Source organism: Aegilops tauschii, chromosome 3 (assembly GCF_002575655.3).
Source record: "Aegilops tauschii subsp. strangulata cultivar AL8/78 chromosome 3, Aet v6.0, whole genome shotgun sequence".
Classification (NCBI taxonomy): Eukaryota; Viridiplantae; Streptophyta; class Magnoliopsida; order Poales; family Poaceae; genus Aegilops; species Aegilops tauschii.
This window is the reverse complement of record NC_053037.3, coordinates 368,011,393-368,588,108: the sequence shown is the minus strand read 5'-3', so window position 1 is coordinate 368,588,108 and position 576,716 is coordinate 368,011,393. Positions and strand designations below refer to the sequence as shown.

Genomic DNA, 576,716 nt, shown 5'->3' with positions numbered 1-576,716 from the left:
TTATAGAAATTATTGATCTCTCATGCTTCACTTATATTATTTTGAGAGTCCTTTAGAACAGCATGGTAATTTGCTTTGGCTACAAAATTAGTCCTAATATGATAGGCATCCAAGATTGGTATAACAAAAACTTTCATAAAAAGTGCATTGAATACTATGAGAAGTTTGATACTTGATGACTGTTTTGAGATATGAAGATGGTAATATTAGAGTCGTGCTAGTTGAGTAGTTGTGAATTTGAGAAATACTTGTGTTGAAGTTTGCAAGTCCCGTAGCATGCACGTATGGTAACCGTTGTGTAACAAATTTGAAACATGAGGTGTTCTTTGAATGTCATCCTTATGAGTGGCGGTCGGGGACGAGCGATTGTCTTTTCCTACCAATCTATCCCCCTAGGAGCATGCGCGTAGTGCTTGGTTTTTAATGACTTGTAGATTTTTGCAATAAGTATGTGAGTTCTTTATGACTAATGTTGAGTCCATGGATTATACGCACTCTCACCTTTCCATCATTGCTAGCCTCTTCGGTACCGTGCATTGCCCTTTATCACCTTGAGAGTTGGTGCAAACTTTGCCACTGCATCCAAACCCCGTGATATGATACGCTCTATCACACATAAGCCTCCTTATATCTTCCTCAAAACAGCCACCATACCTACCTATTATGGCATTTCATAGCCATTCCGAGATATATTGCCATGCAACTTTCCACCGTTTTATTTATTATGACACGCTTCATCATTGTCATATTGCCTTGCATGATCATGTAGTTGACATCATATTTGTGGAAAAGCCACCATGCATAATTGATCATACATGTCACTCTTGATTCATTGCCCACCCCGATACACTGCCGGAGGCATTCATATAGAGTCATATTTTGTTCTAGTATCGAGTTGTAATCATTGAGTTGTAAATAAATAGAAGTGTGATGATCATCATTAATAGAGCATTGTCCCAAATAAAAAAAAAGAAGAAAGGACAAAAAAAGAGAGGCCCCCAAAAAAAGGGAAAAGAAATAAAAAGGGACAATGCTACTATCCTTTTTCCACACTTGTGCTTCAAAGTAGCACCATGATCTTTATGATAGAGAGTCTCTTGTTTTGTCACTTTCATATACTAGTGGGAATTTTTCATTATAGAACTTGGCTTGTATATTCCAACAATGGGTTTCCTCACATGCCCTAGGTCTTCGTGATCAAGAAAGTCGGATGCACACCCACTTAGTTTCTTTTGTTGAGCTTTCATACATTTATAGCTCTAGTGCATCCGTTGCATGACAATCCCTACTCCTTGCATTGACATCAATTGATGGGCATCTACCTAGCCCGTTGATTAGCCGCGTAAATGTGAGAATTTCTCCTTTTTGTCTTCTCCACATAACCCCCATCATTATACTCTATTCCACCCATAGTGCTATGTCCATGGCTCACGCTCATGTATTGCGTGAAAGTTGAAAAAAGTTTGAGATTACTAAAGTATGAAACAATTGCTTGGCTTGTCACCGGGGTTGTGCATAATGAGAGCATTTTGTGTGACAAAAATGAAGCATGGCCAAACTATATGATTTTGTAGGGATGAGCTTTCTTTGGCTATGTTATTTTGAGAAGACATAATTGCTTAGTTAGTATGCTTGAAGTATTATTTTTTATGTCAATATTAAACTTTTGTCTTGAATCTTATGGATCTGAACATTCATGCCACAATAAAGAAAATTACATTGAGAAATATGCTAGGTAGCATTCCACATCAAACGTACTCGAGGACGAGCAGGAATTAAGCTTGGGCATGCTTGATACGTCTCCAACGTATCTATAATTTTTGATTGTTCCATGCTATTATATTATCTGTTTTGGATGTTTAATGGGCTTTATTATACATTTTTATATTATTTTTGGGACTAACCTACTAACCAAAGGCCCGGTGCAAATTGCTGTTTTTTTGCCTATTTCAGTGTTTCGTAGAAAAGGAATATCAAACGGAATCCAGACGGAATGAAACCTTCGGGAGAGTGATTTTTGGAACAAACGCAATCCAGGAGACTTGGAGTGGACGTCAAGAAAGAAATGAGGAGGCCATGAGGCAGGGAGGCACGCCCAGGGGGTAGGCGCGCCCCCCACCCTCGTGGGCCCCTCGTGGCTCCCTTGACCGACTTCTTTCGCCCATATACTCATATACCCCGAAAACATCCGAGAGCACCACGAAACCCTATTTCCACCGCCGCAACCTTCTGTACCCGTGAGATCCCATCTTGGGGCCTTTTTCGGCGCTCCACCGGAGGGGGAGTCGATCACGGAGGGCTTCTACATCAACACCATAGCCTCTCCGATGATGTGTGAGTAGTTTACCTCAGACCTTCGGGTCCATAGTTATTAGCTAGATGGCTTCTTCTCTCTCTTTGGATCTCAATACAAAGTTCTCCTCGATCTTCTTGGAGATCTATTCGATAATTCTTTTTGCGGTGTGTTTGTCGAGATCCGATGAATTGTGGGTTTATGATCAAGATTATCTATGAACAATATTTGAATCTTCTCTGAATTCTTTTATGTATGATTTGTTATCTTTGCAAGTCTCTTCGAATTATCAGTTTGGTTTGGCCTACTAGATTGATCTTTCTTGCAATGGGAGAAGTGCTTAGCTTTGGGTTCAATCTTGCGGTGTCCTTTCCCAGTGACAGCAGGGGCAGCAAGGCATGCATTGTATTGTTGCCATCGAGGATAAAAAGATGGGGTTTATATCATATTGCTTGAGTTTATCCCTCTACATCATGTCATCTTGCCTAATGCGTTACTCTGTTCTTATGAACTTAATACTCTAGATGCATGCTGGATAGCGGTCGATGTGTGGAGTAATAGTAGTAGATGCAGAATCGTTTCGGTCTACTTGTCGCGGACGTGATGCCTATATACATGATCATGCCTAGATATTCTCATAACTATGCACTTTTCTATCAATTGCTCGACAGTAATTTGTTCACCCACCGTAATACTTATGCTATCTTGAGAGAAGCCACTAGTGAAACCTATGGCCCCCGGGTCTATTTTCCATCATATAAGTTTCCAATCTATTTTACTTGGCAATCTTTACTTTCAATCTATATCATAAAAAATACCAAAAATATTTATCTTCTTATCTCTATCAGATCTCACTTTTGCAAGTGGTCGTGAAGGGATTGACAACCCCTTTATGGCGTTGGTTGCAAGGTTCTTATTTGTTTGTGTAGGTACGAGGCGACTTGCGTGTAGTCTCCTACTGGATTGATACCTTGGTTCTCAAAAACTGAGGGAAATACTTACGGTACTTTGCCGCATCACCCTTTCCTCTTCAAGGGAAACCCAACACAGTGCTCAAGAGGTAGCAGCGTTGGTCCTAAACAAATGTTTTTTAACCCCTTTCCGCGATGGCATTTCAAACCGTCGCCAAGTGAGTGTGGGTGATAGGAGGGTCCTTCCCACATGACCCAGAAACCGTCGGGGATAGGGAGCCTTGATGTATACAGTTGTCCCTATTTAACCGTTTCCGATATCTCGAATATCCCAAACGCTTCATCCTTGCGACTTGTTTGTGCTCGCATTGCCATCGCAGTCGGAGTTTTGTGGTTTTACCTAAAACCAGGCAGATTCTAGGCACGAGAGCTTTCCAGGCAGATTCTAGGCAGATTCCAGGCACGGGAGATTTACGATGCCCGGCACATCACAAACAGTTCATGATTATAAACCGTGTACGATAGGTAGACAATCACACACATTTAGTTTTCCCGCACCATATGTGATAGTGTCTGACATCACACACGCTTTGCGAACAGCAACTGTGTGCATGCTCGCACAAGTTTTCTCTCTGTGAACCGTCCGTGATTATGGTGTACATCGCAAACGTTTGTGTTTTACCAACCGTGTGTGCGGTAATGACCTGCACAACGTAACTTCACCCTAATTTAATTGCCGCTCTTTAAAATTGTACCTAATTTAAACTTGAAAGTAGGCTATAGCTTTATTCATATCCATCAGGTTCAAACAACCAATGCATTATTTGATTCACAGGTACATATATTTAAGAATTACATAAGCACCAAATAAAGAATGATGTACCAGGGTTCTATACTTGTACTATTACATATGGTAAAGAAAGAGGCGACAGACATTCCAGTTGCTGAACAAGGTGAAGCGGAATGGCCCTATTGTGCTCTCCTGGATGCAGAAGGCATGCAGGACTCTAGTCCAACCCCTTGTGATGGCCGCCCGCCAACCATGTAGTTTGAGAGGTAATCTTGAGTAAACTGCTTCAGGATCCACTCCAAAAGAAAAAAGATTCAGATATTGTCATCTAGCACAACTCATTACGGGCAGTAAAAAGAAGGCTACAGGGTTCTTACTTACCATCCTGCAGTTCACTGTTGTCTTGCATAAAGTGTAAACAAATAGTCCGATTGCCATCTTTTGACCCATTTTAATAACAATCTTTATCAGTTTCCTCACTTGATGCTGGTTCATGAATATCTCATTGCCCCATACGCAGAAAGGGCCGAAGTGTGGATCTTTGGCAATGATATATGTACCTAACAGCACTAAGTTAATATTAGAAGCTAAACAACAATTGAAAAATGATGTAGTACAACACTCCATCTATCCCATTATATAAGATTCTATTACGTGTATATCTAGACATCATCAGAACATTAAGGTAACACTCTTCCTTGTTGCTATGTAGCCTGGGATTGCATATTTAGTCATTCAGTACAATGCATGTTGCTAAACAACAATTGCAAAACGAAAATGCATGTTAACTGCAATATCCTTAACATCAACCAAATATCATAATTCATAGTGGTATTGTTGGAACTGTTATTAATGAAATTGAACTGCACGGATAACAGTTGCACATATAGAGCATCACAATGTGAAGAACTGATATAAACGAGTCATCAGGACATCTCTAGGCGATCCTTAAAAAGTTAAAGGACTAAAACCCTTAGTGGGTATATATATACTCCAACAATTTTTGGCCTTTTCTAGTCGATCCCCTAAACTTAAGGTTGTAAACTTCAATTTGATCAAGTTCAAAGCAGGTTCAACCGAAAGTAGCATGCATTCAAACATAAACATAGATAGTTTTGCATGACCGAACATAAAACATAAATTTAAACTAAGCTAAACTACTTTCGGTCGAAGTAGAGGTCGAGCCAATCCTTCCTCGTCATGTACGGTGTGCCGCGAGCCAGGTCCATGCCAGTACCGTCGTTGGGGTCGTTGGGGAAGGCACTCCTCCACTCGTCAACGTCGATCTCCTCGTCCTCGGGGCCCACCTCGACGCGCTCCGCACCGCCGCTGCCGCCGCCTTCGACCTCGTCATCAGAGAAGAGCGCAGTAACCTCGCCGCCCTCCGCGCCACCGTCCTTGCTGCCTTCGACCTCGTCATCGGAGGAGAGCGCGATAACCTCGCCGCCCTCCGCGCCGGTAAAGATCGCCCGCTCCGCCTCCATGAGCTCCGAGTGCTGCTGGCGGAGCTCTTGCATGTAGGCCTCGTCTGCGGCCTTGGCCTCGAGGCGCGCCCACGCCTCGCGGTCCTCCCGCGCCATAGCCGAGCTCACCACCCCTGGCTCTGGCGGAACGAGGTGGACCGGACGTGTGCCGAAGGGGAAATTGAGCCTAGCCGCCGCGCCATGGTAGTGGACCTACCAGCGGTCGCACTCCATGGCTGCGAGCTCAGCCGTGTGGAAGCTACCGAGCCACCGGCGGGTGTGGGTCTCTCGATTTGTAATCTCGGTGACCCACGTCCCCCACCGTCGTTGCCGGACCCCGAGGTAGGACTTCGTCGGCTGCCGGGTCCGAGGGAGGACGGGGAAGTCCTCGAACTGGCGTAGGGGCGCGGCGGCGGGCGGATCGGGGGACCGGCGACGGCGGATCAGGCCCGCGGTGGACGACGGGGACACCTCGGCGGCCACCTCGCCGGCGTCGGGCGAAAAGGCCGCGATAAACCTCTTTTTGGCCATTGGCTCCTCGAGCTCCCCGGCACACAAGTAGAAGTTGAGGATGGAGGCGCCGGCGATGGCGGCGACCTACCAATGGTTTCGAGGGTTGTGTGTGTCTGTGTGAGCGGAGGTTTTGGGGTGTGTGTGGAGGTGGGGGGGGCAAGGTTGTGTTTAAGGAAATACTGCGGCAATTGAAAATTTTACTAGGCGGGAGTAAAAAGGCGGGGCTACTGAAAATTTGGATCAAGGGCGAGCAGATATTTTTGAGATTGCGAGGGATGCAGAGGCGGGAGTAAAATGCCGGGGCTACTAAAAATTTGAATCAAGGGACTGAAGCAGAGCGGGAGTAACAGACATCGCACACGGTCCGCACATACTAATCGTGTGCTATCAAACATTAAAACTTTCTAGGCGGTAGATATTTTTGAGATTGCGAGGGATGCAGAGGCGGGATTTTTTGGGGAGTGAGTTAGTGTGCTTGACACGCCGGCTGTGGACTGTAGCCGACGCACCTTCTCGCGTAAGCCATAGGCGTACTATACACCGACGGTGCTCCAAGATATTTTGTGCTGCATCTCACACGGTTGGTGATAATAAACTGTGTGGGATCTACTTGATTTGAATTACAAAATGGGGTCATAATGGCAATGGACGCTGTTTGAATTGCTAGACCTTTTATCTGCAGTGAACATGCAACTATATGTGTGTCGTAAAAGAATTGGAATTATTCAGGGTTCATTTGGACATTTTATACATTAAACCGGTTTTCTAGCCATTTCATGTGCACAATTCAAAATTAAACTACATGCACATGCTCCAATGCACCAAAGTTGGTTGAAAAATCACATGTGTGTCCTTGGGTGAATTTCTAGGTCCCATGCAAGAGATAGGAATGAATTTCAAACACCAAGGCACTGTTGATTGCCGGCAAAACATTGAGATACCTGGTTTTTAAATTCTAGTAAATCCAAAACTCGTCTGAAATTCATGAAACTTGGCATGCTATCATGAAGCGGCATCAACATGCCGTGGTGAAAAATTTGTCCCATTTGGGGCAGGTATGGGTATAAGCTTCTCACAAACCAGAGCTTCTCACAACAAGCATGATGGTTTTGATAGGGAACGTACCACCTTTGGGGACAGGACGATATCCGTTGCCTCTTATTGCTTTGAAAAAATTTCTAGCGTCAACATAGAACAACAGGAGTGTTGTGTTTAATCTTGGAATTTTTCGTGGTTCGTTTGGCCTTTTTTATACATTAACTGGGTTTTCTAGGCATTTTATGTGCAGAATTCAAATTTGAACTACAAGCACATGCTCCAATGCACCAAAGTTGGTTGAAAAATCACATGTGTGTCCTTGGGTGAATTTCTAGGTCCCATGCAAGAGATGGGAATGAAATTCAAACACCAGGGGCACTGTTGATTGCCGGCAAAACGTTGAGATGCCTGTTTTTAAATTCTAGTAAATCCAAAACTCGTCTGAAATTCATGAAACTTGGCATGCTATCATGGAGCGGCATCAACATGCCGTGGTAAAAAATTTGTCCCATTTGGGGCAGGTCCGGGTATAAGCTTCTCACAAACCAGAGCTTCTCACAACAGGCATGATGGTTTCGATAGGAAACGTCCCACCTTTGGGGACGAAATGATATCCATTGCCTCTTATTGCTTTCAAATTTTTTCTTGTGTCAACATAGAACAACAGTAGTGTTGTGTCAATTTTGGGGATTTTTCGGGGTTCGTTTGGACATTTTTATGCATTAACTGAGTTTTCAATGCATTTATGTGCACAATTAAAATTTGAACTACATGCACATGCTCTAGTGCATATAAATTGGTTGAAAAATCAAATCTGTATCCTTGGGTGCATGCTTAGGTCCCATGCAAGAAATGGGAATGAATTTCAAACACCAGGGCACCGTTGATTGCCGGAAAAACATTGAGATGCCTGGTTTTTAAATTCTAGTAAATCCAAAACTCATCTGAAATTCATGAAACTTGGCATGCTATCATGGAGCGGCATAAACATGTTGTGGTAAAAAAATTGTCCCATTTGGGGCAGGTTCGGGTATATGCTTCTCACAAACCAGAGCTTCTCACAACAAGCCTGATGGTATCGGTAGGGAACGTACGTCCCACCTTTGGGGACGAAATGATATCCATTGCCTCTTATTGCTTTCAAAAAATTTCTCGTGTCAACATAGAACAACAGGAGTGTTGTGTCAATTTTTGGGATTTTTCGGGGTTCGTTTGGACATTTTATGCATTAACTGAGTTTTCTAGGCATTTTATGTGCATAATTCAAATTTGAACTACATGCACATGCTCCAGTGCATATAAATTGGTTGAAAATCACATGTGTGTCCTTGGGTGCATGCTTAGGTCCCATGCAAGAGACGGGAATGAATTTCAAACACCAGGGCACTGTTGATTGCTAGCAAAACGTTGAGATACCTGGTTTTTAAATTCTGGTAAATCCAAAACTCGTCTGAAATTCATGAAACTTGGCATGCTATCATGGAGCGGCATCAACATGCCATGGTGAAAATTTTGTCCCATTTGGGACAGGTTTGGGTATAAGCTTCTCACAAACCAGAGCTTCTCACAACAAGCATGATGGTTTTGATAGGGAACTTACCACCTTTGGGGACGGGACAATATCTGTTGCCTCTTATTGCTTTAAATTTTTTTTAGTGTCAACATAGAACAACAGGAGTGTTGTGTTTAATCTTGGAATTTTTCGGGGTTCGTTTGGCCTTTTTTATACATTAACTGGGTTTTCTCGGCATTTTATGTGCATAATTCAAATTTGAACTAGAAGCACATGCTCCAATGCACCAAAGTTGGTTGAAAAATCACATGTGTGTCCTTGGGTGAATTTCTAGGTCCCATGCAAGAGATGGGAATGAAATTCAAACACCAGGGCACCGTTGATTGCCGGCAAAACGTTGAGATGCCTGGTCTTTAAATTCTAGTAAATCCAAAACTCGTCTGAAATTCATGAAACTTGGCATGCTATCATGGAGCGGCATCAACATGCCATGGTAAAAAATTTGTCCCATTTGGGGCAGGTTCGGGTATAAGCTTCTCACAACAAGCATGATTGTTTCGATAGCGAATGTCCCACGTTTTGGGACGAAACGATATCCATTGCCTCTTATTGCTTTCAAAATTTTTCTAGTGTCAACATAGAACAACAGGAGTGTTGTGTCCATTTTTGTGATTCTTCGGGGTTCGTTTCGACATTTTTATGCATTAACTGGGTTTTCTAGGCATTTTATGTGCATAATTCAAATTTGAACTACAAGCACATGCTCCAATGCACTAAAGTTGGTTGAAAAATCAAATATGTGTCCCTGGGTGAATTTCTAGGTCCCATGCAAGAGATGAGAATGAAATTCAAACACCAGGGCACTGTTGATTGCCGGCAAAACATTGAGATGCCTGGTATTTAAATTCTAGTAAATCCAAACCTCGTCTGAAATTCATGAAACTTGGCATGCTATCTTGGAGCGGCATAAACATGCCGTGGTAAAAAAATTGTCCCATTCGGGGCAGGTTCGGGTATATGCTTCTAACAAACCAGAGCTTCTCACAACAAGCATGATGGTTTCGGTAGGGAACGTCCCACCTTTGGGGACGAAACGATATCCATTGCCTATTGTTGCTTTAAAAAAATTCTCGGGTCAAGATAAAACAACAGGAGTGTTGTGTCAATTTTTGGGATTTTTCAGGGTTCGTTTGGACATTTTTATGCATTAACTGAGTTTTCAATGCATTTATGTGCATAATTCAAATTTGAACTACATGCACATGCTCTAGTGCATATAAATTGGTTGAAAAATCAAATTTGTGTCCTTGGGTGCATGCTTAGGTCCCATGCAAGAAATGGGAATGAATTTCAAACACCAAGGCACCGTTGATTGCCAGCAAAACATTGAGATGCCTGGTTTTTAAATTCTAGTAAATCCAAAACTCATCTGAAATTCATGAAACCTGGCATGCTATCATGGAATGGCACCCGACATGCTGTGGCATTTTTCGTGTCCATTTTGAGAGAAGGCGCACTCGAATAATTACAGCCAACAAAGGCATTTTGAAAAAATAGTTGCCACTTTAATATCTCAAACGTTTGTAGAATTCAAACCGTGTGCGTTCTGTTAACCATTCAAGTGTCGCCACGTGTCTTGGTTTTATTGGCCGTAGGAGGTGCCGTGCGGACAGCGGCTTGACCTTGACTGAATGGGAGGCGTGCGAGCGCAGTCCGGTGCGCAAGTTGACCGAGAGGTGTGCAAGCTGTCCTCCAGTGCGTAGGCTCACCGGGAAGCGTGCGAGTTGTACGCTGCGCAGGCTCACTGGGAAGCGAGGCCTTTGACTTCCATGGCCGCCCGCCTTCCTCTCCATTAATGGCGCCCGAGCCGCTGTTTAATACGGGCGACCTTACTGTTCGCCTCCCATTCCCCTCCCTCCCGTAGACCTCCACCAATGCCATGGTGCAGAACGATCATCTGCCACTAGTCTTCAAGTTTGGTGAATTCGACTCCGAGCCGGAGGAGATAGAAAATAAGGGGGAATGGGGCTCATGGACATGGCCCAGAACGAGCTGGCCGTGGCGGTTGCTGCCCCCGCTCCTGTCCCAGCTCCCATCCCCGCGCCCGCACTAGCGACCATCCCCGTAGCGTTGACGGGCTGGTCGCCGAGCACTGTCATAGAGCTGGAAGCCGCAGGCGTCAGCGAGCTCTCTGCGGACCCGCGCGAGCCCGTGTACATGCCAGCACCAGCGCCCGTGCCCGTGCATGCCCCTCCACCCACCGTGGCGCCGGCCCCCGTGCGTTTGGCTGCACCAGCCGCACCCGTGCCCCCCTCAGCGGCATGGGACGCTGCCGTCGACCGCTACCGCTCAGCGGCGCCAGTTGCCGTCCTCCCACGCCCCGCCCGTCGATCGCGCAACGACATGATGTTTGATTTACAAGTGAAGAACATTTTGTGCTGCCTTGAAGACTTCAACAACGGTGTCCCGGAGGACGACAACGACAACGACGGCACGGCACGCCGCCTCTGCCGCCGTCAGAAATATTTTTTTTGGGGTTTAATACTCTATCTCGAATTCTCGATCATATGAATATAAATTCGTAGTGTTACTGAATGAAAGATATGGTTTGAACAAACTTGCGGTTTTCTCTCTTATTGTACAGACTTATCAAACGATTTTCTGTTAAAAAAATGTCAATGGTTTTTAAATATAAAACACTCATCGCAAATGTTTTTGTTAGAACACCCGGATGCAAACCGACAGCTTTCCTAGGAAGCCAAGGGAAAATGTGTCGAGCAGGATTTCTGCATCCCTTCAACACAAACGGTTGTTTTGCATGACCCGTGTGCAACCACGTACAAACAATTGGGTAAGATTTGCATATCTGTCATTTTGGGTATGTTGCCATTTGTCAAATTGGAAATATTGACATTTGTTTATCTTGTAACATTGCCATTTGTCAACCTTGTAACACTGCGATTTGTCAAAATATGCAGCTAAAAATCACTAGCACTATCTAATTTTTGCAAGTAAAATCACTAGCACTGTTCATATGGACACCACTAGCAGGCGTGAGTTGATGGACGCATATGCAAATGTACCATTTATTACATACAACAAGTCATCAGCCCACAACGACAACGAGGATACACGTTGGATATTATAGATCATTTCCAACAAAACATTCTAGTAAAGTTTTTCTCACACAACAAATAACAAAGCGATGAAATGAACTTCAGCTCAACCACTAGTCGGCGTTGGAAATGCTTGCTTTGAACCAGAAGTGATTATCTGGGAAGGGCCAGCTACTGTCAATCTCGAGACCAACGCATGACTGATCATCCAGGCTGAAGCGGCCTATGTTAGGACCCATATTGGGATGGTAGGGAAGCATAGCAATGTCCGAGGTATAGATACAGTTTCTTCTCATAAATGGTAGTAACGTTGTGTCAACAGCAGCTGGATCGCCTTCCACCATCATTGGATAGTTTTGTCCAAGGAAGAGCGAGTTTCCTCCAAGACTTTCAATACCGAACCAGGGAGAAGGTGTTGGCGCTAGTACACTAGTATCCATCCCGAATACCCTACAACGGATGTTGGAATAGGTCCGGAGAGTGCGACCATGTAAGACAGCACCTGCTTCCTTAGTAACATCAGCAGTGCCTTGAATACAGACAAGAAGAGGTGATCCATCAGAATAAGTTGCCAGGCGCCACTGAGTATATGGGTCTTGCTCGTGATCGTCAGCATTGTCATCTCCCCCTTGGTTATAAAAATTTTCAAGTATAGGTGGTGGAATGTTCACATGACCTTGGAAACATAAGAAGGTTAATTAGTGAAGGGAAACTAGCTAACCTGCATGCATGTGGATGAAACAATTATAATTACGGTGGAAGACAAATGTACCGAAAGCATCAGGATTCCATGCAAAAATAGTGCCACGAGTGGTGGCAGCAAACACGAGACCCTCGTATTGAATTGCATTGCAGTACTCATCCGTGTACAGAAATTGATTTTTGAGCAACATCCATCGAGGCGTGGACGTAAGGATGGCAACAAGCTTGTCGAAGATAGCAACAACTTCATAGTTCGTGTAATCCCAAGAGTGGTTGGGAACTCGACAAATTGCTATCTTCCATAGACGACAGTCACCATGATCGTATTTGAACTCACGTAAAATACCGGTGTACTCAACCTCCGGGCAGTCGTCTGAGATTTTTGGAAGTGGAACCTGGTGACGAGCGTACACATTAACAAGTTCCCACTCGCAGTAGTACCCAAAATAAACAACCCAATCTCCATTTGCGCCTGCCCAAGCCTTGCCCTCAAGCGATGGCATCTTAACATCATACGTATCATTATCAAGTGGCATCAACTTGCACAAGGCGAGGCTTCCCTCGTCCCCACACCAGTTAGCAGGGTCACGGTGAAGAAGATAGGGGAGATAAAACCGCTCCTGGACCCTTGGGTTCCTTGTAATGATGTTATTAGTTGAGTCGAGAATGGTCTTGAACGAACCTGCCATGCTAGCTGAGCTGATGACATCGCACCGATCAATGAGTTCCTCCACCACGTCATCTTTCAGATTGGGGCAAGAATAACGGGGTCGTTTCCGGTCTGTTCCCTCCATGGAGAAGATGATCGAACAACGACAGAAGGAAGGGTGAAGGCAAATGGAGGGAGGACGAGCGTGCGACAGGAGTTCCAAATCGAGAGGGAAAGGCGAAGAGGCGGTGGACGGTTGCCACGGTACACGAAGAGGCGCCTGGGGAGCGAACGGTTGCCACAGAGGTCACACACTGACGACAAGGGCCGAGTGAACCGCATGCGTATATCGCACACACCTTGATCTGGCTGACCATTTCTTTTGTGTTGCCTAATCACAAACAGTTCATCTGAGTGAACCGTATGCTGTATATCGCACACACCTTCATCTGGCTGCCCGTTTCTTTTGTGTTGCCTAATCACACACAGTTCATCCTAGTGAACCGTATGCTGTGTATCGCACACGCCTTCATCTGGCTGCCCGTTTCTTTTGTTCCTCCTCATCCCAAACAGTTAATTGAGCTGAGCTGTATGCCCTGCATCGCACATGGAACTAAAATCTGAACCGTGTTTGATGCTTCCGTCATAGCAAACGGCTTGCACCTTTTTGACGTTTTTTACACCACCGTTTGCGATTATGGCATCGCACACAGTTTCGTCGAAGGGTCTCTATAGTGTCGCGTTAGCAGCATCCTGCAGTAGTGTGTACTTAATTCATCATGAACTTAGTCCTGATAGTATTTGCATATCTATGTTGTAGATCAATGGCCCGTGCTACCGTTCCCCTAAATTTTAATGCATTCTGCTACTTCTTGAGCTTGCATTGGTTTTTCCCTTGAAGAGGAAAGGGTGATGCAGCAAAGTAGAGATAAGTATTTCCCTCAGTTAGAGAACCAAGGTATCAATCCAGTAGGAGACAGCGCACAAATCACCAATACCTACACAAACAATCAAACACTTGCACCCAACACAATAAAGGGGTTGTCAATCCCTTCACGATCACTTGCAAAAGTGAGATCTGATAGAGATAGATAAAACTAAACAAAAGATAAAGTAAATATTTTTGGGTTTTTTGGTTTATAGATCGGAAAGTAAAAGATTGCAAAATAGTAGATCAGAAAATTATATGATGGAAAATAGGCTCGAGGGCCATAGGTTTCACTAGAGGCTTCTCTCAAGATAGCAAAATAATACGGTGGGTGAATAAATTACTGTCGAGCAATTGATAGAAAAGCGCAAAGTTATGACGATATCTAAGGCAATGATTATGTAATGTAGGCATCATGTCCATGTCAAGTAAACCGACTCCTGCCTACATCTACTACTATTACTCCACACATCGACCGACTCCTGCCTGCATCTACTACTATTACTCCACACATCGACCGACTCCTGCCTGCATCTAGAGTATTAAGTTCATGAAGAACAGAGTAACGCTTCAAGTAAGATGACATGATGTAGAGGAATAAACTCAAGCAATATGATGTAAACTCCATCTTTTTATCCTCGATGGCAACAATACAATACGTGCCTCGCTACCCCTACTATCACTGGGTGACGACACCGCAAGATCAAACCCAAAGCTAAGCACTTCTCCCATTGCAAGAAAAACCAATCTAGTTGGCCAAACTAAATTGATAGTTCAAAGAGAATTACAAAGATATCAAATCATGCATAAAAGAATTCAAAGAAGATTCAAATAATATTCATAGATAAGCTGATCATAAATCCACAATTCATCGGATCTCGACAAACACACCTCAAAAGAAGATTACATCGGGTAGATCTCCAAGAACATCGAGGAGAACATGGTATTGAGAATCAAAGAGAGAGAAGAAGCCATCTAGCTACTAGCTATGGACCCGAGGTCTGTGGTAAACTGATACGTCCTCATCGTATCTACTTTTGCAAACTCTTTTGCCCTTGTTTTGGACTCTAATTTGCATGATTTGAATGGAATTAACCCGGACTGACACTGTTTTTAGCAGAATTGCCATGGTGTTATTTTTGTGCAGAAATAGAAGTTCTCGGAATGACCTGAAAATCCGCGAAGAATATTTCTGGAAAATATAAAGAATATTGGTGAAAGAATTAACCGAAGGGGGCCCACACCCTGGCCACAAGGGTGGGGGCGCGCCCATCCCCTGGGTCGCGCCCTCCGACCTTGTGGGCCCCTGCACCTCCACCGACCTCAACTCCAACTCCATATATTCACGTTCGGGGAGAAAAAATCAGAGAGAAGGATTCATTGCGTTTTACGATACTGAGCCGCCGCCAAGCCCCGTTCTTCCTCGGGAGGGCAGATCTAGAGTCCGTTCAGGGCTCCGGAGAGGGGAATCCGTCGCCATCGTCATCATCAACCATCCTCCATCACCAATTTCATGATGCTCACCGCCGTGCGTGAGTAATCCCATCGTAGGCTTGCTGGACGGTGATGGGTTGGATGAGATTTACCATGTAATTGAGTTAGTTTTGTTAGGGTTTGATCCCTAATATCCATTATGTTCAAAGATTGATGTTGCTATGACTTTGCTATGCCTAATGCTTGTCACTAGGGCCCGAGTGCCATGATTTCAGATCTGAACCTATTATGTTTTCATGGATATATTTGTGTTCTTGATCCTATCTTGCAAGTTATAGTCACCTACTACGTGTTATTATCTGGCAACCCCGGAGTGACAATAATCGGGACACTTCCCGGTGATGACCGTAGTTTGAGGAGTTCATGTATTCACTAAGTGCTAATGCTTTGGTCTGATACTCTATTAAAAGGAGGCCTTAATATCTGTTAGTTTCCAATAGGACCCGCTGCCATGGGAGGGTAGGACAAAAGATGTCATGCAAGTTCTTTTCCATAAGCACATATGACTATATATTTGGAATACATGCCTACATTATATTGATGAATTGGAGCTAGTTCTGTGTCACCCTATGTTATAACTGTTGCATGATGAATGCTATCCGACATAATTATCCATCATTGATCCATTGCCTACGAGCTCGTCTCATATTGATCTTTGCTAAGTTACTTTTCTGTTGCCACTGTTACGATTGCTACAGAACTGCTACTGTTACTTTGGTTACCGTTACTTTCATACTACTTTGCTACTAAATACTTTGCTGCAGATATTAAGTATTTCAGGTGTGGTTGAATTGACAACTTAGCTGCTAATACTTGAGAATATTCTTTGGCTTCCCTTGCGTCGAATCAATAAATTTGGGTTGAATACTCTACCCTCGAAAACTGTTGCGATCCCCAATACTTGTGGGTTATCAAGCCCTTTTTCCGGCGCTGTTGCCGGGAGCATAGCTCTATTCTCTGAGTCACTTGGGATTTATATCTGTTGATCACTATGAGGAATTTGAAACATCAAAGAACTCAGATTTTCCCCTCAACTACGAGGGACGGAAAGGAACTGCCATCTAGCTCTGCACTTGATTCTCCTTCTGTTTTGAGTAAACTTGTGACAGCTACACCTGCTATTGATTCTGATATGCGGCATGTTATTGATGATGCCACTTCTGCTATGCATGCTGCTTATGATGAAACTACTTCTATGCTTCACGATACGGTGCCACTAGGTGAATTTCTTGATGAACAACTTGCTAGGGTTAGAGAGAATGGAATTACTGAAACTGATGATATTATTGAAACCAAAGATTATGATTCTCCCCTAGATATGAATTACCTATTGTACCTGAGGGTTATGTTATGGATGAAGAAACTACTAGAGACTTCTTTGCTTGAAATGATAGAGAGGATCTTAAGAAACTGTTAGCTAAGCTGAAAGAAAAATCCTTGAATGCTAGAATGAAATATGATCCTACTTTTGCTACGTCACCTATCTTTGTTACTGATAAGGATTATGAACTCTCTATCGATCCGGAGTTAATTACTTTGGTTGAATCTTATCCTTTCTATGGCTATGAATCTGAAACTGTTGTGGCACATTTTACTAAATTAAGTGATATAGCCACCCTATTTGCTCATGAGGAAAAAATTCGCTATTACTATATTCTCAAATTGTTTCCTTTCGCATTAAAGGGTGATGCTAAGTTATGGTTTAATTCTCTTGCTCCTGCTTGTGTGCGTAGTCCCCAGGATATGATTTACTACTTCTCTCAAAAATATTTCCCTGCTCATAAGAAACAAGCTGATTTAAAGGAAATATTTAACTTTGTGCAAATTGAAGAAGAGAGTCTCCCACAAGCTTGGGAGAGGCTTCTCCAATTACTTAATGCTTTGCCTGATCATCCTCTCAAGAAAAATGAAATACCTGATATCTTTTATAATGGACTAACCGATGCTTCCAGAGACCACCTGGATAGTTGTGCTGGTTGTGTTTTCAGGGAAAGAACTGTTGAGCAAGCTGAATTGCAATTGAATAATATATTGAGTAATGATAATGATTGGACACTTCCTAAACCAACTCCTAAGCCAACTCCGAAGAAAAGGGGTATTCTATTTCTCAGTCCTGAAGATATGCAAGAGGCAAAGAAATCTATGAAAGAAAAAGGTATTAAAGCTGAAGGTATTAAGAATTTACCGCCTATTGAAGAAATACATGGTCTTGATAACCCGACACATTTAGTAGAGGTAAACTCTCTCCATAGATTTGATGAAGGTGACATTCCTCATAATAAGTCTGCTAGTCAATGCTTGGATGAGTTTGATTATTTTATTTTTAAACAAGAAAATTTCAATGCTTATGTTAGTAGACAATTGAAATGTAATGCTTACATGCTTGACCACTTGGGTGATTATATGAATAGAACTGTCAATGATCTTAAGCTTATTAGTAAACATGCTTCCATGGTTAAAACTCAAGTAGAACAAGTACTTAAGGCACAAGATGATTTGCTCAATGAGTTGAATAGTAATAATAATGATAATGCTGTTAGGGTCATGACTAGAGGTGGTAAAATGACCCAGGAACCTTTGTATCCTGAGGGCCATCCTAAGAGAGTTGAGAAGGATTCTCAGAGAGTTAATACTGATGCACCTTGTCCTAGTAATAAAAAGAAAAAGAAAACTGATAGGACTTGGCATGCTTCTAGTGAACCTACTATAGACACACCTGAGAATTCTAATGATATTTCTATTTCTGATGCTGAGACAATCTGGTGATGAACATGAACCTAGCGATAATGTTAATAATGATGTTCATGTTGATGCTCAACCTAGTAATGATAATGATGTAGAGATTGAACCTGATGTTGATCTTGATAACCCACAATCAAAGAATCAACGCTATGATAAGAGAGACTTCGTCGCTAGGAAACATAGTAAAGAAAGAGAACCATGGGTTCAGAAGCCCATGCCCTTTCCTCCTGAGCCATCCAAGAAAAAGGATGATGAGGATTTTGAGCGCTTTGCTGAAATGATTAGACCTATATTTTTGCGCATGTGTTTGACTGATATGCTTAAAATGCCTCCTTATGCTAAGTATATGAAAGATATTGTTACTAATAAAAGAAAGATACCGACAGCTGAAATTTCCACCATGCTTGCTAATTATACTTTTAAGGGTGGAATACAAAAGAAACTTGGAGATCCAGGGGTACCAACTATACTATGCTCCATTAAAAGAAACTATGTTAAAACGGCTTTATTTGATCTTGGAGCCGGTGTTAGCGTTATGCCTTTCTCTTTGTATCGTAGACTTGAATTGAATAAGTTGACACTAAAATCTCTTTGCAAATGGCTAATAAATCAACTGCTATACCCATCGGTATTTGTGAGGATGTGCCTGTTGTGGTTGTAAACGTTACTATCTTAACGAACTTTGTTATTCTTGATATTCCCAAGGACGACAGTATGTCGATCATCCTTGGTAGACCCTTTTTAAATACTGCAGGGGCTGTTATTGATTGCAACAAAGTCAATGTCACTTTTCATGTTAATGGTAATGAGCATACGATGCACTTTCCGAAGAAACAACCTCAAGTTCATAGTATCAATTCCATTGAAAAAAATTCAACTATTACTATTGGAGGTTTTGAATTCCCTCGTGCTACTGTCAAAAAGAAATATGATATTCTTATTGTTGGGGACATGCATATCCCCGTTGAGCTAACCTAGTGTTATTCAAAAATTCTCCAGTTTCATGTTATTCGGAAGAAGTTTGTTAATAAGACTGATCAACCTTGTTAATGGTTTCCTTTTGATGAGCATGAGATGGATGAATTTAGAAAGCACAAATCTCCGTACCTATCTTTTACTTTCTGTTATTTAGAATAAATACAACAAAAATAGTATTATCTGTCTATTTTCTAAATTATCAGTGCAATAAAAAATGTCGCGAAAATAAAAGTTCTCCAAATGCCCTAGAAATTTAGTATGATTTCTTATAGAATATTTGAGAATTTCTGGCACTGAACACACCAGGGGGCCTCACCAGCTGGCCACAAGGGTGGAGGGCGCGCCCCCTGTCCTTGTGGGCGCCCTCCACTTATTCCAGCACCCATCCACTCCTTCTTCCTCCAGAAAAAATCACTCCATAGCTCAAACTCGTGTTCTTGCTCATTTTGTTGCCATTTTTGATCTCCTTGCTCAAAGCTCCATTCACAAAACTGCTTTGGGGATTGTTCTTTGGTACGTGACTCCTCCAATGTTCCAATTAGTTTTTGTTCTAGTGGTTTATTTATTGCAAATTTTTGCTGCTGTGGTGACCTTGTTCTTGAGCTTGCATGTCAAATTTATATGGTCCAAAGTAGTTTTGATGCATGATATAGCCTCTAGGAACTTGTGGGAGTAGTTGCTATCAATTTTGTTGAGCTTGCTTCACTTTTATATATTTTTGAGTCACTAAAAATTTCAAAAAAAATCAGAGGAAGAAAATGATGAGGAGATTCTTCAGAGGCTCCTCGAGCCGGGGTTCGAAGGTAAAGGAAAACGAGGAGAAGGAGAATCCCAAGTATAATCTTCCTCGTGCCATGGAGATTCGGCCGTGTGAATGTCCATGTGATGCATTCTTGCATGCGGCCGGAATTTATGATGATTTCTATTATTTGGCTGAGAATGCAGGCAGCACCAACATCCTGCTTGACCAGTGTGATCATTATCTCCTACTCACTAATACTTTCGTGCAAAATTTTCATTTTCATGCTAGGAGATCACCACCCATGGTAGACTTTTACTTATATGATGAGTACAAGGAAATGACACTTTATGACTTTTGTGAGGTTTGTAAATTACCTTATGAGGGTAGCGTCGAGGAACCACATCCTAGTGATGTGGAAGATTTTATTAATGAAGTCACCGTAGGGTATAGGAGATGGGTGTCGGAAGCGAGAGTGGCTAGTTTACATTTTTCCTGTTTTGTGCTACTACTCATTATTTGTTGGGAGATGTTTAATTGGTCGTGGGGAGAGTGGAGGCCTTAGTGCTCCTGACCTTGCCATTTTGCGCCATGCTTTACTTCGTGATAGAACTTTCAGTTTAGGCACTATGGTTGCTAAAATGGTTGAGTTTAAACCGTACAAAGGGGCCTATTTTCGGAGGTATCTTTGCTTCCCGCCTTGCTAGACGCTTTGAGATACCCATTAGGCATTATGAAAAAGAGGAGCAACTGGTACCCACTATATACTTAGATTATGATAGCATGGTAGCACATAAGTTCATTCGCTATGATGAGGAAAACAGACTCATTTATAACTTGATATTTAGCGAGGATACTTTTCAGATTATTACCTTTCCTGCACCTGTTTTGTTCGATATTCATTCAGGCAGGTACTTCGTTTTGCCTGCGGACATTCATGCATACTGGGAGGGGACATGATCCCCAGCTCCTGAACCAGAGCCATCACCTGATCCATATCAGGAGTCTATTTATCAGTGGGATCCACAGGAGCTCGCCAACCAGTGGAACCCCCAAGATCCTCCTCAGTTCACCAGAGAGGGCTACTTTGATCCATGGGCATAGACCAACTTAGGCCAAAAGCCTAAGCTTGGGGGAGTATGTATTTCTCACCGACATTACATTCATGTTCACACACTCATTTCAGTTGTTGGTGTTCATACTTTTTCATTGTATTATCCATGTTAGTTTATTTCTTTTTCCCGCTTTCTTCTTGTGTGTTTGAAAAACCTTAAGAAAAACCAAAAAATAGTTGTAGTTAGTTTACTTTCCATGCATGCTTAGTTGTATTATTAAAAGAAAACCCAAAGGGATTTCTCGTTCTTCTTTTGCTTGTTGGGAGCTTTCCCGTGTAAATAGTTTTTCAAGTTCTTGTTTTACTTTCTTCAGAAAAACAAAAACTCCAAAAACATTTCAATGTGTTTCTCTGAAATTCTTTTATTTTATTTGGGGGTTGAGAGGAGAAGACCATGATGAAAATGTCGAGTGGCTCTCATATGCATTATTTTTGATCTAACAAAGAGCCCATGTTACCATGTCTTCTCGTTTGAATAAATGTTGCAGATTCCAGCTTAGTCCAATGCACGTGCACTATTATTATTATCCACATCGTTCGGTTGTGCAAGTGAAAGGCAATAGTGACGATATATGATGAAATGATCGAGATGAGGAAAAGCTGTTATGAACTCGACCTATCTTGTTTTTGTAAATATGATTAGTTCATCGTTCCTGATTCAACCTATTATGAATGAAACATGTTTGCAATGACAATTAGGGATTATAGTTACTCATGCCATGCTTAATTAGCTAGGAGTTTATAATGGTTTACCTTGCGTGCCAACATGGAAATTAAAATGGTTGTGATGTAGTATGATAGGATGGTATCCTCCCTTGAATGATTCGAGTGGCTTGACTCGGCACATGTTCACACATGTAGTTGAAACAAAATCAACATAGCCTCCATGATATTTATGTTCATGGTGATTTATATCATACTCATGCTTGCACTCAATGTTGGTTACTCTCAATGCATGTTTATGACTGTTGTCGCTCTCTAGTTGGTCGCTTCCCAGTCTCTTTGTAGCGTTCACTTGTACTAAGTGGGAATACTGCTTGTGCATCCACTTCCATAAACCCCAAAGTTGTTCCATATGAGTCCACCATACCTTCCTATATGCGGTATTTGCCTGCCATTCCAAGTAAATTTGCAAGTGCCAAACTCTAAACTTTCAAATGATAATCTTTTTTGTATGCTCGAATCGCTCATGTACCAACTAGGGTTGTCAATATCTTCCATGTTAGGTGGGTTATTCTCACAATGAGTGGACTCCGCTCATCATTCACGAGAAAATGGCTGGTAACTGGGATGCCCAGTCCCATGCTCAAATCAAATCAAAATAATTGCAAACAGAACTCCCCCAGGACTGTTGTTAGTTGGACGGTACCCATTGTTTCGGACTAGCCGTGGAGTGTGCTTGTTGGTGGTGGGGGAGTATAAACTATACCATTCTTTTTGGGAACCGCCTATAATGTATGTAGCATGGAAGATACCGAGATCTCTTGGTTGTTATGTTGACAATGAAAGCATACCGCTCAAAATATTATTTACCTTTATTTCAAAACTCGAGCTCTTGCACCTCTGCAAATCCCTGCTTCCCTCTGCGAAGGGCCTATCTATTTACTTTTATTGCTGAGTCATCATCCTCTTATAAATGGCACCAGTTAGGGAGCACTGCTGTCATTTGTATGCATTGTTAATAATTTATATTGAGTATGACTGTGATTGGATCTCTTTTACCATGAATTACAATGTCTAGTCAGTCCTTGATCTTCAGGGGTGCCCTGCATTTATGTTTTGCGGTCTCAGAAAGGGCTAGCGAGATACCATCTTGTTATATCATATCATGATTGTTTTGAGAAAGTGTTGTCATCCGAGATTTATTATTATTGCTCGCTAGTTGATTATGCCATGGTTAGTTCATAATCTTTGCTGAAAACTTGAATGCTAGCTTTACATATTTGCCACAACAAGATCAAACAGAGTTTGTAAAAGTTTTTCTTTGTCACTTTCAGTTTGTCAACTGAATTTCTTGAGGACAAGCAATGGTTTAAGCTTGGGGGAGTTGATACGTCTTCATCATATCTACTTTTCCAATCTCTTTTGCCCTTGTTTTGGACTCAAATTTGCATGATTTGAATGGAACTAACCCGGACTGACGCCGTTTTCAGCAGAATTGCCATGGTGTTATTTTTGTGCAGAAATAGAAGTTCTCAGAATGTCCTGAAAATCCACGAAGAATATTTTTGGAAAATATAAAAAATATTGGCAAAAGAATTAACCGATGGGGCCCCACAACCTGGCCACAAGGGTGGGGGTGCGCCCTTCGACCTTGTGGGCCCCCTGGACCTCCACCGACCTCAACTCCAACTCCATATATTCACGTTCAGGGAGAAAAAAATCAGAGAGAAGGATTCAACGCGTTTTACGATACGGAGCTACCGCCAAGCCCTGTTCTTCCTCGGGAGGGCAGATTTGGAGCCCGTTCGGGGCTCCGGAGAGGGGAATCCATCGCCATCGTCATCATCAACCATCCTCCATCACCAATTTCATGATGCTCACCGCCATGCATGAGTAATCCCATCGTAGGCTTGCTGGATGGTGATGGGTTGGATGAGATTTACCATGTAATCGAGTTGGTTTTGTTAGGGTTTGATCCCTAGTATCGACTATGTTCTAAGATTGATGTTGCTGTGACTTTGTTATGCCTAATGCTTGTCACTAGGGCCCGCATCCCATGATTTCAGATCTGAACCTATTATGTTTTCATGAATATATTTGTGTTCTTGATCCTATCTTGCAAGTTATAGTCACCTACTACGTGTTATGATCCGGCAACCCCGGAGTGAGAATAGTCGGGACACTTCCCGGTGATGGCCGTAGTTTGAGAAGTTCATGTATTCACTAAGTGCTAATGCTTTGGTTCGGTACTCTATTAAAAGGAGGCCATAATATCCCTTTGTTTCCAATAGGACCCCGCTGCCACGGGAGGGTAGGACAAAAGATGTCATGCAAGTTCTGGTGGTTTGGGAATATATGTGAATATATAGGGCCAAGGGTTAGGTCAGAGGAGTCCCGAGGAGGCGGCAAGGCAGGGGGCGTGCCCTCCCCCTTGCCGCCGCCTCGCGGCTCTTCTGACTTGATCTCCAAGTCTCCGGGGTGTCTTCTGGTCCAAGAAAAATCATCGCGAAGGTTTTACTCCGGTTGGACTCCGTTTGGTATTCCTTTTCTGCGAAGCTCAAAAACAAGGAAAGAAATAGAAACTGGCACTGGGCTCTAGGTTAATAGGTTAGTCCCAAAAATAATATAAAATAGCATATTAATGCATACAAAACATCCAAAACAGATAATGTAATAGCATGGAACAATAAAAAAAATTAGATACGTTGGAGACGTATCAAGCATCCCCAAGCTTAATTACTGCTCATCCTCGAGTAGGTAAATGATAAAAATAGAATTTTTGATGTGGAATGCTAACTAACATATTTATCCATGTAGTTTTTCTTTATTGCGGCATGAATGTTCAGATCCATAAGATTCAAAACAAAAGTTTAATATTGACATAAAAACAATAATACTTCAAGCATACTAACAAGGCAATTACGTCTTCTCAAAATAACATGGCCAAAGAAAGTTTATCCCTACAAAATCATATAGTCTGGCTATGCTCCATCTTCATCACACAAAATATTCAAATCATGCGCAACCCCGATGACAAGCCAAGCCATTGTTTCATACTTTTGGTGTTCTCAAACCTTTTCAACTTTCACGCAATACATGAGCGTGAGCCATTGACATAGCACTATAGGTGGAATAGAATCTGGTGGTTGTGGAGAAGACAAAAAGAGGGAGATAGTCTCACATCAACTAGGCGTATTAACGGGCTATGGAGAAGCCCATCAATAGATATCAATGTGAGTGAGTAGGGATTGCCATGCAACGGATGCACTAGAGCTATAAGTTTATGAAAGCTCAAAAGAAAACTAAGTGGGTGTGCATCCAACTTGATTGCTCATGAAGACTTAGGGCAATTTGAGGAAGCCCATCGTTGGAATATACAAGCCAAGTTCTATAATGAAAAATTCCCACTAGCATAAGAAAATCACAACATAGGAGACTCTCTATCATGAAGATCATGGTGCTACTTTGAATCACAAGTGTGGACAAAAGGATAGTAACATTACCCCTTCTACTTTCTCATTTTATTTTTTTCTCACATGGGACAATGCTCTAATAATGAAGATCATCACACTCTTATTTACTTACAACTCAAATATTACAACTCGACACATAGAACAAAATATGACTCTATATGAATGCCTCCAGCGGTTTACCGGGATGTGCAATGACTCAAGAGTGACATGTATGAAAGAATTATGAAAGGTGGCTTTGCCACAAATACGATGTCAAGTACATGATCATGCAAAGCAATATGACAATGATGGAACATGTCATAATAAAACGGAACAGTGGAAAGTTGCAGGACAATATATCTCGGAATGGCTATGGAAATGCCATAATAGGTAGGTATGGTGGCTATTTTGAGGAAGGTATATGGTGGGTGTATGGTACCGGCGAAGGTTGGGCGGCACTAGAGAGGCTAGCAATGGTGGAAGGGTGAGAGTGCGTATAATCCATGGACTCAACATTAGTCATAAAGAACTCACATACTTATTGCCAAAATCTATTAGTCATCAAAACAAAGTACTACACGACAATGACATGTACCTAGGGTAGGGTCATAGGCCTGACCTAGACGCCCTACCCAAGGACACTGCCCTAGAGTCAAGGACATTCAAAGTTCGACAGAAGATACCGACTGAAATCACCTTCGAGTGCAATCCACTCGACCAGCTATCCCACTCGGATACCCCAATTCCACTCAACAAAGATAGAGTCACTCGACCACACGAAGAATCACTCGGAGTACAGAAGACCTAAAGCCAGCCCAGGATGGCAACGATCAGGCGTTCACTCCACACTCTATATAAGCCACCCCCTCCTCTGGCACAAGGGTTCGCACCCCCTGTAACCCTCACGCATAATCCGATCGACCAAGCCTCCGGGCACCGAGACGTAGGGCTATTACTTCCTCCGAGAAGGGATTGAACTCGTAAACCTTGCGTGCACAACCTTGCCATAGCTAGGGCCTTGCCTCCTCCTACGTACCCCCCTTCTTACTGTCAGACTTACTCCCATGACAGTTGGCGCCCACCATGGGGCCGGCGTCTTAGCGACTTCCGGTGAGGTTGCAGTTTTTCCGATCTCCATCAACATGGTTTCTGGCGGTGGTTTGGCTTTGGGCCGCGAGTTCCGTCTCGGCGCGCTCATCTTCATTGCTGACGACTCGGCCTGGCTCCAGGAGGCCCCCTCGGCGTCGAGGCCCTTCCCATTCGCGGGGCGGCGCACTTTCGTGCGAGTGCCTGCGGCAGCTGTCGACCCAGCATCGGTCGGCTCCCACGTCATCCGCTCTCCCTGCTGTACGCCGCCGCAAGCGATCCAGTCGGTCGCGGCTCCTACGGTGGGTGAAGCACATGGTGGCTCGTCAATCGGTCACCCCTCAAGTCGTGGCAATCGAGCCCGGCGAATCTCTCTACGGTCCATTCGACCCGTCGACTGGCTCCGCAGACACTCTTTCCGAGTGCGGAAGCACTGACCCCCGCGGCGGAAGTCCTCATGGTCGACACGCCTCGCAGCCCGCCTGGGTTCCGCCGCAATGGTCGCGGCGGCGGTTGTCGGTGTCAAAACCGGCGGATCTCGGGTAGGGGGTCCCGAACTGTGCGTCCAAGGTCGATGGTAATAGGAGACAGGGGACACGATGTTTACCCAGGTTCGGGCCCTCTTGATGGAGGTAATACCCTACTTCCTGCTTGATTGATCTTGATGAATATGAGGATTACAAGAGTTGATCTACCACGAGATCGTAATGGCTAAACCCTAGAAGTCTAGCCTGTATGATTGTGATTGCCTCTACGGACTAAACCCTCTGGTTTATATAGACATCAGAGGGGACTAGGGTTGTACAAAGTCGGTTACAGAGAAAGGAATCTACATATCGGAATGCCAAGCTTGCCATCCACGCAAAGGAGAGTCCTATCCGGACACGGGAGAGAGTCTTCTGTCTTGTATCTTCACGGCCCATCAGTCCGGCCCACGTCACATAGGCCGGACGCCCGACGACCCCTTAATCCAGGACTCCCTCAGTAGCCCCTGAACCAGGCTTCAATGACGATGTGTCCGGCGTGTAGATTGTCTTCGGCATTGCAAGGTGGGTTCCTCCTCCGAATACTCCAAAACAGCCTTCGAACACATAAAGCGTGTCCGGCTCTGCAAAACAAGTACCACACACACACACACACGCAGAGAGTATAATATTTCACGAGTCCAATCTACTGACAACCTTTGTAGCGTGACATCACGTCACTGCCCGGTCACTATTTCGAACCGTTTTTTAGCCTCCCGCTCCATGTTTCAAGATGCGGTTTTATTGGCACGTCTTGTCACAGCAGAGATCATGTCCCCTTATTGCGGGATTCTCATCAATACGGGTGTGGGTAATCCAACCGCGCCGTCTACATGACCCATGGGGAATAGGCGAGTTTTAAGGAGAGTGGGGCGACACTTGATATTTGTAGCCTTTATAAGGAGATAAGGATTCATCCCTTTCACCCACGCCTTCATCCTCTCTGCCCATCCATTCTCGAGCTCCAGCGCCCAAGCTTCCACCCTTTCCGCCTCAAAAAAGCACTCCGACCATGTCCGGATCTGGAGCGCAGGGCAAATGGATGGTTTCCTCCGTCAAGGAGAAGGACATCACAAGGCTCCAGGAGGCCGGGTACTTGGCCAAGGAAATCGTCCATCGGCTTCCGGCCAAGGGGCAAATTATCCCCACCCCGAAGCCCCATGAAAGGGCAGTGTTCATCCCCCACTTCGTCCGCGGGCTAGGATTTCATCTCCATCCATTCGTCCGTGGACTCATGTTCTACTATGGGCTGGATTTCCACAATCTGGCCCCCAACTCCTTCCTCAACATCTTGGCATTTATTGTCGTGTGCGAGGCCTTCCTCCGCATCTCACCCCACTTCGGATTGTGGCTGAAGATCTTCAATGCGAAGCCGAAGGTGGCGGGTGGTCAACACGCAGAGTGTGGAGGCGCCATGGTGAGCAAGATGCCCAACGTCACATGGCCCAATGGTACCTTCGTGGAGACCGTCAAAGGGTGGCAACAACAGTGATTCTACGTCACAGAGCCTCGCGACGCCACCTCGGCCGCGGCTCCCGAATTCCAGTACGGAGCCCCGATGCGGCTCACCTCCTCGCTAGAGAAGGGCCTGGACTGGCCTTCGTCGGACGAGCTGACATCACTTCAGACATGCATCAAGAGCATGGTAGAAAAGAACATCAAGCTTGTCAATGTGATCCAGGTGATGCTTTTACGCCGGATCCTTCCATGCCAGAGCCGGACTTTCCATTTGTGGGAGTTCGATCCGGCCGAGCACCAGACCCTGCAACAGTTCTTCGGCACTACACACAAAGACATCTGGAAGGTACTTTTCAAGGCCAATGAGACGTGGCCGAAGGAGACCGAAGACCGTGGGTACAACCTGACCCATCCCGCCAGTCCGGTAAGTTTTTTCGTGTTTTCAAGGTGTATCCTTTATCTGTACACTCAAGGAGAATGTCTGAGCTTCCCCATTTTACTTTTTCAGGGCTGGACAAAGAAAGCGGAGCAGATCAAGTGTCCGGCTCCACTGCACGAAGACCCAGCAGTTCCACTTCTGACGAAGATGCTAGTTCCGGTGCCCTACCAGGCGCCGGAGAAGAAGGCCAAGGGGACCAGAAGTGGCCCCCGCCATAAGGGTACTTCGGACATGACATCCGAAGACGCCGAAACCCGCTCCTCCCCCACCGAGGACGAGGAGGAGGAGGAGGAAAGCAACTCTCCCCCTGAAAAGAGAAGGAAGAAGAGGGCGGCCTCCACTCATGTGGAGGCTGAAGCGTCCAAGAAGGGGAGAGCCTCCCTCGTGGACGACACCGCGCTCGATACTGACAGCAGCCCGGAGTGGCGCCCAAGGGATAAGCCCCTGGCCGAATCGTAAGTACTTCAAAGGCACTGACACACTCATATATCCAACTAATTTACTTTATAGTTCTAACATGTTGAATCGTGCAATGCAGTCCAGCCCACGACAGCTCCCAGCGATCCTCATCGGGGGGTTCACTGGATTCAAAGGCGATGGACAACGAGTCACCACCAGCAGCTTCCTCTCCCAAGGCCAAGGGCGACGCCGAGGTGCTGTCCCGAAGGACCTTCCCAGGCTAGGGAGAGGTTCAGGAGGCCGTCAGGGTGGCGCCAGAGGGTGACCCCTCGGCCGCCGGACACATGGGGGAGCAAATCCCCCTGGAGACTGGTGATGGGGGCCATATCCAGTTCGGCCCCAAGCCGAATATCATTCCGGAGTTCAATACGGCTCCGGAAGCAGGCAAGCAGCTTCCTTTGAAAGAAGGAGGTGCACCTATTCTGCCGGTGTCCTCTGTCCATCCAGAGGCAACGGATAATCTGGTGGAAGCGCTGCAAGGCGCTTCCATTGTTGAGGAACACCGTATCCTTATGGGTAAGGTGGTTGAGAGGGTTCAGTCCACTAAAAGCGGACTGACCGAAGTCTGCACCAGCCTTCTGACAGGCTTTGAGGTATGTGACGCAATTATGTAAAAAGAATGTCATAGTATAGACAGTAGCCCCTGAGACTCTGTCCGGTGTTCGGAAAGAAAAGCCGGACAGAGGATCAAATAATTTTTGTAGGAGACTAAACATACATGTCTATGTGAATAAGCAGGCGTCGTTGCTGGCTGCGACCTCTCATGCTGCCGAAGTCTCTGGACTGAAGCAGAGTCTGGAGCGGGCTGAGGAAGAGCTCGGCCGAGTGAAAAAGCATGTAGCGACCCGACCCGAATGGATCAAGTCTCTGTGCTTAAGTGTCATCCCTGGATCGGTATGCTGACACACACAGTACTCGAGGATTTATAACAGAGGTAAATCACATGTATAAAGTAACGTAAATACTATTACCTCAATCCAAAATAGCGGAAGTAACAAGGTTGTGGATTCCCATCAACACCAACGGCAAAGTTGAGTGTAGAAATCGTAACCCTAACGTATCACTTACTCATCGTAAGAATCCTGCAACATGAAACGTCGCAGCCCGAAAACGGGTGAGCACACGGAATATGCTGGCAAATTCACACCATAGAGAAATGATGAACAAAGGCTATCACTACATGCATATATGGCTGGTGAAAAAGCTCTATGGTTATAATGTTTTTGCGAAAAGCCAATTTTTTCCCTACTGCAAAGGAATAAATTTTATTTAACTATCATGGTGGTTGTGAAACATTGAGAAGGTACCTCCAACTCAATCCCAATTAAGTGTCATCATTAACCCAACAAAATTAATTAAAAGTAACATGATGAGATCAACGGGATAATCCAAGAACTAGATACTCAAGTTGTCCATAACCGGAGACACGGCTAATCATGATTAGTTTGTACATTCTGCAGAGGTTTGCGCACTTTTCACCACAAGACTCGATCGCCTCCGCTTGATTCTCGCACTGCATGATGTTTGAGAAACGGATGACCGAGACACAGTCTTTCAGAAACAATCACTCTTTACTCTGGATGGACCGGTACACCTACTTTCCCCTACGTCTGCTAGTCCACCTCTTCAAGAGATCGTATAACCTACTCAGCTATGCTAGAGCCCATAATAGCTTGTGGCTGCACACGGAAGTTTCTAGCATGAATAATCTTATGATCCCTTTGAGCCTGGGTGGCGGACCTTATACATACAGACAACACTGGGTTCTCCAGGTGCCTCAATCCACCCAGATGTGAGTTTTAGTTGCCACCTTAAGTTGAACCATTAATAAACATCTCACATCTGTCATGGATATCACTCAAACCCAATCCACGTCTACGAGCATAGCATGGCAATATAATAGCAACGTAGAAGTAACTCCCAAGGGTTTGATAAAGTAAAACAGGTAATAGGTACTACCTCAACTACTTCCCAATACCCACAATTTAATTAGATCCTAACCATGCAATTGTTTGAGGAAAAGATCTAATGCAATAAAACTGGGTATGGAAAGTATGATAAAAGTGTTACTTGCCTGCAATGTTGATGAAGATGATTCGCACTCAAAACTCTTGATAGATCTACTCGTCACACTCCGGTCAATCTATCGCAAGCAAGCAATGGTAACCACACATAAGCAATCACTCAAAAGATCGAGAAGAACGAAGAAGACACTTCGGAAAACATCAAAACCAAGCAAATAACTCTTGCAACATAAAACAATTTCTAACAGTACCAAAATTATATGAATTTGGCCTTATCAGAAAGTTTAGGTCAAGAGCTTCGATTTGCAAAAAGAATCAACTCAAACGGAGTTACGGCACTTAAGTTATGAACAAAAGAAGTTTGAATACAAATCTGTTTGAATTCAAATTTTAAAACTTTCAAAAACATGTTTAAGTTGTTTTACTGGATAGAGGGGATCATAACGAAGAAGTGGGCGTTGGTTTCATCTAATTTGGATGAACGAGTAAAAAGTTATGGCTATTTGAAAAATCAGGGCCAAGCTGTTTTACAGAATAAAAAAAATAGCTACGGATAAAAGAATTGTAGATCTAATGTATAAATACAGAGAACGAATAAATATACCTTTATAAGGTATAGAAAAGACGACTTCGGAGTGTGGAGACAACTTCCAAAAGTCCCGCCGGAGAGGAGAAATATATTTTTAGCTAGTCAAACCAAAATATTGATTTAACCCGCAATGAATAATTTTTGAAGGCTCTATGGGTCTATATTTATAGGTGGAAAAGAGGTTTAGGGTTTAAAGGCTAGGCAATGTGGGACTAAACGTAGACGAACAAATAAAATAAACGGGGAACGCATGCCAACTGCGCGCGCACGCGTACACTGCAGTTTTTTTATTTTTAACAAAATCGGCCTAAGTAAAAAAAATAAAAAGGATGGCTGGGCCTGGCCCATTTAGGAGAGGGAAAAACAAATGAGGCGCCCGCTGCCACTATGCTACGCGTGTGGACGGTAAATAACTATGGGCCGCATGTACAGTTTTTTTTTTGAAACAGAAGGAAAACCGGATAAAGAAAATAAATTAAAATTTTATATAGGCATATTATATATCAAAATTTTCAGAAAAAGATTTTCTACAACATGAACATTTTTGTAAAGTCAAATAAAATCCTCACTAATTTAAATAAAGCAAAAAGTGCTACTGCCTTAATAAAATTCAATAAAAATCATTTTTAAAATACCAAAATGATTTCAAATTTATTTCTCTCCAATTTTCTGATGTAGGGAATCATGTTACCCTATTTTCTGTATATTTTTATTTTGGAGAAAAATAATTTGTATAAAACTCAAATAAGTCCAATATTGGAAAATAATTTCAATGGGACTTTGAATTTAATCCTTTGAAACTCCCAACTCCTATTTCATATGTTTTGAAGAAGTCATTTTATCTTCTCTCGTGAAAATCATTGAGTTGCATAAAGTTTCAGAATTGGAAAATATTTTCAAATGAAATTCAAATATTTTTCAACACCCCTTGTCATTTAAATAAATGGAAGAAGTCATGTCATCTTCTCTCGAGGGTTTTGTGATGAAAAGAATTTGAATTCATGGAGATCATAAAAGCAAAATGAAAGTTTGGGAAAGTCCTTTTATTCCCTCTCATTTAACTTTCAAAAGATTTCGAATTCCACTCACTTTCAGTCAATCAATCAAACAATCAATCCAATCTATCTGTTTATTATAACATTCCAAAATTTAGAATTTTGGGATGTTACAAACCTACCACCCTTAAAATGAATCTCGTCCTCGAGATTCGGAGAGGCTAGCAAGAAATAGGTTAGGTTTGGGGTCTTCTCAAAATCCATCGATCATCACAGGGGGGTCTGGGGTGCTACCACCCTTAGAAGCATTGTTACTGTTCCATCAAAACTCATATACTCCATCCTTGTTGTTGACAGTGCCGGTCTTCTCAGATCTTCAGTATAATTCCTTCTCTGGGCTCTTCCGGTGGTGGCAAAATCTTTTCCTCAATTCTTCTGTATCCTTTCCTCTTGGTATGGTTCTTCCATGACTGGGTCTTCTTAGCTGACAGGTCAGGCGCCAATACTAAACAACTATCGACATCTCCTGGTGGTCAACAATTTACGGTTTCTCCTACAGGAAATGGGTCTGGGTGATCCTCACCGTATAACCTACGATTGGCAAGAACTGCCGTGTACAAGGGAAAAAATACTTACACCATTCTAAGGTTCAAACAAGGTTTGGTCGTCGTCTCTCTACTATAGGTAAGTCACTCAGATTTACCATCCCGTATAGCAAAGCGAATAATAAGAGTAAGTCGGTATGGTGATCAATCCATCCCGCACCCAAATCATTACCTTGTATATGGTTTAGCGAATCTCGCATTCTAACACTAGGTCATCCTCGCAAGCATTGCAGAATTTCTCTTGTCGACGAACCAACTTCGGAAAAATCCAATGATTCTGCAAGCCAAACAAACATCTATCGTTCCTTCACAACTCTCAGGTTTTTGCGTTACTCCTATAAAATCGTTGTCGATAAAAATCTTAACTTCTTCCAGGGTCTTCCCTTCAACAAGAGTGTGCTTGCTTCTTGGCAGGTCCTGGAGCCTGTGGGTTATGTAGGAGATATGCCCTAGAGGCAATAATAAATGATATTATTTATCTCCGAGTTCATAATTATGTTTATGTTCCATGCTATAACTGCTATGGTTCTCGAGTCTGCAATAACCACGAGGCTCGGAGGAAGACTCATATGCACGTGTGGAATAATAAACGGTAAAATGTATTCCTAGTCTGGCCTCTAAGACTAGCTCAAGTGTTGCATGATGGTTCTATTTTCCTGATCATGGGCATGTCTATGTCAGCAACCTTGAGGGCATAATGTTAAGAGAACATCTGTGTTGAATCGACCCGGCATGATGTTATGATATGAGATTCATTCGTCACAAGTTTATTGGTACATAACACAGAGATGGTTAACATTTGCATGATTCCTTAGACCATGAGAGTATCGAGTTTCTTCATGCTTGCTTCATGAACTTTGGGGTTTGTTAAACGTCATCCGTAAATGGGTGGCTATTACGGCGGCTTACGGGTTCATGGAAAAGTGTGTCAAGTAACTTGATAGCTCAAGATTGGGATTTGCTCCTCCGACGATGGAGAGATATCTCTGGGCCCTCTCGGTGTTACGGTATCCATCATCGTCTGGCCAGACACTTTGTGATTTGATCACGGGGATGCCGGAACACGATAACGAGAAAAGAGAACAATACCGGTAACGAGGTAACTAGCATAGTGGACAAGTTGTTGATCCACGGGAATGCCAACATGTCTCACCTCGGGTATTTGTAACATATCGCGAAGCAACAGGAATAGCACACGGCAACTGGAGGTTCACTCGAATATTTATTCGTGTGGGTATAGGGGTCAATATGGGTGTCCACGGCTCCGATGTTGATCATTGATCGGAAGGGGTTCCGGGTCATGTCTATACTTCACCGAACCTATAGGGTCACACGCTTAAGGGTCATCTATCTGCTGAATACTAGACAGGGAGTCTGAGAGAAAATCACCGAAAAAGTTTCGGACACCGAAAAGTTTCGGACAACGGAATCGTACCGCAGAGAGAGGTCATCGGATAAGTTTCGATGATACCGAAAAGTTGTTTCGGGATACACCATTAAGTCAAATTGGTTTCGGCACATGCCTGATAATTCTTGGAGGATGCCAGAATCATTCTGGAAGCTTTTTGGAATTTTCTGAGATAAAAACCGGAAATGTTCCGGAGCTGCCGGAGCCACTTCAGATTCGTTTCGCAGATGAAAATCACTAAAACCGGAATTGTTTCGGAACGCGTTGAAAATCATTTTAGTGGGTACTGGAAATGTTCTTAGCCCACATAAATATTTTCAGTTCGATCAGACGCTGAAAAATGTCGTCGTGAATAGTGAAAATCAGCTTTATGGTTACTTTATGGAAAGCCACCTTTTGGGGCTTTGCTCCAAAAGATCTTGGGGACGACATGGATGGATAGGAGCCATTTTTTGGGCCCCTCATGGGGGTGTGGCCGGCCACATGGGGTATCCCCCCTTGGGGACCCTCTTGTTCCTTGGTTTCACTCCTAGGTCCTTGTGGAAGGACTTCATTCATGTGCATTTTGGGTTTTTTGTGAAACTACCCTACCCCCTTGGGATTTCCTATAAATAGAGGTGGAGGGGCAGCCCTCCACACTCATCCCTTGCTCTCATACACATGCCATGCATTATCTGGCTTCTTCTCTCCCTCCCACGAAAAGAGTTTCGTAGAGCCGTAAGGCTGTCTGGGTTCCGGCAGGAACTAGTTCTGGACGGCGAAGCCCTGCTGGATAGATGACATCGTATGTGTGCAACTCTGTAGAGAGATCGTAGTTTCGGTCTTAGTTCGTGAGTGCCTCCCGAAGGGCTGTCCGTGTGACCGTCCGAGTTTCGAAGGTCCTCCCGAAGGGCTGTCCGAGTGACCGTTCGAGTTTCGAAGGTCCTCCCGAAGGGCTGTCCGCGACACCGTCCGGGGGGGCTGTTCGACCGCCTCCCGGAGGGCTGTCTGAGGAGCAGATGAGGGTACACATCCTCGCGGTTGGGAGGTTGTAAATCCTAGCTGCGGGGATCTGCACCGCCGATCGTCATCGACTCTACTTCCCGCTGCGCTACGAGTCGGTAACGAAAAAAGATCAAACCATGTATGCAGTCTCCATAGTGGTCCTGGGCTGGTGCGTAGGTCGGAAATTTTTTGTTTTCTGCTGCGTTCCCCTACAGTGGCATCAAGAGCCGTGCTATGCGTAGATGCAAGTTTCGATCTAGAATACATGGAGATGTATGGGTATTGCATAATATAATTAGGTAGTAGATGAGATCTATTGCTGAAAATTATTTATGCGGGTGACAGATGAAATCTGTTACCCGAGGTTCTTGTTGCTTCCCTAGAATTTGCGTTTGCTCAATCTCGAGACAGCATGGTGGAATTTGACAAAGTTCTGGCAATCCGTGATCCTGATTGATCATGGAAGTGCTATCAGTTCTTTGGGTTCTGCCGTAGTCAAAAGAAAGATGAAATTCGCAGATGAAAGGGCATTGCAGATATGATCTGCACGGGGGTCATGCGTATGACGAAGTTTAGTATGGGGCTCGAGATTTAATTATCCCGTGTTTCATACACCCCGAGATGTTAATCTAGCAACCTGAATAATCATACTTGATGATAAAACGTTGGTAGCTGCGGTTTAAGTCAAAACCTTAGAAGCCACGTAAAATAAAATTTTGCATAAACCTATTAGAGGCGTCTAACTTGGTTTTGCAGGATGTGCATGTGATGTGGTATAGCAGTGCTCATACTGATTCGATTATGTATGAGATGACTATATGATGTAATTTGATTAACATGACCTGCGTGTCATGATTCGGCATGATGGCTGGAGCCATATGATTGCATTTTAATGACCTGCGTGTCAACCTTGTTGTAATGCATTATTTTGTTAGCTATAGAGATAGCAATATTATCTGGTGCATCAACAAGGTGGTGGCAATCTTCGTGAAGGTGACCACCGACGCGAATGCCGAAGACGAAGAAATGAAATACTTCTCCGTCAGAAAGGGCTATACCATATCATGCTATTATGAATTGCCTGAGATATTTATCCCTTATGATGCACCCTTCTTGATTGCGCGGTAGTCGCTTTTATTAGGGTGATCTCTCACTTAAAACATCAAGTAGTTAGTGTTCTCCCAAGTGTAGCACCGTCACGGCACCTATCTTTTCGGGGTGCGCCATGGATGCATGGGTACGAACGATTAGAGAAGTGTGAGGCGGGTGAGGTCAGACCTCGCAGCAAGATCACTTGGTTGTCTTGACGTTCATGGCAGGATCGTCCTGAGCTCGGAACTCACGCATCGAAAGATGAGCAAGAGTCACATAGAGATGTGATCGGCAAGTTGGCCTACCGATTAAAATTCCCGTTATGAGATGATGATTCTATGGCGATGAATTGAAGTCTGCATCTTGTATCACTCAAAATTAATTGTGAGAGATATTGATTTGAGTGGGAGCGCACTGTTGAATTAACATGTTTAATTCTCAGTGCAATTAATTATGAACACTGTCTAAGTGTTTCTTGCAAAATAGTTGTAGAATAATGGCTCGCGTTTCCACCTTCCCTATTAAAATTGAATAACTGTTAAATATCTGGTTAAAACTTTACGATTGGTAACGTAATATGAGGATTGTCCTCAAAAGTACCGAGAAGGACTTTGTCCTATCGCATGCTTTCCGTATCCTCCCGCTAAAGCTATGGATCATGTGACTCTCGTCCTTCAATCCAAAAGCTATAATTCCGTTTCAGTCAAGTGCAATATGTTTGCTTCCATGAAACCCAAACTTCGAAAGTTGGGATAGTTATATGATATTCATGGAACTGAAAATTATTTTCAGATACAAACAAAGCAATGTTTGTTTGCAAGTATTAGTAAAAGTGTTTACTATGCATTTGACTGTTGGGAAAGGGATCCAGAAGAACGCCTATCATATAATGAAAGGTGAATAAAACAACAACTTAAAGAGAAAGGAAGTGTCCAAAGGGTGTTAGTATGACTTACACGCCTAGGTAGTCCGGGGCTAACGCCACTCTTAAGTTGGGTGCTTCTTTTGCGAGTAGGAGAAATACTAAAAGTTAAACTGTTAGAAGTAAAAAGGCAGAAAGAAAGATGACTGGAATATCCAGCTCATGTATGAATGTCATACAAGTTTTTGTTGTATAGTAGGCTGGTCAAAGATATAGTTCTTGGGAATTCTGGTTAAACATGTTAATCACTAATTCTTGGGTATTGTGAGTTAATCACAAAGATACCCGCTCGATTGCATTCAATTGCGAATCACTGTAAGAGCTACTGTGGCCTAAAAAGACTAGCCAGAAATGAGGTTAAGGTATACACAGGGAACATAGTAAATGTTACTATACCTTCCATCGGTGTATTGCCATCTGTATTTATTTTCATAATTCATTTAGAGTTTTACAAACTCTATCCCATTGCATAAGATATCTTGCAAGAAGGTTGTTCATAAGAGAACTTTTTATGTTCGATGTTATGAATAACACAAGGGCCATACTTTCATTATGAATGAGATGTATGTTATGAATATTGATAATAATACAATACCTCTGGGTTTACTTTCATAATTCATTTTAGAGTTTCATACACTCTAGCCCATTGCACAATGTTTGTTGCAAAAGAGTTGTTCATAAAAACAACAATTGTTGTTAAGTATTATGAATAACATAAGGGCCATACTTCCATCATCGATGGGACGTATGTTATGAATATTGAGGGTAATATGATACATCCATAACACTGACGCTAAATGTCGCAAGACTAAAAGAATACCACACAAGTGTGGCACTACATTTGGTCACATTTGAGAAACCCGCATGGAAAATTCCATTATGATGGATTTTGAAGTCTTTTTGATTTTGAATCATCTGACACTTGCAACTTTCCTCCGAAAAGTGAAGTGACTAAAATACCGTTCACAGGCCATAAGGAACGAACAACAAACTTATTAGTGATCATACATTTGATGTGTGTAGTTCGATAAGTGTTGTTAGTGGTGGATTTATTTATCTGCAGAAATGACTCAAGTAGATATGTGGATATTTACTTGATGAGACGTAAGTCTGGATCTTTTGAAATCATTCAAAAGGTTCTCAAAAATAAAGTAGAAGTTATTGTAACAAGAAAATTATGCTTCTGCAATTTGATTGCACAAAGGAATATTTGAGTTACATGTTTAGCGAATGTCTGATGAGTTGTGAAAGGGGTTTCATAACTTGCACCTCCCGGAACACCACTGCAAGTGGAAAGTCCGTGGAGATGTAATCAAACCATTTATGACATGGTAAGGTCAAAGATGACATAAATAAATTTGCCATTATCCCTTTTAAAGTGATGCTTTAGAGACTGCGGCTTTTACACTGAAAAGAGCTACATCGGGTCTGTTGAAATGAAGCCATGGTATGGTACGCCCAACCATGTTGTATCTTTTCTTAACATTTGGAATATGGGGCTTGTGTAAAAGGTTACAAACCTATTCCAAATCAGACAAGTGCTACTTTGTAGGTTATCCCAAGTCATTGGGTATTCCTCCCTCACTATACCGAGGCAAATAGGTTTGCCACAAAGAACGGTATGCTTTAAAAGAGAATGGTTCTTTCTAAAAGGTGAGTGGGAGAATAGCGCAACTCGACGAGATAAACAGTATCTTCATCAGATCAAAGGAAAGAGACCTTGGAAGTAATTCCAGAGTTTCCTACTGCGACTGATACGGAAGTCTCTACAATAAAATGTATGAACTTCGGTCGAACTTGCAGCTGAACCACGTAGGCAAGGCTCGTGCAAACCTCTCAGGTGCGCAAACGAGATATTGTTGTTAGACAACATTATACCTACGATACACAAGGAAGCGTTGATGGGCCCTGACTCCGGAATTGGCTAAATGCCAATACAACCCGAGTTAGTTTCCATATAAGTGATTCAAGATTAAAACCTTGATACACCTTTCGGAAGACTTAGAGTCTAACGAATATTTATGGAACTTAAAACTGATACGGATAAAATGTTTTATCCATAAAGCTCGACTTGTTGAAATAAGAAGTTCAAGAGTTGACTACGATGAGGTTGTTTTCATCGTAGCGATGCTTAAAGTCGGTTCGGGTTGAACTAGCAATTAATACATATTTCAATCATGAGATATGAAACATGGATGATAAAAGGATTTCCATCTGATGGAAATGAAAGCTAGGACTTGTATATGATACAGTCCAAAGTAATTTGTCGATCCAGAGGATGCTAGTAGGTATGCAAACTTCAGAGTTCTAGCAATGGACAGAAGAGAGCAAAATGGAGTTGGAATCTTCGTGTTTTGATGAGATGGTCAAAGGGGTTTTGACTTCATCAATGGGTAACGAAGATGCTTGTAATTCAAGAAAGTAAGTGGGAGCGTAATAATATTTCTAAAAACCTTATGTGCTTGGCACATTGATAATTGGAAATAAATTTCTTGACACGAATTAGGACTTCATTTGAAAATAGTTTTTCGATGAAGTGCTTAGGCTAAATAGCCTCAATATAAGGCATGATGATCTATGGAGATAGATTTACCTAATGGGGCTAAGCAATGAATACATATTGACAAGATGCTAAAACCTTTTAGCATTTAAAACGCCAAGGAGTGATTCTTGCCAAAGTCACATGGAAGGAGTTTTTGCAAGACTCGGTGTCCCAAAACACTGATGAGTAAAATACATGATGCAGATTCCACACACTTTTGTGTTTGGATTAATCATGTATTCCATGGTATGTAAAACAACCAGATATGTCCGATACTCCCAAGGTGTTGCGAGTATGGATACTAAAGTGATCAAAGTACTGATCGTGGGACAACAGTGAAAGATGTCATTGAGTACTAGAGTAAGTACTGATGATATGTTTTCTTGCAAGCGGAGATCATGAAGAGTTCGTTGTAAAATGTTACATCGATAGTCTTCATCTTTTCACCGTGCGATTTTCGATTTAAGTTAAGGGTTTTGTGTAACACACAATGTGGTGGCACAGTTAGTTGGAATTTGTTCAAACTAGTTACTGTGGCGAATTCTATAACAAGGGCTAAGTATGTTGACGCTTTAGAAGCGACAAAGAAGATGTTGAATCATATAGTTCATTCATGAACTTAGTATAGTTCCAAGATGGCTTTTGACAATGGGACACTACTGCAGGTAGTTGCTCCATAACTCAATCTGAGGAATCCAGGTTCGACCTGTGATTCACATACATACAAAGCCAAGTCCACACAAAATATGAATTTTGTGAAAACGTGAAAACGCGAGGACATGCAAAGATACACACAGAACTGAAGTCGTCAGATCCGTTGGACATCAGGCTATACCACAAGCGAAGCATATTTACACCGGTGTGCCACAGGTGTAAAGTGCATTAGCATTAACTAGATTATTGACTCTAGTGCAAGTGGGAGTCTGTAGGAGATATGCCCTAGAGGCAATAATAAATGATATTATTTATCTCCGAGTTCATAATTATGTTTATGTTCCATGCTATAACTGCTATGGTTCTCGAGTCTGCAATAACCACGAGGCTCGGAGGAAGACTCATATGCACGTGTGGAATAATAAACGGTAAAATGTATTCCTAGTCTGGCCTCTAAGACTAGCTCAAGTGTTGCATGATGGTTCTATTTTCCTGATCATGGGCATGTCTATGTCAGCAACCTTGAGGGCATAATGTTAAGAGAACATCTGTGTTGAATCGACCCGGCATGATGTTATGCTATGAGATTCATTCGTCACAAGTTTATTGGTACATAACACAGAGATGGTTAACATTTGCATGATTCCTTAGACCATGAGAGTATCGAGTTTCTTCATGCTTGCTTCATGAACTTTGGGGTTTGTTAAACGTCATCCGTAAATGGGTGGCTATTACGGCGGCTTACGGGTTCATGGAAAAGTGTGTCAAGTAACTTGATAGCTCAAGATTGGGATTTGCTCCTCCGACGATGGAGAGATATCTCTGGGCCCTCTCGGTGTTACGGTATCCATCATCGTCTGGCCAGACACTTTGTGATTTGATCACGGGGATGCCGGAACACGATAACGAGAAAAGAGAACAATACCGGTAACGAGGTAACTAGCATAGTGGACAAGTTGTTGATCCACGGGAATGCCAACATGTCTCACCTCGGGTATTTGTAACATATCGCGAAGCAACAGGAATAGCACACGGCAACTGGAGGTTCACTCGAATATTTATTCGTGTGGGTATAGGGGTCAATATGGGTGTCCACGGCTCCGATGTTGATCATTGATCGGAAGGGGTTCCGGGTCATGTCTATACTTCACCGAACCTATAGGGTCACACGCTTAAGGGTCATCTATCTGCTGAATACTAGACAGGGAGTCTGAGAGAAAATCACCGAAAAAGTTTCGGACACCGAAAAGTTTCGGACAACGGAATCGTACCGCAGAGAGAGGTCATCGGATAAGTTTCGATGATACCGAAAAGTTGTTTCGGGATACACCATTAAGTCAAATTGGTTTCGGCACATGCCTGATAATTCTTGGAGGATGCCAGAATCATTCTGGAAGCTTTTTGGAATTTTCTGAGATAAAAACCGGAAATGTTCCGGAGCTGCCGGAGCCACTTCAGATTCGTTTCGCAGATGAAAATCACTAAAACCGGAATTGTTTCGGAACGCGTTGAAAATCATTTTAGTGGGTACTGGAAATGTTCTTAGCCCACATAAATATTTTCAGTTCGATCAGACGCTGAAAAATGTCGTCGTGAATAGTGAAAATCAGCTTTATGGTTACTTTATGGAAAGCCACCTTTTGGGGCTTTGCTCCAAAAGATCTTGGGGACGACATGGATGGATAGGAGCCATTTTTTGGGCCCCTCATGGGGGTGTGGCCGGCCACATGGGGTATCCCCCCTTGGGGACCCTCTTGTTCCTTGGTTTCACTCCTAGGTCCTTGTGGAAGGACTTCATTCATGTGCATTTTGGGTTTTTTGTGAAACTACCCTACCCCCTTGGGATTTCCTATAAATAGAGGTGGAGGGGCAGCCCTCCACACTCATCCCTTGCTCTCATACACATGCCATGCATTATCTGGCTTCTTCTCTCCCTCCCACGAAAAGAGTTTCGTAGAGCCGTAAGGCTGTCTGGGTTCCGGCAGGAACTAGTTCTGGACGGCGAAGCCCTGCTGGATAGATGACACCGTATGTGTGCAACTCTGTAGAGAGATCGTAGTTTCGGTCTTAGTTCGTGAGTGCCTCCCGAAGGGCTGTCCGTGTGACCGTCCGAGTTTCGAAGGTCCTCCCGAAGGGCTGTCCGAGTGACCGTTCGAGTTTCGAAGGTCCTCCCGAAGGGCTGTCCGCGACACCGTCCGGGGGGGCTGTTCGACCGCCTCCCGGAGGGCTGTCTGAGGAGCAGATGAGGGTACACATCCTCGCGGTTGGGAGGTTGTAAATCCTAGCTGCGGGGATCTGCACCGCCGATCGTCATCGACTCTACTTCCCGCTGCGCTACGAGTCGGTAACGAAAAAAGATCAAACCATGTATGCAGTCTCCATAGTGGTCCTGGGCTGGTGCGTAGGTCGGAAATTTTTTGTTTTCTGCTGCGTTCCCCTACAGGTTATGGCCCATCTCATCACTGGTAAACCTTGAACTTATCATCGAGCAACTGATCAATAATCCAACATCCAACTTCCTAGTATTCTTAATCCATCCAATTGTACTGTCTTCCTTCCTTCTATTGGCACCAAACTAGGACATGATTGCTCAGACTCATCATGGAATTTCCATTGATCCATATTTCCAACATCATACCTCCTTTATATCCAATAGTAATTCATCTCTTCATCCTCGGGGGATATCCCACATACCGAGATAAAAAAACTTATACTATGAAGTCCATACTCCACTTCGTGGAACATCATTATCTTTTCCAGGGTCAAGCGTCCTTATTGGCCATCTCTGCATGGCACTTCTTCAACTGGGAAACATGAAACACATCATGAATTCTTGACAGTCCTTCGGGTGACTCCAGCTTGTTGGCCACTTTTCCCATACGCTCCAAAACTCGGTATGGTCCTACAAATCTCGGGGTTAACTTTCCCTTAACTCCAAATAGTTTAACTCCTCGCAGAGGGAACACACGAAGACATGCTCCGTCTCCAATTTCATAGACTACCTTCTTTACATCCAATAATACTCCATACCCTCATATTCTTGGGGTATCCAACATATCGAGATAAAACTCATACTTATATTGTTCGAAATCCACTTCGTGGAATATCATTACCTTTTTCCAAGGGTCAAGTTTCCTCACAGGGTACTACCACCCTTAAAATGCACAATCTTCCATAGACCATATTTCTCATATCCTCGAAAATGGTCAAAATCTTTATTCATAGAGTAACAAATCATAAAATCCAAATCAATACCAATGATGCTAACTTTATTGATTCTCAAATATTACAATCTCCTTCATTCCATTACATGCCTCAACTCGACACCTCACTAATAAAAGAAATGTCCACACTACTACTACTATTTTTCTCGTTGCACTCAACTATTTATCACAAGTCTCCGTCTCCTTGGGGCATTCTCTGGCAAAGTGCCTTGCTTCATCACAACGGAAACATATTACTTCTGACATATCTCGGGGTTTCCTTGTGATTATATAGCCTCCTGGGGTCCTCATCTTCCCTTTTGGGCAATCATTTTGGTAGTGTCCTGAATTTTTGCACCTGAAACATGTGATATGACTCAGGTCTCTCTTTGTAGAAATTGGGTTGTTCCTGGGATCCAATATACTTCTCTTCCTGGACTTTTCCGTTCCAATCAGGGCTTCTATTTCTTGTGGGTCATACTCTATTTCCTCTGTCGGGAATTCTACTAAATCCCCATTCAGACAATTTTGGGAGATGTGTCCTTCTTCTCCACATGAATAGCATGACTTGGTGCAGGGTTTAATTGGTTCTTCTTTGGGTGTGTCCTCCACCTCTTCCTTCATCACAGATTCCTCTAAAATTTCCATGAGGGCTCTTTTCATTGCTTCTTTCTTCTGCTGGATGGTCCTTTGTACCATGGGGTAGATGTGACACTGAGCAGGGTAGTGGGTAGTCCCTTCACACAAGAAACAAGTGATCTGCCTAGTTGGGCATTCTTCAGCTGGGTGACTTCCTTCACAATTAGGGCATTCATCCTTGTGTTCCTTATGGTTGTGTCCTATTTCTCCACAAGGCTTGTATGCACAAGGTTTCTTCATATCCTTTTCATAAGGCTTCAATTTCTGGGACACAAGACGAGATCTTTGTAGAGTCCACTTAAAATCTTTCCAAGTGGTTACTTCTTGCCATCCATTGGTGGTTTGGTACATCCTCCACCAAGTAGCAGCACCTCTTTCAAAACATTGAAGAGCATGCCGGGTCATATCCTTTCCGACTATAGGGTTATTCTTCATGTGATCCTCCATGTTCTGAGTCCATCGGTCTGTTTCCAATTGATTCATCGGTCCAGAAAATACAAGCTCATCTCCATTCATCCTCTATTGGGTCCAAGGGTTTGGGGTGAGATAAGAGAGATAGAGAGGGATACACACAATGCAAACAAAAGTTTTGAAAAGACAGATTTTATTGTGGCTGTCGGAAAAACAACAAACAAATGACAGCTCTCAAACGTCGCATCTAACGTAGGCATATAACAGGGGTTGGGTCTTCTAGAAGTCAAAAATCTTCAAAGTCGACAAACTCTTGAAATCTTGGTCATGTCTCCGATGGCTTCTTCCAAACATGCTTGTCCTTCTCAAGTTCTTTTGCCAAATCATCTCTGTTGATGCGAAGTCTCTCATGACGTCCTTTATATTTCTGGAGTTGCGTTCCAAACTTCTGGGTTTCAACATCCTTGACATGAACCATGATCCTACTGTCCTTCAGTTCCTGACGAATCTTTGATGTCTCAAGGTTTTGCTCCTCTAGCTTGGCTACTTTCAGTTTCTGCGTCCTGAGTTCTTCACGAAACACTTCCTTATCAAATACTATTTCCTGCAGGTCCATCTTAACTTCTTGATGTAATACTCCAGATCCTGGTGATACACCGGTCTAAAGTTAAAACTTCATCTTGCTGATAGGCGCTCCATCATCCTTCTACCATCCAATCCTTCCATGCATATGCATGCTTAACTCGGCACGGTGACAATAGCATAAGCGGACGATAACATCATGGATAGCCGTGTTTATGCCCATGTTACTGCCATGAGCTTTCATTCCATAACTGATATCTCCTGGCTTTGGGTTTTCTTAACAAAAACTTTGAGTTCTAATGCTCCATGTTCTGGTCTTTCTCCGATACACCTTGATCTCGGGTATTGACGGCTTCCATAGTCTGCCAAGTTCCATAAGGGTAGCCTTCCAATACCAATTTAGAAATTCTTCAGAGCCTTCAATTTCTCCTAGTCTTCAGAGTCCTCAACCGTTGTAGTTTCCATTATCATAATGCATGGTAAAATCCTCTTCATTCCGAATGGTCTTTGTTGTCCGATATCCTGTACTTCTTGAAGTGGTCTCATCCGTCGAATCTTTGAGTGGTCAAAAGGGAAAAGGGGCATGGTCTCACTAAAAGGGAATATTTGAATTAACTCAGAAGAGAAGAGAGGTAAAAGATCTTTTTGAAAAGGAAAGTTTTTAGAGAAAATCCTTCCTATGGGCTTGCGAGTTTCTAGGGTCACGTCCTACAGTCAACATGTGCTCTGATACCATCTTGTAGCGACCCGACCCGAATGGATCAAGTCTCTGTGCTTAAGTGTCATCCCTGGATCGGTATGCTGACACACACAATACTCGAGGATTTATAACAGAGGTAAATCACATGTATAAAGTAACGTAAATACTATTACCTCAATCCAAAATAGCGGAAGTAACAAGGTTGTGGATTCCCATCAACACCAACGGCAAAGTTGAGTGTAGAAATCGTAACCCTAACGTATCACTTACTCGTCGTAAGAATCCTGCAACATGAAACGTTGCAGCCCGAAAACGGGTGAGCACACGGAATATGCTGGCAAATTCACACCATAGAGAAATGATGAACAAAGTCTATCACTACATGCATATATGGCTGGTGAAAAAGCTCTATGGTTATAATGTTTTTGCGAAAAGCCAATTTTTTCCCTACTGCAAAGGAATAAATTTTATTTAACTATCATGGTGGTTGTGAAACATTGAGAAGGTACCTCCAACTCAATCCCAATTAAGTGTCATCATTAACCCAACAAAATTAATTAAAAGTAACATGATGAGATCAACGGGATAATCCAAGAACTAGATACTCAAGTTGTCCATAACCGGGGACACGGCTAATCATGATTAGTTTGTACATTCTGCAGAGGTTTGCGCACTTTTCACCACAAGACTCGATCGCCTCCGCTTGATTCTCGCACTGCATGATGTTTGAGAAACGGATGACCGAGACACAGTCTTTCAGAAACAATCACTCTTTACTCTGGATGGACCGGTACACCTACTTTCCCCTACGTCTGCTAGTCCACCTCTTCAAGAGATCCTGTAACCTACTCAGCTATGCTAGAGCCCATAATAGCTTGTGGCTGCACACGGAAGTTTCTAGCATGAATAATCTTATGATCCCTTTGAGCCTGGGTGGCGGACCTTATACATACAGACAACACTGGGTTCTCCAGGTGCCTCAATCCACCCAGATGTGAGTTTTAGTTGCCACCTTAAGTTGAACCATTAATAAACATCTCACATCTGTCATGGATATCACTCAAACCCAATCCACGTCTACGAGCATAGCATGGCAATATAATAGCAACGTAGAAGTAACTCCCAAGGGTTTGATAAAGTAAAACAGGTAATAGGTACTACCTCAACTACTTCCCAATACCCACAATTTAATTAGATCCTAACCATGCAATTGTTTGAGGAAAAGATCTAATGCAATAAAACTGGGTATGGAAAGTATGATAAAAGTGTTACTTGCCTGCAATGTTGATGAAGATGATTCGCACTCAAAACTCTTGATAGATCTACTCAGCTATGCTAGAGCCCATAGTAGAACATGAGTCCACGGACGAATGGATGGAGATGAAATCCTAGCCCGCGGACGAAGTGGGGGATGAACACTGCCCTTTCATGGGGCTTCGGGGTGGGGATAATTTGCCCCTTGGCCGGAAGCCGATGGACGATTTCCTTGGCCAAGTACCCGGCCTCCTGGAGCCTTGTGATGTCCTTCTCCTTGACGGAGGAAACCATCCATTTGCCCTGCGCTCCGGATCCGGACATGGTCGGAGTGCTTTTTTGAGGCGGAAAGGGTGGAAGCTTGGGCGCTGGAGCTCGAGAATGGATGGGCAGAGAAGATGAAGGCGTGGGTGAAAGGGATGAATCCTTATCTCCTTATAAAGGCTACAAATATCAAGTGTCGCCCCACTCTCCTTAAAACTCGCCTATTCCCCATGGGTCATGTAGACGGCGCGGTTGGATTACCCACACCCGTATTGATGAGAATCCCGCAATAAGGGGACATGATCTCTGCTGTGACAAGACGTGCCAATAAAACCGCATCTTGAAACATGGAGCGGGAGGCTAAAAAACGGTTCGAAATAGTGACCGGGCAGTGACGTGATGTCACGCTACAAAGGTTGTCAGTAGATTGGACTCGTGAAATATTATACTCTCTGCGTGTGTGTGTGTGTGTGGTACTTGTTTTGCAGAGCCGGACACGCTTTATGTGTTCGAAGGCTGTTTTGGAGTATTCGGAGGAGGAACCCACCTTGCAATGCCGAAGACAATCTACACGCCGGACACATCGTCATTGAAGCCTGGTTCAGGGGCTACTGAGGGAGTCCTGGATTAAGGGGTCGTCGGGCGTCCGGCCTATGTGACGTGGGCCGGACTGATGGGCCGTGAAGATACAAGACAGAAGACTCTCTCCCGTGTCCGGATAGGACTCTCCTTTGCGTGGATGGCAAGCTTGGCGTTCCGATATGTAGATTCCTTTCTCTGTAACCGACTTTGTACAACCCTAGTCCCCTCTGATGTCTATATAAACCAGAGGGTTTAGTCCGTAGAGGCAATCACAATCATACAGGCTAGACTTCTAGGGTTTAGCCATTACGATCTCGTGGTAGATCAACTCTTGTAATCCTCATATTCATCAAGATCAATCAAGCAGGAAGTAGGGTATTACCTCCATCAAGAGGGCCCGAACCAGGGTAAACATCGTGTCCCCCGTCTCCTATTACCATCGACCTTGGACGCACAGTTCGGGACCCCCTACCCGAGATCCGCCGGTTTTGACACCGACAACCGCCGCCGCGACCATTGCGGCGGAACCCAGGCGGGCTGCGAGGCGTGTTGACCATGAGGACTTCCGCCGCGGGGGTCAGTGCTTCCGCACTCGGAAAGAGTGTCTACGGAGCTAGTCGACGGGTCGAATGGACCGTAGAGAGATTCGCCGGGCTCGATTGCCACGACTTGAGGGGTGACCGATTGACGAGCCACCGTGTGCTTCACCCACCGTAGGAGCCGCGACCGACCGGATCGCTTGCGGCGGCGTACAGCAGGGAGAGCGGATGACGTGGGAGCCGACCGATGCTGGGTCGACAGCTGCCGCAGGCACTCGCACGAAAGTGCGCCGCCCCGCGAATGGGAAGGGCCTCGACGCCGAGGGGGCCTCCTGGAGCCAGGCCGAGTCGTCAGCAATGAAGATGAGCGCGCCGAGACGGAACTCGCGGCCCAAAGCCAAACCACCGCCAGAAACCATGTTGATGGAGATCGGAAAAACTACAACCTCACCGGAAGTCGCTAAGACGCCGGCCCCATGGTGGGCGCCAACTGTCATGGGAGTAAGTCTGACAGTAAGAAGGGGGGTACGTAGGAGGAGGCAAGGCCCTAGCTATGGCAAGGTTGTGCACGCAAGGTTTACGAGTTCAATCCCTTCTCGGAGGAAGTAATAGCCCTACGTCTCGGTGCCCGGAGGCTTGGTCGATCGGATTATGCGTGAGGGTTACAGGGGGTGCGAACCCTTGTGCCAGAGGAGGGGGTGGCTTATATAGAGTGTGGAGTGAACGCCTGATCGTTGCCATCCTGGGCTGGCTTTAGGTCTTCTGTACTCCGAGTGATTCTTCGTGTGGTCGAGTGACTCTATCTTTGTTGAGTGGAATTGGGGTATCCGAGTGGGATAGCTGGTCGAGTGGATTGCACTCGAAGGTGATTTCAGTCGGTATCTTCTGTCGAACTTTGAATGTCCTTGACTCTAGGGCAGTGTCCTTGGGTAGGGCGTCTAGGTCAGGCCTATGACCCTACCCTAGGTACATGTCATCGTCGTGTAGTACTTTGTTTTGATGACTAATAGATTTTGGCAATAAGTATGTGAGTTCTTTATGACTAATGTTGAGTCCATGGATTATACGCACTCTCGCCCCTCCCATGCCATGGAGGCCATGGACCAGAGGGGAAACCCTTCTAGCATCTAGGGAGAAGGTCAAGGAAGAAGAAGAAGAAGGGGGTCTCTCTCCCCTCTCTCCCGGTGGCGCCGGAACGCCGTCGGGGCCATCATCGTCACCGCAATCTACACCAACACCTCCGCCATCTTCACCAACATCTTCATCACCTTCCCCCATCTATCTACAATGGTCCACTCTCCCGCAACCCGTTGTACCCTCTACTTGAACATGGTGCTTTATGCTTCATATTATTATCCAATGATGTGTTGCCATCCTATGATGTCTGAGTAGATTTTCGTTGTCCTATCGGTAATTGGTGAATTGCTATGATTGGTTTAATTTGCTTGTGGTTATGTTGCTGTCCTTTGGTGCCCATCATATGAGCACGCGCGCGGATCACACCATAGGGTTAGTTGTATGTTGATAGGACTATGTATTGGAGGGCAAGAGTGACAGAAGCTTCAACCTAACATAGAAATTGATGCATACGGGATTGAAGGGGGACCAATATATCTTAATGCTATGGTTGGGTTTTGCCTTAATGAACGTTAGTAGTTGTGGTTGCTTGCTAATAGTTCCAATCATAAGTGCATATAATTCCAAGTCAGGGATGACATGCTAGCAGTGGCCTCTCCCACATAAATGTTGCTATCGGTCTAGTAAAGTAGTCAATTGCTTAGGGACAATTTCGCAACTCCTACCACGACTTTTCCACACTCGCTATACTAACTTTATTGTTTCTTTACCTAAACAGCCCCTAGTTTTTATTTACGTGCTCTTTATATTCTCGCAAACTTATCCAACAACACCTACAAAGTACTTCTAGCTTCATACTTGTTTTAGGTAAAGCGGATGTTAAGCGTGCGTAGAGTTGTATCGGTGGTCGATAGAAATTGAGGGAATATTTGTTCTACCTTTAGCTCCTTGTTGGGTTCGACACTCTTACTTATCAAAAGAGGCTACAATTGATCCCCTATACTTGTGGGTTATCAAGACCTTTTTCTGGCGCCGTTGCCGGGGAGCAATAGCGTGGGGTGAATATTCTCGTGTGTGCTTGTTTGCTTTACCACTAAGTAATTTTTATTTGCTGTTCTAAGTTGTTCTCTATCTTTAGTTATGGATATGGAACACGAAATACCAAAAAAATTAGGTTTACTTGCTACTCATGGAGATGGAGAACCTCCTAAAACCCTCGATGCTCATTATGTGAAAGATATTATGTACTACTTTAATAATCCCGAGAAAACTCCATTCAATTATGTTATGGGAGACACGTTGGATCAACGTGAATACTTTAGGGATTATCTCTTGACTCAATAAGGGAAACTATTATGGGATCAAATTTATATGTTGTATTGGTATGCTAGGCAACTATGCTTGAGATATGATTATACTTGTTGCTCTAGGATGAAGGCTCCAAACCTTCCCTTTTCATGCAAATTTAATGATAATGAAACCTTAGCTTCTTATGCTAATGGTATATATGATTACTATGATGTGGAACGAATAGAAGAATTTGTTGCTTTTAAGGGTGCTTGTGAAATTGAATATTTGTTTAAAGAGTTTGAAGATTTTGATGATTCAGTTTATAGATCTGAAAATTTAGCTATCCTTAAATATTGCTATGAGAATTATAAATACAATTATGATATTGATGAATTTATTGAGAAAGTCTCCGCTGTCTGAGAAGAGACTAATATTTTGCAGGAGTCTATGGAAGAAGGAATTGATGAAACTGCGGGCTCATTGGATGAAAAATATGATGAGGAGAGCGAAGAACAAAACAAGGAAGAGCGGATTAGCTACCCGTGCCCACCTTCTAATGAGAGTAACTCTTCAACTTATACATTGTTTAATTTCCCTTCGTGCTTACCGAAGGATGACTGCTATGATGATTGTTATGATCCCGTTGATTCTTTTGAAATATCCCTTTTTGATGATGCTTGCTATGCTTGTGGCCAAGATGCCAATATGAATTATGCTTATGGAGATGAACTTGGTATAGTTCCTTATGTTAAACATGAAATTGTTGCTATTGCACCCACACATGATAGTCCTATTATCTTTTTGAATTCTCTTGACTACACTATATCGGAGAAGTTTGCCCTTATTAAGGATTATATTGATGGGTTGCATTTTACTACTACACATGATGATTTTGATAGATATAATATGCATTTGCTTGCTGCTCCTACTTGCAATTATTATGAGAGAGGAACTACATCTCCGCCTCTTCATGTTTCCAATATGATTGCAAGAAACTGTTTATACTATGCATTGGCCTTTACTATGTGTGTATTAATTGTTCTTTTATGACATGCTGATGCATAGGAAGATAGTTAGACTTCATTGTTGCATGATATATGTTAATTTTTTCTCACTACTAAATCATAAATCATTGTTAATTAAAATTGGCTTTGATATACCTTGGGATCCGGGTGGATCCATTACTTAAGCACTATATGCCTAGCGTAATGGCATTAAAGAAAGCGCTGCCAGGGAGACAACCCGGAAGTTTTAGAGAGTCATTTATTTCTGTTGTGTGTTTTTATAAAGTTTAAAAATAAAAATAATGTGTCAAGATCTGCCTTTAGGATGTTTACATTGCTTGTTGGTTTGTGCGGTGCAAGACAGAAACTTTGGCTGTAGTGCGCTATTTTACATTTTTTACTGGAACATCAGACGGTTCTGAAACTTTTTGCACTGTCTCTCTATACAAATTGTTTATTTTTTCTAATTTTTTCAGAACTTTTCGAGTACTAGAGATATGGTGAATGTTCAGATTACTATAGACTGTCCTGTTTAAGACAGATTCTGTTTTTGATGCATAGTTTGCTTGTTTTGATGAAACCATCAATTTCTATCAGTGGATTAAGCCATGGAAAAGTTATATTACAGTAGCTAAAATGCAAAAACAAAATATGAATTGGTTTGCAACAGTACTTAGAGTAGTGATTTGCTTTATTATACTAACGGATCTTACCGAACTTTCTGTTGAGTTTTGTGTGGATGAAGTGTTCGAAGATCGAGGATGTCTCGATATGAGGATAAGGAGGAGAGGCAAGAGCTCAATCTTGGGGATGCCCAAGGCACCCCAAGTAAATATTCAAGGAGACTCAAGCGTCTAAGCTTGGGGCGTCTAAGCTTGGGGATGCCCCGGAAGGCATCGCATCTTTCTTCAACAAGTATCGGTATGTTTTCAGATTCGTTTCGTTTATGTGATATGTGCAAATCTTGGAGCGTATTTTGCATTTAGTTTTCACTTTTATTTTATGCACCATGCTGGTATGAGATAGTCCATGGTTGATTTATAGAATGCTCTTTGCACTTCACTTATATCTTTTGAGTATGGCCTTATAGAATGCTTCATGTGCTTCACTTATATCATTTTAAGTTTGGATTGCGTGTTTCTCTTCACATAGAAAACCGCCATTTGTAGAATGCTCTTTTGCTTCACTTATACTTGTTAGAGAGTGGGCATATCTTTTGTAGAAATAATTAAACTCTCTTGCTTCACTTATATATATTTAGAGAGTTGACAGGAATTGGTCATTCACATGGTTAGTCATAAAATCCTACATAAAACTTGTAGATCACTGAATATGATATGTTTGATTCCTTGCAATAGTTTTGCGATATAAAGATGGTGATATTAAAGTCATGCTAGTGGGTAGTTGTGGATTGTAGAAATACTTGTGTTGAGGTTTGTGATTCCCGTAGCATGCACGTATGGTGAACCGTTATGTAACGAAGTTGGAGCATGAGGTATTTATTGATTGTCTTCCTTATGAGTGGCGGTCGGGGACGAGCGATGGTCTTTTCCTACCAATCTATCCCCCTAGGAGTATGCGCGTAGTACTTTGTTTTGATGACTAATAGATTTTTGCAATAAGTATGTGAGTTCTTTATGACTAATGTTGGGTCCATGGATTATACACACTCTCACCCTTCCATCATTGCTAGCCTCTTCGGTACCGTGCATTGCCCTTTCTCACCTCGAGAGTTGGTGCAAAATTCGCCGGTGCATCCAAACCCCGTGATACGATATGCTCTATCACACATAAGCCTCCTTATATCTTCCTCAAAACAGCCACCATACCTACCTATTATGGCATTTCCATAGCCATTCCGAGATATATTGCCATGCAACTTCCATCATCATCATATACATGACTTGAGCATTCATTGTTATATTTCTTTGCATGATCGTAAGATAGCTAGCATGATGTTTTCATGGCTTGTCCGTTTTTTGATGTCATTGCTACGCTAGATCATTGCACATCGCGGTACACCGTCAGAGGCATTCATATAGAGTCATATCATTGTTCTAGTATCGAGTTGTAATATTGAGTTGTAAGTAAATAAAAGTGTGATGATCATCATTATTAGAGCATTGCCCCAAAAAAAGAAAAGAAAAAAGAGAGAGGCCAAAGAAGCCTAAAAAAAGGGGGCCAAAGAAGCCCGCAAAAAAGGGGGGGGGGCAATGTTTCTATCGTTTTACCACACTTGTGCTTCAAAGTGGCACAATGTTCTTCATATAGAGAGTCTCTTGAGTTATCACTTTTATATACTAGTGGGAATTTTCATTATAGAACTTGGCTTGTATATTCCGATGATGGGCTTCCTCAAATGCCCGAGGTCTTCATGAGCAAGCAAGTTGGATGCACACCCACTTAGTTTCCAGTTTGAGCTTTCATACACTTATAGCTCTTAGTGCATCTGTTGCATGGCAATCCCTACTCCTCACATTGACATCAATTGATGGGCATCTCCATAGCACATTGATTAGCCGCGTCGATGTGAGACTTTCTCCACACAACCTCCACCATCATATTCTATTCCACCTATAGTGCTATGTCCATGGCTCACGCTCATGTATTGCATGAAAGTTGAAAAGGTTTGACAACGTCAAAAGTATGAAACAATTGCTTGGCTTGTCATCGGGGTTGTGCATGATTTGAATATTTTGTGTGGTGAAGATGGAGCATAGCCTGACCATATGATTTTGTAGGGATAACTTTCTTTGGCCATGTAATTTTGAAAAAGACATGATTGCTTTATTAGTATGCTTGAAGTATTATTATCTTAATGTCAAATGATAGACTATTTCTTTGAATCACTCGTGTCTTAATATTCATGCCATGATTAGATTACATGATCAAGATTATGCTAGGTAGCATTCCACATCAAAAATTATCTTTTTTTTATCATTTACCTACTCGAGGACGAGCAGGAATTAAGCTTGGGGATGCTGATACGTCTCTGTCGTATCTCTAATTTTTGATTGTTCCATGCCAATATTATACAACTTTCATATACTTTTGGCAACTTTTATACTATTTTTGGGACTAACATATTGATCCAGTGCCCAGTGCCAGTTCCTGTTTGTTGCATGTTTTTTGTTTCGCAGAAAATCCATACCAAACGGAGTCCAAACGGGATAAAAACTGACGGAGATTTTTTTAGAATATATGTGAATTTTGGGAAGTGGAATCAACGCGAGACGATGCCCGAGGGGGCCACGAGGCATGGGGCGCGCCCCTGACCCTCGTGGACACCCCGTAAGGCGGTTGTTTCCCTTCTTTCGCCGCAAGAAAGCTAATATCCGGATAAAAATCGTGTTCAAATTTCAATCCAATCGGAGTTACGGATCTCCGGGAATATAAGAAATGGTGAAAGGCCAGAATCAGGGGATGCGGAAACAGAGAGAGACAGAGAGACAGATCCAATCTCAGAGGGGCTTTCACCCCTCCCATGCCATGGAGGCCATGGACCAGAGGGGAAACCCTTCTCCCATCCAGGGAGAAGTTCAAGGAAGAAGAAGAAGAAGGGGGGCTCTCTCCCCCTCTCTGCCGGTGGCGCCGAAATGCCGCCGGGGCCATCGTCGTCACCGCAATCTACACCAACACCTCTGCCATCTTCACCAACATCTTCATCACCTTCCCCCATCTATCTACAGCGGTCCACTCTCCCGCAACCCGCTGTACCCTCTACTTGAACATGGTGCTTTATTCTTCATATTATTATCCAATGATGTGTTGCCATCCTATGATGTCTGAGTAGATTTTTGTTGTCCTATCGGTAATTGGTTAATTGCTATGAATGGTTTAATTTTCTTGTGGTTATGTTGCTCTCCTTTGGTGCCCATGATATGAGCGCGCACGTGGATCACACCATAGGGTTAGTTGTATGTTGATAGGACTATGTATTGGAGGGCAAGAGTGACAGAAGCTTCAACCTAGCATAGAAATTGATGCATACGGGATTGAAGGGGGACCAATATATCTTAATGCTATGGTTGGGTTTTGCCTTAATGAATGTTAGTAGTTGCAGATACTTGCTAATAGTTCCAATCATAAGTGCATAGAATTCCAAGTCAGGGATGACATGCTAGCAGTGGCCTCTCCCACATAAAACTTGCTATCAGTCTAGTAAAGTAGTCAATTGCTTAGGGACAGTTTCGCGACTCCTACCACCACTTTTCCACACTCGCTATACTAACTTTATTGCTTCTTTACCTAAACAGCCCCTAGTTTTTATTTACGTGCTCTTTATATTCTTGCAAACTTATCCAACAACACCTACAAAGTACTTCTAGCTTCATACCTGTTTTAGGTAAAGCGGACGTTAAGCGTGCGTAGAGTTGTATCGGTGGTCGATAGAACTTGAGGGAATATTTGTTCTACGTTTAGCTCCTTGTTGGGTTCGACACTCTTAATTATCGAAAGAGGCTACAATTGATCCTCTATACTTGTGGGTTATCAACAGGGGACACGATGTTTACCCAGGTTCGGGCCCTCTCTATGAAGGTAATACCCTACTTCCTGCTTGATTGATCTTGATGAATATGAGTATTACAAGAGTTGATCTACCACGAGATCGTAATGGCTAAAACCCTAGGAGTCTAGCCTATATGATTATGATTGCCTCTATGGACTAAACCCTCCGGTTTATATAGATACCGGAGGGGACTAGGGTTGTACAAAGTCGGTTATAGAGAAAAGGAATCTTCATATCCGAACGCCAAACTTGCCATCCACGCCAAGGAGAGTCCCATCCGGACACGGGTGAGAGTCTTCGGTCTTGTGTCTTCATAGCCCATCAATCCGGCCCATGTCCAACAGGCCGGACGTCCGAGGACCCCTTAATCCAGGACTCCCTCGGTAGCCCCCAAACCTGGCTTCAATGATGAGGTGTCCGGCACGCAGATTGTGTTCGTCATTGCAAGGCGGGTTCCTCCTCCGATGACTTCAAAGAGCTGTATTTGGCCTTGAATTTAATATCGTACCCATCGGCTTCTGTGCATCCATAGCTTCAGCTTCCACATGTCGAGCGAATACGAGAGGTCAGGGTATTTTTTGTCATGTGGTGGGCCTTGGAGAAACACAAACTCCCAGCAAAGTACATTACCCTCATCAAGGGCATGTACGATAATGTTGTGACAAGTGTTCGAACAAGTGATGTCGACACTAATGACTTCCCGATTAAGATAGGACTGCATCAGGGGTCAGCTTTGAGCCCTTATGTTTTTGCATTGGTGATGGATGAGGTCACAAGGGATATACATGGAGATATCCCATGGTGTATGCTCTTTGCGGATGATGTGGTGCTAGTTGACGATAGTCGGACGGGGGTAAATAGGAAGTTAGAGTTATGGAGACAAACCTTGGAATCGAAAGGGTTTAGGCTTAGTAGAACTAAAACCGAGTACATGATGTGCGGTTTCAGTACTACTAGGTGTGAGGAAGAGGAGGTTAGCCTTGATGGCCAGGTGGTACCCCAGAAGGACACCTTTCGGTATTTGCGGTCAATGCTGTAGGAGGATGGGGGTATTGATGAAGATGTGAACCATCGAATCAAAGCCGGATGGATGAAGTGGCGCCAAGATTTTGGCATTCTCTGTGACAAGAGAGTGCCACAAAAGCTAAAAGGCAAGTTCTACAGGATGGCGGTTCGACCCGCAATGTTGTATGGCGCTGAGTGTTGGCCGACTAAAAGGCGACATGTTCAACAGTTAGGTGTGGCAGACATGCGTATGTTGAGATGGATGTGTGGCCACACAAGGAAGGAGCGAGTCCGGAATGATGATATACGAGATAGAGTTGAGGTAGCACCGATTGAAGAGAAACTTGTCCAACATCGTCTGAGATGGTTTGGGCATATTCAGCGCAGACCTCCAGGAGCTCCAGTGCATAGCGGACGGCTAAAGCGTGCGGAGAATGTCAAGAGAGGGCAGGGTAGACCGAATTTGACATGGGAGGAGTCCGTTAAGAGAGACCTGAAGGATTGGAGTATCACCAAAGAGCTAGCTATGGACAGGGGTGCGTGGAAGCTTGCTATCCATGTGCCAGAGCCATGAGTTGGCTGCGAGATCTTATGGGTTTCACCTCTAGCTACCCCAACTTTTTTGGGACTAAAGGCTTTGTTGTTGTTGTTGTTGTTGTTGTTGTTGTTGTTTTTGTTGTTGTTGTTGTTGTTGTTGTTGTTGTTGTTGTTGTTGTTGTTGTTGTTGTTGTTGTTGTTGTTGTTGTTGTTGTTGTTGTTGTTGTTGTTTTTGTTAACACCCCGACCATTGTAAGAAAGGCGTCTATTTAAAGAGTTTGGATCTCAGATCCATTCCACACCAAGCGGAAAATCCTCAGAGCTTGCTAGGAGAAACCACTCCAACATGGCTAGCGCTCCCAGTTCCCCCCCCCCCCCGCCCCCACGGCTCCGAAAAAGGCGATTGGGAAAGATGCTGTGTATCCCACGATCAGCTGGTGAAGCTGCAAACGTAGGGATTTCTTCCCCCCGCGGATCTAGTCCCCGTTCGGGCAGGATTGACCTCCTTCAACGGCGGGGCTCGGGCGGGGAATTTCCTTAATCCATCCAGGGGGGAACGAGTGTGCTTCGTTCCCTACTTGTTAAGAGGCGTCGGGTTTCCAATCCATCCTTTCATCCGAGGACTTCTGGAGTATTACGGCCTCCAACTGCACAATCTTACTCCTGCTTCCATCCTGCACATTGCGGGCTACGTTGCTCTTTGTGAGCTATTCCTTGGTTGTGAGGCCCATTTTGAGCTATGGAGGAAACTATTCTGTCTCATCCCTCGCAACCAAGGGGGATCGATATTCGAAGTGGGCGGTGCCGAGGTATGGCGCATCCCGGGACCGGATTCCTGTCCGGCACGCCGAAGAAGGCGTCCGAAGAGTGGCCTTCCGAATGGTCCTATATTGAGGACGTCGCTCGCCCTGACCCAGTTCGAATGGGTCTTCTCGAATGTTCAAGCGCTCCATTGAAGAAATGCCACAGCTGGCGCCCTCGGAGCCTCGAGGAGGAAGATAGCGCGGAAGTCCGTCAATTGATGGGCAAGATAAAGACGCTCGCCCAGTCCGGATTATCAATAATCGAGGTAATGGCGACTTCCCTAGTGCGGGGGGTGCAGCCACTCCAATACAGAGGGCTTCCCATGTGGCACTACAATGGGGAAGATGACGCCTCACGCTGCGGTCGGAAGGGTCCAGACACCCCCGCCACTTTGGCCAAAATATTGGCCGAACTATACAAAGTGGAGAAAGAGGAGTTCACTCGTCTTAAACGTCGAGATGGGTTTTCCATGTACAGTCCTCCGAGCTGGGTGAGTTCTAATCCCACCACTTTACTCAATCCTCTCCCTGAGTCACTTTCAATGCACATTAATCCATCCATTTGTAACAGGAGTGGCCGAAGGTTTTCGAGTGGATCCATAGCCCCGCCCCACAGCCCGAGGATCACAACCGGGACCTTGACCCCGGATTTGAAGAGGATCCAGACATATTTGTGGAGCTTGAGGATGGAGTGTTCTACCAGGCGAGCTATGACGACACGGAAGTGGCCATCACCACCGACTATCCCGGCCTCCTCCCAGCCTCGCACGTAAGTGATCAAGAGACACCTTCTTCGAAAGAGCTTCCTCATTACGCCTCACCCACCACCCTATTTCATGCTCCAAAGGGGAGGCGCCCGATGCCTCAACGTGCGCTACAGGCATCTCCTAAGAGAGCGGCGCCCGCGCCGAGCAAATCTTCGAAGAGGAAGGCGAACGACAACACGGCAGAGCCTTCATCAAAGAGGTATGGTTTTTTGATCATGCCCCCTGGCAGTCACATCAAATGTGACATTATCCGTTGTGTCTTATCAGGAAAAGCGTTCGCCGTACTATGTCCGGGGATCATGCCGGCCGCACCTCCGCAAGTTAGGTTCCCGACCCTGCCTTAAAGGCGAGGGCTGATACAAGAGTGACGCCGGATTGTCCTTTGGCAGAGGATTCGGATGATGTATCTGTCACAAACTCTGAAGTGGAAAGCGCCATGAATCATCAGCATCGGCGGGCCTTTCTTCGCGACCCCGGCTTTACAAAAGAGGCATTCAACGCCTTCAGCTCGGCTGATGCATACATCCGAGCTGGTCGAGACGGGATTACCAGAGCTACAGACCAGCATTTGAAAGATATGCGGGTAAGTACACATTTGTACAAATATGATAATTATATACCAGTAGCCCCCGAGACTTGAAGCAATTGATACACCTGATTTAAGGATCATTGTATAACCAGGTGCTCACAGAGAAGAACAGCCTGTTGTCTCAAGAGCTGGAAAAGTGTCGGACCCAGCTAGCTGCTGCTACCGCCCAACTGGAGAAATCCAAGAAGGCATCACCTGGTAATGTTCCCCTCCATCGAGAAAATATAATCATATACCAGCAATATTAAAACTTTGTGTACTCCCCATGGCTGGATTGTCAGATCAATTGAAGGAGGCCCCGCAAGTCACGCAAGCGGGGGAACAAGAGGCCAAAAGGCAACTGGCCGCGGGCGAACGTGTGCTGACACGGGTCAGGGATGAGAAAAATAAACTGCAGGATTCCAACACCCTGCTGGGTGAAGAACTAAAAGATGTGCGAACCCAGCTGGCCGACTCCGTGAAGGAGAATAAGAGACTACGAGGTGGCATATTCAGTATGCTTTTCGAACTTGCCTCCATATAATTCGGCAAGGACAAGGACTGACAGATTTATGTCTGTAGGTATGCTGACTGGCCGTCCCGAAGAGGAAATGTCCGGATCTCAAGGCGACCTGCTACAAGAGCTGTCCCAAATGCACGAGCGAGTTCGGCAAACAATGCGGAGTGTTGCCAAGGCTTTATGGCCATCCGCCTCCCCTCCAGGAAGTATGGCGGAGCTCGTGGAACTATTCAAAGGAGCACGGTGGCGTATTCGATTATGGAAGATATCAGCCTGCCGAGAAGGTGCGCGGGAGGCCTGGGCCATGGTGAAGACATGGTACACCATGCTTGATCCAAATCATATTGCCCGGGTTGGACCTCTAGGGTCGGACGGAAAAGAAATTCCCGTTAGTTTGGTATATGACCAAGTAAAAGTAGCCGCAAAATACTCCCAACAGGATTGTAAGTTAGACAGCCTGTTAGACGGCGTAGAGGAGGAAATTTTTTAGTCCAAGTGACTATGTACTTTCCTTGATATATTTGTCCCTAGCCGAATTGTAAAACGATTGTCATGGCAGACCTTTTCGCTTCGACCTCTGACCCGAAGGTACGGAGTGTTTTCGAATACCTGAGCGGCAAGATAGACCGGGGTATGCAGTGAAACCAGGCGTAGGGGTCATAGTTGCTTAAACAGACAAGTTGTACCGGCTAGCTATGTTATATTACATTGTAATTGTAAGAAACATCTTCCAGAGAGAATAGTTTTGTTAAGGGTTCCTTTCCCTAGGTGACCATGCGTTAATGTGCATGCTGGACTGCGTTTGAGAAATCGCAGTATACGTAACATCAGGGGGTTCATAGTGTAATCAGTGTGAAAACATCTTTAGTCCGCCGACCGAATATTCCCTTAAGAACGCTAGCTTTCGGCTTCACCCAGTCTGAGGTACACATCCGGATGACCCGGCAGTAACAATCGTAGAGGTACTCCCTTTATGCCCTAGCCGAACAAACGGGAATGTAGGGCATAAGCACAGGAGCCAGGCAACCCAGCTTGGCCAAAACTTAAGTCATAACGATGCATATAATGGCGAAGAAAAGTACATATGAGGAAAAAACACATATGTGGTGAGCTTGATGCCCGAAAAATAATAATAAGCTTATGTACAAGAAGCCCCCAGGTATTATGGGCGTACATATTTAAGGATGTGTACGTCATAAGTGCGCGGGTTAGCCACGCGAGAGCTTAAAGCTAAAAAAAGAACGAAAGAGGGGGAAAAGTAACGGAAACAAAAGGGAGAAGAAGACGAACAAAGAGTTCGGCTCTAGGCATAGAATCTTTGGAGTCTGGCAGCGTTCCATGGGTTCGGCTCTAAGTGATTATCTGATGCATCACGCAAGCGGTACGCTCCTCCAGTGAGAACTTCGTCAATGATGAAGGGACCCTCCCACTTGGGCTTGAGTTTGTCCTTTTTCATCTGTGGCACGCGTAGAACGAGTTCGCCAACATTATACGTCTTCTCCCGCACTTCTCTGCCTTGATATCTGCGAGCCTGTTGTTGATACAGTGCGGAACGGGCTTTTGCAACATCGCGCTCCTCATCCAGGGCGTCTAAACTATCCTGCCGATCAAGCTTGGCCTCTCTCTCTTCATACATGCGCACTCGAGGTGAGTCATGAATGATGTCGCAGGGCAATACGGCCTCAGCGCCGTACACCATGAAGAACGGTGTGTATCCGGTAGTATGATTGGGCGTGCTCCGCAGCCCCCAGAGTACGGAGTCGAGCTCCTCAACCCAGTGCTTGTCTGATTCTTTCAATGACCGCACTAGTCTAGGCTTAATGCCGCTCATAATAAGACCATTAGCTCGTTCGACTTGACCGTTTGTTTGCGGGTGATAGACGGAGGCGTAATCGAGCTTAATGCCTAGATTAGCACACCAGGTTTTCACCTCGTCAGCTGTAAAATTGGAGCCGTTATCAGTGATGCTGCTGTGTGGGACACCGTAGTGGTGCACGACACCGGATATGAAGTCTATCACTGGTCCGGCTTCGGCCGTTTTAACTGGTTTGGCCTCTATCCACTTAGTGAATTTATCTACCATGACCAGCAGATATTTTCTCTTATGGCTTCCTCCTTTAAGGGGTCCGACCATATCAAGCCCCCAGATCGCGAAAGGCCAAGTAATGCGGATTGTTTGTAGAGCGGTGGGTGGCATATGGCTTTGGTTGGCGAAAAGCTGGCATCCGACACGATGTTGGACAAGGTCCTGTGCATTTGCTCGGGCCGTTGGCCAATAGAAACCTGTACGGAAGGCCTTACTTATAAGGGCCCGAGCCGTGGCGTGGTGACCACCGAGACCAGCATGAATTTCGGCCAAGAGCTGTCGTCCCTCTTCTTCGGAGATACATCTTTGAAGTACTCCGGTAGCGCTTTTCTTGTAGAGCTCTCCGTCATGGACCTTGTAGGCTTTCGAACGCAGGAGAATGCAGCGAGCCACATTCTGATCATCAGGGAGCTCTCACCTATTAAGGTAGGCCAAGAAGAGTTCGGTCCATGGGGCAATTACTGCAATGATAGGATGGGCCGATGGTGTTATTTCGGTGGCTGAGCCCCCGATGATATCGGTATTGTGTTCGCAATATGGGGGTATAATCGGATCCGAACTGGTGTTGCCGCTCTCCCCTTGCCACACCACGGATGGCTTGAAGAGCCTTTCCAGAAAGATGTTAGGCGGGATGGGGTCGCGCTTGGCGTCGATGCGAGCGAGGACGTCCGCCGCTTGATTACTTTCTCGAGCCACATGATGGAACTCGAGTCCCTCGAACCGAGCCGACATTTTGAGAACGGCGTTACGATAGGCCGCCATCTTCGGATCTTTGGCGTCGAAATCTCCATTTATTTGGGATATTGCAAGGTTTGAATCCCCACGCACCTCCATGCGTTGTATGCCCATGGAGACAGCCATCCGAAGACCATGCAATAAGGCCTCATATTCGGCTGCGTTGTTGGAGTCCGTGTATAATATTTGGAGTACGTACTGAACTGTATCTTCGGTGGGGACGTTAAGATAACGCCCGCTCCTAAGCCCGCCAGCATTTTGGAGCCGTCGAAGTGCATGACCCAGTTGGAATATGTGTCGTACTCTTTAGGGAGTTTGGCCTCTGTCCATTCGGCGACGATGTCAGCCAGTACTTGGGATTTAATGGCTCGGCGCGGTTTGTATGTTATGTCGAATGGAAGGAGCTCAATGGCCCACTTGGCAATCCGGCCCGTGGCATCACGATTGTTTATTATGTCATTCAGTGGTACTTCGGATGCCTCCGTGATTGAGCACTCTTGAAAGTAGTGTCGTAGCTTCCGAGATGCCATGAAGACCGCGTATGCTATTTTTTTGTAATGAGGGTACCGGGATTTGCATGGTGTGAGGACAGTGGATACATAGTATACCGGCTTCTGAAGCAGGAATTTGTGTCCGTCCTCCTCTCGTTCAACGACGAGCACCGCACTCACAACCTGGTGTGTTCCCGATGTGTATAATAGCATGGGTTCGCTGACGTTCGGTGCGGCTAGGATTGGGTTGCTTTCTTCCAGTCCGTCCGTTGCCACATCCGTCCACTCGAAGTGGTTGGTGCATCGGAGAAGGCGATAAAGTGGCAATGCCTTTTCTCCTAGTCTAGAGATAAAGCGGCTTAAAGCTGCCACACATTCGGCTAGTTTTTGGACCTGTTTAAGGTCTGTTGGTGTAGCCAATTGTGACAAAGCTCAGATTTTTGCTGGATTTGCCTCAATTCCTCTATTGGAAATGATGAAGCCCAGCAGTTTTCCGGCGGGAACGCTGAAAACACACTTTTTCGGAGATAGCTTGATGTCATATGTACGGAGGTTGTCGAATGTGAGACGCAAATCATCTAGCAACGACTCGACGTGCCTAGTTTTGATGACGACGTCGTCCACATATGCTTCAACTGTCTTGCCGATCTATTTCTCCAGGCATGTTTGAATCATGTGTTGGTAGGTGGCGCCGGTGTTTTTAAGTCCGAAGGGCATAGTGTTGAGCAGAACGGCCCATATGGGGTAATGAATGTCGTTGCGGCTTGGTCGGACTCCTTCATTTTGATTTGATGGTATCCGGAGTATGCGTCGAGGAAACACAGTGAGTCGTGTCCTGTAGTAGCATCAATAATCTGATCGATGCGAGGGAGAGGGAAGGGATCCTTAGGGCAGGCCTTGTTGAGGTCTTTGAAATCGACGCATAGGCGCCAGGATTTATCCTTTTTTGGCACCATCACCAGGTTTGCTAGCCAGTCCGGGTGTTTTATTTCTCTGATGAATCCGACCTTGATTAACTTGGCTAGCTCCTCCCCCATAGCTTGTCGTTTGGGTTCGGAAAAGCGCTGTAGTGTTTGCTTGACCGGTTTATATCCCTTCAAAATGTTGAGGCTGTGTTCGGCCAACCTGCATGGGATTCCTGGCATATCAAAAGGGTGCTAGGCGAATATGTCCCAGTTCTCGCGCAGGAACTCTCGTAGCGCGGCGTCGACCGTTGGGTCTAGCTGTGCCCCGATGGATGTTGTCTTCTTGGGGTCCGCCGGGTGGACTTGAAATTTGATTATTTCATCTGCTGGTTTAAAGGAGGTGGATTTGGGTCGGACTAGTAGAAAAAGGGTCATCTGTCCCGGTTGGTAAGGGCCTTTTGTCCTGGTTTTTGAACCGGGACTAAAGGGTCATTACTAATGCCCTAGCCCTTTAGTCCCGGTTCTTACACGAACCGGGACAGATGGGCCTCCACGTGGCCGGTGCGGCGAGCCCAGGCAGGAGGGCCGTTGGTCCCGGTTGGTGGCACTAACCGGGACCAATAGGCATCCACGCGTCAGCATTTCAGGGGCTGGGGTTTTTGTTTTTTTTTGAAAGGGGGGGGGGGGGTTGGGGGTTTTGGGGGGTTAATTTAGGTGTTTCATATATTGTGTTAGCTAGCTAATTAATAGAGAGAAGTGTCCTCTCTTATCTCCATGCTTGGTCGACGCTACGTACTATATACGTATAGAGAGGACTAGACACGCTAGCTACTAAGCAAATGAAGGAAACAGAAGATCGTCATGAACATATGCATACAGAGAGAAGTGATATCGACCACCTCTCCTTCTCCGAGAGATTGGTCGAACAACAAGTTCTTGTATATCTATCTGACACTACCGGCTACATATATACAATAATTATCTCTTACAATATAATCTCCTAATTATATATGAACACAGGGTCCACATAGTATTCTCCGTTTTTAGCGATCACGTGGTCAAGGAAGAATGTCGCCATTTCCTCTTGAATTGCTCGCATACGATCTGGTGCTAGGAGTTCATCCCGCTTCCGAAAGATCTAATTTGAAGAAGGGGTCAATACATATATATATGAATAAATGAATCTCAACACAAATTATGGTAATAAAATAAAATTGTGAATATTATTGCTTACGCACTTCATATTGTTCGTCAGAGTAGCCCCGCTCACAGGTCGTGTGGCGGATGGACTCTCAAACGTAGTATCCACAGAAATCATTCCCTTGTTCCTGCCACAACCACTTTACAAGAAATAGAGGTCAATCAAACTGATAAGCAAGCATGCTAAATGGTATTGATGAAACTAGCGCTTGAATCACTAGGAGATGCGCGGAACATGCTACTATAGTACATACTTTCGGGTGTCTAAATTGCAGCTTCTTCGGCAGTCCCGGAGCTTTTTTGGTGAATTTTCTCCAAACCCTGCCAGACAAAGAAAACAATTGCTTGATATCAGGAAATGAACAAAGTTGCTGATATGGTGGATAATGATCGATTTAACTTACTTCTCGAGCATTTGAGTCATGTCCGCATAGTCTTGGGGATCTTTTCGTCTCGAGTCTAAGACGGTTACTACTCCCTGCTCAAGCTTAATCTCTAGGAGATTATAGTGGAAGCTGCGCACGCATGCATAAGTCATCAATTACATTACTATAACCTGGACTAATAAAGGAAACCGAATATACACAAGACAGTAACACTCACTTGAAGTTGTAAGGAAAGAGTATTATATCTTTGTTTTCATTTATTACCAACGATCGTAGCAAGTTGGCCTCGGTATTTTCGGCATGATATTTAACCTCAGTTGCATCTATGAGATTTGTGTTAATGAACCCAATATCACCGATTTGTCTTTTCTTCAATTCGGCGATCTTCAATCTGCATAATATAGTGAGGATAATTATAAATACATGCAATGAAAGAGCTGACCTATATAGAGAGACTTAATGACAGAAGTAGTACTACTTACAGGCAGTAGCAAGTGACCGTTGATTTATCGAGGGCCTTTTGATTGAAAAACTGGAAGAACTCCTCAAATGGAACATTCAATAGTTCAATTCCGATGAGGTCATGCTCCTCTTTAACTCTCAGCATCAAAGTATTCCTCCCCCCAGACTCTCTGCAGGTTTTCATGTACCAATCATGTAATCTTCACATCATCGTTGTTAGAGATCTTTCATCTTTGACGAGAGGCTTCCCGTAATGGTATTTGTGTTCGTCCACCTCCAAGAAATCATAATGTACATCGTCGGGCAGGTAATCTCCAAGATTGCTATAACCGGGCACCATCCTCGGATCATTAGCGACGATGTCGCTAGACACCTTGAGCGGGGGGCACGATTGGTTCACTTGGTCATTCTTTTAACCTTTGATCACTGACAGTACTCCCCGACCGCTCCGCTTCGACAAATGTCTTTGCAATAATGCGCTCATAGTTGCCTCTCGGTGGAGACTTTGGTGGTTTTGTCAGGGCAGCCAGAGTGCGCTTCGCTTTCACCGGATCTACCTTCTCCTCCAGAGGTGGATGTTTCTTTGCTTTCACCCCTTCAAAGAAGTTCGTCACTTCGGCTCGCACGATCTTCGTAGTTTCCTCCTTTGTCCTCTCGTATGGTAACTTCTCTGGAGTCTTCAAAGAAGGACCGAATCTGTATTGCCTCCCGCCTCTGGCTGTATTGCTAGACGCCGGCAGAGCAGATGGAGCGGTTGCGGCTGTCTTCTTTCCTTGCTTTCGAGGCGGAGGAGAAGGACTACGACGCGCCGGAGCAGCCGGAGCGGCGGCGGGTCTCTTCCGCCCTTGCTGACGAGGCGGAGAAGGAGGAGGCTGGCTGCTCGGGCGCGCCGGCGCAGGCGGAGAAGGAGGCGGAGTGCCGCCACGCGCCGGAGAAGGAGGCTGAGTGCCCTGATCACTCGCCGGAGGAGGAGGCGGAGTGCCGCCACGCGTCGGGGAAGGAGGTTGAGTGCCCTGATCACTCGCCGGAGGAGGAGGCGGAGTGCCCTTACTCGCCAGAGGCGTCCAGTTCGGAAGGTTGATGACCTCCTTCCGCCATAAGCATGGAGTCTTCAGAGCAGAACCCAGCTGAGTCACCCCTTCACCGGTAGGGTGGTCAAGCTGGAGGTCCTCAAATCCCTCCGTTATTTCGTCCACCGTCACCCTAGCATATCCTTCTGGAATCGGACGACAGTGAAAAGTTGCGCCGGGTTCAGGAGGTCGAACAGAGCCGACAGCCGCCTTGACTTTGAAGTTCTGCCATTGTGTCATAAGGTGGCAATGTTGAGACTCCGTGATAGCATCCACGGGGTAGCTAGCAGGAGCCGTCAAGACATGCTCCGGCTGAAGCAGCTCGGTGGAAGCCACGCTGCTTCTCCGCTGAGATGGCGGGGTAGCTTCGGGGGTAGTTTCGGCAGGTCGATTGTCTCGTTCCTCTAGCGCTTGAACCCTTTCGTGCAGCTTCTGAATTTGGGTCTACTCCACTTTTTTCCTCCTCTCCTGGCTTTTGTAACCGCTTGCGTCTGGAAAACCAGCCTTCCACGGAACGGAGCCTGGCGTGCCTCGTGTCCGTCCAGGGTGCTCAGGATTCCCGAGGGCCATTGTGAGCTCGTCGTTCTCTCTGTCTGGAATGAATGTCCCTTGCTGCGCTGCATCGATATAGTGCTGAAGCCTCTTGACTGGTATTCTCAAAAGCTCGTCCGTCCAAACGCACTTCCCTGATACAGGGTCCAATTTTCCGCCAGCCCCGAAGAACCAAGTCCGGCAACGGTGTGGCCAGTTCATTGTCTCTGGTTCGATCCCTTTATCAAGCAGATCATTCTCAGCCTTGGCCCACTTAGGCCGGGCTTTGAGGTAGCCACCTGACCCCGTGTGATGGTGAAGCTTCTTCTTAGCAGCATTTTTCTTGTTTGTCGCTGACAACTTCTTACTCTTTTCCGATGTCTTGTGGGCCACAAATGCGGGCCAGTGATCTCTGATCTTCTCATATTTGCGGATGAATTCTGGTGACTCTTCTTTATCAACAAACGTGTTCAGCTCATTCTTCCACCTCCTGAATAGGTCTGCCATCTTTTTAAGAGCATGAGACTTGATTAATTGCTCTTTAACTGGCTTCTCCGGATCCTCCTCTGGCGGTAGGGTGAAATTTGCCTTCAGCTCAGTCCAAAGATCATCTTTCTGCATATCATTGACATTAGACACCTCAGGGTCTTCCTTCTTAGGCTTATACCATTGGTGGATGTTGATCGGGATCTTGTCCCTAACAAGAACCCCGCACTGAGCAGCAAATGCTTCCTTTGTCCGGATGGGTTCAATCGGTTGGCCGTCGCGCGCGATTGCTGTGATCTTAAACCTTTCATCCGAGCGCAACTTTCTCTTCGGGCCTCGTCTCTTTACCGAAGTTGTGCTTGATCCGGAGGGCTAGAAAAAAGAAGAAAGACGAGAGTTAATTAATATGTGTACATACCAAAACAATGAATGCATCAATTAGCTAGTCAGCACAGGCTTAACTAATATATTTACCTGGCCGGACTCTGTTCGGTCACCGGAGCCGTCACCACGGGCTCCTTCTTGCACCAGCATTGGGTCACCGGAGCCATCATAATCATGTCTTTCCTCCTCAATTCTTCGATCACCGTAGCCTGCTTCTTCACCCTGTTCTTCCAGACCATCATTATCGTTAAGATACGACAAGACATCATCTCCGGCTAGGATTATGTCCCCCAACACCTCTTCTGCTTCCTCGTCTCGTCCGTGCTCCATTGTTTCTGCAAATATTACAACATGGCAATTATTAGACAAACATGACAGCCGGTGGATATATTAGTGCAAACGTAGACCTAGCTTATTCCGGGTTTGGGGTGGCATCGGCAATGCTTCAAGGGTAGGGGCGCGGCGGGAGGGGGTAGGAGACCGACATCGTCTTTTTCTAGGGTTAGGGTGTCCTCGAGAGTTTTGGTCGAGCGAGAGGGCCGGGGGGTGCTCCCGTGGTATAAGTTATCATGGTCGAAGTTATCTGGGAGGGGGTTATATCAACGACGACGACATACATACATGGGAAAATAATGTTATCGGGGAGAGGGTAGGTCGAACCCCCCCTCGTGTTGAAGTTATCGGGACACGGGGTATATCGACAACGACATATCCGATAAAAAATAAGAAAACGAAAGAAGAAATAAAAAGAGGAGAAGAAGATATTAATAGAGGAGAAGATTGAAGAAAAAAAGGAAAAAAAAGAGGAGAAGAAGAAAGGAATAGAGGAGAAGAAGAGAAAAAAAAGAGGAGAAGAAGAAAGGAATAATTCTTCTTCTTATTTATTTCTCCTCTTCTTCCTCTCCTCTTATTCTCCTTTCTTCCTCTTCTTATTTTCCTTTTTCCTCTCATTGCTTTTCTTCTTCTTCCTTTCCTAGCTCGATATATAAAACTTTTCTAAAAATGTAACTTTTGCATATATACATGGAAAAAATGTTATCGGGGACGGGGTATATCGACCCCCCCCCCTCGACCCTCTTTTACTTCTTCTTCCTTCTTCCTTCTTCCTCTTTTCTTCTCCAACACAAAACACATCTCATCTCATCTCATTTCATCCAAAAATAATTCTTTGCATATGAACATACATACATTTACTTTTTTTCTTAAATGTTACATATGAACATTTTCTTAAATGAGCATATGAACATTTTCTTAAATATTAATGAGCATATGAACATACATATCACCAAAAATAGACCTTTTTCTTGGTAACAAAAAAAAGCAAAAACGAGCATTATACATCATATACAGAGCATTATACAGTGAACATACATACATCGTAACAAAAAAAATGAAAAATAGGCCGGTGGTCGGCGACGGCGACGATGGTTGGCGGTGGCGCGCGCTTACGGATGGCGTGCGGGGACGTCAATGAGAAGGAAAGGGGAGGAGACAGGGGCTCACAGCGCGGGGAGGGGTCGAGGTCGCCGACCGGAATCGGTGCGGCGGTGGACGAACGACCTCGGGGATGAACGGGTCGCGGGAGCCGGCGTGGTGCTTCCCCGCAGCGACGGCGACGATGGGCGCGGGCGACGACGATGGCGTCGGCGGGGGCGACGGGCGGCGTCGGGGCAGCCTGGCAGCGACGGGGCAGGGGCGACGACGGGGGTGCGCGGACGGCATCGGGGCGGCGCGCGGACGGCGTCGGGGCGGCGCGCGGACGGCGTCTCGGCAGCCTGGCGGTGTCGATGAGCTCGGCGTCGTCGGGGCAACTGGCGATGAGTTCGTCAAATTTTCCTAAGTGCTACGTATATACCCAGGCCTTTGGTCCCGGTTCATAGCAGCAAACGGGACCAAAGACACCCTTTAGTCCCGGTTGGTGCCATCAACCGGGACCAAAGGCCTCTTTTCAGCAGCCCAAAGGGCGGGAAGCGGCGGCCTTTGGTCCCGGTTGGTGGCACCAACCGGGACTAAAGGGGGGGCATTGGTACCGGTTAGTGCCACCAACCGGTACCAATGCACCCCTTTAGTCCCGGTTGGTGCCACCAACCGGGACCAAAGGCCTCGTGCTGTTGCGCCCGCGTCGAATGTTTAGTCCCACCTCGCTAGTTGAGAGGGGCGCGCAGTGGTTTATAAGGCCCACTGCCACTCCCCTCTCGAGCTCCTCTCCATTGCAGGCTTACGGGCCTAATTCTCACTGCTATGCCTGATGGGCCTACTAGGCCTTCTGCGGGCCTGAATCCTGGCCCATCGATGGGTTTCTAGTCGTATTCAGGCCGTGGTGGCCAAGTAGGTGGCATATTTTTATTTTTTGCCTATTTTTTTGTTTTCTTTTTTGCTTTATTTATTTTGTTTTGTTTCTACTTACAAAAAAACTTATTTATTTTATTTTATTTTGTTTCTAATTACTTATTTATTTTACTTTATGATAATTCTTTTTGCTATTAAAGTTTCTAACAAAAAAAGTTCTTTATGTAAATTCTTTTTGCTTTCAATGATTTTGAACAGAAAATACTTCGATAATTTTAGTTGCATCAATTTTATATAATTTTATTTTCAATAATACTAGAGGTTGCTTATAATGTTTTGAACAGAAAATACTTTGATAATTTGAGTTTCATAAATTTTATTTATGTTATTAAAGTTTATTTTATTTTGTTTGTACTTATATATTTTATTAAAGTTTATATTGTTTTGTTTCTAATTACTTATTTATTTTATTTGTTATTTTTCATGCACCATTTTTCATGCATTTACTGATTATTTTGAGCTATAAGACCCTAAAATTGAAAAGCATTTCAAATGAACTCTGAAAAGGTTGAAAGTTGGCATGGTATCATCATTTCATCCACATAGCATGTGCAAGAAAGTTGAGAGGGTTACGGCAAAAACTGGATGCACTTCGTGTACAAAACGAACAATCTCTTTTGAAGTATCAGGATTTCATACGGAAACTCGTCTGTTACAAACGGATTTCATTTTTTAAAACTTATTTGAACTCCTGACTTTTTGTGTGTTCAAAATGCACCATTCAAAGCCACGTCATCAATTTTCAACCCTTTCTGACTTCATTTCTTATTTTTCATGCATTTATTGATTATTTTGAGCTATAAGACCCTGAAATCGAAAAGCATTTCAAATGAACTCTGAAAAGGTTGAAAGTGGCATGGTATCATCATTTCATGCACATAGCATGTGCAAGAAAGTTTAGAGGGTTACGGCAAAAACTGGATGCACTTCGTGTACAAAACGGACAATGGTGTCATACTCGTCTGTTACAAAGTTGGCACGGTATCATCATAATAGTTGCGGGAGAAAGTCTTCACTTTTTCTTTGCTTGTGTCATTTGCTTATTGCGCCGTAACCATGGATAATCTTCATCGTTTATCAGGATGCTTGGGTCAGCCTTGACTTTGAAGGGAGGAATTTCATGAAACTTTTCATAATCTTCAGACATGTCTGTCTTGCCCTCCATTCCCACGATGTCCCTTTTTCCTGAAAGAACTATGTGGCGCTTTGGCTCATCGTATGATGTATTCGCTTCCTTATCTTTTATTTTTCTCGGTTTGGTAGACATGTCCTTCACATAGATAACCTGTGCCACATCATTGGCTAGGACGAACGGTTCGTCAGTGTACCCAAGATTTTTCAGATCCATTGTTGTCATTCCGTACTGTGGGTCTACCTGTACCCCGCCTCCTGACAGATTGACCCATTTGCACTTAAACAAAGGGACCTTAAAATCATGTCCGTAGTCAAGTTCCCATATGTCCACTATGTAACCATAATATGTGTCCTTTCCCCTCTCGGTTGCTGCATCAAAGCGGACACCGCTGTTTTGGTTGGTGCTCTTTTGATCTTGGGCGATAGTGTAAAATGTATTCCCATTTATCTCGTATCCTTTGTAAGTCAATAGAGTCAAAGATGGTCCCCTGGACAACGAGTACAGCTCATCACAAACAGTGTTGTCACCTCTGAGACGTGTTTCCAACCAACTGCTGAAAGTCCTGATGTGTTCACATGTAATCCAGTCGTCGCACTGCTCCGGGTGTTTGGAGCGCAGACTGTTCTTGTGTTCATCGACATACGGTGTCACCAAGGTAGATTTCTGTAGAACTGTGTAGTGTGCTTGAGACCAAGAATGCCCATCCCTGCATATTATTGAGTCCGCTCCTAGCGTGCCTTTTCCAGCCAGTCTCCCCTCATACAGCGATTTAGGGAGACCTATCTTCTTAAGGCCAGGAATGAAGTCAACACAAAACCCAATGACATCCTCTGTTTGATGGCCCATGGAGATGCTTCCTTCTTGCCTAGCGCGGTTACGGACATATTTCTTTAGGACTCCCATGAACCTCTCAAAGGGGAACATATTGTGTAGAAATACGGGCCCCAGAATGACAATCTCGTCGACTAGATGAACTAGGACGTGCGTCATGATATTGAAGAAGGATGGTGGGAACACCAGCTCGAAACTGACAAGACATTGCGCCACATCACTCCTTAGCCTTGGTATGATTTCTGGATCGATCACCTTCTGAGAGATTGCATTGAGGAATGCACATAGCTTCACAATGGCTAATCGGACGTTTTCCGGTAGAAGCCCCCTCAATGCAACTGGAAGCAGTTGCGTCATAATCACGTGGCAGTCATGAGACTTTAGGTTCTGGAACTTTTTCTCTGGCACATTTATTATTCCCTTTATATTCGACGAGAAGCCAGTCGGGACCTTCATACTGAGCAGGCATTCAAAGAAGATTTCTTTCTCTTCTTTCGTAAGAGCGTAGCTGGCAGGACCTTCATACTGCTTCGGAGGCATGCCGCCTTTTTCGTGCAAACGTTGCAGGTCCTCCCGTGCCTCAGGTGTATCTTTTGTCTTCCCATACACGCCCAAGAAGCCTAGCAGGTTCACGCGAAGGTTCTTCGTCACGTGCATCACATCGATTGAAGAGCGGACCTCTAGGTCTTTCCAGTAGGGTAGGTCCCAAAATATAGATTTCTTCTTCCACATGGGTGCGTGTCCCTCAGCGTCGTTCGGAACAGCTAGTCCGCCGGGACCCTTTCCAAAGATTACGTGTAAATCATTGACCATAGCAAGTACGTGATCACCGGTACGCATGGCGGGCGTCTTCCGGTGATCTGCCTCGCCTTTGAAATGCTTGCCTTTCTTTCGACATTGATGGTTGGTCAGAAGAAATCGACGATGGCCCAGGTACACATTCTTCCTGCATTTGTCCAGGTATATACTTTCAGTGTCATCTAAACAGTGCGTGCATGCGTGGTATCCCTTGTTTGTCTGTCCTGAAAGGTTACTGAGAGTGGGCCAATCGTTGATGGTTACAAACAGCAACGCGTGCAGGTTAAATTCCTCCTGTTTGTGCTCATCCCACGTACGTACACCGTTTCCATTCCACAGCTGTAAAAGTTCTTCAACTAATGCCCTTAGGTACACATCAATGTCGTTGCCGGGTTGCTTAGGGCCTTGGATGAGAACTGGCATCATAATGAACTTCCACTTCATGCACATCCAAGGAGGAAGGTTATACATACATAGAGTCACGGGCCAGGTGCTGTGATTGCTGCTCTGCTCCCCGAAAGGATTAATGCCATCCGCACTTAAACCAAACCATATGTTCCTTGGGTCAGCTGCAAACTCAGCCCAGTACTTTCTCTCAATTTTTCTCCACTGCGACCCGTCAGCGGGTGCTCTCAACTTCCCATCTTTCTTACGGTCCTCACTGTGCCATCGCATCAACTTGGCATGCTCTTCGTTTCTGAACAGACGTTTCAACCGTGGTATTATAGGAGCATACCACATCACCTTCGTAGGAACCCTCTTCCTAGGGGGCTCGCCGTCAACATCACCAGGGTCATCTCGTCTGATCTTATACCGCAATGCAGCGCATACCGGGCATGCGTTCAGATCCTTGTACGCACCGCGGTAGAGGATGCAGTCATTAGGGCATGCATGTATCTTCTGCACCTCCAATCCTAGAGGGCATACGGCCTTCTTTGCTGCGTATGTACTGTCGGGCAATTCGTTATACTTTGGAAGCTTCTTCATCAATATTTTCAATAGCTTCTCAAATCCTTTGTCAGGCACAGCATTCTCTGCCTTCCACTGCAGCAATTCCAGTACGGTACCGAGCTTTGTGTTGCCATCTTCGCAATTGGGGTACAACCCTTTTTTGTGATCCTCTAACATGCGATCGAACTTCAGCTTCTCCGTTTGACTTTCGCATTGCGTCCTTGCATTGACAATGACCCGGCGGAGATCATCATCATCGGGCACTGGTTCCTCTTGATCTTCAACAGCTTCCCCCGTTGCAGCATCATTGGGCACATTGTCTGGTTCCTCTTGATCTTCAGCAGCTTCCCCCGTTGCAGCATCACCGTATTCAGGGGGCACATAGTTGTCATCGTCCTCTTCTTCTTCGTCGTCTTCCATCATAACCCCTATTTCTCCGTGCCTCGTCCAAACATTATAGTGTGACATGAAACCCTTGTAAAGCAGGTGGGTGTGAAGGATTTTCCGGTCAGAGTAAGACTTCATTTTCCCACATTTAGGGCATGGACAATACATAAAACCATTCTGCTTGTTTGCCTCAGCCACTTCGAGAAAATCATGCACGCCCTTAATGTACTCGGAGGTGTGTCTGTCACCGTACATCCATTGCCGGTTCATCTGCGTGCATTATATATAATTAAGTGTGTCAAAAACCATTACAGAACATCATGAATAGATAATTAAGTGATCAAATTAATAGAAGTTCATCATCACATTAAAACTAAAGTACATACATAGTTCTCATCTAACAACATATAGCTCTCCAGAGGATCTAATTAATTAAACCATACATTGAAACTATGTAAAACATTTCAATGCGAAAACAAATGCGATCATAATGCAACCAAGGTAACAATTGATCCAACGACATAATGATACCAAGCCTCGGTATGAATGGCATATTTTCTAATCTTTCTAATCTTCAAGCGCATTGCATCCATCTTGATCTTGTGATCATCGACGACATCCGCAACATGCAACTCCAATATCATCTTCTCCTCCTCAATTTTTTTATTTTTTCCTTCAAGAAATTGTTTTCTTCTTCAACTAAATTTAACCTCTCGACAATAGGGTTGGTTGGAATTTCTGGTTCACATACCTCCTAGATAAATAAAATCTATGTCACGTTGGTTGGCATAATTTTCATAAACAATAAATGAACCAATAGTTATAAAGGTAATATATACCACATCCGAATCATAGACACGACAAGGGCCGACGGGGGCGGATACCAAAACCATCGCACTATATAATAACAAGCAATACAATAGTAAGAAAATTAGACAAGTATCTATCTAAAGTAAGAATTTTTTTCTTTCAGAAAGAAGATAAGAACAAGAGGCTCACCACGGTGGTGCCGGCGACGAGATCGCCGCGGGCGATCGACGGCGGTGAAGACGGGAATGGGACGTGACGGGCCGCTAAACCTAGACAAATCTTGAGGAAAATGGAGCTTTGAGGTCGAGCTTCGAGAGGAGAAAGCTTAACTAGTGTGGCTCGGGCATGTCATCGAACACCTCATGTGCATAGGAGGTGAGCTAGAGCACCACAAAGCCCTCCCCTCGCCGGCCAGAGAAAAACAGAGCACTGGAGTGCTCTGCTCGCAGGCGAGGGGTATATATAGGCACCTCATTGATCCCGGTTCGTGGCATGAACCGGGACTAAAGGGCAGCCTGTGGTCCCGGTTCAAGCCACCAACTGGGACCAATGGTGGTGGGCCAGGAGCGAGGCCTATTTGTCCCGGTTCCTCCCACCAACCGGGACAAGAGGGGCCAGACGAACCGGGACCAATGCCCCCACAAGGCCCGGCAGGCCCTTGGCCTCACGAACCGGGACCAGTGCCCCCGTCCCGGTTCTGGACTGAACCGGGAGTAATGGGCTGACCCGGCCTGAACCAAAGCCCTCTTTTCTACTAGTGTCGCTTGTCCAGGATTACATCGTCCCTGTCCACCGTGGAGTGCAGCGTGGTTAATTCTTCGGCCACGAGTGCTTCAGACAGTGCCTCGAGGGCCAGGGATGCGGTTTTTTTCCGGCGCGGAGTGCTATGTTCGGATCATTGGCAAGAGTGATAATACCATTGGGCCCGGGCATCTTGAGCTTCATGTACCCGTAATGAGGTATAGCTTGGAAGCGTGTAAATGCATCTCGCCCAGTAGGGCGTGATATCCACTGTTGAAAGGGGCCACTTGAAAGGTTATCTCTTCAGACCGATAGTTATCCGGCATGCCGAATACCATGTTGAGCGTGATTTTCCCGCGCATCGTGCCTCCCGTCTGGGAATGATTCCTCGGAAGGCCGTGCTACTTTGCTCGAGGCGGCTCCTGTCTATTTCCATTTTGTTGAGTGTATCCTCGTAGATGAGGTTTAGTCCGCTGTCGCCGTCCATGACCACTTTGGTGAGCCGAAAACCGTCCATAATTGGATTGAGGACCAAGGCGGCTGGTGCCCGGACTGTCCGGAATTTTGGTTCGTCACTGGCATTCAAAGTTATAGCCGTGTAGTTCCAGAGGTTTATTGCTGCGACTTGGCAGACTTCAGCAAGGTCGCGGAAGGCCCTTTGGCGCCGATTGTTTGAAGCGAAGGTCTCGAAGACTGTTAATACGCTGAGGTCGTCATCCTCTGGGAGGTGTTGCTCTGGGGTATTTTTGGTGAGGATATCCTCGCCGCTCTTGGCCACTTGCCGGAGTATCCAACATGCTCTAAGGCTGTGGGTTGGTATGGTATCCGGCGTTGTGTGTATTTTGCATGGCCTATCGAGCCATCTCTCCAGAACGGTCCTGCGCTCCGTAATGGGTTTATATTTCTTTATGGTTTGGTCGGGCGCCCCGTGAGGGTGCGTCCTTTTTGCCCGGACGAGGGGTTGAGCAGAAACCGGTGGTTCCCAGCGAGCTGCCTGAGTTTTCCAGGCGCTTTCCATTGCACAGTACTTCTGTACTATGGTCGCCAAGTCAGCGAAGTGTAATACGCGACGGTGGTTGATGGCGTTGAGGATTCCTTTGTCCGTGCAATTATTGCAGAATACTGAGATCGCGTCTTCGTCGCGACAATCTTTAATCTTGTCTTTGAAAAGGAGGAATCTGGCCCAAAAGTGATGGACTGTTTCCTGAGACTGCTGCCGTAGGTACATGAGATCACATATATCTGGGTGGGTGGGTGGATTTAAATCCGAACCTTGGCCCAATTTGGGATCCGGAGTTTGAGAAACTTCCGAGCTTAATAGTTCGGGCTCCAGGATATCAACCAATTTTTCAGGTCCACCGTCCGATTCCAGGTTCGGAGGACAGGGCATGTCGTTCCGCGGACGGGTGTCCGGTTCTTCGAGCTCGGAAATCCGAACATAGTTCGTCCTCAATATATAGGGGGAGTTGTTGTTTTGCTCCTCTACAACCGCTATCTGATGGGTGATCGGCGGAGATTTGATATCTCTCTGATCGGGTTTAAGCCCAATCCGATCGTAGTCTGTAGCGACCCCCAAGGCGGCGATGCGATCCAGGAGTTTTTTTAAAGACGACAACTCCGTCGGATCCATCTGTTCGGAGTATTCGGAGCCAACGTGGAGGCAATTTTCGATGACCAGAGAAGTCATCGTCGGCTTAATGGCCGGACGGGCGGTCATGGTAAAGCCGCCCAACCGGAGGATTTGGCCTGAGGCCAGGGCTCCTCCGGAGGTGATACTATCCTTGTTAACAAGGCGAGCCATCAATCCTGTCTTCGACGTCACATCAGAATTCTCAATGAAAGCACCAATGTCGGTGTCAAAACCGGCGGATCTCGGGTAGGGGGTCCCGAACTGTCTGTCTAAGGTCGATGGTAACAGGAGACAGGGGACATGATGTTTACCCATGTTTGGGCCCTCTCTATGGAGGTAATACCCTACTTCCTGCTTGATTGATCTTGATGAATATGAGTATTACAAAAGTTGATCTACCACGAGATCGTAATGGCTAAAACCCTAGGAGTCTGGCCTGTATGATTATGATTGCCTCTATGGACTAAACCCTCCGGTTTATATAGACACCGAAGGGGACTAGGGTTGTACACAGTCGGTTACAGAGAAAAGGACTCTTCATATCCGAATGCCAAACTTTCCATCCACGCCAAGGAGAGTCCCATCCGGACACAGGAGAGAGTCTTCGTTGTTGTGTTTTCATAGCCCATCAATCCGGCCCATGTCCAACAGGCTGGACGTCCGAGGACCCCTTAATCCAAGACTCCCTCAGGCTCCTCGTCGTCTTCCTCACTCTGCGACCCCTTCTCCTTGTTCTCAGCATTTAACTTGCCGGCCTATTTAAAGACCCAACAGCTTCTGTTGGTATGAATGGCTGGTTTGTCGGGGGTGCCGTGGATCTGACATGGACGATCGAGTATGCGGTCCAAGCTAGATGAGCCCAGATTGTTCCTTTTAAATGGCTTTTTCCGCTGGCCGGACTTGGAGCCACTGAATCCGGCGTTGACCGCCGTGTCATTGGTATTATCACCATTGCTTCGACGCTTGTGCCTGTTGCGTCGGGGCTTGCCGTTGCTATTTCTGGCTTCAGAGGTGCCAGGTTCGCTTGAATTATTGTTGCTACGGGCTAGCCAGCTATCTTCACCCGCGCAAAAGCGGGTCATGAGTGCCGTGAGGGCTGCCATGGACTTCGGTTTTTTCTGGCCGAGGTGTCGGGTGAGCCATTCATCGCGGATGTTGTGCTTAAAGGCCGCTAGGGCTTCGGCATCCGGACAGTCGATGATCTGGTTCTTTTCAGTTCAGAACCTAGTCCAGAATTTCCTGGATGACTCTCCGGGCTGTTGGACTATGTGACTTAGGTCATTGACATCCGGAGGTCGGACGTATGTACCTTGGAAGTTGTCACGGAAGGCATCTTCCAGGTCCTCCTAGCTGCCAATGGAGTTTTCAGGCAGGCTGCTCAACCAGTGCCGAGCTGGTCCATTGAGTTTTAGTAGGAGGTATTTGATGGCATGAAGATCATCACCGCGGGCCATATGAATATGGAGAAGAAAATCTCCGATCCATACCGCGGGATCTGTTGTCCCATCATATGATTCAATGTTCACGGGTTTAAACCCTTCTGGGAATTCGTGCTCCATTACTTCATCAGTGAACCAAAGGGGGTGTGCGGCGCCTCTATATCGGGCCAAGTCGCGACGTAGCTCGGATGGAGTCCGTCTGCGGTTTTTGGCCCGGGCGTGATTATGCTTGTCACGTCCTGCTAGATAGCCGTCATCGCGTGTCCGGGAATGCCCCCGCGATCCGTAGATCGATCTGGTCTGACCTACTCTACTGTCCAGGTCCTGCCGCAGGTCATATGTATATCCCCGAGCTGTTATATCTTTGCCTTTACGGCGAGGTAGTACGGGCTGGTGTTCGGCTTGAGTTGCCGCTTTGTCCCGGCCACGTGGTGGTCGGTCAGCCGCATTACGCGCTGATGGTATGGGCTCAAGTGCCTCATCGTCGAATTGGGGTATCAGTTTACGCTGCGGGTAACTTTTGGTTGGGCGCTCGAGGCCGTACTCCTTGGCTGACAGGACACTAGTCCACCTATCGTTGAGCAAATCTTGATCAGCTTGAAGCTGCTGCTGCTTCTTTTTCAGGCTCCTTGCAGTGGCTATTAGCCGGCGTTAAAGCACTCCTGCTCGAGAGGTTCCTTAGGCATGATAAGATCCTCGTTGCCGAGGCTCGCCTCATCCTCGGAGAGCGGAAGATAATTACTGTCCTCCGAGTCTTCGTTTACGGCCTGTTCATCAGGGTTGACTCGCCCATCTTCCCATTCGTCCTGTTCGGAGGTTGGCTCAATGGGGTCTTCATTGTCTTCGGCATCGTCTAGAGTATTGTTTTCTCCTGTGCCGGTATTGCTGTCTTTTCCACGGCGTGACTTAGAGCGGCGCCGCTGTCGTCGGTGCTTTGGCTGTATCTCGGGAGGTTTATCCTCGACTGGGTCTTCTTTGTCATCACCGTTAGCTTCTTTGGGTGTATCCACCATGTACAAGTCATACGAAGAGGTGGCCGTCCAGCGTACGGTAAACGGCGGGTTTTGGGCCTGCTCTTCTCCGGCATCGTCGTCCATACCGTCGATGTCTTCGGAGTCGTAATCGAGCATATCGGTTAAGTCCTCGACATCGGCTATAAAGTGGGTGGTGGGTGGGACGTAAAATTCCCTGCTTTCAGCCCCTAGTCCGGGCTGGGCATAGTTCGGACGTTGCTCCTCTGTAATGACATGGGATCGCATTAAGTCCAGAGCCTCGCTTAAAGGCGAGGTTTGGCCCGAGAGAAGAGAGCCCGAGTACGGCGAGAGGGAGACTCCTTGGCCGAACTCACACGATGCTGACTCCGAGGGTTCGGAGCCAGTGTTCGGAGAAGGGTCTGGCTTCATGATGGTTGCCAGCGACACTACTTCCTCCGGCTCTCCCGTAATGGGCTTAGTGGCCGCAGATAGTGTGGCGGGCTCAGGACGCCCGTCTTCGAACCTGGCCATATGCTTCGGATCTAAGGCCAGAGCGGAAGTTGGGGTCGCGAATCCTTGTAACATCAAGTCTCCTCGGATATTAGCGACATAGTCCAGATTTCCAAAACTAATCTGGTGGCCTGGGGCATAGCTGTCGATCTGCTCTAGATGGCCAAGCGAGTTGGCCCGCAGTGCGAAGCCGCCGAACACAATGATTTGACCGGGGTGGAAATCCTCCCCCAGGGCAGCATTGTTGTAGATGATTTACGGAGCCATCAAATCTTCAAGCGATGCCACAAATGAACTCTCAATGAAAGCACCAATGACGGTGTCAAAACCGGCGGATCTCGGGTAGGGGGTCCCGAAGCGTCCAAGGTCGATGGTAACAGGAGACGGGGGACACGATGTTTACCCAGGTTCGGGCCCTCTTGATGGAGGGAATACCCCACTTCCTTCTTGATTGATCTTGATGAATATGAGGATTACAAGAGTTGATCTACCACGAGATCATATGTGCTAAACCCTAGAAGTCTAGCCTGTATGATTATGATTTCCTCAACAGACTAAACCTCCAGTTTATATAGACACCAGAGGGGACTAGGGTTCACTACAAATAAAAGACACTTCTGTGATGATACGTGTTTGTCACAGTAGGTCACGTTTTCTGTCATGCATGTACATCCATGACAAATTTATGACAGAATCAAGATAGTTATACCTGTGCTGTCATAGAAGTGTTCCATGACATTACCAAAATTATCATCACGGAAGTGTCCACTTCCATGACGATAAATCGCGCGTCACAGAAGTGCTTTCGTCAAGGGTGACCGACACGTGGCATCCACCGTAACGGAACGCCGTTAAGCTATCAGGTCCGGTTTTGGATCCGATAACCCGTAAACAGCCCGGAGCAATGGGGATTTTCCACGTGTAAAATCATCATTGGCCAGAGGAAACATGTGTTGCCTCACCGTTGGGACAGATGTCATCCACTCATTGGACAGGAGGCGCCTATGATAGGTCGACACGTGGCATGACACAACAATGGCCCACTCCGGTGAAAAAGGCCGGCCCAGTAAAAAATAGCTGGCCGACCCATATAAGGCCTACTTGTGTCAGGTCCATTTAAGCCCACGGCCCATACGAGATGTGCCAATTCGGCCCATCAACGGCCCGTTAAAGATTTGACACCATTGCAGCCCATCGTCAGTTCGAGCCCGTTAACAGCCCGCTATATATTTGGGCTCAATATCGGCCCGATGAGATTTCAGCCTATTAACGGCCCATTCAGTGGATGGGCCAATTTTCACGATGTACATCTTTCGGCCTTTTAGCGACCCATTTAAATATTGGGCTAATTTCCGGCCCGGTGTGTCTTTCAGCCTGTTGACGGCCCATAAAGCAGTTGGACCATTTGTAGTTGGACCTGAGTTTCGGCCTTTTAGCGACCCATTTAAGTGTTGGGCCAATTTCCGGCCCGGTGTGTCTTTCAGCCTGTTGACGGCCCATATATCTGTTGGGCCATTTGTAGTCGGACTTGAGTTTTGGCCTTTTAGCGACCCATTTAAGTGTTGGGCCAATTCCCGGCCCCGTGTGCCTTTCAGCCTGTTAACGAACCATAAATGAGTTGGGCCATTTGTAGTCGGACCTGAGTTTTGGCCTTTTAACGGCCCATGCCCTTCATGGTCCAATACCAGCCCGGTTTCTCTTTCGGCCTGCTAAAGGCCCACAACACAGTTGGGCCATTTACAATACGACCTGACTTTGGGCCTCTTAGCGGCCCATGCTCTACATGGTCCAGTACAAGCCCGCTGTCTCTTTCGGCCTGCTAAAGGCCCACAATATAGTTGGGCCATATGTAGCCCGAACTTAGTAATGGCCTGTTAACGGCCCGTGAAATCAATTGGGCCCGCCTGTTGCCCGCTTCGATGTCAGCCTGTTAACGACCCGAGAGTTAAGAGGGCCGACCATTAACTTTCGGCCTGGTAACGGCCCATTAACTTGATGGGCCCACTAAAGTTCATACATGTCTTTAGGCCAAATTAGATAATTTGAGCCCATTACGACGAGCAATTATGCACAGGACCAAAATCGATCAAGCAAAGGTACGACATACAGGGAAAAATGTTGCACATCCAGCATATATTACAGGAAATTACATCCACTGAGCAATCAAAGATTGATGCCAGTGCAAATAAATGAACATAACCTAACGATCTACAATGTCACAATCTGCAACCTCAGCACGGATGACGCCCATAAGCATGTGGGCAAGTTCTTGCTGCTTTGCTACACTCTCTCTGAAAACATTGATCAGTTGTTGTGTCGCACGACTCTGCACCTCTGATTCCTGCACCATTTCCATCATTCCTTCAGCCATTAATTGGTTCACAAACATACATTTTTTCCGTTGCATTCGAGACAAAGGATACTGAACAGATTCAGATGGCGATTTTGGCAGGCTTGTATTATTGATAGTGGAGAGTGTCTCGACCACTGCATCATAACATAAATTAGGAGGGGAACCAAACAGATTAATCATGAGTTATTGGCATATTACCTGGCCTAGATTTATTGGAAAGAAACAATGGGGTTGCCTTGCTGTTTTCAGAGTTTGTCTTCTTATCTTCAACAGCCTGCACCAAATTAAGACACTAGCATTGCTATCATTGGCCAAGTCAGGTAATAGGAAATCAACATTGGCACAACGAACGTTTGGGCAACTAGCCAACACCAAATTAACACAATATGGCACAGCTATCATCAGCTAGGTAAGGTAATACGAAAGCAACTGACACAATGAATGAATGGGCAACCAGAGCAGCACTACAATTCAGTAATGTGCATGATATGAGATAGTACACTCATGCAGCTCAGTATGCAAAAGTACCAGGCAGTTTTCTTTACAAAAATCAACATTGGCGCCTTTAACATTTTGCTACAACAAATTTTAGATCACACAAAGGTTGGATTCACGCCGATTAACAAAATACATGCTGATGTAAAAATATAGTGATATACAACAGGTACTTACATCAGCATTGGAGCACAGAGAATTCCCGCAAGATATTTTCCTCGAATACAATGCCAATGAAGGAAATCTTCTATCATTTAACCTTATTTTCTAAAAGAGAGATGGGTAAGAAACATGTAGAAAATATGATCAGAATGCTATAAAATTTCATGATGCGAGGATACACACACGCTTCTTAGAATGGAGTTGACATTCTTTTGCTGGACTGGAGCGGACTAGTTCTTCGAGCACTGGAATCTGCTTATTATGAGTGGGAGTTTGGTATCTCTGTGCTAGAGCAGTATCTACGAAAAATGGAGTTGGTTTATTATCTCCTCGCGTTTGGATCTTTTGCAAAGACCTGGTTTGTAACCCTTCAAATTCTAACATAGCCGTCTTCCCCTTGCATGCCTTATATAGAAGAATGGTGCTTCAATTATAAAACATGCTACAACAGAGATGGAATAGGTACTGAGGAATAGAAAGGCATGACATATTGACATGTATTCCCTCCATCCGGAAATAAATGGATGGGTCTAGGCGTATTTCAGTTCTAGATACATCCAGTTTTATCCATTTCTGCGACATGTAATCCGGACGGAGGGAGTATGATGTAAGAGCTAGGGATATGACAGGACAACACAGTAAAAAAACACAAAAACCCACTGCAGAACCAAAGTAATCAAACCCACTGATATGAGATAGTGCACAAATGCAGCTCAGGATGCAAAACTACCAGGCAGTTCTCCTTACAAAAATCAACATTGTGGCCTTTAATCATACATTTTGCTACAACTAAATTTAGATCAGATAAAGGTTGGATTCACGCCGATTAACAAAATACATGCTGATGTAAAAATATAGTGATATACAATAGGTACTTACATCTGCATTGGAGTATAGAGAATTCCTGCAAGAATCTTTCCTCACAGACGATACCAGTGCAGAAATTCTTCTATCTGTTAAGCTTATTTTCTAAAAGAGAGATGGGTAAGAAACATGTAGAAAATATGATCAGCATGCTATAAAATTTCGTGATGCAAGGATACGCACACGCTTCTTAGAATGGAGTTGACATATTTTTGCTGGACTGGAGCAGACTAGTTCTTTGGCCACTGGAATCTGCTTATTATCAGTAGGAGTTGGGTTTCTCTGTACTGGAGCAATATCTATAAAAACTGGAGTTGGTTTATTATCTCCTGGCGTTTGGATCTTTTGCAAAGACCTGGTTTGTAACCCTTCAGATTCTAACATAGTCGTCTTCCCGTTGCATGCCTTGTATAGAAGAATGGTGCTTCAATTATAAAACATGCTACAGCAGAGAGATGGAATAGGTACTGAAGAATAGAAAGGCATGACATATTGACATGTATTCCCTCCATCCGGAAAAAAATGGATGGGTCTAGGCGTATTTCAGTTCTAGATACATCATTTTTTATCCATTTCGGCAACATGTAATCCGGACAGAGGGAGTATGGTGTAAGAGCTAGGGATACGACAGGAAAACACAGTTAAAAAAGCACTAGTTGAATGTAAAACTGTATGCTAGCGGAATACGTACAGAAAAAAACTAAGGCAACATACACGTGTATGATTGGGAAACTAAGATGGCATTGCAACAGAGCACTAGAACAACACTTCAATGTAAAAAAACATGGTATGGTAGATAGATGAACTACATACTGATGAATAACAATGCATAAGATATTCAGAAGCATGATGTCCAAATTAAGCAGATGGCATTGCGATAGAGCAAGGACCTTGTGGGGTGAAGAGGATTCAACATCTTTCTGCAAGTCTTCTGAAGAACTGCCTTTACATGTTCCATCATATTGGGTATCCTTGACATCAAGTTTATTGGCCTTTACATTGCTCCGTGAGGCTCTTGTGGATATATCAGTGTGTGCAATTATATCTGACATGCATGAAAGACAACTAGTAGTTAGATTTATGTAATGAGTGCCTGTAGGAGATGACATAAATAATAGGACTGGGGTTAACTAGCAGCAACAGGTCTCAAAAACTAAAGGGAGAACAGAGATGAAAGCTACAGAATATGTATCGTTTGTACTCGAGATTAACTAGATGGCACACAAAAGTATTAAAGAACAACATAGGTAATACTAGAAGTGGTATAATACTATAATCACCAGCCTGTGGGATAGCATTGGCTGATGGATGATAACTATGGAACAACGTTACCTAAAGAACAAGTATCTTAGCTGAACTATGGAACAACGTTAACTCCTGAACAAGACCCGTAAGAGATCAGCATGAATATACAGTGAAATGTGATAATCTATTTTCCATGCTTAGATGAATAACAAAGCCATAAATGTTGCACACAGGTAAGATGAGGGTACAACCTATCTGGCCGCCATCCATAGGAGTGAGCATCATGTGCTGACTTGTCGATGGCCCTGCAGTTGTTGTGGCTGTCCATGTCGGGCACGCGCATTCGATGCAGGGAACTATTGAGTGGGGACTATAGCTCCCTTCAGGTGTATGCTTCCCTGTTTGGAGCAGTGGCGGTGAGTCGGAAGACGGTGTGGCTGAAGATGCAGATAACGCATAATGTTAAGAACGACACATCTCTTTGATCTGAAGAAATACACTAAGAGATCAATAGCAAGGTACGAGAGTGGTCACACGTCTGTTGACTAAGACTAAATTGGGGTCACACGATTTTATTTTATTTTGGTACTGTCCGATCTACGCCAGATGGCTTGATGGCCGTCTTGTGCCTCCCGGCTGATACTGTTAGGAATCTTCCCCGAAGAGCCAGCGACCAACGACAAAGCAGATTGCCTTTGTCGTCAGTGGCCCCAGCCAAAACCCCGCCCCACCGCACTGCCGTGGTTGCGCCGCCCCTGGGCCAATCCATAAAGACTCCCCGTCATCCAGATCCGGCGGCGGCAGTACCTTGAACCCACGCAACTCTAAGATAGCCATCTAAGCGCTGCTTCCGCGGTGAACTTGCGGCCCCACACCCATACGTTAGACAACAGCCAACCGGCAGCCTAGGAGCTCCGCCGCCTCGAGGGGTGCTGCTTCCCATTGGGAATTTGGCCCAGAATAAAAATTCAGACAACTGACTCCTAAATAAAGTGATTTGAGATCAGGGTGCGACCTATCTGGCGGCATGGTGAAGTAGGCAGGTCCAGCTGCCGAGTCGGTGAGGCCGGCGCGGTTGCGGTGGCCACCGGCGGCAGGGAAACAGCGATGTCGCGACGGTCGACGGCTAAGCAGCGCCGCGACTCTGGACGGATCCGAAGTTGGAGCCGCTCCGGCGCCGTGAACAACGGCGGGGGTGAATCGGCTCCGGTACGGTTCACGCGGCCGTCGTCGAGGCAGCTCCAGCAACACGGAGTAAGAGGCACATGGCCTAGTGCACGACGCCAAATGGACAGCGTCTCCGGCATTTGGGAGGAGGGCGGCTATGAAATTTGTGCGATGGGGGCGCCATGGAGGAGGGGCTGAGGTTTCGCAGCTCAGGAGAAGGGAGCTTCCGGGGAGAAGGTGATTTGGCGCCCATGAGGTATGAATGGGAGGGGGGAATTGGGAGGGCAGTGGAACCATGTTTTACGGACGCATTTGTCCGAAATGTGAGGGGGAGTTACAGTTCTACCCCTGCCTTTAGGCTTCTTGGCTTGGCTCTGTGTACTGAGGGTCGGGGATAGTAGAGTAACTTTTCTTCTCCCCAAATAGTGGGCGGGAGCGATTTCGGGCGAGGAGGGCGTGTTTTGAAATATAGTGGGCATGAGCGATTTCGGGCGAGGAGAGCGTGTTTTGAAATAGTGGGCGCGAGCTATTTCGGGCGAGGAGAGCATGTTTTGCCGACCATGGTTTATGAATTATTCGGCACATGTCATTTTGGCCAAGGAGAAGGCGCTTGGATGAAGTTACGAACCTACCCTCGATGCACAACAGGCCAATTAATGTGTCTCCCACGTAGGACGGTAATTTCGCGTCTCCCATTTATTTGCTCGGGCGAATTCCACCGAGCAGAGGATGTTTAACGGTTCATTCAAAATTTGGGAGAACGAGCATCCACGTCTACCTTACCAAGTCGATTCGAATCAAGCTAAAAAAAAGTCGATTCGAATCAAATTTAGAAATATTAGCTTGCCACTTCTTTTTTAGATGGAGAGATGATGCTCAGGAGTAATGTGTTTTTACATGCTCGTTGCTAGCGATTTACTATATGACAAATAGTTGACCCACACAAAAAACGGGAATCAAACCGAAAATGAAATATCTCGATTCAATGAAATAGCTCGTTCACCAGGTCAAAATAGTGAACTAAATCCAAAATTGAACACCTCAATCGAATAGCATGTTGTACGGTATTATAGTACTCCATGAACATGTTGAAAGTCAAATTAATGAACTTGTTTGATATACGCATATATCCGTTCATGTGTGGATTGAAGACAACATGTTCTCCAATTTAAATATTTGAATCCAAGTTTATATCGAAACATGGTTTATATCAGTCTTTAATGCATAAAACGCGACCTCCCCCTCTCCCGGACTCCTGCTCTCTCTCTCTCTCGCCGACAATCTTCAATTCTGTCGCACACATCCAACACACAAACCTTGTTGGTCCTCTCTCTTTCTCTCCATCTCTCTGTCTTTGTGTGTGTGCGTGGGTGGGGGGGGGGTCCTTTCTAGTTCGCATGCATATATACTCCATCTATAGGTCTCTCTCGCACACTATGTATGATTCTCTAGTCCAAGCTAGATATCTTGGGTGCACTCATCGTACGCACACAAATTCCTTGGCTCGTTGCCCGTAACTCTCTCACGCACCACTCTGTCGTCTCGGAGCTCTTCCCCCTCTCTCTCAAACTCTCCATCTACCTGGATCACACATACACATGCATATCTCACTCGCACTCGATAGGCCCATCTAAAACTCTATCTCTCTCCCTCGTTCTCTCTCCATCTCACACGCACACACACACAATCTCATGCCTAGCTAGCCAAATATGATGGTCTCTCACTCAATTGTAGGCACACGCAGTCCCCCTATATGTATATGACTAGCTAATCTTAGTCTCCATCACAAACATGTACATGGTCTATCTCGATTTCTCTCGGGGCATCTTTCTATCGCGCACGCACCTCCCTCGATCTCCCACCCATATAGTCCACTCACGATCTTGAGGGGGTCTCTCTATCACAAACACACCCTCTCGCCCTCCCCATGCGTCCATGTTCTCCATGTGTCCCTCTCGACCTTTGTTCCTTGTTGGCCAGACCTCTATTGGACATGTGCTATAGGGGTTTCTCTCTCCGTTGCAAACAATCACACACTAGCTATCTTCGTGTATCTCCTCGCCTCGCTTTTCTATCTCGGAGATGCATGCGTGATATGTTCTCCTAAGAAACGAAAAAACACACTCTCTCTCTAATTTATCGTTTGTTGTCACTTACTCATTCTCCTTCACACACACTTGATCCCTCTCAACTTAGGCACTCTCCTCGGTCCATAGCATATTGATTTATTGAGAAGTCAAACATCACAAAGTTTGACCATGTACGTGGAAAAAACAATTACATCTGGAACAGCAAACATATACCATTAGATTCACCATGAGATGTAGTTTCCTATGATGTATCTTTGGTATTGAAGATATAAATAACATTTATGTAAACCTGATCAAAGTTTCCAAAGTTTGACTTCTAAAAAAGTTACATGCACTGCATTATCGAGCGGATGGAATATCTCTTTCCCCCTCTCAGCTATCTGACGCACCACTCAGCCTTATCGGGGCTCCTCAATCTCTCTCAACTTTATATCTCCCTGGTTCACACATACACATGTCTCGCTCGCGCTATACATATAGACCCATCCAACAGTCTCCGCCCTTGTTCTCTCTCTATGTGACACGCACCCCCCTAATAAGTACCATGATCCCTCACTCCATCGTAGGCGCAAGCACTCCCCCCTAAGTATGATTATCTCTCACTAGCCATCAGGAACACACGTATTGTCTCCTTCCATCCATACGTCTATCTCGATATCTCTCGGGGTATCTTCTATCGCGCACACACCTTGTCACTCGATCTCCCACCCATGTAGTCTCATCACAATCTCCAAGGGATCTCTCTATGACAAACATACACTCTCTCCTCCCCATGTCTGCATTTTCTCCGTACGTCTCTGTCGACCTCTCTCCCTTGTTTGTCAGACCCCTCTTGGCAGCGTGCTAGGGGCTTGCTCTCTCGGTTCCAAACAACCACACACTATCTCCTCACCTTGCTTCCGTTGTCGAAGATGCATCTGTGATATGTTTGCATAAGACACACACGTTTTTTCTCGACTTTTATCGAGTAGTTGTCCATGTCTCTTTCACACACGCACACACACTTTTTTCACTCACTCTTTCTATTTCTCTCTCTCTCTAGTTAGGGACTCTCTCACGTCCATAAGCATATGGATGTTTTGAAAAGTCAAACCTCAGAAAAGTTTGACCAGGTATATGTGGAGAAAAACATTTACATCTGGAAAGATCATTAGATTCATCACAACATGTACTTACTTCATACTATCATTTATCTTTGGTATTGTAGATATAAGTAATTTCTTTATAAACTTGGTAAAAGTTTCAAAAGTTTGACTTTTAAAAAAATGTTGGAACTACATTATCACACGGAGGGAGTAGCTCTTTCTCTCTCTCTCTCTCTCTCTGCTATCTCTCACGGGCCTCCCCTCTCACACGAACACTCTATACCGACGGATTATACACTCACTGTGTCAGTGTATAGCTCTGTATATTGTTTAGTTGACCGGTCAACCAGTCCACATGCTGCCTTGTCAGCTCGTGTTCTGTATCTTCGTGTGCTGGCCCATGTGGCAGTGGGTGAAAATAAGTAAACTAGAGGCCCATCTGACATGCGGTGAAGTAAACAAAGTTGAAACCACTCGGGGTAGCACCCCGCACGCTAGTAAATTGAGGGCGCATTGAGGACACACTTCTTTCACGTGGAGAACGCACTCGCGCACAATTCACCACTGCGCGGCGGCATGCACAGAAGGACGGACTCGCGCACACCCAACACACAACACACACCAGCACACGTGTACACCGGCGTCGCCGCCGGTTGAGATGGACGGCGAGGCAGCCAACAAGCGGAGGCAGCTCGAGCCAAAACCGCATCATCGGCCTCCTCCCCACCAAATCTGTCGTGTGGACCGCCCTGCTCTCCCAGCGGTGGCGCCCCCTCTGGCGCCACGTCCTCCTCAACCTCACCGTTGACAGCTGCCTCTGCGACGGGGATTGCAAACGCATGACCGCAGTCTCCAAGATCCTTTCATCGCACCCTGGGCCAGCAAGACGCCTTGACATCCGCATGTTCAGTACCAACAACAAGGTCCAACCCAAGTTCGACGAGTGGTTCTTATCCCCCGCCCTAGATCAGCTTGAGGAGCTCAGTTTTGAAGCTGGACAATGTCGCTCTCTGCCGCCGTCCGTGCTCTGCCTCACGCCAATGCTGCGCCAGGCCAGCTTCAGCTCCTGCCTTCCCCAGATTAATGCCGCGCCCGCCCTTCTTCTCCCTCAACTCAAGCTGCTCGACCTCTTCGACGTTGTCATCTCGAAGAAGGCTATGGAGCACCTGCTCCACAATTGTACTGCGCTCGAGTACCTTCGTCTTGAGCAGATCCACGGGTTCATTAGCCTCCACATCGCCTCGACGAATCTCTGATGGATTAATGTGTCTTGCTGGCCCCGCAACAAGACATCAATTGCGAAGAGATCACTCCAGCTGTTCCACGTTATGGTCATTGAGAATGCGCCTTTCCTTGAGAGATTGCTTGTATCGGATCTAGAAGGTCCAACAAAAATCAGGGTCATTGACGCGCAGAAATTGACAGCGTTGGTGCACTCGTCTGCCAAATTCTCCGAACTCTTTATTGGATCCGTAATCGTTCAGGTACAACACTCATCTTCTTCTCCGTCTTCTTGAAATTCACATTTTTAAATTTCTTCTTGATGTATTTATGACCGTCTTCCAGAAAATGATTCCCACAAGCTTGACCCAGTCTATGCGCACAGTGAAGATCTTGGCAATAAAATCTATCGGCCCAATCTGGATCAAGTTGTTGGATTCCTTACATGCTTTCCGTGCACGGAGAAGCTACTCATCTAGGTGAAACTTCTTTCCTATTTGTAAACGGTAATCACAACGTAGCTCAAATTTTTCGTAATTTTCCCAAATTACGATGACAAGTGTAGTGTTCAAAACTGCATCTACGCACTGCACCGAAAGAAATGTTTTTAGTATTTTTTCTCACGTGATCACCTGCATCGTTTTGTTGTTGTACTACTATAGTAGCCTAGGCTAGTCATAGTGGAAAGTAACTTAGACTACTCCAGTAACTCTATGGTTACCCTAAGAGCCAGTACTACCTCCGTCCTGGTTTACTCTTCCTATTTTGTAGTATGAAAATTTGACTATAGATTTAACTGACAAAATGTTAATGCATGTCACTAAGAACTATATCGTTGGATTCATATTTGAACATAATTACAAATGGTGTAATTTTTAGTGAGATGCATTGGCATTTTCTTACATAAATATATGGTCAAAATTTTATACTAAATAAGAGGTAGTACAAAAGCGGGCTATAACGGCCCTCCACTATGTAGGCCAAAACACGTGCCAAATTCACTTGTGATGCATTTGGCATCGATGCCCCTCCATTGCTCACCTGGTGCCCCAATCTGGATCACCTACTTTGCTCCGGTGCCAAATTAACTCACGCAATGAATAAACACTTGCGTGGGAGAGAGAGAGAGGACTGAGGCAATAAAAAAACACTTGTTTGGGAGAGTGAGAGGCTGGTGTTGTTGGTTTGATTGATTTGTTTATACATGTGGGTCTGTGTGCACAGCGGTGCCAACTCTCTCACATCGCGAGAGTGGTGCCAAAATATTTTGATTTGACATCGATGCGTATTATGTGGCATACTTTTGTGAAATATGGCATCGGCCACATAGTGGAAGGCAACAAATGCCCAAGCTCTTCACGTACTCCTAGGGAAATGAGAGGAAAGAGAAAGAAATAGAGAGGGAGTGAAAAAATATCACTAGCCAGCCAACCCTATTGTCTGAGCGAATGATATTGGTACCTCTTGATGACACGGCAATCTTATACAGCCAGCTGCTCTAATATGTTCTCTTCTTTGCAGATAAAAAAAGACCCGGAAGTGAAAAATGTGCTGCACTATAACAATCTCATCGAATGCCTTGATCTCCATCTTACAGAAATTGATTTGATCGACTACCGAGGCAGCACATCTGAGATTAAATTGGCCAGGTTCTTTGTTGGAGGCAAGTGTGCTCAAGGTAATGAGGTTTGGCGTTCTCTGGCGCAACAATGAATGGTGTGTTGATCACCGCAAGCGTCTAAGCCTAAATGACAAAGTCTCCGCAGAAGCTGAATTTGTTTTTGAAACATCAAGTGGCCAGAGACTCGAAAACTTATTTGCCCATTAGTGACTTGTTAGGGCGGTGGATTTTAGTTTGTACGATAATGCTGCATCCACCTAAAGTAACGAAAGTTCTTACGTAAACTTCCTAGTAATTCCCTCTTCGTAGGTGCAGCATTACTCCTAGCATTTGTAATATTAGTTTGAAACTTGTAATATTGCCGTGTCCTATTCCTACGTTTTCAAAGTCCTGCGAATCAAACAGGTCCTGAGTTGGTGATGATGTTGTGCCTTCCATCTTTCACCAATAGCCGTCGGATCTAGATCTGACGCATACAAACCAAACTTCTCCAGTTTTGCAAAAAGATGCCCGCACTTGTTCCCTATCTACAAACAACTCCTTGTCTCTCACAATCAGCCTTATCTCCTCCCCACCACATCTAGAAGGCCATGGAAAAATCTGGTGCGATGGCCGCTGCCGGCGCCGTCCACCCCCCAATCTTGGTGTTCCGTGCAATGCACGGGCATCTACACACGAGAAATTATGTCGAACACGGCTAGTTGTAAGCGGGCTAGGTCTACAGCCATGATGATAGTGTCTGCAGATGGTGAGGCTGACTATGGTATGCCGAACACGGCGCCTATACTCATGTGTCATCTCCGGCATAGGGTCTTGTCACTTCACTATGAGGAGCAGCACGTAATAATTTGACCAACGGGTAGTACAGTGCTACTACATTGGTAGTACTACTACTACTACTAGTACTAGCACCACCGTCTGGATTTAGTAGTACTACCACGTCCATCTAGATTTAGTATTAGACTAGCAATATCTAGTAATGCATGTAACAAAAAATGTACTACTCCCTCTGTAAATAAATACATGGTGTATTGTTTTATTCCTATCGGCGAGGTAACTTAATGTCTTTTTGCTACTTAATAGGATTACATGCAATGAACTAACCACCGCATGTGATGTTTGGTAGTCTCAAGTAATTGAAAGCATGCACGGGCACGGAGGGGGACGCAGCTTCATTGACTTACTGCACCTGCCTTTGGGTGTATGACACGTGGGTCCAACGGGTGGCTGGCCAACCTGTCATACATCAAAAGGCAGGTGCAGTAGAGGGGCGAGGAGTAGATGGCCAACACGCACGTGAATTCAACGCAGTCTGCACTTCTCATATAAAGGCTCCCGTCAGTCCAACCTACGAAATCCTACGCACCTACGCACCCAAGGGCAAGAGTGATCACTCCAATCGCAAGATCAGTTGACTAGAAGCTAGACCCATGGAGGAGATGAGCGCGAGCATCAGCCGGCTGTGCCAGATGGTCCACGACGCCGGCCTGCGGCCCGGCACCGAGGAACGTCTCCAGGTAGTGCTTGAGGCCGCCAGGGCGAGGGGCTGCTTGGACGACAGCTTCGTCTCCTTGTTCGACGAGGTCCTTGTCGGCTTCCTCGACAAGTTCACCGTCGTCAAGAAGCTCGCGGACGGCCTTGACGTACGCCTCCAGCCCACGCGCCCAGGCTCTGCGATGCCTGCCACCCTCAACGACCTCTATGGTGACAACCTCTTCGACGCACTGGTGGCCCTGCGACTGCCCGCCGTCGTGCCGGAGAATGTCCACCTCGAGGTCGCGCTCGCCGCGCAGCGCCTGGCGCAGCAAGACACCATCGACATAATCACCCACGTCTATGCGCAAATCGTCCACAAGGACTACTACATGCAAGAGGAGGACGATAGGACACTGGCCTTCTTCGACCGCAGGGCAACCCTTGACGGCATTGTTCAGAAGCACGTTGAGCTTGCCGCCAACGCCGCTGCTCCTCACACGTCGGTTGGTGACCTGGTGCACTAGGGCGTGAGGATGTCGTTGATGGATCTGTATGTATCTTTATCTTTCCGTCAAATCCATGTAGTAGTATATGGTACTACTAGTAATTATCTTACCTTTCGCATCAACTTCATAATTTTCCTACGTACTCCACGCATGAACCGTGCCAGAACCAAACTTCTCATTACTCTAGGGAAAATCGTTATTTCTATCTATCGGTCGCCCCATGGAGCAGAACCAAATTTTACTAGTCACAAGTTCAAAAGGAAAAGCCTGCCGTGTTCGCGTCGCACCCCCACACGGTTTGTCCGGCATGCCGCTCAAGGGGGAATGCGTGCTGTGTTGCATTTTCACTTACAAGTGGGACCGCAGTTGAGCAAACCTACTATCGGCAAACCCCCACCCCGCCCACCGCACGATGGCTGAGAAAACAGGAGGGAGAAGAGATGGCTGTAGCTAGCACGGACTCCAAGAAAATTGGTGTCGGATGGGACTCATGTGGGTGGCGTGTGCCGTACTGCTAGACATGAATGCTAGTTATGGCCCATGCCACCCCACTATATTGAGGTGCTGGTTACTCCACTATATCGAGTACGTAGAACAAATTTCCCGGAGTCCGTGCTCAGCCCTCCTCTATCTCTCTTCTCAGCCAGCCAGCAGACGCACGGAGCCCATCGTCTGTTTGCTCATATGCGGTCCCACATGTCAGTGAAAACACAAGAGGACCCACTGAACCTGCACATCTTTCACCTTCACGTGCTGGTGATGAAAAAAAAATCCAATGAAGATCTTCTGTAGCCGCTTTTGGAGTTACTCAAGAGTAGTAAGATTCTATTTACAGTTTAACCCAAGATGCACATCACGTGGCTTCACCTACCACTCTATTTTCTTGCATGAGACAACCTGGATGCTGGATGTCCCACGTGTCGGCAAAAGGAGGAAGAACTCGACCAAATCTTCGGTTGTGCTCTCGGATTAGACTAGTTGTGCTAACTTAAAATTTTATTGTGTAGAATGGATGCAAGTTTTGGTATTGGGAAGAAGAGTACAACGATATATTGATAGAGTGCAATTTAGTAGATGTTCTAGCACTTTTAGCTAGCATAGAGGCTAGAGATGAGACTAGTGCACTTGTTGATAGAATAGAGGCTAGACACGTCTACTTCTCTACACTCGAAGAAGAAAGAAGCACGCAAGATCGAGCCTCCGCAGATCAACAATGAATGCATCGAGAAGGCACTAATCCAACTTACAGGAGCAGTTATGGAAGTTGGATATATTCTAAAATGTATTCTTGTGGTTCTTGTTTTCTTTGGTCTTGCTTTTCTAGGCAAAATTTTGGTGATGTATTTCCATGTACCAAAAAATCAATGATGAAAAAAAGATATGTGTTTGCAAAGAAAAATGTACGCGGCCGGGATGCGGTCGCGCGTTCGGCGCACGACCACCGCATCCGAGAAATGGCCCGGACACGACCCCATTGCCCTACCCAAACGGACAGAATTCGGGCAAAACGGAGGTCCGTTTGGGGTCGTGCGTTGGAGTTGGCCTTACAAGTGGGACCGCAGTTGAGGAAACCGACTATCGGCAAACCCCCACCTCGCCGGCCGCGGGATGGCTGAGTTAGAGAAACGACTAGGTTGAAGAGATTGCTGTAGCACGGACTCCAAGAAATATGGTGTCAGATGGAAGTCGCGCTGGTGGTGTGTGCCGTACTCCTGGACGTGAATGCTTGTTCTGGCCCATGCCACCCTACTACTCCTAGTACTACTTATAGTAGTAGTATCGAGGACTCGAGGTGCTGGTTACATACAATGAACACATTAACATCTGGCCCACCTCACACTGTGGCCAAATTTCCTGGAGTCTGTGCTAGGTTAAAAAGTGTTCTTTGTGAGGATGGGTGGCTGGTCTCAAGTTTAAAACTTGTTGTATTACGTACGTAGACGTAGAGATACTGCAGCGTGTGAAGCTAGTACAAATAGTGTACTATTGTTGATTGGCCTCATCCGATAACTTGTTGCAATGCACGTACAATTATGTATTCGGAAAATATTTTTTGCCTCGTCACAGCACCCACTCAGTGAAGCGACTCGATAGCCATTCATAAATTTAGTAAGTTTATCACAGGCATACCATTTTATTACATACAACAGGTCATCAACCCACAACGACAACGAGGATACATTATAAATACTAAAGTTTTCATCACACAACAAATAACAAGCAATGAAATGAACTTCAAGTCAACCAATCCTTGGCGTTGGAAACACTTGCTTTGAATCACAAGTGATTCTCTGGGAAGGGCCAGCTATTGTAAATCTCGAGGCCAACGCAGGACTGATCATCCAGGCTGAAGCGGCCTACTATATCAGGACCAAGGTAGGTAACCACCGAGATGTCTGACGTATAGATACAGTTGCTTCTCATAAATTGTAGTAACGTTGTGTCAACAATAGCTGGATCGGCTTTCACCGTCATTGGATAGTTTTGTCTAAGGAAGAGCGAGTTTTCTCCAAGACTATCAATACTGTACCAGGGAGAAGGTGTTGGCGCTAGCACAGTAGTATCCATCCCGAATACCATGCAACGGGTGTTGGAATAGGTTCAGAGAGTGCAACCATGGGAGACAACACCTGCTTCCTTAGTAGTAACATCAGCAGTGGGCTGTATACAGACAAGAATGGGTGATCCATCGGAAGTTGCCAGGCGCCACTGAGTATATGGGCCCTCCTCGTCCTCATGCTCGTGATCATCACCATCGTCATCTCCCCCTTGGTTATAATTTTTTTCAAGTATAGGTGGTGGACCTTGGAAACACAAGAAGAAGGTTAATTAGTAGAGAAGGGAAACTTGCTAACTCGCATGCATGTGGATGAAACAATTATAATTACGGTGGAAGACAAACGTACCGAAACTACGAGGATCCCATGCAAAAACAGTTCCACGAGTGGTGACAGCAAACGCAAGATCCTCGTATTCAATTGCATCACAGTACACATCCGTGTATAGAAACTGATTTTTGAGCAATATCCATCTAGTCGAACCACGAAGGACGGCAACAAGCCTGTCGAAGATAGCAACAACTTGATAGTTCTTGTAATTCCAAGAGAGGTTGGGAACTCGACAAATTGCTATCTTCAGTAGACGACAGTCACCATGATCGTATTTGAACGTACGTAGATCATCTGTGTGCTCAACCTCAGGGCACTCGGAGATTTTTGGAAGTGGAATCCGCTGACGAGTGTACACATTCACAAGTTCCCACTCGCAATTGTACCCAATATAAACAACCCAATCTCCGTTTGCGCCAGCCCAGGACTTACCCTTAAGCGATGGCATCTTGACATCATACATATCATTATCAAGCGGCATCAACTTGCACAAGGCGAGGCCTCCATCGTCCGCGCCCATGCGAACAGGCTTATAGCAAAGATAAGGGACATCAAACCGCTCCTGGACCCTTGGGTTCCTTGTAATGATGTTATTAGTTGAGTCAAGAATGGGCTTCAACGAACCTGCCATGCTAGCCGAGGTGATGGCGTCGCACCGATCAATGAGTTTCCCCACCACATCATCTTTCAGATTGGGGCAAGAATAATGGGGTCGTTTCCGGCTTGTTCCCTCCATGGAGAAGACGATCAAACAATGGCAGAAGGAAGGGTGAAGGCAAATGGAGGAGGGAGGAAGAGCGTGCGACAGCAGTTCCAAATCGAGAGGGAAAGGCGAAGAGTCGGTGGACGGTTGCCAGTTTGCCATGGTACATGAAGAGGCGCCCCGGCCTACACGTCCTTTCGGAAATTGTACAAAAGGACTCGCCATCGTCTCACTGACATATTGGAACGGGACCACATGTCAACGAAACATGGTGTGTAATTTCTCGTGCAAAATGCGATCTAGCCGCGTTGGCCCGAGGTGCCGCATTATTTCTCGACTTTATTTTTTTAATGGCGTGCCGTTCAGTTTTGAAGCACGACTAACTGGTACTGTTTGCAGAGAAAATATAAACTACTCTACCACTACTCCACCTCTAGTACTAGTAGTATAAAAAAGATATATAGGCTGGAGCTTCAGAGTTTCCTTGCTAAGGGCTGCGCCCTTGCTTCTCACACTATCACCCTCTCTCCAGATCTAAGCCTCTCTCTCCCTCCTCACCGGTGGTCACAGATCCGCCGGGCAAAAGTTAAAACACCCAGTGGGTGAGCGGATGCAAGGTGCACACTCATGATAGATGCACATTAAAGGTTCCAAAACGCTCATCCACGGACATCTTACGAATAATAAAGCAGCAGTTTTCAAGTAGCATATCCTAACAGAGCAAAGATCAAGCTGAAAGCCGACTCGGAAATGAACTTACAATCCCACTTACTTGGACATTGGCTTGGGGGGCAGAGCTGGCATCATAGGCGGCCTTGCTGGTCTCGTACACCACTTTCATTCGGTCCATCATTAGGCTTGCTTGGATCATGGCTTCCTTGGCAGCGCCTACTTGGTCCTCTGGGACATGATGAGTGGTAAAAAGAGGAGTTGGTGGAACAGACGAGGTAGCTGGAGGAACTAAAGCTTGAAGTTGCACAGTCGGAACAGAGGGCTGAACAGTGACGCCGAAGGATGGACAGTCGACACAGGGTCAGCAAAAGAAACAGAAGTCCGAACTAGATCACCAAGTTGCTGAACGGCTGGGTCTAATGCTGATGTCGAGTGAGACACCTTGCTAGCAGGCACCTTCTTGCTCAGAGTCATGCCTCTTCTCCCTGTGTTCCTTTAGGGCACTTCTTCGTGGTCATCATCGTCTGGAAGTTCAATAACATTTGGCGGCGCTACAAACACTCGACCGTAAAACATTTAGTCAACCGACAGAACAATTGGCAAAGTGAAAGCATGACTGTGGAGACGTACCTGCTCGAGAAGTGGCCGCATCCGTAGTTTCCTCGTCATCTTGCTCCTTGTCAATATCCATGGACGTCCCAGAAGTAGCAGCAATGAAAAGCTCCAAAATCCACTCGGTCAAGCAAACGAATGAGTCGACAATAACATTGAAGTTCCCAAGCAAAAGAAAAACTGGAAGGAGAAAGACTTACGCAGAAGCAACGGGAACATCCACCTTGATCTTGGGCAGGGCCTTCCGGGGCTTCGATGGCGCAACCTTGGGCTGCTTCGCGGCCTTCTCCGACGGCTCAGGAGTAGACGTTCGAGTGCACTTCGGAACCTGCGGGGCTGCTTTGCCACGACCACCTGCTGGATCATGCGACGAACACCACTCAGAGCGAGGCGGCGAGTCGACCTCCTCACTACTACTGGAATCTTCGTTGTCTTCATCACTTTCGTCTTCAGATTGCCAGTCGGCGCTTCCGCCCTCGTTCTCCTCTCCCTCCTGAAGTTGTTCCCCATTTGGCATCGAGTACATATTGGTGTAAATCTACAAGACACGAGACGACAAAAATCAGTCGGATTCAAGAGAAATTGCAAATCAATGAGAGAAAACACTCGGTATTTTGAGCCTAACCTCTTCCGGCTCATGCTCAGCATCAAATGGCAGAACCCTCCTAGACCCCCTGGGGTTATCCTTGTTCCCGGTTATGCTTCGCAGCCACCGGGCCACCATCTCCTCGGCGACCTCCTCTGGGTGGACCCGAGCGGTGTCGTCAGTGCCCGAATACATCCACATCGGGTGGTCACGGGCTTGGAGAGGCTGGATGCGTCGACTGAGGAACACCTCCAGTAGGTTCATGCCAGTCACACCCTCCTGGACTAATTTGACAACCTGGTCGACTAAAAGTGAATCCTCGCCTTTCTCCTCTGGGGTCATAGTCAGTGAAGAAGGTTGGCGGAGTCGCTCCATAGTGAAAGGGGGGAGACTGGTCGACTGACTAGGAGTCAGGACGTCTTTGCAGTAGAACCAGGTCGACTGCCATCCTCGGACTAACTCGGGAAGGGTTATGGAAGGAAAAGTGCTCCTACCCCTAGTTTGGATTCCTAAACCCCCGCACATCTGGATCACATGCGTCTTTTCATCAGTCGGATTTGCCTTCTTCACCGACTGAGATCGACAAGTGAATATGTGCTTAAACAGGCCCCACTGTGGTTGACAACCCAAGAAGTTTCCGCACAAAGAGATATATGCAGCAAGGTATGTGATTGTGTTTGGGGGGAAATGGTGAATTTGGGCACCAAAAAAGTTCAGAAAACCCCTGAAGAATGGATGTGGGGGAAGAGAAAGACCTCGGTCAACGTGGGTGATGAGGAGGACACGCTCGCCCTCGAGTGGCTGAGGCTTGGACTCCCCCTCCGGCAACCTCCAAGATCCAACGGCAATTAGGCCGTCCTCCGCGAGCTTCTCCAAGTCTTCCCGCTCGACGGTGGAGCGGATCCAGTCCCCCTAGATCCAGCCAGGCGGCAGACCGGACCACGACGGCGTCCCCCGAGTCGTCTTGTTGCCTTTCGCCGCCGCCGTCGCCTTCTTCACGCGCTCCAAGGCCACTGTCTTGTCCTTCACCATGGCGGCGGAGTGCGCACGGGCCGAGCGGGGGCGATGAGAGCAGAGGAGGGCGTGGTGGATGAGCAGAGGAAGAAGAAGATTGAATGAGGCGTGCTGTACATCGCATCGGCCTCGACGCCTTTTATGGGCCTGCTTCCGAGCGGCTGACTCATGGGCTCAAGCAATCCTGTCATATCCCGCAACAGTCGCTCACCCGATACATGGAGAAAAAGGTGGCACGGAGATTGAGGCACCCCTGACTACTCACGTCGATTACTGCGGCACACTCCGTCCCGCGCGCTTCTCCAAAATTTCGAATCCCGTGAGATCCGGGAACCGTAGAGTAACCAATCGCGCCGAAGATTTTGTACCATAACACACTCGAAGACTATCGACATATTCCCACCCAACGACCTGAATTGATCAAGGGGACTGAAACAATGTTGAAGCTTCAGCATGATTTCCAGACTCTAGTGAAATGCCTCCGAAGCATGGAATCGAGTCAGAACCAACTTCAACCCTTCTTCACTCGGACCTCAATCAATTCGGGGGCTAATGACAATGACATGTACCTAGGGTAGGGTCATAGGCCTAGCCTAGACGCCCTACCCAAGGACACTGCCCTAGAGTCAAGGACATTCAAAGTTCGACAGAAGATACCGACTGAAATCACCTTGCAGTGCAATCCACTCGACCAGCTATCCCACTCGGATACTGTTGGGGATATAACTACTGGCGTAACCCGCCCAAGAGGGGCCGGGTTACGTTATGGTAATTCATCATATGAAGCCCAATATCAAAGCTTGAAGATGGCGGTTCAATAAAGGGCCTAAAGCCCGTAGGTGATTTAAGGCCCGTAGTGATAAACCGCCGTAATGGCGTGACTTGTGTTGTAAGGCAAGATTAACTAGTTACCGAGCCGGATACTGTTTATAAGCCGGCCGGGACTCTGTAGGCCGTGGGGCGTCAACCCGTGTATATAAGGGGATGACCCGCCGGCGGGTTAAGGGAGATAACATCAAATCGGTAGCCAGGCATAGCGGATTCGCTCCTTGGTCATCGAAACCCTAGTAATTCCACCTCAACTGGAGTAGGCTTTTACCTTCACCGTAAGGGGCCGAACCAGTATAACCGTCGTGTCCTTTGTCCCGCTTTAACCCCTTTAAGCTTCTTAGTTGCGATGGCTCCACAACTAAGTCCTTTCAGAAGGGCATCTGCCGTGATTATTCCACGACAGTTGGCGCCCACCGTGGGGCCAGCGCACGGTGGATTTGAGTTCTTGAAGGGCAGCTTCGAAGGGCTCAAGGGATACGTTGTGGGCCGGATGACCAAGAGTCGTCGCGGCAAGCTCTATGTCAACGACGCAGGCTGGGGCCCCGACGCCGGCTCAATCGACTACGGGTACCGGGTCCCCTTCGGCGGAATCCATGTTTTCATTGGCAAGATCGGTGAGCCGGGCCCTGAGCCGGACATCTGCACCGGCCTCATCGAGACGGCTCAGCGTGCGAGACCCGCCCGGACTCTGCCCGCCTTGAAGCGTGCTTTCGTGGGATGCATCCACGGAGGACTCTCAGAAGGATCTAGATCTAGTGATGAGACGACTATCTGCTCTGATGATGAATCATCCACAGGTGAGACAGACTCGTTGTATCAACTTTGGGACGGCAGGCTCGGGGATTGTTCCGATGGCGACAGTATTCCAGACCCTTTTGAGCCGCCGAGCCGGGTTGGAATCTTCATGGCCGGCACGCAACCTGTTCAAAACTCCACCGCTGGGGCAGGAGGCCCTGTGCACTCGCCAGCTCAGGTGCTGATGGATCTCACAGATAAGATGACTGCCCTGCTAACCGCCACGGTCGTCCCAGCGGATCAAGCTCAACATGATGCGGAGGTGGCACAATTAAAGCTGGATATAGCACGAGCCAAGGAAGATCTGGCAGCGGAGGGAATCAGGATGGCTGCAAAACGGGCGGCCCTGGACGCCCAGACTCAACTGATTCAGGCGTAGTCTTTCCGGCTCACGATGGATCAGAACGCATCCAATGGGGTCATGAGAAGGAGGCATCAGAAGGCTCAACCTCGGCTCCCTCTGGTTTATGATCCTCGAAACCTCTTCAACACGCCCGGTGCAGGGCCCAGTAACCCGCCATAAATCACGGCACCCGGGGCTGGAACGCCGGTTCAGCCGCAAGTGATGGGGCCTCCCCGTGTGAATACTGCCCACCTCAATACGTACCGATACCACCGGGTCATTATTCTAATCCGTTGGAAAACATGATCGCTCCAGCGGCGCGACTGGCGGCTCTCCCAGTCGAGGGTGACTCTCCAACGGCGGTCGAAACCCGCAGGGTCAGAGAACTCCTTCAGACGGCTCTGGCACAATAGGAGGCATATTCATATAGCCGGGACAGGACTCATTCAACCCCTCGTCCAAACCGGAGCCCAAGTTATAGCAGACACATGGTTTCAGCGACCGGCTCAAGCAACGTCCGGCGCCGTGACTTGCCTGCTGGCCACGGCCCGGCGCATAACGGAGCCTTTAACGCGGTAGACCAAGACAGAGCACGTCAAGAGGCGGAGCAGGCGGCTCAACTGACAGCTTACCAACCCCTCCCGGTTTATCCGATGGCTTCTATCGAGGCAGGCATAGCTAGGAGGACCGGAGGTGTCCCTTGTCTGGTGCCGGCTCCCCGTAACGAACGTCTGCCCAAAGATTTCAAAGGACCTAGGAAGGTACCTAATTACACGGCTGATTTACAGCCCGGAGCATGGATTGAAAGCTACGAGATGGCTATGGAATTGCTGGAGGTCAGCGAAGCGGCAATGGCCAAATACTTCACCATGATGTTGGATGGGACTGCCCGCACTTGGTTAAAGGGACTGCCACCTAATTCCATCGGGTCATGGGCAGAGCTGAAAGCCCGGTTCATCCAAAACTTCAAAGATACATGTAGGCAATCTATGTCAATTGTGGATTTGACTAACTGCAAGCAGCAAGAAGGCGAGTCTACGACCCATTGGGTACGCCGGGTCAAGGAAATAATACATTCGTCTGTTAAGATGGATGCCGGCTCTGCGGTTTAAATGTTGGAGCAAAATTGTTGTTTTGCGCCCCTGAAGATGAAGCTTGGGCGGCTCAAGCGCGATTGCAACGATATGGGTACGCTGATGGCGACTCTGGTCAAGTACGCCAACTCTGATAGTACCAAGGATCCCGTGTCTGATGAGGAAAAGATAGGGAAGGGAAAGAAGAATGGCAACGGCAAGGGCCCTCAGCATAACCCGGCGAATCAGGGAGGTAATAAACGTAAGGCTGATGATGGTATGGAGTTTGTGGCCAACACCAACGCGCAGGGTAACAATCTCCGACGTAAGGGGAGACAGCCTCCCCGGTCTGGCGGGTCAGGCCCGACGCTTGAGCAGTTGTTAAATGAGCCTTGCCCAAGGCATGGCTCTAGGGAGAAGCCGACCACTCATCTATGGAAAGACTGCGCGATCATGAAAGCTTTCAAGAATTCCAACATGTTCAATGGTAACAATGGGCAGGGCGGCGGCTCAAGTGGCGGCGGCTTTCATGGCCCGGGCGGCGGTTCAAATTCCAATTTTAAGAATTCTCAAGGTAATCAAGGTGGTTTTAACCAGCAATCTGGCCAGGGTAATCAGCAGCAGCAGGGGGGATACCAGACCCATCCAAAGCAGCTCAACAGTGGACAGTATCATGTGTTTACTACCAGTTTGTGCAAGCGAGACCAGAAGCTTCATAAGAGGCTGTGAACGTTGTCGAGCCGGCAGTTCCACGTTACTTGCGATGGTCTGAACAGCCGATTGTGTGGAGTAGGGAAGATCACCCTCCCCGGGTTGATAATCCAGGTCACCTGGCCTTGGTGGTGGCTCCTCAAGTTGGTGGGTATAAATTCACTAAGGTACTCATGGACGGAGGCAGTAGCATCAACATCCTCTATTATGAGACCTTCCGTCGTATGGGATTAACTGATAAAAACCTCAACCAGTCCAATACTGTTTTCCATGGTATGGTGCCCGGTAAGTCGGCGTATCCAATTGGTAAGATCGAGCTGGAAGTAGCCTTTGGAGATGAGTACAATTACAGGGCGGAAAAACTGACTTTTGAGGTGGTCAAAATAAGAAGCCCGTACCATGCTTTATTTGGGCGGCCGGCTAACGCCAAGTTCATGGCACAGCCGTGTTATGTATATTTGCAGCTCAAGATGCCGGGTCACAATGGAATCACTACGGTTCATGGCAGCCGAAAGATAGCCTTGGAGTGCGAGGAAGGTGACACTGCTTACGCTGAATCTGTTTGTGCGACAGAGGAATTAAAGTTTTACAAGGATAACGTTGACCCGGCAGATATGACGTCTTTGAAAAAGCCGACCACGGAGCATGAGCCGGTAATGAAATTTAAGTCGGCCGATGAGACTAAGCTTATTGACTTTTTGCCAGGTGACTCATCTAAGCAGTTCAGCATCAGTGCCAATCTGGATCCTAAATAGGAAAGCGCGCTCATCGAGTTCATCCGTGAGAACCGGGACATCTTTGCATGGGAACCTTCTGACATGCCGGGTGTACCGAGAGAACTCGCTGAGCACACTCTTAATATTGATCCGAAATTTAAGCCAATCAAGCAATTTCTCCGGTGGTTTAATGAGGAGAGGCGGAAAGCCATTGGTGAGGAGGTGGCCCGGCTCTTGGCGGCCGGGTTCATCATTGAAGTCTTTCATCCAGAATGGCTAGCTAACCCGGTGCTCGTGCTCAAGAAGAACGACACCTGGCGTATGTGTGTGGATTATACGGATTTAAACAAGGCTTGTCCGGCTGATCCTTTTGCTCTCCCCCGTATTGATCAAATTATTGATGCTACAACGGGTTGTGAGCGTTTAAGTTTTTTGGACGCTTACTCTGGATACCATCAGATCAAAATGGCAGTTAAGGACCAAGAGAAGACGGCGTTCATTACCCCTTTTGGAGCCTTCTGTTATGTGTCTATGTCGTTTGGGCTCAAGAGCGCCCAGGCGACTTACCAGCGGTGCGTACAGAATTGTCTTCATAATCAGATTGGGCGCAACGTTCATGCCTATGTGGATTATATTGTGGTAAAATCCAGAGAGAAGGAGACCTTGATAGACGATCTGAGGGAGACCTTTGGTAATCTCCGGGTCTACAATATGATGCTTAACCCGGCCAAGTGTTTCTTCGCTGTTCCTGCAGGCAAGCTCTTGGGTTTTCTGGTTTCTCATAGAGGCATTGAAGCTAACCCGAAGAAGATCAAGGCAATCACCTCTCTGGCTAAGCCGGCGTGTATAAATGACGTCCAGCGTCTGGCAGGTCGGATCGCTGCTTTAAGTCGATTTATAAGCCGGTTGGGAGAAAAGGCCATACCGATGTATCAGATGATGAAGAAAACAGATGACTTTGTCTGGAGTGATGCTGCCAACACCGCTTTTGAGGATTTGAAAAGACAGTTAGCTGAACCGCCAGTTCTTGCTGCTCCTGTTGATAAGGAGCCCTTATTATTGTACGTAGCTGCTAACACATGAGCCGTCAGTGTGGCCATTGTGGTGGAGCGCAAGGAGGCGGGTAAGGAACATCCGCTTCAGCGGCTGGTTTACTACGTCAGCGAAGTACTTATTGAGTCCCAGTAACGGTATCCACATTGGCAGAAGCTTATTTATGGGGTATTCATGGCAAGCCGGAAGCTTAAGCAATATTTCTAGGGCCACCCTATCACTGTGGTTAGTTCCGCTCCTTTAGGAGATATCATCCAAATCAGAGAAGCCACAGGAAGAGTCGCTAACTGGGCCATTGAACATACTGGACTATTCACTTCGACGGATCCAGGCAATTGGAGGGCTCGGGGGCTGGAGTCGTGTTAGCTTCCCCTCGAGGTGACAAATTTTGTTATGTACTACGGTTGATGTTTCCCTGTACTAACAATGCAGCTGAGTATGAGGCCTTGCTCCATGGTCTTTGGATGGCTAAGGAGATGAGCTTAAGCCGGGTGAGGTGCTTTGGCGACTCAGATTTGGTGGCCCAACAAGTATCCGGCAAGTGGGATTCCAAGGACCCCCTCATGGCGGCTTATCGCCGTGAAGTTGATGCCATTGCCGGACATTTTCAGGGTTACCAAGTAGAGCACATTGACCGCAGAAAGAACGAGGCGGCTGATGCCTTAAGCCGGCTGGGCTCTCAGCGAAAGCCGGTGCCACCTAATACTTTCTTGGATATTCTGCATAACCCTTCTATCAAGTTACCTACAGAGGAAGACTTGGCTGTTCCAGACCCTGAAGCACAGTTGGTGGCGGCTCTTCACGTTATCCCTGATTGGACAGTGCCATACTTGGCTTACATGACCCGGGGAGAATTGCCTGAGGATGAAATTTTGGCCAGACAAATAACCCGGCGGTCTAAGTCAATGATAATTGCCAATGGCGAGTTGCATCGTCGCAGTGTCACTGGGGCTTTTCAGCGTTGTGTTTCCCCTGAGGAAGGGCAAGAAATTTTACGAGAGATTCACGAGGGGGATTGTGGCCATCATGCCGGCTCAAAATCCCTTGTGGCCAAAGCTTTTCGTCACGGTTTTTATTGGCTGACGGCTCATGCTGATGCAGAGTACTTAGTCAATAAATGTGACGGTTGTCAGAAGTTCTCAAGCCGTGCTCACATGCCGGCTCAAGCGTTGAGGATGATTCCAATCACTTGGCCGTTTGCAGTCTAGGGGCTTGATATGGTTGGACCTTTCAAAAGGTCCAAGGATAAGAAGACCCACCTCTTGGTGGCGGTTGACAAGTTCACAAAGTGGGTTGAGGCAGAGCCAGTTAGTAAGTGTGATGCGGCTACGGCGGTTCAGTTCATGAAAAAGGTGATATTTCGCTTTGGCTTTCCACACAGCATTATAACTGACAATGGTACCAATCTATCTAAAGGCGCCATGGAAGAATTTTGTCAACAAGAGCATATTCGACTTGATGTTTCATCAGTGGCTCACCCCCAATCCAATGGTCAAGCTGAGAGAGCCAATCACGAAATCTTGAAGGGCATCAAGCCCCGGCTTTTGGTCCCTTTGCAGCGGACGCCGGGTTGTTGGGTGGAGGAGTTACCCTCTGTGATATGGAGTATCAATACTACTCCTAATAGGTCTACGGGTTATACGCCTTTCTTCATGGTTTACGGAGCCGAGGCGGTTCTCCCTAGCGACATCCGTCATGACTCGCCTCGTGTGGCGGCTTATGTTGAGACGAACAATGAACAAGCACGTCAGGATGCTCTTGACTTGTTGGATGAATAGCGTGATGTAGCAGCAGCTCGCTTGGCGATTTACCAACATGACCTGCGCCGCTATCACAGCCGTCGGGTTAAGTCCAGAACCTTTCAGGAAGGTGACTTGGTGCTCCGGCTCATCCAGGATCAAACAGATGCACACAAGTTATCCCCACCTTGGGAAGGGCCCTTTGTGGTCAGCAAGAACTTGCACAACGGGTCATACTACCTCATCGATGTTCGAGAGCACAAAGATTCACGTAAGTCGGAGGAGGAGACCCGCCAGCCGTGGAATATAGTTCAGCTTCAGCCTTATTACACTTGAGCCACTAGCTCTCATAATGTACATACTTCCGTGACAATGTATATATTATGACAAATAATAAAGCAGGACCTCTGTCCTTTTCCCCTCAAAGGTAACAGGTGTCATTGTTATTTCCGTTATGATCTCACATGGTCACTTGGGGGCTGATCCGGCTTACGATCGTATTCGAATCTAGCCGTTAAAATTTTTGATCACTAGGGGGCTTCCTATTCAAACATAGGTCGTATTCGAACCAAAGAGAACATAGCTGTCGATACCCTCTTGATCGGCACACTGCCGAGCTCATTGGGGAGTTTCCTTGGTCATATTTGAACCATAGCTCAACCCCCTTTTGAGAACCGACGTGGATCGTATTTGAATCAGCGTCGTTAAACAACTCTCAAGGTCATTTGGGGGCTTCCTGTTCAAACATAGGTCGTATTCGAACCAAAGAGAACATAGCTGTCGGTACCCTCTTGATCGGCAACGCCAAAGCCACTGGGGGCTATATGATCGTATTCGAATCTTAGCTTAACCCCTTTGGGACGGTTTTCTGGTCGTATTCGGACCAGAGGCCTTAAGGTTTTTTGAAGTTTCTTCCTGCAAACAATTTTTTGGATTTTACTTGAAGTTCTTTTTAATCATATCTGAAGTGTTCACGGGTGGTTTTTATTCCACCGGCTTAACCTTGATCAATAACATTGATAGCACATAATAAATATCATATGTGCTGGTAAACTGGAGTTGGGTTCTCAACCTCATTGTTCGGATCGCATAAACCGGCAGCATAATCGAAGGATCACAGGTATGCTGTTATGATTATGTTTCAAAGATATGATTGAGAACCGTTTTTTATGATTGTTACATACTCTGGGTTATATGTAAAATATATGACCCTCCAAGCGGTAAGCCGCCAAGGTACTTGTGATTTGTTCTATATGCAGGACAATTAAAGCAAGGAAAGTAGAGGATCAGTATCATACGGGTGAATATAAGATGGCGGCTTAAGAAGTGTTGAGCGCCACACAAATGCGCAATGGCACGACAAAATTAAGTATTTTCCTACTCTATTACATGACTCCCCGAGTCCAAAAAGTGAGGCATTGTTTTTTATCAAGACATAACCATGAGCCGCCTGAGGGATCAAAGGTGTTGTTGGGCTGAAGCTTCCGGTTCATCCCTTTCCGCTCCTCCGGCTGTTTCCCTGTCCTGGAACGTTGATGATTTCCAGTCAATGCCACTCAAGGCTTCAAATTCAGCTTCATCATCAATTAACCCGGTGGGGTCAACTTCAGGGGCGAAGGTATGCTTACGAGTTGGAGGGATCAAGCTGATTGCTTCATAACGCGGGGTTGGAATTCTCTGATTCTCGGCATCATAACCCGGTTGATACTTAGTGAGATCTGTATCGTTGCCAATCAGAGTGGCCACAGGGCGTATGTCCTTCACGCAAGCGACGAAGTCCTTTTGATCAAATGAAGTGTCGTCCTCCTTCAAGCTGGGATACCCAAGGGCGATGTCGGCGGGTCTAGCTCCGGTAGCCACGCCTTGGCCCGGCTTAATGTGGCTATGGCTCCGGCTCTTGCAGAAGCTCGTCTCAGTTCTTGGAATCGTTGAGGTAGCACGGGAAGCCGCCTTAGCACGTCCGCCAGATGAGTGGGAACTTCATTTGACAGAGCCACGACGGCTAAGGCACGTTGTGACCCGGTGTAGAGTTGTTCCACCAAGGTATAAACGGCCTTCAGCTTTGTCAGCATGCTCTGGTTGAGATTGGAACTCCTGGGGCATGCATTGCAAAGTCAGGTGAGCTAATGACAATTGAGATACTTGTTGAAAAAGATTTAAAATAGCTAACACTTTGCAGATTAACTTACCAAATATTGCTGAGAACATCTGAGATACATGGCGTTTTAAGCCGGATAATTCGGCGGTTGTTTCTGCAAGAGTAGCCTCCGCTTGTTCAGCCTGGCTGAGCAAAGCGGCCTTTTCATCAGCCCAGGCCTTTCTTTCTGCTTCAAACTTCTTTTTCAGTTTCTCTTAAGCAGATACACTGAATTCAAACTTGGAATTTGCCTTTTGGGTCTCATTCTCTTGAGTTTTCAATCGAGTCTTCAGTTCAGAGATCTCCGACTCAAATTGATTAATGGCGGCCTGTATAAATTCCGGGTCACAGTTAGGGTGATCATAATGCAATATTAAGTCCCAAGCATTTTGCAAGCAAAGACACTTGGCACTTGGGGGCTAATGTATGCTGAAGAGCTCTATTTACAGTGGCGGTTTATGAAAGTAAGTCCCAAGCACTTTGCAAGCAAAGACACTTGGCTTTTGGGGGCTAATGCATATTGCTGTTCAAATACTTGGTTAAAACATGGTGAGGGCTGGATCAAATCTGCCATCTAAGCCGGACCTTGGGCGCTACCGGATAAGCCGGTTTTCTTGCAGTAATTACTAAGCTGGTGTTAAGTCTACAACATATTTGATTATAAGCAGTAGACTTGGGGGCTGGTAGAGTTAAGATAACTAAGGAATAAGCAATGAGAATTATACCTCAGATTTTTGGTGAATCTGCTTCACCATGTCAATTTCCAAGTCACTGTTGTTGTGCACTTGATTCAGATAGCCAGTGACGATGTCTCCAATACTCAGATAAGCATAATTAGTAACGTTCAGTTTGGCTTTGCGGCATTCCAGAAGTTCTTCTTTGGCAGAACATTTGGCCAGCGCGGTAGGTCTCCCCAGTTCAACAAAGTCCGTCCGGGTGATTTCGACCTCTGGGTCATCCATCATGGCCGAGCTGGGGATCTCTGGGTTTTCAGAGCCTTCCATAGTTTGTTCGACAGATCGATCAGTGGTGGAAGTTGGAGTGTCATGAGCTGGTTCAGGCGACGGCTAAGGAACGGAAGTATCGGCAGCAGCCGTTCTGAGCTCCGATTCAGCCAAGATCGGCTCTTCGGCCGGTGTCGTGGAATTGTCACGGCAGATGTCCTCAAACTAGGACTTAGTCGTGGAGCCATCGCCGCTAGGAAGCTTGAAGGGGTTAACGGGACAAGGAACACGTGGGTTTATACTGGTTCGGCCCCTTACGGTGAAGGTAAAAGCCTACGTCCAGTTGAGGTGGTATTGATTAGGGTTTCGATGACCAGGGAGCTTAACTGCTATGCCTGGCTCTCGATGAGATCTTCTCGTCCTTAAACCGCTGCCGGGTCGCCCCTTTATATAGAGAGGTTGACGCCCAGCAGCTCTCAGAGTCCCGGCCGGCTCATAAGAGTGCCCGGCTCGGACTCTCAACTATTCCTGCCTTATACTACAAGTTCTACCATAATGATGATTGTAACTACGGGCCTTAAGCCATATCTGGGTCTCTAAGCCCATCTTTGGCCCACCGTCTTCAAGCTTGTCGCCGGGCTTCTGACGATGACCATTATGAGTAACCCGGCCCCTTCTGGCGGGTGACTCTAAGGTCTATATCCTCAACATTAGGCCCCAGATTGATTTGAGCCGGCTCATGTGAATCTTCAATTCTTTCGACAGAAAACCTCCGGCTTACAATTGTGTGAAGGCCATAACCCGGCGTGACGTCATCCTCTGGACTCCGGGTGATCCGCCGTGACGTCATCTTCCATTAAGTCCATTTTTTTACTCCGCCAGATCCGCAACGGATCTTATCTTTACTGCCATCCCGAAAATCGAGGCGCCTCTCGAGCGAGATAACCGCGCCGTAACCTCCTCGTTTCTCGCGCCCACTTATGAGACTGGCCTTATAAATAGCCCGACCCTCGGGTCTTTCTCATTCTCCCTCTCCAGTCGTCTCCTTCCTCTCACTGCCCTGTGCTGCTCGAACTCCGTCGCCGCCGCCGTTGCAATAGAGCTTCGCGTCGTCGTCGTCCTTGGCCGCTGCATCACCCTGAACCGTCCAGAGAACCGCGGCGAAATCCCTGCATCCGTAAGTTCCTTCCTCCCCGTAGGACAGATCTGCGCCAGCTCCTGTTGTTCTTCCGTGTTCTTCGCCGTCGCCCACGAGTTCTTCGGTAGTTTTCATTTTTACTGCCTCTTCTTGATCTTAATATAGCATAGAATCAACGCGGCGGCTGTTTGGCACTCATTTCAATTGCAAGTAGACCTCTTTTGACTGCATAAAGGCCCCGTTCGAGTTCAAGAACTTCCCTCGCGTCTGTTTTTAGGTCTAGAAATTTTCTTTTTCAGCCGACCACTTGATCCAAATTATTTACCGCAATGTGTGAAACTTGTTTCCACCACACTTAGTAAAAAACTGCACTCATTGAGCCATGGTGATTTACATTTCCGGTTTAAAGAAACCACGCGCCGTAGGATCTTCCGGCTCAAAAGAAACCACACGCCATAAAAATATCCGGCTTACTTAGAATAAGGCTGTAGACGAATTGCTTAGATAACCCGATGTACTTAGATATATATCATCAGGCCCCTCCATAAGCCGCCACCTTAAACCTTGACTTGTAAGTTTCCTCCAGCTCATTATTAAACCGGACATTTTTCCCTGTATGATAGGCTTCCAACGTTCACCATGCCTCCCAAAGCTCCCAAAGCACCCATCACTTGCAACTGGATGCGGTCCAACGTCACCGACGAGACCTTAACGGACTTTATGAAGTCGGGTTACCTGCTCAAGAAGGACGTCATGTCCTACCGTGCCCCTGACCCGTCAGAGGAGAGACCACAGCCAAAGGACGGGGAGGTAGTGATTTTTGCGGATCACATGAGCCGGGGCTTCGCACCGCCCGGCTCAAAGTTCTTCAGAGACGTGCTGAATTTCTTCGACCTGCGGCCTCAAGACATAGGACCCAACTCAGTGTCCAATATCTGCAACTTCCAAGTGTTCTGCGAGGTCTACCTTGGAGAGGAGCCCAGCCTGCTGCTCTTTAGAGAGCTCTTCTACCTGAACCGTCAGAATGAGTGCGCCAATGGGCCAAGTTTGGAACTTGATGGCATCTCCATTCAGCGGCGGAGGGACTGCCTTTTCCCTTACGCAGAGCCGCCAAGCCACCCCAAAGACTGGAACCAGACGTGGTTCTATTGCCAAGACACGTCGCCGGCTGATGAGAGTCCGCTGCCCGGCTTTCGCCCCTCGCGTGTGGAACCAACACACCCACTGTCCGACAAGCTGACTCAAGCGGAGCGCCAACCTCTCCTCCCCACTATTAACAAGATCAAGGCTCTCCTGGGCAATGGTCTCAATGGAATTGATTTGGTCCGGGTCTGGATCTCATGGCGGGTGATCCCCTTGAGCCGCCGCCCCGGCTTAATGTGTGAGTACACAGGCCGGAAAGATGACCCCCTGCGACACAACCGCAGCGACCTCCCTGAAGACGTTGCCGAGGACATGACCAAGGCTCTCTTGAACGAGAGCTTGGCAGACTGCGGGAGGACCGGGTTAGCCCCCTTATGCAAGACCAATCCAGCCCCAGCAGTAAGCCGCTGATCTGAACATCTTATCTTCTTCTGTAGATAACTTTCATCTGAATCTTTAAGACATCATCATTGTATTTTTCAGGCTGATGATAAATTCTGGAAGGTCAAATATGACCATGAGGCGGCCAAGAAGGCCAGGAAGGCGAAGAAAGCCGCCAAGAGAACCGCTCCCCATAAGAAGGGAAGTAGGCCTACTGCTTCAGAGCTGATGCAACTAAGCGACAGCTCCGAGTCAGAGGTAACCCCTGAGCCTGTAAGTTCTTGTTGTATTTGTTGTTTTATTTCTGTCCACCTTATCAATACTTGTTCATCAATAGGACAACACCGGAGCAAGTAACCCGGTGGTTGAAGAGGTAATGATACTTTCCTCCGACTCGGAGCCTTTGCCAAGGCTGAAAATCCGAAGGGTAACCCGAAAAGTAAGCTTTTCACATCCTTTAGCTTATCAAGATCCTCAATTTATTTTGAAGCGACAGGTTCATGAGAGCCGGCGTCACACCCGGACCACCAAAGACGCTGACCTCTCCTCCCGGTTACCTGACGCATCGAGGAAACGCCGAACTGAGGTTATCTCCAACTTGTACCCTCTTCATCCTTTGGCGGGTGTTATACGTCAACCGCTCACTTCTTCTGACTCAAATTATCAGGAAACTTCCCCCTCTTCTAGCGACTCTATGCAGTCAAGCCTGCCGGCTTTCAAGACCGTGCCCGGGTAATGATGATCATCTCATGTTGTACTTGTCTTTACTTACATTTTTGTGCTTAATCTTTCTGTCTTTTCAGTGCCCAGGCCAAGCTCACCAAGAGGGCGAAGAAGACCAAGCCGGTCGAAGAGCCGGATTTGCCTGAGCCGGAGGTAGCAGGTCAAGAACTGCCAGCTGCCTCCGCTCCCGAAGCCACCGCTCCAACCGACAAGGCAACTGCAGAAGCTTCTGCTAACCCGGAGGCCTCCAGCTCGGCTCAACCAGCAGATGATCCGGACGTGGTAATCACCTGGACGGAATTTGTTGAGCCGGGGAGACCTACTGCGCTGGCCAAGTGCTCCGCCAAGGGGGAGTTGCTACAGCCCCGCCGGGTTAATCTAGACCTCACCGACTACGCCAACCTGAACATCGGAGAGATTGTCTCCGGCTTCGTCAGCCAAGTGCACAAGAGCCGGGATGCAGAGATCGGCATGGTGAACCAGATTCAACAGAAGTCTGAGGTACCACTTTTCTTTCTAATTGCTTACTGTATAGTTATCTTGTTATTCTTACCATGCTCTAGCCCCCAAGTCTACGACTTATGATAGAATATGTTGTAGACTTAAGTTCCGGCTTACTCACTTGAACCGGCAATTTGTAGATAGAAACGTTCGATATGCATTAGCCCCCAAGTGCCAAGTGTCTTTGCTTGGAAAGTGCTTGGGACTTTGAAAATTGCATACTAACTATTCATCCTATAACCCGGAAATTGTGCAGGCTGCTTGCAAGAAGTTTGAAGCTGACATCTCCGATCTCAAGACCCGTCTGAAGACGCAAGAAACTGAGACCCGGAAAGCAAACGCCAAATTTGTGTCCAGTATTGCTGCGCAAGAAAAGCTGAAGACGGAGTTTGATGCTGAACGGAAGGCTTGGGCCGAAGAAAAGGCCACTCTGGTGAACCGGGCTGAACAGGCAGAGAAGGCTCTAACAGAGAAGACCGCTGAACTCTCCGGCTTAAAACGCCAAGTGTCCCAGATGGTTGCCGCAATCTTCGGTAAGTCATTTCACCGGCTTTCATCAAGTTTATAATCTTTATATCTCATAACTCATCCTTGTCAGCGGCTTATCTTATTCTGTTACACAGGCCCCAGAAGCGCCAACCTCAACCAAAGCGTGGTCACCAAGTTGAAGGCCGTGTACACCCTGGTGGAGAAACTCTACACTGGGTCTCAGCGCGCCTTGGCCGTGGTGGCCCTATCCAATGAGGTGTCGACTCACCTGGCGGAAGTTCTTCGCCGGCTTGCCGTCCTTCCTCAGCGGGTCCAAGAGTTGCGGCGAGCTTCTGCAAGAGCCGGAGCCATAGCCGCTCTGAGCCGGGCCAAGGCGTTCCTTCCAGAGCTAGACCCGGCGGATATTGCCCTCGGCTATCCCAGCTTGAAGGAAGACGGCACGCCCTTCGACCAAAAGGACTTTGCCGCCTGCGTGAAGATCGTGCGTCCAGTGGCCACCCTCATTGGAAATGACATGGATCTGACCAAGTATCAGCCGGGTTATGATGCAGAAAATCAGAGGATCCCCACTCCGCGCTACGAAGCCATCAACTTAATCCCACCGACTCGGAAGCACACATTTGCCCCAGAAGTTGACCCGGCCGGGTTAATTGACGAGGAAGCTCAATTTGAAGCTCTGAGCGGCATTGACTGGAAGTCGTCAACCTTCCAGGTCTTGGGAACAACCGGAGGAGAGGAGAGGGATGAGCCGGAGACTTCAACTCAGCAAGCATCATAACTCTGCAAGCGGCTTACCAAACAATGCTCCACCCTTTTGGACTCAATGAGTCTTGTAATAGAGTAGGACCAACACTTTAACTTTGCTGTGCCATCATGCACGCGTTGAATGCTGAAATCCATTGAAGTTGTCTCCTTTATATTTCCCCGAGTCATTCATTTTCCTTAGTCTCAAACAGTTGCCTTTAAATATCCTGCATAGAAAGACAAGCACAAGTCTCTAAGCGGCTTACCGCACCGAGAATCGTAGTTTTAAACATATAACCCGGAAGATAAATCAAAAAAGACTGGTCCTCAATCATGTCTTTGACATACTCGTAATAACACACTTACCGGCCTGCAAGCACACTACCGGTTTATGTAACCCGGGTAATAAGGTTGGTACCTCAACTCCGGGTTACCAGTGTTAAGAACGCCGATTGTATTCAACTAGTACTGTAGATCAAAGTTTAAGCCAGCAAGGTGAGACCCGCCGGGCATACTTGAAATAATCAGAAGAACTCGCTATAAATCAGAAAAACTTAGAGGCTTCCGGTTCGAATACGACCAGAGACCCGTCCCCAAGGGGTTATGCTAAGATTCGAATACGATCATATAGCCCCCAGTGGGTGTGGCGATGCCAATCAAGAGGGTACCGACAGCTATGTTCTCTTTGGTTCGAATACGACCCATGTTTGAACAGGAAGCCCCCAAATGACTTACGAATTGTTTAACGACGCTGATTCGGATACGATCCACGTCGGTTCCCAAAGGGGTTAAACATATGATTCAAATATGATCAAAGAAAACTCCCCAATGAGCTCGGCACTTTGCCAATCAAATGGGTATCGACAGCTATGTTCTCTTTGGTTCGAATACGACCTATGTTTGAATAGGAAGCCCCCAAGTGACTTTATTGTGTATCGCTAGATTCGAATACGATCATAAGCCGGACCCTCCTTCAAATTATCATATGATCTTATAATGAAAACAACACGTTTTATCTTTGGAGGAGAAAAAAGGACAGAGGTCCTGGTTTATTGCTTATCATAATATATACATGGCTGAGGGAAATATGTACATTATGAGAGCCGGTGGCTCAAGTGTAATAAGGCCGAAGCTGAGCTATGTTCCACGGCCGACGGGTATCTTCCTCCGACTTACGTGAATCTTTGTGCTCCCGAATGTCAATGAGGTAATATGACCCGTTGTGCAAATTCTTGCTGACCACAAAGGGCCCTTCCCAAGGCGGGGATAGCTTGTGTGCATCTGTTTGATCTTGGATGAGCCGGAGCACCAGATCGCCTTCCTGAAAGACCCGGGATTTAACCCGGCGACTATGATAACGGCGCAGGTCCTGTTGGTAAATCGCTGAGCGAGCTGCCGCCACGTCACGTTGTTCGTCCAACAAGTCAAGAGCATCTTGCGCGCATGTTCATTATCCACCTCAACATAAGCCGCCACTCGAGGCGAGTCATGACGGATGTCACTGGGGAGGACTGCTTCCGCTCCATAAACCATGAAGAAGGGCGTGAAACCTGTAGACCTGTTAGGAGTAGTGTTGATGCTCCACAGCACGGAGGGTAACTCCTCCACTCAACAGCCCGGCGTCCGTTGTAAAGGAACCAGAAGCCGGGGTTTGATGCCTTTCAGAATCTCCTGATTAGCCCTCTCAGCTTGACCATTGGATTGAGGGTGAGCCACTGATGAAACATCAAGTCTAATATGCTCTCGTTGACAAAACTCCTCCATGGCGCCTTTAGATAAATTGGTACCATTGTCAGTTATAATGCTGTGTGGAAAGCCAAAGCGAAAGATCACCCTTTTCATAAACTGAACTGCCGTGGCTGCATCACACTTGCTAACTGGCTCTGCTTCAACCCACTTGGTAAACTTGTCAACTGCCACCAAGAGGTGAGTCTTCTTATCCTTGGACCTTTTAAAAGGCCCAACCATATCAAGCCCCCAGACCGCAAAGGGCCAAGTAATTGGGATCATCCTCAGCTCTTGAGCCGGCACATGAGCCCGTCGCGAGAACCTTTGGCAACCATCACATTTACTGACCAAGTCCTCCGCATCAGCATGAGCCGTCAGCCAATAAAAACCATGACGAAAAGCCTTGGCCACAAGGGACTTTGAGCCGGCATGATGACCACAATCCCCTTCGTGGATCTCACGCAAGATCTCTTGACCTTCCCCAGGGAGACACAACACTGGAACGCTCCCGTAACACTGCGGCGATGCAGCTCACCATTGATAACCACCATTGACTTAGACCGCCGGGTTATTTGTCTGGCCAAATTTTCATCCTCAGGCAACTCTCCCCGGGTCATGTAAGCCAGATAAGGCACTGTCCAGTCCGGGATGATGTGGAGAGCCTCCACCAATTGTGCCTCCGGGTCAGGGACAGCCAAGTCTTCCTCTGTAGGCAACCTAACAGAAGGGTTATGCAAGACATCCAAGAAAGTATTAGGCGGCACCAGCTTTCGCTGAGAGCCCAGCCGGCTTAAAGCATCAGCCGCCTCGTTCTTCCTGCGATCGATGTGCTCTACTTGGTAACCCTGAAAGTGCCCAGCAATGGCATCAACTTCGCGGCGATAAGCCGCCATGAGAGGATCCTTGGAGTCCCACTTTCCTGATACTGTTGAGCCACCAAGTCTGAGTCGCCGAAGCACCTTACCCGGCTCAAGCTCATCTCCTTAGCCATCCGAAGACCGTGAAGCAAGGCCTCGTACTCCGCTGCATTGTTGGTACACGGAAACATCAATTGTAGCACATAATGGAATTTGTCACCCTTAGGGGAAGCCAATACGACTCCAGCTCCCGAGCCCTCCAACTGTCTGGACCCATCAAAGTGAATAGTCCAATATGTGTTATCCGGCTTTTGTTCGGGCACTTGTAGCTCTGTCAAATCATAGATGAAATCCACCAAAGCCTGAGACTTAACAGCAGTGCGTGGCACATACTTCAGGCCATGAGGTCCGAGCTCTATAGCCCACTTAGCCACTCTCCCTGTGGCCTCTCTGTTTTGAATGATATCTCCAAGGGGGGCAGAACTGACCACAGTGATGGGGTGACCCTGGAAATAATGCTTAAGCTTCCGGCTTGCCATGAACACACCATAAACAAGCTTCTGCCAATGCGGGTACCGCTGCTTGGACTCAATGAGTACTTCGCTGACATAATAAACCGGCCGCTGAACCGGATGCTCCTTACACTCTTCCTTGCGCTCCACCACCACGGCCACACTGATGGCTCGTGTGTTAGCAGCCACATACAGTAATAAGGGCTCCTTGTCAACCGGAGCAGCAAGGACTGGGGGCTCGGCCAGCTGCCTCTTCAAATCCTCAAAAGCAGTATTGGCTGCATCATTCCAGACAAAGACATCAGTTTTCTTCATCAACTGATATAATGGCATGGCCTTCTCCCCCAAACGGCTTATAAAACGGCTTAAAGCAGCGATACGACCCGCCAGGCGCTGGACATCGTTTATACACGCCGGCTTGGCCAGGGAGGTGATGGCCTTGATCTTCTCCGGGTTAGCTTCAATGCCCCTGTTAGAAACCAAGAAACCCAAGAGCTTACCTGCAGGAACACCAAAAACACACTTGGCCGGGTTAAGCATCATCTTGTAGACCCGGAGATTATCAAAGGTTTCCCTTAGATCTTCTATCAAGGTTTCCTCCTTCCTGGATTTAACCACAATATCGTCCACATAAGCATGAACATTGTGCCCAATCTGGTTATGAAGACAGTTCTGCACGCAGCGCTGATAAGTCGCCTGCGCAGCCTTGAGTCCAAAGGGCATAGACACATAGCAGAAGGCTCCAAAGGGAGTGATAACCGCCGTCTTCTCCTGGTCCTTAACTGCCATCTTAATCTGATGATATCCAGAATAAGCATCCAAGAAACTTAAACGCTCACAACCCGCCGTAGCATCAATGATTTGATCAATACGCGGAAGGGCAAAAGGATCAGCCGGACATGCTTTGTTCAAGTCCGTGTAGTCCACACACATCCGCCAGGTGCCGTTCTTCTTGAGCACGAGCACCGGGTTAGCTAACCACTCTGGGTGAAAGACTTCAACGATAAACCCGGCCGCCAAGAGCCGGGCCACCTCTTCTCCAATAGCTTTCCGCCTCTCTTCATTAAACCGCCGAAGGAATTGCCTGACCGGCTTAAATTTCGGATCAACATTGAGAGTGTGCTCAGCGAGTTCTCTAGGTACACCTGGCATGTCAGAAGGCTTCCATGCAAAAATGTCCCTATTCTCACGGATGAACTCGATGAGCGCGCTTTCCTATTTTGGATCCAGATTGGCACTGATGCTAAACTGCTGAGATGAATCACCTGGAACGAAATCAACAAGTTTAGTCTCATCAGCCGACTTAAATTTCATTGCCGGCTCATGCTCCATAGTCGGCTTTTTCAGTGAGGTCATATCTGTTGGGTCAACATTGTCCTTGTAAAACTTCAACTCTTCCGTTGCGCAAACAGATTCTGCATAAGCTGCATCGCCTTCCTCACACTCCAAGGCCACCTTTCGGCTGCCGTGAACCGTAATGGTCCCATTATGACCCGGCATCTTGAGCTGTAAGTACACGTAACACGGCCGTGCCATGAACTTGGCGTAAGCCGGCCGCCCAAATATGGCATGGTACGGACTTCTTATCTTGACCACCTCAAAGGTCAATTTTTCCACCCTGTAGTTGTGCTCATCTCCAAAGGCCACTTCCAACTCGATCTTGCCGACTGGATAAGCCGACTTACCAGGTACCACACCATGGAAAATAGTGTTTGATTGGCTGAGGTTCTTATCAATCAACCCCATACGACGGAAAGTCTCATAATAGAGGATGTTGATGCTGCTGCCTCCATCCATGAGCACCTTAGTGAACTTATATCCTCCCACCTGAGGAGCCACCACCAAGGCCAAGTGACCCGGATTATTCACCCGGGGAGGGTGATCCTCTCTACTCCACACTATAGGCTGCTCAGACCATCGCAGGTAGCGTGGGACCGCCGGCTCAACAGCATTCACAGCCCTCTTATGAAGCTTCTGATCTCGCTTACACAGACTGGTGGTAAACACATGATACTGCCCACCGCTAAGCTGCTTTGGATTGGTCTGATAACCCCCCTGCTGCTGTTGATGACTCTGGCCAGACTGTTGATTAAAGCCCCCTTGACCGTTCTGAGGATTAGAGTTTGAGCCGCCGCCCGGGCCATGAAAGCCGCCGGCGCCTGAGCCGCCGCCCGGGCCATTGTTGCCGTTAAAGGCGTTGGAATTCTTAAATGCCTTCATGATTGCACAATCCTTCCATAGATGAGTTGCTGGCTTCTCTCTAGAGCCATGCCTTGGACAAGGCTCATTCAACAGTTGCTCCAGCGTCGGGCCTGACCCGCCGCCTCGGGGAGGGGGCCTCCCCTTGCATCTCTGGCTATTACCCTGTGAACTGGCGTTGGCCACGAACTCTAGGCTGCCATCAGCCTTGCGCTTGCCACCTCCTTGGTTCCCCGGGTTATGCTGATGACCCTTGCCATTGCCGTTCTTCTTTCCCTTCTCTGTCCTTTCATCATCTGAAGCGGGGTCCTTGGTACCATCAGAATCGACGTACTTGAAGAGAGCCGCCATCAGTGTACCCATATCATTGCAGTCGCGCTTAAGCCGCCCGAGTTTCATCTTCAGGGGCACGAAGCGACAATTCTGTTCCAACATTAAGACTGCAGAGCCGGCATCCATCTTATCAGATGAATGTATTATTTCCTTAACCCGGCGAACCCAATGTGTCGTAGACTCACCCTCCTGCTGCTTACAGTTAGTAAAATCCACAATTGACATAGACTGCCTACAGGTATCCTTGAAGTTTTGGATGAACCGGGCTTTCAGCTCAACCCAAGACCCGATGGAATTCGGTGGTAGCCCTTTCAACCAAGTGCGGGCAGTCCCATCTAACATCATAGTGAAGTACTTGGCCATTGCCGCTTCACTGACCTCCAGCTGTTCCATGGCCATCTCGTAACTCTCAATCCAGGCTGCGGGTTGTAAGTCAGCCGTGTAATTAGGCACCTTCCTAGGGCCTTTGAAGTCCTTGGGTAGACGCTCATTGCGGAGAGCCGGCACCAAGCAAGGGACACCTCCAGTCCTGGTAGGGACACCCACGTCGACGGAAGCCGTCGGATAAGCCGGGGGAGTCTGGTAAGCCGTCAACTGAGGCACCTGCTTCGCCTCTTGCCGTGCTCTGTCTTGGTCTGCTGCGTAAAAGGCTCCATTATGAGCCAGGCCATGGCCAGGGGCGGGTCATGGCGTCGGACATTACTTGAGCCAGTCGCTGAGACCATGTGCCTGCTGTAACTCGGGCTTCGGCCTGGACGAGGGGTCGAGTGGATCCTGTCCCGGCTGTAAGAGTACGCCTCTTGCTGCTCCAGTGCTGTCTGAAGGAGCTCCCTGACCCGGCGGGTTTCAATAGCCGTCGGAGAGTCACCATCCATTGGGAGGGCTGCCAGCCGCGCTGCCGCCGCGACCATGTTCTCCAGCGGGTTAGCATAATGACCCGGTGGTATTGGCACATACTGAGGCGGGGCAGGGTTCACCCGGGGAGGCCCCATCACTTGTGGCTGAACAGGGGTCCCAGACCCGGGCACCATGACCCCTGGCGGGTTACTAGACCCTGCACCTGGCGTGTTGAAGAGGTTCTAAGGATCGTAAACCGGAGGGAGTCAAGATTGGGCTTTTTGATGCCTCCTTCTCATGACCTCATTGGACGCGTTTTGATCCATCGTGAGCCGGAAGGACTGCGCCTGAATCAACTGAGTCTGGGCGTCGAGAGCCGCCCTCTCTGCAGCCATCCTGATCCCTTCCACTGCCAGATCCTCCTTAGCTTTCACTAGATCCAACTTTAACTGCGCCACCTCCGCATCATGCTGAGCTTGATCCGCCGGGTCGACCGCGGCGGTCAACAGGGCCGTCATCTTGTCCGTGAGATCCATCAGCACCTGAGCCGGCGAGGGCACCGGGTTTCCCGCTCCAGCAGCAGGGTTCTGAACAGGCTGCGCGTCGGCCATGAAGATTCCAACCCGGCTTGGCGGCTAAAACGGGTCCGGAATACTGTCACCATCGGAACAACCCATGAGCCTGCCATCTTGAAGTTGATACAACGAGTTTGACTCATCGGTAGACGACTCGCCGTCAGAGCCGGCGGCCGTCTCATCACCAGATCCAGATCTATCAGAAAGCCCTCCATGGATACATCCCACAAAAGCATGCTTTAAGGCAGGCAGGGCCCGGGCGGGTCGTGCACGCTGAGCCGTCTCGATGAGATCGGCGTAGAGATCCGGCTCAGGGCCCGGCTCACCAATCCTGCCAGTGAAAACATGAATTCCGCCGAAGGGGACCCGGTACCCGTACTCAATTGAGCCGGCGTCGGGGCCCCATTTTGCATCGTCGATGTAGAGCTTGCCGCGACGACTTTTCGTCATCCGGCCCACAACGTATCCCTTGAGCCCTTCGAAGCTGCCCTTCAAGAACTCAAATCCACCGTGCGCTGGCCCCACGGTGGGCGCCAACTGTCGTGGAATTGTCACGGCAGATGTCCTCAAACTAGGACTTAGTCGTGGAGCCATCGCCGCTAGGAAGCTTGAAGGGGTTAACGGGACAAGGAACACATGGGTTTATACTGGTTCGGCCCCTTACGGTGAAGGTAAAAGCCTACGTCCAGTTGAGGTGGTATTGATTAGGGTTTCGATGACCAGGGAGCTTAACTGCTATGCCTGGCTCTCGATGAGATCTTCTCGTCCTTAAACCGCTGCCGGGTCGCCCCTTTATATAGAGAGGTTGACGCCCAGCAGCTCTCAGAGTCCCGGCCGGCTCATAAGAGTGCCCGGCTCGGACTCTCAACTATTCCTGCCTTATACTACAAGTTCTACCATAATGATGATTGTAACTCCGGGCCTTAAGCCATATCTGGGTCTCTAAGCCCATCTTTGGCCCACCGTCTTCAAGCTTGTCGCCAGGCTTCTGGCGATGACCATTATGAGTAACCCGGCCCCTTCTGGCGGGTGACTCTAACTTCTATATCCTCAACAGCCGGCTTACTTCTCCTTGCCTTCTTGCTGGGCTTCACTTGAACACTTGGAATTAAAGGGTTAGTACAAAAACATGAGTAAGATAAACACAAGATAAACAGATTACCATTACCCTGGGGCGGTTTTGAAAGCCGGCATGTTAGATTGTATTGAGTCACCGGAAGAAGGTGAAGTCCCCTAATAGTTTGAGTCAGAAAAAATTGAGTGATTGACGAGTGAAACCCGCTAAAGGATACAAAGAATGTAAATCGGAGGTAACCTCAGTCCGGCGTTTTCTTGTCGCAACAGGTAAACCGGAGGAGAGGTCTGCATCTTTGCTGGTCCGGGTCTGCCACCGACTTTCGTGAACCTGTCGCTTCAAAAGAAATTGAGGATCTTGATAAGCTAAAGGATGTGAAAATCTTACTTTCCGGGTTACTCTTCGGACTTTCTGTCTCGGCAAAGGCTCGGAGTCGGAGGAAATTATAGTTACCTCTTCAATCACTGCAGTACTCGCTCCTGTATCCTCCTGCTGATAATAAGTGTCAATAAGATAGTTAAAAAAGGAACCTAAAGAGTCAAGAGCAACCTCAGACTCGGAGGTATCGTCCAGATGAAACATATCCGAGGCGCTAGGCTTGCTTCCCTTCTTACGGGGAGCGGCTTTCCTGGCGGCTTTCTTAGCTTTTCTGGCTCTCTTTGCAGCCTCATGGTCATAGTTGACCTTCCAGAATTTGTCATCAGCCTGCAAATTGCAACAAAGGTTTTTGAGTAAAGACAACATTATCAAGGTGGGAAGTAAAATGCTCAAGTCAATGGCTTACCGCTGGAGCTGGGTTAGCTTTGCAGAAAGGGCTTAAGCCCACTTTCTCGCAATCGGCCAGGCTTTCGTTTAGAAGAGACTTGGTCATGTCATCAACAACGTCTTTGGGTAAGTCGTCGGGGCTGTGCCGTAGAGGATCATTGTTCAGGCCAGTGTAATCGCACATCAAGCCGGGGCGGCGGCTTAAGGGGATAACCCGTCAGGCAGTCCAAACCCGGACCAGATCAATGCCATTTAGGCCGTTCCCCAGAAGAGCTTTGATCTTGTTGACGGTGGGAGCAAGTGGTTGACGTTCAGCTGGAGATAATTTATCTGGCAAGGGGTGATTTGACTCCAGTCGCAGGGCGCGAAAGCCAGGCAGAGGGTTCTCATCAGCCGGAGAAGTGTCTTGACAGTAGAACCATGTCTGGTTCCAATCTTTAGGGTGACTTGGCGGCTCAGCATAAGGGAACAGACAATCTCTCCGTCGTTGGATTGAGATTCCGCCGAGTTCCAAGCTGGGCCCATTGGCACATTCGTTTTGGCGGTTTAGATAAAATAACTCTCTAAAGAGTAATAAGCTGGGTTCTTCTCCAAGGTACACCTCACAGAACACTTGGAAGTTGCAGATGTTTGACACGGAATTGGGTCCGATGTCTTGAGGTCGCAGGTCAAAAAAGTGCAGGACATCTCTGAAGAATTTTGAGCCGGGAGGAGCAAAGCCCCGGTTCATGTGATCAGTAAATATGACAACTTCCCCATCCTTGGGTTGAGGCCTCTCTTCTGACGGGTCGGGAGCACGATAGGACATGACCTCTTTCTTTGGCAGGTAACCCGTTTTCACGAAATCAGCTAAGATGCTATCAGTGACGTTGGATCTAACCCAGTTGCATGTGATGGGTGCTTTGGGAGCCTTGGGCGGTATTGTGAAGGATGGAAGCCTATGACAAAATAAAGTTTCTGGTTCAACTTTAAGCCGGCGAAAAAAATTTAATTCATATTCAAGGTGGCGTCTTACGAAGGGGCCTAATGATATATGGCTAATTGTGTCAGATTGTTTAAACCGCCATGGGCATCATAAACAATTAACTTATTCAAATCCACTATGAGTAACCCGGACTATTCATTGAGCATTGCCTTTATAAGCCGGCTATAAGAGCCGTCATGGCTAACAGATGCAGTTTTTTGCATAAGTGTTGCACAAACAAGTTTCACAGACTGGAGCTATTATTTTGGATCAAACGGTCGTGCAGAAAAGAAAATTTTCTAGAACTAAAAACTGGTACAGATGAGTTCATAAGCTCCAATGAGGTCTTTTTGCAAGTGAAAGGGATCTGCTAGTATTGAAAAAGGACGCGAAACAACTACCGCAGGAGTTCTGTACTGTTTTTTGGATCAAAAGAAACCGCGGTGGAAGAACTATGAAGAAACCGAGATGAACTACGAAGAACACGGAAGAAAACGCGGAACCCTAATGCGGATCTGACGTTCGAGAAGAGGAAGACTTACAGTTGCAGATTCACTTCGGAGAGTCACCGCCGTTCTCTGGACTAGCTCAGGTTGATGGAGCGGCCGAGGATGAGGAAGACGAGATGCGCGGCGGCGGCGGCGGAGCTCGGGTTCTGAGGCGTCGAGAGGAGGAAGACGATGGAAAGGGAAGAATGAGAAAGGACCCGGTCGTGCTTATTTATAAGGCAGGACTAATAAGTGGGCGCGAAAAACGAGGAGGCCGAAAACTTGATTACCCAGCGGCTCCGATGCCTCAATTTTCGGGATGGTTATTAAGATAAAGATCCGTTGGGATATGACAGAATAAAAAAATGAATTTAATGGAAGATGACATCATGGCGGGTTATCAGGAATCCAGAAGATGACGTCACGGCGGGTCATAACTTTTGCACAGACAGAAGCCAGAAGTTTTCGTCTTAAGGTATTGAAGATCGACATGAACCAGTTCAAATCAATCTGGGGCCTAATGTTGGGGATATAACTACTGGCGTAACCCGCCCAGGAGGGGCCGGGTTACGTTATGGTAATTCATCATATGAAGCCTAATATCAAAGCTTGAAGATGGCGGTTCAATAAAGGGCCTAAAGCCCGTAGCTGATTTAAGGCTCGTAGTGATAAACCGCCGTAATGGCGTAACTTGTGTTGTAAGGCAAGATTAACTAGTTACCGAGCCGGATACTGTTTATAAGCCGGCCGGGAATCTGTAGGCCGCGGGGCGTCAACCCGTGTATATAAGGGGATGACCCGCCGGCGGGTTAAGGGAGATAACATCAAATCGGTAGCCAGGCTTAGCGGATTCGCTCCCTGGTCATCGAAACCCTAGTAATTCCACCTCAACTGGAGTAGGCTTTTACCTTCACTGTAAGGGGCCGAACCAGTATAACCGTTGTGTCCTTTGTCCTGCTTTAACCCCTTTAAGCTTCTTAGTTGCGATGGCTCCACGACTAAGTCTTTCACAAGGGCATCTGCCGTGATTATTCCACGACAGATACCCCAATTCCACTCGACAAAAATAGAGTCACTCAACCACACGAAGAATCACTCGGAGTACAGAAGACGTAAAGCCGCCCCAGGAACGGTCAGGCGTTCACTCCGTAGTCTTAAAGGTCATTTATAGTCCTTTATAGCTAGCGTTACCAGTAAGGCCCTGTCTTAATGTACATTGAACCCTGTGTAACTGAGGGCTGGAGGGGTCCGGCCACTCTATATAAGCCACCCCCTCCTCTGGCACAAGGGTTCGCACCCCCTGTAACCCTCACGCATAATCCAATCGACCAGGCCTCCGGGCACCGAGACGTAGGGCTATTACTTCCTCCGAGAAGGGCCTGAACTCGTAAACCTTGCGTGCACAACCTCGCCGTAGCTAGGGCCTTGCCTCCTCCTACATACCCCCTTCTTACTATCAGACTTACTCCCACGACACTACGCGCATGTTCCTAGGGGGATAGATTGGTAGGAAAATACCATCGCTCGTCCCCGACCGCCACTCATAAGGAAGACAATCAAAAAATACCTCATGCTCCAACTTCGTTACATAACGGTTCACCATACGTGCATGCTACAGGGATCACAAACCTTAACGCAAGTATTTATCCAATTCACTATTACTCACTAGCATGACTCTAATATCACCATCTCTATATCTCAAAACAATCATAAGGAATCAAACTTCTCATAGTATTCAATGCACTTTATATGAATGTTCTTATTATACCCCTCTTGGATGCCTATCATATCAGGACTAAATTCATAACAAAAGCAAATTACCATGATGTTTAAAAAGACTATCAAAATAATATAAGTGAAGCATGAGAGTTCAATAATTTCTATAAAATAAAGCCACCGCCGTGCTCCAAAAGTTATAACTGAAGCACTAGAGCAAAACTGCCTAGCTCAAAAGATATAAGTGAAGCACATAAAGTATTCTAATAAATCACGATTCATGCGTGTCCCTCTCAAAAGATGTGTACAACAAGGATGATTGTGTCAAACTAAAAAGTAAAGACTCATATCATACAAGACGCTCCAAGAAAAACACATATCATGCGGTGAATAAAAATATAGCCTCAAGTAAAGTTACTGATAGACGAAGACAAAAGAGGGGATGCCTTCCGGGGCATCCCCAAGCATAGGCTCTTGGTTGTCCTTCAATATTACCTTGGGGTGCCTTGGTCATCCCCAAGCTTAGGCTCTTGCCACTCCTTATTCCATAGTCAATCAAATCCTTACCCAAAACTTGAAAACTTCACAACACAATACTCAACAGAAAATCTCATGAGATCTGTTAGTATAAGAAAATAAGTCACCACTTTTGGTACTGTTGTGAACTCACTCTATATTTATATTGGTGTAATATCTACTGTATTCCAACTTTTCCATGGTTCATACCCCCCGATACTACCAATAGATTCATCAAAATAAGCAAACAACACATAACAAACAGAACCTGTCAAAAATAGAATATTCTGTAGTAATCTATAACTCTCGAATACTTATGTAACTCCAAAAATTATGAAAAATTAGGACAGCAGAGGCAATTTGTATTTCAATCTTCTGCGAAAGGAATTAGTATTTTACCACGCTTCTGTGGGTTTTAACAATTCTGGAACTGAGCGCAAAAGTTTATATTTTTCAGTAAGATCAAATCAACTATCACCGTAAGCCATCCCAAAGGTCATACTTGGCAGAAGCACTAATTAAAACACAAAAACACATCTAACCAGAGGCTAGATGAATTATTTATTGAAAAACAGAACCGAAAAGCAAAGAACAAAAATAAAATCGGGTTGCCTCCCTATAAGCACTATTGTTTAATGCTCTTAGCTAGGCATAAAAACACATGGATAGATCTAGGTATTGTCATCTTTGGTATGCAATCCATAAGTAGCTCTCATAATAGATTAATAAGGCAATTTGATTTTATTTCTAGGAAAGTGTTCCATGCCCTTCCTTAACGGAAATTGAATTCTAATGTTTCCTTCTTTCATATCAATAATTGCACCAATCATTCTAAGGAAAGGTCTACCAAGAAAAATAGGACATGTAGGATTGCAATCTATATCAAGAACAATGAAATCTACGGGAACATAATACCAATTTGCAACAATAAGAACATCATTAATCCTTCCCATAGGTTTCTTAATAGTGGAATCCGCAAGATGCAAATTTAAAGAACAATCATCATATTCACAGAAACCTAACACATCACATAAAGTTTTTGGAATCGTGGAAACGGTAGCACCCAAATCACAAAAGGCGTGGCACTCATAATGTTTAATCTTAATCTTAATAGTAGGTTCCCACTCTGTCGGATCACGGGTTCCGGCAAAACCCTCAAGGTTCGAACACTGGGGTGCGCGCGGAGATTTCCTCCCTACCGATCTACGCCCTAGATCGCTAAGATCTCGCGGACGAACCCGACGAACTCACAACACAAAGACACAAGATTTATACTGGTCCGGGCCACCATTGTGGTGTAATACCCTACTCCAGTGTGGTGGTGGTGGATTGCCTCTTGGGCTGATGATGAACAGTACAAGGGGAAGAATAGCCTCCTGAGGTTGGGGTGTTCTTGTGTTCAGTGTGTCGCTAAGGATTGGCTCTCGATCAGATGAGATCCCGCTGCCTCCTTTGGTGGTGGCTAGTCCTATTTATAGAGGTCCTGGTCCTCTTCCCAAATATTGAGCGGGAAGGGAGCCAACAACGGCCAATTCGTAAGGGGACAACTAGTACAACTTATCCTGACAAAAGCGGTCTTCGCCTGCGGAAAGCTTTGGTGGTGACGCCGTCTCGCGCTCCACGGTGACCTCCGTCCTATCGTCCTGCTGGTCTTGGTCTTGTTGCACTAATATGGAAACCTTTGCCTGATGCCTCGGTACTCCGCGCCTGCGCTGGCCTCCCTTGCACCAAAGAGGAAACAAGGGCGGTGGCGCCCGCCTGGCGCCCGCCTGATCTTGATCGTCATGGCTCACGTCACGAGAGCCTCGCGAGGTTTGCCCTGCCTTGATATCTCCGCTTCTCGTGAGGCAGCCTGGAGAGGCCGCTCCCGAGGAGGTCTTGCGTTGTCCACCTCGCGAGGCTTGGCCCCTCGCGAGGGTCTTGAATGCCTTGTTGATGAAGATGGGCCACACGGGCCCGCTAGCATGGCCACGCCGTGGGCCGCAGGCAGGCAAGTCTGGGGACCCCCGTTCCCAGAACGCCGACAGTAGCCCCCGGGCCCAAGGTGCGCTCAGGCTTGGCTTCGAGGCGAAGCCAAAGGTCAAATGCGGAGCGTCGCGGGCCCCAAAAGCCTGCGGCCTTGGTTGACGCGTGGCGGTTGATTGGACGTGGGTGTCTCCGCTTCCCCATGCTGCCTTTGAATCCGTCTGGCTATGCGGCCCCCGCAGCCTACACGGTTATTCTTCCCTTGTCCACGCCTAGCTCCCCCAATCTCTCTGCTTTCTCGAGACTCTTCTCCTCCCCTCCAATCTGATATGCGCCCTACCCGCCTCATCGCTATGACACCGGGACGAGCAGACAAGGGGAAGAATCCCCTGCCTTCGCCAAGTGCGCCTCCGTCCTTCGAGCCTGCGCTCGGCCGACCCCTGGTGCTCAACGACGAGGCCATGGACAAGGTGCGCCCCATGCTTGCTTCCAGTTTCAACGAGTGGGGAGAGACGGTGGCTTGGCCCGCGTCTCGCGCTTGCATTGCTCGGGCAGCCACAGAGGTCCCAATCTTCATAGATGCCCTCTAGGCTGGCCTGATTCCTCCCTTCTCCGCCTTCTTCAACGCGGTGCTCGAGCATTATCAGATCCACATGCTGCATCTCGACACTCAATTTGTGACTCTTCTCACCGTCTTCGCCTTTGTGTGCGAAGCCATGGTGGGCATCGCTCCTTCGGTGGCCCTCTTCCGCCATTTCTTCTCATTGCATCTGACTGACCCTCGGCAGAGCTCGGGGTGCGTGAGCTTCCAGGCCGTGGCCGCGATAGCGGGCGCGGGGATCGACTTTGAGCTTCCTCCATCCATGAGCGAGTTTCGGACACGATGGGCGTTTGTCGACGCCAGTGTGCTCAGCCCTCTGCTCCATGCTCCGCCAGGGCCTGCTGTTCCCAACTCCAGTTGGGGCCACCAGAGGCTCGCGAGCCCCCGTCTCGTTCCCGTCTGGCTCAGGCTAAGGAGGTTGAAGGATCGCGGCGTGACTGTGCCTATGGTGGTGAAGGAGTTCGTCAAGCGCCGAGTCGCTCCGCTTAAGCGCCATTCCCACCCGATGTGGGCCTTGCTCAGCAGTCAGAACCATATGAGGTTTCAGGAGGAGGGGCTTCCTCTTAAGACGCGGCAAATGGTGCTTGCGGTCCTGACGGGTGCCCCTCTACTGGACGACATGCCTGGGAAGAGCTATCTGTTGTACCGCTTTGAGAACAACGCTGAATTTGCCAAGAGCATGCCCTCCTTTGATGAGTGGGGGCTGCGCCCGATCGGCCTGGTGGGGCCTCGCGAGAACCCCGTCGACGTGGTTCCCTTCCTCGCCGCCGCTGCCGAGCTCGCCCCAAGTGTGGGCGCAGGGGGGAAGCTCCAACGAAGGTCGGCGGCTCGAGTGCTGAGGAGCTTATGCCGCCTGGTGAAACTGGGGCGTCGTCCTCGGGAGCTCGCGATCCCTCCCTTGGGGCGTCGGTTACTGAGGCGACGCAGCATGCGGTTCCCGAGGTCAAAGCCTCGGAAGCCTCGGGAGGTCGTGGTGAGACGGCGCCCGACTGTTCGCCGCAGCCGGGCACCCCTGAAGTTGTCCCTCCAAACTCTTCCTCGGCCTCGCCCCGCGCTGGCCGCCACGTCCAGCGCTTCGGTCGGCTTTGCATGGACTTCGAGGAGCTCCGCAAGGGGAAAGGATCCCCGAGCGGCAACAGCATCTTCGGGCCGCTGAAGCGAAGGAAGTACATCGCCGTCGACGTGTAAGTACCGTACCGCTATGGTTTCTCGTGTGCTGTTTCCGTCTCCTGACGTCAGTCCTTCAGGGCTCCTTCCGTCGAGGCTGCTGCGCCTCCTGAGAAACAGCCTCCTCTTTCCTCGACTCCCCCATCGGCCTTGAGCGCTCCGAGTCCGCTTGCTGCCCCTGGAGCAGGGTTGGTTGAAGGAGCACGCTTGCCTTCGTGCCCGCTGATCCTGCGACCTTGTCGTTCCTCCCCCATGGCTTGGCATGGAGCTTGGCGGGCGTGCCCAGGACCCCTCCTCCAGTCATGGACAGTAGCTGGTTGGCTTCAGTCTTTGGTTCCTCTTCAAGCAGTGGGCCCCGACTGGCTAGGGCCCCGGGCGAGGACTGGCTGGTGCCTGGGGCAGCACCAGCCCCCAGCCCCCTGCCGAGAGGTGGTGCGTCGCTTGATGTCCCGCCTGCAGCCCTCGGGGTGGAGGACGAGGTGAGTTGTGCGTTCGAGTCCGAGCGCGGGCGAAGCGTCGTTTGCCATGAGCTCTTCCAGGAGGCGATGGGCGCGACGAGCTGACTTGCCGAAGAACTCGCGTCTTGAGGCTGAAGGTCTTCGGCTGGCGGAGGAGTGGCGTAAGCTGAGGGTGGCTGTCAACCTGGGCCGCTACCAGCCTGATCTTGACAATGCGAAGGCCGAGGCGTCCATCAAGGTTTCCCGCGAAGCTTGCTCCTGAGCCCTGGAGGTGGCTCGCGAGGCTGACTGCCGTTGCGAGGCTGCTGAGAAGCGTGCGTGGGAGCTCCAAGCCTGGAGTGCGTCCCTCGAGCGTCAGGTGGAGGCGCGCAGGGCCGCCCTTGCATCGCTGAGGTGGACGCCTGCCGAGGAAGAGGAGGTGCGGAAGCGCGAGGAGGCGCTGGGTCTGGAAGCCGTGGAACACAGCCTCGAGCTCGAGCAACTGGAGACGAGGGAGCGTCAAGTTGCTCAAGCAGAAGATGTCGTTGGGGCTCGCCAGGCCAAGGTCCAGGAGGAAGTCGACCGCCGGGTGGCCGAGGTTTGTGCAGATCTCGAAGTTCGGTATAACCTGAAGCTGAAGCTTTCGGGAACCGAGGCAGCAGGCAAGACTGCTGCCCTCAGGCCCAGGTTAGACGAGGCGGAGAGGCGTGGGGAGGCCACGGCTGCCGCCCTGGTCACGGCGCACGCGGACTTGGCCTCCGCCGACGCCGAGCTGTTTTCTCTTCGGAAACGGGTTGATGACGCCGAGGCCGTCGTTTGGCAAAACAGGGAGGAAGTGCTTCAACGGCGGACGCAGGAGGGCAAGCACGCCCCCATGCTTCAGGATCTCCGAAACAGGGCTAATACCGCCTTGGGCCACATCTGCGATGAGAATGCGCCGCACCCCCACTCAAATGACTATGCCAGTCACCTGATCTTCTTCACCGATGTGGTGACGCGCCTGGAAGCTCGGTCTGACAGGGCTCGCCAGCTTGTGGAAGAGAGGAGCCGGGGCCTGCTCGGGCGCGCATTCTCCCGCGTCTTCAGCCATCTCCGAAACACCTTCCGCGACTTCAACTTCGACGCTGCCATTGCCTCCATACCACAGGCCGTCCGGGGCGACCTGGCGCGGTGGGTGGAGGACAACGTGGATGCGATGGTCAGAGCCTTCGCTTCTGATGAAGACGCGGTGGTGGTCATCGCAGACGAGGGCGATGTGGTCGACGACGGCGATGGAGGTGTTGCCAAAGGCGGCGACGGTGGCGGCGAAGACGATGACGACACGAGTGACGCGTCCGAGGGCTGAAGAAGAGATCCGAAGCAAATGGCCGCGTCCGGCGCCTAGTCTAGTCTTCTGGTCTTCGAGTCTTCTCACCAGCACGGAGCTAAGTGCTGCCACTAGGCGTGGGAGGGAGCCCCAGGGCCTAAGGCTGGCACCCCTGAGACTCCGGGGCGTGTACAGCCCCACTCATTATTACGTGAGAGTGTCACAGGCGGCAAGCTTCACAGGCACTGGGCCTTCTTCACAGGAACCGGCCTTGCTTCATATCGCCAGACGAGGGCCCCGCCTTGCGCCACCCTCGACCAGCTTTGAGCCGACCGGCAACCTGGACGGCACAAAGGGGGGAAAGGGGACGCCAACGGTTCCCTCGGCAACCATGGGTCCTCTGCAGGGGGAAGGCTCGCCGGCACCTCCCCGGCAGAGGGCCTACCTTCGGGCGTTGCCTGGCTTCGCGCGACGTGGGGAGGGGCCTCGCTCCAGGCTCCCTCCATGCGGCCCCCAGCGTGCTTCCCCCGACGGAAGGGATGCTGCTATGCCGGGATCGTCGACCGATGCTGTGACCTGATTCACTTGCAGCCCATGGTTAGCGTAAGCCCGTTCCTGAGAGATTAGCGGTACCCTGTAGTTGTGGTTGGCGCGATTGTCGTGGTTCTCCATCGGTTCCTGGAAGGCTTCAACTTCTTGCGTCCCTTCATCCCAATATTCTCCGAGGAACGAGCCAGGGTCGTCCTCCGGCGCGTACTCCTGGTCCATCATGCGGGGCACGTAGGCTTCCGGGGCCGTTACCCCGAACACCTCACCGTAGTGCCCCACACTCCATGTTGCCCGGCCTAGCGCGGCGTCCTGAGGATGGTAGCGCGGCATCTCACTCGGACCATGGAAGGCGACGCTCGTGCCCGCGCTTGTCGCGGGTGGCACGGGGGCGGTGGAGCCCCCGGCGCCACCAGTCGTCCTGGTGTTGACGAAGACCCCAGGCACACCTGAGGACACGTGGTTGTGGCGAGGCCCGCCGTGAGATCCTGTAGCGGCCTGAGAGGGAAGCAGATAACAGAAGGGCGGCGCTCCTGACGCCGCCACATCCAGCAACTCGGCGACGCGTTCCAGCGGGGCATCCCGGCCGCTCTCCATCAGCCGGCACCGCAGCAACTCCCGCGCCTCCGTGAGCGCGGCCCGCATGTTCGCCTGCTCCCGCCGTGTGTGCGGCGCCGTTGACGCGGCGTGGCTTGCAGCCCTTGTAGCGGCTTGCGCTTGTCATGGAGTGAGGGTGGATGGCGCCCCGCCACGCCGCCCGTGCCCTGCGGCATTAGATGGCGCTCGGGCCGCCTGGAGCGCGGGGTTGAGGTCTTCATGGGCGGATGGCGCCGCCCGGGCTGGCCAGGCTGCCCAGCGGTCGGAATCGGCCCTCGGGTCGCCGGACATCGGAGCCGCAGAGCGTTGGTGGGTCGATTGGCGGGGAAGAGGCTCCAGCGCACCCCTACCTGGCGCGCCAAATGTCGGATCATGGGTTCCGACAAAACCCTCAAGGTTCGAACACTGGGGTGCGCGCGGAGATTTCCTCCCTACCGATCTACGCCCTAGCTCGCTAAGATCTCGCGGACGAATCCGACGAACTCACAACGCAAAGACACAAGATTTATACTGGTTCGGGCAACCGTTGTGGTCTAATACCCTACTCCAATGTGGTGGTGGTGGATTGCCTCTTGGGCTGACGATGAACAGTAAAAGGGGAAGAACATCCTCCTGAGGTTGGGGTGTTCTTGTGTTCGGTGTGTGGCTAAGGATTGGCTCTCGATCAGATGAGATCCCGCTGCCTCCTTTGGTGGTGGCTAGTCCTATTTATAGAGGCCCTGGTCCTCTTCCCAAATATTGAGTGGGAAGGGAGCCAACAACGGCCAATTCGAAAGGGGACAGTTGGTACAACTTATCCTGACAAAAGCGCTCTTCGCCTGTGGAAAGCTCTGGTGGTGACGCCGTCTCAGGCTCCACGGTGACCTCCGTCCTGCCGTCCTACTGGTCTTGGTCTTGTTGCACTGATATGGAAACCTTTTCCTGATGCCTCGGTACTCCGCGCCTGCGCTGGCCTCCCTTGCACCAACGAGGAAACAAGGGCGCTGGCGCCCTCGTGATCTTGATTGTCATGGCTCACATCATGAGAGCCTCGCGAGGTTTGCCTTGCCTTGATATCTCCGCTCCTCGCGAGGCATCCTGGAGAGGCCGCTCCTGAGGAGGTCTTGCGTCATCCGCCTCGTGAGGCTTGGCCCCTCGCGAGGGTCTTGAATGCCTTGTTGATGAAGATGGGCCGCACAGGCCCGCTAGCATGGCCACGCCGTGGGCCGCAGGTAGGCAAGTCTGGGGACCCCCGTTCCCAGAATGCCGACACACTCATCATAAAGTTTTCTAGGCATAGAAATTCCAATTCAAGCTTTTCTTCAAAAGATTTCATCATAGCATCAACGATATGTTTAGTAAAAGCATTATTTTGATTATAAGCATGAGGAGAATTCAACATGGATTGCAACAAGGAATTAATATCTATTAAAGAACAATTATCATAATTAAATTCCTTGAAATCCAAAAGAGTGGGTTCATCGCTACTTAAAGTTTTGACCTCTCCAATCCCACTTTTATCAATTTTTGCATCAAGATCTAAAAACTCCGAATCATTGGGACGCCTTTTAAATAAAGTTGACTCATCTCCAGTCCCATCTTTATCCAGATTTATATTAGAAAATAAAGATTCAATAGGAGTCACATCAATCACTTTAAGATCTTCATCATTATTTTCACAAAAACTAGAAGAACACGCTTTTACAAACCAATCTCGTTTAGCATGCATCTTAGCGGTTCTTTATTTGCACTCATCAATGGAGATTCTCATAGCCTTTAGAGATTCATTGATATCATGCTTGGGTGGAATAGATCTAATTTTCAAAGAATCAACATCAAGAGAAATTATATCCATGTTCCTAGCCAAATCATCAATTTTAAGCAATTTTTCTTCAACCATAGCATTGAAACTCTTTTGCAAAATCATAAATTCTTTAACACTATTCTCAAAATTAGAGGGAAACTTATTATAATTTCCATAAGAATTGTTGTAGGAATTACCATAATTATTAGAGAAATTACTAGGAAACGGACTAGGATTAAAATTACCTCTATACGCGTTATTACCAAAATTGTTCCTACCAACAAAATTCACATCCATAGATTCATTATTATTTTCAATCAAAGTACACAAAGGCATATCATTAGGATCAATAGAAGCACTCTTGCTAGCAAACAATTTCATAAGTTCATCCATCTTTCCACTCAAAACATTAATCTCTTCAACCGCATGCACTTTTTTACTAGTGGAAGATCTTCTCGTATGCCTTTCAGAATAATTAACCATACTATTATCTAGGAGTTTAGTAGCTTCTCCTAGAGTAATTTCCATAATAGTTCCTCCCGCGACCGAATCTAAAAGATTTCTAGAAGCAAAATTCAATTTGGCATAAAAATTTTGTATGATCATCCACAAATTCAAACCATGCACTACAAAAAAATACACTTCCGTGATGATATATGTTTCTCACAGTAGGTCATGTTTTCTGTCGTGCATGTACATCCATGACGATTTTATGACAGAATGAAGATAGCCATACCTGTGCTGTCGTAGAAGACCACTTCCAAGACAGTTGAAGAAAGGTTAGCCTTGCACAGGAACTGCCGCGCAAGCTGCTAAGCAAGGCTGTGAGACCGGCCTAGCATGTCGGTCATAGCTTCCAGGTGTAGCTGTTTAGCAATGAGGTTCTCATTGGTGTTCTCCGCAATCTTTCTTAGAGATAGGACTTCAAGTCGAAGTTGAGTTGCAGAATGCCTTTCTGCTAGAACTTGGGACTGAAGAAGTCGAACTGAGTCAGACAACGAATTCTATGAGCTTGTCTTACTGCTAGTCTCAAGTAACTTGAACATTGCATCAAGACAAGACTTTGGGGGTTGTCTTGCTATCTTCAAGATGTTTTGCCTTCTTTGCTGCAATATATGTTGGGTTTGTCTCACAGCCTTCAGCAGACTTGTGCATGCCATCAGGCATATCACCCTGAAACAAGCAGAGAGATGACATGTTTTGCACATGTACGAACAAAGATGATAACTGTGCTGTCAATTCCATCCAATTTCGAATTAGAAAATAAAGAGTAAGTTCAAAATATCAATAACATAATTTGGCATTGTTCACAATGCGGGGAGCTTCAGCACACTACTGGATTACCATGTCAACATAACAAGCATAGATGAAGGGCAAAGACAATCATTGCACCTATTTTGGTTAATGTGCATGGCATGTTGTTCATATCATTAGCCACATCAGTAAGATAAAACAGGAGATGATAAGGTGCAAACGTGGGCTGCTTCACCACACACTGGATTCTAGATCCACAAATACAAGCATACATATAGGGAGTATTGAGTAATGTGCATGGTATGAGTAAGGAATTTGGTTTTACAAGTAAAACTTGGAACTTACGGTTGTTGCGAACATGCATTTTGATAGAAAAAACAAACTAAACAGCAGTTAACGATACGAAATATGAGCAAATTAAACAACACTTGAGGATAAAGGCTTTAGAAGGACTGACTTACATTAACAGTTAACACCGGCTTTATAATGTCCTTCTCCATGTCAAGGGAAGGATAACTCAAAAATTTCAGCACAAAATCTTCTTCATAAGCATTGCCTGTACTCTACATTTTGTAGAGAGTAATTATAGATATGATAATACTGGAAGGGATAGAGGATAATGAAGATAATATGCAGATTGATGCTACATAATCAACTACCAATCCCAGGAAGTACAAGTGTTACAGGACAAAATGTACTGACAAGAGCAATGGGCTACACTTCTGCACTGGCATTGTTTGTGTTTTCAACTTTTTGGTAAGATTAAATATAGATCTGATATCTTTTAGTAAATGGTGGGCGAGGTTGATAAGATGCAGAATGCTACACAATGAACCAATCCCTCTTCCCATAATATACGAGTGTTTTGAACACTGGTGTACTGTACAAAACGTTCTTATATTATGGGACGGAGGGAGTAGCTGTTTATGTAAGTACAGTGATAGACGGTGTTCAGTCCTTACAAGAGGACTGCAGAGCTAAACCTCTTCAAAATCATTGGGTTGATTCTAAATTTATGTAAGAGTCCATAGGATCTTATAATGTCCACCAAATGGATGATAACGAGGCTAACATGTGCAGTGATGCTACATAATCAACCAGCTATGAAAGTAAGTATGGTCATACATGGCAAGAGGTACTCACAAGAACAATGCAGTGTGCAGCATAGTTGCGAGATTCCGTGGTCCCTTGAGAATGAATGTTCTTCTGCAAACAGTTTTCCTACAAGTGAGACGTTAAGGCACATGTAGAAATGTAGTTCAAATTGTGATGTGCTATCATAGACAGTACCTTATGCTGCAGAAGAGACCAATGTGTAACAAGATTATTCCAGTCACTGTCTGATAAATGTAGCACCAAAGACTTTACATACATTTTGTTCAGAGGCTTGCCATCGAAGTGTGCTTGCCTCAGGTAGGAACGATACTTCATCAAAGAGTGCTTGAAAAGCACAACCAACCCTTGCTCGTCTTGACAATCCAGTTTGGTCCTCACCTATTTAAAAGAATGAAATCTTGTGTCTTCTGTCAGCTGAAACATATGCAATAATTACCAGGAATAACATTACTACATTACTTACACGTAAGTTGCGGAGGAAGATTGGAAATTGTTCTTTGTCCGTGGTATAATCTTTCCATGAAGGAAAGATGCACACAAACTTCCTGACAACAATATAAGCTTCGTCTTGTAAACTGGGAAGAAATGGAACAGGAGTCCTATTTGCTACAATTGGGGCTCTCTCTCGTTCGAAAAGGGATTTGGCAACTGGATTTGGTGTACTCTTTGCTAGAATGGGGGTTTTGCATCGTAGAGCTGGTGCTATGTCAACTGGCATCATCATACTGTTTGCGGCGGTTGGGGTCTGCTGAGTTGGGGCATCAGAGATGGCCAGTGTAATAGGGCTAGAGTCTGCTAGAGTTGTGGCCATGTTTTCTGGGTCTAGTGATATTGCAACTACACCTAATGGGCTATTTGATTTATCAGGTGTCACTACCTTTTCCAAATACTTTGTTCGTGCTCCTCCGTGATCAGCAATCGCCCTCTTCCTTTTGAATGTCTGATACACAAGAACAACATTTGAATGGATAAATATGGTATGATGACAGATGGAATATGTACTAAAAATGGATAGGCAGGGCGTATTCACATACACAATGTGTAAACTAAGCTAATGGCAGTGCAACAAAGTAGAAGCAATGCAAAGCATCAGTTGCAAGATATGTGTGACCAATGTAACCTTGGAAAGTTAGAGCAAGCACCTTGATGGGTGAATAAGATAGGGCATCTGCCTCTGACTCCTCCACTAGGGAGCTACATTGACTTAGGTCTCCCTCTAGCTCAGAATCACTTTTAGGATCATATTCTGAGCATGAATCTGTAGGTGAAGAGCGTTTGCATTGCATTGCATCCAGACTTGATTTCAGTCCCTTAATGCCAAGTTTGACAGCCATGGCATTGTTCTACTTTATTCTTTTCATGCGCACAAGCTCATAATCATTATGATGTTGTTCAGTATCTAAGATTCATGAAAACAGAAAAAGTAGTCAGATTATCTATGGAATGCATTGTGGATTCAACTCAACGGGGGTCTCCCTATAAACCCCTGCATATGCAAAGTTCACCCCCCAACCGTGCTGACCAGACCACACACAGAAATACAAACCTATTATGTCTCTATAACAGGCAGACACACATTTCAAAACTGAAGTAGGAACATTAGAATCATATCAAATTCGTATTTGAACAAATAAACTAAGGAATTATGAGTGGCATAATGTTTAGCTTCAAGGCTGGAGTGCTGGTAGTGCGACACAAAGCAAGTAGGCAGATTGTATTCCGTGTAAAAGATTGTAGTCTATGTAAAAGGTGGAAATGACACTTTCTTTCTATACAATGCAGTGTTTGTTGCCCACACATGATGGAAGAGATCACACAGAGAAATACTATTCACTCATGTCTGCGGTTCCAGTATTTTGAAATAGGGTGGTCCACCCTAAAAGAATATTGACAACAAATCTGACAAGGCAAGCATAGATGTAGTGAATCAATCATTACTTGTGAGCTTACAAGGACAAGTATGCAAAATTGTAACTGCAGTAAGAGACCGTCCAAAAACTGAATCAAGAAGTTGGTGTAGCACTTATTGTTTGCAACTAATCGACGTGAATTATTGGATATCATATCGAATGAGTAAGAAATACAAGTAAAATTGTCAACAAAGCTGGCTTGCAGTAATAATCTAGATCAATGTCACTATGTCCAACAATCCAAAATGACTAGTGTATGTTCCTAGGGCCGGAATTTTGAGACCCTGTGAACTTTAAGGTACTAAAGATTACTGAAATACATCTGAACCATTAAATGTAGGTAGCACTCAGTACACAGCAAACCCTAATAACAGTCATGCCTAATGAGTAATGAATCAATTAGAAAATGGGTGATGAGGAGTGGTTGCTGAGTGTTGAGGACGTATCTCAGCATAAATCGGGTTGGCTTAGTGGCTGCTGCATGTGTGAGCCCTGAACGGACTAGGAAGGTAGGCACGGCGGCGCGCCTGGGCAGCGGTGACGCTGTTGGGAGAGTAGCTCCTGACCTCCTGTTAGTCCGTCGTCTCCTCCTAGAGTCATGCCATCTGGGGACGGCAAGTCGCCGGCGAGGCAGGCGGCTGGGGGCGAGTAGAGATCGGAAGCGCAGCAGAACAAAGGGAATCAGGGCCTTGGCCGACCCAAAATCCCAGGGTTGGCCGTGGCCCACCATGGGCACCCTGTAGATACACACCCGAGCCCCGAGCATGCATTTTTTAAACTAAATTAGGAACATTTAGCTGACCAATTAAACGACCATGTTTTAATAATATCAGATTCGTATTTGAACAACTAAGCTTGTTTAGCTTGATGGGTGGAGCAGTGCTATTATGACATGAAGCACGTATGTTGATCGTATAGTGATCATAAAAGGGGGAAACCGTAAGCATTTTTTTAGCAAAAGAGGGTATCCCCTCCGATTTCTATTAAACAAACCACGACGGAACCAACATGATCAATTAAACCCTAAGCATGATCAATTAAACCCAATTATGACTGTGCCATGGCAGATTTAAAGCTGCAAACCGCATAAATGCTATTTAGCATCCATTGTTTGCTTCGAACTAAGAACTAAATTCTAAGAGCTGAAAAGAAAGTACAGTAACCAAGTTACGATCTATTTTCTGGTTGAGATCAAAAAGTTGAGGACATATGAAGTACCACCTCTCTTGCGGCGCCGTGTAGGCATCAGGGGTGCGATGGCTGTCGGTGGTGTTGAAGCAGATCTACGACGATAGAGGGGTGCATCGGGGGATAAGTCCCGTTGCGGTGGACGAGAAGGTCGTGTGAGCACCCTCGGCAAAGAGGACGACGACGCCGATGAAGCGAGAGGACGCGATGCAAGGCTCCTGGCCGTCGTCGTGGTTGAGAAACATCCATCTCTAGCAGTGGATGATGCGGTCTTGGTAGGCGCTCCGACATGGTGGAGGACGATGGCGATGGATGGGGTGGAGGACGGCGGCGATGGATGGGGTGGTGGACGGAGGAGGCTGGTGTGGGGATGGTGTTCTAGCATGGATGGTGTATGAATGGGAAAATAGCGGGAGAGTTACGGGGAACCATGATTTTGGGACGTGCCTGTCTATAATATGGGAAAGTTACGAACTTAGCCCCCATTTAAAATTTGGACGTCTCGTCGGTTTTGGATAGGACGGTAATCTTGCATCTCCCCAATATTTTCCCAGAGCGATTTCGGGTGAGGAGAGGGTGTTTTGGTGCCCACGGTGTATGAACGGGGCTGATAGGTAGGGCGGTTGTGACACGTCTGAGTGAAGTTACAAACCCGTCCCCTATTGAAAATATTTGCCTACATCGATTTCAGCCGAGTCGAGTTTGTTTTGTCGCACACCGTGTATGAATGGGGAAATGGAGGGAGAGACAGAGGTCTTTCGGACGAGCTTGAATCAAATGTGTTTTGCCGCCCATGTTTGGCGCCCACCGTGTTGGAATGGGCTCAGAGGAGGTCGTGCCACGTCTAATTGAAGTTACTAACCTACCCCTATTGAGAGCAGTGGAAATCGGGCCGATGGATTGTCCGTGTAAGGGGTGGACAGTAATTTCCATCTCCCAAACACTGGCTTCGGGCAGCCGACGTGGGAGTGGACATTTTGCCGCTTCTTTCAATTTTGGGACAATAAGCATCCACGTTTACCCTGGCAACTAAATTCGAATCCATTTTGTATTCCTATACGAATCTTTATAAATCATTCTATGTGTTTTTATACATCTTCAAAAGCACGACAAAGATGTATTCCACTGTCATATATGAATCTGATTTACAAATTCCAATACTCGAATTCAGAAGCTAGAATTCAGTTTAAGGTGAATTCGAATATTTGAAACCACTTTATGTCCAACTCAAGTGTCACACGCAGCATAATGTGTACTCCCATTTAGATATGTACACAAGCGATGTATCAAGATTCAAATACCGAGTCAATCAACCAATAATGTACAAAACTAACACACATATAAACACTTATAGAGTATATGGATCAATAATATCAACTAACATACATAAGCCAGGCCGCTGTACTTTTTTTGCTAGAAGAGCATCCTTTTTTAGCGAAGGTAGTACAATATCTTGGCCCTATCAGATGCATGACACTTAAGGACCATCTATACTACTATTATTGCTGAATGCACATTCAACCCGATTGGCATATTTGTAGGTCTGGCATAGCAATCAAAAAGAAATGTCTCAGAGTCTTATCAATTAATACAGACTTGTGCTAAAAAAATTACAAACCAAAAAACAAAAAGACAATTATTACATGATCTCTAAAACAAATGGTTTGATCGATTACATGAACAAACAACACAAAGGTTATTCAACGATGGAAAGAACATTTCATCTATGATTTACCAAGAGGGAATTTAATTTCCTTTTTTCCTTCAGGACCTTAACAATGTGGTCAGTCTCAGCTTGCTTCGTTTTGAAATCCACCAAATATTTAATGGTTGTCTTGAGTACTGCTTGTGATTGTGCTATTTGCTTCCTCAACATGTCAACTTCATCTCTAAGTGCAGAAGTAGAATCTCTTTCTACCAATAGTTTAGCCTCTAGAGCATCAACAGTTGGCAATTCATGATGCACGATTGGGCCGGTGCCACTTCTGTGAGATGATACAACGTCCATGGGGACCTCGCTCTTTAATCTTGGGCTAACCTGTTTTGCATTGAAGTTCTGATTGGATTCTGAAAAGTTGAAGTTAGCAAAACATCTCAATTGGGAGTTATAACAGCAAACCAGTTAAACAAACAAGGAATTAAAGAGTTTCAATTGGATGCTGAAAAGTAGTTATTAACATCATTGTAACCGGTTGCAGCAGCAAAGCAGTTAAACAAACATGTTTTGCAAAAGGTACCTGTTGTGGCATTGGAGTTTCTCTTGGATCTTGAAAAGTGTAGTAACCAGTAACGTGCTTAGAGCAACCGGTTGCAGCAGCAAAGCAGTTAAACAAACAAGTTTTGCAAAAGGTACCCGTTGTGGCATTGGAGTTTCTCGTGGATCCTGAAAAGTTGAGTAGCTAGTAACGTGATTAGAGCAACTGGTTGCAGCAGCAAAGCAGTAAAACAAACAAGTTTTGCAAAAGGTACCTGTTGTGGCATTGGAGTTTCTCTTGGATCCTGAAAAGTTGAGTAGCCAGTAACGTGATTAGAGCAACCGGTTGCAGCAGCAAAGCAGTTAAACAAACAAGTTTTGCAAAAGGGACCTGTTGTGGCATTGGAGTTTCTCTTGGATCCCAAAAAGTTGAGTAGTCAGTAACTTGATTAGAGCAACAAGGTACAGAAGCAAACCTGTTACACAAATATATTTTAGAAAATGTACCTGTTGTGCAATTGGACTTCCAATTGGATCCTGGAAACTTGATGTTGGTTAGATGATTACAGCAACAAGTTACAGCAACAAACTAGGTAAACAAGGAAGTTTCTAAAAACATACCTGGTGTGCCAACGGAGTTTCAGTTGGATCCTGCAAACTTGAATGTTAGCAATCATAAATAAAGTGTTGCAAGAGCCATAAGAAACTAACATCAAACTAGTAAAATTAACCAGTTTTGGCAACGTATTTAATTACACATGAACTAGTAAAACTAACAAGTTCTTGGCAATGTATTAAAGTAACAAGTCGGTACCGTTTACAAGCTACACAGACATCTGTAATTTTGTTTTATGTAAGCAAAATGATTCCAACACACACACACACACTGACACACACACACACACACACATATATATACCTGACAGTTGTCTATCTATGAACATGCAAACATTACTAGTGCTACAAGTGATAACAGCAAACCATTTGAACATACAGGGTATTAGAACGTAAACTACATGTGAATTCTACTGCACCCCAGAAGTAGATATGACCAGCTATCTGCGTGCTTAAGTAGCTATTTAAGTTCAGGCAAACAGGTAATTCTTAACAGTAAGTATCAAACACATAGATAGGCGCAGTCTATAATAGGATTAACAGGCTATGGCATTGTGTAATCAGTAGCAAACTAAATTAAGCCAAGCATCATAATTGAATTTTTTTGCAATAAGTGGCTAACTAAAATTCCGAGATGCAGGTACTGAACTTATGCTAGCTCTTTATACAGGCACACTGCAACTTATTTTTCGCTTACAAGGTTCTATGAAGGAGTCCATGGCATCAATTGCTTGGATACGCAGTCCCAATACGTCTTTCTTCCCACACTGCATTGGTAAGTCGAATGGTTAATCTGATAAGATGGTGCGTCATTGATATGTTATATGAGGATGGGTTTTCAGACTAGTTGTAGCCACACACATCACACTGGCTTTTACTGTATATTTCATGTGATTACATTTGGCATATCGAGATCTAAGCAATCTACAATAGGATGAAAAGACTGGCATCCTTCGTATTATTGGCGAACTCAGTTCATATAAACAAGCAATTCAACCATTCTGTGGGTAAATCGAAAGCGCCACTGGAATATTTTTCATTGCCGCAATCATACACGCAAAAAGGGGTGACGCCACCGTAGGGGCTGGTATGGGTGGCCGCCTCGAGTGGCTGGAAAGTGTGCACGTAGTTTGAGTCATCCAGGTTGGCCGATGCTAGTTTTCTTCGTCCCAACACACGAGCAGGCAATGTAAAAAATGAAGAAAAATATTTCAATTTGGATGGGCCAATAACGTAAGTGCAGGGTAGGCCCTATAGTAGGCTCGCGGCCCAAACGAGCGCCTCCCATATCGATCGACAGCAGGAAAAATCCGAAGTAGTTCGCTCCATCCTCCAGTCTGGTTCGCTCCTAACCTAACTGTCGTTGGACTGACTGACACAGCACTTCCTCGTGCCCTCGTTGGACGCAGGTTGCCGGGCTTCAAGCGAATGGAAGGACATGAAGATGAAGATCCAACCCTGGGTGTAGCCTGCATGGGAGGCAGCGGCGGCAGCATGAGCATGGCATCGAGCTTGTGCAAACGGATAGTCGCAGCTTGCAAGAGCAGCATGCGCAACGAGCAGGTACATCACATCCCTGATTATATCTAATTCAACTGTTCAATTTCTGGCCAATAGTTATACCTGACGGTGTTGTAAAACTGCTTGTATGTAGGGAATCTATGAGAAAATGAAACCAATTTCTGCTTATTTTATAAATCCCCCAATCAATACTGAACTGACTAAACCTGATGTATCTAATCAAGTTTCTAGTGCAAACATAGAAGCTCATGTTGTTCTTGAGCCTGAAGTGTCTAATGAATAGACTGCTAATGAAGTATTTGATGCGAACATTTTACATGCTCCTGGTGATGAACATATAGTGTCTAATGAGGGATCTAATGCAAGCATTTTGCAAGCTCCCACTAAAGGATTTAGTGTCTAATGATGATCTGCTATGTTGAGAGAGACATAGAGATTTACAGGCATTGATGACAAGCAAATTATAGGACATTTCCATGGCTTGAGGAAACGTCGAGGTCATCTACCAGAAAGTCCCAGTAACATGACAACGTAGCATAAATACTTTTCTAATCTGTTGTTTGAAACTATTGGCATACTTGTGCAGGATAGATATATTGATATGCAGTTTGCCCACTGGTTATAGGTGCAATTACACTTCGATATTTTCAGCCAGAGAACGAATAATTCAAGCAGGTACAGACCATGTTAGTAGTCCTTTTACACCATGTTGCATTTTGTGTTTTTTGGTGCTTACATCATTTAGTGTTTTATAATCTTGAAGTACTTTGGATCATTAGCTGGTTTTTAAAGTGCATGTAGCTTCACATTTCTCAAGTTATGTTGATTTCCGGAGTGGAAGTGCCTTCGTATTTTTAAGTTAAATTTTCGCCCATGGTAACTTGAATTCGTGGATCCGCCACTACACACCAATCGTACACGCATGCTAGTATGAGTTAAATGAAATGCAGGGACTGATACTAGCTCGTTGTACAGGCTCACTTCAGCTCTGCTTGTGCTTGGGATGTTCCATGTACAAGTCCCTGTTGCCACTTGCTTGGATGTGCAAGCCTTGTGCTCCATGCATCCCCCTCTGCATTTTTGACACGACGAATGGTTGATCAAATAAGAGGAATCGACCTTGCTGTTGTACAGGAGGACAGGTACTTATAAGGTTATACTAGTGTGCATGATGTGTACCAGATCCCGTAGCACCGTCATGCTTCGCTAAAAAATGCTTTTCCTTCTTTCAGATGATATCTCCAGAAGAAATAAGAGTTAAAGTCAGAGTTGCATAGGCGTGTAAGCTAAGAGAGCAGTGAAAGGGTATCCAAACATCATCGGAACAGTGCACAAGGGAGTGATATGTGGATACCTAGTTCGGGTCGGGGTTTGTGCATGCTCGCCTAGCTAGAGTGTGGGTCACTTCAGAGCCGTTGAGGGTGATGCGCTGGCGTTGGCTGGCCGCGCACGGATGCAGATCTTGAGTGGCAGCAGAGCACTACGATGCGGTGGACGAGACTGTTGGTGAAGCCCCAACGGCCTCGGGGGGCGGAGGTGCGACGATGTGCTCGGTGAAGTAGCCCCGGTGAGGTGGGAGACGGCGTCGGTGAAGCGCACCTGATGCGGTGGAAGTCGGTGTCTGTGAGGCACATCGGTTGCGGCGGCCGACGTTGTCGGTGGACCACCCGGTGCGGTGGACGAGGGTGTAGATGAGGTAGCTCCGGTGCGGTGGCGAAGCGCGACCGTCTTCATGTTCGTCGTCGTCCGGCATAGAGGAGGGGAAAGAGACAAGACGAGGGGGGATTCAAACATTGCTTGGGTTCGCGACGAATTAGGGATTTGAGCGCTCTGGGCGCGGAAGGGGACGGTGGAGAAGGGAGATTTCGCAGGACTGGAATTGGGGCCGCCAGATATTTCAATCCGAAACATGGAAGCGCGAACTTATTTTGTCGTCGTTCTTTTGGGGGGGAGCGAGGAAGGGGTGGGTGGCTGGGTTCTAGCGCCCGTACGACACACGCGACCACCACGACACGACCCTAGTCTGCCTGGTGCGCCTACATTTGAGAATGCAAACGATTCTTCTTTCATTTGAAAATGAATCTGTATGTATTACCATGCCCGTGTTTTCCTTGCAAATAATTAGTCATTCGAAACGAGATACTATAAATTAATTAATGAGGAGTTATTTGAATTAGAGTGTGTGTCACATAGCGATCTCCAATTCTAACGTGGATTTCACATTTCACGGTATCCATGCTACTTTTTTAATACAAATTCATATGTATATCATGAAAACCATGGTAGTGAGAAAACTTTGGATGTATTCAAACATATGACCTACAAAATAGCACAACAATCGTATCAATGTCAACTTTTCCAAACCTAGTATGGCACGAATTCGAAATAATTACGGAAGCCATATGCATGGTCCTCAATTCAAATCTTACAATGTACACTAATTTGAAACGTCAATATCAAGTCTCGTACTATCTACATTCAAATGTTGTTTTTAGCCGCCCCCTCGATACACACGCTACATACTTCCTGTATCGATCAATCTTCCTCTTCTAACAACCTTAGGAAGCTATCGGTTTCCGACACACGTTCATTCTTTCTCTCCATGTTTTCGATCTCTAATTCTCCCAACTACATAACCCCCCTTTTCCACTATGTTACCAAATGTATGTACCTCACACACCCACCATTGCACTCCATGCCGAGCTCTCTCTCTCTCCCTCCCACCCTCTCTCGCTAGATACATGCATTGTCTATCTAGACCCCCCTCTCGTGCGCACGCACGCATGTTCTCTATCTAGGTCACTCTCTCGATATTGTCTCACTCTTTCTTCCGCACGGCGGGACACACTCTCTCAATCTCGCTCTCTTTATCAAAGTCCCGATTAACCTTGCTTTCTTTCACACACAAATGATATATCTCCCTGTTCGGGCCTCGATCGACACACTCTATACTCTCTCATGCAGATTGTCTATCTAGGTCAGTCCATCCAACCCGCCCCCACTCTTTCGACCTCATGGTGGGCCACGCTCCCTCAATCTCTCTCTCTTTATCTATCTTTGTATGTCTCGATTGACCTCGCTCTTTCTCGGACACAAATGATATATCTCCTTGTTTGAGCCCAATTCGACATATTCATATTGTATACTCTCTCAGGCACATTGTCTATCTAGGTCACTCTCTCCAACCCATCTCACTCTTTCGATCGCACGACGACCCACATTCGCTCAATCTCTCTCCTTTTATATATGTGATCGATTGACCTTGCATCCTCCCACACACAAAATATATCTACATGTCTGTGACTGGATCATCTCTCAAGCTCTATCTTCCAGCCCTCACCCTTCCCAAAAGCTCAATCGGACAATATCTCTCTAGAGCAACAGAAAATATATATATATATATATATATATATATATATATATATATATATATATATATATATATATATATATATAGGACGGCCATATGGGACACCTAGGTGCCCAGGCTCCTTGCCTTTCGACCATCCAATTCCATTACGGGTCAATCCATCACAAGTTACTGATTTGGAAATAATTACATAATTTGGAAACAATGCTATGGTTCAACACGCCATGCATGGTAACATTTATTTGGAAAGCAAAATAATGCCATGCATGCTATCGTTCCTTATTGAGAGACGTTAGTAGTACAAATAGGAGAGAGAAAACTAAAAATTAAGGCCTCATTATTGTACCTTCAAGTTCATGACGTTGGGTATATGTACATTTTTTCATATGTGTGCATACACGTTGGGTTGATACGTACAACATTTTTATTATTTCAAATTAAGATACTATATTTTTTCCTAGCCGTTTTACGACTTTGGGTATCATATACCTATGGATGCCATATTTCACGTAGCCAGGTATATATGTAGCCATATTGTACTTTATATACGTTGCCGAGATACCTATAACATTTTCGTACCCTTTTTCACATAGCCGGGTATATACGTGTGCATACATATCACATACCTATGGATGCCATATTTCACATAGCCAGGTATATACGTAGCCATATTTTACTTTACATACGTTGACGAGATACCTATAACATTTTCGTACCCTCTTTCACATAGCCGGGTATATACGTGTGCATACACATTGGGTATATTTGCACTTGAGGTATTTCATTTATAGGAATATCGTATGTCCTAATCTGGTAATAAGTACGTTGGGACTTGGGTATATCATTTTTTAAGTTTAGATGTTAGTGAGTTATTTTTAGGTATACTATTTTATTTTTAAGTTTGTTTGGTATATACTATGGGATTATGTGAGTATGTTGTATATTTCTAATAAAAGTAAAAATTTGTGTGTGGGTATCAGTATGCATCATACATTTTAATAAAAGTAAAAAATAATTAGGATCACATTTTATATTATTTGATCACCTTAATTTTTATAGAAAAATTAGTGGTCAAAAAGTGTGACCCTGCCTTTAAAAACACTAGATACGTGTAAAATGTAAAATATTAGAAAAAGACATAAACACGTCCTAACTATACATACAAACTTTTTGGGATGACGTTTCGTATTATTAGGTCATTCTGCTTTCTTAGAAATTTAGAGGGTATGTACTTATATTTTCTCTTTCATTAGGTATATACATACATAACAAGAAATATGTTGGGTGCATATGTGGGCACGCCATATGATTTGACTGTATAATACAGTGCATTATTATAGAAAAAACAATATGTAGGTTTCATTTGGAAAGTAACCATTGCTAAGAACCGGTAGTATATTATTTTTTGGAAAGCATTGATTGACCGATGATGGTTGTAGTGCATGCAAATAAAACTTGGAAAGCCATCATGTCATGAATTACACATCATGCACTAACGAATATGACTTACTATAACGGGCTTAGGTGCCCAGACACCTAGGTGCCCCATCTATTTTACCTCTCTCTCTCTCTCTCTCTATATATATATATATATATATATATATATATATATATATATATATATATATATATATATATATATATTCAACGAATGCCGAACCACACTCACTTTGTCTCTCTATCTGTCCGTGTCTCGATTGACCTCGCTTTCTCATGCCGTATCTTCCACACATTGAAGCTACCTCTCCATCCCTTGCAAAGCTGGAGCTATTTACATTGCGAGGGGGACACCAACCTTGGATTAATTTGAGAAGGCATTTATTCTGGTGGGTTTAGATTATATTTTCGTAGCATTTGGCCCACAACTACTCCAAACACCATTGCAACCCCCGCACCTTCCCCGATTGATTTCCCTCTGGCTCAGTCATCGCTCTCTCGCACGTCCTTTCTCACCTTCAACGTCGCACCATGGTATTTTTGCAAAAAACTCTGTTGTTCTCTTTAATTATTATAAATAAGCTACAAAAATACACACCAATAGTCCACCTGTAATGGAACAAATTTCGACCCACAAATTAAAGTGCTACAAACTACACACCGAGGGGCCCACCTATCATGAAACAAATTTGGACCCATATATAAATTAAAAATTAAAAAGGACAAGGATCAAACATGCGACCAGGGCCTTCAAGCCGCACGTCAATAGGCAACATAGTACAGCAACGTTTGTTGTACCCCCTTTGTTGATATAATGTTTTTATATTACCACAACCTATTTAATGGATAACATGTTTTAATATTATTTTTAGTACATCAGTGGGACCGGCTCGTCAGCACGTATTATTCGCCTTCAGTTACTGGTGGGTTCCATGTCTGCTCTCTCTCTCCTCCCCTTCTATGTTTAGACGCACGGGCAAACACGAAGAACGCGCAGGCAATGTTGCCGTTGACCATATCTGGACGCGTTCACAAGTTACGGCACCAGTTTCACGTACTAGTAGTACGAGTCAATGTGTACGTGCAATGCACGTTAATTTGGAAGTATATTAAGTGCATGCGGATATTAAGTAGGATATTATTTGCGTGTTATTATGTGATTAGAACTATTTTTGGCATGAAATGAACTACACGCTAAACGTGTTAAGCGCTCGACATTGATGCAGTCTAGGTCGTTGGATTGACATGATTTGATGGCCGAGATTAATTGGATCTGCCCCTTTGGTATAGATATAGATTATACATGTAAAAAGTTTAGGAACAAAAGTGACCGTGACAGACAAGTTATCTAGTACTATTTATCTACTACTCCGTAATAATTAAATGCGTTGATAAATAGATGTATCGCCTAGTGCTCGAACAAGGGGACTGGTCGCGCCCTACAAGTATTTGGAATTGACTTCCATAAGAAAATATTTGGAATTGACATGGTATTTAATATAAAATGTTTGTGATGAGAAGGAATACATGTGGCTTGACGACGTTTTATAATGAGTTTGATACGGCTCTAGCAGAACGTTCAATCGATCAAACCAAATATTTCATTCAGTCTGACTCCGACTTTACATTCATACGACGATCAATCTAAAATAAATGGAAATGATAAACGTTCGGATTTTAAGCATGGCAATCTTAATGTTTTTCATAACAAATTTATATTACACGGCGGCGGGGGCGTCTTGTAGTGGGAAGTGGCTCCTTTGCCATGCTCTATGTGTCGTCGGGCCACTGACCGACGGCGACGGCAACGGCGGCGTCTTGCGCCGTTGTTGGCGTACTCCTTGACATTGGCCCTAGCTTCAAGGATGGCCAGAATGTTCTGGACTTCGGTCTCCAAGAGCGAGTCAACTGGCGGGAGGAGGCGACTGGCGTTGGTGCAAGGAAGCGGTCGACGACGGCCATCCATGCCGCTTAGGGGGGCACTGGCACCCGCGCGGGGATAGGCATTGGCAACGGCACGGCGGAGACATTCGTGTGCACGGGCACCGGCACGGGCGCGTGTAAGTCGGCGGGACCTCGTGAAACCCCGTGGCATCAAGCTCGGCGACAATGTGTGGCTCCCAGCCCATCAATGCCACGGGGATGGGCGTTGGCATAGTCGGAGCGATGGAAGCCGGAACGGGAGCGGGGACAGGCGCGACGTCTTCCCGCAAGGCCAGTTCAAGCTCGTCCCAAAGCGCCTTGTGTTCTTGAGACTCCAGCTAGGTGTCTTCCTTAGAAAACTGAAAGACTAAGGGCAGACCATCGTGATGCGACATGGCGTACGGTTATGTCAGGCTGGTTGGAGGTAGACGACAGGAGAATTGGAGAAGAAGAGAGAAGAATTTTTTGTGGGATGGAGAGGAAGAGAGAAAATTGTAGCGATACCGGGTAGGTCGGAGGTGATTTTAAACTGCGACGCCAGCACCATTAAAAGTGGGTCAGTTGGGACGAATGTGGGCGGCGGAGCCTGGTCAAAGGGCTCGGCTCCCGGTGAGCCTGCGCAGCGGCTTGCTCGCACACCTCTCGGTCAGCCGGCGCAGCGGTCTGCTCGCACGCCTCCCGTCGACCTACATGCTTGCTCGGACGGCACCTGCCGATGAGAAGCGGGACTCGTGGCGGCACATAAACGCCCACGGTTTGAATAGTGAAAGCGTTCGCCTTAACGTGATAGGTCTTTGTTCCAAAATACCTTGACTCTTCATTTGTGCAACTTCTCATAAGCAGCTTGTCTCAAATTGAAGAAAAAAATTACGTAGGAATATTTGTGCCATATCACGAGACCATGCTCAGTTTCATGAATTTCCGGTCACTTCTGGATTTTCTGAAATTTAAAATCCTGGATTCAAAACAATATCATAACCTGCATCATGCAATAAATTTTCAAACAATACATCTTTACTATTGTAGATGTTAATATTTCTTAAGAAAGGATTTGGTCAAACATTTTGCTTAGTTAGACTTCAGACAAGTTATATGTGCATAGTTAAAGGATAATCCCTCTGTACCAGTGCATTGCCTGACATATTAACTCAAGTAATAGGCACAAACAAATGGGCCTCAATTCTGTGCTCATCCTAGTGTAGTACTCCTATTAGTACTAGGCAATGGAGTTGACGGGTGACCTTGGGTAGCGGCGACTGAGGGAATTGAACCGTGCTTGGCACGGTAGGTAACGTTGTCTAGTTACTAAAGCATCCCTCCATTGTTCATCGATAGTCATTATGGACCAGGGACATGAGGGGAATTCCCTAGGGCTGGAATTATGGCCGCCAGATATTTCAACTCGAAACGCGGAGGCTCGACTAGTTGGGGTTGGCTAATGTGCGTACCACGCACGCCAACAGAAGGACACGAGCCCGGTTTTTTTAAGGATCAACACGAGCCCGGGTCTGGCTGGTACGCCGTTGGGTGCAACCATTTTAGAATACGAAAGGAATCTTTTAAATTGCCGAACGAATCTATATGTATTACAATGCTCGTATTTTCTTGCAAATAGTAATCTCAACATGGTAATTGATTTATGACGAGTTTTTGAATTAGAGTGAGTTTGTGATATAGTGATCTCAACGTGGATTTCACATTTCATGGTATCCCTAGTAAATTTTTCATTGCAAATTCAAACTTAAAAGATGAACGGTATGGTGGTGAGAAAACTTTGTATGTATCAAGCATATGACCCCACACACACACGAATACAACAACAATCCAGTAAGTATAGTGCATCTATTTTTCCAAACCATGCATGTATGACACGAATTCAAAAATACTCCCTTTGTTCCTAAATATTTGTCTTTTAGAGATTTCAACAAGTGAGTACATACGGGGCAAAGTGGGTGAATCTATACTATAAAATATGTCTATATACATCTGTATGTGGCAGTCTATTTGAAATCTCTAAAAAGACTAATATTTAGGAACGAAGGGAGTAAAATGTAACACATGCATGATCCTCAATTCAATATTTAAAATGAACAGAAACTGAAACATGAATATTAAGTCTAGTACTACATACATGCAAATGTTGTGTTTAGGCGGAGCTATGTAGATTGTCGGGGGTTAACCCCTCGACCTTAGATAAAATTGTGAAGCTCTATTTAGGATTGTTTAGATTATATTATTTGAACATTATATTTGTCCCCACCCTCCCAAACACCGATTGGTTGTGCACACCCCTCCCCGGGAGAATATCATGTGCCCCCACACCTTAGATGCTATATGTTGATGCGAGTTGCCTGGAGCTTGTAGATATGAGATATAGCAGCTCACACGATGTCTTAATATTTTTGCAAGAAACCTTAATGAGTTTGAGAATTGCACACAATTTGTACAAAAACTACTTAGATGCCTTTGGATCCCATATCCAACGACCTCGAAGCTCGTATCACTTTAGCATCTAAGTTGAAGGAGGACCTGATATTCTCCTGTATGTAAGAATATCATGTGCTACCACAACTTAGATGCTGTGGTGACACAAGCTCTTCGGAGCCTGTGATCCAACAACTCCTCGGTGGTTTGAATGTTTTTTTTGCAGAAAAGCCCCCAAAGAGTTCGGCCACTTCTTACAAGCACAAAGAACGTTCAGATGCCATTGGATCTTAGATCGAACGACCTCGAAGCTCGTATCACCGTAGCATCCATGCGGCGAGAGCACCTGATGTTTTCTCGCACTTGAGAATATGAGGTGCTCCCGCACCATAGATTCTATGGTGATACGAGTTCCCGGAGATCTAACGGCTCATAGTAGGAGGTTTGAATATTTTTGCAATATACGCCTGAGAGAGTTTGGGAACTGCGCAGAAAGTACAAGTAATACGCATGTGGCATCTGATCACAGATCATACGGCCTAGATGCTCGTATCACTATAGCGGCTAATTAAGCTACGGGGAGCACCTAATATGAGCAACTGGGAGCCGTTGGATCCACGATGCAGCGGCACACACGAGGCCTAAATGTTTTATTTGCAAAAAAAACACTTGGATAGTTTGGAAATTGAGCATAATTACAAAGACTACTCCCAAGCCATTGGATCTCAGTTCCAACGACGTAAAAACTCATATCACCATATCATCTAAGCTGCGGGGTGGATGTGATATTCTATGCCGCTGTCATTTTTGTTCCTAAACTTGTAAATTACGTGTAACTCGTGCCATTACTTGTCTAACCGCGCAAAGTGTTTTTTTTTCAAAAAACCATCCTACACTGAAATATCGGAACAACACACGGGGGTTCCACTTATCATTGATCAAATTTGGACCTAAAACTAACAAATTTGAAAGACGAGATTCAAACTGGCAACCTGGACTACAAAGCATAAGTCGATAGCCTGAAAGAATAATTGTTGTTGGTTTTGTCCCACAACTTGATTTTATACAGTATTACGTTGAGTAGAGTAGAGGGAATGGCTCGTCAACACGTGCATGACCGTTGACTCTCTTACTGGTGGGTCCCATGTTTGCGATCTCTCTCTCCTCTCCATCTTCTAACCTTTAGACGCACGGGCACACACAAAGAGCGGCGCTAGCTTGCCGTGGTGTTATTATAACTAAAAAGCTTGGAAACTAGAAGAATCTCCTAGAACAAGAGACGTTGTGGCTGGTCGAGACGGAGCTAACCACACCTATCCTCCATGCCACGTTAGCATGATGAAGCTGTGTGGCTAGTGGGGTGCTTTCGACCGACTGGCTGGGTCCCGAGTTTGAACCATAGGTAGTACTTCTGATACAGAATATTTTTACGCGCACATTTTTCCTCCGTGCCGAGACGTGGCACACCCTACCGCGCGGTTTCGGGGTCCTCTCGGGCGGTGCACGCATATTTTCTTCCTTGCCAATACGTGGGATGCCCTATCGCGCATTTTCTGGGTCCTCCTCGGTCGTAGCGCCGAAGCAAGTAAATGAGTCGTCAAATCACAAAAGACCACCTTTCTCGCCGAGTACATCAGTGAAGCACGGTGGCTAGCTAGTTGGGCTAGTGCGACCGATTAGCTAGGCCGCCGCCACATTTGTTTTTTCACCCCTTTTTTTATCTCCTTGCCGACAGGTAAATTTAAATATCCACCGCGACATTGCTCTGGTCTTTGGGTGCGGCAGGCGCGATATCTATCCCAATCCCAAATAATAAAGCACGGATTGACTTTGTCGGGTTCACAGTCACAATACGCTTTCTTTCTGTGAATTTACGCTTTCACTTTGAAATTAAAACATATACACGAGGTGGTACTAAAGTAAAGTTCCTAGATATTGGCTCTTTTTGATCGAGCACCCACGATCGGTTTCCCAAGCACGATCAATCCTTCCTGACCGATGCCTGGTCAAATTGTTCTGGCCCATGCGGCCCAATGAAGCCTGACGGCCTAGCTGAACAAGGATGGCCCAGTGCAGTCTGGAGGAGGCAAAAAATAACGGCTGGTTTTGTGATTTGAACACGCGACCTGATGGCAAAGAAATACTGTCAATACCAGCTAATGTACCACGAACTATGCGTTGTAAAGGAAGCCTGACCTATATATTAGTCCCACCTCGGTCCCTTACACGCAATCCTCTCAAGTTAAATGCGTCTTTGAATTTTCTGGATATCAAGGAGCCTTCTCAGGAATCAAAAAGGAAGGAAATAATTTGTCATGTTCAGATAAATAAGGAAGGAAAGGAGAATAAACCGGTCCGTTCCTCCACATGATTGGAAAGAGAATAAGAAGATGAATCCTGCTCGTGAAATTAAGGAAGGAAGCAAAATTGAGTCCTATTCCTATCCGTAATGGTCCTTAAAGGAAGTAAGCAAAATTGATATTAATGAAAGGAAGGAAAGAGTCAAAGTGTAACCAAGAAACAGTACCATGTGACGACGCACGCATACAAAGCAAGTAGGGTCGACTCTTTCCTAGGTAAAAATACACGTACGCAGGAGCAGTAGCAAAATACAGGGCTTGATTGATCTGTGTTAGCATAATGATGAATACACACGCACGCTACATTCCATAGCTAAATTGATTACACTCGAAGTTACTATTCTACAAGGAGGAGGAAAGATGTTTTTTTTCGATGTATGAAAGAGGAATTTCGTATTCCTACTATTCTGAATTTTTCAGTTGTTGATTTATTTCTATCCGACTTCATATGTGTTTTTGCATAACTCGAAGAGTGATAGAGAGATATTTTGCAAGAATTGGGATCCTCAACGCAATGCATACCCTAATAGCATTCATGTTACCTTTTCTGTTCATCTCCAAGGTTAAAATCTTTTATTTTCATATACTACTTTCGGTGCAGAAGAAAACCGACACTCACTTAGACTAATTTGCATATCAAGCTAGGTATGCGAAGGAGGAACTCAAAAACTACACATGCAAGCTCACATTGATCAATCAGTGTGAGCTCTTCTATAATATTAATTGTTGAATAGTTATGCAGAGGTGTAGCATTTTTGCAAAGATGGTTATGCTGAAATTACATAATTCTTATTCATGGCGGGAATAATTGAAGTGTATCATAAATGAAAGAGTAAATTCCATTTTTACCCCTAAAGTTGATGCTTGTGACAGAAAACATCACAAAAGCATACATTTAGGTTTTTGCTTATGTTTTAGGCCAAGTTTAGGCTTAAATGATTACATGCTTACTGGGATAGGAGAGTGAAGTGTTTTTTGTTTCTTACATAGAAATTGATGGACATATTTCGGTGGTACCTTTGGAATGTTGTTATGAGACATTGGCGGTCAATAAACACAACAAAGTCTACCCTGTTGGGAAATATGCCCGTGTGTTGCAACGGGAGAAAAAAAATACCACATCTCTAAGGATGATTCAAGACCCTTCACTCAGGTCCATGTTCTCTATTTTAACATAGCATCAACAATGTCGTCAATTATCCTCCCTCCCATCCTCCCCTCCCTTATGTGTGGTCTATAAGTGCAATGCTTTAAGACTAAACTAATATTGAAAATCCTATTATCCACAATATTCTCACAATATGCAAAAGTAATATTTGATTGTAATATTCATTATTTATTATCCATAATATTCTCACAATATCCAGGAGTTTAAAACATAAGAGCCAGTAGGTACCAAATATGAATATTTCTTAAAAACACGGGGAAAACTCCACTCAAACAACTTTACAAGTAACAAAAAAACAAAGTAGGGCAACATTATTCAAACTACTTTGGTTTTTAATATAGTAAACATGCATGTGCGTTGCAACGGGAAAAGAAAAATATCACATGTCTTTAATCCAATAGCGACGCCACATCTGTATTGATCTACACGGTGCTGGCATGGTTGAGCACAAAGCTTGGACGGATTTGAAACAGCCTCTGGCTGGCATCACGTGAGCAGCCGCACCGTGCGCAGGCCGACCCTGCCGACGTATTTCCCTTGCGAGATCTACATCAATTTCTTTGGCTCGCTTTTCGTGCGGCTCCTCCATGCTTACAACCATTGATCGTTAAAGGCGAACTCCGGGGGTTGTTTGTCTGGTGATGTTGGTGATGATCACGACTACTGGCGGAAGTGGAGGAATTTTGCCATAACTTTTGACCTTGGAGGAACCAGACCAATTTATAACAGAAGCCTGATAAATCACTTTACAAACCAATAAATCTGCCCAATGACTAACACAGCCGATATGGCATAATTTTAGTTACCTAATGGCTGCACCTGCCAATAGGAATTGAGCCCCCCATTAAAATAAAGGAAGGACATGCACTGCTCGCAGATTTACTCTAATTAATCCAACAAAAGCGGAAGGACATGCACTGTGCTTACTCACTCTAATTAAACGGGTGCTTGGTTGGCTTGTGTGTAAACCCGTGAAAGAGAATCAAGCCGTTGTGTGACCCCACTAGCGCATTTTACTGAGTATCTTTTCGTGCTGCTTTTTTCATATTGTCAATGTTTTTATTTCTCAATGATTTTGCTATGACAAATGGGAATTTGCTGCATATTACCAAAAAAATATCTGGTTGATCTACATGCAGTTTTGATCGAGCGTCGACACACAACACTGCATGCCCAGTTAATGCTGCTACAAGAAGTACGCAATGCTCCAAAGCTGGACCACCGTTGTTGCTATAAGGCGGACCGCATGCTGCAAAGCTCGACCACCATTGTTGTGAAGTCGGATGCCACTATTGCAACAACCTTCTTCTTCAGAGTCAATCACAGCTTACGCCTAGCGACAGCTATGTCGTGGGTACAACTGCATATAATTTAGTTTCAACAGTAGAAGTTTTGGTGGATATGTTAATTTTTCTTCCGTTGCAACACACGGGCATATGTGCTAGCGATTTTTAATTTTTTGATTGACGGGAGCCGGCGCGGCAGCAATTAGTTATGATGACTCCGCTTGTAAAACCCACTGCTCCCTGATGTGAAAAGTCGTTGACTTCTATTTTCCCGTGGTGAAAACCAAAAGATTCACCCCGCTCCTCGGCTCGCTCCCTCCGCCTGCCCGTAGATCACATTGCCTTTCAGCCGTTTTTCCCCCTTTGCTTCCTCTCCCCATTGCTTTTACCTGGTTCCATGGCGGCGCACCAGATCACGGAGTCTGAGGTGAGGCGCCTCACACGGGAGCTCCAGGCCAAGGATGCGGAGCTCAGGGCCAAGGACGTGGAGCTCCGTGAGCTCAAGGAGGAGAGGAGTGCCATTGCCTCCTTTATGTGTGTGAGTTCACGGAGTTTCAAAAGCGGCAGGCATCCACCACAAAGATGCTCGAGGCGTTGGCGGCGTTGCTGCAGAAAGCGGGACATATGATAGGCGGTCAGGCGAGCCGGCTGGAGCGCGAGCGGGCCGATCGTGGTGAGGTCCAGGATCGCCTCAGCCACTAGGTGGACCATGTTGCCACGCACGTGTTGCGGCTACGCGATGCCGACCGTCGTGCCAGCGCGACCATGCCGGGCGTCGGGCTAAACCCGTTTGACCACCCAGTCGAATTCAATGAGTCGCGGCGTCTTGACCTGGTCTCCTTCTTCACCTATTTCTCCGAGGAGCTGAACCATCTCCGCACGATGGTGGGGGCGGAGCTGGACAAGGAGGGGTTGCGGGCTGCCGTCGCCGTTGCCAGGCGAATCCTCTCAGGGCTCCGTCACCGGAATCCATTCGTGCCATTAGACGCCGTCTTTGACGAGCTGGCTCCCGTCGACCGGGAGCGGGCTCTGCGGGCGGTGGCACCCTGCATCACCAACGTCGTGCGCCTCGAGAAGAAGAGGGACTTCGGTGGTGTTTAGGTGTCCTCTGCATAGGCATGTCCATGTTTCGGCGCAACATGACCGTTGGATCAAACTTACACGGTGCAGATCATTCACTGTAGCACAAAGCGTGTGGGTGTGTTTGGTTGCATTCTCATCTCAATATAGTTGTTCCCATGCTCATCTCACCACCCCTCTTCATGCATGCTCCTAGTGTATTTGTGTTAACCTACTAGTGTGGACTCATGCACCCTTCATGCACTTTGCAAAACACCCAAAAGTGGGTCGAGAAGGGAACTTTTGCTCCCATCCCATGCACCCTTCATACACTCTGCCTAACACTGATTTGTGCTTCATATGGTTCATGTTCCGTGGAGTACTGTAGCACTATACTCTCCGTGCACTGTTGACCTAGTTCTGTTAACATTGATCTCACCGTTCATTCTCGACCGGACAATCAAAAAAGTGGTACTATGTTACATTACTGTTCATATAGTTGACATGCGCACAATATCATTTGTTATCGTCATATCTTACTAAAGTAGCAACAAGATTATGTAGTACTGACGTATGAACCACTGCACATGCCTAGCTACTAGTAGGAGCACTGTGTAAGTTCAAGTGAATGTCGTGTTTCGCACTACTCCGTCGTAAGAGAGGAAACGCTTGTTGTAATCATTTTTTTCTTCAGAAACAGTGGACACGCTCTACCGTGCGGATCCTCCTCGACGATCGTCGGGAACCTTGCCACTCACTTTCGCCGACGTGTGGGACAACCAGCATCGGGGTCCACTAGCCATGCACTAAATTACTCCGGACTAAAGTGCCCAACTGAACGGTAGGCTACCCTGATCGAAGTGCCGTAGTAATGCCCAATGAGCCGTCAAATCACAAAACCCCCACCTTTCCAGCAGTAAGTTGGACGGACGAGGCAACCATCATTTCACTCTTCTCCCTAAGCTTCCTCTCTTGAAGAAAACCCCAACTCGCTTCTCCCTCATCTTGTTCCTCATTTCTTCAAGAAAACCCCGACCTGCTTCTGCCATTGTTCTTCTCTCCCAAAGAAGGAAAGGTGAGTGCATCAATGGTGTTGATTCTGGCCAAGGCTCGGTCTTGCTACCCCGAGACTGATCCTATAACTCCCTCTTTGTTCTTCTTTTTGGTTTGTGATTATGGTTTCTTTTCTTTTATTTCTATTTGCCAGTTTCTTGATGGACCCTGGAGCACCGGCCGAAGTGAAGTCCATGGCTCTGCCCAAAACCGTCGAGGCTCAGGGTATGAAGAAGCGCAAGCACCCCGCCGAGACTACCGCAGACAAGCTCAAGGCCATCGCCCTGTCCAAGGCCCCCTCTCCGGGATCCGTCATTAAGCTAGTCCAGGTAATATCTCTTCTTGACGGTCTTTTTCTCGATCTTGATCGTGTTTTTTCATCTAACACGGAGTACTAGTACTAGTAGTACAACTTTCTGGGTGGTCTTGCATGTGATTTTTGCGTGCCAAATGATGGTTCTAAATTCCTCTTTTGACCAAAACATGTGAGAGGTTGACATTGATTTCTTATAGATTACTTTCAACTACTTTATGAACATCAATGCTACCATTGAAGAGAGTATATTAGCCTCAGTAACTTGTGTTATGGATATAGCAAGTAATCCCTCTGCCCTAATGCCTTTGAAGACATGTTCTAGTGTCTTTGTTCACTTATTTCTGTGTGTATATGTAGTCTTATATGGAGTAAAATATCCAAAATCATCTTATATTCCTGAACGGAGGTAGTAACAAAATATTTGGTTTCTATTTGAATTAGAACCAGGTCCGCGGTGGTGATGAAGTTCTCAAAGTCATGCCGTGTGAACTGGAATACATGAGGATGAGTTCTACTTCTAAACTATCCAGCTGTTGTGTCCTTGTCGCCACATGTCCTGAACTAGTGTTTTCCTGTAGCATTGTTGTCAGGCGTGTTCTCGAGGGTGTACTTCACCACAACAATTTCCTGGCTGTGCCTTCGATTACGAAGGGTGTGGTTCTTGTAAAGATTCCCGACAAATCTGATGCAGACTATCTTCATCGGCATGTTTATTAGTGGAAAGACCACTCTGTTAGGTTCTCCAAGGTTGACGAGATGATGATGGTTCTGGTAGACATCTCTCATGAAGTCCATGGCCTAGTCAGTTATGCGGGGTTCATCCCGTAGGTCGGTGGGAAGAAATTGTCTGCAAAGTTTAGTTAGTGCAACTTTGCTTCTCTGTAGTAAGTACTATTATTCAGTACTTGATTTGTGTGCGAACCCTGTATGATTTAGTACTGCCGCTTTTGTTGTGTGGTGAGTCCTGAGAACGGTCTATGTTAATGTCTGTCCACTCAATTCAGTCTGTATATTTTGAAGTATCCACATCATCTTTTTTGTGAGGACGGTTTATCAATTATGGTTACACTCCAATATCTGTATGCATTGCAGGGTTTATCGCACCCACCAGGATTTCCAGTCCCATGGATGTTCGGTCCATACGATTTGTCACGACCTTTGGACTATCCTGCTTGTGGGAGTAAGCGGGGGCCCTGCATGCCACCTGTAATTGGACAATCAATCTTCTGTTTAGAAATTGAACATAGTGATTTCCTGGTAAGGATTCACTCGTGTCACATCAAGTAAATCTTATTGATTTACTGTCTAAATCTCATTGATTTAATGTCATGTTTTCTTACTTTTGCTGTAATTTTACGATGGAGGTTTTGCCATGTGATATTTGTCACAGGATAAACCGTTTGGTTTGCTCTATGATGGTTATTTTTGCAGGTTTCACTTCTTATGTCGTGTCAGTAACGAAGGCACTGTCCATCACTTATATTACTGGACACAATTAGATATGTCTGTTGTCTAAGTACAATCTGAAGCCCTATGATGAACTGTAGTTTGGTTTAACAAACACGCCACAATTAGTCCTTCTCGCGTTTAAAGAAATGAAGAAAAAGACTGGATCAAGGTCACGGAGCCTGGTCAAGTTAGAAAGCTGATCATAGCAGACCAGAGATGATCGCTGCTGTCTCACACATTGGTACCACCTTCAGCAACGGATCGAGCACCGGCACCTTCTCCGACAGCACTTGCTCTAGCACTGACAGCGGCAGCAGCTCAGTCTGATCCACCTAAGGATTGGGCACAGACCGCGTCAGTGGATCAGGTTGATCTACCGGAGGATCGGGCATCGACACCGACACCTACTCCGACACAGGCCCTAGCGCCACAAGGAGAACCATCTCCGGTAGCAGCGGCGACACTACCAGTCGCTCCGGCACGAGCACCAGCAACGACTCCGGCACTTGCACCAACACTGGAAGTTGCACTTGCATCTGCTCTAGCCCATGCAGCGGCAACAAAACCAGCAGTTGCACCGGCAACAGACTGGGCTGCAGTTCGCACTGCATATACCAAAGTCCTTACAAAAACCGACATCTCCACCTTCTTGGTAAGCATTGGCCACCCGAGTGCTTCGTTCTTTTTTCTTTCCTTGTTGTTTCACATGATTCACTGTCTTGACCTAACTGTTTGTGTATGTCTTGTTTGCAAATAGAGAATTCCTAGAGCAACGAGGGGGTCGTTCAACAATCCGGGCGACCGTGGCCAGGTTTCTCTTACCATGCGCAGCCTTGGTGTGAATGAACCTGCTAAATATATCGTGAGTACAAAGGATGGTCATGATGATTGATGCTAAAGGATGGTCAAGGTTCAAATCTAAATCAAATCTTGTGGTAGGGGATGATGTCAAAATTGAACTTTCTCGGCAAGGAGAGCTATTCCAAATCAACTTTGAAATTCTTCAGTAGCAGCACGCAACTGCCGAACTGATCTATCCTCTAACAGATTTTGATGTAATAATATGGCATGGTGAAACAACTGTCCTATGTGTATAAGTAGTACGACAATATTATTTTTCACGTAGGGTATCGTGAAAGAATTGCAGCTCTGATTGCTGGTTAGGAACTGTTGTTCGATTTCATTCTAACAGCTGTCGTGCTTTATTCAATTTTCTATATTCGCCTTCCGACAGCATCTAAAACCAGCGCCGTACCGATCACTTGCAATATGAAATGCACTGAGTTAGAACACATGGGCCTCCAAACATGCAGGCCCACAGGCCTGTGGCCCAAAGGCCTGTGGCCCAAAGTCCAGAACCGTGAGCCTGTCTTAGTATTATATTCTCAGCTGAACCCCCATATTATGTTTTTTATATATATTCGCCTTGATTTTTCTTATGTATAAGGTTGTGATATAAAAGATTTTTATATTTCTTTATAGAGGGAGTATCTCTCTGTCAAAAATATATTTATGTGTAACTAGTAATCCTTCCTTTCGCTGATATGTGGGGCATCCGACAACGGGGTCCACGTGCCATGCACCAAATTAGAGTGCATAACTGCACGGTACACTCACCCCGGTTGTAGCGCCGCAGTAATGCCCAATGAGCCGTCAAATCACAAAAACCCCCACCTTCCAGCTTCAGCAGTAAGATGGACGGACGAAGCAGCAATATTTCACTGGGCCTGAATCCCCGTCTCCCTCGTCTGCTTGTTCAGATAAAACCCCCTCTCGGTGATTGGATAGGGTTTTCTCATGGACAACCAGGTACGAATTCTTCATCCATCCCCGATAAATCCAAGTCCCCTGGTCGCGGGTAATCCTAGGATGGCAGCCGCCGCCATTGATGCATTTTTCTTCCTACTGAATCTAGTGTGTTCGTTTGCAGTGCCCAAAGTTTGAGGACCCTATAGGTTTCTGCGCCCTCGGCGAGACGCCACACTTGTTCCTTCTCATCCTAACACAGAATTTTAAAACGCGCACAGTATGTTGCTACCTCTTGAGCACTACGTTGGTTTTCCCTTGAAGAGGAAAGGGTGATGCAGTAAAGTAGCGTAAGTATTTCCCTCAGTTTTTTAGAACCAAGGTATCAATCCAGTAGGAGGTCACGCTCAAGTCCCTTGCACCTACACAAACAAATAAGAACCTCGTAACCAACGCGATAAAGGGGTTGTCAATCCCTTCACGGTCACTTACGAGAGTGAGATCTGATAGAGATGATAAGATAATATTTTTGGTATTTTTATGATAAAGAGTAAAAGTAAAGAAAGCAAGTAAACAGTAATGGAAATAATGGGAGATTAATATGATGGAAAATAGACCCGGGGGCCATAGGTTTCACTAGTGGCTTCTCTCAAGATAGCATAAGTATTACGGTGGGTGAACAAATTACTGTCGAGCAATTGATAGAATTGAGCATAGTTATGAGAATATCTAGGTATGATCATGTATATAGGCATCACGTCCGTGACAAGTAGACCGAAATGATTCTGCATCTACTACTATTACTCCACACATCGACCGCTATCCAGCATGCATCTAGAGTATTAAGTTCATAAGAACAGAGTAACGCTTTAAGCAAGATGACATGATGTAGAGGGATAAACTCATGCAATATGATATAAAACCCATCTTTTTATCCTCGATGGCAACAATACAATACGTGCCTTGCTGCCCCTGCTGTCACTGGGAAAGGACACCGCAAGATTGAACCCAAAGCTAAGCACTTCTCCCATTGCAAAAAAGATCAATCTAGTAGGCCAAACCAAACTAATAATTCGAAGAGACTTGCAAAGATAACCAATCATACATAAAATAATTCAGAGAAGATTCAAATATTGTTCAGATAATCTTGATCATAAACCCACAATTCATCGGATCTCGACAAACACACCGCAAAAGAAGAGTTACATCAAATAGATCTCCAAGAGAATCGAGGAGAACTTTGTATTGAGATCCAAAGAGAGAGAAGAAGCCATCTAGCTAATAACTATGGACCCAAAGGTCTGAGGTAAACTACTCACACATCATCGGAGAGGCTATGGTGTTGATGTAGAAGCCCTCCGTGATCAATGCTCCCTCCGGCGGGACGCCGAAAAAGGCCCCAAGATGGGATCTCACGAGTACAGAAGGTTGCGGCGGTGGAATTAGGTTCTCGTGGTCGCTTCTGATGGTTTGGGGGTACGTAGGTATATATAGGAGGAAGAAGTAGGTCGGTGGAGCCACGAGGGGCCCATGAGGGTGGAGGGCACGCCTGGGGGGGGGGGGGGTACGCGCACCCCCCTACCTTGTGGCCTCCTTGTCTGTTGCTTGATGTCTACTCCAAGTCCTCTGGATCACGTTTGTTCCAAAAATCACGTTCCCGAAGGTTTCATTCTGTTTGGACTCCGTTTGATATTCTTTTTCTGCGAAACACTGAAATAGGAAAAAAAACAGCAATTTGGGCTGGGCCTGTGGTTAATAGGTTAGTCCCCAAAATAATATAGAAGTGTATAAATAAGCCCATTAAACATCCAAAACAGAATATATATAATAGCATGGAACAATCAAAATTATAGATACGTTGGAGACGTATCAAGCATCCCCAAGTTTAATTGCTGCTCGTCCTCGAGTAGGTAAATGATAAAAAAGAATTTTTTATGTGGAATGCTTCTTAGCATAATTCTCAATGTAAATCTTTTTATTGTGGTATGAATATTTAGATCCAAAAGATTCAAGATAAAAGTTTAATGTTGGCATAAAAACAATAATACTTCAAACATGCTAACCAAGCAATTATGTCTTATCAAAATAACATAGCCAAAGAAAGCTTATCCCTACAAAATCAAATAGTTAGGCTATGTTTCAATATTGTCACACAAACGTTCTCATCATGCATAACCCCGATGACAAGCCGAGCAATTGGTTCATACATTTAACGCGCTTTTAACTCTTACGCAATACATGAGCGCAAGCCATGGATATAGCACTATGGGTGGAGTAAAGTATAATGATGGGGGTTATGAGAGAAGACAAAAAAGGTAGAAAGTCTCACATTGATAAGGCTAATCTATAGGCTATGGAGATGCCCATCAATTGATGTCAATGAGAGGAGTAGGGATTGCCATGCAACGGATGCACTAGAGCTATAAATATATGAAAGCTCAACAAAAGAAACTAAGTGGGTGTGCATCCAACTTTCTTGCTCACGAAGACCTAGGGCATTTTGAGGAAGCCAATCATTGGAATATACAAGCCAAGTTCTATAATGAAAAATTCCCACTAGTATATGAAAGTGACAACATAGGAGACTCTCTATCATGAAGATCACGGTGCTATTTTGAAGCACAAGTGTGGAAAAAGGATAGTAACATTGTCCCTTCTCTCTTTTTCTCTCATTTTTTTGGGCCTTCTCCTTTTTTTCTTTGGCCTCTTTCCTTTTTTTATTTAGTCTGGAATCTCATCCCGACTTGTGGGGGAATCATAGTCTCCATCATCCTTTCCTCACATGGGACAATGTTCTAATAATGATGGTCATCACACTTTTATTATTTACAACTCAACAATTACAACTCAATACTTAGAACAAAATATGACTCTATGTGAATGCCTCCGGCGGTGTACCGGGATATGCGATGAATCAAGAGTGACATGTATGAAAAAATTATGAATAGTGGCTTTGCCACAAAATACGATGTCAACTACATGGTCATGCAAAGCAATATGACAATAATGAAGCGTGTCATAATAAACGGAACGGTGGAAAGTTGCATGGCAATATATCTCGGAATGGCTATGGAAATGCCATGATAGGTAGGTATGGTGGCTGTTTTGAGGAAGATATAAGGAGGCTTATGTGTGATAGAGCGTATCATATCACGGGGTTTGGATGCACCGGCGAAGTTTGCACCAACTCTCAAGGTGAGAAAGGACAATGCGCGGTACCGTAGAGGCTAGAAAATTATGGAAGGTTGAGAGTGAGTATAATCCATGGACTCACATTAGTCATAAAGAAATCATATACTTATTGCAAAAGTTTATTAGCCCTCGAAGCAAAGTACTACTACGCATGCCCCTAGAGGGATAGATTGGTAGGAAAAGACCATCGCTCGTCCCCGACCGCCACTCATAAGGAAAGCAATAAAAGAACACCTATGTGTCAAAATTGTCACACAACTTTTACCATACGTGCATGCTACGGGACTTGCCAACTTTAACACAAGTATTTTTCAATTTCACAATTACTCAACTAGCACACTCTAATATTACCACCTTTATATCTCAAAACACTTATCAAGTATCTAACTTCTCATAACATTCAATGAATTCAATTTAGAAGATTAATTTCACAATTAAAGCAAATTACCATGCTGTTTAAGTCTCTCAAAATAATATAAGTGAGGAATGAGATATCAATAATTTCCATAAAATACAACCACCACCGTGCTCTAAAAAGGTATAAGTGAAGCACTAGAGCAAAAACTATATAGCTCAAAAGATATAAGTGAAGGACATAGAGTATTATAACAAATTCCGAATCATGTGTGTCTCTCTCAAAAGGTGTGTACAGCAAGGATGATTGTGTCAAACTAACAAACAAAGACTCAAATCATACAAGACGCTCCAAGCAAAACACATATCATGTGGTGAATGAAAATATAGCTCCAAGTAAGTTACCGATGGTTGAGGACGAAAGAGGGGATGCCTTCCGGGGCATCCCCAAGCTTTGGATTTTTGGTGTCCTTGGATTTAACTTGGGGTGCCTTGGGAATCCCCAAGCTTAGGCTTTTGCCACTCCTAGTTCCATAATCCATCAAATCTTTTACCCAAAACTTGAAAACTTCACAACACAAAACTTAACAGAAAATCTCGTGAGCTCCGTTAGCGAAAGAAAACAAAATACCACTTCAAGGTACTGTATTGAACTCATTCTTTATTTATATTGGTGTTAAACCTACTGTATTCCAACTTCTCTATGGCTTATAAACTATTTTACTAGCCATAGATTCATCAAAATAAGCAAACAACACACGAAAAACAGAATCTGTCAAAAACAGAACAGTCTGTAGTAATCTGTAACTAACGCAAACTTCTGGAACTCCAAAAATTCTACCAAAATAGGAGGGCCTATACAATTTGTTTAATGATCTGCTGCAATTGGAATCAGTATTTTATCACGTTCTGGTGATTTTTAACAATTTTTTTCGTGAACAGAAAGTTTCTGGAATTTTCAGCAAGATCAAATAACTATCATTCAAGAAGATCCTATAGGTTTAACTTGGCACAAACACTAATTGAAACATAAAAACAAATCTAACCAGAGGCTAGATCAAAGATTTATTCCTAAAAATAAGCAAAAAGCAAAAAACTAAAATTAAATTGGGTTGCCTCCCAACAAGCGCTATCGTTTAACGCCCCTAGCTAGGCATAAAAGCAAGGATAGATCTAGGTCTTGCCGTCTTTGGTAGGCAATCCATAAGTGGCTCTCATAATAGATTCTTATGGTAATTTAATTTTCTTTCTAGGGAAGTGTTCCATGCCTTTCCTTAACGGAAATTGGAATCTAATATTCCCTTCCTTCATATCAATAATTGCACCGATCGTTCTAAGGAAAGTTCTACCAAGTATAATAGGACATGAAGCATTGCAATCTATATCAAGAACAGTAAAATCTATGGGCACATAGTTCCTATTTGCAACAATAAGAACATCATTAATTCTTCCCATAGGTTTCTTAATGGTGGAATCCGCAAGGTGTAAATTTAAAGAGCAATCATCAAATTCGCGGTAACCTAACAAATCACATAAAGTTTTTGGAATCGTGGAAACACTAGCACCCAAATCACACAAAGCATAGCATTCATGATCTTTAATTTTAATTTTAATAGTAGGTTCCCACTCATCATAAAGTCTTCTAGGGATAGAAACTTCCAACTCAAGTTTTTCTTCATAAGATTGCATCAAAGCATCAACGATATGTTTAGTAAAAGCTTTATTTTGGCTATAAGCATGAGGAGAATTTAGCACGGATTGCAAGAAGGAAATACAATCTATCAAAGAGCAATTATCATAATCAAATTCCTTGAAATCCAAGATAGTGGGTTCATTGATATCTAAAGTTTTCACCTCTTCAATCCCACTTTTACCAATTTTTGCATCAAGATCTAAAAACTCCGAGTTTTTGGGACGCCTTCTAACTACAGTTGACTCATCTCCAGTCCCATCATTATCAAGATTCATATTGAAAAACAAAGATTTAATAGGGGACACATCGATAACTTTTAGATCTTCATCTTTGTTCTCATAAAAATTAGAAGAACACGCTTTTACAAAGCAATCTTTCTTAGCACGCATCCTAGCGGTTCTTTCTTTGCACTCATCAATGGAAATTCTCATGGCTTTGAGAGACTCATTGATATCATGCTTAGGTGGAATAGATCTAAGTTTCAAAGAATCAACATCAAGAGAAAGTCTATCCACGTTCCTAGCCAATTCATCAATCTTAGGCAATTTTTCTTCAAGCAAGGCATTGAAATTCTTTTGAGAAATCATAAATTATTTAACACTAGTCTCAAAATCAGAGGGCATCTTATTAAAATTTCCATAAGAGTTTTTGTAGGAATTACCATAATTATTAGAGAAGTTACTAGGATACGGCCTAGGATTAAAGTTTCCTCTATAAGCGTTGTTACCGAAATTATTCCTACCAACAAAATTCACATCCACAAATTCATTATTATTCTCAATCAAAGTAGACAAGGTCATATCATTAGGATCAGAAGAAACACTCTTATTAGCAAACAATTTCATGAGTTCATCCATCTTTCCACTCAAAACATTAATTTCTTCTATCGCATGCACCTTTTTACTAGTAGATCTTTCAGTATGCCATTGAGAATAATTAACCATAATATTATCTAGGCTTTTAGTAGCTTATCCTAAATTGATTTCCATAAAAGTGCCTCCCGCGGCCGAATCTAAAAGATTTCTAGAAGCAAAATTCAATCCGGCATAATTTTTTTGTATAATCATCCAAAGATTCAAACCATGTGTAGGGCAATTACGTATCATTAATTTCATCCTCTCCCAAGCTTGTGCAACATGTTCATGATCAAGTTGCTTAAAATTCATAATATCATTTATAAGAGAGATGAATTTGGCGGGAGGAAAATACTTAGAGATAAAAGCATCTTTGCACTTATTCCAAGAATCAATACTATTTTTAGGCAAAGATGAAAACCAGGTTTTAGCATGATCTCTAAGAGAAAACGGAAATAGCTTCAATTTAACAATATCATTGTCCACATCTTTCTTCTTTTGCATATCACACAAATCAACGAAGCTATTTAGATGGGTAGCGGCATCTTCACTAGGAAGGCCGGCGAATTGATCTTTCATGACAAGATTCAACAAAGCAGCATTAATTTCACAAGATTCAGCATCGGTAAGAGGAGCAATCGGAGTGCTAAGAAAATCATTGTTGTTGGTATTAGTAAAGTCACACAATTTAGTATTATCTTGTGCCCTCGTGACAAGCAAGCAATCCAACACACAAGCAAACAAAAATCAAGCGAAAAAGAGGCGAACGGAAAAGAGAGGGCGAATAAAATGGCAAGGGTGAAGTGGGGGAGAGGCAAATGGTAAATAATGTAATGCGAGGGATAAGAGTTTGTGATGGGTACTTGGTATGTCTTGACTTGACTTGGCGCACACCTCCCCGGCAAGGGCGCCAGAAATCCTTCTTGCTACCTCTTGAGCACTGCGTTGGTTTTCCCTTGAAGAGGAAAGGGTGATGCAGTAAAGTAGCGTAAGTATTTCCCTCAGTTTTTGAGAACCAAGGTATCAATCCAGTAGGAGGTCACGATCAAGTCCCTTGCACCTACACAAACAAATAAGAACCTCGCAACCAACGTGATAAAGGGGTTGTCAATCCCTTCACGGTCACTTACGAGAGTGAGATCTGATAGAGATGATAAGATAATATTTTTGGTATTTTTATGATAAAGAGTAACAGTAAAGAAAGCAAGTAAATAGTAATGGAAATAACGGGAGATTAATATGATGGAAAATAGACCCGGGGGCCATAGGTTTCACTAGTGGCTTCTCTCAAGATAGCATAAGTATTACGGTGGGTGAGCAAATTACTGTCGAGCAATTGATAGAATTGAGCATAGTTATGAGAATATCTAGGTATGATCATGTATATAGGCATCACGTCCGTGACAAGTAGACCGAAACGATTCTGCATCTACTACTATTACTCCACACATCGACCGCTATCCAGCATGCATCTAGAGTATTAAGTTCATAAGAACATCGTAACGCTTTAAGCAAGATGACATGATGTAGAGGGATAAACTCATGCAATATGATATAAACCCCATCTTTTTATCCTCGATGGTAACAATACAATACGTGCCTTGCTGCCCCTGCTGTCACTGGGAAAGGACACCACAAGATTGAACCCAAAGCTAAGCACTTCTCCCATTGCAAGAAAGATCAATCTAGTAGGCCAAACCAAACTGATAATTCGAATAGACTTGCAAAGATAACCAATCATACATAAAAGAATTCAGAGAAGATTCAAATATTGTTCATAGATAATCTTGATCATAAACCCACAATTCATCAGATCTCGATAAACACACCGCAAAAGAAGAGTTACATCAAATAGATCTCCAAGAGAATCGAGGAGAACTTTGTATGGACCCAAAGGTCTGAGGTAAACTACTCACACATCATCGGAGAGGTTATGGTGTTTTTGTAGAAGCCCTCCGTGATCAATGCTCCCTCCGGCGGGACGCCGAAAAAGGCCCCAAGATGGGATCTCACGAGTACAGAAGGTTGCGGTGGTGGAATTAGGTTTTCGTGGTCGCTTCTGGTGGTTTGGGGGTACGTAGGTATATATAGGAGGAAGAAGTAGGTCGGTGGAGCCACAAGGGGCCCACGAGGGTGGAGGGCGCGCCTGGGGGGGTAGGCGCACCCCCTACCTCATGGCCTCCTCGTCTGTTGCTTGATGTCCACTCCAAGTCCTCTGGATCACGTTTGTTCCAAAAATCACGTTCCCGAAGGTTCATTCCGTTTGGACTCCGTTTGATATTCTTTTTCTGCGAAACACTGAAATAGGCAAAAGACAACAATTTGGGCTGGGCCTCCGGTTAATAGGTTAGTCCCCAAAATAATATAAAAGTGTATAAATAAGCCCATTAAACATCCAAAACATAATATATAATAGCATGGAACAATAAAAAATTATAGATACGTTGGAGACGTATCATATGTTCCTAGAATCGTCTTTTCTATCCAGGAGGGTGGGGGTTTTTGAACATGATGTCGACTAATTTGGAAATTTGGATTGCTATATTTGGATAAAAGGTACTAGTACCATGGTCAACACTGATGTGAAGGAGGAAATTATTTCTAGATTTGGATAGCGAATACATTGTGTTCTCATATTATTTTTCCTGCAGTGCATTCCTTGCTCTGCCAGAACACATGTACTCAAGATGGTTGGCCTTGCCATAACTGAATACACCAGTTTAATGGTCACATTGAAGACAGGCCGCGGATATAAGTTCCGACTTGGGTTCATGAACCAAGAAGATCGCTGCTTTTTTATGGCCGAACTTGGATAAACTTTCTCAAGTGTTACAGACTGAAAGTTGGCGCACGAATGTTGATGGAAATAGCAAAACCTGGTCTCATCTTCACTGTGATCTTCCACCTCGACGTAATTCCAGTAGTTCATCCACGTTAGTTTTGTATCTGGTTCTTGCTTGTTGCCTCAATTACTTCTTAATCCACCTATTCTGTCTAACTAATCACAATTTAACTTTAGAAGTAGCAACGATTTGTGATTCCCTTCTCTCATGAAGATGCTACTTCTAACTAATATTTTTCATAATTGGTGGCATGTGTAGGTTATTTCAAAGTTAAGCACGCTACTTGTTTGTTATTCTATGAGAACTCGACTGTTACTGATGGCACTGAAGTTGACTGGGACGACATCCACAAGTTCCTACACTTTATTTACCGTCTTGAGGTCCTTGTGGGGCGTTTCAATGGTGGAAGGCCACGTGGGATATGTGGGCCACTGCTGCACACGTTGAACAGGTCCAACTATGTCGAGAAACTTATGGTACGAGCTGTTTTCTATTATATATGTTGTTCATAAACTCTTGCTTATACACAGTTTTACAGCTGTGATCTTCTTGAAACAGAAACTGCCCGGTTCTATTGTTCCTATACAGATGCCTGACCATGGTAGGGTCAGACTTGTGCTTGGTCACAACATGATGTTTATGTTGACCTACTCCATTCCCCTTGGAGGTGAAAAGATACTTATTCATGGGTGGTCTCAAATAATGAAGGTATATCCATCTTGGAGATAGGACAGAAGGTTATGCTCATGCGTTTCCATGGCTCTAAAGCAAATATCCTGTTTATTGACCACATTGCGAGATGAAGCCGCTTTGAGAAGGTTGTGGATGCGCGGGGTGGCGCCTAGGCCTTGTCCTGGGGCTTGGTGGCCTCACCCTTGGTTAATTGTAGGCAAAGTACCACTGTTCGAGGCGTACTTTGTACGATTGAACCTGTATAAGTACTCATACTGCTTTCAGCTATGGTTGTTAAGTGCCCCTACTAGTTTCAGTTAAGGTTGTCAAGTACTCATGCTGCTTTTACAGTCGGTCGTGTTTCATAGTCTTGTCTTCCTCTAGCCACCAAAACCAAACCAGCGCTGGCGGGGCCGCCTGCTTCCGCCTCCCACGGCTGGCTGCGCCTCAGCGCAAGTATCACCGCCCCACCGTCTCTTAAATCGTTAACGCCGACGTTCGAGGCCTCGCGGTCGTCCTCCGCGCGCTTTGTGCGCTCGCCGCGGCGCCGCCCTCTCGCGTTGTCAACATGGTCAAGAAACAAGAGGAATCGGGAGAGGACTGTACGTGGAGTGGATGACAGTAGGGGCCCACCATGTCCATGGCCGTACGTAAGGAAGTTCCTCATTTTTTGTTATATATACTCCATTGTCAGCGTATAGAAAAAGAAAATGCTTCTTCCTAGTGGTTTCCTGACATCTGGGACCCACAATATTGTCAGCGTATATAGTCAATAGACAAGAGAACATCACAAGATCGGCTAACACCTGGGATGTAGCTGCTCGAGCAGTATTTATTTTGTTATTGTTGAGACGGAGCGGGGTTTCAACTGGGCTATGTCCGTCTAGCCCAGGTTTATATTTTATGTTCACCACATGACCAGCCCAGCTATTTTTTCTTTGTGAAAATGAGCCCAGTTTATTTTTTCTGAAGAATACCCAATCCAGGCCTACTTATTTTTCTACGCCCTTATGGGCTGCAACTCTTTCAAGACGGCTGCAAATCTTGGAAGTAATATGAAATGGGTTGTAAATATAAAAAACAGACGACAAATTGGCAATTACTTTATAATTTCTGAAAAAAAATTCACATTTTCAGATTCCAATTTTCTTCAAAGTACTTTAAATCTGGCTCGACATATCGGTATTAAAAATAGTTTGGACCCCACCGAAATATGCGAAATTTTGTTTAAAATTTTAACCCTGGCCCTGGCCAACAAAAAAAGGGACTGCAATAAATTGCATAAGAAGTTGCAATGAGCTGTAAATTATTAAAAAATAGGTAAGGGTCTGACTTGTGGGCCTATTAAGTTGACGCGTATGCAAGATTTTTTTACTTGTTATATACATCAACAAACGATTCTAGCAGACGTAACCGCTGGATGTCAATCCAACAGCCGTCGTGCTTCTTCAATCTCTAATCTTCTTGCTCCAGCCGCCAAATCCAGCGCCGGCGAGACCGCCTGCTCCCGCCTCCCGTGGCTGGCTGTGCTGCTGCGCATGCCTCACCGCCCCTTCTACTCCCACTGTTGGTCAGGCCATCCCTCTACTCACCCACATCCCTCCACTGCTGTGGCTTCGCCGCCTCCGGGTCATTCCCTTCCTGGGTCATGCCGTCGTCCGTCGCGCTGGTGTCCTTGGCATGGCGTGGTCAACGTTGTCAACAAACGACAACATCGGAAGAGGGATGAACATGGAGAGGCTGATAGTAGGGACCCACATGATCCATGGCCGCACGCAAGCAAGTACCTCCTTATTACGCCAAAAAGAATGAATCCTCCCAATGACAGCTGGGACCCACCAGGTATATCTTAGCACGGAAGGAAGTGCCTCCTTATTAAGCAAAAAATAACTAGTGCTCCCCATGACAACTGGGGCCCACCAGATTTGGAGGCTGACTTGTGGCCCTACTAAGTTGACGCATACGGAGGGCGTTGTCAACTTAGTCAACAAACGATTCTATCACCAGTGACCGTTGGATTGTTAACATCCAACTGTCGTCCTCCTTCTTCAACCTCTGATTATCTTGCTCCAGCCGTCCAAACCACCGCGTGCTCCTGCCTCCCGTGGTCGGCTGTGCTGCCGCAGAGGCCTCACCGCCCCTACTACTCCCACTGCTGGCCAGGCCATCCCTGTACTCACCCACACCCCCTATTATTCTACGGCGACGACACCCTCACACCATAGCCGAACCAGTCAACCCTCGCACTCCTCTCCGTGTGGGCCTCCACTTCCAAGTCTTCCTCGGTCCGTGTCGTCCCCTTCCTAGGCCTTGCCGTCGTCCACCGCCTTGGTGCTCTCGGTGCGGTGGGGTCAATGTGGTCAAGGAACGACTTTCATCGGAAGAGTACTGTACGTGGAGAGGGTGACAGCTGGGTCCACGGCCGCAGCAAGGAAGTGCAACCTTATTATGTGTAAAATAATTATTCCTCCACCTGACAGTAGGGACCCACCAGACGGGCCACCATATTTCGCGAAAAGAAAGTTTCCCCCTGACTGCTAGGATGCACCAGCTACATCTTCGCACGGAAGGAAGTGCGTCCATATTACAGGCAAAAAATGATTCTCCACCTGACAGCTCGGACCCACCAGCAATAACTTCGCACGCAAGGAAGTGCCTCCTTATCCTCCCTGACAGTTGGGACCCACTTGGTCGAAGCGTACGTAGCGTTGCCATTATGGTCGCGAACGTGTACATACATACTAGTCGATCGGTCTGTCTGCAGGCTGCAGCGATGACCCGTGGCCGAGTAAGGAAGGGCACATGTCGTAGTAGAGACGCGAACGTAGCATGTCACGCAGTCCCGTCAATATTGTGTACACGTACGTACAGTCAGGGTGCAAGAAAGTAAATACGGCCACGTACGTACATACGGGCGGGGTCTCGAACGCCTACTCGCGCATACGTACGACCAGGGCTCATGTACATGGAGAGGCAGCGGAGAGCAGCGACGGCGTCCTGTTCATCAGCAGCCAACCGACTGGGTCGGAATGGAGAAACTGCATTGTCGTGTTCATCGGGAGGCAATGGAATGTGTCGTGTTCATCGGGAGCCAACCGGCTTGGACGGAACAGTCGAAACGAGGCCTGGCGTACCGCAGAATGGAGGAAACGGCCTTGTGTTCGACCGCCTATGGTCAAAACGGGATCCTGTTCACCGGGAGGGGTCTGGCGTACCACAAAACGAAGGAAACAGACTTCTCTTCGTCCTCCTATGGTCGGGACGGGGTTCTATTGATCGGGAGGGGTGTGGCGTACTGCATAACAGAGGAAACAGACTTCTCTTCGACCTCCTACGGTCGAAACGGGGGTCCTGTTCATCGGGAGGGGTGTGGCATACCGCAAAACAGGACTCCACGGGCTACTGTTCATCCACCGTCTACTGCCTCACTCCAGCCTCCACGGGCTACTGTTCATCCACCGTTGACCTCCTCCAGCCTCCACCTACGACTGCTCATCCACGACGTCTCCCTCCTGCCTCCACCAGCTATTGTTCATCCACGGGCTCCTGTTCATCCGGCCTCCACCGCTTCTCCACCGGCTACTATTCAACCACCCCTCCACGGGCTACTGTTCATCCAGCCCTCCACCGGCTATTGTTCAACCAGCCCTCCACGGGGTCTTATTCATCCACCCCCAACCGGCTCGATCGGGGTCCTGTTCATCCAGCGGCAACAACCTCTACTACCACGGGGTCCTGTTCATCCAACACCCAACGGGAACTGTTCATCCAACCCCCAACAACGCTCACTGTTCATCAAGAGGCAGTAGGTTCGATCGGCTTCAGTTAGCAGCAGTAGCAAAGGAATCGCTCGATCGGGTTCAGTTAATAGCCAGGGATCGATCGATCACTCGGGTTCAGTAACGCATAGCCGGTGCAATCGCTCGGGTTCAGTAGGTGAACGCCTCGCTCGGGTTCAGTTAGAGACCAACGCCTCGCACCCACGTGAGTACGTTATGAGAGAAACGTGCAATCCCTCCATGCATCGCTCGGCCCTGACCACCCATCGTAACTAGAAACTCCCCGATATTTTCCTTGCACTCGCTTCTACCACGGTTTTTCCTTCATGGACGGCCCAAAGAATGTCATGCAGCTACATCTCCAGCCCGCCCAGGACGAAAAGCCCATTTTCTGTCATGATTTTTTGTCATAGAAGTAGAAGCCCACCACATCTATGATGATACCGGGTTTTGTCACAATTATCATCATAGAAGTGTCATAAGCATGACAGAAAATAAATTCGTTCGGCCCAAAATGTCACGGATCTGTCTTTTTTTGTAGTGATCAGTAGGACAATTTCATATCATCAATTTCATCCTCTCCCAACATTGTGCAACATGTTCATGATCAAGTTGCTTAAAATTCATAATATCGTTCCTAAGGTAGATGATCTTAGCGGGAGGAAAATACTTGGAAATAAACGCATCTTTACACTTATTCCATGAATCAATACTATTTTTAGGCAAAGATAAAACCAAGTTTTAGCACGATCTCGAAGTGAGAATGGAAATAGCTCCAATTTAACAATATCATTATCCACATCTTTCTTCTTTTGCATATCACACAACTCAATGACATTATTCAGATGGGATGCGACATCTTCACTAGGAAGGCCGGAAAATTGATCTTTCATAACAAGATTCAGCAAAGCGGCATTAATTTCATAAGATTCCGCACTAGTGGTGGGAGCAATCAGAGTACTAATAAATAATTGTTATTAGTGTTGGAAAAGTCACACAATTTGGTATTCTCTTGAGCAATCATAACAAAGCAAGCAATCTAACACACGAGCAAACAAAAAGGAACAAAGAAGACGAACAGGAGAAGGGCAAAAGAAAAGGCAAATCTTTTCGAAAATCGTTTTAGAAGTGGGCGAGAGGAAAACAAGAGGCAAACGGCGAATAATGCAATGCAAGAGATGATAGTTTATGATGGGTACTTGGTATGTCTTGACTTGGCGTAGATCTCCCCGGCAACGGCGCCAGAAATTCTTGCTGCTACTTCTTGAGCTTGTGTTTGTTTTTCCCTTGAAGAGGAAAGGGTGATGCAACAAAGTAGAGATAAGTATTTAACTCAATTAGAGAACCAAGGTATCAATCCAGCAGGGTACAACGCACAAATCACCAAAACCTAGACAAACAATCAAACACTTGCACCCAACGCGATAAAGGGGTTGTCAATCCCTTCACGATCACTTGCAAAAGTGAGATATGATAGAGATAGATAAACTAAACAAAAGATAAAGTAAATATTTTTGGGGATTTTGGTTTATAGATCGGAAAGTAAAAGATTGCAAAATAGTAGATTGGAAATTTATATGATAGAAAATAGACCCGGGGGCCATACGTTTCACTTGAGGCTTCTCTCAAGATAGCAAATAATACGGTGGGTGAACAAATTACTGTCGAGCAATTGATAGAAAAGCGCAAAGTTATGACGATATCTAAGGCAATGATTATGTAATATAGGCATCACGTCCGTGACAAGTAGACCGACTCCTGACTGCTTCTACTACTATTACTCCACAGATCGACCGACTCCTGCCTGCATCTAGAGTATTAAGTTCATGAAGAACAGAGTAATGCTTTAAGTAAGATGACATGATGTAGAGGAATAAACTCAAGCAATATGATGTAAACCCCATATTTTTATCCTCGATGGCAACAATACAATACGTTCCTCGCTACCCCTACTGTCACTGGGTGAGGACACCACAAGATTGAAACCAAAGCTAAGCACGTCTCCCATTGCAAGAAAAACCAATCTAGCTGGCCAAACTAAACCGATAGTTCGAAGAGAATTACAAAGATATCAAATCATGCATAAAAGAATTCAGAGAAGATTCAAATAATATTCATAGATAAGCTGATCATAAATCCACAATTCATCGGATCTCGACAAACACACCACAAAAGAAGATTACATCGGATAGATCTCCAAGAACATCGAGGAGAACATGGTATTGAGAATCAAAGAGAGAGAAGAAGCCATCTAGCTACTAGCTACGGACCCGTAGGTCTATGGTAAACGATTCACGCTTCATCGGAAGGGCCATAGAGTTGATGTAGAAGCCCTCCGTGATCGAATCCCCCTCCGACAGGATGCCGGAAAAGGCCCCAAGATGGGATCTCACGGGAATAGAAGGTTGCGGCGGTGCAAAAGTATTTTGGTGGATGCTTCTGGTTGTTTGGGAATATATATGTGAATATATAGGGCCAAGGGTTAGGTCAGAGCAGTCCCGAGGAGGCGGCAAGGCAGGGGGCGCACCCCCTAGGGCGCGCCCTCCCCCCTTGCCGCCACCTCGCGTCTCTTCTGACTTGATCTCCAAGTCTCCGGGGTGTCTTCTGGTCCAAGAAAGATCACCGCGAAGGTTTTATTCTGTTTGGAATCCGTTTGGTATTCCTTTTCTACGAAGCTAAAAAACAAGGAAAAACAGAAATTGGCACTGGGCTCTAGGTTAATAGGTTAGTCCCAAAAATAATATAAATAGCATATTAATGCATATAAAACATCCAAAACAGATAATATAATAGCATGGAACATTAAAAAATTATAGATTCGTTGATGACGTATCACGTTCCTAGAGAAAGATAAGTTGAAAGATGATGGTAGAAACTACACGGAATGGGTCCGTAACTTCAGGATTATACTCATTGCTGCACAGAAGAATTATGTCCCTGATGCACTGCTGGGTCAGAGGCCTGCTGCAGGAGAAAATGCTGATGTTTTGAATGTGTGGCAAGCTCGATCTGATGACTACTCGATAGTTCAGTGTGCCATGCTTTACGGCTTAGAACCAGGACATCAAAGACGTTATGAACGTCATGGAGCAAATGAGATGTTCCAGGAGTTGAAGTTAATATTTCAAGAAAATGCCCGGGTTGAGAGATATGAAGTCTCCAACAAGTTCTATAGCTGCAAGGTGGAGGAGAACAGTTCTGTTAGCGAACACATACTCAAAATGTCTGGGTATTACAATCACTTGACTCAGCTGGGAGTTGATCTTCCAGTTGATTGTGTTATTGACAGAGTTCTTCAATCACTGCCACCAAGCTACAAAGGCTTCGTGATGAACTATAATATGCAAGGGATGAACAAAACAATTCCAGAGCTCTTCGCAATGCTTAAGGCTGCGGAGTTAGAAATCAAGAAGGAGCATCAAGTGTTGATGGTTAACAAGACCACTAGTTTCAAGAAAAAGGGCAAGGGAAAGAAAGGGAACTTCAAGAAGAATGGCAAGCAAGTTGCCACTCCCAGAAAGAAACTAAAAGCTGGAACCAAGCTTGAAACTAAGTGCTTCTACTGCAAAGTGACTGGTCACTGGAAGCGGAACTGCCCCAAGTATTTGGCGGATAAGGATGTCAAAGTGAACAAAGGTATATTTTATATACATCTTATCGATGTGTACCTTACTAATTCTCGTAGTAGCGCCTGGGTACTTGATACTAGTTTGGTTGCTCATATTTGTAACTTGAAACAGGAGCTACGGATTAAATGAAGATTGGCTAAGGATGAGGTGACGATGCGCATCGGGAATGGTTCCAAGGTCGATGTGATCGCCGTCAGCATGCTACCTCTACATCTACCTTCGGGATTAGTTTTAGACCTGAATAATTGTTATTTGGTGCTAGTGTTCAGCATGAACATTATATCTGGATCTTTTTTAGTGCGAGACGGTTATTCATTTCAATCAGAGAATAATGGTTGTTCTATTTATATGAGTAATATCTTTTATGGTCATGCACCCTTGAAGAGTGGTCTATTTCTGTTGAATCTCGATTGTGGTGATACACATATTCATAATATTGATGCCAAAAGATGCAAAGTTGATAATGATAGTGCAACATATTTGTGGCACTGCCGTTTAGGTCATATTTGTGTAAAGCGCATGAAGAAACTCCATGCAGATGGGCTTTTGGAATCACTTGGTTATTAATCATTTGATACTTGTGAACCATGCCTCATGTGCAAGATGACTAAAACTCTGTTCTCCGGAACAATGGAGCGAGCCAATGACTTATTGGAAATAATACATACCGATATATGCGGTCCGATGAGTGTTGAGGCACGCAGCGGGTATCGTTATTTTCTGACCTTCACAGATGATTTAAGCATATATGGGTATATCTACTTAATGAAACACAAGCCTGAAACATGTGAAAAGTTCAAAAGAATTTCAGAGTGAAGTGGAGAATCATCGTAACAAGAAAATAAAGTTTCTATGATCTGATCGCGGAGGCGAATATTTGAGTTATGAGTTTTGCCTTCGTTTAAAACTATGTGGAATGTTTCACAACTCACACCACCTGGAACACCATAGTGTAATGGTGTGTCCGAACGTTGTAACTGTCGGTGTCAAAACCTGCCGATCTCGGGTAGGGGGTCCCGAATTGTGCGTCTGAGGATCGAAGGTAACAGGAGACAAAGGGGACACGATGTTTACCCAGGTTCGGGCCCTCTTAATGGAGGTAATATCCTACAAGAGTCGGTCTACCTCGAGATCGTAATGGCTAAACCTTAGATGTCTAGCCGATGTGAATTCTGATAGCCTCTACGGACTAACCCTCCGGTTTATATAGACACCGGAGGATCCTAGGGTTGTACATAGTCGGTTTACAGAAGAAGGAAACTATACATCCGAACGCCAATCTTTCCATCCACGCAAGGGAGAGTCCTATCTGGACACGGGGAAAGGTCTTCTACCTTGTATCTTTACAGCCCATCAGTCTGGCCCATAATACACAGCCCGGACACCCGAGGACCCCTTAATCCAGGACTCCCTCTGTAGCCCCTGAACTAGTCTTCAATGATGATGTGTTCGGCGCGCAGATTGTCTTCGGGATTGCAAGGTGGGTTCCTCCTCCGAATACTTCAAAGCAATCTTCTTGAATAAAAGAACTATCACTACTGCAGATTGCTGCTAACATGACACTACAATCAGAGACAGTTGTACGAAACTGTGTGCGATGCCATAATCGCAAACGGTGGTGTAAAAAACCATCAAAAAAGGTGCAAAACATTTGCGATGGAGGATGCATCAAACACGGTTCAGATTATAGTTGCGTGTGCGATGCTGGGCATACGGTTTAGTTCAATTGAAACAGGCAGCCAGATGAAGGCGTGTGCGATATACGGCTTACGGTTCACTCGGATGAACTGTTTGTGATTAGGCAACACAAAAGAAACGGTCAGCCAGATCAAGGTGTGTGTGATATACGGCATGCAGTTCACTCGGATGAACTGTTTGCGTTGAGACAAGAGAACAGAAATGGTTCAATATATCAAGATGTGTGTGATACGCGGCAAATAGGTCTGTAATCAGAAATGTCTGCGAAGTCCGATAATAACACAGACGATTGCTTCTAATAAGACGTATGTGATATGATCTGTCTACACAACATCTATTGGCCATTGGGCGACGGGCGGTCATACGGGTACGCCATTAGGATGGAAGAGGGCATCCTATATCAGCAAGGACCAGTTGTTCCACCAGTAGCTCATCTAAGAGAACACTCAAGTTAACTGTGCTCAGGCTGGAGTAGGCATGAGATGGGTGACCGGATGGGAAGCTGTCTTGATGTTAATCCCACTGATGGGATGTATCTTAAATGTCCATTAAGGACATTTATGACACATCCCGTTAGTGGAATTAACCTCAAGGTCATTGTTTTGAATTTTTTTGTTTTTTAACACATGTTAAAGAAGGTCTACCGCATTACTTTTTTGACAATGTGCGATTGAGGGCATACGCTTCATAAGGATTAACTGTTTGCGATTAGGCAACATAACAGAAACGCCATGTACGCGGCCGAGAAAGCGTACCCACGTTACGTCGTCCGGGAATAGTGCCGCACTTAGAAATTATAGAACCGTCAATAAATTTTGAGCCTGCGTCCCGTCACATTCCAAATTGCAAGTCTGTTCACACCGATCAAAACCTAAACGGTTTCCCATTTAGGAGCGTATTAGTGCTCGGTTATAAATACTACTACCACTACTAGGAAAAGGCTAATTAGTGGTGCACCTGTTTTTGCCATTAATGGCGCACTACAGGTGCGCCACTATTATCACGCCATTAGTAACAAAATAGTAATGGCGCACCTCTGGTACCTCAGGTCACTATGGCTTAATCTTAGGTCAATAGCTTAATCTCAAGTCAAATCGCACTCCATGGTCAAACTTCCCGGAAGGTCACCCATCCTCACACTACTCCAGCCCGAGCACGCTTAACTTCGCAGTTCTATCCAACCCCAGCACCAGCTCACTTCACAGGCACTTGTTGATATATCTATCATATCAATCCTATTAAACCTTGTTGATGTCTAGGACTTTGTTCATGTTCATGAGTGTGATGAAATTTTGAAAAAATATTTCAAACTTCCCGGTCATATTACGTATCATATTTTGAAAAAAAATTCCAAACTCGAATTTTTTTTTGAAACCAATTTTTTTTCTGTTACTAGTGGCGCACCTAGCAAATAGTGCGCCACTAGTAAGTTTGATTTTTTTTATTTTCCCCCCTCTAGATCTTAAAAGCCCCGTATCTTTTGTTCTGTTAGGTTTTTGGGGATTTTGACCATGTTGAACGGGGTAGATGATTTTTCGAGTAAATTCTCGTAGTAGCACCTAGCAAATTCGTATGTAACTTTTCGAGTAGATGATTTTTCATATAAAAAACTTTTTAATCCGAGTTCGTATGCAAAAGTTATGCCCATTTTACTAAATTCCAGAGAGATTTTGCAAATGTAGTCGAAATTCATATTTGTAAATTTTCCCAACAACTAGACCACATATCACATGGGAAACTTATTTTCTTTTATTTTTTTGACATTTCCATCATTTTCTTTATTTTTTTTAACTGAAAAGGCGGTCCAGGGGGGTGCATTTAGCACCAGGGTTACTAATGGCGCACCTGGTGTGTGGTGCGCCATTAGTAGTTTTCGAAAAAAAAAAAATTGTTAGTAGTGGCGCACCATGGGATAGTGCGCCATTACTAGTTAAAACTAGTAATGGCGCACTGTCCACTGGTGCGCCACTACTAACAATTTTTTTTTCAAAACTACTAATGGCGCACGGTGGGTGTGGTGCGCCATTACTATGTAAACTAGTAATGGAGCACTATCCCCTGGTGCGCCATTGCTAACAATTTTTTTAAAACTACTAATGGCGCACCACACACCAGGTGCGCCATTAGTAATATGTCAATAATGGCGCACCTGTATCTGGTGCGCCACTGCTATATAGTAGTGGCGCACCACATACATGGTGCGCCATTAATGTCCATATCAGCTATAGCCCTTTTCCTAGTAGTGTACTCCAAGATGACTGCACATTCCTCCTCAACTCCTCATCCACAAAAACAAACAAGTCATTCATCATCATTCCCTTGCGTGTGCCATGGCCAGTGTGAGTTCTGGGTCGAGAGATTGCCACCAGGGAGAGGCGAGCATGGAAGCGGAAGCGCGAGAGATGTCCCGACTCGCCGCGAAAGCAGCCGACATGTCCCGCCGCACGGCCGTAGCAGGAGAGAGGTCCCGCCGCGCCGCTGGAGCAGCACGGAGGTCCCGCCATGCCGTCGATGCAGTAAACTGGTCCGGCCGCACCGCGGAAACAGAAGAGATGTCCCGCCGCGCCGCAAATGCAGCAGAGATGTCCTCCCGCACCGCGGCGGCCTTGGAAAATGTCTCGCGGGCAAGCGAGGACTGTTACAGGCGCATGCATGCCATCGTCCTTAGCCAGATGGATCAGATCTCCGGCTAGGCGAGGTTGCGGGAAGACATGAAAGCCTCGTTTGAACAGGCTAATGGCGTCATCCGGCAACTAACTGAGAGCAATGCGAAGCTCCGGGCCGAGCGCGACCAGCTGAGGGCGAAGATCGTCGGAAGTGCGGAGCAGCAGGAGGAGACCACTGCCTTGTTGAAGAGGACCAGCGTCATCGTCGAGAAACTTATGGACGAGAATGCCATGCTGCACATCAAACGCAGAAGGCTGGTGGAGGAATCCGTGGTTGCTCTCAAGCAGCATCTTGAGGACAAGAAAGAGCTCATCGCCGCTCGCCGCGGAGACTAGTTCCCGTGGCCTGCAACAACGTAGAGATCAGCGAGCCAAATCGTTGTCTTCCTTCTTTTGCCCTTGTGTATTTCGGGTGTTGCCGCATGTGGCTTTTTTTAATTATGTTCCTAAATATGTAAGACAATTATTATCCACTATCATCCCTTATATTCATCATGCTTGCTATAAGTCACAGTCGATGCTATATAGGTCCGTGAGATCTTACATCAAGATCCGTGCAAAACTTTCTTTTCAGATTTTCATTTTCTCTCTTAAATCTCATTCCAGTGAGACATATAGCCACGCCATAGAACAGGGGCTCGGGCGCCATTAATGGAGACGTTGGGAGGGAGGTGCGCGACGGGTAGCGGTCAAAGGGCTCTCCTCCCGATGAGCACGCGCAGGGGTCTGATCGCATGCCTCCCGTACTCAAATAGCTACCCCACACGGCACCTCCCAGCCAATAAAAAAAGGGGATGCGTGGCAGCACGTAATTGGTAAGTAGAACGGCCACAGTTTCAATAATACTTGTGTTTCCGATTTGTAACGTGACAGCACTTGTTCCAAAATGACTTTGTTGATTGTTAATGTGTGCTCCTTCACAAATCGGACAGAGAAATTACCACATCATATTGGTGCCATGTCATGACACCATGCCAAGTTTCATGATTTTCAAGCGTGTTTTGAATTTTCAGGAATTAAAAAACCAAGTTTCTCAATCTTTCCAGCTGAGCCACGACGCCCAGATGTTTCAATTCACCCAAGGATACACATGTGATTTTTCAAACAACTTTGGTGCATTAGAGCCTGTGCTTGTAGTTCAAATTTGAATTATGCACATTAAATGCGCAGAAACTCAATTAATGTATAAAAAAGGCCAAACGAACCCGGAATAAATCCAAAATTTAGCACAATACTTCTATTTGGTCTAATCTGCCTGTGTAAAAAATTTAAGGCGGGAGAAGGCAGTGTACGTATCTCGTTTCGCACACGGAGGTTAGACGTTCCCTCTCGAAACCATGAGCCTTCTTGAGGGAAGCTCCGGTTTGCAAGAAGCTTACACCAAAGCTTGTCCCAATTCGGCCAAAAAAATTACCGCAACATGTTGGTGCCATGTCATGACACCATGCCAAGTTTCATGATTTTCAGGCATGTTTTGGATTTACGGGAATTAAAAAACCAAGTTTCTCAATCTTTCCGGTTGAGCCACGACGCCCAGATGTTTGAATTTCATTCCCATTTCTTGCATGGGACCTATAAATTCACCCAAGGACACACATGTGAATTTTCAACCAACTTTGGTGCACTGGAGCATGTGCTTGTAGTTCAAATTTGAATTATGCACATTAAATGCGCAGAAACTCAATTAATGTATAAAAAAGGCCAAACGAACCCGAATAATTCCAAAATTTAGTACTATACTTTTATTTTGTCTAATCTGCCAGTGTACACAAATTAAGGTGGGAGAAGGCAGTGTACGTATGTCGTTTCGCACACAGAGGTGACACGTTCCCTCTTGGAACCACGAGCCTTCTTGAGGGAAGCTCTGGTTTGCAAGAAGCTTACACCAAAGCTTGTCCCAATTTGGCCAAAAAAAATTACCGCAGCATGTTGGTGCCATGTCATGACACCATGCCAAGTTTCATGATTTTCAGGCGTGTTTTGGATTTACAGGAATAAAAAAACCAAGTTTCTCAATCTTTCCGGCCGAGCCACGACGCCGAGATGTTTGAATTTCATTCCAATTTCTTGCATGGGACCTATAAATTCACCCAAAGACACAAATGTGATTTTTCGACAAACTTTGGTGCACTGGAGCATGTGCTTGCAGTTCAAATTTGAATTATGCACATTAAATGCCCAGAAACTCAATTAATGTATAAAAATGGTCAAACGAACCCGGAATAATTTCAAAATTTAGCATGATACTTCTATTTGGTCTAATCTGCCAGTGTACAAAAATTAAGGTGGGAGAAGGGTGTGTACATATGTCGTTTCGCACACGGAGGTGACACGTTCCCTCTCGGAACCATGAGCGTTCTTGAGGGAAGCTCCGGTTTGCAAGAAGCTTACACCAAAGCTTGTCCCAATTTGGCCAAAAAAATTACCGCAGCATGTTGGTGCCATGTCATGATACCATGCCAAGTTTCATGATTTTCAGGCGTGTTTTGGATTTACAGGAATTAAAAAAAGCAAGTTTCTCAATATTTCTGGCCGAGCCACGACGCCCAGATGTTTGAATTTCATTCCCATTTCTTGCATGGGACCTATAAATTCACCCAAAGACACACATGTGATTTTTCAACAAACTTTCGTGCATTGGAGCATGTGCTTCTAGTTCAAATTTGAATTATGCACATTAAATGCCCAAAAACTCAATTAATGCATAAAAATGCGAAACGAACTCGGAATAATTCCAAATTTAAACACGACACTCATGTACTAGTTGCATGTTCACTGTACGTAAATGTTCTAGCAAGTCAAACACCATCCTTTCCCTCCGTAACACCATTTTGTCTTTCAAAACATAATGAAAAAATCAGGTATACCACAAACAGTTTACTAGGAAGAATCGTGTGGGATGCAATATAAAATATCTTGGCGCACCGTCTTGTCTAGCTTGCGCAGGAAGCTTCGTCGTCTACAGTCCACCGCCCACGCTTGAACCACACTTGCGCGCTAGTTTCTCGCGGCACTGAGCGAATTTTTTTTTGCCACCGCAGAAATATCTATCTCCCCGCCCCCTCCCTCCTACCAAAAGCCACATTTCCACTGTTCCTAATTGCTTTCCAAGTTATAACCTTCAATGCTGCTTACTGGCAGCTCAGCCTCCTCGCTGACGACCCTTCTTCTTGCAGCGCCGCCTCCTCATCGGCTACCCTTCTTCTTGCAGCGCCGCCTCCTCGCCGGCGACCATTCTTCTTGCAGCGCCGCCTCCTCGCCGGCGGCCCTTCTTCTTGCTGCGCGGCCTCCTCGCCGCTGACCCTTCTTCTTGCTGCGCGGCCTCGTCGATATGGTCAAGTAATACACACCCCACCCACACCATCCTCCTCCTTTCCCGTCCCACATGCCCCGACCAACGGCGTGACACCTTCCACCGAAATCACTGCCCCCTCCTCCAATTAAGTGCAGCACACAGCCATTTTGCACGCAGTATAACGTGGAGCTTAGTAGCATGCGGCCGCACGTGCGCACGAGGTCGCTATGGCTGCCATGCGTGTCGACCGCCAGATCTTGGAGGAGCACCTCGTCTTCGAGGCCACCGTCGACACCTCCACGCGGTTGTCTACTTTAAAATACAGTTCATGTTATTTTCTCGAGGCCACCGCCAGTGCCTTATAGTGATTTGTCCTTTGTAATGTTAATATGCAATCTGATGTTCAGTTAATAGTTTTGTCCTCTAAAATGTAATGTCCAGTTAACACTTTGGTCCAACAATTGCTACATTTCGTAGTACTGTTCTCAAGCATTCTTTGTTTTGTTAACTATCTTATCTTCTAGTACATGTTTCTATTCTGCAATGTCGTGCCCAGTTAACTATTTTGGTTCATTTGGTCTGCTGTCCATTTAACTGTTTGGTTCAGTTCAGCAATTTGATTTTCGTTTGCTGTGGGTTCAATTTTGTATTGTTATGCATGTGACACCAATCGAATTTGGCTGTACTCAATACATATTCTACTGATAGTATGGCAACTCTCAATTAACCTGATCAAGATCTTCCTTATGTGTGTTGTAGGGAAACAATGGGAGACACTGCGGTTTACCATCAAGGTTTGTTCAAGCAGGGTCCTTTGGCTAACAGCACATTATTGTGCAGTTGCGTAAATCATTCTAATATTTAGGTTTCTTACAATTTGGTCTTGCGCATGTAGGTCCTGCTGTCAGAGGCTTAGACCCACTGTTCGACCCATTTTGCATATGGGGAAATGAGATGTCCATGAATATCAGTCAAGTCAAGAAACTCAGAAAGATTGTTAGGATGAAGAAACTTGTGACCAATAACAGCAAGATCTTTGTTTGCACAATGAAGAAGACATCAGTCAACTATAGGATGATACCAACTCTTTTACCTTGTTTTTACCCCTTGCGCCATTTCAAAATTTACAATAGCGATTTATGCATAGCTTTGTTTTCAGTACTTTTCAAAGCAGTTCACTGATGATTACCTCTGAAACCACCTGCATGGTCAAGAGGCGAGGAAGGTATTCATTCAACACCCACGGTACAATACTGAAGTCTTGCTGAAGAGGACGAAGGTTGGGCGGGAAATTATCCATAGCCACTGGCCTAAAGTTGCAAGGACATTCAACATCACTGAAGGCTCAATATTTGCCTTCCGCTTCTGCAGTTTCCTAGATGAGATTCATCTGTCTATTTACAGCGTATGATGCTCCTTTCCAAAGGTTTTCGATGCTGCATGTGAAACTTGGTGTTGTTGTGTAATGGTGTAACTGGGTGTCGAAGCTATCTGATGTAATTCGATTATGAAATCATGGTTTATACGGATATGAAATATCTAGCGTGTTTTATAAGAAATATCAGTTTGATTAGTACATGGATTTTCAATAATAGGCTAATTACCCTGCTTATTGGGGTTTTCTATTGCAGACGGTTACTCAGACAGCACCGTGGGTGATGAACTCAAACAACCCGCATGGTTTCTAGTAAGTAGGCGTGTTCGATCAACTAACCATCACACACGACTTCCGGCAACGAACTGTTTGCATTAGGCCACCTTGCACAAACGTTTCGACACAAAGAAATGTGTGTGATATACATACCTACGGAAATGTTTTTCTAGGATTCACCGTGTGGGATGTACATACCTACGGAAATGATTTTCTGAGATTCACCATGTGGGATGTACATACCTACGGAAATGATTTTCTGGGATTTACTGTGTGGGATGTACATACCTAGGGAAATGATTGGGTTTCGATGCCTCGCCCGATCGCACACGAGCTCATTTGGTGTCCCAGGAGGGCCTATCCCGACGGTTTCTGGGTCGTGTGGAAAGGACCCCCCATCACCCACACTCACTTGGCGACAGTTCCAAATGCCGTCGCGGAAAGGGGTTAAAAACCGTTTGTATAGCACCGACGCGTACCAGTGTATATCCAGCTTCGTATAATAATCACACAACCCTCAACCACAAAGGCAAAAATACTTAATCAAAATAAGGTCTGTCAACTGATAACTTTTTCGGTGAAACGCCACGTTTGGCCTCTTTATCATTTCGAACCGTTTTTTGCCTCCCACTTCGCGTTTCGAGGCGCGTCCTCTATTGACACGTCTTGTCAACAAAGATATCGTGTCCGCTTATTGCGGGATCTTCATCAATACGGGTTTGGGTAATCCAACCATGCCATTCACACGACCCCTTGGGAACATGTGTGTTTTAAGGCTTGAGGGGGGCGCTTGATATTCATGGCCTATATAAGTGGATAAAGATTCCTTCTTTCATCCCCACACCTTCTTCCTTCTCCTGCCTTCCCCATCTCAAGCTCTAGCGCCCAAGCTTCGACCCTTCCAACCGCCGCCAATCTCTCTGGCCATGTCTGGATTTGGCTCAAAGGGTAGGTGTGAGGCCTCCTTCGTCATGGAGAAGGACGTGAAGGATCTCCGGGAGGCGGGATACCTGTCCGCGGACATTACCCACAGGTCCCTGCCAAAGAGCAAGTCATCCCCACCCCGGAGCCCAGTGAGAGGGTTGTGTTCATCCCTCACTTCCTCCGCGGACTAGGCTTTCCCCTCCACCCCTTTGTCCGCGGCCTCATGTTCTATTACGGGCTAGATTTCCATGATCTAGCCCCAAATTCTTTCCTCTACATCTCGGCGTTCATCGTCGTGTGCGAAGCGCTACTCCGCATGCCCCCACACTTCGGCCTCTGGCTAAAAGTCTTCAATGTGAAGCCGAAGGTGGTCGACGGGCAGCATGCGGACTGCGGCGGCGCCATGGTGAGCAAGCTCCCCAACACCACTTGGCCAAAAGGGGCCTTCGTGGAGACCGTAAAGGTGTGGCAACAGGAGTGGTTCTACATCACCGAACCTCGCGGCGGCAGATGGGCGGCCACTCCTGAGTTTAGATTCGGACCCCCAATGCGGCTCGCGTCATGGACAAACAAGGATCTAGACTGGGGGTGGACAGCGGAAGTGATGACGCTGCAAAAGCGCATCAAGAACATGATAAGCAAGAACACCAGTCTCACTGACGTGATTCAGGTGATGCTCTTCCACCGGATCCTCCCCTGACAACACCAAACTCTGCATATGTGGGAATTCAATCCGGAAGGTCCTCGGACCTTGCAGCGCTTCTTCGGCACAACGTACGAAGAGATCTGGAAGATGCTCTTTAAGGCCCAGAAGACGTGGCCAAAGAAGACCGAAGACATCGGCCTCGACAGCGCGAATCCGGCCACTCCGGTAAGTATTTTACCTGAACATATGCCTTGATCCATAAATCCTTTAGGCATAATGAGTTATCCGTCCCTCTCATAGGGCTGGACAGCAAAGGTGGAGCGGATCAAGAGTCCGGCACCGCCTCCCGAGGACCCGGCCACGCCCCCGCTCTCCAAGATGCTGGTTCCAGTGCCCTATCAAGCGCCGGAGAAGAAGGCCAAGAAGAAGAGCAAGGAGGCCAAGGGCGGCCTCCGCCGTAAAGGTACTTTGGACGCAGTGTCCGAAGAAACCGAAGTCCCCTCCTCCCACGAGGGAGATGAAGATGAAGAGGAGGAGGAGGCGTAAAGTGACTCTCCCCTCAAGGGGAGGAAAAATAAGAGGGCGGCCTCCGTAGATCCAGAGGAGGGGTGTCCAAGAGGGAGAAGAAAACCCTCTCGAATGGTTCGGACACGGATGCCGAACACACGCCCAAGAGGCGCCCCAGGGAAAAGCCCCTGGCCACATCGTAAGTGCCAAAGGATACTTTACAGATATCTAGCCTTTTATGATTGTAATATAACATATCATGTTGTGTGTTTCAGTCCGGCCCGCGACCTCCCCCAACCATAGTCATCTGAGGGGAACTCTTTGGCGCCGGAGATGGTGGAGAGCGAGACGCCTCCGCAAGCCTCTCCGCCAGCCATCACGAATGACACTGAAGTGTTGTCCCGAAGGGCATCTCCGGGCCGCAGAGAGGTGCGGAAGGCTGCCAATACGGCGCCTGAGGGTGAGGCCTCGGCTGCCGAGAACATGGGGGGTGCGACCCCCATGGAGACCGATGGTGGGGGCCTTGACCAGTCCGGCCCCCAGCCAAACACTATTCCGGAGACCCATGTGGCTCCGGAATCAAGCAAGCAACCCCCTTTGAAGGAGGGGGAGCGCCGACTCCGGCGGCGACCTCCACTAATCTGGAGGCGCCGAACACTCTGGTGGAGGCACTGCGACGTGCTTCCATTATGGAGGAGCACCGCACCCTGATGGGTGTGGTGGTTGAGAAGGTTCAGTCCACCAAGAGCGGGCTGAACGAAGCCTTCACCAGCCTGCTAACAAGCTTCGAGTTATGCGACGTAATATTCTTAGCCGCTTTTCATATGAAGAAAAATATGCCTGGATATAGATAGTAGCCCCTGAGACTATGTTCAGTTTTGAAAAAAGCCGAACAAAGGATCACATAGTATTCTGGAGAGGTGATGGACTTTTCTATTTTGTAACAGGCTTCCCTATTGGTGGCAACCGCCCAGACAGCTGAAGTTTCCGAACTCAAGCGGAAGCTAAAGCTGGCTGATGATGATATCGACCGCATTAACAATCAGTTCGATTAGGCACAAGGTATGTTGAAGAGAGCTCTTGCATGTCTGAAGTGATATGTAAATTGAGAGTTAAGCTCATGCGCTGCAATGAATATGATGGCAGGTAGCGCGGCCGAGGTCGAGACCCTCAATAGCGCCCTTGCAAAAGCCAAGGAGCAGGCAAAGGCGAGCAAAGCGGCCGCTGACAAAGTGGCCGCGGATTTAAAGGCCGAACAAGTCACCCGCCGCTAGTATGAGGAGAGGGTGACCGAGGTGGAGCAAGAGCTCAAGGACGCCACCGGCAAGTATGTGGCCTTGGAGGACAAGAATACGGCCCAAGCGACCGAGCTCGCCATGGCCCTTCAGGAGGTTAAAGAAGCGCGGAACGAGTCCCGGGCGGCTCGTGAGGAGATCCGGCATGCCGAACAGATAGCGGCTGGTAAGCCCTTTCTTTTGTAGAGTATTTTTGGCAGTCAAAGATATGCCTTGCTCACTCGGGTGTGGAGTTCTCCAGACGCCTTTGCGGATCTTCCGAAGAGTGCTGCCGATGCCGCGCAATTCTTACAGGCCCAGGAAGGGCACACAGCGGGGAAGCTCTTCTGGTCACAGTTCCTAGCGCCGAAGCGTCCGGCGCTATTGAACAACCAGATGATGCAACTAGCGGAGTTGCATAGGATGTCCGGTTTGGCCATGAAGGACGTCATGGTCCGGCTGTGGCCAACCGAACCCATTCCTAGCAGCTACTTCGGCCTGGTGAAGCGACTCACCGACGCACTGCCCTGACTTGAGGCTGTAAAGCGCTCGGTGTGCATAGAGGGTGCGCGGATGTCCTTTGCCCACGTCAAGATGCACTGGGCGAAGATGAAGGCCACCGTCGTGGCGACTGAGGGCCCACCCGAAGGCAAGGACCACCACAAGCTGGAGCGGTATTTTGACGACATCCTGGAGAGTGCCCAAATAGTAGAGGGCCAGTGCTCAAAGGATATCTTCTTTGAGTAAATGTAATATATTTATCCAGACCTTGTGTTATAACCAGGGCCTGAATATGTGTATACTTTTATCTGAAATGACTTTCCTCCTGTGCGGCCGTATTTTATTATTCTAAAAGTTTGCCAGTCGTCGGCTTCAGCCCCCACGTAGATGCTACGGGTGTTCGAGAGAACGCACGATCACGCTTGACCCAACGTCTTGGTCCGTAAAGGAGGTGTCTGCGTAGCGAACCAGGCAATCAGACTATGCGGCTTTATCACTTTCACTTAGCCATAGGAGTTTGACAGTGGGACTAAATACTAGACCCTAGTGCATATACGGCTATCAGAACTAGGATGCCTTAGATGCATGACCGGACAAAGGGTAGTCCTTCGTATAATAGGGAAGAAATCGCAAGAGATTTATAGCAGGTCGCCGAACCGCCGACCAGCTCTCGCCTTATCATGGCAATCAGTTTTTGGCTTTCTCTACTGAGGTGTTTGACCAGGCGAACCAGAAACACAATCGCAGTAGTTCTCCCTTTACTACCCTAGCCGAACAAGCGGAAAGTAAGGTAGTAATCATAGGAGCCGGGCAACCCAACTATTGACCAAACACATGATTCGGAGCTGATGTATATAATGCAATGTTCGGGACGCCGAAGTGTACTCTAGAAGTGTTCGGACTTTTTTTTGAAAATATATGGGGTCGAATAGAGCCCCTGGCATTTTAAGCCGTACCAAAGTGTATATGTCACTCTGACGTGAAGAGGGAACACAGATTATGAGATAAACCGTTACCGAGCAGGACTTGGTAAAAAACTGTTTCCATTATTATCCGATTGATACGTCAAAACGTGCTCTTACAGATAATGCCATAAGCCTCAAGGCTATTTTACATGCCAACAATTTGTAAACAAGGGAAAGCTGTATACAGGTCCTAAAAAGGAAAAGGTAGTCTTGAAGATCCTTTGGACACCCTGTCGCACGTCTGCGCCGCTTTTCACCTTGGTGGAGGATCCTTTGAGAGGATCAATCGCCGATCGTGCATATAAAAGAGGCCTAGGACAGGGCCCTTGTACAACCGTAAAGTGAGTTAGGTTTTAAAGAACCTGTAATATGAGAGAAAAAAGAAAGGGAAGATGGTTAAGGTCCGAATAGGGTTGAGCCACATCATGAACCTCGTCCGCAGTGTGCCTCTGTCGTCGCCCAAGGTATTTTGAGTGCGTAGTTAGGCACACGCGGTGCATATGCCGCGGTTAGACGAGGCGATTGACGGAGGCGGAACTGCTAGTCTTGCTCTGGATTCATCGAGCTCTCATTATGCAGAGTAGGCCGGACTCGTTTACGAGTGTGCGGGAGCTTGATGGCCGATTAGGAGTTCGGCTTGATGAGGCCGCTCTGCACTTCAGCCGCAAGGGCCACAGTATGCTCCTCAGTACGGAGGGAGCACTCCATGTTTCCATTGACTGTGATAATGCCACGCGGCCCATGCATTTTGAGCTTTAAGTAAGCATAATGTGGGACTGCATTGAAGCGGGCGAAGGCGGTTCGTCCGAGCAGTGCGGGATAACCACTGCGGAAGGGGACAATGTCAAAGATCAAGTCTTCGCTTCGAAAGTTATCTGGTGAGCCGAAGACTACTACCAATGTTAATGAACCCGTGTAGCGGGCCTCGACACCGGGGTTTACTCCTTTAAAGGTGGTGTTACTAGGCTTGATTCTTGACGGGTCAATACCCATTTTACAGACAGTGTCTTGATAGATCAGGTTAAGAATGATGCCGCCATCCATAAGGACTCGAGTGAGATGGTATCCGTCAATGATTGGATCGAGGACCAGGGCTGCCGAACCTCCATGACGGATACTGTTCGGGTGGTCCCTGCGATCGAAAGTGATCGGGCAAGCCGACCACGGGTTGAATTTAGGGGCGACAGGCTCTACGGTGTAGACGTCCCTTAGTGTGTGTTTGCGTTCCCTCTTGGGGATATGTGTGACATAGATCATGTTCACTGTTTTCACCTCAGGGGGAAATTTCTTTTGTCCCCCTGTGTTCGGTGGGCGGGGCTCCTCATCGTCCTCGCTTTGCGGCCCTTTCCCCTTATGTTTGGTATTTAACTTACCGGCCTGTTTGAAGACCCAACAGTTTCTGTTGGAATGATTGGTAGGCTTGTCAGGGGTGCCATGAATCTGTCAAGGCCGACCGAGTATTTTGTCCAAATTAGATGGACCATCTTTATTTCCTTTGAATGGCTTCTTCTGCTGACCAGATTTAGAGCCACTGAATCCGGCGTTAACCGATGTGTCTTCACTTTCTTCATTGTTGTTTCGACGCTAATGTTTGTTGCGTTGTGGCCTTCCATTGCCATCCCTGGCTTCTAAGGTGCCAGGGTCGCTGGTACTGTTGCTTCTACGAGCCAACCAGCTGTCCTCTCCCACGCAGAAGCGGGTCATGAGTGCAGTAAGAGCTGACATAGACTTCGGCTTTTCCTGACCGAGGTGTCGGGCGACCATTCATCGCGGACACTATGTTTAAAAGCCGCGAGGGCTTCGGCGTCCGGACAGTCGACGATTTGGTTCTTTTTAATTAAGAACAGTCCAGAGTTTGGGGGCTGACTCTCCAGGTTGCTGGACTATGTGGCTAAGGTCATCGGCATCTGGGGGCCGGACATATGTACCTTGGAAGTTGTCTTGAAAGGCATCCTCCAAGTCTTCCCAGCTACCAATAGAGTTCTCTGGGAGGTTGTTTAACCAGTGCTGTGCTGGTCCTTTCAGCTTTAGGGGGAGGTATTTAATGGCGTGGAGATCGTCACCGCGAGCCATGTGAATATGGAGAAGAAAATCCTCAATCCATACCACGGGATCTGTTGTTCCATCGTATGATTCAATGTTTACGGGTTTAAACCCTTCTGGAAACTGGTGCTGCATTACCTCATCGGTAAAGCATAAGGGGTGTGTGGTGCCTCTGTATCGGACATCCATGTTCGGTTTTCAGCCCGGGTGAGGTTATGCATATCGCGCCAAGCTTGATGGCCGTTATCTTGCATTGGGGCACGCCCCCTTGATCCTAGATTGATCTAGCCTGACCGGCTCTATTGTCCAGGTCATGGCGTAAGTAATAGGTGTATCCTGGAGCTGCCACCTCTTTGCTTCTACGACAAGGTGGTGTGGGTTGGTGTTCGGTGTAAGCAGCCGCCTTGTCTCACCCATGTGGTGGTTGGTCTGGTTCATCGGTGCGGTCATATCTTGACGGTATGGGCTCAAGGGCTTCATCGTCGAATTGTGGCAGTAGCCGACGCTTCGGATAACTCTTTGTTGGGCGCTATAGGCCATATTCCTCGGCGGCTAGGACCTGGGTCCATCTGTCATTGAGCGTATCATGTTCGGCCTGAAGTTATTGATGTTTCTTTTTTAGGCTCCTCGTAGTTGCGATTAGCTATCGCTTGAAGCGTTCTTGCTCGAGGGGTTCCTCTGGCACGATGAAATATTCGTTGACAAGGCTGACATCCTCCACGGAGATTGGTAGATAGTTACTATCCTCTGAATCCTTGTTCCCGGCCGGTTCGTCGGGGTTAACATGTTCCTCCTCCCATTCATCCTGCTCGGACGTAGGCTCGACTGGGTCTTCGGGATCTTTGGCATCGTCTGGAGTGTTATTATCTCCGGTGCAGGTATTGCTTTCCTTTTCGCGACGTGATTTTGAGCGGTGCTGCTGACGTCGACATTTTGGTGGTCCCTCGACAGGCTTGTCCTCGCTCGGGTCCTTCCTGCCGTCGTCGTCATCCTTTTTGGGTGTATCCACCATATACACATCATATGTGGAGGTGGCCGTCCAACGTCCTGTAAATGGCGGGTCTTGGCCTGGTTTGTCTCTGGCATCGTCGTCCATGCCGTTGATGTCTTCGGAGGCGTAGTCGAGCATGTCGGTTAAGTCTTCGAAAGTGGCTACCAAGTGGGTGGTGGGTGGGACACAAAATTCCCTGCGCTCGGCCCTTAGTTTGGGATGGGCGTGGTTTGGAAGCGATACTTCTGTAATGGCGAGAGATCACATCAAGTCCAAGGCCTTGCTTAGGAGCGAAGCCCGGACGGGGAACCGAGGACCTGCGGGGCTGGGTATGGCAGATTCTGCCAGGCCGTGCTCACTGATACGTCTCCATCGTATCTATAATTTTTGATTGTTCCATGCCAATATTATGCAACTTTCATATACTTTTTGGCAACTTTTTATACTATTTTTGGGACTAACATATTGATCCAGTGCCCAGTGCCAGTTCATGTTTGTTGCATGTTTTATGTTTCGCAGAAACCCAATATCAAACGGAGTCCAAACGGGATAAAAACGGTCGGAGAATTATTTTGGAATATATATGATTTTTGGGAAGTAAAATCAACGTGAGACGGTGCCCGAGGGGGCCACGAGGCAGGGGGCACGCCCCAGGGGGGCAGGCGCGCCCTGGACCCTCGTGGGCACCCCGTAAGGCAGTTGATGCTCTTCTTTTGCCGCAAGAAAGCTAATTTTATGAGAAAGATCTGGGCGAAAGATTCACCCAATCGGAGTTACAGATCTCCGGATATAAAAGAAACGGTGCCAGGGCAGAATCAGAGAGCGCAGAAACAGAGAGAGATAAAGAGACAGATCCAATCTCGGAGGGGCTCTCGCCCCTCCCATGCCATGGAGACCATGGACCAGAGGGGAAACCATTCTCCCATCTAGGGAGAAGGTCAAGGAAGAAGAAGGAGGAGGGGCGCTCTCTCCCCCTCGCTTCCGGTGGCGCCGAACACCACCAGGGGCCATTATCATAACCGCGATCTTCACCAACACCTCCGCCATCTTCACCAACATCTCCATCACCTTCCCCCCTCTATCTACAGCAGTCCACTCTCCCGCAACCCGCTGTACCCTCTACTTGAACATGGTGCTTTATGCTTCATATTATTATCCAATGATGTGTTGCCATCCTATGATGTCTGAGTAGATTTTCGTTGTCCTATCGGTGGTTGATGAATTGCTATGATTGATTTAATTTGCTTGTGGTTATGTTGTTGTCCTTTGGTGCCCATCATATGAGCGCGCGTGTGGATCACACCATAGGGTTTGTTGTATGTTGATAGGACTATGTATTGGAGGGCAAGGGTGTCAGAAGCTTCAGCCTAGCATAGAAATTGATGCATACAGGATTGAAGGGGGACCAATATATCGTAATGCTATGGTTGGGTTTTACCTTAATGAACGTTAGTAGTTGCGGATGCTTGCTAATAGTTCCAATCATAAGTGCATGGAATTCCAAGTCAGGGATGACATGCTAGCAGTGGCCTTTCCCACATAAAACTTGCTATCGGTCTAGTAAAGTAGTCAATTGCTTAGGGACAATTTCGCAACTCCTACCACCACTTTTCCACACTCACTATATTTACTTTATTGCTTCTTTACTTACAACAGCCCCTAGTTTTTATTACGTGCTCTTTATTTTCTTGCAAACCAATCCATCAACACCTACAAAGTACTTCTAGTTTTATACTTGTTCTAGGTAAAGCGAACGTCAAACGTGCGTAGAGTTGAATCGGTGGTCGATAGAACTTGAGGAAATATTTTTTCTACCTTTAGCTCCTCGTTGGGTTCGACACTCTTACTTATCGAAAGAGGCTACAATGGATCCCCTATACTTGTTGGTTATCACTCACTAGACGCAGTCCTAGAGAGTTCGGAGTTGGCCTCCAGAGGCGAGTTCATCTCTCCGATGACGAGGAGAGTCCTACTAGATTCTAGGCTCGCCAAAGTCGTAGTTGCCTCTGGGTCTTCGGCAAAGAGCTCCATGGTAGGAGAGGGTCCGGTGGGTTTTAAGCTCCCATCTTCGGATGGGGTGGCCTGCGCTAGATCTATGGCCAAGGCAGGGGTGATAGTTGGTCTTTGAGTGGTGCCTGATGATGGATCCCATGGGTTTCCTTCTTGGAGAGGAGGAACAGTGGTCGAGGTCATGAACCCCTCGAAGATCAAATCTCCTCGGATATCAGCGACGTAATTCAGGCTCCCGAATCTGATCCGATGAATAGGGGCGTAGCTATCGATCTGTTCAAGGTGACCAACCGAATTGACACGTAGAGCGAAGCCGCCAAACACAAGAATCTGACTGGGGAGGAAAGTTTCCCCGGAAACAGCATCGTTGTTGACGATCAAACGAGCCATCGAACCTTCTGCCGACGACACAGTGGAACTCTCAATGAAAGCACCAATGTCGGTGTCAAAACCGGCCGATCTCGGGTAGGGGGTCTCGAACTGTGCGTCTGAGGATCGAAGGTAACAACAGACAAAGGGGACAGGATGTTTACCCAGGTTCAGGCCCTCTTAATGGAGGTAAAATCCTACTTCCTGCTTGATTGACTTTGATGAGTATAGGGTTACAAGAGTTGATCTACCTCGAGATCGAATGGCTAAACCCTAGATGTCTAGCCTATGTGAATTCTGATAGACTCTACGGACTAAACCCTCTGGTTTATATAGACACCGGAGGAGCCTAGGGTTGTACAGAGTCGGTTTACATAAGAAGGAAACTATACATCCGAACGCCAATCTTGCCATCCACGCAAAGGAGAGTCCTATCTGGACAAGGGGAAAAGTCTTCTACCTTGTATCTTCACGGCCCATCAGTGCGGCCCATAATACACAGCCCGGACACCCGAGGACCCCTTAATCCAGGACTCCCTCAGTAACCGTACTTTATTAGATATGGTGTGTTCTATGATGTCTCTTACCGATTTACCACTATCCGTTTGGGGTTATGCATTAGAGACAGCTGCATTCACGTTAAATAGGGCACCGTCTAAATCCATTGAGACGACACCATATAAACTGTGGTTTGGCAAGAAACCTAAGCTGTCATTTCTTAAAGTTTGGGGCTGTGATACTTATGTCAAAAGGCTTCACCCTGATAAGCTCGAACCCAAATCGGAGAAGTGCGTCTTCATAGGATACCCTAAGGAAACAATTGGGTACACCTTCTACCACAGATCCGAAGGCAAGATCTTTGTTGCCAAGAATGGAACCTTTCTAGAGAAGGAGTTTCTATTGAAAGAAATGAGTGGGAGGAAACTAGAACTTGATGAGGTAATCGTACCTTCTCTCGAATTGGAAAGTAGCACATCAGAGAAATCTGTTCCCGTGATGCCTACACCAACTAGAGAGGAAGCTAATGATGATGATCATGAAACTTCAGATCAAGTTACTACTGGACCTCGTAGGTCGAACAGAGCACGTTCCGCACCAGAGTGGTATGGTAATCATGTCCATGAAGTCATGTTACTAGACCATGGTGAACCTACGAACTATGAAGAAGCTATGATGAGCCCAGATTCCGAACGATGGCTTGAGGCCATGAAATCTGAGATAGGATCCATGTATGAGAACAAAGTGTGGACTTTGGTGGGCTTGCCTGATACGTCTCCATCGTATCTGCTTTTCCAAATTCTTTTGCCCTTGTTTTGGACTCTAATTTGCACGATTTGAATGGAACTAACCCGGACTGATGATGTTTTTAGCACAATTGCCATGGTGTTATTTTTGTGCAGAAATAAAAGTTCTCGGAATGACCTGAAAATCCACGGAGAATATTTTTGGAAAATATAAAAATATTGGCGAAAGAATCAACCGAAGGGGACCCACACCCTGGCCACAAGGGTGGGGGCGCGCCCTCCGTCCTTGTGGGCCCCCTGGACCTCCACCGACTCAACTCCAACTCCGTATATTCACGTTCGGGGAGAAAAAATCGGAGAGAAGGATTCATCACGTTTTATGATACAGAGCCGCCGCCAAGCCCTGTTCTACCTCGGGAGGGCAGATCTGGAGTCCGTTCGGGCTTCGGAGAGGGTAATCCGTTGCCATCGTCATCATCAACCATCCTCCATCACCAATTTCGTGATGCTCACTGTCGTGTGTGAGTAATCCCATCGTAGGCTTGCTGGACGGTGATGGGTTGGATGAGATTTACCATGTAATCGAGTTAGTTTTGTTAGGGTTTGATCCCTAGTATCCACTATGTTCTAAGATTGATATTGCTATGGCCTTGCTAGGCCTAATGCTTGTCACTAGGGCCCAAGTGGCATGATTTCAGATCTGAACCTATTATGTTTTCATGAATATATTGTGTTCTGGATCCTATCTTGCAAGTTATAGTCACCTACTACGTGTTATGATCCGGCAACCCCGGAGTGACAATAGCCGGGACACTTCCCCGTGATGACCGTAGTTTAGGAGTTCATGTATTCACTAAGTGCTAATGCTTTCGTGCGGTAATTGATACGTCTCCAACGTATCTATAATTTTTTATTTTTCCATGCTATTATATTATCTGTTTTGGATGTTTAATGGGCTTTATTATACCTTTTTATATTATTTTTGGGACTAACCTATTAACCGAAGGCCCAGTGCAAATTGCTGTTTTTTTTCTATTTCAATGTTTCGCAGAAAAGGAATGTCAAACGGAATGAAACCTATGCGAGGATCGTTTTTGGAACAAACGCAATCCAGGAGACTTGGAGTGGAGGTCAAGGAAGCCACGAAGCGGCCACGAGGTAGGAGGGCACGCCCAGGGGGTAGGCACGCCCCCCACCCTCATGGGCCCCTCGCAGCTCCACCGACCTACTTCTTTCGCCTATATATACTCTTATACCCTGGAACCATCGGGGAGAGCCACGAAACACTTTTTCCACCGCTTCCACCTTCTGTACCCGTGAGATCCCATCTAGGGGCCTTTTCCAGCGCTCCGCCGGAGGTGGATTTGATCACGGAGGGCTTCTACATCAACACCATAGCCTCTCCGATGATGTGTGAGTAGTTTACCACAGACCTTCGGGTCCATAGTTATTAGCTAGATGGCTTCTTCTCTCTCTTTGGATCTCAATACAAAGTTCTCCTCGATCTTCTTGGAGATCTATTCGATGTAATTCTTTTTGCTGTGTGTTTGTCGAGATCCGATGAATTGTGGGTTTATGATCAAGATTACTATGTACAACATTTGATTCTTCTCTGAATTCTTGTATGCATGATTTAATATATTTTCAAGTCTCGTCGAATTATCAGTTTGGTTTGGCCTACTAGATTGATCTTTCTTGCAATGGGAGTGCTTAGCTTTGGGTTCAATCTTGCGGTGTCCTTTCCCAGTGACAGCAGGGGCAGCAAGGCACGTATTGTATTGTTGCCATCGAGGATAAAAACTTGGGGTTTATATCATATTGCTTGAGTTTATCCCTCTACATCATGTCATCTTGCCTAATGTGTTACTCTGTTCTTATGAAATTAATACTCTAGATGCATGCTGGATAGCGGTCGATGTGTGGAGTAATAGTAGTAGATGCAGAATCGTTTCGGTCTACTTGTCACGGACCTGATGCCTATGTTCATGATCATGCCTAGATATTCTCATAACTATGGGCTTTTCTGTCAATTGCTCGACAGTAATTTGTTCACCCACTGTAAAATATATTATCTTGAGAGAAGCCACTAGTGAAACCTATGGCCCCCGGGTCTATTTTACATCATATTATTTTCCTATCAACTTGCTATTTCTGTCACCGTTTATTTTGCAATCTTTACTTTCCCATCTATATAACAAAAATACCCAAAATATTTATCTTATTATCTTTATCAGATCTCAGTTTTGCAAGTGGCCGTGAAGGGATTGACAACCCCTTTATCGCGTTGGTTACAAGGTTCTTGATTATTTGTGTAGGTACTAGGCGATTTGCGTGTAGTCTCCTACTGGATTGATACCTTGGTTCTCAAAAACTGAGGGAAAACCAATGCATGCTCAAGAGGTAGCAATACTCTATTAAAAGGATGCCTTAATATCCCTTAGTTTCCAATAGGACCCCGCTGCCACGGGAGGGTAGGACAAAAGATAGCATGCAAGTTCTTTTCGCACGTATGACTATATTTGGAATACATGCCTACATTATATTGATGAATTGGAGCTAGTTCGGTGTCACCCTATGTTATAACTATTGCATGATGAATGCCATCCGACATAATTATCCATCATTGATCCATTGCCTACAAGCTCGTCTCATTGCTAAGTTACTTTTCCGTTGCCACTGTTACGATTGCTACAAAACTGCTACTGTTACTTTTGTTACCGTTACCGTTATTTCCATACTACTTTGCTACTAAATACTTTGCTGCAGATATTAAGTCTTTCAGGTGTGGTTGAATTGACAACTCAGCTGCTAATACTTGAGAATATTCTTTGGCTCCCCTTGTGTCGAATCAATAAATTTGGGTTAGAGATGTCGCATGTTATTGATGATGCCACTTCTACTATGCATGATGCTTATGATGAAACTACTTCTCTGCTTGATGATACTGTGCCACTAGGTTAATTTCTCTATGAACAACTTGCTAGGGTTACAGATAATGAAATTACTGAAACTGATGATATTATTGAAACTAAAGATTATGATTCTCCCCCTAGATATGAATTGCTTGTTGTACCTGAGGGTTATGTTATGGATGAAGAAACTGCTAGAGACTTCTTTGCTTGCAATGATAGAGAGGATCTTAAAAAACTTTTAGCTAAGCTGAAAGAAAAATCCTTGAATGCTAGAATGAAATATGATCCTACTTTTGCTACGTCACCTATCTTTGTTACTGATAAGGATTATGCATTCTCTGTCGATCCTGAGTTAAGTACTTTGGTTGAATCTCGTCGTTTCTATGGCTATGAATCTGAAACTGTTGTGGCACATCTTACTAAATTAAATGATATAGCCACCCTATTTGCTCATGAGGAAACAATTCGCTATTACTATATTCTTAAGTTGTTTCCTTTCTCGTTAAAAGGTGATGCTAAGTTATGGTTTAATTCTTTTGCTCCTGCTTGTGTGCGTAGTCCCCATGATATGATTTACTACTTCTCTGCAAAATATTTCCCCGCTCATAAAAAACAAGTTGCTTTAAGGGAAATTTTTTTGTTAAACCTGAAGGTGACTTCCTCATAATAAGTCTGCTAGTCAATACTTGGATGAGTTTGATAATTTTATTGTTAAACAAGAAAATTCCAATGCTTATGTTAGTAGACAATTGAAACGTCATGCTTACATGCTTGACCACTTGAGTGATTATATGAGTAGAACCGTTAACGATCTTAAGCTCATTAGTAAACATGCTTCCATGGTTACAACTCAAGTAGAACAAGTAAATAAAGCACATGATGATTTGCTTGATGAGTTGAATAGTAAGAACAATGATAATGTTGTTAGGGTCATGACTAGAGGTGGTAAAATGACCCAGGAACCTTTGTATCATGAGGGCCATCCTAAGATAGTTGAGCGAGATTCTCAGAGAGTTAATACTGATGCACCTAGTCCTAGTAATAAAAAGAAAAAGAAAACTGATAGGACTTGGCATGCTTCTAGTGAACCTACTATAGACACACATGAGAATCCCAATGATATTTCTATTTCTGATTCTGAGACACAATCTGGTGATGAACATGAACCTAGCGATAATGTTAATATGATGTTCATGTTGATGCTCAACCTTGTAATGATAATGATGTAGAGATTGAACCTGTTGTTGATCTTGATAACCCACAATCAAAGAATCAACGTTATGATAAGAGAGACTTCGTCGCTAGGAAGCATGGTAAAGAAAGAGAACCATGGGTTCAGAAACCCATGCCCTTTCCTCCTAAGCCATCCAAGAAAAAGGATGATGAGGATTTTTAGCGCTTTGCTGAAATGATTAGACCTATCTTTTTGCGCCTGTGTTTGACTGATATGCTTAAAGTGCCTCCTTATGCTAAGTATATGAAAGATATTGTTACTAATAAAAGAAAGATACCAAAAGTTGAAATTTCCACCATGCTTACTATTTATGCTTTTAAGGGTGGAATACCAAAGAAACTTGGAGATCCAGGGGTACCAACTATACCATGCTCCATTAAAAGAAACTATGTTAAAACTGCTTTATGTGATCTTGGAGCCGGTGTTAGTGTTATGCCTTTCTCTTTGTATCGTAGACTTGAATTGAATAAGTTGACACCTACTGAAATCTCTTTGCAAATGGTTAATAAATTAACTGCTATACCCATCGGTATTTGTGATGATGTGCCTGTTGTGGTTGCAAACGTTACTATCTTAACGAACTTTGCTATTCTTGATATTCCCAAGGACGACAGTTTGTCGATCATCCTTGGTAGACCCTTTTTAAATACTGCAGGGGCTTTTATTGATTGCAACAAAGGCAATGTCACTTTTCATGTTAATGGTAATGATCATGCGGTGCACTTTCCGAAGAAACAACCTCAAGTTCATAGTATCAATTCCTTTGAAAAAAATCAACTATTACTATTGGAGGTTTTGAATTCCCTCTTCTTACTGTCATAAAGAAATATGATATTATTATTCTTGGGGACATGCATATCCCCATTGAGGTAACCTAGTGTTATTCGAAAATTATCCGGTTTCATGTCATTCGGAAGAAGATTGTTAATAGGACTTGATCAACCTTGTTAACGGATTCCTTTTGATGAGCAGGAGATGGATGAATTTAGAAAGCACAACTCTGTGTACCTATATTTTACTTTCTGTTATTTAGAATAAATACAGCAAAAATAGTATTATCTGTCTGTTTTCTGAATTATCGGTGCAATAAAAAATATCCCGAAAATAAAAGTTCTCTAAATGCCCTGGAAATTTAGTATGATTTTTTATAGAATATTTGAGAATTTCTGGCACTGAACACACACGAGGGGGGCTCACCATATGGACACAAGGGTGGAGGGCACGCCCTACCCCTAGGTGCGCCCCTGTCCTTGTGGGCCCCACGTGGCCCCCCTCCACTTATTCCAGCACCCATCCACTCCTTCTTCCTCCTGAAAAAATACTCCATAGCTCAAACTCATGTTCTTGCTCATTTTGCTGCCATTTTTGATCTCCTTGCTCAAAGCTCCATTCACAAAACTGCTTGGGGGGATTGTTCTTCGGTATGTGACTCCTCCAATAGTCCAATTAGTTTTTGTTCTAGTGCTTTATTTATTGCAATTTTTTGCTGCTGTGGTGACCTTGTTCTTGAGCTTACATGTCAAATTTATATGGTCCAAAGTAGTTTTGATGCATGATATAGCCTCTAGGCACTTGTGGGAGTAGTTGCTATCAATTTTGTTGAGTTTGGTTCACTTTTACTCTGAGTCACTAAACATTTCAAAAAAATTCAGAGGAATAAAATGATGAGAAGATTGTTGAGAGGCTCCTCGACCCAGGGTTCGAAGGAAAAGGAAAATGAGGAGAAGGAGAAGCCCAAGTATAATCTACCTCGCGCCGCGGCAATTCGGCCGTGTGAATGGCCATGTGATGCATTCTTGCAGGCGGCTGGAATTTGTGATGATTTTATTTGGCTGAGAATGCAGGCGTCACCAACTTCCTCCTTGGCCAGTGTGATCAGTATCTCCTACTCACTAATACTTTCGTGCAAAATTTTCATTTTCATGCTAGGAGATCACCACCTATGGTAGACTTTTACTTATATGATGAGTACAAGGAAATGATGCTTTATGACTTTTCTGATGTTTGTAAATTACCTTATGAGGGTAGCATCGAGGAACCACGTACTAGTGATGTGGAAGATTTTATTCATGAAGTTACCGTAGGGGAAAGGAGAACGGTGTCGGAAGCGAGAGTGGCTAGTTTACATTTTCCTGTTTTGTGCTACTACTCATTATTTGTTGGGAGATGTTTAATTGGTCGCGGGGAGAGTGGAGGCCTTAGTGCTCCTGACCTTGCAATTTTGCGCCATGCTTTACTTCATGATAAAACTTTCAGTTTAGGCGCTATGGTTGTTAAACGGTTAAGTCTTAACCGTACTAAGGGTCCTATTTTCGGAGGCATCTTCGCCTCCCGCCTTGCTAAACACTTTGAGATACCCATTAGGCAATATGAAAAAGAGGAGAAACTGCTACCCACTATATACTTAGATTATGATAGCACGGTAGCACATAAGTTTATTCGCTATGATGAGGAAAATAGACTCATTTATAACTTGATATTTAGCGAGGATACTTTTCAGATTATTACCTTGCCTGCACCTACTTTGCTTGATATTCATTCAGGTAGGTACTTTGTTTTGCCCGCGGACATTCATGCATACTGGGAGGGGACACGATCCGCAGCTCCTGAGCCAGAGCCATCATCTGATCCATATCAGGAGTCTATTTATCAGTGGGATCCACAGGAGCTATCTAACCAGTGGAATCCCCAGGATCCTCCTTAGTACACCGGAGAGGGCTACTTTGATCCATGGGCTTAGACCAACTTAGGCCAAAAGCCTAAACTTGGGGGAGTATGTATTTCTCACCGACATTACATTCATGTTCACACACTCATTTCAGTTGTCGGTGTTCATACTTTTTCATTGTATTAGCCATGTTAGTTTATTTCTTTTTCCTGCTTTCTTCTTGTGTGTTTGAAAACCCTTAAGAAAAACCAAAAAAAATTAGTTGTAGTTAGTTTACTTTCCATGCATTCTTAGTTGTAGTATTAAAAGAAAACCCAAAGGATTTCTCGTTCTTCTTTTGCTTGTTGGGAGCTTTCCCATATAAATAGTTTTTCTCGTTCTTGTTTTACTTTATTCAGAAAAAAAACCTCCAAAAACATTTCAGTGTGTTTCTTTGACATTCTTTTCTTTTCTTTGGGGGTCGAGAGGAGAAGACCATGATGAAAATGTTGAGTGGCTCTCATATGCATTATTGTTGATCTAACAAAGAGCCAATATTACATTGTCTTCTCCTTTGAATAAATGTTGCAGATTCCAGCTTAGTCCAATGCACGTGCACTATTATTATTATCCACATCGTTCGGTCGTGCAAGTGAAAGGCAATAGTGACGATATATGATGAAATGATTGAGATGAGGAAAAGCTGGTATGAACTCGACCTATCTTGTTTTTGTAAATATGATTAGTTCATCGTTCCTGATTCGGCCTATTATGAATGAAACATGTTTGCAATGACAATTAGGGATTATAGTTACTCATGCCATGCTTAATTAGCTAGGAGTTTATAATGGTCTACCTTACGTGCCAACATGGAAATTAAAATGGTTGTGATGTAGTATGATAGGATGGTATCCTCCCTTGAATGATTTGAGTGGCTTGACTTGTGTAACATCCCAAAATTCAAAATTTTGGAATGTTATACTAAATAGATAGATTTGATTGATTATTTGACTGTGGTGTGGTTTCTTGTGTGAAATTGAGTGAAATTCGAAACTTTTTGAAAGTTAAATGAGAGGGAATAAAAGGACTTTCCCAAACTTTCATTTTTGCATTTATCACATCCGTGAATTCAAATTCTTTTCAAAATAAAAAACCCTAGAGAGAAGATGACGTGACTTCTTCCATTTAAATAAATGAAAAGGGTTTTCAAAATATTTGAATTGTATTTGGAAATATTTTCCAATTCAGAAACTTTAAGCAACTCAATGATTTTCATGAGAGAAGATAAAATGACTTCTTCAAAACATATGAAATAAGAGTTAGAAGATTTAAAAGAATTAAATTCAAAGTCCCTTTGAAATTATTTTCAATTTGGAGTTATTTGGGTTTTATTCAAATTATTTTTCTCCAAAAATAAAATATACAAAAATTAGGGTAAAATGATTCCCTACAACAGAAAATTGGAGAGAAATGAATTTGAAATCATTTTGGTATTTTTAAAATGATTTTTATTGGATTTTTATTAGAGCAATAGCACTGTTTGCTTTATGTGAATTTTTGTGGATTTTATTTGGAGCTAGAATAATGTTCATGTCGTAGAAAATCTTTTTCTGAAAATATTGATATATTATATGCCTATATAATATTTTTACTTATTTTGTTTTTTATTTGTTTTGTTTGTCTGGAAAAATCTTTATTAAAAAACTTTCTCCATTGGACAGGGCCAACTGGGCCGAAGCCCAGCCGCAACTGCCTCTCGCGGGTGTCCTCGTCCCGCATGGCGCCGGCGAAGCCGTGCCGCCGCCGGACTCGTCCCGAGCCGCCCCCCCTGAGGCTATATATAGCCGGGCCTCGCGCCGCCGCCCGCCTCCGCGCCTCGCACCGCCGCCGCCGCGCCGCCGAGCGCTCGCATCTCGCGCCGCCGCTGCACTTCGCCGATGCCGCTTTCCGCCACCCACGCCGCTCCGCGCTGCCGCCAACGCCGCCTGCTGCTGCCGCTGTTGCCGCCGCACGAGCGCCGCCTTGCCTTGCCTCACCCTGCCTCCGGCGCCCGTCGCCAGAGCCGCCGTGCCGCCGAACCGATCTCTCGCCGGAAATCGTCCGCCGCCGCCGGACTTTTCCCTCGAACCGGTATAAACCGATTTAAACCCGCCCCAGTTTTTCTTCGGTTTTTTTATAGATCAGTTTTATTCTTATAGATCGGTTTATTAATTAGGTTTTTGTTATTTTTCAAGTGTTCGTTAGTTAGGATTCTGTAGTGAACGGTTTTCGTTCGTTAGCGTTCAGTAGCGAAGGTTCGTTCTTTAGGTTTTTTTTTCGTCCAGGGACCTATTTGTAGTATTCCCTTTTACCGTTTAGCCCCTGATCTTCAAACCTTCACTACTTTTTGCTCGTTACTCGAAATTAGATGAAACTAACACCCACTTCTTCTTTACGTTCCCCTCTATCCAAATAATCAAGTTGAACAAGTTTTTGAAAATTTAAAATTTGATTTCAAACTGATTTGTATTTGAACTTCTTTTGATCGTAACTTGAGTTTCGTAGCTCCGTTTGAGTTGATTCTTTTTGCTAATCGAAGCTCTTGACCTAAACTTTCTGATAAGGCCAAATTCACCTAATTTTGGTACTGTTGGAAATTGTTTTAGGTTGCAAGAGTTATTTGCTTGGTTTTCATGTTTTCCGAATTGTCTTCTTCGTTCTTTCCGATCTTTTGAGTGATTGCTTATGTGTGGTTACTATTGCTTGCTTACAATAGATTGACCGGAGTGTGACGAGTAGAACTATCAGGAGTTATGAGTGCGAATCATCTTCATCAATAGTACGGGCAAGTTCACACTTTGATCATGTCCCTTTCATACCCAGTTTTTATGCATTAGTTTCACCCTCAAACATTGCATGGTTAGGACTTGATAACATGTGGGTATTGGGAAGTAGTTGATGAGGTAGGAACCTATTGCCCTGCATTCGAACTTGGGAGTTACTTCTACGTTATGCTTACTGCTATGCTATACTCGTAGACGTGGATTGGGTTTGAGTGTATCCATGACAGATGTGAGATTATTAATTTAATGGTTAACTTAAGGTGGCTACTTTAATACACATCTGGGTGGATTGGTTGGGGCACCTGGAGCACCCAGTGGTTTGCCCGGGCACCTGGAGAAACCAGTGCTTGCCCAAGGGGATCCCGGAGGACCCATGTGATCACCCTATGGAATGCCACCCAGGCTCAAAGGGATCATAAGATTATTCATGCTAGAAACTTCCGTGTGCAGCCAGAAGCTATTATGGGCTCTAGCATAGTTGAGTATGTTGCATGACCTCTTCCAGTGGTAGGCTAGCAAATGTGGGGGATGTAGGTTGGTACTGTCTACGCACGGTTAGAGTTAATGCTTCTGAAAGACTGTGTCTCGGTCATCCGTTTCTCAAACACCATGTAGTGCGAGATATCCAACGGAGGAGATCGAGTCTTGTGGGGAAAAGTGCGCAAACCTCTGCAGAGTGTACAAACTAATCATGATTAGCCGTGTCCCCGGTTATGGACATCTTGTTTCTATGGTATTTGGATTATCCCGTTGATCTCAACACTTCATTTAATTAATTTGATTGGGTTAATGATTATTATTTTGGGATTGATTTGGAGGAACCTTCTCAATATTTATCAACCAACTTTGTAGTTAAAAAAAATTCCCTTGCAATAGGGAAAAATTGGCTTTTCGCAAAAACATTATAAACTTAGAGCTTTCCACCAGCCATATATGCATGTAGTGATAGCTATTATTTATCATTATCCTATGGTGTGAATTTGCCAGTACATTCAATGTACTGACCCTTTGTGGCTGCAACGTCTCATGTTGCAGGAGTTCTTACGACGAGTAAGTGATACGTTAGGGTTACGATTTCTACACTCAACTTTGCCGTTGGTATTGATGGGAATCCACAACCTTGTTACTTCCGCTATTTGGATTGAGGTAATAGTATTTACGTTACTTTATACATGTGATTTACCTCTGTTATAAATCCTCGAGTATTGTGTGTGTCAGCATACCGATCTAGGGATGACACTTAAGCACAGAGACTTGACCGTCTGAGGTCGGGTCGCTACAAGAGGTATCAGAGCACATGTTGACTGTAGGACGTGACCCTAGAAACTGGCAAGCCCATAGGAAATACTTTCTCTACAACTTCATTTTCAAAATGATCTTTTACCTCTCTTCTCTTCTAAGCTTATTCAAATATTCCCTTTTAGTGAGATCATACCCCTTTCCCCTTTTGACCATACGAAGATTCGACTGACGGGACCACTCCAAGAAGCACAATATATCGGACACCTAAGACCACTTCGTAATGAAGAGGATTTTACGTGCATTATACTAATGGAAACTACAACGGTTGAAGACTCCGAAGACTAGGAGAATTTGAAGGCTCTGAAGAATTCCCAGATTTGTATGACCTAGGAAGGCACCCCTTATGGAACTTGGCAGACTAAGGAAGTTGTCAATAGCCGAGATCAAGGTGTATCGGAGAAAGACCGGAACATGGAGCATTAGAACTCAAAGTTTTTGTCAAGAAAACCCTAAGACAGGAGATATCAATTAAGGAATGAAAGCTCATGGCAGTAACATGGGCATAGACACGGCTATCCATCGCCCGCTTATGCCATTGTCATCGTGCTGAGTTAAGCATGCATTTTCTTCGGAAGGATTGGATGGTAGAAGGCTGATGGAGCACCTATCAGCAACAGATGAAGTTTTAACCTTAGCTGGTGTATCACCGGAATCTGGACTATTACATCAAGAAGTTTAGGGTGGACCTTTAGGAAGCTGTACTTAACAAGCAAGTATTTTGTGAAGAACTTAGGACCCAGAAGCTGAAGTAGCCAAGCTGGAGGAGCAAAACCTCAAGATACCGGAGATTCGTTAGGAACTGAAGGACAATAGGATCATGGTTCATGTCAAGGATGTTGAAACCTAGAAGTTTGGAACGCAATTCCAGAAATATTGAAGGACGTCACGAGAGACTTCGCGCCAATAGAGAAGATCTGGCAAAAGAACTTGAGAAGGACAAGCACGATCGGAAGAAGCCATTGGAGACATGAGCAAGACTTGAAGAGTTTGGCGACGTTGATGATTTATTGACCTTTAGAAGACCAAACCCCTGTTATATACTTACGTTAGATGCGACGTTTGTGAGCTGTCATTTGTTTGATGTTTTTCCGACAGCCACAAATAAAATCTGTCATTTCAAAACTTTTGTTTGTATTGTGTGTACCCCTCTCTATCTCTCTTTTCTCACCCCAAACCCATGGACCCAATAGAGGATGAATGGAGATGAGCTTGTATTTTCTGGACCGATGAGTCAATTGGAGGCAGACCGATGGATTCAGAACATGGAGGATCACATGGAGAATAACACTATAGCCGGAAAGGATATGACCCAGCATGCTCTTCAGTGCTTTGAAAGAGGTGCTGCTACTTGGTGGAGGATGTACCAAACCATCAATGGATGGCAAGGAGCAACCACTTGGAAAGAATTTAAGTTGACTCTCCTAAAAGTCTCGTCTTGTGTCCCAGAAATTGAAGCCTTCTGGAAATGTTATGAAGAAGCCTTGTGCATGCAAGCTCTGTGGAGAAATAGGACACAACCATAAAGAACACAAGGATGAATGCCCTAATTGTGAAGGAAGTCACCCAGCTGAAGAATGCCCAACTAGGCATATTACTTGTTTCTTATGTGAAGGGACTACCCACTACCCTGCTCAGTGTCACATTTACCCCATAGTACAACGAACCATACAGCAGAAGAAGGAAGCAATGAAAGGAGCCATCATGGGAATTTTAGGAGAACCTGTGATGAAGGAAGAGGTGGATGACACACCCGAAGGAAACCCAATTAAACCCTGCACCAAGTCTTGCTATTCATGTGGAGAAGAAGGACACATCTCCCAAAATTGTCGGAACGGGGATCTAGTAGAATTCCCGACGGTGGAAGTAGAGTATGACCCACTGGAAATAGAAGCCCTGATTGGAACGGAAAAGTCCAGGAAGAGAAGTAGCTTGGACTTCAGGAAGGACGTGAGTCATATCACTTGTTTCAGGTGCAAGGAGTCAGGGCACTACTTTAGCGGTTGCCCTAAAAGGAAGCCGAGGACCCTAGGAGGCTATGTAGTCATAAGGAAACCACGAGACTTGTCGAGAGTAATATGTTTTCATTGTAATGAAGCAGGGCACTTTGCCAAAGATTGCCCCAAAGAGAAGGAGGCTTGTGCTAAGTAGTGGAGTTTGCAATAAAAGGAATATAGTAGTAGTAGTAGTGGGAACAATTCCTTTATATTGAAGTGTTGAGTTGAGGCATGTAATGGAAAAGCAAGAGATTATCATTTGAGAATCAATAAAGTTAGCATCGTTGGTACTGATTGGATTTTATGAGTTGTTACTCTATGAAGTAAGATTTTGACCATTTTCAAGGATATGAGAAATATGGTCTATGGAAGAATTGGAGCATTTTAAGGGTGGTAGTACCCTGTGAGGAGATTTGACCCCTGGAAAGGATAATGATGTTCCACGGAGTGGACTTCATAAGTATAAGTTTTGTCTCGATATGTGGGATACCCCAAGAGTATGAAGGGATGAAGTACTATTGGATATAAAGGAGGTATAATGTTGGTAATATGGAGCAATTGTAACTCCATGATGAGTCTGAGTAATCACGTCTTAGTTTGGAACCAATAGAAGGAAGAAGGACAGTACAAGTGGATGGATGTAAGAATGCTAGGAAGTTGGATGTTGGAATAATGATCAGTTGCCCATGATGATGAGTTCAAGGGTTACAAGTGATGAGTTGGGCCATAACCCACATGCCCTAGGACCTGCCAAGGAGCAAGCACATTCTTGCTGAAGGAAAAACCCTGGAAGAAGTTACATTTACCAATAGACGGTCTTATAGGAGTTACACAAAACCTGAGAGTTGTGAAGGAACGATAGATGTTTGTTTGGGCTTGCAGAATCAATGGATTATCCGAACTTGGTTCGTTGACAAGAGAAATTCTGCAATGCTTGTGAGGATGACCGAGTGTTAGAATGCGAGATTCGCTAAACCATATACAGGGTAATGATTTGGGTGCGGGATGGATTGATCACCATACCGACTTACTCTTATTATTCGCCTTGCTCTATGGGATGGTAAATCTGACTGACTTGCCTATAGTAGAGAGACGACGATATTAAACCTTGTTTGAACCTTAGAATGGTATAAGTATTTTCTCTTGTACAAGGCAGCTGTTGCCAATCATAGGTCATACGGTGAGAATGAAGCCCAGACCCATTTCCTGCAGGAAAACCCATAAATTGTTGACCACCATGAGATATCGATAGTTGTTTAGTATTGGCGCTAGACCCGTCAGCTAACAAGACCCTATCACAGAAGAACCTTACCAAGATGAAAGGACAAAAGAATTGCGGTAAAGGTTATGCCACTACCGGAAGAGCCCAGAGAAGGAATTATCCTGAAGATCTCAAGAAGACTGACCCTGTCAGCAATAAGGAAGGAGTATATCAGTTTTGATGGAACCGTAACCATGTTTCTAAGGGTGGTAGCACCCCAGACCCCGGAGACGATTGATGGATTTTGAGAAGACCCCAAACCTAACCTATTTCTTTCTAGCCTCTCCGAATCTCGAGGACGAGATTCATTTTAAGGGTGGTAGGTTTGTAACATCCCAAAATTATAAATTTAGGAATGTTATATTAAATAGTTAGATTTGATTGATTGTTTGATTGTGGTGTGGTTGCTTGTGTGAAATTGAGTGAAATTCGAAACTTTTTGAAAGTTAAATGAGAGGGAATAAAAGGACTTTCCCAAACTTTCATTTTTGCATTTATGATCTCCCTGAATTCAAATTCTTTTCAAAATACAAAACCTTAGAGAGAAGATGACGTGACTTCTTCCATTTAAATAAATGAAAAGGGTTTTGAAAAGATTTGAATTTTATTTGGAAATATTTTCCAATTCAGAAACTTTAAGCAACTCAATGATTTTCATGAGAGAAGATAAAATGACTTCTTCAAAACATATGAAATATGAGTTGGAAGTTTTAAAAGAATTAAATTCAAAGTCCCTAAGAAATTATTTTCAATTTGGAGTTATTTGGGTTTTATTCAAATTATTTTTCTCCAAAAATAAAATATACAGAAATTAGGGTAAAATGATTCCCTACAACAGAAAATTGGAGAGAAATGAATTTGAAATCATTTTGGTATTTTTAAAATGATTTTTATTGGATTTTTATTAGAGCAGTAGCACTGTTTGCTTTATTTGAATTTTTGTGGATTTTATTTGGAGCTAGAATAATGTTCATGTCGTAGAAAATCTTTTTCCTCAAAATTCTAATATATTATATGGCTATATAATATTTTTATTTATTTTGTTTTTTTATTTGCTAATATATTATATGGCTATATAATATTTTTATTTATTTTGTTTGTGTGGAAAAATATTTATTTAAAAAAACTTTCTCCACCGGACCGGGCCAACTGGGCCGAAGCCCAGCCGCAACCGCCTCTCGCGGGAGTCCTCGTCCCGCACGGCGTCGGCGAAGCCGTGCCGCCGCCGGACTCGTCCTGAGCCGCCCCCCCCCATCGAGGCTATATATAGCCGGGCCTTGCGCCGCCGCTTGCCTCCGCGCCTCGCACCGCCACCGCCGCGCCCTCGCATCTCGCGCCGCCGCTGCACTTCGCCGCTACCGCCTTCCGCCACCCACGCCGCTCCGCGCTGCCGCCGCCGCCTGCTGCTGCCGCTGTTGCCGCCGCCGCACGCGCGCCGCCTCGCTTCACCCCGCCGCCAGAGCCGCCGTGCCGCCGAACCGATCTCTCGCCGAAATTCGTCCGCCGCCGCCGGACTTTTCCCTGGAACCGGTATAAACCGATTTAAACTCCTGTTTTTTCTTCGGTTTTTTTATAGATCGGTTTTATTCTTTTAGATTGGTTTATTAATTAGGTTTTTGTTATTTTGTGAGCGTTCGTTAGTTAGGGTTTTGTAGTGAACGGTTTTCGTTCGTTAGCGTTCAGTAGTGAACGTTCGTTCTTTAGGTTTTTTTTTTCTTTTTTCTGTCCAGGGACCTATTTGTAGTATTCCCTTTTACCGTTTAGCCCCTGATCTTCAAACCTTCACTACTTTTGCTTGTTACTCGGAATTAGATGAAACCAATGCCCACTTCTTCGTTACGATCCCCTCTATCCAGATAATCAACTTGAACAAGTTTTTGAAAATTTAAAATTTGATTTCAAACTGATTTGTATTTGAACTTCTTTTGATCGTAACTTGAGTTTCGTAGCTCCGTTTGAGTTGATTCTTTTTGCTAATCAAAACTCTTGACCTAAACTTTCTGATAAGGCCAAATTCACCTAATTTTGGTACTGTTGGTAATTGTTTTATGTTGCAAGAGTTATTTGCTTGGTTTTCATGTTTTCTGAATTGTCTTCTTCATTCTTTCCGATCTTTTGAGTGATTGCTTATGTGTGGTTACTTTTGCTTGCTTACGATAGATTAACCGGAGTGTGACGAGTAGAACTATCAGGAGTTATGAGTGTGAATCATCTTCATCAACAGTACAGGCAAGTTCACACTTTGATCATGTCCCTTTCATACCCGGTTTTTATGCATTAGTTTCACCCTCAAACATTGCATGGTTAGGACTTGATAACATGTGGGTATTGGGAAGTAGTTGATGAGGTAGGAACCTATTGCCATGCATTCAACCATGGGAGTTAATTCTACGTTATGCTTACTGCTATGCTATGCTCGTAGACGTGGATTGGGTTTGAGTGTATCCATGACAGATGTGAGATTATTAATTTAATGGTTAACTTAAGGTGGCTACTTTAATGCACATCTGGGTGGATTGGTTGGGGCACCCTGGAGCACCCAGTGGTTTGCCCGGGCACCTGGAGAACCCAGTGCTTGCCCAAGGGGATCCCGGAGGACCCGTGTGATCACCCTATGGAATGCCACCCAGGCTCAAAGGGATCATAAGATTATTCATGCTAGAAATTTCCGTGTGCAGCCACAAGCTATTATGGGCTCGAGCATAGTTGAGTATGTTGCATGACCTCTTCTAGTGGTAGGCTAGCAGATGTAGGGGATGTAGGTTGGTACTGTCTACCCAGGGTTAGAGTTAATGCTTCTGAAAGACTGTGTCTTGGTCATCCGTTTCTCAAACACCATGTAGTGCGAGAAATCCAACGGAGGAGATCGAGTCTTGTGGGGAAAAGTGCACAAACCTCTGCAGCGTGTACAAACTAATCATGATTAGCCGTGTCCCCGGTTATGGACATCTTGATTCTCTGGTATTTGGATTATCCCGTTGATCTCAACACTTTATTTAATTAATTTGATTGGGTTAATGATTATTATTTTGGGATTGAGTTGGAGGAACCTTCTCAATATTTATCAACCAACTTTGTAGTTAAAATATATATTCCTTTGCAGTAGGGAAAATTTGGCTTTTCGCAAAAACATTATAAACTTAGAGCTTTCCACCAGCCATATATGCATGTAGTGATAGCTATTATTCATCATTATCCTATGGTGTGAATTTGCCAGTACATTCAATGTACTGACCCTTTGTGGCTGCAATGTCTCATGTTGCAGGATTTCTTACGACGAGTAAGTGATACGTTAGGGTTACGATTTCTACACTCAACTTTGCCGTTGGTGTTGATGGGAATCCACAACCTTGTTACTTCCGCTATTTGGATTGAGGTAATAGTATTTAGTTACTTTATACATGTGATTTACCTCTGTTATAAATCCTCGAGTACTGTGTGTCAGCATACCGATCCAGGGATGACACTTAAGCACAGAGACTTGACCGTCTGAGGTCGGGTCGCTACAACTTGACACATGTTCACACATGTAGTTGAAACAAAATCAACATAGCCTCCACGATATTTATGTTCATGGTGATTTATAACCTACTCATGCTTGCACTCAATGTTGGTTACTCTCAATGCATGTTTATGACTGTTGTCGCTCTCTAGCTGGTCGCTTCCCTGTCTCTTTCTAGCCTTCACTTGTACTAAGCGGGAATACTGCTTGTGCATCCACTTCCATAAACCCCAAAGTTGTTCCATATGAGTCCACCATACCTTCCTATATGCGGTATTTACCTGTCGTTCCAAGTAAATTTGCAAGTGCCAAACTCTAAACCTTCAAATGATAATCTGTTTTGTATGCTCGAATCGCTCATGTACCAACTAGGGATGTGAATATCTTCCATGCTAGGTGGGTTATTCTCACGATGAGTGGACTCCGCTCATCATTCACGAGAAAATGGCTGGTAACTAGGATGCCCAGTCCCATGCTCACATCAAATCAAAATAATTGCAAACAAAACTCCCCCAGGCTCTGTTAGTTGGACGATACCCATTGTTTTGGACCAGCCGTGGAGTATGCTTGTTGGTGGTGGGGGAGTATAAAATTTATCATTCTCTTTGGGAACCGCCTATAACGTATGTAGCATGGAAGATATCGAGATCTCTTGATTGTTATGTTGACAATGAAAGCATACCGCTCAAAATATTATTTACCTCTATTTCAAAACTCGAGCTCTGGCACCTCTGCAAATCCCCGCTTCCCTCTGTGAAGAACCTATCTATTTACTTTTATTGCTGAGTCATCATCCTCTTATAAAAGGCACCAGTTAGAGAGCACCGCTGTCATTTGTATGCATTTTTATTAAGTTTCATTGAGTATGATTGTGACTGGATCTCTTTTACCATGAATTACAATGTCTCGTCAGTCCTTGATCTTCAGGGGTGCTCTGCATTTATGTTTTGCAGTCTCAGAAAGGGCTAGGTAGATACCATCTTGTTATATCATATCATGATTGTTTTGAGAAAGTGTTGTCATCCAAGATTTATTATTATTGCTCGCTAGTTGATTATGCCATTGATGTGAGTAAATGTGAGACCTAGATGTTATTGTGAATATGGTTAGTTCATAATCTATGCTGAAAACTTGAATGCTGGCTTTACATATTTGCAACAACAAGATCAAACAGAGTTTGTAAAAGTTTTTCTTTGTCACTTTCAGTTTGTCAACTGAATTGCCCGAGGACAAGCAATGGGTTAAGCTTGGGGGAGTTGATACGTCTCCATCGTATCTACTTTTCCAAACTCTTTTGCCCTTGTTTTGGACTCTAATTTGCATAATTTGAATGGAACTAACCCGGACTGACGTTGTTTTCAGCAAAATTGCCATGGTGTTATTTTTGTGCAGAAATAGAAGTTCTCGGAATGACCTGAAAATCCACGGAGAATATTTTTGGAAAATATAAAAAATATTGGCGAAAGAATCAACTGAAGGGGCCCCACACCCTGGCCACAAGGGTGGGGGGCACCCTCCCTCCTTGTGGGGCCCCTGGACCTCCACCGACCTCAACTCCAACTCCATATATTCACGTTCGGGGAGAAAAAAATCAGAGAGAAGGATTCATCATGTTTTACGATACGAAGCCGCCGCCAAGCCCTGTTCTTCCTCGAGAGGGCAGATCTGGAGTCTGTTCGGGGTTCGGAGAGGGGAATCCGTCGCCATCGTCATCATCAACCATCCTCCATCACCAATTTCATGATGCTCACCGCCGTGCGTGAGTAATCCCATCGTAGTCTTGCTGGACTGTGATGGGTTGCATGAGATTTACCATGTAATCGAGTTAGTTTTGTTAGGGTTTGATCCCTAGTATCCACTATGTTCTAAGATTGATGTTGCTATGACTTTGCTATGCCTAATGCTTGTCACTAGGGCCCGAGTGCCATGATTTCATATATGAACCTATTATGTTTTCATGAATATATTGTGTTCTTGATCCTATCTTGCAAGTTATAGTCACCTACTACGTGTTATGATCCGACAACCCTGGAGTGACAATAGTCGGGACACTTCTCGGTGATGACTGTAGTTTGAGGAGTTCATGTATTCACTAAGTTCTAATGCTTTGGTCCGGTACTCTATTAAAAAGGAGGCCTTAATATCCCTTAGTTTCCTATAGGACCCCACTGCCACGGGAGGGTAGGACAAAAGATGTCATGCAAGTTCTTTTCCATAAGCACGTATGACTATATTTGGAATACATGCCTACATTATATTGATGAATTGGAGCTAGTTCTGTGTCACCCTATGTTATAATTGTTGCATGATGAATGCCATATGACATAATTATCCATCATTGATCCATTGCCAACGAGCTCGTCTCATATTGATCTTTGCTAAGTTACTTTTCTGTTGCCACTGTTACGATTGCAACAAAATTGCTACTGTTAATTTTGTTACCGTTATCGTTATTTCCATACTACTTTTCTACTAAATACTTTGTTGCAGATATTAAATCTTTCAGGTGTAGTTGAATTGTCAACTCAGCTGCTAATACTTGAGAATATTCTTTGGCTCCCCTTGTGTCGAATCAATAAATTTGGGTTGAATACTCTACCCTCGAAAACTGTTGCGATCCCCTATACTTGTGGGTTATCATTGCCCGATGATCGGCAAGCCATAGAAAATAAATGGATCTTCAAGAAGAAGACTGTCGCTGATGGTAATGTTATTATCTACAAAGCTCGACTTGTCGCAAAAGGTTTTCGACAAGTTCAAGGGGTTGACTACGATGAGACTTTCTCACCCGTAGCGATGCTTAAGTCTGTCCGAATCATGTTAGCAATTGCCGCATTTTATGATTACGAAATCGGGCAAATGGACGTCAAAAGTGCATTCCTTAATGGATTTCTTAAAGAAGAGTTGTATATGATGCAACCAGAAGGTTTTGTCGATCCTAAAGGTGCTAACAAAGTGTGCAAGCTCCAGCGATCCATCTATGGACTGGAGCAAGCATCTCAGAGTTGGAATATATTCTTTGATGAGGAGATCAAAGCATATGGTTTTATACAGACTATTGGTGAAGCCTGTATTTACAAGAAAGTGAGTGGGAGCTCTGTAGCATTTCTAATATTATATGTAGATGACATATTCTTGATTGGAAATGTTACAGAATTTCTAGATAGCATAAAAGGATACTTGAATAAGAGTTTTTCAATGAAAAACCTCGGTGCAGCTGCTTATATATTGGGCATCAAGATCTATAGAGATAGATCAAGACGCTTAATAGGAATTTCACAAAGCACATACCTTGATAAAGGTTTGAAGAAGTTCAAAATGGATCAGTCAAAGAGAGGGTTCTTGCCTGTGTTACAAGGTGTGAAGTTGAGTTAGACTCAAAGTCTGGCCACATCAGAAGATAGAGAGAAAATGAAAGTCATTCCCTATGCCTCAGCCATAGGTTCTATCATGTATGCTATGTGATATGTCTCCAACGTATCTAATTTTCCAAACTATTTTGACCTTGTTTTGGACGCTAACTTGCATGATTTGAATGAAACTAACCCGGATTGACGCTGTTTTCAACAGAATTGCCATGGTGTTATTTTTGTGCAGAATAAAAAGTTCTCGGAATGACCTAGAAATCAACAGAGATTTTTTTGGAATTAATAAAAAATATTGGTGAAAGAATCAGCAGTAGGGGGCCCACACCCTAGCCACAAGGGTGGGGGGCACGCCCACCCCCTGGGCGCGCCCTCCGACCTTGTGGTCCCCCTAGACTTCCACTGACCTCAACTCCAACTCCATATATTCACTTTCAGGGAGAGAAAAATCAGATAAAATGATTCATCGTGTTTTACGATACGGAGCCGCCGCCAAGACATGTTGTTCCTCGGGAGGGAAGATATGGAGTCCGTTCGGGGCTCCGGAGAGGGAAATTCGTCGCCATCATCATCATCAACCATCCTCCATCACCAATTTCATGATGCTCACCGTCATGCGTGAGTAATTCCATCGTAGGCTTGCTGGACCGTGATGGGTTGTATGAGATTTACCATGTCATCGAGTTAGTTTTGTTAGGGTTTGATCCCTAGTATCCACTATGTTCTAAGATTGATGTTGCTATGACTTTGCTATGCTTAATGCTTGTCACTAGGGCCCGAGTGCCATGAACTCAGATCTGAACCCTTTATGTTTTGATTAATATATTTCTGTTCTCAATCCGATATTGCAAGTTATAGTCACCTACTATGTGTGATGATCTGGCAACCCCGGAGTGACAATAGTCGGGACCATTCCCAGTGATGACCGTAGTTTGAGAAGTTCATGTATTCACTAAGTGTTAATGTTTTGGTCCGGTACTCTATTAAAAGGAGCCTTAATATCCCTTAGTTTTCAATAGGACCCCGCTATATCACGGGAGGGTAGGACAAAAGATGTCATGCAAGTTCTTTTCCATAAGCACGTATGATTATGTTCGGAATACATGTCTACATTATGTTGATGAATTGGAGCTAGTTCTGTGTCACCCTATGTTATAACCGTTGCATGATGAATGCCATCCGACATAATTATCCATCATTGATCCATTGCCTACGAGCTTTTCACATATTGATCTTTGCTTTGTTACTTTTCCGTTGTCACTGTTACAATTGCTATGAAACTATTACTGTTACTTTTGCCACTGTTACCGCTACATCCATACTACTTTGCTACTAAATATTTTGCTGCAGATGTTAAGTATTTCAGGTGTGGTTGAATTGACAACTCAGCTGCTAATACTTGAGAATATTCTTTGGCTTCCCTTGTGTCGAATCAATAAATTTGGGTTGAGTACTCTACCCTCGAAAACTGTTGCGATCCCCTATACTTGTGGGTTATCAAGACCTTTTTCTGGTGTTGTTGGCAGGGAGCATAGCTCTATTCTCTGAGTCACTTGGGATTTATATCTGTTGATCACTATGAGGAATTTGAAAGATCAAATAACTAAGATTTTTCCCTCAACTATGAGGGGAGGTAAGGAACTGCCATCTAGCTCTGCACTTGATTCTCCTTCTGTTTAGAGTAAACTTGTGACACCTACACCTGCTATTGATTCCAATATGTTGCATGTTATTGATGATGCCACTTCTGCTTTGCATGATACTTATGATGAAACTACTTCTGTGCTTGATAATACTATGCGACTAGGTGAATTTCTTGATGAACAACTTGCTAGGGTTAGAGAGAATGAAATTACTGAAACTGATGAATTTTTTTGTAGATTATGATTATGATTCTCCCCCTAGATATGAATTTCCTGTTGTACCTGAGGGTTATGTTATGGATAAAGAAACTGTAGAGACTTTCTTGCTTGCAATGGTAGAGATGATCTTAAGAAACTGTTAGCTAAGCTGAAAGAAAAATCCTTGAATGCTAGAATGAAATATGATCCCGCTTTTGCTACTTCACTGTCAGGACCCCGATCCTAAGTCACATCGACCTAGCATGTAACACATCATATCACTTTGCGGCCTCACGCATGGTATTCCCACGGGAGCCACCTTACCTGGCCAGGACCGTTTGCGCCTTTTTGCTCACGGATATGATAGTGTCAGTAGCATCCATATGACAGAGAACCCAGGCCGACATGGCTAGTCGTGAATCCAAAGTGGCACTAACATACAGGGACAGGCATACATGACCCAGCAACGAACGTGTCGGTCATCAATGTATGAACCCAAGTCGTAGCAAGCTACAAGGACTTAAAGGAACAACGCATGACATTTCCTCAAAGGGACAGACACAGGAATGAAGAAGGACACATGCCGGCCAGCCTAAGTGTTCCGGAGCAGTAGCAAGCTACCATGGCTCAGTGGAAGCACTAGGAGACATTTCCCCATAAGAGAGGCTACCAAGAATAAACAACTAGATTGTTGGATCCGACACATACCAAGCATTTCAAAATCATACACACAATACGCTCGATATGTGCGAATACAACATGGCATCACAAAAAAACTCTATGACTCAAAGTATTTATTCAATAGGCTCCGAGGAGCCAGATATTACAAACATGGGTATCATGACCCATCATTCAAGTCATACAAGCCACAAGCACAAGCGGAAGCATAAACATGTCTGAGTACAGACAACTACAAATGAAAAATGCTGAGAAGCCTGACTATCTACAAGACCCTCCCAAGGGTACAAGATCGTAGCTGAGGTATCAAGCTAAACGTCGAAGTCCATGCAGAACTACTAGTGAGACTGAAGTCTCTCTACAAAACATAAATTAAGAAAACGTGAGTACAAATGTACCCAGCAAGACTTACATCAGAACTAGCTACATATGCATCAGTATCAACAAAGGGGTGGTGGAGTTTAACTGTAGCAAGCCAGCTTTGACTCAGTGGCTATCCTGTACTACGAATGCAAGTAACTCTTTTGAGGTGGCGCCCATCATCTCCTTGTTCCTCCAGAAAAAAATCACTCCATTGCTCAAACTCGTGTTCTTGCTCATCTTGCTGCCATTTTTTATGTCCTTGCTCAAAGCTCCATTCACAAAACTGCTTTGGGGGATTGTTCTTCGGTATGTGACTCCTCCAATGGTCCAATTAGTTTTTGTTCTAGTGCTTTATTCATTGCAAAATTTTGCTGCTGTGGTGACCATGTTCTTGAGCTTGCATGTCAAATTTATATGGTCCAAAGTTGTTTTGATGCATGATATAGCTTCTAGACACTTGTAGGAGTAGTTGCTATCAATTTTATTGAGTTTGGTTTGCTTTTATTTTGAGTTACTAAAAATTTCAGAAATTTTTCAGAGAAAGAAAAAGGTCTAGGAGAATGTACCATGGTGGTTCCTCAAGGAAGCAAGCACCAAGGCGTGCGATATGAGAATTAGACCCTGAAACACCAAGGGAAGCTCAAGTGAAGCCGTGTGAATGGCCGCCGGATGAATTTATGGATCGTGCAGGTTTCAAGGATGAATTCTATGCGTACGTACAAAATGCCGGCCTCGAGGATTTCTTATCGGACAAGTGCTTACAGTATTATTATCCCACCGATTCCTTCGTGCGGAGGTTTGAGTTTTCATCCAAGCGTAATACTCATACTGTCCTGTTTGATATTTATGATGAATCTTATACCCTGGACCTAGAAGATTTTTGTGAAGCATGCAAAATTCCACAATGGGGTAGTCTTAGTGAGCCTCACAAATCTGAATATAATGATTTCCTTGCTAGCATCACTGTTGGAGAAACTAGAAATATTACACAAGCAACCGTAAGGAGCATTCACTTTCCTGCCATACATTATTTTGCTCTCTTTATCGGTAGGTGTATTAATGGTAAACATGAGCACTGCCATATTTGTGTACCAGTGTAACATCCCAATTTTCAATTTGGATGTTAATCATTTGGTCATCATATCCATCCATATTTTGAGCATTTTGAATTTGGTTTATTTGGACACTTTGATCCAAGAGACCTTAAGCAACTCAAGGACCATGTGTGAGAGTTGGAGGTTTTCATAAAATTTCATTTTTGAATTTTCAAAAATTGGTAAATTGGATCAAGGTCATTTTTATTTGAAATTATTTTTCCAATTATTTAAAAATAAATAAAATAATGAGAGAAGATAATATGACTTCTTCAAAATAGAGGAAATAATGGAAAATTAATTTTGAATAAAATAAATAAATATATATATATATTTGAATTTTACTTGAGATTTTATTCGGTTAAATTAGGTCAAAATTGCATTTTTAAAAATTGTATTTTAGCCCCAAAAAATGTTCATGTGATCCTAAATATTAGGAGAGGACCGTGAAAATTATTTTTGTGATTTTTATATTATTTTATTTTGGATTTTTCTCGGCGGCGAAATTATTAAAAAAAGTTTTCGCGCTTCGACCGGGCCGGCCCAGCCGAAGCCTGGCGAGGCCCAGCTCGCGTCGCCTCCACCGCCAACTCGGGAGGAGTCCCGAGCGGACCCGCGTCGCCACCTCCGGACTCCACTTGGAGTCCGACTCCGCCCCGCCGCCGTTTGCCCCTTCCCCAAGACGGATCCGCCTCCCCCGACCCCCTTTATATACTCCCCTTGCCCGCTCTCCTCCCCACCAAGCCGACGCCGCCGCCCGCCATTGCCGCGCCGCTGCCGCTCGCCAGCAGCGCCGGCGATGCCTCATGTCGCGCCGCCGCCCGCGCAAGCCTCCGCTGCTAGCTGCTGCCGCTGCCGTCGCCGCCTCGCCGCACGCCGCGGGAGCCGCCGCCCCGCCTCGCCGTTGACCGCCACCGGCCAAACCCCGTTTAATCGGTAAAAACCGTCCCGGTTCGCCGGTTATCCTTTCGAGTTTTTTTTAGTTTCGGTTTAGTTAGGATAGATCAGTTTATTATTTTAGGTTACGTTATTTAGTGAGCGTTCACCCGATTCGTTCTGTTAACAAACGAATTCGTTTGTTAGTTTCTGATAGCGAACGTTCGTTCATTAGATTTTTCTTTTTAGCTTTATTTTTCAGCCAGGGACCTATCCATGAATAGTTTTCTTACAGATTAGTCCCTGATCTTCAAACCCTCACTACTTTTTGCTCGTTTATCCAAATCCAATGAAACCAATGCGAAAATCTTCATCTTGATCCCCTCTGTTCAGATAAACAACTTGAACATGATTTTGAAAATTTAAAATTTGGTTTCAAGCAGATTTGAATTTGAACTTCTTTTGATCGTAGTTTGAGTTTCGTATCTCCGATTCGATTGATTTTTTTTTTTGCAAATTGAAGCTCTTCACTTGTACTTTCTGTTTAGATCTTTTATTTTGGTTTTACCATTGCATCTTATGCTTGAGTGCTTATGTATGCTATTGTTTGTTCATGATAGAGTTTCCGGAGTGCGAGGCTTGCTACTACGAATCTCTATAGGGTTTTCCGATCGTCAGCAAGGCAAGTAACACTTTGATCATATCCCTTTATTACCCAGTTTTTATGCATTAGTTTCAACCCTCAAACATTGCATCAGTAGGTTTTGATTACATGGGGGTGTGGGAAGTAGTTGATGAGGTAGGAACCTATTGTCTTTTACGTATCAAACCCCAGGTATCATACGTTATGCTTATACTACTTTGGTACGCTCGTAGACGTGGATTGGTGTGTGAGGTTCATGCAAGTTGTGAGAGATTTTAACTAAGGGAAACCTAAGGTGGCTACTTTAATACACATATGGGTGGATTGGCTGCGGGCACCTGGAGCAATCCAGTGTTGTCCTAGGATATCCCGGAGTACCCGTGTGATCATCCTATGGTTTGCCACCCAGGCTCAAAGGGATCATAAGATTATTCATGCTAGAAACTTCCGTGTGCAGCCACAAGCCAGGATCTGGCATAGTTGAGTATGTTGTGTGACCTCTTTCAGTGGTAGGCTAGCAGATGTAGGGGAAAGTAGGTGGTACTGTCTACCTAGAGTAAAGAGTTAATGCTTTGGAAAGACTGTGTCTCGATCATCCGTTTCTCAAACATCATGTAGTGCAAGAAATTCAACGGAGGAGATCGAGTCTTGTGGGGAAAAGTGTGCAAACCTCTGCAGAGTGTATAAACTAATCATGGTTAGCTGTGTCCCCGGTTATGGACATTTTGAGTATCTGGTACTTGAATTGTTGATCTAATCTCATCACCTACTTAATGAAATTGTTGGGTTATAATTATTACTTTGGGATTGAGTTGGAGGAACCTTCTCATTTAATGACATAAACTTGGTAGTTAAATAAAATTTATTCCTTTGTTGTAGGGAAAAGTTGGCTTTATGCAAATGTTAACCTTAGAGCCTCCACCTGCCATATATGCATGTAGTGATGGCCGTTATTTGTTCATTGCTCTATAGTGTTATCTTGCCAGCATATTCCATGTGCTGACCTACACGGCCACAACGTATCATGTTGCAGAATTTTCAGAAGAAGAGTAAGGTGCGCTAGGTCGTTGTCATGCACTCAGTATTGCCGTGGAGTTGGATGGACTCATTTATCTTCGATGCTTCTGCAGTTATCATATTTAGATGGCCTTCAGCTATATTATTGTAATAAGTACTCCTTTTGAGACACTTGATGTAATAAGTGTGTGACTGAACTCTGTCATAAATCCTCAAGTACTGCGTGTGTCAGCAATACCGATCCAGGGTTGACACTTAAGCACAGAGACTATGGTTCATTGGGATCAGGTCGCTACAAGATGGTATCAGTGCACACGCTGACTGTAGGAAGCGACCACTAGGATAAACCATAGGATACTCTTCTCTACTCATTTCTGACTCTTCTCCATTTCCATTCTATAGATGGCGGACCCAAGGAACAAGTTCACTCAACCGGATGACGACACCACTTTTGGACGACACTTGAAGGAAGTCACCAGGTACCTGAACATCTGCATACCAAGCTTCACCGAAACCTTCACTACCACTTTACCAGAAGAGGATCGTTGGACGATTCAAGTTCGTGTTCCCGGAAGGACTTTTGCACAAATTATCGAGCCCATCGAGTTTTCCTTTGATGCACCAACCTAGAGTTTAGGAAAGAGCATGGCCGCCCACATCGCCATTGGACGCATCGGCGAGGTGTACAACAAGGATCTTAAGGACACCATCTACCAGATATGTGGACACCGAGATGAGCAATGGGAGATGATCTGCACCAGAAAGGATAAATCAATTACAGCCTACATACAGGAGTTGAATCAACACATTCATCATCAGGAGAACCAGATATGCGCCAATATGATAGACACGAAGAAGGTGATGACCTGGAACATGGAGCTAGAAGAGGAACTCAAATCTACACGCGATGGATATGAAGAGGAAATTGTTGTACTACTGGAGAAGAATGAAGACCTGAATAAGCTAGGAATATTCATGGGTGATCCCGAACCTGAAGAGGACATCCGTTCTGAAGACTACATCATAATAGATGACACAGACTCTGATCCCGAAAGCAATGATGAAGACAGTGATAATTATGAAGACGAAGCTGGAGCTGATGTTATGGAGTCTTCCACCGATCAAAATTTATAGTCGACCACCATATTACCCTTAGAGTTCTTCCATGTATATAGAAATAGTCCGCGAGATTTTGTAACGGTAGATTAGATCGATTGTATGTTTCTTGTTTGAATTTTAGTGGTGTGGAATGAATATGTTTGTCTCATGTGCATATGGGTAGTGATTTCCCTTTAAACCCTACTCTATTCTGTTCTCACCCCTCTAAACCTATCAGATGCCTCCGAGACGTGACCCCGGATTCGTTTTCCCGCCGGAGCTCACTTAGTTGATCCAACAGCAGAATGCCTTGATGAAGTTGCTAGTCCAGAACCAAGGCAACAACAACAACAACCCACCGCCGCCACCACCAGTTGACAACTTAGCCCGTTTTCTAAGGTTGAATCTGCCGGTGTTCTCTAGTAGCACCGAGCCGATTGTTGCCGATGACTGGCTCCGCAAGATTGGAAGGGAGCTAACCACCACAGGTTGCACAGATGCTGAGAAGGTGCGCTTTGCCGCACACCAACTGGATGGACCCGCAGCCTCATGGTGGGAGAACTACACTGCCACTTTCCCCGTGGCCAATGTTACTTGGGATCAGTTTCAACAAGCTTTCCGCACTGCACACGTCTCAGCTGGAGCTATGAGCATGAAGAAGTGTGAGTTCCGCAACTTACGCCAAGGGAATCGTATCGTGGCGCAGTACGTGGATGTTTTCAGCAAGTTAGCTCGCTACGCCCCAGACGATGTGGCCATAGATGCCGCGAAGCAGGAGAAGTTTCTGGAGGGACTGAATGATGAGCTGAGTATGCAGTTGATGGTGGAAACATTCACCAACTATCAGGAGCTGGTTGACAGGGCCCTCATGATTGAAAGCAAACATCAGCAGATAGAGAGCCGCAAACGGAAGTATGGACAGGGGAAGTACAACTCTGGAGCTCAGCAGAAGCCTCGCTATACCCTGTACTCAGGAGGACACACTCATACCCATGGGGGACATAACCATGGAGGCCATCCCACAGTGGAGGAAATTCACACAACCATAGTGGCCCTAAGAATGGAAATGGGAGTGGAGGAAAAAACAATCAGAACCGTTCCAACCCCGCTACACCCGCTAATAAGGATCTGAGTCACATTACTTGTTTCAAATGCGGGAAGACTGGACACTACGCCACAGAGTGTCCCGAAGCCAAGAATGGTAATGGTAATGCAAGCTCAGGAAAGAAGCCAAACCCCTTTACCAGAAGTCAGGTGAACCACATCAACATGGAGGAAGTTGAAGAGCAGCCTGACGCAGTTATTGGTAAGTTTTTGATTAAGTCATTTACAGCCCTTGTTCTTTTTGACACACTGGTGCATCCCATTCATACATATCAAGGGGATTTGTGGATAAGTTTGAGTTGGAAACCTTAGCCCTTAGGTCACCCATGTTAGTAAGCTCACCAGGAGCGCAATATATGGCTAGTCGATGGTGTTGTCAGTTGCCATTGACCATAGGTAAGCACGTTTTCCCCTTAGACCTCATTATTTTGGAATCACAAGGATTGGACATAATACTAGGCATGGATTGGCTAGTCAATACTCCTCACCACCCCAGAAGGAAAAAGGATCAAGTATGTGTCTAGGCATGCGCCAAGGAGGACTCAAGTAAATTCACTCTCGGGAGTTGTTCAGGAGGAAGTGCCAGTTGTGAAGGATTATCCCAACGTATTCCCGGAGGAACTACCAGGCATGCCACCAGACCGAGATATAGAATTTTTGATTGAGCTGTTACCAGGCACCGGACCAATATCGAAGAGGCCGTATCGGATGCCCGCAAATGATCTGGAGGAGATTAAGAAGAAAATCAAAGAGTTACTGGAGAAAGGTTATATTCGACCAAGTTCGTCACCGTGGGGAGCCCCAGTGCTCTTAGTCGAGAAGAAGGATGGATCCTTGAGAATTTTTGTTGATTATCGTGCATTGAATGAGGTGACGATCAAGAACAAATACCCAATACCGATGATCAATGATTTGTTTGACCAGCTGAAGGGAGCTAAAGTATTCTCCAAGATCGATCTCCGATCAGGATATCACCAACTGAAGATCCGAGAACAGGATATACCCAAGACAGCTTTTACCACAAGGTATGGGCTATATGAGTACACAGTCATGTCTTTTGGATTGACTAACGCCCCTGCCTATTTTATGAGTATGATGAATAAGGTGTTCATGGAGTTCTTGGATATGTTTGTTGTGGTGTTCATTGATGACATATTGGTGTACTCGAAGAATGAAGAAGAACACAAGGAACATTTGCGCTTAGTTCTCGAGAAGCTCAGGGAACATCAGCTATATTCCAAGTTCAGCAAATGTGAGTTTTGGTTGAAGGAAGTTGGATTTCTCGGACATGTTATATCTGGAGAAGGAATAGCAGTAGACCCATCAAAGGTTAAATCTATCACCGAGTGGCTGGCACCCACCTCAGTTGGAGAGATACGCAGTTTCCTTGGACTCGCAGGATATTATAGGAGATTTATTGAGAATTTTCCAAGATTGTGAAGCCCATGATGGAGTTATTGAAGAAGGAAACTAAGTTCAAATGGACCGACGAGTGTGAAGCCGGTTTTCAGGAGTTGAAGAAACGTTTAGTTACAGCCCCAGTGCTAATTCTTCTGGATATCCGCAAGGATTTCCAAGTATATTGCGACGCTTCTCGACAGGGACTTGGAGGCGTACTTATGCAAGACGGAAGAGTTGTTTCATATGCCTCATGACAGCTTCGACCTCATGAGTTGAATTATGCCACGCATGATTTGGAGTTAGCAGCCGTAGTGCATGCACTCAAGACCTGGAGATATTTTCTCATTGGAAACCGTTGTGAGGTATACACGGATCATAAGAGTTTGAAGTACATCTTCACGCAGATGGAGTTGAACCTCAGGCAGAGGAGATGGTTGGAGCTAATAAAGGATTATGACATGAAGCTGCACTATCATCCAGGAAAGGCCAATGTTGTAGCAGACGCGTTGAGCCGCAAGAGTTATGTTAATACACTAATAACCGGAGGTTTACCTCAGGAGTTACCAGACGATCTCAGAGAACTTCTCTTGGAGATAGTTCCGAGAGGTTTTGTTGCAGCGTTGGAAGTTCAGTCCACCTTGTTGGGAAAGATTCGAGAAGCTCAGAAGACAGATAAGGAGGTTACAGAGATAAAGGAAAAGATGAGTAAAGGAAAGGCCAAATGTTTTCGTGAGGATGAGCACGATACTTTATGGTTTGAGGATCGTATTTATGTGCCCAATGACCCAGAGATCAGGCAGTTAATTCTTTAGGAAGCTCATGATTCGCCATACTCGACTCGATTCACCCAAGAAACACCAAGATGTATTTGGATTTGAAGGAACATATCTGGTGGACAGGTATGAAGAAGGATATTGCCGAGTGAAAGTGCAACTATCCCTAGGTGGTTTTGGTAATTCCTAACAACATATAGCTCATTGAGCTAATGCTATTTCAAGATAAATATTTCAGCAAAGCTCAATGATTGGCATGGCATGGATTAAGAAAGTGGACCCCTCAAAATGCTAAGGACAAAAGGATTGGCTCAAGCTCAAAGCACAAGACTCTACATTTTATTTTTAGTGATCCAAGATCACATTGAGTCCGTAGGAAAAGCCAATACTATTAAGAGGGGGTGAGGTGTTTCTTAATGAGTTTCTTGCTCAAAACGCTTAGTGATATGCTCCAAAGCCCTCAACTACTTTCTCATATCCACTTATGTACCAAACCAAAAGTCAAACTCAGCCCCACCGATTTGATCTATCCGGCGCCACCGAGTTCACTTGACATAGCCATTGCCATAAACCCTAGTCTTTTCGGTCTCACCGAGATGGGATTGTAATCTCTCTGTTTCCCTTCGTAACGTTTTGGTCAAACTGAGATGAGCGATCGGTCCCACCGAGATTGCAATGCAAACTCTCTGTTTCCCTTTCATAATGTTTCGGTCCAACCGAGATGAGCGAAACGGTCCCACCGAGTTTGCCTGACCAACTCTCTGGTTAGTCTATTACCGAAATCAGTCTCACCGAGTTTGTGTAATTGGTCTCACCGAGATTACGTTATGCCCTAACCCTAACAAAATTAGTCCCACCGAGTTGACATGTCGGTCCCACCAAAAATCCTAACGTTCACATTTTGAACTAAATCGGTCTGACCGAGTTCTCTGAATTGGTCCCACCGAGTTTGGTAAATTGTGTGTAACGGTTAGATTTTGTCTGGAGGCTATATATACCCCTTCATTTGTGGAGAGAGCCATCAGAACATGCCTACACTTCCAACATACATTTTCTGAGAGAGAACCACCTACACTTGTGTTGAGGTCAAGATACTCCATTCCAACCACATAAATCTTGATCTCTAGCCTTCCCCAAGTTGCTTTCCACTCAAATCATCTTTCTACCAAATCCAATCCTATGAGAGAGAGTTGAGTGTTGGGGAGACTATCATTTGAAGCACAAGAGCAAGGAGTTCGTCATCAACACACCATCTATTACCTTTTGGAGAGTGGTGTCTCCTAGATTGGCTAGGTGTCACTTGGGAGCCTCCGTCAAGATTGTGGAGTTGAACCAAGGAGTTTGTAAGGGCAAGGAGATCGCCTACTTCGTGAAGATCTACCCGAGTGAGGCAAGTCCTTCGTGGGCGACGGCCATGGTGGGATAGACAAGGTTGCTTCTTCGTGGACCCTTCGTGGGTGGAGCCCTCCATGGACTCGCGCAACCGTTACCTTTCGTGGGTTGAAGTCTCCATCAACGTGGATGTACGATAGCAGGACCTATCGGGACCACGGATAAAAAAATGTTTGTGCCATCATTGCATTTGCTCCCTCAAACTCCTCCCTTTACCTTCATATGCAATTGTTTTACATTCCGCTGCTATACTCTTAGAATTGCATGTGTAGGTTGATTGCTTAACTTGTGCAAAGTTGCTAAAATCTGCCAAGACTTAAAATTGTGAAAAGACTAGATTTTTATTTGGTCAAGTAGTCTAATCACCCCCCCCCCCTATAGACATACTTTCGATCCTACAACGAGTATGTAGCAGTATGTGACGTATGTCAGAGAGTTAAGGCAGAGCATCATAAGCCAGCAGGATTACTTCAGCCTTTGCCGATACCCGAATGGAAGTGGGATAAGCTTGGCATGGATTTCATCACCATATGGGTAGTAGTAGATCGCTTGACCAAAGTGGCTCACCTTATCCCCGTGAAAACTACTTATACGAGTGCAAAGTTGGCCAAGATATATATGTCGAGGATCGTATGTCTGCATGGAGTTCCGAGGACCATAGTATCAGATAGAGGAACACAGCTTACCTCGAAGTTTTGGAATCAGTTACACCAGACTTTGGGTACCAGGCTAGAGTTCAGTACAACCTTTCATCCGTAGACAGATGGGCAGACCGAGAGAGTCAACCAGATTCTGTAAGACCTGTTGAGAGCTTGTGCGCTAGATTATGGATCTAGTTGGGATGATAATTTGCCTTACGCAGAGTTCTCGTACAACAACAGCTACCAGGCTAGTTTGAAGATGGCCCCTTTTGAAGCTTTGTATGGAAGGAGGTGCAGGACACCATTGATGTGGGATGAAGTTGGAGACCGACAATTGTTCGGACCAGATTTAATCAGAGAGTCTGAAGAGAAAGTTAATTTGATTCGTGATAGACTGAAGGTAGCTCAGTCCAGGCAGAAGAGTTATGTCAACACTAAACGCAAGGAGGTGGCCTATGAAGTCGGAGACAGAGCATATCTCCGTGTGTCACCACTTCTAGGAGTTAAACGATGTAGAGTCAAAGGAAAGCTAGCCCCACGATTTCTAGGACCATACCAAGTTGTGGAACGTATGGGTGAAGTTGCCTACAAGTTGGAGTTACCCCGAAGGTTTGTCAGGAGTTCATGATGTGTTTCACGTTTCCCAGTTGAAGAAGTGCCATGCAGAGATGGCCGATATTCCTCTGAGAAATACAGTGCCCCTGGAAGCAATTAAGTTGGAGAGTGACCTAACCTACGAGGAGAAACCCGTCAATATTCTCGAGTTTGCCAACCGAGTTACACGCTGCAAGGTCATCAAATTTTGCAAAGTTCAGTGGAGCCACCATACCGAGGAAGAAGCCACATGGGAGCGAGAAGAAGACCTACGGAAGGACCACCCACACCTATTTGCTAGTCAACCCGAATCTCGAGGGCAAGATTCATCTTAAGGGGGGTAGGTTTGTAACATCCCAATGTTCAATTTGGATGCTAATCATTAGGTCATCACATGCATCCATATTTTGAGCATTTTGAATTTGGTTTATTTGGACAGTTTGATCCAAGAGACCTTAAGCAACTCAAGGACCATGTGAGAGAGTTGGAGGTTTTCATAAAATTCCATTTTTGAATTTTCAAAAATAGGTAAATTGGATCAAGGTGATTTTTATTTGAAATTATTTTCCAATTATTTCAAAATAAATAAAATAATGAGAGAAGATAATATGACTTCTTCAAAACAGAGGAAATAATGGAAATTTTATTTTGAATAAATATATATTTATTTATTTATTTGAATTTTATTTAAATTTTATTCGATTAAATTAGGAAAACATGCATTTTTTAAAATTGTATTTTAGCCCAGAAAAATGTTCATGTGATCCTAAATATTAGGAGAGGACCGTGAAAATTATTTTTGGGATTTTAGGATTTTTATATTATTTTATTTTGGATATTTCTCGGCAGCGAAATTATTTAAAAAAAGTTTCCGCGCGCCGACCGGGCCGGTCCAGCTCGCGTCGCCTCCACCGCCGACTCGGGAGGAGTCCCGAGCGGACCCGTGCCGCCACTGCCGGACTCCACTTGGAGTCCGACTCTGCCCCGCCGCCGTTTGCCCCTTCCCCAAGCCAGATCCACCTCCCCCGACCCCCTTTTATATACTCCCCCTGCCCCCTCTCCTCCCCACCAAGCCAACGTCGCCGCCTGCCATTGCCGCGCCGCCGCCGCCTCTTCTCGCGCCGCTGCCCTTGCAAGCCGCCGTCGCCGCCTCGCTGCACGCCGCCGGAGCCGCCGCCCCGCCTCGCCGTTGACCGCCACCGGCCGAACCCCGTTTAACCGGTAAAACCCGTCCAGGTTCGCCAGTTATTCTTTCGGTTTTTTTGTTTCGGTTTAGTTAGGATAGATCAGTTTATTATTCTAGGTTACGTTATTTAGTGAGCGTTCACCCAATTCATTCTGTTAACGAATGAATTCGTTCGTTAGTTTCTGTTAGCGAACGTTCGTTCGTTAGATTTTTCTTTTTAGTTTTATGTTTGGCCAGGGACCTATCCATGAATAGTTTTCTTACAGATTAGTCCCTGATCTTCAAACCCTCACTACTTTTTGCTCGTTGGTCCAAATCCAATGAAACCAACGCCAAAATCTTCGTCTTGATCCCTCTGTTCAGATAAACAACTTGAACATGATTTTGAAAATTTAAAATTTGCTTTCAAGCAGATTTGAATTTGAACTTCTTTTGATCCTAGTTTGAGTTTCGTATCTCCGATTCGATTGTTTTTTTTCAAAATTGAAGCTCTTCACTTGTACTTTCTGTTTAGATCTTTTATTTTGGTTTTAGCCTTGCATCTTATGCTTGAGTGCTTATGTATGCTATTGTTTGTTCACGATAGAGTTTCCGGAGTGCAAGGCTTGCTACTATGAATCTCTAGGGTTTTTCGATCGTCGGCAAGGCAAGTAATCATATCCCTTTATTACCCAGTTTTTATGCATTAGTTTCAACCCTCAAACATTGCATGAGTAGGTTTTGATTACAAGGGGGTGTGGGAAGTAGTTGATGAGGTAGGAACCTATTGTCTTTTACGTATCAAACCCCGGGTATCATACGTTATGCTTATACTACTTTGATATGCTCGTAGACGTGGATTGGTATGTGAGATTCATGCAAGTTGTGAGAGATTTTAACTAAGGGAAACCTAAGGTGGCTACTTTAATACACATCTGGGTGGATTGGTTGCGGGCACCTGGAGCAATCCAGTGTTGTCCTAGGATATCCCGGAGTACCCGTGTGATCATCCTATGGTTTGCCACCCAGGCTCAAAGGGATCATAAGATTATTCATGCTAGAAACTTCCATGTGCAGCCACAAGCCAGGATCTGGCATTGTTGAGTATGTTGTGTGACCTCTTTCAGTGGTAGGCTAGCAGATGTAGGGGAAAGTAGGTGGTACTGTCTACCCAGAGTAAAGAGTTAATGCTTTGGAAACATTGTGTCTCGATCATCCGTTTCTCAAACATCCTGTAGTGCGAGAAAATCAACGGAGGAGATCGAGTCTTGTGGGTTATGTGTGGTAGGGCTGGTTCTCGTGCATGTACAACCGGGTGCTATCTCCACCAAGAGGTAGCACTGTTTTATTTGAAGACCGTGTTTTTACTCCGCTAGATACTACCATCACCTGCTCCAATTCAAATGGCTGATAAACAGGAAACATAATTGAATGTATAGACATTGTATGAGAGACAGATGCAATAGATAGTTTGGAAAAAAGAGCGCATTAAATAATTGACATGTATATTGTTTAACTAAAACGGATAGCATGACATAATTTCACATATATGATGTTTATCTAAACTGGATAGCATAGCATAACATAATTCAAAGATATGATGACTAACTAAATAGGATCGCATGACATAATTCACATACATGTTATCTAAGTAACCAGGATCGCATGATTTAATTCACATATGTGATTTATATGCTAAGCGGAGGGCATTCGCATATATGATGTCTGAACTAAGAACATGGTGTTGAATATTGTGTATATGATGTCTAAACTATGCAATGCAAGACACCATATGCATGATATGAGCAGTAGAAGCGTGCCAAGTTAGAGCATACACCTCGGTGGGTGAATAGGACTGGTCATCTATCTCTGAGTCCATCTCTCAGGAGCTATCGGGACCCAGCAAGAGATCTGCTTCGACAGGTAGCACTGTCTGCTCTGAAGGCCTTGTTTTCACTCCAGATTTTTTCATCACCCACTCAAATGGCTGATTCACAGGAAGAGTAGTTTAATGTACAAACATTGTCGACAAATGGAAATTTAAAAGAAAAGGATGGGCTACATATCATTCAAATATATGATGCCTGGTTAAACAGGATGGCATTGCACATTGCACATATATTATGGCTGGCTAAAAGACATGAGACTGCATAATTCCCATATATGATATTGAAACTAAACAGGTGGCATTACAGAACATGTCTAAACTAAGCAGATGACATATATGATGTCGAAAGTAGGCACTGCAAGGCAACATATGCATGATATGACTAACATCATCATGCCAAGTTAGAGAAAACACCTTGGGGGTAAATAGGAGTGGTTAGCTGCGTCTGAATCCGCCTTAGAACAGATATCTTCCTCTGGATTACAATCTGGAGAGGGGGGAGGGTTTGCCATTGAACCCACCATGGAGCGATGTCTGCATGACATTGTATTGCCGCACAAAACTCTTCTCTTTTTCTCTACATGTTCAGCATGACTGTGTACAATATCTGACATGCATACAAAAAATATAGTGAGATTATGTAAGGAGAGCATGCCAAAATCTAGAGTAATGTTAACAACCAGTGGATGGATCCAAAAATAATAATAGCAGGCTGATGATTGCTTTAATTTAATAAAAAACAGATGATGATTGCTTTACTATTTGTTTCCCACCCAAGATGAACAACATAGGCATACCCTAGGTGAACCAGATATTAGACAGAGATACTATTCATTGTTGCCTCGATATGTGACCCACAACTAATTTAGAACTCAAGTTTGAACATCAATCTGGACCTGACTTGGAGTCTAAGAGATGAACAGGACAATAAAGTAGCAGGTAATATTAAGCAATGCATAACATAAGCAGAAACAAAAGAGTGCGACCTCTCTTGTGAACCCGTGTACTCCTCAGGTTCATCTGCTAAGTCGATGATGGTGATGCCATTGCGGCGGGTGCCGGCGGCAGGGAAGGAGATCTAAGGCGATGAAAGACGGTCAGGAGTTGTGATGTCTGGTTTGTTGGATGCTTCTGTCGATGGAGCAGCTCAGGTGAGGTGGACGACATCGCGGCAGGAGCAAGACAAACCACACAAAGTTTTCTTCGACACCTACCTGTAACTGAAGTAATTCTGTAAGGGCTCATTTGGCTTGCATGATTCTAAAAACGCAGGGATAGGAGAAAAAACACCGGAATAGGATAGGAATGCACATGGGAAACAGAGCATTTGTGAACACAGGATTTCCGTCAACTTGGGTGTTTGGTTCACAGGAAAAGGAGGAGCAGAGGAATGCAAAGGAACATGGCCAAAAAAAGTGAAACCATATGAAAGCGTGTACAGTTAGAATGTTATTCTGCCACTAATGCACTTGGTCTTGTTTTCATGCATAGGATTTTGAAAAGTAGGTCCAGGTGGATGTTTTGCTCCATTCCTTTCAACAAAATGCATGAATAATTGAATAGTAGAGTGCCATAGGAAAATTTCCTATTGCTATGTTTTTCCGTTGAACCACAATAGCCCTAATGGATCGACATGAATGTAGAGTAATAAGTGATGCGACAAGTGTACAACCTCTTTGCCATAGCCATGTCGACCTCAGCATCATTGGGTTGGTCGCTGAAGAAGTTGAGGCAGAGGTGGTTGTCGGGGTGTGGAGGAAGATCTGAGGAATTTGTAGACGGCGTCCAGGGCACTGCTCCGTTGTGATGGATCGTTCCGTCCTTGGAGCAGCTCTGGTGAGCCGTAAGACGTCAAGGCTGAAGCAGCACAAGACAGACATCGTTAATCTCAAGTGGGATTCTAATAGAATCTCCAATAGATGATGTAAAATGCATTACCAAAAAGTGATAGATGTAAAATTTACATCACCAAAACCACCTGACTACAACAGATGAGGTAAAAACTGTTGACTCTGAACTTAACTGTTGAAACTGAAATTACTGTGGAATCTGAATGTTACTGTCGAAACTGAACGCAATGGTAGCAGAGAGGCACTTCACATGGGATAGTTTAGGGAGGGCCTGTAGTTCATCTTCAACCTGCACCCCCTTGAGCTGCCAGCCACCACCGGTAGAACCCCGCGCCGCCTCGCCGCCCCGAAACAACTTCCCACCGCCGGTCCGCCGCCGCCTCACCGCCCCGAAACAACTCCCCACCGCCGGTCCACCACCGCCTCGCCGCCCCGAAACAACTCCCCATCGTCGGTCCGCCGCCACCCCGGCCAGCCCTCTAGGACCCCCACCCCCGCGCCAAGCTTTTTCTCCCGCGATCCCCACGGCACCACCCCACCACCGCGCCCTCCCCCACTGCCGGCGAGTAGCACCCCACCCAGAACCCTAAGATAGATAGTGGGGTACCTCTCCGGTGAGCCCCCTCCCTGCTGCGGGTGGTTCTTCCTTAACTCCGGCGAGACCCACCACCCCTTGAAAATCTACTGACCCAAAAGTCGATTCAGTCGACTGAAGTGTAGCTAAATCGGAGCAGAGCAGCAGCACGAGCGAGGGGGAGAGCAGCAGTGCGAGCGAGCGAGAGCCGGAGCAGCAGCAGCAGCAGCGCGAGCGAGCGAGAGCCGGAGCAGCAGCAGCAGCGCGAGCGAGCGAGAGCCGGAGCAGAAGCAGCGCGAGCGACCGAGCGACAGCTAGAGCAGCAGCAGCAGATCCGGCTGGTGTGGACGCCGCCGTCGAAGGGGCCTCGCACTGGGGAGAGCCGCCGTGGAGATGTCGCCCGCGGCGCCGGCTTCGAGGTAGCCGCTCCATGGGGGTGCGGGATGGAGAACCGTCGGCGCTGGGAGGTCGAGTTAAGGAGAAGGTGCGATGCGATGAGTGTACAACCTCTTTGGTGGCACCGAGTAGGCCTCGGCTTCGTCCGAGGAGTCGGCGAGGATGCTGAGGTTCCGGTGGAGCAGGTTAAGGCGGCGCTATGGGGATGGAGCTGCCGCGATAGACGAGGCCATCGTCGGAGCAGCTCCTTGGAGGTGGAGGACGGGGCGGCTGAACCGGCGGAACGACGGATCCTCATCTGGGGAGGCGGATGAGGGACGCGAGCTGTTGCGGTGAACGACGTCGTCGGGGAAGAGGCTCCGGCTGGGCAGCGGTGAGGTGGCGGACGGAGGAGGGTGGGGTTTCGCGGCTGGAGCGGAGAGGTTATGGCGGCCAGATTTCGAATGGCGAAAAGAAGGCAATGGGAGGGGGGAACCATGACTTAAGGACGCGCTTGTCCAAAATGTAGGGTGTGTTACAAAAGTACCCCCACTGATTTGAACTAGCGGCCCTTTCGGCTCAGGGTTAGAAGGGGGATTTCGCGTGTCGGGATTTGGCAGTTGGAGGGAGTTTTCGCGCGCGTTGTAATTTCGGGATAGCAAGGCGTGGGTTGTGAAGGCGCCAGTTTTGGGAGCACGATATCTGAATTTTCGGGATATAACAAGGCGCGGGTTGAATTTTAGGGACAAGCCTAACGTGTAATATTTTACTTGTACGTACCAAATCAATTCTCACTTCCCTCAACGAAAAAAACGAAAAAATAAAAACTATTCACGCCACACAAAGAGAGAGTCTTGTCCCGTTTTACTATACAAATGCTATTCAAAGCTACTCCCTCCTTCCATCTATATAGGGCCTAATGCGTTTTTCGAGGCTAAATTTGACCAACCAAATATTGGAGCAATCATATATGACATGCAACTTACACAAAGCACACCGTTAAATTCGTGTGTGAAAGGAGCTTTCAATGATATAATTTTCACATTGTGCATGTCATGTACTATTAATCTTGTCAATAGTCAAAGGCGGTCTTAAAAAACGCATTAGGCCCTCTATAAATGGAAGGAGGGAGTATGGATCCATGCTATGTCCAATTAAATTTTTTCGCTGGCTGTATAATGCATGTAACCTACTCATGCCAACATTTTAGTGCATTCCAAATGTCTATACTACCGCTGCAATTCGAACTGAATTTGAATTCATTTCTCTATTTCAATAAGAATCTACAATCATGATTGTTGCCAACTTCAACCATCATTCGTCTATTACCTTAACAACACACTACATGATTACTATAGAGATAGATATGAACTATGTGTACTATATGAACTCGAATTCAATTTTTTGAATACACTTGATGTTGATTCCAAATAATAGTACATTTGATGTACTAACTATATATTCATAATCTAAACCATGTTCCATACGTACACCGTGTTTATCACACAAAGTATAGTGCCCCGCCCCCTACATTATGACAAGTATTTAGCCTTGAGCTGCAAAAGCCACACATTAGCCCAAATTATAATCAATGTTCTACATTATGATATCTTCTTCAAGTATCCGTATCCACTCTTTTATAATGAATTATGATCTATGTTCGTCTTTAACACCTTCACGATCCTCTTCTCTTTGTAGCTAGCTAGCGCTAATTTTCTATCGCGCATGCACACGCCCGCCCCCTCTCACCCTCCCTCAGCGTTCCCTCCATCGCGCACGTTCGTTATTTCTCTTTAGGTCGTTCACCCGCGGTGCGTGTAGGCCCCCCGACTCCTTTCCGGCACACACCGGTCGATATACCTCTCTAGCCAAGTGTGCCTACCACAAACACATACTTCCCCTCTTCTCTTCTCACCATCCATGCCCCCTATGTCCAATACGGTTCCACGCAGGTGCACACTCCCGCCCCTCTTTTCATCGATCTCATAGTCGCACACTCCTCCCCCTCGACATAGTAGGCCTCTCGCACCACCTCCTAGCCGCACCCCTCTCCCCCTATCTGTCTCTTCGGACCTTATTTGCTTCTAACACATGCATGCATGTATACGTACTGATCTCCCTACATATAGCTAGGTCGACTATAATTCTTTTCCCCACGCACCGATAGACTTACCTCACTAGTTATGTCTCTCCTTTTCTCGGACACACGACAGTTGATCTTCCTATGTAGTTACGTATGCTTACCACAACCATATCATCTCCCCTCATAATCCTTGCATACCTCCCGACCCGTCTCTCACACGCACGTGCATAGACAGACAGACATCCCCACCCTCTCTTATTGATATTGCACTCATACCCTCCGTTTGTCTAGCAGGCCTCTCCCACCATTTGTGAGACGCCACTCCACCACCAACCCTCCGACACTCTACCTTTGTCTTTCTCCCAACCTTATTCCTCTGCTGCAAATATCCATGGATGCCGATCGATCTCCCTCTATACATAGCTAGGTCTCTCTCCTTCTCCACACATATACTAGTCGATCTACCTCTCTATAGTTAGGTCTCTGCCCCCTCCCCCCACCCCACCAATAGTCGAACATTATAGGTAGGTATCCAAGCCACAGAGAAAAACTGCACCTCTGCCCTCTCAAATTCCAGTAGGCCGACCGCCCTGTATCTTTGACGTGGGCAAACACAAATTCGATGGCACTCTTTATCGATCGCGCAGCCACACACTTCATCCCTGTTTTTGATTCTATCGATATCTCACGCCGATGATCCCTCCACTCTCTTCTCGTGGATCGCTCCCTCTATATATGATATATCCATGACTCTGTTTCACACACATTGCATATGTTACGTTTTTTTGTTTGAGATATCATCGACACATTGCCTCGGTTTCGCACAAACCATCTCTCTCACACCCACCCACGTACGTACCTGCACCTAAAGAAGAGGTGCACGCAGGATGCACATACTCACGTCTCGTTCCCGGCCACACTCGCGCGGGTATAGGGTGGAGTTCGTTTATATATGAAAAGGCAGCCCACATGATAATTTGACGCGTGTAGCAGTTGTTTACTCGAAGGAGGGTCGGGTACCACGCCTAGACGGAACAAAGTTCGACTTGACGCGTTTGTATTAAATAAAGTTATATATTCCTCCTCAATGGCGCGTGGTATAGAATATAAAACGATTGCCGTGGGGAATGATACGTCTCCGTCGTATCTATAATTTTTTATTGTTCCATGCCAATATTATGCAACTTTCATATACTTTTTGGCAACTTTTATACTATTTTTGGGACTAACATATTGATCCAGTGCCCAGTGCCAGTTCATGTTTGTTGCATGTTTTATGTTTCACAGAAACCCAATATCAAACAGAGTACAAATGGGATAAAAACGGACGGAGAATTATTTTGGAATATTTATGATTTTTGGGAAGTAAAATCAACGCGAGACGGTGCCCGAGGGGGCCACGAGGCAGGGGCAGGCGCGCCCTGGACCCTCGTGGGCACCCCGTAAGGCAGTTGACGCTCTTCTTTTGCCGCAAGAAAGCTAATTTTATGAGAAAGATCTGGGCGAAAGATTCACCCCAATCGGAGTTACGGATCTCTGGATATAAAAGAAACGGTGCCAGGGCAGAATCAGGGAACGCAGAAACAGGGAGAGGCAGATCCAATCTCGGAGGGGCTCTCACCCCTCCCAAGTCATGGAGACCATGGACTAGAGGGGAAACCCTTCTCCCATCTAGTGAGAAGGTCAAGGAAGAAGAAGGAGGGGGGCTCTATCCCCCTCGATTCCGGTGGCGCCGGAACGCCGCCGGGGGCCATCATCATCACCGCGATCTTCACCAACACCACCGCCATCTTCACCAACATCTCCATCACCTTCCCCCCTCTATCTACAGCGGTCCACTCTCCCACAACCCGCTGTACCCTCTACTTGAACATGGTGCTTTATGCTTCATATTATTATCCAATGATGTGTTGCCATCCTATGATGTCTGAGTAGATTTTCTTTGTCCTATCGGTGGTTGATGAATTGCTATGATTGATTTAATTTGCTTGTGGTTATGTTGCTGTCCATTGGTGCCCATCATATGAGCGCGCGCGTGGATCACACCTTAGGGTTAGTTGTATGTTGATAGGGCTATGTATTGGAGGGCAAGGGTGACAGAAGCTTCAGCCTAGCATAGAAATTGATGCATACGGGATTGAAGGGGGACCAATATATCTTAATGCTATGGTTGGGTTTTACCTTAATGAACGTTAGTAGTTGCGGATGCTTGCTAATAGTTCCAATCATAAGTGCATGGAATTCCATGTCAGGGATGACATGCTAGCAGTGGCCTCTCCCACATAAAACTTGCTATCGGTCTAGTAAAGTAGTCAATTGCTTAGGGACAATTTCGCAACTCCTACCACCACTTTTCCACACTCGCTATATTTACTTTATTGCTTCTTTACTTACAACAGCCCCTAGTTTTTATTACACGCTCTTTATTATCTTGCAAACCTGTCCAAAAACACCTACAAAGTACTTCTAGTTTAATACTTGTTCTAGGTAAAGCGAACGTCAAACGTGCGTAGAGTTGTATCGGTGGTCGATAGAACTTGAGGGAATATTTGTTCTACCTTTAGCTCCTTGTTCGGTTCGACACTCTTACTTAGCGAAAGAGGCTACAATTGATCCCCTATACTTGTGGGTTATCACGGAAAATGGAAAAATCCGCTCCACTATATACAATGGAGCCTGCCTGCCAGGGTTTGTCTCTCGTCACACCATCTCACACAAGGCGGCGGTGGCCTCTCTCTCTCTCTCTCTCACCGTTGGTCAGTGATCCAGCCGCATCCTGTCCACTGGCAGAAAGGGAGGATGTCCATCGTTTCTCCGTTCGACGGTGTTGAGGCAGCACGTCCTGATCTGCGGTACCCATCGTTCTCTGTGACCAAGCTCCGAATGATAGGGCCTTCGCTACTTGCTCACTGCCGCAGTATGGGCAGATCCTGGCCGCCGGCGCCCTCTTAGTAACATCCCGACGACCCTCAGGTACAGCTTCCTCCAGCCTTACTCCACTGCCCATCTTCCCACGTTGCTGCATGTGGATCTTCTTTAGTTGTTTGCTTAAAACGTATCTCGGCCAGCGTACTTTCCATCTTGCAATCTCGTCCTCAAACCATTTTTGATAAACCACCATGCTGCTATCTTTCCCTTATTACATGGAATATGCTTCTTTTTTGTCGGCGTATGTGTCTTCAACTCGTGTTATTCGCCAGTAATTGTTTCCTTTCTACCTCTTTTTTGCAAACAGGGCTAGCCATTTCACCTTGTTGCTATTGTGACCTTTTGGTGAACTGCACAAATCACTTTTTTTCTTAAGAGTGTTTTGTGCAGTTTTGCCAAAATGTCACACGGGCAACGTTTTTACATTTATGTGGGACTGCAGAAAGGGAGATTGGTTTTGCTATCCTCCACATCCAACTCCTGCCTAATCTTCTCCAACAAGTAGTTAGTCCTAAAGAGAGATCGCAGAGGTGATCGGCTTCTATTTGTGTGTGTTCTGTTTCATCATCTAGTTCCAGTATTATTGTAATCACATTGACTGGATATCTTTGCAAACAGGGATGGTCAGCTCAATTTTAGTGGAGCTGCACAAAATGATCGGATTGTGGTGTCCTCCGTACACCCCCTTTTTGGCTACAGCGTTGGGTGAAACTAGCTGCCAAGCAATGAACACTGTGCCCAGGAAATGGAACCATGCCTACGGACAGCATCGATCAATTATATATTTTTCTTTATTTGTACACCTTCTCACAACTTTGTCTTCAGTTTTGATGTGAATATTGGCGCTGATCTGCAAACCATTGAGATGCATTAGCAGCCATGGTAGTAGTTTCATTTGTATTTGATGGAATGTTGTAACGAGATAATCTTGAGGCAAGAGGACACAAGAATCCTAAGTTGAAACCTTTTTTTCCTACGGGAACCAAAGTTGAAACCTTCATATCATCACAGTACAATTTCATTAAAATTATGCGTACATATAAACAAATCCTGAAGGATCGATAGCAATGCCAGAAAAAAAATTCAACTTCGTTTCGTCGACATGTGGGACATCCTTCATCCGGCTCCACCTGCCGTGCAGCAATATTGAGTGCACAACTGCAGGGAAAGATTCACCCTGGTTGTTGCGCCGCAGTAGTAATGACTAGTGAGCAGTCAAATCACAGAGCCCCACCTTCGCCACAGTAAGTTGCTCGGACGAAGTAATCATCATTTCCCTGTTCCTTGAATCCGCCGGCACTCCCATATTCCCAGATTAATAAGTTGCTCAGGCGAAGCAACCATCACTTCACCTTTCCCACAGTAAGTACCTCCTTGGGCCCACTGAAAAATCACTTTTCTCTCCCCATCAAGTGCACTTATTGTCAATCTAACCCTGTCACCAAAACACCTCTTTGGCTACAGTTAGTTCAGGGTTAGTCATGAGTTAGTCTAACCTCTAGCTAAGTTAGAGTATCCAAACAGGAGCAGTATAGGACATGCAAGTTTCTCAAAGCATACAGTCAAATTCGTACGTGAAAGGATCTTTTTTGTTTTTGAAAACGGAACGTGAAAGGATCTTCGAATGATATAATTTTCAAATTATATCAAATCTTATCAATAGTCAAAGGCATCCTCGAAGAATACATTAGGCCCTACTCCCTCCGTCTAGGTGTATAAGTCACCTTATGAAAACCAAATAATCCCAAAATACTTAGGTGCGGTGCATTAACTCCCACCATGTTTCTTGTTTCTTGACATATCCACCAATAAGAGATGTGGGGCGTGCATGTTTTCAATGACTTAGACTACCAAACACGACATGCAATGGTTAGATCATTCCATGCAATGCTATTAATTAGCAAATAAATATTAATTTCTCTCATTTTCCCCTCTTCCTTGGTCACGGTGCACAATCTAAGATGAGTTATTCACTAGACGGAGGGAGTATATAAAATCTTACCAATAGTCAAAACCAAGTGTTACTACTATCCCAAACAAGTTCAAAACGAGAAACTGGACCCACTCACGGCACCACACGCCTCTCTCGTTTGGTCCGTAGGTCAAAGCGCTTCCTCTTCTTGGCATAACAATAGAGTACAGTAATTTTTTTTAGAATGCTCTTGGCATGTCGCTAACATGTAATGAGTTAACCGACCTCAATAGACGGCAAAAACGCCAGCCCGCTGCACTTTGAGAGAGACAAGGAGCGAGAAGCGATACGGGCTGGTGGATTACTAGAGCTAGGTGTCGCACGGAGGCCAAGAAATATGGTGATAGCGTGGGTTGGCCATGTACAGTATGATGTAACTACACTGGGCTGCCGTGTTTCATACTCTTCCGGTCTACTATGGACATGATTGGTTGATTTTATATCGCTAAATAATATAAAATACTATGAGTGCAGACGCTCCACCACGAGGTTCCTTGCTCCTTCTCGGTCGTCGGGAATCAATGTTCTTCCACTCTTTTTTTGACATGAGCTTTGTTCATCCTTTTGCCAACACGCGGGACATCTAGCATCAAGGTGCACGTGTCATGCAAGAAAATGGAGATAAGCAGTGCGTAAGTGAGCCGTGCACTACGATGGCACCTAGTACTACGTAGTAATATTTTTCCTCCTCGATGGCACGTGAATACTGCACGTACTCAATGACGGAGCATGGGATGGTAGCCATGGACTGATGGACATGGTCGGCCCTTTTTGGAGAGAGTACTGAATACGTATTAAATTTGATGTGTCCCGTCAACTCGTAGAACGACGAGAAGCACACACTGAATGACGGAGCACGGGATGGTAGCCATGGACATGGTCAACCCTTTTTGGAGATAATGCACTACTTTTGATGTGTCCGGTCTACTCGCAAATGAGGAGAAGCTTTGCTTACTAGTAGGACACTATCGACTGTAGTACCATCATCATTGTTCGACTTTCGGAAGAGACGAGAGAACTTAATGTTTATTTTCTAATTAATAGCATTGCATGCAATGAACTAACCACTGCATGTCGTGTTTGCTAGTCTGAAGTCATTAAAAGCATGCACACCCACATCTCTTTGGTTGATATGTCAAGAAACAAGAAACGACGTAGAAGTTAATGCACCGCGCCTAAGTATTTTGGGATTATTTGGTTTTAGAGCATGGTTAATAGTATAGCCAGCTGCTGGCTATAAGCCAGTGCCATGTCATCTACAGCCCATCTTATAGCCAACATGTATAATAGTACATCAAAAGAGTGTACTACTTCTTTATTATGTGGCCCACCTTTCATTCTCACAAAGTGCCTAGGAGCACGTGCTAGAGCTGGCTCTTCACGAAGAGCCCGCTTACCTTCTCTCTCCTCTTCTCTTTCCTCCAACTAAGCAAATATACTAGTTTATTCCTTATAGCCCGCTGACTCTGCTCTATTATACTTGCTCTTAGTAAGATGACACCTAGACGGAGGGAGTATTATACTTGAAGGCTACAAGGTTGGCTATAGATGACGTGGTAGTGTCATGTAGCCATCAGCTGGTTATACTATTAACCATGCGCTTATAATACTCCTATATTTAGGAACAGAGGGAGTAGTTGGCATGCATGATACTACCTATAATACTCCCATTACAACCAGCCTGGTAGAATTAAAATACCTAATCTAATGGTCGCCGCCCGATCTCTTTGTCCTCTCCAGCATCCGGCAGAAGAAGAATCGAGCAAGACACCGGATGTATTCGCCGGCGTCACCTCGGCGGTGGCCTTCATGGGATACAATCGGCGGCGGCCTCCCGTGTTCTACTTTTCCTCGATGATGGCGGCGGGCGGGGACGTGCTGCCCATCACCTCGTCCACATCCGCGTAGCCGCATCACCTCGTCGACATCCGCGGCGGCTTCTTTCTCTGCCTGCATGTCGCGGCTACGCGCGCGTCGACGGCGAATGGCTGTAACATCCCAAATTTTCAATTTGGAATGTTATACATTAGATCATCATTGCATATCATATTTTACTTGCATTTTGGTTTGATCCTAGAAATTCTACGCAACTCAAGGACCCACGGAGAGAGTTGGGGATTTCATTATTTTCATATTCGAGTTTTTCTCGAAATTTGAAAAGAGGATCATTTGATTTTAATTATTTTTCTCTTTGAATATTTCTTTTATAAAATAAAAGAGAGAGGATAAAATCACTTCCTCAAAATAAAGAAATATCGGAGATTTAATATTAAAATCAAATAAGATTTTTATTCGGAGTTTTATCGCTATTTTATTTGAATTAGGAAAAATATGCATTTTTCAAAATTTCATTTTAGGCCCAAATAAATGTTCACCTCGTCCGGCCTATTTTTAGAGGACGGGAAAAATATATTTCGGGATTTCTGGAGTCCGTTTAGTACTTCTTTCTTTCTTTTTCTGCACGTCGGAATTATTTAAAAAAAAGAGTAACCGACTCCGGGCAGTACCCGAGCGGGACTCCGCCCGGGGGGGCTTTATAAGCCGCGCCACCCGAGCCCCGCAGCCCACCAGCCCACCGCCGCCGAACCCTAGCCGCCGGCCGCGCCAGCCCGCCGCGGCCACCCGCGCCGAAGCCCGCCGCCGCCGGAGGTAGCCGCCGCCCGCCGCGGCCGCCCGCGCCGAAGCCTGCCGCCGCCGCCGTTCGTCTCCATTTTATTTTTTTCGGTTAACCGTTCGGTTTTTTTAGAAAACCTAGATTCTTTTTTTTAGATTAGATCGTTTCGGTTTTTTTCGGTTTGGTTATTTAGCGAACGCCCGTTCGTACGTTCGTTTTAACAAACGGTTTTCACCGTTTAGCCGCAGACAGCGAATGTTCGTTCGTTAGCCTGTTCGTCAGTTTTTTTTCTCGGATTTTCCGCGATTATTTTTTATCGCGATTTCTGATCCGATTTTCGTTTTAGTTTAGCTTTTCGCTCGTGTATCGGAATCAGGCGATTCAAGCGCCTAGAGTTTCGTCTCGAAGCCCTCTTTCTATTTAACTAACTTGAACAAGATTTTGCTACTATAAAATTTGACTTTAGTCCAGATTAGTAAACGAAGCTTGTTTCTTTCGCCGTTTGAGTTTTGTTGCTTCGTTTGATTTGATTCTTTTTGCAAACCGGAGTTCTTAAGTTGAACTTTCTGGTTAGATATCATATTTGAGTTTTACCCATGCCCTTGCCTGATTGCTTATTGTATGCTTGTTTGTTTGCGATAGAGTACCCGGAGTGTGAAGCGTGCTACTACGAGTCTCTAGGTTTCGCGGATCATCGGCAAGGCAAGTAACACTTTGATCATACCTCTTTACCATACAGTTTTATTGCATTAGATCAATCCTCAAAACAATTGCATGGTTAGGATCTGATTTAAATTGTGGGTTTGGGAAGTAGATGAGGTAGTACCTATTCACCTGTTTATTATCAAACCTATGGGAGTTACTTCTATGTTGCTTATACTGCTATGCTATGCTCGTAGACGTGGATTGGGTTTGAGTGTATTCATGACAGTTGTGAGTATTCTTAATTAATGGTTAACTTAAGGTGGCAACTTTAATACACATCTGGGTGGATTGAGGCACCTGGGGATTCCAGTGATTGCCTGTATTTTTGGAAATCCCGGGGTACCGTGTGATTCGCCTATGGACTGCCACCCAGGCTCAAAGGGATCATGAGATTATTCATGCTAGAAACTTCTGTGTGCAGCCACAAGCTATTATGGGCTCTAGCATAGGTGATTAAGTCGTGTGAACTCTTACAGTGGTGGACTAGCAGATGTAGGGGATGTAGGTGGTACTGTCTACCCATCGTAAGGTGCTAACGCTTCTGAAAGACTGTGTCTCGGTCATCCGTTTCTGAAATACCATGTAGTGCGAGAAATCCAACGGAGGCGATCAAGTCTTGTGGGGAAAAGTGCGCAAACCTCTACAGAGTGTACAAACTAATCGTGGTTAGCCGTGTCCCCGGTTATGGACATCTTGAGTATCTAGTTCTTGGGTTGTCATGTGGATCTCATCACTCTTAATTATAAAATTTGATTGGGATATTAATTACTTTTTAATTGGGATTGAGATGGCGTTTACCATTATCAATGTTTAACAACCACCATGATAGTTAAATAAATTTTATTCCTTTGTTGTAGGAAAAAATTGGCTTTTCACAAAACATATTAACCATACAGCCTCCACCAGCCATATATGCATGTAGTGATAGCATTATTCTGTTCATTACTCTTTTGTGTTACATTGCCAGCATATTCCATGTGCTGACCCGTTTTCGGGCTGCAACGTATCATGTTGCAGACTTTTCAGACGACGAGTAAGGAGCCTTAGGTCATGGTCTTTCACTCAGTGATGTCGTTGGAGTTGATGGACTCACTTTATCTTCCAAGCCTTCCGCTGTTATCGTATTAGATGGCCTTATGCCATATTTATTGTAATAAGTTCTCTTTTGAGACATTCGTTGTAATAAGTGTGTGATTGCTACTCTGTTATAAATCCTTCAAGTACTGTGTGTGTCAGCATTACCTATCCAGGGATGACACTGATGCACAGAGATCAGACTGTTTGAGGTCTGGTCGCTACAAGATGGTATCGGAGCACACACTGACTGTAGGACACGACCACTAAGCTAAACCCTGGATCACTACTCTCTTCTCATTTCTAACTCCTCTCCATTTTCTACTCTCTAGGATGGCGGATGCAAGGATCAAGTTCACGCAACCGGATGAAGACACCCCTTTTGGACGCCACTTGACGGAAGTCACTAGGTACTTGAACATCGGAATACCAAGCTTCACCGGGACTTACAATGCCACTTTACCAGAAGAGGAGTGCTGGATGATTCAAGTTCAAGTTCCAGGAAGGACATTCACGCTAGTCACTGAGCCCATAGAGTTTTCTTTTGATGCACCAACCTGGAGTCTAGGAAAGAGTATGGCAGCCCACATCACCATGGGACGCATTGGAGAAGTTTACCACAAGGATCTCAAGGATACTATCTACCAGATTTGTGGGCGTCGAGATGAGCAATGGGAGATGATCAGCACCAGGAAAGATAGATCGATTGCAGCTTTCATCCAGGAGTTAAACCAGCACATTCGACGCCAGGAGAACCAGATGTGCGCAGGCATGACAGATTTGAAGAAGGCGATGACAAGGATCACGGAATTGGAGGAAGAACTCAAGGCTACTCGCGAGGATTATATGGAGGAAATTGTCGTACTAGTGGAGAAGAATGACGACCTGACAAGGAAGCTAGGAGTTTTCATGGGAGACCCCACGCCAGGAGGAGAAGATGACATTTCTACTTGCCCGGAGAACTACATCATCATCGATGACACTCACTTGGATCCTGACGATAGCGATGATGACTATGTTGATGAAGCTGGAGCGGATATCATGGAGTCTTCGACCGATCAATTTTTCTAGTCGACCACCATACCAGTAGTACTATTCCACCATGTATATAGTATAGTCCAAGCACTTTTGTAACGATAGTTCTAGACCGATTGTATGCCCTTGTTTGATTTGATTGAGTGATATGTTTGTGTTTGTCTCATGTGCATATGGGTAGTGTTTTCCCCCCTAGACCTCATTCTACTCTGTTTTCTCATCTTTTCTAAACCCAGCAGATGCCTCCGAGATGAGACAATGGATTTGCTTTCCCACCGGAGCTCACTCAGTTGATCTAGCAGCAGAATGCATTGATGCAGATACTAGTCCAGAATCAGAACCAGGGGAACAACAACAACAACAACCCACCACCACCAGTTGATCACTTAGCCCGTTTTCTTAGGCTGAATCCGCCGGTGTTCTCCAGTAGCACCGAGCCGATTGTTGCAGATGATTGGCTCCGCAAGATTGAAAGGGAGTTGACTACTGCAGGATGCACAGATGCGGAGAGAGTGCGTTTTGCCGCACATCAGCTTGATGGACCCGCAGCATCCTGGTGGGAGAATTTCATTGTCACTTACCCCATTGACACTGTGACATGGGACTAGCTCCAACAAGCTTTTCGCACTGCCCATGTATCAGCAAGAGCTATGGCCATGAAGAAGCGTGAGTTTCGCAACTTACGCCAAGGAGGGCGCACTGTTGGCCAGTATGTGGATGACTTTAGTAAGTTAGCACGTTATGCCCCGGATGACGTCGCTACAGATGCAGCTAAGAAGGAGAAGTTTTTGGAAGGACTGAATGATGAGCTAAGCATGCAGTTGATGGTGACAAATTTCAATAACTACCAGGAGTTGGTGGATAGAGCCCTCATGCTTGAAGGGAAGTAGCAGCAGATTGACAGCCGCAAGAGGAAGTATGGACAAGGGAAGTATAATTCTGGAGCTCAGCAGAGACCCCGTTTCACCCCGAACTCGGGAGGACTTGTTCATAACCATGGAGGCCACACTCATAATGGAGGAAGTTCGCACAACCATAGTGGCCCCAAGAATGGGAATGGTAATGGAGGAAGTAGCGGACAGAACCGTTCCAACCCGGCAACACCCGCCAAGAAAGATCTAAGCCATGTTACTTGCTACAAGTGCCAGAAGACCGGACATTACGCCAATGAGTGTCCTGAAGCTAAGAATGGAAATGGCAATGGAAGCTCTGGGAAGAAGCCCAACCCTTTCACCAGGGGACAAGTGAGCCACGTTAACGTGGAGGAGGTTGAAGCCCAGCCAGATGCAGTAATAGGTAAGTTTTTGGTTAAATCATTTACTGCAGTCATACTTTTTGATACTGGTGCATCGCATTCATACATATCAAGGGGATTCATCGATAAGTTTAAACTGCCAACCCAAGCCCTTAGGTCACCCATGTTAGTAACCTCGCCAGGAGCTGAGTATATGGCTAGCCTATGGTGTGATCGGTTACCATTAAGGATTGGTAACTACCTGTTCCCCTCAGACCTAATAGTATTGGAGTCACAAGGATTGGATGTGATATTAGGCATGGATTGGTTATCGAAGTATGGAGGGAACATTTACTGCACCAGTAAGTCGATCTTACTCACCACCCCAGAAGGAAGAAGGATCAAGTATGTATCCCCGCATGTGCCGAATAGGACTCAAGTAAATTCCTTATCAGGAGCTGTACAGGAGGAAGTACCAGTGGTGAAGGATTTTTCGGATGTATTTCCAGAAGAGTTGCCAGGCATGCCACCGGATAGAGACATTGAGTTTTTGATTGAGCTTTTGCCAGGCACAGGGCCAATATATAAGAGACCGTACAGAATGCCCGCTAAGGATTTGGAGGAAATTAAGAAGCATATTAAGGAGTTACTGGATAAAGGTTATATCCACCCAAGTTCGTCACCTTGGGGATCCCCAGTACTTCTAGTGGAGAAGAAGGATGGATCGTTAAGGATGGTTGTTGATTATCGAGGATTGAATGAAGTGACGATCAAGAACAAGTACCCACTGCTGATGATCAATGATTTTTTTTGACCAGCTGCAAGGAGCTAAGGTGTTTTCGAAGATTGATCTGTGATCAGGTTATCACCAGCTGAAGATTCGAGAGCAGGATATACCTAAGACAACTTTTACCATGAGGTACGGGCTATATGAGTATACCGTTATGTCATTTGGCCTGACTAACGCACCTGCCTATTTTATGAACATGATGAACAAGGTGTTTATGGAGTTTTTGGATAAGTTCGTCGTGGTGTTCATTGATGACATTCTGGTCTACTCGAAGAATGAAGAAGAACATAAAGAGCATTTGCGTTTGGTACTTGGGAAGCTCAGAGAACATCAGTTATACACCAAGTTCAGCAAGTGTGAGTTTTGGTTGAAGGAAGTTGGATTTCTTGGACATGTTATATCCGGAGAAGGAATAGCGGTAGACCCCACCAAAGTTGTCACTGTGACAAATTGGGAGTCACCCACGTCGGTTGGAGAGATTCGGAGTTTTCTTGGACCCGCAGGATACTACCGGAGGTTCATTGAGAATTTCTCAAAGATTGCAAAGCCTATGATGGAGTTGTTAAAGAAGGACACTAAGTTCAAATGGACTGAGGAATGTGAGGCCAGTTTTCAGGAGTTGAAGAAACGCTTGGTTACATCACCAGTGTTGATTCTGCCAGATCAACGCAAGGATTATGAAGTGTATTGCGACGGTTCTCGTCAAGGACTTGGAGCCGTACTTATGCAGGAGCGAAGAGTTGTTTCATATGCCTCACGACAGCTTAAACCCCATGAGTTAAATTATGCTACGCATGATTTGGAGTTAGCAGCCGCAGTGCATGCATTGAAGACTTGGAGACATTTTCTCATCGGAAACCATTGCGAGGTATACACGGATCACAAGAGTTTGAAGTATATCTTCACGCAGAAGGAGTTGAATCTCAGGCAGAGGAGATGGTTAGAACTCATTAAAGATTATGACATGAGGTTGCATTATCATCCCGGAAAGGCTAACGTAGTAGCCGATGCATTGAGCCGCAAAAGTCATGTCAATACACTCATGACCGGAGAATTACCCAAGGAGTTGGCAGATGACCTTCGCGAGCTATGTTTGGAGATAGTTCCGAGAGGTTATGTAGCAGCTTTGGAGATTCAGTCTACTTTGATGGATAAGATCAGAGAAGCTCAGTAGACAGACAAGGAGATAGCCGAGATAAAAGAAAGGATGAGCAAAGGAAAGGCTAAAGGATTTCGTGAGGATGAGCACGATACTTTATGGTTTGAGGACCGCGTATATGTGCCAAATGATCAGGAGATCAGGAAGTTGATTCTGCAAGAGGCCCATGATTCGCCATATTCGATTCACCCAGGAATTACCAAGATGTATCTGGATTTGAAGGATAGTTTCTCGCGGACCGGAATGAAGAAGGATATTGCAGAGTATGTAGCAGTTTGTGATGTATGTCACAGAGTGAAGGCAGAGCATCAGAAGCCTGCAGGATTGCTACAACCATTGGCGATACCCGAATGGAAGTGGGATAAACTAGGCATGGACTTTATCACGGGATTAACCAGGACTCGTCTAGGCTATGACTCGATATGGGTTGTAGTCGATCGTTTGACGAAAGTAGCTCATTTCATCCCAGTGAAGACCACTTACACCAGTGCTAAGTTGGCAAAGATATACATGACCAGGATCGTATGTCTGCATGGAGTTCCGAGGACCATTGTATCAGATAGAGGAACCCAGTTTACTTCAAAGTTTTGGAATCAGTTGCATGAAACCTTGGGAACCAGGCTAGAGTTCAGTACAACTTTTCACCCGTAGACAGATGGACAGACTGAGAGAGTCAATCAGATTCTGGAGGACATGTTGAGAGCTTGTGCGCTAGACTATGGATCTAGTTGGGATGAAAATTTGCCTTACGCAGAGTTCTCTTACAACAACAGCTATCAAGCCAGTTTGAAGATGGCCCCTTTCGAAGCATTGTATGGGAGGAGGTGTAGAACACCATTGTTGTGGGACGAAGTTGGATACCGACAGTTGTTTGGACCAGATTTGATTAAAGAGTCTGAACAGAAGGTTAAGCTGATTCGCGATAGACTCAAGGTAGCCCAGTCCAGGCAGAAGAGTTATGCGGATTCAAAACGCAAGGAGATAGTTTACGAAATTGGAGACAGAGTGTATCTTCGTGTATCCCCACTTCGAGGAGTGAAGCGCTTTGGAGTTAAGGGAAAATTAGCACCACGTTTTGTGGGACCATACAAAGTTTTGGAACGTATGGGAGAAGTTGCTTAGAAGTTGGAATTGCCCGAAGGATTTTCAGGAGTTCACGATGTGTTCCACGTTTCTCGGTTGAAGAAGTGCCACGCAGAAATTGCTGATATTCCTCTGAGAGATACAGTGCCGCTGGAAGCGATACAGTTGGATAGCGATTTGACCTACGAGGAGAAGCCAGTCAGAATTCTCGAGTTTGCCAGCCGAGTCACACGTAGCAAGGTTATCAAATTCTGCAAAGTTCAGTGGAGCCACCATACTGAAGATGAAGCCACCTGGGAACGAGAGGAAGACCTACGGAAGGATCACTCTCACATATTTTCTAGCCAACCCGAATCTTGAGGGCGAGATTCATCTTAAGGGGGGTAGGTTTGTAACATCCCAAATTTTCAATTTGGAATGTTATACATTAGATCATCATCGCATATCATATTTTATTAGCATTTTGGTTTGATCCTAGAAATTCTACGCAACTCAAGGACCCACGGAGAGAGTTCGGGATTTCATCATTTTCATATTCGAGTTTTTCTCGAATTTTGAAAAGAGGATCGTTTGATTTTAATTATTTTTCTCTTTGAATATTTCTTTTATAAAAATAAAAGAGAGAGGATAAAATGACTTCCTCAAAATAAAGAAATATCGGAGATTTAATATTAAAATCAAATAAGATTTTTATTCGGAGTTTTATCGCTATTTTATTTGAATTAGGAAAATATCTGTTTCTCAAAATTGCATTTTAGGCCCAAATAAATGTTCACCTTGTCCAGCCTATTTTTAGAGGACGGGGAAAATTTATTTCGGGATATTTGGAGTCAGTTTAGTACTTCTTTTCATTCTTTTTCTGCACGTCGGAATTATTAAAAAAAAGAGAAACCGACTCCGGGCCGTACCCGAGCGGGACTCCGCCTGGGGGGGCTTTATAAACCGCGCCACCCGAGCCCCGCAGCCCACCAGCCCACCGCCGCCGAACCCTAGCCGCCGCCCGCCAAAGCCCGCCGCCGCCGCCCCACCGCCGCACCGCTGTAGCCGCCGCCGCCGTAGCCGCCGCGCCGAAGCCCGCCTCCGCCAGATCCGCCCTGCCTCGCCGGACCTCCGCTGCCGTTTGTCTCCGTTTTATTTTTTCGGTTAACCGTTCGGTTTTTTTAGAAACCTAGATTCGTTTTTTTAGATTAGATCGGCTCGGTTTTTTCGGTTTAGTTATTTAGCGAACGCCCGTTCCTACGTTCATTTTAATGAACGGTTTTCACCGTTTAGCCGCAGACAGCGAACATTCGTTCGTTAGCCTGTTCGTCAGTTTTTATTTTTCTCGGATTTTCCGCGATTATTTTCGATCGCGATTTCTGATCCGATTTTTGTTTTAGTTTAGCTTTTCGCTCGTTTATCGGAATCAGACGATTCAAGCGCCTAGAGTTTCGCCTCGAAGCCCTCTTTCTGTTTAACCAACTTGAACAAGATTTTGCTACTGTAAAATTTGACTTTAGTCCAGATTAGTAAACGAAGCTTGTTTCTTTCGCCGTTTGAGTTTTGTTGCTTCTTTTGATTTGATTCTTTTTGCAAACCGGAGTTCTTAAGTTGAACTTTCTGGTTAGATATCATATTTGAGTTTTACCCGTGCCCTTGCCTGATTGCTTATTGTATGCTTGTTTGTTTTTGCGATAGAGTACCCGGAGTGTGAAGCGTGCTACTACGAGTCTCTAGGTTTCGCGGATCATCGGCAAGGCAAGTAACACTTTGATCATACCTCTTTACTACCCAGTTTTATTGCATTAGATCAATCCTCAAAACAATTGCATGGTTAGGATCTGATTTAAATTGTCGGTTTGGGAAGTAGATGAGGTAGTACCTATTCACCTGTTTATTATCAAACCTATGGGAGTTACTTCTACGTTGCTTATACTGCTATGCTATGCTCATAGACGTGGATTGGGTTTGAGTGTATTCATGACAGTTGTGAGTATTCTTAATTAATGGTTAACTTAAGGTGGCAACTTTAATACACATCTGGGTGGATTGAGGCACCTGGGGATTCCAGTGACTGCCTGTATTTTTGGAAATCCCGGGGTACCGTGTGATTCTCCTATGGACTGCCACTCAGGCTCAAAGGGATCATGAGATTATTCATGCTAGAAACTTCCGTGTGCAGCCACAAGCTATTATGGGCTCTAGCATAGTTGATTAAGTCGTGTGAACTCTTACAGTGGAAGACTAGCAGATGTAGGGGATGTAGGTGGTACTGTCTACCCATCATAAGGTGCTAACGCTTCTGAAAGACTGTGTCTCGGTCATCCGTTTCTCAAACACCATGTAGTGCGAGAAATCCAACGGAGGCGATCGAGTCTTGTGGGGAAAAGTGCGCAAACCTCTGCAGAGTGTACAAACTAATCATGGTTAGCCGTGTCCCCGGTTATGGACATCTTGAGTATCTAGTTCTTGGATTATCATGTGGATCTCATCACTCTTAATTATAAAATTTGATTGGGATATTAATTAGTTTTTAATTGGGATTGAGATGGGGTTTACCATTCTCAATGTTTAACAACCACCATGATAGTTAAATAAATTTTATTCCTTTGTTGTAGGAAAAAATTGGCTTTTCGCAAAACATATTAACCATACAGCCTCCACCAGCCATATATGCATGTAGTGATAGCATTATTCTATTCATTACTCTTTTGTGTTACATTGCCAGCATATTCCATGTGCTGACCCGTTTTTGGGCTGCAACGTATCATGTTGCAGACTTTTCAGACGACGAGTAAGGAGCCTTAGGTCGTGGTCTTTCACTCAGTGATGTCGTTGGAGTTGATGGACTCACTTTATCTTCCAAGCCTTTCGCTGTTATCGTATTAGATGGCCATAAGCCATATTTATTGTAATAAGTTCTCTTCTGAGACATGCGTTGTAATAAGTGTGTGATTGCTACTTTGTTATAAATCCTTCAACTACTGTGCGTGTCAGCATTGCCGATCCAGGGATGACACTGATGCACAGAGATCAGACTGTTTGAGGTCTGGTCGCTACAATGGCGCAGTCACAGACACTGGAGGAGCTGTACGACGCGGCGCGTCGAGGGTAGCGATGATGCCCGTGCCGCTGTGCTCCTCGACAAGCCGGCGTGGAGCAAGTCGGCACTCTTCCTCGAGCTGTATTGGAGAGGCCAGCTGTGGAACCACGCGCTGGCTTAGTGCGGCAACTACCTCCGATGGGCTAGGCTAGGTAGGTGGAGAAGCGAGCTGCCGGGCTCAGCGGGCCACCCAGATGGCTTTTATACCGGAGAACTGCTCTTCCTGCTAGTCGGATGTCGCCGAAAGAGTGGACAGAATGGTGGAAGGAGGAGCTTGGCCGGCGTCCTGCTCCTGAACGGACGTGTGTGGCCGGAGTTGGTTTCTCGCATCCCACGCAGGTTTCTATATCTATATCTATATCTATACTACTATATATATTATATTACTATATAGTGTACCAATTTTAAGTAGGACTAAGAACATCAATCATAATCGTTGATCTTCTAAATCCAACGACCAATATCAGTAGGATTCGCATGAACAGTACACTGTTGCTACCTCACATGTGTTCTAGAACAATCAAGACGGAGGGATGTGATGGTTGCTTGTCCGTTTATTTTACCAGACCACTTATTAGTGGTTGGGTTTTGTGATATGACGGCTTTACTGCCGCGAGACTCGCGTGCAGCCCCGCCCTCTACACTAGTACTACATCGGTTGTGGTTTATTAGTCCCCCATTGAATTTGACTAAAGATTTAACTAACAAAATGTTAGTGCATGTCAACAAAAACTATATCGTTGGATTAGTATTTGAACATAGTTTTCAATGATATAATTTTAGGTGACATGCATCAGCATTTATCATACTATATATAATGTTAGTTCAATTTTTTGTCGTACTAATCTATAGTAAGGTGCCCGTGCGTTGCACGGAACAGTGAAATGCATTGATCGGGGAGTTGTTTATTTTGACAAAGGATGTGGGGGTCATCTCATGTGTAACGGATATCGATAGGTTTCTTCGAAGGGTGTGGCTAGGTCTCAGTCCAAGTCTCAGTCAAATGATATAGTATAAGAAGAAAAATAAAAAACTGAAAATAAATTTTTTGTACTAATCTCCATGCAAAATCAAAGGACTATATCATCGACTGAGACATAACGAAGTCTCAGTCGACTCAGACATAGCAAAAATGTTCTTCGAATATTATCTCTACTCCTATAAAAAGCTGAGTTGGTGATGATGGTGTGCCTGCCATCCTTCATTTACAACCGTTTGATTTGCATCCAACGCATCTGAGACAAATTATGTCAGTTTTACAAAAATACCCCCGCACTCCACTACTCGTTTGTAGATAACCCCCTTCCTCTCACCTCATCTAGCCATCTCATGACAAAATAAGAAGGATCTAGAGAGGTCGCTGCTCTTGGTGTCGTCTGCCCCCAACGCCTCTCATGCCTTCGCTTGGGACGCATTGCCGACCACCACCACGACCCCCTCCTCCTCGCCATCTCCTCTACCCCCTTCCAAGTCATCCTGTGTTACATTCATAGTTGTCGAGAAAAAATAAACAAAATCGATACTCAAAAAATATTTTTTGAAGATAATTTTTTGCAAAGCACAATAAGTGTTATTTCTTCCTGAAGTTTTGGATGCAGGTTGAACACTTGAATGCTTTTGTTTGCAAAAGATATTTTTTATCTATTTTCCTACATTTACTATTTATCCATATGCTTGTGAGCTCTAGAGAAGAATGAATATCTGCAGAAACCTATCAATATTTGTTAAACATGAGATGACCCGGATCAATGCATTTCGGTGTTGTGTGCAACGCATGGGCACCTTACTAGTTTCATCTCTAGAGCTCAGAAACATCCGGGTGAAATAGATAAAAAGTATATTTTGCAAACAAAAGCATTCAACTATTCAACCTGCATCCAAAACTTGTGAAGAAATAACACTTATTGTGCTTTGTAAGAAATGATCTTTAAGAATTAGTTTTTGAGTATCGATTGTTATACATGTTGGCTACAGATGACATGGCACTTTCTTATAGTCAACAGTTGGCTATACTATTAAGTATTAACCATGCCCTTATACACCTAGACGGAGGGATTAAATAAGGATGACTTGGAAGGGGGCAGAGGAGATGTAAGAAATGGTTCATCATAAGTCTTTCACCAGTACTGTAGTAAAAATTTCATACATGGAAGATTCTAGACTAAACCATAAATGGATACACTTTTATTCATGCGCGATACTCCAATAGAGCAAGATCATGGATGGAAGTCTCCACATGCTTAGACAGCGGATTACATTGAGCGAAGACTAATGATCAACATTTAACTTGGTAACGCATATGTCCAGGTGAACCTCCTTGGAGTCCCCGTGCACCTTGTTGGGGGCCAAATCATACCATGCGTCTTCCATGTCCACATCGGCGGGAAGGTCCTAGCTCTGCACAATCCTAGTCAGCTTGATGTAGCCAGCCCAGCCAGTGTCGCCGCCCACGTACCTCTGAGGGGTAGTAACAGTGAGCACGCACCCGTACATCGGCCTCGTGTCAGTGTCAGCGTCAGCGGCGTCGCCCCTGACGCACACTATAGAGATGGGGCGGCGGCCTGCGCGGGCCTCGCCGGTGCTCACGATCAAGAGGAAGACACTGCCGTCCTCCTCCGAGACTAGCAGGCGGCGGTGATCCTCCAGCGACTCCGGCACGGTGAACGGGTAGCACGTCTCGTACTTGATGTTCTCCGCCAAGGGCCAGTAGTGATCGCCGCATGCCTGCATGAGGTGATGCACGATGACCGCCGGCGAGCCCCAAAACGGCATCGGGCACGGATAGCAGTAGACGAAGGGCTCTTTGGAGGCATCGACCAGGCCGTCCATGAAACGGGAGTGGTTGTAGGGGACGTTGCGCCAGTTGAATATATGAGCAAGTTACTACGAGATTTAGTCTGAATAAGCACAAAATAAATCATGACGGCTATAACAGAGATTAAACTACTCATGTGGACTAGCATAGTAGATGAACAGATCGAATCTAGGACACAGACTAGAAACATGAATTCTACCACGATTTCGAACAGGAAGGAAAGAAACACATACGGTGCAACGGGAGCAACACCGTTGGCATTGAGGTTGTCGCCCATGTCATTGAGGAAGAGGTTGCCGAGGTCAAGGAAGAAGTCGACGCTGCCAGCAGTCGCGAGAGTGCGCTCCCCAAATTTCAACAGCGCCCGTCGAATGGAGCGCAGGAGGGAGTGGCTGTAGGGGACGTTGCGGCCGCCGAATGGAGCGTAGGAGTAGCCCATGAAGCAATAGATGGTGCTCCTCCCTAGTCTCTACTCTTATCTCTATCTCTACTACTCTTATTTGTTTTTTATAATATACTAGTAGTAGTTGTCAAATCGAATAGTACTGCGCCGTCCGCTGCACGCCCGGCTGAACACGCCTCCTCGCCTCCATCAAACCCCTCTATTAAACCCGCATAACTAGCTCCAATGGGCTGTGTTGCCACATGACCACCAGATGGTTTGATTGAGCCCAGTCAAGATGGTTTAGTAGGTTTATGTGGATATTTCTCAAAAAAAAGGAACACGTGCAAAAAGTGAAGCAACGTGTAGTTCTTTTTAAATGAACGTACAGTTTAATGGCATGAATACTACTTCCCGCTTTTACGATATTGAACTAATATCGGCATTTATACATCACTATAATTTCTTTTTCTTTGAATCTATTAGCACATATATTACTTCTTTTCCCTTTTACCAAAATCACTCTGTTATATTAAGACGTGCCTTGCACGTGTATACATACTAGTAAATGTAGGTTTTTGAATGCGGCGAGGAGGCGGGTACAGCTGGGAGTGCAGCGAGCGGCGCCCTGGGCCGGCGCGCTGCTTCAAATGGCGGATGCAGTGAGAGGTCGCATCCTCCCTGACCCCCTTGACGGTGCACGTCACCTTGTGTCCAGATCTGAGATGCCACGTGTACTAGATGAATGACTCCAAGCTCGACCGCCGTGATGCAAGAGGTGCGAGCCGAGGAACGCTGTTGGAGACACCCTCCTCGGCATCATCTAGGTCCTAGAAGATCTCACCCACATCATCATTAGGCATGCAGCCGCCTTCATAGACAACGTGCGCAGAAGGAGTAGAGGCGACTGGGGATGCACCACGTCGTGGGCACTCCGTACGTGCTCGTGTGCGTGTAGCGGGCGTGCTTTTCCATCGGTGCTAGCTCTAAGACCGAGGCTTCGGTCATCTTCGTCTCCGGCTAGTCGTTGAGCAACGACGGCAAAGAGGTGCTGCAAGAGATGCGTAGGCGCTGTTGTGTGCGAGCTTTGACGTAGCATGAGGAACCAGACGTCACCGCAGATGGCGCACGCCTCCATGCAGCCGAGTGTGTGCGCATGCATGTGTTATTTACGTGCATTCTGCGTCCGAGTGTGTGTGTGCATGCATATGTTGTGTATGTGCGTTGTGTGCTCCATGTTGTGCGCGTTTGTGCATGAGTTGGATCGGCATGAGTTAGTGCATTGGCGTGTGTACATGCGTGGCTGCATGCGTCCTGTACATGCGTGGCTTCTTGCGTGGTTATCAATATAAAATAATAAAATATCTTCAACTTAGCATCCTGATGTATCGTCTCTAGTGGTTAGCGAAGAGTTCATGTTCTTTTATTTGTTTATAGGCGGGCATGCGGCAAAAAACAGGGGGAAACGCGCAAGGTTCCTTGCAGACGCTCCACCGCGAGGTTCCTTGCTCCTTCTCGGTCATCGGGAATCTATGTTCTTCCACTCTCTTTTTTACGTGAGCTTTGTTCATCCTTTTGCCAACACAGGAGACATCTAGCATCAAGGTGCACGTGTCATGCAAGAAAATGGAGATAATCAGATAAGCAGTGCGTAAGTGAGTTGTGCACTTCGATGGCACCTACTCAACGACGGAGCACGGGATGGTAGCCATTGACATGGTCAGCCCTTTTTTGGAGAGAGTACGTACTACTAAATAAATTTGATGTGTCCCGTCAACTCACAGAACGACAAGAAGCTTGCTTACTACGCCTTCTCCCTCGCCAACGCGTGCGCGGTGGCTCTCAGCAGGAGGAGAAACTTTTGCTTACAAGCGGTGGACGTGCAGTAGTTCATTTGGTGTCAGATTGCCAGAAGTACTACTGTAGTACCACCATTATTGTTCGACTTCCGGAAGAGGCGAAGAGCCAAGCGCAAGGCTAGCCATAGTGGGAGTAACATAAGTAGGAGTACCTCCTTTTTTATTCTAGAAACAACCACACGCGAATATTGGACGGTAGCAGCACAGCAACTGAATCAAAAATTGAAACCTTCCCGCCCGGTGCCAGCTGAGCCCGCCGCTCCACATTGATGGCAAGTCAGGGCGACGCGACCTCTCACTGCTTCCGCCGTTGAAGTGGCGCGCCGACCGAGGGCACCGCCCGCTGCACGCCCGGCATTTTAGACTACACATACTTTGTGAGACAAAAGGTGGGGCCATTATTAATGATATAGTATTATACTAAAGGGACTAACTATTGTAAGCAGGCTACGTATTAGGTTGGTTCTAGATGATGTGTCAACTTCAGATAGCCGGATGTTGGCTATACTATTAACCATGCTCTAAGTGTGGTGTGAGTCGGAAAATTTATGAAGTCATTAATTAATAATTAACGGACGCCTTAATTACTCAGCCGTTTCTGATTCTTTTGGATAGTGGGGCTATTATTGACTTGGACGTGGGGTTTTGGCCAAAGGCCTACTATTATACAGTACTTGGTTTTACTCGCACGACCGACCTGACAGGCTCGACCCTAGCTGCCGTTGTATCATATGGTTTCGCACTGTTCCAGATCTTAGCGCCGCCACGCAATTCTTCTCCATCCCTCCTTCCGTCGTGAACCGCGAGAAGGGACAGCAGTCCTCCGAACCCCGCCTTTCGTGATCCTGTACGGGAGAGGGGCGATCAGGTTTTTGGGGAGCACACTCCTGTGACTGCTGCTAGCGATGACTTCCTCAACGGCAGCCTTCTTCCCCGACCTCGGTAACCTCTTCATCAACGACATGAGTGACAACATCAACCACAGCGGTTCTGCTCCCGTTGTACAATATGTGATTCTGTCCTCCTGGTTTAGTCCGCATCATTACTTTGATCTTTGCAATTGTCGTCATGATCTATTTACTGTTGATTCGGATTACATCTCATAGTAAATTGCTCATATATTCAACAATCCAATCCAAAAACCTGATTATAGGCAATTTACTCCGAGTGGTTTTGCTGCACTTTTGAAGCCGCCTACTTTTAAGGGGGTGCAATATAAAAGGTGGCTCACAAGAGCAGTATATTGGTTTCAGATCATGTACTGCTATGACGCCACTAAGGGTAAGCCTGAGGGCGATCTTAATCCTACACAGCAGGAAGCTTTTGAGAACATGGATACCCTCTTCAAAGCCGCCCTGCTGAGTGTTCTTGACGATTCCATTGTGGATTCATATATGTCGTTTGACAGCGGCAAAGACATGTGGGCTGCGCTCGAGGCCACGTTTGGGGCCTCGGGCGCTGGCAACGATTTGTACGTCATGGAGCAATTCTGTGACTACAAGATGACTGATGAGCGCTCTGTTGTTCAGCAGACTCATGAGATACAGTCACTCGCTAAGGAACTTGAGTACTTCAAGTGTGTGTTGCCGGACAAATTTGTTGCTGGGACCATCATTGCCAAGCTTCCACCTTCGTGGAACGATTTTGCTACTTCTTTGAAAAACAAGAGACATGAGTTTTCCGTTTCGGATCTCATTAGCACTCTTCATTTTGAAGAGAAGGCAAGAGCAAAAGACACACGTGCTTGGGTCGCTGAGGGAGCTTCTAGTGCCCACATGGTACACGAGAAGAACTTCCAACCCAACCAGCCCCCAAACAACAAGAACAAATCTCAAGGGAAAGGCAAGTTTGATGCAAAGAACAAGCCGTCACATTCTACCAACTTCAAGAACAATTCTCATAACGGGAAGGGATACAAACCTCAATTTTGGTAGCACCGCACAAAACTTATATGGCTGCATCTACCTGCTGTCAGCTAACCTCATGGTGCTCCAGGAATTCCTACATTCGTAACTAGGTACAATCACCACCGCAAGATGAAATAAGCTTATTTGTACGTTGACTTGCTGATTGCAGTGCGAAACGATCCTGTCATGTGTGGAGTAGCAAACAAGCAGTGCAGCCGAAGGTGGAAATCAACCAAGGACTTACGAAATTATATATAATCTTCCTCAGGCAGGTCAGTATCCCCTTCGTCCAGATGATCATGTTTTGTCATGACGAGCTATTGATATGTGCTATTGTTTTGCAACACCGTTTAAGTATAGCTATCGTTTTCGTATCTTTTCAGATTCAGGACAATGAACATAATTTCAGGGGAACTGCACAATATGGACTCATGTTGAGTCATCTCTATTGCCTCATGTGTTTGCTGCAAATGTGTCAGCATCAATTACAAGATGAGGCAGCTAGCTAGCTGTGGAGTTGCCAACATGCTCAAAGTGCTCGTAACATTGAGAAGAAACAAGCATGCCCAGGAAATTAAGGAAATTAATGCGGCGCAGGGAGGCTCTTTGCTTAGAGAAGCATCGACCGATTTTCTTTATTTCCACACCTTCTCACAGCTTTGTATTGGTTATAGTATGGTGAACCATTGAGATGCATAAACATGCTGAACTTTTGTTCTTCTGAATGTTAGTATGCATACCGTATCTTCTGAAGCTTAGTTTAATGTAAATGTTGACTAGCCTGTGAACCTTCACAATCTAGTAAGTATATTGTAGGCCTGTTATTTGACACCTCACTTTGCCGCGCTACGCGACCAGTGTGAGTTTCTGCATCCAGTACCACATCCTCTAATTTGGTGGATGCCAAGTTGAAAAAGGTTACCGATGAGTAGCCATAAGCTGGAGGCGTCTCTTTTTTTCTTTCGAATGGGCAATAAGCTGGAGAGTGTCTTGGGCTGCCTCTAGCACAAGGCCCTCCAGTACGAAACACGGGCAGCCGACTGGGCCGATACAAAATCCTATCCATCTTAAGGCCCATTTGTTTTTTTGCAAGGAGAAGCCCATATTTCTTGAAGAGGGGGCGATCCCAGGAAAACCCTCCTTCCTCCTCGCTTCCACTTACGCTTCCGTCTCGCCCCAATTCCCCCCGCTCCCCATCTTCCTCACTCTTCCAAAAAAACCGCTCACCTTCTTCCTCACTCGTACAGAAAACGCCTACTCCTCTTCTTCCACTCCTACAGAAAACCCCAGCCCTCCTTCTTCCCCACTCGCACTGCCACTAGGCTCGTCTCTGGCTACTCTGCTCAAACCCGTGAGCTCGGCGCAACGCCCACAAGGAAAATGGAGTCGGTTGGCCCCAGCGCCAAGAAGATGAGGCTCCCGCCAGCGGCGACGCCGGTTGTAGATCCCGCACCCGCCATCGCGGGGAGAAGCGGCGAGCCCCCCCCCCCCCCACCCGGATCCGAGGAACTAGTAGAATCTCTGGTGGACCGCATCAGCGATCTCCCGGACGTCATCCTTGAGGAGATCATCTGGCTTCTCCCCACCAAGGATTGCTGCCGCACACAAGTCCTCTCAACTCGGTGGCGCCCTCTATGGTGCACCGCGCCCCTCAATCTCGACTGTCGTCAGATATCTGTCCTTCCTGAATTTGATCTCCTCAGAGCCATCATCTCCTCTCACCAGCAGGGCCCTATTCAACGCCTCTGCATCCTGACACGCTACCTACTGTCCATACCCGGCACGGTGGACGCTTGGCTGACATCCCCTGAATTCGGAAAACTCCTGCAGTTTGAGTTCTACCATTACCACGAAAGTTTCATACCACGAACATACCAAGAATTCGTGCCCACACCACCATTGTCCATCTTGCGGTTATCCTTCTCTCTCCACACCGCCACCTTTGCCCGGTGCCATCTACCAGACGATCTGGTACAAATGCTTCGACTCCCACTGCTAAAAAGACTTTCGCTTGTGGTGGTTTATCTGTCGGAGGCCTCACTACACAGCATCGTCCACACCAGTTGCCCTGCCCTGGAGCGCTTGCTGATTGTTTTGGGAATAGAAATCCCTATCAGATGTCTCCAAATAAAGTCGCCTCACATTAAAAGCATTGGAATTTGTTTTGAAGGACAATAGCTCATCATCGAAGATGCCCCTTCACTTGAAAGGTTGCTCCTTGATAATTGTTATAAACCTTCGCAAATAGCTATCGACTCTGCGCCCAAACTAGAGACCTTGGGTGTAATTCGTGATCCGTTTAATGATCACAAGAAGTTGGTGTTTGGCTCCTCACTTTTTCAGGTACCGTATATTATCGTCTACACATTTGTAATCATAAGCTGCATTTTTCATTTGTGCGCATAAGTTTTATATCATCTTGGAGTACACTTTGGGTACTAATATTATGTTATATGCTCAATGAAGAGTACGTCCATGGATAGCCTATCAATGCTGCTGGATTCTGTCAAGATCTTATATATCGGAATGTATAGTTATGATCTGAACATAATTATTGGCTTGTTGCGATGCTTTCAGTCTTTGGAGAATTTTTATATGGAGGTGATGATTTCATGCACATTGAAAGACTGTATATATTGTACTAGAATTAACCGTTCAGTTGTTGCTCTTTCGACATACTCTTTTTTCAGACCTTAACTATTTTCAAATCTTCATGTCTACTTAGGTACTAGAAGTACATGGACAAAAACGTATAACCAATCGGTGGCGTAATTAGCACCAGGATTTTCTCAGTTCTCATGACATTCGTTTGAGGACAATAACGATGGAAGGATATGCATCCAACCAGGCAAACAGAAGCTTTGTCACATTCTTCCTGTTGAATGCGAGGTTACTATTGTCCCTGAGGCTTAAGTTTTACCGCAAGAGATTTCTCACGGACGGACATGTTGAAGAGCAAAAAAAGAAGTTTCAGGTGGACAAACGGGCTTCTAAACGTGCTCGACTTCTATTTACAACAAGTTGTAGTCATCGTGCAATAAATTTTTATGCACAGGATGTTGATTTTATGGATCAGACCGATCCATTTGTTTGTGACTGCGAAAAAGAGTGGTTGGGTTAGATGTTACTGCCATGTTCAATCTAGGTTTTGTCTAAAAATTTGATGAATAATTAATCCTTGGGCTTTTTGTACCATTTGTAAGCTGAGTTGCATGTTGTTGCCCTCGTACTCCCCTCCACCTGCCACTACACTGCCGCATCTTCCACGGCTGTTGTTCCTTCCCGTCCGAGGCCTCGCCGTCCTTCTCCGCCTTGGTTCACTCGCTGTGCCCGCCTCCGTCTGGCGTTTTCAACATGGTCAGCAACCAAGAGGAATTAGGAGATGACTGTATGTGGAGAGGCTGACAGTAGGGACCCACTAGGGTCATTGCATTACGCAAGCAGGTGCCTTGTTATTACAAGCCAAAAAATACTTCCTCCTAATTCCTCACTGCTATAAAATCACTTAAATGTCTTAAAAGGTCAAATCACCCCTGAAATTTTCCAAAATTTGACATGACAGTTGTATTAGTACTACAAAATTTCTCGTTCATTTAAAACACCATCCGTTGCCACTTTACTCCAGATTCGTCTTTCACAGCTAATAAAAAATATGTACAACATCACACACAGTTGTTTTCTAGGAACCGTTTGCGATGAAAATATCTGGGTCTATTTAAGTCTCCCTCCTTAAGCTTCGCCGGCTCGTCTGCTCCAGTGCCGGCAACCCCCGAATCCACGAATCCCAATCCCCATTCCCGCACCCCCTTCTTGCAAAGATGACGCCGTGGAAACGCTTCGCGAAGGCCCGTACGATGGCCGCGTCCCCCCGAGCGCCACCGCCTGCGCCGAGAGCGCGTCCGCCTACGCTGAGAGTGTCGCCGCATCTGCATTGAGCGCGGACGCTTCCGCCGAGAGGGCGTCTGCGGCAGCCGACAGGGAAGCCGCGGCAGCCGAGACGACTGCTACGATGACGGTTGCAAACGCCGAGAGCACTCGAGCTGCCATCCGTGCTGCCGATGTCGCCCTGGCCTGGGTCGAGGCCATCCACGCCAAGATCGAGGATGCACACGCCAAGATATTCCAGGCCACCTCAGACTCCAGCATGCAACCCACGTCTGAAAAGGCGGCGGTGGCCATGGAGCACCTGCTTCCTTATGAGGTCGCCGAGCGGGAGCTGGAGATGTAGGAGGCGGCGGAGATTGAGAAGCGTCAGGAGGAGGAGTTGCGCGTGGCTGAGGTCGAGGTAGAGAAGAGTCTGTCCATCGAGGAATCGGTAGTGGAGTACCAACGCGAACTCTGGTGCAGCCACTACTATGAGTACTACAACCTTGAGGGCGGCGCGCCATGTCGCCAGGACAAGTCATCGACGTCTCATCTCACACCGGCGATGCATAGGCCGGCGCGGCGGCGGATTTGTTAAAATTACACAACGAGTGGATAACACCAGGGACCCAGCAGCTCGCCCAGTTGTTTTTTTAGTTTCAGAGACTGAGCTCAACTGCGCGCTGTGCAGGGGCTGTGGCCCGTCTACCCACGCTTACGCTTTTATTTAAGCACATGACGAGCCCAGTTGATATCTTTTTTCTTTCTGAAAATGGCTAGCCCAGTTCTTTTTTTTGGAGAACACCAAAATGGAGGACTACCTGCTTTTCTCAGCCCTGCTGGGCAGCAAATCTTTCAAGACGAGGAGGGAGGGATGTAAAGTAGTAAGAAATGGGCTTCCCCAGAAAATGGGCTATAAGTTGTACGAAATGGGCTGTAAATTTTTAAACCAAAGCCAACCGGCAATTACATTAAAATATCATATTTTTTCTGGATTTCTCTACTCTCTACTCTTATAAAAACCAAAGCCAACTGGCAATTACATTAGAAGATCGTCTTTTCTCCCACAAGATAAACTACTCATACAAATGCATCTTCATGTTCCGTGCAACGGACGGGCATCTTGCTAGTTAAGATTTTAAATTTCATTCATTTTTTTGTGGAGAATTGTTTTTTGAATTTTATTTTGATATATTTTTAAAAAAAATATTTTTAACGCGACTCGAAATTTCGCGATTAAAAGAGTTCGGACCCCACCAAAATATGAAAAAATTCATTGAATTTTTTAGCAGTGCCCAGAATATATGGTCTGTAATGCTAATAAAAAGAATATGGGCTTCAAATATCCTTAAGAATTAGCAAATGGGCTGTAAATTATTGAAAATAATGGCTAATGGGATGTATGTTGTTTTCCACAGATTTGGAGGCTGACTTCTGGGCCTACTAGGTTGACGATGACGCTATCCAATTTTTTTTACGCGTACGCAAGGCTTTGTCAACTTAGTCAACACAGAGCAGTGACTGTTGGATCCATCCAACGGCTGCCGTGCTTCTTCAATCTCTGATCTTCCTGCTCCAGCCGCCCAAACCAGCGCCGGCGGGACTGCCTGCTCCCTCCTCCCATGGCTGGCTGTGCTGCCGCCAGGCCATCCCTCTACACACCCGCACATCCTGTTATTTTCCGGCGACGTGAGCCTCACCCCGCAGCTGACCAGTCAGCGCTCGTACACCCCTCAGCATGGGCATCCGCTGCGGTGGCTTCACTGGCTCCGGGTCATTCCCTTCCTGGGCCTCGCCCTCGTCCACCACGTTTGTGCTCTCGGCGCGGCGAGGTCAACATGGTCAACAAACAACAGCAATCGAAAGAGGCTGACAGTAGGGGTCCACACAAGGAAATGCCTCCTTATTACGTGCAAAATAATGATTCCTCCACCTGACAGCTGGGACCCACCGGAAGGGCCTCTGTATTCTTGAAAAAAAATTCCCCCGCTGTCAGCTCGGACCCACCAGCTATATCTTCGCACACAAGGAAGTGCCTCCTTATTACGCACAAAAAAAAATGAATACTCCCCTGCTAGCTGGGACCCACCATTGTGGGAGGCTAACTTGTGGGCCTACTAAGATGACGGGGACGGAGGGCTTTGTCAACTTAGCCAATATGAACGATTCTAGCTCCAGTTACCGTACGATTTCCATCCAACGGTGGTAGTGCTTCTTCAACCTCTGGTCTTGTTGCTCCAGCCGCCCAAACCAGCGACGGTCGTGCTGCGTGCTCCTGCTTCCCATGGCCGGCTGTGATGCCGCGGAGGCCTCAGCACCCCCTACTACTCTCACTGCTGGCCAGGCCCTGCGGCAACAGCAGCCTCACACCGCAGCCGAACCAGTGAACCCTCGTACTCCTCTTCGCGTGGGCATCCACTGTCGTGTCTTCCCCGGCTCCGCGTCGTCCCCTTCCTAGGCCTCGCCGTCGTCCACCGCCCTGGTGCTCTCGGCGCGGCGTGGTCAACGTGGTCAAGGAACGACTTCCATCGGAAGAGTACTGTACGTGGAGAGGCTGACAGCTGGGTCCACGGCTGCAGCAAGGAAGTGCCTCCTTATTACGCGGAAAATAATGATTCCTCCACCTGACAGCGGGGACCCACCGAACGGGCCACCGTATTTCACGAAAAAAAAGTTTCCCCCCTGACTGCTGGGACCCACCAGCTACATCTTCGTACACAAGGAAGTGCGTCCATATTACAGGCGAAAAAAAATGATTTGCCCCCCTGACTGCTGGGACCCACCAGCTACATCTTCGCACGCAAGGAAGTGCCTGACAGTCGGGACCCACCCGGTCAAAGCGTACGTAGCATTGTCATTCTGGTCACGAACGTGTACGTACATACTGGTCGATGTATAGGCGTGCACGTGTGGTAGTAGAGGCGCGCACGTGTGGTAGTAGAGGCGCACACGTAGCATGTACACGTACGTGCAGCGGCCAGGGTGCAAGAAAGTAAATACGGCCATGTACGTACATACGGGTGGGGTCTCGAACGCCTACTCGCGGATACGTATGGCCAGGGCTTGTGTACATGGCTGTGGCTGGGTCGGAACGGAGAAACTGCGTCGTCGTCGTGTTCATGGTGAGGCAACGGACTGCGTCGTGTTCATCGGGAGGCAACGGAATGCGTGTTGTTCATCGGGAGCCAACTGGCTTGGACGGAACTGGTGATGGAAACGAGGCCTAGTGTACCGCAGAACGGAGGAAACGGCCTAGTGTTCGACCGGCCATGGTGGAAACGGGATCCTATTGATGGGGAGGGGTCTGGCGTACCGCAAAACGGAGGAAACGGACCTCCTACGGTCGAAACGGGGTCCTGTTGATCGAGAGGGGTGTGGCGTACCGCAAAACAGAGGAAACAGACTTGTGTTGGAGCGCTACGGTCGAAACGGGGGTCCTGTTCATCGGGAGGGGTGTGGCGTACCACAAAACGGGACTCTACGGGATACTGTTCACCTCCACCGTCGACCTCCTCCAGCCTCCACGGGCTCCTGTTCATCCACCGTCGACCTCCTCCAGCCTCCACCTGCGACTGTTCATCCACGGGCTCTTGTTCATCCAGCCTCCACCGCGCGCTCCTCCACCAGCTACTGTTCAACCAGCCCTCTCCACGGGGTCCTGTTCAACAACCCCTCCATGGGCTACTGTTCATCCAGCCCTCCACCGGCTACTGTTCAACTAGCCCTCCATCGGCTACTGTTCAAACAGCCCTCCACGGGGTCATGTTCATCCACCGGCTCGATCGATCGGGGTACTGTTCATCCAGCGGCAACGGCCTCTACTACCACGGGTTCCTGTTCATCCAACCCCCCATCGGGAACTGTTCATCCAAACCCCCTCAACAACGCTCACTGTTCATCCAGGGAAGGAGGCAGCAGTGTTCGATCGGCTTCAGTTAGCAGCAGTAGCGAAGGAATCACTTGGGTTCAGTTAACAGCAAGGGATCGATCGATCGCTCGGGTTCAGTGTAACGCGTAGCCTGCAGTGCAATCGCTCGGGTTCAGTTAGAGCCCAATGCCTCGCTCGGGTTCAGTTAGAGCCCAACGCCTCGAACACACGCGCGTACGTACGAGAGAAACACGCATCACTCGGCCCCCGACCACCCACCGTAACCGGGAACTCCCCCGATATTTTCCTCGCCCTTGCTTCTACCACGGTTTTCTCCGTCATGGACAGCCCAAAGAATGTCATGCAGCTGCGTCTCCGGCCCACCCAGGACGAAAAGCCCATTTTCTGTCATGGTTTTTTGTCATAGAAGTAGGAGCCCACCACATCTATGATGATACCGGGTTTTGTCACAATTATCGTCATAGAAGTGTCATAAGTATGGCAGAAAAAATTTCGTTCAGCCCTAAATGTCACGGATGTGTCTTTTTTTGTAGTGGTAGGACAAAAGATGTCATGCAAGTTATTTTCCATAAGCACGTATGACTATACTCGGAATATATGCCTACATTATATTGATGAATTGGAGCTAGTTCTGTGTCACCCTATGTTATAACCGTTGCATGATGAATGCCATCCGACATAATTATCCATCATTGATCCATTGCCTAAGAGCTTTTCACATATTGATCTTTGCTTTGTTACTTTTTCGCTGTCAGTGTTACAATTGCTATGAAACTATTACTGTTACTTTTGCCACTGTTACCGCTACATCCATATTACTTTGCTACTAAATATTTTGGTGTAGATATTAAGTCTTTCAGGTGTGGTTGAATTGACAACTCAGCTGCTAATACTTGAGAATATTCTTTGGCTCCCCTTGTGTCGAATCAATAAATTTGGGTTGAATACTCTACCCTCGAAAACTGTTGTGATCCCCTATACTTGTGGGTTATCACTACGTTGTGTACCAGACCTGATGTGTGCCTTACCATAAATTTGGCAGGGAGGTACCAAAGTAATCCAGGAGTGTATCACTGGACAGCGGTCAAGAACATCCTGAAGTACCTGAAAAGGACCAAGGATATGTTTCTCGTTTATGGAGGTGACAAAGAGCTCATCGTAAATGGTTACGTCGATGATAGCTTTTTCACTGATCCAGATGACTCTAAGTCACAAACTGGATACGTCTTTATGTTGAATGGCGGAGCCGTCAGTTGGTGCAATTCCAAGCAGAGCGCCGTGGCGGGATATACGTGTGAAGCGGAGTACATAGGTGCTTCGGAAGCAGCAAATGAAGGAGTCTGGATGAAGGAGTTCATATCCGATCTGGGTGTAATTGATAACCCACAAGTATATGGGATCGCCACAGTTTTCGAGGGTAGAGTATTCAACCCAAATTTATTGATTCGACACAAGGGGAGCCAAAGAATATTCTCAAGTATTAGCAGCTGAGTTGTCAATTCAACCACACCTGGATAACTTAATATCTGCAGTAAAGTATTTAGTAGCAAAGTAATATGGAAGTAACGGTAATGGTGGAAAAAGTAACAGTAGTAGTTCTGTAGTAATTGTAACAGTGACAACGGTAAAGTAACTAAGCAAAGATCAATATGTGAAAAGCTCGTAGGCATTGGATCGGTGATGGAGAATTATGCCGGATGCGATTCCTCATGCAATAGTTATAACATAGGGTGACACAGAACTAGCTCCAATTCATCAATGTAATGTAGGCATGTATTCCGAATATAGTCATACGTGCTTATGGAAAGAACTTGTATCACATCTTTTGTCCTACCCTCCCATGGCAGCGGGGTCCTAATGGAAACTAAGGGATATTAAGGCCAACTTTTAATAGAGTACCACACCAAAGCATTAACACTTAGTGAATACATGAACTCCTCAAACTACGGTCATCATCGGTAAGTATCCCGATTTTTGTCACTTCGGGGTTAACGGATCATAACACATAATAGGTGACTATAGACTTGCAAGATAGGATCAAGAACTCACATATATTCATGAAAACATAATAGGTTCAGATCTTAAATCATGGCACTCGGGCCCTAGTGACAAGCATTAAGCATAGCAAAGTCATAGCAACATCAATCTCAGAACATAGTGGATACTAGGGATCAAACCCTAACAAAACTAACTCGATTACATGGTAAATCTCATCCAACCCATCACTGTCCAGCAAGCCTATGATGGAATTACTCACACACGGTGGTGAGCATCATGAAATTGGTGATGGAGGAAGGTTGATGATGACGACGGCGACGGATTCCCCTCTCCAGAGCCCCGAACGGACTCCATATCAGCCCTCCCGAGAGATTTTAGGGCTTGGCGGCGGCCCCGTATCGTAAAACATGATGAATCCTTCTCTCTGATTTTCTTCTCCCCGAACATGAATATATGGAGTTGGAGTTGAGGTCGGTGGAGCACCAGGGGGCCCACGAGACAGGGGGCGCGCCCAGGGGGGTAGGCGTGCCCCCCACCCTTGTGGACTGGGTGTGGGCCCCCTGGCCTTGATTCTTTCGCCAGTATTTTTTATTAATTCCAAAAATATTCTCCGTGAAGTTTCAGGTCATTCCGAGAACTTCAATTTCTGCACAAAAATAACACCATGGCAATTCTGCTGAAAACAACGTCAGTCCGGGTTAGTTCCATTCAAATCATGAAAGTTAGAGTCCAAAACAAGGGCAAAAGTGTTTGGAAAAGCAGATACGATGGAGACGTATCAACTCCCCCAAGCTTAAACCTTTGCTTGTCCTCAAGCAATTCAGTTGACAAACTGAAAGTGATAAGGAAAAACTTTTACAAACTCCGTTTGCTCTTGTTGTTGTAAATATGTAAAGCCGACATTCAAGTTTTCAGCAAATATTATGAACTAACCATATTCACACTAACATTTAGGTCTCATGTTTAGTCATATCAATGGCATAATCAACTAGCGAGCAATAATAATAAATCTCGGATGACAACACTTTCTCAAAACAATCATAATATGAAATAACAAGATGGTATCTCGCTAGCCCTTTCTGAGACCGCAAAACATAAATGCAGAGCACCTCTGAAGATCAAGGACTAACTAAACATTGTAATTCATGGTAAAAGAGATCCAGTCATAGTCATACCCAATATAAATTAATAGTAATGGATGCAAATGACAGGGGTGCTCTCGAGCTGGTGCTTTTTAATAAGAGGATGATGACTCAACATAAAAGTAAATAGATAGGCCCTTCGCAGAGGGAAGCAGGGATTTGTAGAGGTGCGAGAGCTTGATTTTAAAGCAGAGATAAATAATATTTTGAGCAGCATACTGTCATTGTCAACATAACAACCGAGAGATGTCGATATCTTCCATGCTACACACATTATAGGCGGTACCCAAACAGAATGGTAAATTTTATACTCCCCCACCACCAACAAGCATCAATCCATGGCTGGCCCGAAACAACGGGTACCGTCCAACTAACAACAGTCCTGGGGGAGTTTTTTTGCAATTATTTTGATTTGATTTGAGCATGGGACTAGGCATCCCGGTGACCAGCCATTTTCTCGCGAGTGAGGAGCGGAGTCCACTCCTCTTGAGAATAACCCGCCTAGCATGGAAGATACAGACAACCCTAGTTGATACATGAGCTATTCGAGCATGCAAAACAGAATTTCATTTGAAGGTTTAGAGTTTGGCACATACAAATTTACTTGGAACGGCAGGTAGATACCGCATATAGGAAGGTATAGTGGACACATATGGAATAACTTTGGGGTTATGTAAGTGGATGCACAAGCAGTATTCCCGCTTAGTACAAGTGAAGGCTAGAAAAAGACTGAGAAGCGACCAACTAGAGAGCGACAACAGACATTAACATGCATTAAAATTAATAAACATTGAGTGCAAGCATGAGTAGGATATAATCCACCATGAACATAAATATCGTGGAGGCTATGTTGATTTTGTTTCAACTACATGTGTGAACATGTGCCAAGTCAAGTCACTCGAATCGTTCAAAGGAGGATACCACCCCATCATACCACATCACAACCATTTCAATAGCATTTTGGCACGCAAGGTAAACCGTTATAAACTCCTAGCAAATTAAGCATGGCATAAGCAACTATAATCTCTAATTGTCATTGCAAACATGTTTCATTCATAATAGGTTGAATCAGGAACGATGAACTAATCATACTTACAAAAACAAGAGAGATCGAGTTCATACCAGCTTCTCTCATCTCAATCATTCCATCATATATCGTCATTATTGCCTTTCACTTGCACGACCGAACGGTGTGATAATAATAATAGTGCACGTGCAATTGGACTAAGTTGGACTCTGCAAGCATTTAATACAGGGGAGAAGACAAGGCAATATGGGCTGTTGGTTAAATCAACAATAAAGCATATAAGAGCCACTTAACATTTTCATTATGGTCTTCTCCTCTCGACCCACAAAGAAAAGAAAGGAAATAAAACTATTTACACAGGAAAGCTCCCAACAAGCAAAAGAAGAACGAGAAATCTGTTTGGGTTTTATTTTTAATTATTACTACTACAGGCATGGAAAGTAAACTAGCTAAAAGCTACAACTATTTTTTTTGGTTTTTCTTAAGGTTTTTCAAACACACGAGAAGAAAGCGAGAAAAAGAAAATAAACTAGCATGGATATTATAATGAAAAAGTATGAGCACCAACAACTGGAATGAGTGTGTGAACATGAATGTAATGTCGGTGAGAAATACGTACTCCCCCAAGCTTAGGCTTTTGGCCTAAGTTGGTCTATGCCCAAGGATCAAAGTTGTAGCTGGGGTCGTACTGAGATGCAGCAGCTATTGCCTCATGAGCTGCAGCTTGGAGGCGAGTTGCCTCCGTCCTCCTCTTATACTCGTTCGCCTCCTCCCTGGTTATAATATATCTCCCTTTTGCCTGAAAGTCAAAGAAAGTAGGAGCAGGGAGAGCAACATGGACAGTGCGGCGCCTGTCAAACATTAGTCGGTACTGGAGAGGCTGTTCATTCCTCTCAATAAACTGATGGTGAACCATCGCATCATAATCTAGATAAGCGGGAGGCAATTCCATATCATTTTCATGTATGGGTATCTCAAGAAAATTAGCCACACGGGTTGCATAAATCCCACCAAACAAGTCTCCACTTAAACCATTATTATGCAACCTTCGTGCAATAATGGCCCCCAAGTTATATTGTTTATCTCCTAGAACAACACTCTTGAGAACACTAATATCTGCAACACACATGTGACATGCCTCATCCTTACCGTTTATGCATCTACCTATAAAGAGAGAGAAATAATGTATAGCAGGAAAATAAATGCTCCCTATGGTAGCTTGTGTTATTTCTGTAGATTCCCCCACAATGATACTAGAAAGAAAATCTTTAAACTCAGATTTGCGAGGTTCACAAGCACTACCCCATTGCGGAAGTTTACAAGCAGTATTAAAATCTTCTAAGTCCATAGTATAAGATTTACCATAGAGATCAAATAGGACAGTGTGAGAATTGCGTGAAGATGTAAATTTGAACCTTCTCACAAAGGAATCAGTTAGGTGATAATACTGAGGGCACTTATCTAGCATGAAGCCTCGAGTTCAGCATTACGCACATATGCGTCAAATTCCTCCTTAATTCCTACTTGGACCATGAAATCTTCTGACGGCCATTCACAAGGCCGCACTTCAGCTTCTCTTGGTAGTTCATGGTCCGGCTCACGTATTGCGGGCCTGGGTCCTTGCTTCCTTGAAGAACCACCTTGGTACATTTTCCTAAACATATTTCTTCCTCTGGAAAATTTCTGAAAATTTTAGTAACCCAAAATAAAAGTGAACCAAACTCAACAAAATTGATAGCAACTACTCCCACAAGTGCCTAGAGACTATATCATGCATTAGAACTACTTGGTACCATATAAATTTGACATGCAAGCTCAAGAACAGGGTCACCACAGTAGCAAAAATTTGCAATAAATAAAGCACTAGAATAAAAACTAATTGGACCATTGGAGGAGTCACATACCGAAGAACAATCCCCCAAAGCAGTTTTGTGAGTGGAGCTTTGAGCAAGGAGATCGAAAATGGCAGCAAGATGAGCTAGAACTCGTGCTTGAGCTGGTTGGTGGTTTTTTTGGGAGGAAGAAGGAGTGTGTGGGTGCAGGAATAAGTGGAGGGGGGCCACCACGGGCCCACGAGGCAGGGGGCGCGCCCTGGACCCTCGTGGCCAGGTGCTGGCTCCCCCTGATGTGTTCTCAGTGCCAAATATTCTCAAATATTCTAGAAAAAATCATATTTCATTTTCAGGGCATTTGGAGAACTTTTATTTTCGAGGTTTTTTTATTGCGCAGATAATTCAGAAAATAATATTTTTGCTTTATTTAATCTAAATAACAGGAAGTAAAAGGAGGGTACGGAAAGTTGTGCTTTCTAATTTCATCCATCTCATGCTCATCAAAAGGAATCCACTAAAAAGGTTGATCAAGTCTTGTTAACAAACTCTTTTCGAATAACATGGAACCGGAGAAATTTCGAATAACACTAGGTTACCTCAACGGGGATATGCACATCCCCAACAATAAGAATATCATATTTCTTCTTGACAGTAGGAAGAGGAAATTTAAAACCTCCAATAGTAATAGTTAAAAATTTTCCAATAGAATTGATACTGTGGACTTGAGGTTGTTTCCTCGGAAAGTGTACCATATGCTCATTACCATTAACATGAAAAGTGACATTGCCTTTTAATCAATAACAGCCCCTGCAGTATTCAAAAAGGGTCTACCAAGGATAATTGACATACTATCGTCCTCGGGAATATCAAGAATAACAAAGTCCGTTAAAATAGTAACATTTGCAACCACAACAGGCACATCCTCACAAATACCGACAGGTATAGCAGTTGATTTATCGGCCATTTGCAAAGATATTTCAGTAGGTGTCAACTTATTCAAATCAAGTCTATGATATAAAGAGAGAGTCATAACACTAACACCGGCTCCAAGATAACATAAAGCAGTTTTAACATAGTTTCTTTTAATGGAGCATGGTATAGTTGGTACTCCTGGATCTCCTAGTTTCTTAGGTATTCCACCTTTAAAAGTATAATTAGCAAGCATGGTGGAAATTTCAGCTTCCGGTATCTTTCTTTTATTTGTAACAATATCTTTCATATACTTAGCATAAGGATTCATTTTAAGCATATCAGTCAAACGCATACGCAAAAAGATAGGTCTAATCATTTTAGCAAAGCGCTCAAAATCCTCGTCATCCTTTTTCTTGGATGGTTTAGGAGGAAAAGGCATGGGTTTCTGAACCCATGGTTCTCTTTCTTTACCGTGCTTCCTAGCAACAAAGTCTCTCTTATCATAACGTTGATTCTTTGATTGTGGGTTATCAAGATCAACAGCAGGTTCAATCTCTACATCATTGTTATTACTAGGTTGAGCATCAACATGAACATCATCATTAATATTATCACTAGGTTCATGTTCATCACCAGATTGTGTTTCAGCATCAAAAATAGAAATATCGTTGGGATTCTCAGTATGCAAAGTCCAATCATTTTTCTTTTTCTTCTTCTTAGAAGGACTAGGTGCATCAACATAAGTTCTCTGAGAATCTTGCTCAATTCTCTTAGGGTGGACCTCAGGATACAAAGGTTCCTAAGTCATTCTACCCCCTCTAGTCACAACTCTAACAGCATTATCATTCTTCTTCTTATTTAATTCATTGAGCAGATCATTTTGAGCTTTAGGCACTTGTTCTACTTGAGTGGTAACCATAGAAGCATGTTTACTAATGAGTTTAAGTTCACCTTTAACTCTAGACATATAATCACTCAAGTGTTCGATCATATAAGCATTACGTTGCAATTGTCTACCAACATAAGCATTGAAGTTTTCTTGTTTAACAATAAAATTATCAAACTCATCTAAGCATTGGCTAGCAGACTTATAACGAGGAATATCACCTTCATCAAATCAATAGAGAGAATTTACCTTTACTACCTGTGTTGGGTTATCAAGACCATGTATTTCTTCAATAGGTGGTAAATTCTTAACATCTTCAGCTTTAATACCCTTTTCTTTCATAGATTCTTTGCCTCTTGCATATCTTCAGGACTAAGAAATAGAATACCCCTTTTCTTCGGAGTTGGCTTAGGAGTTGGTTCAGGAAGTGTCCAATTATTTTCATTAGTCAACATATTATTCAATAGCAATTCAGCTTGATCAACAGTTCTTTCCCTGAAAACACAACCAGCACATCTATCCAGGTGGTCTCTGGAAGCATCGGTTAGTCCATTATAAAATATATCAAGTATTTCATTTTTCTTGAGAGGATGATCAGGCAAAGTATTAAGTAATTGGAGAAGCCTCCCCCAAGCTTGTGGGAGACTCTCTTCTTCAATTTGCACAAAATTGTATATTTCCCTTAAGGCAGCTTGTTTCTTATGAGTGGGGAAATATTTAGCAGAGAAGTAATAAATCATATCCTGGGGACTACGCACACAACCAGGATCAAGAGAATTAAGCCATGTTTTAGCATGACCCTTTAATGAGAACGGAAATAACTTAAGGATATAGTAGTAGCGAGTTTTCTCATCATTAGTGAATAGGGTGGCTATATCATTTAATTTAGTAAGATGTGCCACAACAGTTTCAGATTCATAGCCATAAAAAGGATCAGATTCAACCAAAGTAATTATCTCAGGGTCAACAGAGAAATCATAATCCTTATCAGTAACACAGATAGGTGAAGTAGCAAAAGCAGGGTCATATTTCATTCTAGCATTCAAAGACTTTTCTTTCAGCTTAGCTAATAATTTCTTAAGATCATATCTATCATTGCAAGCAAGAAAGTCTCTAGCAGTTTCTTCATCCATAACATAACCCTCAGGCACGACAGGCAATTCATATCTAGGGGAGAATCTTCATCATCACTTTCATCAATATTATCAGTTTCAATAATTTCATTCTCTCTAGCCCTAGCAAGTTGTTCATCAAGAAATTCACCTAGTGGCACAGTAGTATCAAGCATAGAAGTAGTTTCATCATAAGTATCATGCATAGCAGAAGTGGCATCATCAATAACATGCGACATATCAGAATTAATAGCAGAAGATGGTTTAGGTGTCGCGAGCTTACTCAAAACAGAAGGTGAATCAAGTGCAGAGCTAGATGGCAGTTCCTTACCTCCCCTCGTAGTTGAGGGGAAAATCTTAGTTCTTTCGTCTTTCAAATTCCTCATAGTGACCAGCAGATATAAATCCCATGTGACTCAAAGAATAGAGCTATGCTCCCCGGCAAGGGCGCCAGAAAATAGTCTTGATAACCCACAAGTACAGGGGATCGCAACAGTTTTCGAGGGTAGAGTATTCAACCCAAATTTATTGATTCGACACAAGGGGAGCCAAAGAACATTCTCAAGTATTAGCAGCTGAGTTGCCAATTCCACCACACCTAGATAACTTAATATCTGCAGCAAACTATTTAGTAGCAAAGTAATATGGAAGTAACGGTAACGGTGGCAAGAGTAACAGTAGTAGTTTTGTAGTAATTGTAACAGTGACAACGGTAAAGTAACTAAGCAAAGATCAATATGTGAAAAGCTCGTAGGCATTGGATCGGTGATGGAGAATTATGCCGGATGCGATTCCTCATGCAATAGTTATAACATAGGGTGACACAGAACTAGCTCCAATTCATCAATGTAATGTAGGCATGTATTCCGAATATAGTCATACGTGCTTATGGAAAGAACTTGTATGACATCTTTTGTCCTACCCTCCCGTGGCAGCGGGGTCCTAAATGGAAACTAAGGGATATTAAGGCCTCCTTTTAATAGAGTACCGGACCAAGCATTAACACTTAGTGAATACATGAGCTCCTCAAACTATGGTCATCACCGGTAAGTATCCCAATTTTTGTCACTTCGGGGTTAACGGATCATAACACATAATAGGTGACTATAGACTTGCAAGATAGGATCAAGAACTCACATATATTCATGAAAACATAATAGCTTCAGATCTGAAATCATGGCACTCGGGCCCTAGTGACAAGCATTAAGCATAGCAAAGTCATAGCAACATCAATCTCAGAACATAGTGGATACTAGGGATCAAACCCTAACAAAACTAACTCGATTACATGGTAAATCTCATCCAGCCCATCACCGTCCAGCAAGCCTACAATGGAATTACTCACGCACGGCGGTGAGCATCATGAAATTGGTGATGGAGGAAGGTTGATGATGACGACGGCGACGGATTCCCCTCTCCGGAGCCGCGAACGGACTCCAGATCAGCCCTCCCGAGAGAGTTTAGGGCTTGGCGGCGGCTCCGTATCAAAAAACGCGATGAATCCTTCTCTCTGATTTTTGTTCTCCCCGAACATGAATATATGGAGTTGGAGTTGAGGTCGGTGGAGCACCAGGGGGCCCATGAGACAGGGGGCGCGCCCAGGGGGGTAGGCGCGCCCCCACCCTCATGGACAGGGTGTGGGCCCCCTGGCCTTGATTCTTTCACCAGTATATTTTATTAATTCCAAAAATATTCTCCGTGAAGTTTCAGGGCATTCCGAGAACTTTTATTTCTACAGAGAAATAGCACCATGGCAATTCTGCTAAAAACAGCGTCAGTCCGGGTTAGTTCCATTCAAATCATGCAAGTTAGAGTCCAAAACAAGGGGAAAAGTTTTTGGAAAAGTAGATACGACGGAGAGGTATTAGTAATACCTAGTGCATCGGGTCCAATGAAAATCTTTTGTGACAACACTGGAGAAATTGCCTTGGCGAAGGAATCCAGGTTTCACAAGAGAACCAAACACATCAAGAGACGCTTCAACTCCATTCGTGAACAAGTCAAGGATGGAGACATAGAAATTTGCAAGATACATACGGATCTGAATGTGGCAGACCCGTTGACTAAGCCTCTTCCGCGAACAAAACATGATCAGCACCAAGACTCCATGGGTGTTAGATTCATTACTATGTAATCTAGATTATTGACTCTAGTGCAAGTGGGAGACTAAAGGAAATATACCCTAGAGGCAATAATAAAGTTGTTATTTTATATTTCCTTATTCGTGATAAAAGTTTATTATTCATGCTAGAATTGTATTGATCGGAAACCTAAATACATATGTGAATACATAAACAAACACCGTGTCCCTAGTGAGCCTCTACTTGACTAGCTCGTTGATCAAAGATGGTTAAGGTTTCCTAACCATGGACATGAGTTGTAATTTGATAACGGGATCACATCATTAGGAGAATGTTGTGATGGACAAGACCCATCTGTTAGCTTAGCATAATGATCGTTCAGTTTTATTGCTATTGCTTTCTTCATGTCAAATACATATTCCTTCGACTATGAGATTGTGCAACTCCCTGATACTAGAGGAATGCCTTGTGTGCTATCAAACGTCACAACGTAACTGGTTGATCATAAAGATGCTCTACAGGTATCTCCAAAGGTGTTTGTTGAGTTGGCATAGATTGGGATTAGGATTTGTCACTCCAAGTATCGGAGAGGTATCTCTGGGCCCTCTCGGTAATACACATCATAAGCTTGCAAGGCAATGAATAAGGAGTTAGTCATGAGGTGATGTATTACGGAACGAGTAGTAACGAGATCGAACTAGGTATGAAGATACCGACGATCGAATCTCGGGCAAGTAACATACCGATGGACAAAGGGAATTACATATGTTGTCAGAACGGTTCGACCGATAAAGATCTTTGTAGAATATGTAGGAGCCAATATGGGCATCCAGGTTCCGCTATTGGTTATTGACCGGAGAGGTGTCTCGGTCATGTGTACATAGTTCTCGAACCCGTAGGGTCCGCACGCTTAACGTTTGATGACGATATAGTATTATATGAGTTATGTGATTTGGTGACTGAATGTTGTTCGAGAGTCCCGGATGAGATCACAGACATGACGAGGAGTCTCAAAATGGTCGAGAGGTAAAGATTGATATATAGGACGATGGTATTTGGACACCGGAAGTATTTCGGGTGGTACCAGGTACTTATCGGGTCACCGGAAGGGGTTCCGGGCAGCCCCGGTAGGTTTTTGGGCCTTATGGGCCAAAAGGGGAAGGCACACCAGCCCACAAGGGGCTAGTGCGCCCCTCTACCCCCTTCCCACGCACCAAAGGAGGGAGGGAAGGAAAGGGAAGGCACCCTAAGGCAGCCATCTCCCTTTCCTTTCCCCCTCATGTCCAAATAAGGAAATTAAGGGGGCCGCAGGGCAAGGCAGCAGCCTAGGGATGCCGCTAGGTCTCTTGGGGCGCCCTAGCGGCTGCCTCCTCCCCTCCCACCTATATATATGTGGGGAGGGGGCGCCACACAAGGACACAACATTGTCTTAGCCGTGTGCGGCGCCCCCGTCCACTGTTTACTCCCTCAGTCATATTTTCGTAGTGCTTAGGCGAAGCCCTGCGGAGATCACATCACCATCACCGTCACCACGCCGTCGTGCTGCCGGAACTCATCTACTAGCTCGCCGGCTTGCTGGATCAAGAAGGTGGAGGATGTCACTGAGCTGAACGTGTGTAGAACGCGGAGGTGCCATGCACTCGGTACTAGATCGGTTGGAGCGCGAAGAAAGTTCGACCACATCAACCGCGTTGTGAAACGCTTCTGCTTACGGTCTACGAGGGTACGTAGACACACTCTCCCCTCGTTGCTATGCATCTCCATGGGTAGATAATTGCGTGTGCATAGAAAGGGACATGACACGTATTTGTATTGTTGCCATTAAGGATAAAAAGATGGAGTTTATTCATATTGATTGGGTTTACATTGTCTACATCATGTCATCTTGCTTAAGGTGTTACTCTAGTTTTATTAACTTAATACCCTAGATCCATGCTGGATAGCGATCGGTGGAGTAATAGTAGTAGATGCAGGCAGGAGCCGGTCTACTTGTCTCGGACATGATGCCTATATACATGATCATTGCCTTGAATATCGTCATAATTGTGCGCTTTTCTATCAATTGCCCAACAGCAATTTGTTTACCCACTGTACATTATGTGCTCAAGAGAGAAGCCTCTAGTGAAAATTTTGGCCCCCGAGTCTATAGTTGTTCGGCCTTCAGCTGGTGTTGCTTTTTCTTCAGGCTTCGGGCGGTGGCTATGAGTTGCCACTTGAACCGCTCCTGATCCAGAGGGTCCTCGGGGATGATGAAATCCTCGGGTCCGAGGCTGTCCTCCTCTTCAGAAAGAGGGAGGTAGCTGTCGTCATTGGAATCATCGGGGTTCTCGGGGTTGTCCTGGTCCTCATGACCTTCAGGGGTGTCGCGATGCTGATCGAGGGTGGCGATCTCGCCGAGCTCTTCCATGTTGTCCGGAGTATCGTCATCTCTGGTGTAGTTTGTGTATGTGTTCAGGTTGTCTTCCCTGCTCTTTTCACGTTCCTTGGATTGCCTCCGCTGACGTCGGCGTTTGGATGACTCCTTAACGGGGGCATCGCCATCCTTCTTAGGGGTGTCGACCATGTAAACGTTGTAAGTGAAAGTGGTCGTCCACTTTTCCGTGTTGGGCGTGGCCGGAGAGGGAGCAGTGTGGGTCGTGACGTCGACATCCTCGTCCATGTCGTCAATCTCCTCGGAGTCATAGTCCAGCATGTCGGTTAAGTCATTGACAGTGGCTACTAAGTGGGTAGTAGGTGGGATGTAAAGTTCCCCGTGGGTGGCCTCCAGTCCGATCAGATCATAGATCGAGGACAGGCCATCTGTGAGGCTCATCATTTGGATATGATCTAACGTGTCGTTTAATAGCGGGAGGTCAGCTGGATCCATACTCTGGTATTATTCGAAGTTGACCTCCAGTATGCCTGCATAGGGGGTGCGTTCGGCCAAGGCATCCTGGTCTTCGGACGCTGAGATCGGATCCGAGCTCAAAGCAAGATCCAATATAAAGGTCGATCCGGAGACGGGATCATGGAGGAGGCTCGAAGTTAAGTCTTCGGGGTTGCTGGGCCCCTCAGGTAAAGCTGAGAACCCAGTAAATATCAGATCACCCCGAGCATCGGCGGCGTACTCCAAGCTTCCGAACCGGATTTCCTGCTCGGGGCAAAATTGTCGATTTGGTCAAGATGACCGGTCGAGTTGACGTGCAGGACGATGCTGCCAAACGCGAAGAGCTGGCCGGGCACAAAGTCGCCCCGGTGCTGATGCTCTCGTCGATGACTAAGCGAGCCATCGATCTTTTGGTGATCCTACAGTGGAACTCTCAATGAAGGCACCAATGTCGGTGTCAAAACTGGCAGATCTTAGGTAGGGGGTCCCGAACTGTGAATCGTGGATCGATGGGTAACAAGGAATGCAGAGACGCAATTTACCCAAGTTCAGGCCCTCTCGAGGAGGTAAAACCCTACGTCCTGCTTGATTGTATTGGTGTATGAGTGTGACAATTACAGAGTTGATCTACCATGAGATTGTATGAACTAAATCCTAGGTGGGTATGGTCGAAGGGTTGTCCCTCTGTACGGTCTAGCCCTCTGGTTTATATAGACACCAGGAGTAGCTAGTGTTACACATGGCTGGTTACCATCCAGGGGTAAACATGCTGATTATGCTAACTAGACTTGGAGGATACACCAAGTCTTCGGGAGTTTCCTTCCATAGCACGGGATCGCCTGGAGCCCTGCCTTCCATTAATGAATAAGAGTGGCCCATCAGTCTGGCCCATGAGAGACAGGTCGGCAGTCTGAGGACCCCTTAGTTCGGGACACCCTTAGGTGGCAGTAGATGCACTTACACCAAGTTACAGGAGACGGTGCTTTAGACTTTGTGATAGTGGGATGCTGGAGTATTTGGTCTATCAGAAATGATAATTTTTTAGATCGACGGTATCACACATACAAGGAATGGAACGTTGCCTGAAAGAAGGACTTTGGGCAGCACATGATCAGGGGCAAGCCCACAAAGCACAAAAGATCAGACAATGGATAGGACAATACTTATAATCTAAAACTGTAATTATGATACCCTGAACTGGCATTGGTTGATTATACCCCCCTAGCTTGTTGTTGTCAATATTCTTTTATTTCATAGAACAATTGTTCTACGGTCTCGGGTCAAAAAAATATAGGGGCCTTTTCTTCCCTTGCAGTTCTGAAATTGTGAGCAAGCATACACAATCTTTGGATCAAATAATAAAGACAACACATGTAATTACAAGGTAATTGAAATTCTAGGATCTTTCCTTTTCCTTTTTTCCTTTGTAGAAATTTCACACATGCCATCGTCCTGACTTGACCAAACTATAATGTACTAATGAGCATACAGTCCCAACAACGGTCTAGAAATGCTTTGGCAAAATTTTCCATACATAATCTCTGTATGTTTTTAGCACATTTTGGAGGCCTGTTAAATGTTTCCATTATTAACTAGAGATACCAATTTATGTTCTCTTGGATATTTTTTCTTTGAGCATCTATATTGGTTCAATACAACTCATTTTTTTTTGCTTATATAATTTGAAAACTATCAGTAATCATTCAAACTCTTTGGATGAAGTAACAACAATAACTAGGACAAGAGAGAAGCAACAAGTACAATTTGTCTTAGATACATGCTGGTCCTTCTCTTCTTTTGTTTATCCAATTTAAAAACTAACAGGCTCTGTGGGAAATATTACCATTGTTTCATTCTATTCATGCAAAGGGAAGGTAATCAATCTGAATGTAGGCGCTGGAAACGGAACATGTTTGCTCCTTTTGATTGGGGGGGGGGGGGGAGGGGGGGAGGGACCATCATGGAACTTCTTATTCAACTAGATGATACCTCGTGCATTGCTGCGGCATTCATCGTGCAAACAATTTGGACTGAATATTAATAAATATAATTCAAACATAATATCAATAATAGAAGTACATGTAGATATACATTAGCATACCATATAGTCTAATTGTACATAACATTAAAATGACTTCCAATTAGAGGACGCACACGGAGACGGGAGATCTCTTCTTCGGTGGCGCACTATTGCAGGGGGGAAACGGAAAAGACTGATCCTTTATTTAAGGAGAGAGAGGAGAGGAGAGGATGAACGGAAAGCATGGAGGGGGTGGGGGCAGGACGGCTGTTCTTCTTCTAAGCATGACGTTTGGGCTTTTCTCCGGTTGCGAGTCGAGGCCATTGGGCTTCAGTGGTAGCTTAAGTCTGAAAATATAGCCACTAAATCAGTTAAATGGGAAAAATAATTGATGATGTGGCAGGATGCTGAGTTGGATAGGTTGCATGTTGAGAGAATTGCTAGTAGTGTAAAAATGCATGATTACATACCTCCTATATCATTTGCACGGCTTTTGTTTTTGTTAGTTTTATTGGATTCCGTTCTTAGGTTTTTAGAACTATAATGCAAGTCTTTGAGTTTTCATGTACATGAATTGGTTATGTTTCTTGCTCGGTTGTTTGTACGCCATCTTGATGTAAAGGACCAAACAGTATAAGGACTTCTACGCGACCAGCTCGACCTCAAACCTACTTCCATCCCTTTTCTTATTTTAAAATAATAATAAAACAATATAGATGCATGCACGGGCTCCACCACGGGTGGAGCGTGCCGCCACGACTCCGCTAGCTGGTACTAATTACGTAAATTGCATCCGCTCGGCTTCAAAATGGCGCCATGATGATGCACCGCATAGCGAAGCCGTGTGCTCCAATAATTTTTTGAAACAGGGTGTGCTCCAATAATGAAGAAACTGACACATGGAAACGAGAAATATTCCACTATTATGTACGCAAGGCTGGCCGGAGAAAAACAAATCCGCCTATCCTTACATCCAAATCGTGAAGGACGGCAGACTCTAGAAAACACGCCCGCTCCCGTGCGGCACCACAGCCGCACCGGAGCGCCCCAAAGCTGGCCGGCTAGGGCCCTCCCCCCTCCTCCTCTCCCCTCACCCTCCCCCCTCCTCCTCTCCCCTCACCGCCGCCGGAGGGCGCTGCCGGGCAAAGCCCGGGAGGCGTCGGCGGCGGTGGGGCCGTTTTACGGTGCGGTGGCGGATCTGGTGGCCTTGAGCACTGGTAGTGGGATGTGCTCCAGGGGCCGCGCGCACCGGCGGTAGAGGGGCTCGAGGTTGCGGCCGTGGCTGGCGGAGTCGTGGCAGCGGCGAGGCGGCACAAAGGAGCTGCATCAGGCGGGCGCGGAGAAGTTGCACCTGGTGGGCGCGGACGAGCTGCATCGCGTGGGCTCGCTCGGCTCTGGCGCGGTCTGGTGTGGATCTGGAGGTCCGTGTGGAGGAGCAGCGTGGATCTGGAGGTCCGTGTGGAGGAGCAGCGCGGCAGTAGGATCTTGGCAACCAGGGTGGATCTGCCTCTGCGTGTGCGATGAGGTCTTGCTACCTGGAGGTCGCCGTGGTGCGGGGATGTGCTGCTGTTGCTGCTGCTCCGGCGGGACGGAGTCGGAGGGCTTGTTGGCGTGTGGTGCTCGGATGCCGGGGCGGCGGCCCCGGACCTCTTCTTCGGCGACGGCGGCCGTGGTGGCTACGTGGGTAGCGCCACGGCTGGAGCTCGGGGCGCCGGTACTCTGCGGCAGTGCGTCGGCCCTCGGTCGTGTCAAGGACGCTTGGTGCTGGCCGGTGGGTTGACTGCTGCGTGGGGCGCCAGATCTGACCAGACGTGGCTGGTTCTGGCTCCTGCGGTGGTGATGGGGCAGCCTAGTCGGCGGCTCTATGTGGTGCAGGTGCCGACGGCGGGGCTGTTCTGATCAGCGGCTCCTGGCTCTGGTGGTAGGTGGTGGTTCAGGCGGGCGGTGGCTCGCGTGGTGCCGGTTCGAGGGAAGGGCTTCCTTTGGCTGCTCGGGGCGAAAGCCTTGCTCCTGCCTTGGCCGAAGCCAGCGGCAGCGACGCCTATGGGCGCCGCACACCTTCTTGGAGGCGTCGTCGTTCGAGGGCCTTCGACCTCTTCTCTCACACTCCGGGCGAAACCCTTGCTCCAGGTTCTTGGAGCAGATGATGGGCGCTCCGGTGTCGCGGTCCTTCTTGGAGGCATCGTTCTGGAGTGGTCTTGGCCTGGGAGAGTCATCGGCTCGGGTGGTGCGCGGCCTCGGGGCTGGCGTGGAAATCGAAGCGGCGGCTCCTGATCTCGTCGTCATGGAGGGGTGTCGGCATTGGTCACACGGGTGGCAGTGTCGTTGGCCAGCCTGGTGCGCGGCCTCGGGGTCGGCGTGGATGTCGGAGCGGCGGCTCCGGATACGGTGGTTGGGTGTCGGTTCCGGTTGCTCGGGTGACGAAGCTGACGGCTCGCTTGGTGCGCGGCCTCGGGGTCGGCGTGTGGGGTTTCTGTCTGTACGTCGGAGCGACGGCTCCGGAGATGGTTGTAGGGTGTCGGCTCCGGTTGCTCGGGCAGCAGAGCAGGCGGCTCGCCTGGTGCGCGGCCTCGGGGTCGGCGTGGATGCCGGAGCGGCGGCTTCGGTCTTGGTTGTAGGGTGTCAGCTACGGGTTGCTTGGGTGACGGAGCCGGCGGCTCGGCTGGAGCGCGGCCCTGGGGCCGGCGTGTGTTGATGGTGCCCTGTTGAGGGCATGTGTTGTAACGGTTTTCGCCCGGGTTTCCGTTAATTAACCGGGCAACTCTCTTCTGCTTAATGAATGAAAGTGGCAAATCTTTTGCCCTGTTTCAAAAATAAAAAGATATGGATTTCGCTGGATCGCTAGCTCCTATCAGGGCGTGTTTGGTTGCCCGCATGCAGCCCAACCAGGCCCGTGCGGGATGTACGCGGCCTGTTTGGTTGTCTGGATTGCATGCGGTTTGAGACCTGCACGGACCTTAAAGCAGCCCGCAGCCTGGCCCGGCGGAAACTGCAGAATCGGCAGTTCTCGCGAGCCTGGCTGGGCGCGGCCACACATGCAAGGCAGTTGCACGCCTCGGGCAGCGCTGGAGACGGAGGGGACGTCTCATAACTCGCCCCCACTCTCCTGTCACCGCCCAATCGCACTGTTCCCACCGCTCCCTCTCTCCCTCACCGCCCCTCCCTCTCCTCTCCTCCGATGGCTCCGCCTCGCCCACCGCCGCACCGCCCTCTGACCCCCGTCGACCAGCGCATCGCCAGCATCCAGGAGCGCTGGGTGTCCGGGCTGCAGAACTCGGGCAGGGACCTGGCGTCGGCGCTGCGAGCGCCGTCCCCCATTTGCTGCGGCCACCACGAGCGCCGGCCAATGCGGTGTCGGCCGTTCCGGCCCTTCCTGCTCCACCGCGGATTCCGGACCTCGTGGTCTTGGGCTCGGCGCCGGCGCCGTCGACGGAGCCGGCGATTTTTGGGACCCCATTGGGCAGGGGTTTTTCTTGACCCCCGTCCAAGGGTTTTCTCCTGTCGGTGGGCCATCCTCGTCGACCTCCGGCATGGCGATGAGCACGGGGCCGATGCCGCAAGCCGTCGCCAGGGCCGGCTCCTCCTCTGCTCCGCCACCTCTCTCCTTCCCGTCGGGGTTTACACCCCGGCCTCGGTTCGCTGCAGCTGCGCGTGCTCCGGTGAGTCAACCCCTCTCAATGCTTCCTTGTAGATGTAGATTAGGGGTTTATTTCTTAGGCATGTGCTAGTAGTAAGTGGATTCGATAGGATTAGATAGGATTCTAGCAGATCCGATTGGATGCGATCCCAATCAAATCCAATCAGACTGATCTGTTCTTGTTTTGTACAGTGTGTGTCCTAAGATAATTTTCTTGTGCCACTGGATCTGTGTTCATGCTAGTAGCTGTGTTCATGCTAGAATCCCCAATGGTAGTGTACTTTTCTAGGATGTGTGTTCATGGTAGGGTCTTGCTAGGATGTGTGTTCATGCAAATGGCATGTTCATGTTCATGCTAGGATCATGTTCATGTTGTTGTTCATATTGCTAGCATACATGTTCAAGCTAGGGTTTGTGTTGAATGGCACTTGCTGTTGGGCAAGTGCACTGATGAGTGGCATTTGCCTAACAGCAAGTGCCATTGATAAGTGGCATTTGCTTAAAGAGTTTGTGCACTGATCAGTGGCATTTGCTCTTGGGCAAATGTCTCTGATCAATGCCATTTTGCAAAGAGTTTGTGCACTAATACTTGTCATCTTACCTGACAAGATATTGAAGACTGACTGGGATGTGGCGGGAGGAGGAGCTCAGGTGGTGGCCGGAGCTGAGGGCGCCGAGGATTTCATCCCCACTAACAGGTGGCTCGGGACAGTGGACCTGCCTGGCAGGATAGCCTTCATGAGCCTGCCTCGTTCAAGGGGACGATCTCCGAGGCAGGGCCACGAGGAGGGGGGCAGGGAGCCGCTGTGCTTCTACCAGTAGATCAAGGACAACGAGGACCTCGCCATGCTCGTCGTCCCTCGCAAGTTCGTGGAGGTGATGAACACCTGGCTGGTCATCAAGCGGCTCCCGCGCGTAGTCAGACTGTCGGCGAACAAGCGGTGCATGTTCTAGGTGCAGGTCCAGAACTTTGAGGGGCACATGGTGCTTGCCCGGGGCTGGAACTACTTCTGCCGCCGCCACCGGATCGTCCCCGGTGACCTCGTCGTTGTGCGCATCTCAGGACTCGGACTAAAGGTTCAGATCTAACCACGACTCCTCGGTCATGTGCAGGTTTCGTTGCAGCAGGCACAATTGCGTTGGTAACATCGAGCATGCTATGTAGTTAAGTTAAGTAAGGTGTTAGTGTTGAACTTTTGGTGTGTGGCGAGACTTGTGTTGAAAACTTGTTCATATTTTGGCCAGGAGCAGCACCTGGCTTGGAGCAGGGAAGGAGGATGCCCCTGCTGTTAATCTAGACTTATACTATGTAGTTAAATAGTTTGCTGTCATTTTCTTACTTGTTGTGTTTGATTTCATTTGGGTGCTTGCTTTGTTTGATCTTGCTATTGTGATGATCATGTGGTGGTAAGGCCACCACATTTGAATGGGGTGAGCAGAACACAAATGTTGTTTGCAACCAAACAGCTGAAGTTTGCATCTGCTCACACCATAAGCACAAAAACGGCAATCAAACAACATGGAGGTAAGTACCCCTCCATACGATGCAGGCAATCAAATAAGTTGCATCTGCTGCATATGCATTTCAAAAACTAGGCTGACTAAAGATGGACATGCAATGCAACTACTGTCGTAAACTGCAACCAAACACGCCCTCAGTGAACAAATACGATCCAGGTTGGCTGGAACACAGGAGGTATGATCTCGACGTCACTCGCATGTCGCTTCAAGTAACTGAATCTCGAACCCTCACGTCACATGCTCGGATCTGTCACCCGCAAAAAAAAAGAGCATGCTCGGATCTGTAACGAAAAGCATACGCACACGAGGAATGTAGCAGAGAGATGGCTGGTCGCAGACTTTGAGATTTTGAGCAAAAAAATGAATTCCATTACTCTGTCTTTGTTACAACGACGATCAAATCTCAAGTTTTCATCCCCGTCAGACTGAAACGGGTGAAATTGATTTCTACAGCTGCCTAAATGCACAGGGCGCACGTAACTGTCCTGCCAAATGGAGGAGTCGGTCACCACTGCATTGCGCGGGATGTCGTTGCTGTCGTCAGCAGCAACCGCGAACGGCTCGCGCTCTGCGTCAGATTCTTCGGGCCAAACGAGGTCGTAACCCGCGTCGGCCGGCGGCGAGTCGGGGACTCTGTGGACCTCGTCGCACACGTCGATCCAGCCGTCGTCCGAGTCCCAGTCCGGCAGGGCCGAGTTGCCGCAGGCCAATGCCCCGATCCTCTCGGCCGGCGTCGCCGACATCTCGTCCGCCTCGTCGTCGGTGTCCGAGTCCCAGAGTGCGTCCTGCAGTGTGCTCTTGGGAGACGTGTATTGTTGCTTCACCGGCGCAGCCTTATAGTCGCCGGCGGCAGCGGCGGAAGCAACGAATGGGTGATCCAAGAGCTGCGCTGCCGTGGACCGGTCGCTGGGCTGTCTCCTGAAGCATCCGTCCAAGAAGTCCTTGGCCTCCGCCGAGAGCCACCCCGGCACCTCCGGCACGGCGGCCGTGTACCCGATCCGGTGCACGGCCGCGAGCAGATCGTTCATGTCGCTCCATGGCGCGCGGCCAGTGGCCATCTCGACGACGGTGCAGCCGAGCGCCCACACGTCGGACGCCGGCCCCTGCTCCTCGACGCGCGCGACCTCGGGCGCCATGAACGCGGGCGTGCCGCCCATCGGGAGCAGGGAGTCCACGGCCCTCGCGCAGCCGAAGTCCGTCAGCCTGGCGCGGCCGTCGCCGCCGATCACCACGTTCCGTGCCTTCACGTCCCCGTGGACCAGCGACCTCGCATGGAGGTACTCCAGCCCCCTGGCCACGTCCCCTGCGTACGCCCGGATGGCGGGCTCCGGGAGGCAGCCCCCGCTCCTGGCGGCCTCATCCGCGAGCGAGCCGCCGGGCGCGAACTCGAGGAAGAGCTGGTACTCGCCGCACTCCGCGGCGCGGGAGCCGAGGCAGGGGATGATGTGCGGCGAGCAGAGCCCGGTGAGCACGCTGCCCTCGCGCTCCAGCTGCGCCGCGCCACCGGCGCCGGCGGACTTGACGGCCAGGAGCTCTCCGGAGGCTTCGTCGGACGCAAGCCACACGACGGCGCCGGACGCGCCGCGTCCCAGCGTGCGGATCCGCCTGAGTTGCTTCGCCACGGCGACATCCATCGTTGGTCGTCGGCGTTCCGGCTGGATTGGTTCTGAGCTGACTTTGTATGCGATGGGAGGATGGAGGGATGGTGCGCGAGGTGTATTTATATGTGCGGAGTGGCGTGCGACGAGGAAGAGACCGGCATGGGTTGGGTGCGCGGAAGGAACACGTGCGAGAATGGAGCTCGCAGCGTTTCTGTGCGCGGCTGCTGCTAGAAATGAAAAGCCTTCTCCTCTCCGGCTGCAAAGGAAGGTGTAACGAACGTGGGGGGTCTTATTTTGGTCATGGTATTTTTGGCGCGCCTTCTCCCGTCGTTTTTCTGCTGCCTTTTCGTTTGGTGGATCTGGATCGGCTTCAGGGGTAGGTGCATCGGCGCCTGAATTGAATTGTGGACGTCACGTGATGCAACATGATCATTGTCGACGTATACGATGATCATTGTATGCAGTAACCCAATGGATAATAACTACTCCCTCCGTAAACTAATATAAAAACGTTTAGATTATTACTTTAGTGATCTAAACGCTCTTATATTAGTTTATAGAGGGAGTACTATACTATTTATAAAATAAAATAGTGGATATATACTAGCGTTGCTTACTTGCTTCAGTAAGTATCTGGGTGGACTGTCATTTTGGCTCTCCACGTGACGTGCTCCGGAGCCGAGCCTAACCGATAAGGCCTCCTTGATGCGTCGTGTTAGCTATGTGCCTCGAGGTTACGTCCCAGTCTCGCCTTGGACATTTCTCTCGTTAGGCTTTGCAGTACAACGTGGAGATGTCTCAGAAGAAGAGCAAGACACGTCCATCATCATCCAGTCCATCGCCGTTTCCTAGAGGCACGTTTCGTTCGGCGGCCATGGGCACCTCGCCAGAACATCCGACCATTTTCGGTGGGTTTAAGCCCTGACTGATCTTTGGACAGCACAGCCATGTGAGGGAGTTCGGCTGAAGCTGATGGAGGGTTAGTTACTTGTCCATCGTTCCTGCCGTCACGCCGTTTAGGCAAGCACATGCAGAGGTACGGTTGAGTAACCCAAAAAAGTGTGCACGCTTCAGTTTCTCTCTTTGTCCATTTCATTTTTTTTTGCGAGGCTTTGTCCATTTCATTTGGTTCACCAGCACGTCATCACTTACAGACGCATAACTTTTTTTTCTTAGGGAAGACACATATCTTCTTGCATGATCATAAAAAGAGTTTAGCTGCCATCAATAATATATTTTTGAACCAGACATAATTTTTTGAGAACCAGCAGATATTATCCATAAGTTTGTGGCCCCATGTCATCTTCATAAGTGTAGAGAATCATTTGGTGCATCGATAATTGATTGATCGTGCACTAGGCACATATATATAGGTACAAGGGGTGCGACCGGTATCTTGTCTCCTAAGATACACGTACATACAGAGGGAGACAGATACTACAGGTACTGCATACAGAACCCAGACCTACGTACATGTACACATGTTCAACACCCCCCCCCCCCTCCCGCAGTCGAAGCGTCGCCGGTGATGCAAAGACTGGACCGAAAGCCCTCGAAAGTCGAGGTGGGTAGTCCCTTCGTCATCACATCGGCGAACTGCTGATCGGTGGGCACATGTAGAACATGAACACGACCAAGTGCGACGTGCTCCCGGACGAAGTGGATGTCGAGCTCAATGTGCTTCGTCCGTCGGTGATGGACAGGGTTGGCAGCGAGGTACACCGCGGAGACTTATCACAGTAGACAAGCGTCGCCTTGGTGACCTCACATAGCAACTCCTGGAGTAGCTGTCGTAGCCAGGAACACTCCGCGACGGCGTTGGCCACGGCCCGATACTCGGCCTCGGCGCTCGATCGTGAGACCTTGGGTTGTCGTTTAGACGACCACGAAATCAGAGAGGGCCCGAGGTAGACGCGGTAGCCGGAAGTGGAGCGTCGAGTGTTGGGACACCCAGCCCAGTCGGCGTCGGAGTAGGCGACAAGGCTAGTGTCTGGCGAGGCCGTCAGGGTGAGACCCATGGCTGTGGTGCCACGTATGTACCGAAGTATACGTTTCACGAGAGCCCAATGGGTGTCACGAGGAGCATGCATGTGGAGGCAGACCTGCTGGACAGCATACTGAATGTTCGGACGCGTCAGTGCGAGGTACTGAAGCGCACCAACGATGGAGCGGTAGAAGGGAGCGTCGGACGCCAGAGTGCCCTCAACGGCGGTCACCTTAGCCTTCGTATCGACAGGCGTGGAAGCAGGCTTGCAGTTAAGCATGCCCGCTCGCTCCAGAAGCTCGTAGGCGTACTTCTGCTGGTGCAGGAAGAAGCCAGTAGCCCGGCGCACGACCTCGATGCTGAGGAAGTAGTGGAGAGCCCCCAAGTCCTTGAGGGCGAACTCTGTGCCGAGGTGAGCTGTGATCTGCTGAAGAAGCGCTAGCGAGGACGCAGTCAGGATGATGTCGTCGACGTACAGAAGGAGGTACGCGGTGGCGGGGCCCTGGTGATAGACAAACAGGGAGGCATCATACCGTGTGGACCGGAACCCCTGTTGCTGGAGAAAGGCCGCGATCCGCTGGTAGCAGGCCCGAGGTGCCTGCTTCAACCCGTAGAGAGAACGGGAGAGCAAGCACACGTGGTCCGGATAGTCGGTGTCGACGAAACCAGTCGGCTGCTGATAGAACACCTGCTCGTCGAGATGGCCATGCAAGAAAGCATTAGACACATCGAGCTGGTGGACAGGCCAAGCGCGAGAAACAGCAAGCTGGGGAACGACGCGAATCGTGCCCGGTTTAACAACCGGGGCGAAGGTGTCGGTGAAGTCCACGCCGGCGCGCTGGCGAAAGCCGTGCACCACCCAACGCGCCTTGTAGCGCTCGAGAGAACCGTCGGGGCGAGTCTTGTGGCGGAAGACCCACTTGCCAGTGATGACATTGGCACGGGGTGGCCGCGGGACAAGCTACCACGTACGGTTGCGCTGCAGGGCGTCAAACTCCTCACGCATCGCAGCTAGCCAGTTCGGGTCCCGAAGGGCTGCGCGAGCGGAGGTGGGGAGTGGGGATGGCGTTGAGGTAGAAGCCGCGCATGCGTACTCGTCCGAAGAGTAGCGCGTGCTGGGACGCAGGGTCCCAGTCCAAGCCCGAGTGACCAAACCGGTGAGGGGTGCGGCCGCGGCGACGGGGGCCACGGCGGGGGCCGCGGCGGGACCGGACGAGGGGGCCACGGCGATGGGGGCCGCGGCATCGGGGGCCGCGGCGGGGGCGGCCGAAGAGGCCGCTGCGTCGGGGGCCGCAGCAGGGGCCGCCAGCGCGGGGAGCGCGGGCAGGGCCGAACCCGGGGCGCGGCTGGGCGGTCCGCCAGAGGTGGAGGCAGGGACGAACCGCGCCGCAGGAGACTCCGAGGGTGACGGTACCTGCTGAAACGGGAACACGAGCTCATCAAAGTACACATGCCGCGAAGTGAAAACACGGTGGGAGACTGGATCATAGCACCGGTAACCTTTGGTGTTGGGAGGACAGCCAAGGAAGATGCAAGGAAGTGACCGGGGCGCGAGTTTGTGAGGAGCGGTGGACGCGGTGCTAGGATAACAGAGACACCCGAAAATGCGAAGGCCATCATAAGATGGAAACGCACCGAAGAGTAGCTGGTGAGGTGTGTAGTTCCAGCGGGAACGACAGGGGCGAATGTTAATGAGGAGGCTGGCGGTCGCGAGCGCGTCCGGCCAGAACCGAGCAGGCACGTAGGAGTGGAAGAGCAATGTGCGGACACAGTCATTAAGCGTGCGAAGGACGCGCTCGGCGCGACCATTCTGCTGAGACGTGTAGGGGCAGGTGAGGCGGAAGATGGTGCCGTGGGACGCAAGTAAATTGCGGACGGCGACGTTGTCAAACTCCTTGCCGTTGTCAGTTTGCAAGGCGAGAATAGGACGACCGAACTGTGTGGTGACATATGAATAAAAGGCGGTGAGTGTGGCAAGAGCGTCGGACTTGCGACGGAGAGGGAAGGTCCACACATAATGAGTAAAATCATCCAATATCACCAGATAGTATAAATAGCCCGTGTTGCTAGCAACCGGGGACGTCCAAACATCACTATGCAATAACTGAAACGGAAAGGTGGAAATGTTGGTAGACTCGATAAAGGGAAGACGAATGTGCTTGCCAAGACGGCAAGCCTCACAAGTGTGATCGTCGACCTTATTACATGAGAAGGAATAACTCTGAAGAATCTGACGCATAACGGTGGAGGTGGGATGACCAAGACGGGCATGCCAAAGATCGACACTAGCGGCGAAGGCGGCGGGGCGACGGGTGGTGGTGGCACCGGAGGGATGCACTGGATAAAGCTCGTCCGGACTATCACATCGGTGGAGCACCATCCGTGTACGGGCGTCCTTCACAGAAAAACCGATATCGTCAAATTCAACAGTTATAGGATTCTCACGAGCAAGGCGACGAACGGAAACAAGATTAGTGACTAAGTCAGGAGACACAAGAACATTAGACATATGCACAGGAGTGGAAGTAGAAGGAAAAGACATATGACCGCGTGAGTAATGGGTAGGGAGGAACCGTTACCAATGGTGATACGGGTGGGAATATGAACGGGAGTGGCAGATGTGAGGTTACCGGGATGAGCAGTCATGTGAGCAGTGGCGCCCGAGTCCATGTACCAGTCACCACCGCCACCATAGGAGCTCGGTGACGGGGCGGAGTGCAGTGCAGCGAGCAAGGCCGGGTCCCACGGCGGCGGCACCTGAGGAGGGTAGAACCCTCCGTAGGCCGGCGCGGGAGCAGCCCCGAAGGCCGGAGCGGCGGTGGCGCCGTAGGCGGGCGCGGCCCCATAGGCCGGCGCGGCGGCGGCGCCATAGGCCGGCGCGGACCCGTAGGCGGGCGCAGGCTGGGGGGGGGCACCATAGCTGCTGTAGGGAGCGGCGTTCTACGCGGCGAAGAGGGCCTGGTGACCCGCCGGGCGGGGCCCAAGGATGCCCGGAGTCGGAGCCCGAGGGACCGGCATGGAGTACGCGTGGACGACGCCGGTCCACGGGTTGGTGCCGTACGTCCATGGGGGAGTCACCTGCTGCTGCTGCTGACGAGCCCCCCCCCCCCCCCCCCGGCGCCTGTTGCTGCTTGCGGCCACCCGGCTGCTGGGGCAGCGGGAGGGGCGGGAGGCGCGGGCGAGAAGGGGAAGTACCCCGGAGGCGCTGGTGGCGGCGGCTACGGGCGCGGCGCGGGTGGGGCGGTCGGTGGAGGGGGCCGCGGGAGGTGCCGGCGGCGAGGGCGTGGTGTTGCACGCGCTTCTTGACCCCCTTCATCCGGCGCTCCTCCAACCTCAAGTACGCCACAAACTTGGGGAAGGAGGGCTCCGGCATCAAGGTGAGGTTGGAGGCGGCGTTGCCGAAGTCCTCGTTGAGGCCGGCGGTGAGGGTGCTGAGGAGGAGGTCGTCGTCCACCTTGGCTCCAATGTCACGGAGCTCATCCGCCAACGTCTTCAGGCGGCGGCAGTAGTTATCGATGGACTGTTCATCCTCGTGACAGTCAAAAAATTCCTGCTGCAAAAAAACGCGGCGCTGAAGCTTGTTGTCGGTGAAGAGGCCGTTCAGCTTGACCCACATGGCGCGGGCGTCGTCGCGGCGCTCACGACCGTGTGGAACAAGTCCTTGGAGATGGTGGTGAAGAACCACCGAATGATCGTGGCGTCGATCGCGGTCCACTCGGCGTCGTCCACCATGGCGCGGGAGTCCACGGTGCCATCCACGTGATCCACGAGATTGTTCTCGCGGAAGAGCGGCGTGAAGTACGTCTTTCACGCGAAGTACGTGGAGTTGGAGGCGTCGAGGATCATGGGGACGCGTGCATGGACGTTGATGTCGCGGATCTCGGCAGGGTCGATGGCGAAGGGGTTGGAGTAGGTGAAGGCGTTGGAAGACATGGCGATGAGATCGTGGGGAGGGAAGCGGCGGCGCGGCTGAGGAGAGGCGGCGCGGCGGCGGGAGGCAGCAACGCGGCGGGAAGGGGCGGCGCGGCGTGGAGGGGAAGGCGCGCGGCGTGGAGGTGGCGCGCGGGGAGGAGGGGTGGTGGCGGCGGCTGGGGGCGGCGGCGGCTACGGTTAGCGAAAGCTGGAAGATCGACTTGCGATAGATACCATGTAAAGAATGATTTGGTGCATCGATAATTGATTGATCGTGCACTAGGCACATATATATAGGTACAAGGGGTGTGGCCGGTATCTTGTCTCGTAAAATACACGTACATATAAATAGAGGGAGACAGATACTACAGGTACTACATACAGAAACCAGACCTACATACATGTACACATGTTCAACAATAAGTACCCCTGCCAATCATTTTTGTAAGCACTCTCCGGTTGATTTTAATATCAGTAACTGAAACGGATATCCAATTCGGTTCCCAAGCTCATCTGCTCCTGCTCAGAAAAAAAATCAAAATAAATATTAGAAAAATTCAAAAAATTCTAAATTCTTTTTGTGTGATAGATAATTTGTCACGTGAGGTCCGCTCTAAAGTTCAACTTATTTGGACATTTAAGTAGCTCTTGGCAAAAAAACAAATCGGGTCAGAACAGTGCGTGAACAGTAAACATTTTTACAGACCCCGATTTTATTTTTTTGCCAAGAGCTGCTCAGATGCTCAAATGAGTTGAATTTTAGAGCGGATCTCACGCGTCCAATTATCTACCGCCCAAAAAAAGTTTGGAATTTTTTAAATTTTTCTAGTATTTATTTTGATTTTTTTTTTCTAAGCGTGGGTGCAGATGAGCTCGGGAGAAAACTCCGCATCCTAACTGAAGGAACATTTTGACCTTTCCAGCACCAAACATCCCTAGTCCTTAAAAAAAAAAAGAAGCACCAAACATCCCTTGCACATGAGATTGATTGAGTAATAATCTCCCACTTTCACGGTACGCATTTTATTTATCAGTTAACGCACGTGCCTGAGAAGTATTCCTACTCTGAAGAGTCAAATTACACAGCCTTTGACTCCCTCGTTTCCACATCCGTTGGCTTCCTCTGAAGGACATCCGTTGAGAACACATACCATAGCAAGAAGTTTCGACCTGGTATCAAAACTCAAAAGATGACACAGTGCTCTAGGAGCAGGCCTAGAGTACTTTTTTTTTCACCAGCAAGAAAAAGGAGTACTATTTTTTTCTTATTGGATTGCAGATCAAGATCTTCACGGCTTGGGTTTCCTATTTCGTAGTAGTAATTTGTTGAAGGGTGTGGTTAGGTCTTAGTTGACTGAGACTTAACCAACTCTCACTCAAATGACATAGTATATAAAAGAAAAAAAGAAAAATTGAAAAGAAATTCTTGTACGAATCTCCTTGCAAGATCAAAGGAATATAGTATCGACTGAGACATAAGAAAGTCTCAGTCGACTGAGACTTAGCAAAATTGTTTGTTGAAGCCTAGAACATTGTGAAGCAGCAAATGCATTTCTTTTGCGAAAAACTTCCAATCTATTCATCTTCAATCATGGTACTACAACGAACACAAGAAATAATAAAAATTACACTCAGATTCGTGGACCACCTAGCGACGACTACAAGCACTGAAGCGAGCCGAAGACGCGCCGCCGTCATTGCCCCTCCCTCGCTGGAGCCGGGCAAACCTTATTATAGTAGACAGTCGGAAATTCGTCGTGCTAAGACCCCATTGGACCAGCGCACTAAAACAACACCCGCCGCCATTGAAGAGTAGCATAGACCGGAAGAATCCTTAGTAAGGGCCACTTTGATTCATTAGAATAAATGAAAATCATAGGATTATTATTTTTGTATGATGACACCATCATTTGTTTGATTCAAAAGATGAACCATAGAAAAAAAATGGAAGAATTTTTCTTTTTGGATTGAGTAGAAAAAACAAAGGAAATTTACAATCCAATCAAACTTCTGTTTTGGCTATAAGTAGCATAAATATCGACTCCACCTTATCTTTGCATATGGTCTAACCTTAATTTGACCATGTATCATGTGTTTCTCATATTCCTACCTATCAAACATGTAATTATGCACCTCCTAAAAAAACATGTGATTCTGGGATGTGGAGTTTCTACACCCAGGTGCAAATGCTCTGGTGTGGACACTAAAAAATCATTACAAAAACAATTCAAAAGTTTCTGAATTTTTTTGTGGCATACTTTCACAAATCTTTGTTGTGCATGCAAAATTTCATTGGTGGAAGGCGTGGTAAAAAAATCGATCCTTTGAAAATGTTACTTACAAAAGCATTTGGAGCTCTGATTTTGTTTTTTTGGCACGACTTGTACCAATGTGATTTCGTGATGAAATTTGCATGGACAACAAATATTTGTGAAAGTATGTCACAATTTTTTTTCAGAATTTGTTGAATTCTTTTTGCTTTTACTGTTCACACCAGGAGCATTTGCTCCTGGTTGTAGAAATGTAGTTTCGGTGATTCTGCAAATTCCTTTGTTTTGACAATCCTGTGTATTGCACCTGCGATTCTATTCTATTTTCGAGTTTTTTCTATTTATGTGTTTTTTGAAATTCTGCAAATTAAAGAGGCCATAAGCAGCAAGCAGTTATAAAAAAAGATAATACCTAATACCCCCCCCCCCCCCCCCCCCCCCATTCAGTGGAAGATAAAATGCAAACAGCATCGACGGAAGCTCAAGACAACGAAATATTTGTGCAAAATCAGAATGTATTGTTCTTTCTCTGTCGCAATGACAACCGAATTTTACAATTTTGCGTCTGTGACTAACAATGAGGCACAATGGTCTATCAGTAGCGACACTGACACTAAAATCTCTCTCGTACCAACCGAAATAATGCGCTCCATCCACATTCCGCACAAGGTCGTACCACCTACCGGCATCCGCATCAGCGAAACGGACACCAAGCTCGGCTTCCAATCCTTCTTCACGGCTCCAAGGACCGAAATCTGTGCCGGCGATCGCCGTGGCCGACGTTGTTTCTGAAGCTTCAGGGCGTTCGCCGTGCACGTCGATCCAGCCATCGTCGGACTCCCAGTCTGGCAAGGCCGAGCAAGGGCTCGCCAACGAGGCGATCCTCTCGGCCGCGCTCGTCAGCATGTCCTCTGTTTCGCTTTCCTCGTCCGACTCCCAGAATTCCGCGTTGAGTGTGCTCTTGGGGGACATCCAATCCTGCTTCGCCGGTTCCGCGTCGACGTCGCGGAAGGCGGACGCGAGGAACGGGTGCTCTAGGAGCTGCGCGGCGGTGGACCGGTGGCGGGGGTTTCTTGCCAAGCACTTGCACAGGAAGTCCTTGGCCTGCGGCGACAGCGACGCTGGCAGCTCGGGCACGGCGTCCGTGTATCCGATCCGGTGGACCGCCGCGAAGACGTCGTCCATGTCGCCCCACGGGGCGCGGCCGGTGGCCATCTCGATGACGGTGCAGCCGAGCGCCCACACGTCGGCCGCCAGGCCCTGCTCCTCCCCGCGCGCCACCTCCGGCGCCATGAACGCCGGAGTGCCGCCGATCGTCCGGTCGGAATCCGCCGCCCTCGCGCATCCGAAGTCCGCGAGCTTGGCTCGGCCGTCGCCGCCGAGCATGACGTTCCTAGCCTTGACGTCCCCGTGCACCAGCGAGTTCCCGTGGAGGTAGGCAAGCCCCCTGGCCACGTCCCCCGCGTACCCCTGGATGGCGCGCTCCGCGAGGCTCCCGCCGCTCCTGGCAGCCTCGTCGGCGAGCGAGCCGCGCGGCGCGAACTCGAGGAAGAGCTGGTACTCGCCGCCGGGTGCGGCGCGGGAGCCGAGGCACGGGACGATGTGCGGGGAGCAGAGCCCGGCCATGACGCGGCCCTCGCACCGCAGCGTCTCGGCCGCGCCGGCGCCGGCCGACTTGACCGCGAGAAGCTCGCCGGAGGCGTCGTCGGAGGCGAGCCAGACGACGGCGCCGGACGCGCCGCGGCCGAGCGTGCGGAGCCGCCTGAGCTGCTTGGCCGTTGTGGCATCCATTCCGAGAGAGGGATCGTAGGGTTGGGTGCTGTGGTGCGTGGAGTTGGACGTGCGATCGATGAGCCTGTGGACGAAGGGAGCGCGGGGGCGTATTTGTATGGCCACCCCGAGTTTGGCTGCGATGATTGCGTGGGAAACGTGCGGGAGAGAGACAGAGAGAGCGTGTGCTTCGTGCGGAGTCCCCGTCAACGCCCGGGCGAGGGGACGGCGCAACGAGCTTTCAGCCGCTGCCCATGGTCAAATTCTAGTGCCTGCCGCGCGTGTGCGGTAGATGGGATTTCCGACCTCTCTTTTCCTGGTGGGACGCTCGTTCAAGCGATCTGCATGCATGACTATCTGCTTGATGCCCGAATATTCTTTGCATGTTTTGGATCACTCCCTTCCTCTTCTAATATAAACGCAGTTCACCTGCGCTTCCTCAAAAATGTTTTGGATCACTTCCTAATCCAGTGCGGGTTCGGAACTAATAATTGCCATTTCTTCAAAACTGTACTCCAATCTTTCTGGCGGTGTCCAATGAACTGCGCCCACTGTGATGTTGTCGATAAGGCAAGGCCAGTGGCAGTGGTGGGCGGCTACTGGGATCGTTCTTCTTTCCTATACCACGAGTCGGTCTACGTTCAGATGAATGTTCACAACCAGTCAACCGTACTATGTATCTTGGAGGGGGTGACGTAAGGCTCAGGCTGCGAGTTGCCAAAACAAGTTGAGGAATCAGCAAGGTTGCTTCGCCCTCCGCAGCCGGGAGCTGACCACCCACCTACAGCGGCCTTCTGCTCGCGACTCGGCTCACCGGTCTCACTTGGCTGGAAGCTGTTGGTGTTTCAGCGGCCTGGTCCTCCCAACAAGTCAGCCAGTACACACATCCTGAAGGTTTCTCTACGCCAAATCTTCGCCTTCTCTTTCCACCTCCCGGCCGAGCAAAGTATGCGAGGAAAGTTCAACTTCCAAATACATGTCGTATGGACGGGACCTTTTCACACTTGCAAACAATTGATGTTGACGTTCCAGTGTGTTTAGCATTAAAATACTATACTGAGCAAGCTGAAAAACAAAAAATATCTTACAGGTTTATGTAATTATATCATCATTCACCGACCATGTTGCACACGTGTACTATTAAAGTTCACAGATTAGGATGGACATTCGGGGCTTTTTGATCCTTTCGGTCTGCGTAATTCAAGTTTTTCAAATTCCAAGTATCTTTGAATCAAAGTAAACAATAAAGCTTTCATTCAGCTGGCCTGCTCAACATGTGCTCAACGGAGCAACTTTACGAATCCAAACACAAGAAACTAACAAAAAATAACAGCAAGCAAGCAACTTACCGAAATTAACCTCAAGTACATAGCAGTTGAATGTGAATGTTAGGGATGAACAGTAAATTTAAAACAAATATCAAACTTTTTTCATTTTTTATGTGTTCACGTTAATGTCTAAAGCGCGCTCGGCAATTTTCATGCAAAACAGAACGTGTTTTTTAGCAAAAAAAAAAAGAATTCAATGGTCTAGAAATGCCAAACTTTTGACTTTTTTTTGCACAAGTCAAAATATTACGTTTCTCCTGGAACTTTTACATATAATGGCATTTTTAAAGTGGACCCTCAAAACGCCCGCATACGTCTGGACCGAACTGTCCGGACGTAGTTTGTCATCCAATGTGGTACCCCATCTGCCCGTGGCCATGGGGCCGCAAGCCAGGGCCGAGTAGGCCGCGAGCAGGGGACGCGTGGGCCCCACAGGCACTACCTCCACCATGAAAGTGTCATTGCTATCTTTGCTGAATCTACAATTACCACCATGAAATGCTATATTACGTTCTACTAGAAATATTGTAATCAAACAAATCCTGGAAAAAAAATCGTCCAATGCTCCCTTCTTTTTCAAGTTCTCGTCGAGGAGCTTTATCACTTGTTTAGTTTTTTCAGATGCAAGTGATAGCATGTAGTCATATTTGTGACATGTTCGCTACTGGTTTCGTGCTCAATTTAGTGCTAAGATGAGTCTAGTCACTCTCTCGTTTGTTAAGTGGCCTCTCACAAACCACTTTCTTAATGATATGTATAAAAAAAAACTATCCCAAGATCTTTACCGTATGAAAGCCAATTTTGTCACACTTTTATCCATTTGAGAGAATTGTAGTCTATGATAATGTAGAGAACTTGTTTCCAGGGCCATGCTCAACACAAAAGTCCCTTTTAGAAGTATCAATCATTCTAGTATCAAGTGCATCCTAGGTTCTTGGACATAATATACCAGGCTAAATGAATAAATGATGTCACTAGAAATATAAACATCATGACCTTCATCAGCAATATTACCATCATCAGCTTTATCGACAATATTACCATCACCGCCTTCATCCATTTCTACAGTGTGAGCCTCAACCTCTATTTCAACATCACCATGACCATCATTAACTTAGCAGTTTTGATTTCAAAATTTGTTTGAGATTCTTTCACAAAAAATCTACCACGAACACCCTTTTGGGTTTAAATGGTTGACTCTAGTCTTTATCTCTTCTTACACTTTTCAACACTAGAATCATACTTCCTATTTCTAGAATACATGATCCTTCCCGTTGTATAAACCAAAAAGGTCTAATGTGGATGAATTTCAAACACTACATGAATTATAGGCTTATCAAGACAGTAAAATTGAGGACATCGGAGTCTTGAATTCTGATTGAACAACTATCTTGAAACTCTTCGATACGCGCCTTCTTGAGCAACTAGCCAACTATGTTCCCAAGACAATTTGACTGCAAATCAATAAGTATAGAGCAACTAATTAATTAATAACTATCACCACAAATTTAGCTACCGCAATCTGCACAACACCGACAACACCTAGATAAGTTAAAGTGGCAGTTACAAAAACAATAAATTTATCTACTGACAGAATGATAAACCAGTCGATCGGTATCGACTTAGAGTTACAAGTTAACTTTCATCTTTCTGCCCTTCTAACTTGTGATAGTGAATTGTAGAATTTGTGATGGCACGCTTCGGGAATTGTGATGGTCAGGCATCGGGGTATCACTGCATTGGAGCTAACAACATAATGGAGAAATGGTGGAACAAATAGAAGATGAGAGAGAGCGGGAGGGGGCAGAGAGACGCTAGGAGCAAGGAGCCTGGGATGCGTATCATAATTTGGCAACACATGAGGCCTTCATGAATGCACGGCGAACACTCAAGCAGATCAAGGAGTCACGAACATGCTATGACTTTAGCACGATCAATCAGGATCCCCAACGACGTGCATGTAAGGATAGTCACTTTGGAGCATGGGAACACTGAGCTCATTATGTTTGTAGTTCAAAAATATTTATTTTATGGCTACAGAAACCCAAATTTTTTCTACAGGCATATAGATGTGTAGTATATTTGCACAAAGCCAAAGTGAATTTCCCTCAAAGTCTCGTCAACATAAGTGTTTGTATGTGAGATAAAAAAAGACAGACATGCACAAAAATGGATTGTTTTTCCTGGCCAGAATTTTGTCTTTCTTAGTGTTATGTATAATACATCATATTATTCAACGAAATTAACAGGCATGCAGAGAACATCTATATGTAGTTGTGTAAAAATTAAACATTTTTTAAAACTTTTTAAATATCATTTTTGGGTCTTCCAAAATAAAAGGATCCGATACACTTAGGGTTGAAAATGGAGTGGAACTTTTAGCTTTTCCGTAGGAAAAATAGAAATGGAAATTTGCAAAACGGAAATGGAAATGAAAATTCTTAATGCAAAAACAGAAAGAAAAACGAAACGGTGTTTCCTGACGGAACAAACGTGGAAAGAAAATTTTTGTTTCCGTGAATATGGAATTCCCATTTTACTATAGGCCTATGGCTGATTTGTAGCCCAATCACCAAACAACACACAATGACACAATGAGCAGAATGGTCCATTTGAGGCCCTCTACTACCACAGATGTACTCAACTAGACTTATATGTAATTATTCGGTACTACTATAATACTATGCTAAGTTGATAACCTAATCATATTATTTTGTAGCCATGTTAACAATTCATTAGGTTTGTTGGTTTTTGTGTGTATTTTTTTTGTAATTCAAGGAGTTTTTAAGTTTCGGTCAACACCCGTTCCTGTTGCCGTGTCCCCTCCATATTTGCTCCGTGCCCGTTTCCAGCAGTATATGTTTCCATATTTATTTTGGGGGTTTCTGTATTTATTTCCGCTTCTACAAAAAATGTAAAAACAAACATGGTAGCACCCAATTCTTTTCGTTCCTGCGATGTTTTCATCCCTAATTGCACCCATGCTTAAAAAATCCACACTCGTGTATGTGCCTCCCTTTTCATGTATTTTTGAAGAATTGCCTCTTTTTTCATATGAGATACAAGATCGCACCCAATCACTATTAACCAGGTCTGATGTACATGCGTCTCTGCTTAAGCCCACTTTCTGATGTCGTTGTCCAACCATGTACGATGTAGCAATTTGTGCCCTCTCAAACTTTTGGGGGCCCTATTCTAAAATAAACTTTTGGGAGCCCTTGTGTTGGAGCTCACATGCTCCTATCAATGGGTTTTCAATTAGAACTCTACATTATGCTCTTTGCATCATATTTCATCCATGTTTACTGTTTTTTTAGAATTCATCCATGTGTGCTTTTAAGATTATATTTTTTTGCTTATTTGATGAGGATCAATTCTGTTTGGCTGCATCACAATGATGCAGAAGCGAGGTTTAACCTCCTTTAAAAAAAAGAGGTAGTAGTTGGCCTATCCATGTTGCAATAGGCTTGTAGCAGCGGTTATTTATTTAACAATAAAACCTCCTCTCATTCATTTGTAATAAGTGTTACATCATTTACAGTCAAAGGAGAAATAGAAGTAGAAGGTTCATCCATCCAGACATTAGTCGGAGAAAATATCGCTTAGCTAGCTAACTCATGAGCTACTGAGTTTGCCTCTCCTGGGAAAAGTTCAAAAATTATATGAGGAAATCACATGACATATGATAGCAATGATCGAAGATAGGTGCTGGGGCTCCTGCAAGATTTGCTCCCTACTTCATTGTGTTAATGACATCCATGTTGTCTAAGTTAACCACTAGTTTGTTACAACCAATAGATTGTACAAGGGATAAAGCATATCCCCCGGCAAAAAAAAGGATAAACCATATTTCAGTGCCATGGTCTCCGCAGACAATACATCTGAACACCACTCAATTATGCTATTACCTACAACAATAAACTTCCACCAACTGTTACGGATAACAGCCCCAGTGGTTCTTCTTAGCATCTCATCATCAAAACATGCATCCACATTCAGCTTGACATAGTGCGGAAGAGGAAGCAATTCCTTTTCTTGATCGTTACGTTGATTTGCCATAAAAATTAGATGCAATAATCTCTCTCATCCAAAAAACTATTTGGGGATTAGAGGGATGGGGTGAGATTTGAGGGGATTGGGCGGAGAGAAGGGGTTCACCAAATTCCTTCACGTCCGCAATCGATTTTAGGCTTGCAATCGTGCTCTTAACCGGACATCCTAGCCGTCCATCTTGTGATCCAGTGGCCCAAGACGCAATCATATGTTTCCTTTTCTTTATTACTCCCTCCATTTCAAAATATAGTGCGCCCGCGCTTCCCGAGGTCGAACTTTGACCATAAATTTAACGAACGAGACCGACTGCGGCGGGTGAAAAAATTACATAATTAAAAACTTCTTTCGAATACGAATTCACTGATATAATTTTTGCTCCCGCCGCAATCGGTCTTGGTAGTTAAATTTACGGTCAAAGTTGAAGCACGGAGATAGAGGAAGCACTATATTGTGGAATGGAGGGAGTACTACGTAGTATTTGGCATCTACCAGACTTGTGTTGCACGCAGCATCATACCAAGAGACGACGGCCAAAGCTGCGTTCCACGGCTGTAAAGCAATAAAGCGCGGGAACTAAACTAAACTGAACCAAAAGGGTCGATGCATATAGTATGCATGTCCGGCAAGGAAAGGTATCCACTGTCCAGCCAGCCGTCATTTTATCCTCGAGGCCAACGGATCGAATCTCTGACAGGTCGAGAGGCCGAATGCCCCAGACCGCGGGGACGGCTGCCTTAAGCATCAAGTTTGTCACAAACTTGACGTAACCCAGCCTCCACAAGCACGCAATCGGCTGTCCATGCAGCCGAGGGAAGCAAGGAACAAATCTAGCCTGGATTTTCCCGTCGATCGTTCGTGCGCACGCCCTGTGTCTATATATAAGGTGCAGCCGCCGATGCAATCCTTAAGCCGCCTGAAATACTAATACTGACTAGTAGAAGAAGAAGTAGAGCCCAGCCTCTGATCGGTCGAAGCGTTCGCAGCTAGGAGCACGCACGCACACATGGCGAACGCGGGGCTGAAGCCGGTGGCCGGCTTCCTCCTGATGCTCAACTTCTGCATGTACCTCATCGTCGCCGCGGTCGGGGGCTGGGCCATCAACTTCGCCATCAACAACGGCTTCTTCATAGGTACGTACTGCTGACCGGTAGTGCATACTCCTGGTGCATTATCTTGTGTTAATTCCTTGAGCTGAAGCATCCTTTGGTTCATAGGATAGGAAAATTGTAGAAATAGGAAAGTCATAAAAAATGAGATGACATGTATCTCAAATCCTATGAGTAGGAATAGGAAAGAAGATGCCCTTTGATTCACATCATAGGATTTTTGAGTCTAGGCTAATATTTATTTTCCTATGAAATATGGAAGATAGGAAGAATTCCTGCATAGAAATAGGATTACATTCCTACAAACCGAAGGGCTCTAAAAAATTTTTCTACAAAAATCCTATCCTATGAAATTCCTACATGATTCCTCCAAACCAAAAGAGGCCTGAGCGTATGTATGTTGTTATATACAGGTTCCGGGCTGGAGCTGCCGTCACACTTCTCTCCGATCTACTTCCCGATAGGGAACGCGGCGACTGGGTTCTTCGTCATCTTCGCCGTGATTGCCAGCGTGGTCGGCATGGGGGCGGCGCTTGCCGGATTCCACCATGTCCGGGCGTGGAGCCACGAGAGCCTGCCGGCGGCAGCCTCCTCTGCGTTCATCGCCTGGATGCTCACGCTGCTCGCCATGGGGTATGTTGTAGTATGACCACTTCTACGTACCACTCCCAACTCTCTTTCTATGCGTGCATATGTAACGTTTTGCCTGACTTATTTTTAATCCTCTTTGGCACCTTCTGATTCTCCAGATTGGCAGTCAAGGAGATTGACCTGAACGGCAGGAATGCTAGACTGGTAAGACCGACAGACGCACTGTTTAATTTGATCAGCACTAGTAGGGAATCAAGTTGTAAGTTTGTGACTACTGATGTGACACGATATAATCATTAATGACTGTTTGTGTTGGTTTGGATTGTCTTGTAGATAACCATGGAGGCTTTCACCATCATACTCTCGGGGACGCAGCTCTTCTACATACTCGCCATACACGGAGGGAGGTGAAGGGCCAGCTCAAGTGGGCAAGAGATCGATTGCCGATGGAATATTTGCTTCCAAGCGTGATGATTCAATGCCGATATATCAACTACAACTAGCCGAGCACTGGTTGCATGTGTACATCTTTGATGTGGTATTAAAACTTGTGTATCGTGTGTTTATTGCTGAGACGGAAATGCACTGTGCATGTGTGAGTGTGTGTGTATCTGTACGTTGTGTGTGTATAAGCGTTAGATGCGTGTTCAGATTTCCGCGTGATTTGTTGATTGGGAACCAAATACGAAGCTATTATATTCATTTGATTTGAGTATATCGTCTTTTCTACGGAAAATTGTTAATATTAGTTACCCCCTCCGTTCATAATGTAGTGCATGCAGATTTTTCTTAAAAAATCAAACCTCACAAACGTTGGTCAAGTTTGTCGAGAAAAACATTTACATCTAGAAAGCCAAACATATATCATTAGATTCATCATAAAATATAACTTCATATTTGATATATTTGGTGTTGTGCATATCGTAATTTTCTCTGTAAACTTGTTCAAAGTTTGCAAAGGTTGACTTTTAAAAAATCTATGCACACTACATTACGAAAAAGAATAGGGTTATGTCACATCTAAGCTGATGTTCACTCTGTTTGTGGTCTTTTTTTTTGTCCTAGTTTTTTTTTGTTTCTTGTTGCTGCATTATATATTTGTGGGAGCTTAGATGTGACATCCTTAAAAAAATATAGATGTGAATTAGTCAAACTGAAAAAAAAGTATTAGCATGATGCACTGTTTTGGGGTTTAGGGTGTTTATCTGGCGCATGTCTCGTCGGCTATTGGGACAGATCCAAGCAACCAACTTATCGCTCATTGCCAACACAATTGTTGTGTATCACTCGTAGCAACTGTTAAGTCTCCGATCGCCCACCTGCGTAGTTAGATGGGCTGGCCCATTAGAGATTAAGCGAACTGAGAGTGTCACCGGTTTTAGGAACCATTTACTCCCTCCATTCCTAAATATTTGTCTTTTTAAACATTTCAACAAGTGACTACATACGAAGCAAAATGAGTAAATCTACACTCTAAAATATGTCTATATACATCCGTATGTGGTAGTCCATTTGAGATCTCTAAAAAGACAAATATTTAGAAACGGGGGCAGTACAAGGGACCTCCTATCCATGCAGTCTGCGGTGGTGCTCAGCGAGCAACCCCCCCCCCCCCCCCCCCCCCGCATTTGCATGTACGCGCTTTGGGACGACCCATGTACGTGACGGGGCGCCCCAGTTATTTTTTCTATTAATTATTTTTTCTTTGTTACCTTCGGAAAAAAGTTCGCGACTCTCGAATTCTAAAAGGCCGTTCTGGATATCATACAATGTTAAAAAACGAATTTGTAAAAATTGATTGTTTATATAAAAATGTTCCCAAGTTTCAAAACACGTTCTGAATTAAAAAATGTCCTGAATCTCATCACATATTTGAACAATGTTCCTATATGTCAAAAAAATCACGAATTTGAAATTGTTCCAAATTTAATAAATACTCACGAATTTGAAAAATGTTCCATTTCTCAAAATTATATATGAATTTGAAAAAATATTCCTAATTTCAAAAAATTTGACCAATTTTCAAAATGTTCAAGGATTAAAAATAAAATTTAAAATTTAAAAAATTCTATTTCAATAAATGCTCCGAATTCTAAAAATATTTACAAATTCAAAAAATGTCGCCTTAGCAAAATGTTCATAAATTAAAAAAACGCTGTATATTTCGGAAGTTACTAAAAATTTTAAAAATGTCTAAAAATTTAAAAAAACTTAATATTAAAATTGTCCGCGGATGTGAAAAAAAGGGAAGAAAACCTTCGAAAAATCGGTGGGGAGGAAAAACAGGAATGGGCCAGCCCAATTACAACAAATCTCGCAGGTCTTGGTTACGCGTCAGGTAGCTATCCCCTGACCAATGCGCTAAATAGAATTCACCCATCAAAAAAGGTTCTTACCTTTCCGAGTTTTCAGTTTCCTTTTTCCTTTTGTTTTTTCAGTGTACTTTTGTTTCTGTTTTTCGATTTGGTTCTTCATTACTTATCTTTTATTTTTCTAATTTCAATTCGAAAATTCGAATGTTTAATTTTTCAAAAAATGTTCTTGATTTAAAAAAAAATCAGAAAATGTTCCCATTTTATAAAAACCACAGACATTTCAGAAATTGTTCGCGAATTTTTTATCAATCCACGAACTTTATTATAATTTCGTGGGCATCTTTTAAAGCACACAAACAATTTGTAAATTCACGAACATTCTTTTTCAATTCGGGGACATTTTTCAAGTCCAAAACATTTATTGAATTAATCAAAATTTGAATTGAATTTTTTTTGTACGATTTTTAATGGTGCGAAAGAAAATAAGAAAACGAAAGAAAAAACAATAAAATGCAAAGAGAGGTATATATCGCCTCATTTGGAATGATGTATCACCATGGTTATCTCTCGCTCATACGAGACAGACGATCTCGCGAACGGGCCTGCCGCAACTCCCTTTTTTTCATGCGCGGACGAAATTTCGTTCTTCCTTTGGTGCACCGAGTTTTTTTCGGTCTGGTGTGCTTTGCTGTGGTTTTCTTTTTAACTTCGATTTTTTTATTTTTTTTGTGCACGATTTATTTTGGGTTTAGTCCTCTTCTTTCATTTTTTGTCTCTATGGTCCTTTACCTGTTTTCTTCAGTTTTTCTTATATTTTCTTACACATTGAATATTTTTCAGAATACATGACTAAACTTTTCTAGATATATGTTTGGAATAAATTTTATAAAATATTAAACATATTCATATATATGCATTGAACCTTATTTTTGAATCATAGGAAACATTTTCTTAAACTACATGAGCATTTCTTAATACCATGAGTATTTTTCCGAAGCACGGGAACATTATTTTAATGTCATGACTATTATTCTGAATGGTGTGTAACTTGTTTCGAAATTACAAGAAACATTTATTTTCAATGTATAAACATGTTTTGAAAATGTCACGAACATTTTTTCCATTAGTACAAAACCTATAAAACCTGACGAACATCTTTTTTGCATTGTATAAACATTTTATTTTACGTTGCATAAATACTTTTCTTGAACGGTACAACATATTCTTTTTAAATATGTGAATTTTTTTACATTATATTAAAAAATTATAATGTTAAGAATATATTCTAAAAGCGCAGACATCATTGTTTTACATTGAATGAATATTTTTCGTACATTGCATCAGTATTTTTCAACCGAGTGATTAGCCTTTTTTCTTAATTTAATGAATTATGTTCCCATTTCAGATATATATAAATGAAGGTAATAAAATATGCATTTGCAACATTCCAAAGGCTTAACTCGGGGCACAAAGCAAAAGAAAAGATACAAACATAATTATTACAATAGAATTCATTATGTTGACCCACTATACTGAACAAGAAATAAAAAGATACATATTGGGTTGTCTCCCAACAAGCGCTACTGTTTAATGCTCTTAGCTAGACATAATGCAAATGTATCAAGTTTTATCATCATTTAATTCTTCAATAAGGCAACTTGATTTCTTAGGAGGATTGCCAAACATTTTATTAGTCATAACACTTGTAGGCACAAAGTCAAAAAAATTAGTGTCAAAGGCATGTTCATTTTTATCTTCTAAAAGTTGGGTGCACAGTTATCATCTTTAAATCTCCCTTTTCTTTACTAGAAGAAGCACCCAAGTTTGGCCTAGGAACCTTAGACACATAAGTGAATTTCAAATTCTTATTTGTAGAAGCTTCCTCACTAGTTTTTGTGGAAGAAAAAGCTGAACCCAAGACATTTATAACTTCTTTCAATTTATCAATTTTAGTGGAACTTTGTTCTACTCTATCAGTAATTGGTTCTTTTTCCTTTAATAATTCCAAAGCATTTCCTACTGTAGAGCCTAACTTAGTAACTTGATTATGCACCTTTTTATCCAGTTCTTCTAATTGTTGACGAGTTGGCATTTTATTTTTGATAAATATCCAATTTTTGGATAAGGTCTTCTAAAGTTATTTCAGTTTCATTAACCTTAATCGGTGGAAATCCAACTAAACTTCCCATAGCATTAAAAGCATCCGAAGTATGACTATTTTAGAAATTTCCTCTAGTGATAGCATCAAGAACAAACCTATACAAGTAGTAACACCAATATAGAAATTTCTAAGGAGTATTGTGGTAGATTGTTTATTAGTAGATCTATTTTGAGCATCACAAATTCTATACCGCGCATCTATTAAACTTTCTTCGCCCCTTGGTTTAAAATTAAGAACTTCTAGCTCGGGCTTAGAGACGGCGAGTGAAGAACTAGCCATGATAGCAAGACAAACAAAAATAGCAATAAGGTATTTTGGTACTTTAAAATAATTGGCAAGCAAAGCAAAAAAGCAAAGGTAACTAGGCAAGAAATAAGCAAGTAAAGAAAAAGTTTATGTGTAGGTACCTGACTTGATAAAAGACGATTCCCCGGCAACGGCACCAGAAATTCCTTTGCTGCTCTCACAGGGGTTGCTGGGTTTTGCCCTAAAGAGGACGAGTGATATACCACAGAAGAAAAATATTTTCCACAGTTGAGAACCAAGATTTAACCGAACTAGTAGGAATCACCAAGCTAGCAAGGTAAACAGTGCGTGCACACAAACAAAAACAATACTTGCACCCAACTTGAGGGGTTTGTCAAGCCCCTGGTCTTGCTAGTTACAAGATTGAAAGTAAATAGATGTTAATGTTTTTTTGTCCCCCTCCCTCCCGTGATTGAAAGCGTCGAAGACAGAAGCCCCCCTCCCTCCCGAGGCGCTCCCGCTGGCACCCCCGGAGGAACCCTAGCGCCGCCGCTCCCATCCCCTCACCCCGCCCCTTCTCCCTCGCCGTCGCCGGTGGCATTGCCGGCTCAAGGCCGTGTCGCGTAGGCGGTGGCGGGGTGGCTTTCTCCCTCGCGGGGGTGGCGCTCGTCATGGAGCGCCATCCCCTACTTGGTGGCATCGGGCGCCAGCCGACCTCTGCTCTGGCTTCTCTCCTCCTCCCTGCGTCCTGGTGGCCTGTCGGCGGCGCCTCCTCCGCTCCTCCCGTCTCCACCTCGGCTAGTGGGGTTCTAGAGGCCCAGGGGCGTGCGGATCTGGCAGCCCCAGCCCAAATCCGACTGGTAGTGGCGGCTGGTGGCGGTAGGGGTGACCGGCGGCCCTTCTAAGATGGTGGTGATGCAGCCGATGGTCGTCCTACTCCGATGGGGTGGCTGGGCACCAGCTGGAGCTGGCCTGGGCGTGGAGACGCGGGTGGTGTGGTGGTGGTTGACGCTCTGGAGGCCTTCTTCAGCGGTAGGGTGAGGTCGATCCGGCGGCCCTTGCCGGCGGACGGGTGGCTGCCTCCTCCTCGTGTGGTTCTCGCCGGAGGCCGTGGTAGGGCATCAGGGGTCACGTAGGGGAGTATGTTGGTGGGACGGGTAGACCGACTACTTGTCACCGGTGCAGGGGTGCGCCGATCCAGACGAGCTCGTCTCCGACCTTCCCTTTTCCTGGCCTAGCGCCTCCTTGCCTCTAACCGTTGTTCGGGGCAGGTCGGTCACCGACGGTTCTGATGGCTAGGGATCTACCGATCGGCTCAAAGCTCATGCCTTTGATGGTCCACGGAGCGTCTGGATGCAGGGCGGTGGCCTTGGTGGTGGGAGATCCGGGCTCGTGGGCGGAGCTCAGGGCTCGGGCGCTGACGGGCTTGCTGTCATGGCCGCGTGGGCGGCATGGGGGTAGGCCTTCGATGTTCTCGGTGGTGGTGCGATCGACGCTCTCATGTAGGGCCGTACCCCGGGCAGAGGCGGAGGGTGGTGGCCGGGGTGAAAACCTCGTCTGGCTCGAGCCATACCGATGGCGGCGGCGTCCATACATTGTTCCCTTCTTGAAGGCTCCATCGCGGTGGCCCTGTGTCCTTCATGTTACTCTGGGTGAAAACCTCGATTCGCTGGATCCGGCGGTGGTGGCTCTTCGGTGTCGTTTCTTTCCTGGAAGCACCGCTTTGGGAGTCCCTGATTCGTTGAGTTGTGGCTTCATCTCCTCGCGGTGACTTGTTCACGGTGGAGAGCTCTTTTTATCCTTAGATATGCTCTTTTGCCTACTTGTTGTGTGCTTTGGGTTGTTTGGAGTAGAGTTGCCGTTCGTTAGCCCCCTTGTATCTGCCTTGGGTGGGTGGGTGGTGTCGGGTGGTGTGCTGCATGTATGTTGATTGTTGCTTTATATATAAAGCGGGCGAAAGCCTTTTTCGGTAAAGCAAATAGATAGACAGTGGTCAGACAAAATGGAAAATACGGAAATATAATAATACTATATTATTGCCTCTAGGGCATATTTCCAACAGATATCATGTGTGGCGGAGTGGTCGCCATGTTGGCCAACTCCCTTGGCCTAGATTTCACCAACCTTTGCTCTGTTGTTGGTAATACTCTTCTTAATAAGAGTGTTCCCACTAGTGTTGTAATGGTAGTGGTTCACCGTTGACCAGGAGGCACCGGAACTAGAACAAGTTGATGAAAATGAACTAGCCACTGACGCGGAAGACGTGCAGTCCCAAGAAGATGCATAAGAGGAAGTGCCCTACACCACATATGCTGACATCTACAACCTCGGGGGCTCCATCAATGACATGACCAGCCTTGCCAAGTCCCTTTGAGACACGTACGCTTCCATGAACAACAACTTCTATGAGTGGAGACAAGGATGGGCTCTGTACTATCCACCACCACAATGATCTCGCTGGATCAGGATTGCAAAAGCTTAGGCTTGGGGGAGGTCACTACCACGTCCAAATCAAGATGTGGTAGTATTTATTTATTAAAGTTGTAATGAGGTCGTACTTAAGCTCGATGAGCTTTGATAACTCGTGTTGGTTTGTCCAATACTTTGCCTTTTATTTGGCTTGTTTTATTTTTGCTGGTTGCAATTTTTCATGTGCAAGTTAGCTTTCAAAACCACCAAAACCCAAAATATATAATAAGTCTTGACTTTGCTCTTTTACTTTTTGCCCAAATTTGTTTGCATTCTTGTATATATTTTCTACGAGAGTTATTCTACTCAGGCAACAAGGCATGCACCCTTAAGGAAGAAAAGCATGGAAATTCATGGTCGTCAAGGTATGTCCCATGACTCCTGTCTTTTGCACTTGAATTACTTAGAGTATGTGTAAAGTATACAAGTGGGAGAAAGTCTTGATAATTAAAATAAAGGTTTTGTTCTAGTAGCTAAAATAATTTAAGAACCTTTGTTCTGTTTAATCTAGATAACCAAAACTTGTCGTGGGACTAGTTTTTAAGAAGAAACAGATATTAATAGAGAATAACCATGCATAAGAGAAAGTCTCTAAAAAGACTTGGGTGTTGAGAAGAATTGTAGGGAATATGATGTTAGAGATACTCAACCCCATAGTATCAATTTTAATAGACTGAATAGCCCTTGTGGATAAAGTTTTCTAGAGGAACCTAGTTGAAAGGTGAATGAGATTATGGCAAAATCTATGTTTGCATTCTTACATGGCGCTTCAGCTTCTCGCTAGTGCCATGGCCTTGTCACTCTATGTGCGTTCACGTGTGTAAATGTGGCCTCGTCACCTTTCTTGATGTTATGTTGATAACTCTGTTGGCCAACGAACGAACCACCATAGTTTCGACTCGGATTTTTGCTATGAGTTTGTTACAGTATGTAGTGGCAACACTACATCGAATATTATTCAGCTTTCTCTTGAATGTCTGTGTATGTGATAATAACCGAGTACTAATCGCAAGAGCTCGAAAGAGAGAATATATTGGTCCATAGTACTCAAACTTAAGCCATTACGAAACCTTATGCATGTATCATTTCTTTGGCATGATCCCATCACGAGACAACTAAAGTTTCAACAACCAATGATTGGAATAAAGTCCTTGAGAGCCTTGATGAAGAGGCACTTTTGGGTGTTAGAGACTTACTCTAGTATCATGTTGTCTTCACATACCTTGAAGGAAATATGCCCTAGAGGCAATAATAAAGTTGTTATTTATATTTCCTTATATCATGATAAATGTTTATTATTCATACTAGAATTGTATTAACCGGAAACTTAGTACATGTGTGAATACATAGACAAACAGGGTGTCACTAGTTTGCCTCTACTTTACTAGCTCCTTAATCAAAGATGGTTAAGTTTCCTAACCATAGACATGGGTTGTCATTTGATTAACGGGATCAAATCATTAGAGAATGATGTGATTGACAAGACCCATCCGTTAGCTTAGCATGATGATCGTTTAGTTTGTTGCTATTGCTTTCTTCATGACTTATACATGTTCCTATGAATATGAGATTATGCAACTCCCGAATACCGGAGGAACACTTAGTGTGCTATCAAACGTCACAATGTAACTGCGTGATTATAAAGATGCTCTACAGGTGTCTCCGGTGGTGTTTGTTGAGTTGGCATAGATCGAGATTAGGATTTGTCACTCTGATTGTCGGAGAGGTATCTCTAAGCCCCCTCGGTAATGCACATCACTATAAGCCTTGCAAGCAATGTGACTAATGAGTTAGTTGCGGGATGATGCATTACGGAACGAGTAAAGAGACTTGCCGGTAACGAGACTGAACTAGGTATTGAGATACCGACGATCGAATCTCGGGCAAGTAACATACCGATGACAAAGGGAACAACGTATGTTGTTACGCGGTTTGACCGATAAAGATCTTCATAGAATATGTGGGAGCCAATAAGAACATCCAGGTTACGCTATTGGTTATTGACCGGAGATGAGTCTCGGTCATGTCTACATAGTTCTCGAACCCGTAGGGTCCGCACGCTTAACGTCCGATGACGATCAGTATTATGAGTTTATGTGTTTTGATGTACCGAAGGTTGTTCAGAGTCCCGGATGGGATCATGGACATGACGAGGAGTCTCGAAATGGTTGAGACATAAAGATCGATATATTGGAAGGCTATGTTTGGACACAGGAAAGGTTTCAAATGAGTTCGGGCATTTTTCCGGAGTACCGGGAAGTTACCGGAACCCCCCGGGGAGTTAATGGGCCTTAATGGGCCATGGTGGGAGAGAGGAAGAGTAGGCCAAGTGGGAGGCACGCGCCCCCAAGCCCAATCCGAATTGGGGGGGGGGGCTTTCCTTCTCTCCTTCTCCCTCTTCCTTCTTCTCCTACTCCAACTAGGGAAGGGGGGAAACCTACTCCTACTAGGAGTAGGAATCCCCCTTGGGGCGCGCCATAGAGAGGGCCGGCCCTCCCCTCCTCCACTCCTTTATATACGGGGGAGGGGGCAGCCCATAGACACACAAGTTGACAGTTGTCTTAGCCGTGTGCGGTGCTCCCCTCCACATATTTCCACCTCGGCCATATCGTTGCAGTGCTTAGGCGAAGCCCTGCGCCGGTAACTTCATCATCACCGTCACCACGCCGTTGTGCTGACGAAACTCTCCCTCGGCTTCAGCTGGATCAAGAGTACGAGGGACATCACCGAGCTGAACGAGTGCAGATCACGGAGGTGCCGTTCGTTCGGTACTTGATCGGTTGGATCGCGAAGACGTTCGACTACATCAACCGCGTTACTTAACGCTTCCTCTTTCGGTCTACGAGGGTATGTGGACACACTCTCCCCGCTCATTGCTGTGCATCTCCTAGATAGATCTTGCGTGATCGTAGGAATTTTTTTGAAATACTGCGTTCCCCAACAGTGGCATCAGAGCCAGGTCTATGCGTAGATGTTATATGCATGAGTAGAACACAAAGAGTTGTGGGCAATAATAGTCATACTGCTTACCAGCATGTCATACTTTGATTCGGCGGTATTGTTGGATGAAGCGGCTCAGACTGACATTATGCGTATGCTTACGCGAGACTGGTTCTACCGACGTGCTTCGCACACAGGTGGCTAGTGGGTGTCTGTTTCTCCAACTTTAGTTGAATCGAGTGTGACTACGCCCGATCCTTATTGAAGGTTAAAACAGCACACTTGACGAAAAATCGTTGTGGTTTTAATTCGTAGGTAAGAACGGTTCTTGCTAAGCCCGTAGCAGCCACGTAAAACTTGCAACACCAACGTAGAGGCCGTCAAACTTGTTTTTGCAGGGCTTGCTGTGATGTGATATGGTCAAGACATGATGATATATAAATTGTTGTATGAGATGATCATGTTTTGTAAAAGTTATCGGCAACTGGCAGGAGCCTTATGGTTGTCGCTTTATTGTATGAAATGCAATCGCCATGTAATTGCTTTACTTTATCACTAAGGGGTAGCTATAGTCGTAGAAGCAATAGTTGGAGAGACGACAATGATGCTTCGATGGAGATCAAGGTGTCAAGCCGGTGACGATGGTGATCATGACGGTGCTTTGGAGATGGAGATCAAAGGCACAAGATGATGATGGCCATATCATATCACTTATATTGATTGCATGTGATGTTTATCCTTTATGCATCTTATTTTGCTTAGTATGGTGATAGCATTATAAGATGATCTCTCACTAAAATTTCAAGGTATAAGTGTTCTCCCTGAGTATGCATCGTTGCTACAGTTCTTCGTGCTGAGACACCACGTGATGATCGGGTGTGATAAGCTCTACGTTCACATACAACGGGTGCAAGCCAGTTTTGCACACGCAGAATACTCGGGGTTAAACTTGATGAGCCTAGCATATGAAGATATGGCCTCGGAACACTGAGACCGAAAGGTCGAGCGTGAATCATATAGTAGATATGATCAACATAGTGATGTTCACCATTGAAAACTTCTCCATCTCACGTGATGATCGGACATGGTTTAGTTGATATGGATCACGTGATCATTTAGATGACTAGAGGGATGTCTATCTAAGTGGGAGTTCTTAAGTAATATGATTAATTGAACTTTAATTTATCATGAACTTAGTCCTGGTAGTATTTGCATAACTATGTTGTAGATCAATAGCTCGCGATGTAGCTCCCCGTTTATTTTTGATATGTTCCTAGAGAAAAACTATGTTGAAAGATGATAGTAGCAATGATGCGGACTAGGTCCGTGATCTGAGGATTATCCTCATTGTTGCACAGAAGAATTATGTACTTGGTGCACCGCTAGGTGATAGACCTATTGCAGGAGCAGATGTAGACATTATGAATGGTTGGCAAGCTCGGTATGATAACTACTTGATAGTTTAGTGCGCCATGCTTTACGGCTTAGAAACGGGACTTCAAAAACATTTTGAACGCCATGGAGCATATAAGATGTTCCAAGAGCTAAAATTGGTATTTCAGACTCGTGCCCGAGTCGAGAGGTATGAGACCTCTGACAAGAACTTTGCCTACAAGATGGAGGAGAATACCTCAACCAGTGAGCATGTGCTCAGATTGTCTGAGCACTACAATCGCTTGAATCAAGTGGGAGTTAATCTTCCAGATAAAATAGTGATTGGCAGAGTTCTCTAGTCACTATCACCAAGTTACTGGAACTTCGTGATGAACTATAATATACAAGGGATGACGAAAACGATTCCCGAGCTGTTCGTGATGCTGAAATCGACGAAGGTAGAAATCAAGAAAAGCATCAAATGTTGATGGTTGACAAGACCACTAGTTTCAAGTAAAAGGGCAAGGGAAAGAAAGGGAACTTCAAGAAGAATGGCAAGCAAGTTGCCACTCCCATGAAGAAGCCCAAAGCTAGACCCAAGCCTAAAACTGAGTGCTTCTACTGCGAAGGAAATGGTCACTGGAAGCGGAACTGCCGCAAATACTTGGCGGATAAGAAGGATGGCAAAGTGAACAAAAGTATATATGATATACATGTTATTGATGTGTACTTTACTAGTGTTCATAGTAGCCCCTGGTTATTTGATACTGGTTCAGTTGCTATGACTAGTAACTCGAAACAGGAGTTACAAAATGAACAAAGACTAGTTAAGGGCAAGGTGACGATGTGTGTTGGAAGTGATTCCAAGGTTGATAAGATCACCATCGCACACTCCCTTTACCTTCAGGATTAGTGTTGAACCTAAAGTAAATGTTATTTGGTGTTTGCGTTGAGCATAATATGATTGGATCATGTTTATTGCAATACGGTTATTCATTTAAGTCAAAGAATAATTGTTATTCTATTTACATGAATAAAACCTTCTGTGGTCATACACCCAAGATGAATGGTTTATTGAATCTCGATCGTAGTGATACACATATTCATAATAATGATGCCAAAAGATGCAAAGTTGATAATGATAGTGCAACATATTTGTGGCACTGCCGTTTAGGTCATACTGGTGTAAAGCGCATGAAGAAACTCCATGCTGATGGGATTTTGGAATCACTTGATTATGAATCACTTGATGCTTGCGAACCATACCTCATGGGCAAGATGACTAAGACTCCGTTCTCCGGAACAATGGAGTGAGCAACTGATTTATTGGAAATAATACATACGGATGTATGCAATCCGATGAGTGTTTAGGCTCGCGGCGGGTATCGTTATTTTCTGACCTTCACAGATGATTTGAGCAGATATGGTTATATCAACTTGATGAAACATAAGTCTGAAACATTTGAAAAGTTCAAAGAATTTCAAAGTGAAGTGGAAAATCATCGTAACAAGAAAATAAAGTTTCTATGATTTGATCGCGGAGACGAATATTTGAGTTACGAGTTTGGTCTTCATTTGAAACGATGTGGAATAGTTTCGCAACTCACGCCACCTGGAACACCACAGCGTAATGTGGTGTCCGAACGTCATAACCGTACTTTATTAGATATGATGCGATCTATGATGTCTCTTACCAATTTATCACTATCGTTTTGGGGTTGTGCATTAGAGACAGCTGCATTCACGTTAAATAGGGCACCATCTAAATCCATTGAGACGACACCATATGAACTGTGGTTTGGCAAAAAACCCAAGTTGTCGTTTCTTAAAGTTTGGGGTTGCGATGCTTATGTGAAAAAGCTTCAACCTGATAAGCTCGAACCCAAGTCGGAGAAATGTGTCTTCATAGGATACCCAAAGGATGTTGGGTCCACCTTCTATCACAGATCCGAAGGCAAGATTTTTGTTGCTAAGAATGGATCCTTTCTAGAGAAGGAGTTTCTGTCGAAAGAAGTGAGTGGGAGAAAAGTGGAACTTGATGAGGTAATTGTACCTTCTCCCGAATTGGAAAGTAGTTCATCACAGAAATCAGTTCCAGTGATGCCTACACCAATTAGTGAGGAAGCTAATGATGATGATCATGAAACTTCAGATCAAGTTACTACCAAATTTTGTAGGTTAACCAGAGCATATTCCGCACCAGAGTGGTACGGTAATCCTGTTCTGGAAATTATGTTACTAGACCATGACGAACCTACGAACTATGAGGAAGCGATGATGAGCCCAGATTCCACAGAATGGCTTGAGGCCATGAAATCTGAGATAGGATCCATATATAAGAACAAAGTGTGGACTTTGGTGGACTTGCCCGATGATCGGCAAACCATTGAGAATAAATGGATCTTCAAGAGGAAGATGGACGCTGATGGTAGTGTTACTATCTACAAAGCTCGACTTGTCGCGAAAGGTTTTTGACAAGTTCAAGGTGTTGACTACGATGAGATTTTCTCACTCGTAGCGATGCTTAAGTCTGTCCGAATCATGTTAGCAATTGCCGCATTTTATGAAATCTGGCAAATGGATAACAAAACTGCATTCCTTAATGGATTTATTAAAGAAGAGTTGTATATGCTGCAACTAGAAGGTTTTGTTGATCCTAAAGGTGCTAACGAAGTGTGCAAGCTCCAGCGATCCATCTATGGACTAGTGCAAGCATCTCGGAGTTGGAATACACGCTTGATGACTTTATCAAAGCATATAGTTTTATACAGACTTGCGGTGAAGCCTGTATTTACAAGAAAGTGAGTGGGAGCACTACAGCCTTTTCTGATAAGTATATGTGAATGACATATTTTTGATCGGAAATGATGTAGTATTTTCTGGAAAGCATAAAGGAATGTTTGAAAGGAGTTTTTCAAAGAAAGACCTAAGTGAAGCTGCTTACATATTGGGCATCAAGATCTATAGAGATAGATCAAGACGCTTGATAAGTTTTTTCAACGAATACATACCTTGACAAGATTTTGAAGTAGTTCAAAATGGAACAGTCAAAGAAGGAGTTCTTGCCTGTGTTGCAAGGTGTGAAGATTGAGTAAGACTCAAAACACGACCACGGCAGAAAATAGAAAGAGAATGGAAGTCATTCCCTATGCCTCAGCCATAGGTTCTATAAAGTAAGCTATGTTGTGTACCTGACCTATTGTGTACCTCACCATGGGTTTGGCAAGAGGGTACAGTAGTCATCCAGGAGTGGATCACTGGACAACGGTCAAAATTATCCTTAGTGGAATAAGGATATGTTTCTCGGTTATGGAGGTGACTAAAAGTTTGTCGTAAAGGGTTACGTCGATGCAAGCTTTGACACTGATCCGAATGACTCTAAGTCTTAATCTGGATACATATTGCAACTGGGAGAAATTAGCTAGAGTAGCTCCGTGTAGAGCATTGTAGACATAGAAATTTGCAAAATACATATGGATCAGAATATGGCAGACCCGTTGACTAAACCTCTCTCACAAGCAAAACATGATCACACCTTAGTACTCTTTGGGTATTAATCACATGGTGATGTGAACTAAATTACTGACTCTAGGAAACTCTTTGGGCGTTGGTCACATGGTGATGTGAACTATGGGTGTTAATCACATGGTGATGTGAACTATTGGTGTTAAATCACATGGCGATGTGAACTAGATTATTGACTCTAGTGCAAGTGGGAGACTGAACGAAATATGCCCTAGAGGCAATAATAAAGTTGTTATTTATATTTCCTTATATCATGATAAATGTTTATTATTTATGCTAGAATTGTATTAACCAGAAACTTAGTACATGTGTGAATACATAGACAAACAGAGTGTCACTAGTATGCCTCTACTTGACTAGCTCGTTAATCAAAGATAGTTAAGTTTCCTAACCATAGACATGGGTTGTCATTTGATTAATGGGATCACATCATTAGAGAATGATGTGATTGACAAGACCCATCCGTTAGCTTAGCACGATGATCGTTTAGTTTGTTGCTATTGCTTTCTTCATGACTTATACATGTTCCTATGACTATGAGATTATGCAACTCCCGAATACCGGAGGAACACTTAGTGTGCTATCAAACGTCACAATGTAACTGCGTGATTATAAAGATGCTCTACAGGTGTCTCCGGTGGTGTTTGTTGAGTTGGCATAGATCGAGATTAGGATTTGTCACTCTGATTGTCGGAGAGGTATCTCTGGCCCCTCTCGGTAATGCACATCACTATAAGCCTTGCAAGCAATGTGACTAATGAGTTAGTTGCGGGATGATGCATTACGAAACGAGTAAAGAGACTTGCCGGTAATGAGATTGATGTAGGTATTGAGATACCGACGATCGAATCTCGGGCAAGTAACATACCGATGACAAAGGGAACAACGTATGTTGTTATGCGGTTTGACCGATAAAGATCTTCGTAGAATATGTGGGAGCCAATGTGAATATCCAGGTTCTGCTATTGGTTATTGACCGGAGATGAGTCTCGGTCATGTCTACATAGTTCTTGAACCCGTAGGGTCCGCATGCTTAACGTTCGATGACGATCGATATTATGAGTTTATGTGTTTTGATGTACCGAAGGTTGTTCGGAGTCCTGGATGTGATCACGGACATGACGAGGAGTCTCGAAATGGTTGAGACATAAAGATCGATATATTGGAAGGCTATGTTTGGACACCGGAAAGGTTTCAGATGAGTTCGGGCATTTTTCCGGAGTACCGGGAGGTTACCGGAACCCCCAGGGGAGTTAATGGGCCTTAATGGGCCATGGTGGGAGAGAGGAAGAGGCGGCCAAGTGGGAGGCGCGTGCCCCCAAGCCCAATCCTAATTGGGGGGGGGGGGCTTTCCTTCTCTCCTTCTCCCTCTTCCTTCTTCTCCTACTCCAACTAGGGAAGGGGGGAAACCTACTCCTACTAGGAGTAGGTATCCCCCTTGGGGCGCGCCATAGAGAGGGCCGGCCCTCCCCTCCTCCACTCCTTTATATACGAGGGAGGGGGGCACCCCATAGACACACAAGTTGACAGTTGTCTTAGCCGTGTGCGGTGCCCCCTCCACATATTTCCACCTCGGTCATATCGTTGCAGTGCTTAGGCGAAACCCTGCGCCGGTAACTTCATCATCACCGTCACCACGCCGTCGTGCTGACGAAATTCTCCCTCGGCCTCAGCTGGATCAAGAGTACGAGGGACGTCACCAAGCTAAACGTGCGCAGATCGCGGAGGTGCCGTGCATTTGGTACTTGATCGGTTGGATCGCGAAAACGTTCGACTACATCAACCACGTTACTTAACGCTTCCGCTTTCGGTCTACGAGGGTACATGGACACACTCTCCTCGCTCATTGCTATGCATCTCCTAGATAGATCTTGTGTGATTGTAGGAATTTTTTTGAAATACTGCGTTCCCCAACATACCTTTCACTCCCTAATTCATGTTTTCATTGCTCAAGAAAGAAAATTCTCTTCCGTGCGTTCCCGGCAACAAGTGTTAACTATACTAAATAGAATGAAAGCTACTTTGTTATTTTGTCTAGTTGAGCAAGAACTTTGTGTTGGTTATCTTTGCTTCACTAACGCTGGCATAATAACCATGCCATCGCTACAGCTATACTAAGTTTTCAGGTGAAAGGCGGAGGGATGACTAGGCATACCGATTGTAAGTGAACCAAAACCTTCTTGTTATTTCGGTTTAAACAGCTAAGTTCCTTACGGGTTGGATTTCTATCTATGCTACTTGAGGACGGTCAAGTTTAAGCTTGGGGACTTGATGAGTGTTATTTTTACGCTATCACACCGTAGTTTAAACCGATTTATTTTTAAAAAATGAGATATCCACTTTGATATGCTACTAATGACTAATGAATGCAAAAGATTCAAAAATGCTCTCTTTATTTTGTTTCCATGGGAAATTGGGCTAAACCTGGATGAAATCAAGCATATACAAGGAAAGGAGTAAATTGGAGATAAGAGAGATCAACTGGGAAGCGCACCAGAGTCCAAGACGACTACTGGTACAAGCTCAAGCCCTCGTACCAGGCACCTGCGACTCTAGTAGGTCCAACCAAGAAACTATTATAAAGGGGCCTTTGTCGAATTTATAACAAAACACCATACAAAACTTAATCTCCGCAACCGAAGCCATTCGTCAACCCTAACCGCCGCCATTTCCCATCTCATCTCCATAGCCACCACATCACCGCACAAACCACCCCCAAGTTAGTCATACTTGTAATCGTGTATCACATCCGGCAACCATTGTAATACATATTATCAATAAAGCATTCATCTTCATGTGTTCTTCAATGATTTCTTCTTGCGATCCGAAAGTCATGTGTGAGTAATTTGGTAAGGTCATCGGTTGAGGCCTTCCAACCCGATGTATTTGTTGGAGGGGTCGATGGAATGACTTTGAACTAACGTCATGTAGTGTGAAATAAAATTGCGTCATAGTTATCTCTTGTCTCTCTCGCGTTTGATATGTCTCAAACTGTCGGTGGAAACGATACCTATGGAATCACTGGGATCCCTTCTACGGTTGGCGGGCGTGGGGTTGTGCAAAGAGCGGGTCTGGTAGCCAGCACAAAGATCGTTTACCCAGGTTCGGGCTGCAAGGATGCGTAATACCCTAGTCCTGCTTTGGTGTATATTTGAGTGTTCTTGAGCTCTTGAACTAGCTGTGGTGCGTGCGTAGTCCAAAAGATCCGAATCCTTCTCCAGTACGCCTCGGGCCTCCTTTTATAGACAAAAGGGGTCGCCACAGTGGCACACAGGAGGTGGAAAGGTATACAGTGGTTAAGTCTATCCTCTGGCACCGTTGGACAAACACATTTAATGCGCTGCCGATGTGCCCTTCTTGCTTTATCGGGGACGGCGAGGAGGCTCGTCCCAGCTGTCGCCGCCTCGTCTGGCTCCGACACGCGTCCGAGCTAATGAGGCGTCATAGCACCACGTTGGCTGGCTGCTGGGCTGGCGCGGTGGCAGAGTCTTCACGAAGATCTGCATTCCACCACGTAGGTGCTTGCTGAGTTGGCCTGGAGGCCGCGCGTCGCCACGCAGGTGCCTGCCCAGCTGTATGGGAACGGTGGTGGAGTCTTGGCAGACATGGGCCTGGCTGTGGCCCCGCAGGTGTCCTTGGCAAGGGGCTTGTCGGGGCCCCGGCAAGGGTCTTGCCGTGGCATCGCGGTCATCCCCGGCAAGGATCTTGCCGGGGGTCTCGTGGATTCCCTTGGCAAGGATCCTTGTCGGTGTCAAAACCGGCGGATCTCGGGTAGGGGGTCCCGAACTGTGCGTCTAAGGCGGATGGTAACAGGAGGCGGGGGACACGATGTTTACCCAGGTTCGGGCCCTCTCGATGGAGGCAATACCCTACTTCCTGCTTGATTGATCTTGATGATATGAGTATTACAAGAGTTGATCTACCACGAGATCGTAGAGGCTAAACCCTAGAAGCTAGCCTATGGTATGATTGTTGTTGTCCTACGGACTAAACCCTCCGGTTTATATAGACACCAGAGGGGGGCTAGGGTTACACAGAGTCGCGGTTACAAGGGAGGAGATCTACATATCCGTATTGCCAAGCTTGCCTTCCACGCCAAGGAGAGTCCCATCCGGACACGGGACGAAGTCTTCAATCTTGTATCTTCATAGTCCAACAGTCCGGCCAAAGGATATAGTCCGGCTGTCCGAGGACTCCCTCAGTAGCCCCTGAACCAGGCTTCAATGACGATGAGTCCGGCGCGCAGATTGTCTTCGGCATTGCAAGGCGGGTTCCTCCTCCGAATATTCCATAGAAGATTTTGAACACAAGGATAGTGTCCGGCTCTGCAAAAAAAATTCCACATACCACCATAGAGAGAATAATATTTCCACAAATCTAATCCACTGACACATTCGGCGGCATGACATCATACCACGGCCCGGTCATTATTTGAGCCGTTTTTCTCAACCAGCTATTGCACACATTGCGAGGCGGTTTTCTTGGCACGTCTTGTCGAAGCAGAGATCATGTCCCCTTATCACGGGATTCTCATCAATACGGGTGTGGGTAACCCAACCGCGCCATCAATTACGGCGCTTGAGGAATAAGCAAATTTACCAGGCAGGTGGGGAGGCATATAGTTTCTTCCGTCCTTATAAAGGGACAGGGATTCCTCTTTTTACCCACACCCTCTTCCTCCTTGCTCATCCATTCTTGCGCACTCAAGCTCCAGCACCCAAGTTCGCATTTCCTCCTCAAACCACTCCAAGCATGTTCGGAGCGGGAGGCAAGTGGATGGTCTCCTCCGTTACGGAGGAGAACATCACAAAGCTACGGGGAGCAGGATATCTGGCCGCGGATATTGCACACCGGCTGCCAGATGCGGGGCAGATCGTCCCTACTCCAGAACCCCATGAGAGGGTGGTTTTTCTTACCCACTTCATCCACGGACCGGGATTTCCCCTCCACCCGTTTGTCCGCGGGCTCATGTTCTACTACGGGCTAGATTTTCATGATCTGGCCCCCAATTTCATCCTCAACATCTCAGCGTTTATCGTCGTGTGCGAGGCCTTCCTCCGCATCAAGCCCCACTTAGGCCCGTGGCTGAAGACATTCAACGTTAAACCAAAGGTGGTGGTCGGCCAGCAAGCGGAGTGCGGAGGCGCCATGGTGGGCAAAATGCCTAACGTCACCTGGCTCGAAGGCTCCTATGTGGAGACCATAAAGGGGTGGCAATCGGGGTGGTTCTACATCACCGAGCCACGTGACACCAACTGGGTGGCGGCCCCCAAATTTCGACCCGGAATCCCCATGCGGCTCACCTCCTGGAAAGAGAAGGGCCTATCTTGGGGTTCCTCGATAGAGCTGATCGGACTCTAGACCTGCGTCAAAAACATGACGAGCAAGAAAATCAAGCTCGTCAACGTGGCCCAAGTCATGCTCTTCCGCCGGATCCTCCCGTGTCAAAGACGTGCATTCAATTTTTGGGAGTTCGACCTGGCCGAGCACCAGACACTGCGAGAGCTCTTCGACACGACGCACAAGGACATCCGGAGGGTGCTGTTCAAGGGCGCTGAGGTACCTCCTCCCCTTACCGAGGACCGCGGACTCAGCGCGAAGCGTCCTGCCAATCCGGTAAGCCTTTTACATTTCATAAGATGTTCTTTTCCCCAGTATAACCGCGCGCAGGATCTAAGCCTCCACGCCATTTAACAGGACTGGGTAGCGACAGCGGAGCAGATCGATTGTCCGGCTCCCCTGCCCGAAGATCCAGCAGATGCTCTCCTAACGGAGATGATGGTTCCGGCGCCTTATGAGGTGCCGGAGAAGAAGGCCAAGAAGAAGGCCACAGGGATCAGGAAGGGTCTCCGGCGCAAGGTTATATCGGACTCATCGTCCGAAAACACCAAGGCGCACTCCTCCCACGAAAACGAGGAGGAAGAAGAGGAAAGTTCTCCCCCCAGCCGGGGGGGGGGGACAAGAAAAGGAAGGCCGCCCCATCAGGGGAGGCCGAAGGGTCCAAGAAGGGAAGGACCCTCCTCCCGGACTGCTCCACGACGGCCGCTTTCAGCGACGAGGAGTGGTTGCCCAGGGACAAGCCCCTGGCGAAGTTGTGAGTATCCGGATACCCTAACGATTCTTGGTATGTCTTATTGTACTGTTTCTTATCACGCCGCGCATGATTATATAGCCCATCCCGAGCCCACATCGACGTATCTTCGTCAGATGATTCTCTGGGCCCGTCGGATATGAACAGCGATTCACTCCCGACCGCCTCCTCCCCCTGCCCTACGGACGACGCCGTGGTGTTGTCTCAAAGGGGACTGAACCAAGGGGAGACAGTTCCGGAGGCGCTTCAAGGCGACATTCCAGGCGCTGGGCGCACGAGGGGCAAGACTCCTTTGGGCCCTAACGCCGGGGGCGGCAAGTCTAGCCCCAAGCCGAATACGGCGCCGGAACCTCCAGTGGTTCCGGATTCTGTCCGGCGACCCCTCGCTAAGGGGGGCAAGCCGTCTGTGCCGATGGCCTCTGTTCATCCAGAGGCATCGGACAATTTGCTGGAAGTGCTTCGCGGCGCTTCCATTGACGAAGAGCACCGCACTATCATGAGTGCGGTGGTCAAGAAGGTTCAGTCCACCAAGAGCGGACTGACTGAAGGCTGTGCCAGCCTCCTAACAGGCTTTGAGGTAAGTAACCAGATTATAAGAGAATGTTACCGCATCGACAGTAGCCCCTGATGCTCTGTTTGGCGTTCGCGAAGAAAGGCCGAATAGAGGATCAAATAATAACCATAGGAGTCTAATCGGAATATGTCTATGTGCATATGCAGGCTCACTGCTAGCTGCTACCGCACGTACTGCGGAGGTCGCCGCACTGAAGCGGGACCTTGAGCGGTCCAAGGAAGAGCTTGGCCTTACCAAGAGGCAGCTCGAAGAGAACAAAGGTAAGTGATACCCCGTCTGTATATTAATAAAGAAAATTTGGTTTTGGAATAATAGGATCATCATGAATTTTGCTAGGCGCCACGACCAAAGTGGCGGCCCTGCAGAAGGCGCTATCCGAGGCCGAAGACAAAGTGGCCAAGGAGCGCATCGAGCGAGAGAAACAAGAGGCCCGAGTAGGCGAGGTGCAGCAAGAGCTCCAGGCTCTCGTCAAGAAACACGAGGCCTTGGAGCTTGACTCTAAGACACAAGGGTCCGAGCTTGCGAAGGCCCTCGAAAGCGCACAACATGCCAAGGCCGAAGCCCAAAAGGCCCTCCAGGAGATTGAGGCGGGTAAGAAGATAGCGGCAGGTAAGGCATTCATTATGCAAAGCAAGCATGTGAAGGAAACTTTCTTTTTACTTACCCGAGTTCGGAGCTCTCCAGGAGCGTTCGCAGATCTACTCCGCAGTGTGTCAGATGCCGCGGAGTTCTACTGGGCCAAGGAGGGGAGCTCGACGGAGAAGTTGTTCTGGTCTCAGTATACTGGGACCGAACACCCAATGCCTTTGAGCGACCAGTTGAAGCAACTGGTCGAGCTTCACAAGGCGGCCGAACAGGCCATGAGGGGTCTTATAGTCCGGATGTGGCCTGGCGAGCCCCTTCCTGGCAGCTACTTCGGTCTGGTGAGGGGGCTTGTGAATGCCTTCCCACAATTTGAAGTCATAAAGTGATCCGTCTGCATCGAGGGTGCGCGCAGGGCTTTTGCCTGGGCGAAGGTGCACTGGGCGAAGCTGGACGCCGAAAAGCTGGTGAAGGAGGGGCCACCGGAGGGCAAGGAGCATCGCCACCCCGAAAAATATTATGAAAGTGTCCTGAAGGGTGCTCGCCTTGTGGCGGAGGAATGTGCTAAGGATGTAATATTTGAATAAATGTACTCATGTGATCCTGTAATATGAAACGAGTTCATTTGTGCTATGCAACGCCTGTGAATTTAAAATATTACCTTCTGTGAGACCGTTTATAAAATCTGAGAGTTGTCCAGTCGCCGGCTTCTGCCCCCATGTAACTAGTACTGACACTACTGGAATCAGGGATTTTGCCGTCTGCCAGTTCTTTGCCGTCCGCTAGCAGACGACAAAGAAGGTCTTTGCCATCAGCTACCAAAAAGCAGACTGCAAACAACTGGCAGACGGCAAAGAAGGTCTTTGCCATCTGTCACTTCTTTGCCGTCTGCTGGCTGACGGCAAAGAGAGAGGTGGCCCCACTAACGAGCCGATTAGAAAAACTTAACGGCCCCCCTCTTTGCCGTCGGCAAAGATAAAAAAAGCGGACGACAAAGGCTTGGCCGACGACAAAGGCTAACTAACCTAACCTAACTAACGACCGATCGAGCTCCCCCGCCCGTTACTCCTCTCTGTTTCTCTTCCTCTCTCCTCCCCGACGCCACCAGATCCACCCACCGCCGCCCCTGCCGCCCGGCGCCGCCCCCGCCACCGCCCCCGCCCCCGCTTGCCCCGTCGCCCCACCACCTCGCCGTCCCCACCCCACCCGCCGACGCCCCGTCGCCCCACCATCCCGCCGCCCGGCGCCGCCCCCGCCCCCGCTTGCCCCGTCGCCCCACCACCCCGCCGCCCCACCCCGCCCGCCGACGCCCCGTCGCCCCACCATCCCGCCGCCCGGCGCCGCCCCCGCCCCCGCTTGCCCCGTCGCCCCACCACCCCGCCGCCCCACCCCGCCCGCCGACGCCCTGTCGCTCCACCATCCCGGCGCCCCGGCGCGCCACCACGTCGCCGGCCCACCCGCCCCACTGCCCCGACTGTCCCATTGCCCCGGCGCGCCACCACGTCGCCGACCCACCCGCCCCACTGCCCCAACCGTCCCATTGCCCCGGCGCGCCACCACGTCGCCGGCCCACCCGCCCCACTGCCCCGACCGTCCCATTGCTCCGGTGAGTTTTTTTTCTTTTTTTTTCTTCTGTTTTTTCATTTTTTTGCTGTTTAATTGTTAGTGATAGATTTAGTGCTAGATATGTATTATATAGTGTTAGTGTTAGAAGAAAAGAAGAAAAGAAGTAGAAGAAAAATGAATATGTAGAAGAAAAGAAGAAGAAGAAGAAAAGAAGTAGAAGAAGTAGAAGAAGAAGAAAAGAAAAGAAGTAGAAAAAAGATGAAAAAAGAAGAAGAAGAAAAGAAGTAGAAGAAGAAGAAAGGAAGAAAAGAAAAGAAGTAGAAAAAGATGAAAAAAGAAGAAGAAGAAAAGAAGTAGAAGAAGTAGAAGAAGAAGAAACGAAAAGAAGTAAAAGAAGTAGAAAAAAGATGAAAGAAGAAGAAGAAGAAAGGAAAGAAGAAGAAGAAGAGAAAGAAAGAAGAAGAAGGATAGAAGGAAACACCCCGACCCCCTGACCCCGACACCACACCCCGACAGCCCGACCCCCCTGACCCCGACACCCCGACCCCGACACCACACCCCGACACCCCGACCCCGACACCACACCCCGACACCCCGACCCCCTAACCCCGACACCCCGACCCCGACACCACATCCCGACACCGACACGACACCTCGACACCCCGACCCCCCGACCCCGACACCCCGACACCGACACCACACCCCGACCCCGACACGACACCCCGACCCCCTGACCCCCTGACCCCGACACCCCGACCCCGACACCAGACCCCGACACCCCGACCCCGAAACAGCACCCCAACCCCGACAGGGCACCCCGACACCGACACGACACCCCGACCCCCGACACCTCCCGAAAAGGTGCTCTTTGGCCGTCCAGAGGCCGACGGGGTCATATATTTGTGAATTATGACTTAGGTCATATATTTTTCGATTTTGTTATGAAAAACATCATATATAATTGTGTTGATCGGGTAGATTTAAATGTGCAGTTGTTTCATCGCTGCGAGGTTTGGTGTTCGACGACCTCGCCGTGCATTTGACGAGCTCTGCCCCTTCGTTCGTGGGTGAGCACAAATGACATGTCCTCCTCCCCCATTAATTATTTGCTCTGTTTCGGTGTTCGTGCCGATGAAACTTGATAGCTAGCTATATATGTGTCTTGAATCATCAGTATGCGTAACCAATATGTGTCTCCCGTTCGAAAGCGTTATAGTTATAAATATGCATGCATTTGCATATTTATAACCTTGATTCTTTCGAATTGTCCAACGCTATCCATGGACAGCCCGAGTATGTGTAGATTGGGTTCGTTTTCCCATATGCTTTGCTCCGGATCCGACGCATAAATTTCGCCAGTGCCTCCCCTGTTGTTCTCCGGGTACACATCCTCTCTGTTTATTGCAGAGACGTGTATCAGGAGCACAGCAGGGAGGTGCTGCCAAAATTTTGCGTCGGATCCGGAGCATAGCACGGGAAAATGAACCCAATCTACACATACTCGGGTGGGATTAGGACCTATCATTACCTATTAGAGTGTAGGTTGCATGGACGTAATAAAATTGACAAAGTAGATCAACTGATGAATATATACATGGTGAATTATATATATATATATATATATATATATTTGTTGTGTGTCCAGTAGCTCTGAAAGTCAAGATGAGTGATCATGCGTGGATGTATATCGGTCACACTGGTCAGAACAAATGGAGCGCTGAATGGTTCACAAAAACCAAGGGGTTTGTGCAAGCTGCATTTGCAAATGGCCAGAGGAAAACCTGGTGCCCCTGTTTCCGGTGCGGCAATTGGGAAAAGAGGACAGAGGATGAAATGGGCAAACACCTGCAGAAGAGTGGTTTTACGCCCGATTATACGGTGTGGACATATCATGGTGAGTCTGCCCAACGTGACAGAGCTGAGGTGGATCGTTGTCGCACCGACGAGCATGGTACCGGGATGGAAAACATGGTGCAAGACAATGATGATGCTCGGGATTCGGACGAGGAGATGAAGGAATCTGCAAAGGCCTTCAATGAAATGTTGGAGTCTTCAAAACGTCCGCTCCACGAGCACACTGAGCTTTGTCAGTTGGATGCCATCTCACAAGTAATGGCTCTGAAGGCTCAGTTCAACTTGGGCAGAGAATGCTACGACGCAATAATGACAGTATTTGGACGCTTTCTACCCAAAGGCCATATAATGCCTGCTAACCTATACCAGTCGGACAAAATCCTCCGTGCACTGAAGATGCCCTATTAGAAGATACATGCCTGTGAGAAAGGATGTGCCTTATTTAGGCTTGACTATGCGGACTTGAACTATTGTCCATTTGCAAGTCTTCCAGGTATGTTGTGGTAGACAACGATATGGGTGAGAAGACACAAACCAAAATCCCCGTTAGTGTTCTTCGGTATATGCCAATCGTACCAAGACTTCAACGTCTTTTCATGGTCGAAGAGACAGCCAGACAGATGACATGGCACAAAACAGGCAAAAGAACCAAACTAGATGCAGATGGGAATCTGATGATGGTACACACATCGGATGGTGTTGCGTGGAAAAAGTTTGATGAATTACATGCTGACAAAGCGGCAGATCCGAGGCACCCTCGAGTCGGCATCAGCACGGATGGGTTCAGTGTGTTTGGTATGACGGCAGCCCAATACAGTTGTTGGCCCGTATTTGTCTTTCCACTCAATCTCCCCCCGGACAGATTATGCAAAGAAGAACATTTTCCTGACGTTGATAATTCCAGGGCCCAACTATCCGGGGAAAAATATGAATGTGTACATGCAACCGCTTAAGGACGAATTGCAAGAAGCCTGGGATAATGGGTTCAAGACATACGACGCCTATAGCAAACGGAACTTCATAGTGCGTGTCTGGTACATGTACTCGACGCATGACTTGCCGGCGTATGCGCTATTCGTTGGCTGGTGTGTGCATGGAAGGTTCCCGTGCCCCACATGCAAGGGAGCTTTTGAGTTTCGTTGGCTTCAGGCCGGTCGCAAGTTTTCTTGCTTCGACATGCATAGACAGTTCCTGGATCCTCGCCATAAGTTCAGGAAAGACAAGAAGAACTTCATCAGAGGTAGAGTTGTCAAAAACTCTGCACCACCCGCGTTGACAGGCCAACAGACCCTGGATCAGTTAAACGCTCTCGAGCCAGATCCAGAGCGTCCAGGGTACTTCAAGGGGTATAATTCTAAGCACGCCTGGACTCACAAGACATGCTTATGGGATCTGCCTTACTTCAAAGACCTCCTTTGCCCACACAACATCGACGTGATGCACACTGAGAAGAATATCGCCGAGGCACTTTTTGGTACATTGTTCGGCATAGATGGGAAGTCAAAGGATAATACTAAGGCTAGAGTCGATCTGGAGGCGCTATGTGATAGGCCGTTACAAAACATGAAAGAACCGAAAGGAAAGCAGAACTGGACGAAGCCAAAGGCATGGTTCAATCTTGGAAGGCCAGCTATGAGGGAAATTATCTTGTGGGTGAAAATGCAGTTGATGTTCCTCGATGGGTATGCAGCGAATCTAAAGAGGGGAGCGAGTCTTGATAAATTGAAGATATTTGGTCTCAAGAGTCATGATTGGCACATATGGATTGAGCGGGTAATGCCGGTGATGTTGCGTGGCTTCATCCCTGAGGATGAATGGCTAGTACTGGCAGAACTCAGCTATTTCTTCCATGTTCTTTGTGCGAAAGAACTATCGCCTGGCGTGCTAGAAGAAATGGAAGAGTTGGCGCCGGAGTTATTCTGCAAGTTAGAGAAGATCTTTCCACCGGGCTTCTTTAATCCAATGCAGCATTTGATTTTGCATCTCCCGACCGAGGCAAGATTGGGGGGGGGGCGTGCAAAATCGTTGGTGCTACCCAACTGAGAGGATGCAGAAGACGCTTTGACAAAAATGTAAAAATAAACATAGAATTGAAGCATCGATGGCTGAGGCATTCATCACTGAGGAGGCGGCAAACTTCGTGACAACACACTACGAAGCCAAAAATCGTCATTTGCATAATCCGAAGCCTCGGTACAATGCTGACGAACCTCAAAGGGTGGATCCAACCTCAGCCTACTCAAAGGGAATCTCGCACCAGCCAGTGGTTCGAAACCAGTATCTTTGGATAACGAAGAATGGCGGACCATTACGTTGTATATCTTCAACAACCTGACAGAAGTGCGGCCGTACACCGAGTAAGTTCTCGGTACATTGTTTCGCAACTTCTATTTCCTTTGAACTACTCTTATTCCTGGATATTTCATACAATCGATACGTCGCCATATTCTCGTATGGAGCGGTAATCCAAAAGGATTCCGTCGAAGAGTATGAGCTTCTCGCAAAGCAAGGAGGCGGCTATCCCGGTTTCATCTCTTGGTTCAAACAAACGGTAATTTCTATTAGACCATTTCATTACATTCGCTAATTTCTGCCTAATCCAACAATCCTTTCGTATTAAACTTGTAGGCTAATTCAGAGTCTATGGAAGCCGAATTGAGATAAGTCGCTAATGGTTTTGACTATAAGGTCCGTTCATTTGACAAATACGACATCAACGGGTATCGCTTTCGTACCTATGGTAAAGAGCTATCTATGGCCGACCGAAAGTCTACAAATTGTTGTGTATCTGCTATCGGCGAAGGAGGTACCGAGTATTATGGGAGAGTTGAAGCAATTTATGAACTTATATTCTATGGTGACAACCCACCGAATGTCGTACTCTTCAAATGTTATTGGTTTCAGCCGAAGGAGACTAGAAGGACTCATGAACATATAGGGCTAGTTGAAATCAAACAAAGCACCCATTTAGATGTTCCTGATGTCTATATTACGGCTCAACAGGCGACCCAAGTATTCTATCTACCGTGGGCTGCCAAACTAACCCAAATCTGAAAGGTTGGGATGTCGTTTATGAAGTGCCGCCACGTGCTAGACTATCTCCCCCAAAGGAAGAGGATTATGAACCTCACATTAACCCAGACACATATGAAGGAGAATTCTTCCAAGAGACACGTCTTTCCAAAAAGCGTTTCAAGAACCGCTATACTTCACCCCAAAATATTGAAGTAGACAGCGACAGTGAATCCGACATCAACCCAGAGGAGGAACAAGAAGAGCCGGAACAAGAAGAGGTTACTGCTGCGGATGACCTGTCAATGCTTGACCGATGACGTCAAGGTGGCCTTCCACATGTTGATGCCACTGAACCCTATGAGCCCGTCATTGATTATAGTGATGATGATGATTATGCATTTATTGATGATAGTGATCCAGATTATTAGTAGTGTCAGGTATATAATTTTTTTATGTTGTACTTGATGATGATACACTTAAGTGATATACATATTATTATGCATGTCGGTATTTTTTTATGTTGTACTAATTTCGTTTACTCTTTGTCATGGCAGGTGTTGAAAGATGGTGGGCACTGGTAAGTTTCTTCTAGTGTTTTGCTTAACAAATGCATAAAGACCTAGACTTAGCCTTATTTCCTCCAATATGCTTACCACAATGACCTAGAGTTAGCTTCTTTTCCTCCAAAATGACTTAATAAGCTTACTGACCTCCAAAACCATCCATTTTACCTAAGTTAGCTCTAAAACGATCTATACTTAGCTTTGTTTCCTCCAAAATGACCTAAGTTCGCTCTAGTATGCTTAGTTAACTAGGTTTGCTCTATAATGACATGTACTTAGCTTACTTATGTCAAAAATGGCATAATTAGCTTAGTTAGCTCATAAACAATCCATTTTACCTAAGTTAGCTCTAAAATGACCCATTATACCTTAGTTAGCTCCAAAATGATCCATTTTACCTATGTTAGCTCTAAAATGACCCATTTTACCTAGGTTAGCTCCAAAATGACCCATCTTACCTAGGTTAGCTCCAAAATGATGCATTTTTACCCAAGTTAGCTCTAAAATGACCCATTTTACCTAGATTAGCTCATAAACAATCCATTTCACCTAGGTTAGCTCACAAACGATCCATTTTACCTAGTTTAGCTCCAAAATGACCCATCACACCTAGGTTAGCTCTAAAATGATGCATTTTACCAAAGTTAGCTCATAAACGATCTATTTCACCTAGGTTAGCTCATAAACGATCCATTTCACCTAACTTAGCTCAAAAACGATCCATTTCACCTAGGTTAGCTCCAAAATGACCCATCTTACCTAGGTTAGCTCTAAAATGATGCATTATACCTAAGTTAGCTCATAAACGATCTATTTCACCTAGGTTAGCTCATAAATGATCCATTTCAACTAAGTTAGCTCATAAATGATCCATTTCACCTAAGTTAGCTCATAAATGGCATATACTTCTTCTTCTAGTCACCTTTTTCTAACTTTCTTATTTGCCTTTTTGCAGATTTCATTCACTTCACGGAAGCTAGCTTGCTATGATGGAGTGCTTGTTTTTTCTTTCATTCTCCTTTAGTATTCTTCTAGCTTGTTATGATGGAACTTGCTATCTTGATGAAACTTTGGATTGTAATATGTATGGATGGAACAATGTGTATGTGCAACTTGCTATGTATGAATGGATGGAACTATATATGTATGCACGATGAAACTTATGTGTTGGATATGTCATATGTTTGCTGTTAAATAGCCCTGTGAAATATATATATATATATATATATATATATATATATGTCATATATTTGCTGTGAAAATTGCTGGATTAAAAAAACAGAAAAAGAGGCACCTTTGCCGTCAGCTGCTGATGGCAAAGGCGCCTATGCCGTCCGCCGCGGACGGCAAAGAAGCCACGCGGCGGCCACCTGTGCTCCCTGGGAGCTGACCCATTTGGTCAGTTTGCCGACAGCGGCGGACGGCAAAGGCTTTGCCTACAGTGGCAGACGGCAAAGACTTGTCCCGCAGTGACGTCCAGCTGACGTCATTTAGTGGACGGCAAAGGCCAGATGCTCTTTGCCGTCCGCGGCGGACGGCAAAGGCTGCCGTTAGCCGCCTAACAACACATTTATTGCCGTCGGCTTTCTTTGCCGTCTGCCGCCGATGGCAAAGGCCCCTTTGCCGTCCGCTTCAAAAAGCAGACGGCAAAGAAGCTCTTTACCATAGCCTACTTTGCTGGAGCCTTTTGCCGTCCGCGGCAGACGGCAAAGGCCTTTGCCGTCCGCCATCCTTGCCTTTGCCGTCTGCCGTGGCAGACGGCGAAGTAGCTGATTCCTGTAGTGTGAGGTGTTCGGGATAAACCTGAGCACTCTTTATCCCAATTTTGGGTCCTTCGAAGGAGGTGTTCAGCACAACGAACCAGGCAATCGGACTATAAGGCTTTATCACTCTCACTTAGCCATAGAAGTATACAATTTTAAATTTTGGCGAAGCCCCTAGTATTTGGAAGGCCGAATTTGGGGCGCTATATACGCCTAGGTCGGGCAAGGCCGACTCCTCGCCCGAAGCGGAAAAAGTCTTTAAGGACTTGAGACCTCTCGAACAGCGACCAACTCTCGCCTTATCATGACAGTCAGTTTTCGGCTTTCTCTACTGAGGTGTTCGTCCGGAAGAACCAGGACACAATCGCAGTAGTTCTCCCAGTGCTACCTTAGCCGATATTGCGGAACGTAAGGTACCAAAACATGGGAGCTGGGCAAACCCAACTATTGACCCAAGACATGATTCAGAGCTGATGCATATAGTGCTATAAGTTCGGGGTGCCGCACTGTCGAGAGTGTTCGGACTTCTCACGCCGTATTTATGGGGTATACTGAAGCCCCTGGTGTATTGGTCGTACCAGAATGTACGGGTGAAATTTGTCGTAAGTAAGCAGACAAGGAAAAAAAGAAAGGGTAATGCAATAATAGACTAACGCTATGCATTGTTATTAAATAATACGTCGAAGCGTACAGATACAAGTAGTGCAATAAGCAAAAAATAGGACTATTTGACATGTCCTATCCAAGGGCAAGCTGCATATGGGTATTTAAAACAGGTATTTCGATCATTATCAAAGACCACCTGGGGATTCCCTTGTACCGCAGAGCTTCTTGCTTCCTTGGTATTTCCTTCCCGTAATGCGTCCAGCAATCAGATTGCCGAAAAGGGCTTCCAGAGAGTAAGGTCCTGAAAGTGAGAAAATGATAAAGGTATACAGCCCCTGGGGCGGTTGAGCCGCATTGTGGGACGTGCCCTGGACGTGCCCCCGCCTATGCCCATGGTATTTTTAGTGCGTAATTATGTACGCGTGACACAGATTTCGTCGCTTGACTGGGACTAGGACGGAGGCCGAATTGCTAGGCGAGCTCTGAACGTGCCAGGCGATCCTGTTGCAGATTATTCCGGACTCGCTTGAAGGTGTCCGGGGGATTTATCGCCGAATAGGCGGTTTGCCTTAAAAGGCTGCTTTGTGCTTCTGCTGCGAGGGCCGCAGTGTGCTCCTCTGTGCGGACTGAGCGTTCTGTGTTTCCATTGACTGTTATAACCCCACGAGGTCCTAGCATTTTGAGCTTGAGGTATGCATAATGCGGTACCGCATTGAATCTGGCAAATGCGGTTCGCCCGAGCAGTGCGTGATAGCCACTGCGGAATGGGACGATATCGAAGATTAACTCCTCGCTTCAGAAGTTGTCTGGAGATCCGAAGACCACTTCCAGTGTGATTGAGCCCGTGCAACGGGCCTCTACACCTGGGATGACACCTTTAAAGGTGGTTTTAGTGGGTTTGATCCTCGAGGGGTCTATACCCATTTTGCGCACTGTATCCTGATAAAGCAGGTTCAGGCTGCTGCCACCGTCCATAAGGACTTGGGTGAGGTGAAATCCGTCAATGATGGGATCAAGGACCAATGCGGTAGAACCGCCATGACGGATACTAGTGGGGTGGTCCCTGCGATCGAAAGTGATCGGACAAGAAGACCATGGGTTGAACTTTGGGGCGACTGGCTCCATCGCATAGACGTCCCTTAGTGCATGCTTCCGTTCCCTCTCTGGAATATGGGTTGCGTATATCATGTTAACCATTTTTACTTGGGGAGGAAATTTCTTCTGTCCTCCTGTGTTCGGCGGCCGGGGCTCCTCCTCATCGTCGCTATGCAGCCCCTTTTCCTTGTTTTCGGTATTCAATTTGCCGGCCCGCTTGAACACCCAGCATTCTCTGTTGGTGTGATTGGCTGGCTTATCGGGGGTGCCGTGAATTTGACACGAGCGATCGAGTATGCGGTCCAAACTGGACGGGCCCGGGTTGCTTCTTTTGAATGGCTTCTTCCGCTGACCGGATTTAGAGCCACTGTATCCGGCATTGACTGCCGTGTCTTCGGCGTTGTCACCGTTGTTGCGGCGCTTGTGTCTGTTGCGATGTGGTCTGCCGTTACTATCTTTGGCATCTGAACTGCCATGACTTCTTGATGTGTTGTTGCTGCGAGCCAGCCAGCTATCGTTGCCCGTGCAAAAGCGGGTCATGAGTGTCGTGAGTGCTGCCATAGACTTCGGCCTCTCCTGGCCGAGGTGCCGGGCGAGCCACTCGTCACGGATATTATGCTTAAATGCCGCTAAGGCCTCTGCGTCCGGACAGTCGACAATTTGGTTCTTCTTAGTGAGGAACCGGGTCCAGAATTTCCTGGCCGATTCCCCTGGTTGCTGAGTTATATGGCTCAAGTCATCAGCATCCGGTGGTCGCACATAAGTGCCTTGGAAGTTGTCAAGGAATGCATCTTCCAGATCCTCCCAACTGCCAATGGAGTTTGCTGGCAAGCTATTCAGCCAATGCCGAGCTGGTCCTTTGAGTTTTAGTGGGAGGTACTTGATGGCATGTAGATCATCACCGCGAGCCATGTGGATGTGGAGGAGGAAATCCTCGATCTATACCGCGGGGTCTGTTGTACCATCATATGATTCAATGTTTACGGGTTTAAAACCCTCTGGGAATTCGTGATCCATTACTTCATCAGTGAAGCATAGGGGGTGTGCGGCGCCTCTGTGCCGGGCTATATCGCGACGCAGTTCATACGAGTCTTGTCTGCTGTATTCGGCCCGGCCGGATTTGCTTTTAGTATATCCGGCGTGACGGTCATCGTCCCGTGTTGGGGCGCGCCCCCGTGATTCGTAGATCGATCTTGCATGTCCTGCTTTGTTTTCCAATACATCTTGCAGGTCCCGCGTGTTGCCCCAGGCCTTGGTATTTTTGTTTGAATGGCGGCGGGGTGCGGGGTGGACTTCGGGCTGGTATGCCCCTCTGTCTTGGCCATGAGGTGGCCGATCAGCCGCATCATACGCTGGTGATGTAGGTTTCAATGCTTCCTCCTTGAGTTGGGGTAGCAACCTGCGCTTTGGGTAACTCTTGGTTGGGCGCTCGAGTTCGTATTCCTCGGCTGCCAGGACTTCAGTCCATCTATCCGCTAGCAGATCTTGATCAGCTTGAAGCTGTTGTTGCTTTTTCTTCAGGCTGTTTGCTGTGGCTATAAGCCGGCGCTTGAAGCGCTCCTGCTCGACGGGATCCTCAGGCACGATAAATTCTTCATCGCCGAGGCTCACTTCGTCTTCGGAGAGAGGCATGTAATTGTCATCCTCTGATTCTCCGTCTGCTGCCTGTTCTGGAGGGCTAGCTTGTTCATCCCCCCGCTCGAGATCTGGCTGGAGGGGATTGTCGTCGTCTTCGGCACTATCTGGAGCGTTATTGTCTCTTGGGCCGGTATCGCTGCTATGGCGGGACTTAGAGCGGCACCGCTGACGTCGGTGCTTGGATTGCTGCTTGGAGGGATTATCCTCTGTTGTCTTATCGCCATCGCCATCTTTGGGGGTGTCCACCATGTATATGTCATATGATGAGGTGGCAGTCCAGCGCCCTGTGGGCGGTGGTTCTTGTTCGTCTCCTGCATCGTGGTCCATACCGTCGATGTCTTCGGAGCCGAAATCGAGCATGTCGGTTAAATCGTCGACAGTGGCTACTAAGTGGGTGGTGGGTGGGGAGCGAATATCTTCGTCGCATCCCATTCTAGCCGGACATAGTTCGGCCAAGGTTCTCCTGACAAGGAGAGAGACTTTAATGAATTTAGCACATCGCCAAAAGGCGAGTGCTGAAAGATATCCGCGGAGGTGAACTCCATGATCGGTGCCCAATCAGATTCGATAGGCATGGACGGAGGCGGTTCAGGGCCTGTGGCCGGGGATGAATCCGAGGATCCGGCGACACAGGTCTCATAGGAGGTGAAGTCAGTATTCGGCTCTATCGCCACTGAGTGTGTGACCTCCGAGGCGGGGTCCATCCACCCGTCCTCGGACGACGTAATCGACTCCGGATCTAGGGCCGGAGTAGGCACAGGTGTGATCTCCCGAACACCGTCCGGCGGCAGAGCTAAGTCGTGCTCGTCGTGACTGTGCGGCGCACCTGACATGTGCTCGAATCCGTCGAAGATCAAGTCTCCGCGGATATCGGCAGTATAGTTCAAGTTTCCAAACCTGACCTGATGGCCAGGGGCGTAGCTCTCGATCTGCTCTAGATGGCCAAGCGAGTTGGCCCGCAGTGCGAAGCCGCCGAACATGAAGATTTGTCCGGGGAGGAAAACCTCACCCTCGATCGCATCGTTGCGATGATCGAAGGGGCCATCAAACCTTGTGGTGACGGCACAGTGGAACTCTCAATGAAAGCACCAATGTCGGTGTCAAAACCGGCGGATCTCGGGTAGGGGGTCCCGAACTGTGCGTCTAAGGCGGATGGTAACAGGAGGCGGGGGACACGATGTTTACCCAGGTTCGGGCCCTCTCGATGGAGGTAATACCCTACTTCCTGCTTGATTGATCTTGATGATATGAGTATTACAAGAGTTGATCTACCACGAGATCGTAGAGGCTAAACCCTAGAAGCTAGCCTATGGTATGATTGTTGTTGTCCTACGGACTAAACCCTCCGGTTTATATAGACACCGGAGTGGGGCTAGGGTTACACAGAGTCGGTTACAAGGGAGGAGATCTACATATCCGTATTGCCAAGCTTGCCTTCCACGCCAAGGAGAGTCCCATCCGGACACGGGACGAAGTCTTCAATCTTGTATCTTCATAGTCCAACAGTCCGGCTATCCGAGGACCCCCTAATCCAGGACTCCCTCAATCCTGCCGAGGATCGTCGTATTCTGGTCCTCATCTGATCTTGTGTGCTTATGATCTTCACAAAGATCTGCATGCCACCATGGAGGTGCCTCCCGAGCCTTGGTCCCAATGTGGTTGATGGTGTTGGAACCCTTGGGCTCAAGGGTGGCGCGCTCTGCTGGCGTTGGGCAAGTTGCCCCGGCAAGGGCCTTGCCCGGGGAGTCCACCTCACCCTTCTGCTCCTTGTGTTTCCGTCTTGGCGTTGCTCTGGTTGTCTTGTGGTTTTGCTTCTTCTGCCCCACCAAGGGTGGCCAGGGGCGTGGGGCTGCGACTGCCCGCGCACAAGTAAAGGGGTGCAAAAAGGGACCCCTACTTTTGTACACCGACAGGAGCCCCCGGGCCTGGGCGACATAAAAGCATAGAGCGTTATTGGGCCAGGCCCAGAATGGTGCGCGGGCGCGCGTGCGGCGGAGTTTTTTTACCGCAGTAACTCCCCCCCGCTGCGCTTTCCCACGACCCGTGTTGAATGCGTGACGTGGGGGTTGTGTGTGACGTGGGGGACATGCGTGGGGCAGTTGCTTCCCTCATGCGTCACATCGTAGTAAATGGTAAAGAGGCGGCCCACGCCTTCCCCATAAAGAGGAAAAAACTGCACGCGCGCCGCTCATTTACCCTCTGTGCTTCTTCCAATCTCGGAACCGCCGTTCCTCTCTTCTTCCTCAGGCAAAAGATTCGAAGCTCCCGCCTCTGTGCCGCCGCACCCTCATTGCCCTCATCCTCACCTCTTCCCTGGTCGCCATGGCGCCCAAATCCAGCAGAGGCAAGGGAGTGGCGGAGGACGTCGGGGAGAAGGGGGTGCCGGAGAGTGAGCTGGCGGTGCTCCGGACGCAACTTGCCTACTTCCCCCCGACGGTCGATGCAGTCCACCTCAGGGATTACTTCAGGCCTTTGTGGGGGAGGAAGACGACGGGCCATTCGGCCACGCACATCATCCCTGCCAATTTCGCCAAGGCCGGCCCGAATCGGTACCCGTTCTTCGTTGACTACTTCTGCTGCGGGCTTTGCCCCCTTTTTCCGATTTCTTCAATGATGTCATGCACACCTATGGCTTCCATCTCCTTGATTTCACACCAAATGCGGTGGCGTGCATGGCTTTCTTCGCTCATCTCTGCAAGGGCTTCGCCAGCGTGCTCCCTAGTACGGCGCTCTTCCGCCACTACTTCTATCCCCGCATCTAGGCGGGGGGTGCCATCTCTGGGTGCGTCACCTGGATCTCACGGACCCAGGAGAAGGGGACGTATCCGGAGGGTGCCCAGAAGGAGAGGTGGGAGGAGTGGCGGAGCCGGTGGTTATGGATCGAGGAGAAGGATCTGCATGAGTTCTGCCAAGTTCGCTAGAGTCCACCAGTCCGCTGTAAGGATTGGAGTGACGTCGGTGTCAATGATGAGAAGCTCACGATTGCCACCACCAGGATCCACCGCCTCGCTGAGGACGGGCTCACCCTTGAGATGATTGGGGAGGATTTCATCCGACGCCGAATCGCCCTACTGCACAACAAGGGGAGGCCGGCTTGGCTTTTCCAGAATGCGGCTGACATTATGAGGCTTCGCCCTGGCCTGAAGCACAACTTCGCGGTGATGGGGCACGCCCATTTCTGCCAGAGGCTTTTTCAACTTGACGTGAACAGCGATGGCAGGGCGGAGAGGAGCGGCAAGGCTGCGAAAGCCGGCAAGGCCGTCAAAGGGCCTTTGTTTGGGTTGCCGGCGGGAGTGGTCCCGCTGAGCAACAATTCTCGCCAAACCGACATCATCGCCATGATGCCGGACTTCAACGCAAACGGCCTGGACCCAAGTTGGGCCGAGCCGGAGGTGGAGCGGGTGCAGGAGTTCTTCGACAACCTGTCGGAGAAGTATGTCCACGAAGAGCCACTGCTTATTCAGGACAACACCAAAGAGGAGCTGGATTATATTGCCGCCAGGGCGGCGGAGGCAGCGCTTGCCCGGGAGGCCGGCAGCGCTGGCCATGTGGAGGACGAGGTTGACTCGGCCGCGGAGGAGAAAGAGCTCGCCCAGTGGGCGGAGTTTGCCGGGGAGGCTAGCGACGCTAACGCCGAGGCCCCCCTAGTTGAAGATGTGGACGAGGAGTCGACCGAGGAAGAGCCCGAGGCCGTCGATCCTCCGGCCGTGGGGAAAAGACGCGTCCTGTGCCGAGCTGGCTCCGGCGAGCCGGTCCGGACCGGCAGGACCGCGCAGCGGCAACAGGTCCAGGAGCAGTCCGTGCGCCAGATGAGGGCCACGGCAGCGAAGAAGGCGGTGAAGGTCCCGGTGGCGAAGAAGAAGGCGACTGCCTCTTCTTCGTCCAAGCGTCGCCGGACCCCACCTCCTTCCCCTCCTCCCGCAGATGTCGACACAGAGGTCGTCTTCGATTTTGGGTCTCTCAGCCCAAGGAGGAAGAGGAAGCCAGTGGAGGAGGAGGTGGAGGAAGAGTAAGTATCTCACCCCCCCGCATTATCCTCTGACTTTACCCCTGTGTCATCTTTCCTTGACCTGATGTTGTCTTCACAGGGAAACGGAGACGCTGGCGCAGAGGGTGACAAAGAAGGCCAAGGCCTCAACGGGCGACAAGCCCCCGGCGGGTACTTCGAGTATGCCGCTGGTGGTAGAGAGAAGCTCGGAGAACAGCCCTCGACGCAGCCCCCGCTTCAGCCCCCAGCGTGAGTCCATCACTCACTCCTCCATTGATGAACTTTGGGGTGTGAATCTTTGATGCTGATCTTGTCGGGTTTGCAGGAGAAGAACGGTAGCAGGAGGAGCCGCCGAGGGCTACCCCCAACATGCCGCCCCTATCAACTACGCCGCCCTGAGGGGCGTCCCCGGCAAGGGCATCCACCACCGAGCCCACGCCCATGAAGGAGGAGGAGGAGACGAACTTGGGTGCCGGTGGTTCCACCCCCGCAACGAACATTGGCGAGGAGGGCGCCACTTCTTCCCAGCCCGGTGTAGGTAAGCTTGCTCACTTCCCGTCCCTGTTCTTCCTTCTTCTTCTTGGGCCTTGACCTTGGCTCCGCCTCATTCCCTTTCTTGGTGTCCAGGCCCTTCCTCGGCGGACCAGGAGGACATCGAGGCTGTCATCGAGGAAGTCGCCAGAGACGCCGAGGCCGACAAGATCGCCGCCGAGGAGGCCGCCAAGACCGCTGCTGAGGATGCCGCCAAGGGGCCCGCCGAGGAGGCCGGCAAGGCCACTGCCGAGGAGGCCGGCAAGGGTCCTGCCGGAGAGGCCGGCAAGGCCGCCACTGAGGAGGGGATGGTTGATGACTAGCCTTCCTCCTCTGCTACCTCCGGCTCAGGCAAGTACCTAAAGGTGAGCGACGATATGTTCGTCCACCTCCCAGGGACGGCGAGCACAAGGGCGCCCACCGAGGGGGAGGTGTTCGACGACGAGGTGCTCGCCGCTGTCGGGCTTGAGGTTGTTGACGAGCCAAGCACCGGTGGCGGCGGTTCCCAGGAGGAGGAGCTCCTTCGGGCCATGAGCGCCAACTTCTAGAAGCTCCAGGCGCTTCACCGTGCCTGCCTGGACAAGGAAAAGTCCAGGATGACAGTGGTGGACAAGGCGGAGGTGGATCTCGCGGGGCACGTCGCCGAGACGCAAGCTTGGTTTCGCCAAGCCCATGAGGAGCTGAAGGTTGCCCAGGACCTGCTGGCCAAGCGCAAGTTGGAGCTTGTCATGAAGCAGGCCGACATCGAGAAGGCCCAGGAGGTGGCGAGGGAACAGGCCGCCAAGGACGAGGCCACTCGGCAGCAGCACCAGGCCGAACTGAACTCCCAGGAGGAGGATCTTGCCGCTCGTGAGGGGGCGCTCGCCTTCACACTCCCGGCAAGGATGAAGAGATCGGGAAGCTCGTCGCGCAGCGGACCCAGGAGCTAGAGCAGAAGCACAAGTAGGCGCTCAATGCCCAAGCTCTGGTCCATGCCGGCAAGGTGAAAGAGCTAGAGGTGGAGCGAGATGGGCTGAAGGAACAGGCCCTGAAGCTGGCGAAGGAGAAGGATACGTTCAACGGTGCTCTGGTTGAGGCGCAGGCTGCAGTCCTCGGAAAGGCTGAGCAGCTCTCCAAGGCCAACGACTCCATCAAAGACCTAAAGCTGAAGCTGGAGGGTCTTGAGGGGACGCTTTCGGAGGTCAGGGTCCGGGAGGAGACCCTGACCAAAGAACTGGAGGCCGAGAGGCAGCTGCGGAGGAATGACGCCGCCAACCACGAGGATTTGGTGAAGGGCGAAAACCTCTGGATCAGCTGCCTCGCCGACGTCGCCGGCAGGATCACCACGCAGCTGGCTACCATGGGGATGCCGAATGTGAGGTACGCCCCGGAACCGAACGTGAGTCCCAATGCCAAACTGACCCTATTCTTTGAGGGCGTTCTTGGATCTCTGGAGCAGTTCCGCTCCAACAGGGCGACCTCTCTGGCAAATGAGGCCCGGAGGCTTTGCCGGGGTGCCAAGACCAAGGTCCTCACCAAGGTGGCGTACTGGAACCCCAACCTCAACTTCGACACCGCGCTGGAGAGCTTGCCGGAGGGTGTGGACCTCATGGCGCTCGAGGAGCGTATCGAGCCCATCATCAGCCGTGTCGACGGAGTTCGGAGGATAGAGGGCCAGCGCCGGGACTAGGCACCCCGTTCCTTATCGCCGCTGCGAGTTCAAGACCAAGACATTTTTTATCTTTAGTTAGAACCGCAGCAACAATTGATGTAATATAACTCCGCAATACTTTGAAACGATGCATGTTATTTTCCTGTTTGATCTCTCTTTGTATGTCCACCCTACGTTAATTGGGTAGGCTTGCCGGCGCGTAAACCCAAGCCGCGGCGCCTCTAGGACGGATCCCTGATAACCTGCCGGGTGTGCTTGCTGCCAGGCAAGCCACCTTACCGCTTTCAACACGGCCGCTCGAACCGTCGAGCGGACTCGAGACAGAACGAGAGCGTTGCCAATAGCGGAAGGCCACCCCACCGATTTCGACGCGGCCGTTCGAACTGTTGAGCGGACTCGAAACAGGGCAAAGGCGTTGCCAATAGCGGAAGGGCCCCATTGCGTACAGGTTTTCCATACAAAGAGCACGATCTCCGAGGAGAATAACCTTATACATATAGGAATTTATTCAAAGTTTTGCATGACTTAACTTTTCTGCCGCTGCTGAGCGTTCACTGCACCCGCCGATGATGCCGCTTGTTGGTCGTCTTCTTCCTTGGAGTGACGACCATGATGAAGCTGCTGCTCCAACCAGACCAGATTTCCACAACTGCGCGCCCCCTACCTGGCACACCAAAGATGTCGGTGGAAACGACACCTATGGAATCACTGGGATCCCTTCTACGGTTGGCGGGCGCGGGGTTGTGCAAAGAGCGGGTCTGGTAGCCAGCACAAAGATCGTTTACCCAGGTTCGAGCCGCAAGGATGCGTAATACCCTAGTCCTGCTTTGGTGTATATTTGAGTGTTCTTGAGCTCTTGAACTAGCCGTGGTGCGTGCGTAGTCCAACAGATCCGGATCCTTCTCCAGTACGCCTCGGGCCTCCTTTTATGGACAAAAGGGGTCACCACAGTGGCACACAGGAGGTGGAAAGGTATACAGTGGTTAAGTCTATCCTCTGGCACTATCGGACAAACGCATTTAATGCGCTGCCGACGTGCCCTTCTTGCTTTATCGGGGAGGGCGAGGAGGCTCGTCCCAGCTGTCGCCGCCTCGCCTAGCTCCAGCACGCGTCCGAGCTGATGAGGCATCATAGCGCCACGTTGGCTGGCTGCTGGGCTGGCGCGATGGCAGAGTCTTCACGAAGATCTGCATGCCACCACGTAGGTGCTTGCTGAGTTGGCCTGGAGGCCGCGCGTCGCCACGCAGGTGCCTGCCCAGCTGGTTGGGCTGGCAGCTGTATGGGAACGGCGGTGGAGTCTTGGCAGACGTGGGCCTGACTGTGGCCCCGCAGGTGTCCTCGGCAAGGGGCTTGTCGGGGCCCCAGCAGGGGTCTTGCCATGGCATCGCGGTCGTCCCCGGCAAGGATCTTGCCGGGGGTCTCATGGATTTCCTTGGCAAGGATCCTGCCGAGGATCGTCGTCTTCTGGTCCTCATCTGATCTTGTGTGCTTATGATCTTCACAAAGATCTACATGCCACCATGGAGGTGCCTCCCGAGCCTTGGTCCCAATGTGGTTGATGGTGTTGGAACCCTTGGGCTCAAGGGTGGCGCGCTCTGTCGGCGTTGGGCAAGTTGCCCCGGCAAGGCTCTTGTCGGGGCTGCGGAGGCTGCCTCGGCAAGGGCCTTGCCGGGGGAGTCCACCTCGCCCTTCTACTCCTTGTGTTTCCGTCTTGGCGTTGCTCTGGTTGTCTTGTGGTTTTGCTTCTTCTGCCCTGCCAAGGGTGGCCAGGGGCGTGGGGCTGCGACTGCCTGCGCACAAGTAAAGGGGTGCAAAAAGGGACCCCTACTTTTGTACACCGACACAAACGTATATAATTTTTTATTGTTCCATGCTGTTATATTATCATTCTTGGATGTTTTACAATCATTTTATAGCAACTTTATATCATTTTTTGGGACAAACCTATTGACATAGTGCCTAGTGCTAGTTGCTGTTTTCTGCTTGTTTTTTACATCGCAGGAAATCAATACCAAACGGAGTCCAAATGCAGCGAAACTTTTTGTGGATTTTTTGGACCAGAAGACACCAGATGGGCCAGAGAAGCACCTGGGGGGGTGCCCCGAAGGGGGCACAACCCACCAGGGCGCGCCTGGGGGCCTAGGCGCGCCCAGGTGGGTTGTGCCCACCTCGGTGGCCTCCCGCACCGCCTCTTTGCTCTATAAATACCCCAATATTCCAGAAACCCTAGGGGAGTCGACAAAAATCAATTCCAGTCACCGCAAGTTCCAGAACAACCAGATCCAATCTAGACACCATCACGGAGGGGTCCATCATCCTCATTGGTGCCTCTCCAATGATGCGTGAGTAGTTCATTGTAGACCTACGGGTTCGTAGTTAGTAGCTAGATGGCCTCCTCTCTCTCTTTTGATTCTCAATACAGTGGTCTCTTGGAGATCTATTTGATCTAACTCTTTTTGCGGTGTGTTTGTTGGGATCCGATGAACTTTGAATTTATGATCAGATCTATGTTTTTATCCATGAAAGTTATTTGAGTCTTTTAATCTCTTCTATGCATGATTACTTATAGCCTCGTATTTCTTCTTTGAATCTTTGGTTTAGTTAGGCCAACTAGATCAATTTTTCTTGCCATGGGAAGAGGTGCTTTGTGATGGGTTCGATCTTACGGTGCTTGATCCCAGTGACAGAAGGGGAACCGACACGTATGTATCGTTGCTATTAAGGATAACAAGATGGGGTCTATTCTACATAAATAGATCTTTTCTACATCATGTCATCGTTCTTATTGCATTACTCCGTTTCTCCATGAACTTAATACACTAGATGCAGGCTGGATAGCGGTCGATGTGTGGAGTAATAGTAGTAGATGCAAGCAGGAGTCGGTCTACTAATCTTGGACGTGATGCCTATATAATGATCATTGCCTGGATATCGTCATGATTATTTGAAGTTCTATCAATTGCCCAACAGTAATTTGTTTACCCACCGTATGCTATTTTTCTCGAGAGAAGCCACTAGTGAAATCTACGGCCCCGGGTCTCTTCTTTATTATATTTTCCTTCATGATCTATTTTTATTTGCTTTTATTTTCAGTTCTATTAAACCAAAAATACAAAAATACCTTGCTGCAATTTATTGTTATTTTTTATCTCGCGTTCCCACGAGATCTATTTATCCAATCTACTACAATTTTACCCATCTTTTTACACGTGAGGGATTGACAACGCCTCTCTTACGTCGGGTTGCAAGTATTTGTTCTTTGTGTGCAAGAGCTGTTTACGTGGTGTTGAGTGGTTCTCCTACTGGTTCGATAACCTTGGTCTCATCACTGAGGGAAATACACACCGTTGTTGTACTGCATCATCCCTTCCTCTTTGGGGAAATACCGACGTAGTTCAAGCAGACATCAAAAGGAATTTCTGGCGCCGTTGCTAGGGATACATTATCAACATCTACCAGGTTCCTAATCACAAATCTCATCTCCTTTCAATTTACATTATTTGCCTCTCGTTTTCCTCTCCCCCACTTCACAAAAATTGCCGTTTTATTCGCCCTCTTTTTCGTTCGCCGTTTTTTTCGTCAGATCTGTTTTTGAGTGCAATCTTGTTGCGTAGTCACAATGACTCAAGAGAACACCAAGTTGTGTGATTTATCCAATACCAACAACAATGATTTTATTAGCACTCCGATTGCTCCTCCCGACACTAGTGCAAAGTCTTATGATATTAATGCCGCTTTGCTGATTCATGTTATGAAAGATCAATTTTCTGGTACTCCTAATGAGGATGCCACGTCCCATCTTAACACATTCGTGGAATTATGCGACATGCAAAATAAAAAATATGTGGACAATGATATTGTGAAGTTTAAATTATTTCCGTTTTCTTTGCGAGATCGTGTAAAAATTTGGTTTTCTTCTTTGCCTCGCAATAGTATAGATTCTTGGGATAAGTGCAAGGATGCCTTTATTACTAAGTATTTTCCGCCCACGAAAATTATTTCCCTTAGGACGCAAATCATGAATTTTAAGCAACCTGAGGACGAACATGTTGCACAATCTTGGGAAAGAATGAAATTGATGCTATGAAATTGTCCTACTCACGGTTGAAATCTTTGGATGATCATACAAAAAATTTATGCGGGGTTGAATTTTGTTTCTTGTAATCTTTTGGACTCCGCCGCAGGTGGCACTTTTATGGATATTACTTTGGGTGAAGCCACCAAATTTCTTGATAATATTATGGCAAATTATTCACAATGGCATACCGAAAGAGCTCCTACTAGCAAAAAAGTTAATTCGGTTGAAGAAATTTCTTCTTTGAGTGAAGAAGTTGATGCTCTTATGAAATTGGTTGCTAATAAAAGTGCTCCTATTGATTTTAATGATGTGCCTTTGTCTACTTTGATTGAGCAAAATAGTGATGCCATAGATGTGAATTTGATCTCGCGAAACAATTTCAATAACAATGCTTATAGAGGTAATTTTAATCCTAGGCCTTTTCCTAGTAATTCCTCTAATAATTATGGTAATTCCTATGGTAATCCTTCCTATAATAATAATAGGAACACCTCTGATCTTGAGAATAATATTAAAGAATTTATCAATACCCAAAAAGTTTTCAATGCTACAATAGAAGAAAAGCTGAATAAGATTGATGATATGTCTAGAAGTATTGATAGAATTTCTCATGATGTAGAAAATCTCAAGGTGAAAATTTTTGTGCCTAAGGTTGAGGAATCAATTACGTGTCTTTATGTTTCTATGGATGAAAGTAAGAAAAGAACCGCTATGCTTAGAGCTAGAAGAGAATTTTTGGAAAGAGCGTTTGCTTTCATAAAAGTGATGAAGATCTTAAAATGATTGGTGTTTCTTCTATTCATTCTTTGTTTATTAAAATTAAGATTGGTAACAAAAGGGATTGAAGAAGAGTCAACTTTAGCTAGAAGGCGCCGCGATAATTCGGAGGGTGAAAATCTTGTTGAGAAAATTTATAAAAGTTGGTTGGAAGAGGTCGAAACTTTAACTAGTGATGTGCCCACTCTTTTAGATTACAAAGACTTTAATTATGATTGTTTCTCTTTGATTGATTGTATTTCTTTGTTGCAATCCATGATAAATTCACCCCATGCTTATGAACAAAATAAAGCTTTTACTAAACATATTGTTGATGCTATGACGAAAGCTTTAGGAGAAAAATTGGAATTAGAGGTTTCAATTCCTAGAAAATTACATGATGAATTGGAACCTACTATCAAAGTCAAGATCAAAAATTATGAGTGCTTTGCTTTATGTGACTTGGGTGCTAGTGTTTCTACAATTCCAAAATCTTTATGTGATGTGCTTGGTCTTACCAATATTGAAGAATGCTCTTTAAATTTGCACTTGGCGGATTCTACTATTAAAAAGCCTATGGGAAGAATTAATGATGTTATTATTCTTGCAAATAGGAATTATGTGCCCATAGATTTTATTGTTCTTGATATTGATTGCAATCCGTCTTGTGCAATTATACTTGGTAGACCTTTTTACGTATTATTGGTGCCGTGATTGATTTGTAAGAAGGCAATATTAAATTTCAATTTCCACTAAGGAAGGGTACGGAACACTTCCCTAGAACTAGAATTAAGCCACCGTATGAATCAATCATGAGGGCATCGTATGGATCTAGAAACAAAGATGACAGCACATAGATCCTTTGCATTATGCCTAGCTAAGGGCCAAAAATGATAGCGCTTGTTGGGAGGCAACCCAATGAATAAAATTTATTTTTTGTCTTTTTCTTTATGTTATTGAATGTTTGCACAATTATTCTACTGTTATGATTGTGTTTTTTGTGTTTTAGTTAGTTTTTGTGCCAAGCAAAGCCTTTGGGATCATGTTGGGCGATAGTTGATTTGATCTTGTTGAAAAAACAGAAACTTAGCGCGCCAGTCACAGAATTGTTAAAAATCACATAAGCACGATAAAATTCTGAATTTGTTACACAAGATTTATATACAAATTGCCTACGTTTTCTAATTTTTCAGAATTTTTGGAGTTATAGAAGTATTCGAAATATCCATATTGCTACAGATTGTCCTGTTTTTGACAGATTCTGTTTTCTTTGTGTTGTCTGCTTGTTTTGATGATTCTATGGTTTTCTTTTAAGAGTTTTGCCATATAAAAGTTGGAATACAGTAGATATAATGCAAAAATAAAATATGATCGGTTTGCAACAGTACTTATAGTAGTGATTTGCTTTCTTATACTAACGGATCTCACGAAGGTTTTGTTGAGTTTTGTGTGATTGAAGTTTTCAAGTTTTGGGTGATATTACGATGGATGAAGGAATAAGGATTAGCAAAAGGCTAAGTTTGGGGATGCCCATCGCACCCCAAGATAATATTCAGGAATTATCAAGCAACTAAGCTTGGGGATGCCCCCGAGTGGCATCCCCTCTTTCTTCTAACAACCATCGGTATTTTACTTGGAGCTATATTTTTATTCGTCACATATTATGAGTTTTGCTTGGAGCGTCTTGTATGATATGAGTCTTTTCTTGTTTTGATTTTTATTTTAAATATTGAATCCTTGCTGGACACACCTATTTAAGAGAGAATTATGCCATGACTTTTTAGAATTGCTCTCTATGCTTCACTTAAATCTTTATGAGCTATGGAATTGCTCTAGTGCTTCACTAATATCTTTTTGAGCACGGTGTGCTTTCTTATTTTTGAATAAATGCTCTCATGCTTCACTTAGATTTATTTGAGAGTTAGTAAAAAAATAAGAAATTCTCTCTTGCTTCACTTAAATTATTTTGAGAGAAAGAAATTTGATGCTCATGTTCTTCACATATATTTGTTTGAGCTTATTAAAAGCAACTTATGAAACTAGTCCCAAAGTGATAGATACACAAGGAGGATATAATAAAAACTTTCATGAAGATCATTGGACAAAATAAACTTGATTCTTTGTAATAGTTTTGAGATATGATAATAGTGATATGTGAGTCATGTTGATGAGTAATTATGCTTTAGTAAGAATATTGGTGTTAAGGTTTGTGATTCCCTATGCAAGCACGAAAGTCAATATTTATGCAATGAAATTACATCCTACTTGTGGTGCATTATTCGGTGTTAGTTATGCTTAATGCTCGCTTATGAGATTTTTCGTTTCTTGGTTGGATGCTTCTCAATCTTTTGCTAGCCTTCATTTGCACTAAGTATGATCACTATTTGTGCATCCAAAATCCTTTAAACCAGTTTTGCCACATGAGTCCACTATACCTACCTATATGCGGTATTCTTTTGCCGTTCTAAGCAAATTTGTATGTGCCATCTCTAATTTTCAAAGTAAACTTCTCTTTTGTGTGCTCGTACCGCTCATGGAACGGTAGGGGGTGGCTAATATATTTCCATGCTAGATGTGTTATTCTCAAAATGAGTGTTTTTTCACTTGTCATTGCACGAGAGTACGACAAAGGGATTATGGATGCCCAATCCCGAAATGAAAAATGAATTTACTTTATGTTGTCAAATAATAAATTCCTTGGAAAGTGTTGGTATGGAAGGCACTCGTCGATAAGGCTAGCTGATACGTCTCCAACGTATCTATAATTTATGAAGTATTCATGCCAGTATATTATCATTCTTGAGTGTTTTACAATCATTTTAAAGCAACTTTATATCATTTTTTGGCACTAACCTATTGACCCAGTGCCTAGTGCCAGTTGCTGGTTTTTGCTTGTTTTTTACATCGCAGGAAATCAATATCAAACGGAGTCCAAACACCGCGAAACTCCACGGAGATTGTTTATGGGCCAGAAGACTCCCGATGGGCCAAAGAAGCACCTGGGGGTGCCCCAAGGGGGGCACAACCCACCAGGTCGCGCCAGGCCCCCCTGGCGCGCCCAGGTGGGTTGTGCCCACCTCGGTGGCCTCCGGCACCCCTTCTTTGGAATATATATTCCCAAATATTCCGAAACCCTTCGGGGTTACCCTAGATCAAAAGTTCCACCGCCACAAGGCTCTGTAGCCACCAAAAAACTAATCTAGACCCTTTCCGGCACCCTGCCGGAGGGGGGAATCATCTCCGGTGGCCATCTTCATCATCCCGGCGGCCACCACGATGAGGAGGAGTAGTCCACCCTTGGGGCTGAGGGTTTGTACCAGTAGCCATGTGTTTGATCTCTCTCTCTCTCTCTCTCGTGATCTCATCATGGGCTTTGTTAATATAGTCGGATCATGTGATGTTTCTCCCCTCTATATTCTTGTTATGATGAATTGAATCTTTACCCTTCAAATCTTTGTCTTGTCGGACTGAATATTCAGAGATGAGAACACATGATATATATCTTGCAATATGAATACTTGAGGTGACAATGAGGTATCCTATTGATTCACTTGATATGTGTTATGGCATTGAACTCGCGGATTCCCGCGGTGATATTGGGGTAATCTATGCATAGGGGTTGATGCATGTTTTTCTCCGACGGAAACTTTGGGGTCTCTTTACAGTTCTTTGTGTGGATTGAGTATTATGAATATGAATTTGCTTTGGTGTTATTCTAGTACGAACTCTAGGATAGATCGAACGGAAAAATAGCTTTGTATTATTTTAGTACGAACTCTTGAATAGATTGAATGGAAAGAATAGCTTTGAGGTAGTTTCGCGCCCTACAAAAAAATTCCTATCTTTTGTTCTCCGCTAATAGGAACTCGGGAGTGATTCTTTATTGCACTTTGTGGGATAATCATATGATCCAACTATGTTAGCATTGTTGAGAGGTTGCACTAGCGAAAGTACGGACCCTAGGCCTCATTTTTAAGCATTGCAATACCATTTTTGTGCCCATTTACTATTTGCTACCTTGCTGCTTTTATTTATTCAGATTATAAAAATATATTTATACCATCAATACTACACTTCTATCACCATCTCTTCGCCGAACTAGTGCACCTATACAAATTGCCATTGTATTGGGTGTGTTGGGGACACAAGAGATTTCTTGTATTTGGTTGCAGGGTTGTTTGAGAGAGACCATCTTCATCCTACACCTCTCACGGATTGATAAACCTTAGGTCACCCACTTGAGGGAAAATTGCTACTGTCCTACAAAACTATGCGCTTGGAGGCCCAACACGTGTCTACAAGAATAAAGTTGCGTAGTAGACATCAAGCTCTTTTCTGGCGCCGTTGCCGGGGAGGTGAGTGCATGAAGGTATATCTTTATATCTTGCAATTGAATCTTTTAGTTTATTGTTTTATCACTAGTTTGGTTTATAAAAGAAAACTATAAAAAATGGATTTGAGGTTGCATCATAGTATTGATCATCTTTATAATATCTTTCTTGAAAATGATGGAAAGGAAAACTGTGCTCAATTGATAGAAGAAGAATTCAATAGAATGTTTGGTATAAATGATGAACATGATTGCAATGTTGTTAGTATGAATTCTTTGAATATCCATGAGGCTAATGATATGCAAAGCCATAAGCTTGGGGATGCTATGTTTGATGAAGATGATATTTTTAGTCCCCCAAGTTTTGATGAGAAAATTTATTATGATGAATGCATGCCTCCTATTTATGATGATTATATTGATGAAAGTGGATTTGGAGAGGTCATGACTTTATTTAATGATGAATCCCCTATTTTGGAGGAGGTTGCAATTGATTATGACAACAAAGTTCCTATATATGATGATTATGGTGATGACATGTATGCTATGTTGAATAATGATAACCATGAAACTTGTCATCATGCTTTTAATTTTTCACTCTCATGATAGTTATTGTGTTGAGTTTGCTCCCACTACTAATAATGAGAAGAAATTTTCTTATGTGGAGAGTAATAAGTTTATATGCTTTTGTGTCATGAAAATAATGCTCTATGTGATAGTTATATTGTTGAATTCATTCATGATGCTACTGAAAATTGCTATGAGAGAGGAACATATGCTTTTACATATTGCAATAATATCAAGTTTCCTCTCTATGTGTTGAAAATCTTGAAGTTTTGCTTGTTTTGCCTTCCTATGCTAGTTGATTCGTGTTCCCATAATTTCTTTGCGCACAAAATCTCTATGCATAGGAAGTGGGTTAGACTTAAATGTGCCTGCCATGTGATTCATGATGCTCTTGTTACGTTTCAATTCTTATCTTTTATGTGAGCATCATTGAAATCATCATGCCTAGCTAAAAGGCATAAAAGAAAAGCGCTTGTTGGGAGACAACCCAACACTTTACCTAATGTTTTTGTGTGTAACATTATTATGCTACTGTATTGATCATGTTTTATTGCTTTGTTTCAATAGTGCCAAGTAAAGCCTTTGGGATCATGTTGGGTGATAGTTGATTTGACCCTGCTGAAAATCAGAAACTTTGCGCTCACGAAAATGGGTCCCATTTTTAACAGAAGAGTGCTTTGGAGTTGATTCTTTTTTAAGAAGTTTAATATACAAATTTATCACGTGTTAAAAAAAAATTCATAATTTTTGGAGTAGCATAAGTATGGTAGTTATCCAGATCATTACAGACTGTTCTGTTTTTGACAGATTCTGTTTTCCAATGCATAGTTTGCTTATTTTCTAGTTTCTATGGCTTATATTGCTCAATATAAATTATAGAAATGATATGCTACAGTAGGCATTGTGTGAGAACAATTATGAATCTTGTCTTCGACAGTACCAAAGTGAAATGGCTTGCTCTTTATCATACTAACCTATCTCACAAAGTTTTGTTAAGTTTTGCGTGATTGAAGTTTTCAAGTTTTGGGTGAGATATCGATATGAGGAGAATAAGGAGTGACAATACCCTAAGCTTGGGGGTGCCCAAGGCACCTCGAAGAAAATACTCAAGGAAGATCCAAGCAACTAAGCTTGGGGATGCCCCGGAAGGCATCCCCTCTTTCGTCTCCAACATTGTCGGTAACCTCACTCGGAGCTATGTTTTCATTCGTCACATGATATGAGTTTTACTTGGAGCATCAATTTATTTTGTTAGGATTTCCTTGCTGTTATTTAGAATAATGTTTTTCATCTTTTATTTCAATAAAAGTGGCATTGATAGCCTTTGCCATGCTTATCTTGCAAGTATACATGTTGCTGTTTGAAAACGGAAAGTTTATCGATGTTGCAAAAATTCCCTAAAAAGGTCAGAATGTGATAAAATGTTGAAACCTTTTGCATAATAAGCTCTGATAAATTTTCTACAGTGTGGTATAATTTCATAATGTTTGGAGTTGAATAAGTATTGATACTCTTGCATTCTTTACAGATTGTGCTGTTTTGGCAGATTGCTGTTATGTTTGCATTGTTTGCATATGTTTGCTTGTTTAATGATTCTATTTGAGGATAGGAGTATTAAATATGCAGAGGAATTTAGTAGGCAATGTTGAATAATAATTTTAGTGATTTGCTACAGTAGAGAATGATAAAGTTTTTGCATTGGTTTATACTAACTTATCTCACGAGTTCTTGTTGAGTTTTGTGTGGATGAAGCTTTTGAGATTTAGGAAACTGTGATATGAGAGGAATTAAGGGGACACAAAAGCTCAAGCTTGGGGATGCCCAAGGCACCCCAAGATAATATTTCAAGAAGTCTCAGGCATCTAAGCTTGGGGATGCCCCGGTAGGCATCCCACCTTTCTTCTTCAACAATTATCAGTTAGTATCGGTTGAGCCTAAGTTTTTGCTTCTTCACATGATGTGTGCTATCCTTGAAATGTTATTTTGTTTTGTTTTTCTTGCTGTTTTAATAAAGTACTTATATATGAAAGTTTTAAATAAGAGAGAGCCCTCACATAGCTATGTATTTACTTAACTACTCGATTGATCTTCACTTATATCTTTTTGGAGTAGTTGGTCATTTACTCTTGTGCTTCACTTATATCCTATGAGTAAATTGTTGAATAAATTGAATGTCATGAATTTGAAATCATATCATGCCTAGTGGTAGCTTCACATTGGGTTTAGAAAGTGAAATCTTTTGAGGCTTGACAATCACAATTTTGGTCATACAAGCAATTCACGAATAATTAGTATAAGGAAGAGAACTTTCACATGTAAATACACTATCATGGAAATCTTTTCTGATTGTGAGCCCCCATCAAAATATTATATGCCAAAAATTTTGACATTGGACAAGGAAGACAACGTAATGGTTTATGTTTGTTCATATTCACATAGAAGTCATATTATCATAGATCCTTCAACATGTGGTGCTTTCCCCTATCTTTGCTAGCCAAAAATTTCGCACTAAGTAGAGATACTACTTGTGCATCCAAAAACCCTTAAACCCAAATCTTTTTCAAGTGTCCAACATACCTACCTAGTGATTGAGCAAGATCCCTCAAGTATGTTGTCATCGGTGCAAAAAAGGCAATAAAAATTGCTTCTAAAAGTGTGAGATCGTTTAGTGTAAGAGAAAATTGAGCGTTGCACGAACTTGGATGACAAAGCATAAAAACGACAGACTGCATAATAAAGGTTGTCATCTTAAGGGGCAATGTAACATGACGTTCTTTTGCACTAAGGGATTGAGCATACAAACAAATAAGCGCATGGCAACCTCTGCTTCCCTCTGCGAATGGCCTATCTTTTACTTTTCAGTATTTACTTTTATGCAAAGAGTTAAAGTTTTTCTCTCTATTCCTTTTATTTTCTCCTTTGGCAAGCATCATGTGGTGAGGAAAGATCTAGGCACATACGTCCAGTTGAATATGGGCAGCACCAAGCCCCCCTGGCGCGCCCATGTGGGTTGTGCTCACCTCGGTGGCCTCCCGCACCCCTTCTTTGCACTATAAATTCCCAAATATTCTGAAACCCTTCGGGTTTACCCTAGATCAGAAGTTCCGCTGCCGCAAGGCTCTGTAGCCACCGAAAACCAATCTAGACCCTTTCCGGCACCCTACCAGAGGGGGGAATCATCTCTGGTGGCCATCTTCATCATCCCGGCAGCCACCACGATGAGGAGGGAGTAGTCCACCCTCGAGGCTGAGGGTTTGTACTGGTAGCTATGTGTTTTATCCCTCTCTCTCGTGATCTACATCATGGGCTTTGTTAATATAGTCGGATCATATGATGTTTCTCCCCTCTATATTCTTGTTATGATGGATTAAATCTTTACCCTTCAAAGTTTTGTTTTGTCGGATTGAATATTCAGAGATGAGAACACATGGTATATGTCTTGCAATATGAATACTTGAGGTGACAATGACGTATCCTATTGATTCACTTGATATGTGTTATGGCATTCAACTCGCGGATTCCCGCGGTGATATTGGGATAATCTATGCATAGGGGTTGATGCACGTTTTTCTCCGACGGAGACTTTGGGGTCTCTTTATAGTTCTTTGTGTGGATTGAGTATTATGAATATGACTTTGCTTTGGTGTTATTCTAGTACGAACTCTAGGATAGATCGAACGGAAAAATAGCTTTGTGTTATTTTAGTATGAACTCTTGAATAGATCGAACGGAAAGAATAACTTTGTGGTAGTTTCGTGCCCTACAAACAATTCCTATCTTTTGTTCTCCGCTAATAGGAACTTGGGAGTGATTCTTTATTGCACTTTGTGGGATAATCATATGATCCAACTATGTTAGCATTGTTGAGAGGTTGCACTAGCGAAAGTACAGACCCTAGGCCTCATTTTTAAGCATTGCAATAACGTTTTTGTGCCTGTTTACTATTTGCTACCTTGCTGTTTTTATTTATTTAGATTACAAAAATATATTTCTACCATCAATATTACACTTCTATCACCATCTCTTCGCCGAACTAGTGCACCTATACAATTTTCCATTGTATTGGGTGTGTTGGGGACACAAGAGATTTCTTGTATTTGGTTGCAGGGTTGTTTGAGAGAGACCATCTTCATCCTACACCTCCCATGGATTGATAAACCTTAGGTCATCCACTTGAGGGAAAATTGCTACTGTCCTACAAAACTCTGCGCTTGGAGGCCCAACATGTGTCTACAAGAATAAAGTTGTGTAGTAGACATCACTAGCCATGGAAAGTGAAAGTATGGTTGAAAAAGGAATAAACTATATTTTCTGTTTGGGAACCGCCTATGATATATCTAGCATGGAAATTATTGGGAACTACTCGATCATTTTCGTTGACAGGAAAAGCATGCCAACCAAAATGTTTTATCTCTATCTTTTTTGCTTTGAGCTCCGGTACCTCTACAAATCCCTACTTCCCTCCGCGAAGGGCCATTCTATTTACTTTATGCAATTTTTATTTTTTAGTTGAGTCTCCATCTTCTCTTATAAAGCACCAACTAAGGGGCACTATGATCATACTTGAGCATTGGGTGTAGCTAATATGCGAGTGTGTTTCATGAATGGATCAATGATTGAGTATAATGGGCTAGGGATAACTTGCTTTAGTGTTGATATTTTGAAAGACATGGTTGCTTGTTGATATGCTTGAGTATTAAAGTCCTCATGTCAAAACTAGACTATTGCTTCGAACCACATAAAAGTACAAATGTCCATGCTACAAAGAAAAGAATATGTGATGAACATGTTAGGCAGCATTCCACACCAAAAATTCCGTTTTTATCATTTACCTACCGGAGGACGAGCAGGAATTAAGCTTGGGGATGTTGATACATCTCCAACGTATCAACAATTTTTTATTGTTCCATGCTGTTATATTATCATTCTTGGATGTTTTACAATCATTTAATAGCAACTTTATATCATTTTTTGGGACTAACCTATTGACATAGTGCCCAGTGCCAGTTGCGGTTTTCTGCTTGTTTTTTACATTGCAGGAAATCAATACCAAACAGAGTCCAAACACAGCGAAACTTTTTGTGGATTTATTTTGGACCAGAAGACACCAGATGGGCAGAGAAGAACCTGGGGGGCCCAGGCGCGCCCAGGTGGGTTGTGCCCACCTCGGTAGCCTCCCGCACCGCCTCTTTGCTCTATAAATACCCCAATATTCCAGAAACCCTAAGGGAGTCAACGAAAATCAATTCCAGCCGCCGCAAGTTCCAGAACCACAAGATCCAATCTAGACACCATCACGGAGGGGTTCATCATCCTCATTGGTGCCTCTCCGATGATGCATGAGTAGTTCATTGTAGATCTACGGGTCCACAGTTAGTAGATAGATGGCTTCCTCTCTCTCTTTTGATTCTCAATAAAACGGTCTCTTGAAGATCTATTTGATGTAACTCTTTTTGCGGTTTGTTTGTTGGGATCCGATGAACTTTGAGTTTATGATCAGATGTATGTTTTTATCCATGAAAGTTATTTAAGTATTTTGATCTCTTATATGCATGATTACTTATAGCCTCGTATTTCTTCTTCGAATCTTTGGTTTAGTTAGTCCAACTAGATCGATTTTTCTTGCCATGGGAAGAGGTGCTTTGTGATGGGTTCGATCATACGGTGCTTGATCCCAGTGACAGAAGGGAAACCGACACGTATGTATCATTGCTATTAAGGATAACAAGATGGTGTCTATTTCTACATAAATATATCTTGTCTACATCATGTCATCGTTCTTATTGCATTACTCCATTTCTCCATGAACTTAATACACTAGATGCATGCTGGATAGCGGTTGATGTGTGGAGTAATAGTAGTAGATGCAGGCAGGAATCGGTCTACTAATCTTGGGCGTGATGCCTATATAATGATCATTGCCTGGATATCGTCATGATTATTTGAAGTTTTATCAATTGCCCAACATTAATTTGTTTACCCACCCTATGCTATTTTTCTCGAGAGAAGCGAGTAGTGAAATCTACGGCCCCGGGTCTCTTCTTTATTATATTTGCCTTCGTGATCTATTTTTATTTGCTTTTATTTTCAGTTATATTAAACCAAAAATACAAAAATACCTTGCTGCAATTTATTGTTATTTATTTTATCTCGCGTTCCCGCGAGATCTATTTATCCAATCTACTACAATTTTACCCATCTTTTTACCCGTGAGTGATTGACAACCCCTCTCTTATGTCGGGTCGCAAGTATTTGTTCTTTGTGTGTAGGAGCTATTTACGTGGTGTTGCATGGTTCTCCTATTGGTTTGATAACCTTGGTTTCATCACTGAGGGAAATACCTACCATTGTTGTGCTGCATCATCCCTTCCTCTTTGGGGAAATATCGACATAGTTCAAGCAGACATCAACGTTCTTTATCCCTGCAGGTACCCAGTATTGCAGAGTTTGAACCACAAGGAGGCTAAGGGTAGGGAGAACATGAAGCGCTATTATGAACACAAGTGACAGATAGATTTTGTACGGTAGCGTGGATCCAATATCTAGGGGTACATGAGGTGTAGTCATTAAATTCCCAATGCTTTTTCTAATTTATCTTAATAATCGAGGGTAACCCCACGCGATGGAAAGGTCCTATAGTTGGACAACTTATTATTGATGTAGGGGTGTTCTGGTCAAGACGTAATTTGGACACATCCCCTACTTTGATACTTTGCAAGCACATCTTAATGGTTGTCTTCCAGAGCACGAACTGACATCATGATGATCCCGATCACAAATATATGTTATAGGAATCAAGTCCTCATACCCATGCCTATTCATTATAAGTGTTTTCCGTTACAACTCTATTACGATCTGATCTAAAAACTTTAATTAATACTCTTACAAAAGCTTGGTAGAAACCCTTGTCACAAGTGTGCGTCCTCTCGTGGGTTCGATAACTCATGGTCACTCCTTGGGAAAGAGGTTGGGAACCTTTCTGCTATCTGTTACCGGATCACCAAAGGGACTCATCACCTCCAGGGAGAGAGGGAGCTCTCCCCTAGATTGGTTCTCTTTTTCTGTCTCCTTTTTTTGGTAATTTTCTAGGGCTGGTCATCGTTTCTTTTATAGCTGGAGATCCATAACTCTGATTGGGCTAAAATTTTAAGAGAATTTGTACTAATTTAGGATCTTTCTTGCGGCAAATGTAGAGCCCCAATCAACTTAAGGAGCTCCCACATGGTCCCACCACGCGGCAAGAGGGGGGCGCATGGACATGCCGTCTGGATGCCTAATGATCTTATTTCATGTAGTTCTCATGCGAGGCTAGATCATCAACATGACAAGCAGGAAGTAGGGTGTTACCTCAATCTGAGGGCCTGAACCTAGATAAATCTCTCTGAGTGTGCACCATCATGATCTCTGACACAGTCGCTATTCTCAGATGGGTATTCTCGGGAAATTACCATGATAGGTGACGGTTTTCTGGACTAGGCAGTACCAACCTAGTTGGCCCGTAGTCCATGGGCCGAGCTTACGGCCCACCGTTCTCTCAAGGAAGTATTTCGGAGGCCTCACACTTCGGTGTGATTAGGATGGACTTCACCGAGGACTTGACATGCACTCCAAGAGTTGCAATGGCCCTACGCCATGCGCATCCCTAGATTAGCAACTGACCATGTGTACCAAAAGGTATCCCCAGTGTCTATATAAACTAGGAGGTTTAGTCCTTAAAGGACACAATCACAATTACATCCATCTAGCTCTAGGGTTACAAAAAAACTTACGATCTCGAGGTAGATCCAGCTTATACTCGATATGCCATCATCAATATAATCAAAGGAGGACGTAGGGTATTACATACCTCTTCGAAAGGGTCTGAACCTAGGTAAAATATTATATCCTTCGCCTCCTGTTATCCATAGATCCGAGATCCACAACTTGGGCCCCCCTACCCGAGGTCTGCCGGTTTTAGTGCCGACATTGGTGCTTTCATTCCGTTGTGTGATTAGAGAAGGATCAATGGAATCGTTGGTTAAGGACCACAATTATCGTGGCATGATGCCCACACCCTAGTCTCCTGCAGCTGGATCGAGCCCCCTCCGTCAAGATTCAGGCGGCGATGAGCTCTCCACCTTCCCTCTCGCCACAGCCAAAATTCCCCCTATGGAGGACCAAGGTATTACCTGGTGAGTGATGGTGAAAATGACCAAACAAACAAAGCTGAGGGATCGAATCTCAAGATCAATTCGGCCGATCCACTTTCAGCACATCCTCCTCGGGACGACATTTCCTGAGCTTCGAGCCCGCGAGCGGTGGGGATCGATTTTTTGCTCCACCCACCACCCACATTGAGTATTGCCTGAGTAAGTCAGGGCCTTCTGATGTTTTGGGATCTAGTCTACATGCATCAGCAACCTGGCAAAATAGTCAGTCAATTCTGGGCTAGATTCCCGTTTGTTAAGAACAAGATGGCAGATTGTCCCGACTCGGATATACTAGCAACTTTCCAATATAACTGCTGGGATGAAGGCGTTCTAAACGCCCTCGCCCGGCGTTGCGTCCAAACGTTCTTTGAGTTATCTGATCTGGTGTCAAATTTCTGCACCACAGAGGATGTCTGGTTGGTCCAAAAGGACTAGACAGAGTTAATCCACGCCAGAAGGACGAAGCGCGAGAAACTAGCATATTAGGAAGATCTTTCTTGCCGGCCGGCATTAGCCGACCCACCTCGGAAAAGGAGGAAGCCTGTCATAGGAGCCAAGACCACCCTCGATGGCCTGCTGGATAAACCATGTCCAATACACTCCATTCTACTCAATGCCAGCCCAACCCACAGTCTTTGAGATTGTTGGGTGCAGAAACAAGTGGCTAGTGGAGGCGAATCCCTCTTCATAAAAAAGGAAGAATGCAAGCATTCGACAGCATCCTCGGACGAGGACGTTGTCTTGATGATTTATAAAACCTTCACGTCAAAAAATCAGAGGAAAAGAGCCCGCCGGGAGCTCAACTATGTCCAATACATCGCAGCCCTGGGTGCGTGGATAGACACGCCAATCACCTTTAACCAAGGGGACCAGCCAAAGATCGGCTTGGGCCGATGTCCAACCGCCTTGTTCCTCGACCCAATCATTAGTGGTTGACGACTTCGAAAGGTGCTAATGGATGGAGGCAGCCGTCTAAATCTTATATATGAAGATACTCTAGACAAGATGCAAATCAATAAATCGTGCATCCAATAGAGCTACACCACCTTTAAAGGAACAATACCTGGTAGAGAGGCATGGTGTAGCGGGAAAATTACCTTGGACGTAGTCTTTGGAACTACCGAGAACTATCGATCCGAGAAGGTGACATTTCATATCGTCCCCTTTCAAAGCAGTTACCACGCCCTTCTGGGGCACGACGCTTCCTCGAAGTTCCACGCGGTTCTGCACTATGCCTATATGAAGCTTAGGATACCGAGCCTGAACGGGGTGATTTCCACCTTGAGCAACCACAACAGAGCACTTAGAGCCGAAATAAATGGCATTGCTCACCCTCAAGTCACTATCCAAGGCCCTTGCAGCCGAGGGGTTGACACCACAATGGGCCACAATCGACAGGGACGACGTCATCCTTGACAAATGATCCAACTCCACCTCATTTCAGCCAGCCGATGAGATCGTCAAATTTCAAGTACACCCTACATACTCGAATGAAATGGCGTCCATAGGAGCACTTTGAGAGCCAGCAATTGATGAATCCCTACGCAATTTCCTCAGAGAAAATTGGGATATATTTGCTTGGCACCCCTCGGACATGCTAGGAATCCCATGTAACCTCGCCGAGCACAGCCTAAATATCATTAAAGGCTCGAAACCTGTTAAGCAGGCGCTTCGACGATTCTCGGAACCCAAGCATCAAGCCATGGGCAAAGAATTAGCTAACTACATGAAGCCGAGTTCATCCGGGATATCAAACACCCCGACTGGCTAGCCAATCTGGTCATGGTACCCAAAAAGGACAAGTCCTAGCGCCTTTGCATCGATTTCAAAGACCTGAATAAGGTTTGCCCTAAGGACCCTTTCCCCCTACCATGGATTGATGACCAGATCGTGGATGCCACAGCGGGGCAAGACTCCTTGTGCTTCCTGGATGTGTACTCAGGGTATACCACCAGATTAAAATGAATGAATATGATCAGGAGGCAACGGCCCTCATCACACCTTACATGCCATTATGCTTTAACACAATGCCCTTTGGATTAAAAAATGTTGGTGCGACATACCAACGCATGATTCAAACATGCCTGGAAAATCAAATCAGAAAAACCATGCAAGCTTACGTTGATGATGTGGTCGTAACTAAACACGTCGAACAACTGGTTGATAACCTTCGCGAAACATTCACTAACCTCCGAGCATATCAAATTAAGCTCAACCCAGAGAAGTGCATCTTTGGAGTTCCTGCAGGCAAACTCCTCGGCTTTATTGTCTCCAACCAAGGTATCGAAGCCAATCCATCCAAAATCTGAGCCTTAGCTTGGCTCGAAGTGCCAACCAAGCTTAAGCACGTTCAAAAACTGGCAGGCTGCATAGCTGAACTCAGCCGATTTATCTCGCGGCTTAGAGAAAAGGCACTACCCCTTTACAGACTACTAAAGCAAACCAAAAACTTCAAATGTACCAGTGAGGCGGCAGCTGCTCTAGAGGAAATTAAAACCCTCCTTGCCACAAATCCCATATTGGCGGCACCTAGGGCTTGCGAGCCGCTGTTATTATACATCTCGAGCACCAACCAGGTCATTAGCGCAGTTCTCGTGGTCGAGCAGGACATGGAGGGTCATGAGTTCCAGGTCCAAAGGCCTATTTAGTATGTCTCCAAGGTCCTCACCCCGTGTAAGACATGATATCCTCATTACTAGAAGATAGCATACACCGTCTTTATGGCGTCATGAAAACTTCGTCACTACTTTCAAGAGTGCTCAGTGACGGTGGCATCCGAAGTACCCCTGAGTGACATAATCAACAATAGGGATGCCACAGGGCGCATCACCAAGTGGGCCATCGAGCTCCTCCCTTTGAAATAACATACCGGCCACGCCGAGCTATTAAATCTCAGGTGCTGGCAGATTTCATGGCCGAATGGACAGAAGTGAAACTCCCTAGAGAATACAACACATATTCACACTGGACTATGTACTTCAACGGCACAAAAATGCTCGTTGGGCTAGGGGCTGGAGTAGTGCTCACAACGCCGACGGGTGATAACATTCGATACATACTACAAATCATGTACACCGATTCAAACAATGCAGCCGAGTACGAGGCTGATACGTCTCCAACGTATCTATAATTTTTGATTGTTCCATGCTATTATATTATCATTCTTGGATGTTTTATAATCATTATATCATTTTTGGTACTAACCTATTGACATAGTGCCAAGTGCCAGTTGCTGTTTTTTGCATGTTTTTTACATCGCAGGAAATCAATACCAAATGGAGTCCAAACGCAGCGAAACTTTCTGTGGATTTCTTTTGGACCAAAAGACATCCAGTGGGCTAGAGAAGCACCTGGGGGTGCTCTGAGGGGAGCACAACCCACCAGGGCGCGCCTGTGGGCCCAGGCGCGCCCAGGTGGGTTGTGCCCACCTCGGGTGCCCCCTGAACCACCTCTTTGCTCTATAAATACCCCAATATTCCAGAAACCCTAGGGGAGTCGACGAAAATCAATTCCAGCCGCTGCAAGTTCTAGAAACACCAGGTCCAATCTAGACACCATCACGGAGGGGTGCATCATGTCCATTGGTGCCTCTCCGATGATGCGTGAGTAGTTCTTTGTAGACCTACGGGTCCGTAGTTAGTAGCTAGATGGCTTCCTCTCTCGTTTGATTCTCAATACAATGGTCTCTTGGAGATCCATATGATGTAACTCTTTTTGCGGTGTGTTTGTTGGGACCCGATGAACTTTGAGTTTATGATCAGATCTATCTTTTTATTCATGAAAGTTATTTGAGTCTTCTTTGATCTCTTATATGCAAGATTACTTATAGCCTCGTATTTCTTCTCTGATATTTGGGTTTTGTTTGGCCAACTTGATCTATTTATCTTACAATGGGAAGAGGTGCTTTGTGATGGGTTCGATCTTACGGTGCTTGATCCCAGTGACAGAAAGGGAACCGACACGTATGTATCGTTGCTATTAAGGATAACAAGGTGGGGTCTATTTCTACATAAATAGATCTTGTCTACATCATGTCATCGTTCTTATTGCATTACTCTGTTTCTCCATGAACTTAATACACTAGATGCATGCTAGATAGCGGTCGATGTGTGTAGTAATAGTAGTAGATGCAGGTAGGAGTCGGTCTACTAATCTTGGACGTGATGCCTATATAATGATCATTGCCTGGATATCGTCATGAATATTTTAAGTTCTATCAATTGCCCAACAGTAATTTGTTCACCCACCGTTTGCTATTTTTCTCAAGAGAAGCCACTAGTGAAACCTATGGCCCCCGGGTCTCTTCTTTATTGTATTTGCCTTTGCGATCTATTTTCCTTTGCTTTTATTTTCAGATCTATTAAACCAAAAATACAAAAATACCTTGCTGCAATTTATTTTATTTGGCGTTCGATCTATCAATATTTACAACTCTCTCACACCTGTTTGCCAATTTCTGGCGCCGTTGCCCGAAAGGGATTGACAACCCCTTTAACACGTCGGGTTGCGAGTATTTGTTATTTGTGTGCAAGTGTTATTGACGTAGTGTTGCATGGTTCTCCTATTTGTTCGATAACCTTGGTCTCATCATTGAGGGAAATACCTACCGTCACCGTGCTGCATCATCCCTTCCTCTTTGGGGAAATACCAACGTAGTTCTAGGAGACATCAAAAGGAATTTCTGGCGCCGTTGCCGGGGAGACATCATCAACATCTACCAGGTTCCTAATCACAAATCTCATCTCCTCGCAATTTACATTATTTGCCATTTGCCTCTCGTTTTCCTCTCCCCCACTTCACAAAAATTTGCCGTTTTATTCGCCCTCTTTTTCGTTCGCCGTTTTCTCGTCAGATCTATCTTTTGCTTGCAGTCATGAGTGATTTCGGCATGGCAGCAACAGATGATGGCCTAACTCCTAAGATTGGACGTACGGGCATGCTAAAACTTTTATCTTGGGGCAAGGGAATATTATGGGAAAAGAACGTATCCAAGAATTTTTCAGTTGTGTTGGAAATTTAAGTCTTGGTGATGCTCCTATACTTAGAAGAACTAGATCTTATTCAGAAGCTATTTCAGCACTGGTTCTGAAACTTGAAAGTAAATTTATTCGTACCCATTATCGGTGTCAAAACCGGCGGATCTCAGGTAGGGGGTCCCGAACTATGCGTCTAAGGCGGATGGTAACAGGAGGCAGGGGACACAATGTTTACCCAGGTTCGGGCCCTCTCGATGGAGGTAATACCCTACTTCTTGCTTGATTGATCTTGATGATATGAGTATTACAAGAGTTGATCTACCACGAGATTGTAGAGGCTAAACCCTAGAAGCTAGCCTATGATTATGATTGTTGTTGTCCTACGGACTAAACCCTCTGGTTTATATAGACACCGGAGGGGGCTAGGGTTACACAGAGTCGGTTACAAGGGAGGAGATCTACATATCCGAATTGCCAAGCTTGCCTTCCACGCCAAGGAGAGTCCCATCCGGACACGGGACAAAGTCTTCAATCTTGTATCTTCATAGTCCAACAGTCCAGCCAAAGTATATAGTCCGGCTGTCCGAGGACCCCCTAATCCAGGACTCCCTCAGTAGCCCCTGAACCAGGCTTCAATGATGACGAGTCCGGCGCGCAGATTGTCTTCGGCATTGCAAGGCGGATTCTTCCTCCGAATACTCCATAGAAGAATTTGAACACAAGGATTGTGTCCGGCTTTTGAAAACAAATTCCACATACCATCGTAGAGAGTATAATATTTCCACAAATCTAATATGCTGACAACTTTTCATAGCGTGACATCACGCCATGGCCCGGTCATTATTCGAACCGTTTTTCTCAACCAGCTACTGCACATATTGTGAGGCGGTTTTCTTGGCACGTCTTGTCGAAGCAGAGATCGTGTCCCCTTATCACGGGATTCTCATCAATACGGGTGTGGGTAACCCAATCGTGCCTGTTGGTATGACTCCTCAATTTTAGGCAAGTTCCAAACGGCCACGCGGAGGACGCTTGATATTCACCCTCTTTATAAAGGGGCCAAGGCCTGTCCTTTTATTCTCGCGCTCGATCCTTCCCTTCCCCCACCTCGAATTCCAACACCCAAGGCTTAGGCTATGCGCTTCGGACCTTCAATCATGTCCGGATCCAACCTTCAAGGCCGGTGGATGGCCTCCTCTATCATAGAGGAGGACATCAAGAAGCTAAGAGAAGCCAGGTATCTGACCGCCGAAATCTCGCACAGGCTGCCTGCTCAAGGGCAGGCCATCCCCACTCCCAAACCCAACGAGAGTGTCGTATTCGTTTCCCACTTCCTCCGAGGGCTAGGCTTTAGCCTCGATCCCATTGTTAGAGGGCTTATGTTCTATTACGGGCTCGATTTCCATGATCTGGCTCCGGATTCCATCCTTCACATCTGGTCATTCATCGTCGTGTGTGAGGCCTTCCTCCGCATCACCCCACACTTCGGCTTATGGCTCAAGACCTTCAATGTGAAGCCGAAGATGATCGATGGGCGACACGCAGAATGCGGAGGTGCCATAATAAGCAAAGGCGCCGATGCTCCATGGCCAAAGGATTCCTTCCCGGAGATGTCCGACTTATGGCAGCGGGAGTGGTTTTACATCACGGCTCCCCGAAGTACTAAGTGGGTAGCTGCCCCCGCCTTCCGTTCGGGCCCCCCGCCGCAGCTGGCGTCATGGGTCAGCAAGGGGCTGGACTGGGGGCCAATTAATGACGTGCCAACATTGCAGAGTCGCATCCGAGATCTCCTCAAGAGAGATGTCAGCCTTGTCAAGGTAATGCAAGTCATGCTAGTTCGTTGGGTCCTGCCCTGTCAATGTCGACCTCTCCATATGTGGGTGTTCAACCCGGAAGGAACGCGAACTATTCAGCAATTCTTCGGCATGACGCTCGAAGGGATGTATGGATTATTCTTCGGATCACGAATAAAGTGTCCGGACACCACCGAGGATGCGGGTCTAAACTGCAACCGTCCAGATACCCACGTAAGTAATTCTGCGGCCGAACACGCTGTCTTTTCATTTGTCCTAACATCATTCTGAAAAATTGCTCTTGCCCGGGACTGGATAAGAAAGGCGAAAATGATCAGGTGTTCGGCCCCCCTTTCTGAAGGCTCACCGGATCTCGTACTAGCCAGGATGCTTGAGCTAGCACCTTATCAAGCGCCATCAGGGGAAGATAGAGGGAGGAATAAAGAAGCCGAAAGCAGGCCTCACGCATTACTCATCCAAACCGGGGGAATTAGCGTCTCCGCGAAGGAGGATAGTCGGGGAGAAGAATCTGAAATTCCCTCCCCCCAAGGAAGGAAAAGGACCGCCTCTGAAGACTGGGGAACAAGGGTTTCCAAACGAGGGAAAAAACCTTTGCCAGGGGGCCCTGCCCCAGAGGGCATCCTTACCGCACAGTGCCCGCAAGGGAATCAGCCCTCCACCGAGCTGTAAGTGAACAAGAGTACTTTAAAGTAAATATATCCTGCTTCATCTCCGAGGACAATAACCGAGACGTATGTCTTTTAGTTTGGATCGTAGCCCTTCTCGACAGAGTTCGTCTTCGGGGGATCTTCTTTCGGAGATGATGGAGAGCGAAACGCCTCCCCGTGCCTCCCCGCCTCATGAGGCGGATGACCCAGAGGTGTCGTCACGGAGGATTTCTACTGATCCACCAAGGCCAGAAGGTAACCCTTCGGCCACCCGAAGTCCGGACTATTCGGCTCCTAAGGAGAGCAACAGAAAGAGTCTGGGACTATCCGGTGCACGACCGGACGCACTGACGGGTCTTCTGGAGCAAGCGGCTATCTCAGAGGCGCATCGTACTTTAATGGGTACGGTGGTTGAGAGGATTTCATCCGCCAAAAGTGGGTTGCATGAAGCTTTTATGAGCCTGCTAAGAGGCTTTGAGGTACGCAAAGTAATATATATATATTTTGACGGTACCGCACACGCTTGGTGTGCCCTATGCAGATAGTAGCCCCTGAGACTCTGGTTGCTGTCCAAAGGCGGCAAACAGAGGATCATAGTCCCAGGTAATGACCATGCTGCTTTCATGTGCAGGCGGCTGAGGGTCCGGTGGCTGGCCGGACTGGTGAGTTTACCGAACTGAGGCGGCAACTTGATGCGGCAGATGCCGACATCGTGCTTGTAAACAAGCGGCTTGACGAGGCACAGGGTATGTATTCTCCAGTGGTCAGCAGATATTAAGAGGAGCATGATGCTAATATTTGTAATATGCTATGACTGCAGATGGAGCTGCCGCCGTGGAGACCCTCCGGGTGGAGCTTGCCCGGGCCAAGGAACAAGCCAGGAGAAGCGATGCGGCCGCCCTAAAGGCGGCCGAAGAGTTAACAGCTGAACAAGCTGCTCATCACCAGAGCGAAGATAAAATAGCCAAGATGGCTGTTGAGCTGAAGGATGTCGCCGACCGGTATGAGCTTCTTGAAAAGGAAAGCCAACCGAAAGCGGCGGACCTGAAGAAAGCCATGGTAGCAGCCAAGGAAACCCGCTCTAAAATCAGAGCGGCGAAGGAGGAGCTTCGTCAAGCCGGAGATATCACGGCTGGGAAGCCCTTTTTGTTGCGGACGAAGTTTGGAGATCCAAAGTATGCCCCTCTGGATCAGTTATGGAGTGCTGCAGACGCGTACTCAGACTTGGCAACGAGTGCTGCTGATGCGACTGAGTTTTTCAAAGATAAATAAGATCACGAAGTGGAAAAGTTATTCTGGTCGCAGTTCAGTGCTCCAACGCGCCCGCTGCTGTTAAATGAACAAATGGCCGAGTGGGCTGAAGTCCATAGATTGTCCGGACTTGCCATGAGGTCTGTCGTGGATCATCTTTGGCCGGAAGGACCAAGGCCGAATAGTTATTTTGGTTTAGTGCAACGATTCCTTGGTGATGTGCCGCATATCGACGCTGTAAAGAGGTCGGCGTGCATAGAGGGTGCGCGAATGGCTCTTGCCCGTGGTAAGACATACTGGGCAGGGATGGAGGCCACCGCCATTGCAACCTAGGATCCGGCCGTAGGCCAGGTCTCGGCCAAGCACTATTTTGAAGAAGTCCTAGAAGGTGCTCGTTTAATAGAGGCTCAATGCTCGAAGAGTATCTTGTTCGAGTGACATGTATCCCAATTGTAAAAACAATGCTATTTGGATTATAAAGGCTGTGTTTATACTTTTTCCTGAAAGTATTATGATGCCTCCTGTGCGGCCGATTTATGTATGTATATAACCTGAAAGTTTGCAGTCGTCGGCTTCAGCTCCCACACATATAATGCGGGGGTGTTCGGAAAAGCGCGTATTCACACTTGATCCAACGTCTTGGTCCATTAAGGAGGTGATGGCGCGGCGAACAAGGCAATCGGACTATATAGCTTTAACACTTTCACTTAGCCATAGGAGTTTGATGATGGGGCTACTATATAGCCCCTGGTACTTCCGCGCTTATCCGAATAAGGGGCGCACACATACATGACCGGGAAAACCGGCCCTTCCTTAATGCGGAGGAATCACGAAGATTCCGCTGAGTCATCGAGTGGTTGACTAGTCTCGCGCTTTATCATGACAGTCAGTTTTCGGCTTTCTCTACTAAGGTGCTCGTCTAGATGAACCAGGGCACAATCGCAGTAGTTCTCATGGTGCCACCTTAGCCGATAGAGCGGGACGTAAGGTAGCAAAACACGAGAGCCGGGCAAACCCAACTATTGACCAAAGACATGATTCGGAGCTGATGCATATAAGGCCAAACTCGCGACGCCGAACACTCCCTAAGGTATTCGGTCTTTACAACGTATACTGGGCTGAGTAACGCCCTCGATAATAAGCCCTGAATTTCCAGGTACATGCATTAGTCTGACGTGTCGAAATGCCAATAACGCCAGCATCCCTCTTGGTTATGTTGAGTATCCGGAGGGTGTGAAGCAACAAGAGACAGTAAAAAAGGTTTACACAGGGTCTTAATCTAAAAAGAAACCTTTGAGCGGGGCCCTGCTGCACGTCTGCACCTGTGTGTCCGTTGTGCCGTATCCTGGAAGGGTGTAGCACGATTATCATCTGTAAAAGAGAAAAACCCAGGTGAAAGTCTTCGTGCAAAAAATTGGTTATTCTTAATAAACCATTTAAAATTCAATCTAAATAAGGTCAAGGCGAACTGTAGTCCTTTTTACATGCGGGATGCCCCTAGCGCCACCTAAGGGGGTATATCCATCCACCCAATCTCAGGTTTATCTGAGCTGTTACAGCTAGGGGTGTGCCGGACTCGTCTAGCCGTGTCCGCGGTCTTGACGACCGATCATTTATTCTGGTGGGAGGGGCCGTTCAGTGTTCGGCTGCTAAAGACGCCACACATTCTTCCGTACGTAAGGAACGCTCTGTGTTTTCGCTAACTATGATGATGCCACATGGACCGGGCATCTTAAGCTTAAGATAAGCGTAATGCGGTACTACATTAAAACGAGCGAAGGCCGTTCTTCCGAGTAGTGCTTGATAGCCACTTCGGAATGGAGCGATGTCGAAGGTTAACTTTTCACTTCGGAAGTTGTCGGGAGAACCGAATACAACCTCTAGTACTAGAGAGCCCGTGCAGCGGGCCTTTGGGCCTGGTATTACTCCTTTAAAGGTAGTATTGCTTTGACTGATTCTTGTCGGGTCTATCCCCATTTTGCGGACTATGTCCTGATATATCAGATTAAGACTACTGCCGCCGTCCATAAGGACTCGGGTGAGATGGTATCCGTCAATTATTGGGTCTAGTACCAAGGCAGCCGATCCTCCGTGGTGGGTACAGGTCAGGTGATCCCTGCGATCAAAAGTGATCGGGCAGGCTGACCAAAGGTTGAATTTGGGAGTGACGGGCTCCATGACGCATGTGTCTCGGAGTGCGCGTTTGCTCCTCCTCTTCGTTGCGTGAATCATGTTCACTGTTTTGACCTCTGGTGGGAATTTTTTCTGTCCCCCAGTGTTTTGTTGGCGAGGCTCATCCTCGTCTTCACTTGGTGTCTCCCTCCCCTTGTGTTCGGCGTTTAGCTTGCCGGCCTGCTTGAAGACCCAGCATTCTCTGTTGGTGTGATTTGCAGGTTTGTCGGAGGTGCCGTGAATCTGACATAATCTGTGTAGAATCTTGTTTAGGCTGGACAGTCTATCTCTGCTGCCTTTGAATGGCATTTTTCGTTGACCGGGTCGAGAGCCCCTGAATCCGGCGTTTACCGCCGTGTTGTCTGGGCTGTCTTCATTGTTTCAACGCTTGCTTTTATTGCGTCGTGGTTTTCCATTGCCATCCCTGACTTTGGATGTGCCTGGGTCACTGGTGCCGCTACGAGCTAGCCAACTATCTTCGCCCGTGCAAAAGCGGGTCATAAGGCTTGTTAGGGCTGCCATTGTCCTCGGTTTTTCCTGGCCAAGGTGTCTGGCGAGCCATTCGTCCCAGACACTGTGTTTGAAAGCCGCTAAGGCTTCGGCGTCCGGGCAGTCGAAAATTTGATTCTTCTTAGTGAGGAATCTGTTCCAAAGCTTTCGGGCTGACTCTCCGGGCTTTTGAGTTATATGACTTAAATCGTCTGAATCCGGAGGTCGGACATAAGTCCCTTGAAAATTAGCCCTAAAAGCATCATCAAGCTCTTCCCAACTTCCAATTGAGTTTTCGGGGAGGCTCTTCAGCCAGTGCCGAGCTGGTCCTTTCAACTTGAGGGGCAAGTATTTGATGGCGTGGAGATCATCTCCGCGAGCCATGTGGATATGAAGGATAAAGTCCTCAATCCAGACCCCAGGGTCTGTAGTTCCGTCATATGCCTCTATGTTCACGGGTTTGAATCCCTCTGGAAATTCGTGATCCAGCACCTCATCGATGAAGCATAGGGGGTGCGCGGCACCCCTGTATTTTGATGTGTCATGGCATTCTGATGGTTGTAGTGTTCGATTTTTATTCTGTGCCGGAGCACGCTTCATAGAGCCATAGATGGACCTGGTCATAACGGCTTTTTGGTGCAAGTCCTCACGTAAATCATGTGCTGACTTGTGTGTGACATCGTTAGCCGCCCTATCGTGGCCACGGGGTGGTCGATCCCTCTGACCGGCCGTTTTATTTGTCGGCTGTATAGGCTCTAAAGCCTCGTCATCGAATTCAGGTAGCAACTTGCGCTTTGGATAGCTCTTTGTGTGGCGATTGCCGCCGTACTTTTCTTCAGTGTCGAGCACTTTGTTCCATCTATTGTTGAGTGTATTTTGCGCGGCCTTAAGCCTTTGCTTATGCTTCTTTAGACTCCTTGCGGTGGCAATAAGTCTTCTTTGGAGGTTCTCTTGATCCAAGTGCTTTTCCGGGATGATGTGTGCATCGTCGTCCGGACTGTTCTCCTCTCCGGAGACAGGTTGATTAGCTTTACCCTCGGTGTCACCGTGATCGGACAGCGGCTTAGTACTATGTTCGCCGTCCGCTGGTTCATCCTGCTCTGTCGCTGGATCCATGTGGTCATCGTTTCCTTGGAGTCGACCGGGGTATTATTCTTTCTTGCGCTGTTATCACTGTTTTTGCCGAGGCGGGGTTTGGAGCGGCGCCTACGCCGTCGCTTTGGTTGCTTCTCGAGGGAACTATCCTTCGCTGCATCCTTCCGTTCCTCGTCATTGTTTTCTTTGGGTGTATCCACCATATATATATATATATATATATATATATATATATATATATATATATATATATATATATCATGTGATGAAGTGGCTGTCCAGCGCCCTGTGGGCGGTGGTTCCTGTTCCTCTCCTGCATCGTCGTCCATACCGTCGATGTCTTCGAAGTCGAAATCAAGCATGTTGGTTTAATCATCTACAGTGGCTATTAAGTGGGTGGTGGGTGGGGAACGAATTTCTTCGTCCTCTGCTTCCCACTCGAGCCGGACATAGTTCGGCCAAGGGCCTTCTGACAAGGAGAGAGACCTTAATAAATTCAGCACGTCGCCCAGGGGCGAGTGCTGAAAGATATCCGCGGAGGAAAACTCCATAATCGGCGCCCAATCAGATTCAATAGGCACGGACGCCGGTGGTTCGGAGCCCGTGGCCGGGGACGAATCCAAGGATCTGGCAACATAGGTCTCGTAGGAGGTGAAATCAGTATTCGGCTATATCGCCGCTGAGTGTGCGGCCTCCGTGGCGGAGTCCATCCACCCGTCCTCGGATGGTGCAATCTACTCCGGATTGTGGGCCGGAGTAGCCACATGTGTGATCTCCCAAACACCGTCTGACGGCAGAGCTAAGTCATGCTCGTCGTGACTGTGCGGCGCACCTGACATGGGCTCGAATCCGTCGAAGATCAAGTCTCCGCGGATGTCGGCAGTATAGTTGAAGTTCCAAACCTGACCTGACGGCCGGGGGACGAAGTCTTCAATCTTGTATCTTCATAGTCCAACAGTCCGACCAAAGTATATAGTCCGGCTGTCCGAGGACCCCCTAATCCAGGACTCCCTCACCCATCCTACTTTGCAAAGATTGTTTTTTGAGCTTCCCGTTATAAAGAATCCTAAAGCTAAAAAGTTGGCCACTCTTGTTCTTATGAATGAATTTGACTACATAATTCGGGAAGCTAGGGAATTCTTTGATTTTTATGGTATGAATTGTGAAAAGCCCGTGATAGTTGAAATTCTTTACAATAGTGATTATGCGTTAAGACATTTGCTTGATTGTTGCCGGAAATCAAAGGGATTGTGAAAAGCCCCTCTTTGATGAGAATCTTAAAAAGGAAGTCCCCATTTTAGATGTAATCCAACAAGTTTTCAATAATGTTAATCAACATTACTCTTGGATTGTTGCCGGAAATCAAAGGGGTTATGATGTTGGGCAACTTAATAGTGCTAAAGTTTCTATGGATAATATGTTTTATGTTGTCTTTACAACACCTCATGACACAAACACCTCTAAGGAAATTAAGGAGAAGGAGAACAAAACATAGATCCTTGCTTTATGCCTAGCTAGGGGCGTAAAACTATAGCGCTTGTTGGGAGGCAACCCAATGAATAAAATTTATTTTTGCTTTTGGCTTTTTTGCTTTCTGTTCTTGAGTGTTTGCAAAATTATTCTACTGTTATGATTGTGTTTTTGTGTTTTAATTAGTGTTAGTGCCAAGTAAAGCCTTTAGGATCATGTTGGGTGATAGTTAATTTGATCTTGCTAAAAAAAGAAACTTATGCGCTCACAAAAATAATTCTCATTTTTATCAGAAGAGCGCTTTTGAGTTGATTCTTTTTGCATAAGATTAATATATAAATTGTTCATGTGGTCCTAATTTTTTGAGAATTTTTGGAGTTACAGAAGTATTCAAAATATCCCGATTTCTATAGACTGTTCTGTTTTTGACATATTCTGTTTTCTTTGCGTTGTGTGCTTGTTTTGATGATTCTATGGTTTTCTTTGATGAGTTTTTGCCATAGAACAGTTGGAACACAGTAGATATAATGAAATAATAAAATATGAATTGGTTTGCTATAGTACTTATAGTAGTGATCTGCTTTCTTATACTAACGGATCTATGAGGGTGAGCGCGTCAACCGTCGAGGTGAAGAGGGCGTACTGCGTCCGCGGCTCCACCAACTCGCTCTCCGGCGCCTCCTTCCCTCCGGCGTCCTTGGCCGCTCCCTTGCCCTTGCTTGCCTTGGGCACCATGGCAGTTGAGAGGGGGCAAGAGATCAAGGGCAATGGGGGCGCTGCGGCGGCGAGCAGAGGTGAGAGCTCCGATTTTCGCTTAAAGAAGAAGAGGGGAACGACGGTTCCAAGATTGGAAAAGACGTGGGCCGCCTCTTTACTATTTACCGCAGGGTGACGCAAGCATGCTGCAACCGTTCCATGCATGACCCCCACGTCACGCACTCAATGCGGGTCATGGGGAAGCGCAACTGGCGAAGGATTTACTGCGGTTAAAACTCTGCCACGCGTGCCCGCACACTGTTCTGGGCCTGGCCCAACAACGCTTCGCGCTTATGTGTGGCCCAGGCCCGGGGGCTCCTGTCGATGTATAGAAGTAGGGGCCTTTTTGTACCCCTTTACTTATGCACGGGCAGTCATAGCCACACCTGCGGCCATGCTTGGCGGGGCGGAGGAAGGAAAGGTATGAAACTGCCAAAGCAGCACTCAAGCTAGCGGCATGAAGAGCAAAGGGGCAAGATGGATTTCCCCCGACAACACCCTTGCCGGGGCGGTCTCCATAGCCCCGGCAAGAGCTTTGCTGGGGCAACTTGCCCAACACCAGCAGGGCCGCCACCCTTGAGCCTGAGAGTTCTGACACCATCGACAACATCAGGACCAAAGACTCGGGGGCGCCTGCGTGGTGGCATGCAGATCTTTGTGAAGACCAAAGGCCTGCGGGACTAGATAAAGAACCAGAGGACGAAGCCCCCTGGCAAGATCCTTGCCGGGGACGGCCGAAGACCCCCGGCAAGACCCTTGTTGGGGACGCCCGCGAGACCCCGGCAAGACCCTTGCCGGGGGCATCTGCGGGGCCACTGCCAGGCCCGTGCCTACCAAAGCTCCGCTGCCCCGCGGCCATTCCAACGCGGCAACCAGCCCGCCAACTAGGCAAGCGCCTGCATGGCAGCATGCAGCTTCCAGGCCAACCAGTCAAGCACCTACATGGTGGCATGCTGATCTTTGTGAAGACCCTGTCACCGCACCAGCACAGCAGCCAGCCAGCCAGCATGGCGTTGCATGCCTCGTTAGCTTGGACATGCGACGAAGCAAGGCAAGGCGGCGACAGACGGGACGAGCTCTGTTGTCGTCCCCGATAAAGCAAGAGGGCACGTAGGCAGCGCATTAAATGCGTTTGTCCTACGGTGTCAGGCGATAAACTTGTACACTGTAGATACTTTCCACCTCCTATGTGCCACTGTGGCGACCCCTTTGACATATAAAAGGAGGCCCGAGGCGTACCGTGGAAGGATTCGGACCTTTTGGACTGGGCATGCCCTGCATCTAGTTCAAGAGCTCAAGAACACCGGATAAACACAGACAAGCAGGACTAGGGCTTTACGCATCATTTGCGGCCCGACGTGGGTAAAAATCCCCTCGCGTTGATCGCTAGACCTGCTCTTTGCACAACTCCACGCCCCGCCAACCGTAAAAGGGATTCCCAGGGATCCCATAGGTGTCGTTTCCCCCGACATCTTTTTTCTTCAATGACATCATGCACACCTACGGCGTCCACCTTCTGGATTTCACGCCGAACGCTGTGGCGTGCATGGCCTTCTTTGCCCACCTTTGTGAGGGCTTCGCCGGAGTGCACCCCAACATGGCGCTCTTCTACCATTACTTCACCCCTCGCATCCAGCCAGGGGGTGCCATCTCCGGCTGCATCACCTGGATCCTGAGGACCCAGAGCAGGGGCACGTACCCGGAGGGTGCCCAGAAGGAGAGGTGGGATGAGTGGCAGGGCCGGTGGTGCTGGATCGAGGAGGCAGATCCGTAGGAGTTCTACCGGGTCCGTCGGAGGCTGCCGGTCTGCAGCAAGGACTGGGGCGAGCTCGACGCTGACGACGAGAAGCTCACGGTTGCCACCACCAGGATCCATCGTCTCACCTCGATCGGGCTTACCCTCGAGATGATCGGGGCCGATTTCATCCGCCGCCGGATTGCCCCGCTGCACAATAAGGGGAGGCCGGCCTGCGATTTCAGGAACACGGCCGATATCATGAGGCTCCGCCCTGGCCTGAACCACAACTTCACGGTGCTGCAGCATGCTCATCTTTGCAAGAGGCTTTTCCAGCTCAAGGTTGACGAGGTCGGTAAGGTCGAGAGGACCGGCAAGGACGAGAAGACCGGCAAGGCTGCCAAGGCCGGCAAGTCTCTGTTCGGGTTGCCAGTGGGGGTGGTCTTGTTGAGAAACAACTCTTGCCAGACTGCCATCATCGCCATAATGCCAGTTTTCAACACGCACGGCCTCGATCCGACCTGGGCCGAGCCAAAAGCGGAGCTGGTGCAGGCATTCTTTGACAACTTGTTGGAGAGGTATGTTCGTGATGAGCCACGGCTTATCCGAGACACCACTGAGGAAGAGCTGGCATATATTGCCCCCAGGGCGGAGGAGGCAGCACTTGCCGAGGAGGCCGACAGCCTCGACACTGTGGAGGACACGGCCGATGCGGCCGCAGAAGAGAAGGAGTTCGCCGAATGGACGGCGCCTGCCGGGGAAGCCAGTGGCGCTGGCGCTGGGGTTCCCCTTGTCGAAGAAGTGGTCGAGGAGTCGGCCGAAGAGGAGGCCAATGCGGATGACTCCTCGGCCCCAGGGAGGAGACGCATCCTGCGGCGGGCTGGCTCCGGCGAGCCGGTCCGGCCCGGCAAGACCGCGCAGCGGCAACAGGCCCAGGCGCAGACCGTGCGCAAGACGAGGGTTGTAGTGACGAGGGCTGCGGCAGCGAAGAAGACTGCGGCCGTCGCCTCCTCCTCGTCCAAGCGGCCCAGGACCCCATCCCCTTATCCTCCCCTTGTGGACGCCGCCCCGGAGGCTGACTTTGACCTTGGGTCCTTTAGCCCGAAGAGGAAGAGGAGGCCAGAGGAGGAGGACGACGAGTAAGCACCCTACCCCTCATCATCTCCTGACCCCCCCCGCCTGCGCTATCCTCTCCTAACTTGATCTTATCTTCACAGTGACATGGAGACGCTGGCCCAGAGGGTGGCGAAGAGAGCCAAGGCTTCGACGGGCGACGAGCCCCCGGCGAGCGCTTCGCGCACGCCGGCATTGGTGGGGATTAGCCCGGATAACAGCCCTCAGCGCAGCCCCCGCTCCAGCCCCCAGCGTGAGTCCGTTATTCACTCCCCATCGGCGGGCGTTGGGGCATGTATCCTTGGTGCTGACCTTCACGGGTTTGCAAGTGGAGAGCGGCAATAGGAGGAGCCGCCCCTGACATGCCGCTCCCGTCGACCACGCCACCCAAAGGGGCATCTCCGGCAAGGGCACCTACCACCGAGCCCACGCGCATGGAGGAAGAGGGGGAAAGCATGGGCACTGGTGGCTCCGTCGAGCAACGAATGTTGGCGGGGAGGGAACCACTTCTCCTCAGCTCGGCACAGGTAAGCTGCCTGCCTCTCGTCCCCCGCCATCTCTGCCACGCGGTGTTCTCTTTTTTCTTTGTTCTAAACTTTGACTTTGGCCTCACTTCATTCTCCTTTCTGATTTCCATACCCTCTCTCGATGGACCAAGTGGACGTCAACACTGTCATCGAGGAGATCGCCAAGGACACCGAAGCCGAGGCCACCAAGATCGCTGTCGGGGAGGCCGCCAAGTCCGCCGCCGAGGAGGCCGCCAAGGGGCCTGCCGGGGAGGAGGTGGTCGATGACCAACCTTCCTCCCCTACCGCCCCCGCCCCGGGCAAATACTTGAAGGTGGGCGAGGATCTGTTCGTCAGCCTCCCGGGGACAGCAAGCACCAGAGTGCCAGCCGAGGGGAGGTTTTCGACGATGAGGCCCTCGCCGCTGCCGGGCTCCAGGTTGTTGATGAACCGAGCGCCAGCAGCGGTGGTTCCCAAGAGGAGCAGCTCCTCCGGGCCATGAGCGCCAATTTCCGGAAGCTTTAGGTGCTCCACCGTGCCCGCCAGGACAAGGAAAACTCCAGGACGGTGGCCATGGACAAGGCCGAAGCAAACTTTCGGGAGCGCGTTGCTCAAATTCAAGTCTGGTTCGGCGAGGCCCGACAGGAACTGAAGGCCGCCCAGGAGCAGCTGGACGAGCGTGAGCGAGAGCTTCTCCTGAAGCAAGCTGACATCAAGAAGGCCCAAGAGGTGGCGAAGGAACAGGCCGCCAAGGACGAAGCTAACCGGCGGCAGCAGCAAGGCGCTTGCCGCCAAGATCCGCGGCAAGGACGAGGAAATCAAGAAGCTCGTCGCGCAGCGGACCCAGGGGCTGGAGCGGAAGCACAAGGATGCACTTGATGCTCTGGCCCTGGACCAAGCCGGCAAGGTGGAGAAGCTGGAGCTGGAGCGGGCTGAAGAAGGAGATCTCAACACTTACGGAGGACAGGGACACAGCTAACCGCGCTCTGGCGGATTTGCAGGTCACCATCTCTGACAAGACCAAGCTGCTCTCCGAGGCCAACAATTCCATCGATGATCTGAAGCTGAAGCTGGACACCTGGGAAGGGACGCTTTCGGAGGGCAGGGCCCGTGAGGAGACCCTGAACAAGGCCCTTGAGGACGAGAGGCAGCTGCGGCATGATGACGCCGCTTCCCACAAGGACTATGTGGACAGCGTAAAGCTCCGGATCAGCCGCCTCATCGACGTTGCAGAGAGGCTAACCATGCAGCTAGCCATCATGGGCATGCCGAACTTCAGGTACTCCCAGGAGGTGAACATAAGCCCCAATGCCAGGCTGACCTTGTTCTTCGAGGGCGTCCTCGACGCCCTGGAGCAGCTCCGCTCCAGTCAAGCAAATTATCTGGCCAATGAGGCCCGGAAGCTTTGCCGGGGCGCCCTGACCAAGGTGCTCACCAAGGTGGCCTTCGGGAACCCCAGCGTCGACTTCGCCAACGTGCTTGAGAGCTTGCCGGAGGACGCGGACCTCACGGCGCTCGAAGAGCGTATCAAACTCATCATTAGCTGCGTCGACGGAGTCAAGAGGTTGGATGGCCAGCGCTGGGACTAGCCACCCCGTTTCTCATTGCCGCTGCGAGTTCATGCCCAAGACAATTTTATCTTAAGTTAGAACCGCGGCAACCACTGATGTAATATAACTTTGCAGTATTCTGAAATGGCGCATGCTATCTTCCTGTTTTGATCTTTCCTTGTATGTACACACCCTATGCTTAGTTGGATAGGTTTGCCGGTGCGTAAACCATGCTGTGGCGCTTTGAGGAATGGATCCTTAGCAGCTTGCCGGGGGCGCTTGCTGCCGGGCAAGCCATCTTGCCATTCTCGGCGCAGCTGTCAGATCTCTGGTTCTGGCAAAACCCTTAAGGTTCGAACTCTGGGGTGCGCGCGAAGATCTCTCCCTCACAGATCACGCCCTCACACGCTTCGCAATTTCTAGGCTAGCTCGACGAACTGCAACACAAGGGACACAAGATTTATACTGGTTCGGGCCACCGTCGTGGTGTAATACCCTACTCCAGTGTGTGATGGTGGATTGCCTCTTGGGCTGAGGATGAACAGTACAAGGGGAAGAACAGCCTCCTGAGGCGAGGTGTTGTTGTGCTTGGTGAACTTGTGTGGGTGAGGATTACTCAAGATGAGATGGCTCCTACTATGGTGGCTAGTCCTATTTATAGAGGCCCTGGTCCTCTCCCCAAATATTGAGCGGGAAGGGATCCCACAACAGCCAATTTGAAAGGGGACAACTAGTACAGCTTATCCTGACAAAAGTAGTCTTCGCCTGCTAAAGGCTCTAGTGGTGACGCCGTCTTGGGCTCCACGGTGACCTCCGTCCTGCCGTCCTGCTGGTCTTGGTCTCGTTGCACCGATGTGCAAACCTTTGCCTGACGCCTCGTAACTCCTCGCCTGCGCTGGCCCCCTTAGCACCAAAGGGGAAACAAGGACACTGTGCACGCTGGCGCCCGCCTGGCCTTGGTCTTCATGGCTCACGTCATGAGAACCTCGCGAGGTTTGCCTTGCCTTGATCTCTCCGCCCCTCGCGAGCCAGCCTAGTGAGGCCGCTCCCGAGGAGGTCTTGTGTCGTCCGCCTCGCGAGGCTTGGCCCCTCGCGAGGGTCTTAAAAGCTTGTTGGTGAAGATGGGCCGTACGGGCCCGCTCACAGAGCCATGCCGTGGGCTGCAGGCAGGCAAGTCTGGGGACCCCCGTTCCCAGAACGCCGACAGTAGCCCCCGGGCCCAAGGCGAGGCGAAGCCAAAGGGCAAGTGCGGAGCACCGTGGGCCCCAACAGCCTGCGCCTTGGTCGATGCATGGCGGTTGATTGGACGTGGGCGTCTCCGCTTCCCCATGTTGCCTCGGCAACTGCCCGACTTGACAAGTCCCTGCGACATGCAAGGAAAAACCATCATTACCTGTGATCGTGGGGGGTGCTGGTTGGCCTTCTCCTGCTATAAATGGGGAGGGGGGAAGAGCCCCCGTCGCCCATCTCTTCCCATTCCACTCACTTCTTCCCCCTTGCTCCATTGCTAGCAGCGACACCAATGATGCCGTCAAAGAGGTTCTCTGCCGCGGAGAAGGGGAAGGCCCCTCGCGAAGGGCCCCGGCTCTCCTATGCCCAAGCGTTGACGTGGCCGTCCCCGCAAGCACACCGCGACCCCCGCCGCGGCCCCCCGCGGCTGCGGTGGTGCTGCTTCGCGTGGCAGGGGTCGCTCTGGTCGCGGCAGCCCTGTTGATGAAGGGAGACGCGCCGTGGTCACACGGCCTCCCCGGCCGCGCTTCCACTCGGCGGAGGTGCTGACGGAGTTCGTCGTCTGGTCGGAGGACCCGGTCGGCAACTGGCTTCAGCTCCCGCGCTTCCTCGTCGACGAGCTGCCAGTCGCAGGCCCAGGCGGGCTCTGGCTGCAGGCAGACGGCTGCTGCAGTAAGGCTTCCTGGGTCGCGGTTGAGGTCTCTATCGCGGGCAACATAGCCCTGGCCCGCGGCTGGCAGACGTTTGCCCGCGCGCGCGGTCTGGGTAGGCGGTGCACCCTTCATTTCAAGTACGACGGTGATGCGACCCTCTACGTGAGGGTGTTTGGGGAAGATGGTCGCCGCGCCGGATGCTGCCCCGAGGTCAACAATGGCGACGAGATGCTCGGCCTTGGCGATGGTTATGACGAGGATGAGGGCGAACTCGCCCTTGGCGTCGACCGCGTCTCGTCCAGCTACGGCGGCTCTTCCCCCGGCGACAGCTCCAGCAGCGGTGGTTACGACCAGCCGCCGCGCCGCCACGCCCGCTTCGAAGGTGGCAGCGGGTCGTCTCATCGTCGCGCCCTTGTGAAGCGCGAGAAGGGGTCTGGCTGAGCTCGGGTCAGCGCCAAGGGCCCGCCTTCACGGTCCACCAGAGGGGCACGCGCCGCTTTTATCCTGTTCTTCCTTTCCTTCCTGTATTAAGAAAGAAACCAGTATAGGGCCCCGGAGGGCCGTGCAACGAACTATGATTTCCCAGTTATTATGCTATGTTCGTCGTCCCTGTGTTGTGTCGCAACATCGTTGTTTTATGTAAGGATAACTTAGCTCGACGTGCTTGGAGCAGTCTCCTCTCCATGAGGTGCTCGCTTCCTGGTGCCTGTCGAGGCCCCCTTGGCCTGGTAGGCGCTTAGGAACTGCAGAAAAAACTCGTTAGGAGGCTTAACGTTTTCCCGAGCCTTGGTCGCAGGCGCCGCTGGCATTGACCCTGCGCTTTGTATCGTGGTACCCATGGGGCACGGATTAGAAGAAGTGCGCCAGCTTGTGGGCTCGAACAAGGGTGCCTCGCGAAAAGCAGACGAAAGGCAGAACAAGAAAAAACAAGGGTGCCTCGCTCACGAGGGAAGGAAAAACGTTCACGAGGGCACCTGTCCAGCCCCCTTGCGAGGAATGCGAGAGAGAGTACAGGCCAAGCCGAAGACGGAAATAGAGGCAGAAGGCAACGAAACCAAATTAGTCGAGAACACCAGAAGCAAACTTCAATTAAAGAGGGGTGAGCCAACTACGGAAAGCAAATGAAAAGCCGCGTCCAGCACCTTGTCTAGACTTCAAGTCTTCTCACCAGCGCGGAGCTAAGTGCTTCCACTAAGACGTGGGAGGGAGCCCCCGAGGCCCGAGGGCGGCACTCCTGAGACTCCGGGGTGTGTACAGCCCCACTCATTATTACGTGAGAGTGTCACGAGCGAAGACCTTCACAGGCACTGGGCCTTCTTCACAGGCGCTGGGCCTTTCTTCATGGGTAGAACTTCCGGAGGTGTTGGATGTTCCAGGCGTTCTGGATGGGTACCCCGTCCTGTGTCTCCAGGCGCGCGGCGCCAGGCCTGGAGACATGGACGACCTTGAATGGGCCCTCCCACATGGGTGAGAGCTTATGCAGCCCTTCCCTGGAGAGGACCCGCCTCAGGACGAGGTCACCCACCTCGAGCGTCCTAGGGCGGATGTTGCGGCAGTGGTACCGCCGCAGCGCCTGCTGATACGTTCCCGCCCGCAGTGCAGCTTCGCGGCGGCGTTCCTTCCCCAGCACGAGGTCCATCCCCCGCATGGCGTCCTGCTGCGTTTCATCAAACGCCAGGACCCGTGTTGAGCGATGCTTGACCTCGTGAGGGAGGACCGCTTCTGCTCCGTAGACGAGGAAGAACGGGGTCTCGCCCGTTGGCTTGGTGGCGATGGTGCGGATGGACCACAACACGGACTGAGCTCGTCATACCAACCCTTGCCGCAGGCCTCGAGATTCTTCTTGAAGGTCCTGGTCTTGAGGCCCCTCGTGACCTCTGCGTTGGCGCGTTCAGCCTGTCCATTGCTCCTGGGGTGCGCCACCGAAGCGTAGCAGATCTGCATTCCAAGGTTAGCACAATATGTCCTGAAGATATTACTAGTGAAGTGCGAGCCATATCAGTGATGATGCGGTTGGGGACCCCGAAACGGATCACGAGACCCTTGATGAACTTGACCGCAGAGCCAGCGGGGATGGTGCGGACGGCTTCTACCTCCGCCCACTTGGTGAACTTGTCGATGGCGACATAGAGGTAGCGGTAGCCCCCGGGCGCTCGAGGGAACGGTCCCAAGATATCCAACCCCCAGACCGCGAACGGCCATGTGAGTGGGATGGTCTGGAGGCCCTGAGCCGGCTGATGAATCTGCTTGGCGTGGAACTGGCAGGCCTCGCAGGACTTCACCAGTTCAGTCGCGTCGTTGAGTGTCGTAGGCCAGTAGAATCCGCTGCGGAATGCCTTGCCGACGAGGGTTCGCGACAACGAGTGGTGCCCGCAGTCCCCGCCGTGTATGTCGGCTAGCAGCTCTTTCCCCTGTTCCCTGGAGATACAACGCAGGGAAACGTCATTTGGCCGCTTCCTGTATAACTCACCGTCCCGGATGCAATATGCCGTGGCTTGTTGGGCCACATGCTCCATGTCTTCCTCCTCTTCCGGTAGCGTCCCTTGCGTCAGGTATTCCTTGAATTTCTTGATCCAGAATCCCTCCTGAGGTTCGAGCGCCAAGAGCAAGCGCGCTCCCGAGGTCGGGCCGCAGGCCGGGGCTCCTGAGGCAGGTGGTTGAGGGAGCTCCTCGCGAGGCAGCGCTGTTCTCGAGAGCGGTGGCATTGCTGATGGCTTGAAGAGCCACTCCTCAAAGACGCCAGGCTCTTGGGGTAGCCGCTTGGATGCTCTTCTGGCGATGTCGTCAGCTTCCTTGTTGGTGCCACGGGGCACATGCTGTAACTCCAGACCCGAGAACTGCTTCTCCATCTTGCGCACCTCCGCGAGGTATGCCTCCATGTGCTCATCCTTTGGCTCATAAACCTTGCTGGAGAAGTTGACAAGGAGCTGCGAGTCGCCCTTGATGGTGAGACGCCTCACCCCCAGGGCCACCGCGGCCCTGAGGCCGGCTATGAGGTCTTCGTACTCTGCTATGTTGTTGGATACCTTCTCGCCCTGCTAGAAGCAGAGATGCACGGCGTAGTAGAGCTTGTCCTGGGTGGGCGAGATGAGTACCGCTCCAGCCCCCGTGCCCTGGCGTGAGAATGCGCCATCGAAGTACATGACCCAGCTGTCCGGCGCTTCGCTTCCTGGAGATAGGGATTGGTCCTCACCTGCTTCGAGTTCTGGGGCGTCGGTCCATTCAGCCACAAAGTCTGCGAGCGCGACCCCCTTATAACCCTGGTTGTGCTGAACTCCAAGTCAAACGCTTGCAGCTCGATGTTCCATTCAGCGACTCGCCCGGTAGCATTGGGGCTCCTGAGCACTCTTTCCAGTGGGTAAGACGAGACGACCTTGATGGGGTGACCCTGGAAGTAGTGGCGCATCTTGCCCGAGGCCACCAGGAGCGCGAGCGGGATCTTCTAAGGCATGGGGTACCGTGCCCTCGCATCCCGCAGCACTGTGCTGACGAAGTACACCGGGTGCTCGACGAGGGCGGGAGAGCTGACGAAGTCTTCGGCTTCCGGGAGCTGAGGTGTCTCCTGCGAGGGCTTTGGCTTCAGGGGCTTGGTGGTCCGCTGAACCAGATGCTGCTTCAGGAGCTTCGCCTTGGTGTCGCGTTGCTTCGTCCGGCCTGGGGGTTCCTCCTGGCGGGCCCTTTATCTGGCACTCTTCTCTGAGGGCCACCAGCGCTGCGCTGGCGGTGTGGGGTGTGGCTGACAGGTAGAGCACCAAGGGCTCGAGGGGTCGAGGCGCCACCATCACTGGCGGGCTGGTCAGGTATCTCTTGAGGTCTTGAAACGCTTGGTCCGCTTCCGGAGTCCACTCGAATGGGCCCTTTTTCTTCATCAGCTTGAAGAACGGTAGGGCTCGCTCTCCCAGTTTGGAGATAAAGCGGCCCAACGCAGTCACACGACCAGTAAGCTTCTGCATCTCCTTGAGGGTCTGCGGCGAGCTCATGTCTTCGATTGCCTTGACCTTCTCTGGGTTCACCTCGATCCCTCTGTGGGATACGAGGAAACCAGCAGCTTGCCGGAAGGGACACCGAACACACACTTCTCCAGGTTGAGCCATAAGTTCACCTGGCGTAGGCTTACGGAAGTCTCCTCCTGATCTTGGATCAAGGTTCTCGCCTCCCGAGACTTCACCATGATGTCGTCGACGTAGGCCTCCGTGTTTCTCCCGAGCTGCCGCCCTAAGGCGATGTGCATCAGCCACTGAAAGGTCGCGCCCGCATTGTGCAGTCTGAAAGGCATGCAAGTATAGCAGTACACCCCACACGGGGTCAGGAAGGCGGTCTTCTCCACATCTTCTACCGCCATCTTGATCTGGTGGTAGCCCGAGAACGCATCTAGGAAGCACCGCAAATCGCACTCTGCAGTGGAGTCGACGATCTGGTCAATGTGTGGAAGCGGGAACGGATCTTGGGGGCAGGTTTTGTTGAGGTTGGTGAAGTCGACACACATGCGCTCCTTCCCGCCTTTCTTCGGCACAACAACGGGGTTTGCCAGCCACTCGGGGTACCGAACTTCGTGAATGGCACCTGCCGCCTCCAGCTTGCGGGTTTCTTGGACGATGAAGGCCTGCTTCTCCGTGGACTGTGGTCTCGCCCGCTGCTTCACACGGCGTATGTTGGGGCACACCCTTAAGTGATGCTGAATGACCTCTCTCGGGACCCCCACCAACTGCTTGGGTTCCCATGCGAATATCTCCTTATTTGCGTGCAAGAACTTCACCAACGCTTCCTCTTGGTCAGGGTCGAGGTTGGCACCTATGGTAAAGGTGGCTCCTAAGGACTCGTCCTCATCGATGGGCACCTGCTTGGTTTCTGCCTTGTCTTGGGTGAACAGTTTCTTCTTCTTGGTTGGTGCGGCTCCCTTGGCCTCGGAGGCGCCTGCGCCGGCGGGCTGCGCTACCGCGGCGGTCTTGAAAGAAAGCTTGAGCGCCAGCAGAGCCTCCTTGGTGTCCCCCTCGACGGTGAGGACGCCCTTGCCTCCCAGGCATCTTCTTGAGCTCTTGAACTAGCTGCGAGGCATGCCCAGTCCAAAAAGTCCGAATCCTTCCATAGTACGCGTCGGGCCTCCTTTTATATGTCAAAGGGGTTGCCACAGTGGCACACGGGAGGGGGAAAGTATCTATAGTGTACAAGTTTATCGCCTGACACCGTAGGACAAACGCATTTAATGCGCTGCCTATGTGCCCTCTTGCTTTATCGGGGACGGCAACAGAGCTTGTCCCGTCCGTCGCCGCCTCGCCTTGCTTCGACGCGCGTCCAAGCTGACGAGGCATGCAGCGCCATGCTGGCTGGCTGGCTGTTGTGCCGGTGTGGTGATAGGGTCTTCACGAAGATCTGCATGCCACCACGCAGGTGCTTGACTGGTTGGCCTAGAAGCTGCATGCTACCACGCAGGCGCTTGCCTAGTTGGCGGGCTGGTTGCCGCGTTGGAACGGCCGCGGGGCAGCGGAGCTTTGGTAGGCATGGGCCTGGCTGCGGCCCCACAGATGCCCCCGGCAAGACTCGCGGGCGTCCCCGGCAAGGGTCTTGTCGGGGGTCTTCAGCCGTCCCCGACGAGGATCTTGCCGGGGGGCTTCGTCTTCTGGTTCTTTATCTAGTCTCGCAGGCCTTTGGTCTTCACAAAGATCTACATGGCACCATGCAGGCACCCCCGAGTCTTTGGTCCTAATGTTGTCGATGGTGTCAGAACTCTCAAGCTCCAGGGTGGCGACCTTGCTAGTGTTGGGCAAGTTGCCCCGGCAAGGCTCTTGCTGGGGCTATGTAGGCCGCCCCGGCAAGGGTGTTGCCAGGGTAAATCCATCTTGCCCCTTTGCTCTTCATGCCGCTGGCTTGAGTGCTGCTTTGACAGTTTCGTACATTTCCTTCCTCTGCCCCGCCAAGCATGGCCGCAGGTGTGGCTACGACTGGCCGTGCACAAGTAAAGGGGTATGGAAAGGCCCCTACTTTTTTACACCGACAATCTCACGAAGGTTTTGTTGAGTTTTGTGTTATTGAAGTTTTGATGTTTTGGGTGATGTTACGATGGATGAAGGAATAAGGAGTAAGAAGAGCCTAAGCTTGGGGATTCCCATGGCATCCCAAGCTATTATCCAAAGAGAAGCAAGCAACTAAGCTTGGGGATGCCCCGAGTGGCATCCCCTCTTTCTTCTAACGACCATCGGTATTTTACTTGAAGCTATATTTTTATTCGTCACATACTATGAGTTTTGCTTGGAGCGTCTTGTATGATTTGAGTCTTTGCTTGTTTTGCTTTGTGTTCTAAGTCATGAATCCATGCTGGACACACCTATTTGAGAGAGCCAAAAAATTTCCATGACTTGTTAGAATTGCTCTATATGCTTCACTTAAATTTTTATGAGCTATGGAATTTCTCTAGTGCTTCACCTATATCTTTTTGAGCACGGTGTGCTTTAGTATTTTTGAAGAAATTCTCTCTTGCTTCACTTAGATTAATTTGAGAGAATGAAATAATATGCTCATGATCTTCACTTATATTTGTTTGAGCTTATCAAAAGCAACACATGAAAATTAGTCCCAAATTGATGATATCCAAGAAGGATATAATAAAAACTTTCATGAAGATCATTGGACAAATAAACTTGACTCCTTGTAATGGTTTTGAGATATGATGATGTGATATGTGAGTCATGTTGATGAGTAATTATGCTTTAGTAAGAATATTGGTGTTAAGGTTTGTGATTCCCTATGCAAGCACAAAAGTCAATAGTCATGCAATGAAATCACATCCTACTTGTGGTGCATTATTTGGTGTTAATTATGCTTAATGCTCGCTTATGAGATTATTCATTTCTTGGTTGGTCGCTTCTCAATCTTTTGCTAGCCTTCATTTTGCACTAAGTATGATCTCTACTTGTGCATCCAAAACCCTTTAAACCAGTTTTTCCATATGAGTCCACTATATCTACCTATATGCGGTATTCTTTTGTCGTTCTAAGCAAATTTGTATGTGCCATCTCTAATTTTCAAAATAAACTTCTCTTTTTTGTGCCTAATATTTTCCATGTTAGATGTGTTATTCTCACGATGAGTGTTTATTCACTTGTCATTGCACGAGAGTAAGGCAAAGGTACTAGGGATGCCCAGTCCGGAAATGAAAAATGAATTTACTTTATGTTGTCAAATAATAAATTCCTTGGAAAGTGTTGGTATGGAGGGCACCCGTGGATACGGTTAGCCATGGAAAGTGAACGTATGGTGGAGAAAGGAATAAACTTTATTTTCTGTTTGGGAACCGCCTATGATATATCTAGCATGGAAAGTGTTGGGAACTCTAAGTCGTTTTCGTTGGTGGGAAAAGCACACCTCCCAAAATGTTTTTATCTCTAAGTTTTTCGCTTTCAGCTCTGGCACCTCTACAAATCCCTACTTCCCTCCGCGAAGGGCCTTTCTTTTGCTTTATGCAATTTTTATTTTTAATTTGAGTTTCCATCTTCTCTTATAAAGCTAGGAGGCACTATGATCGTACTTGAGCATTGGGTGTAGCTCATATGCGAGTGTGTTTCATGAATCAATCAATGATTGAGTATGATGGGCTAGGGATAACTTATTTTAGCGTTGATATTTTGAAAGACATGGTTGCTTGTTGATATGCTTGAGTATTTAAGTTATCACTAGCAAATGAGCCCGAGCGTTGCAACGGGTGAAAAAAACACTTCCTAATCTAATAACCGTGAGTCCAAACTTTAGTAGGTCCTTGTCCTTTATTTCAACACATGGCATCCCATCTGTGTTTTTGTTTATCTTTCTACCCACTCTCATCGACGCTGGCCTTAGTGTTGACATCAACACAACACGTTTGAAGGTTGTCAATCTTAAGACGTTTCCTCTCGGCATACGATGCAAATGAGCCCGTGCATTGCAACGGGTGAAAAAAACACTCACTAATCTAATAACCATGAATTCGTAGGTTCATGTCCTTTATTTCAACACAAGGCATCCCATCTGAGTTTCTATTTATCCTTCTTCCCACTCTCGTCGACGCTGGCCTCAATCTTAAGACGTCTCCCTTTCAGCATAGGATGATAAATCTATTTTTTCTGTGTAGTTTCTGGATATTGTTTTTGTTCCCCATCCTGGTTTTGCCGAAGTGTTCATTTTCAATTCGGAGTGGCACCGCTATGAAGGAAAGACTGATCATGCGCTATTGATTAAGGTTTCATCGTAAATAGCATTTTTCTAAATGGTTAATAGTTAAAAATAATATCATATTCAGATTCTACATATTTTTCTAATCAAATTTCATATATAACATGTTAAATTTGGAGTTAGGGTTAAAAAGCTATGGATTTTTTAAAAATCGATTAATATGTACTACGGGTTTATTACCAAAAACTTGAGGGGGTGTTCTGCAAAATAGCATGATGGACGAAGAATACCTATTTCTTTTATTAGTAGGTATAGATGTCAAAACTAGACTATTGCTTTGAACCATATAAAGTCCAAATGTCCACGCTATGAAGAAAAGAATATGAGATGACATGTTAGGCAGCATTCCACATCAAAAATTCTGTTTTTATCATTTACCTACTCGAGGACGAGCAGGACTTAAGCTTGGGGAAGCTGATACATCTCCAACATATCTATAATTTTTTATTGTTCCATGCTGTTATATTATCATTCTTGGATGTTTTATAATCATTTTATAGTCATTTTATATCATTTTTGGTAATAACCTATTGACATAGTGCCAAGTGCCAGTTGCTATTTTTTGCATGTTTTTTACATGACAGGAAATCAATACCAAACGGAGTCCAAACGCAGCAACACTTTTTGTGGATTTTTTTAGGACCAGAAGACATCCAGTGGGTCGGAGAAGCACCTGGGGGTGCTCCAAGGGGAGCACAACCCACCAGGGCGCGCGTGGGGGCCCAAGCGCGCCCAGGTGGGTTGTGCCCACCTCGGGTGCCCGCTGAACCGCGTCTTTGCTCTATAAATTAAGTACCCCAATATTCCATAAACCCTGGGGCAGTCGATGAAAATCAATTCCAGCTGCCGCAAGTTCCAGAAACACCAGATCCAATCTAGACACCATCACAGAGGGGTGCATCATGTCCATTGGTGCCTCTCCGATGATGCGGAGTAGTTCTTCGTAGACCTATGGGTCCGTAGTTAGTAGCTAGATGGCTTCCTCTCTCTCGTTCGATTCTCAATACAATGGTCTCTTGGAGATCCATATGATGTAACTCTTTTTGCGGTGTGTTTATTGGGATCCGATGAACTTTGAGTTTATGATCAGATCTATCTTTTTATCCATGTTTATTTGAGTCTTCTTTGATCTCTTATATGCATGATTACTTATAGCCTCATATTTGTTATCCGATATTTGGGTTTTATTTGGCCAACTTGATCTATTTATCTTGCAATGGGAAGAGGTGCTTTGTGATGGGTTCGATCTTACGGTGCTTGATCCCAGTGACAGAAAGGGAACCGACATGTATGTATTGTTGCTATTAAGGATAACAAGATGGGGTCTATTTCTACATAAATAGATCTTGTCTACATCATGTCATCGTTCTTATTGCATTACTCCGTTTCTCCATGAACTTAATACACTAGATGCATGCTGGATAGCGGTCGATGTGTGGAGTAATAGTAGCAGATGCAGGCAGGAGTCGGTCTACTAATCTTGAACGTGATGCCTATATATTGATCATTTCTTGGATATCGTCATGATTATTTGAAGTTCTATCAATTGCCCAATAGTAATTTGTTCATCCACCGTTTGCTATTTTTCTCGAGAGAAGCCACAAGTGAAACCTACGCCCCCCGGGTCTCTTCTTTATGATATTTGCCTTTGCTTTTATTTTCATATATCTTAAACCAAAAATACAAAAATACCTTGTTGCAATTTATTTTATTTGGCGTTCGATCTATCAAAATTTACAACTCTCTCACGTCCGTTTGCCAATTTCTGGGGCCGTAACCCGAAAGGGATTGACAACCCCTTTAACACGTCGGGTTGCGAGTATTTGTTATTTGTGTGCAGGTGCTATTGACGTAGTGTTGCGTAGTTCTCCTACTGGTTCGATAACCTTGGTCTCATCACTAAGGGAAATACCTACCTTCACTGTGCTGCATCATCCCTTCCTCTTTGGGGAAATACCGACGTAGTTCTAGCAGACATCAGAGGCCCTCTTGCATGGCCTCCGGATAGCAGTCTCAATGGGCATCCGATGTCTCGAGGTTCGAGGTGACTCTAACCTCAACATCTCTCAAGTAAATGGTGAATTTGATGCCAAAGAGCCCAAAATGATGGCATATCGGAACACAGTCCTCAAAGTCATCTGTGGTCTGGCAAGAATCAAGCTGCCAATATCCTTGCTAGAATGGGTGCTAAATGGTATGAGGTCCCAGAGAACACCTTTCTTGAGTGGCTTTTCAAGCCATCTGTGGTCCGGCAAGACGACAATGCCACATCGGAGTCAAACGACATGGGACGAGTTACCCTTCCCATAGCCGAAAAATATGAGGCTATAGTCGGGGGCTCAACCCTCTAGGAAACAGCCTCGGCTCATGAGGTTACCGCAGTCATTGCACCCTGGACCGAGCCCCTCCTCCCATACCTACACCGCAAGGAGATGCCGAGGACCAAACCGAGGCACGTGAGATTATTCGACGATCTAAGGCCTATAAAGTCAACGAGGGCAAGCTCTATAAGCAAAGCTTCACGGGCGTCCTCCAACAATGTATATCCGAAGGGGAAGGAAGAGAGCTCCTTGCGCATATACACTTTGGCATGAGCGGACACCACGCCGCTGGTCGGGCCGTGGTAAGCAAGTCTTTCCGAGCCGGCTTTTATTGGCCAACAGTGGGCGCCGATGCCAAAGCTCTGGTCCAACGTTGCCCCGACTGCCAAGTTTTTGCTAAACAAAGCCACATGCGCCCATAGCTCTTCGGACTATTCCGATCACCTGGCCTTTCACGGTCTGGGGGCTTGACATTGTCGGCCCACTTTGAGGAGGGTCAAAGAAAAACAAACATCTACTCATCATGGTAGATAAGTTCACCAAATGTATTGAGACAAAGCCAACCTTAGCCAAAACAGAACCAATAATTGAGTTCATATCCGGAGTGGTACACCGTTATGGCATCCCCCATAGTATTATAACGGATAATGAAACAAATTTTAAGGCAAAGGAGGTAAAGGCATGGTGCGCAAATATGGTCATCAAGCTCGATTACGCATATGTTTACAACCCGCAGTCCAATGTGCAAGTAGAGCGCGCCAATGGATTAATCCTCAGTGCATAAAGCCGAGGTTGGTGCACCCCCTGAAAGAAGAAGACTATCAATGGGTGGAGGAACTTGATTCTCTCCTATGGGGCTTGCGCACTACACCAAATCGATCCACTGGTTACACACCTTTCTTCATGGTTTACGGCACCGAGGCCGTGCTCCCTTGTGACCTCATGCACGACGCACCTCGGGTGCACATGTATGAGAAGTGGGAGGTTGAGCTCGATCGGCAGGACGCTTTGGATGCACTAGACGAGGAGAGCGATGTATCCGGGCACGCTTCACATTCTATCAGTGGCAAGCGCGACACTATCAAAGTAGGGAGGTCCGGTCAAAGGAGTTCAACGTTGGCTACCTGGTCATGAGGCTCCACCAGAGAAAGCAGAAGCATAAACTTTCTCCTAAATGGGATGGACCATTTATAACTTACCAGGTACTCATCGGAGGATCATACCACATCCGAGACTCGATGGACGACTGGCTAGAGCCAAACCCATGGAACGCTCCCTGCTATGATGTTATTACGGTTAACCAAACCCTTCCCTTCTTTCTTCACTATACATTTAGTTATAGTTTGTCTTTTCAAGCAAATTGTTGCCTATTTTGGTACACCTCTTTAAGGTTGTCAAAAACCTTCTTCCCCGTCAATAGCGTCTAGTCAATCCGAGATATGCTTAGACACCTTGGCAGCATCTTCAAATTTATGTCTTGAACTGCCTTGGGGCTTTGATTCTACTTTTTCAAGCATTTATCTTTCTTCCTACCATATCGTATTTAAGCCACAATATGCATCAAATTGACTTAATATTTGGCCAAGCTGGGTTCCCTGGCTCCTATGCTTGCCCCTTACGTTCTCGATTCTTCGGCAAAGCGACACATGGAGCACTGCTGCGATTGGTGCTCTCGGGTTATCCGGGTTAGCGCTTCAGACGGATAAAGCCAAAAGCTAGCATTCTTAATGGACACAATCGGTCAGCCACGATGGAAGCAAAGAAAGGCCAGGTTCTTCAAAACCTTGACCAGGGGCTTCACCCCCAAGGTCCCAAGTCTTCAGACACACATGGTTAACATGGCACCCCGAGAAAAGGAACTGTTAGAAGAACTATTTTTCTCGGAAGATGTTTCTTACGTTAAATAGTAATATAACATAACTCTCTGCACCACTTTCATTTTTCTAACCACATGGTCGGATTGCCTTGTTTCTGAAATACCTCGCCTGGACGGCCAGGTTGGGGATAGGAAACACTCCTCACTCACTGATATGTCTCTAGCGTATCTATAATTTTTTATTGTTCCATGCTATTATATTATCTGTTTTGGATGTTTTATATGCATTAATATGCTATTTTATATTATTTTTGGACTAACCTATTAACCTAGAGCCCAGTGCCGGTTTCTGTTTTTTCCTTGTTATTGAGTTTTACAGAAAAGGAATATCAAACAAAATAAAACTTTCACGATGATTTTTCTTGGACCACAAGACATCCATGGAACTTGGAGGCCAAGTCAGAAGAGTCCTGAGGGCTCCACAAGCCCTCAGGGCGCGCCCTAGGGGGGACGCCCCTGGCTTGTGGGCCCCCCGGGAGTCCACCGACCTCCCTCTCAGCTCTATAAATTCCCAAATATCCCCCAAACCTCAGAAGCATCCACGAAAATACTTTTCCGCCGCCGCAAGCCTCTGTTTCTGTGAGGTCCCATCTTGGGGCCTTTTCCAGCATCCTGCCGGAGAGGGATTCGATCACAGAGGGCATCTACATTAACTCTATGGCCCTACCGATGAAGCGTGGGTAGTTTACCACAGACCTACGGGTCCATAGCTAGTAGCTAGATGGATTCTTCTATCTCTATGATCTTCAATACCATGTTCTCCTCGATGTTCTTGGAGTTCTATCCGATGTAATATTCTTTTGCTGTGTGTTTGTCGACATCCGATGAATTGTGGATTTATGATCAAATTATCTATGAATATTATTTGAATCTTCTCTGAATTCTTATATGCATGATTTGATATCTTTGTATTTCTCTTCGAATTATTAGTTTGGTTTGGCCAAGTAGATTGATTCCTCTTGCAATGGGAGATGTGCTTAGTTTTGGGTTCAATCTTGCGGTGTCCTCACCCAGTGACAAAGTAGGGGTAGCGAGGCACATATTGTATTGTTGCCATCAAGGGTAAATAAATGGGGTTTATATCATATTGCTTGAGTTATCCCTCTACATCATGTCATCATACTTAAAGCGTTACTCTGTTCTTATGAACTTAATACTCTAGATGCATGCTGGATAGCGGTCGATGTGTGGAGTAATAGCAGTAGATGCAGAATCGTTCCGGTTTACTTAACACGGACGTGATGCCTATATTCATAATCATTGCCTTGGATATCGTCATAACTTTACGCTTTTCTATCAATTGCTCGACAGTAATTTGTTCACCCACCGTATGTTTTCTTTCAAGAGAGAAGCCTCTAGTGAAACCTATGGCCCCCGGGCCTATTTACCATCATATATTTTCAGATCTATAAAACCAAAAACCCAGAAATACCTGGCTGCAATTTATTTACTTTTATTTTGTTTTATGTTTTAGTAATCTTTTATATCTATCTCTATCAGAACTCATCCTTGCAAGTGACCGTGAAGGGATTGACAACCCCTTTATCGCGTTGGGTGCAAGTGTTTGATTGTTTGTGCAGGTGCATAGATTGGAGACTTGTTCGTACCTCCTACTGGATTGATACCTTGGTTCTCAAACTGAGCGAAATACTTATCTCTACTTTGTTGCATCACCCCTTCCTCCTCAAGGGAAAAACCAATGCAAGCTCAAGAAGTAGCAGGAAGAATTTCTGGCGCCGTTGTCGGGGAGGTTCTACGTCAAGCCTACCAAGTAGCCATCATAAACTCTCATCTCTTGCATTACATTCTTTGCCATTTTCCTCTCGTTTTCCTCTCCCCCACTTCTAAAACGTTTTTAGAAAATCACAAAAATATTTGCCCTTTTTATTTGCCTTTTCCCGTTTGCCCTTATGTCTTACTTGGTTTGTTCGCTCGTTTGCTTTGCATAATTGTGTATTTATTCAAAAATAGGAAGCAAAGAGTTTATGGATCCTCATCCACTTGCTAATCTTTTTAAGAGATCCAATTATGATGAACCAATTGTACTGAGTTGTGTGCACTAGACTATCTTTATGAAGTTTTGCTTGAAATTCATGAATCTGAAAATTGTGATGAAGTGTTAAAAGAAGAAATTTATGAAGTGATTCACGATAGCTCCTTGGATGAAAATCATGATTGCAATGGTTCTACTATAAATTCTATTAATGTTAGTTGTGCTAATAATATGCAAAACCCTAAGCTTGGGGATGCTAATTTTGCTATGTCCACTATTTGTTGCAATGATCATCATTGGGGTGATTTTTCTTATGATCTTGAAAATTTATTTAAGCCTCATGATGATATGTTTGAAATAATATTGAAAGTGGGTTTGGAAGAGTGTCAACTCTAGGTAATAATGATCCCACTACTTTGGAGTATGATAGATCTTATGAAATTTTTGATAAAAGTGGGCTTGGAGAGGTCATGACTTTAGTTAATGTTAATCCCACTATCTTGGAAGAGTGTCAACTTTGCATGCATGTGGATCATGTAGAGAATATGTTATGTGATAGATATATTGTTCAATTTGAATATGATCCCACATGTAATTATTATGAGAGAGGAAAATATGGTTGTAGAAATTTTCATGTCACTAAATTACCTCTCGTTATGTTGAGATTGCCATTATTTCTTTCTTCTTCCTTGCATAAGCTAGTTTTTGCTTGTCTTGATAATTTGTTTGCTTATAAAATGCCTATGCATCGGAAGTATGATAGACTTAAACTTGTTTTTCACATGCTACATGATGCTCTCTTCATTTCAATTTGCTATCTTTCATGTGAGCATTATTAAAATTATCAACGCCTAGCTAAAAGGCTTTAAAGAAAAGCGCTTGTTGGGAGACAACCTAATTTTTTACTTTCTGTTTTATGAGTTTACACATTATTACCTCTGTAGTAATTTCGTTTTAGTGTTTTTAATTAGTGTTTGACCCAAGTAAAGCCTTCGGGATGCTTTGGTAATATCGTTGATTTGATCTTGCTGAAAAACAGAAACTTTTGCGCCTAGTAACAAAATTGTTTAAAATCACAGAAGCACGATAAAATACTGATTTTTCTACGCAAGATTGATATATGAATTGCCTATGTTGTCCTAACTTTCAGAATTTTTAGAGTTACATAAGTATACGAAGTTTCCAGATTATTACAGACTGTTCTGTTTTTGACATATTCTGTTTTCTATGTATTGTTTGCTTATTTTGATGAATCTATGGGTAGTATCGGGGGGTATGAACCATGGAGAAGTTGGAATATAGTAGATATTACACCAATATAAATAAAGAATGAGTTCACAACAGTACCAAAAAGTGGTGAGTTATTTTCTTATACTAACGGATCTCATGAGTTTTCTATTGAGTTTTGTGTTGTGAAGTTTTCAAGTTTTGGGTAAAGATTTGATGGACTATGGAATAAGGAGTGGCAAGAGCCTAAGCTTGGGGATGCCCAAGGCACCCCAAGGTAATATTCAAGGACAACCAAGCATCTAATCTTGGGGATGCCCTGGATGGCATCACCTCTTTCGTCTTCAATCCATCGGTAAATTTACTTAAGGCTATATTTTTATTCACCACATGATATGTGTTTTGCTTGGAGCGTCTTGTATGATATGAGTCTTTGCTTTTTAGTTTGCCACAATCATCCTTTCTGTACACACCTTTTGAGAGGGACACGTTTGAATCGTGAATTTATTAGAATACTCTATATGCTTCACTTATATCTTTTGAGCTAGGCAATATGCTCTAGTGCTTCACTTATATCTTTTTAGAGCCCGGCGGTGGTCTTATTTTATTGAAATTGTTGAACTCTCATGCTTCACTTATATTATTTTGAGAGTCTCTAAACAGCATGGTAATTTTCTTAGGTTATGAATTTAGTCCTAAGATGATGGGCATCCAAGAGGGATATAATAAAAACTTTCATATAAAGAGCATTGATATTATGAGAAGTTTGATTCCTTGCATTTGTTTTGAGATATAAAGATGGGCATATTAGAGACATGCTAGTGAGTAATTATGGATTGGTAGAAATACTTGTGTTAAGGTTTTTGATTCCCGTAGCATGCACGTATGGTGAACCCTTATGTGATGAAGTCAGAGCATGATTTAGTTATTGATTCTCTTCCTTATGAGTGGCGGTCGGGGACGAGCGATGGTCTTTTCCTACCAATCTATTCCCCTAGGAGCATGCGTGTTGTACTTTGTTTCGATAATTTATAGACTTTTGCAATAAGTATGTGAGTTCTTTATGCCTAATGTTGAGTCCATGGATTATACGCACTCTCACCCTTCCACCATTGCTAGCCTCTCTAGTACCGCACAATTCTCGCCGGTGCATTAAACCCACCATATATTTTCCTCAAAACAGCCACCATACCTACCTATTATGGCATTTCCATAGCCATTCTGGGATATATTGCCACGCAACTTCCACCGTTCCGTTTATTATGACACGCACCATCATTGTCATATTGCTTTGCATGATCGTAAGATAGCTAGCATGATGTTTTCATGGCTTGTCTATTTTTTGATGTCATTTGCTACGGTAGATCATTGCACATCCCGGTACACCGCCGGAGGCATTAAAATAGTGGCATACTTTGTTCTAGAATCGAGTTGTAAGTAAATAAAAGTGTGATGATCATCATTATTAGAGCATTGTCCCATGTGAGGAAAGGTTGGTGGAAGCTATGATTCCCTCACAAGTTGGGATGAGTCTCCGGACTTTATGAAAAATAAAAGAGGCCAAAGAAGCCCAAATAAAAAAGAGAGGCCAAAGAAGCCAACCAAAAAATGAGAGAAAAGAGAGAAGGGTCAATGTTAATATCCTTTTTCCACACCTATGCTTCAAAGTAGCACCATGATATTCATGATATATAATCTCCTATTTTGTCACTTTCATATACTAGTGGGAATTTTTCATTATAGAACTTGGCTTGTATATTCCAATGATGGGCTTCCTCAAATTGCCCTAGGTCTTCATAAGCAAGCGAGTTGGATGCACACCAACTTAGTTTCTTTTTGAGCTTTCATACAGTTATAGCTCTAGTGCATCCGTTGCATGGAAATCCCTACTCACTCACATTGATATATATCGATGGGCATCTCCATAGCCCGTTGATACACCTAGTTGATGTGAGACTTTCTCCTTATTTTTGTCTTCTCCACAACCACCATATTCTATTCCACCCATAGTGCTACATCCATGGCTCACGCTCATGTATTGCGTGAAAGTTGAAAAAGTTTGAGAACATCAAAAGTATGAAACAATTGCTTGGCTTGTCAATGGGGTTGCCCATGATTTAATACTTTGTGTGATGAAGATGGAGCAAAGCTAGACTATATGATTTTGTAGGGATAACTTTCTTTGGCCATATTATTTTGAGAAGACATGATTGCTTTATTAGTATGCTTGAAGTATTATTGTTTTTATGTCAATATTAAACTTTTGTTTTGAATCTTATGAATCTGAACATTCATGCCACAATAAATAAAATTACATGGATAAATATGTTAGGTAGCATTCCACATCAAAAATTCTGTTTTTATCATTTACCTACTCAAGGACGAGCATGAATTAAGCTTGGGGATGCTTGATACGTCTCTAACGTATCTATAATTTTTGATTGTTCCATGCTATTATATTATCTGTTTTGGATGTTTTATATGCATTAATATGCTATTTTGTATTATTTTTGGGACTAACCTACAAACCTAGAGCCTAGTGCTAGTTTATTTTTTCCTTGTTTTTGAGTTTTACAGAAAACTAATATCAAACGGAATAAAACTTCCGCGATGATTTTTCTTGGACCAGAAGACATCCACGGAACTTAGTGTTGGGAAACGCAGCATGCAATTTCAGAAAATTTCCTACGCTCACGCAAGATCTATCAAGGAGATGCATAGCAACGAGGGGGAAAGTATGTCGACGTACCCTCGTAGACCGTAAGCGGAAGCATTTGATAACGCGGTCGATGCAGTCGAACTTCTTCTAGCTCCGACCGATCAAGTACCGAACGTACGACACCTCCGAGTTCTGCACACATTCAGTGCGATGAAGTCCCTCGCCTTCTTGATCCAGCAAGGTGTCGAGGAAGTAGATGAGTTCCGTCAACACGAAGGCGTGGTGACGGTGATGGTGAAGTGATTCTCGCAGGGCTTCGCCTAAGCACCGCAAAACTATGACCGAGGGTGTAAACTGTGGAGGGGGGCGCTGCACACGGCTAACAATTGATGTTATGTGTTCTAGGTGCCCCCTCCCCACATATATATAGGTGGGAGGGGGAAGGGAGCAGTAAGGGGCGCCCCAAGTAGGAGGAATCCTACTTGGGGTCCTCCCCAATTCGGCCTCCCCCCTTCCATATTTGCCGGAGGGGGAAAAGGGAAGAGGAAAGAGAGAAGGAAAGGGGGGCCGAACCCCCTCTTCCCCTTCTCCCTCTCGGCCTCCTTCCTTGGGGGGGGCGCCACCCCATGGGGGCTGCTCCCCTCCTATGGCCCATATCTTCCCCCCGGGGGTTCCGATAACCCCCGCGCCCCTGGTACTCCGATAAATACCCGATACTATCCAGAACACTTCTGGTGTCCGAATACTATCATCCTATATATCAATATTTACCTCTCGACCATTTCGAGACTCCTCGTCATGTCCGTGATCTCATATGAGTCTTCGAACAACATTCGGTCACCAAATCACATAACTCATATAATACAAAATCATCATCAAACGTTAAGCGTGCGGACCCTACGAGTTCGAGAACTATGTAGACATGACTGAGACACTTCTCCGATCAATAAACAATTGCGGAACCTGGATGCTCATATTGGTTCCTACATATTCTATGAAGATCTTCATCGCTCGAACCGTTATGACAACATAAGTTATTCCCTTTGTCTATCGGTATGTTACATGCCCGAGATTCGATCGTCGGTATCTACATACCTAGTTCAATCTTGTTACCGGCAAGTCTCTTTACTCGTTCCGTAATACATCATCCTGCAACTAACTCATTAGTTACTTTGCTTGCAAGGCATCTTATGATGTGTATTACCGAGAGGGCCCAGAGATACCTCTCCGATACTCGGAGTGACAAATCCTAATCTCGATCTATGCCAACCCAACAAACACCTTCGGAGATACTTGTAGAGCATATTTATAATCACCCAGTTACGTTGTGACATTTGATAGCACACAAGGTATTCCTCCGGTATCCGGGAGTTACATAATCTCATAGTCGAAGGAATATGTATTTGACATGAAGAAAGCAATAGCAATAAAATTGAACGATCAATATGCTAAGCTAACGGATGCCTCATGTCCATCACACCATTCTCCTAATGATGTGAAACCGTTATCAAATAACAACTCATGTCTAAGGTCAGGAAACCTTAACCATCTTTGATCAACAAGCTAGTCAAGTAGAGGCTCACTAGGGACACAATGTTTGCCTATGTATTCACACATGTATTTAGGTTTCTGATCAATACAATTCTAGCATGAATAATAAACATTTATCATGAATAAGGGAATATAAAATAACAACTTTATTATTGCCTCTAGGGCATATTTACTTCAGTCTCCCACTTGCACTAGAGTCAATAATCCATATTACATTGTAATGATTCTAACACCCATGGAGTCTTGGTGTTGATCATGTTTTGCTCGTGGAAGAGGCTTAGTCAACGGGTCTGCTACATTCAGATCCATATGTATTTTGCAAATCTCTATGTCTCCCTCCTTGACTTGATCACAGATGGAGTTGAAGCGTCTCTTGATGTCTTTGGTTCTTTTGTGAAATCTGGATTTGTTCGCTAAGGCAATTGCTCCAGTATTGTCACAAAAGATTTTCATTGGACCCGATGCACTAGGTATTACACCTAGATCGGATATGAACTCCTTCATCCAGACTCCTTCATTTGCTGCTTCCGAAGCAGCTATGTACTCCGCTTCACACGTAGATCCCGCCACGGCGCTCTACTTGGAACTGCACCAACTAACAACTCCACCATTCAATATAAATACGTACCCGGTTTGTGACTTAGAGTCATCCGGATCAGTGTCAAAGCTAGCATCGACATAACCATTTACGACGAGCTCTTTGTCACCTCCATAAATGAGAAACATATCCTTGGTCCTTTTCAGGTACTTCAGGATGTTCTTGACTGTTGTCCAGTGATCCACTCCTGGATTACTTTGGTACCTCCCTGCCAGACTTATAGCAAGGCACACATCAGGTCTGGTACACAGCATAGCATACATGATAGAACCTATGGTTGGGGCATAGGGAATGACTTTCATTTTCTCTCTATCTTCTGCAGTGGTTGGGCATTGAGTCTGACTCAACTTCACACCTTGTAACATAGGCAAGAACCCTTTCTTTGACTGATCCGTTTTGAACTTCTTAAAAACTTTATCAAGGTATATGCTTTGTGAAAGTCCTATTAAGCGTCTTGATCTATCTCTATAGATCTTGATGCCCAATATATAAGCAGCCTCACCGAGGTCTTTCATTGAAAAACTTCTATTCAAGTATCCTTTTATGCTATCCAGAAATTCTATATCATTTCCAATCAACAATATGTCATCCACATATAATATTAGAAACGCTAGAGAGCTCCCACTCACTTTCTTGTAAATACAGGCTTCTCTAAAAGTCTGTATAAAACCATATGCTTTGATCACCTCATCAAAGCATATATTCCAACTCTCAGATGCTTGCACCAGTCCATAGATGGATCGCTGGAGCTTGCACACTTTGTTAGCACCTTTAGGATCGACAAAACCTTCTAGTTGCATATTATACAACTCTTCTTTAAGAAATCCATTAAGGAATGCAGTTTTGACGTCCATTTGCGAGATTTCATAATCATAAAATGCGGCAATTGCTAACATGATTCGGTCATACTTAAGCATCGCTACGGTCAGACTATAGTCAACTCCTTGAACTTGTCAAAAACCTTTTGCGACAAGTCGAGCTTTGTAGACAGTAGCATTACCATCAGCATCAGTCTTCTTCTTGTAGATCCATTTATTCTCTATGGATCGCTTATCATCAGGCAAGTCAACCAAAGTCCACACTTTGTTCTCATACATGTATCCTATCTCAGATTTCATGGCTTCAAGCCATATATTGGAATCTGGGCTCATCATAGCTTCTTCATAGTCCGTAGGTTCGTCATGGTCTAGTAACATGACTTCAAGAACAGGATTACCGTACCACTCTGGTGCGGAACATGCTCTGGTTGACCTACGAGGTTTGGTAGTAACTTGATCTGAAGTTTCATGATCATCATCATTAGCTTCCTCTCTAGTTGGTGTAGGCATCATAGGAACGGTTTTCTGTGATGAGCTACTTTTCCAATTCGAGAGATGGTACAATTACCTCATCAAGTTCTACTTTCCTCCCACTCAGTTCTTTCGAGAGAAACTCCTTCTCTAGAAAGTTTCCACTCTTGGCAACAAAGATCTTGCCTTCGGATCTGTGGTAGAAGGTGTACCCAATTGTTTCCTTAGGGTATCCTATGAAGACGCACTTCTCCGATTTGGGTTCAAGCTTATCAGGCGGAAGCCTTTTGACATAAGTGTCGCAACCCCAAACGTTAAGAAACGACAGCTTAGGTTTCTTGCCAAACCACAGTTCATACGGTGTCGTCTTAACGGATTTACATGGTGCCCTATTTAACGTGAATGCAGCTGTCTCTAATGCATAACCCCAAAACGATAGTGGTAAATCGGTAAGAGACATCATAGATCGCACCATATCTAATAAAGTACGGTTACGACGTTCGGACACACCATTACGCTGTGGTGTTCCAGGTGGCGTGAGTTGTGAAACTATTCCACATTGTTTTAAATGAAGGCCAAACTCGTAACTCAAATATTCGCCTCCGCGATCAGATCTTAGAAACTTTATTTTCTTGTTACGATGATTCTCCACTTCACTCTGAATTTCTTTGAACTTTTCAAATGTTTCAGACTTGTGTTTCATCAAGTAGATATATCCATATCTGCTCAAATCATCTGTGAAGGTCAGAAAATAACGATCCCGCCGCGAGCTTCAACACTCATCGAACCGCATACATTAGTATGTATTATTTCCAATAAGTCATTAGCTCGCTCCATTGTTCTGGAGAACGGAGTTTTAGTCATCTTGCCCATGAGGCATGGTTCACAAGTATCAAATGATTCATAATCAAGTGATTCCAAAAGTCTATCTGCATGGAGTTTCTTCATGAGCTTTACACCAATATGACCTAAACAGCAGTGCCACAAATATGTTTGTAACGCCCACGATGCGGCTATATCTCCCACGTGTCGAGGCACGACTTAGAGGCATAACCGCATTGTGGTTTTGTCACAAGAAGGGTCATCTTCACACAATCCCATGTAATGAACAAGAATGGGATAACGAGAGTTGGCTTACAATCGCCACTTCACACAATACATAAATAATTCATACATCATCCAAAATCCACACATAGACCGTCTACGGTCAAATCCAAATGAAAATAAGATAACCCCAAATGCTAGATCCCCGATCGTCCCAACTGGGCTCCACTACTGATCATCAGGAAAAGAAACATAGTAACGACCATGTTCCTCGTTGAACTCCCACTTGAGCTCGGTTGCATCATCTGCACTGGCATCGTCGGCACCTGCAACTGTTTTGGTAGAATCTGTGAGTCACGAGGACTCAGCAATCTCACACCCGCGAGATCAAGACTATTTAAGCTTATAGGAAAGGATGGTGTAATGAGGTGGAGCTGCAGTAGACATTAAGCATATATGGTGGCTAACATACGCAACTGAGAGCGAGAAGAGGAGCAACGCAACGGTCGCGAAGCTAGAAATGATCAAGAAGTGATCCTGAAACTACTTACGCTCATGCATAACTCAAACCGTGTTCACTTCCCGGACTCCGCCGAGAAGAGACCATCACGGCTACACACACGGTTGATGTATTTTAATTAAGTCAAGTTACAAGTTCTCTACAACCGGACATTAACAAATTCCCATCTGCCTCATAACCGCGGGCACGGCTTTCGAAAGATAATACCCTGCAGGGGTGTCCCAACTTAGCCCATTATAAGCTCTCACGGTCAACGAAGTATAAACCTTCTCCCGGGAAGACCCGATCAGTCTTGGAATCCCGGTTTACAAGACATTTCGACAATGGTAAAACAAGACCAGCAAAGCCGCCCGATGTGCCGACAAATCCCGATAGGAGCTGCACATATCTCGTTCTCAGGGCACACCGGATGAACACTACGTACAACTAGAACCAGCCCTCGAGTTTCCCCAAGGTGGCGCTGCAAGTGGCTCTAGTTTGGACCAACACTCAGAGGAACACTGGCCCGGGGGTTTAAATAAAGATGACCCTCGGGCTCGCGAAAACCCAAGGGAAAAAGGCTTAGGTGGCAAATGGTAAAACCAAAGTTGGGCCTTGCTGGAGGAGTTTTATTCAAGGCGAACTGTCAAGGGGGTCCCATAAATCACCCAACCGCGTAAGGGACGCAAACTCAAGGAACATAATACCGGTATGACGGAAACTAGGGCGGCAAGAGTGGAACAAAACACCAGGCATAAGGCTGAGCCTTCCACCCTTTACCAAACATATAGATGCATTAAATAAATAAGAGATATTGTGATATTCCAAAAAATATCCATGTTCCAACATGGAACCAACTTCAACTTCACCTGCAACTAGCAACGCTATAAGAAGGGCTGAGCAAAAGCGGTAACTTAGCCAAACAACGGTTTGCTAGGTAAAGATGGTTAGAGGCTTGACATGGCAATATAGGAGGCATGATATAGCAAGTGGTAGGTAGCGCAGCATAGCAATAGAACGAACAACTAGCAAAGCAAAGATAGAAGTGATTTCAAGGGTATGGTCATCTTGCCTGCAAGGTTCTCAGAGTTGTCGAAAACTTGATCCTCGTAAGCGTACTCAACAGGTTCCTCATTCACGAACTCGTCTCCCGGCTCTCCCCACATCAAGAACACAAGCAATGGAACCACAATCAATCACGGGAAATGCACAAACAACATGATGCAATACATGCATGATATGCGGGATATGATATGCGATGCATATGCGTGCTCCAGAAGAAAACGAATGAACAAGGCAGTGACTTGGCAAACCAAGTATGCCACTGGAAAGATGAGATGATTTCGGTTGAAATCGATATAAAGATCACCGAAAACGGATGCACGGTTTGCAAATGGCAAGCAAAACAAGAATGACACGATTCTGCGATTAATAGCATGTTAGCGGTTAGGATGCATCAAGTAACTATGCTACAGCACTCCAACATAGCAACAAAGCATATGGCAGTAATCTACAGGAGATGCTTGACAAAAGATGAACACTGAGCTACGGCTAGATCACAACATAACAGGTTCAAACAAGCATGGAAAAAGTGCAAAAGATATCAGGTTCACAGACTTGGTGAAATTACTGGACATGGCATAAACAACATCAGGTAGCACTGTTCAGAGCAAGAAATCAACATGCTACAGGAAATTAACATAACAAAACAAGGCATGGAATTAATACACTAAATGCATAGAACAAAAGTCCCTTACTGACCATAAGCCAAAAAGGATCAGAAGATATGCTGGCAACCATGTAAACATAACAAGTTTCGTTAACAGGTTTCAGACTTGGCAGAAAACAGAGCATGGCAGAAACAGCATTATGAAGGCATCTTGGTGAGCTTGATGCACTCATCACAAAGCAATGCATGACAAAGCAAGCATAACTACAGCAAGATGGCATGTTTATGAAGCTATCCATGGCAAGAGAAAATACATAGCATGTATGGATCAACTACAACAACCTTGGAAAAATTGAATATCATGTTAACATTCTGCCAGAAATATTTTATAGCAAAAGTAGAGCAAGATTAAGACATGCTATGCACTCCATAGTTGCAAACAGGGGCATCGAGGAATAGATCACAACTATATCTACAAAACATCCTTACTGAACATCACCAAAAGGAGCATGGATCTCTCTGTAGACACATGGATACATGGCAACAAAATAACAGCAGAAACAGACTTAGTGAAATTACTAAGTCCCTGAAAACAGAAACATCACGAAGCCTAGTTTGCATGCTTTTGCTAGTCACCACATAGATCAAAAAATACATGGCATACACCTATGTAAAGATGGCATGGAATACATCAAAACACATATAGAGCTTATACTCATAAGATGCACACATCAAATGCAACAAAAATAACAAATCACCAAGTTCTGATAAGTAACAGCACTTAACAGCATATAGCACTTTTGCACCAGAGATTTGGGCATCAAGATGGACTCAAATGAACATGGCACTATGGAGCAAAATGAAGAGAATCTTGAGACGAATATTTCGATATATTACACGCATGAAACGGAGATATATGCAGAGAGTTATGATGCAATGAACACAGCCACATGTTGCAAAAGTTCGGGGACTTGGAGAAAAACGGGGAGGGGGGAAAGTCAACCTCCTCGCGGATCTGGATCGGGGCTCGGGCTAGGGTTCGCCGGAGCTCGCCGGAGCAGTGGCGGTGGCCGGCGTGGAGAGGAGGGAGATGGCAGCCGGAGTTGAAGGGCTCGGGGGGGAGGCGCGGTCGCCGGCGCGGGCGGCTACGGGTGCGGGCGGCGCCGGCGGGCGAAGAGAAGGCGGCGGCGGTCGGCGGCGGGGTCCCGCGCTGGGGCGTGGAGGAGCAGCGACCGGGCCGCGGGGCGACGGCGTACGGGCCGCGGGGGCCTCGCAGGCCGGCGGCGGGGGCGCGGTGGCTGGGCCACGTGGCAGCGCGGGAGAGGCCGGCGGCGGCGGCGGGTTCGTCCGGCGGCGGCGGAGGGCGATTTTGCTAGGGTTAGGGGTGGTTTTTGCCCGAAATTTTGGAGGGGGAGGTGTATTTATAGGTAGAGGGAGCTAGGAGACTCCAAATGGAGTGCGGTTTTCGCCCACACGATCGTGATCGAACAACCGAGAGCATGGAGGTGACTTAGAGGGGTTTTGGGCTGTTTGGAGGGTTTTTTGCTGCAACACAGAAAAGGACTTGGCGGTTACCCGGTTAACCGTTGGAGCATCAAACGACCTCCAAATGGAACGAAACTTGACAGGTGGTCTACCGGTGGTATACCAAGGCCACTTGACAAGACTCGGTCCATTCCGAGAACGTTCAGCACCCTCTCACGAAAAGAAACAAAAAGGGGTGCGCTGGTGCATGTGGGAGTGCTGGATTGCAAAAGGACAACGGGGAAAATGCTCGGATGCATGAGACAAACACGTATGCAAATGCAATGCACATGATGACATGATATGAGATGTATGACATGAACAAAATGCAAAACAAAAACAAAACCCGACCACGAAGGGAATATCATAACACATAGCCGAAAATGGCAAGAGTTGGAGTTACAATTATGGAAAATTACATCCGGGGTGTTACAATGTTGCACTATCATTATCAACTTTGCATCTTTTGGCATCAATATTATGAATATGTGTATCACCACAATCGAGATTTGACAAAAATAGACCACTCTTCAAGGGTGCATAACCATAAAAGATATTACTCATATAAATAGAACAACCATTATTCTCTGATTTAAGTGAATAATCGTCTCGCACTAAACAAGATCCAGATATAATGTTCATGCTTAATGCTGGCACCAAATAACAATTATTCATGTCTAAAACTAATCCCGAAGGTAGATGTAGAGGTAGCGTGCCGACGGCGATCACATCGACCTTGGAACCATTCCCGATGCGCATCGTCACCTCGTCCTTAGCCAATCTTCGCTTAATCCGTAGCCTCTATTTTGAGTTACAAATATGAGCAACTGAACCAGTATCAAATACCCAGGCGCTACTACGAGCATTAGTAATGTACACATCAATAACATGTATATCAAATATACCTTTGTTCTCTTTGCCATCCTTCTTATCTGCCAAATACTTGGGGCAATTCCGCTTCCAGTGAACAGTCCCTTCGCAGTAGAAACACTCAGTTTCAGGCTTGGGTCCAGCTTTGGGCTTCTTCCTGGGAGTGGAAACTTGCTTGCCATTCTTCTTGAGGTTCCCCTTCTTTCCCTTGCCTTTTTTCTTGAAACTAGTGGTCTTGTTAACCATCAACACTTGATGCTCCTTCTTGATTTCTACCTTCGCAGCTTTGAGCGTTGCGAAGAGCTCGGGAATTGTCTTCTCCATCCCTCGCATATTATAGTTCATCATGAAGCCTTTGTAGCTTGGTGGCAGTGATTGGAGTACTCTGTCAATAACACTATCATCTGGGAGATTAACTCCCAACTGAGTCAAGTGGTTATGATACCCAGACATTTTGAGTATGTGTTCACTGACAGAACTGTTCTCCTGCATCTTGCAGCTATAGAACATGGTCGAGACTTCATATCTCTCAACTCTAGCATTTTCTTGAAATATTAACTTCAACTCCTGGAACATCTCATATGGTCCATGACGTTCAAAATTTCTTTGAAGTCCCAATTCTAAGCCGTAAAGCATGGCACACTGAACTATCGAGTAGTCATCAGATCGAGCTTGCCAGCCATTCATAACATCAGCATCTGCTCCCGCAGCAGGCCTTTCACCTAACGATGCATCAAGGACACAATTCTTCTGTGTAGCAATGAGGATAATCCTCAAGTTACGGACCCAGTCCGTGTACTTCCTACCATCATCTTTCAACTTAGCTTTCTCTAGGAACGCATTAAAATTCAAGGGAACAGTAGCACGGGCCATTGATCTACAACATATATATGCAAAAACTATCAGGACTAAGTTCATAATAAATTAAGTTCAATTAATCAAATTACTTAAGAACTCCCACTTAGATAGACATCCCTCAAGTCATCTAAATGATACGTGATCCAAATCAACTAAACCATATCCGATCATCACGTGAGATGGAGTAGTCATCAATGTTGAACATCTCTATGTTGATCATATTTACTCTATGATTCACGTTCGAACTTTCGGTCTCCAGTGTTCCGAGGCCATGTCCGTGTTGGAGATATGCCCTAGAGGCAATCATGTATGATGATATTTCCTATGTGTTTATGAATAAAGATAGTCCTTGGACATTATCAATGATGTGTATCAGCAAGTACGTGACTTGTTTGTGGGACTATGCACTGTATGATGGCTGTCCTAAAAGGTCCCTAGTCGAAAGGGCTGTGTGGACGCGCAGCCGACTAGACTAGCATATGACACGGTCGATGGCTTGGTCTCACTAGCCATGGAGCATTGGATGCTAACCGGATAATATGGGCTTGGAAAGGTCTGGTCGGATCCGACGTAGTCGAATCCGAGTCGAGATAAGGTCCGAGTCGGACAGACCCAACTATGAGATGCAGTGATATCTCATCTGTGAGTCTCTAGTACAACATATGTTCTATGTCCTAAGACCTGAGTTGACGCATGTACTCGGGATGGTGACAGACTTGCTTTGGGCCGACCAAATTCTACTCCGCAACTGGGTAGTTACAAAGGTAGGTTTCGGGTTTGTCTAGACCCATGCTGCGAGACGTGGTCGAGCAAGATGGGATTTGCCCCTCCGATCAGGAGAGATATACTCTGGGCCCCTCGTGTGATCCGACCAAGATAAGCATGGCCATGCGACATGGATTATGATATAATCCGGTTTGTGGTCGGCATCACTGGAACGAGAAAGAGGTCGGGCTAGCACAAGGATGACAGACTCGCCTTGAGCCTGACAACATATATCTTGTGGCAAAAGGAATGGAAGTGTGATGTACAGGTTCGCCTAACCAGCTTCATTGTCTGCTTGGTGGTCGGCACGCCTTGCTAGAGGCCGCTACCAGCCATGTAGTTTGGTGGTGATCCGAACTGCGACCAAGCCGGCTTGAACCTAAGGGGTCGCGCGCTTAAGGGAAGGAACCTACGAGGTCAGATCCGAGGACACTGGTCGGATGTGATCCGAGCTGTATTCGGATTGTGGCCGAGTAGACTTATGGGCTTTAGGGTCCGTGCGAGGCCCAAGTGTTGAGCCTGCGACGGACGCCTATATAAAGTGGAGGTGTGGCACACTCACGCGATTGATCACTTCGGCACTGTCACTAGGGTTTGCATGTGTTGCGAATAGACACCTCCACTCGCCACCGGTTGTGTGATCGGACCTAGCAGTCCGCCGCACGACGTTCCTCCTGCACGCGCGGATACCGTTAGAGGCGGTGCACCTGCGCCGCTCTGGCGAACCTGTACGAGGGATCCGACGACCGACTGTTCGAGGGAGATCGGACGAGGAGGAGACGATCCACGCGAACGCGCTGCCCCAATGCTTCTTCCGCTGCACGGCACTGCACATCTAGTGGTAACGAACTGTGATCCATCTCCCGTAGCATGTTCCTGGTTGTTCTGCGGGTAGGAAAATTTTAATTTGCAATCGACGCACCGTACCGTAGAACCCAACAGTGGTATCAGAGCCTCTATTATAGGATTTGGATTCAGATCGTATGCATATTAGATATGTGGAGGCGGCAGATGAGATCTGTTGTCGTTGTTGAGATCGGCTGTGTGCACGGTTGATGAGATCAACTGCACATGGGGATCGATGAGGCTTTGTTTTCTGTCAATCGGGATCGATGAGGTCGTGACACGATCTACCCCTACCGGTCGATTATCCGCCATCGGGGTTAACAATGAAACGTAAATCCGAATCGGATTCGCGATGATCGATGAGATCGGTCAGATCAGAGAATTGGGCGTGATCGGAGTTCAGATGTGATCTGTGATTTCCAAAAACGTCCGGCGCTGCCCGCACCCACGAGGGACCGCCTTGTGCGTAGCGCCTTGTATTTCGTACACGATCACTCAAACCGGTAGAATGTGATTCTATGCATAACTTTGTTTTGCTGGTTTGATGTGAATAGTATGGCTCATGTGTATGTGATGCATGTGTGTAAATTATACATGGCCTGCGTGTCATGTTTGTCAGCCGGCACGAGCCAAAGTGCTGTCAATATATTGTATAACGACCTGCGTGTCGACTTGTGACTCTATGTAAAATTCATTACTAGTTGTAGTAGTTGGATAATAGATATCAGGTTGGTGGCTTGGCGTCCCGGTGTGACAAACAAGATGGAGTTCCTAGATGGTCATCGGAGTCGGAGCCGACCTGGAAGAACGTCCATGAAGGAGCCATACTATTTCACAATATGTGTTTATTTGTGATTGTTATGCTTCTTCTTTTCTATGCATGTTGGAATGGTAGAAAGATTCCTCATGAATATCAAGTGAATTGCCATCCCCGATGTTGCACCTTCGCACGTCAAGTACGTCTAGTAGTGGGCTCATAAAATTGAGGTACTGCTGGGTGTCCTTGAACTGAAGGGTTCGTGTCGGACATGGACATGCACTGCATCAGGTTAACTTGACAAGGCTATCAAAACGGTTTTGGGCCTTGTGGCAAACAAGGTTGGGGGCCGGGGTATGAGATACCTTCCCGACCGACAGGAGTCGTATAGAGATACGATTAGCAAGGAGTTGCTTACCGAATAGGCATGTTGTCTAGCAGTGATGCTAAAGCTCACTAGTCGCATGTGCTAGTCGGATCCTGAATCACTGAGAGTTTGCGGAGGGATGCTGACTTCAGTGGGAGTATTTCTATTTAAGGCTTGAATTACTCTACATAAACACATTGCTTAGTGATTGCATATTTTCTGTTGTAGATCAATGGCACCACCTGCTCAACCCAACTTTGCATCGAAATCAATTCTGGAAAAGGATAAACTGAATGGAACAAACTTTACCACCTGGTATAGAAATCTGAGAATTGTTCTCAAGCATGATAAAAAGGAACATGTTCTAGAGGATCCACTTCCAGAGGAACCTGCCGATAATGCTAGTGCCACAACTAAGAATGCCTACCAAAAACTCGTTGATGAATAAACGAAGATCAGCTGTCTGATGCTGGCTTGTATGGAGCCCGATTTGCAACAGCATTTCGAAAATGTTGAGGCTTACGATATGGTCGAGAGTCTCAAGAGCATGTTTCAGACACAGGCTAGGACCGAAAGGTTCAACGTCTGGCGATCCTTGATGGATTGCAAGCTGAAGGAAGGTGATCCACTGAGCCCACATGTGATCAAGATGATTGGATATGTGCAAGCTTTGGATAGGTTGGGCTTCCCGCTCTTGGATGAGCTGGCTACTGATGCAGTTATGGGTTCTCTTCCACCCAGCTATGGGACGTTCATCTCGAACTATCATATGCATGGCATGGATAAGAAGCTCACTGAATTGCATGGGATGCTCAAAGTGGCAGAGCAGGATATTAAGAAAGGCACGCATCAAGTGTTGATGGTGCAGAAATCGGCTAAGTTCAAGAAGAGTTGGTCCAAGAAGAAGGCTAACGCAAAGGGCACGGAGATGGTAACCTCCGCCGCTGCGCCGAAGTCTGGACCGGACTCAAAGACCATTTGCTATCATTGTAAGGAAACTGGTCACTGGAAGAGGAACTGTAGCAAGTGGCTTGCAGAGCATGGCAAGAAGGTCGGGAATGCTGCTTCAGGCAAAGGTACACTTGTTGCATTTGTTATAGACATTTACCTTGCTGACATACCTAGTAGCTCTTGGGTATTTGATACCGGATCGGTTGTTCATATTTGCAACTCGATGCAGGGGCTGGTAAGAACTAGGCGTGTGGCACAAGGGGAGATTGACATCAGGGTCGGCAACAAAGCAAGAGTTGCTGCGTTGGAGGTCGGCACGATGCAGCTCCAGCTTCCTTCTGGATTTATTTTGGAATTGAATAATTGTTATTACATTCCTGCACTTAGTCGGAACATTATTTCTGCCTCATGTTTGATGAGTCAGGGTTATGAATTCAATTTAAAGGACAATGGTTGTTCGTTTTATTTGAATGGTATGTTCCACGGCTATGCACCCATTGTTGATGGGCTATTTATATTGAATCTAGAACATGAACCGGTCTATAACGTGAATGTCAAGAGGCATAAGCCTAATGAGATAAATCCGACATACTTCTGGCATTGCCGGCTTGGACACATTAGTCTGAAACGCATGAAGAAGCTCCATGATGATGGGCTCCTAACTTCGTCCGACTTCGGGTCGTTCGAGACATGTGAATCATGCTTGCTCGGCAAGATGACTAAGTCTCCTTTCGCAAAGAGTTGCGAGAGGGCGTCCGAGCTGTTGGAGCTTATACATAATGATGTATGTGGTCCAATGAGCACAACTGCCAGAGGTGGCTATCAGTACTTCGTGACTTTCACCAACGACTTGAGTAGATATGGATATATCTATTTGATGAGGCACAAGTCGGAAACTTTTGAAAAGTTCAAAGAGTTTCATAACGAGGTTGAGAATCAGCTCGGCAAGACTATAAAACTTCTACGATCAGATCGTGGAGGTGAGTATATGAGCCAGGAGTTTGATGATCATCTGAAAAGCCGAGGTATAGTACCTCAGCTCACACCTTCGGGTACGCCACAGAGAAACGGCGTGTCGGAACGGAGGAATAGGACCTTGTTGGACATGGTCCGGTCTATGATGAGCAAATCGGATTTACCCTTGTCATTCTGGGGATACGCTCTAGAAACTGCAGCTTTCACACTTAACAGGGTACCATCAAAATCCGTAGACAAGACACCACATGAGATGTGGACCGGGAAGAGTCCCAGTTTGTCTTTTCTAAAGATTTGGGGCTGTGAAGCATTTGTCAAGCGACTCATGTCAGACAAGCTTACACCCAAGTCAGATAAATGCATATTCATGGGATATCCGAGGGAAACCTTGGGATACAACTTCTACAACCGCGAAGAGAACAAAGTGTTTGTTGCTCGGAACGGGGTTTTCCTTGAGAAAGAGTTTCTCAGTCGGGAGGCCGGTGGGAGGACGGTCCGACTCGAAGAAATTCGAGTACCACTCGGGGACGGCTCGGCAGGTGATGAGATCATACTGGAGTCAGTCAGGGAACCCGTAGTGGAAGCGGCACCGAAGCCACGGAGGTCGGAAAGATTGCGCAGAGTGCGTGATGTATTGTTGCTAGAAAGCGACGAGCCGACCACGTATGCGGAAGCGATGGTGAGCCCAGATTCCGAGGCATGGCTGGAGGCCATGAGATCCGAGTTAAAGTCCATGGATGAGAATCAAGTCTGGGACTTGGTTGATCCGCCGCCTGGCATAACGGCCATTGGTTGCAAATGGGTCTTTAAGAAGAAAACTTATGTGGATGGAAATGTTCAGATCCATAAAGCTCGGCTTGTCGCTAAGGGTTATGGACAAGTTCAAGGAATTGACTACGATGAGACTTACTCGCCAGTAGCGATGCTGAAATCGATGAGGATCGTACTAGCTATAGCTGCATATTTCGATTACGAGATATGGCAGATGGATGTCAAGACGGCCTTGCTTCACGGAAATTTAACCGAGGACGTGTATATGAACAGCCCGAGGGTTTTGTCGATCCAACTAGCACTAGTAAGGTATGCAAGCTCAAGAGATCCATTTATGGGTTGAGGTAAGCATCTCGGAGCTGGAATATTCATTTTGATGAGGTCGTCACTGGTCTCGGTTTCATCAAAAGCGAAGAGGACTCTTGTTTATACAAGAAGTTAAGTGGGAGCTCGATAGTGTTTTTGATCTTGTATGTGGATGACATACTACTGATCGGAAATGATGTTTCGATGCTGAACTCGGTCAAGGAATCATTGAATGGCAAGTTTTTGATGAAGGACCTTGGTGAGGCAATGTACATTTTAGGCATTAAGATCTATAGAGATAGATTGAGGAGGCTGCTCGGCTTAAGCCAGAGCACGTACATAGATAAAGTGTTGAAGCAGTTAAACATGAGTGAGGCGAAGAAAGGGTTCTTGCCACTCTCACATGGTATAAGGCTAAGCGAGACTCGGAGTCCTTCGACATCTGATGAGCGAAGCAGGATGAGTAGGATTTCGTATGCCTCGACAATCGGATCCATCATGTATGCCATGATATGTACAAGGCTAGATGTTGCTTTTGCAATAAGCCTAACAAGCAGATACCAAGCCAACCTAGGTGAGAGTCACTGGGCAGCGGTAAAGACTATTTTAAAGTACCTGAAAAGGACTAAAGAGATGTTCCTAGTTTATGGAGGTGAGGAAGAGCTCGTCGTAAGGTGTTACGCCGATGCTAGTTTCCAAACCGACAGAGATGATTGTCGATCACAGTCTGGATTCGTGTACGTCATGAACGGAGGAGCAGTGAGCTGGATGAGTTCCAAGCAAGATACGGTGGCCAATTCTACCACAGAAGCCGAATACATTGTGGCTTGTGAAGCTGCAAAGGAAGGTGTTTGGATCCGAAACTTTCTGGATGATCTTGGTATTTTCCCAGCCTCGGTAAAACCGTTGGACCTTTATTGTGATAATTCTGGTGCCATCGCACAAGCCAAGGAGCCGAGGAATCACCACAAGACCAGACACATAGATCGAAAATATCACCTGATACGAAAGATCGTAAAGAACGGTGATGTAGAGTTATGCAAGATTCACTCGGATGCAAATGTTGCAGATCCGTTGACTAAGCCGCTTCCACAACCCAAGCATGAGGGGTACGTTAGAGCTATGGACATTCGATGTCTATTTGATTGACTCTAGTGCAAGTGGGAGACTGTTGGAGATATGCCCTAGAGGCAATCATGTATGATGATATTTCCTATGTGTTTATGAATAAAGATAGTCCTTGGACATTATCAATGATGTGTATCAGCAAGTACGTGACTTGTTTGTGGGACTATGCACTGTATGATGGCTGTCCTAAAATGTCCCTAGTCGAAAGGGCTATGTGGACGCGCAGCCGACTAGACTAGCATATGACACGGTCGATGGCTTGGTCTCACTAGCCATGGAGCATTAGATACTAACCAGATAATATGGGTTTGGAAAGGTCTAGTCGGATCCGACGTAGTCGGATCCGAGTCGAGATAAGGTCCGAGTCGGACAGACCCAACTATGAGATGCAGCGATATCTCATCTGTGAGTCTCTAGTACAACATACGTTCTATGTCCTAAGACCTGAGTTGACGCATGTACTCGGGATGGTGACAGACTTGCTTTGGGCCGACCAAATTCTACTCCGCAACTGGGTAGTTACAAAGGTAGGTTTCGGGTTTGTCTAGACCCATGCTGCGAGACATGGTCGAGCAAGATGGGATTTGCCCCTCCGATCAGGAGAGATATACTCTGGGCCCCTCGTGTGATCCGACCAAGATAAGCATGGCCATGTGACATGGATTATGATATAATCCGGTTTGTGGTCGGCATCACTGGAACGAGAAAGAGGTCGGGCTAGCACAAGGATGACAGACTCGCCTTGAGCCTGACAACATATATCGTGTGGCAAAAGGAATGGAAGTGTGATGTATAGGTTCGCCTAACCAGCTTCATCGTCTGCTTGGTGGTCGGCACGCCTTGCTAGAGGCTGCTACCAGCCATGTAGTTTGGAGGTGATCCGAACTGCGACCAAGCCGGCTTGAACCTAAAGGGTCGCGCGCTTAAGGGAAGGAACCTATGAGGTCGGATCCGAGGACACTGGTCGGATGTGATCCGAGCTGTATTCAGATTATGGCTGAGTAGACTTACGGGCTTTAGGGTCCGAGCGAGGCCCAAGTGTTGAGCCCGCGACGGAGGCCTATATAAAGTGGAGGTGCGGCACACTCATGTGATTGATCGCTTCGGCACTGTCACTAGGGTTTGCATGTGTTGCGAATAGACACCTCCACTCGCCACCGGTTGTGTGATCGGACCTAGCAGTCCGCCGCACGACGTTCCTCCTGCACGCGCGGATACCATTAGAGGCGTGCACCTGCGCCGCTCCGGCGAACCTGTACGAGGGATCCGACAACTGGCTGTTCGAGGGAGATCGGACGAGGAGGAGACGATCCACGCGAACGCGCTGCCCCAGCTCTTCTTCAGCTGCACGGCACTGCACGTCTAGTGGTAACGAACTATGATCCATCTCCCGTAGCATGTTCCTGGTTGTTCTGCGCGTAGGAAAATTTTAATTTGTAGTCGACGCACCCTACCGTAGAACCCAACAGTCTGTATATGCTAGGCTCATCAAGTTTAACCCGAGTACATGCTAGGCCATGTCTGACTTGCGCGAGGCTCAGGAGGGGCTGAAGGCTACCCAGGACGAGCTGGCTGAGTGCAAACAGGAGCTCATCCTGAAGCAGGCTGACATCAAGAAGGCCCAGGATGTGGCGAAGGAACAGGCCGCCAAGGACGAGGCCACTCGGCAACAACACCTGTCTCTGCTGAACTCCCAGGAGGAGGACCTTGCCGCCTGTGAGGAGGCGCTCACCGCCACACTCCGCGGCAAGGATGCGGAGGTTGAGAAGCTTGTCGCGCAGTAGACCCAGGAGCTGGAGCAGAGGCACCAGGAGGCACTCGATGCTCAGGCCCTAGTCCACGGCGGCAATGTGAAGGAGCTGGAGGTGGAGCGGGATGGGCTGAAGAAAAAGGTCCTGGAGCTGACGAAGGAGAAGGACACGATCAACGGAGCTTTGGTGGAGGCGCAGGCCGCAGTCCTCGGCAAGGCCAAGCTACTCTCCAAGGCCAACGACTCCGTTAATGACCTGAAGCTGAAGCTGGACGGCCTGGAGGGGACGCGTTCGGAGGTCCGGGCCTGGGAGGAGACCCTGACCAAGGACCTGGAGGAGGAGAAACGGCTGCGGAGGGACGGCATCGCCGAGTACGAGGAGTACGCGAAGGGCGTGAACCTCTGGATCGGCCGCCTCGTCGAAGTTGCAGGGAAGCTCACCGCCTAGCTAGCCGTCATGGCCATGCTGGATGTCAGGCTCTCCGAGGAAAGCAACATAAGCCCCAATGCCAGGCTGACCTTGTTCTTCGAGCGCATCCTCGGCGCCCTGGATCAGCTCTGCTCCAACCGAGCAACTTATCTGGCCAACGAGGCCTGGAGGCTCTATCGGGGTGCCCTGACCAAGGTGCTCACCAAGGTGGCATTCTAGAACCCCACCGTCAACTTCGCTGACGCGTTGGAGAGCTTGCCGGAGGAGGCGGACCTCGCGGCGATCAAGGAGCGCATCAAGCCCATCATCGACTGCGTCGACGGAGTCCAGAGGGTGGAGGGCCAGCGCCGGGACTAGGCACCCCGTTTCTCATCGCCGCCGCGGGTTCATGACCAAGACAATTTTATCTTAAGTTAGAACCGCAGCAACAATTGATGTAATATAACTCTGCAGTACTTTGAAATGATGCATGCTATTTTCCTGTTCGATCTTTCTTGGTATGTATGCCCTACGCTTAGTTGGACAGGCTTGCCGGCACCTAAACCCAAGCCGCGGCGCTTTGAGGATGGATCCTTAGCGGCCTGATGGGTGTGCTTGCTGCCGGGCAAATCACCTTACCGCTCTCAGCGCGGCCGCTTGAACTGTTGAGCGGACTCAAAACAGAACAAGGGCGTTGCCAATAGCGGATAGGCCACCCTGCCGTTCTCGACGCGGCCGCTCGAACTGTTGAGCGGACTCGAAACAGAACAAGGGCGTTGCCAATAGCGGAAGGTCCCATCGCATGCAGGTTTTCCATACCAAGAGTGAGATCTTTCGAGGAAAATAACTTTATAAAAAAGGGAATTACTCAAAGTTTTGCATGACTTAGCTTTTTGCGGCCACGCAGATGATCGTTGCCGCCGAGGACGGCACCAGAGTGCGATTGATTGATGCCGCCTTCTCTTCTCGAGTCACCGCGACAAGGGAGTCGATAGGTTGGCTCCGAAACCGGATTCTCATAGCCTTCAGCCCCTACCTGGCGCGCCAAAGGATGTCCGTGGAAACGACACCTATGGGATCACGGGGAATCCCTTCTACGGTCGGCGGGCGTGGGGTTGTGGAAAGAGCGAGTTTAAGAGACCAACACGGGAAATTTTATCCAGGTTCGGGCCGCAAGTGATGCGCAATACCCTACTCCTGCTGGCTTGTGTTTATCTGGTGTTCTTGAACTAGCTACAAAGCGCGTAGGGTCCAAGAAGTCCCAATCTTCTCTCAGTATGCCGCGGGCCTCCTTTTATAGTCAAAGGGGCTGCCACAGTGGCACACAGGAGGTGGAAAGTTGTACAGTGTACAAGCTTATCGCCTGACATTATAGGATGAAACGCATTAAATGCGCTACTTAGGTGTCCTCTTACTTTATCGGGGATGGCAGTGAAGCCCGTCCCGTCTGTCGCCGCTTTGCCTTGCTCCAACATGCGTCCAGGCCTAAGCTGGTGCGGTGGCGGGGTTTTCACGAAGATCTGCATACCACCACGCATGTGCTTGACTAGTTGGATTAGGAGCCACGTACTACCATGTGGGTACCCGCTTAATTGGTGGGTCGGCCACTGAGCTGGGGCGGCGACGGGGCGGCAAGGCCTTGCCGCGGTCTTGCTGATATTCCCGGCAAGGGTCTTGCCGGGGCTTTGCGAGTGCCCTCGGCAAGAGTCTTGCCGGGGCCTCGTGGGTACCTACGGCAGGAGCCTTGCCGAGGCCTCGCGGGCGTCCTCGGCAAGGAGCCTCGCTGTCGCCTTGTCTTCTGGTTCTCATCTAGGCCTTGTAGGCCCTTTGTCTTCACAAAGATCTGCATGCCACCATGGAGGCACCTCCCGAGCCTTGGTTCCAATGTGGTTGATGGCGTCGGAACTCTCAGGCTCAAGGTGACGGCCTTGTTGCACTACAAGAAATATGTCAACTTGTGACCTTGACTATTGGTCACTGAAAGGTCATTGTTTTTCATTTGCTACCTTTTTGTGACCAAAAACAAAAGGTCAAAAGCTAGCAGTCGTAAACTGAAATTAACGACCTTCTCTGTGAGAAGGTCGTAAACGTTTACGACCAAAACAGAAGGTCGTTGAACCCATGACCTTTTGTTTTGGTCACTGGTTGTCTGCCCAGGCCACGTCGGATCCGACGTGGCAATCTGACGTGGCAAAATTGCGATCAATTGAATTGGTCGTTGGTAAGATTCAGCCCGGTCCAATTCGGTGTTCTACATGGGCCAAGCCCATTAATTCAGCATTTTATGATATTTTTTTGCTTGATGTTTTTGGGCCTTTTCTATAATGGGCCTTTACCTTTCCACATAGTTTGTTTCCTTTTTGTTTCTATTTTCTATTTGAGTCGAGGCCTGCTTATAATAATTCTGAATAGCTTTTCAGCCCAGGTTATTTTGGGCCATGGCATCTTAATAGTACAAGTATATTTGGGCCGTGGCCACTATCATGTCCAGTAAGAACATTTTTTCTGGAGAAGTTAATGTTCAAGTAAAATGTACACAATACATTACAGCGAAATGGCACATACAACAGCAGATACATTTTCATTTCACTCCTACTACAGCTCACTACAACATAGACAGTACATGACACTTCATCCTTCATTTTTTTGCCAGGCACTAGACGAGTACATCTCACTTCAAATAAACAGTACTGTTCTCGGAAGCAAAATACGCCACCACACGCCATGGTGCACCATCTTACTCGATCTGGCATTAAGGAACTAGCAGCGCTGCTTGCTCCTTTGGCCCAGAGCTCCTTGCTGTAGAGGATGGCTGAAACTCGGATGCGGAGCTCCCTGCACATGACATGTTGTGTCAATGCTTGCAGCAACAGAAAGAACTCACATACCATAGAACTTGCACAGTAATGTATCAACCACCAAACAGTATCAAGCAAAAACAAACAAGAGGGGGAGGAGTTTATACTTGATCTTCTTGAGCCTCTCCTTAAGCAAAAGCATCATCCAAGGTAATCGTATAAACAAGAACACTCCTTACGATTCTGGAAATGGACCAACACAGTAGTAGTGAAGCTATGCGGGGATCTTTGTGAAGCAGTTTATCGCTTCCTGGAGACACCAACAGTCTTTCCTCTCCTGCCCCAGTAGTGACGCAGACCACGATGGTTCCTGGGAAAGAGAGCAAGGTTTCAAGCATAAATGGTCGCTCATACATCTATGCACTAAGGAAAAATGCTACTGCAACAGTGAAGTTTTAAGAAATCAGCCATCAGGCATCAGCATACATCTATTGGAAACAGAGCATTGATATACAGATCAGCTGGGTAACATACAAGGTACACTAGAAAGGTATAAATGAATACATTGACAATCATCAATACCAGATTGCAAGACATAACAATTATGTACCTAAGCAAGTCGACAATGGCATAGGGCAGGATATAAAATCTGGATACAAGTAATCAACAAACTAGTTCCAACAGGTTGACTGAATTGAACTGCTATATAACCAAGTTAGTGCTGGCAGAAGTTGCAGGTAAATAAACATCCATAGAGCTAGCAGTAGCAAAAGATGACTTCGGTCTCTGCTTGACTAATGAATCAGTACATCTTCAAGCGAAAAATGATGAAGATCACACTACGATGTCCCTAACAACAGTAGAAGCTCAGAGGTGTGACAATATTTCGTAATATATAAGCCTTGGCTACAACTTTCTGCTTAACATGCAAATAAAAATCAGCCACTTATTGCTTATTTCATGCTTCAATTTTTATTTTCAGTTTTGTTAGGACAATCTGTATGCATAGGTACAGTCCTATACTTGTTTGGGAAGTCAAGATATTCATGTCAACAATTATATAGAGCCAAATAATCATTTAAGCATAGAAGGCACGTCATTTCTATATATAACTAAAGCATATTCAGCAAGCTACCGAAGCCAACAACTATGATTACTTAAGAAGGAAAATAGTCATCATAAGCCTATATTTCTTTAGGTTGGGCTCATGCACCACGAAAGAACTTTAAAAATATAGAACCAATCCAGTAGGGGAAATTGATATGTAGTAGAGTTGCCTTAACTAATATATTGTTCTAGCTAGTGTAATGAGATGGATGCAAACTCAGAATCTTTCTTAGCTTAAATAAGAGAAGATGGAAAAAAGACCAGAGCCGAAGTAGGGGTTGATTGGAAGAAGTATCGCTTTGTTGAAGCGATGCGAGGCTTGGCTTGGGTGACTAGCAGGTCCAATGCTGAAATGTTATTGAACATGAGGAGTGATAGCAACAGTCCCACTGAAGAAACCACATATAGTCCTTTGTTGCGGCATCAGAAAACATGTAAGTAGCGAGCGCAGCATCCTGTAAGTATGAGGAAAACGAAATTGTCACAAAATTCAGTACATACAAACGAGATATGCATCCTTGAGAGGTCAGACAGATAGACACGGAAATAGCTTGGCGTATGTATGCATCTATGTAATGTATAACAAGAAAATAGCAGGGGCGGATGCATCTGTACTTGTGCAATGCAGATGCAGATGTGCAGACTGAATTTTTTCCAGAGTAAATACATACAGACAGATAGACAGTAAATAATGCTAGATGGGATGGGATCGACCATGAGAGTAGTTGATTCATTCCGTTGTAATATATTAGCTAGTGTAATATATGAGATTGTCAACCATCGAATTACAAAAGAAACAACATGAAATTGTTGTTATGGCCAAGCAGAAGAAATCTCCTACTAATAAACAGTGATATATAAGGAGAACTATTAAAGCATAGAATTATCCACAATGGCCATATGAATACAGGCATGTGCAATGGCTAGGAGGATCAGAATACTGGCTTGGTTTCTCTGAAGAGAAATAATAGCGTTCATGTGTGTGTGTGTATTCTGATGAGCCATTACCATCTAGCCAACAACATGGACATAATACACATTCTAGATCTAAATCAACATTTTTTATTTTGTTTATGAAAAAATGCTGCTAATAATATATGCCAACGGTATCTTTACCTACAAATTAGGTGGTCAGCTACATGAGGTAAAAACTGAGATGACATCCAATCATCCGGTAGCAAAACAAGCTTACTAGCTAGCTAGTACACTAGAATATGACCATCCAACATGCACACACACATCATGCAGGAACATGTATGAACATTTTTCTGTAAGGGGGACATCAAGACCCTGTTTTGGAAGGACAAAAGAGCTCTTGAATGAGTTCTGGTCATCAGGTGCTTCTTCACCATCAGGCTCATTTGCTGCTGCTCATCGTCCTACTCCATCTACATGAACAAGAGAAAGTTAGTTGGCATGGAATTCACTTAATAAAACAGTGGGTCAAGCTAAAAATATGTAATACAGATAAGAGTCCTAGGTTATGTATGTACAGAGCAGAGCAGCGGCAAGAGTAATGGAAATAACTGACCAAAACAGTGGGTCAAGCTGAAAATCGGTAACAGAAATTGCAGGATTGAGTATATCAAAACATGTCAGCCATTGATAACGCCAGTAAGAAGCCAAAGGCGAAAGATGCTTTGTTTTTGCTTGGAAACTAAGACTGAGTTGTCGGCTAGCTAGTGGAGTGACATGTTTGTAATGGCAGTTTGGTACTATTGGCTATAGAAATATGGGAAGAACACATTCAGGGTTGGAGGTCAGACACTTGCACGCCCATCTCCAAGGTTGGCTGCTAGTGCTCCATTGATTAATATATGAAATTTGAAAGGGGCTAATCTGACCATCAACCTGATTTTTTGAATACTATTACAGTCAGTCAGTCTGCAATAAATATGCAATAATAATGTATAGCCCCAGATTTTCTGAACTATAAAAATGATGTAGCAAAATCAGGGGTTGTAGTAAATGGTACCAAGTGTTCATTTTTTACTGCTCAAGCTAGCTCAGTGCTTCCTTAATAAACTGGAAAGATGCAGCAAATACGAGATTTCTGCATCATAGGATAACCTGATATTTCCATAAGTTACATTCGGAAGCTCATCTAGTAGTACAAGATTAATAAATGACTCCAATGCGAGTCATTAGTCAGGCCATGCAATGAAAAGTATTCATCACTAGCTAGGATGTGTAGAAATACTATTGTAGATTTACTATTAGTAGTACATGCAGTCTAATACAGCCGGACATTATCCTAGATGGAAGCCTTGTACTACTGTAGAATTACAATTGCGGAGGAGGGATCGGAAATTACCCTCAAGGGCCCATGGAGATTGCCCTAGCAGCGACCTCGGAGAGGCCGGTGATGAGGACGAGGGACGAGCAGGCAGGTCACCACCACCACCACCCCTGGGCGGCCGCGCGTTCACATCCTCCCACTGTGCTGCCGCACCAGGAGACATGGAGCTGGATGAGGAGTGCGACTGGATCTGGAAGGAGTGCTCCAATAAATCAAGGGGATGAAGGATCAAATCAAAGATTGAGGTCGCCGCTTACATCTTACTGACGATCCTGGCGCGGGCGTCGGGATGGAGCCCGGAGCGCCAGTCGCCTCCGGCGGTGGGGCGCCGGTGCGTTCGGGTCAACCCCGCCTCCGGCGGCTGCGGTGGCGGGATCTGAGTCTTGGGTGGGGCGCCAGTTGGCGTCCACGCTCCCCCGCCCCTCGCCCCTCCGGCTCGTCCGCCATAGCCAACGAGTAGATCGGGGAGGGAGGTCGCTTGCTCAGGAGATCGATTGATGGTGACGGCGCCTGCACGGAGAAGTGAGGGGAACTAGGCTCGGCGGTGGGACCAGCGCGGGGGCGAGGGGAGGGCGGAGGTGGCTCGCCTTCCCTTTTCTGGCGTGGGGCGTGCGGCGTGGTGGGAGATAGAGGCGAAGCGGTGAGCGTGCGAGGAACATAGATCGGGGAGGTGCGAGGCCATGAGGAAAAGGAGGTGCGGCGCCGAGGGCGGGACGAGCGCGGCGGCCCTCCGGCGGAGGGCGCCGACCAAGGCCTCTGGGACGGGCGGAGGAAGAGCGGCGGACGTCCTCCAGGACACGAGGAGGAGCGGATGGTGGCCCGCGGGCGCGGGCGGCGGGGTCGGATCTAAATCAGGGAGAATGGATCTGAATCGGGAGGGATGGGATCGGCGGGGTGGCGGCAGCGATGGGGGAGAGGGAGCGCGTGAGGTGGGTGGCGGATCTGGAGCGCTAGGGTTCATGGGGTGAGAGGGTGAGGGAGTTTTCTTGTTTCTTTTTCTTTTTTCTGAGACAAAGAGGGGAGGGGGTGAGGGAGAAAGGGCTGCCATCGGATCCAAGAGCATCTGACGGCGTTTGAGCACGATCCGCGTGACATGCCCATGGACCAATCAGAACGCAGTACACATTATGACCTTCTAAATTGGTCGTAATCGACTAAAAATAAGGTGTTGAACAATATTTTTCAAAAAAAGGTGTTGAATCATATAAACAATTTTATGATATGAGAAATTCAAAAAGAAACATTCTCATTGTGTCACCAAATGTGACATAGTTTTTAGGAAAACTAACAAACCTGAAATTGGAATAAGACAAATATCTTTTGAAAATTGTTATGAGAAATGAGTTTTTAGGGGGGGGGGGGGTCATTTTCTACTTTTTCACATGAAAAATTCAAAGAAATGATCTCATATTGAGCACAATGGTGCATCTTGGAATGGCAAACAATATTGCCTAAGGAAGTTTTCATTTTCTTTGGACGAAAAATCATTTTCCATTTTTTGAGTGCCCCAAATGAGGTTTTTTTTGTGAAGAACCTACCAAATAATTGTTGCAAAATTGGACCAAATAATTTTTATAAAATAGTAGGCCATATTTAATGCACAATTGACCAAATGGTTGGGTGTAAAAAGTTTTGATCCACTTCTGGTGAAAAAGACAAATTTCCGTCGTTTTAGCTGGAAGCGGGTCAAATTTGAACTGCAGCTGCCTCATAGTTTGCTATTTATTTTTTCCAAAAATCATTTCTAGGTACAAAAGTATCTATTTAATCAGAGAAACACCAAAAAAATTCCAATATTCAACCACTAGCTAGGAATGGTCATTCCCGCTGTTTTGACCGCATTTTGAAACGGGTATGAAAAATTCAAAAAAAAATCAAAAAATTGGAAAACCTTCGCATTGTGTCATTATATGTGACCAAGTTACCAGGAAAAATAATAAACTTGTAATATGGCAATTCTTTTTAAAAAAAGTGTTCTCAGAAATGAGCTATCATGTGTGAAGATTCATGGCTTTCAAGCCAAATGATCAATCTTATGGCCACATTCATGGCATAGTTTGTTCAAATGATCTCATATTGTGCACAGGGGTATATATTGGAATGACAAACAATGTTGCTTAAGGGAGTTTTCATTTTCTTTGGACAAAAAAATTCATTTTCCATTTTTTGAGTGCCAGAAATGAGGTTTGTTTGTGAAGGACCTCCCAAATAATTGTTGCAAAATTGGACCAAATCAATTTTCTAAAATACTAGGACATATTTAATGCACAATTGACCAAATGGTTGGGTGTAAAAAGTTTTGATCCACCTCTCGTGAAAAAGACAAATTTCCGCCGATTTAGTTGGAAGCGGGCAAATTTGAACTGTAGCTGCCTTGTAGTTTGCTCTTTATTTTTTCCAAAAATCATTTCTAGGTACATAAGTATCTATTTAATCAGAGAAACACCAAAAAATTCCAAGATTCAACCACTAGCTAGGAACGGTCATTCCCGCTGTTTTGACCGCATTTTGAAACAGGCATAAAAAATTCAAAAAAAATCAAAAAATTGTAAAACCTTCGCATTGTGTCATTATATGTGGCCAAGTTTCCAGGAAAAATAATAAAATTGTAATACGGAAATTATTTTAAAAAAGTGTTCTCAGAAACGAGCTATCATGCGTGAAGATTCATGTCTTTCAAGCCAAATGATCAATCTTATGGCCACATTCATGGCATAGTTTGTTCAAATGATCTCATATTGTGCACAAGGGTGCATCTTGGAATGGAAAACAATGTTTCCTAAGGGAGTTTCATTTTCTTTGGACGAAAAAACCATTTTCCATTTTTCGAGTGCCCAAAAGGAGGTTTTTTTTGAAGGACCTCCCAAATAATTGTTGCAAAATTGGACCAAATCATTTTTATAAAATACTAGGCCATATTTAATGCACAATTGACCAAATGGTTGGGTGTAAAAAGTTTTGATCCACCTCTCGTGAAAAAGACAAATTTCCGCCGATTTAGTTGGAAGTGGGTCAAATTTGAACTGTAGTTGCCTTGTAGTTTGCTTTTTATTTTTTACAAAAATCATTTCTAGGTACATAAGTATCTATTTAATCAGAGAAACACCAAAAAAAATCCAAGATTCAACCACTAGCTAGGAACGGTCATTCCCGCCGTTTTGACCGCATTTTGAAACAGGCATAACAAATTAAAAAAAATCGAAAAATTGGGAAACCTTCGCATTGTGTCATTATATGTGGCCAAGTTCCTAGGAAAAATAACAAACTTGTAATACAGCAAATATTTTAAAAAAGTGTTCTCAGAAACCAGCTATCACGTATGGAGATCAATGGCTTTCAAGCCAAGTGATCAATCTTATGGCCACATTCATGGCATAGTTTGTTTAAATGATATCATATTGTGCACAAGGGTACATATTGGAATTCCAAACAATGTTGCCTAAAGGAGTTTTCATTTTCTTTGCATGGAAAATTCATTTTCCATTTTCCGAGTGCCTGAAAGGAGGTTTTTTTGTGAAGGACCTCCCAAATAATTGTTGCAAAATTGGACCAAATCAATTTTCTAAAATACTAGGACATATTTAATGCACAATTGACAAAATGCTTGGGTGTAAAAAAAATTGATCCACCTCTGGTGAAAAAGACAAATTCCCGCCGATTCAGTAGGAAGCGGGTCAAATTTGAACTGCAGCTGCCTCATAGTTTGCTATTTATTTTTTCCAAAAATCATTTCTAGTTACATAAGTACCTTTTAAATCAGAAATACATGGTTTGGTGGCGATACGTTGAGGTTTGGGCGGTGGCCGAGGGCTCCAACTATAGAGCGCGTAAACTCGCATGCCCGCCGCATGGTCACCGCATGACCGTGGCGTTGCCATGTGTTCTGGGTGGCCTAGGCATGTCTAGTGGGTTGGGAACTCCCCAGGTAGGTGCTAGGAAGAAAATTACAACATAAGACTCTCACGAGGAGACCGATCGATGCTCAAACATGAATTAGCATCCAAGTGTTTGATTAGCGGTACGGGAAATGTACATGGCTAATGGGCGTGAGTTTCAGATGAGGATGATCAGTTACTAAGAAGACCGTCTTCACAAAGTTTTAGCTCAAAAGGAGGAGCCTAGGTGGTACTTGCTTTGCAAAGTACCACAGTTGACATAAATACGAATGTTGACGCTGGGCTCAAAATAATGACTAGATTGAGCTGGCATTTGGTGTAGGATGGTTATTTGGGCATAGGTAAGCATTGTAGAAAATGGATACTATTTGGACATGCCAAAGTGGTACTTCCTTCACAAAGTGCTGCTCTGAACAGAATAGGAAAATGAATATTGTTGAATTATTTTTGAACTAGGCAAGGAAGGTTTTTGACATATTTGATGAAGATATGATCCAAACAATTTATGAGATTTTTTTGGGAATTTTTGGAATAACAGAAATATAGGTTGCTTCACAACCTAGGGCAAAAATTGACACATGGACATGACACATAGGCAAAACTGATGAGATGGCGCCTAGTCATCGCAACCCACCACAATTTACAAGGCTATGACCATCTATATTGGTTGTTAACAACTAGAAATAAGGCAGCGGACTAGCGCTGTTTGCTTTATGACCATTTCGTGTAAGGAAATTACGACCTTTCTGACCAAAATGGTCGCAATGGTTTAGGGTTTGGAGCCCCCCGAACAGCTTTTGACCAATTGGTCTCAAATGGTCATAGATCTATGACCAATTCTTCTAGGGTCACTGACAGAAGGTCACTAGTTGACATATTTCTTGTAGTGTTGGTGTTGGGCAAGTTGCCCCGGCAAGCCTCTTGCCGGGGCCGTGAATGCCGCCCCGGCAACGGCCTTGCCGGGGGACTCTCACCTCGCCCCTCCGCTCTTCATGCTTCTGGTCTTGAGTGCTGCTCTGGTTGCTCTGGTAGTCTTGCAACTTTGCTTCCTTCCTCTGCCCCGCTAAGTGTGGCCGTAGGTGCGGCTCTAACTGCCCGTGCACAAGTAAAGGGGTACAAAAAATAGGACCCCTACTTTTGTACACCCACAGGAGCCCCCGGGCCTGGGCCACACATAAGCATGACGCGTTGTTGGGCTAGTCCCAAAACGGTGCGCGGGCATGCGGGGCTGAGTTTTTACTGCAGTAACTTCCCTTGCCAGTTGTGCTTCCCCACGATCCGCGTTGAATGCGTGACGTGGGGGTCGTGCATGGGGCAGTTGCTGCACAAGCGTGTCACATCGTGGTGAATGGTAAAGAGGCGACCCACGCCTTCCCCATAAAAAGGAAAAACCGCAGGCGCGCTGCTCATTTACCCTCTGCGCCTCTTCCAATCTCGGAACCGCTGTTCCCCTCTTCTTCCTCACGAGAAAGATTCAAAGCTCTTGCCTCTGCTCGCAGCCGCCGCGCCCCCATTGCTCTTGATTCTTCGCCCTCTCCTAGTCGCCATGGCACCCAAAACCAGCAAGGGCAAGGGAGTGGCCGAGGATTTCTGGAGAGCGAGCTGGCGGCGCTCCGGACACAGCACGCCTACTTCCCTTTGACAGTCGATGTGGTCCACCTTAGGGATTACTTCAGGCCCCTGTGGGGAAGGGCGACGACGGGGCACCCCGCCACGCACATCATCCCCGCCGATTTTGCCAAGGCCGGCCTAAACCGGTATCCTTTCTTCGTCGACTACTTTTCTTGCAGGCTCTGCCCCCCTTTCTCTGATTTCTTCAACAACATCATGCACACCTACGACTTTCACCTCCTCGACTTCACGCCGAATTCTGTGGCGTGCATGGCCTTCTTTGCCCATCTCTGTGAGGGATTTGCCGGAGTGCTCCCCAGCACGGCGCTCTTCCGCCACTACTCTATCCCCGCATCCAGCCAGGGGACGCCATTTCTGGGTGCGCCACCTCGATCCTGAGGACCCAGGAGAAGGGCACGTACCCGGAGGGTGCCCAGAAGGAGAGGTGGGACGAGTGGCGGGGCCGGTGGCTCTGGATTAGGGAGGAGGATCCTGAGGAGTTCTGCCGAGTTCGTCAGAGCCTGCCGACCCGCCGCTGGGACTGGAGCGACCTCGACGCCAACGACAACAAGCTCACGATAGCCACCACTAGGATCCATCACCTCACCATGGCCGGGCTCACCCTTGACATGATTGGGTCTGATTTCATCCGCCGCCGAATTGCCCCGCTGCACAACAAGGGGAGGCCGGCCTGGGACTACAGGAACGCGGCTGACGTCATGAGGCTCCGCCCTGGCCTGAAGCACATTTTCACGGTGATGGGACACGTCCATTTCTGCCAGAGGCTCTTCCAGCTCAATGTGGGCGATGACGGCTGGGCTGAGAGGAACGGCAGGGCCGCGAAGGCCGGCAAGGCCGTCAAGGGGCACCTGTTTGGGTTGCCGGAGGGAGTGGTCCCGCTTAGCAGCAACTCTCGCCAGACCGCCATCATCGCTATGATGCCGGACTTCAACGCGCACGGCCTCGACCCGCTCTGGGTCGAGCCGAAAGCGAAGGAGGTGCAAGCATTCTTCGATAACTTGTCGGAGAGCTATTTCCACGATGAGCCGATTCATCCGCGACACCACCAAGGAGGAGCTGGACTACATTGCTGCCAGGGCAGCGGAGGCAGCGCTCGCCAAGGAGGCCGGCAGCGTCGGCGCCATGGAGGACGAGGCCGACGCGACCGCGGAGGAGAAGGAGCTCACCCAGTGGGCGGAGTCTGCCGGGGAGGCCAGCGGCGCCGGTGCCGGGGCCCCCTCATTGAAGATGTGGGCAACGAGTCGTCCGAAGAGGAGGCCGAGGCCGATGACCCCTCAGCCACGGGGAAGAGGCACGTCCTGTGACGGGCCAGCTCCGAGGAGCCGGTCCGACCCGGCAAGACCGCGCAGCGGCAACAGGTTCAGGAGTAATCCGTGCGCCAGACGAGGGCCGCGACAGCAAAGAAGACGGTGAAGGCCGCGGTGGCGAAGAAGACGGCGACTGCCTCCTCCTTGTCCAAGCAGTGCTGGACCCCATCCCCTTCTCCCCCTCCTTCGGAGAGCACCCTGGAGGCCGAGTTCGACCTCGGGTCTTTTAGCCCGAAGAGGAACAGGAAGCCAGTGGAGGAGGAGCTAGAGAACGAGTAAGTTTTTTGCCCCCCCATCATCTCCTGACCTCATGCCTGTGTTATCCTTTTTTGACTTGATGTCGACGAGCGACAAGCCCCCGGCGGGTACCCCGCACACGCCGGTGGTGGTGGAGATCAGCCCGGACAACAGCACCCGCTTCAGCCCCCATCGTGAGTTTATTACTCACTCCTTCAATGATGAGCATCGGGGTGTGAATTCATGATGCCGACCTTGTCGGGTTTGCAGGAGGAGAGCGGCAGCAAGAGGAGCCGCCGAGGGCCACTCCCAACATGCCGCCCCCATCGACCACGCCGTCCAGAAGGGCATCCCTGGCAAGGGCATCCACCACCGAGCCCACGCGCATGGAGGAGGAGGGGGCGAGCTTGGGTGCCAGTGGTTCTGCCCCGATAACAAATGTTGGCGGGGAGGGCGCCACTTCTTCCTAGCCCGGCGCGGGTAAGTTATTTGCTTCCTGTCCCTGTTCTTTTTCTTGTTCTGAGCTTCGATCTTTGATGTTGACTTTGTCCCATTCTTCTTCTTGGCTTCCAGTCCCTCCCTCGGCAGGCCAGGGGGACATCGACACCATCATCGAGGAGGTCGCCAAGGATGCCGAGGCCGAGGCCGACAAGATCGCTGCCGAGGAGGCCGCCAAGACCGCCGCTGAGGAGGCCACCAAGGGGCCTGCCGGGGAGGCCGGCAAGGACGCTGCCGAAGGGGCCGGCGAGGCCACTGCTAGGGAGGCTGACAGGGCTGCCGCCGAGGAGGAGGTGGCCAACGACCAACCTCCCTCCCCTCCTGCCCCCGCCTCGGGCAGGTACTTGAAGGTGGGCGACGGCCTGTTCGTCCACCTTCCAGGGACGGCGGGCACCAGGGCGCCGACCGAGGCGGAGGTGTTTGACGACGAGGCGCTTGCCACCGCCGGGCTCCAGGTTCTTGATGAACCGAGCCCTGGTGACGGCGATTCTCAAGACGAGCAACTTCTCCGGGCCATGGCGTCAACTTCTAGAAGCTCCAGGCGCTCCACCGTGCCCGCCTAGACAAGGCGAAATCCAGGATGGCGGCGGCGGACAAGGCGGGGGCGGATCTTGAGGAGCGCGTCGCCGAGACGCAGGTCTGGTTCCGCGAGGCTCGGGAGGGGCTGAAGGCTTCCCAGGACGAGCTGGCTGAGCGCAAACAGGAGCTCATCCTGAAGCAGGATGGCGTCGAGAAGGCCCAGGAGGTGGCGAAGGAACAGGCCGCCAAGGACGAGGCTGCTCAGCAATAGCACCTGTCTCTGCTGAACTCCCAGGAGGAGGACCTTGCCGCCCGTGAGGAGGCGCTCGCCGCCACACTCCGCGGCAAGGATGCAGAGGTCGAGAAGCTTGTCGCGCAGTGGACCCAGGAGCTGGAACAGAGGCACAAGGAGGCACTCGATGCTTAGGCCCTAGTCCACGGCGGCAAGGTGAAGGAGCTGGAGGTGGAGCGGGATGGGCTGAAGAAAAAGGTCCTGGAGCTGACGAAGGAGAAGGACACGATCAACGGTGCTTTGGTGGAGGCGCAGGCCGCAGTCCTCGGCAAGGCTGAGCTACTCTCCAAGGCCAACGACTCCATCAATGACCTGAAGCTGAAGCTGGACGGCCTGGAGTGTAACATCCCAAATTTTCAATTTGGAATGTTATACATTAGGTCATCATTGCATATCATATTTTATTGCATTTTGGCTCGATCCTCGAAATTCCAAGCAACTCAAGGACCCTCGGAGAGAATTGGAGATTTCACCATTTTCGTATTTGAAATTTTTATCAAATATCGAAACGAGGATCATTTGTTTTATTATTTTCCTTCTGAAAATATTTCATATTAAATATATGAGAGGAGATAATATGACTTCTCCAAAATAAATGAAATATTGGAGGAAAAATATTAAAAATCAAATATTTGAATTTTATTCGGAGTTTTATCGCTATTTCATTTGCATAGGAAAAATATGAGTTTTTCAAAATTGCATTATAGGCCCAAATAAATTTTCACCTTGTCCGGCATATTTTTAAAGGACGGGGAAAATTTATTTCGGGATTTTTGGAGTCTGTTTAGTATTTATTTTCTTTCTGTTTCTGCATGTGAGAATATGTTTAAAAAAAGGAAACCGACTCCGGGCCATACCCGACCGGGACTCCGCCCGGGGGGCTTTATAAGCCGCCGAGGCCCCAGCCCTGCAGCCCACCAGCCCGCGCCCGCGCCCCGCCACCCAAACCCTAGCCGCCGCCGCCGCTGCCGCCACCCGCCGCCCGCCGGATCTCGTCGCCGTTAACCACCGTTTGACCGGTCGGTTTTCTTCAGTTAAACCCCGGTTTTTTATTTTCCGGTTTAATTTCGTTAGATCGGTTTTCCGTCGGTTTATTTTATTTAGTGAACGCCCGTTCGATCGTTCGTTTTAACGAACGATTTTCACCGTTTAGCCGCAGACAGCGAACGTTCGTTCGTTAGCCTGTTCATCAATTTTTCTTTTTCTCGGATTTTTCGTGATTATTTTCGATCGTGATTTCTGATCCGATTTTCGTTTTAGTTTATCTTTTTGCTCGTTTATCAGAATCAGGCGATTCAAGCGCCTAGATTTTCGTCTCGAAGCCCTCTTTCAGTTTAATCAACTCAAACAAGTTTTTGCTACTGTAAAATTTTACTTTAGTCCATATTAGTAATTTGAAGCTTGTTTCTTTCGCAGTTTGAGTTTCGGTCCTTCATTTGATTTGATTCTTTTTGCAAACCGGAGTTCTTAAGTTGAACTTTCTCGTTAGATCTTCTTATTTGAGTTTTACCCGTGCATCATTGCTTGATTTCTTATTGTATGCTTGTTTTGTTTGCGTTAGAGTACCCGGAGTGCGAAGCGTGCTACTACGAGTCTCTAGGTTTCACGGATCATCAGCAAGGCAAGTAACACTTTGATCATACCTCTTTACTATCCAGTTTTATTGCATTAAATCAATCCTCAAACAAATGCATGGTTAGGATCTGATTAAATTGTGGGTTTGGGAAGTAGATGAGGTAGTACCTATTCACCTGTTATTATCAAACCTATGGGAGTTACTTCTATGTTGCTTATATTGCTATGCTATGCTTGTAGACGTGGATTGGGTGAGTGTATCCATGACAGATGTGAGTATTGTTAATTAATGGTTAACTTAAGGTGGCAACTTTAATTCACATCTGGGTGGATTGAGGCACCTGGGGAACCCAGTGTTGCCTGTATTTTGGAAATCCCGGGGTACCGTCTGATTCTCCTATGGACTGCCATCCAGGCTCAAAGGGATCATAAGATTATTCATGCTAGAAACTTCCGTGTGCAGCCACATGCCCTTATGGGCTCTGGCATAGTTGAGTAAGTTGTGGGAAACCTTTCCATGATGGGCTAGCAGATGTAGGGGATTTTAGGTGTACAGGCCTATCTATCGGTTAAGGGGACCTCTTCGGAAAGACTGTGTCTCGGTCATCCGTTTCTCAAACATTATGTAGTGCGAGAAATCCAACGGAGGAGATCGAGTCTTGTGGGGAAAAGTGCGCAAACCTCTGCAGAGTGTACAAACTAATCATGGTTAGCCGTGTCCCGGACATCTTGAGTATCTAGTTCTTGGATTATCATGTGGATCTCATCACTCTTAATATAATTTGATTGGGTTTAATGATGATGCTTAATTGGGATTGAGTTGGGTGAACCTTCTCAATGTTTAACAACCACCATGATAGTTAAATAAAATTTATTCCTTTGTTTTAGGGAAAAATTGGCTTTCTGCAAAACATATCAACCATACATCCTCCACCAGCCATATAAGCATGTAGTGATAGCATTATTCTGTTCAATACTCTCTTGTGTTACATTGCCAGCATATTCCATGTGCTGACCCGTTTCGGGCTGCAACGTATCATGTTGCAGACTTTTCAGATGACGAGTAAGGAGCCATAGGTCGTGGTCTTTCACTCAGTGATGCCGTTGGAGTTGATGGACTCACTGTATCTTCCAAGCCTTCCGCTGTTATCATATTAGATGGCCTTAAGCCATATTTAATGTAATAAGTTCTCTTTTGAGACATTCGATGTAATAAGTGTGTGATTGCTACTCTGTTATAAATCCTCAAGTACTGTCTGTGTCAGCATTACCGATCCAGGGATGACACTGATGCACAGAGATCAGATTATTTCAGGTCTGGTCGCTACATGGAGGGGACGCTTTCGGAGGTCCGGGCCCGGGAGGAGACCCTGACCAAGGACCCGGAGGAGGAGAAATGGCTGCGGAGGGTGCCACCGAGTACGAGGAGTACGCGAAGGGCGTGAACCTCTGGATTGGCCACCTCGTCGACGTCGCAGGGAAGCTCACCGCCCAGCTAGCCGTCTTGGGCATGCCGGACGTCAGGTTCTCCGAGGACAGGAACATAAGCCCCAACGCCAGGCTGACCTTGTTCTTCGAGTGCATCCTCGACGCCCTGGATCAGCTCCGCTCCAACCGAGCAACTTATCTGGCCAACGAGGCCCGGAGGCTCTGCCGGGGTGCCCTGACCAAGGTGCTCACCAAAGTGGTGTTCTGGAACCCCACCGTCAACTTTGTCGATGCCTTGGAGAGCTTGCCGGAGGAGGCGGACCTCGCGGCGCTCAAGGAGCGCATCAAGCCCATCATCGACTGCGTCGACGGAGTCCAGAGGGTGGAGGGCCAGCACCGGGACTAGGCACCCCGTTTCTCATCGCCGCTGCGGGTTCATGACCAAGACAATTTTATCTTAAGTTAGAACCGTAGCAACAATTGAAGTAATATAACTCTGCGGTACTTTGAAATGATGCATGCTATTTTCCTGTTTGATCTTTCTTGGTATGTATGCCATACGCTTAGTTGGACAGGCTTGCCAGCGCGTAAACCCAAGCCGCAGCGCTTTGAGGATGGATCCTTAGCGGCCTGTCGGGTGTGCTTGCTGCCGGGCAAACCACCTTACCGCTCTCAGCACGGCCGCTTGAACTGTTGAGCGGACTCAAAACAGAACAAGGGCGTTGCCAATAGCGGACAGGCCACCCTGCCGTTCTCGACACGGCCGCTCGAACTGTTGAGCGGACTCGAAACAGAACAAGGGCGTTGCCAATAGCGGAGGGTCCCATCGCGTGCAGTTTTCCATACCAAGAGTGAGATCTTTCGAGGAAAATAACTTTATAAAAAAGGTAATTACTCAAAGTTTTGCATGACTTAGCTTTTTGCGGCCACATAGATGATCGTTGCCGCCGTGGACGGCACCAGAGTGCAACTGATTGATGCTGCCTTCTCTTCTCGGGTCACTGCGACGAGGGAGTCGATAGGTTTGCTCCGAAACCGGATTCTCACACCCTTCAGCCCCTACCTGGCGCGCCAAAGGATGTCAGTGGAAACGACACCTATGGGATCATGGGGAATCCCTTCTACGGTCGGCGGGAGCGGGGCTGTGGAAAGAGCGGGTTTAAGAGACCAACACGGGAAATTTTATCCAGGTTTGGGCCGCAAGTGATGCGTAATACCCTACTCCTGCTGGCTTGTGTTTATATGGTGTTCTTGAACTAGCTACACAGCGCGCAGGGTCCAAGAAGTCCCAATCCTCTGTTAGTACGCCGCGGGCCTCCTTTTATAGTCAAAGGGGCTGCCATAGTGGCACACAGGAGGTGGAAAGTTGTACAGTGTACAAGCTTATCGCCTGACAATATAGGACGAAACGCATTAAATGCGCTACTTAGGTGTCCTCTTACTTTATCAGGGTTGGCAGTGAAGCCCGTCCCGTCCGTCGCCGCTTTGCCTTGCTCCGACACTCGTCCAGGCCAACGAGGCATGCAGCGCCATGTAGGCTGGCAGGCTGCTGAGCTGGTGCGGTGGCGGGGTTTTCATGAAGATCTGCATGCCACCACGTAGGTGCTTGACTAGTTGGATTAGGAGCCATGTACTACCACGTGGGTACCTGCTTAATTGGTGGGTCGGCCGCTGAGCTGGGACGGCAAGGCCTTGCCGCGGTCTTGCTGATATTCCCGGCAAGGGTTTGCCGGGGCTTTGTGGGTGCCCTCGGCAAGAGTCTTGCTGGGGCCTCGTGGGTACCTTCGGCAGGAGCCTTGCCGGGGCCTCATGGGCGTCCTCGGCAAGGAGCCTTGCTGTCGCCTTGTCTTCTGGTTCTCATCTAGGCCTTGTAGGCCCTTTGTCTTCACAAAGATCTGCATGCCACCATGGATCCGCCTCCCGAGCCTTGGTTCCAATGTGGTTGATGGTGTCGGAACTCTCAGGCTCAAGGGTGGCGGCCTTGTTGGTGTTGGGCAAGTTTCCCCGGCAAGCCTCTTGCCGGGGCCATGAAGGGCTCACCGGCAAGGGCCTTGCCGGGGGAATCTCACCTCGCCCCTCTGCTCTTCATGCTTCTGGTCTTAAGTGCTGCTCTGGTTGCTCTGGTAGTCTTGCGACTTTGCTTCCTTCCTCTGCCCCGCTAAGTGTGGCCGTAGGTGCGGCTCTAACTGCCTGTGCACAAGTAAAGGGGTACAAAAATAGGACCCCTACTTTTGTACACCGACACGGAGGGCATCTACATGAACTCTATTGCCCTATCATGAAGCGTGAGTAGTTTACCACACACCTACGGGTCCATATCTAGTAGCTAGATGGATTCTTCTCTCTCTATGATCTTCAATACCATGTTCTCCTCGATATTCTTGGAGTTCTATCCGATGTAATATTCTTTTGCGGTGTGTTTGTCGAGATCCAATGAATAGTGGATTTATGATCAGATCATCTATGAATATTAGTTGAATCTTCTCTGAATTCCTATATGCATGATTTGAAATCTTTGTATTTCTCTTCGAATTATTAGTTTGGTTTGGTCAACAATATTGATTCGTCTTGCAATGGGAGAGGTGCCTAGTTTAGGGTTCAATCTTGTGGTGTCCTCACCCAGTGACAAAGTAGGGGTAGCGAGGCACATATTGTATTGTTGCCATCAAGGGTAACAAGATGGGGTTTATTTCATATTGCTTGAGTTTATCCCTCTACATCATGTCATCATACTTAAAGCGTTACTCCGTTCTTATGAACTTAATACTCTAGATGCATTCTGAATAGCGGTCGATGTGTGGAGTAATAGTAGTAGATGCAGAATCGTTTCGGTCTAATTGACACGGACATGATGCCTATATTCATAATCATTGCCCTGGATATCGTCATAACTTTGCGCTTTTCTATCAATTGCTCGACAGTAATTTGTTCACCCACTGTATGTTTTCTTTCAAGAGAGAAGCCTCTAGTGAAACCTATGGCCCCCGGGTCTATTTACCATCATATATTTTCAGATCTATAAAACTGAAAACCCAAAAATACCTCGCTGCAATTTATTTACTTTTATTTTGTTTTATGTTTTAGTAATCTTTTATATCTATCTCATCCTTGCAAACAACCGTGAAGGGATTGACAACCCCTTTATCGCGCTGGGTGAAAGTGTTTGATTGTTTGTGCAGGTGCATAGATTGGAGACTTGTTTGTACCTCCTACTGGATTGATACCTTGGTTCACAAACTGAGGGAAATACTTATCTCTACTTTGCTGCATCACCCTTTCCTCTTCAAGGGAAAAACCAACGCAAGCTCAAGAAGTAGCACCCACTAGACGAGGAGGTGGAAGACGATGGCCGGTTAACAAAGTTTGCTTGCGCAGATTGGAATAAAATGACGTAAAGTACACCATATCAAGCCTGTCAATCAAAGAATCAAGGGCACAGTCCCACCGAGAGAGACGAGCGGCTGGTATTACATTATCATACATTAGGCAGGTCAGCACTTCCTTCCCATTTGCCCCTGCGGGGCCTACTTCTGCAAGGTGTTCTATCTCTATGCCGGTAAAGCAGGTATTAACCATAGCCCATGCCTCGCATGCTCCCTCCCAACAGGCAGAGATCTTCCAAGCCTATATTCGGCGCCGACCCCCCTTGAGGCACTCAGTGAACTCGGACATGCCCTCGGGCACATTATCTTCTTCGGGCCATAGAGCTTTGAAAACAATCTTCATTGCTTTCCGAGATGTCTCATGCACTTCAGCCAGCTCCCCCAGAGCATATTAGGACGTAGAACCAGTGTGCTCCACCGGCTGACCTGTTAGCAACACTGTGTGAAAGCAGAGGTTAGCGCTCAAATGCTAAGCATAATGCATACAGAGTCATCATAAAAGACTTACCAGACACAACTTCGCTCGTTTTCTGGTTCCTCGCTTCAGCAGCAGCCAATTGGGGCCTTTAGCCTCTCAATCTCCTGAGCTTGTTGTTCGTTTTTGGCCTTGAGTGCATTCATTTCCTCCCTACTCCGAGTCAGCACACGTTCACCAGCCTGTCGTTGGGACTCAGCATATAGCAACTCCTCTTGCGTCCGCTTTAGGTCTTTTTCCACCTGACCAATGACTTGTGCTGCTATGGACATAAACCACGTTAACAAAGACCTCAAACCCCCTATGGAATATAACTACAGACTAGGTGCACTTACTGTGTGCTTCTCTGGTGAATTTTTTATTGTGCTCTACCTCGGACTGCGTGACATTCAGCTTCGTCTTGGTCTGGGTCAGTGATGTCTACTACGCAACCTTCTTTTTGTAGACTCGTGTTGGGCCTCCAAGCGCAGAGTTTTGTAGGACAGTAGCAAATTTCCCACAAGTGGATGACCTAAGGTTTATCAATCCGTGGGAGGCATAGCATGAAGATGGTCTCTCTCAAACAACCCTGTAACCAAATAACAAAGAGTCTCTTGTGTCCCCAACACACCCAATACAATGGTAAATTGTATAGGTGCACTAGTTTGACGAAGAGATGGTGATAGAAGTGCAATATGGATGGTAGATATAGGTTTTTGTAATCCGAAAATATAAAAAAGCAAGGTAGCAAGTAACAAAAGTGAGCGAAAACGGTATTGCAATGCTTCGAAACAAGGCATAGGGTTCATACTTTCACTAGTGCAAGTTCTCTCAACAATGATAACATAATTAAGTCATATGGAAATCCCTCAACGTGTAACAAAGAGTCACTCCAAAGTCACTAATAGTGGAGAACAAACGAAGAGATTATCGTAGGGTACGAAACCACCTCAAAGTTATTCTTTCTGATCGATCTATTGGGCTATTCCTATAAGTGTCACAAATAGCCCTAGATTTCATACTAAAATAACACCTTAAGATACACATCAACCAAAACCCTAATGTAACCTAGATACTCCAATGTCACCACAATTATCCGTGGGTTTGATTATACGATATGCATCACGCAATCTTAGATTCATCTATTCAAACCAACACAAAGAACATCAAAGAGTGCCCCAAGGTTTCTACCGGAGATTCAAGATGAAAACGTGTGCCAACCCCTATGCATAAGTTCACAAGGTCACAGAACCCGCAAGTTGATCACCAAAACATACATCAAGTGGATCACGTGAATATCCCATTGTCACCACAGATAAGCACATGCAAGACATACATCAAGTGTTCTCAAATCCTTAAAGACTCAATCCGATAAGATAACTTCAAAGGAAAACTCAATCCATTACAAGAAGGTAGTGGTGGATAAACATCATAAGATCCAACTATAATAGCAAAGCTCGTGGTACATCAAGATCGTGCCAAATCAAGAACACGAGAGAGAGAGAGAGAGAGAGAGAGATCAAACACATAGCTACTGGTACATACCCTCAGCCCCGAGGGTGAACTACTCCCTCCTTGTCATGGAGAGCACCGGGATGATGAAGATGGCCACCGGTGATGGTTTCCCCCTCTGGCAGGGTGCCGGAACGGGCTCCCAATTGGTTTTTCATGGCTACAGAGGCTTGCGGTGGCAGAACTCCCGATCTAGGTTCTGTTCTGGGGGTTTTGGGATTTGTAGGAGGTGTTGGCGTCGGGGACAAGTCAAGGGGCCCAACGAGGCGACGATAAGGATGGGGGGCGCCCTAGGGGGGGTGCCCTCCACCCTTGTGGTGGTCTCGGGACTCTTCTCCGATATATTTTCGTTCCAGTATTTTTTATATTTTCCAAAAATATTATCCGTAAATTTTTAGCTTGTTTGGACTTCGTTTAATATTCCTTTTCTGTGAAACTCAAAAACAAGGAAAAAAACAGAAACTAACACTGGGCTCTAGGTTAATAGGTTAGTCCCAAAAATCATATAAAATAGCATATAAAACATCCAAGATAGATAACATAATAACATGGAACAATAAAAAATTATAGATCCGTTTGAGACGTATCAAGCATCCCCAAGTTTAATTCCTGCTCGTCCTCGAGTAGGTAAATGAGAAAAACAGAATTTTTGATGTGGAATGCTACCTAACATATTTATCAATGTAAGCTTTCTTTATTGTGGCATGAATGTTCAGATCCATAAGATTCAAAACAAAAGTTTAATATTGACATAAAAATGACAATACTTCAGGCATACTAACAAAGTAATCATGTCTTTTCAAAATAACATGGCCAAAGAAAGCTATCCCTACAAAATCATATAGTCTGGCTATGCTCCATCTTCATCACACAAAATATTTAAATCGTGCACAACCCCGATGACAAGCCAAGCAATTGTTTCATACTTTTGATGTTCTCAAACTTTTTCAACTTTCACGCAATACATGAGCGTGAGCCATGGACATAGCACTATAGGTGGAATAGAATATGGTGGTTGTGGAGAAGATAAAAAGAAGGAGATAGTCTCACATCAACTAGGCGTATCAACGGGCTATGGAGATGCCCATCAATAGATATCAATGTGAGTGAGTAGGGATTGCCATGCAACGGATGCACTGGAGCTATCAGTTTATGAAAGCTCAAAAAGAAACTAAGTGGGTGTGCATCCAATTCGCTTGCTCACGAAGACCTAGGGCAATTTTGAGGAAGCCCATCATTGGAATATACAAGCCAAGTTCTATAATGTAAAATTCCCACTAGTATATGAAAGTGACAACATAGGAGACTCTCTATCATGAAGATCATGGTGCTACTTTGAAACACAAGTGTGGTAAAAGGATAGTAACATTGCCCCTTCTCTCTTTTTGTCTCATTTTTTGTTTTTTTTGTTTTTTTGGGGGCTCTCTCTTTTTTTGGCCTCTTTTTATATATTTTTTATTTTTCTTCCGGAGTCTCATCCCGACTTGTGGGGGAATCATAGTCTCCATCATCCTTTCCTCACCGGGACAATGCTCTAATAATGATAATCATCACACTATTATTTACTTACAACTCAAGAATTACAACTCAATACTTAGAACAAAATATATGACTCTATATGAATGCCTCCGGCGGTGTACCAGGATGTGCAATGAATCAGGAGTGACATGTATGAAAGAATTATGAACGGTGGCTTTGCCACAAATACGATGTCAACTACATCATCGTGCGAAGCAATATGACAATGATGGAACGTGTCATAATAAATGGAACGGTGGAAGTTGCACGGTAATATATCTCGGAATGGCTATGGAAATGCCATAATAGGTAGGTATGGTGGCTGTTTTGAGGAAGTTGTATGGTGGGTGTATGGTACCGGTGAAAATTGCGCAGTACTAGAGAGGCTAGCAATGGTGGAAGGGTGAGAGTGTGTATAATCCATGGACTCAACATTAGTCATAAAGAACTCACATACTTATTGCAAAAATCTATTAGTCATCGAAACAAAGTACTACACGCATGCTCCTAGGGGGATAGATTGGTAGGAAAAGACCATCGCTCGTCCCCGACCGCCACTCATAAGGAAGATAATCAATAAATAAATCATGCTCCGACTTCATCACATAACGGTTGACCATATGTGCATGCTACGGGAATCACAAACTTTAACACAAGTATTTCTACAAGCCACAATTACTCACTAGCATGACTCTAATATCACCATCTCTATATCTCAAAATAATCATAAGGAATCAAACTTCTCATAGTATTCAATGCACTTAATATGAAAGTTTTTATTATATCCCTCTTGGATGCCCATCATATTAGGACTAAATTCATAACCTAAGCAAATTACCATGCTGTTTAGAGACTCTCAAAATAATATAAGTGAAGCACGAGAGTTCAACAATTTCTTCAAAATAAAACTACCACCGTGCTCTAAAATATAAGTGAAGCACTAGAGCAAATGACAAACTACTCCAAAAGATATAAGTGAAGATCAATGAGTAGTCGAATAATTATGTAACTATGTGAAGACTCTCTAACATTTAAGAATTTCAGATCTTGGGATATTATTCAAACAGCAATCAAAATAAAATAAAATGACATTCTAAGGATAGCACATATCATGTGAGAAGCAAACACTTAGGCTCAACCAAAACTAACCGATCTTTGTTGATGAAGAAAGGTGGGATGCCAACCGGGGCATCCCCAAGCTTAGATGCTTGAGACTTCTTGAAATATTAACTTGGGATGCCTTGGGCATCCCCAAGCTTGAGCTTTTGTGTCTCCTTAATTCCTTTCATATCGTAGTTTCCCTAAATTTTAAAAACTTCATCCACACAAAACTCAACAAGAACTCGTGAGATAAGTTAGTATAAATCAAATGCAAAACCTTATCTTTCTCTACTGTAGAAAATCACTAAAATTATTATTTAACATTGCATACTAAATGCCTCTGCATATTTAATACTCCTATCCTCAAATAGAATCATTAAACAAGCAAACATAACAGCAATCTGTCTAAACAGAACAGTGTGTAAAGAATGCAAGAAAATTCATACTTCTCTAACTCCAAAAATTCTAAAAAAATTAAAATACTGTATATAATTTTTTGTTACTCATTGTGTAAAATTTCAAGATTTTATCACCTTCTAACTTTCCAGAAGAATTTAGACAATGATAGAAAACTTTCTATTTTCAAAACAGCAACATATAGACTTGCAAAATAAGCATGGTAAAGGCTACACTTCACTTTTTATTAAACTAAAAGATGCAAAACATTACTCTAAATGACAGCAAGGAAATCCTAATAAAATCAAATGATGCTCCAAGAAAAACTCACATCATGTGACGAATAAAAATATAGCTCCAAGTAAGGTTACCGATAATGTTGGAGATGAAAGAGGGGATGCCTTCCGGGGCATCCCCAAGCTTAGTTGATTGGGTATTCCATGAATATTACCTTGGGGTGCCTTGGGCAGCCCCAAGCTTAGGGTCTTTCCACTCCTTATTCTCCTCATATCAATATCTCACCCAAAACTTGAAAATTTCAATCACACAGAACTTAACGGAACTTCGTGAGATGAGTTAGTATGATAAAGACAAATCATTCACCTTGGTACTGTCAAGATAAGATTCAAAATTGTTCTCACACAATGCCTACTGTACCTTATCATTTCCATAATTTATATCACTTAATATAAGATATGGAAACACTAAAACAAGCAAACTGTGCATTGAAAACAGAATCTATCAAAAACAGAACAGTTCGTAATGATCTGAACAACAACCATACTTTTGTTACTCCAAAAATTATGAAAAATTAGGACGACATAGACAATTGGTATATCAACAATGTGTAAAAAATTCAGAATTTTATTGCTCTCCAATGAGTTTAAACAATTCTATAACTGGAAGAAAATGTTTATGTATTTGCACAGAATTGAATCAACTATCATCCACACTATCCCAAAGGCTTTACTTGGCACTTTATTGAAACAAAAGCTATAAAACATGATTAATACAGTAGCTTAATCATGTTAACATGCAAAAACAGTAGGGTTAAATATTGGGTTGTCTCCCAACAAGTGCTTTTCTTTAATGCCTTTCTAGCTAGGCATGATGATTTCAATGATGCTCGCATAAAAGTAAAGAATTGAAACGCAAAGAGAGCATCATGAAACATATGACAAGCACATTTAAGTCTAACCCACTTCCTATGCATAGGGATTTTGTGAGCAAACAACTTATGGGAACAAGAATCAACTAGCATAGGAAGGCAAAACAAGCATGACTTCAAAACTTCCAACACATAGAGGGGAAACTTGATATTATTGCAATTCCTACAAGCATATATTCCTCCGTCATAATAATTTTCAGTAGCATCATGAATGAATTCAACAATATAACCATCACACAAAGCATTCTTTACATGATTCATAAGCATAGAAATTTTGTTACTCTCCACATAAGCAAATTTATTCTCATGAATAGTTGGAGCAAACTCAACAAAATAACTATCATGTGAGGCATAATCCAATTGAAAATTAAAATCATGATGACAAGTTTCATGGTTATCTTTATTCTCTATAGCATACATGTCATCACAATAATCATCATAGATAGCAACTTTGTTCTCATAATCAATTGGAACCTCTTCCGAAATAGTGGATGCATCACTAAATGAAGTCATGACCACTCCAAATCCACTTTCATAATTATCACAATAAGATTCAACACCCTCCAAAATAGTGGGACCATTACTTCCTAAAGTTCACACTCTTCGAAAACCACTTTCCTCAATATGATCATCATAAATAGGAGGCATGCTATCATCATAATAAATTTTCTCATCAAAACTTGGGGGACTGAAAATATCATCTTCATCAAACATAGAATCCCCAAGCTCGTAGCTTTGCATATCATTAGAATCATGGATATTCAAAGAATTCATACGAACAACATTACAATCATGCTCATCATTCAAATATTTAGTGCCAAACATTTTATTGACTTCTTCTTATAGCACTTGAGCACAATTTTCCTTTCCATCATTTTCACGGAAGACATTATAAAGATGGATAATATATGGCAACCTCAATTCCATTTTTTTGTAGTTTTATTTTATAGACTAAACTAGTGATAAAACAAGAAACTAAAAGATCCGATTGCAATATCTAAAGATATACCTTCAAGCACTAACCTCCCCGGCAACGGCGCCAGAAAAGAGCTTGATGTCTACTACGCAACCTTCTTCTTGTAGACTCGTGTTGGGCCTCCAAGCGCAGAGTTTTGTAGGACGGTATCATTTTTTCCTCAAGTGGATGACCTAAGGTTTATCAATCCATGGGAGGCTTAGGATGAAGATGGTCTATCTCAAACAACCCTGCAACCAAATAACAAAGTCTCTTGTGTCCCCAACACACCCAATACAATGGTAAATTGTATAGGTGCACTAATTTGGCGAAGAGATGGTGATACAAGTGCAATATGGATGGTATATATAGGTTTTTGTAATCTGAAAATATAAAAACAGCAAGGTAGCAAGTAACAAAAGTGAGCGAAAACAGTATTGCAATGCTTCGAAACAAGGCCTAGGGTTCATACTTTCACTAGTGCAAGTTCTCTCAACAATGATAACATAATTAAATCATATGGAAATCCCTCAACATGCAACAAAGAGTCACTCCAAAGTCACTAATAGCAGAGAACAAACGAAGATATTATTGTAGGGTACGAAACCACCTCAAAGTTATTTTTTCAGATCGATCTATTGGGCTATTCCTATAAGTGTCACAAACAGCCCTAGAGTTCATACTAAAATAACACCTTAAGATACACATCACCAAAACCCTAATGTCACCTAGATACTCCAATGTCACCACAAGTATCCGCGGGTTTGATTATACGATATGCATCACACAATCTCAGATTCATCTATTCAAACCAACACAAAGAACTTCAAAGAGTGCCCCAAAGTTTCTACCGGAGAGTCAAGACGAAAACGTGTGCCAACCCCTATGCATAAGTTCACAAGGTCACATAACCCGCAAGTTGATCAGCAAAACATACATCAAGTGGATCACGTGAATATCCCATTGTCACCGAAAATAAGCACATGCAAGACATGCATCAAGTGTTCTCAAATCCTTAAAGACTCAATCCGATAAGATAACTTGTCGGGTGGTTGGTGCGACATATGCCAAGGGATGGCTTATCATTGTGGGATCCAATAAAACGTCGCCGGTGCCTGGAAACGGGATGAGGCGAGGACATGCACGCCGGCGAATCTTACCCAGGTTCAGGGCTCTCCGAGGAGATAACACCCCTAGTCCTGCTCTGCGGGGTCTCCGCATGATCACTAGATCGATAAAGGGTAGCTACAATCGCTCCTAGAGCTGTTGGGATCAAGGGAGAAGAAGAACAAGGCTAGCTCTTGCTTCTCTCTATCTATGTGTGTGTGTGTGCTATGCTTGGAGGCCAAACATGCAGAGGTGCGAACCCTTTGCATGGGTGCTCCGGGGGGTTTATATAGGCCTACCCCCGGGGGTACAATGGTAATCCGACTGGGAACTGGCCCCAGCCGTCAGTGTCTACGCTCGCCGGCTTCTCTGCCAGCTACTGGGTCCCGCCGGCTGGTGGGTCCCGCCGGCTGCCGGCTACTTGGTCGACAGGCCGGCCCCACCGCCTAGGGTCTTGTCGGCGGCTGCTTACTGTAGCCGCGCCTCTGATGATGAGGGCTTTGTCGAGGTGAGCATGGCTACAGTGGGCCGCCTCGGGGGCTATCACTGTAGCCTCACCTCATCTTGTCTTCTTAATGGGGCTCCTGCTTCGAGGAAGGGAGTAGCCGGCTTCTGGAGGCCGGCTTCACTCCTGGCCGACTAGGAAAGGCCGGGCCGCCTTCACGCCTCTCTCTGGCTGAAGGGGCCCGCAACCCTTGGGCCGTACAGGAGTGGGTCATGGATGACGTCAAGGCTAGCGTGGCTACAGTGCCGAGCCGCATGGGAGACGTCCCCCCGTACGGCCTCCTGTAGCCATGCCCGCATCGGGCTTCGGGGGTCGTGGGCCGCACTGTGGCCACACCCCGTCATGTCGCCGTTATGTAGGAGTGGTTGTGGTCTTGGCCGGCTTCTAGGAGTCGGCGTCCTTCTTGGCCGGCTTCTTGGAGTCGGTGAGGCTGGGTTGCCTTCCGGGAGTCGGCTTTTAGGGGTAGCCGGCCGGGGAAGGCGGCCCAAATGCGCGGAGTGTCTGAAGGCCCAAAAGGCCTGATAAATCTTCTGAAGAGCCAGGGGTAGTCGGTTAGGCTACCCGTGGCCATTCCCTCCGACATAACTTCAAAGGGAAAACTCAATCCATTACAAGAAGGTAGAGGTGGAGAAACATCATAAGATCCAACTATAACAGAAAAGCTCGCGGTACATCAAGATCGTGCCAAATCAAGAACACGAGAGAGAGAGATCAAACACATAGCTACTCGTACATACCCTCAGCCCTGAGGCTGAACTACTCCCTCCTCGACATGGAGAGCGTCGAGATGATGAAGATGGCCACTGGTGATGGTTTCCCCCTCCGGCAGGGTGCCGCAACGGGCTCCCGATTGGTTTTTCATGGCTACAGAGGCTTGCGGCGGCGGAACTCCCGATCTAGGTTCTGTTCTAGAGGTTTTGGGATTTATAGGAGGTGTTGGCGTCGGGGACAAGTCAAGGGGGCCCACAAGGCGACGGCAAGGACAGGGGGCGCGCCCTAGGTGGGGGCGCCCTCCACTCTTGTGGTGGCCTCGGGACTCTTCTCCGATATCTTTTTGTTCCAGTATTTTTAATATTTTCCAAAACTATTCTTCGTAAATTTTCAGCTCGTTTGGACTCCGTTTGATATTCCTTTTCTGCGAAACTCAAAAACAAGGAAAAAACAGAGACTTGCACTAGGCTCTAGGTTAATAGGTTAGTCCCAAAAATGATATAAAATAGCATATAAATGCATATAAAACATCCAAGATAGATTATATAATAGCATGGAACAATAAAAAATTACAGATACGTTGGAGACGTATCAGTCAGCACCTCAGAGAGACTTCCGCTCTTCTCCCGAGAGGTCTGAAAATTCAAAGGGTCAAAACACCAGACAAACCCTTAATATGGCCACATGTGCCCAAATCAAGGCTTGCGGGCTACTGGGATTCGGGCTCATTCAAAGGCTGCTGGATTATTTTGAATCCAGTCATTGGTTGTGTCACCCGACTAGTGTGTTAGGGGCTACTGTCATGCATGATTTCTAGGTCAGTCCTTGGACATCCTCGGATAAGATCAAGTGTTAATAGAAACTTTGAGGGGAGGATGATCTAGCATTAACCCGTATGAAAGGATGGATAAAGCCTGAAGCGTGACCCACTGTCAGAGTAATTAGACTCAAAGGCACCTTACCCGCAAACCTTTGGACAGTACGCACACCGCCTTCTCAAAGACAAAGCGGGTCGCTGATGTCGCTTGAGACTGCGTCAGTATTTCCCCAAAGAGGAAGGGATGATGAAGTACAACTACAGTAGGTATTTCCCTTAGTTATGAAACCAAGGTATTATTCCAGTAGGAGAACCAAGCAACACTATGTAAATGGTACCTACACACAAAGAACAAATACTTGCAACCCGACGCATATGAGGGGTTGTCAATCGCTCTTCAGGTAACGGCGCTAGAAATTGTCAAGTTGACGGGATACAATTTGTGGTAGATTGGATAAATAGATCTCGATAAAACGCGAAATAAAATAAGTAATAAAAAGTGCAGCAATGCATTTTTGGGTTTTTGGATAATAGATCTAAAAACAAAAGCGAATAAAAATAGATCTCAAAGCAAATATGATAAAGAATAGACCCGGGGGCCGTAGATTTCACTAGTGGCTTCTCTCAAGAAATAGCACACGGTGGGTAAACAAATTACCGTTGGGCAATTGATAGAAGATCGAATAATTATGACGACATCCAAGGCAATGATCAATATATAGGCATCACGTCCAAGATTAGTAGACCGACTCCTACCTGCATCTACTACTATTGCTCCACACATCGACCGCTATCCAGCATGCATCTAGTGTATTAAGTTAATGGAGAAACAGAGTAATGCAATAAGAATGATGACATGATGTAGACGAGATCTATTCATGTAGGAATAGCCCCCATCTTGTTATCCTTCATAGCAACGATACATGCGTGTCTTGCTGCCCCTTCTGTTACTGGGAAAGAACACCGCAAGATTGAACCCATCACAAAGCACCTCTTCCCATGGCAAGAAAAATTGATCTAGTTGGCCCAATTAAACCAAAGATCTGAAGAAGAAATACGAGGCTATGATAATCATGCATATAAGAGATCAAAGAAGACTACTATAATATTCATGGATATAGATTTGATCATAAACTCAAAGTTCATCGGATCCCAACAAACACACCGCAAAAAAGAGTCACATCAAATAGATATCCAAGAGACCATTGTGTTGATAATCAACAGAGAGAGAGAGGATCCATCTAGCTACTGCCTACGGACCCGTAGGTCTATGGTGGACTACTCACGCATCATCGGAGCGGCACCAATGAGGATGATGAACCCCTCCGTGATGGTGTTAGACTGGATCTCATGGTTTTGGAACTTGCAGCGGCTGGAATTGTGTTTCGTCGACTCCCCTAGGGTTTCTGGAATATTTGGGAATTTATAGGGCGAAGAGGCGGTGCAGGGGGGCTCCGTGGGGGCACAACCCCCTGGGCGCGTCCTGGTGGGTTGTGCTCCCCACGGGCCTCCCCTCTGGTACTTCTTTGGCCCACTGGGTGTCTTCTGGTCCAGAAAAAATCTCTAAAAAAGTTTTGCTGCGTTTGGACTCCGTTTGGTATTGATATTCTGCGAAGTAAAAAACAAGCAAAAAAACAGCAACTGACACTAGGCACTATGTCAATAGGTTCACTGGTATAGCGAGGTGCTATACAAACAATTTTTAACTCCTTTCCGTGATGACATTTTGAACCGTCGCCAAGTGAGTGTGTGCGATAGGGGGGGTCCTTCCCACACGACCCAGAAACCGTCGGGGATAGGGAGCCATGATGCAGAGGCCTTGCCAAATGTAATCGTATGCGATGCATCACACACTAAATTCTTTCGCACGTGTAGGATCGGTGATTAAACGTTTTTAATGACGCAGTGAAACCAAACGGTGTGTCGTAATGAACCGTTTGGGAAGCAGAATGTAAGGCACACGGGCCAACATATGAACGATTTGCGATATGTGCCCCATCACACACGAGTTTTCTGCGGAACTCGTCTGCCATGCAAGACTCCATCGCACACGTTTCCGAACAATTACCATGTGTCATAATGTTCTATCAAAAACGGTTCATGAGCCCCTACACACACATACAAGTGCTGCAGACCGTTTGTTATTTGTTGTGTATCATCGAGGTTGCAGTAAGAGTGACGTGTGCTTTTCATTTGGGATCCCACATGTTTCCTAAAAAATTTATGACTGGGATTGTATTTTACATTGGGCACGGTTTACTCCGAGCTCTCACGCGCGATATTGGGATATCACAAATGGTTCCGGAGCCCCTACGCACAAGTAGTAGTGCTGCAAATCGTTTGTGATCTGCTTTGTATCACCGTGGTTCCGCTACGATTGACCTATGCTTACTGATGTGGATCGCACACACTCATTTAGTTGAACCGTGTGCGGAGCAATTGCCAGGTTAAAGCAAAAATATCCCATTTGAATCGGCATGCAAAAACCAAATTTGCCACAATATGCAATTGAACAAATAGTGTCCACAGGAAGACCATTCATCAGATTTCATAACAATTGCAATTGAACAAATGGTAGATAAATTCCAATGATTTGGCGACATATATATGCATTACATATCATAGTGTACGAAATACGAAGACATCATCAGATGAAAAACAATGGATCCATGCGTATATGTTTAGCGGCTAACTCTTACTCAATGTTTCAGGAGAAGGCATGCTGAAATCTTCATTATCACCAGCGGGATTGATGTAGTTATTCAGGAAGAAGTCCCTAATAAATCTTCGAACCATCAGCAATTCACCAGCGGGGAGCGGTTCACGGGTCCTCGGTTCTAAGATGAGTTGCAGTATTTTTAAGATCAGAATGTGCCATATGAGTGGAGTAGATATTAATTAAGATAGACTTACCAGTACTAATTCGCGAGCATCTTCACAACTATCAGCAGATTTGCAGATGGAGATCATGTGTCTGCAAACATAGTATCCACAAAGGTTGGTCCCTGCTTGATGCTGAGGATTCTAATTTTTTTGTACATAGTTAGTCATGTATTTGTCCTGTTAGGAACAACCTAACTGGCGTTAGATGCATTTTTTCTTTAGACAGAAATAGAAAGAGGTTTATTTAGAAGTTTGAACATTTGACTAGCGTAAGAAAAGGTATTTGCAGACTATTGGATACATTTTCCGAAAATAAGGATTTCGATGTGTTACCGGAGAAACGATCTCGTGCTGCAGAGGTAGTTCCCTATTGAACAGGTTCCCTGGTTTAGTTTCCCACAATGCGGGCACACTGCAAATGAAGATGAATTTTTACAACATCAATTATTGAACCAGATATGAATGCAAATTAATTTCAACATCATAGAATTCAATACCTATCCATGAATTGCTGAAGATGCATCAGATCCTGAGCATTTGTTGACTCTCTGAGAGAATCCATGTAGTAAACTGTGTTCGTCTTTGGAACAATGAATACCAATATCCAATGATTACTACATATTAAGAAAGCCATAAACTTATGAATTATGTCGAAATCTGAAAGACAATTAGTGTATGCGTGGTTGTTTATTTGACTTACCGTTCATGATATGGCCAGAGAAATGATTCTGCATGGGACGTGTTTTCGAAGATACGGGCGACCGTGTTAATGGCCCATTCCCGTTCAGGCTTACCATGTAATGTTGTGCCATTTGCTAATGCAAGATCTATGAAATACACACTCTCCATTTTTCTTCTCTGCACGTTCAATCCCCTGAGAGGAATAAAATGCAGTTTGCTGTTTATCATTTACAACCTTTATGGAGAAGTTGATCAGAGTTTGTTAAGTACTTACAAAATCAGGCATCTAACAAGAGTGGCATCGAGCTCGTTGAAGTTGAAGAAGAGATGTAAGTCCTCGAAACTCACACTGGTGGAACCAGCATCGTGTCAGAAATGATCTCTGTTGTAGTAGACTAGTAGAACATGATGACCTGCTAACATTTGATCCATGCAATATTTATGTAACTCGCAGCAACTGGAGCTGCACTCATCAAAGTATCCGCCAACAAGATATGGCTGGCCATGGATGTCATTGCGTGCTTCAAGTACGTCTACTTTGTTTTTAGCAAGCTGCAAAGCTATTTCTTCATCATTCATGCCGTTAGAAATAATATTACTCCCCGATTCAAATAACTTGCTGTTGATTTGGTTCTGGGTGATGAGTGCTTTAAGTAAGAGGCAATCATTCTCTTTCCTCTTCGCTCTCGGGGCGCACTTCCTCGCGGGTGCACCCTTCTTGCCCACTTCATTCTTGGTACTTGAAGCACTTCTGGTCCAAGGTATGGTTGGCTGAAAGGCAGACGGTAAAGCTTCGACAGACTGCTTAGCAGACGGTTTAGCTATGCCGGACAGCTGAACTGGTGGTGCTACTGTGACGGACTTCTGGGCTATAGGAGCAGAGGCATCAGACTGCTGACCATGCGTTGAAGCTATGTTGGGTTTCTGCGCAGGTGGTGCCAACTTGTCGATGTGCTGAGGAGGCCGTGCCAATGCGTTGGTATGCTGAGCAGGAAGTGCTGATGCATTGGTATGCTGATCACGCAGCTGCGGACCGACTGACTGATGAGCAGTCGGTTCTCGACCTACAGACTACTTGGCAGGCGGTTTCGAAGCATCAGACTGCTTAGTAGTCTGTTCCACCATGTTGGTCTGCTGAGCATGTGCTGCAGCTGGGTCTCCCCCCGCTGCTTCAACGGCCGGCATCTGAACCGGCGGTGTGTCTTCAGCAGTTGTAGGCCTTGCCACTGGCTGCTCTAGGGCGGACAAGGATATGGCCTGTATGGCACAAAGTCGGGCGGGTTGATCACAGGTTGATGCATCAGCCGTCGGATTACGAGTATTAGGTTCTTTGGGGGAAGCACGCGAGAGCTACTGTGGCTAGGAGAGCGTCATCAGTTGAGGGGTGACATTGGTTGCTCTTGGCGGGGCTTCAGGGATCTCACCCATGAAGTCTATTTCCTTTCGTGGCCACTGGATGTCATGTAACAGTGTTTCTCCCAAGTCCTTTGCTCATCTCCTAGGACATTCTTCAGGGCAAATTCATTGAATCCAAGCTTTACTTCAGTCACGTAGCACTTCACACAGCCCGGCTTCAATGGCACATTGTCCAACAAGAGGCCCTCTTCCAAGAAGGGTGGGCAAACCCAGGCTGTTGCACATTTTAATGTACCTTCATAATGTGTAAGCACGCCCTTCAGTCTGTCTTTCATTCTAGATAGATCTGATATAGCATCATCATGAGCAACTGCAGCCTCAGTGTCACTGGGGTCAGCTGATGCACAGCTACTCTTGTGCGGTGTTGTCGCGCAATAACCAGCATCCTCCATGCCCACCTCCCCTCCCATCTATTGGCTATCTGTCCGTTTTAGAGTCTTCTGCATCATCACTGACTCCTCAATTTCCTTTCGAACAGTCGGATACATGTCCTTCCTCGACCTTTCATAGAATTCATTCTGCTTCATTTCACTCTGAAAGGATCGAGAAGAGGTGTCTAGAGGGGGGTGATTAGACCCTCAACAGGAAAAGTAGTAGTTTTTAATTTCTTCAAGTTAAGGTGGAGTTTTAGCACAAGTTTAAACATCACAATACATTTCAAGCAAGCATGGCAAGAGTATATGAGCAGCAGAAAGTAAAGCATGCAACTTGCGAGAATGTAAAGGGATGAGATTGGAGTGTGCAAACGCAATTGGAGACACAATGATTTTTTTCGTGGTTCCGATAGGTGGTGCTATCGTACATCCACGTTGATGGAGACTTCAACCCACGAAGGGTAACGGTTACGCTAGTCCACGGAGGGCTCCACCCACGAAGGGTCCACGAAGAAGCAACCTTGTCTATCCCACCATGGCCATCTCCCATGAAGGACTTGCCTCACTAGGGTAGATCTTCACGAAGTAGGCGATCTCCTTGCCCGTACAAACTCCTTGGTTCAACTCCACAATCTTGACGGAGGCTCCCAAGTGACACCTAACCAATCTAGGAGACACCACTCTCCAAAAGGTAATAGATGGTGTGTTGATGATGAACTCCTTGCTCTTATGCTTCAAATGATAGTCTCCCCAACACTCAACTCTCTCTCACAGATTTGGATTTGGTGGAAAGATGATTTGAGTGGAAAGCCACTTGGGGAAGGCTAGAGATCAAGATTCTTGTGGTTGGATAGGAATATTTTGTTCTCAACACATGAGTAGGTGGTTCTCTCTCAGAAAATGAATGTTGGAAGTGTAGGCACGTTCTGATGACTCTCCTCACGAATGAAGGAAGGGTGAAGGGGTATATATAGCCTCCACACAAAATCTAGCCGTTACACACAATATACCAAACTCGGTGGGACCGAATAGTGAAACTCGGTCAGACCGATTTAGTTCAAAATGTGAATGTTAGAGTTTTCGGTGGGACCAATATGATCAACTCAGTGGGACCGATGTGCTAGGGTTAGGGTAAAACCTTAACTCGGTTTGACCGATTACAGAAACTCGGTGAGACCGATTTTGGTAATAAGCAAAACAGAGAGTTGGTCAAGCAAACTCGGTGGGACCGGTTGCATATTTTGGTGAGATCAAAATAGTTGCAACAGGAACAGAGAGTTTGCAAGCCCATCTCGGTGAGACCAAGATCCCATTGGTGAGACCGAACTGATTAGGGTTTCTGGCAGTGGCTATGTCAAGTGAACTCGGTGGCGATAGATAGATCAAATGGGTGGGGCCGAGTTTGACTTTAGGTTTAGGACATATGTGGATACGAGAAAGTGGTTGAGGGCTTTGGAGCATATCACTAAGCATTTTGAGCAAGCAAGCCATTAAGCAACACCTCATCCCTTTTTAATAGTATTGAATTTCCTATGGACTCAATGTGATCTTGGATCACTAAAATGAAAATGTAGAGTCTTGAGCTTTTGAGTTTTTGCCAATCTTCTGTCCTTAGCATCTTGGAGGGGTTCCACATCCTCTTGTCCATGCCACTCCACTGTTGAACTCATCTGAAATATACTAGATGAAAATATTAGTCCAACAAGAGATATTTTGACATTAATTACCAAAATCACCCAGGGAGCACTTGTGCTTTAAATCTCCGCCTTTTTGGTAATTGATGACAACATACATCAAATCTTTAGATAAAGATATGAAGAATAACAAGTAAATCTTTGGAAAGACATGTAACATACATAGGCTCCCCCTACATGTATGCAATCATGTAAATATAGAATATAAGAGCATGTGAATGCGTAAGCATGACAGAGCAAGCAATGAGTTACATGTATCTTGGCTATATGCATGAGAGCAAATGGTGTGAATATAGGAAATGTACGTTCATGTTCACGAGTCCTTCTTGCAAACAATATGTACATCAGCAAGAGATCATCATGCACATGAATGTGATGCATATACTTACCTTGTGGTTTTGAGTTGGCTTTGGAAGAGATGAGCCTGAGTAAACAAGGTTAGATAACACAGAAACATCTACTAAACCGAGCAAGAACAGCAAACCACAAGAGTACCAAGATTGGGATGACATGTAGTGAGTGAGTACTAGGTACTCTATTTGATATAGGCATGTCCCCAAAGAGTAAAGATATGCAATGAATTCGAAGATTTCCTTCCCTTAGATGTCTTTCTCCCCCTGAATCTTATATTGGATAATGGGAGAAGATAGGAAAATGAAAATTAGAGCAAAACAAGAAAATCAGAGCAAAACCCTGACACTGTAATTTCCTATTTTAGGAGCCCTCAACCCTGACACTATAAATTCCTATTTTTGGAGAAAAAATCAGGGAGAAAGAATTATCGCGATCCACAAGACGGAACCGCTGCCAAGCCCTGTTCTTTCTTGGGAGGGCAGATCCGGAGTCTGTTTGGGGCTCCGGAGAGGGGGATCTTCGTTCTTCGTCATCACCAACCCATCTCCATCGCCAATTCCATGATGCTCCCCATCAGGAGTGAGTAATTCCTTGGTAGGCTCGCTGGTCGGTGAGGAGTTGGATGAGATTCATCATGTAGTCGAGTTAGTTTTGTTAGGGCCTGATCCCTAGTATCCACTATGTTCTTAGATTGATGTTGCTATGACTTTGCTATGCTTAATGCTTGTCACTTTGGGCCCGGGTGCCATGAACTCAGATCTGAACCGTTTATGAATTCATCATTATATCCATGTTTTAGATCCGATCTTGCAAGTTATAGTCACCTACTACGTGGTATGATCCGACAACCCCGGAGTGACAACAACCAGGCCACTCTCGGTGATGACCGTAGTTTGAGGAGTTCATGTATTAACTATGTGTTAATGCTTTGTTCCGGTTCTCTATTAAAAGGAGGCCTTAATATCCCTTAGTTTCCTATATGGACTCCGCTGCCATGGGAGGGTAGGACAAAAGATGTCATGCAAGTTATTTTAATAAAGCACGTATGACTATTTACGGAATACATGCCTACATTATATCGATGAACTGGAGCTAGTGCCGTATCGCCCTAGGTTATAACTGTCACATGATGAATATCATCCAACAAGTCACCGATCCAATGGCTACGAATTTATCTTATATTGTTTCTGCTAAGTTACTACTACTATCATCACTGTTACACTTGCTACAAAATTACTGCTATCACTGTTACTGTTACCGTTGCTGCTGTTACTACTATCAAAACTATCAAACTACTTTGCTACTGATCACTTGCCGCAGATAATTAATCTCCAAGTGTGGTTGAATTGACAACTCAGCTGCTAATACCTTCAAATATTCTTTGGCTCCCCTTGTGTCGACTATAAATTTGGGTTGAATACTCTACCCTCGAAAACTGTTGCGATCCCCTATACTTGTGGGTTATCAAGTCCTTTTCTGGCACCGTTGCCGGGGAGCATAGCTATATTTGTTGAGTCACTTAGGATTATTATCAATTTATCACTATGAAGAATCTAAAGGATCTAAAGACTAAGATATTTCCCTCAAGAACGAGGGGAGGTAAGGAACTGCGATCCAGTTCTGCTTTAGATTCACCATCTGTTATGAGTAAACTTGCAACACCACCACATGCTATCAATTCTAATATGTCGCAAGTTATTCATGATGCGACTTCTGCTATGAATGATGCTTATGATGATGCTAGTACCTTGCTTGATAAGGATGAGGTGCCACTTGGTGATTTTCTTGATGCACAAATTGCCAGAGTAATACAACATGATGCTGTTGAATCTGATGATGAGCTTGAAACTGAATCTCCTGAAACGCCTGCTAGAACTAGCCCTCCTAGATATGAATTGCCTAAGGTACCGGAAGGTTATGTTATGAATGAGGAGACAACTAGAGATATTCTTGCTTGTAAGGATAGAGATGATGTAGAGAAATTACTATGCAAGTATAAAGAAAAATCTCTGAATGCTAGAATGAAATGTGATCCTAAGTTTGCTACTTCACCTATCTTTATTGATGACAAGGATTATGAATTCTCTGTCGACCTAGAGTTAATTACTTTGGTTGAATCTGATCCTTTCCATGATTATGAAACTGAAACTGTTGTGGCACATCTTACTAAGTTGAATAATATAGCCACCCTTTTTAGTCATGATGAGAAAACTCGCTATTACTTTATTCTCAAATTATTTTTCCTTTCTCATAAAAGGGTGATGCTAAAGCTTGGTACAATACTCTTGCTCCTGGTTGTGTGCGTAGTCCCTAGGATATGATTTACTACTTCTCTGAAAAATATTTTTCCTGCTCATAAGAAACAAGTTGCCTTAAAGGAAATATTTAACTTTGTGCAAACTAAAGAAGAGAGACTCCCACAAGCTTGGGGAGGCTTTGCCAGTTACTTAATGCTTTGCCTGATCATCCTCTTAAGAAAATTGAAATACTTGATATTTTCTATAATGGACTGACCGATGCTTCTAGGGACTTCCTAGATAGTTGTGCTGGTTGTGTTTTCAGGGAACGAACTATTGCTCAAGCTAAAGAATTATTGAATAACATATTGAAAAATTATGATGATTGGACTCTTCCTGAACCACCGGCTGAACCCACTCCAAAGAAGAGGGGTATATTATATCTCAGTCCTGAAGATATGCAAGAGGCAAAGAAACCTATGAAGGAAAAGGGTATTAAAGCTGAGGATGTTAAAAATTTACCTCCTATTGAAGAAATACATGGGCTTAATACACCACCGCTGCCTAAGGTGGTAGAGGTAAATTCTCTTATGAAGTTCAATGAAAATGATAATCCTCACAATATGCATCCTAGTCAATGCCTTTATGAGTTTGAAAACTACATTAGAAAACAAGATCACTTTAATGCAAATGTTATGAAACAGTTGAAATATAATTCTGATATGATTGCTCGCTTGAGTGACTTGTTATTTAGAATCTCAAATGATGTTAGAGGTGTTGGAAAACATGCTTCTATGGTACAAACTCAGTTAGAACAAGTTGCTAAATCTCAAAGAGAATTGCTTGACGAAATGAATAATAATATACATGACTTTGCTGTTAGAGTTGCAACTAGAGGAGGTAAAATGACTCAGGAACCACTTTATCCTGAGGGACACCCAAAAAGAATTGAACAAGACTCACAAAGAAATAACACTAGTGCACCTAGTCCTTCTAAAAAGTAAAAGAAAAAGAAAAATGATAGGACTTTGCATGCTTCTAGTGAACCTGAAATAGAGAAACCTCCTGATAATGAAAATGAAACTTCTATCTCAGATGCTGAAACTCAATCTAGTAATGAACATCCACCTAGTGATAATGAAAAAGATAATGCTGATGTTCATGAAGGCGCTCAACCAAATAATGAAAAAGGACCAGATAATGGTGTTGAGATAGAACCACCTGTTGATCTTGATAACCCACAACCTAAGGATAAAAAGTATGATAAAAGTGACTTTGTTGCTAGAAAACACGGTAAAGAAAGAGAACCGTGGGTTCAAAAACCTATGCATTTTCCACCCAAGTCAACTAAAAGGAAAGATGATGAAGAATTTGAACGCTTTGCTGAAATGCTGAGGCCAGTCTTTTTGCGTACTCGCTTGACTGATATCCTTAAAATGCCTCCTTATGCAAAGTATATGAAAGACATCATCACAAATAAGAGAAAAATACCGGAAGCTGAAATCTACACTATGCTTGCTAATTATACTTTCAAAGATGGAGTACCTAAAAAACTTGGAGATTCGGGAATACCAACTATACCTTGCTCTATCAAAGAGAATTATGTGAAAACTGCTTTGTGTGATTTAGGAGCCGGTGTTAGTGTTATACCTTTCTCTTTATATAAAAGACTTGACTTGAATAAACTCACACCTACTGAAATATCTTTGCAAATGGCTGACAAGTCAACTGCCATACCTATCGGTATCTGTGAAGATGTGCCCGTTGTTGTTGCTAATGTTACTATTTTGGCTGACTTTGTTATACTTGAGATGCCCGAGGACGACAACGTGTCGATTATCCTTGGTAGACCCTTCTTGAATACTGCAGGGGATGTTATTGATTGCAATAAAAGCAAGATCACTTTTCATATTAGTGGTAATGAGCATACGGTGCACTTTCCGAAGAAATAATTCCAAATGAATGGTAATAATGTTATTGAAAAATCTCCGACAATAACTATTGGAAGTTTTCAAATACCTCTACCTACTGTCAAAAAGAAATATGAAATGCTTATTGTTGGGTACATTCATATCTCCATTGAGGTAACTTAGTGATTTACGAAAGTTCTTCGGTTTCATGCTAATCGAAAGTGGTTGTTAATAAGACCTGATCAACCTTATTAATGAATCATTTTTGAACAGTATGAAGTTGATGAATTTAGTAAGCACTACCTTCTGACCCTACTTTTTATTCTCTGTTTTTATTAGTTAAATAAAATAAAATGTCATGTTTTGTCTGTTTTCTGAATTTCCCGTGCAATAAAAAATGACCCAAAAATAAAAATTCTCAGCATGCCCTAAAAATTGAACATGAATTTTTTTGCGAATATTTCTGTATTTTTGGTGCAAATAATACCAAAGGGAGGTGCACCAGGTGGGCACAACCCACCTGGGCGCGCCAGGACCCCCAGGCGCGCCCTGGTGGGTTGTGGTCCCCACGTGGGCCCCCTCACTTACCTCTTCATCCCACATCATCACTTACCTCCAGAAAAGAAATCCCCATTGCTCTCTCTCCTGTGTTCTTGAGCTCAAACCTGTGGATTTCGATCTCTTTGCTCGAAGCTCCGTTTCCAAAACTGTTTTGGTGGATTGTTGCTTGGTACGTGACTCCACCATTTGTCCAATTAGTTTTTGTTTTAGTGGTTTATACTTTGAATAATTAGCTACTCTTGGTGTTGCTGTAGATGTGCTTGCATGTTGAATTCTTAGTGTTCTAAGTAGTTTGAATGCTTGCTATGGCCTCTATGTATCCCAATGAGTAGTTGCTATCAATCTTATAAAGTTTTGTTGACAAATTTTTGTCACCTCAAAAATTTTATTTTCCGAAAATTGTACGCGGACATTATGAACCTATTTGGAAGGAGTTCTTCGAGGAGACGATCCTTGGGGGCATCTTCTAGAGATAGTTTTGTTCGCCGGTCTTATGTTGAACCAAGTGAAAGTTCCACACGAGGTGCCGCTACCAAAACATGCTTACGGCCCTGCGATGAGTATATGATGCGAGTGGGCATTAAGGAGGAATTTGAGCAACATGTTCACAATGTCGGTCTCAGTCCCTACCTTTCAGATAAGTGTGAACAACACCAACTTCTCACTGAATCATTTGTCAAAGGATTTAAATATTTTCCACGTGAGTCTAGGGTGTCATTTATGCTTTATGATAATCCATATACTATTCCATTAGAGAATTTTGCTTATCATTGCAAACTTCCATTTTGGGGTTCGCTGCATGAGCCACCAACGGCTGAGTATGAATCTTTCTTGACTAGCCTTTGTTACGGTGAAAATAGGGGAGTGAGACAAGGAAGAATAAAGAGCATTCACTTTCCCGCAATTCAGTATTTTGCTTTATTTAACGGGAAATGCATAGTAGGCAAGCAAGACTGTAGCATACTTTGTGCGCCAGACTTGAGCCTCATTCACACCCCTCTCACTGGTGAAAGGAATTATAACCTTGGAGCGATTGCTGCATGTAGACTTCAGCATAACGCCAAAAGTGGATGGTTCTATGGTGGAATTTATGCCGCACGTCTAGCACGAGGGCTGGGTGTTTCACCTTTACCCTTTGATCCTATCTTACCCACTCGGTATTTAGATTTTGATGCTTTGAAAGAGCATAAAATCCTTAAAGGAAAGACTCATGACTTCACTTATAATCTGATGTTTAACCAATCATCTGTTGTGGACACATATTTGCCTGCTCCTGCTCTTTTTTACTATAATAGCAAGGAAAGATATTTTGTTCTTGAGAGCGAGGCCCGAGCTCATAATGCAGTAGTGGTGGTGGCACGGCGTGCTGAGGCATCCACATCGAGAGCCTCTGTAAGCTACCACACCGACTACTACCCTCCAGGCTACTGATTGATTACCAACTTAGGCCAAAAGCCTAAGCTTGGGGGAGTACGTGTTTCTGTTTGTCGGTGTTCACACTTTTTCATTGTATCATCCATGCTTAGATTTATTTTCTTGCTTTCTTCTTGTGTGTTTGAAAAACTTTAGAAAAACCAAAAAAATTAGTTGTAGTAATTTACTTTCTATGCATGCTTAGTAGTAGTACTAAAAAGACAATCCAAAAAGATTTCCTTGTTCTTCTTTTGCTTGTTGGGAGCTTTCTTGTGTAAATAGTTTTTCTCGTTTTTGCTTTTATTTGCTTGTTAAAGAAAACCAAAAACTCCAAAAATATTTCAGTGTTCTTCTCTGAATTTATTTTCCTTTTATTCGAGTTGTACCGAGGAGAAGACCATGATGAAAATGTTGAGTGGCTCTCATATGAATAATTGTTGAACTAATAAAGATCACATTTTACCTTGTCTTCTCCTGTTGAATAAAATGTTTGCAGATTCCAGCTTAGTCCACAGCACTCTTGCACTATTATTATTTTCATAGCATTCGGTCGCGCAAGTGAAAGGCAATAATGACGACATTCGATGAACTAGCCATGGCAAAGAGAAACTGGTATGAACTCGACTTGTTCTGTTTGAGTAAATATGTTTAACCTGGTGTCCATGCTTCAGCCCGTTATGATTAAACATGTTTGCAATGACAATTAGAGATTATAGTTTCTCATGCCATGCATAAGTAGCTAGGAGTGAATAATGATTTATCTTGGATATCAACATAGTGTTAAAATGATTGTGATGTAGTATGATGATATGGTATCCTCCTCTGAATGTTCGAGTGGCTTGACTTGGCACATGTTCATGCATGTAGTTGAATCAAAACCAACATAGCCTCTATGATATTTATGTTCATGGTGTTCATATCCTACTCATGCTAGTGTCCAATGTTACTTATGCATAATGCATGGTTATGATCGTTGTTGCTCTCTAGCTAGCCGCTTCTCAATCTTAATTGCTAGCCTTCGCCTGTACTAAGTGGGAACTCTGCTTGTACATCAAAAACCTTGAACCCAAAGTTACTCCAGATGAGTCCACCATACCTACCTATATGCGGTATTACCCTGCCGTCCTAAGTAAATTTGCATGTGCCACCTCTAAAAACTTCTAAAAATTATCCTTTTTGTGTGCCTGGATTGTTCATGGAACGACAGGAGGTGGTCGATATCTTCCATGCTAAGCAGGTTATTCTCAGGTCGAGTGTTCATTCACTCGCCATCGCACGAGAAAATGGGCGGTAATAGGGATTCCCAGTCTCGAACTCAAAAATGCAAATAATTAAACAAAACTCCCCTGGGACTGATGTTGGTATGGACGGCACCCGTTGTTTCGGACAAGCCGTGGAGTGTGATTGATGGTGGAGGGGGAGTAAACCTTTACTTTTATCGCTTGGGAACCGCCACTAGCATGCTTACCATGGAAGATGTTGATAACTGATGGTCGTGAAGTGAATGAGAAGGGTGCATGTCTCAAAATATTATTTATCTTTGTTTTAAAAACTGAGCTCTAGCACCTCTGCAAATCACCGCTTCCCTCTGCGAAGGGACTTTCTATTTACTTTTATGTTGTGTCATCACCTTCTAAAACAAGTGCCAGAAACTGAGTAGAGCACAACTGTCATGATTTATGCATTATGTATAGCTAATGTTGGGTGCATCATGACTGGATCTTTTCTACCATGAATTACAATGTTTAGTCGCTGCTTGAACTTTGGAGGTGCTCTGCATTTATGTTTTGCATTCTCAGAAAGGGCTAGTGAGATACCATTATTGTCATATTATATCATGGTTTTTTGACAGTGTGTTGCTGCTTGAGATGTCTTATTATTGCTCGCTAGCTGATTATGTCATTGATATGAGTCATTATAATCTTTAAGAGGTATTGTCGACATGGTTAGTTATAATGTTGGCTGAAAACCTGGGTGATGTTTAAGCTTATTTATGCAATCAAGAGCAAAATAGTTCATAAAAGTTTTTCTTTCTCACTTTCAGTTTATCAACTGAATTGCTTGAGGACAAGCAAAGGTTTAAGCTTGGGGGAGTTGATACGTCTCCAACGTATCAACTTTTTCTCACGCTTTTCCTCCGGTTTTGGACTCTAATTTGTATGATTTGAATGAAACTAACCCCGGACTGACGCTGTTTTCAGCAGAACTACCATGGTGTTGTTTTTGTGCAGAAATAAAAGTTCTCGGAATGGAACGAAACTTTACGAGGAATTTTTATATAGAATTTATGGAGCCAAGACCTACCGGAGAGGGGGCCTTTGGTGGGAACAACCCACCAGGGCGCGCCCCCCTCTCCTGGCGCGCCCAGGTGGGTTGTACCCCAGACCTCAACCCTGACACTATAAATTCCTATTTTCAGAGAAAAAATCAAGGAGAACGAATTATCGCGATCCACCAGACAGAGCCGCCGCCAAGACATGTTCTTCCTTGGGAGGGCAGATCTGGAGTCCGTTTGGGGCTCCGGAGAGGGGGGTCTTCGTTCTTCGTCATCACCAACCCATCTCCATCGCCAATTCCATGATGCTCCCCACCGGGAATGAGTAATTCCTTCGTAGGCTCGCTGGTCGGTGAGGAGTTGGATGAGATTCATAATCTAATCGAGTTAGTTTTCTTAGGGCCTGATCCCTAGTATCCACTATGTTCTTAGATTGATGTTGCTATGTCTTTGCTATGCTTAATGCTTGTCACTTTGGGCCCGGGTGCCATGAACTCAGATCTGAACCGTTTATGAATTCATCATTATATCCATGTTTTAGATCCGATCTTGCAAGTTATAGTCACCTACTACGTGTTATGATCCGACAAACCCGGAGTGAAAACAACCGGGCCCACTCTCGGTGTTGACCGTAGTTTGAGGAGTTCATGTATTCACTATGTGTTAATGGTTTGTTCCGGTTCTCTATTAAAAGGAGGCCTTAATATCCCTTAGTTTCCAATATGGACCCCGCTGCCACGGGAGGGTAGGACAAAAGATGTCATGCAAGTTCTTTTAATAGAGCACGTATGACTATTTACGGAATACATGCCTACATTATATCGATGAACTGGAGCTAGTGACGTATCGCCCTAGGTTATAACTGTCACATGATGAATATCATCCAACAAGTCACCGATCCAATGCCTACGAATTAATGTTATATTGTTTCTGCTAAGTTACTACTACTATCATCACTGTTACACTTGCTACAAAATTACTGCTATCACTGTTACTCTTACCGTTGCTGCTGTTACTACTATCAAAACTATCAAACTACTTTGCTACTAATCACTTGTTGCAGATAATTAATCTCCAGGTGTGGTTGAATTGACAACTTAGCTGCTAATACCTTCAAATATTCTTTGGCTCCCCTTGTGTCGAATCTATAAATTTGGGTTGAATACTCTACCCTCGAAAACTATTGCGATCCCCTATACTTGTGGGTTATCAGTCACCTATGTTAGAGTATATTGACTAAGGAGTCAAGTGAGAACACTTGATCGTAGGTCATACTCATCGTTTAAGCTTTAAATGAGGTGCCATTTTTCTTTTAAGCATTTTGATGTATTCACATCTTGTTGAGCTGCTTTGACCCATGACTTGGGGTAAAGCTTCTCTAAGATGGAATAACAAAGCTTGGGTGGTGGTGTTGATCATGTAGTTGAACTTGTGTGGGATGCTCAAGGTTGATGTTGCTCATCAAGGATTGGGAGCACCACTTGTAGTTTAAGTCCATCTACCTACATGGGTTAGTTTTTCAAGGAAAAGCACTTGTGTATCCAAAATGACAATCATGAAATTTGATACTGAATGAAATTTGATATAAAGAAATTGTCAAAGGATATGTTGAAGGTTTTCATGCTTCCTTGTCTTCAACCACCATATTGTAGAGACTTGGTGATGTAGAGATTGCTCAAGATGTGAGTGATTTGCAATCTCATAGATTTAGATTCATCCAAGCACCTACAGGGGTTAGATAGCATGCAAGGGTGCAAATATATATCCAAGACATATGATCATCATCATAAGAGAAATATCAAGGATTAGTCAAAGGCTCATGCCTTGCATGTATCCAAATGGAGTTTCTACTCCAAGTTTGACGCATCAATGATATTCAGTTCACCTCTCAAATGGCAAAATACTTTCTCATCAAGTGGTTTGGTGAATATATCCGCCAATTGCATATCGGTACGAACATGCTTAAGATCAATATATCCTTTAGCAACATGATCTCGAATGAAATGATGACGAACTTCAATATGCTTAGTTCGATAATGTTGCACGGGATTATGAGCAATCTTAATAGAACTTTCATTGTCACAAAGCAATGGAACATGTTTCACATAGATCCCATAATCTTTAAGAGTTTGGGTCATCCAAAGTAATTGAGCACAACATGAACCGGCGGCAATGTATTCGGCTTCAGCGGTGGATAAGGACACCGAGTTTTGTTTTTTGGAGGACCAAGACACAAGATATCTACCAAGAAATTGACAAGTACCCGAAATGGACTTTCTATCAACCTTGTCACCAGCATAGTCCGAGTCGGGGTAACCAACAAGATCAAAACAAGACCTCTTAGGATACCAAATGCCAAAATTTGGTTTATGAATTAAGTATCTCACTATCCTTTTCACAGCCTTAAGATGACATTCTTTGGGGGCCGCTTGATATCGTGCACACATGCAGACACTTAGCATAATATCGGGACGGGAGGCACATAGATATAACAATGATCCAATCATAGAGCGGTAAACCTTTTGGTCAACCGATTTGCCATCCTTAGTCAAGTCAAGATGTCCACTAGTAGGCATGGGTGTTTTCATACCTTTGCTTTCTTGCATGTTGAACTTCTTGAATAAGTCGTTGGTATACTTTGTTTGAGAGACAAAGATTCTCTCCTTAGTTTGCTTGATTTGCAAACCAAGAAAGAACTTGAGTTCACACATCATAGACATCTCAAACTTCTTTGACATTAGCTTTCCAAACTTTTCACTAAAATGAGGGTTAGTTGAACGAAATATGATATCATCAGCATAAATTTGGCACACAAATAATTCACCATTAACCCTTTTAGTAAAAAGAGTAGAATCAATCTTTCCAATCTCAAAGCCTTTCTCAATAAGGAACTTGGTCAAGCATTCATACCACGCTCTAGGAGCTTGTTTAAGACCATAAAGAGCTTTGTGAAGTTTGTAAACATGGTCGGGTTTCTTAGGATTAACAAAGCCGGGAGGTTGTTTAACATAAACTTCCTCCTCAATTTCACCATTTAGAAAAGCACTTTTAATGTCCATTTGGTACAAGGTAATATCATGGTGATTTGCATAGGCAAGTAAGATGCGGATGGACTCAAGTCTAGCAAGGGGAGCGTATGTCCCACCATAGTCCATACCTTCGACTTGAGTGTAGCCTTGATACGTCTCCAACGTATCTATAATTTTTGATTGTTCCATGCTATTATATTATCCATCTAGGATGTTTTATATGCATTTATATGCTATTTTATATGATTTTTGGGACTAACCTATTAACCTAGAGCCCAGTGCCATTTTTCTGTTTTTTCCTTGTTTTTGAGTATCACAGAAAAGAAAAACCAAACGGAGTCCAATTGACCTGAAATTCAACGGAGATTGTTTTTGGACCAGAAGAAGCCCACGGAGCATCGGAGATGGGCAAGAAGAGTCCCGAGCCCACCATGAGGGTGGGGGCACACCCTACCCCCCTGGGCGTGCCCCCCTACCTCGTGGCCGCCTCGGGGACCCCCCTGACTTGTTCCCGACGCCAACACCTCTTATATATACCCAAACTTCCAGAAAGAAACCTAGATCGGGAGTTCCGTCGCCGCAAGCCTCTGTAGCCATGAAAAACCAATCGGGACCCTGTTCCGGCACCCTGCCGGAGGGGGGATCCCTCACCGGTGGTCATCTTCATCATCCCGTGCTCTCCATGATGAGGAGGGAGTAGTTCACCCTCGGGGCTGACGGTATGTACCAGTAGCTATGTGTTTGATCTCTCTCTCTCGTGTTCTTGATTCGGCACGATCTTGATGTATCGCGAGCTTTGCTATTATAGTTGGATCTTATGATGTTTCTCCCGCTCTACTCACTTGTAATGGATTGAGTTTTCCCTTTGAAGTTATCTTTTCGGATTGAGTCTTTAAGGATTTGAGAACACTTGATGTGTAACATCCCAAATTTTCAATTCGGAATGTTATAAGTAGGTCATTCATGCATATCAGATTTTATTGCATTTTGTTTTGCGATCCTAGAAAAATCCTAAGCAACTCAAGGACCCACGGAGAGAGTTGGGGATTTCACGATTTTCATATTTGAAATTTTCTCAAACATCGAAACAAGGATCATTTTGGTTTTAATTACTTTTCTCTTCGAAAATATTTCATATTAAAATATATGAGAGGAGATGATATGACTTCTCCAAAATAAAAGAAATATTGGTGGAAAAATGTTAAAATCAAATAAATAATTTTATTTGGATTTGATTGCTATTTTATTTTGAATTAGGAAAATATGTGTTTTTCGAAATTGAATTAGAGGACCAAATAAATGTCCACTTTGTCTGCAATATTACTAGAGGACCGTAAAAATTTCTTTCAGGATTATTGGACTCCGTTTAGTATTTCTTTTGTTAGTTTTTCCGCGTCGGGATTATTTTAAAAAAAGTCAACTGACCTATCGGGCCGTGCCCGAGTCGGACTCGTCCGAGCTCAGGCTTTATAAGCCCGAGGCGCCTCGAGGCCCAGCCGCCGCCCCAATCCCTAACCCTAGCGCCGCCCAGCCGCCGCCGCGCACGCCGCGCTGCCTCCCGCGCCGCCGCCCGCCGGAGTTCGCGCCGCCTATTTTCTTTGAAGATCCGAGCATGATAGGATGTGTTTAAACTTGTGGGTATTGGGAAGTAGATGATGAGGTAGAACCTATTACATGTTTTATTATCAAACCCCTGGGAGTTACTTCTACGTTATGCTCTTATTGTTGTGCTATGCTCGTAGACGTCGATTGGGTTTGAGTGTATCCATGACAGATGTGAGATTGATTATTTAATGGTTTAACTTAAGGTGGCAACTTTAATACACAACTGGGTGGATTGTTGGCTTAGGGCACCTGGGGTTATACCAGTGTTGTCCTAGGAGATCCCGGGGTTATACCGTGTGATCCTCCTATGGTCCGCCACCCAGGCTCAAAGGGCTCATAAGATTATTTCATGCTAGAAACTTCCGTGTGCAGCCACAAGCTATTATGGGCTCTAGCATAGTTGAGTATGTTGCATGACCTCTTCCAGTGGTAGGCTAGCAGATGTAGGGGATGTAGGTTGGTACTGTCTACCCGGGGTTAGAGTTAATGCTTCTGAAAGACTATGTCTCGGTCATCCGTTTCTCAAACACCATGTAGTGCGAGAAATCCAACGGAGGAGATCGAGTCTTGTGGGGAAAAGTGCACAAACCTCTGCAGAGTGTACAAACTAATCATGGTTAGCCGTGTCCCCGGTTATGGACAGCTTGAGTATCTGGTACTTGAACTATTGATTGATCTCATCACTCTAAATTAATTTGTTAGGTTGTTAATGAATACTTTTAATTGGGATTGAGATGGGGGTACCATTCTCAATGTTTCATCCACCATGATAGTTAAATTAAAATATATTCCTTTGTTGTAGGGAAAAATTGGCTTTTCACAAAACATTATAACCATAGAGCCTCCACCAGCCATATATGCATATAGTGATAGTATTTATCTGTTCATTGCTCTACTGTGTTATATTGCCAGCATATTCCATGTGCTGACCCGTTTTCGGGCAGCAACATATCATGTTGCAGACTTTTCAGACGAGCAGTAAGGTGCGCTAGGTCGTTTGTCATGCACTCAGCTGTGCCGTTGGAGTTGATGGACTCACTTTACTTTCCAAGCCTTTTGCTGTTATCTTATTTAGATGGCCTTAAGCCATATTTATTGTAATAAGTTCTCTTTTGAGACATTCGATGTAATACGTGTGTGATAGCTACTCTGTTATAAATCCTTCGAGTATTGTGTGTGTCAGCATTACCGATCCAGGGATGACACTGAATACAAAGATTTGACCGTCTGAGGTCGGATCGCTACATGATGTATGTCTTGCATGTGCTTACCTGTGGTGACAATGGGATATCATGTGATTTAGTTGATGTATGTTTTGGTGATCAACTTGCGGGTTCTGTAACATTGTGAACTTATGCATAGGGATTGGCACACGTTTTCGTCTTAACTCTCCGGTAGAAACTTTGGGGCACTCTTTGAAGTTCTTTGTGTTGGTTGAATAGATGAATCTGAGATTGTGTCATGCATATCGTATAATCATACCCACGGATACTTGAGGTGACATTGGAGTATCTAGGTCACATTAGGGTTTTGGTTGATTTGTGTCTTAAGGTGTTATTCTAGTACGAACTCTAGGATAGATCGAACGGAAAGTATAGCTTCATGTTATATTTACTACAGACTCTTGAATAGATCGATCAGAAAGCATAACTTTGAGGTGGTTTCATACCCTACCATAATCTCTTTGTTTGTTCTCCGCTATTAGTGACTTTGGAGTGACTCTTTGTTGCATGTTGAGGGATAGTTATATGATCCAATTATGTTATTATTGTTGAGAGAACTTGCACTAGTGAAAGTATGAACCCTAGGCCTTGTTTCAATGCATTGCAATACCGTTTGTGCTCACTTTTATCATTAGTTACCTTGCTGTTTTTATATTTTCAGATTACAAATACTCGTATCTACCATCCATATTGCACTTGTATCACCATCTCTTCGCCAAACTAGTGCACCTATACAATTTACCATTGTATTGGGTGTGTTGGGGACACAAGAGACTCTTTGTTATTTGGTTGCAGGGTCGCTTGAGAGAGACCATCTTCATCCTACGCCTCCCACGGATTGATAAACCTTAGGTCATCCACTTGAGGGAAATTTGCTACTGTCCTACAAACCTCTGCACTTGCAAGCCCAACAACGTCTACAAGAAGAAGGTTGCGTAGTAGACATCAAGCTATTTTCTGGCACCGTTGCCGGGGTGGTGAGTGCTTGAAGGTATATCTTTAGATCTTGCAATTGAATCTTTTTGTTTCTTGTTTTATCACTAGTTTAGTTTATAAAAGAAAACTACAAAAAATGGAATTGAGGGTGCCTCATATGCTTCATCTTTTTAATATCTTTCATGAAAATAAGGATTCCGATAATTGTGCTAAATTGCTATAGGAAGAATGCATTAGAATGTTTGGCACTAAATCTTTGAATGATGAGCATGATTGCAATGTTGTTAGTATGAACTCTTTGAATATCCATAGTACTAATGATGATTGCACTAGTCATGATGAAAATGTCTCTTATAAGCATGTCAATTTTTGTGGAGTGCATAGAGTTTGCAAGTACACACCAAATAGGGAAGATAGATTTTGCAAGAGGCATAAGTATTTAGAAACTAAATGGTTGCAAGAGAGGCTAGATGCTTGTGCTGAAAATTTAAAATTTCTCTGCCATCCTTGTGAACTTTGCAATGAACGTGGTCATTTAAATCCCCAATGCAAATTGTTTTATGATCGTATCGTGTCCAAAAATTGTGATGACTTGATTTCCCTTGCACATCATAATGAACTTAGTTTGCTTTTGTGTTATGGAGAAATGAAACGTATAACTAAGGATATGCCAGAATTTGTCCTTGATAAAGTTCTTGATTTTGATCTAGAAGAAATTTTTATGTATTGTGCGGTGAATTACATTGAAAATCCTTATATTGCCAATTACATAAAGAAAAGAAAACAAATAGAAGATGAAGGGAATACTAATGAAAGGGAAGAGATTTCCCAATATCCTCCTATTCTTTCTTATGATGAATCAGGTGATGAGGAGGAGCTTTCTATTCAACCAATCTCATTAATAAGGAGCTCCAAAAAGAGGATTAAACCCGCACATGATGTGAAGAAGAAAAAGAAAAGACGGAGAAACAAAGGTAAAAAGGTATCCCTCACAAATGATATTGCTCCTATTAGTCATTGTGATGATGATAATTGCTATACTATTGCTGCTATCCATACTATTAATGATGAGAGTGATTATGCTTATGATATGAAAAGGCCCAAGCTTGGGGATGCTATGTTTGATGAGAATGACATGTTTGAGAATATATTTGCTGCAGTTAATGGTTGTCCCAAGCTTGGGGATGCTATGTTTAATGAAGATGACATTTTTAGCCTCCCAAGTTTTGATGAGCAAATTTATTATGATGATAGCATGCCTCCTATTTATGATGGTTATATTGATAAAAGTGGGTTTGGAAAAGTGTCAACTTTAGGAAGTATTGATCCCACTATTTTGGAGGGTGTTGAATCTTATAATATTTATGAAAGTGGATTTTGAGAGGTCATGACTTTATTTAGTGATGAATCCACTATTTCGGAAGAGGTTTTAATTGATTATGATGAGAACAAAGTTGCTACTTATGATGATTATTGTGATGAAACTTATGCTATAAAAATTAGTGATGATTATATTTATAAAACTTGTCATGATTATGATTACCCTTTTTCTGAACATTACTCTTTTAATATGGAAACAATTTATAGTATTCGAGTTTCTTATAATACTCCCACTATTCCGAATGAGGATAAATTTGCTTATGTGGAGAGTAGTAAAATTTCTATGCAAGTAGATCATGAAAGAATGCTTTATGTGCTGGTTATATGGTTGAATTCATTCATGATGCTACTGAAAATTATTATGAGGGAGGAACATATACTTGTAGGAATTGCAATAATATCAAGTTTCCTCTATATGTGCTTAAAGTTTTAAAGTTATGCTTGTTTTGCCTTCCTATGCTAGTTGATTATTGTTCCCATAAGTTGTTTGCTCACAAAATCCCTATGCATAGGAAGTGGGTTAGAATTAAATGTGCTAGTCATATTCTTCATGATGCTCTCTTTATGTTTCAATTCTTATCTTTTATGTGAGCATCATTGAAATCATCATGCCTAGCTAGGGGCGTTAAACAATAGCGCTTGTTGGGAGGCAACCCAATTTTATTTTTGTTCTTTGACTTTTGCTTCTTTTTAGTAATAAATAATTCATCTAGCCTCTGTTTATATGTGGTTTTATGTTTTAATTAGTGTTTGTGCCAAGTAGAACCTTTGGGAAGACTTGGGTGAAGTCTTTGCGATCTTGCTGTAAAAAACAGAAACTTTTGCGCTCACGAGATTAGCTTCCATTTTTTATTGGAGAGTGCTTTTAGGTTTATTATTTTTGCAGATGATTAATAGACCAATTCCTCAGGTCCACCAATTTATTTCAGAATTTTTGGAGTTACAGAAGTATTCGAATGATACAGATTACTACAGACTGTTCTGTTTTTGACAGATTCTGTTTTCATTGTGTTGTTTGCTTATTTTGATGAATCTATCAGTAGTATCGGAGGGTATGAACCATAGAGAAGTTGGAATACATTAGATATTACACCAATTTGAATTTATAATGAGTTCACAACAGTACCTAAGTGGTGATTTATTTTCTAATACTAACGGAGCTTACGAGTTTTCTGTTGAGTTTTGAATTGTGAAGTTTTCAAGTTTTGGGTAAAGATTCGATGAACTATGGAATAAGGAGTGGCAAGAGCCTAAGCTTGGGGATAACCAAGTCATCCCAAGGTAATATTCAAGGACAACCAAGAGCCTAAGCTTGGGGATGCCCCGGATGGCATCCCTCTTTCGTCTTCGTTCATCGGTAACTTTACTTGGAGCTATATTTTTATTCAGCACATGATATGTGTTTTGCTTGGAGTGTCATTTTATTTTCTTTTGTTTTGCTTGCTGTTTGAATAAAATACCAAGATCTTAAATTCTTAAATGTTAGAGAGACTTCACATTGTTACATAATCATTCAACTACTCATTGATCTTCACTTATATCTTTCGGCGTAGTTTATCGTTTGCTCTAGTGCTTCACTTATATCCTTTTAGAGCATGGCGGTAGTTTTATTTTGAAGAAATAGATGAACTCTCATGCTTCACTTATATTATTTTGAGAGTCTTTATAACAGCATGGTAATTTTCTTTGGTTATGAATTTAGTCCTAGTATGATAGGCATCCAAGAGGGATATAATAAAAACTTTCATATAAAGTGCATTGCATACTATGAGAAGTTTGATTCCTTATGATTGTTTTGAGATATGAAGATGGTGATATTAGAGTCATCCTAGTGAGTAGTTGTGAATTTGAGAGATACTTGTGTTAAAGTTTGCGATTCACATAGCATGCACGTATGGTGAACCGTTATGTGATGAAGTCGGAGCATGATTTATTTATTGATTGTCTTCCTTATGAGTGGCGGTCGGGGACGAGCGATGGTCTTTTCCTACTAATCTATCCCCCTAGGAGCATGCGTGTAGTACTTCGTTTCGATAACTAATAAATTTTTGCAATAAGTATATGAGTTCTTTATGACTAATGTTGAGTCCATGGATTATACGCACTCTCACCCTTCCACCATTGCTAGCCTCTCTAATACCGCGCAACTTTCGCCGGTACCATACACCCACCATACACCTTCCTCAAAACAGCCACCATACCTACCTATTATGGCATTCACATAGCCATTCCGAGATATATTGCCATGCAACTTTCCACCGCTCCATTTATTATGACACGCTTCATCATTGTCATATTGCTTTGCATGATTATGTAGTTGACATCGTATTTCTGGCAAAGCCACCATTCATAATTCTTTCATACATGTCACTCTTGATTCATTGCACATCCCGGTACACCGCCGGAGGCATTCACATAGAGTCATATTTTGTTCTAAGTATTGAGTTGTAATTCTTGAGTTGTAAGTAAATAAAAGTGTGATGATCATCATTATTAGAGCATTGTCTCAGTGAGGAAAGGATGATGGAGACTATGGTTCCCCCACAAGTCGGGATGAGACTCCGGACGAAAAGAAAAGGGAGAGAAAAAAGAGGCCCTAAAAAAAGAGAAGGCCCAAAAAAACAAAAAAATGAGAGAAAAAGAGAGAAGGGGCAATGCTACTATCCTTTTACCACACTTGTGCTTCAAAGTAGCACCATGATCTTCATGATAGAGAGTCTCCTATGTTGTCACTTTCATATACTAGTGGGAAATTTTCAGTATAGAACTTGGCTTGTATATTCCAATGATGGGCTTCCTCAAATTGCCCTAGGTCTTTGTGAGCAAGCGAGTTGGATGCACACCCACTTAACTTCTTTTTGAGCTTTCATACACTTATAGCTCTAGTGCATCCGTCCCATGGAAATCCCTACTCACTCACATTGATATCTATTGATGGGAATCTCCATAGCCCGTTGATACGCCTAGTTGATGTGAGACTGTCTTCTCCACAACCACCATTCTATTCCACCTATAGTGCTATGTCCATGGCTCATGCTCATGTATTGCGTGAAGATTGAGAAAGTTTGAGAACATAAAAAGTATGAAACAACTTCTTGGCTTATCATCGGGGTTGTGCATGATTTAAATATTTTGTGTGATGAAGATAGAGCATAGCCAGACTATATGATTTTGTAGGGATAGCTTGCTTTGGCCATGTTATTTTGAGAAGACATGATTGATTTGTTAGTATGCTTGAAGTATTATTGTTTTCATTTCAATATTAAACTTTTGTCTTGGATCTTATGGATCTGAATATTCTTGCCACAATAGAGAAGATTACATTGATAAATATGTTAGGTAGCATTCCACATCAAAAATTCTGTTTTTATCATTTACCTACTCGAGGACGAGCAGGAATTAAGCTTGGGGATTCTTGATACGTCTCCAACGTATCCATAATTTTTGATTGTTCCATGCTATTATATTATCCATCTAGGATGTTTTATATGCATTTATATGCCATTTTATATGATTTTTGGGACTAACCTATTAACCTAGAGCCCAGTGCCAGTTTATGTTTTTTCCTTGTTTTTGAGTATCGCAGAAAAGGAAAACCAAACGGAGTCCAATTGACCTGAAATTCAACGGAGATTGTTTTTGGACCAGAAGAAGCCCACGGAGCATCGGAGATGGGCCAGAAGAGTCCCGAGGCCACCATGAGGGTGGGGGCGCGCCGCCTACCTCGTGGCCGCCTCGGGGACCCCCTGACTTGTTCCCGACGCCAACACCTCTTATATATACCCAAACTTCTAGAAAGAAACCTAGATCGGGAGTTCCGCCGCCGCAAGCCTCTTTAGCCACCAAAAACCAATCGGGGCCCTGTTCCAGCACCCTGCCGGAGGGGGATCCCTCACCGGTGGCCATCTTCATCATCCCGGCGCTCTCCATGATGAGGAGGGAGTAGTGCACCCTCAGGGCTGAGGTATGTACCAGTAGCTATGTGTTTGATATCTCTCTCTCATGTTCTTGATTCGGCACGATCTTGATGTATCGCGAGCTATGCTATAATAGTTGGATCTTATGATGTTTCTCCCCCTCTACTCTCTTGTAATGGATTGAGTTTTCCCTTTGAAGTTATCTTTTCGGATTGAGTCTTTAAGGATTTGAGAACACTTGATGTATGTCTTGCATGTGCTTATCTGTGGTGACAATGGGATATCACGTGATTTACTTGATGTATGTTTTGGTGATCAACTTGCGGTTTCGTAACATTGTGAACTTATGCATAGGGGTTGGCACTCGTTTTCGTCTTCACTCTCCGGTAGAAACTTTGGGGCACTCTTTGAAGTTCTTTGTGTTGGTTGAATAGATTTATCTAAGATTGTGTGATGCATATCGTATAATCATACCCGCGGATACTTGAGGTGACATTGGAGTATCTAGGTGACATTAGGGTTTTGGTTGATTTGTGTCTTAAGGTGTTGTTCTAGTACGAACTCTAGGATAGATCGAACGGAAAGAATAGCTTCATGTTATTTTACTATGGACTCTTGAATAGATCGATCAGAAAGGATAACTTTGAGGTGGTTTCGTACCCTACCATAATCTCTTCATTTGTTCTCTGCTATTAGTGACTTTGGAGTGACTCTTTGTTGCATGTTGAGGGATAGTTATATGATCCAATTATGTTATTATTGTTGAGAGAACTTGCACTAGTGAAAGTATGAACCCTAGGCCTTGTTTCAACGCATTGCAATACCATTTGTGCTCACTTTCATCATTAGTTACCTTGCTGTTTTTATGTTTTCAGATTACAAATACTCATATCTACCATCCATATTGCACTTGTATCACCATCTCTTCGCCGAACTAGTGCACCTATACAATTTACCATTGTATTGGGTGTGTTGGGGACACAAGAGACTCTTTGTTATTTGGTTGCAGGGTTGCTTGAGAGAGACCAACTTCATCCTACGCCTCCCATGGATTGATAAACCTTAGGTCATCGACTTGAGGGAAATTTGCTACTGTCCTACAAACCTCTACACTTGGAGGCCCAACAACGTCTACAAGAAGAAGGTTGCATAGTAGACATCAAGCCTTGGGCGACGAGACGTGCTTTGTTGCGAACGACTTGTCCATCTTCATCTTGCTTGTTGCGAAACACCCATTTGGTACCGATGATGTTGTGGTTGTTTTCGGGCTTCTCGACCAATGTCCACACTTGGTTCCTCTCAAAGTTGTGTAGCTCTTCGTGCATGGCATTTATCCAATCTGGATCTTCCAATGCTTCTTCAACCTTCATAGGTTCAATGCTAGAGATGAATGAATAATGTTCACAAAAATTAGCCAGAGGAGTTTTAGAGCGAGTGATTCTCCTGGTTTGGATATCATTGAAGATTTGTTCGACGGGATGGTCTCGTGAGACTCTTGCTCTAACTCGTGAGAGCTTTTGTTTGGGTCGGGGTGGAACATCTTGTTCATCATCTTGTTCTTCCTCTTGGCCTTCTTTGTTGTTGATGTCGTCGTTCTCTTGTCGAGGTGGAGAAGGAGGTTGATGAGGTTCATCTTGGTGTACTTCCTCGTTTTCTTCTTCTTGGCGTGTCCCACTTGTGGATGCCTCCGGGTCAACTCTTGGTTCACCTTGTCGTGAGGTAGAAGCTTCCACCTGGACGGACGAGGTACTCTCCTTCACCTCTGTTGGACTAATCTTCCCAATACACAAATCTTGGATTGCTTCCGAAGGGTCTTTGTCTCCTACATCAATTGGCAATTGCTCTACTTGCGAGCCGTTAGATTCATCAAACACATCTACTGTCTGTTCAACCTTTCGGGTGAAATAGTTGTAGACCTATTAAGTGTGAGAGTTTGAGCCATAACCGATTAGGAAACCCTCATGAGATTTAGGAGCAAATTTAGAACGACGATGCTTATCAAGAATATAGCACTTTCAACCGAATACCCAAAAGTATCCGACATGGGGTTTGTTACTGGTGAGAAGCTTGTATGCCCTCTTGCCGAGTAGCTTGTGAAGATATAAACAATTTGTTGCATGGCAAGCTGTCTCAACCGCTTCCGCCCAAAAGTGTTTTGGCGTCTTGTACTCATCAAGCATCGTTCTCGCCATCTCAATAAGAGTCTGGTTCTTCCTCTCAACAACTCCATTTTGTTGAGGCGTGTACGTAGCCGAGAACTCGTGTGGAATCCCTTCTTCGTCAAGAAAGGTATCCACATTTGCGTTCTTGAACTTCATTCCGTTGTCGCTGCAAACCTTCTTGATCTTCACTTCAAATTGATTTTGGGCCTCCCTAGCGAAGTTCTTGAAGATCTTTTGGACCTGCGATTTATCAAGAAAGAACACCCACGTAAATCTTGAAAAATCATCTACTATGACTAAACCAAACGAGTTTCCACCGAGACTTTTATAGGCGTTTGGACCAAAGAGATCCATATGAAGTAGCTCGAGCGGTCTTCTCGTGGTCATAATGTTCTTCATGGGGTGGCTTCCTCCAACCTGTTTTCCTGCTTGACAAGCACTGCACAATCTATCCTTGTCAAATATAACATCTTTCACTCAAAGTATATGATCACCTTTAATAAGCTTATCAAGATTTCGCATGCCCACATGACCTAACCTTCTATGCCACAACCAGCCTTTAGAAGATTTAGCAATTAAGCAAGTTCTAGGTTGATCCTTTTTAGTGAAATCAACAATGTATAGATCACCTCTACGTATACCGGTAAAGACCATATTGTGATTATCTCTTCGAAACACTTGGCAATCTACTTCAGTAAATAGGACATTGAAGCCAAAATCAGCTAGTCTAGATACGGAAAGTAAATTATAGCCAAGAGATTCAACGAGCATAACATTTTGTATGGAGCTATCATGTGAGATGGCCACCTTACCAAGGCCAAACACCTTACCATTTGAGTTATCACCAAAAGTGACATACTTTCAAGGGCCGTCGTTTTAGCAAGCTCACGAAACATATCCTTGTCTCCGGTCATGTGATCGGTACAGCCACTATCAAGGACCCATTCCTTTCCTCCAGCCATGTAGCCGCGAAGATTAGCCATAAGACCAAAGTGTCTCACAGACTCATCGAGATCAAAGTCACTATCATCATCCTCATCAAAGTATCCATGTTCAACATCGTCTTGTGATTGATCAATTCCTAGAGAGAGTGATTCATTAGATAAGTGATCATCACAATGTTCATCTTTATGAATTCTAATGCCTTCGGAGATGATATTGCTAATGATTCCAACATCTCCGTTAGCACGCATAAGGTCATGGAGCTCAAACATGCAATCACCAAACTTAGGATCATTGGAATTCATCTTACTCAAAGCAATAGACTTATGAAGAATCACATCTAGATTTAGCAAGGAATAGTTTGGAAATCGTTCCTCAAGAAATCTTCATATAGTGTAGGCACAATCAAGAGTAGGCAAGCAACCAATCAAGTTTCTAGGCAAACCTCTAGTGATAAGATTAATAGTTCTAAGGTTGCGAATCATGTCAATAGACTCATCGGGAGTAGGATGCAAGGGATCAACAAGGGGCGCACAAGGAGTAGTAATGTACTTGTCCAAATGATATTCATTGAAAATAACAAGCATATCATTTTTCCATTCATGAAAGAACTCTCCATCAAGTATAGGCACTCTACGTCTAAGACTCCCCAACGTACACTCATCCATCTTCCTCCAATGGTGATTAAACCAAAGCAATGGAGACCAATGCTCTGATACCAATTGAAAGGATCGAGAAGAGGTGTCCAGAGGGGGGTGACTAGACCCTCAACATGAAAAGTAGCAGTTTTTAATTTCTTCAAGTTAAGGTGGAGTTTTAGCACAAGTTTAAACATTCACAATACATTTCAAGCAAGCATGGAAAGAGTATATGAGCAGCGGAAAGTAAAGCATGCAACTTGCGAGAATGTAAAGGGATGAGATTGGAGTGTGCAAACGCAATTGGAGACACGAAGATTTTTTCCGTGGTTCCGATAGGTGGTTCGATCGTACATCCACGTTGATGGAGAATTCAACCCACGAAGGGTAACGGTTGCGCGAGTCCACGGAGGGCTCGACCCATGAAGGGTCCACGAAGAAGCAACCTTGTCTATCCCACCATGGCCATCACCCACGAAGGACTTGCCTCACTAGGGTAGATCTTCACGAAGTAGGCGATCTCCTTGCCCGTACAAACTCCTTGGTTCAATCCACAATCTCGACGGAGGCTCCCAAGTGACACCTAATCAATCTAGGAGACACCACTCTCCATAAGGTTATAGATGGTGTGTTGATGATGAACTCCTTGCTCTTGTGCTTCAAATGATAGTCTCCCCAACAATCAACTCTCTATCTCAGATTTGGATTTGGTGGAAAGATGATTTGAGTGGAAAGCAACTTGGGGAAGGCTAGAGATCAAGATTCTTGTGGTTGGATTGGAATATCTTGGTCTCAACACATGAGTAGGTGGTTCTCTCTTAGAAAATGAATGCTGGAAGTGTAGGCATGTTCTGATGGCTCTCCTCACGAATGAAGGAAGGGTGAAGGGGTATATATAGCCTCCACACAAAATCTAGACGTTACACACAATTTACCAAACTCGGTGGGACCGAATAGTGAAACTCGGTCAGACCGATTTAGTTCGAAATGTGAACGTTAGTGTTTTCGGTGGGATCGATATGATCAACTCGGTGGGACCGATGTGCTAGGGTTAGGGTAAAACCTCAACTCGGTTTGACCGATTACACAAACTCGGTGAGACCAATTTTGGTAATAAGCAAAATAGAGAGTTGGTCAAGCAAACTCGGTGGGACCGATTGCATATTTCGGTGAGACCGAAATAGTTGCAACAGGCAATAGAGAGTTTGCAAGCCCATCTCGGTGAGACCGAGATCCCATCGGTGAGACCGAACTAATTAGTGTTTCTGGCAGTGGCTATGTCAAGTGGACTCTGTGGCGCCGGATAGATCAAATCGGTGGGGCTGAGTTTTACTTTAGGTTTGGGACATATGTGGATATGAGAAAGTGGTTGAGGGCTTTGGAGCATATCACTAAGCATTTTGAGCAAGCAAGCCATTAAGAAACACATCATCCCCTTTTAATAGTATTGGCTTTCCTATGGACTCAATGTGATCTTGGATCACTAAAATGAAAATGTAGAGTCTTGAGCTTTTGTCAATCTTCTATCCTTAGCATCTTGAAGGGGTTCCACATCCTCTTCTCCATGCCACTCCACTGTTGAACTCATCTGAAATATACTAGATGAAAATATTAGTCCAACAAGAGATATGTTGACATTGATTACCAAAATCACCCAGGGAGCACTTGTGCTTTCAGACTCCTCGCTTTTTTCATGCTGAGCCTCTCTTCTTTGCGGAGTGTGAAAGCCCTCTTCTGCAGTACATTAACACCTATACCCTTTGCACGGCCAGGGGGTTTTCTTGTTTCCAGAGCATCAGTCAGAATGTCACATGGCCCTGAGTTCCTGTGGAACCTTCCAGGGATCTCGGAAGCCTTTAACATCACGTGATACAGTTTTCGTCATGTGAGTTTTCAAAGTAATAAGTTTCTTCATCACGCCTCCTTGCATGTGCCCGCAAGTAGTCTCTAGCGTGTTCGCCCCTGATTTCACTAAAGGTCGGTTTCCCACCCGCAGCTACTGCTTCTTTGTCCGGTCCCATATCGGTTTCATGTCGTAGTATCCTGCCACACCCATACGGTGGGTGTGTTTGTTCCTCTTTTGAAGTTCCGATTGCTTGGCACTCTTCGTAGCAAACTCTATAGTTGCCCCGACCCTTTTGAATTCTGTGTAGTCTGCCTTTGTAATTTGGGGGTATGCGGGGATTGGGTCCTTGCATTCACTCAAGTACTTCTTGTACAGCACGTGCTTCCAGTTTCTCCAAGCATCCCTAGCCTTCTTCAATGCAACGTGTTTCACCTGCATTCTTCACTGCTCTGGAATGTTGAAGTGATCCATGATCTCCCGGACTATCCTTTGCTATGTTTCTGTGTCAGCCTTCCGAAACCCCGGCAGATTAATGTTGAGCCTTGCCCTGCCAACAAATCCACACACACTCTTGAACCTCGTGTGTGCTTTATCTGGTTTAGTTGGAACCCAAGACTTTAAATCGATCTCGGTAACTTCATATACACCTTTAGGCTGGTGCGTGGGCTTCCTTGGAGTGTTCCTCCGTGTCCTGACCAGAAGGGTAATTGCTGCAGCTCTATCCTGTTCCAGATTACTTGATCCCTCACCATCTGCTGAAGACCTAGGGTTGTCGGAATCAGATGAAGATACATCGCCTGAAGCATGAGTGTTGTCGCTACTACTCGACATCTATAGAGAACACATGCGAAACTCAGGAAAGGAGGATAAGCATAAAGCTAACAACTTTGTATCAAGCTGTCTAAACATGTCATGTAATAATTTAGAAAATGTACGGCTTATTTGTTAAGTTTTTGTGACTCGGGTGCCCACGATCTGTAAATCGACAATAACTTGTTGGAACAAATACATCTTATATGTACTAGTTAGGAAGGTAGATAATGAACATATACATGCTCTCCATTATTTTATAGCCAATTTGGGAACATACGGAATGAAATAGGAAGAGGGATTGTGAGGAAATATTCATCGATGGAGAGCAGTAACTAACATGTTTCTTAATGCAAACCCGGAAGGACCACAGGAGAGACGAGGGATACAGGATCGATATGCTCGAGGGTGGCTGGCGAGCAAACAAAGACAGTGAGGCGCGGGCAGCCGCGTGTTGGGAATGGCAGTGGAGGTAGGGTTGACGCTGAAGAGTGGGCACGCGGCCGGGTTGAGCACGCCGGCGCCGGAGAGGGTTCTGCTATGGATCTGGGGGAAGGGGGCTGGAGATGGAGATTGGGTGTACTAATTGAGTGAAACGCGGGCGGGCGGTGGGGGGTGTTAGCGGCCTAGGTGAAAAGGGTGAAAAAATATACCCGGTCGCCGCGCGGAAAGGCCTATGCAAACGGTTGCCTCTAAGTGCTCGTGTGCACAAACAACATAATTTCGTTTGAAATGAAGACGTGAGTTCATTGTTTCACCTCTAATTTTTTCCACGGTAAGCAATCACCATTATACCACAGGTTTGATTTGCTCGCGCATTTTAGGTCTCGTGTGCTATATTTAAGACATTTTTTGGCATTTACCATGCATTTTGGCATATAAATCAAATCCTCGCCGGAACTGTATGTGCTGATGAAAGGGATGAGGATTGTCGTTCAATCTGGGAGCATTCAATGGTGCAGACGTATGATCCGTGGGGTTTGGGTTCTAACCAATCAGAATGCATGACTCAGATCGCGCGCGCAGCAGGGGGCATCGGCCACGGTTTGGTAGGCACACGGCTTTCGTGAGTAACCGTGTGCTATTTGAAAACATTTACATGAACTAACATCATATTTTCATTTGAATGAGAACATGAGTTCATCGTTTCACCTCCAATTTTATTTTCTAGGGTAAGAAATCACCATTCTACCCTATGGTTCGATTTTCTAGCGCATTTGAGGTATCATTTGCTATATTTGAGTCGTTTGCTATAGTCGCAACTACACGTGGGTGTAAGCAAGATCATTTGTGTGTCGCTTTAGGAGTTTTCATTCATTGTCCAAGAAACGGGAAAAATCAAACAGTTCGGCCGCAGGATGCGGCCAGAGGCGTAGGCCTTGTTGGTATTTTAATTACAGGAAATGCATATAGAGTCCGGAAATAACAAAAATCGGTGTGTCACCGTGGCGTGCTCTCAGGATCCCATAGAGATTTTTTGGACAAGTTTGGCACAAGTTTTGATGCTCACACCTTCCAAATCGGAGCATCTCACAAGAAGGATCATAGATTCTAAAGGAGACGCGGCACTTCGGACTCCAATCGTCGGTGACTACATCGTTCCGACTCGATTTTTTTTCATGCTAAACAATCATGTATATACCCTAGGTTGGATTTTCTGGCCCATCTCAGGTCTCGTATGCTATATTTAAGTCATTTTTTGCATTTACCTTGCATTTAGTGCATATAAAATCAAAAACCGTACTACAACTACATCTGGGTGTTAGTTAGCAAAGAAGGTGTAGCGACCAGACCTCAAACAGTCTGTTCTCTGTGCATCAGTGTCATCCCTGGATCGGTAATGCTGACACGCACAGTACTTGAAGGATTTATAACAGAGTAGCAATCACACACTTATTACATCGAATGTCTCAAAAGAGAACTTATTACAATAAATATGGCTTAAGGCCATCTAATACGATAACAGCGGAAGGCTTGGAAGATAAAGTGAGTCCATCAACTCCAACGGCATCACTGAGTGAAAGACCACGACCTAAGGCTCCTTACTTGTCGTCTGAAAAGTCTGCAACATGATACATTGCAGCCCGAAAACGGGTCAGCACATGGAATATGCTGGCAATGTAACACAAGAGAGTAGTAAACAGAATAAAACTAACACTGCATGCATATTTGGCTGGTGGAGGCTGTATGGTTAATACGTTTTGCGAAAAGCCAATTTTTTCCTACAACAAAGGAATATATTTTATTTAACTATCATGGTGGTTGTTAAACATTGAGAATGGTAAACCCCATCTCAATCCCAATTAAAAGTAAATTAATAATCCAATAAAATTTTGTAATTAACAGTGATGAGATCAACATGATAATCCAGGAACCAGATACTCAAGATGTCCATAACCGGGGACACGGCTAACCATGATTAGTTTGTACACTCTGCAGAGGTTTGCACACTTTTTCCCACAAGACTCGATCTCCTCCGCTTGATTTCTCACACTACATGATGTTTGAGAAACGGATGACCGAGACACAGTCTTTCAGAAGCGTTAGCACCTTACGATGGGTAGACAGTACCACCTACATCCCCTACATCTTCTAGTCTACCACTGTAAGAGTTCACACGACTTAATCAACTATGCTAGAGCCCATAATAGCTTGTGGCTGCACACGGAAGTTTCTAGCATGAATAATCTCATAATTCCTTTGAGTCTGGGTGGCAGTCCATAGGAGAATCACACGGTACCCCGGGATTTCCAAAAAATACAGGCAATCACTGGATTCCCAGGTGCCTCAATCCACCCAGATGTGTATTAAAGTTGCCACCTTAAGTTAACCATTAATTAACAATACTCACATCTGTCATGAATACTCTCAAACCCAATCCACGTCTACGAGCAGAGCATAGCAATATAAGCAACGTAGAAGTAACTCCCAAAGGTTTGATAATAAGCAAGTGAATAGGTACTACCTCAACTACTTCCCATACCCACAATTTAATCAGATCCTAACCATGCAATTATTTGAGGATTGATCTAATGCAATAAAACTGGGTATGAAAAGGTATGGTCAAAGTGTTAGTGCCTTGCTGATGATCTGTGAAACATAGAGACTCGTAGTAGCACGCTTCGCACTCCGGGTACTCTATCGCAAACAAACAAGCATACAATAAGCAATCAAGCAAGGGCACGGGTAAAACTCAAATAAGAGATCTAACCAGAAAGTTCAACTTAAGAACTCCGGTTTGCAAAAATAATCAAATCAAATGAAGCAACAAAACTCAAACGGCGAAAGAAACAAGCTTCGTTTACTAATCTGGACTAAAGTCAAATTTTACAGTAGCAAAATCTTGTTTAAGTTGGTTAAACAGAAAGAGGGTTTCGAGGCGAAACTCTAGGTGCTTGAATCGCCTGATTCCGATCAACGAGCGAAAAGTTATACTAGAACGAAACTCGGATCGAAAATCGCGATCGAAAATAATCGCGGAAAATCCGAGAAAAAGAAAAACTGACGAACAAGCTAACGAACGAACGTTCGCTGTCTGCGGCTAAACGTTGAAAACCGTTCATTAAAATGAACTAACGAACGGGCGTTCGCTAAATAACTAAACCGAAAAAAACCTATCTAAAAAAATAAAAATAAACGCATCTAGGGTTTAAAAAATCAATCGGTTTTCTCGCGAAAACCGAGGCGGCGGCGGCGGCTACCTCCGGCGAAAGTCCGGCGAGACAGCGGCGGCGGCGGGCGGCTCCGGCGAGGCGGCGCGTGGCGGCGGGTGGCAGCGCGGGGCGGCGGCTCCGGGCGGCGGGGCGGTGGCGTCGGCGGCGCGTGGCGTCGTCGGCGGGGCGCGGTTAGGGTTAGGGTTTGGGGCGGGGCGCGGGTGGGCTGCGGCGGCTGGTGGGCTTCTGCGGCTCGGGGGTGGCGGCTTATAAAGGCCCCCCGGGCGGAGTCCCGCTCGGGTACGGCCCGGAGTCGGTTTGACTTTTTTTTAATAAATCCTAACATGCAGAAAACGAAATAAAAGAAATACTAAACGGACTCCAAAAATCTCGAAATAAATTTTCCCCGTCCTCTAAAAATAGTCCGGACAAGGTGAACATTTATTTAGGCCTAAATTGCAATTTTGAAAAATGCATATTTTTCCTAATTCAAATAAAATAGCGATAAAACTCCGAATAAAAATCTTATTTGATTTTAATATTAAATCTCCGATATTTCTTTATTTTGAGGAAGTCATTTTATCGTCTCTCTTTTATTTTTATAAAATAAATATTCGAAGAAAAATAATTAAAATCAAGCGATCCTCTTTTCAAAATTCGAGAAAAACTCGAATATGAAAATAACGGAAATCCCAACTCTCTCCGTGGGTCCTTGAGTTGCGTAGAATTTCTAGGATCAAACCAAAATGCAAATAAAATATGATATGCAATGATGATCTAATGTATAACATTCCAAATTGAAAATTTGGGATGTTACAAACCTACCCTCCTTAAGATGAATCTCGCCCTCGAGATTCGGGTTGGCTAGAAAATAGGTGTGGGTGATCTTTCCGTAGATCTTCCTCTCGTTCCCAGGTGGCTTCATCCTCGGTATGGTGGCTCCACTGAACTTTGCAAAATTTGATAACCTTGCTGCGTGTAACACGGCTGCTAAAATCAAGAATCTTAACTGGCTTCTCCTCGTAGGTCAAATTGCTATCCAACTGTATCGCTTCCAGCGGCACTGTATCTCTCAGAGGAATATCAGCCATCTCTGCGTGGCACTTCTTCAACTGAGAAACATGGAACACGTCGTGAACTCCTGACAATCCTTCAGGCAACTCCAACTTGTAAACAACTTCTCCCATACGTTCCAAAACTTTGTATGGTCCCACAAAACGTGGCGCTAATTTTCCCTTAACTCCAAAACGCTTCACTCCTTGAAGTGGGGATACACGAAGATACACTCTGTCTCCGACTTTGTAAACTGTCTCCTTGCATTTAGAATCCGCATAACTCTTCTGCCTAGACTGGGCTACCTTGAGTCTATCACAAATCAACTTAACCTTCTCTTCAGACTCTTTAATCAAATCTGGTCCAAACAACTATCGGTCTCCAACTTCGTCCCACAACAACGGTGTTTTGCACCTCCTTCCGTACAGTGCTTCGAATGGGGCCATCTTCAAACTGGCTTGATAGCTGTTGTTGTAAGAGAACTCTGCATACGGCAAATTATCGTCCCAACTAGATCCATAATCTAGTGCACAAGCTCTCAACATGTCCTCCAGAATCTGATTGACCCTCTCAGTCTATCCATCTATCTGCGGATGAAAAGCTGTACTGAACTCTAGCCTGGTTCCCAAAGTTTGATGCAACTGATTCCAAAACTTTGAAGTAAACTGGGTTCCTCTATCTGATACAATGGTCCTCGGAGCTCCATGCAGACATACGATCCGGGTCATGTATATCTTTGCCAACTTAGCACTGGTGTAAGTGGTCTTCACTGGGATGAAATGAGCTACTTTCGTCAAACGGTCGACTACAACCCATATCGAGTCATAGACTGAGCGAGTCCTGGGTAATCCCGTGATAAAGTCCATGCCTAGTTTATCCCACTTCCATTCGGGTATCGGCAATGGTTGTAGCAATCCTGCTGGCTTCTGATGCTCTGCCTTCACTCTCTGACATACATGACAAACTGCTACATACTCCGCAACATCCTTCTTCATTTCGGTCCACCAGAAACTATCCTTCAGATCCAGGTACATCTTGGTATTTCCTGGGTGAATCGAATATGGCGAATCATAGGCCTCTTGCAGAATCAACTTCCTGATCTCCTGATCATTTGGCACATATACGCGGTCCTCAAACCATAAGATATCGTGCTCATCCTCATGAAATCCTTTAGCCTTTCCTTTACTCATTCTTTCCTTTATTTCGGCTATCTCCTTGTCCGTCTTCTGAGCTTCTCTGATCTTATCCATCAAAGTAGATTGAATCTCCAAAGCTGCTACATAACCTCTAGGAACTATCTCCAAACATAGCTCACGAAGGTCTTCCGCTAACTCCTTGGGCAACTCCCTGGTCATGAGTGTATTGACATGACTTTTGCGGCTCAACGCATCGGCTACTACGTTAGCCTTTCCGGGATGATAATGCAATCTCATATCATAATCCTTAATGAGCTCCAACCATCTCCTCTGCCCGAGATTCAACTCCTTCTGCGTGAAGATATACTTCAAGCTCTTGTGATCCGTGTATACCTCATAATGGTTTATGATGAGAAAATGTCTCCATGTCTTGAACGCATGCACTACGGCTGCTAACTCCAAATCATGCGTAGCATAATTGAACTCATGGAGTTTAAGCTGTCGCGAGGCATATGAAGCAACTCTTCCCTCCTGCATAAGTACGGCTCCAAGTCCTCGACGAGAAGCGTCGCAATACACTTCATAATCCTTGCATTGATCTAGCAGAATCAACACTGGTGATGTAACCAAGCGTTTCTTCAACTCCTGAAAACTGGCTTCACATTCCTTAGTCCATTTGAACTTGGTGTCCTTCTTCAACAACTCCATCATGGGCTTCGCAATCTTTGAGAAATTCTCAATGAACCTCCGGTAGTATCCTGCGAGTCCAAGAAAACTCTGGATCCCTCCAACTGACGTGGGTGACTCCCAATTTGTCACAGTGACAACTTTGGTAGGGTCTACTGCTATTCCTTCTCCGGATATAACATGTCCAAGAAATCCAACTTCCTTCAGCCAAAACTCACACTTGCTGAACTTGGCGTATAACTGATGTTCTCTGAGCTTCCCAAGTACCAAACGCAAGTGCTCTTTATGTTCCTCTTTGTTCTCTGAGTAGACCAAAATATCATCAATGAACACCACGACGAACTTATCCAAAAACTCCATAAACACCTTGTTCATCATGTTCATAAAATAGGCAGGTGCGTTAGTCAGGCTAAATGACATAACGGTATACTCATATAGCCTGTACCTCGTGGTAAACGCTGTCTTAGGTATATCCCGCTCTTGAATCTTCAGCTGGTGATACCCTGATCGCAGATCGATCTTGGAAAACACCTTAGCTCCTTGCAACTGGTCAAACAAATCATTGATCATCGGCAGTGGGTACTTGTTCTTGATCGTTACCTCATTCAGTCCTCGATAATCAACAACCATCCTTAACGATCCATCCTTCTTCTCCACTAGAAGTACTGGTGATCCCCAAGGTGAAGAACTTGGGCGAATATAACCTTTATCCAGTAACTCCTTAATCTGCTTCTTAATTTCCTCCAAATCCTTTGCGGGCATTCTGTACGGTCTCTTAGATATTAGCCCTGTGCCTGGCAAAAGCTCAATTAAAAACTCAATGTCTCTATCCGGTGGCATGCCTGGCAACTCTTCTGGAAATACATCAGAAAAATCCTTCACCACTAGTACTTCCTCCTGTACAACTCCTGATAAGGAATTTACTTGAGTCCTATTCGGCACATGCCGGGATACATACTTGATCCTTCTTCCTTCTGGGGTGGTAAGCAAAATCGACTTACTGGCATAGTCAATGTTCCCTCCATACTTTGATAACCAATCCATGCCTAATATCACATCCAATCCTTGTGACTCCAATACTATTAGGTCTGAGGGGAACAGGTAGTTACCAATCCTTAATGGTAACCGATCACACCATAGGCTAGCCATATACTCAGCTCCTGGCGCGGTTACTAACATGGGTGACCTAAGGGCTTGGGTTGGTAGTTTGAACTTATCCACAAATCCCCTTGATATGTATGAATGCGATGCACCAGTATCAAAAAGTACGACTGCAGTAAATGACTTAATTAAAAACTAACCTATTACTGCATCGGGTTGGGCTTCAACCTCCTCCACGTTAACGTGGTTCACTTGTCCCCTGGGGAAAGGGTTGGGCTTCTTCCCAGAGCTTCCATTGCCGTTTCCATTCTTAGCTTCAGGACATTCATTTGCGTAATGTCCCGTCTTCTGGCACTTGTAGCAAGTAACGTGGCTTAGATCTTTCTTGGCGGGCATTGCCGGGTTGGAACAGTTTTGTCCGCTGCTTCCTCCATTACCATTCCCATTCTTGGGGCCACTATGGTTGTGTGAACTTCCTCCATTATGAGTGTGGCCTCCATGGTTATGAACAAGTCCTCCCGAGTTCGGGGTGAAACGAGGTCTCTGATGAGCTCCAGAATTATACTTCCCTAGTCCATACTTCCTCTTGCGGCTGTCAATCTGCTGCTGCTTCCCTTCAGGCATGAGAGCTCTATCCACCAACTCCTGGTAGTTATTGAAATTTGCCACCATCAACTGCATGCTCAGCTCATCATTCAGTCCTTCCAGAAACTTCTCCTTCTTAGCTGCATCTGTAGCGACGTCATCCGGGGCATAACATGCTAGCTTACTAAATTCATCCACATACTGGCCAATAGTGCGCCCTCCTTGGCGTAAGTTGCGAAACTTACGCTTTTTCATGGCCATAGCTCCTGCTGAAACATGGGCAGTGCGAAAAGCTTGCTGGAACTGGTCCCATGTCACCGTGTCAATAGGGTAAGTGACTATGAAATTCTCCCACCATGATGTTGCGGGTCCATCAAGCTGATGTGCGGCAAAATGCACTCTCTCCGCATCTGTGCATCCTGCAGTGGTCAACTCCCTTTCAATCTTGCAGAGCCAATCATCTACAACAATCGGCTCAGTGCTACTGGAGAACACCGGCGGATTCCGCCTAAGAAAACGGGCTAAGTGATCAACTGGTGGTGGTGGTGGGTTGTTGTTGTTGTTCCCCTGGTTCTGATTCTGGACTAGTATCTGCATCAATGCATTCCGTTGCTGGATCAACTGAGTGAGCTCCGGTGGGAAAGCAAATCCATTGTCGCGTCTCGGAGGCATCTGATGGGCTTAGAAAAGATGAGAAAACATAGTAGAATAAGGTCTAGGGGGGGAAACACTACCCATATGCACATGAGACAAACACAAACATATCACTCAATCAAATCAAATAAAGGGCATACAATCGGTCTAGAACTATCGTTACAAAAGTGCTCGGACTATACTATATACATGGTGGAATTCTACTACTGATATGGTGGTCGACTAGAAAAATTGATCGGTCGAAGACTCCATGATATCAGCTCCAGCTTCATCAACATAGTCATCATCGCTATCGTCAGGGTCCGAGTCGGTGTCGTCGATGATGATGTAGTTCTCCGGGCAAGTGGAATCGTCGTCTTCTCCTCCTGGCGCGCGGTCTCCCATGAAAACTCCGATCTTCCTTGTCAGGTCATCATTCTTCTCCACTAGTACGACAATTTCCTCCTCATAATCTTCGCGTGTAGCCTTGAGTTCTTCCTCCAGCTCCGTGATCCTTGTCATCGCCTTCTTCAAATCTGTCATGCCGGCGCACATCTGGTTCTCCTGGCGTCGAATGTGCTGGTTTAACTCCTGGATGAAAGCTGCAATCGATCTATCCTTCCTGGTGCTAATCATCTCCCATTGCTCATCTCGGCGCCCACAAAACTCGTAGATAGTGTCCTTGAGATCATTGTGGTAAACTTCTCCAATGCGTCCCATGGTGATGTGAGCTGCCATACTCTTTCCTAGACTCCAGGTTGGTGCATCAAAGGAAAACTCTATGGGCTCAGTGATTGGCGTGAATGTCCTTCCTGGAACTTGAACATGAATCATCCAGCGCTCCTCTTCTGGTAAAGTGGCATTGTAAGTCCCTGTGAAGCTTGGTATTCCAATATTCAGGTACCTAGTAACTTCCTTCAAGTGGCATCCAAAAGGAGTGCCTTCATCCGGTTGCGTGAACTTGATCCTGCATCCGCCATCCTAATGAGTAGAAAATGGAGAGGAGTCAGAAATGAGAAGAGAGTAGTGATCTAGGGCTTTAGCTTAGTGGTCATGTCCTATAGTCAGCGTGTGCTCTGATACCATCTTGTAGCGACCACACCTCAAACAGTCTGATCTCTATGCATCAGTGTCATCCCTGGATCGGTAATGCTGACACGCGCAGTACTTGAAGGGTTTATAACAGAGTAGCAATCACACACTTATTACATCGAATGACTCAAAAGAGAACTTATTACAATAAATATGGCTTAAGGCCATCTAATACGATAACAGCGGAAGGCTTGGAAGATAAAGTGAGTCCATCAACTCCAACGGCATCACCGAGTGAAAGACCACGACCTAAGGCTCCTTACTCGTCGTCTGAAAAGTCTGCAACATGATACGTTGCAGCCCGAAAACGGGCCAGCACATGGAATATATTGGCAATGTAACACAAGAGAGTAGTAAACAGAATAAAACTATCACTACATGCATATTTGGCTGGTTAATACGTTTTGCGAAAAGCCAATTTTTTCCTACAACAAAGGAATATATTTTATTTAACTATCATGGTGGTTGTTAAACATTGAGAATGGTAAACCCCATCTCAATCCCAATTAAAAGTAAATTAATAATCCAATCAAATTTTATAATTAACAGTGATGAGATCAACATGATAATCCAAGAACCAGATACTCAAGATGTCCATAACCGGGGACATGGCTAACCATGATTAGTTTGTACACTCTGCAGAGGTTTGCGCACTTTTCCCCACAAGACTCGATCTCCTCCGCTTGATTTCTCGCACTACATGATGTTTGAGAAACGGATGACCGAGACACAGTCTTTCAGAAGCGTTAGCACCTTACGATGGGTAGACAGTACCACCTACATCCCCTACATCTGCTAGTCTACCACTCTAAGAGTTCACACGACTTAATCAACTATGCTAGAGCCCATAATAGCTTGTGGCTGCACACGGAAGTTTCTAGCATGAATAATCTCATAATCCCTTTGAGCCTGGGTGGCAGTCCATAGGAGAATCACACGGTACCCCGGGATTTCCAAAAAATACAGGCAATCACTGGATTCCCAGGTGCCTCAATCCACCCAGATGTGTATTAAAGTTGCCACCTTAAGTTAACCATTAATTAACGATACTCACATCTGTCATGAATACTCTCAAACCCAATCCACGTCTACGAGCAAAGCATAGCAATATAAGCAACGTAGAAGTAACTCCCAAAGGTTTGATAATAAGCAGGCGAATAGGTACTACCTCAACTACTTCCCATACCCACAATTTAATCAGATCCTAACCATGCAATTGTTTGAGGATTGATCTAATGCAATAAAACTGGGTATGAAAAGGTATGATCAAAGTGTTACTTGCCTTGCTGATGATCCGTGAAACCTAGAGACTCGTAGTAGCACGCTTCGCACTCCGGGTACTCTATCGCAAACAAACAAGCATACAATAAGCAATCAAGCAAGGGCATGGGTAAAACTCAAATAAGATATCTAACCAGAAAGTTCAACTTAAGAAATCCGGTTTGCAAAAATAATCAAATCAAACAAAGCAACAAAACTCAAACGGCGAAAGAAACAAGCTTCGTTTACTAATCTGGACTAAAGTCAAATTTTACAGTAGCAAAATCTTGTTTAAGTTGGTTAAACAGAAAGAGGGTTTCGAGACGAAACTCTAGGCGCTTGAATCGCCTGATTCCGATAAACGAGCGAAAAGTTATACTAGAACGAAAATCGGATCAGAAATCGCGATCGAAAATAATCGCGGAAAATCCGAGAAAAAGAAAAACTGACGAACAGGCTAACGAACGAACGTTCGCTGTCTGCGGCTAAACGGTGAAAACCGTTCGTTAAAACGAACTAACGAACAGGCGTTCGCTAAATAACTAAACCAAAAAAACCGATCTAAAAAAATAAAAAAACGCATCTAGGGTTTAAAAAAACGATCGGTTTTCTCGCAAAAACCGAGGCGGCGGCGGCTACCACCGGCGAGACGGCGGCGGCGGCGGGCGGCTCCGGCGAGGCGGCTCGGAGCGGCGGGTGGCGGCGCGGGGCGGTGGTGAGGCGCGGCGGCGGCGGCGGCGCGGGGCGCGTTGCGGCGGCGGCGGCGGGGCGCGGTTAGGGTTATGGTTTGGGGCGGGGCGCGGGTGGGCTGCGGCGGCTGGTGGGCTTCGGCGGCTCGGGGGTGGCGGCTTATAAAGGCCCCCCGGGCGGAGTCCCGCTCGGGTACGGCTCGAAGTCGGTTTGACTTTTTTCTTTTTTAAATAAATCCCAACATGCAGAAAAAGAAATAAAAGAAATACTAAACGGACTCCAAAAATCCCAAAATAAATTTCCCCATCCTATAAAAATAGGCCGAACAAGGTGAACATTTATTTGGGCCTAAAATGCAATTTTAAAAAACGCATATTTTTCCTAATTCGAATAAAATAGCGATAAAACTCCGAATAAAAATCTTATTTGATTTTAATATTAAATCTCCGATAATTCTTTATTTTGAGGAAGTCATTTTATCCTCTCTCTTTTATTTTTATAAAAGAAATATTCGAAGAAAAATAATTAAAATCTAACGATCCTCTTTTCAAAATTCGAGAAAAACTCGAATATGAAAATAACGAAAATCCCAACTCTCTCTGTGGGTCCTTGAGTTGCGTAGAATTTCTAGGATCAAACCAAAATGCAAATAAAATATGATATGCAATGATGATCTAATGTATAACATTCCAAATTGAAAATTTGGGATGTTACAGAAGGTGTACAAATCATTTGTGTGTCGCTTTGCAAGTTTTCATCCATTGTCCGAGAAGCGGGGAGAAATTTCAAACATTTCGGCTGTGAGGTGCGGCCATCGGCGTAGGCCTAGTTGGTATTTTAATTACAGGAAATTCAGATGGAGTCCCGACATCATCAAAATCGGCATGTGCCCGTGGCGTGCTCTCACGACCCCGCGGAAAAGAAATTGGTGAAGTTTGGCACAAGTTTTGATGATCGCTCCTTGGAAACCAGAGCATCTCATAAGAAGGATCATGGTTTCCAAAAGGAGACGTGTCAATTCAAACTCCAGTGGCCGGTGACTTCATCGTTTGGCCTCATAAAATATTTCACGGTACGCAATCATCATTATACCACGGGTTTGATTTGTAACGCGTTTCTGGTATCATTTGCTATATTTAAGACATTTTTTGATTTTAACATGCATTTTGTGGATATATATAAAATCACAACCGAAAATGCATGTGTTGTCAAAAGGGATGAGGATTGGCGCTCGATCAAGGAGAATCCAACGATGCAGATGTACGATCCGTGGGGTTTGGGTTCTGGCCAATCAGAACGCATGACTCAGATCATGTGCGCGGCAGGGGAGCATGGGCCACGGTTTAGTAGGCACGCGGCTTTAGTGAGTGAAACGTGTGCTATTTGAAAACATTTACATGAACTAACAGCATATTTTCGTTTGAATAAAAACATGAGTTCATCGTTTCGCCTCGAATTTTTTTCCATGGTAAGAAATCACGATTATACTCTATGGTTTGATTTTCTGGTGCATTTGAGATCTCATTTGCTATATTTGAGTCATTGTTTGCATATATATATATATAGTCGCAACCACACATGGGTGTTAGCAAGATCATTTGTGTGTCACTTTGCGAGTTTTCATTCATTGTCCGAGAAACGGGAAAAAACTTCAAATAGTTCAGCCGCAGGGTGCGGCCAGAGGCTTAGGCCTTGTTGGTATTTTAATTACAGGAAATGCATATAGAGTCCGGAAATAACGAAAATCATTGTGTCACCGTGGCGTGCTCTCATGATCGCATGGAAAAAATTTGGTAAAGTTTGGCACAAGTTTTGGTGCTCGCACCTTCCATACCGGAGCATCTCACAAGAAGGATCATAGTTCCAAAAGGAGACGTGGCACTTCGGACTCCAAATCGCCAGTGCCTACATCGTTTCGCCTAGAAGAAAACTCATGGTAAACAATCACGAGTATACCCTTGGTTTGATTTTCTGGCCCATTTCAGGTCTCGTCTGCACTTACCTTGCATTTAGTGCATATAAAGTCAAAACCATACTACAACTACATGTGGGTGTTAGTTAGCAAAGAAGGTGTACAAATCATTTGTGCGTCGCTTAGCAAGTTTTCATCCGTTTGTCCGAGAAGCGGGGAGAAGTTTCAAACATTTCGGCCGCGAGGTGCAGCCACCGACGTAGGCCTAGTTGGTATTTTAATTATAGGAAATTCAGATGCAGTCCGGACATCATCAAAATCGGTGTGTGCCCGTGCCGTGCTCGATCTCACAACCCCGTGGAAAAAATTGGTAAAGTTTGGCACAAGTTTTGATGATCTCTCCTTCCAAGCCGGAGCATCTCACAAGAAGGATCATGGTTTCCAAAAGGAGACGCGGCACTTCGGACTCCAAATCGTCGGTGACTACATCGTTCCGCATCGAAAAAGAATTCATGGTAAAAAATCATGGATATATCCTTGGTTTGATTTTTTGGCCCATTTCAGGTCTCGTCTACTATATTTAAGTCATTTTCTGCACTTACCTTGCATTTAGTGCATATAAAGTCAAAACCCTACTACAACTACCTGCGGGTGTTAGTTGGACTAGTCACAACGGGTAGTAACTTAGACTAGTAACATGCATATGTTACTAATCTATGTTATTACCTCTATAGTGGGGAGTAACATTATGTGTGGTTTCATGCAACACTTCATTTATTAGGTTATAGACTCATCTTGTGTTGGTATGTGTGATGTTACAGTAACTAGCTATGTTACCACATGCCCCTACTTCCTTATTAATTACTCACCACATCATCGGTTTTTCCTAGAGATGTGTGATGTTACCACCTATGTTACTCCCACTGTGGGTAGTCTTAGCAAAGTAGGTGTACAAATCATTTGTGTGTCGCTTTGCGAGTTTTCATCCGTTGTCCGAGAAGCGGGGAGAAGTTTCAAACATTTCGTCCGCGAGGTGCGGCCACCGGCGTAGGCCTAGTTGGTATTTTAATTACAGGAAATTCGGATAGAGTCCGGACATCATCAAAATCGGTGTGTGCCCGTGGCGTGCTCTCACGACCCCGTGGAATTTTTTTGGTAAAGTATGGCACAAGTTTTGATGATCACTCCTTCCAAACCGGAGCATCTCACAAGAAGGATCATGGTTTCCAAAAGGAGACGTGTCAATTCAAACTCCAGTGGCCGGTGACTTCATCGTTTGGCCTCATACAAATTTCCACGGTACGCCAGCATTATACCACGAGTTTGATTTTCTGGCGCATTTCAGGTACCGTTTGCTATATTTAAGACATTTTTTGAATTTAACATGCATTTTGTGCATATAAATATAATTACAACAAGAACTGCATTTGATATCGAAAGGGATGAGGATTGCCCCTCGATCTGCGAGCATCTAATGGTGCAGACGTACGATCCGTGGGGTTTGGGTTCTGGCCAATCAGAGCACACGACTCAGATCGCGCGCGCGGTTTGGTCAGCACAGGGCTTTCATGAACGATCCGTGTGCTATTCGCAAACCAGATTGCATATCTTCTGTTCATACATACTGGAGTGAGATCAATTGAGTGTGCTACCTCTATGGTATAATAATGATAATAATAATAATAATAATAATAATAATCATAATAATAGTTCATATTCATAGCCTGAGCTGAGAACATATCAAGGTCAACATATTAACTGTTCTTACATCAACAGAAAACTGGGCATAACTCACAAATTCAGTACATGCGACAGTTCTAAATTGAACGAATTAAGTTGCAGGGTAGGCATAGAAACTAGTCTCATGGCTTAATTCCCATGTACATGGGGTAACTTGGGTTTTCTGATGATTTTACGCTTCTCTGTTAGAGGGGTGCGTGATCCCTTGGCTGGCAACTCAGCAACTTCATCGTACTTGTCCTCATCGGTAACATCCTCGACACCCAGTACCCTCCTCTTCCCATGCATCACTGCATGGCAGTTCTTATGCAAGGGGTCTTCCGCATAGAAAATCCGGGTAGCATCGCTGGCAAGCATGAAAGGGTCCGCGTGATATGCCATCGTTGTCCTGTTAACACAGGTCTTCCTGTAATCATCAACCTTTACCTGACTAAGAGGGATCCATGTGCACCTGAATAATGCCACGTTAACTTTCACATAGTTAAGCTCCCAAATCTCTTTGATGGTTCCATAGTATACCCTTTTATCAGCTTCATTTACAGTCATGCATTCTATTTGAACATAGCTATTTTGATATGAGTTCTTTTCATCACGTTCCTCAGTGTAGAACGTGTAGCCATTTATGTCATATTCTTGGTACGTCAACACCGTACGTGATGGCTTTTGTGCCAACCACGTAGCAATGTCATCAATGGATCCTTGTGCCAAACGATTCTTCAGCCATTCCGCGTAGTTCTTAGTGTGCTCCTTCATCTCCGCATCTAATGGATACACCATTGGTAAGAAGCTTTGGCATATCTCCGCCAAGTGTTCTTCGGCATAAGCGCTGAGAACTGGGTTGTTAAGCAGTACCGTCAAATGGGCTTTCTCTGCCAATTCTCTGGGTGCAGCCTTTTGCGTGCCAGCAAGGACCGGCTTACCTTTGAGCCTTCCCTCGTGGCGAGAGAGGGGAAAACCTATAGGTCTTTGTTTCATGTATTTGGTGCAAAACTCAACCACGTCCTCCGCAGTATAACCTTTTAGGATGCTTGCCTCTGGATGGTTTTGCTACTTCTTGAGCTTGCGTTGGTTTTTCCCTTGAAGAGGAAAGGGTGATGCAGCAAAGTAGATATAAGTATTTCCCTCAGTTTGAGAACCAAGGTATCAATCTAGTAGGAGACAACACACAAGTCACCAAATACCTGCACAAACAATCAAACAACTTGCACCCAACGCGATAAAGGGGTTGTCAATCCCTTCATGGTTAATTGCAAAGGTGAGATCTAGTAGAGATAGATAAACAGTAAAGCAAATATTTTTGGTATTTTTCGTTTATGGAACGGAAAGTAAAAGATTGCACAATAGTAGATCGTAAACTAATATGATGGAAAATAGAAACTTATATGATGGAAAATAGACCTGGGGGCCGTAGGTTTCACTAGAGGCTTCTCTCAAGATAAAAAAATATTATGGTGGGTGAACAAATTACTGCCGAGCAATTGATAGAAAAGCGGAAGGTTATGACGATATCTAAGGCAATGATCATGAATATAGGCATCACGTCCGTGTCATGTAGACCGAAACGATTTTGCATCTACTACTATTACTCCACACATCGACCGCTATCCAGCATGCATCTAGAGTATTAAGTTCATAAAGAACGGAGTAACGCATTAAGCAAGATGACATGATGTAGAGGAATTAACTCAAGCAATATGATGAAAACCCCATCTTTTTATCCTTGATGGCAACAGTACAATATGTGCCTTGCTGCCCCTACTATCACTGGGAAAGGACACCGCAAGATTGAACCCAAAGCTAAGAACTTCTCCCATTGCAAGAAAAACCACTCTAGTTGGCCAAACCAAAACGATAGTTCGAAGAGAATTACAAAGATATCAAATCATGCATATAAGAATTCAGAGGAGATTCAAATAATATTCATAGATAAGCTGATCATAAATCCACAATTCATCGGATCTAGACAAACACACAGCAAAAAAGTATTACATCAAATAGATCTCCAAGAACATCGAGGAGAACATGGTATTGAGAATCAAAGGGAGAGAAAACGCCATCTAGCTACTAGCTATGGACCTGTAGGTTTGTGGTAAACTACTCACGCTTCATCGGAAGGGCAATAGAGTTGATGTAGAAGCCCTCCGTGATCGAATCCCCCTCCGGCAGGGTGCCGGAAAAGGTCCCTAGATGGGATCTCACGGGTACAGAAGGTTGCGGCGGTGGAAAAGTGTTTTCATGGCTCTCTCTGTTGGTTTGGGGTTATAAGAGTATATATTGGCGAAAGAATTAGGTCAGGGGCTGCACGAGGGGCCCACAAGGGTGGGGCACGTCCTACCCCCCTAGGCGCGCCCAACCCCCCTGGGCGCGCCCTCTGTCCTTGTGCCCGCTTCGTGGCTCCTCCCACTTCATCTCAAAGTCTTCTGGTTGTCTTCTAGTCCAAGAAAAAATCATCGCGAAGGTTTTATTCCGTTTGGACTTGATACGTCTCCAACGTATCTATAATTTATGAAGTATTCATGCTATTATATTATCCATCTTAGATGTTTTATATGCATTTATATGATATTTTATATGATTTTTGGGACTAACCTATTAACCTAGAGCCCAGTGTCAGTTTCTGGTTTTTCCTTGTTTTTGAGGATCGCAGAAAAGGAATACCAAACGGAGTCCAATTGACGTGCCAATTTTTGATGATTTTTTATGGACCAAAAGAAGCCCCCGGAGTAAAAGAGTTGGGCCAGAAGAGTCCTGGGCTGTCCACGAGGGTGGGGGCGCACCCACCCCCCTGGGCGTGGGCCCCTATCTCATGGACGAGTCGGAGACCCCCCTGGCGTGAGACCTACGCCAAAAACTCCTATAAATACAGAAACCTCCAGAAAATACCTAGATCGGAAGCTCCGCCGCCGCAAGCCTGCCGAAGGGGGCCATCATCACCGAAGGCCATGGAGGAGGATCCCGGAGGGGCCATCATCGCCATGAAGGCCAAGGACCAGAGGGAGAACCTCTCCCCGTCTAGGGGGGAGGCCATGGAGGAGGAAGTAGAAGGGGGGGAACCTCTCCTCCTCTCTCCCGGTGGCGCCGGAGTGCCATCGGGAGGGGAATCATCACCGCGGTGATCGTCTTCATCAACATCACCATCCTCATCTATTTTACGCGGTCCACTCTCCCGCACCCCGCTGTAATCCCTACTTGAACATGGTTCTTTATGCCACATATTATGATCCAATGATGTGTTGCCATCCTATGATGTTTTGAGTAGATATCCTTTGTCTTTGGGTTGATTGATGATCTAGATTGGTACGAGTTGTATGTTTTATTTCGGTGCTGTCCTATTGTGCCCTCCGTGTCATGCAAGCGTGAGGGATTCCCGCTGTAGGGTGTTGCAATACGTTTATGATTCGTTTATAGTGGGTTGCTTGAGTGACAGAAGCATAAACCCGAGTAAGGGGGTTGTTGCGTATGGGATAAAGGGGACTTGATGCTTTAATGCTATGGTTGGGTTTTACCTTAATGATCTTTAGTAGTTGCGGATGCTTGCTAGAGTTCCAATCATAAGTGCACATTATCCAAGAAGAGAAAGTATGTTAGCTTATGCCTCTCCCTCATATGAAATTGCAATGACGACTACCAGTCTTGTTAATAATTGCCTAGGATAATTCCGCACACCGACCCATCATTATTCCACACTCACTATTTATAATATTTAGTAATATATTCTAACTTAATGATAACAGCACCTGCTTTTATGTTTTAGCTCTTCGATATCATGCAAAGTTATCGTCTTCATACCCACAACGTAGTTTTATTTCTGGTTTCTAGTTGGAAGCAAACGTTCGGTGTACGTAGATTCGTATCAGTGGCAGATAGGACTTGAGAGAATATTGATCTTACCTTTAGCTCCTTGTGGGTTCGACACTCCATACTTATAACTTCCACCTTTGGGAATTTCTATGATGATTCCCTGCACTTGAGGATTATCAAGCTCTTTTCTGGCGCCGTTGCCGGGGAGCAATAGCATGGGGTTGATATTCTCGTGTGTGCTTGTTTGCTTTCTTCACTAAGTAGATTTTGTTTTTCCTTTTTGTTTCTATTTAGTTGTGGGTGAAACATACAAAATAAATAAATTAAAAGAATGCAAATACAAAAAAATACTTGCCTCTCATGCCTAAAAAGTTTTTCAATAAGAGAAGTGATTGGAAGGTTATGCATTGGAGAAGTGAGGGTCGACCTCGAACACTTGTGTTCATGCTCATGGAAACAATGTAAAAAATTTCATGGAAGCTTCTCTGAAAATAATTATCCCCTTGTATATATCCATTGTATTATAAAAATAATGTGCCAGGCTTTGGTTTTAGGATGATTAGATTGCTTGTTTACTTTGTGCAGTACGAAAACAGAAACTTTGGCTGTAGCGCGTGAATTTATTTTTTTTACTGGAAAGTCAAATGGGTCTGAAACTTTTTGAACATTACTTGTGTAAAAAAATTAAATTGTCATATTTTTTTAGAATTTTTTGGAGTTACAGAAGTTTACTAAACTTCGAGATTACTACAAACTGTCCTGTTTTTGACAGATTCCGTTTTCTATGTGTTGATCGCTTATTTTGATGAATCTATGGGTAGTATCAGGGGGTATGAACCATGGTGAAGTTGGAATACTGTATATAAAGTGCTAATATCAAATTGGAATGAGTTTGCAACAGTACCTAAAGGTAGTGTTTTGCTTTAGTATACTAACGGATCTCACAAAGCTTTTGTTAAGTTTTTGTGGATGAAGTGTTCGAAAAACGAGGAGTTACCCATGTGAGAAGAATAAAGAGAGGCAATAGTTCAAGCTTGGGATGCCCAAGCCACCCCAAGTAAATATTCCAAGGATACTCAAGCATCTAAGCTTGGGGATGCCCCGGTTGGCATCCCATCTTTCTTCTTCAACAATTATCGGTATACCTCGGTTTTTGTTTTGTTCACATGATTTGTGTCCTTTGTGTTTTTCTTTTTCTTTAAGAACCATGCTAGTATGAGATGTCCCTTCATCAATTTTTATAATGATTCATGTGCTTCACTTATATCTTTTGAGTATGACCTTATAGAATGCTCTTTGTGCTTCACTTAAATCTTTTGAGTATGGTTTTATAGAATGCTTCGTGTGCTTCACTTATATCTTTTGAGTATGACCTTATAGAATGCTCTTTGTGCTTCACTTAAATCTTTTGAGTATGGTTTTATAGAATGCTTCGTGTGCTTCACTTATATATTTTGAGCTTGGATATTGGTTAGACTATATTAATTGTAGAATGATCCATGAAATTCACTTATATCTTTTGGAGTATGAATAATACTATCATCTAAAGCGGGTTTGGAAGAGTGTCAACTTTAGGAATTAGTGATCCCACTATTCTGAATGAGAAGAATTTTGCTTATGTGGAGAGTAGAAAAATCTCTATGCTTGAAGATCGTGAAAAGAATGATTTATGTGATGGTTATATTGTTGAATTCATTCATGGTACTACTGAAAGTTATTATGAGGGAGGAATATATCCTTGTAGGGTTGCAATAATATCAAGTTTCCTCTCTATGTGCTTAAAGTTTTGAAGTTATACTTGTTTTGCCTTCCTATGCTAGTTGATTCTTGTTACTATAAATTATGTGTTCACAAAATCCCTCGGCATAGGAAGTGTGTTAGATTCAAATGTTCTAGTCATATTCTTCATGATGCTCTCTTTATGTTTCAATTCTTTTCTTTTATGTGAGCATCATTGAAATCATCATGCCTAGCTAAAAGGCATTAAAGAAAAACGCTTGTTGGGAGACAACCCAATATTTACCCTTACTGTTTTTGTGTGTTTAAATGATTAAGCTACTGTAGTAATCATGTTTTATAGCTTTTTTTCAATAAAGTGCCAAGTAAGACCTTTGGGAAGACTTGGGTGAAAGTTAATGTGATCTTGCTGTAAAAAACAGAAACTTTGCGCTCACGAGATTAGCTGCCATTTTTTTACATAAGAGTGATTTTGAGTTGATTATTTTTTAAGAATATTAATAGACAAATTACTCAAGTCCACCAATTTATTTCATAATTTTTGGAGTAGCAGAAGTATGGTTGCTGTTTAGATCATTACAGACTGTTCTGTTTCTGACAGATTCTGTTTTCATTGCATAGTTTGCTTGTTTTCTAGTTTCTATGGATTATATTTCTCAATATAAATTGTAGAAATTATATGGTACAGTAGGTATTGTGTGAGAACAATTATGAACCTTGTCTTTGACAGTACCAAAGTGAATGGTTTACTCTTTATCATACTAACCTATCTCACGAAGTTCCGTTAAGTTTTGTGTGATTGAAGTTTTCAAGCTTTGGGTGAGATATCGATATGAGGAGAATAAGGAGCGGAAAGACCCTAAGCTTTGGGATGCCCAAGGAACCCCAAGGTAATATTCAAGTAAGACTCAAGCACCTAAGCTTGGGGATGCCCCAGAAGGCATCCCCTCTTTCGTCTTCAAAACTATCGGTATACCTTACTCGGAGCTATATTTTTATTCGTCACATGATATGTGTTTTGCTTGGAGTGTATTTTCAATTTTACTTGCTGTTTGAATAAAATCATTGGATATGAAATCTTGAGTGAAAAATAATCCTCCCATGGCTAGTTAATTATTTCACTACTCAGTGTTCTTCACTTATATCTTTTTGGAGTAGGTTGTCATTTACTCACGTGCTTCACATATATCCTATGAGTAAATGGTTGAATGAATTGAATATCAGAAATCCGAATTTATATATGTTTCATATGCTTATACCATGGGGAGTAATGACTTCACACAGAATAAGTATAGGTAGTAAACTTATTGAAAGTTAGCAAACACAGAATTGGTCACTTGAACAATTCATGAAAGAATATTGAAGGAAGAGAGATTTCACATATAAATATACTATCTTGGACATCTTTTGTAATTGTGAGCACTCATTAAAATAGGACAGGCTAAAAGGTTGATGTTGGACAAGGAAGACAACTTAATGGGTTATGTTTTCCTATATCCGAAACGTTATATTGTCTTGGATCATCCAACATGTTGAGCTTGCCTTTCCCTCTCATGCTAGCCAAATTCTTTGGACCAAGTAGAAATACTACTTGTGCTTCCAAACATCCCTTAAACCAGTTTTGCCATGAGAGTCCACCATACCTACCTAAGGATTGAGTAAGATCCTTCAAGTAAGTTGTCATCTGTGCATCCAATAAAAATTGCTCTCTAAATACGTATGATCTATTAGTGCGAAGAAAATAAGCTTTATACGAATTTGTGATAGGGAAGAAATAAAAGCGACGGACTACATAATAAAGGTCTTTATCACAAGCAGCAATATAAAGTGAAGTTCTTTTGCATTAAGATTTTGTGCATCCAACCATAAAAGCGCATGACAACCTCTGCTTCCCTCTGCGGAGGGCTTATCTTTTACTTTTATCTTCTACCCTTATACAAGAGTCATGGTGATCCTCACCTTTCCTTTCTACACTTTTTCCTTTGGCAAGCACTTTGTGTTGGAGCGATCCGGATATATATATCCACTTGGATGTAGGTTTTCATAAATTATTATTGTTGACATTACCCTTGAGGTAAAAGGTTGGGAGGCGAAACTATAATCCCCTATCTTTCTCTGTGTCTGATTAAAACTTTGAACCCATAAATATCACATGAGTGTTAGCAATTGTGAAAGATTAAATGATAGTTGCTTATGTGGAGTTTGCTGAATCAAAGCTCTTACATAGACCCTTCCCAAAAATAAGATGAATTGCAATTGTTTGATGACTAAGAGCACTGTTTGTTAGTTTTCAAGAAACTTTATGATCTATACTTTAACATGTGAATAGCTTGTTACTTGATCATGAAAAGTTTTCTGAGATGAGCTACTATTATGACATATAATGATGCTAGAAAATGTGATTGAAATTATCATTGATCAAACTTGTGCACCTGCTAGCATTCACACTTCATAAATTATTTCTTTAATCATTTACCTACTCGAGGACGAGCAGGAATTAAGCTTGGGGATGCTGATACGTCTCCAACGTATCTATAATTTATGAAGTATTAAAGCTATTATATTATCCATCTTAGATGTTTTATATGCATTTATATGATATTTTATATGATTTTTGGGACTAACCTATTAACCTAGAGCCTAGTGCCAGTTTCTGTTTTTTCCTTGTTTTTGAGTATCGCAGAAAAGTAATACCAAACGGAGTCCAATTGACGTGCCAATTTTGATGATTTTTTATGGACCAAAAGAAGCCCCCGGAGTAAAAGAGTTGGGCCAGAAGAGTCTCGGGCTTTCCACGAGGGTGGGGGCGCGCCCACCCCCTGGGCGTGGGCCCCTATCTCGTGGACGACTCGGAGACCCCCCATGACGTGAGACCCATGCCAAAAATTCCTATAAATGCAGAAACCTCCAGAAAATAACCTAGATCGGAAGTTCCGCCACCGCAAGCCTCTGTAGCCACGAGAAATCAATCTAGGCCCTCTCTGGCACCCTGCCGGAGGGGGCCATCTTCACCGGAGGCCATGGAGGAGGATCCCGGAGGGGCCATCATCGCCATGAAGGCCAAGGACCCGAGGGAGAACCTCTCCCCGTTTAGGGGGGAGGCCACGGAGGAGGAAGTACAAGGGGGAGAACCTCTCCTCCTCTCTCCCGGTGGCACCGGAGTGCCATCGGGAGGGGAATCATCGCCGCGGTGATCGTCTTCGTCAACATCACCCTCATCATCACCATCCTCATCTATTTTACGCGGTCCACTCTCTCGTACCCCGCTGCAATCCCTACTTGAACATGGTGCTTTATGCCACATATTATGATCCAATGATGTGTTGCCATCCTATGATGTTTTGAGTATATATCCTTTGTCTTTGGGTTGATTGATGATCTAGATTGGTACGAGTTGTATGTTTTATTTTGGTGCTGTCCTATTGTGCCCTCCGTGTCACGCAAGCATGAGGGATTCCCGCTGTAGGGTGTTGCAATATGTTTATGATTCGCTTATAGTGGGATGCTTGAGTGACAGATGCATAAACCCGAGTAAGGGGGTTGTTGCGTATGGGATAAAGGGGACTTGATGCTTTAATGCTATGGTTGGGTTTTACCTTAATGATCTTTAGTAGTTGCAGATGATTGCTAGAGTTCCAATCATAAGTGCATATGATCCAAGAAGAGAAAGTATGTTAGCTTATGCCTCTCCCTCATATGAAATTGCAATGACGACTACCGGTCTTGTTAACAATTGCCTAGGATAATTCCGCACACCGACCCATCATTATTCCACACTCGCTATTTATAATATTTAGTAGTATATTCTAAATTAATGATAACAGCACCTACTTTTATGTTTTAGCTCTCCGATATCATGCAAAGTTATCCTCTTCATACCCACAACGTAGTTTTATTTCTCGTTTCTAGTTGGAAGCAAACGTTCGGTGTATGTAGAGTCGTATCAGTGGCAGATAGGACTTGAGAGAATATTGATCTTACCTTTAGCTACTTGTGGGTTCGATACTCCATACTTATAACTTCCACCTTTGGGAATTGCTATGATGATTCCCTGCACTTGGGGATTATCAGGACTCCGTGTGGTATTCCTTGTCTGCAAAACTCAAAAACAGGGAAAAACAGGAACTGGCACTAGGCACTAGGTTAATAGGTTAGTACCAAAAATAATATAAAATAGCATAATAATGTATATAAAACATCCAAAACAGATAATATAATAGCATGGAACAATCAAAAATTATAGATACGTTGGAGACGTATCAAGCATCCCCAAGCTTAATTCCTGCTCGCCCTCGAGTAGAAAAATGATACAAACAGATTTTTTGATGTGGAATGCTACCTAACATACTTATCCATGTAATTTCTTTGTTGTGGCATGAATGTTCAGATCCGTATGATTCAAAACAAAGTTTAATGTTGACATAAAAACAATAATAGTTGAAGCATACTAACAAGGCAATTATGTCTTCTCAAAATAACATGGCCAAAGAAAGCTTATCCCTACAAAATCATATAGTCTGGCTATGCTCCATCTTCATCACACAAAATATTTAAATCATGCACAACCCCGATGAAAAGCCAAGCAATTGTTTCATACTTTTGATATTCTCAAACTTTTTCAACTTTCACGCAATACATGAGCGTGAGCCATGGACATAGCACTATAGGTGGAATAGGCGGTGGTTGTGGAGAAGACAGAAAGAAGGAGATAGTCTCACATCAACTAGGCGTATCAACGGGCTATGGAGATGCCCATCAATAGATATCAATGTGAGTGAGTAGGGATTGCCATGCAATGGATCATGCAACTTGCTTGCTCACGAAGACCTAGGGCAATTTGAGGAAGCCCATCATTGGAATATACAAGCCAAGTTCTATTATGAAAAATTCCCACTAATATATGAAAGTGACAATATAGGAGACTCACTATCATGAAGATCATGGTGCTACTTTAAAGCACAAGTGTGGTAAAAGGATAGTAACATTGCCCCTTCTCTCTTTTCTCTCATTTTTTTGGCCTTCTTTTTTCGTCCGGAGTTTCATCCCGACTTGTGGGGGAATCATAGTCTCCATCATCCTTTCCTCACATGGGACAATGCTCAAATAATGAAGATCATCACACTTTTATTTACTTACAACTCAAGAATTACAACTCGATACTTAGAACAAAATATGACTCTATATGAATGCCTCTAGCGGTGTACCGGGATGTGCAACGAATCAGGAGTGACATGTATGAAAGAATCATGAACGGTGGCTTTGCCACAAATACGATATCAACTACATGATCATGCAAAGCAATATGACAATGATGGAACATGTCATAATAAACGGAACGGTGGAAAGTTGCATGGCAATATATCTTGGAATGCACTACAAAAAAAGACACATCCATGACATTTTGGGCCGAACGAAAAAAAATTATGTCATACATATGACACTTCTATGACGATAATTGTGACAAAACCCCGTATCATCATAGATGTGGTGGGCTCCTACTTCTATGACACAAAATCATGACAGAAAATGAGCTTTTCATCCTGGGCGGGCCGGAGACGCAGCTGCATGACATTCTTTGGGCCGTCCATGACGGAAAAAACCATGGTAGAAGCGAGGGCGAGGAAAATTTCGGGGAGTTCCCGGTTATGGTGGGTGGTCGGGGGCCGAGCGATCCGTGTTTCTCTCGTACACGTACGCGCGTGTGTGCGAGGCGTTGGCTCTAACTGAACCCGAGCGAGACCTTGGGCTCTAACTGAACCCGAGCGATTGCACTGCAGGCTACGTGTTACTGAACCCGAGCGATCGATCAATGGCTGTTAACTGAACCCGATCGAGCGATTCCTTCGCTACTGCTGCTAACTGAAGCCGATCGATGCTGCCTCTGGATGAACAGTGAGCGTTGCTGGGGGGTTTGGATGAACAGTTCCCGGTGGGGGTGGATGAACAGGACCCCGTGGTGTTGCCTTTGGACGAACAGGACCCCGATCGATCGAGTCGGTTGGGGCTGGATGAAAAGGACCCCGTGGAGGGCAGGATGAACAGGACCACCTCGTGGAGGGCAGAATGAACAATAGACGGTGGAGGGCTGGATGAATAGTAGCCCGTGGAGGGGTGGTTGAACAGGAGCCCGTGGAGAGGGCTGGTTGAACAGTAGCCGGTGGAGTAGCGCGTGGTGGAGGCTGGATGAACAGGAGCCCGTGGATGAACAGTCGCAGGTGGTGGCTGGAGGAGGTCGACGGTGGATGAACAGTAGCCCGTGGAGGCTGGAGGGGGTCGACGGTGGAGATGAACAGTGTCCCGTGGAGTCCCATTTTGCGGTACGCCACACCCCACCCGATGAACAGGACCCCCGTTTCGACCGTAGCGCTCCAACACAAGTCCGTTTCCTCCGTTTTGCGGTACGCCACACCCCTCCCGATCGACAGGACCCCCGTTTCGACCGTAGGAGGTCTGTTTCCTCCGTTTTGCGGTACGCCAGACCCCTCCCGATGAACAAGATCCCGTTTCAAACGTGGCCGGTCGAACACAAGGCCGTTTCCTCCGTTCTGCGGTACGCCAGGCCTCGTTTCCATCGGCTGTTCCGTCCAAGCCCTCTCGATGAACACGATGACGCATTCCGTTCTGACCCAGCTGGTTGGCACCCCATGAACACGACGACGACGCTGTATCTCCATTCCGACCCAGCCATGTACATGAGCCCTGGCCGTACGTATGCGCGAGTAGGCGTTCGAGACCCTGCCCGTATGTACGTACGTGGCCGTATTTTCTTTCCTGCACACTGGCTGCTGTACGTACGTGTACATGCTACGTGCGCGCCTCTACTACGACATGTGGGCGCCTCTACATCGACCAGTATGTACGTACACATTCGCGACAAGAATGACAATGCTGCGTACGCTTCGACCAGGTGGGTACCGACTGTCAGGCACTTCCTTGCCTGCGAAGATGTAGCTGGTGGGTCCCAGCAGTCAGGGGGGCGAATCGTTTTTGTTTTGCCCGGACGCACTTCCTTGCGTGCGAAGATGTAGCTGGTGGGTCCCCGCAGTCAGGGGAAACATTTTTTTCGCAAAATATGGTGGCCCGTCCGGTGGGTCCCCGTTGTCAGGTGGAGGAATCATTATTTCCCGCGTAATAAGGAGGCACTTCCTTGCTGCGGCCGTGGACCCAGCTGTCAGCCTCTCCACGTACAGTCCACGTCTGATGGAAGTCATTCCTTGACCACGTTGACCACGTCGCGCCGAGAGCACCAGGACAATGGACGACGGTGAGGCCTAGGAAGGGGACGACGGGGAGTCGGGGACGACGCGGCAGTGGAAGCCCACGCGGAGAGTACGAGGGTTCACTTGTTCGGCTGTGGTGTGAGGCTGCCGTCGCCGCAAGGCCTGGCCAGCGGTGGGAATAGTAGGGGGCGGTGAGGCCTACGCGGTAGCACAGCCGGCCACGGGAGGCAGGAGCATGCGACACGACCGGCGCTGCTTTGGGCGGCTGGAGCAAGAAGACCAGAGGTTGAAGAAGCACTACGGCCGTTGGATGGACATCGTACGGTCACTGGAGCTAGAATCGTTCATATTGACTAAAGTTGACAAAGGCCCCCATCCCAGTCAACTTAGTAGGCCCACAAGTCAGCCTCCCACCTTGGTGGGTCCCAGCTAGCAGGGGGAGTATTCATTTTTTGTGTAATAAGGAGGCACTTCCGATGGGTCCGAGCTGACAGCGGGGGGAATGTTTTTTTCGCGAAATAAGCTGGCCCGTCCGGTGGGTCCCAGCAGTGAGGGGGAAACGTTTTTTCGCGAAATAAGGTGGCCCGTCCGGTGGGTCCCTGCTGTCAGGTGGAGGAATAATTATTTTGCACGTAATAAGGAGGCACTTCCTTGCGGCCGCTTGGACCCAGCTGTCCGCCTCTCCACGTACAGTACTCTTCCGATGGAAGTCGGTCGTTGACCATGTTGACCACGCCGCGCCGAGAGCACCGGGGCGGTGGTCTGGACGATGGCGAGGCCTAGGAAGGGGACGACGCGGAGCCGGGGAAGACGCGGCAGTGGAAGCCCGCGCGGAGAGGAGTACGAGGGTTCACTGGTTCGGCTGCGGTGTGAGGCTGCCGTCGCCGCAGAATAACAGGGGGTGTGGGTGAGTAGAGGGATGGCCTGGCCAGCGTGGGAGTAGTACGGGGTGGTGAGGCCTCCGCGGCATCACAGCCGGCCACGGGAGGCAGGAGCACGCGACACGACCGGCGCTGCTTTGGGCGGCTGGAGCAAGAAGACCAGAGGTTGAAGAAGCACTACGGCCGTTGGATGGACATCGTACGATCACTGCAGCTGGAATCGTTTATATTGACTAAGTTGACAAAGCCCTTGGTACGCGTCAACTTAGTAGGCCCACAGCTCGGATTTGGCAGAGAATATATAGCCCATTTGCGATTTGTAAGAATGTACAACCCATTTTTTAATTCTAATGGAATTTACTACAGCCCATTTACAGTTTGTTAAAAGTACAGCCCAACTTCTAGCTAGGACAACGATTAATAATTTCAAACAACCGCTCAAAACAGAATTCAAAAAAAATTCCCACATTTTGATGGGATCCGAAATATTTTTATCCGAAATTTCTAGTCAGGTTAAATATAATTTCAAAATAAAGTTGTATTACGTTAAAATCCAACGAAATATTGCGCGCGCAACAAGTAATGAAATTAAAATTTTCAAATTCCAAAAATAATATATTTTTCAAACTAATTACGTGTCTGGAGCATAGTAACTGTCCAGTTATTATAATTACATCCCATTTATTATTTCTTCAACTCCATTTTCTTGTTAAGCCTAATGCATACCTCCTACAAAAGTTTGCAGCCCAGCGGGGCGGAGAATAACAAGTTGACCCGGATATTGTGTACAACTGTCGGCCCAATTGCATTGCTGATGTTGAAAAAAAGGCCTGTGTAGTACAGTAGAACCTAACATGGTTACTCAGCCCACATTCAGCGACGCCGGAAAGGCCCAAACAAGGCTTCTGTACAACTTTTTCAAGTCACTGAGCTCAATTAATAACTTAAGAAAAAAGTTAGATTACAGTGGAACCTAATTAAAAGCTGTCACGTGCAAATAAATAATTCAACAGGTCCCACTTGTGCGTGTGCGCATGTGTGTGCGTGCGTGCGTGTGTGTGTGTGAGAGAGAGAGAGAGAGATAGAGAGAGAGAGAGAGACCCATCGGTCGATGCTCGTAAATACATCTTTCAGCCATATGCATTGCTGATGCTCAGTAAAAACTTATATAGTTGACACAATCATATAGAACATCATAGCACACTGAACTTGCATACAAAAATTTCACGCAGGCGGCACAATCAGGATGGAAGCAGTGGATCGCTACGGGAAGGGCTATGTTGAAACCAACGAAGTCGTACATAACGGTTCATCGTCTTTACCAATGACGGGGAAATATCTTAAATGTTGTGCAAAGAAAACAGACAGACAACACAATAAGTTCCGCTAGCACATTAAGTTGACGTACAGCCCTTTCTAAAAAAAGTTCAGGTACAAAATTAGAACAGGTCACAATCAAATGTATTGGCATATCAGTGCTTCACACCCATAGCTCGGATTTAACTAGTATCTGACAAGATTCAGTTGTTACCTCAAATTAGAGCACATCCAGGCAGCCAGCCCTGCCTCTTCTCCCAAAGAAGCAGTGGCCTCCGCCGCGCGATGGAGTAGGCCCTGTGCCATCCATCGTTCCGAGCAACACGGGGAAAGTCTGACGTTGACTCCTGTAATGGACGTCGTCGACGGACCCTGGCACCAGCGGCGGCGGCAGGACTTCGATTGATGGATTGACCACTTCTTCGACATGCACGAACACTCGATACAGGTACATCCCTAACGTGGTCCGCAGCGGCCTTGGTGGCGACGAATAGTACAACCCCGGTTCCTGCACCGGTATCTCAACACCAATCACCTTCGGTATGGTGGACGGCTTCTTCATCCATGCCATAACCGTCAGAGCCCAGCTGTCTGGAGGAACAAACATACTTACGAGCTCACCTCCAAGGTCGTTGATAAGCTCGTTCATGGACTCGCTGTTCCAAGCACGTCGAGGCATGCCGTGGAAGGTAAGCTTTGTTAAAAACTCAAGCTCAGAGGGCACCGAGCCCCATCCTGAGTGCCACCGATCAAAGCTCACCAGTGCGCCATCGCAGAACAAACGCCGGGAAGATTCGAACACACGACTGCAGTCGAAAGTTGTCCGGAACCTGACGAAGAAATCAGCCGGTGGCGGACAGACTTCGACGAGCAAGTCACTTATTTGGATGCCGTGCGCAATGCCAAGAGCTTTGACAAGGTCGTTCGGCGAGACGGGAGGCCGGTCGCCGTTGATGGTTACCATCAGCACTTTGCCGGCAAACTGGTCGTCAAGCGCCGCCATGCCACTGTTGAGCGACAGCACGCAGCGACCGAAGGCAGGACGGACCTCAGGATCTCTGGCTCAGAGATCCGCGTTGACCGGCGACATGATAGTGCACTTGAGTACAGGGAGTACAGGAGGGGGATTTGGGGGAACTGGAGTAGGAATCGAGATTCCAGAGGTGGGGGAGGGGCGGGAGACTGGGGATGAAAAGGTAGCATGAATTTCGAGCACGGCCTTATTCTTTCTTTTTTGGAGAGCCCGGCCTTTTTTTCAGGATCTTTTGAGAGCCCGTCCTGAGAGTCATAATTGACCTGTTTGGCATTGCGTTACTACTCGGCCCATATTCAACTACACCTCACTGGCCCAAACAAGTGTACATCATCGAAAAGACACTGAGCTCAAATAATATAACTTGAAAAAAGGAGATATACTCTGAACACTAGAGAATGGTGATGCCCTCATTTAGCCCACCAGTAGTTCGAGACAATAAACAGTTCGAAACAACGATATATACAACATTCAAACACTGACTAGTGACTACTACTGACATAAACAGCAAGACATGATAGTTCATAAGAAGTCTTGCTACACCACCAAAACGCACCCATCTGCAGCGCTCAGACTCTTGTGATCCAGACGAGAATGACATTCTAAAAAGAAGCAACTATTACATAGTAAGAGTGACATAGACGAGGATGACCAAATGACAAGGAATATGCATAACAAAAGAAAGAACTACCCATCCAGAACCAGCAGCAAAGACAACAAAGTCATTCGAAGAGATGATCCAACACCATCATAATTTGCAGCCCCGCTTCAGCGACCAGTGATCCAGACACACCAGTACTCCACCCTTTCGATGCAACTTCCCAATTACCTATCAACCTGAAGGCTTGAACCACATCACTGCCTGTCGTAATTGAGACATCCAAGGATCAAAGTTAATCCGGATGCCTTTGTCATTCTCACCTTCTTTTGGCTGCAGGCTGTATCGTTGACAATCAGGGGAGTTTGCTCCCGAACTCCTAGGGCTCGCCGTGTAGACACAGTTTTCCATAGCAAACAGAGCCTCTCTGCCATCAAGGTCCTTGCCAACGGTGACCTCCTGGTTAATCGGATAATTGAGTCCGAGAAACAGAGAGTGTGAACCAAGGCTGTTTACCCGCCTCCAACTAAAAAATCCTAAAGGCCCCAACAAGCTGGTATCCTGCTCATAGACGTAACAGCCACTGTCCGGATACTCACGTATTACACGGTGCTTGTATACAGTGGGGTTTTTGCAATATAACTTTTCCCGCTCATGTGTCCGAATGATCATCAGTCTTTTGCCGTCGTCTGATCGAGCGAGGAACCAGTTGTGCTTCCTTGTTTTTGGCAAAGGTGGTGTGATTACAAAGGGTAGTAACTGTAGGGACACTGCATCATATCAAAAAGGACAGGCATTGTTAATGTAAGATCAGCATTGTTCAGAGTATGAGTAGGATAATGCAAGAAACAGCATTGATATGTCCCTGTTGGAACTGGGAGGAAAATACAGGGAAATGTATACTGGGTTCGAAAATATAGAAGTGCCATGCATGGTTATACTCATGTTATCTCGCAATCGATTCTTCACAGGAAACTACCATGTCATGCATGTTATGTACTCCCTCCGTTCCCAAATATTTGTCTTTCTAGGCATTTCAAATAGACACAACATACGGATGTATGTAGACATATTTTAGAGTGTAGATTCACTAATTTTGCTTCGTATGTAGTCACTTGTTAAAATCTCTAGAAAGACAAATATTTGGGAACGAAGGGAGTAATCATGTTCTATCCTCACAAACAAATTCTTCAAGGTAACTGACAGACCATGCATTGTTATATACTCGTGTTCTGTGGGCAAAAATTTTGTGAGGATATTATTCTAGCCATTGATTGCTGAAGGGCGAATATAGGTATGTACACATGGTAAGCATTGCAGGATTTCACTACTTCCAAATATAGTGTTCTCCATATGCACATTTACTTCCCTAATGTATGGTTAGATGAAACCAACAGTGTGGTGCATGTTTCTACATCATGAAAATGAGGAAACTAACATGGCCATTGATACACACTCATATTTAGTAGTAGTATATAGATTACTGTCAAATAAGGATAATATCCATATATTCCTAACCGTTTGATTATTTAGGGTACAATTTGGCTGTAATGACATGGTCACAATCGCATGAATTAACTCATTCCAAATATAGCTGATTTACGGCGTCTCTAATACATTGCCATAGTTCTACTCAAATTCTGCTCAAACAGGGATATGCCAATCATCACAAAAAGTTCAAACAGTGTCATGGCGTCATTATTAACATGAGACGGAAACAACTTACACGCGTCGTCCCAGCAATACGTGGTGCCATCTGCTTTGTCGATCGCGTAGATGATGCCATTGTGTTCAATAGCATCACAGAAGTGTGTATCAGCTTTGATGATGATCCACTGCGAGCCGAGTTGTCTCCAGCTAAAGAAGGCACCGGCGTAAAGATAGGCGAGCCCGCGGTCGAACAAGGCAATTAGCTTGAAGTCTACGTAATTCGCATGTTGTGTGGGCACTTGGCAGATTACAATCTTCTGCAAAACAAGGTCCGTCCAACTGACGTAGTAATCTAGATGACTTGGACCGCGATGGTAATACTCTATATAATCCAACGGAGGAAGGATAATCCCATGGGAGGTCTGGAAGTTCACGAGCACCAACTTTTTACCGTCTTCTCTGAAGGCAGCCATCCAGTGGGAGTTCATGCCGACCCAGTACATACCTGCCAAGAAGTTTCGGGCGATGGTGATCGGATCGATGTTGAGGGAAATGATGTACGGCGACCCACTACATACCTGCAAAGAAGTTTCGGCTAATGGAGATCGGATTGAAGTCGAGGGGCATCATGCACGCCTCCGTATCATGGTGAGCCAATCTCGCAAGACCAGATAGCAGCAAGCAGGGTGTCTTCAAAAGCTTAGGCCTCGCTTCGACGATGGCCGTGTGCATGCCCCTCGAGCATGCAGCCAGCCGCAGGGCGCTCAACATATCCATACACGAACAACAGAGGTCGAGGATGTCACTGGGGAGATTGCTCCAATCGCGGCTCATATGGATGCTGCGCGGTTCGCATTCGGCCATGGTGGGGTTTGGAAGGGGGCTTGATTTACGGGGGAGAAGGATGTCGGTGCCGGAGCGGCTAGCGAGGGAATAGTGGTACTGGGGGAGGCGAGTGAGGCGATGGTACACGGGGGCACAGTGAGATGGAGACGGAGACGGAGAAGGAGAAGGAGATGGAGATGGAGTGGTGCTATGGGAGCGGAGAGGGAGATGAGGCGAGGCGCCAATGTGCTGTACAGCGGCGGTGACAAACTGCACAGTGCACGGGGTGAGGCTGACTTTGGTAACCCGAACACGCCGCCTGGACTAGTGTCAGGCGCAGGGTGTTGTCACTTCACTGTGAGGACCGGATGAATAGTATTTTGACCATCAAGTGTACCACAGTTGTACTACTACTACTAGTAGGAACATGAGTACTCCAGTATTGTATAGCGGAAATAGGTCTCCCGTGCTAGCATGCCTGTTCACTTCATCGTTCAAGTATCATCCATATTGCGAGCAGAACCAAATTCTCGTGCATGCCCAATCAACGCCCTGCCGCGATGCATGCAGTGGTCGTTCTGGTGCATCAAGGATGGCATGCAGATCGTTCCACACCTGATTTTCATAAGGTGACTTATACTCACCTAAACGGAGGGAGTATTCCTTAACCAGAGAATGTTGTGTCTCCCACTCACGCGCTCAAAAAAAACTACGACACATTTTTTTTATCTGTTTGCATAGGTCCCACCTATCAGGAAGGATGGGCACGTACACGAACAGGTACGACTCATCAGTCTACCCGCATAGCCTTTTCGTTTAGTCTACCTTGTCGTCTAATCAACTGCCTGCACGCCACTTCTCCCATTTACTTCTCCATCGGGAACCGATTCTCCTCGGCTTCTTCACCTCCCCTTCGTCTTCATTTGCATCCAAACCCCACTGCGTTCACATTGTTTTAACCTCTTTAAATAATCATCTACTACTTCAGTTAGACTAGCCATCTAATCCTAATTCTCCAAACCATAGCCCTCCGTTCCAGCGGTTCCAAATGGCGAAAGAGATAGAGATGCTGGTTTTTAGCGTCCAACATGTCCTCGTCGAAGGCTCGATGCGCATAGTTGCCACCGTCACCGTCCACCCAAGGGTTGTTCGGCAGTGGATCAACAATGTATCCAACTCCCTCGAAAAGGTAGAGACGAGGGTCATCGGTCTCGATGCAGAGTACATGGAGCGTGCCCCTGGGAAGATCCAGCGCGCCGCCGTCCTTCAGCTGTGCCTCGAAGATGATGTTTTGGTGTACCACATCATACACTCGCCCTCCATACCAGGTGAGCTTCACGATTTCTTGTCTCGGGAGGATGTATACTTCTGTGGGGCAGCCATCGAAGGGGACAAACAGAAGCTGGAGCCGTACAACCTTGATTTGAAAAGCATTGTTGACCTACAAACCAGAATCAAAATTCCTGTAGAAGATTGTGATAAACAGACACCATTCCTATTTGACGTAGCAAATTTTGTGCTCGGTACAAATCTTCAGAAGGGTGACGAGACGGTGGCATTAAGGTCGTCTGGATGGGAGAATTATCCCTTGACGTACGAGCGGATAAAATATGCTACCCTCGATGCCCGTGTGAGTTTCGAGATAGCTGCAAGGTCCAAAGAGCTTGTTGCGAAGCCGTCTCCCACAGAGAATGAGAACAACAACAACAACAACAACAACAACAACAACAACAACAACAACAACAACAACAACAACAACAACAACAACAACAACAACAACAACAACAACAAGAAGAAGAAGAAAAGGCTGCACCAGCAGGAGGGCATTATGGATGGATGAACTATCTCATCTCTTGTAAAAAAAATTATTCCCTCTCGGTGTATATTGATATAGATGGACTATTTTGATGGTGTGCATGTCTTTGGAACAGAGTAGTAGCGTGGGTCCGCTTGACTATAAGGAACTATTTATCCGCATATATAGCTTTCTCTGCTACTCCTTCCAGTGATCGGTATGCAGTGCATGTGTCTGTAGACATGACAGCTTGTCCATGGAAGTTCAACTACGGCGACCATCACGTTTCATCTCGCGATTCCCACGACGCCTCTCCAACCCACGGCACCACACCCCCCGACGTGCGCCTCACCCCTCTCGGCCGCACTGCCCCTCTGCCTTTGTGTGCATGACATGTGGGCCACCTAAAATGCGGCGAGCATCAAGTTTCTACCACAGCCACCCGCGATTCCCACGACGGCGCTCGAACCCATGAAACCACACGTCCCCCGACCTGCGGCTCACCCCTCTTGGCCCCACTGCCCCTCTGCCTACGGGAGCATTACATGTGGACCAGTCACCTATCGGGTCCACATGTTATTGACTCAAAGGTAGGTGTAGTAAGGCACTGAAGCTCAGTCCCGACGGCCCTGTGAGGGAAATGTAACTCCTGCGCCAGGGCTTGTGGTGCTCCCGCAGCACGAACTCGTGCCAAACTCGAGATTTAATGGACATTGTAATCTCAACATGTGATGGGGAGCTCTAAATTTGAATTTGAAACTTATAAAACGAAAAGATTCAAAACAAATAAACTGGGAGAGAGGGAGTATATCGTAGGATGTGTCCCATACAAAATAAGTCCCCTGGTTTGTCACCGCGAAGATGCGGTTAGAAAGAAGCACAACGTCTTCCTACTCGTACTGCGACAAATCGGCCGCAGACAGCATGGTCTGCCTTTGACCGCCATGTTCAAGGTTCGTGTTATCTTATTCAATCTCACCGTGGTTCCATCGTACCAATTCATGCGGTGGCCCGTTGCATGGCTGATCCCAATGTTGGACAAAGGTTCTACGGGAACGGTGTCACCATTGTAAATGTTGTGCAAATTGATGTTGGTACCCTCCCGTACATATGCAAGCCAATCTCCACTCGCACCGAGCCTAACCTGCGAAACAGTGGGCAGGGGGAGAATTAGGAAATGGACACAGAAGTAGTCTTTAGAATGCATTTACTACGTGATCAAACTCATCTTACTTGCTCATCGGAGGAAATCCGAGTGCCCCTCAACGTCGGCATCTCAAGGGGCGTCAACTTGCAACTACGGCCACGCCGCGCTGGAGAGACCCCCAAGGAAACATCCTCGTGCGTTCCACGGAACATCAAGATGCATTTGTATGAGTAGTTTATCTTGTGAGAGAAAAGGTTGAACGAGGGAAGGCCTCTAGAGATAGAGATGGACACTACTACTACCAATGTGCTGGCCCGAGCATTGCAATGGATCCAAAGTAGTAGAATAATACTTGTTCACGTGCTTGAAATATAAACACTCTAGTTTTGATATACATGTGTCAGTAGACATGACAGCTTGTCCATGGAAGTTGAACCACGGCGACCATCACGTTTCTTGTTTCTACCACTGCCACACCCACACGCGATTCCCACGACGCCGCTCCAACCCACGGCACGACGTCCCCCGACGTGGACATGGATCCTCTGACGTGGCTATCACTGCCTTGCCCTGCCTTTCCTTCGCTGACAGGTGGGACCCACGCTTATGGGTCCCACATGTCAGTGACAGAATGGTAGGATTGTTCGTGTCAGGGGATCCTCATCCCCCCGAGGTGCCCCTCATCCCTCTCAGCCCCACCGCTCCTCTGCCTTTGTGTGCATGACATGCGGGCCAGCTGAACTGCGGCGACCATCAACTTTCTACCACAGACACACCCGATTGGACGCGGTTTGCCTGCTCTGCTACTGTGCTCCGATCCGTAGTCCCGCACCATTGAATTTTCATCCAGCGGCTGTGACACATTTCATCCCGGTCATCAATCCTCAGCTGGAGTACTTAGGTACTACAGGTAGTACCCGCCGGTGTGGCCATCTACGCCTCGTAACGCCCCGACGCCCAGCTGTGGCACCCTCGCCACGGCCACGCCACCACCGGCCGGTTCATCTCGAACGAGTGAGTCGCGAACCACGCCACCACCATGAGAATGACATGTGGGCCAGCCGCATTTAAGGTCCGCATGTCATTGATTCATAGGCCGGGCACTAAGCCACTGAAGTTCGATCTCGTGGGCCCCGAGAAGGAAATGTAACTCCTGCGGCAGGCCTTGTGGTGCTCCCGCAGTACGAGCGAGCTCGTGCCAAAACTGGAATTTGTTTCTTACTACTACCAACTAGAACTAGTAAGGTACACGTGCATTGCACGCATGAGATTCTGGTGATTTGTGCATTATGCTTCTACATGTGGAGCTTTCTGGATTCTAACATGTGGCAAAATCTGGTGGAATGTAAGGTTAGGCAAGTTTGATTAACTTAGGTGAGTGTTTGGTTCAAGCCACACCTTAGGCAAGCCACACTAAGGTCCCACATGAGATACACACAAAAAATGTGGCAAGATTCCCTTAGGCTTGCCAACTTGTGGCTCTCATTTTGAAGAACTAATAACTTTTCCTAAGCTTAGTTGTGGCAAAGTTAGTCATGAATTAAGTTCAACCATGGAGTCTTCTAGATTATACATGTGGCAGAATCTGGTGGATGATATCCAACGGCCAGTAGTGCTCGGATTTGCCATCTTTGTACTATCGGGTTGGCTTCATCCAACGACCAACTTTCAAAGTTTTTCACACACTATATAGGGGGTATAGATATAGATGTGTCGGTCCGTTGCAATGGATCCAAAGTATATCTATTTAGCGGAGTGCACTCTAAACACATTATCTATTTATTTTTCTCTAACCTTCCGTAGCCATGCAACCAAGCCACATAAGCTTCATGGGTGCCCCCCACATCATATTATTCATACTACGTTGATTGAAAAAAAGATAAATCACCCAAAACAAGATCTTCCCCTTTTTTGTTCCTACGATGTTGTGCCATGCACGTACCTACTAGTTGTATAGTGGTAGTATTAGTAATATAGTATTAGGAGTACAAACTTGGTACTAGTAGGAGTAGTACTAGTACGGAATGCTCCTACTCTATCAACGAGCCCTGTCTGACACCAAATTTCTTGGCTTCCGTGCTACAACTAGATCTTCCCCTCGTTTCTGTTTTCCAACCCGGCGGCGGGCGGGGTGTCGATTTGCTCAACTGCGGTCCCACATGAAAGTGAAAATGCTAGGCAACACGCCTTCCCTAAGCTATGTGTCGTGCCGGACGGGCCGTGTTGTACTCCCGACTCCCGGGCGTGTGGGGGTGCGACGCGAACGCGGCAGGCCTTTTCCTTTTACCAGCAATGTGCCCGTGCGTTGCGACGGATCCAAAGTAGTAGAATAGTAGTATTTGTTCACAAACTTGAAAGAAATCACTATTGTTTTGATATACTCCTAATATATTACTCCCTCCGTACCTAAATATTTGTCTTTTTTGAGATTTCAAATGGACTATCACATACGGATTATCTAGACATATTCTAGTGTTTCTAGCAAGATGCCCGCGCGTTGCACGAAGTTGATGGAAAAGGTAATCACAACTTATAAATTGACGGATGGAGTACTAGTTACAGTGATGCATATAATTAAGCAAAGGGATCGCACATGTCGGTATTGACTGGAACGAGAATGCAACAGCACAATAAGAATTAAGGCCACGATGATGCGATCGTAGTGGTGGTTACAGAAGGCAAGAAGAAAGATGGATCCACGAACGTACGACCTCCTCCTCCTCCTCAACTTAGTGCGCCGGGCCATCGACCGGCGGCTTTTGTGGTGAGGTCGAGGTGCTTCTCAGCAAAGGCATCCAAGGCTTCCAGCCGGTTGAGGAAGGCCAACGTCGTAGCGTCCTCACTGGCCTTGTAGATACCTATGTACACGATTTGCTCGTACACGTGGATGTGTAGGTCGACAAATTCTTGCAGGGCGAGGCGCCTCGCGGCGAGCACGACCTCCAGGTGGACATTCTTCATGGCGTCGGCAGGCAGTCACACAGCCACCAGTGCTTGAAAGAGGTTCCGGACATGGAGGCCGATTAGGGTGGCAGGCAGTGAGGAGCCCAGGCGCGCGGGCTGGAGGAGTACGACGATGTCGTCCGCGAGCTTCTTGAGGACGGTGAACTTGTTGCTGGTGGCAACGATCATCTGGTCCAACTGAGAGTCGTAGTTGGCGTCGACGGCGGCCATCCACCAGCCGATCTCCAACACCGTCTGGAGACGATCCTCGGCGCCATGCCGCAGGCCGGCGTCGTGGACCATCTGGCGCAGCCTCTGGCCGCTCACGCGCATCGCCGCCATGGGTCTGGAGTGAGCGGTTCTGCGCTTAGTGTAAGTGCTTAGGCAAATGCTTAGGTGCGTGCGATGTGGTAGATGCATTGGAATGGAGGGGCGCCTTTATATGAGGGCAATGAGGGCAAACTGCGTTGCATTCATATGGTGTAGCCTCTTTTCCCGGACCTCCTCCCATTACTTCCCTCATGCATTAATTGAAGGAGGATGCATTGGCCGTTCAACATATCGGGAACCGCTACTCCCTCCCTCGTCTGCATTAAAGCCGTATCGGGAACTGCGCCGCCCGCTGTCAAATCGAATACTCCCTCCGTCTAGGTGAGTATTAAGTCATCTTACGAAAACCAAATAGTAAACACATAGGCGTGGTGCATTAACTCTCACGTTGTTTCTTGTTTTTTGACATAAATAGAGGAATCAACCAAGAAGAGATGTGGGGCTTGTATGCTTTTAATGACTTGAGACTATCAAACATGACATGCAGTGGTCAGTTCGTTGCACAAGAACAAATACAACCCACATCAGCACACACGCATCTTATATAGCATCACATCCAATGGCTATAAAAGATGAATGAGACCAAATTATATCTCATCTAGATGAGTTCTAGCAAAATTGTATTAATAATACTTAGTACTCCTGCGCCATGTATCATATATTAGTATCATGTAGTACTTTATTCATTGCCATGTATGACACATACTACTCAACTCTCTCTCTTTCTTCATTTAATTCTATGACACCTCATCAAAATTGCTAAGGCTAGTACCATTACAACCAGCCTTAGCAAATACTAAACATTAAGTTCTCTCGTTTTCCTCTCCACCTTGGTCACCTAGACGGAGGGAGTATAGTGCGCGGGCTTTTCCTGCGCGGTAGGCGGGGCAGTTCCGCCTAGTCGGTTCGACAGAGACGTGAGAAGACGAGGGAGTAGGCTGCTGCAAACGTAGGGCTGTGTGATTTGACAGCGAGTTACTGATGGACAGGTGGGGCCCCATGATTTGACATGCCATTATCATTTTAACTACGGCGCTACGACCGGCGTGAGTCTCCTGATTCCTGACCACCTCCTTACAGGTGCCTCTCCCAATGCTCCACCATGTAGTAGAGGCTGGCTCATGCATGAGAGCCCACTTCTCCACTTTTTCCTTGCCTCTCTTTCCTCCACATATGCAAAAATGCCATGTAAAGCGGACTATTGTACTTACTTGCTCCTACATGTGCTTAAGCTTGCCACATAGGCATAAAGTCTAATGTGGCAAGTTAATCAAGAAGTGAGAGACTAGTTTGGTGACCCAAGGAAGAAACGGTGCTAAGCGCGTGTACCTAGGTGAAAAGACAATTTTGAGTCTATAGCTAATTAAATGAAGCAAACTTAGCAACACCATTTCATTGGAAGAGGTCACTCCTTGGCAATGTAATAAATACTAGTACTCCCTGTGTCCCATAATATAAGAACGTTTTTGGCACTACACTAGTGTCAAAAACGTTCTTATATTATGGGACGGAGGGAGTACGAAGAAAGAGATAGAGAGAAGTAAAAAATACACTTATAGCCAACCTTATAGCCAAAACCTTGTTGTAGTATGAGTGACTAAGTGATGACTATGTATGACATGCCAACATCAGATAGCCTAACGCACCGTGTTAAATCTCCAAGGGCGCGACCGCATGAGCGACGCGACGGTCGTGGTAGGCGCGACCACGATACGGGCTGCTGGCAGCCCTTGGATCTGAGATCAAACGGTCGCATGCTAAGTTGCTGAAAATTTGCAGAATAACCCTCCAGGATAGGATATTCACCCATAGGTCTAGAATCACGCCATGCAACCGTTCGATCTCAGATCCAAGGGATCTCGGAAGCCCGTGTCATGGGAGAATGGAAAGCCACTACCCTGCCATTCGCACGCTGGCAGTTCGCTCCTACTCGTCCCCACACGTCCTTCAATACTACGGCGGTTCGCTCCTAGTCGTCCCGTCCATTCACATTACGGAAGTTCCACTAATCCTAACCCTCCTCCCAAATCCATGGCGTCCCAAATCTCCCCGATCGGCGGTGAGTACAAGGCTAGAACCATCACCGGCGATGAGTTCGACGTCATCTACACCCGTTCTTCCGCGACGGTGAAAGGATGCCTTTCTCGCTTCAGACGCATGTTTGAAGACTCGGATGATGAGTGGGTCGCTGGGCTAGATGTTGAGTACACCACAGTCCTGGGACGAGAGAAGGATCTAAAGGACGAAGAGAGGAAGAAGCCCGCCGTGATCCAGGTTTGCGTGAATGACTTATGCTTGGTCTACCACATATGCCATGCCGACGTTGAGTGCCAGGATTTTAAGGACTTCCTCGAGAGCAACCTAGTCAAATTCGTTACTGTAGACTTTGGTAACGACAAAGAAGTCCTGCGTTGGATAGGCCTCATTGTAGGCAACATCATATAGCCAGCAGTTTAGTTGTCAAAGAATTTCAGGGTGCTTAGTTTTGTCAAAAAATTCTAGGGTGCTTAGTTTTATTTGAGGGGTGGGTTGTGCACTTGTGCTGGACACCATTATTGTGACAAGCCTTTTTAATAGTACTATATGCATAATTTGGCAACGAGCGCTCTCTATATGTACCACCTTTTTTTTAATTTCAAGTTTTGCTCCATGGAGCAATCCATCGATACTACTACTGTACAAAAGTGGAGTATATACATTTTTTAAAAGGCTAGAGGGCGGGGCAGTCTAGCTCGGTCGGTTTCACGAGAGGCGAGGGCCTTTGTGATTTGATGGCTCATTACTGCTGTCAAATCGAATAGTACTGCGCCGCCCGCTGCACGCCCGGCGCCTCCATTAAACCCCTCCGTTAAACCCGCATGCAAACCGAGAATCCTACTCCAGCCACATGTCCGTTCATGAGCAGGCCGGAATTAAACGAAACACCGGCCGAGCTCCTCCCGTCCGCCCTCAGTTTAAACGAGGCCAGACGCCGGCCAAGCTCCTACCGTCCGCCCTCTATTTACACGAGGCCAGACAGACAGCGGACAAGAATCACACCCCTCCGCCGCTCCCCCATCTCCTCCTTCACCATTTTCCCCACTCTTCCGATGGCTTCCGATGAGCCGTTCTCCAGCATATTACCCGGCTGGGTGGCCCGCCGAGCCCTTCGGATACGGGCGAGGCCACTCGGTGCTTCACCAACCTCGCTTGGCCCGACGGAGCCAGTTGCCGCCCCAAGCAGGCGCGTGGTTCAGCAACTCGCCGCTCCAGTTCAACTCGATGAGGAGTGGCGAGTTGCTCGACGCCGGCACGGCGGCTAGCACGCTGGTACGGGTGCCGTCGCTGCCGCGTCGTATCGCGCCACCAGTGTCTGCGGTGGCCGCGCCTCCCGTGTGTGTGGGCGCGCCTCCCGTGCCTGCGGCAGTGCCATGCAGGCAGACACAGAAGCCGGGTGCGTGGAGAGTGACGAGTCAGTGGCCAGCTTCTCCGTGTCTGCCGCCATCATCGAGGAGAAGTAGAACACGGGAGGCCGCCGCCACTTGGGACCCATGAAGGCCACCGCCGAGGCGACGACCGCGGATTCAGGTGGTTTCTTTGCTGCTTCGTCTCCTCCGAGCACCTTCGTCGACCCGCAAGTGTCTGACGGACATGAGGAAGACAAAGGGATCCGCGGGCGGCCATTTAGAACTAAAATAAGTCTAGATACATCCATTTCTAGGACAAGTATTTCCGGACGGAGGGAGTATTAATTATACAAGAGAGCCGGATTGGCACCTCTTTTCATGTAAATGTAATGAAATCCATCATGTTTATATGAAGATCCGGCTTTTTATACGAAATCCTTCATGCTTATATGAAATCAGTCCGTGTTTGCACGAATTTCATCTGGTTGGTTAGAGTTGTAAAAATGTATGCCGCTGGCATTTGATGTCGTCCTCCGCTTAAGGAAGCGGGAGGAAATTTGCCGGCTGCCGTTGGAGATGCTCTTTATGCTGGAAATAATAGAGTGACATCCAATCCATTTGAGTTAATTGCCTGTATGATTGTCCCTCTATAAAAAGTTAATTGCATGTACAGTGTACACGTGACTTGCAGGGTGGCTACAACTTCGTACAGAAAGTTAAAAAGAAACAAGTCCATCCTTAATCTTGTATTCTAAGTACTCTGTGGGTTCCACTGTCAGTACAGTAGCGAAAGAAGTATATATTAAATAAGTAGAGTAATATATAATATAAAAATATAAAGTTAAAAGACAGAATTCGAACTCATGTCATCGCGTTGCGAGCATCCGGCGCTAACCAGCCCAGCACATTTTTGTTGTAGACCATGCTGGAGATATATCTCCATGTCTACTCTTATATATACTCCATTCGTTCCTAAATATTTGTCTTTTTCAGATTTCAAATGGACTACCACATACGGATGTGTATGTAGACATATTTTAGAGTGTAGATTCACTCATTTTGCTCCGTATGTCTTTTCAGGAAGGGGTCAGATTTGTCCTTGATTTATTTATGAGGTATCCAGATGGCACTGCACCGCCAAGAAAAGAGGGTAACATCAAAATTATGGACTACTTTTTTGAGTATGTTGGTAAGGTCCGGTCATAGTCACTTGTTGAAATCTCTAAAAAGACAAATACTCCCTCCGTCCGGAAATACTTGTCATCAAAATGGATAAAAGGAAATGTATCTAGACGTATTTTAGTTTTAGATACATCTCTTTTTATCCATTTTGATGACAAGTATTTTCGGACGGAGGGAGTAGAAAACAGAGTTGGTGATGATGGTGTGCATGCCGTCCTGCAATATAGGCCGTCGGATTTATATCTAACGGATAGGAAAGAAACTATGGCAATTTTGCAAAAATATACCCACACGTCTCTCCACATTCGCAAATAAGGCCTTCCCTCGTTCAACCTTTTCTCTCACAAGATAAACTACACATACAAATGCATCTTGATGTTCCGTGCAACGCACGGGCAGCTAGCTAATTTCTTTTAAAATAGTTGTTGCGATAATTGGGTTGAAGTGATATATTTTATGTCTGCCCCGAATGATTTCAGATTCACTAGTAGTAACAAAGAAAAGGTTGCCTTGTTAATTAACAGAAAACAGGGTGAAAACTATCACATGAGGCCAGTAAAAACAAGGCACACTGGGTTCAGCGTCATCGTCACTACAGCTGTGCGCGCGCAAGAAGTCTACATATCGAGGGGGCTACCGAGCGAGGCATCGAGACACAGTGTTTGAGAGAGAAACCAATTGACAGATTATGATCCGATCGAGTTGTCACCCTTCTGCTGTCATTGTTGGGGGGGAGGGAGAGAAAGACGTATCGAGAGTGTGCGCGGTAGGCACAGAGGCACAACTAGTGAGTGTGTGTGTGTGTGTGTTTGAAAGAGGAGTAGATAGATTATTATCAAGATCGATGTGCCACCCTACTCCTTCGGTGCTGGGTAGTGTGTGTGTGTGTATGTTTGAGAGCGAAGCCAGTCGATAGATTAGTATCAAGATCGAGGTGTCACCCTACTCCTTCGGTGTTGGGAAGTGTGGGTGTGTGTGGGGGGGGGGGCAGTGACACTCACATATCTCTACTCTTATAAAAAACAGAGTTGGTGATGATGGTGTTCCTGCCATCCTGCAATATAGGCCATCCGATTTATATCCGACGGACAGGAAGGAAACTATGGCAATTTTGCAAAAAGATACCCACACCCCTCTCCGCATTTGCAAATAAGGCATTCCCTCATTCATCCTTTTCTCCCACAAGATAAACTTCTCATACAAATGCATCTTGATGTTCCGTGCAATGCATGGGCATCTTGCTAGTAGGGAGAAGGAGTTTGTGTGACACATATCCAGCTATATTAAGGGATAGGTAGATAGCATATGTGTGAGAGACATTATTATACTTTGAGACATTAGTGGTTGTGGGTGGGCGGAATTAATTTGGTGGGCGTGTTAGACATAGAGAGCGTGTGTGTTTCTGTGTGAGAGACTTGTAGGACGGGGTAGAAAGACGAATTTAACCCTGAGGGAGGGAGAGAAATACACGAAGTGCGCGTGTGTGATTCCGATGCCCATAGGGAAATGAGATATGTATGCGTGTGAGAGAGATTGCAAAATTCATTCGCGTATCACTATCTAGCGATCGTGGACGTGCATCGCTTGAACATAAGTCAATATCTACTTCGTATCGTGGCCAAAGGTACAATATCGATTCAACGCTATAAAGATTGGACACTCACATATCACATTTTTTTCTATTTAAATAAACCTTTTCAGTTGTGCATGCCAAAGTTACAGTGATGTTTCTTCAAACAACCAATGTAGCTATCATGTATATGCACCGTTCTTACTCTTGCATTCAAATTCATTAGTCTTGGATGATTTAAGTTTCTATTTCTAAGTAATATATGTAATATTCATATATGAATTCAACAGGTACGCAATTTATGAAATGGAGGCTATGTAATCATATGAGGTAACACTTTTAAGTAGCTGACTACAATATCCATTTCTTTTTGTGCGCCTCTACCCTAACACGTTAATGCATTATGTTTAAAGTAAATAACCAATGGCACTAAATTATCTATTTACATGAGAAATACATAGGCTGAGCGTTTGATCCCTTTTTTGTGAACGCGCCACTACACTCGTACGATTGGCCGCGCCCGTGTAAACGTCCAAGTTATCGGCGCATCATCCCGAGTTATTGTCTTTTTTTCTGGGGTGGACTTCACACCAATTATTAACTGCTGACGCGTGCCCCGTGTACACAGTCTAGCATGACCTTCCCGCTAGCACGGTCCAAAATTAGTTGAAACTGGATACGAACGATCTCGCGGGCGGCAAAATCTCCCGCCTCCTTCTAAAATTTCCGCCACCTTAGTCTTTAGCATGCGAAATCCCCCTTTTGTCCTTGGTGCACGGAGACCAACAGTTACAATACCGCCCTCATCTACATGATAGGTCGGGGCTGCTTTGGTAACTTCCGGTTCCCCCACTACACGGCACCCCCATTTCCTCTCCCCCTCCCGCAAAAACGACTAACTCCACAGCACCAGAGCATCTTACATCACGCCGTCCGTACTTCATTGCCCTTTCTCCCCTCCCCTCTCGAAACCCTAGACTGCTCATCCACCGGCGTACCATAGCCCATTCACTGCCAGCGGCGTCCACCTCGCCGGATCTGCTTCTGCGGCCGCATCTACCCCTCCCACCTCCCCTAGAAACAAGTAGACTGCTCATCCACCACTGTACCACAGCCCATTCAGTGCCGGCTTTGTCCACGGCGCCGGATCTCGCCGGTACTCTCGTCAACCGCCGCGCATCTGCAGCGGCTCATTTGTACTCCCCACCGGAGACGCTTCGTCCACACCCCCAGGAGCCGCCCCACCGACGCCCCCGTCGATGGCCTCTGATCCTCTTCGCCGACACCTTCCTCAACCCTACCGGAGCCGCTTCACCGACACCTTCCTCAACCCTACCGGAGCCGCTTCGCCGACACCATCGTCAACCCTACCGGAGTAGCTTCGCCTATACCATTCTCAACCCTACCGGGGCCGCTTTGCCAACTCACAAGTCCACGGCCTCAGATCCGCTTCCTCGCACCCTCATCCAACCTACCGGAGCAGCTTCTGACGCCCCGTCCACGGCCGCAGATCCGGATCGTCGACACCACCCTTAACCCAACCACCGGAGCAGCTTCTGACGCCCCGTCCACGGCCGCAGATCCGCATCATCGACACCATCCTTAACCCAACCACCGGAGCAGCTTCTGACGCCCCGTCCACGGCCGCAGATCCGCATCGTCGACACCATCCTTAACCCAACCACCGGAGCAGCTTCTGACGCCCCGTCCACGGCCGCAGATCCGCGTCGTCGACACCATCCTTAACCCAACCACCGGAGCAGCTTCACCTACGCCCTCGTCCACCGCCACAGATCCGCTTCACCCACACCGTAGTCCACCCTACCGGAGCCGCTCCACAAACACCCTACTCGGCGGTTCTAGATCTCCTTACCGGACCCCGACAGCCAGCGCAGCGTCATCACCCTCAACGTTTCTAACCTGATTCCCACCGTCTGGAGAGATGCCAAGCACCCGCCATGGCCTAGGTACTTGTCACCTTTAAACCCGTCCAGCATCACCTGCCCGATGTACTTCAAATATACTAACCAGTCGCTGTTACCTGTTATGCAGCTGGAAAAAACTACAAGGACGATGTTTCTTTTGGATCTAACAGCTTGGCCAACCAAGATCCTGGACTAAGGCATTGCTATGATCTTGTAAGCGTCTCTCTCTCTCTCTTGTATTGTTCTGTGCCTGCCAGCGTGCTTTGCTAGGATTTTCGACCAGTAATCCCTTTGTGCAGACAATGATTTCTACTACTGGCTGCTAAATTAGATATGTAGATGTCATACATGATACTACCTCGTACCTCCGTTCCTAAATATAAGTCTTTCTAGAGATTCCACTATAGGCTACATACGGAGCAAAATGAGTGAATCTACACTCGAAAATGCATCTATATACATCTGTATGTGGTCCATACTGGAATCTCTACAAAGACATATATTTAGGAACAGGGGAAGTACATTACACAAAATCGTAGGTGGCATGTAGGAATTCCAGTGCACTACATTGGGCTCCCTTAGAGTGCCTGCTAGTCCAGCATATAGAGTCATGGCTAGTTTATGGCACGCACACAATCGTTAATTGGTGGTTTAAATATGCGCAAGGGATATGCAATGCAGTATCATGTAGAGATGTCTGAAATTAGCCGTGTCAACTTGCAGATAGGGTTACACAATGAAAAAGTACAAGATGTATGTGGCAATTTCATGGAACGTCGCAAAAAAAGGAGAGGCAGCGGTGAGCCTATACAGTGTGCTATGGTACGTCACTCCTGCATTGCAATCATCGTGACATGCTATTTGTATGACAGTTCTATAAGCCAAGTTTCTTAGGGACAGTTATTATGAGTTATCCTAAGAAAATAAGCACCTGTGAATATAAGCTCCATGTAATAAGCCAACCAGTTCTTTTCATTGCGTTTTCAGCTTATCTTTGGTATGATCAGTGGAAAGTCTAGATTGCATTATATGTTTTTTCATTTTGCTGCCCATATGGAAATTAATTTGACTTGCAAACATCACAAATTGAACCCAGTGCAGTAATTAATATGATAAGAAAACAGACCATCACTATTTGCTCAAAATGCAAATACAAAGATACCATCTACTTGGCACAATCTACTTTGGTCAATGTTTTCCATAGAGATCCCATTGCCTAATTTAAACGAAGAACGCATGACCCACATTTAAATGAAGAACAATTATTTATTGAAATTCGATGGTCCAAGTGGCTGGTTATTATCGTATAGCAGCTCCACCTGAAAGCATCATATAGCAGCTGCAGCAGCTCATAGCAACTCATCATACAGCAGCAGCAGTCTGCAATTCATCATATACCAGCAGCAGCTCATAGCAATTCATCATATAGCAGCAGCAGGAGCAGCTCATAGCAATTCATCATATAGCAGCAATAGGAGCAGCTCATAGCAATTCATCATATAGCAGCAGCAGGAGCAGCTTGTAGCAACTCATCATATAGTAGCAGCAGCAGCTCATAGCAATTCATCATATAGCAGCAGCAGCAGCTCCTAGCAACTCATCATACAGCAGCAGCAGCTCATAGCAATTCATCATATAGCAGCAGCAGGAGCAACTCATAGCAATGCATCATATAGCAGCAGCAGAAGCAGCTCATAGCAATTCATCGTATAGTGGATCAGAATGAAAATTTGGCAAAAAATCAGAGGAGATCCTCACCTTGTTGGATGAGCTCATCCTTCAATAGCACCTCAAGGCCATGTCCTGGGAGGAGGGGAGGGGGAATAAGGTGCCTTCTGCCGCAGTGTGGCATCAGCCGTACTTGTGCAGCGCCCGCCGGAGCAGTGCGTTGGACGAACCACAGTGGAGCAGCTGCTGGAGACCATGAGAATGAGGGACGGCGCCAGAGGGATGAGCAGCCAGGGAGATTTGCCCCTACCCGCCGGCCATGTAGCCTAGCTGGACATAGCATCATCGAGGACCAGGCCAGATGGGACCAGTGCCGACGGCTCGCTGGAGGAACCCTAGTGCTGGAGGCAGGGGATCGAGGTAGAGGGAAAGGGGAGAGGAGATGCAAGAGGGCAGGGCAATGAATGCTTGCGTGTTTGTTTTTACTTGAGGGTCGGGTGTGACACGGGCATCAGCAGTTGCATTTTGAGTGTAATATAGGCAGACGACAGAGTCATTTCACTATTCCCCTTCCCTTCAATTTTTAGTGAGGTTCTACCCGAAACACTCCCTCCAAAGCGAAATTAGTTAAGCCCAAGCCCATAACTCAAAAATGACTTCTTTACATCTTTTATGGCTTATTTTGACAATATGCCCTGAAAAGGCGGAATTGAACTGGCCCTTAACCTGCAATTAAATTGTGCGTGCAATGATGAATCACTCCTGCCTGCTATCAGTACATTTAGGCATCATCATACATGGCGTAACCTAATACATGTGCATTCCATTGTAGAATCTGGAATATGCAATGTTTATGTTAGTTCATACATTGCACATGATGTTTAAATGCCCCTTAAATCTGGTCACTCAAGTGATGGTCTTTAAGCCTCCTTCTTTGGTTCTTTTCTTGATATGTAAGATTTGCTCACACATCTATTCAATTGCTTGTTTGCATCAGCCAGCCATACTAGGACTGTTTGCTTTGATTACTTGTTGTTCTTGACCTAACACTCTAACAGAGCTTGTCAACGATTTAAACACTAAGGGCTGCTGTAGTGGGGCCTTGTCTAACTCATAGGTGACATAAAGGTTTGGCCGTACACTACAGTAGGATCTCCAAGAGTACCTGGAGATCCAGTTCGAAGGTATGCCTAGTTTTTACATAGTGCAGACATAGTACATGCTCATTTCATTGTGTGCAAGTGCAAGAGATGCGGCATGTTTCATTATGTGGTGTTGTTTTGTTATAATCTCATCCTTTTGTGTTCACAGACTGGAAAGTATGCATATTTATCTTCCAAGGAGACGAGTAACTAGTTTGTGTCACCTTGCAGAGGGGGTGCAATGAAGATAAGATTGAGGATTTCCAAGTACAAGATGTTAGGAAGGAGCCTTGCAAGAGAAGTAGGAGCTGCGCCGAGCCTCTTCAACCTGCTAAGGTAAGTCACTGTATGCAACTCAACAGTTCAATTCCTTGTTTGTTTCAGGCATAGTTAATTTTCTCTTTTCAATTGCTTTATTTGTCCTCAGTTAATGAGATGCCCAAATAATCATGCCTGATGTTCGGTACTTGTATCACTATTAGTTGACATAATTAAAGGCCTTACCATTTAATTACTCTGCGAAGTGTGCCTCAAGCTTTGAAGTCTATTAACCAACTATTATTGCATGAGGCTCACAATCTAGTTTATACTACGCTAATGATTGCATAGTTTTGCCTGCTGTAGTATGTTTGTATGAAACCCTCTGATGTTCATTATGCTCCCTAAGACTTTAATTGAGGCACAGAATGGCCAACTGCTTGCTTACTTATACGCAACGTGCTGTCTAAATTTGTAACTTGTCTGTGTTTTCGATTGGGCCCCAACATCATGCTCCTCTGGTGAGCTAAGAGGGATTTCTGTATGCAGGCTGCACAAACTATCTTTTTTATAATTTTTTAAATATCACCTGCTTATGCTTCATGACGTGTAACATTTTTTTAAAGTGACGTGTAACATTATTGTTAGTCCTGTTTTGCCATGTAGTACAAAATAGTGTCTTGTTCGCTTCACTGTTGTAACTATATTTTTGCCCTAGTCATGTGTACTTACAGAAACATTTCAGGATGAAGTGACATCAACACAAAGATCTGCGAGCAGTGCGGTATGGCCGTTACCGAATGATTATGGATTGGAATTGGAATGTGCTGATGTTCTCGAGCATCAACTAGAGGTGGCAAGACAACGTGTACATGATTGTAAACGTATAATCAACAAGTTGAGACTGGACATGCAGGTATTAGATGCAGGAGTCAAAAAATGAAAAGAGACACTGAGGTAACCATGAAGGAATTGGAGATTTTGCAGACTGAAATTTGTGCTATATGAATCCGGCCAATCCTATTTTCTGAAGAGATTATAGTTCAAATGGAGTTAAGTTGATGCGCGTCAATGATGTATGAGCTGTATTTGCCCAGTGTATGTAATTTGCTGTTTGTGTATGCTTTATTATCACCTGTGCCGAACCATAATGCCCAGCGGGTATAATCGGTTGTAATTTCTTTATTGTATAGTGTAGGATTATTCTACCTTTCTATGCCTTGATCTCTTTGTTGTATAGTATTGAGTAGGATAATTCTTTGAATATGCTATATCGTTCAAACGGGGGGCCAACTCGCCCGACCATGGCCCTTCACGAGCCGTCGGATCCATGGGCCTTCTACGTCTCGTAGGATCCATGGGCCTTGTACGTCTCGTAGGATCCATGGGCCTTCTACGTCTCGTAGGATCCATGGGCCTTGTACGTCTCGTAGGATGCATGGGCCTTCTACGTCTCGTAGGATCCATGGGCCGCCGACTCATTTATGGGTCTTGTACGGGCCTTTAATGGGCCGTAGACGGGCCTTTAATGGAAATCGTACGTTTTATGGGCTGACCATAACGGGTCGTTAATAGGCCGTATTTGGTGATGCTATGAAAATGGCCCAACAGACTAACGGGCCGACTGTAACGACGGGCTGAATTTGGCCCACAAGCAGAAAATGACAGTAACGGGCCGTAAGTAACCGAATGCTGCAAATGAGCCCAAGAATAAATGGGCCCTCAGAAGGCCGAAAGTTAACTTGGGCTGGAAACGGCCCAACGGAATAACGGGCCGTTAATGGGTATAAAGTGATACACTGTTCATTACGGGCCAGTTTCACCACGGGCCGTAAATGTGTGTAAAGTAATACACTGTTCATTACGGGCCAGTTTCGGCACGGGCCGCTAATGGGCCAAGAGTTACAAAGGGCCTCATATGGGCCGAAAGACGTCATGGGCTATACATGGGCCAGAAGTGAAAACGGGCTGGAATCATATTGGATGGCCCAGATGACGCTACTGGGCCTAATTCGGATAGGGCGTAATGGGCCTTGGGTTAGCGGGCTGTAAATGGGCTATATGCGAACAGGCCGTTAACAGGCTTTCCATGGGCCGGCCCGCCAGCTTTTGACCAAGTCAAACGGGCCGGCCTTTTCACAGGAATGGGCCACTGTTGGGCCATGCCACGTGTCGACGTATCATAGGCGCCTTCTGTCCAGTGAGTGGATGACATCTGTCCCAACGATGAGCCGACACGTGTTTCCTCTAGCCAATGATAATTTTACACATGGAAAATCCCCATTGGTCGGGGCTGTTAACGGGTTATCGGATCCAAAACCCGACCTGATAGCTTAACGGCGTTCCGTTACGGTGGATGCCACGTGTCGGTCACCCTTGACGAAAGCACTTCTGTGACGCGCGATTTATCGTCATGGAAGTGGACACTTCCGTGATGATAATTTTGGTAATGTCATGGAACACTTCTACGAAAGCACAGGTATGACTATCTTGATTCTGTCATAAATTTTTCATGGATGTACATGCATGACAAAAAACGCGACCTACTGTGACAAACACGTATCATCACGGAAGTGTATTTTTTTTGTAGTGATGGCTATGTAAATGCCATAATAGGTAGGTATGATGGCTGTTTTGAGGAAGGTATATGGTGGGTTTATGGCACCGACAAAAGTTGTGCGGTACTAGAGAGGCTAGCAACATTAGTCATATAGAACTCACATACTTATTGCAAAAATCTATTAGTTATCGAAACGAAGTACTACGCGCATGCTCCTAGGGGATAGATTAGTAGGAAAAGACCATCGCTCGTCCTCGACCGCCACTCATAAGGAAGACAATCAAAAAATAATCCATGCTCCGACTTCATCACATAACGGTTCACCATACGTGCATGCTACGGGAATCACAAACTTTAAGACAAGTATTTCTCAAATTCACAATTACTCACTAGCATGACTCTAATGTCACCATCTTCATATCTCAAAACAATCATAAGGAATCAAACTTCTGATAGTATTCAATGCACTATATATGAAAGTTTTTATTATATCCCTCTTGGATGCCTATCATATTAGGACTAAATTTATAACCAAAGCAAATTACCATGTTGTTTAAAGACTCTCAAAATAATATAAGTGAATAATGAGAGTTCATCATTTTCTATAATAAAACCACCGCCGTGCTCTAAAAAGATATAAGTGAAGCACTAGAGCAAAATTGCCTAGCTCAAAAGATATAAGTGAAGCACATAGAGCATTCTAATAAATCATGATTCATGCGTGTGTGTCTCAAAAGGTGTGTACAGCAAGAATGATTGTGGCAAACTAAAAATCAAAGACTCAAATCATACAAGACGCTCCAAGCAAAACACATATCATGTGGTGAATAAAAATATAGCCTCAAGTAAAGGTACCGATAGACGAAGACGAAAGAGGGGATGCCTTCCAAGGCATCCCCAAGCTTAGGCTCTTGGTTGTTCTTGAATATTACCTTGGGTGCCTTGGGCATCCCCAAGCTTAGGCTCTTGCCACTCCTTATTCCATAGTCCATCAAATACATACCCAAAACTTGAAAACTTCACAGCACAAAACTCAACAGAAAATCTCATAAGCTCCGTTAGTCTAAGAAAAGAAATCACCACTTTTGGTACTGTTGTGAACTCATTATTTATTTATATTGGTGTAATATCTACTGTATTACAACTTTTAAATGGTTCATACCCCCCGATACTACCCATAGATTCATCAAAATAAGCAAACAACACATAGAAAATAGAATCTGTCAAAAAACAGAATAGTCTATAGCAATCTGGATATTTCGAATACTTCTGTAACTCCAATTTTTTTGAAAAATTAGGACCAAAGGGACAATTTATGTATAAATCTTCTGCAAAAAGAATCAGTATTTTATCATGCTTCAGCGATTTTTAACAATTCTGGGACTGAGCAAAAGTTTTTGTTTTTCAGCAAGATCAAATCAACTATCACTGTAAGCTATCCCAAAGGTCTTACTTGGCACAAACACTAATTAAAAAACAAAACCACATCTAAACAGAGGCTAGATGAATTATTTATTGCAAAACAAAACCTAAAAAGCAAAAACAAAAAATAAAATTGGGTTGCATGCCAACAAGCGCTATTGTTTAACGCCCCTAGCTAGGCAATGAGAATTCAATGATGCTCACATAAAAGGGAAGATTGAAGCACGAAGAGAGCATCATAAAACACGTGACAAACACATCTAAGTCTAACATACTTCCTATGCATAGGCATTTTATAAGCAAACAAATTATCAAGGCAAGCAAAAACTAGCATATGCAAAGAAGGAGAAAGAAATAATAGCAATCTCAACATAACGAGAGGTAATTTAGTTACATGAAAATTTCTACAACCATATTTTCCTCTTTCATAATAATTACATGTAGGACATAATCAAATTCAACAATATAGCTATCACATAAAATATTCTCAACATGATCCACATGCATGCAAAGTTGACACTCTTACAAAATAGTGGGATTATCATCAAATAAAGTCATGACCTCTCCAAACCCACTTTTATCAAAAATTTCATAAGACTTATCAATCTCCAAAGTAGTGGGATCATTATTTCCTAAAGTTGACACTCTTCCAAACCCACTTTCAATATTATAGCAAACATATTCATCATGAGGCTTAAGTAAATTTTCAAGATCACAAGAAGCATTATCACCCCAATCATGATCATTGCAATAAGTAGCAGACATAGCAAAACTAGCATCCCCAAGCTTGGGGTTTTGCATATTATTAGCACAATTGACATTAATAGAATGTATAATAACATCATTGCAATCATGCTTTTGATTCAAGGAACTGTCAAGTATGGATGCAATAGCAATAATCTCATGTTTAACATAAGGAACTACAACAAATTCATCTCCATAAATATTGGCATCATGGCCATAAGAATAGCAGGCATCATGTTCATCAAGAGATATTTCAATCAAATCATCGGAATCATAGTTATCTATAGATTCATGCATATCATTATTTTCTTCCAAAGCAATGGTCATTCTCTAAATAAACTCCTTAACATAGGCATTATGAGCATAGTTTTCATAGCAATATTTAAGTATGTCAGAATTTTTAGATTTGTAGAGAGTAATATCATAACTTTCAATCAAAGAAGCAACTTCATGAGCACCGTTAAAAGCAACAGATTCTTCAATTTGTTCGTTATCATAGTAACTATAAACACCCTTTTCATAAGAAGATAAGATTTCATTATCATTAAACTCACATAGGTAGGGAAGGTGTTTTTTAGGGTTCTTAGAGCAACAAGTAAAATCATAATTTCACAAAGATTCCAAGCATAACAGAGCAAAGAGTTTATTTGATTACATAACAGTCTCCCTTTTTCAGACAAACGGTGACGTACAAAATGAGCATGCTCATCTAAAGATTTTTCCTCAACTAAACTAGCTGGGGTTTCAGCATGAGCACAAATAGATCGAAGATGATCCAAGTAGAACACTTTAAGTGGATCCATATCAATAGATTTTAGCAAGCAAAGATGCAAGCAAATAGAAGGCACATGGAAACACAAACAAAAAGACATACAGAAAGAAGGCGAAGAAAAGGCAAATCTTTTCGAAAATCATTTTAGAAGTGGGGGAGAGGAAAACGAGAGGCGAATGGCAAATAATGTAATGCAAGAGATGAAAGTTTATGATGGGTACTTGGTATGTATTGGCTTGGCGTAGATCTCCCCGGCAACGGCGCCAGAAATTCTTCCTGCTACTTCTTGAGCTTGCGTTGGTTTTTCCCTTGAAGAGGAAAGGATGATGCGGCAAAGTAGAGATAAGTATTTCCGTCAGTTTGAGAACCAAGGTATCAATCCAGTAGGAGACAATGCACAAGTCACCGAATACCTGCACAAACAATCAAACAACTTGCACCCAACCCGATAAAGGGGTTGTCAATCCCTTCACGGTTAATTGCAAAGGTGAGATCTAATAGAGATAGATAAACGGTAGAGCAAATATTTTTGGTATTTTTGGTTTATGGAACGGAAAGTAAAAGATTGCAAAATAGTAGATCAGAAACTAATATGATGGAAAATAGAAACTTATATGATGGAAAATAGACCCGGGGGGCATAGGTTTCACTAGAGGCTTCTCTCAAGATAGAAAATATTACAGTGGGTGAACAAATTACTGCCGAGCAATTGATAGAAAAAGCGCAAGGTTATGACAATATCTAAGGCAATGATCATGAATATAGGCATCTCGTCCGTGTCAAGTAGACCGAAACGATTCGGCATCTACTACTATTACTCCACACATCTACCGCTATCCAGCATGCATCTGGAGTATTAAGTTCATAAAGAGCGGAGTAACGCATTAATCAAGATGACATGATGTAGAGGAATTAACTCAAGCAATATGATGAAAACCCCACCTTTTTATCCTCAATGGCAACAATACAATACGTGCATTGTTGCCCCTATTGTTACTGGGAAAGGACACCGCAAGATTGAACCCAAAGCTAAGCACTTCTCCCATTGCAGGAAAAACCAATCTAGTTGGCCAAACCAAACTAATAGTTTGAAGAGAATTACAAAGATATCAAATCATGCATATAAGAATTCAGAGGAGATTCAAATAATATTCATACATAAGCTGATGATAAATCCAAAATTCATCGGATCTCGGAAAACACACTGCAAAAAAGTATTACATCGAATAGATCTCCAAGAACATCGAGGAGAACATGGTATTGAGAATCAAAGAGATAGAAGAAGCCATCTAGCTACTAGCTATGGACCCGTAGGTCTGTGGTAACCTACTCACACTTCATCGGAAGGGCAATAGAGTTGATGTAGAAGCCGTGATCGAATCCCCCTCCGGCAGGGTGCCGGAAAAGGTCCCTAGATGGGATCTCACGGGTACAGAAGGTTGCGGCGGTGGAAAAGAGTTTCCGTGGCTCACTCTGTTGGTTTGGGGATATAAGAGTATATATAGGCGAAAGAATTAGGTCAGGGGGTGCACGAGGGGCCCACAAGGGTGGGGGGCACGCCCTACCCCCTGGGCGTGCCCTCCGTCCTTGTGGCCGCCTCGTGGCTCTTTCGACTTCATCTCCAAGTCTCCTGGTTGTCTTCAGGTCCAAGAAAATCATCGCGAAGGCTTTATTCAGTTTGGACTTCGTTTGGTATTCCTTTTCTGCAAAACTCAAAAACAGGGAAAAAACAGGAACTGGCTCTGGGCTCTAGGTTAATAGGTTAGTCCCGAAAATAATATAAAATAGCATAATAATGTATATAAAACATCCAAAAATAATAATATAATAGTATGGAACAATCAAAAATTATAGATACGCTGGAGACGTATCAGGTTTTGGTTCTGACAATAGCGCTTCAGTATTCCCATGAACCGCTCGAAGGGATACATGTTGCGAAGAAACACAGGACCACACTACTTTATCTCGTCAACAAAGTGCACAGTGAGATGGACCATGACATCAAAGAATAACGGTGGGAAGAACATCTCTAGGTTGGACAATATTCTTGCAATATCCTCTTGCATATGATCCAACTCTTCAGGATCTACAACTTTCTGCCATAGTTGGTTGAAGAAATCACAGAATTCAATGAGTGTGTTTCTTATATCTTTGTCCATCAGATTACTGATGGACACCGGGAGGATTTGTGTCAACATTACGTGGCAATCATGTGACTTCATGTGTCCCAACTTCATTTTACCTGAGCTCACATCCACGAGACTTCTGATGTTTGCAGAGTAGGAAGAGGGTGTCTTAACTGACAACAGATAGGTGAAGAACTTTGTTGCTTCTTTTGTACTGAAATTGTAACTCTAGCGAGCGTGGATGAATTTGTTATTATCTTCTGCTTCACTCTTGCTTTTCGATTGATCAGCAAGCATATCGAGTCATGCACCGTCACCATCCTTTGTTTTACCTTTAATCTTGAGCAGAGTACCAAGGATGCTTTCACATACATTCTTCTCTACGTGCATGACATTCATGCAGTGACATACACATAGAATCTCCTAGTAATGTAATTTCCAGAACACTGATTTCTTCTTAAACACTTGACCCTTGGGTGTTTGTTTCACCGTCAAAGCGTGCTTCTTGCGAAGCACAACATTAATTTGTTTAGCCATGTTGTGGATGATTGCTCCCTGACTATGGCACCAGAAAAGCTCGCGTCTGCTAGGACTACGTCGGTATTTCCCCAAAGAGGAAGGGATGATGCAGCACAGCGACAGTAGGTATTTCCCTCAGTGATGAAACCAAGGTTATCGAACCAGTAGGAGAACCAAGCAACACAACGTAAACAGCCCCTGCACACAAATAACAACACCTCGCAACCCGACGTGTTAAAGAGGTTGTCAATCCCTTTCGGGTAACGATGCCAGAAATTGTAATAGATTGAAATAATAGATCGCAAATAAAATAAAGTGCAGCAAAGTATTTTTGTATTTTTGGTTTAATAGATCGGAATAAAAATGCAAAGGAAAAGTAGATCACAAGCAAATATATGAGAAAGAAGACCCAGGGGCCGTATGTTTCACTAGTGGCTTCTCTCGAGAAAAATACCAAACGGTGGGTAAACAAATTACTATTGGGCAATTGATAGAATTCAAATAATTATGACGATATCCAGGCAATGATCATTACATAGGCATCACGTCCAAGATTAGTAGACCGACTCCTGCCTGCATCTACTACTATTACTCCACACATCGACCGCTATCCAGCATGCATCTAGTGTATTAAGTTCAGGGAAAAATGGAGTAATGCAATAAAAACGATGACATGATGTAGACAAGATCCGTTTATCTATTGCGTAGATATAGATCCCATCTTTTTATCCTTAGTAGAAATGATACATATGTGTCGTTTCCCTTTCTGTCACTAGGATCAAGCACTGTAAGATCAAACCCACTACCGGGCACCTCTTCCCATTGCAAGATAAATAGATCAAGTTGGCCAAACAAAACCCAAATATAGGAGAAGAAATACGAGGCTATAAGAGATCATGCATATAAGAGATCAAAGAAACTCAAATAACTTCCATGGATATAAAAAGATATAACTGATCATAAACTCGAAGTTCATCAGATCCCAACAAACACAATGCAAAAAGAGTTACATCATATGGATCTCCAAGAGACCATTGTATTGAGAATTCAGCGAGAGAGAGAAAGCCATCTAGCTACTAACTACGGACACGAAGGTCTATAAAGAACTACTCACGCATCATCGGGGAGGCACCAATGGAGGTGGTGAACCCCATCCGAGATGGTGTCTAGATTGGATTTGGTGGTTCTGGACTCTGCGGCGGCTGGATGAATATTTCGTCGACTCCCCTAGGTTTCTGGATTTTTGGGGTATTTATAGAGCAAAGAGGTGGGCCGGGGGGCACCCGAGGTGGGCACAACCCACCAGGGCGCGCCTGGGTCTCCTGGCACGCCCTGGTGGGTTGTCCCCTCCTCGGGACTCCCCCCAGGTGCAACCAGGGCCCGTTGTGTTCCTTCAGGCCCATAAAAAATCATCGTGGAGTTTCGTGGCATTTGGACTCCGTCTGATAATGATTTCCTGTGATGTAAAAAACATGGAAAAATTAGCAACTGGCACTTGCACTATGTCAATAGGTTAGTACCAAAAAATGATATAAAATGACTATAAAATGATTATAAAACATCCAAGATTGATAATAAAACAGCATGGAACAATCAAAAATTATAGATACGTTGGAGACGTATCAGCATCCCCAAGCTTAACTCCTGCTCATCCTCGAGTAGGTAAGTGATAAAAACAGAATTTTTTATGTGGAGTGTTGTTTATCAAGTCATATCATATTCTTTTCTTTTTAGCATGGACATTTGGACTTTTATGTGATTCAAAGCAATAGTATAGTTTTGACACAATAATTTAGATACTCAATAATATCAACAAGCAACCATGTCTTTCAAAATATCAACGCTAAAATAAGTTATCCCTAGCCCATCATGCTCAAACATTGATCCATTCATGAAACACACTCGAATATTAGCTACACCCAATACTTAAGCATGATCATATTGCCTCTTAGTTGGTGCTTTTTTAAGAGAAGATGGCGACTCAAATTCAAAAATAAAAATTGCATAAAGTAAAAGAAAGGCCCTTCGCAGAGGGAAGTAGGGATTTGTAGAGGTGCCAGATCTCAAAGCGAAAATTAGAGATAAAAACATTTTGGGAGGTGTATCCATCCCACCAACGAGAACGACGTAGAGCTATGAACACTTTCCATGCTGGATATGCCATAGGCGGTTCCCAAGCAGAAAATAAAGTTTATTCCTTTTTCCACCATACTTTCACTTTCCATGGCTAACCGTATCCGCGGGTGCCTTCCACACCAACACTTTCCAAGGAATTTATTATTTGACAACATAAAGTAAATTCATTTTTGCATTTCGGGACTGGGAATCCCTAAAACCTTTGCCTTACTCTCGTGTAATGACAAGTGAATAAACACTCATCGTGAGAATAAGACATCCAGCATGGAAAATATTAGCCACCCGTTACCATTCCGCGAGCGAAACAAATAAACAAAACAGAAGTTTATTTTGAAAATTAGAGATGGCACATGCAAATTTTCTTAGAACGGCAAAAGAATACCGCATATAGGTAGATATAGTGGACTCATGTGGCAAAACTGGTTTAAAGGACTTTGGATGCACAAGGAGAGGTCATATTTAGTGCAAAATGAAGGCTAGCAAAAAGATTAAGAAGCGACCAACCAAGAAACGAATAATCTCATAAGCAAGCATTAAGCATAATTAACACCGAATAATGCACCACAAGTAGGATATAATTTGCATTGCATGATTATTGACTTTCATGCATGCATAGGGAATCACAAACCTTAACACCAATATTCTTACTAAAGCATAATTATGAAGGAAATATGCCCTAGAGGCAATAATAAAGTTGTTATTTATATTTCCTTATATCATGATAAATGTTTATTATTCATGCTAGTATTAACCGGAAACTTAGTACATGTGTGAATACATAGACAAACAGAGTGTCACTAGTATGCCTCTACTTGACTAGCTCGTTGAATCAAAGATGGTTAAGTTTCCGAGCCATAGACATGAGTTGTCATTTGATTAACGAGATCACATCATTAGAGAATGATGTGATTGACTTGACCCATTCCGTTAGCTTCGCATTTGATCGTTTAGTATATTGCTATTGCTTTCTTCATGGCTTATACATGTTCCTATGACAAAGAGATTATGCAACTCCCGAATACCGGAGGAACACTTTGTGTGCTACCAAACGTCACAATGTAACTGGGTGATTATAAGGGTGCTCTACAGGTGTCTCCGATGGTACTTGTTGAGTTGGCATAGATCAAGATTAGGATTTGTCACTCCGATTGTCGGAGAGGTATCTCTGGGCCCTCTCGGTAATGCACATCACTATAAGCCTTACAAGCAATGTGACTAATGAGTTAGTTGTGGGATGATGCATTATGGAACGAGTAAAGAGACTTGTCGGTAACGAGATTGAACTAGGTATTGAGATACCAACGATCGAATCTCCGGCAAGTAACATACCGATGACAAAGGGAACAACGTATGTTGTTATGCGGTTTGACCGACAAAGATCTTCGTAGAATATGTAGGAACCAATATGAGCATCTAGGTTCTGCTATTTGTTATTGACCGGAGATGAGTCTCGGTCATGTCTACATAGTTCTCGAACCTGTAGGGTCCGCACACTTAACATTCAGTGACGATCGGTATTATGAGTTTATGTGTTGTGATGTACCAAAGATAGTTCGGAGTCCCGGATGTGATCACGGACATGACGAGGTGTCTCGAAATGGTTGAGACATAAAGATCGATATATTGGACGGCTATATTCAGACACCGGAAGTGTTCCGGGTGATTTTGGAGAAAACCGGAGTGCCGGAGGGGTTACCGGAACCCCCCGGGGAAGTATTGGGCCTTAGTGGGCCTTAGGGGAGAGAGGGCAGCAGCCCAGGAGGTGGCGCGCCCCCTCCCAAGGGGAGTCCGAATTGGACTAGGGGAGGGGGTGCGGCCCCTCTTTCCCTCTCCCTCTCCCTCTCCTTCCTTCCCCCTTCCCCCTTCCTAGTAGGACTAGGAAAGGATGAATCCTACGCCTACTAGGAGGAGGATTCCTCCTCTCCTTGGGCGTACCAAGGGCCGGCCGGCCTCCCCCCTTACTCCTTTATATACGGGGGCAGGGGGCACCCTAGAACAGACAACAGACATTGTTTTTAGCCGTGTGCGGTGCCCCCCTGCACCATAATTCACCTCGGTCATATCGTCGTAGTGCTTAGGCGAAGCCCTACGTCGGTAACTTCATCATCACCGTCATCACGCCGTCGTGCTAACGAAGCTCTCCCTCGAAGCTCTATTGGATCGTGAGTTCGTGGGATGTCACCGAACTGAACGTGTGCAGATCACGGAGGTGCCATGCGTTCGGTACTAGGATCGGTCGATCGTGAAGACGTACGACTACATCAACCGCGTTGTCGTAACGCTTCCGCTTTCGGTCTACGAGGGTACGTGGACAATACTCTCCCCTCTCGTTGCTATGCATCACCATGATCTTGCGTGTGCGTAGGAATTTTTTTGAAATTACTATGTTTCCCAACAGTGGCATCCGAGCCAGGTTTATGCGTAGATGTTATATGCACGAGTAGAACATAAGTGAGTTGTGGGCGATAATAGTCATACTGCTTACCAGCATGTCATACTTTGATTCGGCAGTATTGTTGGATGAAGCGGCCCGGACCGACATTACGCGTACGCTTATGCGAGACTGGTTCTACCGACGTGCTTCGCACACAAGTGGCTGGTGGGTGTCAGTTTCTCCAACTTTAGTTGAATCGAGTGTGGCTACACCCGGTCCTTGTTGAAGGTTAAAACAGCACATACTTGACAAAAAATCGGTATGGTTTTTGATGCGTAGGTAAGAACGGTTCTTGCCCAGCTCGTAGCAGCCACGTAAAACTTGCAACAACAAAGTAGAGGACGCCTAACTTGTTTTTGCAGGGCATGTTGTCATGTGATATGGTCAAGACATGATGCTAAATTTTATTGTATGAGATGATCATGTTTTGTAACGGAGTTATCGGCAACTGGCAGGATCCATATGGTTGTCGCTTTATTGTATGAAATGCAATCGCCATGTAATTTCTTTACTTTATCACTAAGCGGTAGCGATAGTCATAGAAGCAATAGTTGGCGAGACGACAACGATGCTACGATGGAGATCAAGGTGTCGCGCCGGTGACGATGGTGATCATGACGGTGCTTTGGAGATGGAGATCAAAGGCACAAGATGATGATGGCCATATCATATCACTTTATATTGATTGCATGTGATGTTTATCTTTTATGCATCTTATTTTGCTTAGTACGGCGGTAACATTATAAGATGATCTCTCACTAAATTTCAAGGTACAAGTGTTCTCCCTGAGTATGCACCGTTGCAAAACTTCGTCGTGCCGAGACACCACGTGATGATCGGGTGTGATAAGCTCTACATTCACATACAACGGGTGCAAGCCAGTTTTGCACACGCAGAATACTTGGGTTAAACTTGACGAGCCAAGCATATGCAGATATGGCCTCGAAACACTGAGACCGAAAGGTCGAGCGTGAACCATATAGTAGATATGATCAACATAGTGATGTTCAGCATTGAAAACTACTCCATCTCACGTGATGATCGGACATGGTTTAGTTGATATGGATCACGTGATCACTTAGATGATTATAGGGATGTCTATCTAAGTGGGAGTTCTTAAGTAATTTGATTAATTGAACTTTAATTTATCATGAACTTAGTACCAGATAGTATTTTGCATGTCTATGTTGTTGTAGATAGATGGCCCGTGCTGTTGTTCCGTTGAATTTTAATGCGTTCCTAGAGAAAGCTAAGTTGAAAGATGATGGTAGCAACTACACGGACTGGGTCCATAACTTGAGGATTATCCTCATTGCTGCACAGAAGAATTACGTCCTGCAAGCACCGCTAGTGGCCAAACCCGCTGCAGGAGCAATGCTAGATGTTATGAACGTCTGGCAGAGCAAAGCTGATGACTACTCGATAGTTCTGTGTGCCATGCTTTACGGCTTAGAACTGGGACTTCAACGACGTTTTGAACGTCATGGAGCATATGAGATGTTCCAGGAGTTGAAGTTAATATTTCAAGCAAATGCCCGGATTGACAGATATGATGTCTCCAATAAGTTCTACAGCTGCAAGATGGAAGAGAATAGTTCTGTCAGTGAGCATATACTCAAAATGTCTGGGTATAACAATCACTTGATTCAATTGGGAGTTAATCTTCCTGATGATAGTGTCATTGACAGAATTCTTCAATCACTGCCACCAAGCTACAAGAGCTTCGTGATGAACTATAACATGCAAGGGATGGATAAGGCAATTCCCGAGCTCTTCGTGATGCTAAAGGCTGCGGAGGTAGAAATCAAGAACGAGCATCAAGTGTTGATGGTCAACAAGACCACCAGTTTCAAGAAAAAAGGTAAAGGGAAGAAGGGGAACTTCAAGAAGAACGGCAAGCAAGTTGCTGCTCAAGTGAAGAAGCCCAAGTCTGTACCTAAGCCTGAGACTGAGTGCTTCTACTGCAAAGGGACTGGTCATTGGAAGCGGAACTGCCCCAAGTATTTGGAGGATAAGAAGGATGGCAAGGTGAACAAAGGTATATGTGATATACATGTTATTGATGTGTACCTTACTAATGCTCGCAGTAGCACCTGGGTACTTGATATTGGTTTTGTTGCTAATATTTGCAACTCGAAACAGAGACTACGGATTAAGCGAAGATTCGCTAAGGACGAGGTGACGATGCGCGTGGGAAATGGTTCCAAAGTCGATGTGATCGCGGTCGGCATGCTACCTCTACATCTACCTTCGGAATTAGTTTTAGACCTGATAATTGTTATTTGGTGCCAGCGTTGAGCATGAACATTATATCTGGATCTTGTTTGATGCGAGACGGTTATTCATTTAAATCAGAGAATAATGGTTGTCCTATTTATATGAGTAATATCGTTTATGCTCATGCACCCTCGATTGTAGAGATACACATATTAATAATATTGAAGCCAAAAGATGCAGAGTTGATAATGATAGTGCAACTTATTTGTGGCACTACCGTTTAGGTCATATTGGTGTAAAGCGCATGAAGAAACTCCATTCTGATGGACTTTTGGAATCACTTGATTATGAATCACTTGGTACTTGCGAACCATGCCTCATGGGCAAGATGACTAAAACTCCGTTCTCCGGAACACTGGAGCGAGCAATAGATTTGTTGCAAATCATACATACTAATCTATGTGGTCCGATGAATGTTGAGGCTCGCGGTGGGTATCGTTATTTTCTCACCTTCACAGATGATTTGAGCAGATATGGGTATATCTACTTAATGAAACATAAGTCTGAAACATTTGAAAAGTTTGAAGAATTTCAGAGTGAAGTGGAAAATCATCATAACAAGAAAATAAAGTTTCTATGATCTGATCGTGGAGGAGAATATTTGAGTTACAAGTTTGGTCTTCATTTGAAAGAATGCAGAATAGTTACTCACGCCACCCGGAACATCACAGCGTAATTGTGTGTCCGAACGTCGTAATCGTACTTTACTAGATATGGTGCGATCTATGATGTCTCTTACTGATTTACCGCTACCGTTTTGGCGTTATGCTTTAGAGACGGCTGCATTCACGTTAAATAGGGCACCATCTAAATCCGTTGAGACGACACCTTATGAACTATGGTTTGGCAAGAAACCAAAGTTGCCGTTTCTTAAAGTTTGGGGCTGCGATGCTTATGTGAAAAAGCTTCAACCTGATAAGCTCGAACCAAATCGAAAAAATGTGTCTTCATAGGATACCCAAAGGAGACTGTTGGGTACACCTTCTATCACAGAACTGAAGGCAAGACATTTGTTGCTAAGAATGGATCCTTTCTAGAGAAGGAGTTTCTCTCGAAAGAAGTGAGTGGGAGGAAAGTAGAACTTGATGAGGTAACTGTACCTGCTCCCTTATTGGAAAGAAGTTCATCACAGAAATCTGTTCCTGTGACTCCTACACCAATTAGTGAGGAAGCTAATGATGATGATCATGTAACTTCAGATCAAGTTACTACCAAACCTTGTAGGTGAACCAGAGTAAGATCCGCACCAGAGTTGTACGGTAATCCTGTTCTGGAAGTCATGTTACTGGACCATGACGAACCTACGAACTATGAGGAAGCAATGATGAGCCCAGATTCCGCAAAATGGCTGAGGCCATAAAATCTGAGATGGGTTCCATGTATGAGAACAAAGTGTGGACTTTGGTTGACTTTCCCGATGATCAGCAAGCCATCGAGAATAAATGGATCTTCAAGAAGAAGACAGAAACTGATGGTAATGTTACTGTCTACAAAGCTCGACTTGTTGCGAAATGTTTTCGACAAGTTCAAGGAGTTGACTACGATGAGACCTTCTCACCCGTAGCGATGCTTAAGTCCGTCTGAATCATGTTAGCAATTGCCGCATTTTATGATTATGAAATTTGGCAAATGGATGTAAAGACTGCATTCCTGAATGTATTTCTGGAAGAAGAGTTGTATATGATGCAACCTGAAGGTTTTATCGATCCAAAGGATGCTAACAAAGTATGCAAGCTCCAGCGATCCATTTATGGACTGGTTCAAGCATCTCGGAGTTGGAATAAACGTTTTGATAGTGTGATCAAAGCATATGGTTTTATACAGACTTTTGGAGAAGCATGTATTTACAAGAAAGTGAGTGGGAGCTCTGTAGCATTTCTAATATTATATGTGGATGACATATTGTTGATTGGAAATGAAATAGAATTTCTGGATAGCATAAAAGGATACTTAAATAAGAGTTTTTCAATGAAAGACCTCGGTGAAGCTGCTTATATATTGGGCATCAAGATCTATAGAGATAGATCAAGACGCTCAATTGGACTTTTGCAAAGCACATACCTTGATAAAGTTTTGAAGAAGTTCAAAATGGATCAAGCAAAGAAAGGGTTCTTGCCTGTGTTACAAGGTGTGAAGTTGAGTCAGACTCAATGCCCAACCACTGCAGAAGATAGAGAGAAAATGAAAGGTGTTCCCTATGCTTCAGCCATAGGCTCTATCATGTATGCAATGCTGTGTACCAGACCTGATGTGTGCCTTGCTATTAGTTTAGCAGGGAGATACCAAAGTAATCCAGGAGTGGATCACTAGACAGCGGTCAAGAACATCCTGAAATATCTGAAAAGGACTAAGGATATGTTTCTCGTTTATGGAGGTGACAAAGAGCTCGTCGTAAATGGTTACGTTGATGCAAGCTTTGACATTGATCCGGATGACTCTAAGTGTGACGCCCGGATAATTAGGCTACAGTAATCCCACGTTAATGATGCCACGTCACCACGGTTACTATTGTTAATCTCGCATTAGTTCAAAACCGACTCAAATTCAAATTTGAATTTAAGTCAAACAATAAAAGTTTCCAAACAAAACTAAAATGCTCTAAACGTGTCCAATAGATCATGGGTAATAATGGTGGAGAAACCACATTTTTAAAACATGTTTAAATGCTCAAAAGTAATTAACATAGTGGCTAAAACAATTAAATAAATGAATTTTGTATTTTATAAAATCCTAAACTAATTTATTTGGAAGTCAAGCTTTTTATGGCAGAGGCTTAATTTACAACACTAATTTAGGCCCTAATTATTTATCATAATAGAGTTAAAATAAATTAGAAGTTAAGAGAAAACAAAAAAGAAAATAAATAAAAAGGTAAAAGATAAAACAAAAAAGGAACCCCCCCCCTCACTGGGCTTCGGCCCAGCAGGCCACCAGGCCGCCTAGCCGGCCCAACCGGCCACCCCCCCCCCCCCCCCCCCGCTCCACATAACCCCCCACTCCACCCGGTCAAACCCTTAGCACACTACCCACTTCCCCCACGACGCTAGCCCCCCTCCCCCGATCCGGTCTGGATCGGGGCACGAACCGCCCCCCACCACTCGACGTCGTGCGCCGCACCACTGCCGCCCAAGGACCTCACCGGAGCCCGCCGTTCGCTGGACCTCCCCGGCGGACTGCCTCCCCATCGTCGTCATCCCCGTCGACCTCCTCGACACCCGCTGCCCCGTACCTACACTACCGCCATGAGCCCCGACCTCTCCTCTCCTCCTCTATCGCACGCCCTCCGCCGCGGCTCTCCGCTCCCGCGCCGTAGCTCGCGACCGCTGCCGCTGCCGTGGCCGTGCTCCACAAGCCCCTGCCCCGCGCCCGTCGTTCACGCGCGTAGCCCCTCGTGCACCCGCTCCCTCGCCGTTGCTCGCGCGCGCGCCCGCGTCGTCCCTCGCCATGGCCGTGCTTGCGCGCGCCACCGCGCCAGCCTGCGCCCTCCTGGCCTAATGTCTGCCTCACCGAGCGAGCACGCGCCACCCGCAACCCGCTGTTGTTCTGCTGCCGCTGACCGCCGCCCCGCGTCGTGGCCTCGCGCTCACCACCGCGCCCTCCCCCGCTTGCGCTGCCTACTGGTGCCCTTTCACCCGCGCCTCGCCGCACCTACCGTCGCCCATTGCCGTGGCCCCTGCTACCTCCACCGCCTGCTCACGCCGTCGCGACTCCATCGTGCTCGCCCACTGCACCGTCCGCCGTCCCGCTTCGCCCCTGTCCTCTGCCCTGGCCACACCCTCCTCCGCCCTGACCGACGCCCGGGGCCAGCCGGGCTGTGCCCGCTCCAGGCGCCTGTGCCCGTTTTCCCTCTGCACCCGGTGCCCGTTAACCCTATTGGCCCAATGACAAGTGGGGCTGTCCCCTAGAACGTTTTAGAAAAAAAGGAAAAAAGAAGAATAAAAAAATAAATAAAAATGTTAATTAATTAATTAATTCATTAATCAACTTAATTAATTGTGATTAATTAACCTAATAGCTAATTAAACTAATTAACTACTATTAATTAACTTAACTAATCTATTAACTAAACTAATTAACCTGGTTAGTTAGTTAACAGTCAATGACATGCGGGACCCACACGTCAGCGATCCAGTCAACACCTCTGTTGACTGCTTATGTCATGCTGACGTTGTGGTGATGCAATAATGTTGTTTTCGGATTAATTTAAATAATAATAATAATTTAAAAATTGGTTAAACCTGTTAAAATTAATATAAAATAAACCGTAGCTCGAATGGAAAAACTTTGTACATGAAAGTTGCTCAGAACGACGAGACGAATCCGAATACGTAGCCCGTTCGTCCGCCACACATCCCTAGCATAGCGAACACGCAACTTTCCCTCTCTTGTTCATTTGTCCGAAAACGCGAAACACCGAGGATACTTTCCCGGATGTTTCCCCCCTTCGTCGGTATCACCTCCTACCGCGTTAGGGCACACCTAGCACTGCTTATTGTCATGTCATGCATCGTCATGCATATGTTTGCATTATATTTATTGTTTCTTCCCCCTCTTCTCTCGCTAGACACCGAGACCGACGCCGCTGCTACCCAGTACAACTACAGTGTTGACAACCCCTCCTTCTCGGTTGAGCTTCCAGGCAAGCCCCCCCCCCCTTGATCACCAGATATCGCCTATTCCTTCTCTCTACTACTTGCATTAGAGTAGTGTAGCATGTTACTGCTTTCGGTTAATCCTATTCTGCTGCATAGCCTGTCTTCGCTACTACTGTTGTTGCCTTTACCTGCAATCCTAAATGCTTAGTATAGGATGCTAGTATTCCATCAGTAGCCCTACATTCTTGTTCGTCTGTCATGCTATACTATCGGGACGTGATCACTCGGGAGGTGATCACGGGTATATACTTATATACATAATATATGATACATGTGGTGACTAAAGTCGGGTCGGCTCGTAGAGTACCCATGAGTGATTCACGGATTGGGGGCTGAAAGGACCTTTGTCCCGACGGCCCTCTGGGTGGACCTCTGTGGCGGAGCGACAGGGCAGGTTGAGACCACCTAGGCGAGAGGTGGTCCTGGCCCTGGTCGGCGTTCGCGGTTACTTCAAAATAACACGCTTAACAAGATCTTGGTATTTGATCTGAGTCTGGCCACTGGCCTATACGCACTAACCAACTATGCGGGAACAGTTATGGGCACTCGACGTCGTCGTATCAGCAGAAGCCTTCTTGACGTCAGCGATTGAGCGGCGCGCACCGGATTGGACCATAAGCCTACGCTTGTATTAAGGGGGATAGGTCTGCTTCCGGCCGCGTTCGCAACATGCAGGTGTGCAATGGGCGATGGGCCCAGACCCCTGCGCGCATAGGATTTAGACCGGCGTACTGACCTCTCTGTTGTGCCTAGGTGTGGCTGCGACGTGTTGATCTTCCGAGGCCGGGCATGACCCACGAAAGTGTGTCCGGCCAAAGGGATGGAGCGTGTTGGGTAATGTGGTGCACCCCTGCAAGGAAGTTTATCTATTCGAGTAGTTGTGATCTTCGGTAACAGGACAACCCGGGGTTGTACCTTGACCTTATGACAACTAGAACCGGATACTTAATAAAACACACCCTTCCAAGTGCCAGATATAACCCGGTGATCGCTCTCACACAGAGCGATGAGGGGAGGACCGCCGGGTAGGATTATGCTATGCGATGCTACCTGGTGAACTTACCATCTACTCTCTTCTACATGCTGCCAGATGGAGGCTTCCAGAAGCGTAGTCTTCGACAGGACTAGCTATCCCCCTCTTATTCTGGCATTCTACAGT

The 576,716-nt window shown here is 45.7% G+C and overlaps 3 protein-coding genes, 1 long non-coding RNA gene and 1 pseudogene across 4 annotated transcripts; 2 read left to right on the top strand and 3 right to left on the bottom strand.

Annotated features, from left to right (window-relative positions):
* Positions 1–298,502: 298,502 nt before the first annotated feature.
* LOC109759420 (uncharacterized) lies at positions 298,503–300,379 on the top strand (annotated as a pseudogene).
* Positions 300,380–302,950: 2,571 nt separating this feature from the next.
* On the bottom strand, positions 302,951–304,467 carry LOC109759419 (mitogen-activated protein kinase kinase kinase 18). The gene has a single exon (XM_020318242.3). The coding sequence runs from the start codon at positions 304,349–304,351 to the stop codon at positions 302,951–302,953; it is 1,401 nt and encodes a 466-aa protein (XP_020173831.1). The 5' UTR covers positions 304,352–304,467.
* Positions 304,468–312,825: 8,358 nt separating this feature from the next.
* On the bottom strand, positions 312,826–314,335 carry LOC109759417 (mitogen-activated protein kinase kinase kinase 18). Its single transcript, XM_020318241.3, has 2 exons — positions 312,951–314,335; positions 312,826–312,844 (listed from the first exon to the last, which is right to left on the bottom strand). The coding sequence occupies exons 1-2, from the start codon at positions 314,273–314,275 to the stop codon at positions 312,826–312,828; spliced, it is 1,344 nt and encodes a 447-aa protein (XP_020173830.1). The 5' UTR covers positions 314,276–314,335.
* Positions 314,336–320,481: 6,146 nt separating this feature from the next.
* LOC109759422 (membrane protein PM19L) lies at positions 320,482–322,047 on the top strand. The gene is made up of 4 exons (XM_020318243.3): positions 320,482–320,765; positions 321,155–321,374; positions 321,491–321,536; positions 321,666–322,047. The coding sequence occupies exons 1-4, from the start codon at positions 320,639–320,641 to the stop codon at positions 321,741–321,743; spliced, it is 471 nt and encodes a 156-aa protein (XP_020173832.1). The 5' UTR covers positions 320,482–320,638; the 3' UTR covers positions 321,744–322,047.
* A 118,899-nt stretch (positions 322,048–440,946) lies between these two features.
* On the bottom strand, positions 440,947–445,285 carry LOC109759421 (uncharacterized). Its single transcript, XR_002232088.4, has 5 exons — positions 444,923–445,285; positions 444,681–444,855; positions 443,656–443,754; positions 441,427–442,821; positions 440,947–441,296 (listed from the first exon to the last, which is right to left on the bottom strand). It is a non-coding gene; the product is annotated as an uncharacterized lncRNA (long non-coding RNA).
* Positions 445,286–576,716: the final 131,431 nt, after the last annotated feature.

Coding starts and splice junctions, on each gene's coding strand:
- LOC109759419 (XM_020318242.3), bottom strand. CDS start 304,351: ATGGATGTCGCCGTGGCGAAGCAACTCAGGCGGATCCGCACGCTGGGA.
- LOC109759417 (XM_020318241.3), bottom strand. CDS start 314,275: ATGGATGCCACAACGGCCAAGCAGCTCAGGCGGCTCCGCACGCTCGGC.
- LOC109759422 (XM_020318243.3), top strand. CDS start 320,639: ATGGCGAACGCGGGGCTGAAGCCGGTGGCCGGCTTCCTCCTGATGCTC. Junction 321,375..321,490: donor CTCACGCTGCTCGCCATGGG/GTATGTTGTAGT, acceptor CTGATTCTCCAG/ATTGGCAGTCAAGGAGATTG. Junction 321,537..321,665: donor ACGGCAGGAATGCTAGACTG/GTAAGACCGACA, acceptor ATTGTCTTGTAG/ATAACCATGGAGGCTTTCAC.